Here is a 575569-nt window from a genome sequence, read left to right on the forward strand (position 1 = left end):
GCAAGGTTAGGCCAAAAAAAAGTCTCCGGTTTCTGGTATGGAGCTTGCCCAAAAAGTGGTGCGGCGACGCACCACTTTTTGAAGAACTTTTTGAAGAACTTTTGAAGAACTTTTGAAGAACTTTTTGAAGAACTCATTTTCAATAACGAAATGTATCCGACTCTTATTAACTGAAGTATTTTATTTTAGTAATTTTGAAGCGATGGAAATGCAGGCAAATTGTTAATAAAACTGTCGGATGTACAGTTACTGTAATATTTAAAGCCAGTGTTGATGTTGAACATAGTTCTCATGAAAAAAAAGGTCACTTGTGAAAAAGATGGCACTTGTGAAAAGAGACGGTCGCGGTCGAACGTAAAATAAACAGAGCACTTGTGAAAAAAAGGGCGCTCATGTGCAATTTCTTTTTAATTAGCGCCCTTTTCACGATTGCCTTTTTGTGACGAGTGTACGTCCTTTATTTTTACGACAGACCTTTTTCTAATATGGCGTGAATGCGGCAATTTAGCCGACATGACACGAAGCGCCACCTCAATCCAACGCTGTACCCATGACGTCATGCATTGCTTTTCCGTGTGCTTTCCTATGGGAGCCGTGTGGTGACGACACTTTGGTGGACCCGTAGAAAAGCACACAAGTAAACGGGAGACGTAACAGTACATACGCTTATTGTCAGATGGCGCCCATGATCGTTCGCTTTGAACAGCTAGGGCCCCATGGGACGATTGTGTCCAGCCCCCTTGACAGAAGCCAAGACTTATCAGAGACAAAAAAACCTAGCTGTCTCAGCACGGGTGATGCGAGTACCCCTTTGCACGTTTGCCCCAAACCAAATGACCTTGCTACGCCACAGTTCCTCTACGTGCTCCTGGTAAATTTCGCTTGACAGAATTAAGGAATCCTTTGAAAAAATAACCATTATTGAAGGGGCGTGACGGTTAACAAAACAACACCCAAAAAGTGCTTTAAAGTTCTCAAAATGTTTACATTTATTAGGCACTGAGCAAGAACTTCAACAGGTATTAGGTGCTATGCATATGCACGCTAGTAAAGAACAACGATTGCTTAAAAAAAGAGCAAAGAGGGGTCATATGTACATGTACATTGAATGACTATTCTATATGTTCCATATCCACTGTCACCGTCAACTGAGCCCGTCCAAGTTTGCAAAGTTTTTCAAAATAAAATTGACAGCGCTCGGTCCCTGGGCAAATTGACAAGTTTAAGCTTGGTTCACTTGGTATATGCCAAGTGCTCACATCATTGTGAAAAAGGAGGCACCAATTGGTATACAGTAAATGCTAATACAACGCATTACTTGGGGAGTGTTTTACAACCAAGTAGTGTTTTCCCGTGGCAATGTCCAACATTACTTTTTGCTGACGGATGGGTAACCGTAGATGACTGAAGTTTAATAAAACTAAATTGTCAACTAAATGGTTGATCATTATCATAATGTACCCCATGCTGTCATTATTAGGTTACCATTATATCACAGTCCACAGAATGATGCCATAAATTATTTGTTTTTGGTATGGTCCAGGTTGTTTCTTAAGGCACTACCTTTCAGTGAGAGGCATTACCGGAGTTGTAACAAATAAATTCTATCGCGGACCATTAAATGTCGTCGAAGGTTGCCCCAAATACAGAAACTTAATTTGCCACAAAATGTCACAAGCAATGGTTCCTCAAATTTAGTGTCGACTACCGTATGTCCTTGCATTTTGCTACAGCTTGAGAGGCCTTCTCCACTTAATGTCTCAAACAAACGGTTTCTATAGGCCCATTTGTATGTTGTTGGAGGCTATTTTTCTGTGAGAAGCATTTTCAACAAACGTCATGGCAACGAATAGTTTCTCATTAGTGTGGACCCTTAGTTGAAGGTTGAATTTCCGTGAGAAGTTTTGCTACAAATAACATAAACGGACGGTTTTTCGCTAATCTGGATTACCTTATGTCGTCGTATTCACTGCTGTTAGAGAAACTTTGACATAAATGCCACAAACAAAAGGTTTTACTTCAGTGCAGACCTTCTGATGTTCTTGCAAACTACCTTTATGCAAGATTTACCAAAAATCTGTGGCATTTGCCACAAGCGTCACAAATAGTTTCTCATTAGTGTGAACCATTTTATGTTGTTGTAGGTCATTTGTGTTTTAAACGCCAGTACCACAAACAGTTTCTCATTGGTGTGGATATTCTAGTGTTGCTGGCTACCAATACGAGAGAAGCATCTGCAACAAAAGTCACAAGCAAATGGTTTGGTATTTAGTGTGGACACTACGATGTCGCTGAAGAGCACTTTTCTGAAAGCTTTGCCACAAACAACACAAACAAATGTTTATTCGTAAACTTCAAGGTGGATCATCTTGTGTCGCCGTGGGTTGCTACTGCTTGATGGGAAGCATTTGCCACAAATGCCACATACAAAAATTGTTCTTCGTTGGTGTGGATCCTCTTGTATCGCCTGAGGCTGCTATTGCTTGAGAAGCCTTTCCACCGTAAATGTCCCAAGTAAAAGGTTTCTCATTGGTGTGGACAGTCTGGTGTTGTCATAGGCTGCTACTATTTGAGGAGCCTTTGCCACAAAGGTCATATGTCATAGCAAACGCTTTCTTGCTTGTGTGGATCCTCTTGTGTCGCCGTAGTTGGCTATACTTGTTGAGAAGCCTTTTTATACCACATGTTAGAATCAAATGGTTGATCATTGGTGTGCATACTCTGGTGCTGTCGTAGGTTGCCACTGCCTTAGAAGCTTGTCATAAATGTTAGAAGCAAAAGGTTTGCCATTGGGGCGATCCTGCCTGGGTCGCCGTAGGCGGCTACTGGTTGAGAAGCCTTTGCCACAAAAGTCACAAACAAATGTTTTTTTAATTTGTGTGAACTCTCTGACGCTGTTGAGGTTTAAGCTTCGTTGAGAAGGCTTTGTCACACTTAAACATATGGTTTCTCATTGGTGTGGACCCCATGATGTTGCCGAAGAGTACCTTTTTGAGAAAAGCCTTTGCCACAAATGTCACAAACAAACGGTTTCTCATCAGTGTGAACTCTCTGATGTCGTTGACAGTTGACTTTCTGAGAAAAGCCTTTGCCACACATGTCACAAGCAAATGGTTTATCATTGGTGTGGATACTCTGGTGTCGTCGTAGGCTGCTACTTCTTGAGAAGCCTTTGCAACAAATGTCACAAGCAAATGGTTTCTCAATGGTGTGGATACTCTGGTGATGTCGTAGGTTGCTACTTTTTGAGAAGCCTTTGCCACAAATGTCACAAGCAAATGGTTTATCATTGGTGTGCATACTCTGGTGTTCTCGTAGGTGGCTACTTCTTGAGAAGCCTTTGCCACAAATATCACAAGCAAATGGTTTCTCATTGGTGTGGATACTCTGGTGTTGCCGTAGGTTGCTACTTCTTGAGAAGCCTTTGCCACAAATTTCACAAGCAAATGGTTTCTCATTGGTGTGGATACTACGGTGTTGTTGTAGGTTGCTACTTCTTGAGAAGCCTTTGCCACAAATGTCACAAGCAAACGGTTTATCATTGGTGTGCATACTCTGGTGTTGTCGTAGTTGGCTACTCCTTGAGAAGCCTTTGCCACAAATGTCACAAGCAAATGGTTTCTCAATGGTGTGGATACTCTGGTGTTGTCGTAGGTTGCTACTTTTTGAGAAGCCTTTGCCACAAATGTCACAAGCAAATGGTTTATCATTGGTGTGCATACTCTGGTGTTCTCGTAGGTGGCTACTTCTTGAGAAGCCTTTGCCACAAATGTCACAAGCAAATGGTTTCTCAATGGTGTGGATACTCTGGTGTTGTCGTAGGTTGCTACTTTTTGAGAAGCCTTTGCCACAAATGTCACAAGCAAATTGTTTATCATTGGTGTGCATACTCTGGTGTTCTCGTAGGTGGCTCCTTCTTAAGAAGCCTTTGCCACAAATGTCACAAGCAAATGGTTTCTCAATGGTGTGGATACTACGGTGTTGTTGTAGGTTGCTACTTTTTGAGAAGCCTTTGCCACAAATGTCACAAGCAAATGGTTTATCATTGGTGTGCATACTCTGGTGTTGTCGTAGTTGGCTACTTCTTGAGAAACCTTTGCCACAAATGTCACATGCAAATGGTTTCTTAATGGTGTGGATACTCTGGTGTTGTCGTAGGTTGCTACTTTTTGAGAAGCCTTTGCCACAAATGTCACAAGCAAATGGTTTATCATTGGTGTGCATACTCTGGTGTTGTCGTAGGTTGCTACTTTTTGAAAAACCTTTGCCACAAAAGTCACAAACAAATGTTTTTATACTTGTGTGAGCTCTCTGATGCTGTTGAAGTTCTACCTCCGTTGAGAAGCCTTTGCCACAAATGTCAAAAGCAAATGGTTTATCATTGGTGTGCATACTCTGGTGTTGTCGTAGGTTGCTACTTCTTGAGAAGAATTTGCCACAAATGTCACAAGCAAATGGTTTATCATTGGTGTGGATCCTCTTGTGTCGCCCAACGCTGCTAGTATAAGAGAAGCCTTTGCCACAAATGTCACAAGCAAACGGTTTCTCATTGGTCATGTTGGTGTGGATCCTCTTGTGTCGCCTGAGGCTGCTAGTATAAGAGAAGCCTTTGCCACAAATGTCACAAGCAAACGGTTTCTCATTGGTCATGTTGGTGTGGATCCTCTTGTGTCGCCTGAGGCTGCTAGTATAAGAGAAGCCTTTGCCACAAATGTCACAAGCAAACGGTTTCTCATTGGTCATGTTGGTGTGGATACTCTGGTGTTGTCGTAGGTTGCTACTTTTTGAGAAGCCTTTGCCACAAATGTCACAAGCAAACGGTTTGTCATTGGTGTGCATACTCTGGTGTTCTCGTAGGTGGCTACTTCTTAAGAAGCCTTTGCCACAAAAGTCACAAACAAATGTTTTTATATTTGTGTGAACTCTCTGATGCTGCTGAAGTTTAACCTCCGTTGAGAAGCCTTTGCCACAAATGTCACAAGCAAATGGTTTATCATTGGTGTGCATACTCTGGTGTTGTCGTAGGTTGCTACTTCTTGAGAAGAATTTGCCACAAATGTCACAAGCAAATGGTTTATCATTGGTGTGGATCCTCTTGTGTCGCCTGAGGCTGCTAGTATAAGTGAAGCCTTTGCCACAAATGTCACAAGCAAACGGTTTCTCATTGGTCATGTTGGTGTGGATACTCTGGTGTTGTCGTAGGTTGCTACTTCTTGAGAAGCCTTTGCCACAAATGTCACAAGCAAATGGTTTCTCATTGGTGTGGATACTGCGGTGTTGTCGTAGGTTGCTATTTTTTGAGAAGCCTTTGCCACAAATGTCACAAGCAAACGGATTGTCATTGGTGTGCATACTCTGGTGTTGTCGCACGTTGCTACTGCTTGAGAAGCCTTTGCCACAAAAGTCACAAACGAATGGTTTCTCATCTGTGTGAACGCTGTGGTGTCGTTGAAGGTTAGCTTTCTCAGAAAAGCCTTTGCCACATATGTCACAAGCATATGGCTTCTCATTGGTGTGGACCTTGTAATGTCTTTGTAGGCTGTTTTTGTTCGAGACGCCTTTACCACAAACATGGCAAACAAATGATTTCTTTGTTGTGTGGACCATCTTAGGTTTTCGTTTGATGCTACTGGTTGAGAATCCTTCACCACAAATTAATCCAATTAGTCTGAACTGTCTGATGTATTCGTATAGGTGCGCGACATCTGGGCTAGATATCTTTGCCAAAAGTCTCACAAACTAAATGGTTTCCCATCCGTCTTGTTGGTTCTGTTGATGGCACTCATTCGGGGTTAAAGCACCGGTGGGCCCCTGTATGATGAAAAGAAACATTTAATTAATCAAGTAACAAGACATGATATACTTCCAATTCAGTAGATTTCATTTGACGGTGGCAGAAAATAAAGATTAAAATTATGATAACATTTTTCTTATTCTGGTAGAAACACTGCCCAATCATCTCACTTAACTCAGGTAAACCGTCAAGTGCGTTACACCTTTTCCTCTAAATGTCTAACTTTCAGGCGAAATTGCAGACATGCAGTTTGTTCAAAAATGATTTCAGTAGTTTCATCAAGGCCACGGACCAGGAAGCCAATCAATATAGGTAGCATTTTTTGCGCCACTCTGGCTGGACCTGTAAATATGGCGGTGTACACCACAATTCGGAAGACGCTGGAAATGCGCCCAAAAACAGTTACCTCCGTCAATGGACCGATCCAGTAAGCACCGTGCCCCATGGTGTTCTGACCAAATCACAGCAGTGATTTAAGTCCGACATGCGTGCACGCGCGTTTGATGCGCGCGGAAGGAAAATGCAGTGTGGCATTGGAGAGGAGCACGTGTTAATTTGCCCACGTGCGCACACTGGGCGGAGCCTACTGGATCGGTCCACTGCCATTTGCACGGGATCTGTCATTATCAAAAAGGAAGAGGAAACTATAACGGGTCCTGTGCAAATGGGAATTGGCATAAGGTCTCTGGTCAGCGCGCGCGTCGATTTTAATCATGCGCGTCAATTTTTTTTTGTTCCAAAATGTTCCGCGGTGGCTCCAATTTTTCCGCGGTAGCTCAATTTTGTTTTACCAAAGAGCACCAAGGAATTGGAAATTTCACCAACGCAAAGGATCGAGAGCACCAAGGCAAATTATGAGGGACACCAATGTACATGAGGATACCAAAAAGCAAAATTTCCAGATGCATTTGCACACGTTTGCATATCAAAATTTCAACATGAAATTTCACAAAAAATAGCCATCTGAAAAAGGCAGCACTTTCTGATTAGCCTATAAAGAGGGTGAGTATGCTTCTAAAGCAAAAAAAACCCCTACAAACTAAGCCTAAATGTGAAAATCAAAAATTTGGCAAAGTGCGACACGTTTTTGTACATGTGGATGTGTGGCCTATGTTTACGGAGCTGAGGTAGTCCAGTAAATAGGCCACATTTATGGGGCTAAGAAACACTCAGACCAGTCTAGGCTTTGCGCACAAGATGACAAGTATATCAAGTATATGGAAGTAATGGCCAGAAAAAAAGGAATCTTTGCCTAACTGGTTGTTTACGGTGTAAGTCTAATTTCTTGAATTGCATGATAGTTATACATGAAAGTTGTGGGGCGGGGCTCTCGTACACAGCATTACTCTCCCAAATTTTCGAAGTAGCCCCATTCTATATGACCCAGGCCACAGAGAGCACGTCACTGTACACACAAAGTGTGTTGCCATTTATAGTGTAACGTCTCTCTTGGGGGAGAGACATTATCAAATAAAGAGTCAGATACAAATATCTTACACACACACTAGTACTTTATTCAGAAATAATTACATCTCAGCTCAATAGAGGGCGCACTATATACAATGTAAAGTTAAGGCGTAGATGATTATCTGTGTACAGACGTAGGGTCTATGACCAGTGACCGGACATCTCGATAATCTACGTGTACATGTCAGGAACTCTGTCGGGGTCAGAGCCCAGATCAACAATCTAATGCATCATATGCGGGAGCTCTGTGTAGGTCAGAGCTCAGCTCAATAATCTACTGGGGAAGAGCCCAGTACAACAATGACCAGCACCCGATTTCACGAAGCGCTGCGACGCGTCGCAACTCAAGTTACGACGTGTAACACGTCGCAACTCGCGACGCGTCGTATCTTCCATTTCACTAAAGTTGTGATGTGTTGAACGCGTCGTAAGTTCCTTGACAACGGCTTAAAACACGTCGCAAGTTACGACATGTCTAGTGGTCATTGCAAAATAAGAAGTGTCATTTCTAAGCCAGTTTTATGCCACAAATATTACATTAACAAGATTATAATACCGAGGCAATGTATGTAACGTTGTAAATAGAACATTCATTGAATAATTATGAATTAGACCGGGATATTAGAGTTGAAATTTCAAAGTAGCTATACAGTCCAATGAGAGCTTGTTTTCCTTCAAAATTGCATCGCACGGCCGCCATTTTGTTATACGTTTTAACAAATTTCGAGCCGAGATCCGACGACTCTTTGCTGATTATCAGACGACTATTTACTGTACGCTGACTAAAGACATAAAACAGTCACTGAGTTGTGCTATAAATACACCTACGACGCGTCGCACTTACGACGTGTTTAGTGAAATGGATCGCAGGACGCGTCGTAGATATGACGCGTTGCAGCGCTGCGATGCATCGTAAGTTACGAAGAGTTTGATGAAATCGGGTGCTGCTATTTCTACGCGCTTTATATAGACTTTTGGGTGCGCGTCTTAGCCAATGGGAGCATTGGATTCTGGTAGTTATGAATAATGCATCCTGTACAAAGGCATGGGGAAAGTTCTCTATGGGAGATTTGTACACGACTGACTTAGACAATCTACTGGAAGAAAGTCCGGGAACAGTAGTTAGCGGGCGAAGTAGGATCACTCGCTTTACAGTACACAGAAGATGAAAATATTCCTGGTATGTTGTTTTGTGTCGACTTTGAAAAAGCCTTTGATAAGTTGGAATGGCAGTATGTGGATAAGGTTTTGTTATATTTTGGTTTGGGTGAGGACTTGAGAAAATGGGTTAAAGTTTTTTATAGTAACATTGAGAGTAATACTACTATTATTAATAATGGTTATTCCTCAGAATTTTTTCCATTGACATGAGGAGTGCGGCAAGGTTGCCCCTTATCCCCTTTTCTTTTTGTTTTAGCCGTGGAGCCTCGTGCAGTAGCCATTAGGAATAACCAGCATGTTTCTGGTCTTCAGGTAAATGGGCATACTTTAAAAATCTCTCAGTTTGCCGATGATACAACCATTTTTTTGGACGGATCAGAAAAATCCTTAGGCACAATTCTTGATATTTTGGAAGATTTCAAGCGGTGCTCAGGGTTGACCATCAACCTAAATAAATCTGAGGTTATTCACATTGGCTCTAGCAAAAATAGTGAGGTGTTTTTCCCCCCGGAACTACGCTTAAAATGGAGCAATCATTATTTTAAAGCTCTGGGTATTACCTTCTCGTTATTGAAAGAGGAGCTTTTCAATTTAAATTTTCTTCCCATTTTAACTTCTATAGAAAATAATTTAAAGATTTGGAATATGAGAAACCTGACATTACAGGGAAGAATCACTATTTTGAAGTCTTTAATAATGCCTAAGTTAACTTTTGTGTCCTCTGTTTTACCAAATCCAGACCAAGCATTTTTTTAAGAAAATTAATAAGTTAATTTTATACTTCGTATGGAATAATAAGCCGGATAAAATTAAGCGTACTGTTTTATTTAATACTATTGACTAAGGTGGGCTAAATATGGTTGATTATGAACAGCAGGTTTATGCATTAAAGGCATCTTGGGTGAAGAGGCTCCTTGATGCCAAAAATAAGGGGAGCTGGAAGCAGTTTTGTTTGCATTCGCTTCATCGAGTAGGAGGGCCGGTAATTTTTCAAGGGAATTTTTCCCTTCGTGTTGTGAAATCGTTGAAGCTGAATTCCCTCTTCCTAGAGGATATTTTGTATTCTTGGAGCCGCTTCGCTCATAAACCTCCTGTTCCAATGCAAGATTACTGTAATCAGAGCGTTTGGTCTAATTCTTTTATAAGTATTCAAGGTCAACCTTTATTTTATAGACACTGGCTTGAGGCAGGGATTTTAAAGATTAGGCATCTCATAGCTGACTCAGGCTATTTCTTTACTTTCAATGAGGTTATATTAAAGTATGATTTGAACAGTAATTTCATTGAGTATTATGGTGTTCTAAAAGCCATTCCCCGGGAGTGGAAAGACAAATCTAAGGGACAGAATTTGTGTGGTATTCAGACTACTTTGTCTTTAACAAACACCGTTTTTTTGTCAAAGAAGTTTACAATTTCCTAATGGATAAAATTAGAACTATCCCATGTAAAATTATTGATAAATGGACCGAGATGTATCAGGTACATGAGGATGATTGGAACCGTATTTTTATGCTACCTTTTAAATGTGCGTTGGATGTTAAGTGTAGAGAGTTCCAATTTAAATGTTTACTCAGGTTAAAGGTAAATAATGACTTTCTCCACAAAATTGTTCTATCTGGTACCCCTTTTTGTACCTTTTGTAAAACCGTTCTGGAGAAAAATTATCATCTTTTTTTTAATTGTCCTTTTGTTTCATGTTTTTGGAAAAAGGTGGAGGAATGGTTCACGTCAATTTGTAAAGTCAATATTGTCCTTACAGAATTTTCTATTATGTTTGGTTATAATATTTATGACCCAGACCTTTTTGTTAACTATGTAATTATCTTGGGTAAACAGTACATCTATAAAGGTAAGTATGAAGAGAAGCCTCCTCAAATTAACCATTTTATGAATCTAGTTAGAATGATGGAAAGAATTGAATTTTATAGCAACTAGAAGGGATAAATTAGCTACCCATCAAAGAAAATGGTATCCATTGATGTAACTCAATGTTTCCTTATCGCTCTGTCACCAATTTATAATTTATTTTTGCCATTTCTGAATTGTATGACTATAATATTAATTCATTTGTTTTTTAATTATTGATGCACTGATGAATAAAAAAAAAAAAAAGGATCACTCATGGGTGCCTTTTTAATACGGGGAACAGGTTTGTGTACAAGACTTAAGATTCTACACACTAACTAATGCTACCGAGTAAAACTATGAGATGAAGAACGTAACCTGACCTCTAGCTACCGTAGGTCTCGGCCAGTGGGTTAGTGGGACCATGGAGAAATAAAACTCTCCATGGTGGGACACACTCGCTGGGGTGTACGGGGTCACTGAGGGGTGAATACACGGGTAGGTTTTAGCGAGCCACATTCGCTAAATGCTTGGGGTCAATGTGGGTCGGATGCGAGGTAAGGTGTGTGAGGGGAATTCGCATCGACACCGGGGAAGGGAAGACGGGAAATGGCCGAGTCCTAAGTACATGTCCCATGGCGGTACATGTTCAATAGCAGTGAGTGCTACATGCATTGCGTGCTATACAATAGCGTACTGTACAACGCGCTGCACAAGTGTGTCTCAAGTCTTCGTGGTAAGCTTCGCGCTGTGTGAGGGCACACAGGATCGCTGCAAGCATTACGCTGTGCACGGATTGGAATGGATTGGTTGGGAAAGAAGTCAACTACGCAATTTGCGGGAACGCAACAATTGCAATAGGGTTGCTCGTTGTTTCGGCCATGTCACTGCTTCTGCTCACACTTCTGCACAATCACTACGTTCAACCTAAGAACTCACCTGCAATTCACAACTTGGTAAACTACTATTCATGTAGTTCTGTTGTCTGCAGCGTTGAACGAGTTTCGTTCGTGCACACGTTGCTCAGTCTGCGGCCATTTTAAAACAAAATTTATCTCCGCTTAGTGAGGGCGTCCTCATGGGGTCGAGAAAAGGAAAGCCTAGAGGGCATGCACCCGGACCCCATTATAGTGTAATGTGGTTCCCCCCCCCCCCCCAATTTCGAATTCCCACGACCGGGCAATTGGTTTTCTGTTGCTTTTCTTTCTTTCGTTTTCTTTTGATTTTCACCCCCATGGACCTTTTTCACGAGTTGACCATTTTTGTCGAGTTCACTGAATGTATTTCATTAATTGTTAACTGTTGAATGGGATGGCGCCAGACTTTTCATGCAGGCACAATTCTTCTTTTTTTTTTTTTAAATATGGCTTTCAACATAAGGGAATGTTTACTTACAAATGTTCCAGCGACACTCTTACAATATTTTCATTTCATTTCATTTTTTGTTTGTTTTTATTCCAACTTGGAACACAACCCTCAACCCCGGGGAGGGTTACATCAACATATTAAACCTGAATATTTAAATATACATTGGCAGGAGAAAGCAAAGTTGTCAAGAGCAATCAAACATTAAGATTTTCTATTAAGTTCATAAACAAAAAGATGAATTTGGCAACACAATTAATTGTAAATTCATCTGTTGAACTCATAAGAAATATAAATTGTTGACAGTAAGCAACTGAAAGTTTGCATGTTTTTCACTACAAAGTTAAACATTTTGTTTCAGAAGAGCACTGTATAAATATAATGGACAATGAAACTTGATCTTAGATTCAACCTGCAAATGCCAGTGAGGGCAAATTCGCTGGTTATATTGTACAAGCTGGTTTACCCGATCATAGATCGGGTAAGGCGTATAGTGTTGGGGATGAAAATGCGGGGAGTTAAATGTAAATGGGGGATATAGTTGGGGAGACATGCAGTTAAAGAATAGCAATTTCTGTGGTGTGATCTGAGGCAATTTTTGATCACTAAAACCAATTTGAGCAAAAGATCATCTGTGAAAGTTTGGAGTTTTGAGTAATTGAATCAGCTACATGTATTCTGAGCAATAGAATCATTATTGTAGGCTACAATATTTTTATTCGGGGAAGAAAAAGTGTGTGTGGGGGGGGGGGGGGGGAAGACCAAACAATGTCCCCCCTCAAAATGTGTGTGTGTGTGTGGGGGGGGGGGGGTCCCCCCTGTCCCCCGTTGATTTACGCACATGATAATTATGTACCATGGCAACTGTCTGTAAATGTTGCCGTTGGTCTGTTAAATTGGCTTTTTGTGAGGCAGTCGCATTTGGAAAACGTAGTGAAAAGGTGACTGTAGTACACAGGCGAAGGCTGGTTGTACAGTTTGACAATAAATCATAATGCAATAAAACGTGAAGGTGTCATTTAAAATGAAAATGTTGTTACCAAAAAATTGGAATCATGGAGGAAGGTCATAATTAAGTTTCAGTATTGGACTCTTCAACAAACGTAAACTTGAACTTCTTACAATTTGCGAGACCGTCTGCGATTCAACTTTTATTCAACTTCAAGTTGGTTCAACCATCTATATATAAGAGCAAGTTTTACTCGGCCTCCGAGAAATGTTTGCTTCTGAAAGGATCCGAGACCGCGGCTTCACGTCCGTGTAAAAAATGTGGGTGTCTTCCGCCGGGTCGGACACTTTTTCGTCGATTTTTTTTGTGACTTCGTTGAAGATCGCAATATTTGAAGCAATGCATCGATCCTTCGTTGACCCCAAACAGGCCCCGAAATTATAACGCGACACTGAACGCTCAGCCTTGGTGGTGGTGGAAGCATGGAGCTGTAAATACATTATGGAAGCAACAGCACTCTATCACGCGACGTCACATGCTTGCGCTTCAAATAGCGAGCACCGTAGACCCAACCTCGTTTCCAGGGTGTGGAGCAGGCTGCAGTACGCGTTGCCATCGACAGTTTTGCATAGCCCGGAAATACTACGCAGTGTAGACTTTCGATTGGTCAGACCGCGTAAGGCATACTTAATGTGTAGTCCTTCTGAGTATTCGTTGCACTCGGCGCAGGGGCGGCAAGCGAAAGCATATGAAAGAATAGGGGCACTTGGTGGCCACGCACCATGGAGAAAAAATATTTTACCAAGGTCACCCCATCCACAATTTGGTGAACGCTTTTGCAGAACGGCTGAGTAGAACACGTAAACGAAACCCCTACGTTGACCTCGCTGACCTCGCACAGTCTAGACACGCAGAAAAAGCCAGCACAGGGGGCGGCCAGGCAGTCAACGTGAAAGCGCACACGACGGCAAATTCCTGCGCAAAATGCAGTCACGAAAAATAGACGAAAAGGATCGCCGGTCCGTACGGGAAAATCAGGACGACCCGAAGTGTCCGACCCGGCGGAAGACACCCTCCGTATTTTTCCACGGACGTGGAGCGATTTTGGCGCAGCGGGAGCCCGCGGTCTCGGATCCTCTCATGAGCAAACATCGTCTCGGAGGCCGAGTTAAACTCTCTCTTATATATATAGATACCTACATACCATCCAATTTTTATAAAAAGCTTGTGTGCAGAACATCTAAACCGGGCAAGATAAGTTCGATAAGTTATACATGCTTTAGAAACGGAAACAAATTACGATAAACTTTGAAATCATGCAGTTGGTGTTACCGTGTTTTATATTTTCTCAAAATAGAAACATGTACATGTATCATCAGGCACGTGGTAGAACGTCAACAGGTAAGGTGTTAATGCGAGGAATTTGTTGCTTAAAAGGAAAACAAAATGCATAATGAGCAAAGAGGAAAAATAACATTGACGTTCCACACGCTGTCCCTTAATTGCCCTGTCCAACTAAGCATCGGTCCAAGGCTGCATCGGTCCTCATTTCGAGATAAAAATTAATAACACACGATCCTTGGGCGTTCAGGCTGGCTATGAGCTTGGGTCGTTTGGTGTATGACAGGTACAGACATTTTGGGAGGGAGGGAGCTGGTACATTGTAATTGAAAGAAATTATAATACGATACCCATTACATTGTAGTAGGGGAGTGTTTTACAACAGGGAGTCTGTTCTCATGTCAATGTAATGTACACAAACCAAACTTAACTGTTAACAGATCTGGATTCAGCCAGGGGAGGGGGTGTCAAACGGACCCCCTCCCTCCCCTCTGACACCCAATGAAAAATTATAACATAAAATATTGTGATAACACGGTCCGCCTGTCCGCAACAAGCGACCTGTATAACAAAATATGACAGGCCTTACCCCCCCCCCCCCCCCCCTGCAAAAATTTCTTGATCTGCCTCTGGCTACTGCCATGGGAGAGATTGAGGATCGGGTGTACATAACTGATGTTTCATATAACTGAAATGTGTATGGACCCTCTTGTTTTCAAGGCCACCCTCTACATAAACTGGTGTGATACGACTCAAGTCGCCTTTGATGGCCTCCACTAGTATAGCCCTTCGCCAAGGCCATCGTGGCTTAAAGCGGCGGAGCTGTAAAAGCATGCATGAAGCGACTTGTGTAATGCCGGCAAGTTAAGCCACGATGGCAAAAGGATACCCCTAGTAGAGAGGCCCTTGCCACAACAAATGTCACAAACGGATTCTCATTTGTGGACGCTCTGAATATCGTTGAAGGTTACACTTTGTTCGTAATCAAAATGTTTTTTCTTTAGTGTGGACCCTCTGATGTCTATGAAGACTACCTTGCTGCGAAAAAACATCTACCACAAACGTCACAAGCAAATGGTTTTTCATTAGTGTGAACTCTCTGATGCTGTTGAAAGTTACCTTTTTGCGAGAAGCCTTTGCCACAAATGTCACAAACAAATGGTTTTTCATTAGTGTGGACCATCTGATGTGGCTGAAGTTTCTTTTTCGCAGAGAAACCTTTGCCACAAATGTCACAAACAAATGGTTTCTCATTAGTGTGGACCCCTTGATGATCTTTAAGTCTATTTTTCTGTGAAAAACACTTCCCACAAACTTCGCAAACAAATGGTTTCTCATTAGTGTGAACTCTCAGGTGCAGTTGAAGGTTGCCTTTTTGTGAAAAGCCTTTTCCACAAATGTCACAGACAAATGGTTTCTCGCTAGTGTGGACCCTATCATGTCGCTGAAGTGTGCCTTTCTCAGAGAAACTTTTGCCACAAGTGTCACAAACAAACGGTTTCTCATTAGTGTGGCTAATCCTATGTCGTTGGAGGCTATTGTTATGAGAGAAGCATCTGCCACAAATGTTACAAACAAATGGTTTCTCATTACTGTGGACCATGTGATGTCGTTGAAGCGAACCTTTCCAAGAGAAGCCTTTGTCACAGGAAGTGACAAATGTTTTTTCTTTAGAGTGGACCCTCTGATGTTTTAAAAAACTTACTTACTGCGAAAAACATCTACCACAAACGTCACAAGCAAATGGTTTTTCATTAGTGTGAACTCTCTGATGCTGTTGAAAATTACCTTTTTGTGAGAAGCCTTTGCCACAAATGTCACAAACAAATGGTTTTTCATTAGTGTGGACTATCTGATGTAGCTGAAGTGTACTTTTCGCAGAGAAACCTTTGCCACAAATGTCACAAACAAATGGTTTCTCCTTAGTGTGGATCCTCCGATGATCTTTAAAACTACCTTTCTGCGAAAAACATTTTCCACAAACTTCGCAGACAAATGGTTTCTCATTAGTGTGAACTCTCAGATGCAGTTGAAGGTTACCTTTTTGTGAAAAGCCTTTTCCACAAATGTCACAGACAAATGGTTTCTCGCTAGTGTGGACTCTATCATGTCGCTGAAGTATGCTTTTCTCAGAGAAACTTTTGCCACAAGTGTCACAAACAAACGGTTTTTCATTAGTGTGGCTAATCCTATGTCGTTGGAGGCTATAATTATGAGAGAAGCATTTGCCACAAATGTTACAAACAAATGGTTTCTCATTACTGTGGACCATTTGATGTCGCTGAAGCGAACCTTTCCAAGAGAAGCCTTTGCCACAAATGTCACAAAAAAAGTGTTTCTCTTTAGTGTGGACCTTCTGATGATTTTGAAGACTGCCTTTCTGCGAAAAACAATAGCCACAAACTTCGCATACAAATGGTTTCTCATTGCTGTGTATTTTCCGATGCTGTAGAAGGTTCCCGTTTTGTGAGAAGCTTTTGCCACAAACGTCACAAACAAATGGTTTCTCGTTAGTGTGGACCCTCTGATGTCGCTGAAGTTCACTTTCCTTAGAGAAGCCTTTGCTACAAATGTCACAAACAAACGGGTGCTCATTAGTGTGGACACTCTGATGATATTTGAGGCTACCAGTATGAGCGAAGCGTCTGCCACAAATGTCACAAACAAATGGTTTCTCAATAGTGTGGACCCTCTGACGTCGTTGAAGCATAGTTTTCGTAGGGAAGCCTTTCCCACAAATGTTATGAACAAAAGGTTCCTTTTTTATAGTATGGAGCATCTGATGATCGTGAAAACTGCCTTTCTGCGAAAAGGTTTTGCCACAAACTTCAACAAGAAGTGGTTTCTCATGACTTTGACGTCTTTGATGGTGTAGAAGGTTCCCGTTTTGTGTGAAGCTTTTGCCACAAACGTCACAAACAAATGGTTTCTCGTTAGTGTGGACCCTCTGATGTCGCTTAAGTTCACTTTTCTTAGGGAAGCCTTTGCTACAGATGTCACAAACATACGGGTGCTCATTAGTGTGGACACTCTGATGATATTTGAGGCTACTACCATAAACGAAGCGTCTGCCACATATGTCACAAACAAATGGTTTCTCAATAGCGTGGGCCCTGTTGTGTTTCTGAAGTATACTTTTCTCTGAGAAACATTTGCCACAAATGTCACAAACAAACGGTTTCTCATTAGTGTGGCTAGTCCTATGTCGTTGGAGGCTATTATTATGAGAGAAGCATCTGCCACAAATATTACAAACAAAAACACCTTTCTGGGAGAAGCTGTTGACACACATGTCAGAAACAAATGGTTTCTCATTTGGTGTGGACCCTGGTTTGTCTTTGTTGGTTTCCATTATGCGAGAAGCCTTTAGCACAAATGTGACAAACATATGGTTTGTTTTTTAGTGTGGACCCTGTAATGTTTTTGTAGGATACTACTAGTCGAGAATCCTTTTTCCACAAATGTCACCAACAAATTGTTTCTCATTCGTTTGGACGCAGTCATGTCTTGGTTGTCTGCTTCTCTTTTGTTTGACGTTTGGATGAAGCGCTCTCTTGTTAGTTTTGTTGATGGCGCTCACTGTAGCTGATACAGGGCTTCAATGACGGAAGCACTTCCAGGGTCCTGCATGGTGAAAAGCAGGCATTTTATTAATCAAGTATGGTCTGAATGACATTGTATACTGGTACTTCCTTGTCAGCAGATATTCCATTTGAAAGTTGTACAAAATATTTTGATGGCATAATCTTATTGTGGTATCAACACTGCCCAACAATCTCACTTAATATCCATAGAAACAGGCAATTTGCACCTTGGGATAATAATTTGGGTTGAGGCTGGACCAACAAGCCATCAATTTCAGGCTCCTACATGTATCAGTCTTATGTTTTAACCCTAACTCCCAAGGCTTTTTTGCTAGGATGTAGCCTCAATCCTGTAAAATCCTTCACTTGGCCTCATGGAAAAATATGGAAAAATAGCATACAGCCTAAATCCTGCAAATTCCTCCATTATGTTTTGAATATGGTCCATGGAGAGGTTACCGGTGCCTAAATCCTGCAAAACCCTTTGGCTATGTCTGTCCATGGGCTGAGGCAGAGGCAATGACATCCTGGAGCAGTGCGGAGGATTTCAAGTATAATATACACAACAACACAAGGTCCGGCCCAAAACCTTGACACAGTGCGTCCTCCGAAATCAGCAACGCACTTTTGAAATGTAACCTCGATCCTGCAAATTCTTCCAATTTGCAAAAAGGATTTTGGAGGATTTGGGATGGTTAGGTATAAACCAGAGGAGTAGTGTCGGCATCTGTATTTCAATCAACGTTTCTCAGTCCCTTTCCCTTTATGGAATTTGTGACTTAACGTTGTATGACTACAGAGTGTACCAATGGGATGTGTGCACAAACAAGAAAGGGGGCTTTTTTACCACTTTGAGAGCCCCGTGGACGCCTGAGCATTAAGTGTCTTTGGATTGAAGCAAGGGCTGATCCAGAACACATTTTTTTTTGGGGGGGGGGGCAACAAAATGGTGGTCCCCCAAAAAGTGGGTCAAAAAGACTACCGCGTGGGGTTCCGGGCTCGCTTAAGCAACCTCGTCCCCAGTGCTTACTTTATTTCCAACATCTTTTCCAATAGTAAGCCCTGGAGTATCATCATTCGATACCGCAATGTGCTAATAATGGATTTATATCGTGTAGTTGGTGTTGTAATTTCCAACGTGCACTACGTGTTTTCAAGATCATTGTAATTATAACGTCCACACCTCCTCAATAATACTCCTTTTTTCCCCCAGTTTGCTCATATTAATATGAAATGTGACACTATTGTACATGTACATGTACATGTACATGAATATATTGGTGGGCCAGATTGTAACATTTTAAACTTAAACAAAAATGTGTTTTCATAACTCACGGCGGGATGAATTGATGTTGTTTTTACCCAAGACACCGCATACAAAAACAAACGCTAATGTAACGGACATGCAGGCACCAGACTATTCCTCATTTGCATACGTGTTAAAAATCTTGAACGTGCAAACGATCTAATCCCAGGGTGAGTGGTGGGCGCGTACTGCTCGACACCCTGGGTATGAGGTTGCCACTTAAGGGCTCCCCCAATTTTTTTGAATTCTAGATGCTCTGTGGTGCAATCTTGAGGCAGTTTCTAACCACTTTTACCAATTTTAGGAAAAGACGGCAGTGTACACAGTGCCTGCCTTTATTGTGACGTCACTTTAAAAAAAAATGTTTGGGGGGGGGGGGGGAGGCCCCTGTTTTCCCCCTGGATCCTCCCTTGTTTTGCAGTGCGTTCGAAGGTCTATTCAAGTGATATGCACCTAAACTGACAATTTTGGATGAAGTTCCAAGATACCGTAGCTGCTGCTATTGGTTCCCAACCATGCTCTGATGATGGACTATTCAGAAGATTTGGGATTTTGCGATCAACATACATGTACATGTAAATTACATACATTGTAATACATGTACATGTACATGTACATGTATGTGACCTGCCATAGCATAATGAGGAATAACCCTCACCTTTGACTTTTCACTTTGTGTACATCATGGTAAAGGGCAAATCATAAGTTGGCTTTCCAATGATAGGCCTACCAAATTTATTTCTGTAGCTTAATTTATTCCAAAGATATGACACAGGAACTTCAACAGAGAAAAAAAATGGCTTTGAAAAAAAAGAAACGTATTGCGCCGCTAATGGCAGTGAAAGACGTTCTTCAGTTTTTCCACTTTTGTGGGTATTTTTTTCCCAACTAATATGCATAGTGTGAATCTCGGATGCATGTACCTTGGCTACTCAAAAATACAAAAGAATCAATATCAATTTTCACATGATTTTTACGACTTCAGGTGTCGATAACCCAAAACAAGGTTTTGGGGGACATTCCTCATTTTGCCTTTGTAGGTCACATACATGTATACATGCAAATGTTATAGCCTTGAACACTTTCCGTGTGGCTCCATGTGCAACATCATATTAAAGTTGGAGGATTCAGGACAGTTACTGTTAGGGGTACATGGAGCTACAGGGCGATCGTGAAGTGTAGGGCCCCTGTATTGTTTTGATAAAATTAGAGTCAAAACTATTTTTGCTTGCTCAAAAATCACCTTTACAATCAAAAGCAGGCTTTTCTCAATTCTTATCGTTTTGCAATTTTGAATAGATTCTTGGTGTAGAAATCACAATTTTCCTGCGTGGTTTGTGCCTTGCTATTCAGTGAGCTGTGCGTGCTCACTGTATATGGCGCAGTGATTGCCATCGGGTACGTCGTGTGTACTCCTAGAACTATGAGGCTCCACGTATACTAGTTCTAGGAGTACGTCGCGTGTTGTCGCTGTGCTGTCATCGTCATTTTACCCCCAAATTTCCCTCAAAAATCAAAACCTGCCTTCTATCTATGACATACCTGTTTATTGAGAATGTCGCCAACTAGATTTTGTCCCCTTATATAGGAACCGGGCCCTACACTTAGTACACGATCGCCAAAACAGGCATGACAGGGGCCCTTCACTACACGATCGCTAGCCCCATAAATGTGGCTTATTTACTGGACTGCCTCCGTAAACATACATGTAGGCCACACATCCACATGTACAAAAACGTGTCGACTTTGCCAAATTTTGATTTTCACATTTAGGCTTACTAATTGTAGGTTTTTTTTGCTTTAGAAGCATTCTCACCCTCTATATAGGCTAATCAGAAAGTGCTGCCTTTTTCAGATGTCTAATTTTTGTGAAATTTCATGTTGAAATTTTGATACGCAAACGTGTGCAAATGTACATGTATCTGAAAAAGGCAGCACTTTCTGATTAGCCTATATAGAGGGTGAAAATGCTTCTAAAGCAAAAAAAACCCTACAAAGTAAGCCTAAATGTGAAAATCAAAATTTGGCAAAGTCGACACGTTTTTGTACATGTGGATGTGTGGCCTATGTTTACGGAGGCAGTCCAGTAAAGGTTTCGATCCAACTCGGACCCAAACCAAGTCGGACCCATGCCAACTCGGACCCATGCCAACTCGGACCCACTACCAACTCGGACCCACGCCAACTCGGACCCACTACCAACTCGGACCCACTACCAACTCGGACCCACTACCAACTCGGACCCACAACCAACTCGGACCCACTACCAACTCGGACCCATGCATGACCAACTCGGACCCATCGTTAACAATCATTCGACAGCGTTTTCAATCATTCGACAATTTCATAAAGTCTGTCCACTTATCTGTTAATACAGTGATGCTGTTAAGCATAAATTTTCATTGTAGTTGTCAGGTAAAATAGCTGTATTGCAGCAGTTTGTCATTGTAAAGTGCATTGATATGCTAGTTTAATTAATTATTAATTTTTATTATTTGTTTCCATTGAAACATATTGCGCTTTAACCAAAAGTAATTAAAATTAAAGTTTAACCAGTTATTCATTTTCATATTTGACATCGTTCACGCCATCTTGCTCAATTTAACAGCAATTTAATTCATTTTTAATTCAAACCAGTGTTGTGGGTCTCGAGACCGGTCTCGGTCTCGAGACCGGTCTCGAGACCACTTTTTGCTGGTCTCGGTCTCGGAAGCTGTGGTCTCGGTCTTGGGCCCAACTGGGATAAACTGCAATAGGACGTTTGCGATAATGCCCCCCTCCCTTCCCCATGATATTCTGATGCCCCCTCTGGCCCCACTAAGAAAATCCTAGCTACGCCACTGGGTGGGACTCGTGTCATGGTGTCACTGCCAACACTATTGTGCAAAAGTGAATGTGATCTGCTGGAAAATATTGACGACTTAATACAACAGAAAAAAAACAAGCAAACAAACTTGTGCTAACTCCATGAGCATCCCTTGTGCCTACTTTGTTCTTTGCAAAATGCCATAATTCAGGTTGTTGACGCGCCCAAGCAGGTGTCCATCATGGTTGAATGTTCCCGAGTCAGATTAGTCTTTCTAATTAGCAATTATCTTTCATACACTTCGATCTTTGCAGCGGTAACCTTTTTACCCGCTTCACTGAACTGATCAAGGGTTGCCGATACTGCCGAATGAACTTGCCGCTGTTTGTGTGTGAACCGGGGACCGCGCGTTGGTTCAACCGCGAAGATTAATCTCTTGGCGTTGGTGATCAGCGCTATGAATGGGGGAGAATGATTGACAGATCAATGTTACTGCATGCATTGTGTTTGACATTTTCGAACTGCATTCCTAATTTCCTTAACTTGATGATTACCTTTCTGTGACATATTGAAATCCTTCATTGGGTGTGATTTAATTTGGTTTATATATTTGGCACACACACAAAAAGCAGATGAAAAAGGAAAAACATTGCACATAGATATCCATTTCTTCATGTGAATCAGTAATAAGAGAGCAAAACCAACGAAGTATGATCAAACAACAAAACTAAAAGCCCCATTCTGACCAATATAATTACAGAATATCTTCACTATATAAGCACTGTAACATTAAGATGACCTATAAATATAATCTCTGAAACTAATGATAAAGTCATTGTTGGGTCCGAGTTGGTCGTGCTTGGGTCCGAGTTGGTAGTGGGTCCGAGTTGGTCTTGGGTCCGAGTTGGTAGTGGGTCCGAGTTGGTCTTGGGTCCGAGTTGGTAGTGGGTCCGAGTTGGTATTGGGTCCGAGTTGGCGTGGGTCCGAGTTGGCGTGGGTCCGACTTGGCATGGGTCCGACTTGGTTTGGGTCCGAGTTGACCTGATACCCCAGTAAATAGGCCACATTTATGGGGCTACGCCAGACCATGTCCGAATGTTAAAAAAGCGATAAGTTGGGTCCAAGTTACTCAGACTACAGAAAGCCTACCTTTGAAATAAGTACCTTCTACTGAAGATGGAAGTGGAAAAATCCTCAATCTTGAGCAAAACAAATCAAGGAACATGACATTGACAAACAAAATATTCATCGCAAGTTGGCCAGCATCCGTGCTAATGACGCACAGAGAGATATGCAGAGATCTTACAAATGATCAGTGCGCCCTCAATTGACGTATTTTTGAAAGGGAGTTCATTCGCAGTCAACACAAGCAGAATTACCATTAGTTCATAATGATCAATTGATTAATTCTGCAAAACTGATCACCTATATTTCTTAAAGTTAGCTATATTTAGGAAGATTAAAATCTCTTCTTTCCTCTGATACCTAGATCTTGCATATACATGCATCTTAAAGTTTCAAATTGTCAAATGAAAAAAAGGACCAACTTTAAACACGATTATCTCGAATGTTTCTTGTTCAGAAATACTAAATTCGCCTCTGCGGGGCAGCTCCTTCCCCGAGGGACCGCGGGCCGGCTGTCCGACGGGGCAGTCGGATAAACCGATCCCTGCGGTCCAATTTCAGACCTGAGCCTGGGCGTCCCCGGGCCCCGAGATCTGTGCCTTGGGTGACCCGCTCCGGCCGCGCCGTACGTCTCCCCCGGCCCACCCTGGGCACTCGGCGGCGCTTCCAGAAAACCCTTGCCTGTCACTCCCGCCTACACCCGGAAGACACGGTGGCCGCCTCCCTCCCCCCCCCCCCCCGGGAACGAGTGCTGGCCGGGCACAACCAAACCTCGGCACCTTATTTTTTCTCTCTGATCGGTAATGATCCTTCCGCAGGTTCACCTACGGAAACTTTGTTACGACCTTCACTTCCTCTGAATGATCAAGTTCGATCCGAGGGTCTCACTAAATCTGAAATGTAGACCGTTTTTTTTTTCTCCAGAAACTTTGTTATCGAAAAATCAATATGTGGGGCGCCTTTCGAATCCGATGATTATTAACGCTATACTGAGAATAGTGTACAAACACCCCCACCCAAGCTGACTCTGTTCGTGATTTTTGGCACAGGCGGCGCCGGGAATATTACAAGTACAATTGTTTGGGGTGTCCGAGCGTGGGGGTACATTCGGAGCAAAAGAAATTGCTTGAACCCCCACCACCCCCACCCACACACACCCACCCTCACCCACCCTCACCCACTCCCCCACCCCTAATCCTCAGTTTATCAATTTATTTGAAAAATTGCTGCTGCCTTGCTGGATAGATTTGTCAGTTGTCCCTTTCCGTTATTCTTAGCGCCTATTTTACCCACCTCGAGCCAGATATAACGGGGAAAGGGGGAGGGTGGTTGCAGAGTGGCAAATTGCAACCGGCTACAGATTTTAAGAGCAAGCCTGGCGGGGACGCGCGAAACCAAAATTGGGCCTGCGACAAAATTTCGCCAACTACTGTCCGAGAGTTATGTCCGCTTTTAAGGTAGCAGAACAGTAAATAAGCTGCCATATACCCCAATAATAAATGCCCCCTCTTTAGAAATTCAGAAAAAAAATACTCACAGCTCTCTAAGGTGTTCGAGAATCACTTCAAATTAAAGTGTATTTCCATCCGAAGATGATCACCCCTTAAAGAAGACCTGAAGCCCGTCGCCATTTGCAAAAACGATGCCTACACCCAAATTGTACAGAACTACAAGCTTAAAGTCCTGTGCAAGGCTTCCACCCATATTTACAAATACATGGCCCACAATATGCTCAAATAGCGAAGGATTTAAGGGCATACAAATAGCGCTTTGGCCGGCGTAGCCAAATTTGGACCGATTTACTGGCCTGCACCATTTAAAAAGCTGCAGCTATAATTATTTCTTTGTATATAGGTCACTGAGTAGAACCTTGAAAGACATCCCCACTTCATACAGAAGATTCTGTGATGCTCATCAGCCCTTCCCGGCCCAGCGCCCTAGGCCCTGTTTGCAGGGCTAGGGCGGGGGTACGAGCGAAGCGCTATGGTGCACGTCATCATGAACAGTGCCCCCTGGGTAATGTGGTGGCTTGGTTAATGTTGTTTTCGTCTACATTTTAACTCTAAAAGGGCCAGAGCTGAAATCCGCCCCCCCCCGGCTGTGAGACGGTAAAATAACCCGGCCCTTTTATAAAGAGTTAATTTATTTTTTATAGAATTGAGGATGATAATGTACTGTTGCTCAGGCCAATGAAAGACTGTTGGAAACAGCGAAGTCGAGCAGAACAGAAGCCTGATTTACAGTGTTAACAAACAAATCCGTAAACATTAGTTGCTATTTTTTTTAAAAGACGTCCATATAATGTTGAAATAGTAGTGACGGAGTTCAGAATCTGTTTCTGTAAGAGACTTACACTATAACACATAATCCCATGGGTAACTTGAAACCCTTGAACAGCTCAAATTCCTGAAAATATTTTTTTTTATTTTATATATTGCATCATGTTAACAAGAAAAAGCAAGGAAATCACCCCCTAGAAAACTTAAGATCTAAAAAAGAAAAAGAAAAAAGGAGACCATGGAACACAGGCAAAAAACCCAAACGACCGACAAACAGACCCCACCCGACAAACGTAAGACGTGCAACTGGACAAAAAACAGATTCCAAAGAGACAATCCAACAAGAAACAAATGACCCCACAGACAAAAAAAAAACACAACCTCTGAAAGGAGACAGACAAGGAGCAAAAACAGAACAAAACAGACGAGACAAAACAAAAAACAAAGGGAAAAACAACAAACCTACAAACAGACCGACTAACAGTCCGCCCACCCAGCAGAAAGACAGACGGAAGACAAACAACCCAACAGACAAACGTACTAATGAAGAAACGACCCAGGAAACAAGCAACAACGGCACAAGCAACGACGGCGCAAGCATACAAACAAAAGCCCTAAGCAAGATAAACAAACACACAAACACCCCAACAACAAGCACATTAAACAAGAACAAAACGGATTAAAGTCCCATCCGTACAAAACTTAGGGAGTCATGTAGTTCACACCAGGAGTCAGCCAGTGTACCCTCAGTTTAGCAATGAAAGTGTTCAGACCAAAGATCAGGCTACCCACAACGAAGGCGGGCAGGGTGTCCCACAAACGGGGGAATCTGACAAAAAGTGACTCATGAAAAGCTTTAGTTCTAGAATAATGGTGAATAAATTTAACATCGTCAACGTGTCTAGGATTAAGGTTGATATAGCTCTCTGATTCGATGTCGAATTTGTTATAGATGCATTTGGCTACAAAAACAACTGCCAAGAAATTCAACCTATTCGTTAAGTAGGACAAACCCAGCTTGGTACAACGGATCGAATACTCCATATTATCCCTGCTGGAATTCGGCAAATGACGTCTTGGAAGGCCCAAGCAGAAATGAGTAAATCTCCTCTGAACTCCTTCCGAGGATGTTAGTTGGGAAGGAGAACTTGAGTACCAAACTGGGACAGCAAACTCAAGAATAGGTCTGACAAGAGAGCTATAAAGTGTGACAAGAATATGAGGGTCTTTACAGTTAACAAGTCTTCTAGTAAAACTAGACATCTTAGTAGCTTTAGAGACCACTGAATTTACATGATGACTACAGGAAAGATCTCTGGAGATAACCAACCCAAGATATTTACAGTGATCAACAAAATCCAAGTTTCGAGAATCAATCTGATATGTGGGTCTATGTGGGGTTCTGGAGCGAGTAATAGACATCAGTTTACATTTGTCAATGTTAAGCTTCATATGATTGAGATTACACCAGGTAACTATGCTACATAGATCATTTTGTTATGTGAGCTCATCATTCTTCAATTCAATTCAATTCATTTTAATTCAAAATACTTTATTTATCCCTAAAAAGGCAATTACATATGGTTGGACAGCTCATTAAAGACACTTAGTAAATTACAAGTCAAGTAAATATAAATACATAAAACTTACATCAATCACAAACAACATGTCCTTATCTCAATTAAAATTGGTGTAAAATCTCATCTTATCTAAAAAATAGTATCTTATTTATTTATTTATTTTCTTATTTACCCTGGGGAAACCTCTCAGAGGTACACTGTTTTCCAGAGGTGCCCAGCAATTATACAGAACAATTCATTGAAAACTACAATTACAGAAAACACTAGAAAAAGTCAATAGTAAAATATGGGTACATAAAAACACGTAAAAAAAAAAAATAATAATAATCATGGACCATCCAGTAAAAACAAACAATAAACAGATACACACACCCAAAGAAATTGCACTAGAAATACCCAAGAGCACCCATGCACTGCCTAAAACTCTGCGTGAATAATATTAAATCGTAATTGCGCATAAATTGTCAGCATGATGAGCAGTTCTCAAAAAGCTTCAAGCAACCAAAGCCAGAGGTCAAGCAATTTGCCCCATTATAACAGACGCATTATCGATGGGTACTGCACTAGTTCATTAAAACAGCAGGTTTTCGTATGTTTAGACGATTAATGTACACATGATGAAAAAAAATAAACAGTTTCCAATTTAAAATGATGAACCTAATGGTCTAATAGCCACTGGAGTAATGAGAGCTCGATTAATGATAATGATACTGATACTGATACCCGTGATTAATGGTTGCATATAAAAATGACAAATAAAATGATGAACATAAAAACATGCAAATAATAATCAGTTGTTTATAAGTCTAATAGCCACTGGGGGGAACGAGAACTTCCTTTTGTTGGTTTTACATGGAGGGCATCTTATGCGGCGTCTCGATGGAAGAAACTCAAGCATGGTTTTCAACACATGCTACTTGCTAGAAATGGTCCTATAAATCACAGTGTCGTCCGCATACTGCCTTAAACTACCGTCACCGTACGGTGGCAGCCATGTTAGAGTATGGCCTTATGGGATACTTACCCAAGTAACCGGCTCAGGGGTCGGTTACTTGGGCCATGCTCGAGTAAGCCTAAGAAAACACGTGTGTGTTAAATCGAACGCAGTCGCTCTGACGAGTAAGTTCGTGGCAAGTAGTCGAAGACGCTAAATATATCTGAAATATCGCAGCAGTAAGAGGGGAATTATGGGTAGAAACTGGATTCCGCCAATCACAGCAAGGGCTATGGTGTAGCTACCCGTGGTGTCGTACAGCCAACCTACAGCGGAGAAAAAAGAAAGACAAAAAAGTTGCTGTTAAGTTTTATTTATCTGTTTGGCAGAAATAGTTATCTGTAAAGTTAGTGCTTGGGAAATGGAATATAGCTTATTGTGTTTGTATTGGAACGGATTTGCCGAAAAATAACATGTTTGGCTGTAACGTTATTCCCATATTCATGTCTGGTGTTATGTTCTTTTATGTGTTGTTTGTGTGTGCAACTTATATTTTTGTATGATTGTAACTGGGTATCTCTACTCGACAAGCATTGCTTTTTAGGGATCCCCATCCACATATTTTGTATACATTTAACTCTGATTGTCTTTTTTTCATGTGGAAAATAAAGTGAATTGAATTGAATTGAATTAAATTTTTATCTATGATAAAACAAACAAACATTTTCGTATTCGTTTCAGACTTAAAATCATTCACAAATCATTCCGTATCAATTTCAGTCACAAGCTATTTTAATGATCAAAATGATCTGTAATAATGGAACTTGTGACCTAATTTGATCCTTGAATTGAGACTGGTCTTCTGATTGGCTTGTGATGGACCTGCGATTGGAATTGCGATTGACTTGTGATTTGACTTGTGATTGGTTTATGATTGACTTGTGATTGACTTGTGATTGGTTTGTGATCGGCTTGTGATTGACTTGTGACTTGACTTGTGATTTGATTGTGATTTGACCTGTTATTGACTTGTGATTTGACTTGTGATTGGTTTGCGATTGACTTGTGATTTGACTTCTGATTTTTTTGTGATTGACTTGTGATTGGTTTGTGATCGGCTTGTGATTGACTTGCGATTTGACTTGTGATTGGCTTTTAATAGACTTGTGAACTGACTTGAAAATGGGTATGTGACTGAATCGTGATTGCCTTGACAACAAATTGAATTCATTCCATCATGCAAAGCTTCAACTAAAAGTGTATTTACACCAACCTGGGAAGAATCCAAGAGAGAATGCCAACAGACCAATCTTAATCCCGATCCAACCGTACGCCCCGGCTAACAACTCAACTCCTAACAACTGCTTCATGAGAACGTCATTCAAACTGGATATTATGCCGTCACCGATCAGAATAAGGCACATCGTCGTCACGAGCGGCCAATACGAAGTCAGCCATGGCGTGGCGCAATACGACACGGTACTGAACACGATAGCAATGGCCATGAGGCACCAAGCTGGTATCCATCCGCGGTCTACCAGTAACCCCTGGATGAGTTTCGTGACTAGACTCAAAATGCCGCCGATTGTGACGATAGAGGCTGCCTCCCCGACTGTCAAGCCGTTTGACTCTGCGACCGACACAAAATAGATGACAATCATGCCGCTTGCAAACTTGGTATTACAAATCATCAACGCGATGGACCAGTACCTAAGATCCTTCAGCAATCCGAGGTCCAAATTACTGGAAGCTTTCTTCACGAACTCCCCACAACAAGATGCGAGGCCGCTTCTAGCTTCTTCAGAGGCAGCGGCATCATTACCCCCCTTGAGTTGTTGGTAGTCGTTTCTCGTGCCAATGTTAGCCGTCATCATCAGAGCCCCGCAAGCCGAGAAATGAAGCAGGATTCCGCCCATGAGCAGCATGGCGCCCCTCCAGCCGTACGTGTCTAAGAAGAGTTGGACTAGGGGCGCGAAGGAGAATAAGCCGATGTTGTACCCCGTTTGTGCCCAGCCGGTGGCTGTGGCGTAGTTTGTCTGAAAAGTGCGACCGACTGCCTCTTTTGCGAGCACACCTGAAACTCCGAAGCCAGTACCTGTCGAGACATTCAAAGAAACAATAACGATTATAATATGGTATTACACAGTGGCTTATGACATTGGCTTTCCAGTCATGATTGTTTTTGGTGCTACATATTCCTTTTTTTTTTAATACGAAATGTATTGGGGGCCAGCTTTTTTTTTTACTCACCCTGTATAGTCTGGACAAGCTTAACATGTTATACAAGAAAAGCCAAAAGAGTTGCCGAAATAACCTTGCTTTTTTTCTGACACTGGGACATTTTCTTGTTAGGTTGTACTGTGTCCTTTTTGTTTTGCTCAGTGACATTAATTGAGTGTGTTTTCGGCCAGCAGAAATTTATTCAACAGGTTTCATAATTTGACCTAGCCCGATTGGACTATCTCAATACTGTTTATGAGAGTCCCAAAACTGAAGGTATTGAAAACATGCAGTACATGAAAATGGACTGGCACACGATACAACCCTTCAGTACGCACTGCATCAATCAACTGTGTCAAAAGAAACATATTACATTTCTGGTGCCACTCTCTATTTCTACCTATTTCTCCACAGTCAGCCACCAGACTAATGACAAATGAGAGGTCAGTCTTTTCAAACAGTTGGACCAAGGATAGATAATGTACCAGTCTAGCTGATAGCCTCATTTTGAAACCACTTGACTTTCCTCTCATTTGCAAAATATTACCGAAAAGTCTGCTTTAAAAATTGAATTAAGTGTTCAAACTTGGTTGGTGAAATACTGAGGACCTTTTCTTTTTCCAATAAAATTTGTGGAGGATTTTGCTGACTAAGAGACTGATATTTTTTTGCGTGCTTTGAACAAGGTCCCAGTCTGGATTCGACATAAATATTGCTCACCTGCCAACAGGATACAGAAACAAGCCAACTGGACCACACTGGTCGCATAGGAAGTTGCGATGGCGGACAGGCTAATCAGCGCACCACAAATCATGATGGAAAAACCCATGCCGAAACGCCTGCCGAGAAAACCTGCAAAAACACCTGTAGGGAGAGGGAAAAACACCAAGCTAAATGAGTCGCTTGTCGGGAATTTTCATTTGGAGACTCGGGGCAAAATAGGGCCACTTCATCACATCTCTTGGTGTTCCGACTTCCAGCATGCAGTTTTCACAACAGTAATGCTGAGATATTGTACCTTTTTCAAATCTGTAAAAAAATAAAATTGACCAGGGTCGACAAACGATTCATTTAGGTTGATCGCATCACTTAAAAATTGAAGGAAAAAACAGCTTTAATTTAGGTTTCCCCGGCTAATTTCGTGAAATGTTCATTTACTTCTGAAAATCGGTCATTCGTTTTCGTGTGAATTTGAATGCACATCTTGAATCCCATTTCAATTCAATGAAAGTTCAATCGTTTTCATTGTCCGTGCATTCGGTTTGAGAAACAGACGGCCAATTACGTTACCTGTGCGTTCATTTACGCAAGCAAACCTTTTCTAAACTGATTCAGGTACAGCTAATTTGAATGACGGTTAATGAAAACGAAGCCACTAATTGTATCTGGTGCCGATGTCATTAAATTAAAAGTAAAATAGAATGGTGAATGTTTGAAATCGCACTCTAAAAGCGAAAAAGAAGTCTTGTAAACGAATCTGAATGGACATAAACGAGAGGTGCTGCTCAATCACTTAATTGATTGAACTGAAATGGAATCGAATGCTCTGGTAGCGAAAATGAAACGCATATTCAGAGCGATTCTCAAATTCTGACGAAAATGAATTACCGATTTTCAGAAGTGAATGAACATTTTAGGAAATTGGCCGGGAAAACTTATAATAAATCGATGCGCTGAACTAGAATCCAATCTGACAATGGGATCCTGGAAAAGAAAGATTTTGGCAGGCCTGATGTGGAAGAGGTTGAGGGGGAGGGGGGGGGGTGTCAGCCCCGTTTCCTTTTCCTTACACCGTGAAGTATTCCTTTCAACTGTTACCAACTTAAGTGCACAATATCTTTATAAACAACCCTGGTTATGCAAACAATATGATTCGTAAAATCTACTTTTTAAAAAGACGGGCCTTCAAAAGGACTTTGTTAAACCGAGATTTTATCGCTGGTGATGTTTGATGACTTTGTGACGACGATTCTATCGTGAAATCGTATTTTTAGGACGAGACAGGTTTCATGGTCATTGTGTTTAAATGGTGATATTCTTTGACCGGATTGACTAATTTCAGTATTTTTGTTTCATCAAAAATTAGCTTCGGAAATTGGATTTGCAGTCATTATTATTTTTGGCGCTACATAGGGGCCTATTTTTTTTTAAATATGAAATATAATTTTTGGGGTTTGGGTTCCCTTTTTGACTCGCCCTGTTACCATAGATGTCTTTGTCGTAGATCATTTTCTTTAATTCAGTTACATTACGAAGACATAATTAAAACGCGTCCTGAGTGGTCTTCGTTAATTAACAGCTGAGCGAAAATGTCTAAAATCTAAATATTTGTCGAAATGTTCTCCCCCATTGCACTACAGTGCATTTGGCAGGAATGTGATCACTGCAGTATCTGTCATACTTGGTTGCTTGCCAATTTGAACCATTGAATTGCATATCTGTATATCGCTTTCGGTCTCCAATGGAATGAAACGTGCAGGCAATAATATAAAGCTGGCTCCTGTTTATCCAGTTATTTATTGTTTTAATATTTATGTGTGTGACTCCATGCGTGCCAAATTAAAGGGACACTACGGACTGGAATACGCCTAATTGGGCTACAGAACGAGCTTTGAACGAAATGATGTTAATCGGAAAGAATATTCAATAAAAGTAGTATATTAACATCCGCACAACTATCCTTTAAAACTGGGCGTTTTTGTTGTTACTCTTCTGTTATTTTCTGCGAGAAAAAAATTGAGGTCCACTAAGTTGCGCCCCCCAAAAATTGGGCGGTTCTGCTAGTTGTGATTCCAGTCTTTTGTGGACGCGACCACATTTTGTGCGTTGGTGCTGTGCGTGTTTAGATTATTTTATGTGACACGCAACGTGTATCGTACTTTGAATGAAAACGACACGAGAATCGTATGCGTACTCCGTCGTGTCGGATGTAAACAACCGGGTTTTGATCTCGTCTTTTCTCCAAAGTAATTAGGTTTGTTTTCTTTCAACCACATGCTTGAAATAGGCTAAGTAAACAATCCAAAACATGACATTTTCGGGGATTTCAGGCCGTATGCCCCTTTAAATTAAGAGAATGCGATGCGTGCGACATGCGTGTTGGTGTGACGCTACTATAGGTTTCCCCGTCCAATTTCGCACTTAGTGCATGTAAGAGTATAAATAGTTCATTCAATTTTGCTATAGGGCAACCAAAAATTCGAACTAGTCATTCAAAATCGCCATAGGGCAGTCCAAAAAGAAAAACAGTCATTCAGATCACCAAACGGCAGCCAAAAATTCATAATGGGCATTCAGATTCGCCATAGATCAATCAAAAGTGTAAAAACACCATTCAGATTCGTCATAGTGCGTTCAAGTTAGCACGGAAGGACACGTGACTGAAAATAGAGCATTCAATTTCGCCATAGGGTATTCATGTTCATAACTAGTGCATTCAATTTAGCACTGTATTTACATGACTTGTATACAGTAATACATTTTCAAATATTCTTTGCGCGTTTTTCCCAACCTGCAATATGTGTGCTACCAATGACCATTCATAAAAGTTCACTGGACAATTTACATTATTTTTTACAGATGCCTGGACTTCGATAGTTGTATTTGTTTTGTCTCCTAGAGGTGAAATGTAAATCATAGAAGCATTGGCCTGCTTATTAAGCAAGTTATTTTGTTCCTCACCAGCGCCTTGGCGCAAATTGTATATATATTTCTTCTATCTCCTTTGGTAATGCATCCTTTGCATTTCACCTTTTGCTTTTCACATATAATTATCAGCAGCTTGAGAATTTACATTGGCAGACATTACGCAATTAACATCAATGGCTGAAAAAAAATGACTGAGTTTTGAGCTTTGAACTTTAACATGTAAATTTCCTACCAAAGATCAGTAAAATATAACCATCTGCAGTTGCGATATCATATTAAGTATATACATTCAGTAATAATTATGTTTTAAAAAGAATATAAAAGGTTCAACAAAGAATTATTATAAGGGAAGAAAACCGTAATCAATGTCTTAAGTTGTGATGAAAAGATAGTTTCAAAAGATTAAAGTCATATGAAAACAGATACAAGATAAAAAACACAAATTAAATATATATATACAATATGAAAGAAGAAAATCATGATATTGCATACATGCTTTGATTTATGTCTCTAGTCAATGCATATAATTGAAGAGATGGTGCAAATGACCACAAGAAAATATACATTATGAAAGAAAATGTACAAAGATAAAAAAGGCATATGAATTAACAGAGGGAAATGTAAGGAAATTTCCCCACTGTTAATTCATATGGCTTTGGGCCATCCGATAAATATGATTTTTATTCGGCGACTTAATATAGACAAAGCAAGCTAATAAAGTGGAAGAAGATATAAACATGAGAAAGCTATAAAAAAAAATAGATAAAAAATTACATGTGCTAAATTGGATGCACAAATTGTATAATTGGATGCCCTATGGCAAAATTGAATGCTCTAACTTAGCTCGAGGGGGTTTCAAGGGCGAACTTGGTTGCACTATGTACGAATTCGTATGCCGATTTGCGAATTTGGTTGCCCTGAAGCAATTATGAATGCCAATTGGCCATTTTGGCTGCACTATAGCGAATTTGCATGCCGATTGGTGATTTTGGCTGCCCTATCCGCGAAATTGAATGACCTATTTATACTTTCTCATGCACTATGTGCGAAATTGAATGACCTATCTTTACTTTTGCATGCACAAAGTGCGAAATTGGACGGGAAACCTATATTAAGCCAACTGTGTGTACCTGAAATACCAGCCACAACTGTAATCAGTGAGGATATCCATCCCATAGTCCACGTCGCTGCTCCAAGCTGGTCTTGTATCGTCGGCAACATGATGCCAAGTCCCTTGAGGACTCCAGGCCACATGAAATTCCTTGTCCAAAGGGCTAGGCCGGCGATCCAGGCGACTTTACCCCCGTCGACTGGCGGGCTGGACTTGGGCGCAGCCATCGCAAACAATATGGCAGCCTTGCGCTCACTCAGTAATAACACTGCTCTGTGTATTTTACCTGGTTGAAAACCATGGTCGTTTGAGACTGGATCAAAAGACACAAAGGCACTCAGCAGGCTCATTATAATTGTTCAATGCGTGGTACCCTGCCTTTTTCAATACTTTTGTCACAGCTGAAATAGCCTATTCTCTCTTCAAGGCTATATTTATGAATATGAAACCCGGTAGCCTATAGCCTTGGTCAATGCTCTCGTCGTTATTCGTCCCGTACGCGGTCAATCGTCACGCGCTATGCACATGCATGTAAAAATACAGCGCGAACAGCGACCTCATGCGGCCACTATTTTTATATGCAAATCAGTTGGGGACGATCGAGAGCCTGCCACTTGGCATGTGGTGTAAATCGAGAATTTTCTTTTGTTCCTCTTCCCTTTACCATTTTGTTTGTATAACTTTTTCGCAACACCTCTCATTGGTTTTGTACACGTTTTCTAATCGAGGTCGTCCTCGATTTGGTTCCTGTCCTCGATTCACCGATGATGTTGCAGGTGTGTGTCCTTGATTTACACCATAAACAAGCTCAAGCACACATAGGGTTCGTGTATAGAGGAGAAAGTATTCAATGTGTTTCTTTTTTCTCTCTCTATTTTATTAATCAGGTTTGATATTTTTCTCTTTTTATTGTCTCAGTCAGGTTTTGATTTGTATAAACTTATTAATTAATTTGTCTATTCTGCAGACAACATTTGTATATCACTGATTTATTTTCATTCTGCTCCAGCATTAATTACTTGCTTCATTGATATTTAGCCTTTCTTTTTACTCGTCTTTGTTCATGTTCATGATGTTCTACGTTTCCTATGCGTCTTTTTCTTTTGCTGTACAGTGGTTGATATATGCTTTATGAATAAAAGACATGAATTAAGTCCAGAAACATGGTAGATGCACAGCGGCGGTGGAGCGGTTTTCAAACGGGGGGGGGGGGGGGGGGCATCACCAAAAATAGGCAATTGCTCAGTTAAGAGGCATCTTCCGTCGATGCAGTAGCGTATCCAGCATTGTTTTCTTTTTTAGGGGGTTGGGGGTGGGGGGTTGGGGGTGGTAAAATGTAGACACATTTTCTTCACCGGACACTTGGCCTCCGTAAACTCAAATACTGGGGGAGGGGGAAGGGAGTACCATCTTCCAAAATAGGGGGTGCTCTTCAAAACCGGCCATTATGCGAACTACAAATTAAGTGCCCATTGTCGGGGCCCATTGTAATGGTTTTGGGCCTTGCTTTTCATATTCATCGTTCATGTTACTGAAACAAAATTATAACAAAATTGAGGGCAAGTTTGGTGTTCATCTCGAGCGAGTACATTTATGATCGAGGAGCCACATTTATTTCAACAAGGGGGCACTTGGAAAAAAAGGGGGGCAAGTGCCTCAAAACATAGGAATATTCATATTAGAGTGATTTTTGAGACCGTTATTGGGTTTACAGACACTAAAGATCAATGAAAGCATTTTAAAATCTGTATGACGTCATCAAACTAGTGTTTTCCAATTGGCTATTATTGGGTATATTCAGTACCATGTATAGTTTATTAAAAACGACGAATATGGGGTACTTTAATACACGCAGTATAGCAAATTCTAGCAAATATATTTGGCATCAACGAAAAGCTTTCATAAACTACCTTTATTTGCTACCTGTGCGTTCTTTCAGCAAAACGAAAAAAATCACACACATCCCTATGTGTCTTGTTTTCGTTTTGCTGAAAGAACACTTACCGTTTTGTGATCTGTGGACAGAACTTTAAAACGGTGGTTGTGTTTAAAAGTACGTAACTTGAAAAGTACATAAGTGATTTGAATGATTCTTGTACTAAAAGAAAGCTTATGAATTGAGCATATATATATCCTAGATTTTGAAAGTGCTACATTTAGAACTTCACTAAAACAATGGTCCTAACATTTGGGTTTCGGGTTTTTTTGCTCACCCTGTATTTGTATACTTAGATATCACCCACAGTGTGTGGTATGCCGTTCGTTCTCCAGTCACGTGGCCGTCCTAGACCAATGAAATTAAAGTATCCAAGCACACGATATAACAATAAACATTCTCCCATTTCCCATTATTCCACAAATCAAATACATCAAATTACAAACGCATCAATCTTTTGCACTCGTAAAAATTCAGAATGATTATGAAGGAACATGAACAGACTAATTAAGAAATGCTTGCGATAAAGAACATAGTACAGTTAAACAACTTTGTAAAGGTTTTGTACGATGTCATTTTCTTGTTAAATAATAAACACTTTCCCACTACAAATAAGGTCACAAATCAAAATGAAAAAACAAACAAACCAACTTGTTTAATTAACATCTAAATCTCAAAAGGAACGAGGAATATTTGTTTTAGTAGAACAAAGCTGTTAATCATCATGTATAAGAGTAGTGAATTAAACGATATAAGTGAAGCGTGCTATATTAGGCCAATCATATAATAGTTCTGCTTCCAGTTACCCTACCTACCCTATTTTGACAGCCCCTACCTTAATTTTTTTTGGGACAAATGAGGAAAAAACCCGAAAATCATCAATTACTCTCTAAAGTCCAAAGAGTGAAACTTCACTCCATTTGAGTGATGATTCACTTCCACAGTCGGAAACTAGGGACAACACGTCTTAGAGTGGAATTCCTTTAATCGTAAAAATCGAGTTTTCACTCGAGCTTCGACTGAAGTGGTTCTTTTTTCAGACTATTGCAATCGAAAATGAGAGTGATTTTCACTCTAAAACGTGTAGTCCCTAATTTCACTCTTTGGAATTTAGAGAGTACTACCTTTTACCCTGGACTACAAGCAAACACCTCAATATGAGCGTATACAAAAAAAAATGCCAACAAAAAAATCCATCTTCTTATAGATTGACTTTAATGTATTTATTTTTGTGCATACAGGGCGAGTCAAGAAGAACGCTACCTAAATCAATCGTTTTATATCTTAAAAAAAGAATCAAATTTGAAACAACAATGAAGTATAAAGAACATCGGTTTCCACTCTTCTTTCCATTCTTCTATTTATAGCAGTCCATGGAAAGACATTGGAAGCTTTTGAGCAGGGTGCACTACATATTACACCGTCACGTTTCCTTGCATTCAAATGACATTCATTGGTTTGTAGAATGGTAAATGATCAACGGTGAACAGCCGAGTTTTGTAATCTTTTTATTGATAACTTGGGAATAGAATTTGCACATTACATGAAATGTTCACAGTTTTATTAGGATATACTTTATCCTGTGTGCTTTAATAAGAAATAGATCAAGCCAAATATTTTTAAAATATTTTTTTGGGGCTCACCCTGTGCTTCTGCCATTTTCTAAGCCCAAACACCTATGTGCACCTATCTCCAAAGGAAGCCAAAATACTTTTAAAATCAAAAGAAGGAAAACTTCGAAATTGCATAACAATCCTTACACCATATGAACGGCTTACTTTGGCCATTAACTGGTAAAGATTCTGTGGTTAAAAAACTTTATTACTGAGTCGGCCATATTGGATTGAAAGGAAGGTCAAATCTTCAGTTTTGGACATTAAAGTAAAAGCTAATTACAAATTAATACCAGTCTACTCTGATGAAAAATTTAAAATTTGTGATTTAACAAACCCTAATGTTTTAAGCCACATTTAATAAATATACGACAGTGAGGCTTCGAAAGCATGCATATAGTCTGACACCAGCCAATTTAGCAGTTTACAATGCATAGATTACATTCAGGGAACACGATCAAAATGTGCTTCCCGTTGAATAATATATATTAAGAGCTAAGAAATGTAGCAAGTTCTGATGGGCATGCATACAGGCCTATCTAAAGCATGACCCATTCGCGAACGGTCTCTACACTCCGTTGACCGAGGCCCCGTTTGCAGTAGGAGGGCGCTGTTTCTCTACCGTTCCACGCGAACCGTCGACAACAACAATCTCACCTAACAGACAGACAAAGAATTGAACTTGAAATGGTTGCAATAATTGAGAAAAAAGACAGTTGGAATTTTTTTAGGGGGGGAGGAGAATACAATTTGTTTACCTGATTTGATCAGAGATGTTGCTTTAGGAATGTTGACAACACACGGAATACCGTACTCGCGAGCGACGATGGCACCTGAAAATTAAACAATGGCATCCGGAAATATTAACAGGCAAAAATGTAAGGGGTAAATAGGTACAGATACTGGTAATCAGCATTAAAAATTAAATGAAAGTGTAAATTGTAATGCTTATATAGCGCTTTCCGTCGTATATTCAGGCCACGAGACCACGCTGCAGCCGGTATCAACCCACATTGGGTCTCTACCCTCACAGGTACCCATATACTCCTGGGGCCAATTTCATTTAGTTGCTTAAGCACAAAATTTGCTTAAGCACAAAAAAAATTGCTTAATATAGTCAGGTTACCGGCTAAAACTCCATGCGATTACATTGCTTGTGACTAGTATTCAGATGTTGTTTACTTAGCATAACAATCGCATGGTGTTTTGGCGGGTAACCTGATTATATTAAGCTTGTTGTTTTGTTTTGTTTTTGCTGAAGCAAATTTTGTGCTTAATAAGCAGCTCTATGAAATTGGCCCAGCTGGGTGGAGAGAGTCAATTGTAGTTAAATGTCTTGCCTAAGGGCACAAACACAATGTTTCTGCTAGGATTCAAACCCACGCATACGAGTGTATATTTGCCTGCAATCGGGGACCCACTATTGTTCCTCTTTTGTTTGTCCACCAACTTTTTAGGAAGACCTCCCATATGTTTTGTACACGAATCCAAATTGGGGACCTCTCGGGAATTAAGGATCATATTGTCCTCTATTGTTCAACGTCCCCTATTTGAATCAGAAACAAACTCATCATCGCACAAGAGTCAAACACCGCAACCACTGGACCAAATGTCATCCAAAGCTAAAACTATTTCGAAAATGTCTTCCTAACCCGACAAGTGACGACGTCGCCTTTACGTTTAACTCACCGTGGGACACAACTCCGCCAATTTCTGTCACCAGTCCGCTGAGGATCGGGAAATATGGACTCCATCCGATATCTGTGGTTCTTGTGATCAAAATGTCACCCTTCTGGAAGAGACAATCATATAGAAAAACGACATTTATAAAACCCATATCAAACACGATTCGAAAAATTGCCAACCAGCCCGTTGCTAAAACTTTAAAATCATTATCGCTGTGCGTACAGCACACATAGAGCTTGGAACAGTAATATTTTGATAACCGATTCACCTTAATCTTGGTCGCATTCTTGAGATCGATGACGACAACAGCTTGACCTCTTATGACCCCTCGGCATATCGGTGTGCCTATAGGGAATAATACACATTATCAAAGGCTTCATCTCTTAATTACAATTTCTGCAAATCACTAAGAAACAGAGCCAACAATTTTAAAGGAAAGCATGCCTATAGACGGCGAACGCGAGAGGAGGCTATTAAAACATTCTCTGGAGTCCCATCCCAAAAATCACGTACCTTCCAAAGTCGTGACGTCGCGTGAGTCGTAAGCGTCCTCTTCGTCGACAATCTTCGGAGCAAAACAAAAGTTACACAATTTTTGAAAGGGAATGTACAACATTTGCTTTTCCTGCAATTTTCAGAAATAAATGGATTTGGAGGATTAGTATGTAACAGCAAATATTGTTAAACTGACTCTCACGTTTTAGACTCGGAGATACTGGAAAATCCAAGAAAACCAACCATGTTCTTGTAGTCTGGTTCCCTGACCCCACTTAAGATAAAATGGAGCAATTTATAGACTTTGGGAATTGTAAAATCAGAGAATCAGTCTAGCAGGTTTGTACCCCTTCACAAAAGTGTATTCAATTACAAAGAAAAAACAAAGGGAATAACTAGATATGAAAACAAATAGGAGCAGTTTTTGAAAAAAGCCAGTTTTCGCTAACGACAGCATTGGAAAAATACAAGTTTTCTTGAAAATGTCAGCACACCAGGAGCCACGATTTTACAGAATGCTTTGGACTGTCATCATTTCTAACAATCCATTAAGATATTTTATGAATGATCAAAAATAATTTGATCATTTAGTTTTCTAATGTTTGCAAAAGTTGTATCTTTCCTTTAATTGCCTATTGTATTAAGATGTCACAAAATAAACGAAACCAAGAATGCATTGAACCGATGTAGGAGAATGCACATTCAGTAGGACATGAAAACTAAAGGCGATTTACTGGTTCTGGTCGGCCGTGCATCAACCGGGGAAACGTTTTGGCTTCTAACTCAGGCTCAATGCGGCGTCTTCGATGGGCTCTGTCAAAAATAAAAGGGAGTCAGTTAATGTGGAATAAATAATACAAATACACGGCTGAAAGAAAACCTCAAATAAAGCAACCTCATATTTTGCTGACAATTTGAATTGCGTACCTGGCGACAAGAGAGGGCGCTCGTTCCTTCAGTAGTTGGCCGATCTCGGTCAGGGAGAAGTAGAACAGCAACTCCTCATCTGGGATAAGACCCTGCGGTAAAAGAAGTAGATTGGTGTCTATCAAGCAAGAACAGTTTGAGGATGAAGGAATGATCTTTTACACTATACCTTTCTTTTGGGGTTTCCAGTTTGATTTTGATTAAACCTGGTTCGATGGATTATGGATCTACAGTGATGTGTATAAAAAAAAAAGGATACATTGGAAGATATTTTTTAAGTGAAAATAATATTCGATGGGTTCAATTTGCTTCATAAATTTAGAAAACACACTTTCTTCCCTATCGTAATTTTTGTTCTTTTATTTAAGTGTTCTGATGAAAAGTTATGTCGAATTTACTGAAGCAGGCCAACTTTCGCTTGGTCCACTTTCTACACCAGGAACTGATTCCATTCTCAGCCATGTAACTCTTACCATGTCAACATTACATGTATAACACTTGCAATTACATTTACCTGTTGTACTTTGCCAATCAATATTGAGTTGGAACAACCTAAACATGATCCAATGATTATGTAAACGAGTTACATAATCAATGAATCATAGGTTTCAACTAAACATTGATTGGCAAAGAACGAGAGGTAACTTGGCCAACAGAGAGATTGCTGGCAAGTTAATTTTCCTTCATCCACTTTGCTGCAAGTTGGAACACATTAATCCCTTTCAATTAACTGTCTATATCTCTGAATGTAGGTGTCCAAATGAGATAGGGACCACAGCATTGTGTTGCGAAATAACAATTCTTTAATCGTATTTAAGTTATCATATATTATTATATATTATTAAACTAAACAGGAGCTAGTATTTATTTTTCTCTACAGATGGCACCCAACTCAAAGAGGTGCCAGACTTCAAATATCTGGGTTCCTACATAGCTGACAGCAAGAAGGACTTTCTCACACGCAAGGGTCAAGCATGGAATGCGTGCAACAAACTCCACTCTATCTGGAAATCCAACATATCTCAATCCACCAAGCTTGCTTTCTTCCGATCCTCTGTCGAAAGTATCCTGCTATACGGTGCCGAGACATGGTCTGTGAAAGAGCAGCTTAAACAGAGACTAGATGGCACCTACACCCGCCTCCTCATGAGAGCGCAAAATATATCATATAAGGAACATAAGACAAAGACGGACATTAATTTTATGGCAACATCCAACCTATCTCAACTACAGTGTCACAATGCAGAGCCTGCCTTGCCGGCCATTGCTACAGAGCCAAAGAGCAAATTGTCTCTGACCTCGTCTGCTGAAGATTGCCTTGCCCCAACAGAGGAAGGAGACCCCTCAACTACGTTGACACTGTATGCAATGATGAGAGCCAACACGTTGATGACATCACCACAGCCATTGCGGACAAGAGAGTCTGGAAGAGTTTGGTTGCATCCATCTCGGCTGCGGCCGCCCAACGATGATGATGATGATTTTTTAAATTGTTTTCTCTAAATGTATCATTTTTTGGACACACACTGTAGCGTTCATCTTCTAACACGAAAACAGGGATAAACAATAACTTAAGCGTTGCCTTACCTCATTAACCATCAGCTTAGCGAGCCTCCAGTACGCTTGCTTGAAGTGATGAATGGATTTGATGTACATCGACTGCAGCAAAGATTGTACATTAGGTAAATAAAAAAAAATCAGCGTGTAATTAATTAATTAATAATTACAGCTGATCAAAACACTGATTTTTATAAAATATTTACAAAAAAATACAGGGTGGGTTAAAAAAGGAACCCAAATGTCAGGACCAATTTTTAAATGAAGTTCTGCATGCAGCACTTTCAAAATCTAGGATATGAAAGCCCCATTAATAAGCTTTCTTTTATTAGAAGAAGCATTCAAATCGCTCCGTACTTTTCAAGTTACGGAATTTTAAACCCAAGCACCGTTTAGAGTTTTGTCCACGGATCAAAAAAAGGTAAGTGTTCTTTCAGCAGAGAGAAAACAATTCACATAGGCCTACATCCCTACGTTCATTTTGCTGAAAAAAAAACTTTCCCTTTTTGTGATCCGTGGTCATAACTTTAAGACGGTGGTTGTGTTTAAGTTTTTAAACGCAAACAAGCAATGTGAATGCATACTGTGCTAAAAGAAAGCTAATTAATTGGGCTTTCACATCCCAGATTTTGAAAGTGTTACATGCAGAACTTCATTTAAAAATTGGTCCTGACATTTGGGTTGCGTTTTTTTTACGCACCCTGTACAATGGCATATATAATAAGCTGACGTACAAAACGCTGGAGACAAAATTGATGAAAATGAAAAAAGAGCCGGTACGGTGATTGCAGGTCGCAGCTTTTAAAAGAAAACCACACCTGCAGCCCAGTGTTTTCTTCATTTTGCCAAAAAAAAACACTACTGACTGATGTTCCTGTTGATCAACCCACCTTGCAAATTTCTCTTTCAGCAACAACAGATCTCGTCATGGGAACCAACCACTTCACTAGCATCCACCTGCATGAATCAATCAAAACCTCGCTTGAAATGGTATCCTTCCTTAATGTTGCAGTACTCGTACTCGGTACTCGAACTCGAGTACTACTCCAGTACTTTTTTAGAGTACTCGTACACGATTGTCAATGTACTCGTACTCGAGATAACAGTACTCGTACGCGGGTAGCAAAGTGCTCATACTCGACATGTCGAAATTGTACTAGATCATTTTAGTACTCCCACTCGAATAGCAGTACTCGGAAAAATGGTATATCTTGACTTACCACGGCCTTATTTTATTGATACTTTCAGTTTGAAATGGTTGATTGGCTTGCGGAGAAATAGAAGTTTCCTGGTTTTACTCTGTGCACGTACGGACAAACACATTTAACAGCTGGCCGTGAGAGGGTCTGTATGTGTATCGCTCTGACTGGGCCCGGGCCATTTACGCGCAATGGCCGTATTCGGATATAGAAGCATACTAGGAAGTACAAGTACTCTACTCACCTGACGACTGATGGCAGCGGCAACTCAAGCTGATCAACCAAGTCAGATACTGGCACCTCGAGTTTCTTTTTCGGCTCATCTGGTATGTGTCCTTTCAGATAGGCCTACATCAGATGGGACATTCCAAAAACTTGTATAAAATGTTATTGTATAAAAGGTCACAACTGTAAATTGATGAATCGACGCGCAAGTCTACATAGACCTTTAATGATCTGACCACATCGGACAACGGGAAGCAGGCGCCTGGTTATTAAAACTCTGGAGCAATGAATACTGATTAACTGGCAATTTCAATGAGGGCCAAAACTCTGCCTATGCAGACAGTCGTGTTTTACAATACTCTCGAGGACAACCTTTTGTGTTTTCCTTTGTCCCGACAATATAACATTCTCCCATAGACTAAGCACACAAACACACGATCGAGGACCGTTTTGAACAAAAGACCCAACTCCCGAGGACTGAAAGGATCTGTTGTTCTCCCTTTGTCCGTCTGTCCTCGGGCGTATGTAGTTTTACGCCCCAAAACGCAAACATTTATTGTCACTGGGGACTCGGAGTAAAAGAAATTACATACCGTACCTACGGATATGTGACTTTAAGTTGGTGCTCCGATATATTATGACTATGTCAACAGGCGCTGTCTTTTGTTCGGAAAACGAAACATCCAAAACAAAAGCATTTTACCTGCACGGATGGAATGAGCTGTGTCGGATCCATAGCCCACGACTTGATCTCCAAGCCGATCTGAAACACACCAAGACGAGATCTCATATTCATAACAAGATCTCTGCTTTGTTTGTCTGTGTTTAAATCAGCACCTTTAATTAGTAGTTGCTTCTGAAGAAACTGTACAGCGTCCCGCTCAACTGGTTTAAGACTCAGAGTGGAAAGGCTTCACTTGTTTTCATTAGACTGATTTGTACTCTTTGGCAAAGAATTTAGGGTAATTCGATATTTTACAAGACGTACTTCTTTCAGCGATCTGTGTCCGTGGTTTTCCAAGAAAGCTGAAAAACGTCTCCCAGCGTCTCCGCTAGGAGGCGTCCTCAGCCACCGAACTGCCTGCTCTGATGTCATCTTCAGAAACGCCTCACCCTGCCCATCTTCCTTTATCGCTCGGGCGATTTGCTGTTATTGAAATAATAATGCATGTTATTTCATTTTTACCTCACAAAATAATAAACGGTAACATTTGCTGAAAGCACCAATAATACACATTCAAACAGCGTCAATGTTTACCTCAATTTCGAATGGCGGCTTTGCAGTTTCAATAGCTGGTCCAGAAGAGAGCAATTTAACGAAGTCCGATTCGGCGTCTAAATAGAGAATGGAACCGAATTCTAGATTTCAGACATTCTAAGATGTAAAACCATATCAGAAATTATGACATTTTTGACGTAAAATCAAATTTAATTAAAAAGAAAATCTGGTAGTGACTCACGTTTACTGTATCGAGATAGAATGCCATCCAGAAGCAGTTGGGCAAAGGTAGCTTTCCAAAACGACGTCGAATAGTGTTGACAAACCTACATTGAATAGCCATTCCCCAAAGAAATAATTACAAGCTACACCGCCCTTATTAAAGAAAACACTTTTTTACACTTATGAGTACACCCTGTTTAAATAAAACCGCAAATAATAGATTGTACAATGTATTGCAACGGAATGACACTTCAGGGCAACCAATTACTTTGTGTTGATGCATGCGTGGTTGCAGCAACCTCTACTGATATAAAGAGAAAGAAAATATCACATTTTGTCAACGCCAGGGTTTCCATTTCGAAAAGAAAAAAAACCTACCCCTGGATAGTCAGCGTGGTATCGTCCATGAATGATATCGTCATACTGCTCCTGCGCAGTAGAGAACGTTTGGGTGAAATAACCCTCAACGTCTCGCAGGGAAGCCTCTACTCGTGCTTTGCAGTCCCAGAAATTCTTTTAAAAAAAATAAACAAAAGAAAATCGGTCATTAATGCCAATGACGGGTTTATCTCAGGAAGATTGGATGGCCATCATTTTACACGAACCTTCAAGATGGTTCCCAAATTCAGAATCCTCTTGAAAGCAGACGGAAGAGGTGCGTGCAGGTGCTTCATCTCATCGATGAAGGAATCGTCAAACATCTGAGAGGAAATAGCAGGCTCAGGAATAATAACATAATAGAAATATTTTTCATAAAATATTATAGAAGTTTAGCTCACCTGGGTCGACAAGAGGAAAGGCAGACGGGTCAGCCACGACAGCCGGGCTAATCGAACACTCAACCGCGGGCCATCACGATCCTCAAGTGACGCCCTTAGCCGTGGCCGTACTATAGCCACTGACAAAACGCCTGTTTGGGATTTGGTCTCAGCTTAAGATTCACTGCTTTTTACAAAACTAAGAAAAAATTGGGCTGAAATTATAGCCTCAAAAGTCGCAATGAACCCAATAAATAATTACCTTTAGACTAAAATTGACTTTTAATTCCACTATTGAGATTTCCGCTATCCGGCCGACATTATTTTGTGCGTTTCTAGGCAATGAACAACGCATGGGTGACCTACTTCGACCAGTGACTCTGCTCCACGAGCAGGGTCTGTGGTGGCTGACCCAGGTGAGCCCTGAGAATGACGTCAGAGCTAATCGAACGACACGGGACTGACCCATATCAACCCGGGTGAGCTAAACGAACGCACCCACAGAGACAAGGTGTGTGCATCCAAGAAGAATCAAAGCTATATTTCGGTGGCGAAATGGTCGCCTGGTGGCGCTTTACACTGACACTGAGCTAGCTCCTGGCAGCTACTTCTGGTCGCCTGATGTATGCGCAGCGCGTGATCACTGCGTGATCAACACATGTGCTTAAACATGTTTGGCTTGGTTATTGGAGGGGATTGTATTTTCTGTTTGGCGTGCTTCGAGACAGGATCTAAATGAAATTGTAAGCAGCGCTTGACTAACGTTTAGCTGTCAGGATCAGGTCAGTACCAAACAATTAGTTTGTGATTAAATACTAATCAGAGAGAGTAAGGAATAAACAATCCATTAAAATCAAGACAAATAGTTCATCGTCCATTTCTTTAACGTGTTGAATAAATAAAGTAACACAAACAGAACTACCGCTCACCTTACGCGGTTCACTTTTCTTCAGAAAGTCGATCCTTTTATCATCCGCAATCGAATTGATGCATGCAGTTGCAGCTCTTTCCTTATTTATTTTTGCATCGTTGGTCCCAAGCTCGAGCCCAACTTGGTTTCGAACGTTGATTTGGTTAAATGTCATGTCCTGAATAATCGCAAAACTTGTGGCTGATAAATCTCTCTCCCAAGACCGACAAGTTAAATGTTATTGAATGGGTTTGACGACCAAAAAAACTAATGCCTCGCACTTACCACTCCGATGGACTGAAGGAATGAATCTTTCTGCAGCTCCGATATTTGTAGCAAACAAGTCGACATAGCCTGTCACAATATATAATAAACAGTTCAGATTGTTACCGTTGTAGTGTTTTCTTCTTATTTTCAAAATTGTTCACATAGGCCTTACAAAAACCACTTAGTTCTTCGAGTAAAGCGCAGATGGCAGTTTTTTGAACGACGGAGATGATTAATTGTATAGGCAACATTTCATTTGATAAAAATTGAGTGCTCGCTATACGCGCGCGTTGTTTTACAGAACCGAGCGATTTTCGTTTTCACGAAGTAACACTCGTGCACGCTGTGCGCTGAATCGGTCATTTTCGTTTTCACGAAGTTACACTCATCTTGATTTCTCTAGTTTGAATGCTTCTTGTTAAAATTTTCTGTAATCCTATAAGAACAGGTATTAATGACATTCCTGTCAAGTGTTTTAAAACGCTGTAATCCAAATAGTATTTTTTGTTAGAGTGTGAAAACAAAAATAGTTCTCACCAGTGTCCGATATGCGTGCGCACGCTTGAGTGTTGCTTCGTGAAATCAACATCTGTCATTTGGCGGTTTTCACGATGTAACACTGAATAACACTGAAGTGGACTTACTTCGTGGTGCCGGTGTAGCGTGAATATCCGACTCCATGAAATGTGCACTCAATGGTAATATTGCGCATGCGTAAGTACGATAATATGCTATTTTTAGGATCACAATGGGAGAGTGACATGTCAAGTGTGAGGGATTAACCAAAAATAGGGAAAAGGAGTCAGATTTTCATAGGAGTCCGGCAGATTTTCATATGAGGCCGGTGGCGATAATATGTATACAAACCACAACACTAAGTAGCATCTGATTGCAATGGTAGTTGCAGAATTTGCAGGCGGGAAAGCTTGTCGGTATGCCATAATCGTGGTATGCAGAAACCTTCAAATGAAACAAAAAGTGGAATAAAAATATTGTTATCGTGTCTGTCTTTATATTAAGGAGTAGTTGTGAAGCTTGGTATCGAACTGAAACATTGAAAATTGGCAATAAAGATAATAAACAAAATTGTCCGCAAATGAAGTTATTGTGTACAGGAGAGATAAAGAACTCACCTGGATGCCAAAATCCAATATGTCTGTCGATGCCGACAAGCTTAGTGGAGATGAACAACCTGGACGCACTTCTCTGGGTTGAAAATCGTTTAAAAAAAGACTCAACTGAAGCTGGATTCGACAATTTATATTTTCAGTCATCTACTCAATGAAGAAACGCAGATATTTGAGAATTAATGACACACACACACCCAGCTAATGTTTACTTTGAGGACTTGCCCCTTTCGTTCATTTGTTCCCTTTTGTTTGTACTCAAACTTTTATCGACAGCTCCCATATATGGAGGTACATTTCTGTTACAAAAAACCGTGAGTTCCACATAAACCAGGTAGCAGCGACGTTGTGTGGACTTGCCCATGTCCACACAGTCTTCCCCCCTCTCTAGAAAATAAGTTCAGAGGCATTTTGTGGTTAGGTTTATCAGTAGCAAAATGACGAAAAACACCGAAGGGAACCTTAAAAAAACAATCTGGGTTGAAAGTATTTTCAAAGTGGAGTAAATGATTTTTTCACAGGTTTTTCTTAGCTACACAAAAATAAAGGAATGTCCACACTATGTAACGTAAACATGGGTGACTTACTGTGTGTTTGCTGAGGTAAGCCAAGAACTGTCAGACGGATGCCCCGAATCAAATTCGTGCATCAATTCGTACTGTGTCGGTGTGTCATAGGTAGTTATTGGACGGGCCTGAAGATAGTACAAATGTCAGAACAGAATTTCACTCAAAAGTGCCTCGTTTAAAGTTTATAAGTGGCAAATTTGGTTATGACATTTACAATCCATTTCGTAAGCGAGACGTACGTCAATTCAACTTAAACCCCGCCCACTGCACACATGCACGGAGTAGTATTGGAACCATTGGAACCGGTGTCATACGTAAATCGGACTCTATGAAAATTTGACTCTTTTTCCCTTTTATTGGTTAAACCCTCTCACGTGACCGGTCCCTCTCCTAATTATCTATGCATGAGCATGCGCAATGCCACCAAAGAGTCCGTATTTCATAAAACCTAAATTCATGCTTCACCGGCAGTAGTACAAACTATAGCGTGTTAGCCAATGGGCTCTAGTAATCATGGTGCATGCGCGTGTATGACACATCACTTACGAACCGGATTACAAACGCTGATTCAAATGAAATAAATTGTAAAAAATTATTTAAAATGTACACATTTGAAAGGTGACCCTGTTGCAGCATAATACCTGCAGCAAGTAGATTTTGTCATGGACGACTGCCCACTCGATGTCAAGACCTTCGCCAAAATACTCATCAAGCTGTGAAGGAAACAACATATCATAAGGTCATAAAAAACCCGAAAATAGTTAAAACGTTCCAAGCACAATGTAAATCGTGGGTTCCACTTGCCAAAATCATGGGTTCCGTTGTCTAAATCGTGGGTTCCATTTGTCTAAATCGTGGGTTCCACTTGTCTAAATCGTGGGTTCCACTTACCTAAATTCTGGGTTCCACTTGCCTAAATCCTGGGTTCCACTTGCCTAAATCCTGGGTTCCACTTGTCTAAATCGTGGGTTCCACTTGCCAAAACCATGGGTTCCACTTGCCAAAATGCGCAATGGGAATTGTTTGGGTCTTTTGGAGCAATTTGAAGGATCGACATGAATGTATACAATTACTTAAAAACTACGAATTGTTTGCAAGGATGTTTGAAACCCCAGTCGAAAAGGTAAGGAAACAATTCATCCAGGCGTTTTGGTTATTTGTAGAGAAAAAAAAAATGCCCAACCAAGTGTCCGCTGGTGTTTTCTCGTGTGCATTTTGTCAGATCTAGCTTGGATTTCACTAACCTCTTTGGCAATATGTCCCAGTTTGACGCACACATCTTCCGCCAATGAACAGCGTGACTTTACGTCTTTTGGCAGCGTTTTGGTCTCAGTACCTCCATCCTCTGGGAAAAGAACGGCAAACAATAACTTCCTTCAAAATAGTGGCAACGGTTACACGATTGAGTCAAGTAAAACACAATGATTATGTCGTCAGTATCTGACAAATATTAGCTGCATGCACTTTACAATTCTCGAGAAAAAAAATTTTCTTTGATATTTGATCTGTTATATTACATAAAGTCGCTTATAATGGCAAAGAAAGGGGTGGTTATAAGCTGTCAGCCTATTTGCTGTCTTTTTAAAAGTTTCTTTTTCCCTTCTTTTTCTACTGTCTTATTCGTGCTAGCCAAGGAGTCAGTCTTTTTGCTGTCAGTCTTTTTTATGTCATTGAAAAAAAAAACCTCTTTACTGGCATATTTTCGTCAATTAAAGGGCATATACAACATCTGTTTTTGCTGTAATTTTCATAAATGGATGGATTTCAGAGTTTGTGTTTAATAGTAAATATTAATACACTGACATGTTTGAAAGTTTTGTGTTGGTAGATGCAGGGAAAACCAGGGAAAACAAACATGTTTTTGTAGTCTGGTTCCCTGATCTCATTTGAACTGAAATGGAGCAATTTATAGACGTCTGGAAATTGTAGGGTCAGGGGAACTCTAGCTGGCTTGTACCTATTCATATATAGGTGTGTAATCGAAAATCAGACTAACTTAGTGTGGTAAATTGGGGGCAGTACTTGAAAAAACAAGCCAGTTTGTTTTCCCAACACTGGTCGGCTGATCAGCGTTTGAAATTGAAACTAAAATACCACTTTTCTTTAAAATGTCAGCCCTTTAACACGAAGTTAGACTGTACTTCACTAACAGTCCATTAAGGGATTTCATTAAAAAATTTGTTTTTCGATGTCCGTGTGCATGTTAATGTCGTATATTAATTCAATAAAAAGTTTATATTCTAAGCTAATTGTTATTTTCAAGGTTTCCATCTCGTATATGCTGATTGCTGTTTTTACTGTCTACTTTATTGCTTTAACACCAGGAAAAGAATTTCATGTCAGTTTGCAACTTACATGACTAATAACACATGTTTCTATCTATAGGACATAGACTTGAAATTCACGAAGTTTAAACTTACCTGAAATAAAAATGGCATGATCCTTGCTTCCTATCTTCTTTTGAAGGATGCTCAAATTCTTGGACTCGTCCATTTTCAGGGTTATCGTGTCCGCCTCAGATAATCCTGCCGCTACGGACTGAAAAAAATGTTCATCATTTTATAATACATTGAATGTTACAGTTTACAAGAATTGTGTTTATGAGCGTTGGTGGCAATTGACCAAAAACATTTAGATTCTCGCCGATACTCTAAAATATTATGTGAAGGAAAAAGCAAGATCTTGATTCTTTTTGCATGTAGGCCCACATGTACTTTAATTCTTGAACTTATTCTTAGTCGTATCCCCCCCCCCCCCTGTTTTTCTAAGCTGTCAACTTCCTACCTCTCCGAGGCCATAGTTGGCGTTGATGATGACTCTGGCCGGATTACCAGTCAGGGGATCTCGGCTGAAGATCACACCTGCAAATTCATTTACGAAGAGGTACAATACGTGTAAAAATACCCCACTTTGGATCCTTACTAACTCTGTTGTTTTCTAATTGAATTCAACCAAAATTTTAGATAATGTAACCAATGCAAGACAAAATCTATAGATTGATTTTCATCAGTTTTGTGCAAGAGGGTGAGATTTAAATGCCATCCAAAAAAACCACTCACTTTTAGAATTTACCACTTTCGACTTGATGTTCTCCAATGTCGATACAGCGCTGGAGACGCCGGGGCTAAAGCCAGGTGCTGCGGCTAGAAGCTTTTGAAGGAATTACAGGATCACCCCTGATGTCATTGCACACCTCTTCGATAATTTGATCGTTTTGATCCCTTGATCATTTGCAAGGACATCAGGAGTGCTCTTGCCTTCCTGCAGAAGCTTCAAACCTCACCACGTGGCTTTATAGCTCTGTCTCCAGCGCTGTACGACACTGGAGGGCGTCAAGTTGAAAGTGGCGAACTCTGAAAGTGAGTATTTTTTTCTGATGGCGTTTAAATCTCACCCTCTAGCACAAAACTAATGAAAATCACTCCATGAAATTTGTCATACCTCGTTTACATGATCTGAAATGTTTGGTTTAATTCAATTGGAATACAACAGAGTTTAATGATGATCAAAAGAAGATTTTTTTTCACACGTACATGCTTACAATTTTAGTTATGCCTTTAAAAATTAACACATTGTACCACATGTCGAATCAAAGATGTTTTGTTTTTGCAAAACACGCGACAAGGACATTTCGTATCAGTTAAATATCGTATGTATTGCTTACCTGCGGTTTGTGCTGGCACCATTTCTTGTATCACAACAGCCATGCTGGAATCTATCTTCTGACCATGCTGTCTGAAAACAAAATAAGATGGGAAAAATACAAATTAGTTGAATCTTGGTTGATGGAAAAAAGGTAAAACAAAATTATAATGAATCAGCTAGAAACAAGGTACTACGTGTCAAAAAAAAAACATGTCCCACTTTTGATCCTTAATAGCGCTGAAATTGAAATTAAACCAAAACTTCAGATAAAAAAACGAAGCATTTGGAGTGATTTTCCTCACTTTCAGAATTTGCCTCTTTCGACTTAACGTCCTCCAATGTCGATACAGTGCTGGAGACTGGGCTAAAGCCACTTGCTGCGGCCGGAACCTGCTGAAGGAACACAGGATCACACCTGATGTCATGGCACATCTCCTCGATCGTCCTTAATCATTTGCAATGGGTTCAGAAATGATCCTGCGTTCCCCAAGAAGCTTCAAACCTGCAGCACGCGGCTTCAGCCCATAGATATAGATCTTAAAAAACTAGATCGGACGCGCGTATGATACGCGTGTTTTGACAGGACGCTGCCATTGGTCACGTGAATAGGGTCAAACATTTAAACGCGCATTTCGATCGGCATGACGATCACTTGTACTTCATCACTGCTTGAAAACGGTGGCAATCTGTGCGGCAGCAAAGTTCAACTAAGACGGAGAAAGGGACCCTCTCAAGACGTTAACATCATGTGTGAGTAACTAAATACACAGAATTTATCTCTTGAGAGTACATTTACTCAATATAGGCTACGTTACGCAATGCCAAATGGGCATAAATCACAGGAATGGGTGTGGAGAAAAATCCCCATGTGTGATCCAAAGGATCCTCCGAATTTTGTAATAACCGCGCAAGGCCTACTTAAAATATTTTTAGTGTAATGTTTTAAAAGTTAAGATGGTACTCCTGATCCTGAACATCGAATAACAATTACTTCTGGCCTTACATCACCCTCCCCTCTCCTGCTTTTCAATAACAGTCCGACTCCGCGTTGGAACGAGGATTGGCGGTCACTTTTTGTTGTGGGATGTGGGTGATTAAAGAAAATGCACCATTCTCCTAGTTTGAACACATCAATAAAAAATATTCCAAATGGCAGCAATTGGAATCCAACAAAGCACGATCGTCTTTGCAGCGACCATTTCCCTGCAGAGTGCTTCAAGGTGGAATGGGGGGGGGGGGGGGAAACGTCTGCGTGTCGATGCCGCACCGTCAATCTTTAAAGACTACCCGACTCATTTGAAGCCTGTCAGAATTACAATGAGACTTGGGGCTAGGATAGGCTTTCGATAATTACTGTCATGTATTTAAAGGCCTATCATGTGCTTAATTTGTTTTATTTCGTAGAAAGGCTACAGTCTCGTGTATGGACTTCAGCACGAGAGAGAAAAGCTGCCAACGGCAAGGAAAGAACCGACCCAAGCCCCCGTCGAAGATATTGCTTCAGTGCATAAAACAAACATCAGCGATAGAGCATGCATACAGTCTACCACCAGAAATTGATCTACCCTCGGAAGTAGCAGGAAGGCTATATAATCTAAGCTTGAACAGGAAAACAGATGGAAACACAGTTTCCTATTCTGCAATTGGAAGTCACTTTGCCGGAGCTGGGAAAATGCGCCTTGCTCAACGAATCACAATCATAGTGAACAGATGAAGAAGTTTGCACTGCTTGACGAAAGCGTACATCTTCGTCAGAAAGAAGATTGCACTGCCGACTGTGCGTACAGTGAGGAGATAGCTGGCCACGCATGCATAACTGGGCCTCGTGTGTGGACCATAGCTAAAATTTAACAAGTTTCGCTTAGTATTTTGTTATCGTCTTATTTAATTGTTGCTCCTCAGAAATTGAAAGATTGAATAGCCCACTGTTTGCGTTCATGCATATGAGGAAGATATATTGGATTACTTGTTCTGGTTCATAAATTTATGGGAAGCAATACTCACCTGCTGGTGGTTGCATAGGCTAGACCTTCACATAAATATTCGGATGGTGACAACCAAATGTATTTTTTTCATGAGCAATGATATTCTTGACACCTTGATTAATGGATGATATGGATATGGAACTGCCATTTCATCAGATTATTTATTAGCTAACGAGTAATTTTTCATTGTATATAAATTGTTTATTACCTAAAAGTTATTTAAGTATTAGTTTGTTCAGTACTCACAACAGATGGCCAGACTTGTTTTTGTAGTCATCCATTCCTTTCAAATGTAATGTTCCTATTGAGGTTAGCAGTATTAATTGATGGCCCACTGAAAATCATCTGTCAGGTGACATGGATACTATCTGTAAATAAAGCTATTATTATTAAAGCAACGCATATTTCGAGTGCCCGTTTTTATCGTTGCTCGTTTACAAAATTATTTTCTGTTATTTCATTTTGATGTTGGTAAAATTAAAAGTTTATGTTTTGTCTGATAGGCAAGTAACGGTTGATTTTTATTGCACCTTTTAAAAAAGAGGGGAAAATCTCATGAAACAGATTGACATTTAAGTATGCTTTTGACATTTGCCTTTGTTAAAGATATAAGAACACAATGTGGCTACTTTTCGGTACAAATTAGTATTCTTGGCTGAAAATCAATTACCTTCAACACAGTCGCCAATTTGGCCCCAAATAAGACACAGAGGCAAACTCATGTGTAACTTTTCAAAGGAATATGAAATGTCACATTGTCAAAAATCGTAGTAAAAAATGTCAACCTGTTGTTAAGAACTTCAACGCATAGCTGAATTCAGGTGGGGGTGTTGGCGATATTTTTTCCGTCCAGCATTCAGCAGCTGCCCTTTGCGCGTGGCCCTATTCACGTGACTTTGCAACGCGTCCATGAAGATCCCAGAAGTTTTTTGCACAGTGAATGGCGCGTTCGAACGCGCGTCCGATCTAGTTATTTTAAGTTCTATATCTATGCTTCAGCCCAGTCTCCAGCGCTGTATCAATATTGGAAGGACGCCAAGTCGAAAGTGGCAAATTGCGAAAGTGAGTATTTTCTTTTCGGGTGACGTTGAAATCTCACAAAACTGATGAAAATCTCTACATAAAATTTGCCATGCCTTTTGTTCACGTGATTTGAAGTTTTGGGTAAATTCCATCGGAAAACAACAGAGTTAGGACATGTTGTTTTGTTAGTAGTACCTGCGATACTGAACAGCGCGAAGGGAATACTGTGAAGCCCAGCATTTTCGTGTTTCTTCAAAAACCTGAAAAAGAGAAAACGATGTTTTATCCGAAGTAACACATTACTGAAAGGGTTACTCTATAAATTCCAAAAAAGTGAAATTAGGGACTGCACGTTTAAGAGTGAAAATCACTCTCATTTTCGATTGAAATAGTCTGAAAAAAAGAACCACATCAGTCAAAGCTCGAGTGAAAACTCGATCTTTACGATTGAAGTAATTTCACTTTAAAACGTCTAGTCCCTGGTTTCCGACTGTGGGAGTGAATCTTCACTCGAATGCAGTGAATTTTCACCCTTTGGATTTAGAGAGTAACCATCAACAACCTGCAATGTTTGACCCAAACAAAGCATCTGGTCAAACTTGTTTCTTTCTTGGGGAAAATCATAACTAACATTAAGGGGGAGTCGGGTTGGCGAAGGGGTCCCCGCTGTGACCCGCGTTCGAATCCCGCCTGGGCCAACATGTGGATTGAGTTTTCAGACCCTACCGGATTCCGTGGGTTTCCCCCAGAATATCATACTGGGGTTTTCCTCCCACCTCTAAAACTGTAATTTTGTCTCATTGCCTTCTCTTTACTACGTTTGCTGGGACCATGTCAGGTCTGATAAATGAACTGAATCGGCTGCCCAGTATAAAGAATAAATAAATAAATAAATAAATAACTACTAGAGTACCTTCTCCACTGTCTGGATCCCAAGGAACGTGTCCAATTGACCAGCTGCCGACATTTGTTTGCCATCTTCCCCTGTTAGAAAGACACAAAAGGTAATTTTGACATGGGAAACGGGGAAAAAATGGGTGCAAGGGCTGGGTACCGCTCAACAGTAGCACCTTCAATTCTCATCAACCTGGTACCAGTAATTATTAAGCGAACAATCATGAACCATTATAATTACCGACTGCGGACGACCGGACAGCGAACGTCTTCTGATCCATCGAGTCGCCGAATATCTCCTTGAAAAGACGGGCTATTTCCCGCTTGTGATCCGAGGAAATATCGGTCTCGGTCAACAGAGCGGCGGTTCTGTAAACCAACAAAACAGTAACAGTATTGCGACGTTAATTTCGAGCCTTCAACGGAATTTGAATCTAATCAATTAGAGGCCATCCTAAAACGGGCTCGTAGAATCATACTGGGTGATAGGTCTGAGAATTATAAAGATGACTTGCAACATTGTAATTTGGATTCCCTATCTGATAAAAGGTTGCAGATTTGTTGTAATTTCGATAAAGGGCTCAAACCAATCCCCACAATAGCTCCCTCGTTCCTCCAACACGTTTAGAGAGTCATGAGGTGCGTTTTGGTGGTCATAACCAAGAATTGGTTCGATGGTTTCTCTTTGGTTAGGCCTAATTATTTTTGGGATTGGACATGATCAGGCGTAATTGTAGCCTAATTAAAAATGCCGAAGAAATTCACAGACAAGAAACCACCGAACCAATTCTTGGTTATGACCGCCAAAACGCACCCTTGGTAGATGTCTAAGGTCAAACAATACAATTTCGCTGTTACCTGCAAGAACTAGGCCTAACAGGTTTCAAAAAAGCCCAGTCCCCTCTTTTTTATAGACATTTTAAATAACTAGATTATCCAACTTTTCCAAGTGCACTCATAACCATTTCTTTACTACTTCAGTGTGTGTATATATAAACACGTTTATGGTTCTTACCGTTTTTGCCTTAAATGTTTTTAATATCCACTGTTTTATTTAATATATTCGCATTTTTATTTACTATAATGTTGAATGTATATTTGTTTATTGCATTACCATACTTTAATATGGCCTCAGGGCCACGATTGGTGTGAAAATAAATAAATGTTATCTAATCTAAATCTAATCTAAGTTCAACGGAAGTCAAATTTGAAGCATGTGCGTCGCAAGGGGGGGGGGGCAAGCGGGGGCGCTTTCCCCCTGGAAAAGCCCCCCCCCCCCCCCCCACAAAAGAAAAAGGAAAAAAAAAAAAGAAAAAAAAAAAGACAAAGAGGCGCGAAGTCATAGTGGTGTAAATTTAATGGTTGGGGGGGGGTGGGGGCAAAATGTCCCTGCCCCCCTCTAAAATTAATAAATCGAGAATTTGTTGAGAAATACAATACTTTTTTGGGGGGAAAAATATGTTTTGCCCCCTCTAGAAAAAATCCTGGCAACGCCCATGATTTGAAGTGTTTAAAAAAAATACTATTTCGGGGTTTTTAGGCCTTCTATTGCATCAATTAAGCTGCCGGGTCATGTCTGAATTAACCAGTTTCATAAATTAATTGGTTGCCGACGCCAGCCTTCGATTCCAAGCTCCTCAATTTATGGAAACTGAAAAATCGCCTGACGTGAAAGAGAAATATGGTGCCAAAAAAATTGACCTCTCACTTCCGAACATTCAGGCATTCATCATTGGGACCAATTGCAGTTTATTTACTGGTCTGGAACCTTTACCTTTGACGTGCTTCATCCAGGCTCCCAGAGCTCAGTGCGCATGACACAGCAGTCTGTCGCTTCACTGCGTCGTGTATGGCGGGATTACTCTGTCATGAAAGAACACATCAGCATTGGATAAAACATCCTCACCTAGCTTCTGGTTTTTCATAACTGTTTTATTTTTAGCAAGGACACACACTGAACGTTATGCAACAAAGTAAGAAACTCACACATAAACGTTTCCACAAATTTTCAAAAGCCTATATGCAACGTGAAAACATACGTACTACACGTACCTCAACGTGGCTCTGTAAGGCTGACGTCGTAATGACGAACCCTCGAGGCACTTCAAACTGTTAATTCGAAATAACAAGTCAAGACGTTTAATATCCAGAAATCACATGAGAAGAATAAGAATGTTGGTACTTTTTTATGGGAACCCCCAGATCCGCGGCGAGTGCGCAGAATCAAGCCCATAGTCAATGTTTAACGAACGAGGGCGGTGTGGCACCCCCAAAATTGGTAGGCGAGGCAGCTGCTTTAATTAATTGCCTACCTGAAACTCAGGTGGAAGGTGTCCCTGCAGTGACGTCAGTTTGGCAAGTTGGGATCCTTTTCCACCTGCTAGCATAGAGGACTGGCATGAGGGCGCCTCCAACGGCAAAAGATACGAACTGACCTCTGAATCCGGCACGATAGCTGTCAATTTCAAAATACAAATATCATATACCAATCAGCTTTTCGTCCAAGTGCAGCAGCACCACCGTCCAAAGACCGAAAACCCCAATTCATTCCTCTATAAAGAAAGGTAGCGACCTAAAACCTTGCAGACATCGACAAGAAGAACGGATATAGCCTGTTTGTATCTTCGCAAGTTTTCTTTACCGACCACTAACTGATTATTATACATTGAAATAAGCCTAAACGTGAAAATTATATCTTTCCCAATATACAGAATCCAAACGGTTGCATCCCACCGTGAAAAAAATACCTGGGTCTCTGTAGAGGCGTGGCTGTGCTTTCATTGACGGGACTGGGCAATCCTCATCCGATCTGCAGCAAGACACATAGACATTTTATATTAAGAAAAAAAACTGTACTCGTTGCCATCGAGTTTGTTCACTTTTAAGGTAACTCTTAAACAGCTTGATTTTAGTGTCTTGCTTCCTTTTGTTTTATTTAGGGGTAGGTGGGAGTGGGGTTGGGGTGGGGTAGGGGGTGGAGTCAGTGGGCGTGAAGTTGGAGGTATACACTGCCGTCGACTGTATATTCAAGATAAAAATAGCATTGGTTTGGTTTTACCAGTAACTGACTGCGCGATCAAGAGAGGTTTTCAAGGTATCATTATGGATGAGGTAGTTTTATAGCTACCGTAGACTTCATCAAACCACCAACCTTCTCGTCAGTTGGCACACGCCCCGCCCCTGCACACCGTCGACGGTAAACCGGCTCAGGCCTTCTCGTTGTCTCACACTCCAGTCGCTGCCAATATTAAAGCTCACGAAGTCCTCGATGTATACGTCTACGGCCAACTTCTTTCCGGCTGCAATGAAAAGCACAAACGTAGTCTTTCAAGTTATGATAAAAGCAGTATACGCAATGTGGTTTAGTGGTGAAACAGAACTTAGAAAAAACATTTTTTTTTTGTAAATAACAAATAAAGCCCAAACCTACTTTCAAGCTGAGCACTAAACGAGAATCCTATTGGCGGATCCTCAGCATTCTCCATCATATCAGCCAATGAGAGATCAGTTGACACAACTGGGATAACTCCACCAATCGCCCTAATCACGTAGCCAGATGTCGAACTGATAACAAAGTAAATATGAGAATTAGTCAATAATATCTGGTTACATACTGTATGCATATAGGCCTCTTTCGCACATCCCATATTCTCAATCATTTTTGTAATCATAAATTGTAAAAAGCCTTAACAACTATAAGGAAGAGAAGCATTTTGTATTTCATATACTTCACGTTTAAGGGAGACTGAGTGAATTCCACACCTTAAGGGGGATCCGCGTTTGCAGGAAGTTCCAACGTACACACACATTCCATCCTGGAACGCACAAGGATATATAATTCAAGTCAATTCAGAATCGTATTGTTTTGTACATATAATATATGTCTGGTGGATATGGACAGCAATCAGTCGAAGAGCTTACCTCCAGAACTATAGAGATGGAGATGCCTCTGTGAATATCAGAAAAATCGATGGTTCCTGTCGAAGATAAACGCAACCGATTTGTCACTGTTTGTCTTCTTTATTTAACGGTCATTATTGTTACGGCCGTTTCAGGGCTAGGCAGCCTAACTCGAAGGCTTTAACTTACTGTTGGTTTTGGGGGGTAAATAACTAAATTTATACTGTCATCTTGTATGATCATGGAATATTTTCTATTTTACTTTCCTGCCAGATTTGACAGTAAATATCCGGCTATAGTTTCAAAATTATGATAAATTTTTAGAGTTTACCTTCTTTGCTGCATTATTGTCACATATACACATGCAAAATTATGATAGCAAAACCTTGTATCCTATGATTCATATCAATGACACGTAATTCAGTTCTTTTGCAGTGACAACTTAAAAGGAGCTTCCGAACCTTTTCTCAGTGCCAATGTGAATCCGCGTGTTGTTCGGATAGTGGATGCGTGTCGATTTTATTTAGGCCTTTAAGTTGGGAAGATTTAAGCAGAGAACGACCTGACTGGTCGTTTGATTACCACGTGATCTATCTCGGACGCCTCTCATGAGCACTTCTCGTTCAGTTTGATCGTCGACTTGTACCACGCCGTGAAGCACTCCAAACTGCTGCAAGCGATGCTCCGTGGACACCCTGGTTCATAGGCGACACAAAAATAAACGCTGCCGTAAACTTAGAACCGGCTCTGCGCAGAAGTACACTCAACCAAAAAAGAAGAAAGAAAGCCCCCCCCCCCCCCCATTACAACCGATTAGCGCAGATTCCTCTAGTTAGCAATCCAGCCATACTCTTTGTTTGGCCGAAAACAGCGATAATCTGCTGCTGCTGCTGCTGCTGCTGCTGCTGCTGCTGCTGCTGCTGCTGCTGCTGCTGCTGCTGCTAGTCGGCTGCGCAGCAGCCGGTCACAATGTTTCTCCAAATGGCTCGATTTTGGGCGGCCTCACGGATCTCCTTAGGTGTAAGAGCTTCTTCTTTACTGAGTAGTCTGGCAATGTACTGTGGGTACATCAAGGAAGGTCTTCCTTTCCTACGGTTCGCATGGACAGGTTGGTAGAGGGCGTAGAGGTTGACCAGGTCGTCTTTTGGTTTTCTCAGCGCATGTCCAAGCCATCAAAGCTGCCGCTCTCAAATGGTGATGGAGAGGGTCTGTTGTCCTGTCATTTCATAGATTTCGTCATTGCTGATGTGGTCTGTCTGCCTGATCTTCAAAATGATGCAGTAACAGTTTGTAGCAAAGCTATCGATGTAAGCTTTGAGGTGTTCACTACCCACGACTCACAAGCATACATGAGAATGGCGAGGCATACATGAGGATGGCGAGGCATGAAGTTTGGAAGATGAAAGTGATAATGTGCACAAACCTATGCAATTAATGACAAGTTGTACCAAAAAAAGTTGCTCTTGTGTGCATGTGCAAGGTGAGTGTGCACCACAACTTGCACGTATACAAAACTGCAGCTGTTTTCAGTCACATTGGTCATAAATTGCATACATTCGTACTCATTATCACTGTTTTGGGCCAAATAAAGAGCATGGCTGGATAGCTAAGAAATGTTTGTACTGATTAGTTGTTATTTGAGCGAGAGGTGCTCAGTAGTTTTTGAGTTAGACAAAAAAGTATTGGAGGGGGACCCTTTTTCTTTTGATACTTTCCTCACCTATCGTCTATCTAATCAGGGTAATCCAGTCGACAAGGCGTGAATTTGGTTTTGAAACACCACTTTAAGGAAACATGCAAAAGGATATGTATGACATAAATACATCTAAAACAGCTATCTTGCTATGCTACTATGACTGTCCACCTCCTTTGTAGTTTGTAGCAGTAAAAGGGAGAAATGTCAACATTTTAGTTTTTATGCTAATGAAAATCTCCATATTCATGAGCCAAAGCGTGACGTCATTCAAGCAGAACAGTAGTGTCTCTATATAGCTTTGTGTACAAATATATATAATTATATCAAACTTTTATTCATTCTCTTGGACTTAGATCCACTTTTTACATGTCTATCGTATTAAACAGCTGGTTTGGACAATAACAGTGGCCAATATTAAAACAGGACTCGTTTATACTACGCTGCAAGGGGAGTCTTGATTATTACGTCACGATTTACTATGTTTTGTTTGCTGCCCCCAACGACGACTTTTACACAAATTGCACGTTCGGGTCGAAACAGGACCTGAAAACAGCTCTCAAAAGTACTTTTTGTACTCATTTCATGACAGACACAATAGTAGTTTTTATTTCATCACACCTTAGGCTACATATACCCGAAAAATGACGGGAATGTCTTCGAGCATTCCACAACCTCTTTAAACAAAGGACTTACTCGCAGCACTTCGTCAGAAACTCCTTCGTCCACGTTTCCTTGGCAATGCTTTCTGCTAGAAGACAAGGACTGACGTCAGTGGAGAAATTAAAGTAGGTGGTGAACGTGCTCCATCTGAAAAATAAAAGATATCAGATCAATGCAGTGGTACGCTGTGATTCAAAACAAATTGCAAACACTTTATAACGGAATGTCAGACTTATGGGCTTCGTGCACCAACAAAGAAGGCGCCCTTTTACCTAGCAACGACGTCCCATGGGCGGGACATTTAGCTGGACGTTGACGCGCACCGTTCCTTGTGTATGACCACAGACATGTCTGTGTGTGTGACGTACGTACACCAAGGGATTTGTACTTTGTACACGTAGTGGTACATGGTTCGGCCGCGCGTCGCGGCAAAATTATTGCAGTCAGGCAAGATGGCGTCGGTCGGTCACCCCCAACTGTGCTTTCTTTGCCGGTAAGGGGGGACTTGTGAACGGAGCAGATAATGTGTAGCCAGTATAGATTAGGCGGTTTGAAAGATACAGCCACCTTTCCACTATCAAATGAGACATCAAACGTCCAAATCTGATATCTTTTGACAAAGTAATGAGCAATTTCCCAAGAGAGGTCAGATTGACCATGGGACCAAGTTTTCAATTTTAGGCACTGGGACAAAGGTAGCCTTATGTTGCCTGTGTGTGGATAATTGCCAGGCCTATCAAAGAAATGTGTTTAGCGAGTAAACACAATTCTAAGCATTTTCTTGCTAAATACCATATATCCGTCCTCATGCTAAAAAATGTTACGCTTAAAATGTTTAGCATGTAAACATGTTTACAAACTGTCTGAGCGATGGCGTCACACAAGTGTGTCAATCAAGTACCAAATTCGCAACCTCGGGAGAATCAGGAGATTTATTGATCAAACAACATGTCACAATGCAGTGACTTGTGTTTGCTCTTCCCGCTCGCACTCATACCACTCCGCTAATACACGATCTCCACTTGCCTCCTGTACACAACTGCATCACCTTCAAAATTGTTCTACTAGTCTTCAAGTCACTCATGCACCTGACTCCTGGCTACATTTCTGACTGTTTGGAACGCCACGTCCCAACTCGCACTACCCGTTCATCATCTGCCATATCATTTATCCGCCCAATAACTAAAAAGCACGCTGGCGAGATGTCCTTTTCTTCCTCGGCTCCAAAGCTCTTGAATAATCTACCACAAGTTCTCAGGACAACTCCATCTCCATTTCTCTGTTCAGAAAGAACTTAAAAACTTACCTCTTCACGCATTAAGTTTCTATTTTTTTGTATGCGCTTTGTATCCTTGGGAAAAGGCGCTTTAGCAAATTCATCGTTATTATTAAGTATTTTCGTCCATATACATGCAGGTAGGCCTTTATCGGTAAAAAAAAAACACGAAAAAGGCAAGCCGCATTTCAATAACTTTCAGTGCCCTCTTGAAAAAATGGTTCACCCCAGGTGCCCCCTAGATGTTTCACCTCAGTTATGCCCCTGGCGAGATCCTTGAGCAAAGCCATTGGCAGTTAGGACGGACCGCCATATCAGTGGGTAGGAATGAGATAGCTCAGTCGGTATATAATCGGTACAGTACTCCGGAGTTGTCAAATGTTCGGATACACCTCGAGCTCATTTCTTTCTACGCGAAGATTTGAGATCACTAGGAATGGAAGTAAGTCAGTAGATGAACTTACATGAATGAGCATCTCAGATGCACTTGTGGCCTTCTGTCTTCATCATCCAACTCGTTTCTTTTGCCCATGCTGGAAAAAAAAAGGACATTTGGAAAAATTTGACACAGTTTGACATGATCTTAAACGTAATGAGTGTAAAGTGTCTATATCAGAATTTAAAAGGCGTGAGCTTAAGTTTGAGTTTTAGATACACTAGTTTCAGTTACAATCAGCATGAATAAATTGGATAATTTAATAGGCACCATAATATTTCTCGATGCATTGTCAGAGTCTGTCACCCGTCTCTTGTAGTCACGAAGGTAGAAAGTACCAACCATTTATAGTTTTGACAATGTGTTCGATTCGTAGGCCTAAATTCTCAAAATCATGAACGCTTGAGGGTCTTGAAATGAAACTGAGGCAGTTGAGGTTATATTTGCAACAACACAAATGTGAAGCTCACCTTGAAGTGCATGAGTTGTTAGGAAGTTGCCAGTTATGTATCACATGGTATACCTGAAGCACACGGGGTGACAGTCGGCTCAACCTCAGGTGCATGTGTATGTTTCATCCTAAGTTGAAACTTCACATGCATGAACTTGTTCGATTCGGGCGATTCACAATGTAGTGCGCCACCAAGAGTTTGCCGTGGAGAGCCAACTTTTTAAGTTTACGGTCGACAAAACACGACTCATTTGAATGAGTGTCAACCTGAGCTAATTTGTTATAAATTGGGCCAAAGCATTCTGCCGCCTTACAAAAAAAAAACACCATATGGATACAAGGGGAAAAAAAGGCCAATTATACTCGACACTTACGAAAATACTGACTGGAAAAACTAACAATTTCAAATGTCCCGCGCTACGAATTTGTCGACCATCTCCCACAATGCACTGGTAAAAATGAAGTCTCATTAGTAAACTCTTGGTGGCGCATTGCATTGTAAATGGCCCGAATTCACGTGCTTGACGTGAGTCACTTTTTATATTGTAGGCGTCGTTGGTTTTTTTTTTACGTACCGGCAGAGACCATTGAAGCTGATCCTCCAGATCTTTAATGGGTCAGTCACCGTGAAACTAAGCCCTGCAGCGCTGAATCCACTCCCATGAATATTGTCCACCACACAGTGTGGGTGTTGAGGGAGCACCAGATCCCCAAGGCCCGGTAGACGGAGTAGGAACCACACATCACGGCGGCCTTCCGGCCTGTTAGCCACGCAAGCGACCAGGCGCGTTGCACCCGTCTGGTCCGAACCGTTCACATAGAACGAGTTGTTACCCTAGAACCGAAACAAGTGCATGCGAGTGCACAATAAGCTCTGGCCGTCTCGCATGAAAGCCTTGCAGGAAATCTATCAAAATGATCCCTGCCAGAGCTTAAAATACGACGCCCAAAAAATGCGACGCCGATGGCACATAATGAAACACCATACTCAGATGTATACCTAGATTTATAGCGATGCTGTGAAAAATACCACGTGCCTACAACATTACGCATATTCTGCCTCCATTTACAAACTTTTAATACGCACTTCGAACTGTTACAAACACAAACAATTTTGTTAGGTATTTAATAGATTTGGCTTGTTTTTTTTTAATTCAGCCAATAATTTGATAGTTCTATTTTGTGGGAAACTTATGGGCCTTATTTTGATCAATTTTGGGGACAGACATAATATTATGCAAAATAAACACGCATGCGCATCGGCCGTTGAATCAAAATGGCTGTTCCAAAAGCCTTCTGCAAGAGTGCATTTTGCATGGCATTTGGTCAAAGAGTCAATTATTTTTAGCCAGTTTTCGGGGACATAATAGACTAACCGACCAACCGACCACCAAGTGGCATAAAAACTCCTGCAAGAGCTAAAAAAAAGGGGGCTCTAAGCTAACGTCGTTCAGACATTTTCTATCAGTTATAATTACCTATAATATAGGTTTTCCCGTCCAATTTCGCACTTAGTGCATGCAAAAGTAACGATAGGTCATTCAATTTCGCACATAGTGCATGAGAAAGTATAAATAGGTCATTCAATTTCGCGGATAGGACAGCCAAAATCACCAATCGGCATTCAAATTCGCTATGGGGCAGCCGAAATGGCCAATCGGCATTCAAATTCGCTACAGTGCAGCCAAAATGGCTAATTGGCATTCATAATCGCGTTAGGGCAACCAAATTCGCCAATCGGCATACGAATTCGTACATAGTGCAACCAAGCTCGCCCTTGAAACCCCCTCGAGCTAAGTTGGAGCATTCTATTTCGCCATAGGGCATCCAATTATACAATTTGTGCATCCAATTTAGCACATGTAATTTTTGTTCTATTTTTTTTTTATAGCTTTCCCATGTTTATGTCTTCTTCCACTTTATGAGCTTGCTTTGTCTGTATTAAGTCGCCGAATACAAATCATATTTATCGGATGGCCCAAAGGCATATGAATCAACAGAGGGAAAATGTCCTTACATTTCCCTCTGTTAATTCATATGTTTTTGGTTTAATCTTTGTAAATGTTCCTTCTTAATGTATATTTTCTTGTGGTCATTTGCACCATCTCTTTAATTATATATATGCATTGACTAGAGACATAAATCATAGCATGTATACAATATCATGATTTTCTTCTTTCATATTGCATATATATATGTACTTTTTGTGTTTTTTATCTTGTATCTGTTTTCATATGATTTTAATCATTTAAACAATCTTTCATCACAACTTAAGACATTGATTACGGTTTTCTTCCCTTATAATAATTCTTTGTTGAACGTTTTTAATCTTTTTAAAACATAATTATAACTAAATGTATATACCAAATATGATATCGCAACTGCAGATGGTTATATTTACTGATCTTTGGTAGGAAATTTACATGTTAAAGTTCAAAGCTCAAAACTCAGTCATTTTTTCAGCCATTGATGTTAATTGCGTAATGTCTGCCAATGTAAATTCTCAAGCTGCTGATAATTATATGTGGAAAGCAAAAGGTGAAATGCAAAGAATGCATTACCAAAGGAGATGAAAGAAATATATATACAAGCTGGTGAGGAACAAAATAACTTGCTCAATAAGCAGGCCAATGCTTCTATAATTTACATTTTACCTCTAGGAGACAAAACAAATACAACTGTCGATGCCCAGGCATCTGTAAAAAATAATGTAAATTGTCCAGTGAAGTTTTTTGATTGGTCATTGGTGGCACACATATTGCAGGTTGGGAAAAACGCGCAAAGAATATTTGAATATGTATTACTGTATACAAGTCATGAAAATACAGTGCTAAATTGAATGCACTAGTTATGAACGTGAATACCCTATAGCGAAATTGAAAGCTCTATCTTTAGTCACGTGTCCTTCCGTGGTAACTTGAATGCACTATGGCGAATCTGAATGCTGTTTTTACACTTTTGATTGCTCTATGGCGAATCTGAATGCCCATTATGAATTTTTGGCTGCCGTATGGTGATTCTGAATGACTGTTTTTCTTTTTTGACTGCCCTATGGCGATTTTGAATGACTACTTTGAATTTTTGATTGCCCTACAGCAAAATTGAATAAACTATTTATACTCTTGCATGCACTAAGTGCAAAATTGGACAGGAAAACCTATAATAATTACCCTGGATTGGACATTTGGGAGACATCCCCATAGACTTGTGCACAAAATGTTGTGACCAAAAGACCATGTTGCATAAAAAAAGGACACAGGACTTTCTAAGTGACTACCCCAAAACACTATACCAACACAATGTTCAGAATAGGCCTTTTGCTATCAACAAAATGGCAACAATGGGCATCTGGGCAATGAAGGCAATAAAAGAAATAACAGAACAGGACATCCTTTAAGGGACATTTATTTAACTTGAAACTGAGTTAAAGACCATCGTTGTTTTTCTGCTTCATATGAGGGCTTGGATTTCATTTTGTTGGCGAAATTCCTGCAGGGTGTTGGCACAATGCGGTACACCGGTCCTTGAGGTACCCCAAAGTAAACAGACTAAAATGGGTAAGATCTGGCGATCTTGGGGGCCCTTGTCCAGGTTCTCGCTTGCGCGCAGCCATTTTGTCCGTATTTTACAACGTTTCTGCGCTGTACGAACGTTAATAGGCTGCCGTACCTCTCGAAGGTGTTCTTCAAATTGACCTATCGATCGTGTCTTGTACGCTACCTTTTCCATAAAACTTTCTGACCATCAAGGCCCTTTTGAGACGGCAGAAACCTGTGGCCTCGCCATGGCTACTGTGAAACGTTCTGTCTTGCAGTTTGCTTGCTGTTAAATCAATATATATTTCCCTCAAGGGAGGAAGCATTGTGTGATAGTGTTTTGGGGAGTCACAAAGAAAGGCCTGTATCCTTCAAGTTTGCATGCATGGCTGAATATCAGTGAAACATGTACCGAGTGTGTCAATACCCGGATCAAATGTTAGCTGAAGAGAAAAAAACTGGTAACCTTTCCCGTTTTTGTGGGAGACAAGGACTTATGCAAATGGACTTCTTTTTTTACTCACCCTGTATATAATCAAGTCACCTCGGCTAGCGGCTTAGCCTTGAAGGCAAGGCTGCGTGTATCAGTGGTGACTGCTCTATGTTCCGACACCCCTAAGTTCCGACAACCCGTACTTAAGATTGTGTTACTCCCCGGTTATTGTCGAACATTAATCATGATATAGGTTTGGAACAGCGCCACCATGGGAATATGGTGTCCAGTCCCCCCCCCCCCCCCCCCATTCGAACCTCCAATTTTGGAGTTCAGGCATAGCTATTGAGCTATACATGTAGTCACTTCCTAAAGGCTCTTTGGGAGATTACTCTCATGTATCAGATGACCTCTGTTGTCGTGAAGGCGTTGGATGTGGTGACAAGTCGGACAAACTTTTCAACCCCCGTACACTTTCAACGAAAGTTCCACCATGATTACATGAATGAGGATTTACTAAGATATGTAATGCTGTATAAGTAGAGCAAAATAAAGCACCGAACACAAACATTGGATTATGTAATAATTCTGACGGATATATACGTCCGTTTAGCAGCTGGCTAGCTTGCACAATGATCCGACTGCTGGCTGGTAAGGGCTATCTCACGTGATCTCTGGAGCCGTGAAGCCATTATAGCGTGAGGTGGAATTAAAAATGGACGCCTAGCTTACGCACTCAACCAAAAAGAAAGTCCCCCTTTATACTTTTTTTGTCTAACTCAAAATCTACTGGGCACATGTTGCTCAACTTACGACTGATCAGTGCAGACATTCCTTAGCAATCCAGCCCCACTCTTTGTTTGGCCCAAAATAGTAATAATGTGTACAATATTAAGCAATTTATTAACTTTTTAGTGGTACCGAAAAAAAGTAACACTTGTGTATACGTGCAAGGGAGTGTGAACCACAACTTGCACGTACACAAAGGTGCCACTGTTTTCAGTATCATTTGTCATAAATTGCATAAATTCGTACTCATTATCACTGTTTCGGGCAAAATAAAGAGTATGGCTGGATTGCTAAGGAACTTCTGTACTGATTAGTCGTTATTTGAACGAGAGGTGATCAGTAGTTTTTGAGTTAGACAAAAGGGGAGACTTTCTTTTTTGGTTGAGTGTATGAAATCATCCAAACGCGAATTAGCTTGAACAGCACTAGGCCTGTAGTCTGAGCCAGTTCACGGTTTGGCTACAGTGGGTACATGCAAGGACGACATAATTTCACACTGTGGTGTCACTTTACCACCTAACAACTTTACCACAACATGGAGAGAAGTTTGTTATTAGATATATGGAATTCAAGCCTATACACTACTCTCACAATACAGCTTAAATTGAAGTGATATATCTTTCATACATTGAAAACACGTTTTGACAATCATAATGGATTCTATTTTTTTTTCTACTTGAAGGAAGAGTGTAGGCCAATTTTTATTTGGGTATTTCACAAACTTACGTGAGGAGTGAGATCGGTGTCAGTTGAGCAGTCGAACGTGGCCAGCTCGCGAAAATCCTTTAGCATAGCTTTATAGTCCTCGGCCCTTCTGCGAATATGCAACAACTTTCGCCGTCTGATCATCAGCAACACACGGACCAGGTAGAATTTAAAAGTGTACCAAGGCCATGGTATGGTGTGGCTTGCATCGCGGGGCGGTAGCCCCGGGGATCCCGCTGATAGTTTCACGGCGAAGTATATTACAGCGAGAAGAATCACACCAAGGGTAGATAACCAAATGAAGGCATCCATTTTGATGGATGTAAAGTTTCAACGGGTATACAACTTCTATGTATAAGGGAACGGAGGTTTTTAGTTTTTCTTTTCAGAGTCATACAGAACTACGTACGTGTTATTTCATGCGTACTGCCGATTGTCCATACACATCGGGGCCTACACAAACTGCAAAATCATACGCTATTGTATTCCACCATAGAGCATGAAAATTGACCCCTTGTACAAGGTGGGGCGCTACTGGGCCGGTCGATTAAGAAAATTAGCGCGTAAAAGTTGGAGTTTTAAAAGTTATGTTGGTATATTGATTTCCTAAGAAAATCACCCCCGGAAAAGGCAATTGTAAAATTGTTACTAGCATCTCAATTTATGGAGACTGAAAAATCGCATGACATGAAAGAGAAATATCGTGCCAACATCTGGACTCTCATTTGCGAAAATCTAAAATACATGTGGGCTAGTGGAACTCGGAGCACTTGTACAAAGATTATATAAAAAAAAAAATAAATAATTTTGCGGCGATCATAGGGTTAAAACTGAAACTAAAATAGGAGACTAAGGCCAAATAAAAAGATGTTGAGCGTCCTCGCCTGCCTCCTTTTTGGAGGCCGCCTCCTTTTTTTTTTTGTTTCTTTTTTTTTAACGAAAAAAATGACGAATTTGTATCACTCAGTGACATCATTTTGGCCTCTTGTCTGTTGCATCTAGCCCATATATAGCTGGTATGTCATTCCCGAGTCCAAGTGGCAGCCATTTAAAAAAGAAGATGGCGGCCATCTTGACAAGATAGCCGGTCGAGCAGCCATTTTGGCAGGACGCTAAACATTTTTTTTTAATATTTGACCTCAAATGTCTCATGGGACACACACTTTAACTAGAACTAAGAATTAACTAGAAGGACAATTTTTTATTTTACAAACAATAAAATCTACAATGACCGTTGTTTTCTTAATTTTTTTATTTTTTTTAACTGGGTACTTGGGTAGCCCATTCAGTAGAATCCACTGATCTCGCATGAGTCCCAGTAAAGAGAAGACAGTGTGAGGATATTACAGTTTTCGATGCGACAGGAAAAGCCCAGAAGCATATTCTGGGGAAAACCCACGGAATCAGGCAGAAACTGAAAGCCCAATCCACATATTGGCCAAGGCGGAATTCAAAGGCGGGTCACTCGAATAGCGGTGGAAGGCGAGGAAAGTACCACTACATCAACCTGACTCCCTCCACACCTACCCGACTCCCCCCATCAAGAAAGTTGATAACAAATGATCATATTCAAGCAATTCCGACCAAAATAATAATTCATAGGATATGTAGATAGGTGCAAATCTTCGGATCGTTAGCATGATCGTTGTCACGGAAGTACGCGATGTGAAAACAAACGTGGACGAGCAACAAGAACTTGGTACGAAAAACCGGATGTAAAAGGTCGCATGTACAATTTGTTGTTTACCCATGTCCATCTGATTTCTCATCATTTTTGGTGTTGTGGAACGCCGAGATAAAATTCCAACATTTTTCTTGTGATGAAAATACGGTTTGATATCATTCTGTCAAATATGATAGCAAAAAAAGGGCAACCCCGTGTAAAATGCCCACAGAAAGGTCGCGGGGGTCCGGAAGCTCAAAGACAAAATGGCGAACTTTTAGGCTCTATTTGAAAGGGATTTCCAAGGTGTGCAACAAGTTTCGCCGTCTGATCATCAGCAACACACGGACCAGGTAGAATTTAAAAGTGTACCAAGGCCCTGGTATGGTGTGGCTTGCATCGCGGGGCGGTAGCCCCGGGGATCCCGCCGATAGTTTCACGGCGAAGTATATTACAGCGAGAAGAATCACGACAAGGGTAGATAACCAAATGAAGGCATCCATTTTGATGGATGTAACGTTTCAACGGGTATACAACTTGTATGTATAAGGGAACGGAGGTTTTTAGTTTGTCTTTTCAGAGTCATACAGAAACTACGTACGTGTTATTTCATGCGTACTACCTATTGCCCATACACATCGGGGCCTACACCAACTGCAAAATCATATGCTATTGTATTCCACTATAGAGCATGACAATTGACCCCTGGTACAAGGTGGGGCGCTACTGGGCCGGTCGATTAAGAAAATTAGCGCGTAAAAGTTGGAGTTTTAAAAGTTATTTTGGTATATTGATTTCTTAAGAAAATCACCCCCGGAAAAGGCAATTGTAAAAATTGTTACTAGCATCTCAATTTATGGAGACTGAAAAATCGCATGACATGAAAGAGAAATATCGTGCCAACATTTGGACTCTCATTTGCGAAAATCTAAAATACATGTGGGCTAGTGGAACTCGGAGCACTCGTACAAAGATTATAAAAAAAAAAATAATAATTTTGCGGCGATCATAGGGTTAAAACTGAAACTAAAATAGGAGACTAAGGCCAAATAAAAAGATGTTGAGCGTCCTCGCCTGCCTCCTTTTTGGAGGCCGCCTCCTTTTTTTTTTTTTTTCTTTTTTTTTTAACGAAAAAAATGACGAATTTGTAACACTCAGTGACATCATTTTGGCCTCTTGTCTGTTGCATCTAGCCCATATATAGCTGGTATGTCATTCCTGAGTCCAAGTGGCAGCCATTTAAAAAAGAAGATGGCGGCCATCTTGAAAAGATAGCCGGTCGAGCAGCCATTTTGGCAGGACGCTAAACATTTTTTTTAATATTTGACCTAAAATGTCTCATGGGACACACACTTTAACTAGAACTAAGAATTAACTAGAAGGACAATTTTTTTTATTTTACAAACAATTAAATCTACAATGACCGTTGTTTTCTTATTTTTTTATTTTTTTTAACTGGGTACTTGGGTAGCCCATTCAGTAGAATCCACTGATCTCGCATGAGTCCCAGTAAAGAGAAGACAGTGTGAGGATATTACAGTTTTCGATGCGACAGGAAAAGCCCAGAAGCATATTCTGGGGAAAACCCACGGAATCAGGCAGAAACTGAAAGCCCAATCCACATATTGGCCAAGGCGGAATTCAAAGGCGGGCACTCGAATAGCGGTGGAAGGCGAGGAAAGTACCACTACATCAACCTGACTCCCTCCACACCTACCCGACTCCCCCCATCAAGAAAGTTGATAACAAATGATCATATTCAAGCAAGCCCGACCAAAATGATAATTCATAGGATATGTAGATAGGTGCAAATCTTCGGATCGTTAGCATGATCGTTCTCACGGAAGTACGCGATGTGAAAACAAACGTGGACGAGCAACGAGAACTAGGTACGAAAATCCGGATGAGAAAGGTCGAATGTACAATTTGTTTTTTACCCATGTCCATCTGATTTCTCATCATTTTTGTTGTTGTGGAACGCAGAGATAAAATTCCAACATTTTTCTTGTGATGAAAATACGGTTTGAAATCATTCTGTCAAATATGATAGCAATAGAAAGGGCAACCCCGTGTAAAATGCCCATAGAAAGGTCGCGGGGGTCCGGAAGCTCAAAGACAAAATGGCGTACTTTTAGGCTCTATTTAAAAAGGATTCCCAAGGTGTGTTGATTCGTCGCGAATTGAAGTATTTGTATGTAAGGGATTTTAAGCCCGAATTGCAGCCCACGAAATTAATTCTGGTTAAAAAAGGAGCATTTTGAAAGTACACTTTCAAACTCGAAAACTTTAGTACACGAGAACAAAGAAATTAGAAATTAAAACATTAGAAATTTGTTTGGTTGTTTGCCTGGCTTTGATTTTCAAAATGGCGTACCAAGCGAGTGGTATGTTGCTTTGTGCAATAGCGTGCAGGCAAGGGTCCTCGGGTGTAACATGATTACGTGCCGGAATTCGTCGCACTGATAATCACAACCTTCGTCGGGACAACAAAATGGAGATTTACTGGAACAAGTTATAATTACAGAAAACCGTTAAAAGTGTGGATGACAATACATGTATAGAGTAAAACCATGGCATTAAACAAACCTCTTTCCATGGGTGTCGCCAGTTTTTCTAGAGGGGGGGGGGGGGAGCAAAGCACTCACCAGAAGCAAAGGAAGAAATTATCGGCTGTGGATAAATCCAAAGGGGATGGTAGAGGTTTTGTTAAAAACCGTCCATGTTATTAAATATAAAGTATTATGATTCGCTCCTCTTCTTCTTTTTTTCATTTTCTTTCTTTTTTTTTTCATTTTTTTTTCATTTCTTTTTTTTTTTTGCTTTTCCGGAGGGGGGTTGCCCCCTTGCTCCTCCCCCCTTCGCGACACCCATGCAAGCGAATATTTGTCTATCTGAAGAGATTGAAGCATAACCATATTTTATAAAAGTATGTTAATAAATAGCAAAGGCGTAGCCAGCGGGGGGGGGGGGGGGTAGGGGGGTTTATTTTGTAAAGACTGCCTTTTTCCATTCAAATGCCCTTTTTTCAACGGGCTTAACCCCCCCCCTCCCCCCCCCCCCCCCCCCCCCCCCCATAATTTGTAAAGAGTGCCCTTTTTTACGAATCGCCCTTTTTTCTGAACCAGTGCCCTTTGCAAAAAAGAAGTGTTGCCCTTTTTAGTGGCATCTGCCTTTTCGGGTGCCTTTTTCAGAATTTCGCACATGTATCGCCCTAAAAAGCACCATATATTGGCCCTTTGTGTGCATAATTGTCGATTTTGAACAGCGCGGATGTGCAAGTGCCCTTTTCAAAAAAAATTACACCCCCTAATAAAAATGACCGTGCTACGCCCCTGAATAGTTGAGATGGCATTCAAGATTATCTCATCTCTCTTTTTCACCGTTGAAGAGGTACGTCTGCACGTCTATACAAATCATGTTTTCTGTTCAATGTAATCAGCAAGGGAACGTATGGATGGATACCTCAACAGATCCGTTACCTTGACATCAAAGGTTGTTTTCTGTCTTAGAAGCACCGACAATCTTACCAGGACGAGAGAGTGGGCGCCTAATTCCATGAAAGTTGTGTCACTTGGAATTCGACTTGAGTCTGGAAAGCCCATCGCTTCAGCCAACAGCATTCTCAAAGTTGAGACAGTTTTAGTTTCCTCCGTGTTATCCGTGGTCTCCTCCTTAGTCTCCATCTTGACAACATCATTGATACTCGGGAGCATTTTGTAGTTGACCTTTCCGTGAGCAGATAGCGGCACTTCGTCTATGGTGCTGACACGATTGGGCAGCATGTAAAGCGGAAGATCACCTTGTAGCTTTTGGCAAACATATCTGCGACCTATCTCGATACCACCAGTTTGGCTGTTCTCATCAAGCACCAGAAAGGCGCACAAAGACCCAGTACTGTCAGACTCTTCACTGGTAGTCATCGGTACAACACAGGCAGCCTTTACTCCCGGAACAAGTCGCAGTATTTTGTTTTCTATCTCTGTAGTGCTAATCCTGAACCCTCTTAGTTTGACCATGCTATCCAATCTACCCATCAGATCAATGTCTCCAGTTGGCAGCCAGTAAGCTGCATCACCTGTCTTCAGTGCCACACATTGAACATGCTCCAAGTGAACAAGCTCTGCATCCCCAGATGCCAAGACATCACCACTGATGTACAGTTCACCGACTGTACCCACTGGGCATGGTCGTAAGGTTGAGGGGTTCAAGACATGGAACCGAACACTAGGAAATGGTTTCCCAATCGGCACCATGCCACTCCTGGTCCTTGACAACACTGGTCCTTCAAAGCAAGACGAGTCAATGGTAGCCTCTGTCAACCCGTAAGTGTTGAATACTCTTTGGGTTGGCTTCAAGAGATCCCTGATTTTGTTGTAGATGTGTACTTGGAGTACATCTGATGAAATGATCAAGATATGGAGCGATTCAAGCTGATCAGGCTTGGCAGCCTCCACAAGCTGTCGAGCAAACTGTGGTGTGAACTCTGCCACAGTGACACTCTGCTCGTGGATGAGATCGAGTATGTGGAAGACATCCAACCGGAATTCATCTGGACAGATTGTCAATCGGCCAAAAGAACATACTAGGGCTCTGACCAGATCCCCTGTGAAGACGTCAAATGAGATGGGTGCCCACTGAAGACAGTTCACTGTCATGTCAGGTAACTTGTACATCTTTTTATAGGCTGCAGCTATAATACCAAGGCTCCTGTGAGAAATGTTGCATTGTTTGGGGATTCCTGATGAACCGGATGTCCTGATTACATATGCCAAGTTGTCTACGGGTGTGTTCCCGACCACTCTGCTTTGAACCATATCATCTGCAGGATACGTGATGAGATCTTTGACATTAAGGACAGGACATTGCTTCCTTGATGTGGTGGGGATGGATAAAGCCTCGAGTCGAGTGTTGTACAGCACAGCAGCTGGCTCACACCTCTCAAAGATTCCCTTCAATGGATTCTGATTACTTACTACAACAGGTAAGAAGTGACCTCCGGCTTTCCAGATTCCGAGTACCGATGCCACTGTGTATTCATCCTTCTGCATGACGATGGCAACCGGTCTCTTTTGAAGTGTAAGTTGGTCGGTGTTTTCAAGGAGACCCCGAGCAATGCTGGATGCCATGACATTGAGCTGCTTGTATGTGAGAGAGACGTCTCTACAAGACACTGCGATCAAATCTGGATTCTTGACAGCGTGGTCTTCAAATACCAAGTGGACTGGTTGTTCAGGGATGGTTTGACTTTTCTCAAGATGATGACTGAACGACTCAAGAAGATCGAGCTCAGATGTGGATAAAACTTGAATGCTCTGCGTGACATTGTCTGCTTGTTGATAGGCTTCACAGAACGTATGAGTAACACCTTCAGCCAATCTCTGAGCTACACCTGCTTCAATTAATTCGTCTGCCCATTCTACAACGATTTCGATTGTCTTCTCATCTCTCTTGAAAATGACGTCAAAGTCTACGGGCATCTTGGCGTGCTTTGCAGGTATACGCATCACCTTAGATGTCTGCATGGTGTAGCTATTTAACATCATGCAACAGAATGATGACATACTCATTCCATGCGCCTCTTTTACGATCTTAACAACCTCTTCAATAGGATACTGAGAGTGACTGTACGTCTCCATCCAGCTATCGGCAACATCTTTCACGTAATCTGTGAAGGTGATGTCGGTTCGCAGAACTTTTCGAAACAGAACTGTGTTGACAAAGAGACCATCGGTGTTTTGGTGTGTCCGAGGTCTTGTTGAAACCGGGACTGCAAGAGTAACGTCTTCAGTCCCGATGTAACGCTGGTAAACCAGCATGGTGCAAGCCAGATAGTACTTGAATGGCGTCACGCCAATCGACTGGCAGTACTTTCTGATCGATTCCATCGACTCTCTTGGGAGGATGATTTTGGCCTGCCTCGCCTTGTAGATATTTGCGTCGCTCCATTCACGCTCGCTCAAAGGGAGAACAGCCAAACTTGCCCGAGTTGGAATGCTTGAGAAAGTCTCTTTCCAGAAAACTTGGTCAGCTCTGTGTCGTGCTGATTCTCGTTCAGCACTCTCCCAGTCTACAAATGATGAATAGGGTGTAGCTGATAATGGAGCTCCTTGAACGTTGGAGGCGCCCGCTATAAGACCGTTGATGTTTCTCAAGAGATTGATGAATGTTACGCTGTCGACGATCACGTGGTGAAAATGAAGTACTAGGATGTTGTTTTCTCCCTGAATGCAGTACCGATAATTGACGAGGGGTCCACGAAAAATATCCATCAATGGTGTTGACTGCTTGATGTAATCCTCAACATCGATGTCAGCATCTAAGATTTCAGGTTTGACGTCGAAGGCCACATTGCTACCCAAAGTAACAACAAACTCCTTTCTAGTTTCATCCATGTCTATTTTGGATGTCAGTATGGGATGCAGTGAGGTAAAAGTCTTGAAAACATCCTGTGGTTCAATATGGTTGGTGGTGCAAACCGCAAACGTTTCAACATAAGCGGTCGATTCGGGGGCTGCTTGCTGCATCATGACCATTCTCTTTTGCGCGGAGGAGAGACCATGACAACCACTGCCTTTCTTTTCAGTCTCAACTTCTTTCAGAGGCTTTGGGTTCTTTACTTGGACTTCAGGTTCATCCATGATGAATACGCTCTGGTTGTAAGACTTCTTTATTGCAGAACCTCGCTATACCCACCACACTGTCGTTGTCGCCTCTTCCCTATTCTTGCTGTAACTTTTATTCTGATTTTGTTGCCCGATATCTGTAAAGATCGTGACAGAAAGGAAAGACGGATGATTTACTGATCACTCATAATTTAGGACACTTATAATGGTGATTGTATTTGTTAGGATATTGATCAACCGTAACACACCTACCTGTTAATTTTGCCAGCCGCTCTCTGCAGGATGCCTAAATACATTGCAGGTGCTCTGTAACGCTTTTCTGAGAATAGAAAGACACAGATGGAGACGCTTAGTACACACGTACATGTCTACCCCCACCCCCAAAAAAGAGAGAGAAAAAAGGGAAACAAAAGGCCTAAAAGCAGTAAATAATATAATCAATAATTTAATATGCAAACATAACAGACCTAGAAATATGGCGGCTTCAGAACCCTATTTTCGGGAGCCCAAGAGGGCTCGAGTATGTTTCTTTTAAAAAAAGGGAAGTGGATTAAGTTCGTGTTTTTTTCCTTACTGTTTTAAAGTGCCAGGCCAATTTCCCGAAATGTTCATTCATTTCTAAAATTCGGTCATTCCGTTTCGTCTGAATTTGAATGCACGTCTTTAATCCCATTTCAATTCAACGAAAGTTCAATCGTTTTCATTGTATGTGCATTCGGTTTTGAGAAACAGATCGACGGCCAATCACGTTACATGTGCATTCATTTACGCAAGCATAATCTTGTTTAAATTGATTTCAGGTACGGCTAATTTGATTGACGGTTAATGAAAAAGAAACCCCGAATTGTATCTGGAGCCGGTGACATTAAACTTAAAGTGAAATAGAAGGGTCAATGTTTGAAATCGACCTCTAAAAACGAAAAAGAAGTCATGTAAACGAATCTGTATGGACATAAATGAAAGGTGCTGCTCAATCACGTAATTGATTGAACAGAAATGGAACCGAAGGCTCTGGTAGCGAAAATGAAACGCGTGTTCCGAGCGATTCTCCCCTTCAGACGAATATGAATGACCGGTTTTCAGAAGTGAAAGAACATTTTAGGAAATTGGCCGGGAAAACCTATATTTTCTCCTATAAGCTTATTATTACTGTGACGAGGCCGTGGCTCCCCTATGAGTTATAGGTGTTGGTTCCACTTCTCCTCAAGAAAGGGAAAGGTGTGGACACAAACATGTAGATGTTGTTTCCAAATTTCCAATTTATTTTGAATGAGTTAAAATGACAATGTACTCTGTCTGAAGCAAAACTCTGTCAATGAAAATATTTGATTCTAAATAATTTTGAGTTGTACATACCGAAGATTAATTAACTTAAATAAATATTAAACACAATATGTGTTACTTTATAAAATTATAATGACATTTGTTGCTCTGTATGCAGTCCAGTGTCCTCCCCAAACCCTTATGAAAATAGCTAGCCTAATTGATAAATGAATAACCATGACTACAATATAGAAACCCAGTCTTAGCCTGGTGCAAAATAACCTTGGCTATATGCCGGTCCTTGAATTTGGACTACTGCATGTGAATCAGGAGTAGGCTAAAAAAATAAATGTAAACAAAAATGCCCTTACAAACCAGACATAAATCTTTGAGACAGCACGTCAACCAATAAAGCGTGATACTGATTTGCACTGTGCGCACGTACAAACAATACTGTTGTAATACATGTACATGTACAATGTCGCAACTTACAGATAAAACACAGCGCACGTAGTGCACAAGGCACGCTCGCACAACTTTGCAATGGCTTTGACATCACCAAAGAGTTGCACGTCAAACAAACACCATGACACATTAAATACACAATTATCACGCCAACCAACATGTTCTAAGTCTCTTAAAGTAACAGCTTATGACTTGATTTAAACTTAACTTACCCCAAAAAAGGCAGTAATTGAGTAAAGAATTCAGCGTTTCTTTAGCCCTCCCTCGGAAAGAAGCATTGCGAATGAAAAGGGACAAACCATGTGCTCGCTCTACCGAGTTTACCGCAACCCCCCATAATTCGCGACAAATAATTACAATAACCGGCATTAGTTTTGATTACTCGAACAATAATGGCATGAGGACAACATTTATACATATAAGAGAGAAGTTCACTCGCCTCCGAGACGATGTTTGCTCCTGAAAGGATCCGAGACCCCGGGCTCCCGCGGCGCCAAAATCGCTCCACGTCCGTGGAAAAATGCGGAGGGTGTCTTCCGCCGGGTCGGACACTTCGGGTCGTCCTGATTTTCCGGTACGGACCGGCGATCCGTTTCGTCGATTTTTCGTGACTGCGTTTTGCGCAGGAATTTGCCGTTGTGTGCGCTTTCACGTTGACTGCCTGGCCGCCCCCTGTGCTGGCTTTTCTCATTACAGACACACTCTCGGAAAAAAATGGTCCGGATAACATTGTTAACTTATTTCTTATGATGGGACTGCGGTTTGGCCGAAGTCAATTGAGCGTGATCGGCTGACTGATAAGGTTTAAACGAACAAAACCCCGAGCCAACGAGGTTTTTGTATAGAAAGCACCCGGACCACATTTTGCGAGAGTGTGTCCGTAATGCTTGAAGCCTGCCGGTAATGCTGAGCCTGCATACTGCCAAAGTTACCAGTGGCATCCCTACTGCAAATAGGACCCATTTTTTTACCCTAATTTTATCAAATCTGCTCTTAGATAATAGCCCAAAAGCTAGGGAGATGATCCTCGGCTATATTCGCACGATTCCACCGATTTTTAAACTAGACGGTCTCGTTTTTTACAAAAAATTGTGGGGGCACTTTTTATGCAAATGAACGACTCGGACGCGTAGAAATTTTTGAAACCCTAATCAAAATTATTGCGCCCGCTGTCGGTCTTATTGCGCCATTCTGATATATCTTCTGTCTGGCACCCCCCCCCCCCCCCCAGCCAGCCACTCCCCCCCCCCCCCCCCCCCCCCACCACCACACCAAAAAAATAATATAGGTTTTCCCGGACAATTTCGGAAAATGTGCGTTTGAATTTGTAAAACATAAATTCAATTTGGCGCCGAGTTTGAGAACGACGTACATCCTGGTTTCATTTTCGCAATAACTAGCATTCAATTTCATTTTGCATCAATCAAATGAATGGATGTGCATAGCGTTTCATTTAAGGGATTACAAATACGTGATTAGGTTTTCGGTTTGACGTATGCGTTGCCGATTATTACGAATGTGCAATCCAATTCGCAGAAAATCGATTGTCTATTGTGACACGGGCTGAATTGAACATTCTTTTTCATTTGTTACAATTTAAATTCGCATTTTTTGCATTCAATTTAAATAAATTTTACAGGCCTATTCAAATCATGATACAACTTTGATTCATTAATTAATCAATGTATGCCTTATTGATCATTAATGTGTTTGTTCTTATATACACAAAGGCCTATGTGAAATGTAGGCAAATGAAATGTGAATTTGATATAAATATGACCAATATGAAATCAATAAAAATAATCATGTAGCCATATTATTGAAACGGTAAAGGGACACATCACGTGCCATGTTACATGGGATCTGCATGGGGACTTTTTGTTGGTTCATTATCTTAATTGTATTTTAATTTCTTTATGTATTTCTTAAGGTTCTCTCTCGTTTTATCAGTTCGATTGTCTATCCTTCAATGACCTGTCTACCAAGACATCGAGGGAGATATGTCTGAGAATGATGTACCAGGCGGTGCACAACCAATGTTGAGTGCAGCCACCTCCTGGAGACGGAGGGATCTCCAGACTTGCAGGTTCACACCAGCTTGGACTCTTGCGTCTTGGTCTCCAAATCTGTCCTGCCATTCAGGAAGCCCCAGCGTGCGCTTCACTCCCGCCTTGAAAGCTGAGTGCGCCATTTCCGTAGGATTTAAGAATGGCGAGTATGGGGGCAGCAACTTGATGGTGAAATTGCCGGCATCAGGGGGTAGTTGGGCTCGGATATGAGGACGAGCGTTGTCATATATCAGATATATGTGTTCGCCTGCCGGGAATAACATACCGCATTCTTGTACAGTCGTCGCTAAGAAATCCTCAAAAGTCGCTCTCGTCACAGTCTCTGATGATATTCTGTGAGCCACAAGTCCAACCTCACCAGAAATGGCAAACGTGATGTTGACTTGCTTGCCTCTCTGGCCATGGACGACACGCCTTGCTGGCTCTCCACGAGGAGCGCGACCATAAGACCGACGGGTCCATATGTTATACCCAGTCTCGTCAATGTACACAGTGTGGCCAAGGACACCAACCTGAAGAAACCAATTTCCAAATATGACTTGTGCATCTAATATGCGTGGCTCATTCCTCTGTTCTGGAACATCTTCCGCTAGTTTAAGAGTTATAAGCATACCATCTAGAGTTCTAGCGATGGTACTAGTGGTCACGAAGGGCTTATCGGGAAGATCAGCTCGCAGTTGAGTATTGAGTTGACGCAAAGTTAGAAGGGGGTTGTCATCTAGATATCCTTGAAGGGCATCTCTCATGTCGTCGTCAACCTTCTGGTTTATGGGTCCTCCTTTCGGCAGCTTATTACGACGACCATCCCGAAGATATACGCCAACGATTGATCTGGCCGTTGAGTGCTTGATGCCCAGCGTATCTGCTACCTGCAGATAGTCAGCGTCGTCAGCCTCAAAGGCATCGATGAGGAGATTTCGGTCAACGTCCGAGATTCGTCGGTATCTCCCTCTTGCAGCCATTATTGGATATTTTAGGACTATGTGAACTGAGACTCTTGGCTATATGATGCGATTGTGGCAAATGCTGAGCAGAAAAAGAACGATTTTCTTAAGGTTAGGTTTTTATATAGGATTTATTACAATAGTTGGTATGTTTCAAAAGACTACACCTCTTGGTTTTAGCTCAATCATCATGAACTTTCAAAAATTCAATCATTCAATCAAGCATTCCTAAAATGTTACTTTAACACATAAATGAATTCCACTGCTTGACCAGGCATACGTTAAATAACACTGCAAGGGAAATTGGCTGCACATTTAGCGAAAAAGATTGATGACAAATTAAAAGGAAAATAGGATTGCGGATGTGCCTTCGATTTCGCGCTAAAATGAAATGTCAATACGCTAAATGCAGTGCACATTCGGGAAATCGTACGCTGATTTTTTACGACTGAATGCACCTTCACGGAAAAAGAATTATCATTTGTTAAATAGAAACAGAGATTTGGAAGGTTCATTCTATTTCGCACGAAAACGAATGCTTCTTTTACAAATTCGTGTACACATGTTCCGAAATTGTCCGGGAAAACCTATAGTAATTAAATACTGTTAAAAATGTGCTCGTTTATTTAGACATTCATGAAGCATATTAAAACTGATTGGATTTTTCCAAAGTGTCTTTCCCATTTGCAAAAGTTCTTTTTAAAAGCCCTTCAACCATTACAGACACACTCTCGGAAAAATGGTCCGGATAACATTGTTCACTTATTTCTTATGATGGGACTGCGGTTTGGCCGAAGTCAATTGAGCGTGATCGGCTGACTGATAAGGTTTACGTACAAAACCCCGAGCCAACGAGGTTTTTGTATAGAAAGCACCCGGACCACATTTTGCGAGAGTGTGTCCGTAATGCTGCGAGTCTAGACTGTGCGAGGTCAGCGAGGTCAACGTAGGGGTTTCGTTTACGTGTTCTACTCAGCCATTCTGCAAAAGTGTTCACAAAACGGTAGTCTGGGGTGGCCTTGGCAAAATATTTTTTCTCCATGGTGCGTGGCCACCAAGTGTCCCTGTTCTTTCCTGTGCTTTGCTTGCCGCCCGTGCGCCGAGTGCAACGAAAACTCAGAAGGACTACACATTAGTATGCCTTGCGCGGTCTGACTAATCGAAAGACTACACTGCGTACGTAGTACTTCCGGGCTATGCGTAAAACCGTCGATGGCAACGCGTACTGCAGCCTGCTCCACACCCTGGAAACGAGGTTGAGTCTACGGTGCTCGCTATTTGAAGCACAAGCATGTGACGTGATAGAGTGCTCTGTTGCTTCCATTGTGTGTTAATTCAGCTCCATGCTTCCACCAAGGCTGAGCTTTGTGAGTTCGCTGCCCGCCACGTATAATTCAGTGTCGCGTTATAATTTCGGGGGCCTGTTTGGGATCAACGAAGGATCGATGCATTTCTTCAAATATCGCAATCTTTAACGCAGTCACAAAAAAATCGACGAAAAAATGTCCGATCCGGCGAAAGACACCCTCTACATTTTTCCACGGACGTGGAGCGATTTTGATGTCGCGGAAGTCCGCGGTCTCGGATCCTTTCAGGAGCAAACTTTTTTCGGAGGCCGAGTAAACTTGCTCTTATATAGCCTAGATGGTTGAACCAACTTGAATAAAAGTTGAATCGACTTTTTCCTCGCAGACAGTCTCGCAAATTGTAAGAAGTTCAAGTTTACGTTTGTTGAAGAGTCCAATACTGAAACTTCATTATGACCTAATTCCTCCATGATTCAAACCGGAAACACTCAACATTTTCATTTCAAATGACACCTTCACGTTTTATTGCATTATGATTTATTGTCAAAACTGTACAATCAGCCTTCGCCTGTGTACTACGGTAACCTTTTCACTACGTTTTCCAAATGCGACTGCCTCACAAAATGCCAATTTAACAGACCAACGGGAACATTTACAGACAGTTGCCATGGTAAATAATTAGCATGTGTGTAAATCAACGGGGGACGGGGAACCCCCCCCCCCCCACCCACATTTTAAAGCGGGGGACATTGTTTGGTCCCCCCACACTTTTTCTTCCCCGAATAAAAATTGTAGCCTACAATAATGATTCTATTGCTCAGAATACATGTATAGCTGATTCAATTACTCCAAACTCAAAACTTTAAAAGATGATCTTTTGCTGAAATTGGTTTTAGTGGTCAGAAATTGCCTCAATTCACACCACAGAAATTGCTTTTCTATAACTGCATGTCTCCTCAACTATATCCCCCATTTACATTTAACTCCCCACATTTCCATCCCCAACACTACGCCCTACCCGATCTATGATCGGGTAAATCAGCTTGTAAAATAATAATTCTACAAATGGCACACTTAAGAGCTCAAGATGTGACCAAAACATTCCAAATTTGTTTTAAAAAGGAATATTACACCAGAGGGAGTCGCTACATTATGCACGAAATACGTACATGAATAATTAATCACCTCGCGTAAGCCCATAGTTCAAAGAAATGCATTTATAAAAAGAGACGGGAAAACCTTGGTCTTTGTGGAGCATTGATCGTCTCTAGATTTAAACCTAGACAAAGTAACATACGTACGCCACTATAACGAACATCGCGGAATCCACAGAAATTGTTCGTAATTAGCGATCGTTCTGTAAAGCGATTTTTTTTTAAGCTGCCGGTGCTCCGGTACTTACTTTTCAATAAACAGGGCCAGAACCCCTACACGCCCTGGTACTTCTAGTTTATACTGAAAGATGACTTTGAACACGTACCGACTATTCAGTAATGTAATTACACAGATTGTGTGCAACTACCTACAGCAATGGGTGGCTTTCGCCTTCTATTCCTTGGGGAAATAATAGCAACTTTTCGCTTTTCTGTTGACATTTTTCAACAACAATATTCGGTACATTTTGTACACAAAACTCGAGAGCCAAGGACGATGTTCGGTGTAGCCGAGTGTTCAGTATAGCGGCGTTCGGTATAGCGACGTTCGGTATAACAACAATTGAATTCGCTTACCTTGTGTATAAACTCTTTGCAGTGGTTGTCGTCAAAAAAACTGTAAAGCTCTGGGTTTCCTCGTGGTGTACCATACTGAATCACAGAGAGTTCACTCACAGGCAATAGAATAGTGGGCACTCGACTAGCCTATATACTGCATGCTTTACGAGACAATGGGGAAGGGCCATAGCGAGAACGTGACCTTATTTGCTTAATTCCCGAAAGTTACTAGGCCTAGTCCACACAACTCACTTAGGCAACTTAGGCCATCTGACGTTAGTGAAACGCCACAGTTAACAAACAGCAACGTGGTTTTAGTATAGCCTATTCAGCTCAAGGATTTTCCACGGTCTTTATGAAATGGACATAGTTGTATGATGAAGAATAAGGTCAGTTGTACAAAGGACAACTGACCTTATTCTTTACCACTATAGCCACCGAGAAGATTGATATGAAAATATTTGCCTAGTAAGGCCCCAAAAAAATATTCTCTGGTCATACCAAAGTTCCGGAATTGACGCGGCCACGCGGCTTTTTTTTTTTTTTCAAGCTTGGATTGTACAGACAAGGTGGGGTACTATTTTGCTTTTTTGGTGTCCTCATGTACATTGGTGTCCTCCATAATTTGCCTTGGTGCTTTCGATCATTTTCCTTGGTGCAATTTCCCATCCCTTGGTGCTCTTTGGTAAAAAAAATTGAGGAGGTGCGGAAATAGAGGGCGCTGTTGGAGCTACCGCGGAACATTTTTGAGAAAAAAAAGATCGATGCGCATGATTAAAATCGACGCGCGCGCTGACCAGAGACCGACTTATTTTTTATTTTTTTGGCCTAATATTGCCTCAGGCTGTTGCCTAATAATAAAATGCAAGTAGATGGGAATCGATGTGACCTGGTGTGATACAATATGGCTATGCTTCCTCAGAAGTGTTATGTCCACTGAGCTGAAATTTCAAAATCATTTGATTTCCAACGATCAGTCAATCGACTGATTTTTGGAAATAGAGAGTGCTATCGACGGAATCGTTTTTTGGGAATCAAAAGATTGTGCATCGTCTCAGAAGTGTATGGTCCACTGAGCTGAAACTTCAGCTGGTCAGGTTTAGAAAATTCTTTTTTTTCGGGTTTTATTATTGGAAACGAACAAAATGCACGGAAAAAAAGATCCTATATACACGCCTTTATAAAGGTCGACCTACAATCCTGGCCAAGATCGCTGGCCCCCAACCCCCGGCCCCCGTTCAATGTTGTCTCTCATTACGCGATTTGTGTTCCATCAGCTGGAGATAAAAACATTGACCGGGGGAGCGGGGGAGTGGATGACCGTGGCAGGCTCAGGAAGTGTCCCAACCATTTTGGCCGGGATTGTAGATTTACCCCTTCAGCTGTACGAATTAGACACATTTTCAACGTTGCTGACGTGCACCCCACTACGGAAGTCTCCGCCTACGTCATAAATCGATACGTCATAAATCGATGCATCGCTACATCGCCCAAGCCTAATGTTGTATCCCAGCATGCATCACTCATAACATGGTCCCTCCCATTAGGGTGCAACAGTGCAAAACATCCCATAGACACTAGTGCTAAATGCCCATAGTTCAAAATTCTTTTAAAAATACTCAGAACTCTCAAAGGTTTTAGGCTGCACAGAAAAATGATGATCAACATGTCATCCTGGTGGGTTGACCATTGACTTTTCGAGAAATTCTCGCCCAAAGACGACGACCCCTATTTTCTCAAAGCGGAACGGTATTGAAAAACGATCCCTCCACAACATGGCAAAATAACGCCACTTTCGAGCCCAACTGTATCCAAAATGCTCAGAATTGGAAGCCCCGAGTCCGGGCTAAAGGTTCGTTGCCACATCTCTTCCATTCCCCAATGTTATGGCTCTCAAAACTCTCTAATATAGATTATTTTGAGGGTATAACTTTTATGCATGGGCTCGGCGGATGGGTTTAGGCCTATTTACAGGTGTGCACCCTTTGATAGGCCCGACAATTTTTTAATTTACCCCAAACCATGCACTTTTACGGCAAGTTGAAGGATCCGTTACTCATATTCCATCAAAAAACAATTGAAAAAAAAATTATTCGAAGTCGATATTATGGGCCCGAAAATAGTGTGTGTTTTTTTGCGCCTGCTAGCTGTACAGCGCCCCCAACGACAATAAATTGAGTTTCAGCTTCTTTGAAGCTGAAAATACCCCCCCCCCCCCCTTTTTCGAATCGAATTGATGTAATAGGCTGATACCCTACAGTTTCCTTACGATTTGGGAGCATCTGTTGCGGAAAAATCCTGGTTGATACCTTTAAAACATTTTTTCCCCTCCCCGTAGATTCCGCCCACTGAAAAACCCCTGCCGCTGTAAAGCGCATGCGCGGCGCGGCCATGTTTGGTATCCTCTTACAGGAAGCAACAGTGCAAAAAAATCCCTCAGACACTTGTGCTAAATGCCCATACTTCACAATTCTTTTTAAAATACTCAGAACTCTAACAGGTATTTAAGCTGAACAGAAAAATGATGATCAACATGTCATCTTCCAATTTCTTATCATTTTTGGGTGGGTTGAACATTGACTTTTCGAGAAATTCTCGCCTATAGAAGACGACCCCTATTTTCCCCAAAGCGGAACGGTACGTAGCCATCTTGAAAAACGATCCCTCCACAACATGGCAAAAAATCGCCACTTTCGAGCCCAATTGTGTCCAAAATGCTCAGAATTGGAAGCCCCGAGTCCGGGCCAGAGGTTCATTGCCATATCGCTACAATTCCCCAATGTTATGGCTCTCAGAACTCTCTAATATCGAAAATTTTGAGGGTATGCTCGGCCCATGGGTTTAGGCCTATTTACAGGCGTGCACCCATAAGCCAATTCAGGTTGCATATGAGAACGTTGCATGACATGGCTGTTATAACTTCATCCAACAACCAGATGTTCATAATTCGTTTGGGTTTGCAGTAAACTGATGAAACCGAAAGAGTCAACTGTCAAATTAAATTTGACAAAAACGGAAACTCGACAAAATATATGTTTAGACACTGAGCACTGGTTCGTCTGAATGTACCTAACTAACTGCAGACTTCATGCACACTCGAACCATGCATAAGGAAACAATTTGTTGATTTTATACCACACTTTGAATTCCTTCCTTCAAATTATTGAGGCATCATTGGTCACTTTTTTACATCAGCGTAATTACGAGGTGAAAAGTACCTATCTTCCAAATGGGGGCGCTCTGCTAAATAGACCATCATTATGCAAGGTCCCCCTTGCCCATGGGCGTCGCCAGGATTTTTTCTACAAGGGGCAAGCACATCCCCCCGCCAAAAAAAAAACATATTTTCCAGCGTTTTTCCGATTGATAATTTTTTCGAGGGTGGGCAAGGACATTGCCCCCCCCACCCCCACCCCACTACATTAACAACAATATGACTTCGTGCCTCTTTTTCTTTTCTGTTTTCCCCTTTTATTTTTATTTTTCTTCTTCTTCTTTTTTGGGCTTGTCCGGGGGGACAAGCACCCCCTTCCCCCCCCCCCCCTCGCAACGCCCATGCTTCTTTCTCAGAAACAGTGCAATACTTTTTTATCATACTTCGTTCACAACACGGGTGTGTTCCGTCCACTATAGTGCACTGTGTAGTTATTCTAAGTAAAAAACATAAATTTGTTTTACAGATAACAGCAGTGGTCTACATCAAAATGATCTAGTTTTGACAACGAAACAAGCAATTGATAAAACTTTTCCCGTACATTTAACTTCACACCACGTATATTTACAGAACATTTCACTCTGATGTGCTAGTTAAGCAATGAAGTACAAAATGTAAATAAAAAGAGTCATTTACTTAAAACTCTAATACTACCATAACAATGCTGTTGAAAAAGAACATTATTTGAAACTCTTATTCTACCATCACAACTGCTGTTAAAAAAAACCAAATTAATCGAAAAACGAATTCTACAATCACAACTGCTGTTAAAAAAAGAAATGTAATTGAAACTCTAATTCTACCATCACAACTGCTGTAAAACTTTGGCAGCGTTGCTTTGTGAGCAAAAAAACATCAGAACCTTTTTTTTACAGTGTAGTCACGTGGTACTAGTACACTAAATCTGCAACGACTTATCGCGTTTTCCCTAAAAGCCTACCCCGGGTCGACCTTGCGACGAACTGACTTCTCAGGATTTTTAGCTGCACCTGAGCTACGGCGATCGGGAACAACTCAGTCGCCAATTGTTTTGTGAGCAGAGTACAACTGCGATGATACAGGGTGAGTACACACAAAAAAGCGGAACCCAAACCCCCTAAAATATATATCATAATTATGCGTTTTAGATCAAATCTGATGTATACATTTTCAACTTCAGAAACGTTAGTCTGTTCTCAATCATTTTGTACACCTCCATATTATCTTAGTTGGATATAACGCCGAATCAAATGTCATTGTCCTGCCTTTTCATTTGATTAACGTTGGCAACAACATGCGATATGCGCCAAAGCATTATCAAGTCAGAAAGCGCGGTGCAAGACTGAAAAGTTAGATTAAAAGTTGTCTAAACCATCACGAGAATCACGGGGGGGGGGGGGGGCGGGAGCCAGTGTCTCTGGCTTGAGGCTCATGTGCGAATGAATTTTGTTGGCAAGTGCATCTGTGTGGATGTCATAACGAGTTCAAGATAATAAGAAGTAGGCATATTTTCTGCCTTGTACAGGCCTACAAGCAATATTTAGGAGATGGATAAAATATCTTCAAAAGTAGATTCTTATGAAGCAGTCTTGTAATGATTATGTAACTTAGAATGTTGCACAGCAAGCGGGTTCAACTCCAAAGAGCATCATAGATAGTTTGCTGGGTCTCTTGGAACATTCATTTCTCACCATACACGCATAAAGGATTACCGAGTGCCGGTGCGAAAGCCAATGCATCAGCGTCAGCGTCGAAGCGAGTCGCGTTGTTGAGTTGGCAGATGGCTCCTGCGACGGCGGTCATCCTGTCCGAGATGAAGTTGACGGAGCGGCATTGGGGCTCGGCCTCGCAGGCGAGAACGCACGGCTTGAGGCTCGGTGCTCGGATCTCTCTCAGGACGTGGCCGGTCAGTCGAGCTGCCAGAAGGCTCCAACGCTGAAGCGTCTTGCCGCAGTTACCGGTGTCCGGAGTCTTGGGCAGGGGAGCGCGTCTGCAAAGTGCCGGCCTAAGAGGTTCATCCTCGCAATCAGCATCCGCCCATGTCCCGTTCAGCATGTACACGCAATAACTTTCACCGAACATGTACGGATCCCAGTTACCGTACTGTACTGCAATATCGCCGTCTGTGCATGGATATACTTCGACAGCTATTCTCCGACAACCAATCCATACTGGTTGACCGGGCACTGGCAAGAGTCTCGCGAACTCGTTTTCCTCCGGGTTACGAGGGACTGCCAGGTTGCCGCCAATAGCAGCACACCCGGCGGTGGCTCCGTCGCCGATGTAGCCGGCGCGAGTGACGGTTAAGCAGGAGTCTGCGAACATGCTCCAGTTGCCAGGGCATGCAAATTCTCCGTTAACTAGTATTACGGAGAGCATGCCAATGACACCAGCGCCAAGGAAATAGACGAGAGGACTTGCACGAAAAAGCATGATTCAATACAGTTTAGGAGTTGTTTTGATGATTGCGATGCTCGTCTTTGAGTGTCCAACTTGTGGTGCTGATTGCAAACGATGTTGAATGCCGCAAAAGAGAAGCCTTTTTTGAGTTGTTTCAGTAGAACAAGTATTTAAATCCGCCACTTTCTACATTGATGCAAGATGAAACACAGATGTGGACTTAGCCCGCGTCTGATAACCCGAGCCAGCTTCCAGGTGAAGTTTGACCGTCAGGTAAACGAAATTGCCAGTAACTGATCGGTCGATGGCGCGCTCAAACGAATTTTTTCTCACCAATAATCAGGAAAACCCAAAGGTCCTGTCTGCGCATGCGTAGTTTATCGCGCGAGGCACATTATACCATCCCTGTTGTGTAGCGTGTAACCATGATACAGAAGTCTAATTTTACAGACAGAATTCAGAAACGTTATTGACCTATAGCCGTTTGCGGGTTAGCCACGCCCCTTAGACAACCCTATGGAATTTGTGTACGCTAGGTTTTGTTTGTCTTAGATGGTGCGCGTTCTGCGTCCATTTGTATAATGTAATTGGACAATATTTCACAAGCTTCGTTGACGCGATTCTGCCGCGATAGGTCAATTATAATGAAGCGAAGGCCATCACCACGGTGCGTGCAGAAGACAATCCTCTAGCAAGTTAAACCACAGCTCGAATAATGTTTACGACATCAGATTTTATTATATAACTGACATATAGATCCTTGTCATTTGATTGATGGAACTCACAACACTGATATTCATTATTACTCCCATTCACGCCGGGGCTCAAAAAGACACAGTCTCCCATGGTGAATAGGATTATAACAGCCAAGTAAATCCTTCAAATTAGGTTTTCGCCCTTCAAGTAAATCCTTGTCATTTGATTGGAGGGTTGTAGGTCACGCGGCATTCATTAATCGAACCATTGCACGGCCTACGTCATAACCGTGCGTTTTTGGTTCCATTCACCGTGCATTTTCGTCCCATCCCTTTTGATCTTTTGCACGCCGCGCGCACGCTAAGACCCGCAGCGGCAGAGCGCTATACGATCTTTGCGCTATATGCGTTACCAAGTACAAAACTTGCCTTTGAAGTTGATGTCGTGCGCACGAGATATATGTTGTGCGCACGAGATATATGTTGTGCGCACGAGATATAAGTCGTGCGCACCAGGTAATTATGTCGTGGGCACGAGATATAAGTCGTGCGCACGAGATTTTTGGAAATATCCTTTAAGGGGCTCCGTACATGACAGCTTCCGCTGCGAGCAAATCAGAAAAAGCTATGCGGGCCTTATTCACCAGTCGGCCATGTTGAATTGAAAGTGAGGTAACATCTTCATTTTTGGAACTTGCGAAGATAAATGACAGCAAGTACATTATTAAAATAATTCAAGTCTGCTTAAAATAAATAATTAAAATTTGTAATAAACATTCCCAAATGTTTTAAGACAGATTTACAAAAAAATTAAAGTAAAATAAGTCTGCATAAATAGTCTGGCGCCATCCCATTCAACAGGTAACGATTAATGAAATACATTCAGGGAACACGACAAAAATGACTACCTCATGAACCACTGTGAAAGTTTGCAGTGCGGCCGAAAAAAGTGGAAATGGTTCGTTTACTACGTCGTGTTACTTGTTCGTTCAATGCCTCATTCAATAATGGACAACAATATTTGCTAGAAAAATAACATAAAAAATACCACGGATATAAATATATCTTTAAACATTTTGTTGTTTTTTTCAAACGGAAAACTATAATGGACGTTATCCTCTTCTTGTATTTGATCATATGTTTATGAAGAATATAAACGCAAGTCAGTCTTTACTGATGGGTTTTTTTTGGCAAATTGTGTCTGTGGGGGAATATAAAAACAAAATACCTAATTGAGCATTGAGGCACGAACTTAAAAAAAGCCCTCTTCGTGCTGGCAATTGTGAGAAAGCTATAAAGATCTAACACTTTTTTTCTCCGACCAAAAAAACCCTAGTTCACTTAAGCATACACACCTCAGTTCCATGATTGGATATTACGACAAATACGTCTGGTTGATGAGCTATTTTCTCAAAAAGGTAGGGAAGCCTTGTTATTGCGATGAATCGTGTTGCAGTCAAGTGTAAGGCTCAATGACGCTCCCTTAATGAGCCTTAATTGCAAACCTTGGAGGAAAAATCGATATTGGTCGAAACGTGTACTGGATCAAAATATTTGTATACAAAATGGAAAGGCCCCAAATTTACTCTCAACTTGCATATTTATGTCTAAAGATAGTCCAAAATACATGACTTAAATTTATCATAAATGGTATGAGACTGACTTTTTTTGTATAAATTATCCAGCAACAAGATATGCATGTTATACGCTGGAATAGGTTCTTACGATGTCATGATTATTAGGTGCACTGAGGCGACAATCGATCTCGTATCACACCACAATGCATTCAGTATAGGCCTAATAGCTTTTTTCTTGCATATGATTTGAAACCTTGTGTCCGTCATGGCCTTCAGGAATCAAAACTCGTTAATTCAAAACACGATGTGCGTGAGCCCGTAAAAGCAGACCTTGCGTTTTAGTTCTGAGTCCAAAAATATCCCCACGAACCCCTTCACTCAACTTTGACCGGTGTCTAGTTAATGAACTTCAGAGTGCCTATACTCAACTGGTGGGGAAAGGAAGTTGCCAGGGAATACATTTATGTTTTCGTTGCAAAAGGTTTGATTTCGCGATGTTTATTTCGGATGCAGCCTTAGAAATAGGCACCGATTTAAACAGTGTTGTTGTTTCTCTCGTACCCCAGCCCTGCAAACAGGGTGCTGGGAAGGGCAGATGAGCTTCACAGAATCTTGTGAAGGAAGTTGGGATGGCATTCTGGGTAATTTATCATGACCTATGTATAAAGCATCTGGCTGCAGCTGTAGACCGCGGTTAGCCATTGCGCGCAAATACTATCCGAAAAGTTTGCCGTAGAAATGCATACACACCATACCGGATGTGATTTCTTTTTCATTGCGGACCATGTGGACAAATTTTGAGCGTCGAGTGATATGCATTTCGACCCTTCGTGAATTTGAAAACGGAGCCTGAGCAACTGACGGGAGTTGAACATTTTACAAAACAGATACAATTTACAGATTTTCCTACATTATTATGCTTTTTCAACCAAAAAAGGGCGCCGCTTTAAGAATGGGAATAAAAGAGTGATGAATGACTCAGCCCCTGAAGGTCTAATTCTGCCTCCATGCTCAGTCTTAACGGCCGTTTCAAACCTTGCAGGGTCGTGGTCGTGATTACTTGCAGGTCACGGGTCACGCAAAATCTATCAAATCAGAGCGTGAATTCGTCAGCCCTTCCCAGCGTCCTGTTTGCAGGGCGGGGGGTACGAGCGAATGTTGTTGTCGAGTCACTAACGTCGAGTCCAAGTCCGAGTCAGTGGCGTACCCTGGAGTTATTCACAGGTAGGTGGGGCAAGGGGCAGCAGCATTTTTATAGGTTGGGGGGGGGGGCACCAAGGCGGATCCACGACAAAAATCAAAATTTTCAGAGGGCCGACTGGTTTGCCAGTTACTGCAAATACGAAAAGGAGGGTGGGACGGTCCTTATTTGACGCTAGGGGGCGCCCTTTATATCCTTTCCCCTTTTCTTTAATATTTCATAATATCGAACTGTAGTAAAGGGGATCAGCATTGAGTTGAAACTGAGATCATTTGGTTGAATTCCGATTCCGAGTTCAAATCTCAATTTTGTACGAAAATGGATGTGCATGAACATGAACGCACGTAAGCTATATTCATATTAGACCTAAGTTGAAGTATGGCGGACACAATAGGAGGGCGCTATTTGGAGTGGGTAGGTCCAAACTCGTTTGTATATTTCCCCGAATTTACCAACTTTAAATAGCGCTCTTCTATTGTACCCGGCGTCATGCTTAATGTTTGCGCTGTCGCAGCGGGAAAGTTGGGAGGGGCCTATAGGTCTTTCTTTTGTTTGTAAACATTGGCGCCATTTTATATGGGCTGCTGCAAGCGCATAAATTGAAGCCGTGGTTGGCAACACATTTTTCAAAAACATTAAAAAAAAAAAAAAAAGGCCCCATAACACCCTCAATACAAAGTAAAAAGGCATGTTTAGGAATTTCGTTGTGGCTTTGTTGACAGTGTTGTATTTCCACCAATCTAATAATATTTTGGTTATCTGCAATAACTCGTCTTCATCTTTGCAGCGCTGGACGTTCCATAGTTTTGCAACCCGTGGTTGGCAAAAATGCAGTTTGCCAACCAAGCGTAGAAAGGTCTAATGTTATTTTTAGCTGAAAGGCAGAAATAGACAGCGCCCTCGCTTGTCTTTTGGGTGAAACAGAAATTTGCAGGTTGACATAGGTTTCTTCACACCACGATCGCATATAAGCCTCAAGTAGTGAAATCAGATAAAATGTTAACATAAAATAGTGCGCTAAGAGGAGCTGACGGCTTGTCATGTGTTGAAAAACCATTATTTTTGGGGTTTTTTTTTAATTGCGCAAACCGAAAGGTTCAGTTGCATGGGCAAAATTGTAAGGAAACAGAGAGAGGGCGCCCTGCCACATCTCCAGTGTGGACGCGTGCCGCTGATTTTGCGAAAAGTGCAGTGGGCAAGTGAAGGGCTGCAATAGGGTTTCAGACCTGTAAATCGACTCCCGTAGGCCTAGGTGATAATAAGCTGTACTTCCCGATTTTGTTAATTAATACTCACAACTAATTTTATTTGGGACGGCCGGACAACCGTGAAAACACAATCCAGGCTGATGCCTTTCAGCACGGATGGGCTGTTGGCAATTTGTTGTCAGCCCCCCCCCCTTCAAAGTGGTCTGGCGACGCCCCTTTTTCCACCCGCCACCCAAGTAGAAAACAATTTAAGCACCTATATCATAATTCGATATAGTGGTTTCAGCCTGGTTTAAATTCTGATGTTTAATTTGGCGAGAATATTGGGCAAAGCAGAAGACATTTGCTGTTTGAAAGCAATATCATTGTTTTCCATACGCTTAACAGCCTTGACTTTCACAAAACCGCGGATGTCGGATCCAAATCTGGTAGAAAAATCTCACCCACTAAAAATTGCTAAGTCGCTTTGACAGGTATGGAGATCCAATGTAATTGTAAAAGCATGTGTAACTGACCCTTCTCTCCCCCCCCCCCCCCCCCCTCCCGCCCAACACACACACAAAAAATATGTTTCGGTTCCTTTGCACCGTTGCATGCACGTGAAATTAAATCCATTCAACGTCAAAATATCTATCTAGTTTTGGGGACATCCCCTTCAAAAACAACTTATCACTGAATGGGATTATTTAAACTCAAGGCACAACCATTATTTGCGCTCCGCCTGGGAGAGAACGCCGTTGGCATAACACCGCGTGGCCGGGTCTTGATTGAACCTGGCTTCCGCGGCAAGTCCCCCGAGAAGCACTCGGTGTTTCCTGCTACGCGGAGTACGGTTGCACGGTGACATTTCCCAGTTTCACCGACGGCCGTGCACGCGCTGCACGCTAAGAGCTTGCGCGCAGCACGGGCCGAGTGAGCTCATCACAAAGCCTCACCGACAAATTCTTTCAATACTTCACCGCAGTTTTTATCGTCACATTCTTGAGTAGCGCGCCACCGCACCTCAACACCTTCTGCTAGGCACTTTATAGGAAGACACAGTTAAGCCATAATTTACGATCCGCGTCGTTTCACAAAGTGCACTTTGAGTACTCTGGGCAATTGCGAATGCTACAGAAATGCAAAATATTGTGAAATGAGGAATTCTTTTGAAATACCGCTAAAACTAGGAATTGCATTTAACTGACTGAGGAAAAATATATAGGCCTAGCCTTTGAACCCATATAATTAAATAGTACCTCTGAAATGACCGAATATTTCTTTTGCGGAAAATTAGGTATGCACCAGTGAATGAGTACACGACATAATTAAAATAAAGTAACTTCAGTAGTCAAGAAATGTTGTACAGGAGCGTATTGAGCGATCGAAAATTGGGAGCGGCTTTATTTATATCTTTATAGAAACGACAGTTCTCTTCTCTTTTGCAGTTTTGAAATTTAAATTAAAAAACTTCCCAAATCCTGAGCCAAATATGATTTCCTATGCGAATGATAGGCGAAGTATTTTCGGAATGGGTGACAGTCATTCTTACAGCAAAGTGGCTAATTAGTAGCTGGTGAAACCCAGATCAATTATGTTCTCACAACCACACAAGGCTTGCTAGTCGCTCCTGGCCCGAAATCCTTGCAATGTCATTTATTTTAATGCAGTCTTTGAAACTTCACCTTTGTGTACGTGTGTCATTTAACCTCATTTCTAATGTTTGTTTTGCTATTTCAAGGGTATTTTGGTGCCTTTTTGTTTTTATGCTGATGCAAATTTCCATATTCATGAGCAAAAGTGTGATGTCATTCACCACAAACCTCTATGTTACAGCTAGCATAATAAGTTAACAGAAAACGTTACCGGAATTTTGGATATTTTGCTGTTGTAAATTTCCTCCTCTTCGGTGATTCGTCGTTGTGTCAGTACATGACAGTATACGCCAATAAGTAAACTTTTCTCACAAATGTTTTCAATGAGCAGATTTGTGAGTTCACTTTTGAACAGAAAACCCCTCAACTGAACGGTGGCTCCCTGAAATGACATCACAGCAACAGTGCCCTGATCAGTTGTCCGGAAAAGCATGGACGATTTTAAATATTTAAAAAAAAAAAAGTACACTTGTGTAGAAAATTAACCAGAAAGGGATGTCAAATTGTTTTTTTATTTTAAAGAGGAGTAGAAAATTAAACACAAAATGTGTTCCTCAGAAAAATTCCTTTCATGGACGTTTTCACATTCAGTCAGTACTCAGTAGTCAGTCAGTCAGTCGGTCAGTGATTCGGTCGGAGGACATTGGGCTGGCATTTTGAGTCCTGCATAAACAAATGACTAAAACAATTCCCTAGCGAAAATCAAAAGTGGATGGGTATAGCTTCATGGAATGACATGCAACACATACAGTGGAAGGCTCTGGAGTTTGTTTCCGATGATGAATTAATACATGTCAACAGATCCGCGTCGGCAGTAATTCGATCAATTGCCTGTTGTCTCAACACGCTCGAAACGGTCATTCGTCAGGAGCTGCGAAATCTCAAACCGTGCGTAGCTAAGGCAGGACGGCTATAACACGTATAGTAAACAGGCTCCAGGCTGACCGGGTCGCGCGGCGCAGAACGGAGGGGGAAATGTCGCGTTGCCTCGGGTCACATGGGGATCATCGCCGCGCTGCGCAGCCTCCACCGTAGGTATCTTGATGTCGCGAAATGAAGAAAAATGCATAATTAAAGCATGCATGTGTGAATCCCTCTATTTTCTTAAGCAGAACTATGGAAGATTGTTGCCTCAGAGAATTTAATAAACCAAAGTAGTCCCAAAAATATAAGGGAAGTTATTTCTCCGATTGTTGGTGTTCATTCACAAACCTTGAGGCCTTACGGTAATTACGAGTATCATACAATCTTCCATGGTTATGAGCGCCTATCGACCATTCTTGATAAATAAAGAACATAAGATATAACAGGCACTGGAAATATTGGAAATAGCACGGTTGTAAAATCAGTTTTCATAAATGTGTTAACTTTTCCCCAACCCCGTTATCAGCAATCGCTGTGGAATTTGGAAGACTAGAGGCTGTCAACTTGAACATTAGGGTGGCAGTTGACGAAACAACGAAAGCTCTTGCAAAATGACCACCATCCACGCCTTGTAAAAAAAAAAAATTCTCGTTGCATCTAGTCGACACACGGAGACATTAAGTCAAACCAGCCCGCTATTGTAATGAAAGAAAGGAGACAATCGCTCTGAAATCTCGTCAAGTGCACTTGAGAAAACGCTCCCTCCATGGCTCAGGTGCACTTCGAGTATCTTGCTGATCATGATGCCTCCCTTACTGAGTACTCAAGTGTGAGATTTCACCCTGTAATCCGCATGTTCCTTCCCCGTGTTTAATCCACTTCTACGACCCGTCCTTCAGCTGGATTCGAGCAATGGGATTAGTCCCAATGATGCCTTGCTGAAGTACCGTTCCAGTGTGCCCTTGTTACACCTCATAATGGTGGTACGAAATCCAACAGACACTTTACATAGTTCTAACGATAATCTCTGTGAGATTTGTCTCACGAGAATGTTTCCCTGTACAAGTCTATGGCCTTTCTAGAATCGAGCTACGTACTACGCAGTTTACAACTGAACAGAAATGACCTTTACTTAAAAAAAAAACTACAGCAAACTGGCCAGCAATATCACATCACGATCTCAAGCACTCACTTCACTTCCAAACCAAACAACAACAAAACAGAGCTATTTGATATTTCCGACCATAAAACCCTCAACTTGTGAAAGACAGTGTTACTTCAATTGGTTTATAGTAGGACTACCCACAGCCACAAAGTAACGAGATTTATCTGCAGACTTGTTCCCGCGTGCACTCAATATACGGGTGTACATACAAGCCGACGACACACGCAGATTTGTCAGTCAGTCTTTGCCGAAGTTAGGCAATTAAGATTAAGCCAATCAGGGGCCGGCATTGCAGGAACGCGTTCTCGATGCCTTGTAATAACGTGGGTGGGTTGGCTAGTTCACTTGTCTATCTGCCAATAAAAACGGCAGTGAGCGAAACTTAGAGCACCCGTAAACGTAAAAATACACCAGTGTTGCCCTCACCAGTACAGTAAGAAGATTCGCACCGCCTCCTTACCCGATCTACCGGCAACCGAGTTGTGAGGCAAAACTGCTACGCCGGGTAAAAGAAAAAAAATCGGACACATGGGTAATTGGAGTGACCGGATCACTAAAACCAACTTGATATGAGTGTTTGAATAACTCGTGTTTTTTTGGAGTGAGCGGTACGAAGCATCGTTGGATGGATGTCCGTTGAGTGATTTGGGGAATTATACCGGGGGAGAGACCTAATATGTACCACTTCTTTCTTTTGGGACTTGTGCGCCTCTTGTTTGCCTGGCTCATCCTCGGATCATGCTTGGGGTAAGTTCTCCTCCACATTTTTCATTCCGATGGATAACCCGCTAACTTTTGCCTGATCCACTTGTATCTGGAACATTACTTCTACCACGCTTTATTTCATTGTTAATATTTATAATAATTATTATTATTAATTTGGTACTGAAACAAATGATTTCTCAATAGTGCCTTAGGCACTGTAGCTCGCAAGCCTGAAGAAACATGTAGAATTTACAGTTTTAGAGGTGGGAGGGAAACCCCAGAAGAATATTCTGGGGAAACCCACGAAATCAGGCAGGGACTGGAAACCCAATCCACATGTTGGTCCAGGTTGGATTCGAACCCGGGTCACAGCGGTTGAAGGCGAGGAAAGTACCGCTATGTCAACCTGACTCCCACAATTAATCTTAACAGTTTTTTTTTTAAACAAGGGCGGATCCAATGAGTAGTTGGGGTGGCAACCATCTCCCCAACCCAAGTTATTCAGTTAATTAATGGAGAAAAAAAGCCAAATTTCATTCAATTCCTGAATAACGTCATCAGTCAATAGTGCAAATCTAGATACATTGCTTCGGGTCATTGGCGCTTTTATGCAGAGACTGCAACGCCTCATGGCAACACCTCTCCCTTGGGGAAAACCTGAACTTCAACACCCTCCCCCCAACCCAGCCACCAAAATCTTGGATCCGACACTGTTGTACCACAGGTGTTCCAGCTTAGTCTTCATTTCCTAACTAAAAAAGACCAGTCATACTTTTAAAATGATAATCAAAATAATAATCCTTTTTAGAATCATAAACAAAATCATCGTTTATATTGAAATCATCTCTCATAACTCAGACGAAGAGCACACACATTTTATTACATTTATTATTAAAATCAAATGCATTATTTATAATGTTTATGCCGTTACAGTTTTCAAACGAAATATTGCTTTTTAATTTCGGAGCTTGCTTGATCATACGGTAAACTCAGTGAAGTATGAATCAGGAACAATAACAGTGTTCTACATGACTCACATCCACGGAGAAAAGGGTCAAGTTCTCGTAATCTCTAACAAAGATCTGTACGGGAAGCGGCCAATGAGCTGATCGCTGTAATGTTGAACAATATGATTTGGTGTTCAATCGTCCACAATTGTCGGCCTAGCGGGCTCTGTTCAAGTTTCCTGTGAGATGCATATCGGGAACAGAACGGTTGCCTTTAGTTTCCTCCCTGCGTGCAGTGAGCTCTATAGTCATAGAGCAGCTGATACCGTATTTAGAATACCATTGATCGGTCTATGAATGGATAACCCTGGAACGGGAGTTGGGGGTTGGTAGCCAGCCTATTAGTCAAAAAGGGGTCTACCCGAGGTTCCGCAATACCTAAGTTCCCCAAAATCCTTAGGGTTACGGTTAGGGTTAGATGGTTAGGGTTAGGGTTAGGCTTGGGGAACATAGGTATTGGGGAACATAGGTATGCACCCGTCCAAAGAAGTGATGGTGGTATTTCGGTATACCGCATCATTGGAAGCTGTGAAGTAGTAACGGGGCAGATCGGAATCAAAGTTGGGTATGGGGTAGGGGTTTAGGGTCACTACATCTGAAGTGTAGCCAGAGTACATTGTTGCATGAAGATGTTACCGTGCTTTGCACAGCTTTACGGAGACCGCCGCTTGTATGAAATTATATTAGACCTACATTTCATTATTTATGAGTATTTTGGGGCGGTACAGATAGCTTTTGCTCTTGTCTTAAGTGAAGAGGCACAAGTGATGGAAAATTCACTCTCAGTCGGTTACTAGTTTGCTCAACTGCACAAAGTTTATTAATGTTTAATTTACATGTAATTTAAATGCATAATTACTATGCATAATTTTTTTATAGACTTTCAACGAACAGGCACTCTAAACTCTGATGATTGTCTAAAGACATTTAAATTTCAGCAACGATATTATTTTGCAAACTGTACTAAACGGAGAATGGTTTCCGATTAAAATCCTTGAATCATCGAATGCGTTGCGCCAGTCATTATTAGGCAATGCAATATTAAACTGGCAGGAAATATCAGAATCTTGAAAAATTGAAATTCACGGAAAGGAGATGCGCTTGTGCAATCAAATGAACTAATGCTGTCTTCACATTATGCAAAAAAAAAGAAAAGATACAGACATCTATCACAATACGAAGTGAATATGATTTCGGATATTTAAAGTAATACACAAAACACCGTAGATGAAGGACACCTACTGAATTATCTATGCTGAAGCTGAATTTGAATCAGTAACACAACTGTATACTGACATGCTCTTATTACGTGGACTCCCACAAGGCAGACGGCATCCCGTGTATAACAGTCTAAAGGTCAAGATAGTCATAATACCAGACCCCTGAGTTCAATCTCAACAAAGTTTAACTTGTCATTGAAAATGAGTTGAGTCTTATCTGTGATATGACTGAGCTTCCATGATTGACAGGGCTTCGCACGATCTCCCTAAGAAGGTGAGCAAATTTACTTAGACCAGATATAAGCCCACCTCTTCCGCGCACGTAACAATTTTTCCCCTCGCCTCCGTCATTTTTGTTGTTGAATAATGGCATTATATACGTGGATGACTTAATCTGGTTTAAAAATGCGAGGCGCAAAGTGGGATGGTCTACAAACGGAAGTTTGCCGAGCCGCAGCTAATCTGCTTCCATTATGTGGGAAATGTATATGGTTGCAACGAATGGATCTTCACGGGACTTGGGCTTGTGAACAATCACGTCACAATGGACCGGTTTTGAGCAGATAATTTCAAATATCATCTCATATCTAGGTCAAGCATGGGCACGATTGGTGTTGGAAGTCACGATTACACAACGCGATAATGCTTATACTGATATAATAATTGATGAATGATTAGTGGATATCAAACCGATATACGCTATAGTCGTCTGTAATGCAATATACCATGTTGTAATATTCTTCAAAGGTTTCTAAGTGTAAAAATTGTGAAGTTGTAACTGTAATATTATTCATCTGACATCTCATCATTTCCAAAGAAGTTCATGGAAAGATGTTTGACTACTTAGTTTGCTGTTGAACACTCACAGTAACTTGTATTAATGAACTATGCACATTGTCTCAACAAGTCTGCAATGGGCACTTCGGAGTCCAATGTTAAACATGTACTTTGGATACATTTTGATGTATGTAGAGTTTATAGTTGTACATTTTCCTCGAAACTTTATGGCACCATTTGAGCTCAGTATGTCACAGCACAGTCCCTTCATCACTGGAAATACTTGCTGCTTATCGATGAAAACTAACATAGTAAATGAACGAGCAATAAAAACCAAACTGAAAATTCTACTAGTTATAATAGAGGTTCTGCACTGAGAAAAGTTTCCAAAGATGTATCTCAAGAACACATAGAAGTTGGAACGTGGGAAGTATCTGCATCTTGTTGCCCATTAATTTTACTGACGCTATTAACGTAGCAGCGTACTTAGCACATGAGCAAATATCATAGATTCCTGCCAGGTTATGCGGTGCAACACCTCCGATGCGCGGTGGCATACCTTGCCTTAATATGACAGAGTGAGAACTTCCTTTGATCGTTAAGAAGCACCACACTGATAATGCTTTGGTAACGGCGCTATTCTAATTTGCCTTTGAATCAACACACGGAGTGAGAGAACTTATAAATCTCTTTAATAACTTATCTACCGAAAGTCGGTCTGTATGTCTTGAAGTTTAGCTATAACTACAACTAGATACTTAATTTCGCACATGAGAGCATTCGTTTACACCAACGTCCCATGCATCTTCAATGGAGATAGCAACAACAGATTGCGAAATCAGACGGTTTTGTTTTCTGTGTTGAGATATATAGTAATTACATGAAATATAACAGAAAAGGAAAAAGTCAAGACCAATAACAGCCATATGCAGCATAACAAAAATCCAAAATCAGACGCAATATCATTTCTAGGCCTGACACAATGTTACACTTGATGTCACGTAGCGGTACATTCGAAATATGGATAGGTGGACAATTACGTTCGTTTTCGTGTAAAGATCAAGATTTGTGTATTACGTATAGTCAAACGTCACGGTATAAACGTTTTGCGTTGCAGGTACTATCTCAGAGGGTGTTCTTTGATCTTAACTAAGTAATAACGAATGTAATGAAGCTTTACTCACGTCTATCCAGGCAATACAAAACCATTGCCCTCTGACTCCTATATAAGGTCTATATGAGGGAGGCAACGGTGAATGGCTAGCATATATGAAATGGGCTCGACATCTTCTTCGTTCTCTGGTTGGTACTTTTTGACGGCTGACTGACAGGTGCTAATCTCCGTACCCTTAGTGTTCCCGCTGGCACAGACACAAACATAACAGTTGCAGTTCCCCTTATTCACCCTCGATTCGCCTCTGTAGCGTCACAGCTCACGGGGGAAACTCTCTCGCCAGAGACGGCCTATAGCCACTGGCGAGGAGTGTATAAAAGCATAGGTTTACCATAATTATATTTTATGGTGTTGAAACGACAACTCGCCTGTGTCCATGCAATGCCGCTTTGGGTGTTCATGGTTCTCGAAGGGCTCGTGCACTCTAATTGAGCTAATAGGGCCCAAAAATCAGACGGAACTCGGCACAGGCCGTAATGGAGAAAAATGCACACAAAAAATCACATTTGTTTTCTGTCTATTTCAGATTTATTGATATTTTAAATATTTGATATGTCTACAACAAATCTTTTAAAGAAATCATATACAAATCGTGGAATAAAAACGTTTTTCAGGAAAAAACATTGACATCTTTCATAAGTCAAGACGAAAAAAAAAAATCGAAATTTGACGGCCTTGTTTTACTTTTTTGACATGTCGATAAATGCGAACTTTTAGCAACCATAACTTTTCAATGGAATGTCCGATTGAAGTGCAACAAAACAGTTTTGTAAGGATTTTATTCTTTTTCCTAATATCTGTCATTCCTCATTTTTAAATCTGCCCAGTTCTGTCTCGTTTTGCCAGATCGGAATCTGAGTCATATTTGACTTGATTCCAAGTTTTCAGGTTCGAAATTACACAATTTCTCTGTCAAACTGGGACACATTTCTTGGTCCAAATGACACTTTTGCCAATCCAGAGAAGTGTCATTTTGTACCCCTAAAAGTATCACTGGTCACACATAACCCGAATTCTGGGTCAAATCTTACCGGGGACCTTCAGAGTGTGCGAATAAAGAGCACTCGAAAAGGCAGTCAGTATAGGCGCATACTCGTGCGTCAATAACTGGGTCCAGCGGCATCCCTTGAACCAGTTGCTGCGGTAAGATGCTTCGTTTGCATCCTTCTACATATGCACCATCATGGGAGGTGCTATGGGAGACTGTGTGAGGATTGTTCACTTGCTCTTCACGGTTTGCTGCCTCCTGTCACCAACGGACCATTTTGTGTTTCAAGGGCTATGAGTGTTCTTAAGAGTTTCTTCCCTAGTTTGTGTATTACCTCAGAGCGGAACCCCAGATTGCTGGTCCCTAGTGACCAGGTCTAACACTTTATCACATAAATTTCACCCCCTGCTCTTTCCAAATCCATGTTTCATATTCTGATTGTATCAACCACGTCGAATATAACTATTTAGGTCCAATGTGCATTTAGCCCGAGAACTAGAAGAGTTCTGACAAGGAATCGTGTATGTTAAGCCCCTTAAGTTGACCATGGTCCCAACTTTGGCTGGGACCGTCCCAAACTCAAATGTATTCCAAATGGAACACTTCTGTCATTGGACCCACTAGTTGCGGCCGTCTCAACCAAAGTTGGGACCGATGGTTAAGTTGGGGCGTATAACATGTACACAATTCAAAGCAAGCCCTTTCTTACGGTGTCTGACAGTATAATATAAACACGTGTACTACATTATGCTAAGGTATAAAGAGACATGCATTTATTACACAATACCTGAGTCATTGGGTTAGTACCTTTAGCATTACATGTATACGGGATTAACAGGCTATTTGTTTGGTATCAGAAACTACCAAGATATGAACATGAAAACTTTTGAATCAAAGCTTTCTGAATCGAAACCTGGTTAAAACTTCCACATCTTTGGTTCCTGAGTTTGGGCTTAAACTTTGAGACGATCTGGTGATTATTTGTCTACATTTTCTCTGAATTTTGCGGACAGAGAAACGGCCTGTGAGGAAAACACTCGGCTTCTCAAAGAAAATAAAGAGGCTAGTCCTTACGATGCCGGAATACGACGATAATGGAATAATTGGTCAATCTCTCTAATGTCAGGGACATTCTTGGCACCCTGATGAGACACAAGTCGCATTGAGTTTGCAAGTTGGTTGCCTGAAGAGTGCGACAAGCAGGGGAATGGAACTTGTTACAGAAACTAGAACTTGGAGTTGGAAGTGGACAACCCCTGACAATTTAACCTTTGCTACCAGTTTCTGTTTCTTCTACTGCCTCTTTCAGCCACTGGCAAATCTTCCATCAGGGTCTTAAGAATTTAAATTGACTTTCCATGAAGGCATCAACCCAGCAGCAAGAGGTCACTTTTTTCTGAGCTGCAAAGTTGGGGGGGGGGGGGGTGTCGGGGAGGGGTGGGATGGGGTTGCCTAGGAATGGTTCAGTACTTCTTTTTGCATAGCTTCAACTTGTGCTCCATGAAGATGGACGGCGCAATCTCGTGCTCCATGAAAATGGACGGCGCAATCTCGGCATGCAGTCAAGTTACCTGAAATGGAAGTGGAGCGAGATCGGTTTCAATCGAAATACGTGAGTACACACATACAAACACACCTTACATAGATGCACACGAGAACAGTTTTGTAAAGAGTCACTGAATTTGTGCGATTCGAGTTGAATGGAATAAGGCAATGACTCGACTTGTGTAGACTCACTCAGTCGAGTCCTCCAAAGGCGGTGACTTGAATGGAGTAGGCCTAAGTCGTTCTAAGGCAGAGACTCGATTGAGTCGAGTCTAGTCGAGCCACTCTAAGGCAGTGACTCGAGTCAAGTAAATCTAAGGCAGTGAATCAAGTCGAATTGGACATCCCTTGAGTCGTGTTGAGACGAGTCATTCTAAGGCAGTGACTCGAGTCGAGTCACTTCGAGTCATAGGCAGTGTTTCGAGTCAAGTATATAGTTGTAAGGCAGCCATAGGCAGTGACTCTAGTAGAGTCGAGGCCCTCTAAGGCAGTGACTTAAGTTGAATCGAGTCATTCCAAGGTAGTGACTCAAGTCGAGCCATTCAAATGCAGTGACTCGAGTCGAGTCATTATAAGGCAATGATTCGAGTCCAGCCATTTCAAGGCAGTGACTCGAGTCGAGTCAAATTGATTCCAAGGTAACGACTCGAGTCAAGTTGAGTCAATTCGAGTCATTCTGAGTCAGTGACTCGGCTCGAGTCAAATTAAGGCAGTGACTCGAGTCGGACTCAAGTTGAGGCATTGTGCAATATCGATGACATTATTAAAACATTGTGATAAACTGGCCAACAGAAAAGAAATACAGTTTTGACTTCAATACCGTTCTTGTCTACTCGTACTTTTGTGATGGCTGCATGTGACCTACAAAATGAATGATTGGCACGATTATTAGCATCACGTTTTGCGCGAGAAAATATTAAAGGCAGCTGTTTGATGTCTGATAAATTGATGGAGGCATTGGTGTCTGGAATACTGGGTCGCCTAGCGCTGGCTGCCTGGCTGGTTATCGTCTGAGGGTTCCTATTCCTTTTGGATTATCAGTTTTCATTGAATTTTAAAAGAAGAAACAGCTCCTGTTTTTGCTGGGGAAAAAAAGAGGACAAAACAAATCAGTTAAAGAAAGCAATGCCTGTCATACATTGTTGAAAGTAAATCTCGAAAAATGCAATTGAAGTTGCTTCACAAACGAAAGTGTATAGAATAATAGAACAAACAGACGTGTACATTTGGGATTGTTCCATTATGGAAATAATTTAACATTGGTCAGTAGGAGGGGTGTGGCTATCCAAGCAAACCTCCCCCTTTGATCAGCCCTTGCAGAGGGACAGGGATCGCGACCGAGAAGAAGCATTCAAGCTCAGGGGCGGATCGAGGATTTTTTGCGGGGTGGGGGTTCATCAGCAAATCATTGCTGAAATGTAGACAGGTGTTTTGGTCCGGACACTTGGTCTCCGTAAGATCAATAAGTTTGGGGTGGGGTGGGGTGGGGGCAGAATAGTGTACAAATACCCACTAATCAAGCTGGCTCTGTCCGTATTGTAAGAATTGACAGAGCTGGGGGGTAGACTCCCCCCCCCCCCCCGGATCCGCGCCGTCTGAAGCTGGTGACTCGAGCGCATATTGTTCTCGTCCAGTGCCGATAGGAGTTTGTCTTCTAAAATGTATTTTGGTGAGCAACAGTTTACTCTTAGACAAGACGTGCACTCAAACAAACCAATCAACAAAGTGTGAAATTAGCACATGCAATCGCGATGTGGGTTGTAATGGCAAGGAAACATGACATATACTCACTAATACTCACTACATCTTTCTGCTCTATAGTGATATCATAATGGTGACACCAACTGCAACAAAACGGTACTAACATAATTATGAGAGCGGAAGTGGAATGGGCCGGTGTTTAACGCTCATGACCGGGCCCGGAGGTCACAACATACCCTCAGGCCATGACTGACCGGAGCCAGACTGTCTTCACCGCTACAACCTCAGCGGTATACCCCAGGCCAAATCACCGTTTGAAACACCCCGCACAAGTCACATTCGCTACAAATTATTGCGCTAACAAAAGTCACAGGTGGTGCAAGATAGGTGTTATGTCGTGTGTCACACACTTCTGAAGGACCCTCCACTGGGTGAAATAAAAAGGATCAATCTTGCGAACTTCAGACCCTATTTTCGGTGGCTACACCGGGAAACGCTGATCATATCTGGTTACTTGAGGATCACTGCGCGTGTCAGGAGCTGTAGGTTTGAGTTGTTTCGGATGCTGGGGAAATTACAACACAAAAGCCACAGCTTCCCCCTAGTGTGCTGATAGATGAATCAGCACTCGACTACGGTGGACGTACAGTAGGCGGGGCTGTTTGTCGAGACCACTTTCATGGAATAAATACCCAGTGGGATCTTTGGCAGTGGTGTAGCCACGCCGGGCGGGGCGGGGGTGGGGGGGGGGGGGGGTGGGGCACGTGCCCCCCATAAATTATCCGTGTCCCCCAGGTGCCCCCCCCCCACACACACACACACACCCCTACCAAAATACTGATAATGCCTCTTTTCCTTCCCAACCCAAAATGGGTTTTTTGTAAGTTACATTTTTTTCAGTTAGCCAAAGGCTTAGGCCTAAGCCTGCTGTTTACAATTTCTTATGTCAATGCATGGATATAGCCAGGCGTTATGGAGCCCAACCGGGCAAAACTGCAATAGGACGTTTGCGATATGTGCCTCCATGATATTCTGATGCCCCCCGGCCCCATGGGACCCCCACTCAAAAAATCCCAGCTACGCCACTGAACTTTGGATGTTAATTATTGAACGACAAATCTCTTCGACCAGTAATGTCGACATGATGATAAACATTCAAGAAAACTGTGCTGTTAAAGTTTAAAAAAATATATATATATTTGTCAGAAATGACTAGAAAGTTGCCAAACACCAGCTAGTGTCAATTCGAGGCATTTTTAATAATCCTGACTGGTTTGTGGTGTCTCAGAGGGCCAGCCTACATACAGTCCTCTTCATACCTGACTGACTCACCGACTCAGTCACTGACTGTCACTCGAGAATTCTTGCCGAGGTCTCAAGGCTTGGCCCAAAACTCTTACACAGTGTCACCCCGTAACTCCTCCTGTTGTGGATCAGTAAATAGACAACCATATACCTCAGTGATTAGTACGCGCGCACTTCCAATTTATTGTTTTAAATACTCACAATTGTCCAAGTTTTTTCAGACACACATCAAATTAAAGCTTATCTTTCATTTTCTATCCACTTTTTTTGCCGGTTAACTGCATGATAACATTTTAGAGAAAATTCCGTCCAAAGATGATCACCCCTAAAAGCAGTCCTGAAAACATCACTATTTTGAAAAAGGACGCCTATGATACGCTCCATTGGAAAATAGAGCAATTTTAGGGCTTAATTTCATCCGAATTTCACAAAAATATGAGCTCACAGTCCCCTGCACAGATTCCACCCCTCTTTGTTTACAAACCCTCAAGTTCATGGCCCTCCAAAATGATCTGACCGAAGGGCGTCGTGCGGCTATTGGCAATTTCGGGCCAATACTGGCCTGCACCCCTCACGAAGGGACTGAATATGGCCCGTACGAAAATGTACGAAAAGAAGCTTCCAATGAATAGCCGTTTTAAATCAATTGAGTAGAATTGTGTGCACTCTGAAACCAGCTTTACGTACTGGGCTTGTCTTGTCAATGATGGGGTGACAAACGACCGTCTGGGTTTAGCTCTGCAAAATTCAAGTTGACTTTGAACTCGTCGGCTTCGAATTTTGCTGTCCTTGCATCAGCATTCGCACCACTTTGAATTATTTCTCCATAAACACGTAGCCTAAATCAAAGTAACTCGTCATGCACTGTGTGAGCTGATACCAAAACGAAATACACCCATGGTTAACCCTGGACTTCTGAAAATCGGGAAGGCTCGACATGTTGCAAGTTAATAACCCTGTGTTACATACTCTTTTCGGGTATATACCAACATTCGTTCTCCCTAACAATGAAACAGACAGGATGGACATAAAACCAGGATAGCGGACGCAGACACGAATTTCGGAAATCAGATTTCAGATAGTGTCACCTGCAATTAGGAACGTGATTCGTCTTACTTTTCAGCCCTGTCACGGTTGGAAAGAAAAAAAGAAATTGCGCTTTCAATCAATCAGTTTCGCCCGTAATCAATTCAATATACGTTCCGGATTGAAACAATAGGATCACATAGGTGAGGCGTACGGGTGTTCTGATACATCATGTCCTCCCGCTTGCTCATGACGTCTCATCAGGTAATCCAACTGGGACAGGTTACCGCCATTTTTCCAACTAATCGCTCATGTACAGCTCCTGGCGCCAATTGTCATCATTTCCCGCCTAATTGGAAACACGGGACGCAACGCAGGTCTTTTTTTTTTTGGCCCCTTGCAATAGATATCTAGAATGAAGGTTGGATGTAGGCCTGGGTGAAAACTAAAAAAGCTGACGCAAAAAAACCCATGAAAGTGGGCTAAAACGGCCGTAAAAGTCCACCCTCGGTCACCGGTCGGAAGGAGGTTGTAAAAACCTAAAAACAAAACACAGATGATACTGGCCTAAAGGATAAGGTGGAAATCTGGCGGAAGACATAATTCCCAAGTATATGACCTGGGGAAAGGGTTCCCCGTTCAAGGTGCAGCAAGGCTAAAACTGAAGCAAAGACAAATGCTGCGTTTCATTTGTGAAGACTTTCTTCAAATTTACTCCGTCACTTTATAATTGTATACCAACACCACCAATTGCCAGGTTAAAAACGTATTCGTTGTGTGCTATAAATAGTGGAACATCTCCAGGGACATTTGTGGCCAGATATGTGACAGAGGGAATCCCCTCTTTTGTGTTAGTAATTGAGTAACCAGAATCTCAGCAACTTTTTTTGAGATATCTGGGGGGGGGGGGGTTGCTAGTCAGAAAAAGTCTAGGGTGTGTTTTTTAATAGTCCCCTCCCCCCCCCCAAAAAAAAAAAAAAAGGAAGGAGGAAAAAAAACAAGTGTGATATTTGCTATTAATTTAATACACATTTAACAAAATGGGCGTCTGCAGGGGTGTCAATGGGGGTGGGGTGGGTTAATGTCCCCCGCCCACCCCGAATAAATGATACATTGAAATATGCTAGAGAACATACAAGGACTTTTTGGGGAAAATAGACTTTGCCCTCCCCCCCCCCCCCCCCCAAAAAAAATAAAAAATCTTGGCGAAGCCCATGGGTGTGTATAGGTTATAGGGACGCCGGGGAGGTACCACTCGTCACAAAACGTGCTGGGTACATCAAGGGAAGTTCCCCAGATCTTCACTGTCTGCATGCAATGAATACCGTACCTGGTGATATTTTTATTCAATGTGCGCAATAAAGTGGAGATCTGGGAACATCCATTGAGGGGAGGGGGTGGTTAAGATTTGTTAAGAGAAAAATATTGTCAAAACATAAGACGTCCCTCATAATTCTGCATGATAATTTGTGAAGGAGCTCTAATATTAAGGTGTCATTTACATGTATTATAACATATTTTAGATGGGCCTTATACTTTCTACCGCTGCCTATCTAAGTAATATTGAAGAAGTGAGATTTTCCCTGAGGTGACTGTTCTATGTTACGACAACCCGCACATGAAATTTGCGATAATAGGGTTAGAGCTAGGGTTAGGATTATGGACAGGAATATAAGCAGACGGAACATAGGTGTGTTGGAACATCGGTATGTGACCTTCCCTTACAGAGGAGGAATATTGGACAGCAGTTCAACCAAACTGAGCACTTCTTATTCAAAAAGTCTTGCCGAGATTTGTAGAGAAGAAATCCCTAAGAGATCCGATAAAAAATCATCCACGAACTCCAAACATGCATCACCATTAATTTCAAGTAACGTAATCGTCAATAACTTTTGAGCAAATAAGCAACATTTCTTCAATAATTATTTCCTTCGAGTAATAATACTGACTTCCGGATGTAGAGAAAACGGATGCACTGAAACTGCTGCTAGACGCTTTGTAACTATTCTTGTCTACACGAACTTTTCATACCAGACAGTGTAAGTTGTAACAATAATTTACCGAGCGCAACCACGACAACGACCGGGCAGAAGCCCCACAAAAAGCGCATCCAGGCCACGGCGTTGTGCGGTGGTTGAACCGGCAAAGGTGTGATAAGTCCCAGCCAGATTTAATTAAGGATTATCCCATCCGGCCGGTAGCTTCAAAAGGCCCGCGGTCGGGGCCTGTTTTGTCGGCCCTAATTGAGAAATTCTTGCCCAGTTTATCCAGCTAATTGAGCTCTTTTTGTGGGGGATGTACCGGTACTATTACCGAAGATAAACTTGTTATTACGGGTTGGATAAAGAAGGGATCAAGATGGCCGCAACAAGTCGAGATGTTTAATAGCGGTGTGTCTTGTCACGATCTTTATCATTGACTAAGTTAAGCTTCCTTCATTCTTGAAACCGGAACTGATGTCGCATGTCTGGTAATCTCTTATTAAAGAGTGTGTGTTTCTTTTTTTAGTTGATGACTGGCCTTGAGGTTGATGACTTATGATTGGGGACAGTGAGTGAGGGGCGTGTCTCTAGCTTTCGGGGGGGGGTCATTTGTGCTTGTATAGACCATTATTTCTTTTATTGAACATCGGATGTCAAGACAGGCTGATTACTGGGTTATATAGAAATCTGATTGAATCTGATCTTAAAAAAAGTTATTATATGGCCAAACCCATATATACAGGACGCAAGTCGTATAAGCCTCAAAAACGATTTCTCATTGAAATTGAAATAACTGTGATTACGAAAGATAAAACTCAACAGAACAGAATAGGGCCTTTGCAGAGGAGTATTTTCTTTGATTTAATTAAAGTCATTTTGGAATTCGTAAAGTTATTTTGTGAGGAAGGATGCGTATAAAAATCAATGGAAATGGTTTAAGTGTATGGTAACGGTGAGAGATATTATGATATACAAAACATAGCCAAATTTATTCACCTGAACCATTTTTGTAAATCTCGATGTTGCCCCCCCCCCAAAAAAAAAACCCAACACCCAACCCTTTTTACAGATTGTTCATACATTAATCGAAGTTATCTAATTGTTCATGATGCTTTTCCATCATTTTATCTTTCCCCTCTTTCGATTTTCTTAGAGTTAAGGAAAGGTCATCAGTCTAGTCATCGGTCATCTGTCTAGACAAGCCCCATACATGCTCTATATGAAGTCCTTAATGAATAGAATCCAACATACTGAATTCCAAAGGGAATAACGATTAACAAGTTTTTTTTTATTTTGAAAACAAAACACCAAAATGAATTGTAATAGTCTGACATGGCTTTGTAATCAATACGATTAAAACCTCGTTGGTGATTACAAATACATACAGGTTTGTCCAGTTTTGTTTTTTTAAAAGAACAGAAAGAAAATAAGATTTCCTTGACAATCTCTCACGTTTTAAAGAGAACTGAAAAAGGAAATAGGCAATAAGAAAAAAGATAATGAAAAAGAAACAAATAATTATAAATACATGGAACTTAAAGAGAGATGTGACCGGAGTCATTTAAGCTCTACAGGGTGAATAAAAAAACGAAACTCAAATGTTGGGACCATTTTGTTAGTGCAGTTCTCCATGTAGCACTTTCAAAATTTTGGAAATAAAACCCCAATTCACAAGCTTTTTTTTCATTAAAATCACTCATGTAATTTTCAAGTTAAAGAATTTTAGACACAACCACCGTTTTAAAGTTCTGTCTACGGATCACAAATAGGTTTTTTTTTCAGCAAAACGAAAACAAATCACGTAGGAATGTATGTGAATTGTTTTCGTTTTGCTGAAAGAACGCACACATTTTTTGTGATCAGGGGACAGAAATTTAAAATGGTGGTTGTGTTTAAAATTCCATAACTTGAAAAGTACATAAGTAATTTGAATGATTCTTGTATTAAAAGAAAGCTTATGAATCGGGCTTTATATAGGCTATTCTAGATTTTCAAAGTGCTACATGCAAAACTTCACAAAAACAATAGTTCCGACATTTGGGTTTGTTTTTTTACTCACCCCGTACTGCTGGAATTGAACCCGACCTTGTGTCTCCAAGACGTTGTTATTAAAAATCTCGATTTTAGTCGAACAACGCTCGATTTTTAATCTTTAATTTGTCCTTGGCCAATTCTATAAATTGATCAATCCGTATTAAGTGAATGATATTCACTCATAATATTATAGGACTAGATATCTTGAAAGGTCCATCTTTTCCTGCTTCACAATCCAACTTTTTATCGTAAAATAATATTCCGGCTAAAGGTTAATCCTGGCTCTCTAATAAAGAAACACCGATAAACTTCAAACGGCTTGTTGGCTCAGAGGCCCAAACATCTTAACAATTACTCGTGACACAATTCACGGCAACCAACCAAAGCAGCGTTTAAACAAATTTAAACAAAGGTGAACAGTCATTATTTTGTTTTGAATCCTGCAGACGATAAAGCTAACCGCCTCGATCATAAATGAGCCGTATAATTAATTAACCCCCGGTGTTGCCTAACACCTCTTGAAACAATATCCCCGTGGGCTAGGCGGTTTTTTTGGACAGGTAATAATTATGCAAACAAAGGTTGTGGAGACCCACCGCCGGCACCTTTCCGACAACAAGTGACCGAACAAAAGCCACGTGAATTCCGACATTGCCCCGGCCAAAACACAGGGTAAAATGGAGCGGGGTTTACAAAGGAGACCCCAGCCGGAGCAAAACGCTGATCGCGCCTCCGAGCTAACCGTGGCTCGCTGGCCCGATGTGGAGAGCGGCACTGCGGAGGTTTAGGCAAACCGCACACAGCCAGCCAATCAAGGCAAGTGTTTGGACAACTCACTGCCTGCTGAGATAGCCTCAGCTTTTTTTTCTTCTTAAACACAAGGCGGGACCAACACTAACGACAGAAAAAATAAATCGGTGCTCCACAACTATTAGCCACCGGCGTTCGAACAAGCAACGTGGGCTCGCGAAACCAATTGCCAGTGTAGTCGGCAAAGGCAATGCTTTATCGTCGCCGGTTTTATCAGTCACTTTTTGCCGTCAAAGTCGACCGAATGGAACTATAACATTACGAGGCAGACATGAAACTTTTCACGGCGATTGTTGTTCTTTATGTCATGCAGTCGGCGCTGTTGACCATCCCAAACGTCATGTGAGTACAGTGTTCGTGTTACGTTTTGAGAAAATGATGATATCGGTACCTTTTATATCTTTCCTAATTGCTTTAGATACTTAACTTTACCTCCTTTTGTTAGCTGATATTTCCAACTGTAATTCATGAAGAAGAAAAAAACTAGGGGAACATTCGCACAATGTTGATTAAAGGAGTAATGATAGGAGCCAGTAGTAGGTCAACTTTGTGTCGTTTTGACTTCATTACAATTCACGCGAATCGATACACCTATCAACCTAGGATTTCTTTTAGCATGCAATGCTTAAAGATAAGTAGCTCAGTTTGCGAACTGTTGACAGTACAGGAACTTCCTAGTGTAGTTCATGTTTCAACGCTGGACGTGTAACTTGGACGCCCTCCTTGCCATGGCAGTTGTTATGAACTTGACATTCAAAACTTTGTTTTCGCCTGACACGTGCCCTCGGGCCATCAACGATTCTGGTGTCTTTTTCTTATGTGTAATGCGATTTTACCAGATAAGATTTCGTGACTTGTAACGGTGAGGATCCAAATACCTGCTATTGCTCATCTGTAAGTCTGGGAATCGTTCTCACCTCTTTACAAACTCTTTATGAAAATGTTGGCAACATCGCGGTTTTACGTTTGCTACGAATCTTGGCTAATTTGAATTGAGAACCGCACTTTGGGCCAATGATCTGGGCTAGAAATATGGTTTAGAGTTGGTTTGATTCCTGGATGAGAGGTAAACCCCTGTGGGATCTAAATATGTTACATCTCTTAATCCAGATCTACTGCAACCTCATAATGGAGACAGATACGACATTTGGTCCTTGTTTCTTGAATTAAAAGAAAGTTAGGCAGTGTGACTGCATTGGATATTATTGATAATACATTTCTGCTTCTTCAACTTAATCTGTGCTCTGTGATGTCCATCCTCCATGCCTTTCAAAGGAAAAAAAAATGGTTCTTTAAGAACCAAAGGTATTGACTCAACGTTCCATTTTTTGTTTTATAACGATCATTGGAAGCCAATTTCACTAATGACGGTCAGACAATGTCAGAACTAACTGAAACGTCCATGAATACCTCGATGCTTCACTTGGTCCTTCCCTTAATGTCTCCCAAAATGCTACAACAAATGCTAATGTCAGTTTGTGTTTTTCCACATTTATCACGTATCATTTAAGTAGTGTGGGTCATTTTCGTTAATACAGGGCCCTGTCCTCCGTGGTCGCACTGGGAGCCAACGTGATCTGCAGTAAGATCCCCGGCCTGAGCCCCCGCCAGCGATCCATCTGCCAGAACCGGCCGGATGCCATCGTGGCCATCGCCGAGGGAGCCGACATGGGGCTCGGCGAGTGCCGGCATCAGTTCCGGTACCGGCGCTGGAACTGCACCTCGGACGGCTACGGGGAAACGCTCTTCGGCAAGCCCATGCCATCAGGTAAAATTCTAGGTGTAGCAGTAATCAAATCATGAGTGTTGCCAGTATAGACGGGTCTGACACTATGCAAACATTCCTGGACCGCCCCTGTTTTCTGGAGGGGGCACTCACTCGGTTTGGTCATTGTTTAAAATAATACAGAGATCTTTTTCCTTTCCCAAATTCTGAGCATGGGAGGATGCAAAGGGCAGAGGGAAGTTAGATACATCAAGTATTATAAAGAATTCAAAAGTAAACATAACTGCCAAGTATATAAGCATGCAGGAATTTGTGGGTCTGTTGTACTGCTTTGTTAAATGAGTCTTTACTGACGATTCTGGAATACAGATAAGAGGATGCTTTGATCTCGATGTTGTCCCCTGAATAAGAAAGTGTTGCACCTAACATGTGCAAAGAGACCCCCCAAAGAAGACAAGCAAACTGCTAGTTGCTGTCCTGGCAATGAACTTAGTCATTTCTGTAACTCCAAACTGTGAGATTTTCCAAGCCATACGGTAATCAAACCTTCCAAAATAAAGAAACCACGGGTCTTTGGAATACAGTAATGTGGCAAATATGTTTGTTCGCGTCATGTTGGAAAACTCAAAGATCGAACTGAATTGAGGTACACCGAATCTCGCCATGTCAGATTAGATTGCGCGATTCTCGCATGACCGCCTCTCCCTCAGCAATGCATACCCCGATACATCAAGGTGACTCTTGCCTTTCTCAAGTCAAAACCAAAACTGATCAGCTTTCAAACTCGACTCGAAAACACTTGTGTTTTCCCGACATCCCTTTCTGCAACATTCGGGTAATTCTTCAGAGCCATGTTTGTTTGGTTTTTGCAAGACAAAGCCGGCATTGTTTCCGCGAGGCAGTCAAACAAGCATAGGCGGTGACTTGATCGGGGCGGCCAGTGTGGGTTACTGTTGCCTTCAGAGTGGCTACCGGTGTTGAGCTAAAATGTAATGTCACTGGTCTAGTATTCGAAATCAAGTAATTGTTGTCCAACTGCAAAGATACTCAAACCAGACTCCCGAGGAATGTATTTAAAATGAAGTGTCTGGATCCCTATTTCTCCCCTTAAAGGGACCGGGGACGTATAAAGGGAACTATCTGTTCACGTTTTGTCAATCAGAAAAATGACTGGCTAACCCAAAGTTGCCAAAAGCAGTGCTGTCGACGAGTTCTCACAAGTCCAATCACATGTACAAATCCTTGCACAAGTCCAGTCGCAAGGGTGATGAGCAATAAAAATGGAATGCTTTTTCATTTGAAAAGCCGGTCACTTGACTTGAGACTGTAGGACTTATGATGGGCAAGTGAATGACTTGTGAGGACTTGTGAGGAAATGTGGGGACTTGTGAGGGCTCATCGACTCGATTATAACACTGCCAAAGCGTAAATACGACAAAGATGTTTTCCTGATTTGGATCCGGAATAATTGCTTTAAATTAAGTTCCTATAGCAGGTGGAGAAGTTGTATACTTATGAGCTAGGGGAATTAATTATTGAGCTCTGCCCTGTTTCATTTAGTGAACATGAATTCAATTTGATGCTGCAACTTTCAAATGTTTAACCTAAGGCTTGGTCTAACTCTAAGAACCACCGTTGAGAGAGGTGGATGTTCGTTCTCCAATAAAATGTCAACAGGTTTGAACAATAAAAAAAAAAAAACCCAGCTATGACATTGCATTGGGTCAACTGAACCGGTCATATGGAAGCGGCCATTTTGGATCACCTCGCGGCGAACTATTGTCAGTTCAGTTCGCATAAGCCTACTCCAACCTCTCGAGTGGGCAAGCTCATGACCCGGAGGTGCTGATTCTAAAAGATCTAAACCGCTGTGGACACAGAGAGCAAGGTGACAGGTATGATGGAGTGAGATCAGGGAAGGGTTTGAGTCTGATGGACAAGAGAATAGGCACGCCGCGAGACAGGCTTTCCCCCTTTTTTAAAATGATGATCCGACTGACATGTATAACATGGCTCCAAAATGGCGGCCGATTGTATTAGGAATGCCAGCTGTTACAAAGAATCAATTTCAGAGCTGAGAAATTGATGGAACATGTTCGGTTGCATCAGTGTGCTAAGGAAGTTGTAGTTTTGCACAGTAGGGTGCGTGTCTATGGATTAAAAGCCAATTTTTAACCAAGCCCGAGGAAACGATCATGTTGCCGTTTTAAGCGGGGACCGTTTATTTTGCATTTGAGTTTACAACTGGCCGACTGCATTTAGCTCACTATGTGACCACGCTCAGGAGCTCTTGGAAAAAAAAAACTGAGCAAATTTAAGGTTTGAAAGAGACATGCAGTTTCGTTGGTTTTTGAAGCAATTTGTTACGCCGTTTTGCAGTAAACACAAAGAGTTAGCTTTTATCTACATCAACATGCTGGCTTATTTCATATTGCTACATACATAATTCCTAACGAGGGAAAGATGGATGCAGTTACAGTTGCCAGTTCAAACAAGCTACAAACAGGCTTCCTTTTGAGCATCATAAAACACTTGACCTGCATTCAGCACATCCAACGAACGAGATCTCTTTTTTTATGAGCATGGACAAAACCTGAGCACTTGACCGGTAAAACATCATAAAGTTATGATACCTTTGTCAGCAGTTCCAACTACACGGGTTCAAAAAGAACTCGGTTATTATTAAGACGGTAGAGGCTTGCGTTGTAAGTTGTGAACACCGGTGGGCACTTCAAACGGGCCGATGGAAATTTAATGCAATGTAAATGCTCCATTTATGGGCTGTCTTTCATTCAGTGAGTTAAATGTCTGTTTATGGGTGCATGCAAGTGCGTCTGGCGTGGAAATGACCCCAATGCGAGTACTTAGAATGCGAGGTTTAGTAGTCGAAGTTTTGGGTTTTGCATGGGATTAATAACAAATGTGCATTTGATGAACTGTGAGTTTCAATTTAGTTTTTTTCATAAAGTGAGTTGGGGAAATAAGTTAATAGTACGACGGAGTGTTTTCGATACATTTTGTGCGAGAAAATAAGCGGAGGAGTAGCCTACGAGTCTGAAAAGGGGAACAATGTGTGAATCTCAGAGTGAGGTGTGCTTATGAAAATGAGTACAAAAATCATGTTCGAGTGCATCAGACAGCGAGTCACAACTCATAACTTTCATCGGTCTCAGTTTCTTCATGAAATTGAGTGCGAGAAACTGAGTGCATGATTGAAGAAAAAAAAGGAGTAACGGAGTTCGGGTTTCAGTCGAGTATCTGATCAAAATGAGTATGAGAGAATGAAGAGATACGCGAGTCTGACAAAGTAAGGTTGTGAGTTGAAAAAATGTTCACAAAGATAAGGGTGTAAGAGCATAAATATGTGTCTGTGTTGGTTGTACAAGCATTACATTCACTGTGTGGACTTCCAAACATGAAAAGGTCCACATAAACCAGGTAGCAGCGATGTTGTGTGGAGTTGCCAACGTCCACACAGTGTTTCCCCCTCTCTGGAAAACAGGTTTATAGAGGCATTTTGGGGTAAGGTGTGGCAAAATAAGAGAAACACTAAAGGGAACCAAAGAAAAATTTTGGGTTGAATGAGTTTTCACAGTGTGAGTGAAATGAGTTTTTTTTTCACAGGTTTTTCTTAACTACACGAAAACAAAGGAATGTCCACATGATATCCGTAACGTAAACATGGTTGTTTCTTTGTGTGTTTTGATATTTTTGCGTCTGTATAAATGTTCTGTTTGACCTCATGTATCTCATTAAGTTATTCACATTGTGTGTTCACATGAGCCAAATGTGTTCAACATACTGTTAATGCTGTAGTGGTGGCCGTGGGGAAGGGGGGGGGGGGGAGGTGTTCAATCACTCGGTGCTAGAGGTGGAGGTGACTGTCTATTCACCGTGTAGATGTGATTAACTTTGAACTCTGTGTACCATAAAATTACTAAACTACGATCAGACTGAATTGCTTCCCCCATAAACCTACTCTGATGCAGCAATCGTGGCTAAAAAGGGTCTAAGTCATACCCACCAACCGAACAAAACCCAAACACAAAAACCTCGTCCGCGTGTAACCGCTGTTTACCTTTCTGCCGAAAGGCAACTTATAGTAATAGGCACTTCACACCTCCAATTGTAACCTCTCTTTTTTTCCCCCCACACTGAATGCCAACATATAATAAGTCTATATACTCCATCTAGGTAATGAATACATGACACGGTTCTTTTTTTCTCTCTCTCTTCTTCATCCAGTCTTGACTATAGGAATGGTCGGGCTGTCTGGCCGCCTGATCGTGTGAGCAAACATTCTCGCCATAACTCGACCAACAATGGCGGGGGTCTCGGCAAATTGAGATTAGCAAAGAGTGCGTGTTGTAAAGTGGGGGATTTCTGCAATTTATGTAAATAAAAAAAGGTCTGAAAACTAGAGTCAGGCCCATGCAGGAACATTGACACACCAGGGCAAATGGGTTTTTAGGTAGAACGTAGGCTTGTTATTTCAGAATTAAGCAATGACATACGGAATTCAATTTTGTTTCACTATCTAAACTGGCCTCCCTGAATTTGAGCTCATGTCATACAATTTTATCGTACGTCGACTAGACATCGAAGACCACTGGATCACTACCAAATGATATAAGGTTACATAGAAAAATCCTTTCAGCCAAAAATGTATTGAAATAAAAATAATGCGTTAAAACTCTATTGAATGTGGGATCCTAGTGTGGATTATTGACTAACTCTTGAATGCATATACGATCATTTGCATTTATGCCAAAAGTATAACCTACCGAATTATTATCAAAAAGCTTACGTTACTAGTGCATCCGCAAACTTTGCCCAATTGTGTGTATACTCAATGCCCAGCTTAAATTTAAAGACCCGACACATCATTAGAACTGTTTCATAATTTCTCAAATGCAATTGAAAATGCATGTGTTCAAATACACTCAACCAAAAAAGAAAGTCCCCCTTTAATCCTTTTTTTTTTGTTTAACTCGAAAACTACTGGGCACATCAAATTACGACAAATTAGTACAGAAATTCCTTAGCAATCCAGACATACTCTTTGTTTGGCCCAAAACAGTGATAATGTGTACACAATTATGCAATTTATGACAAATGGTACCGACAAGAAAAGTTTCACTTTTGTATACGTGCAAGGTGAGTGTGAACCACAACTTGCGCGTCTACAAAAGTGCAAATGTTTTAGGTATAATTTGTCATAAATTGCATAAATTCGTACACATTATCACTGTTTTGGGCCAAATAAAGAGCATGGCTGGATTGCTAAGGAATTTCTGTAGTGATTAGTTGTTATTTGAGCGAGAGGTGCTCAGTAGTTTTTGAGTTAGACAAAAAAGTATTAGAAGGGGGGAGTTTCTTTTTTGGTTGAGTGGATGTGAAGAACTGAATAGCCATCAAGCCTTCCTTGAAATTTATCTTTGGATTAGAGGCCTATATCTGAAATTGTTTTTCGTTAAATAGTCATGAGCATTTCTAATTTAGACCTATACTTCTTCCTGAGATTCGTTTTGGCCCTCATGTTCTTATAGTCGGTGTTCTGTCATCACTCGCCTCCGTTTACGTTGATTGATGACATGATGCAATGTTAGCAGTCTTGCTCCAGGTGATGTTTCTAGATCCCAATGGTTCATTTTATTTTCGGTGTTCCGGAAAGCAGTGTTCCCTGGTAACATGGTGCTGGGTTACATGCCCGCAGCGAATGGGATTATGCCAAAATGGCTGGTATCACGCAAACCCATATGGCGTGCCGTAGCATGATGCAGTTCAGAAATGAACTTTCCTATTATGCTATGACCAGTGAAGTCAGAATCCCATGCCAAATCATCATTTTTTTTCTTTTCTTTTTTAAAGTTGATGGGCACTCCATACCATACCAAAGCGTCATAGGCGGAAGACGTTTTTGTTCTGCTTCCCTGCACAGAAAATCAATGCAAACTTTGGCCAAAAACACACCCTATTTTCGTTTGTCAGTTCTTGATTAAATTAATGTGGTACATGGGTCATTCAATATGCATGGTTGAGATCAAAAACAGGCCGAACTGCCAAGCCTTGGAGACTTAAATGGATTCTTACGGAATGATCAGCACTATACAAATCAACAGCTAAAGAATTTAACTGACAAAAAATAACGAACAGATTTAAGGAATGAGTGCTTTGTTTCGGTCTGTTTTTTCCGCCGGTTTCAATCTGGCGATTTCCGGCAAAGAGCTCTTGTGATGATCCTAGTGCCTACTTGAATTCGTCGTAGTAATATGACTTATACACGGTATATGTTTTCCTATACACTACAACTCTAGGGTTATAGCAGTTTTTGTTACTGGCTTTCATGTTTAGTCTTTTTCACGACAGGTGGTCTGTTCGCAGATCGGAATAGATCATGGAGCTGAAGATACTGATGTTGCTTTTCGCCATCATATTCAATGTCTTGCAACTTCATGATCCGGTATCCCAATTATGCAACAGGATAATGCAACTATTTTGTAAATTACAGTGGAAGAAACTAACAGCCTTATATATTTTTTTGTGCTTGTATAAATGCATTATAGGCCTTCTCTCGGTATTTGCTGATGTCTTGAAGTCAGGGCAAATATTGAGGTCCAGATTCACGAAGTCCAAGACGAATTGCTCACCGTTAAATTTGGTTACATTCAGCATCCATCTATCTAACACCCACTAAACTGCTTTTCATCAACCCACTATCCTGTTTCCCCCACAAGCAGGCAACCGCGAAGCCTCCTTCAAACACGCCATCAACTCGGCCGGCACCACGCACGCCATCACCCAGGCCTGCAGCCGGGGCAACCTGACCAACTGCAGCTGCGACCGGAGCAAGGAGACGGGGCTGACGGAGGAAGGGTGGCGGTGGGGCGGCTGCAGCGCCGACATCGAGTACGGGCTGCGGTTCTCGCGGATCTTCGTGGACGCCGGGGAGACGGTGAACGACGCGCGCTCGCTGATGAACCTGCACAACAACGAGGTTGGAAGGCAGGTAAGGTCGAGATTACGATGAGTTGAAAATAGTTCTCCTTTAAACACGAGGAGAGATTACATATAGTATGAAATATGGTTACGATACCATTAAATAACTTGCACTAGACAAGAAAGCTGAGCTAAATTCAGACACTATAACGATATGAATTATTGTTATAATGTTCTCGTTGAGAGGATGATGGGCGGATCTAGCTTTTTGGAAACGGGAAGGGGGGTTGATATAAAGTTGGGGGTGAGTGAAGGCATGCCTTGCTAAGGGTGTGAGGAGCTTTTGTTAATCTATGATTTTTTTTTGCACTCCAAGGCCTTTTAAGAATAACGGTAGTGGTGGTGGTGGGGGGGGGGGGATTGAGTGAAGGCACGCCTTGCTATAGGGGTGTGAGGGGCTTTTTTGATCTATGATGTTTCTTTTGCATTTTAAGGCTATTTGAGAATAAATTTAGCAACTTTAGCATTCCTTTTATTAGTTTGGCCCCATTTCCCTAGTTTCATAACATTAGTCAGCGGCTAATTGATACCTTAGACGGCCATCATCCATGGGCGTCGTGAGGGGGGGGGGCGCTCCCCCCCCCCCCACCCAGCAAAAAAAAAAGAAAAAAAAAGGGAAAAACAAACAAAAAGAGGCGCGAAGTCATAGTGGTGTAAATTAATGGGGGGGGGCAAAATGTCCCTGCCCCCCTCTAAAACTGATCAATCGAGAATATGTTGAGAAATACAGGAATTTTTTGGTGTGAAAATTTGTTTTGCCCCCCTCTAGAAAAAATCCTGGCGACGCCCATGCCATCATCGCATCATCACCAGACAAATTTAACAGTAAAACAGACATTTCTCGTCATCACATCTTTGAAACCAAGTGCACAATGTGTCCTTGGGTCTCCTCGAAGGACCAATCAATAAGACTAGTTTATTATTTTTTGTTAAAACTCGGTTTACATTCAATATTCAGGGATCATATTTATCAAGACAAAATCAAACCTTGGGTTACTCCAGGTTCATCCCAAAAACTGCAGTCGAGCTGTGAATTATTACATGTACTACATTTTGGTATAGAGAGTGACAACCGATCCTGAATGAGACTATTGTTTGCTGTTTTCTATGCAGTCATGTAATTCAATGAACCAAACGTAAAACGACATTGTGCCCTCTCTTCTACTGACACAGACTGTTGGCTGATTTGAAGGATTTCGATGCAATTGTATCCCCAGTTCTCTCAAGCATTTTTGTCACGTTTACATTCTCTATTCTTGAATGCAAATAATTTGCACAAGAATAAAGATTGCCATTCTGAAGTGGTCCTTGCAAAATGTAAATTTTATTACACAAAGCAGGATATATCTGTTTGGTTAACTCACAATATAATAATAAAAGCTAAGGCCTTCGGGATAGTCTTATATTTCATCCAGTTTCAACTTCGACCCAAGGTTTGTAATAAATTACAATTAAAGAGAAACAAAATACGGGGAAAAACCCGATTTACAGCAATCATGTTTCGTAAAGAATGGAGTCATTCTCCTACGATGAAGTAGAATTTTAAGAAAAGCCTCTTACCACTAGACTGTTTTACTTGTTTAGAGAGTGAAAACTAAGTTGAATGCTATTTAAGGCTTGACAAGCATGGATGATCTAAGGTACAACTTGTAACAGACGTGTGGATACATGTGAATGACTGCACTAACTCTACATGAGAAACGGTTCTGAGAAGACCCACAGCCCGGATGTTATAAACTCCTCTGATGATCCCCATTAGTTCTTCTTGAGGACAGATAGAGTATACAGCAGTGTTATCGTCGAGTCCATCACAAGTCCCTGCAAGTCCCTGCAAGTCCATCACAGATCCATCACAAGTCCATCACAAGCTATTGAAATGAACTATAAAAAGCTTTCCTTTGTCATTGTTCCTCCCGTTACTTGTGACTGGACTTAATGCTGAAAGGACTTGTGACTGGACTTGTGACTGGACCTTAGTGGGGCAGATAGGGGAAATATTTCTAGGGAATTGTGCCTGCATTTGGCAGACAGTCAGAGTGTGTCTTAAAAAAGATTTTTGGCTATAGGGCCATCTCAGATTTGTCCTATGGGTTGTCCTATGGGTTGAACAAGCAATTCTCAAAATGTTCAAAATGGGTACCATCGGCTTGTTATTAAACCTATATTTTTTCAAAGGACAAATCTGCAATGGCCCTATAGCCAAATATCTTTCTTAAGACTTACCCTGACTCTGTGCCAAATGCCATGCTTGTATCATCAAAGGCACAATCCCATCACCTATCTGCCGTACTATGTGAAAGGACTTGTATAATAACCTCGACTGCAACAATGGTATACAGATAAAAAAAACTTCTACAATCTTGTTTTTCAGACCCAACAGTTATCACAGAAAATACAGTAAAACATGTGTCATCTACAAACCTCACTCAGTGTTTTTTATATTCAAAAACAAAATGTTATAATATTCAGCCTTGATTTTGCATCTGTGGTGACTATAGGCCAGTCATATAGCCTTGAGATTTCGCACAAACCATGGTACCACGCGACCTCGTGTCGGCTCATCGCAGGCTGTTCACCCCATCTCTTACATTCTTCGTTCTCACCTCAGCACAGCCATCTATTTTTGTTGTTAATTAAATCGAGGAAGCTGCACAGATCCCCCTCAAAAATAACATCAAAGCGTGGCTCAAGATACCGCGACAACGGCGACAACAGGCCAACAAAAGCTGCAATTATGGCCCAATTTAAGTCCTCCGTTTAGGGCTTTCTTCTCGTTGTTGTGCCGAAGCGTATTTTGTTGTCAGTTCTCGTTGTGTCTCTGAGCTCCTCAATGACATGGCACGACACGGCCAGCCCTCAAGCCATACTCACAAACGGTCGGTCACTTGAAAATAACAAAGCCTGGTACTGTAGCCTACATACAAGATTTTTTAATTTTTTTGGTAAATTGTAAAATTAGGTAAAATGTCACTCAACAAGAGACCAACAGTTCAAAATCGAAGTACCATACACCCATAAGTTTTACAATAACGATGTATTTACCGCAATGTCCCACCGCCACTCCCACAAATGAACATTAACCAACCTATGTTCCTTTGTGAAAGTCTGTTATTGGTAGTCTTGTAACGATTTATTTCTGATCCACGTTTGAAAATCTGTAATCTGAATACTTATTATCATTATACAATACTATTATTTTTATTCGCCATATAAAAGACATTATGGAAATATAATGTCCATATTCAATAATTGCATTAGAATTTATGTAAGACATATTTTGTTTGCACAGACATCCTCTACTTCACCAACCATATTATATTCCATCCCCGCCTTGTCTGATGGAAATTAACGTTATCCTTATGACAAATGCAGTGGTTTCATTGCAACCGCTTACTCAGAAAGTCAGAAAGCTCTTCAAGAAACACTAAAAAAATATTTCTTTGATAAATCACATGCAAAGGGAACTGACTAATTGCGTAATAATAATGAACCCTTGCATCCAGTAATTGTAATAATTTGAGATGACAATATCCCGGAGGCATGAAAGAATAGATCTCAGATATCACTGTAGTGCGAACAATCTGTAATTGTTATAAAATTGAACAAGGAAATTTACTGGAGCGTGGTTCGAGCCTGCGACCTCTGGGCTGCGATCTACCAACTAAACTAGTATCCAGCACTACAGGCTTGAAACCCTCCCCCCCCCCCCCCCAAAAAAAAAAAAAAAAAAAAAAAAATGTGCAAGCAGGTATCGTTACATTTCTCAAAAAAGTACCTAACATGAGTATTTCATTTTGATGCAGCATATTAAGACTCTTGTGTATAATCAGTGAAAATATCATTGAAACCCATTCATGCAAACCAGAGCTGTAACAGATTATAAAAAGATGTGCGCGTTTCAACTGTTCCAATAAGAATTACGCATTGCATTGAAAATCGCTCAACCGGCACTCTGCAAAGGGTCTTGTCATTAAAGCCGTGTCCGCACTGGACTTTTTTTTGGAAGGTTTTACCGAGACGATGGTAAAATGAAAAATGGTCAAATGTGACCACTGTCCGCACTTGGACTTTCGACACGGGAAATTTTACCCCGACCGCGTGGGAGAAGTAACCGAGCTGTCACAGTGTCAGTATAACGACTCACCGTACGCAGAAAACAAATTGCCGATCACATTTTCAGCCACCGATACGCTCAGTAATATTACACACGCCATTTGCATGCATAACATAATCGTTTACACGATATTATTTCATCTTGACACGCTAAATCTTGACGAAAGGGCCTATAATTCTGACGCATTTGTGATGCACGTCGTCGAAGCCATGCCGCTGTACGATGTTCCGTGCGGCAGCAGTGCCATCAGTATTCGTTGGTTCCCATCGCATGCTTACAGAATCGAAGCTATGATGTGGGCCAGGAACCAGTGACTACGGCCTACGTACGGTACCGGACCATGATGTTCCGTGCATGACTACAGTAGCGTATCAGGACGAATTTGGATCGTAGAAAATAACATACATCGGTGGAGAAAGAGAATTTCCGCAAATTAATTCTCAGAATGTGATCTCTCTTCTCTGTGTATGTATTTGTCCGTTGAAATATATATTTTAACGAGATTTTACCGCTCGGACTTGATAATACACCGCAGCGTGTTTCTACAAAATGTTCGGCCACTGCACGTGCAGGTTCGTGCGGTCTCTGTATGCATAACAGGGCGCTCGGGCCGGATGTACGCTTTCCTGAGCCGCTTTTACCGACTCGCACTGTCCGCACTGGACTAATCGTCTCGGGAAAAGCGACTCGGTCAGTTTTCCTGGGCGCGTGGGAAGTTTTCCTGGGCAGCAGTTGGCCAGTAAAAGTAACCGCTGGACTCAGGAAAAGTAACTGAGAGGAAAACGTCCTAGGCTGTCCGCACTGGACTTAAAATGGGAAAAGTATCCATAGTCTCGGTTAGTTTGACCAAAAAAAGTCCAGTGCGGACAGGGCTTAAGTGTTTAAACCACATTTATTTGGAACGGGTGAAAACACAGTGCCATTTATAATCTGTTGTATCTCTGATTCGCATGAGTGGATTTCATCATGTTCGCTGTGATTACACACAAGAGTGCAAACAATATACTCCACCAACATGAAATGCTGATGTTGCATACTTTTTGAGAAATTTAAAGAAGTCTGCTCGCACAACCTTTTTGGGGTCACCCTGTGTTATGTTTGCTTCCCAGTTGGGAACTTCGTTGATTTTCGTTTTAAACTCGGTATCCTGTGCCGTGAACTTGTGCGAATAAAGATGCTGTTATTATAATTACAAAATAGTTCAAACTATACATCTTGTGCAGGTGGTGCAAGACAACATGGGGACCGAGTGCAAATGCCACGGAGTGTCGGGATCCTGTACGACCAAGACGTGTTGGACGACCCTGCCCCCGTTCCGGCTAGTCGGCAACATCCTCAAGGACAAGTACGAGAGACCGGTGCAGGTGGAACCGGTACGGGCCCGCCGGACTCGCCGGCCGGCCTTCCTCAAGATCAAAGACGCCCGGAACTTCAAGAAGCCGCGTCACACGGACATAGTGTACCTGCAGCGGTCGCCCAACTACTGCGACAAGGACCCCCGCGTGGGGTCCCTCGGCACGCTGGGCCGGCAGTGCAACCGGACATCAGTCGGTACGGACAGCTGCGATCTCATGTGCTGCGGGAGGGGCTACAACACCCACCAATACACGAGGATCTGGCAGTGCAACTGCAAGTTCCACTGGTGCTGCTACGTCCGGTGCAACCAGTGCAGCGAACAGACTGAAGAGTACACGTGTAAATAGGGAACCTTTGTACAAATTGGGGGACATGGAAATGAAAAGACGTTCGAAGTGACAACGTGTACAGCTGATATTGCTGAACCAAAATGCTGCCCACCTTTCGGATACCCAAGCAGCTTTGAAACAAATATCAAATTCTAATTATTTGCTGGAGAGAAGAACGGCTTACAACGCTGAACACCGAAGCATCGAATGCAGAATGCAGACTTCGCAACACTGGACTTAGTGACCGACAATACAGTTTCTCGTGGTATTTCCTGAAAAAGGAAAATCAAGAACAAAAACAAATGGACAAAGTATAGTTTCTGGTACTTGCATTCGAGTACGTTTCCATGTTCGCTTGCTTTGTGCCAAAATGTATTCGATTGCAAACCAGGGCTCAAGTGCAGTCATTTTTTTTTACAATCCCAATGCGTTTACTATCCCAATACGTAGAAGGGCCTCTTATACTGTCAACTACATGTAGTAAAAACCATACTCAGCCACAAATTAATTGAAAACAGTACAGACAGAATGGATAAGAAAACAGTCAAATTATAGCAACATGCAACTGAAATCAGCAAACGATCATTCTCAGTCTGAGAATTATTGACTAGAACATTTTACTGTGAGTTTCGATCTAAAGAAGAAAGCTACAGCGATTGGCGTGATTATGTTCTTTCTATACAGGGTGAGTAAAAAAAAAAGCGAAAAAAAAATGTCGGGACTATTGTTTTAGTGAAGTTCTACATGTAGCGCTTTCAAAGTCTAGGACATGAAAGCCCAATTCATAAGCTTTCTTTTATATTTAGAACAAGAATCATTCAAATCACTCATGTACTTTTTAAGTTACGGAATTGAGTAAACACAATCACCGTTTTAAAGTTCTGTCCACGGATCACAAAAAAAGGTAAGTGTTCTTCCAGCAAAACGAAAACAAATCACATAGGGATGTGTGTGAATTGTTTTCGTTTTGCTGAAAGAACACACCTTTGTGTGATCCGTGGACAGAACTTTAAAATGGTGGTTGTGTTCAAAATTCCGTAACTTGAAAAGTACATGAGTGATTTGAATGGTTCCTGTACGACAAGAAAGATTTTGAATTGGGCTTTCATATCCTAGATTTTCAAAGTGCTACATGCAGAGCTTCACTAAAACAATAGTTCCGACACTTGGGCTTCGCTTTTTTGACTCACCCAGTAGAGGAAAACCAGTCATTTATTTGACGAAGTTGTTCTAAAAATGTAAATGATGTTGTGATGTCATACCCGACTTCCATGCCATGTTTGTACTTGACAAAGTGGTCTCAAATACAATCTTGATGAGAATTACTAGTACCGTACTTGCTTGGCTTACACCTAAACTGACATGAATTCTGCCTTTATAATGTGATCGTAAACTCGAAATATACAGGATTTAGGAATGACAATTAAGCACTCACAAAAGTATCAATATTGGTTTCTATAATTAGATACACCATGAATATTTATGTATAAATCATAAATAATTTATGTATACATCATAAAACTCACAAATATGAACTTTTTAAACTCATAACAGCTATACTTTGATGGCCCTGGTACATGTAGTACACTTTTTGAGTTATAAATATTATGAATTTATATTAAAAATGTCTGTATATAAATCTTACGGAAGGCATTTAAAAGAAAAATGCCAGTCCCCGTGTACATAATGCTAAGAGTTTATCATAATTCGAGAGGCTTATTTATTTATCTTAAAACAAACAAAATGCGCTATTTTAGTTAAATATTAATGCGAGAAGAAAAAAAAAAGAATCGGGCTGCTCTTATTATTAAACCGTTTGCACAGCGATTTGTCCACGCTTGTTTACAACTTGCCACGTTATTCTCCAATAACGTGTTGGAACTACAAGTGCAAACAATGAGCTTGAATGAATGATCTGCTAAAACATGTTTGCATTTACTGGGGGAGTAAAAACAAAGTGGAGAAAGATCAAGATGGGAGATGTATTTAAGTGTACACAAGATAAGGTTTTGGAGTGTCGAGATAATGACTTGGGGGAGAGTGATAAGGCATTGAGGGCAGTTACCCGGACTGGCGTGCTTTGTACGCCGGGAGAGTATTTGCAGATCGTGGGACGGATGAGGCGTATAGTCGCCATTTTCTTATTCAGACGTGTCTGCAGGTGACCTAAACCCAACAAAACGAGTCTGACGCCGCCACAGCCACTTTTGAGTTACGAGTCCTCATTCAATTCTTGCACAATGAAAACAAACATAGGAACTGTCAATGTGTTCAGTCATAATGTCCATATTTATCGGAATGTCAAATTCAGTGATCTGTCAGAATTAAAAAGCTGAGTGTGCTTTGAATGCATTTGGAAAACTAATGGGTCAAAATATGCCCTTAAGACTCATTTTGTGGGATCTGGCCACCAAGTATGTTCACTGCTGTATGACTGAACACTCGATATAACGGCACACCAATGTTGTTATTACAAATAAAGATGGGTATCACAAGACGAAAGCAAACTAAGTGATGTCTAGCTATGTTCATTTCAAATGGTGTACAGACACATTGTATAGCGAGGTCGCAATGCAACAAAACGGCAACTTCCAAAGTCCCGGGTCAGATTCGACCCTGGATCCTGCATCATCCTGGTTGGGTTTAACCTGATACAAATCAGGGTCAAGATAATCCCTTCCGGGTCAAAATGGCATATTTTGTGTGTGTCAAAATAACACTTGTTCGGACCAAATGGCCCGAAAAAAAATTGACTCGGAGAAGTGTCATTTTGACCCAGGAAAGGTCAAGTCAAATCTGAGCCGGACCCGGGTCGAATATATCCCGGGACTTTTAAGAGTCTCCTCCATTATGTCTCCTCCTTAAAAGCCTGTGTCCTCTCGTTGCCAAAATAGAGACCTCAAAAAACAGCCTTGTTTTAAATGGAGCTGGTCGATTAGGCAGAAATTCGCCATAGATAAATATGGACCTAAACTATACTAGGAACGCTAAAAATCCCTGGATTTCTCGGTATCACTTTGACTGATACAGCGCACAAGCCTTCACAAGACTTCATTTTTTCCTTCTTTTAATGGCGAGGCAATTTAACTTAGCTTGCCTACGTTAAACTATGTCTCTAGTAGAGTACCGGTACTATTCAAGATACCATTTCCATTTTCAACATGGGCCAGCGCCACTTGCATGCTTTCAATACTTTTTTTGTATAGTTGTAGACCAACGTCATAGCCGGAGGTCTTCTATTGTGAAGGCACGCCGGTTGTAAAAGTACAAGAAAAAAACATCGCTGGTAAAAAGTTTAAAAGCCAGGGTGTCCTTTTACCAATTATGAAACGTAAGTCAACAGTGGGAGAAGGGGTTTTGAGGGAAAGGGAGCCGTGAGCTTTGAAAAGGATTCAATGCGTGGAGGGATTAAGGAACAAAACCGTACGGTTTTGTTAACTGTATCAAAAATTGGATACATGCCTCCAGAACGCCACACAAAAAAATCGTTCATTCTGGAAGTTTATGGACACTTCTGTACAAAATCATAACAATATTGCATTTAGTTTTGAAAAGATATCTTTAGGAGGAAGATATTACACTATGGAAGTACACACACTTCTACCACAGAAAAGGGGCCACAGAAATAAAGCCTTCTTGTTTCGTCTCAACATCTGCATGTGTTCTTGCATTGTGATATATTCATCAGATATCCCATGAAGCGGCGTTCATGCTGTGTGAATGCAACAATACAATCACTACATTCATTCCATAGTAAACCTATTGGTTTTAAAATATATAAGTATGGTAAACGCGTGGAGAAAGAAACAGTATACGTAACACGAAACCTCAACTGTGATGAGTAGGCACAAATTCAAAGCAAAACCCAATGTGCGTAATATATAACAACACAAGTTTGTACTCCATTCATGCGCACTTCCACATTTTTCAAACTGACTTTCGTTTCCTAGGCTTCCAAGGTTTCTGTTAAAAGTCAGTCTAGGGCGTTCCCTGTTTACAGTAAAAGCTCTAGGCCTAGACACGCCACAGTTTTGAAATGCAAGATTACATTTTTCAGCCCGCAACTTTCGTTTTTAAAATTGGCAACAAAACAACAAGGGATAATCTGGATCATGCACAGTTGGTGCACATTGCGCAACTTCTTTTGAGGGAAAAATGATTCACAAGTTAAGAGTAGGCTATTTGTAAGGCAACATGAGTCACAATTTCGGACGGCAAAGCCCGATCGTTTATGTAACCACTGGAATATTGTGAATTCACAATGCGCTACTTGTAAATAAATATCATGTTTTATATACACAACAATTTTGAAACAACCTGGTGCTTCGAGTCTTTATTTTGTGACTTCCGAACAACAGACCCTTTGCGTGGCAGACATCTTGACGGTGCAGAGCTTCTGCTCCACGCGGATACGAATAAGACGACCTATTGGCATTCTTTGGAATCACAACATTGAAAAGCCCCAACACAGCTGCTGTATGCACCGGGCCAATAGCTGTATAACTTGCGATACTGACCGAAGTCGGATTGGAACCCAGTACTTACACCGTACAGCAGCATTACCGACCAAGCCCTCAAAACATTCATTGTGTCTAAAGCTTGCAATGCATTTGTTCCAGACATAAAATATTGGCAACTTCCCCTTTTTGGAAGGCATGTCAAAACCTATCAGCCATCAAAGCCCGGCCGACAAACATTGACAGTCCGTCATGAACTAACCAAAAACTTCCCCCGAATCGCTACCCGTTATGTCGGTGCGAGGAAATAATATGTCATAATAAATGATACATGGACCCCCACTTGGGGGACGTTGGGTTTCCTATAGTAGATTTGTTGGCAAGCCTCGACTGTTCGAGGTTCATCAGTCAATGCAGGAAAAGCTTGGGCATGACTTGGGGCAGGGGTATATTATACGGAGTGGCAGTTTATCGGGGTTGGCTTGATGTCGAACCTGTGGGATATGGGTCTGCTGTCAATCACTAAAAAATGCTAGAGGGACCGCATTCCCGCTCTGATGCAATACAAACACGGGGGAACAAAAGGGGCAACCGCGAATTAATTTTCTTTGGGCAATTCATGCGGGAAGTGTATATAATTAGGTTACTGTATATGAAGACGTTAACGTCAGGTACGGTACTATAGGCATGTGGTTTAGGCTATAAAATGTTGGAAAATAAAATCACACGGCAGTCCTTTATCGAAACAAGCCTTTCGTATCCAAAAGTATCATGCCCTTTTCTATATAGGGCAGATAATCTAAAACAAAACAATATACAAATGCAAATAAAAATGGACAGATAAAAGCCAACGATACCCTTTAAAAATATTCATTCGAAAGTTTCTTTCAATATACCGAACTAGGCGTGCGTGCAATTGGTTAAAGTAGCATGCGGTCCAACGTTTTGTTGCGATTTGGTAAAACCTTTGGTTGTTGAGCGCCTTTGAGCATGCTGCAAGATGTACCCACTGTTGGCTGAGCTGTGCGGTGAGTATTGCGTGCAGTAGGCCTCTTTTTGACACAATATTAAACCAAACACGAATACACGAGTTAACATCAGAAATGCCCAAAATACACGTACCGTTTACTCAACTCAATTAAAACGGTCATCCGTGGCGAAATAATGTCTCTACTTCACCACGAATCCATGTTGGAGTAAAAGAAAATTATTATCCAGCTCAATTTGAACATATAGAGATCAGTGATTTTGAACCTACTTTTTAGAAATAATTTAAAGGTCGTCTCCAGCCTTCAGCATTTCAGCACTTGGCCCTTCGGGGATCGGCATCATATCTGAACGACTGAAGAGACTGGCCTGGTGCTGGTATTTTCGGTGATGCGATTAATGTGAAGCAAGTGCACTTCAGTTATCAATCAAACTTGTTGACTTCCAAAAAATGTCCTTGTAAAAAAATGACTGGCCACACACGAACTGCCAGCAAGCCGCGCGTGCTACCCACCGTCAACTTGTAAAACATTCAAACCCACCCACACGTCATTATCATGTCGCATTGAGCCATGGCTTCAGAGCTGCATTTTGAAGTTCGAGTGAACTCCCCAGTCCTCCTGGACATACGAGCTATCGGATAATAACTCTACCAGTGCGTCATTCCTATAGTGTATCAGTCCGGGACATAATTTGATTTTTATTGGGGCGGCATGAATCCCCCTTTTCTCACGGCCCAATTTCTCCGCTCTTGGATGCCCGTCGTAGCTCATTAGGCTTTCCGCGGCTCACCCAGCGTCGCACCCCGAGCCTCTGACCGCGAAGGAGGCTCGGGTAGCCGGGTTGAAACGGCTACAGTAACCGCTGACTTCTGGCTGGGCTACCGGAGGATAAATTGAAATGCCACGATCACGTCATGTCAAATCGAGACGGTGTTTTGTGTGTGCTCACGAGTGGGTAACTTTTACTAAGTGAGATTTCTTTTTTTAAACATGATCGTGCGGGGGATAGCTGAAGGTATCACAAACAATCCCCGCCGTGCGTAGTCGGGCCTTACGTGCTTTGGCAACGTTTAACCTTGTTGTCACATTAAAATGTCACGAGAATGTCGAAGGGATGCATGTTGCGATTCCAGGGAGGGATGGATGTAAAAGGACTGGGTAAACTGTTTGGACATTTGGGGTGAAGGTTCTCTGATTGAAAGGTTCTATCAGAATTGGCTAGTATAGAGATGCTCATCAGCGGTACAAAGACCGAGTTGCTGCCTGAGCTCGGGTATTGGCTCAGCCGGGAAAAAAAGGTGCTTGGCAAAAACAAGTTAACAGCCAAGATGTCATACAAACTGTAAAGCTTGTGACTAGTTATCAACTTATATTTGACAGGGGACACAGAATCTGCTTAGCAATATTTTAAATTTCTGCCCAACAGCATCATAAATGAGATTTGGCACGAGATGCTCATGACAGGTACAGGGCGAATTGTTTCGCAACAGCTAAGCACCGACACATACTTCTCGGCAAAAACAGGTCATCAGCCAAGATGCCACACAAACTGTATTGCTGGTGACTGGTTATCAACTTATTTTTGCTAAGAACACACATTTGCTGAGTAATTATTTTTTGCTTAACAGCTCAGTTATGAGAATTGGCACGAGATGCTCATCAAAGACAGGTAAAGGGCTTATTTTATTTCTAGAGCTGCAGATACGCACTTAGCGCGAAAAAGATGATCGGCAAAAAAACCCAGGTCATCAGCCTTGATGTCATGCAAAATGTATTGCTATAGTTGCTGGTTATATCAACTATTTTTTGCTTAGAACACACACTTGACAATAAGCTATATTTTGTGAGTAGCAGCCTTACGAAATTGGGCCACGAACAGTCAAGGGCAAGATGATGACGACTCAAATTATTACCATGGCATTAAATGGTGGCGACAGTGATGACAGTTTTAGTGATGGACGTTGTGGTAATATTGAAGATGATTGGGGTGGGTGATGATAGGGAGATTTATGGTGGTGGTAAACTGGCGAGGTTGATGTTTTCTATGACAGGGGTGATGTTCATGGTGATGGAGCTTGCATCCTTGTTAGATGATAAAAATAATGTGACATGGCATATCAAAATCAAGCATATTTTGGGCAAGAAGTCAATTTTGAGTTATTGCAGTTTTTGTAAAATATCATCCTTGCTCTTTCAAACACCACCTGTGCTTTTTGACATTGGATATTCCAAAGCAAAGGTATTAGATTGTGAAATCCGACTGTCAGAATTGTCAAAAATGAGAAATAGTCCTTTAAAGTTTGAATTTGGTGAAAAAAAGGTTATCCTTATCAAACAACAAATTGTAAAACAACAAAGTTACTAATGTTTCAACAATAGTAGCGTGACAAATTTCAAAAATCTCAACATCGCTGACTGTCACTCCCATGTCATTTTGCAGCGTTTTCTCCATTCGCAGCTCTGCCCAATTCAGCCTGTTTTCGACAAACCATGTCATATTTATGCCAGGAAGTGAAAACAAAAAGTATTGATAATGGCGACTGTTTTTTTTTATTAAGGTAATAGGAATGCTGCTCCTATGATTCTCCTAAAGTTGCCTGCAATGAAATACAACGCTTTTGACAAATACGAATACAACCAGAATGACACAAGGTTAACAGTTTATATCTACATGTATAGTTCATTATTTTACCTTTATTCTTTTGACAAGCATTGACTCTTTAACTAGACAATACAGACATTCACTGATAAAAGTTGACATACGGTTGACAGTTTATATCTATAGTGCATTGTTTTACCTTTCTTTCTTTTGACAAGCATTGCTCTTTAACTAGACACCACAGGATTTCATTAATAACAGTTGACACAAGGTTAACAGTTTATAGATATACATTGTATAGTGCATTGTTTTACCTTTATTTCTTTGACCATCAATAATTGGGTCTTTAAGTACACAATACAGAGACAATCACTGATACAAGTTGACATAAGTTAATACTGAGTCACATCATCAGAACTCAAAGGTCATTCAGAAGTCTGGGACATCTTCCTGGAGGAGTAATGGAATAGTGCGAGTCAAAAAGGTTAGGGCCATGGTGTTCATTACTTTGGGTTTGTAGATTTGGAGTTGCAGGTTTGTGATGGGGGGGGGGGGGAGGTGGGAGATGTCTCCGCAAAAGGGTAAAGGGTGGGCGTCGAGGTGAGGCTGGGAAATGGGTCTCGATTGAAATTTGGGTTCGGAATGTAGACAGATTGAAGGTAGGTAACTGGATTTGGGTTGGGAATGGGGGCAGGGAATTGGGTTTGGGTTGGGAATTAGTAAATCTGGATGTTAAGTAAGCAACTGGGTTATTGCGAATGAACTAGTTGGGAGGTAAGGACACTGTGTTTGGTTATGCGATAAGGGATAGTTTGGGAATGTCATTGCCAGGTTAGGGATTGCATGTGCAAAATGCAAAAGGTGAAGTTGGCTTTTGGGTTGACACAGTTCCACAAGAGGCAAGGAACTCGGTTTTGGGAATCTAGAATTGCTGGCATAATATTATGTGTTTTGGATGTAGAGGGAGATTTGGAGAGCTTTTTAATGGGTCAGGGTAAAGAAAAGGCCAGGGAAGCAGATTTCATTAGCTGAGCATAGTGTGGGGCAATGCAAATCTTGACACTGAGATTGGATTGGTTGGATGCTTGAAAGACGAGGGCTTTGAAAGAAGATGCAGGCATTCAACATGGCTATCATAAGTTAACTAATGATAGTTTGAAAGCTGTACTGCGGTAAATGGTCATCACGGACCACACCCTCGGGTGGTAATGAGGGCAGGGCAGGGCACGTACTGTTAACAATCAGGGAAGTGATGATGATTTGAACCAATGCCTCTTCCTTGACTACTAATAGCGCTTCTTGCCCAGGCACTTGGCCTGAAACCGACACTGCTCTAGCTGGTCTATTGACCAAGCTCTGGGGTTCGGAATGACGCGAGGCATGCATGACTGAAAAATCAGACAAAAGATGTTGGTTTGGATCGCCAGTCACTTAAAGGCATATAGGATCATTTGCATTTATCCCAGAAGTAACCCACTGAGTTATTAAAGAAAAAGCTAATTGGGAATAACTATTGCATCGGTACTAAACACATTGTGAAATTAATCCATCTGGCTTGCTGTCCTTTAGAAGAAATCAAAAAAATGTAGGTGTATTTCCAACAATTAATCAATTGACTTATCATTTGAAATGAAGTGTTATTAATGCGATTGTGTTTCGTGATCAAAAAGGTTAGGTTTTGAACTTTCTACTTTGGATTTTGGGTGGTGTTATTGTTGGAATCAAACAAACATCTTCTTCAGGATGTGGCGTGGATGGCTGATGACAATTAAACAAGTGACTATGGAGGGTCAGTTGTTATTAAACCATTACGTCTTCATTGTTGACCAATTGTACATCCTACGTACTCCCAGCAATCTGCCTGAGAGCCACACAGATCTAGCTGGTGATTGCTGACCGGTGATGGTTTTATGCACTCCTTGCAAAAAAAAGTAGATGATGCTTCCTGACCACTCACACATGTTTGCCTTACATACCGTACCTAGTGTAGCCATTCCTTTTGTTTTCATTTAGTAAAGAAAATCAGAGAGAAAAAACTTGCTTTACTCGCACTGTGAACACTCTTTCAACCCAAATTTTTGATCATGATTAAATTGAGTGTTCTCTTCATTTTGCGACAGATAACCCTAACCCAAACTTTGTGAAAAACTTTGTGTGGACCTGAGCAAGTCCACACAATGTCTTCACTATTTGCACTGTGTGGACATCTTTTGTTCACAGGTCCACACAGTGACTGGACGTACTACCTGGGCCAATTTCATAGAGCTGCTTAAGCACAAAATTTGCTTAAGCACACAGAAATCTTGCTTAATATAATCAGGTTACCGGCCAAAACTCCACTCGATTGTTATGCTAAGTAAACAACAGCTAAATACCAGTCACAAGCAATGTACATCGTATGGAGTTTTGGCGGGTTACGTGATTTTACTAAGCAATGTTTTTTCGTGCTTAAGCAAATTTTGTGCTTAAGCAGCTCTATGAAATTGGGCCCTGTCTACAAGAGCTACGTGTGTAGGACACACCAGGTGCTGGTTTGTGTGTGTATAGTGTGAAGTAAGCACATCTGCTTTTATGCAGGTTGTACCAAGGGTCCAGCGGCAATGCAGTCAAGAGTCTTCCTCACAACTTATATTTTTACCCACTGATGAGTGGGTGCTTGTGCATAGAATCAAAAACCACTACTTCTTCCTTGACAACCGATAGTACATCTTGCCCTCATGGCACTCAGCCTGAAATCTTTACAGCGCTCATCAGAGGCAAGTACTGACCAAGACCTTGGGTCTGGAATGAGGACAGGAATTCATGACAAACAATCAGAAAATAAATAATGTTTTTGAATGTCATTCACTTAACCCGTCACTTCTTTCTTGACGGCCGATAGTACATCTTGCCCTCATGGCACTCAGCCTGAAATCTTTACAGCGCTCATCAGAGGCAAGTACTGACCATACCTTGGGTCTGGACCGAGGACAGGAATTCATGACAAACAAGCAGAAAATAAATAATGTTTTTGAATGTCATTCACTTAACCCGTCACTTCTTCCTTGACGGCCGATAGTACATCTTGCCCTCGCGGCACTCGGCCTGGAAGCCGTACTGCTCCAGCTGGTCATTGTTGACCACTCCCTGGTTGGACATCTCAGCGATGACTGCCTGGTTCTGCAGGTTGCCGTCGCAGAGGTTTCGGATGGCAAAGATGGCCCACTGGCTGATGACTGATAAGCCAGGAAGAGATGGCAGTTAAGGAAAGGCATCCCTCCAACTGTAAATAGTCAATATATATCAATTAAAGGTACTTTCATAGGTACGGTATCTTTGGAAATAACACCGGAGGAGAAGTGCATGTGTAACTCATTAGATTAACATCCACTGAGACTAACACTGCAAAATATTTATACTTTTTACTTCAAAACAGAATAAGTCTCTTTTTAGAGACAACGAGATACCTTACATGTACATGTATGTGTTGCAAGCCTCAAAGACAATGTTTTTTTTTTTAATTTGGGGAAATGTTTCTATTTGAAATGTTTCAATTTGAATGGGCTACAGGATGGGGGCAAAACTTCGAAGTCTTCCTATATAAAGCTTATCACAGTTAGCGCGGGGGTTCCAAGCCCCACCTGTTTAATCATTCAGATGCTTGTTCTAATTTTGGGGAAAAAATATGACACTTTAGCACAGCTTCACCCAATTGTCCAAATTTACAAAATAGACAAATCACATTGCCATCTTTACTTAATCAGTTCACGTCAGATGGTTTTGTGGTATTAGGAACGGATGATGGATAAATACGGAACGAGAGAGGCCGGAAATATCTGTCTGCGACACGCTCACAGCGAGTGAAGCCGGAAATATCAGGGTGTGCTACCCGCAGATGACGGCCTGAGCACGTCTCGCATAGAGGTTTGTAAAAAATAATCACTCGCCTGGGTCCAGTCAATGCCAGCGTTAACTGGTTTAACAGCACCTCCGATAGAGGTACATGTACATGTACCAAGTTCCCCCTTCCCAACTATATACCTCCGTTTCCTTCTTTGCCACCCTCCCCCCCACCCGCACCCCACACCTGGCAAAGAAATTGACTTTGCCTTTGTAACAAATTACAAGGAAACAAATATTGGCTGCTGAATATAAGGAAGTGTTCTTTCCAAGGACTGAAGGCAACCAAATGGGAAGTATCAAATTAGGCCATGCCCACACCACATCGGAAAATAATTTCAAACAATTTTTGGAGAATTTTGAGACCTTTGGCAATTATACATTAGACAAGGATACATGGATTGCTGTCGTCAATGTTACACTGCTCCAGTATGACTGGGATACCATGGAGCTCTCGCACCTGCAGAATTGAAAAACAAAGAAATAACAAGATTTGAGTTTCTTGATGAACATGGAAGAGAAAACTTGGAATGGTCTGAAACAATTACAAATGTATTGTGAAACACCATTCTATCAGGGATCTCCTTTTTAAGAGTGAGGAAACAAAATATTCAGGTTAGCGCAGTGGTTACTTTCCTTGCCTTCCACCGCTATGGCCTGGGTTCTAGTCCTGCCCGGACCACATGTGGATTGGGTTTTCAGTCCCTACCTGATTCCGTGGATTACCCCAGAATATTCTTCTGGGGTTTTCCTCCCACCTCTAAAACTGTATTGTCTTCTCATTGTCTTCTCTCCACAGGTTTCTTCAGGCTTGCGAGCTACAGTGCCTAGGGCGCTTTTGAGGTATCCTTGGTTTCATTACCATAAAGAAATAAAATAACAATACAATAAAAATCTCCTGTTTACAAGTGTGGAAACACACTATTGTCCAGAGGCATTGTTCCAAGCCATTGTGGCTGATTTCAAGGCAAGTGTTTATGCTCAGTGTTTGAGGCAGGGCAAGATTTGTTCTCCCATTGGGTTGGATGCCAGTCATAGGTCTTCCTCCCACATGCGTCGCTGAAATTTCCTTCTGAGTATTCTCTTGGCAGATTTTTTTGTCTGGCACAAAAAAAGTTGCTTCACTTTTCCAAGAACTCTTGGCAAACAATAAGAAAAAAATTTGGATGAAAAATCAATCGAAAAAACTGACATGCGGAAACATGTAAATGCATATGTTGTCTATTAATTCTTCAGATGGAAGGTTTGAGACCAATTTTGGGGTTCAAAAGTTAACTCAGACCATTTGGATACAGTCTGGTCCGAGTCATGGGTTGTTCCAATAGCACTAATGTGATCCATCACATTATTCTAAGTTGAATAATGACAAATTTATATAGACAGCCCTAAAGGAATTTAGCTAAACCATGTATGAATAAACACACCTGCTAACAAAGGATTCTCTCTTAGTTTAAAGTTATAGTCCATCATTTGTAATTTGTGCATTGTGTTCGTTTGAAGCAACAAAAGTGCTCAAAATCTAAAGAAGGGTACTGAAGAACTAACCTGATAAAGTTTCAGCTCAGCTTCAGTTGTATATTCTGATTAAAACAGCATTCTAGGATCTCAATTTCAAATCAAAAGTTGCTGAATCATGTTTTGAATTGCGCCTAAATTCAGTGTCCGAGACACATTCTCACTGAGCCGAATGCAGCTACGCGATGTCGCGCACTGATCTGACGAAGTATAGCAACCGGGGGTGCGTGTGCGTCGTGCCAATGCTTGCACGCGTTTCGCCGAATAACAAAACGAACTACTAATTCAACTTTTCCTACGGTGCGTCTTAAGAAGCACCGTTGGAAAGGCCTTCTTTCGTTGATTACCGCAAAATGACAGCTTGCCAGAAAGAATAATTTCACAGGGAGTTTAGTCCCCTTACTATCTTTCAACCAAGTATGTTTTTCAACAATAATTACGCCAGCTCCTTTTCGGATAGCTGCAAATGATGGACTATAGCTTTAAAAAGGCTTGACAAAGATAGTTACGGTTAGCTACATTTTGTGTAAACTATAAAATTGGGCCACATGGCTTAAAACAAAAATTGAAGAAACCTGTAGGGTTGCATAGGCCTATGGGTTTTCTGGTTACAAATCTGAAACATGCAAGCCCCCCCAGTCCAATTCTGAATTCTTTTGGGTTGTGATTTGAGTTGTGGCCCGAGGGGCATGAGTATTGTGACACAGTCAAGGTCTGAAGTTAAAAGATATTATTACAGGGCTTAGCTGACCACAAGTCAAGGCGGAAAGTACCAGCCATTTTCCAAACTACCACACTTCAATTAAAGGGAAAATACAACATTTGCAAACATCCAAATATAAAACTACCAATTTATTTTGAAAAACCTCACTGGACTGTTAGCGAATGACAGTCTGTAAAGCATCCTGTAAAATCATGGCACCTGGTATACTGTCATTTTCAAGAAAAGTGGTATTTTTGTATCCATTTCCAACGGTGGTCGGCCGACCAGTGTTGGAAAAAAACTGGCTTTTTTTTTCTCAAATACTTGCCCCAATTTGACCATATTTAGCTAGTCCCTATTTGTTTGCAATTGATTACACACTTATGAACGGATACAAGCCAGCTAGACTGGTTCCCTGACCTTACAATGTTTATAAACTGCTCTGTTTCCTCTTAAATGGAGTCAGGGATCCAGACTACAGGAAAATGATTGTTTTTCTTGCTTTTTATAGCATCTACGAACCCAAAACGTCAAAAAAGTCAGTGTAACAATATTTGGTATTACCAACCCGGTATTACCAACCCCCCAAATTCATCCATTTCTGACAATTACAGCAAAAGCAAATGATGTATTCCCTTTAAACAGGTACATGGCCTCAGTATTTTACACCTTCAAAACAGCAATCCACATAGTGTGGTTCAACCAGGGCAACTGCGAAACTTCAAACACACAGAAGTCCTTGAAATCAATTAAAGAGTTTGGCATTCACCGAATTAACCAACCGTAATAACCCACCATAAATTTTTATCGCCCACTTTTTAGAGTTCTTCCAGTTTTGCCATGAAAGAATAACAGACTCAGTTGGCTTTTTGCGGTCTTCTTTTTTTTTTTTACGAAGTTAACGATAAAATTTGCATGGGTCCTTGAGGGTAATAATAGTAAAGTATCGCATGGCCACATCCGCTAGTCAATAACTGTGGGAGGTACCGGTAGTTTTTCCCGCAACTATTTCTGGGGTGTTTACGATTTCAAATTAGGGTTTTATTGTGGTGTGTGTACCAAATGGAATTTTTTACAAAGTACATATAGGGTAAGATGACATTTATGGCAATGCTCAGCTTTTATGTTGATCGGCATACATTTGGCTGTTACTGCTTGAAAAATGAGCCTTGCAATGGAGAGAACTTTGGCGAAGAGTGTCTTGACCATACATGTAAATTAAAAGAGTTAAGCTGAGGAGTAATCACCAAAACTTAAGGTGGAGGTGCGTAGTGTTTTGAAGTTGCAATGTTGAGCAGCATTAGTTCAAACACAATAAATTAAGAAACCAGTGGAATTCTCCCTGTGATTTTCATTCAGGGTTGGGGAAATTTTCATTTTTGGGTTGGAGAAACTGTACTGTAGAGATTAGGGAGGTGAAAAAGCTCAGTGTACAATGCATTAAAGGTACAGTCCATCATTTGTAATTTGCGCATTTTGTCCGTTTGAAGTAACAAAAGTGCTCAAAATCTAAAGAAGGGTGCTGAACAACTAACCTGATGAAGTTTCAGTTCAGCTTCAGCTGTACATTTTGAAAAGAACAACATTCTAGGATCTCGATTTCAAATCAAAAGTTGCTAAATCATGTTTTGAATTGGGCCTGAATTCAGCGTCCAAGACACATTCTCACTTAGCCGATTGCAGCCACGCGATGTCGTGCACTGATCTGACGAATTATAGCAACCGTGCACGCATGTGCGTCGAGTCAACACTTGCGTGCGCTTCTCCAAATAAAAAAAACGAACTACTAATGGAAGTTTCCAATTTAGACGCATCTTTAGAGGCATCGTTGGAAAGGCCTTCTTCTGTCGATTTCTTCAAAATGACAGCATGCCAGAAAAAATAATTTCACAGGGAGTGAAAGTATGTTTTTCAACAATAATTATGTCAGTTACTTTTTTGGATAGCTGCAAATGATGGACTGTAGCTTTAAGCATCATGTGCACAGATGAGCACCAATGGCTGTCTCTGCGCACAATTTATCCCAGCCACTCAATCTCCTCACAACATTTTAATGTACTCGTGTTAAAGAAAACGCACTTTTGTCCAAGACATTTACCCCCCGGTATTCTGAGGTTTTCAGGATTGCATTGCGCATTTCACACTGCAATATGCACATTTTCAGCATGGCCCAATTTCCAGCACAGTGCCAACATTTTCCTCATCCGGAAAAATGTCCCACGTTGGGAAGAGGATGCCAGATTTCCCCCCTTACTTAGCATGGTGGGATTGCCACGGTAACTGTCAATACATGCATGCCTTGTCAAATCTCCGGCAACAGTCAGTCAAGCTTATCATCAGAAAGACAACAAAATGATTGGCAGCGCATATAAATTTTCGCATTGTGGCACAAATTTGTCAAAATGTGTGTTTAGTGTACCCGGCCCCTACAATTAGTCGACAAAAGACGGCTCAAATTGAGGGGCCTAAGCTGCCTCCCAGTCAACTCCTGCCTAATTGCCCCCTACTTATCAAAGAAAACTGCCCTGATTTTTGCAGCCCCCCTGAAAATGTACTTGCACCTGCTCCAGGAACTTTTAGAAAGCCCCGCTCAGTTAGAAACAGCAACAGTAACAATTCCACAGAGGAAATGTTACCTTAACCTTGGCTTGCAGTACTCTGTTACATTCATTAATTACAGCGAAGTGTTTTGTCGAGACAGACTGTATTTCAAGTTCCTGTTTAAAGAGTAGACCACAATGCGTTGTTTAAAAAGAGGAAAACTTGAAGTCTTTTTTTTGTTTCTGCCCCTGGCTCATTAAAAACAGCTCAAGTCTGTAGCAAATTTTAACTGTTTTGGTAGGTGTAAGTCTACACCAGTTTTCCGTTATTTTTGTGGTAATAATTAGAGGCGAGTTTTAGAGTGTTGTTTTGCTGTGAAAGGTGACCCGGCAACTTCTGTGTGGCCCTGAAATGAAGAAACGCTCTGCTGTACTTTTCTTACACAGGGCTTCTGAGTTCATGTTGGTGTGCAAAACACTGCCTGTTTTCCTTGGCAAATGACTTCTGCACTAAAGGAAAGACATTCTATAACTTCAACTGTGCTTTTGTACAGTAAAAGGAAATGTACCATAAAGCTCTCTGATGTTTTGACTTTGTAAAACCACGGGAGAAGATTTAAATGTTTGCATGATGAAGTGATCATGTGACAAATCATTATGGTGAGTTTGTAAGGTTCTGAAAAGAACTGAGGAAACTCAACATTTTGGACGGCATGCTCTTGCAAGCGGAAACTTCCAAACACCGTTACTGACCCCGAGTTTGAAATATACAGGTACTATTGTTTCTGAGGCAGTATGGAGTGCCAATCTAATTATCATTTTGTATTAATTAATGGATGTATGATACATACAATGTATGTGTACTGTAAATGTAAATCAAACTACAGAATTATGCAACTGTACATGGAGTTGTGATGGCAGTGATAATGACACAGTGATTTCCAATAAAACATGTATGTGACCCTATTGGATTTTTGTTCCCATCAAAGAGTAGTGTTTCAATTTAAAGTAAAGCAAAAATCCATCATGATTTGTTTCATCTTTTCTATTTAACAAAAATTACAAGAACAGAACTTCACTTCTCTTATTTCTGCGAAAGAAACACAAGCATCAAGGCATTTTCTGAACCTAAGTTTTGCTTTCTCGAGAGCTGCTATAAATTTCTCCCAGTTTAAGTACAAACTCATAATGTAAAAAGCCCCAGAACACACAGCCCCACCATAGGCACCTGTTCTGGAACTTGCCATCTCGGGCATAATTCATTCTGACTTAGAACAGAAGCAGTCGCAGTCCGTTTCGGTAACAACAGCACGTCTTGCTTAATTGCTGATTAAAATCAGTTATAGTTACAACAAAGTTCAAATATGATCCATGCAACTATGTGTACTGGAAAAAAAATATATCCAGCTATAACCTATTGCAGAGACAAGTTAACATGGTTATAGGAAATGTACATTTTCGAGAGAGAAAAAAAAATAATGGGATAATTCTGTGAAAATTTTGATTTTGAATAAGAGTGACTTGTTGTGAAACCTCAGGTGTGGCAGCTATTAAATCCTTACTCCTCAAAGGCTGGTAAGGCTGTTGCAGGAAAAGCGAGTCAGAGCCCATACTGATTGGGGGAAAAATGGAAAATTAAGAGTTAGGCCTGAGAGGATTGGGAGGGCAATAATGGAAGCCGACATGCTGGAATTAGCTGAGGCTGGCAGGGCGATTGGGTTCACCAAAGGGAGGGAAAACTTATTAGGTTGAGAATCAACATAAATTGCGTAAATACCATGGATATTGGGTAGGCCCTATATGGGACTGCAAAATCAAGTTTATCATAGATGGCATAACAATAAAATATTCTTTAAAGCTATAGTTCACCATTTGCAGCTATCCAAAAAATAACTGACGTAATTATTGTTGCAAAACATACTTGGTGAAAGATAGTAAGGGGACTAAACTCCCTGTGAAATTATTCTTTCCGGCAAGCTGTCATTTTGAAGAAATCAACGAAAGAAGGCCTTTCCAACGGTGCGTCTTAGGACGCACCATAGGTATTTTCAGTCAGTTGTTCGGTTTTGTTTAATTCGGCGAAGCGCGTATAAGCATTACACTACGCACAAGCGTGCGCAGTTGCTATAATTCGTCGGATCGGTGCGTGACATCTCGTAGCTGCAATCAGCTCAGTGAGAACGTGTCTCGAATGCTGAATTCAGGCCCGTTTCAAAATATGATTCAACAACTTTTGATATGAAATCGAGATCCTAGAATACTGTTTTTTCTCAGAATGTACAGCTGAAGCTGAGCTGAAACTTCAACAGGTTAGTTGTTCAGCACCCTTCTTTTGATTTTAAGCACATTTGTTGCTTCAAAGGAATAAAATGCACAAATTACAAATGATGGACTATACACATGTACATTGTACCTTTAACATACAATATAGAGTCTTTTCTAGTGAAGCTTTTTATGTGATCCAGTTATGGTGAGATATTGTTAACAGTTCTACAGGTGTTAATGGCACAAGTCCTTATCAACTGCACACAGAACACTTTGGATAATTAGAGAATAGTTCAATTTTAATGGAAGTTGAATCTAGTAAAACACAACATGAAAATTCCTTTTTGTTTGCTATGTCAAAGGTAAAATCTTCACTTCAACTTGAAGAAAATTAAACTGAATAAGGGGGGACCCAAAATGTGATACCATTAGAAAGCTCTCTTGTTTTCTGTACATGTGGAATCCAGAAATAAAAAATATCTCAATTCTTAAAAAGTCTGACTTTATGCTCAGTTTGTGGTGATGCTTCACATAAATGTAAATGCACAGTATCTAAAGAAACAAACATGGTGATTACATGTGTATAGGCCTACTTGATTGTCTCGTTAAAGGTAGAGTACATCGTTTGCAGCTATTCAAAGAGTAACTGACAAAATTATTATTGAAAAGCTTACTTGGTTAAAAGTTAATGGCAATAAACTCCCTGTGAAATTATGGCATCCAAAGATGCGTCAAACAATGTATTTTTTGGAAATTTCCGTTTTTAGTTTGTTTGTAATTCGGCAAATCTGTGTATGGATGCGCACAAGCATTGACATGATGCACACATGTGCCCAGTTGCTCTTATTCTTCGTTTCAGTGTGTGACATCGCGTAGCTACATGTACTATCGACTGAATGAGAACGTGTCCTGGATGCTGATCTCAGGCGCAATTCCAAACATGGCTCGGCAACTTTTGATTGACTTGCAACTTTAGATTTTGAGTGCTTCTGTTGCGTCAAACGAGAAAAATGCACAAAAGACAAACGATCTATGGTACCCAACCTTTAAGCTACATGTACCGTATATTTAAATGCATAAAGCTACATGTATGTGAATAAGCTACATGTACATGTACATGTAAATGCATGCCTACAAGGTTAGCCACCCTCTAATCAAATTTCTGAACCCACCCCTGTCCACATGGAACTGGGAGGCCACTATGGGTGGGCCATCAACCCTGCAGCAAGGTGTACACAGACATAGGTCTGTCTTTAAGAAAGAAACCTGACAAATGCATTGCAACAAATTTATCCTGTAAACTTTGCCTCCCCCGTACTCTATCCTGGCTTCACTCCCCCACCTACATCCCTATGTTCTCCTGACAGAGACAAGGGGATAATTCCTTGTCAGGACAGAACCCACGGTTTGCTCAGTGATCTTAGGGAGGATCATCTCAAACCCTCTGAGGGGTCTTAGATTGGCCTGTTTGCATTCACAACAGTTAGGCCACTTGAAACAGTTTGTGGATCAGGTTAGCCTCCCTGATGAAATGGGATTAAGACAAAAGTACATCGGTTGAGGTGTCTATAGTGCATGCTGCACTGTTTGAAGAGGAGGGGTTAGCTGTATGACGACGCAGGTCTGTCTATGAAATTGGAACACAATACTGTATCACATGTTGCCTTTTTTGGTAGTACAAGTGTTCACTCAACATACATGTACTCTACAGGGTGAGTAACAAAAAAAAACGAAACCCAAATGTCGGGACCATTGTTTTAGTGAAGTTCTGCATGTGGCACTTTCAAAATCTAGGATATGAAAGCCCAATTCATAAGCTTTCTTTTAGTACAAGAATCATTCACATCACTCATGTACTTTTCAGGTTACGGAGTTTTAAACACAACCCACTGTTTTAAAGTTCTGGCAACCAACGTTTTAAAGTTCTGTCCACGGATCACTTTAATAAAAGGTGTGCATTCTTTCAGCAAAACGAAAACAATTCACACACATCCTTATGTGATTTGTTTTCGTTTTGCTTATAAAGAACACTCAACTTTTTTTGTGATTCGTGGACAGAACCTTAAAACGGCGGTTGTGTTTAAAATTCTGCAACTTGAAAAGTACATGGGTGATTTGAATGATTCTCAAAAAGAAAGCTTATGAATTGGACTTTCATATCCTAGATTTTGAAAGTGCTACATGTAGAACTTCACTAGAACAATGGTCCTGACATTTGGGTTTCGTTTGTTTTTACTCACCCTATACAGGAAATGCTGCTGAAAATGTTTGTTGTATTGCAACATGACATAGTATCTTCACACATTCAGCTGGATAACAACATATTTTTGGGGTCATAAAACAAACTATCTACATGTAAGTGCTACACAAAGTGACCACTTTTGATGGCATTTCAAGTCTTTTTTTCACCAACTGCCATCAAAGCCAACAATCTTTATTGAACACTCATAGTTTTGGGGTATTTCAAACAGAAATCTTCTGTGTTACTCAAGAAATGTGTTGAAAGACATCCAAAGTCACACATTAGTTAGTAAGATCAGGCCAAAAAAAAAAATAGTCGGTCTCTGGTCAGACCGAAGTTCTGGAATTGATGCGACAATGCGTTTTTGTTGTTTTTTTTGGTGGCTTTTTTTTTTCAAGCTTGTATTGTACAGACAAGGTGGATACTATTTTGCTTTTTTGTGTCCTCATTATACATTGGTGTCCTCTATCATTTGCCTTGGTGCCCTTTATCATTTGCCTTGGTGCAATTTCCCCATTCCTTGGTGCTCCTTGGTACAAAACTTTGAGGAGGCGCAGCAATAGAGGGCGCTGTTGTAGCTTCTGTGTTAATTTGAAAAAAAAGAAAAGGTTGACGCGCACGATTAAAATCGACGCGCGCGCTGACCACAGACCGAGTATTTTTTTTTTTGGCCTAAGGTACATGTATGTACATACACGTATATTTACTTTCAAATATTTTGAACTCATCATTTTGCAGAATAAGACAAGAATTGGTGACTCCAGATACATGTAGACATACCGGTACTTCTTTGAATTGGGTAAACGTGATATTCAATGTGTATTCAATATGCATGCTTTGTGTACATCCAGTCAACTCAGCTCGAGGCTATTATATTGTATTTCAATGGATTGTGTTTCTAAAGTAAAAAAAAAAGATCTTGACTTCATTTGCTTTGCCTCTGATCAGCCATAGCAAATATAAGGGAAGTACATGTACTAGCAGGATACTAGCATTGATCACAACATGCAAGCTCAATGTTCCACAATCCATGTTCAATGTTAAACGCCAGGTTGAAAATAAAGTATATCCTGAGAGAATTTTTATCTTGACTCTGTTTCTTTTCCTACAAATCAGTTTGTTCCTTTGGATGGTCTGAAGGTTTTGTGACATACTAGGGTACATGTGCATACAGTTGACCGAAAAATGTTCATTTGTGCAAAATGCACAGCCCTTGAATTTTGACTTAAGCCCACCTCAGGTTAACCTGCGATTTGTATGCGCCGCAACGGAACCATCGGCATCAAGCAGTAAAGTTATGCTCAGGTCACAAAACTGAAAAGTTGTGTGATTGTCGGATGTATGCATGACGTTGTGACCATGATGTTGATTCCCACCACGTTCTGTCGCGGTGCAGAAATTGAAATTGTTCTACTCTTGTGACTGTTGATTTAGTTTTAGCACTGAGTGATGCTGATCATCTTAATATCATCGCAGTTACCGGTATACTCAGGACGCAAGAAAAATTGCCGACTGATACATGTGAGTTACCAAAATATATCTCTCTAGAGTTTTTATGATTAGGCCCCCCCAAAAAAGTCTCAGGTTTCTGGTATACGCGCGTGTCGCCGTAGCCATGCGCGTTGGCAAAATGAAAAAGTTTTTTTTCAATAAAAGATGATGTCTCAAAACCGCCAAACTCACTGGTTTGACTGGAATCCTGCTGCTGCACAATTTTAACGTGTTTTTAGATGGGGTTATGATCGAGAATAAGCTTTTTGTGGCCTCTCTGGACTCCCATATATTTGCACTAAGTTTAGTCGGGCACCATTTGCAGTCATCAGCCGACATTTGAAGCAAAAAAACAGTTAAAAAAAAAAAAAAGCCGCATCGCCGCACCACTTTTTGGGCGAGCTCCATACCAGAAACCGGAGACTTTTTTTTTGGGCCTTAATTATTTTTTAACAATTTTGCAATAGCAGAATATGACTTACACCCTAATGATGCAAGGGCACTAACAGTATGTTTCCATCAGTATGAGGAAACTTTCAAGATGCAGGGTATTCACATTTTTGCTTTGTCCTTTTATTGTAACGTGAGTTACCATTGCCCCAATGCGTTTCTCATTTTTGTTTACGATATAAAATATTGACAGTATCATAACCAGCATGCCAGACAGTAGCCTGGCATCTTGACACCACACGAGGGCAGCGTCCTCCGAGACGTGGCCACTGTTTGTTTATACATGGTAACAGATGCCACAATAGCCCTGTAAGTGTTAACACAGAGCCAGACTTGTGGAATAGGGGCTAAACATCACAGCCACGTAGGTAGGGACCTTGAGTTGCTTGACAGAATATTGGCAAGGGTCCTGTGTGAACTGGAGTAACCCCAATTTTTGTAACTAATGAAACTGAACCCTCACTTGTTGGAAGTAAGTTATAAGTTGGGAGTGAGAAGTCAAAACTGTTTCAATAAGTTTAAACAATTCGGGGATTGTTTTGTTAACATGTACTTTCTCATAGTGATCGGTTGATTTCAGTACATTTTATTAACAAATTATAAACAAGACAAGGCAGGCCTAAACTAAATGGTCCCAGAGTGCACAAAGCAATTTATCCATTGATTCAGAATGACTATTCCGTGAAAGCTTTTTCATGCATGTGGCCTAATATACATAATTGGCAGGATTTAGCCCATTCATATTTCAATGTTTTGGGGCAAGGTGAGACTTAAAGATATAGTCCATCATTTGTAATTTGTGCATTTTGTTCGTTTGAAGCAACAAAAGTGCTCAAAATCTAAAGAAGGGTACTGAACAACTAACCTGATGAAGTTTCAGCTCAGCTTCAGCTGTACATTCTGAGAAAAACAGCATTCTAGAATCTCAATTTCAAATCAAAAGTTGCTGAATCATGTTTTGAATTGGGCCTGAATTCAGCGTCCGAGACACGTTCTCACTGAGCCGATTGCAGCTACGTGATGTTGCGCACTGATCCGACGAATTATAGCAACCGCGCATGCGTGTGCGTGTCGTGCCAATGCTTGCGCGCTTCGCCGAATAACAAAACAAACTACTAATTTAAATTTTCCTACGGTGCGTCTTAAGACGCACTGTTGGAAAGCCCTTCTTACGTTGATTACTTCAAAATTACAGCTCGCCGGAAAGAATAATTTCACAGGGAGTTTAGTCCCATTACTATCTTTCAACCAAGTATGTTTTTCAACAATAATTACGTCAGTTACTTTCGGATAGTTGCAAATGATGTACTATAGCTTTAATGAGCAAGTGTAACTCCTAAGTAACAGTGAGTCTGTCAGTCAGATACATGTACCTGTACAAAAAGGACTATAGATATCAGGCATGCTACTAGGATTTTAGAAGAAAAAAAACGAGAAAACTCCAAACCACACAAGACTTTGTTCTGTATTTTTCAATTGGTAAAGGCATTCATGAAAAGTAAAAAATGAAGAAATCAGCAGATCCGAGGAAAAGTTGCATGCCCACCTTCACACTAGACAAATCTTAGGGTTGACGCAGGATTTATGGGAGTCATGTACTTGACAGTGACTTAGTTCACTTTTTAGCAATCCCGCAGGGGCGTGCAACTATCTTGGTGTAAGGGTTTTAGTCTTTTTATAAGGTTTTATGTGTAATTTTTAAACTATGTATTTTTTATGTCTATACTGTCTGTAATATTATTTTTTTGTTTTACCCATTGAAAATTTGACCTGCGAAATAATAAATGAAATGAAATGAAATGAAATGAAAAACATGCGGCATTTCACACTCGACAATTTTTTACCCTGCGCAACCCTTCATCAACCCTGAGATTGATTTCGCCCCGGGTTGAACTCAACCCTGCTCCAGACCAGAGATTGATTTTCAATCCGGGTTGAAACTCTTGCCAGGATTCAAAACAGTAGTAACCAAGTGAAATAAGCTTGGTTTCCACGAAACATGTGAGAAACGACACAGGTGTGAATGCAGGCTTCAAAAATTTAAAAAAATCAACCTGGGGGGGCGCTAGGTTCGCCTAGGGTTGAGTTCAACCCGGGTTGAGAGGCTCTAGTGTGAAAAGGCCTACAGAGTAGCCTCTCTGTGACCAAAAACAAACAGCAGAATAACATACTAACAGATAATGCCCTGAAAAAAAATCTTTTTGAAGTAGTTTTAATTTCAGGAACATGTGCAATGACTGTCACGTTTCATTGCAAATCTCTTTATAGACAAGTCTAAGACAATACAAAACGTTTTTGACAATTGGTGATATTTTCTGAACATTCCCATTTCCTCAAATAGAAGAAAAACTGAACATTTAAAGTGAATGTACATGTATACATGTAACAGGTTTGCATTCTGCATGATCCGGGACAATCTGCATTTATGAATGGAGATTCTGTGCATTGCAACTGTCCCACAATGCAATGTAAAAGGTAACGCTGTGTTCACTGTTCACTTCTGGTCATTTGGCTAATCGTAAAACGGTTAGTGCAAACACTCTTTTTTCGGAAAATAACAGGCATACCTTGTCCTGGTTAGCCGTGTGGCTGTGGCACATGTTGCCGATCAGACGAACCAAGTCCCTTTTAAAACCGAAGAATGGATTGGCTTGTGCACTGGCGCCCTCTAGAGTCTGCGTGGACGTGAAGTGGTTGCCGCTCTTTTTGCCAGCACTATTTGCTCGATCCAGAAGACCTATCAGTAATACAAGTATATTAATGCAACAAAATCAATCATTTTGGTCCAACATTTTTTTCTGAAGTTGCCATTTAGCAGCATTAATTTAAAAAGAGCATTAAATGGGAAAAATACGAAAGTCCCTTTAAGTATGTGAGATAATTAGGATACTCTGGTTACCTGCAGCCGTAAATTTGGTATCTACAGGTACATTTAGTGGTACCTACTGTAGTCCAGTTGGCATTCCTATAGACGCAATGACCCAACCTAGAAATGTTCTTTCCTATGAACTTTTTTTGTTGATTTATACTCCCAAGGGGTCCTAGAACAAATTCAGCTTGGTTGCCCAAATATCACGTTTGGGCAACTCTGGTAATTTGCATAAATCCAAAATGGCCGCCAGACGCCATCTTGAAAATTTAACTCTTGAACCACTTGTCCTAGAATGATGTATAATATCTCTTTTAAGAGGTTTTGTGGTATGTAGAATCCATTTCTGGGGTTATTTTTAAGATTCGAGGTCAAATTCAGGTGCTAATGGTCAGGTGAAGGTCAAATTTGACCTCTTGGTGGACAATGAATGAAAACTTCGACTAACACGTACCTTTCAATCTCATTTATTGGTATCCATGCACATATGTCACATTATTTGTCATTGTCAGGATCATGTTATAAGGATTGTTCTTAAACAATAAATAAAAAGGTAGTTATATACATGTAGTTATATACATGCTATGCTGCAAAAATATATCTGGTATAGCCTATAATCTTTATCCTTTACTCCCATTCATCATCTAAGTAATCAGGATCAACAAGACTGCCCTCAACATCCTCATGGTCTTCACTGTCCTGCTCCACACCATCCTCGGAATCCTCTCCCTCAACATCCTCCCCCTCATCATCCTCGATCTCTCGAGTCTCCACACGTCCCTCGTCTCCAGCCTGAGCATCTCCTTTCCTAGTGTACGGATTGCAGCAGCCCTCTTTTCCAGAGCAGTTACAGTATGATGTGCACGAAAGATGCTCTCTTTGACAGCCACAAGCCTTGGTGCTGCACTTCTTGCCCTGTGCCTTGCACTGACACTGAATCACATCAATTAACTCTGGTGGAGCTGGATCACCCTGAGCAATGGCAGGAGCGGGAATGCCATCCCGCATCTCCCACCCAAAGTGAGTGATGTCAGCTGACTCGTCTGGTGGGGCTTGGTGTCCTGCTGCTTTCCACAACATGACCTGCAGGTGAGCCCGCAGCACGTGCTGCAACAGGTTGGCAGATGTTGGAGGAAGGGCCATGACTTTGGGAGTTTTCTTCTTCTTGGTGAAAAGTGAGAAGCGAGCAGACTCCATAGGTGTCTCTGGCGGCTGACCATACAGAGCAATGAAGAAGGGTTCTGCTGCCTCCATCAAATCTGCCCGTTCGATTCCTTTCTCACCCAGTACATCAGCCAAACCTTGGAAGTCCCCAGCGAGCAAGGTCTTTAGTGCACCGATCTTGCCTTTGCCATAGGGATATGATGTTGTGTCACAACTGCTGAGGGCATGCATGCCTAGCAGCTGCAGACATTTTGGTCCTAGGTTGGCACAGGTGGCATTGATATCTAGCACTGTCCCATCCCATCGCTCCATCTGCACCTTGCACTGCATTTTCGTCCGATAGACCCAATAGACCAGCAGAACAAATACGTCTGTGTCGTCACTAAGCACACGGATCACACCCTTGTCGCTGTTGGCAGCCTGAAGGACATATGATATCATGGTAACGTCCGCCTCATCATGACCAAACACACCATCGTCCTGGGTCTCCATTGTCGCCTTATCTCCTAGATTGAAGGTACACAAGATGCTCGCCAGCATCCGCTTGTTATTCTTGCTATGCAGGATTACATCTCTTTTGGGCAGAGGACTTGTGATGGATAGTTCATAGTCGATGATAACTTCACCAGCTCGCCGCATTCTCTCGTGATCTTTGGCAGAGACATCTTGGTACTTATCAAAGACAACAATTTTCTCAGTACCATCTGGATAGCGATTTAAATGACCATGGATGGACGCAATCAGATCTGAGGCAGTGCCACCATGTGGCCACACAATGTGGTAGAACAGTTGTGAAACATCCACGATGACAATATCAGCAGGTGATGGCGAGACTTCAAGCACGCCGAGGCATTTGACCAGACCAGACTTACTGGCTTTACGGAGACAACCATGCCCATCAATGAGCGATGACGGCACAGCACACAGTTCGTAGGCAAACAGAGGCTCAAGCTCCACCTGCCGCCGCTGACCAATCAGCAATAGCCGGAGAAAAATGTTCTCAAGGTCTATTACTGGCTTGGCCTTGTTGCCCTTGCCCTGATTCTTGAGAATATGCATCGTCTTGATGGGGCTACTAATTGCACTGTAGAACCCGTCAGGGAGACTGGCAATGTATTTGCTTTCCATCTTTTCTCCAATCACAATTGAATCCGCCACATTCACATTAGCGGAGGCACGTTGGCCAGTGACGGGATTGTATAGATGAGGGCGGTGATCTTCCAGTGGGTGTGGGTAATTCTCCACCTCTGCATCAATGAGACCCCGATCATGTGCATCAATGATGCGCCGGTGCTTCAACTCCTCCTTGTGCTGCTTCTGCGCCGATTGGCCTGGAGTATAGTCATAGTAGATAAAGTCCACACGGTCTGCGACGTAAACAGTGATAGGGAAGGCGTCGATCCACTCACAGACTAGCTCAGCAGAAAGGGTCATGCCCTTGAGAGCTCCCTTACCGATCTTGATGGCAGTCTGCTCACCAAACTGGTCAGCAGAGACAGCGTTCCAGTATCCATCATGGTGCCGACAGACAAGGTCCACTTTGTCTTCGACATGGAGTGCACGCATCTCCAGGAGGTACTGCGTGAGATAGCGGGCGTACTGCACATGACCAGCGAGGAAGAAGTACTTCATCATGCGCTTCATGGTCAAATGCTTCAAGTAGATGTCACCCTCTCTCTCTGCACGCTCAAACTGGTGAATTAGGAGCATTGGGAGAAGGAAGTTGTCCACCCAGTGTCTGCCAGTGGGATGGAGGCGGGCACTCTCCAGATACATCTCTATCTGCTCAAATGTCTTTTGTCCAGTTGACAGAAAGCGCTTCAAGAGTGCTGCTGATACACCACGGAATGACCGCATGGCTTTCACCCAAGACTTCCCATTGAAAATACCTGTCAGCCCCCCATATGCTGCGGCAACATACACTTCCAACGCAGAACCTTTCATCAGCTTCGCGATGCAGCTAATGAACGACTGTATAATATGCATCCCACCAGGATGGGTGATGACATTTTTGAACTGCATAGGCTGATACCAGCACACCTGTTTGGTTACTGCATACAACTGCATGTCCATGCAAACATGAACATATGCCATCCCCATATCAACCAGTGACCTCTGCATGTAAGTGAGCGTTGTGAGGATAGTGTCTGGGTGAGAGGGTGGTGCATCAATCAGAGGACCAAACATATAGGTGGTCCCAGGTTTGAGTACGCCCTGGCTCCTGGTTAGCTGATTGTTGAAACCATTCCACTCCATAGCATCTTGCCCCTGACTCAGGCTGTTGAGCCACTGCGTGTCCTTCTCTTGGGCAGCCACCAGACTGGCCTGCTGAGCGCACACGTCGGAGTAGCTGATCCCAGTCTTGCTAGTAGGTACTGCAGGGGGCTTCACTTTCTTCGGACCAGTATAGTGCATAAGTGGAATGGCCCTGTTATTGCCCACAGACTTAGACTGCTTGGTCGTGAGGCGAGGAATGATGAGAGTACTGACACCAGGCTGAGTGCTGCCAGTCTCGATAATCCCAGCTGGGTGCATCTGAAATTCTGTTGCCATGGCGTGTGTCTCACGTCGACCATTTGGAGTTGACACCAACAAGTCGAAGTTGTCATACCAGCCAAATACGAGTCCGACTGTCCGACTAAGCCCCATCATTTCATGCAACGTTGCAGAATTGTCACTTACATACTTGGCCGCCGACTTGCGGAACCGCAGCACCTCATCATAAGACACAGTGCATCCATGTTCATTTAAGATGTCAATGAGATATCTGCTACCAAACTTGTGGTGTAGTTTGACACCCAACCCAAGTGTTGTTTGGTTACGTGTTTTGGTAATTTGATATTGTATGGATTGCGAAAGACTCAGTGATGTTTTTGTGACTTCACTGTTTGATATTAGCTTGGAGATAAACCTAAGCAGTGTAGTACTAGTTTGTTGTTTTGTCTTGGCATGAGTGAAATCACCAAGATCATAGTTTTTGTTGTTGACTGGAATACCACGTGCCTCCGTTGTGATCTTTCTTACCAAGGCATCCTCTTTCTCCTCATCCACAGTGTCTACTTTGGAAACCTTAAAAATTCTACCAACATACTCACGGAATCCAACAATGGATGCACAACCTTCAATGCAAAGTACTACAACATCATCACCCAAGTGCGTAACCAGCTTAGTAAACATTTGCTTTCGTGTCAACTGACCACCATAACTCACATACTTATCGTGTAGTTCAATGGATGTCCAAGTATATATCTTTCGATTAATATACATCTCATCAACAAGCAATTGCAATGCTTTATCATCCAGTGTGGGGGTCTGTTCAGAATAAACGGGCATTTTCCTAAATTCGTCATAACAGCGTACATGATATTGTGCCTCAGCGGCAGATAAATCATGTACACCATGACAACGCAAAGCAACTTCCCTACTCCACACATCATTACGGTCATTACAATATTGCAATACAACAGCTTTGAAAGGTGGAGCATCTTTGACACCTTTTCTTTCGCACTGTACTACCCTTTCCCACCTTTCAGGATGTTTAGGGTTTACAGTTTCACAAGCTTTACCACAAAACAAGCATTGTTTCTTGAAATCAAACTCTATTACTTGTGACCTTCTTATTCTGGCAACTGGTGGCTCATCAATATCAACTGAACCATCCTTCCTCTTCTTTGCCACAAGTTTTTTGATATGATCCTTTGAGGTGAATGAACAATAACAGTTTTTATGAAGTTCCACCGATGCTTGATCTCCTTGAGAGTCCAAAATAGTCTGCATTCTGCTAAGAGACTCGTGGTCATATCGCTCTATTGCGCACTCAATCACTTTCTTCACGGCTTGTAGCTTGAATGTTTTGAGGGGTCCAGACCTGCTGCAAGTTGAGAGGAGGCACTTCCCATCATCAAGTGCTGCATTAGCCATCTCGAATCCTAAAGAAAAAGAAAAGAATAGAAAAATAGGGTCAGGGGCGAAAATCCTGGGAGGGGGATGGGAGGTACATTGTATATATCCCCAACTTGTATACCAGAGGGGATTGGCTATTGAATCAACCCCCACCCCTCTTTTTCGTGATGAGGAAATCAAAATGCAGATCTTGAGGTATTTTTCGAACATCCCAACAAACCCAATGTGTTTAACTAAAAGCAAAAAAGCTTTAAAAATGCGCAGTTTTGATGTACCGTAAGCGTGAGTATACATGTTAATATATTGTTACATCTATATTTTGAAGGGCGCCCCCTAGTGTAATGTGGTGTCCAGCCCCCCCCCCCCCCCTCCAGCCTGCCTGTCAAATTTCCCCCACTCACCGGCAAAGATTTACTCCAATGTATAGGGTCCTTTATGTGCCAAAACATCTAAAACAAATATGACAGTTAGCCTTGACCTTGACCTTGAAATGGAAAAAAATAACACAAATTTGAGTTCTCACCATTTTTTACGGGTAATTGGGGCTGATATTGTTTGATTATCTATTTTTGGCATCATTAACTATTAAAGTGTAAGTTTTAGTTGATTTTTTTTTCATTGTCCACCAAGAGGTCAAATTCGACCTTGAACTGGCCATTATCACCTGAACTTGACCTTGAATTAAAAAAATAACCCCAGAAATGGATTCTACACATCACAAAACCCCTTAATGGATATATTATACATCATTCTAGGACAAGTGGTTCAAAAGATAAATTTCCAAGATGGCGTCCGGCGGCCATTTTGAATTTATGCAAATTAGCAGAGTTGCCCAAACGTACCATTTGGGCAACCAAGCTGAATTTGTTCTAGGACCCCATGGGAATGCAAATCAACAAAAAAAGTTCATAGGAAAGAACATTTCTAGGTTCAGAAAATTTCTACTGGATTACTGGTACATGTATGAAAACTTAACTTTACCTGACTCAATGGCAATACTCATGACGAAGACACATAACATGAAAAACATAGGAAATATACATGTATTTAACAACAACTGTATTCAGAGTGATGTGAGAAAATCAAGAAGTACATGTAGCATTTGCAGGATCTCATTACTTGAAATACATGCAATTAATCCCTTCATACTTCTCAAACTTTACTGAGGCCAGAGTTCATATTAGGGGCCTGTTTGTTTCGCGCAGGTCTGGATTGTGATCAGTGATCCGACGCGCTGATAGCTGCTCCGGATCACATTTTAACTGATCCTGCTCACGAGGTGGGTTCGCAAGATCAACGAACCCGACGTGCATGACGGACGGGAGAAAAAGTGAGATTTTGTTTAGTAGACTTCAAAATTCTGTTAGAGTGTATTTTCGTAAAGTTTAAAAATAGTAGGGTTGATTCTGTGTACAAAATCTGAAGCAGACGTGTGCGCCCTTAAGGATTTGATGCGCGAGTGTGGTTCTGTTTGTTTTCGCATGGTGCTAGATAGCATGATCTCGATCAGGATCTGGAATGAAACAAACAGCCCTTTACATGTACAAGATTCCTCAAACGTTGTACAGGACTTGTACCGTACCCTTTTGCAAAAATCAATTCTGTAAAACAAGGGCCACTACTCACATTACCTATACAGGGCGAGTATAAAAAAAACGAAACCCAAATGACAGGACCCATTTTCAAATGAAGTTTTGCTGTAGAACTTTCAAACTCTAGGATATAAAAGGCCATTCAAATCACTCAATGTACTTTTCAACTTAGGGAATTTTGAACGCAAAACCGTTTTAAAGTTCTGTCCACGGATCACCAAAAAAAATACGTGTTCTTCCAGGAAGACGAAATCGATTCACACACATCCCTTTGTGAATTGTTTTCGTTTTGCTGAAAGAACACTTCCCTTTTTTGTGATTCGTGGACAGAACTTTAAAACGGTGTTTGTGTTCACATTTTCTAACTTGAAAAGTACATGAGTGATGTGAATGATTCTTGTACTAAAAGAAAGCTCATTGATTGGGTTTTCATATCCTAAAGTTTGAAACTGCTACAGCCAAAACTTCGTTCAGGAATTGGTCCTGCCATTTGGGTTCCGTTTTTTTTTTTTTACTCACCCTGTACAGTGACACAACACTTTCTTCTACTGTTGCCTATTAGAATGTAGTATTAAGCAAAAGACACTTTAAAAATGTTGCTTAACATTTCAAGAAAATTCGTAAAATCTGTCTGGACTTTCAAAGAAAGAACCAAAAATCCAATGACTTTGCAAGAATTCCCTATCTTTGCAGGAAGTGGCATCCACCTCAAGATTGCACTTGTAGATACAAGAGACCCCACTGGAAATAAGTCAAACGACTTTCGTGGTCGATCCTGGCCAATTTCTGAATAATCCTACATAAATCAACTAAATATTTTCAGGAGGTCATGGGTTCGTATCCAACCCCAATTATTTTTTTTCAACCTTCACTCGGGTGGTAATTAACACACTGAGTATACGTCAGTGAAGGACAAAACCTATCATTGATTTACCGTACATCACCCTGACACAAAATTCTATCTTATGAATAGTTTAATTGCGGTACGCGCTGCTAAATGTACATCACATTCGAGGTCGTGGGTTCCTCGCAAGTTCGGTGATAAGATGTCTGCACTAGAAAGCAGGAGGTCGTGGGTTCGAGTCCCACCCGAGTGATTTTTTCCAACTTTCACTCGGAGGTAACACACTGAGTATACAGTGTTTAAACGTCAGTGAAAGGTAAAACCTACTATTGATTTACATCACCCCAACGCAAAATTCCATCTTATCAATAAATAATTTTAACCCTACTAAAAAAGATTTTTTGTCAACCAAATTATTTTGGTTCGACACGTATCTACATGTACGTCATGGAAAGAAACATACTTCAGCATGGTCAGTGCTACGGTAACTTGGTGTTTTAAAAATAACCATTAACTTATTTTCTATTCTTGGAGGTATATTTTTTGGCTATTAAGCAAGCTGTATTTCTACGATGGAACACATGAGGAAGCCTAGATAACATTATAGGTCAATCTCTAAACTGCATCTGACAGGGGCAATTTTCATATTAGCGGACTGACAATGGTCACGCCCGCAAATTCCACAGTGTATCCTAGGTGGTGATGGATGGTTGCCACACACCAGACACCCTTGGGAAGATTGCACAGCTAAACGGTAAATTCAATAAATCTGCTAAGGGACCAGACATTTTTCTGGGATTTTTTGGTCGTGGGGGGAGGAAGGGGAGGGGAGTTGTCTGAGGTTTGAACAAGTGTCATCATGCTGATGTATCACTTTTATGTATGTAACTCCATTCAATTTTTTTTTTCTTTCTTGAAACTAGGCCTGCAAGTACAGTATACAATTATTTAAACATATTCATTACACTCTTTTCTATGACAGTAAACAAATGGCCGGTGTATATTTTTTAGTAACACCGCCAAAAAAGAAAGTCCACCGTCATTGGAGGGGTCTTTATAGACCTTTGATTTAACAGCTACATTTTGTCACCACGTTTGCTACCAAAGACTGTATATCGTCCAACAATGACAGTGGTTTATAAAAAACGGTAGAGTTTGAAAAGTTGCAAATATAAAGAAATTGTTGTGTGACAATGTTACACTGCCCGAAAGAAACGGCAGGGAAAATTGATCGCACAGTGCTTGAATGCATTGGAAAACGCAAAATTGAATTACTCGCGCTTTGTTTTGGGCACTGTGCAGTTGATAGGGGCCAATTACGGGCGTGTATGTTTGTGCTTAATTTCTCCTCACGTCATCTTTAAATTTGCAACTTTTTCAAACTGCATCATTTTTCATGAACCGTTGTCAATGTTGGACGATTTACAGTCTTTGCTAGCACACGGGGTATCAAAATGTAGCTAAAAAAATTATCTAAACGTCTATCTAAATAACAGGATCATATGTTATAAGACGATCAGATTCAAAATGATGACCCCTCCAATTTGTGTGGACTTTCTTTTTTTGCGGTGTTTATAACTCTACTGCCTATCCTGGCGAGCCAATGCAAAAACATGAATAAAGCTGGCAATACAAGAACATGTAAACCCACTGAAGTGAGATTCAAGGTTAGCATGATGAAATCAGGAATAGGAGTATGGTTGTTGCTGCACCACGTGAAATTTGAGTTTTTCACAGAACCACAAAAACTCGCCAAAAAAAAAAAAAATCCTTTCACATTGTGCAATTATCCAATAAGTCAATAATTATGGATATTCACAAGAAAATACCTACCTAGGCTACATTCCAGCAAAGACATTCTCTGCTGCAGGATTTTCCTTGCTTCGGGATGTGCAGTTGCCTCACACAGTGTGTTGAGTAGTCTCATCACAAACAGGGGTTTCTAAAAGAAATACAAGACAACACAGTGAAGTTACTTATCCTCCTTCAGCAAAATAAGGAAACATGCTTTGCAGGCATGACATTGTTACATTAAAGCTAATTATATAATATTAGATGGCTTTGAGGTGGATACAAGAATATATTGCACTCGCTATGACAATATTGCACGAGTCAAAGATGAGTGCAATATATTGTCATATTGCGAGTGCAATGTTTTCTTGTATCTCCCGAAAAAGCCATCCAATATTCTTATTATTATCTAAATATCAGGCTGACTTGATTTGCAAGAAATACAATTCAAGACATTGTCTTTATTTCTCCTTTTTCGTCGATCTAGTTGAAGCTGTCATTGTGATAGTTGACAATAGTGCGCGTATAGGTCTCGTTCAAATGACGTCATTTCCTACAGACCATCCACGTGCATCGGCATTTTGAGCGTCAACTTGCATAACGAGCATCGGCTGCGTCGTATTTCGAACACATTTCGAGCAACAAGCGCGCGCGTGTATGGAACATTTTTAACACTGCGCAATGCGTGCTAGATTGCGTAAAATACGTAGTTGCACTTCTCCTACAGAAATGGCCGTCATTGAACGAGCCCTATACCTGGCCTGCTGCGCGCTCGCTGCGTGGGCGTCTGTGTTCAACAGTACCACGCGCTACGCTCTATTGAGTGGTTGACAACTGTGAGTTTCTACCATCTTGATCGTGCGGGAACCAGCGAAACATCTCTAGGTATTATTTGCGACCAGTTCTTAACTTTTGCTTCACTAATAGCAGCTACACAAAACGTGGTCCAGATTTTGCTAAAAAAGGCGACACAGCATATCACCCGAGGGGAAAAACCTTAAAGGCATAGTCCATCGTTTGTAATTTGTGCATTTTGTTAGTTTGAAGCAACAAAAGTGCTCAAAATCTAAAGAAGGGTGCTAACCTGATGAAGTTTTAGCTCAGCTTCAGCTGTATATTTTGAGAAAAACAACATTCTAGGATCTCAATTTCAAATCAAAAGTTGCTGAATCATGTTTTGAATTGGGCATGAATTCAGCATCCGAGACACGTTCTCACTGGGCTGATTGCAGCTACGCGATGTCGCACAACAATCAGACAAATTATAGCAACCACGTGCGTGTGTGCGTCGTGTCAACGCTTGCGCGTGCTTCGCCGAATAAAAAAACGAAACTACTAACAGAAATTTCCAACGGTGCTTCTTAAGACGCACCGTTGGAAAGGTTTTCTTTCATTGATTTCTTCAAAATGAAGAAATATTGCCAGAAAGAATTATTTTACATTGAGTTTAGTTCCCTTACTATCTTTCAACAAAGTATGTTTTGCATCAACAATTACGCCAGTTACATTTTGGATAGCTGCAAATGATGGACTCTGGCTTTAACTGTTGTTAATGGCATTAATCAAGATCTTTAATGACCAGACATTACAGCTATTAGAACTGAAGGACCATTATCAAGCAAACTGCTGATTCATGGTGGCTGCCACGGGGTCTGGGAGGGACTAGAGGGTATGGTACATTCCTAACGTGACTGATTTATGTCACTTAATGAACCCACTTCCTACCTACAAGTCATTGCTTCCTGGGAAGTCAGTAAACCTTGCTACTCTGAAATGTGACCGGCTCCACAAAAAAGGTATTATGTCGCAAATGAAATTGAGTTATATACATGGTTGGAAACTACACAGTGTAAGCTTTCATTTGGTATATAATAGAGCTCCATAGCTCCTCCCATTCTGGAGATGTGAGGTATTTGCATGTTGATTACATGTACTTCCTTGGAGTTCAAATTACACAACTGAGAAAACAGGCTTTGAAATAGCTGGCTTTGTTGTAGAACAACAGAACGATACACACAAAATTGTTGGGTTTTTTTCACTTTGTTCATCAAAATTAACATTTCTGTTACGGAAACCTGAAACTGTAGGTATTAAAGATGTCATTCATGATAAAAAAATGAAAATCACATTTTGACAAAATTTTCACTCTCTCAATGTTGAGGGGGCCATTACACAATAATGCTCAGCGCGACTTAATACCCTTTTTTTGTAGAGCCGGTCACAAATGCTCTTGTTGTCTCTGGCAGGAAAAGTGATAAGAGAGGTACATGTAACTGCAGCTAATTCAATAAAATGCTGAGATTTGAAAGTTTGCATGGTGGAAAGATACTAACACAAGATAAGTTTTGCGGTAGCACCATGTGAATAAATCTCTTTTGTGAGTATGTGTGGTTCTGAAAAGAACCGGAGGGGAATATCTCTTTTGTGAGTATGTGTGGTTCTGAAAAGAACCGGAGCTTCACCGGTTTCGAGCTTCACCAGTTTGCATCCTTCTCACGCCTCACCCGCACCCATCCTTATAACACTGCATCATCGTTGGAATCCCTCATTCTCCTGACGAGCAGAGCATACTGTCCGAAACGTTGAGTCCCTCCGGTTCTTTTCAGAACCACACATACTCACAAAAGAGATTTATTCACATGGTGCTGCTGCAAAACTTATCTTGTCTCAATAAAATGCTGCTGTGTGATGCATTGTTGGTTCAATTATACGTGTGATGCCTGAAACTGTTGGAATCCTTTCAGTCTCATGAGGCAGGCAGAGTATACCATGTTTACCATCCATAACGTCACGTTTCCCTCGGTTCTTTTCAGAACGTCACAAACTCACAAGCATGACAAAAGAGATTTGCTACATGTTGCTGCCGTAAACCTTTATCTTATTGCCTGAAAGCATACCACATACTGCTATCTTTTCAACTACAATGTAAAACATGTAATTTGGTGACATGAGAAAATGATTGATGCACAAGGGTGGGGTTGAGTGGGGTTGAGTGGGGCGGGAGGGTGGTTCAATTATGTGTGCGATGCCTGAAACGTGTCTGTGTACTTGGAATCTGACAGCCAGGAAAATTAACATGATGAGCAATTTCTACATCTCACAGTTGCACAAACTGGTGAAGTCTGGGTTTAAGCACCATAAAAAATTAAGCCCCAAAACAAGACAAAAAAAATCCCCCAAAAAACAACCCCGTGGTTGAAGAAGAGGAAGAAGCTGAGGAGGATATCGACTGGGGATGTGTCTACTCCAACAAGCGGATCGCCGAAATCACCCAGGCAACTGGATTTCAAGTGTTTGTTGAAAGGCAACAATTGAAATTTTTTGCCCAAGTCTGTTGAATGCCGAACTCTGCAACGCAAAAAATCCTCACTTTTGCTGTAGCGAAAAAGTGCAAAAGGAAAAAAGAGGCAGAGACGTTGAAACCCTGCGCACAGTTGTGACAAAAACACAGTATACATTTTTTGTAAATACAAATCCGAACAACAGTTCCTGTGCAAATGTTTCAACTGTTGCTACTACATGTAACCTTTGGAAAATTCATGGACTTAAGACTCGAGTCTATGCCAAATTAGGAATGAAGTTTCCTGATAGAATTCTCTATGTACCGGTATTGTGGAGTTATGTATCTTGGAATCCCTTCAGTCTCATGAGGATGGGCAGAGTACATGTATATTATATAACCGACATACAGATCCTTGTCATTTGATTGGCGGAACTCACATCACGTGACATTCGTTATTACTGCCATTCACGCCGGGGCTCAAAAAGTACTATCCGCCCATGGGGAATGGGAAATACTATTGAACAGTTAGGATCAGTCTTGTTCCGTGACGCGGTATTTGTGTGCAAATGCATGGTGGTGTGCGCATTCAATGTTGCGCGTAGCGCGTATTGTTCCAAAGAGCCAGCGCTACAGCGTTGGTTTCAAACATTTTTGTGGAGGGGTGGTTTGGAAGAGAGAAATACATTTTTCACCAATTTTGTATTGAAATAAAAGTTCAAATATATCAAATAACAAATACTGAGTGGCTTTATATTGTGAAATGAGAGGAATATTATCGCTCGGTAAAATCTGGACTTTTCCAGTTCACTCGGCGAAGTCCAGATTTACCTTGATATAATATTCTTCCCATTCCACGCTGATCCACTCACTATTTGTATACCATGTACATTGTATACCATTCATAACGTTGAGTTTACCTCGGTTCTTTTCAGAACCTCACAAACGAGATTTGTCACATGTTGCTACCATAAACCTTTCTCTTATTGCCTGACATGATCATAACCCAAAATTCATGGTGCATTCAACATACTGCCATCTCCTCACCTACAATGCAAAACATGTAATTTGGTGGAATAGGCCAGTTAAAATGATTGATGCACATGGGTTGGGTCGGGTGGAGCGGATGGCAATGATGGAGGGGGGGGGGGGGTAGGTGGGGTTAGGGGGAGATAGGGGGGGGGAGGCTAGATGGAGGGGGATAGGGGGCAGGATGTCAATGTCCCCCAATATTTTCTCCGCATTAATAACATTTTTAAAGCAGGTTTTTATATGACTCCATTGATGTCATTTGTTTTGCTACAAAGTGGAGGATTCTTAAATATTAAATGATTTAGGGTATGAAATGGGTGTCATTTCTTCAAGATTGATTATGAATAGCAAACTACCTACCCAATAAATAAAAAACAGTGTTCAAAGTTAGTCTTAATACAAGTTAAATGGCAAATTGCAAAGTATCAAGGTAAAATGGGACAGGAAAAATGTCGCACTTTGGACCCTAGATTCACAGAAAAACCCACTTGTATTCACTCCTTGTAAATCAATTCTACCCTGCAGTGCGGCGGCTGCAGTAACTGGAAAAAGTGTTTTGGAAAAAGTTTCGTGAGTTGGCCCCCTTCCTGACCTCCAGAGCACCACCCCCAAAAGTAAAAGGCAAAGTGTGCGCGCTGCGTGCATACGGAAATGCATGACCTACATGTACGGCAGCGAGACATGCACCCGATTTCACGAAGCGCTGCGACGCGTCGCAACTCGAGTTACGACGTGTAATACGTCACAACTTGCGACGCGTCGTATGATCCATTTCACGAAAGTTGCGATGTGTTGAACGCGTCGTAAGTTCCTTGACAACGGCTTAAAACACGTCGGAAGTTACGAGTCTAGTGGTCATCACAAAATAAGAAATGTCATTTTCTAAGCCAGTTTTATGCCATAAACATTACATAAACGAGATTATAATACCGATGCAATGTGTGTAAAGTTGTAAATAGAAAATCCATTGAAAAATTATAAATTTGACTGGATTATTGCAATTGAAATTGCAAAGTAGCTATACAGTCCACCGACAGCCTGTATTTCTTCAAAATTGCATCGCACGGCCGCCATTTTGTTTTACGTTTTAACAAATTTCATGCTGAGATCCGACGACTCTTTGTTGAATGTCCGACAACCATTTACTGTTCGCGGACTAAATACATAAAACAGTCACCGAGTTGTGCTATAAATACAACTACGATGCGTCGCACTTACGACGTGTTTTGTCGAAGGATCGCAGGACGCGTCGCAGCTGCGATGCATCCTAGAGATATGAAATAGTCGGCTCAATAGTCTTTGAAATAGTCGGCCCAAGACTACAAGGCAAGCCACGGAAGACCTGGCATGAGACACTTGCAGAAGACCTCAAGACCGTCAAACTTCGCTAATATGGATGTCAGAAATCGGACTGCGTGGAACAGGGCCATTAAGGAAAGACAACGTCTCACCCCACAGCGTGGATAAAAGGAAGTCAAATGGAAGCCATGTTGAATGATGAGTACCAGGAAAGCCCAAGCCAGATATTCAGGGTTTTTTCCGGTTCGGTTTCGGGTCGGTTTTCGTTGAAACTTTTTGTCGGGTCGGGTCAGTTTAGGGAGTAAGAGCAGTTTCGGTTCAGACTCGTTTATAAATATCTATAATGTTTCGGTTTGGTTTGGCCTTGTCAAACTGACCCAATGCTCAACACTTATTCGAATGTCTTCTCCAGAGACACTCGAACTCCACTTGTCCACGGACCCCATGCAGGCAATTACCTCCAATCCCGCCTTAATGGATTTAGGCCTATAGGCTTCGTGCGCCTACAAAAGAGGGCACATTTTTACCACTTTTGAGAGCTCCTTGGACAGGGAACACACCGTGCGTATACTGTATTGGTTCGCGAGCGAAGTACGCACGACTTCCTGAATGTGCCAAAGCTATTAGCCACCGCGTATTGGCATGAGCGTCAGGCGTCATCCGTGTGCGAATTAAACTTGCGATGGTCTAAGAGACTAATCCCCGCCTCCAAAAACTTTGGATACATTCGAAATACACAGTGGATGGATCGGGAACCAGTCAAGGTCACCCCCAAACTAAATTAATGCGATTTCTCTCACCTTGTCCTTTTCAATGTTACCCCACTGCTCTTCCGACACCAGACCAAAGACGGAGCCAGCCTCTTCTTCAAAGACCTGAGCCAAGAACTCGACAGCAGGAAGGCAAGGAAAAGATTCCTTTCGCCCACTTGCCTCATCTTCAGCCTCCACGGGCAGAGAGGCAGAGTCATCGCTGCCATGGGATAGGTAAGCTGCTAAGATGTCTAGGAGGATGATTTTGGAGGGTGGGGTGAGGCGGTTGAAGACAGCTGGGATGAACTCGGGGATGACAATCAGGCTCTGCAAAAGCTGTAGACTATAAGTGGATAAGGGGAACATTGCAACTTTAGTGCATGTAACTCCCAGCTTACGTACCTCGGCGCTTAGTATCACGATGTCGGCTGCATTGGGTTTCAATATCTCACCAGAGCTGAAATTTCAGAGTGCCAGGGCCTTATGGTCTGGAGCAATGAACTTGGCGTCTGTGGATAATTCTGCAGGTTGTGGGTTTGAGTCCAGCCTGGGGTTGTGGTGCGTGTGCCCTTGGGCAAGGCACTTTGTCACTCATTCAGTCATTGCTTCTCCCCACTGAGAAATAAATGGGTACTTGTGAGGGCAGAGATGGCTAATGGGATAAATTTTTAGCTGCTTTGTGCCAAAATGGAAGCATCGAGCTGTATACTCCCCAGGGAGCCGAGATTGCCGTTGGTATGTCTCATTGGCCTAATGAGCAGGGGTAATGATTGGGCATTGAGTACCAATAATTGTGGATATACATGTAATGTGCGGCGCTTTATAATTACACGTTATCTGATATTACAAGAAATTGAAACACGATAAAATGGGGTGTGATGAAGATCCATCGCTGAATAAATCAAAGAAATTATGATCTATGCACAATCTCTGCCGTCACATGAACCATCCGCTCCGTTCACAAGTACCCCCTCACCGGCAAAGAAGGAACAGTTGGGGGTGACCGACCGACGCCATCTTGCCTGACTGCAATTTTGCCGCGACATGCGGCCGTACCACTGTGTGTACATAGTACAAATCCCCTGATGTACGTGCGTTACACACAAGGAACGGTTCGCGTCAACCAGCCAAATGTCCCGCCCAAGGGACGTCTTGCTAGGTAAAAGGGCGCCCTCTTTCGTTGGCGCACGAAGCCCATATGCCCAGCCTAAAGGAATTTTCATTCATGACAAAGTGTCTTGCTTCAGGACACATACACTAGTACTCCAAGTTGGACCCTGTAACTACCCATGAGCTTTGAGTTAAAAATGGGATCGATGAACATCTGATCCCTTCAATTTTCATTAAAAGTCGATTTCTCCGTGAAAAGAATCTTTAAGAGATGTTTCACGGACATTTACATGGGGCTTATACAGGACTAATCCTGTAAGAGTATTTTCACAGTTTTTTAAATAACTCTGGCCACTGATGATTATCATTGGTTATACATAACGGTACACTGGGTCTATCTCCAAGGGTAAACAAAGGACTTTCATAAGGGTGTTTTCACGGACTCCTTATCTGACTTAATATGTTGAAAAATCCGTGAAAATTTAGTTCACTGTAATTTCAAGGGAAAATGGCTCTTTAACAAAATTTTAAGGATGAAGATGTTCATAATGACCAACATATATACTTGGCCACAAAAGTTGATAAAATTAGGATGATTTTTTGTCATGTGGAATACAGTAATTTCATAAACCCAGTGCTTGTTAACCAGTTCGCGCCGGCATTATTTTGACATTGACCGGACCCAGACGCGGGATTGTATTTCATGAACCTCGACGCCAGACGGGTTCTGCGGGTAGCACACCCTGATATTTCTGGCCTTGCTCGCTGCGAGCGGGTCGTAGTCAGATATTTCTGGCCTCCCTCGTTGCATGTTTATCTGTCATCCGTTCCAAATACCGCAAAACTGCATGAATCCTACGTGAACTGGTTAAAAAATGGATCATGTTCTAGTTAAAAATTCTCAATTTGTGTGGTTTGTTTAAACAGAAAAAAAGCTTCATTCTGATTTGCGTGTCTGTAACCCTTTGAAAAATGGATTTCGCTTCAAATTTTGTGAAATTATTTGTTCGATGTCTCATTCAAGAGTGAATCACTTTCATATTGCTAGGAAAACAGCAATTGAAGAAACAAATCTATTTTTTTCCGAGGTGGGACTCAAAGATAGCATGGGGAATGCATCTTTAACCCTAACCGCCCTGAATCCTTCAAAATCCTCTTTGCCAAAGTGGAGGAATTTGGAGGATCGAGGTATGGCAAAAGTATGTTTATTTCGTAGGATGCACTTTGTCAAAAGGTCTTGGGCCAGACCTTGTGTTGTTTTTGTTCAGCCATGCATAAATATAGGCCTGGTTTATGCTTGAAATCCTCCGCACTGCTCCAGGATGTCACTGTCCAAGCCTCAACATATTGACAGTCACTGCCGCAAGATTTCGCAGGATTCAGGCAGGTCACCCCTCCATGGACCATATTCAAGTAATAATGGAAGAATTTGCAGGATTGAGGCTATATGCTATTTTTCCATGAGGCCAATTGGAGAATTTCGCAGGATTGAGGCTGCATCCTAGCAAAAAGGTCTAGGGAGTTAGGGTTAATGTTTTCCCTCTTCTGATTACACTATTTCTCTAGAAGGGGCAACATTTGCACACATATGCAATGAATATCACGATAAACATGTGTTACTTTGAATTAAAACTCACCTAAAATCCTGCTCGGACTCTGTCTCGCACAGTGCAACGGCAGCCTCCACCAACCGGTAGCCATCATCACTGGTCCACAGCTGCTGTGCATATCCCCTAGGTGACGATCCTTGCACGCACATATTGACGACCATGCAGAGATACAGTGAGGCTTTAGGGTCCGCGCACTGAAACACAGAGCTGGGTTTATTCAACACATAAAGACTAAGGAATTAATACTCAGAGCTGTATTGAAAGTTTTACTGGGCTGTGTATTGTTATATAATTAACCGTAACCGTCCCGAGTCCTCCAAAATCCTTTGTGCAAGTTGGAGGAATGTGCAGGATTGAGGTTACATGGCAAAAGTGCATTGCTGATTTCGGAGTACGCACTGTGTCAAGGTCTTGGGCCGGACCTTGTGTTGTTTATGCTCAGCCTAGCATAATTTAGTCCTTGATACACTTAAAATCTTCCACACTGCTCCAGGATGTCACTGCCTCTGCCTCAGCCTATTAACAGTCATAGCCGGAGGATTTTGCAGGATTCAGGCAGTGGTCACCTTTCCATGGACCATATTCAAGAAATAGTGGAGGAATTTGCAGGACTGAGGCTATATGCTATTTTTTCCATGAGGCCAATTGGAGGATTTTGCAGGATTGAGGCTACATCCTAGCAAAAAGGCCTAGGGAGTTAGGGTTAAGTTTTCTATTATTAGAGGTGAGACTGGAGGAAAACAAGGCAAAATCCATGAAATAATCTGCAGAGGGTTTGAGGATTTGCCAATAGGCGTGTGCACGAATGGGTAGAATGGAACCAGGTTCCCGATTGAAAAAACAAACAAACATGGGTACTAAGGTAATTCAACCCCAGAATTCAAATCCCGTAAGTTGCTGTTCATATTGTTTAAAGATACAGTCCATCATTTGTAATTTGTGCATTTTGTTCGTTTGGAGCAACAAAAGTGTTCAATATCTAATGAAGGGTACTGAACAACTAACCTGATGAGGTTTCAGCTCAGCTTCAGCTGTATATTCCGAGAAAAACAGCTCCCTAGGATCTCAATTTCAAATCAAAAGTTGCTGAATCATGTTTTGAATTGGGCCTGAATTCAGCGTCCGAGACGCGTTCTCACTAGCCGATTGCAGCTATACGCGATGTTGCGCACTGATCCGACGAATTATAGCAACCGCGCTCGCGTGTGCGTCATGCCAATGCTTGTGCGTGCTTCGCTGAATAACAAACAAACTACTACTTAAAATTTTCCTACGGTACGTCTTAAAGGCCTTCTTTCGTTGATTGCTTCAAAATGACAGCTTGCCAGAAAGAATCATTTCACAGGAAGTTAAGTCCCCTTATCACTTTCAACCAAGTATGTTTTTCAACAATAATTACGCCAGTTACTTTTCGGATGGCTGCAAATGATGGACTATAGCTTTAAAAAGGTCCACGCAATAATACTTCATCAGTGCGTCTACATGTATATACAGTGTGTATACAGCAAGATACAAGTGGGTACAGTGAGCTTATACATGTAGATAAATACAAGCCGGTCTAAAAATGAGGATTTTCAGTATAAGTTTCTGATAATAACAAAGGAACATATTTCAGAAGTCCGGCGTAAATCAATTTTTTTAGGTGAATAATAAAAGAGAAGGGGGGGGGGTCCCATCCGTTACACTAGGTAAGGTAAAAGGTCAGTCGGGATAAAATTGCTGACGTGTTGATACACAATGTACAACTCATTTGTTTTACCGTATTTAAATTACTCAATTCTGACTTGGGGCAGTCCAACTCCTAAATGCAACAAACTGCTTACTCTCCAGAAACGAGCAGTTCGAGTAATTTTTAAAACTGGCTATTGTGAACACTCTGGGCCTTTATTTGCAAATTTAAAATTGTTAAAATTCACTTACCTGTATCATCTCAACCTAGGAAAATTTATGTATAAATATATGAATCGTGCATTACCTGCTTGTTTTAACCCGTTTTACACTTACTTCAAACGTTCATTCATATAATACCCGCGGTGCCACTAAGAAAAATCTGTATGTTAATTATAGTAGAACTTCATTGTCCAAAAATAGTGTTGTCCAACGTGGCACTCTATATTGGAATAGTCTTGATGACTCTTTTAAATCATCACCCACTCTCTCTATTTCTGCTAGAAAACTAAAAACTCATTTGTTAATTGCACACTAAAAAATGTAATAGGGATAATAACGGCCTTGATTACTGTCTTACACCGGTGTCTGTGCTCTGTCTTTCCATGTATGTCTGTCACTTGTCTGTCTGTCCATAGGCTGGGGAACAAAAGCTGATGCTTGACCCTGGACCTAGATGTTGCCATTTAGTTAATGTTCACTATTGTAAATATATCTAGTATGTATTGTCAATTTGAATATATAACATTATGTATTATGTATCATCCTTATGCAGCATCGAAATAAATGCATCGAATTGTAAATGTTACGCGGATGCCCATTCTGCTTGTAATTAACACGCAAGCATTGTGCGCCCGTCTCCCTGCGTATTTACGCGCCTCGATGGGCATTTTATTATCACGAATGACCCGTGACCTATACCATTGTGGGCATACGCAGTTGAAGTACCAAACTGGCTTATTACAAGTCATCTTGTGATTGGACCTGCGAATCTTGCCTGAAGCACTTACAACTCTTATCATGACATGTGGAGTGCTGTAGCCTCGTGGTTAAGGGCATTGGATTCGTTGTCTGCGGGTAAAGCTGCAGGTTGTGGGTTCGAGTCCTGGCGGGGTCATAGTGCATGTGCCCTTGGGTAAGGCACTTTTTCACTCATTGCTTCTCTCCACCCAGGAGTAAATGGGTACCTATGAGGGCAGTGATGGTTATTGTGATTGAATTAGCTTGCTTGCGCCTAACAGGCTGCATCGAGCTGTATACTCCCCAGGGAGCTGAGATGGTACATATATATGGAATGTTTAATTGGCCCAATGATTAGGGGTAATAATAATGTAAAGCGCTTTGAACTTAGTTAAAAGCGCTATATAAGAACCTGTTATTATCATCATTATTATTATTATTATTATGATATGAGAAAGCTTACAGTAAAGTCTGAGGGAAAACTGCCTGCCATGCCAGACCCTGCAGTTCCTCCTGACCACTGATGAGATTACCCAGGAGCTGTACAGCACATCTCAGGCAGACGACTAGCTCCTCCTCCTGCTTGGGAGACGGCGCCGAGGAGATGATCTGGATCAGCTGCTTCAAGGAATCCACTGCTCCTGCATCCCTGCAACATTGTACACCATGAGAAAACTGGTTATTTGGTTGGACTGCAGTTAAAGTGATTTGCACAGTGGACTCTGGGAAGTCAAGAGGTGGTTGCAGCAAAAAGCAACTCAGATAACACAGGAACTTGTTGACAAGTGATCCCCTCCCTTCTCCTCTTATACTATAGCTACGGTATATTGTCCGTCAGTAAGTGGACAAAACTTGGACACATGGCACAAGATGCATATATATGCTAAACTGGCGAAGACCTTTCCCTTCTGGGAGAACCCACCCACCCACCCCCTGGATCCGCCACTGACATACATACATAACTACTTGGTGAATTTTTCCCCATATCTCTTTTGTCGGGTTTTCTGTCGGAATACAGGTAGTTGGGTTCGTCATTTTGAAAACTACTATCTGGGCATTTACATGTATAGTGTACATGTACACATTTGTTCTTGGAACTTTCCTCTCTTTTTGCACTTTGCACATCAAAATAATGTCACAAAATAACTGCAAATCCTAATCTATAAAAATATATACATTATATAATCATAGTGTAAATGCTGCTGGCCTCTGCATGCATTCTGATGTATGTAGCTCTGTACGTGCAATGTACATGGGTCATTCCATAGATTTAGGGTACAACTATTTTGTGCCCATGTTACAGCTGATATATTGTATATATGCAACATTTTGTAAATCACGACACATTCTGTAATGTCTTCCATCTCCAAGAGTTACTACCGGTATGTAAAGCAGAATACCAGCCAAAAGATTTAAAATAGTTTGAAGTCAATTTTAATGATACTTGCATGGCAAATTACACAGGTCGCAAACAAGTACGCCAAAAAAGTCACACTTTTGGACCCAGATTTACGGACATTGACATTGTACATGTACATTACAACACAAGACATTATAACACCTCACCCACAGATTCTGTGTCTTGATTGGCCGAGAGCGAGTCACATGGTACTTTCTTTTTTTGCTATCTTTCAGTGCACGGCCAAAAGTACTATACCCACAGCAACCAAAGTGCTATACCATTAGCAACCAAAGTACTATACGCACTGTGTGCAAAATGCATAGGGGGGTGTGTGTGTTGCACGTTACGCGTATTGTTTCCAAGCGCGAGCGCTACAGAGCTGGGTTCAAACATTTTGTGAAGAGGTAGTTAGAAAAAGTGCAAGTTGATTTTCAACTAATTTCTTATTCAAATAGAAGTGAATTTTTATTGTATTCAGATTAAATTAATCAGTTATCGCTTAAAATCAAGCAGAATCTGTGGGAGAGGTGTTATAAAACAAATATTGAATGCTTTATCTCATGGTCTAGTAAAACTATCCTCCCTCGGTGATCCATGGAGCATTCTATTTTCCGGAGGCGAAAGGAGCACCTCGGGAGGCTAGTTTTACTTCACCACTCGAAGCAGTCAATATTTGTATACTATTATCATCAGTATAATATTCACCATACAGTCTGCTGGTTAGGTGGTGACTGCACACACGCATTCCTGAGGCATCTCAAGCACCAGGAACACGCTTCCAGCACTGACGGATTGCTGAGGAGTGGGGCATCCTCGTCTGCATCGAAAGGAGTCACACAGCCTTGGATGATGCTGCACATCGTCCTCAGAGTTGATGCTGGAAGGTTTTTTCTAAATGAGGGATATATCACAAAACAAAAGAATCTTGCTAACTTTCAGGCCAAGTAAAAAAACAATAAGTAGTTTCTCATCTGGCATTTTCCAAAAAATACTGCAAGAGAAACTAGCTTGATCCCTGGCATACTGGCAGCATGCTTTTCAGTGTACCTAACCAAAATCAACAATGACCTAATATGACCCATGTCTCAAGTCATCTGATTTCCCCCTACCCAAAGATTATTGTCACCAAGGTTGGTTGAGAGTAAAGTCTGACTTTTGATATAACAACACTTTTCAGTTTACCTGCATGTAACCAAAATCAACAATGACCTCATTTGATGCCTAGATGACAATTGACCTCAAATGTCTCAAATCATCTGAAGTCTCCCAACCCAAAGATTATTTTCACCAAGTTTGGTTGAGAGTGAAGTCTGACTTTTGATATAACAACCCTTTCCAGTTTACCTACATGTATATAACCAGAATCAACAATGACCTCATTTGATGCCTATACACTGTAGATGACATTTGACCTCAAATGTCTCAAGTTATCTGAAGTCCCCCTACCCAAAGGTTATTGTCGCTAAGTCTGGTTGAGAGTGAAGTCTGACTTTTCATATGACAGCACTTTTCAGTTTACCTAACCAAAAACAACAATGACCTCATTTGACGCCTAGTTGACCTTTGACCTCAAAAGTCTCAAGTTGTCTGAAGTCCCCCTACCCAAAGATTATTGTCGCCAAGTTCGGTTGAGATCTAAAGAGTGAAATCTTTTCCAGGACGGCTGATTTTCTAAGATAGCAGATGGATTCAATAGCTTTGCTACAAACTGCTACCGTATCATTTTGAATATCAGGCGGAGAGACCACATCAGTAATGATGAAGTTTATATTTATAACCGACATACAGATCCTTGTCATTTGATTGGTGGAACTCACATCACGTGACATTCATTATTGCTCCCATTCACGCCAGGGCTCAAAAAGTACTATCCGTCCATGGGGAATGGGAAATACTATTGAACAGTTAGGATCATGACGCGGTATTTGTGTGCAAATGCATGCTGGTGTGCGCGTTCAGCATTGCGCATAGTGCGTATTGTTCCAAAGAGCCAGCGCCACAGCGCTGGCTTCAAACATTTTCGTGAAAGGGTGGTTTGGAAGAGAGAAATACATTTTTCATTAATGTTGTATTGAATGGAAGCTCAAATATATCAAATGACAAGGATCTATGAAATATAAAACAAATATTACTTGGCTTTAAATTTAAAAATTAATGTGGCCTGACGTTGCGAACTTAGCAAGTTCTTCTTCAGAGGCTAAAACAGAAATGACAGAGGTACATACATTAACATGGGGGTGCACACAAACATGCAGGGCTGAAAGAAGAAACACAAAAGGAGGATTAGGTGGGAAAGGTGTGGAAAGATGCAGGGGAGGGTGGATGAGAGAACGAAGAAACAAAGGGAGATGGCAAACCACAAGGGGTCTGGTATAAACAGGGGAGGGACCAGAAAGGGGAAGGATCAAAGGTCACAGGGAGTGGGAACGGACAAAAGAGTATGAGAGTGAAGGGGGATGATGCGGGGGGGGGGGGGGAACAGTATGGAGGTGGAAAGGGATGAAAGATGGGGAAGATGGGTAAACACAAACAAGGAAGACCAGGTGGATTATCTGTAACAGAAGACAATGGAGGAAGAAAAGGATTAATCATTTCCAAGTTGGATGTTGAGACCATGTGGTTGAATAGTTCGAAGACGATTCATCCACACTTTCTCTCTGCTGAGGCGAACTGAGTCCTTGCGATGGCTTTAAATTGTGAAATGGGAGGAATATTATCGCTCGGTAAAATCTGGACTTTTCCAGTTCACTCTGCTTTGCCTCGTGAAATGGAAAAGTCCAGATTTTACCTTGCGATAATATTCCTCCCATTCCACGCTGAGCCACTCAATATTTGTATACTATGAGATAACAGGACAACGGCCCCTCTCCATCACCATTTACCAGCGGCAGCTTAAAAGGCTTGGACATGCGCTGAGAAAACCAAAAAGACAACGTGGTCAACATCTACGCCCTCTACCAACCTGTCCATGGGAACCGTAGGAAAGAAAGACCTATTGATGTCCCCACAGTGCATTGCCACTGCCAGATTTCTCTCTAAAGACGTACATGTAATAATAATAATAATGGAGTCTTATATAGCGCACGTATCTACCATCAATTAGGTACTCAAGGCGCTGGAGATTATGTCTATTATTAAAGAAAGGTAAATAAAGTTAATGAGAGATATGAGACCCATTATGTAGCACCTTGTAATGGTTTACAAGGTGCTTTGGCGCATATTGCAGCCACTGCCAGAAACACCGGGGCAAACCCCTTCTCTTAGCGATAAGTGTTACTGGGTTCTTTAACGTGCATTACACAACACACGGGACCTACGGCTTTACGTCCCATCCGAAGGACGAAGCAATAATGGTTAAGTGCCTTGCTCAAGAGCACAAGCACTATGTTCCCCGTCAGGATTCGAACCCATGTACCACGGCACACGAGTCGAACACCGTAACCGCTGGACCATAGCACCCCTCTTACAAGTTATAAGGAGATCCATGAAGCTGCCCAAGATACAGCCATTTAGAGAAACTTGACTGGCTGGTGTGTAGCAACTAGTAGTAGTAGGATGGGACGCCCTATTATTATGGTACTTATCGTGTCTCGGGTTCGGAATAGAGATTGCCCACTTACCTTCCTGAATTGTCCTGTCAAAATTTGGAATTGAATGATTTAATTTTCCTTTTCAAATTGAAATAAACAAATCCGACAGTGGTGTGGTTTATTCCGTGTACATTGTCTGCGACGTTCAAATTGATTAAAGACTATGCCTGCAGGATGGTTTCTTAAGACCCTGCCCCTCCCCCAAAAGGAGAACAAAAATCAATGAGACAATCTTCTGATTGACGATTGGAGGCGGCATTCAATTTACACGGTGTGCCGTTTTATTGTGCTGTCCTTATTTTGACAAAAAATTAAAAGTCCTGAAAGACACATCTTTTCAATCATTCTTTTTATACAACTCGGCAGAAAGTCTGTAATGCATGGAGTGGTGAACTGGATAAAAATCGCCACTTGAACTTGGAGTTTTGGCAACGAAAAACGAGAAATTTCCGATGCCACCATTAATAATAGGGATGCCGCAATAAAATAGGGAATCTGATTGGAAAGGATGTTGCAACCGTACGCTACTTCAGCGGTTGTGTACAAAGTCTATGGAGAGTCAAGAAAATGTAGAGAGTCTACATGTAAATACAGCCTACCGGTATTTCCTAACAAAATTGGAAATGTTTCTCACTCAGTCCCAGATTCATGTCTTATCATCATTTTTGCAATGACTGACCATCATTGGGATGATGATATATGAAGAAAAAAGCAGCGTCAGGTTGCCACATTCTTTCCATCCGATTATACTAGTAGATGGATTCTCACAAAACAGTCCCAGTCAACTCCACCCATCTAGCGGGTGCGCGGCATCCCGCTAGTTTTATGGCAGTGTATACTTTGCCGGAGACGGCAAACTAAACGTTAGTTTGCTGGATATGCACTGAACATGCGCAGTTACTGTTTTTTTGTACTTAAACATTTTCCGGTGACAAGTTTTAGTCTGGCTCCATGCCAAAATTATCGTTTTTACCTCCTATTCACAAGATGGGATTCAGACCATTTTATAATTTTGGACTTTATTTCCCTTTTAAAAAAATCCTCCAGAGCCACAAATCTGAAAAAGAAAATGTAATACTCTGCAAAAAATGTTTGAGACATGTTAAAATAATAAAAGAAGAATATTCTTATTCATTTGGGGATGAGAAAAAAAAATTAAAAATGTGGTGCGGTCGGAATCGAACGCGAGTCATCCCGCTTTCTAGAGCCTCTGCTTAACCATTACACCAAACGTGCTTCACAACTTTTGGTGGGAATTTAATACATCTTAATAATTCAGCCCTATTTTAAAGAGTACAGCGCCCTCTGTTGATATGGATTGCCGCCGGCAAACCTTTAGTAAACGGTAGTTTGCCGTCATTACCTCCGGCAAAATATCCACTATCTAGTATCTAGTTTTATACAACTTCATGGGCACAGATTGTAGGCCTACCTAATGACTTCACACTGTTTCACCATCTCGCAAATCTTCCTCAAAACGATGATCAATGATGACATCTTTTCCTCACAAAGCAAATCTTGATGACGATCAAAACTTCCCAGTGGTTCGATTACTGCACCTGCCGCATCTTGTTGAAAACTTTCTGCCATTTTCAGCCTGGATCGATTAAAAATTGGGATGTTTTCTGAGTCAAAAAGAACCACACTCCTTACCGACTTCTTGCATTTGTTTTGATCGAACTAGTATGGTACCTTTGCGTTTGAGCATGTATTAACAATACAGAACGTCTATGAATAGACCGTCAGTAACATAGTCGGATGCTGGTACCTGTGGGTTGCTCAAATCTAACTGACGACGTCAAGATACGAACCACACGTGCGTACGTGCAGAATTATAGGACTTGCTTATGGCTACATCGCCGTTTCGGGCGTGTTGACATATGGGTGTCAGGTAAACTCGCCCCCCTGGCCGACTCGCCCCTTACTATCTCGCCCCTTGCCGACTCGCCCCCTGACCGACTCGCCCCCTGGAACACATTGCATGCCCGGTCGTGTCGTGAATCTCAATGGAGCCAAATTATTCAAACGCCATTTGAAATGATTTCTGGTACAATAACAATAATTATTATAATAAATGGTAATAATAACCAATAATAAGAAGGTCACACATGAAAATAAAACAATCCCTTTCCGCAAGAGAAGAGGGTAAATCACGTTCAAATCAGCCTCTGAGTTTCGGTTTTGATTCTGAAAGTTGAGCCTCAGCTCCTCCTATAACATTTAAGGAACACCAAACACATAACTATTTTTTTATTTTCAAAATATACATCCTTAATTCTTAAAATACTTTTTTAATGAAACTGAGGACCTAAAGTTGAGATTTACAAACCAGTGTTGTAGTCGAGACCGGATAGTCCGAGACCGAGACCAAGACCGAGACCTGAAGATTCGAGACCGAGACCGAGACCGAGACCAGCCCCTTCAAGGCGGACCAAGACCGAGACCAATATGGTTCGAGACCGAGACCGAGACCGAGACCGCTGATAATAAATAACAGTAGTCGAAATAAAAAAAACAAGACACGTTATTATAGTTGAAACTTGTAACCTTTCTATTCACAAAGATTACAGACCAAAATTTTGACCAGTGGCAGTGTTGACAAATTGATACATGACACCTTACTTGAGCAAAAAACACTAAGAAATATGGGCTTTGACATGTTGTCTGCACCCAATCGTGACAAAAGTAAAAAAGTTGAAGGTAGATGTTTCATCTGTTATAGGAACTCGGATCCTAAACTCTACAGTCACCCCTTGGTTTCAGCTATGACTTCTAACGGATATTTAAAGATGGAATTTTAATCTTACATTGTGCCTCTTTTTTCCTAAAATAAATATAGGACTTAACTTCTAACAAGACTTGTGTACTTGATTTTAAAAAATGGGAGCTAGAAAATCTTGAATTAATTTTTAAATTTCTGTCATAGAATGTGGACTTAATTGTACATGTAGACCCACAAGTTGCGAGGTGGTAGCCAGAATGTGCCAGATATGGATTTTTATTTTTTTTTCTGAACGGGATTTTAATTTTTGAGGAATAATGGGGTACTTCAAAATGAGCAGCCAGAAAATGGGGTCTCATCATACACTCTTATGGCAACAGTGAGTGGTAACTGGTAAGAGTGTGTGAGTTCAATGCTGGAAAATCTGGTAGAAAAATTTACTTTTTCTTCAAAATACTTTCCCAAATTAAAGAGATCATTGTGTGGGGTCGAAAATATAACTAATTTGAAGCACCTCATTTATTATCAGAATACAAAATGCAAGTGATTACACCCACAGGGGTGGGCTAAACTACACAATCCCCCAAAATGGTTGACCCTTATTGCATAAATTGTTACAAGTTTATACTTTGCATTATGTGCCCGACTCAACAGATAATTGCCGAACTTGTTCCAAATCGTTCAGTGACTGGTACTGCTGCAGCTTTACATGTACTTTGGGGACTTTCCAACGTGCAGTCGAGTCCAAACCGACCACGATATATAACAAGCTTATCTACGGGCTAGCAAATGTTTTAACTATCAATTGTACTGAACAAAGTGAACAAAAAGTAATCGAGCTGTAAAAGCTACATATTGCCGGTCTCGACCCGAGACCAGCCAAAATATCGAGACCAAAGGGGACCGAGACCGAGACCAAGACCGAGACCACAGCTTCCGAGACCGAGACCGAGACCGAGACCAGCAAAAAGTGGTCTCGAGACCGGTCTCGAGACCGAGACCGGTCTCGAGACCTACAACACTGTTACAAACGGTGAACGCGGTACCGTGCCGCGCGCCCGCAGTCACCATGAACGGACCGCGAAAGAGACTGGCTGCTACCGGTACAGCTGTGCTAATGTGTTTCCAACCCAAATTCTTCTTAAAAGATCAATAGTTTCTTGCATTTGTACCGGATATCCTTCAAAAGTGGCGTTTGAATAATTTGGCTCCATTGGGTTTCATGCTACGATCGGGCAATGTGTCATTATCATGATTATTAATTTTTTCTCAAGATATCATATCAGCTTTCTCTACAAAAACCTCACTTGGCTCGGGGTTTTGTGCGTAAACCTTATCAGTCAGCCGATCACGCTCTCTAAATTGACTTCGGCCAAACCGCAAGTCCCATCATAATAAGCTAACCATGTTAATCGGACCATTTTTTTTCCAAAAGTGTGTCTCTACTTGTGTATGACGTTTTAGGCGAACCGGATTAATGGACCGATCCAGTAAACCCATAGAGTTATATTATAAAAACTAGAGCGCGCATTCACTGTACCGCACGCACAATGCAGACGTGCCACCCTGTAGACCTCGCCGACATTTCGTAAGTGGGCAAAGAATACTCGGATGTGCATACTTCAGGATTGACTGCAATGCGTATCTTGTTGTTTTACTGTTGGTTCCACTTATAAATCCCCCCACTATGCCTTGTTTTACCGTGATGTTTTGCCTAACGTTATGTTGTGCGCATGTGCTTTACCCACTTACAAAATGTCCTTGTCAGCACGGGGTCACGTGATGAGTGCGCTCTCTAGTTTTGTTGATATAACTCTATGAGTAAACCCCGCCCACTGCGCACTGGGCAAATAGACCGCTTGCAGACGCATTCGATAATCGACGCGCGAAGGCGCGCGACGCCATGTTGTGGGTCAAGCGCATATCTATACATGCACATTTTGTCCCACAACATGGCGTCGCGCACCTTTGCGCGTCAATTATCGAACGCGTCTGCAAGCGGTCTATTAACACGTGCTCCTATCCAATGCCACACTGCATTTTCCTGCCGCGCGCATCATACGCGCGTGACTTTTGTGCGAGCACGTCGGACATATAAGTCACGGCTGTGATTAGTCAGAACACCATGGGGCGGTGCTTTCTGGATCAGTAAATCATAGTCCACCCACACACCGTATACCTTTATTAGAAAAAACTCCGTTTATTTCGTTGCATTCCCGATGATCATTATCGTACACCACCATACATTTATCGTGAATTTCATGTCGCGAAAAAAAACGATGTTGTAGAATTTCAATGTCTAGAAAAAAAATCGCGATCATCGACAGTGTCGTGAAATAAATTATTTAGTACGTCTTAGTTGTCCCTAGTTCGGGCCCAGGGGCGGCGAAACCGGGGTGGCACCCCCCCCCCCCCCCCCCCCCCACCTTAGATTTTCCCTTAGATAGCTAGTGCCCCTCCTGCGGACATGAATGTGCCCCCCTTGAGCATACAATGTGCCGGCCCCCTCGAGATAAAAAAAAAAAAAATGGCTCTAAAATCTCGGATAATTTGTTTCCCCAAAATGGTATAGCCTGAGAGTTCTGATATGAGCGGGGAATATGAAAACCAGAGCCCTAAAACCTCTACAATGGGCCTTGAAAATGGGCACATTACATATTTCAACCGGAAATACGTCAAGCACCAAGCATTGGAATGTTCAAGTCAGAATTTCTGTCTCTTAACATAGATGACATCATCAGGGGGCCCGCTTTGTTGGGGAATTGATAAGTCGATACACGATTTGGTTGAGGACTGTGTATACCGTGACTGTTTATTCCACAACAATATTTTAATACACATTGATTGATTGAACCACTCTGTCTGTCCTTGCTCTATGATTGAACAGGTTACAGCGAACTGAGACAAAGAGAACTGGGTGAACTGAAATAGACTAGAAAAGAAATGGAACAGGATTGGAATTGAAACAGAATGAAACAGAATGAGATACTGCTGGTGGCGGGAGCAGCACTTATAAACTGGTGGAAACAGGAAGTCTTGAGAATAAGAAATACTTAAGAATGGGGAAACTTAGTCATATCGTGGTTTCCTTGAGTCTCAGAAAAATGACTAGGAATGAGTAATATAGTTCCTTAAAACAATGATCTTGAAAGTAACTTGGTTAAGTGACCAAAGACTTGTGTGTGGGCAGTGAAGTTCATTTGCTCTGTATAAAAGTAAAGGGACTACACATTGCATAGGTACTGTGTGAGTGTATGTGTATTCAAGGAACACAATGAGTAATGCATTCAAGAGAATTAATCATTAAAAAGTTAGAATGGAACATTGATAATCAAAGTGTGATAATTAACTAAAAATTAAGACGAATTGAGAATTGAGAATTGATCTGAAAACGCTACAACTTCATGTAAATATCTGCTCGGTCACCATGGCGTCTGCATATTACATCCCTACTGATGAGCTTATGCATGCAGTATATTCCACCAGATACAGAACCAGAATAAAATGGCCGGTTTCGAAGAGCGCTCCAATTTGTGTAAACTTGGTACCAGCCCAGCCCCCCCCCCCCCCCCCCCCATTTGATTTTACGGAGGCCAAGTGTCCGGTGAAAAAACAACATGTCGACATCAAGATCAGCACGGATGTGCCCCCCCCCCCCAAAAAAAAGCTGGATACGCTGCTACACCAACGGAAGATGCCTTTTATTGAGCAAGTGCCCCGGTGATGTGACTGTAACCGGTCAGTCAAAATATTCAACCCCCAAAAGTGGGTGCAGTACATTTTGTTTTGTCCTTCACAAATTTATTTAAACAGGCAATTGTTTTCAACTCAAGTTGATCATTATGAAACTGTACCACCACTCTAAGTAAGTCTCGTGACCAAAAGGTAATCGCCCATCGGGATTACGTCATTAGCATTCTATCCGATTCTCATTTCTAACCCAGGCTTGTGCTGAATGCACATTATGCAAATAACGTGTTTAGAAGATTTCCACTCAGACTCCAGCCCTATTGTTACATTCATGCCTCGCTGATCACCATGGTACAGTGACCTAGCGTGCACGGGCTTTACCTCGGTGCTGGGCTAGGCCTTCATTACTGTCGTTGTGCTCCTCACGCTCACTGCATGCAACTCATTACACTGTTCAAAATTATCATTTTGGCTCGGTATAAAATTGTTTATTCTAATTGAACGTGCACATTGTGTCCAATGTATATATATTTTTTTACAAAGACATCGTTACCATTTATTCCAAGATCAACACCAAGAGGGGCAATGTCTTCAAGAGTAGAAAGAGGTACGTTACATGTCTCTGATTAATGTACATGTGTATACGGTGTATAAGCTCTGGTAAAAGTAGAGAGTTTTGTCACCTGAAACAGAGAACTCCTTAAATTGCATTGGATGTTAAAAACAGGGTAATCCTTACTTTTAGGACCCCGTTCCTATACAGGAAGGGATAGCTAAGATGATCCTAGCGTTATGTTTATGCATAAGGAAGGGAAAGACTCGCCAAAACAGTTGACTAAATGACACTCAACATTGACATTCTGATACCTCTTGGCACATCTGAACGATTGGCAATGACACCTTCTTGACTTCTAAGGACTGCTTTAGCCTGCAAAAGTCACTTTGGTACTGGACAGACATCTGCAAAAGTCAGTTTTGAACAGAACTCGTAAAAAATAGAGGTGTACTAAAAGTAAGGATTACCAAAAAAAGTTTACATGGAAGATAAATTACAGCAGAATTAAGGTTGAACGAAAATGATTATTTTATTCAATAATAATGCAATGCCAATAGGAATTTGTCACGTGCAGTGACATTGTGTTCGCACGTGAGTTAATTTTGCATAGGAATTTGATACGTGCACTGACATTGCGTTTGCACGTGGAACAGTTGAAGGGTAGCATTCCAGCGGAATTTTTTTTTTCAAATTGTTGTCCCTGAATAATCAAAGATAAACTCGCTAATTTACACCAGTATTTTCAATGATAAGCATGTGACAGTGTCTCCATCATTGTCACATTGACTTGCAGGTCTTATGTAACTCTCTTTCTGGAGAAGGTTAAAAGACGTTCACCACCTCAGTCTCAGAAACTAAAAAATAAATTGAAACAATATAAAACCTAATCAACATTCTGGGCAAAACGTTGGTGCAAGTGATGCAAACAATTAATTAGTTTTTTTTGTAGGTCAAGTTGGGAGGAGTGCAGACGCTGCAGGCGTGCATTATGCAGCATCCGCAAAGCACCGCAGCTGCTGGATCTGTAGGAGTGTTGGGATAATGTTATAGGCATTTAAATTCGACGAAATATTCTCATACGCGTTTAGAAACCTCCGCACCGCGTTCTATCGTTTTTCCGTTGACAATAAGGCATATTCATACGTAATGTTCGGCAAACTCGTGGTTTTATTTTGGCTAGATCGGAGACGGTTTGGTACGAAGACCATGAAGGGACATGGGAGTAATTTGGGGTTTTTTTTCCTTAATACTATTACGTATGTGTTATTGTCACGTGCGTACGTAACTCACGCACGTACTTGAATATTATCACGTACGTAGGTAATATTATCACGTAGGGCCCACGTGATAATTATTACGTACGTAGGGCCCACGTGATAATTATTAAGTACGTGTACACAACGTAAACTCGTTTAAGGATACACGTATTATCACTTACATAATGCAATACATGTACGTACGTAATATGTACTTAATTTTATCAGGTATGTACGCAATAATAATACTAATATTGCGTTAGTACGTAATATTATATTATCACGTACGTATGTGATAAATTAAATGTATCACGTACGTACGTTGTGATTGTCATATGTATAGTAGTAGTAGGCCCTAAATAAGAACAATAATTTTATGTTCATCTCCTCTTGGTCTTCGTACCCACGTACCCGCGTATCTGCGTATACCTGCGTAATCGCGCGATTTCGTGTACCATACTTCGAAGTGATAAAATCTAGGGAACTGTTTAGCAAAGTGCAATGAACAGTGTTAGGGAAAATGAAGCAAACGAAAATTAGGGAGCAAGCATAGCCCGCTGCGAACTTGCGCACATTGAGCCTGCAGGCAGTGTGATGGGGAGTTTTAGATTTTTTTTTTTAAAGTATAAAAATAACACTAACTTAATGCAAACGAAAATCTGTCTAATGAATAACACTTTCCCCCTAAACTTGAAAGTACTGGTGTATTTTATTTTATTTGCGCTATTAAGAAACTTCACTCGCAAATTTAAAGTCGATTTTGTAATTGATAATATAGAGAGTCATTTTGTGATGTTTTATCGATCATCAACTGGAATGCTGCCCTCTATACGGACATTGGCTGGTACTTTGCCCAAGTCAGAACAATAATTAAACAAAGTTAGTAAAACAACTACAGAAAGTGGCAATGCCTGGTGCGTTGTCCACCAACAACGATATAATTTCTTTATAATTGTCTAAAATGTTTAAGAGCAAACAAGATTCATAAAATCTAGGCCATCGGCAATGCCTGGTGCAGTGTCACTTGTAAGGGATACCCTCTTCGGTGCATATTAGCGCCGATTTCCAAGAGGCCCCTTCCTTCAGAAGAACTTGAACATCAAAACTTAAACCATTCAACAAAAACACGGAAGGACGTTACTACTTAAATAGCCATACAGAGAAAACTGTTGGTTAATAAATAACACTAATTCCTAAATGAGCTCTCTGTTAAGGTGACATACGCTCTTATAGTAACACTAAATGGTAAAAAAATCTGGGATTAACAGCGTCTGTAAAAGCGCCGCATTGTCTGTACTTCGCTAGTCTGTGAGCAGTGAGGGCACAGTTGACAGTTGACCATATTTTAATGATCGTAGTAAAATCAAAAGTCATAACTTTGGTTAATTATACTTTGCATAAATTTACATAAAAGACATTTTTATTCTGTGAAGAGCTTTTAAGCTCGGTTCATTATTAAGTATTTAAAGATAAACTTATCTGTGAGTAAAAAAATGCTTACAGAGAGAATGACTTTTGAGGAAAAAACTCAAAAGTAGATTGTATTTTGTTTCATTGTAAATGTTGCGTGTTTGATTTTTTGTCTTTGTGTGCATTGCTCTCTGTGTGGTGTTATTTTTTTAATGGTATCCATCTGTTGTCTCTGACAATAGACAAAATTAAATGTTTTTATATCAAATTAATCGTTGCGGCTACGAAAATGTCAAATCGTTAAGCAAAATCGAAGCAAATGACGAAAACTGAAAACAAAATTCAAATCGGTCCAAAATAAATTGTAGCGAAAATCACATCGTAAGCGATTTTTTTTCCGAAAAAAAATCACTCCGCTTTCTACGTGTAGGCCTACACGCTAGGAAAATGATGAAAATAACGCGAGGAAAACATCACAGCGTTAGTGAGAGTAAAAATACCCGAAATCAGTATTATTTTTCTTGCCTCAAAGCAAACAAAATGGGTTATGGAAATAACAAATCAAAATGACGAAAATAACAAATAAAAATGACGAAAATAACGGCAGAAAAAATTAATCATCCGCAACGAGAGAAGTAAATACATGTACATGTATTTGCAAATTGGTGCTAATTTCGAAACTTCGAAGCCTTTCAAAATTTGGCCACGGAAAAAAGACCGAAATTAAGATTTAAAACAAAGTATGAAATTATGGTCAGCAGTAAATACCGGTTCTACATTGCCTAAAAAAGCCGGAAAGCGAATTTTGGCAAACGGTGGGAAAATGACGGCAGCAAAAGAAAAGGAAATTGACGAAATTACGAGAAAAAAAAACACTATAATGAACAAAATATCTGTTTAGAAAATGACTGAATTTCAGTTATTTACAGCGGCATTTCAAAAACATCAAAATTGTGGGCATTGTCGAGAAGTGCCTTCAAAAAGACCTAATCCCCCCCCCCCAAGAAAAAAAGTACCTTGTGAAAGGGTACAACTTATTGGCAACCTGCCATTATCGGTGTCGGCACATGTTCGTGTGCATTATGATAAAAAAAGATCATGTCTGTTTTTAAAAGTAAATAGTGGAAACATGGGTAGATTCGTTTAGTTTCTATTTGGTAACAAGTGGCCTTATTAGGCTACAGGTAGGCTTAGACATAATGCTTTGGAATGTTTCACTTCAGTGACAAATGGGCTAGGCCCAGTGTTTTCGTAACCCTGTTCACTTAGGAAAGAGTTGCAGCTTTCATCAAAGAAACTGATGATCTAAAAGTTGAGACTGCACGGATGAGCTAGGCTGCTTTGTCTGGACGAAAATCAACCCTCCAAGGCTCCAACAGCCTCATCACACAGAAACTCGAGGAACCGGAAGCCGCGAGGAGAACCGACAGATGAACGGATGACCTGCTTGCTGGGCTACCCATTACTGATTCTTGAGGTTAGTTTATACATGTTGGCCTCCTCTTCGCAGGATCAATCAAGTCACATAACTCATCAAAATGGGCGATATGACTCTATTTTAATGTTCTTCCACAAACAACGAGTTCTGGTATCCTTTCAGAACAATGAGGACCACTGACTGTTGAGGGAATTGCTTTACTGAGATTGATGAGCCTGCCTCAAGACATCGTCAGGGCTCCAACAGCCTCATCAAACAGAAACTTGAGGAACCGGAAGCAAAGAGGAGGACCAACAGATGAACGGATGACCTGCTTGCTGGGCTTCCCATTACTGACTATCAGGTTTGTGTACATGTAGCCTGCTTAAACAGAAACAATCAAGAACTAATTAAAGAGGGCGATCCGGCGCTCTTCTATTATCGTTCACAAACAACGAGTTCTGGTAGCAGGGCTTTGCTTTGTGGGGTTATTCAATGTTGTCTTTCCCCTTTCTAGCCCTGGCACGGTTACAGCTCAATAAATCAAATGTTTTCTTTCGTCATTTTGATTCCTTCCAGAAAAATGAGGACCACTGACAGATGAGGGAATTGCTCTACTGGGATTGATGAGCCTGCCTCAAGACATCGTCAGGGCTCTAACAACCTCATCAAACAGAAACTATCGAGGAACCGGAAGCAGGGAGGAGGACCGACGGATGAACGGACGACCTGCTTGCTGGGCATCCCATTCCTGATTATTAGGTTAGTTTACATGTAGGCCTCCTCTTAACAGGAACAATCAAGTCACATAACTAATTTAAATGGGCGATCGCACTCTGTTTTTATGTTCGTCCACAAACGAGTTCCGGCAGCAGGGCTTTGCTTTGTGGGGTTATTCAATGTTGTATTTCCCCTTTCTAGCCCTGGCACGGTTACAGCTCAATAAATCAAATGTTTTCTTTCGTCATTTGAATCCTTCCAGAAAAATGAGGACCACTGACTGATGAGGGAATTGCTCTACTGGGATTGATGAGCCTGCCTCAAGACATCGTCAGGGCTCCAACATCCTCATTAAACAGAAACCCGAGGAACCGGAAGCAGGGAGGAGGACCGACAGATGAACGGATGACCTGCTTGCTGGGCTTCCCATTACTGACTATCAGGTTTGTGTACATGTAGCCTGCTTAAACAGAAACAATCAAGAACTAATTAAAATGGGCGATCCGGCGCTCTTCTATTATCGTTCACAAACAACGAGTTCTGGTAGCAGGGCTTTGCTTTGTGGGGTTATTCAATGTTGTCTTTCCCCTTTCTAGCCCTGGCACGATTACAGCTCAATAAATCAAATGTTTTCTTTCGTCATTTGATTCCTTCCAGAAAAATGAGGACCACTAACAGATGAGGGAATTGCTCTACTGGGATTGATGAGCCTGCCTCAAGACATCGTCAGGGCTCCAACAACCTCATCAAACAGAAACCATCGAGGAACTGGAAGCAGGGAGGAGGACCGACGGATGAACGGATGACCTGCTTGCTGGGCTTCCCATTCCTGATTAGTAGGTTAGTTTACATGTAGGCCTCCTCTTAACAGGAACAATCAAGTCACATAACTAATTTAAATGGGTGATCGCACTCTGTTATTATGTTCGTCCACAAACGAGTTCTGGTAGCAGGGCTTTGCTTTGTGGGGTTATTCAATGTTGTATTTCCCCTTTCTAGCCCTGGCACGGTTACAGCTCAATAAATCAAATGTTTTCTTTCGTCATTTGATTCCTTCCAGAAAAATGAGGACCACTGACTGATGAGGGAATTGCTCTACTGGGATTGATGAGCCTGCCTCAAGACATCGTCAGGGCTCCAACAACCTCATCAAACAGAAAATTTCGAGGAACTGGAAGCAGGGAGGAGGACCGACAGATGAACGGATGACCTGCTTGCTGGGCTTCCCATTACTGATTCTTGAGGTTAGTTTTTAGTTACATGTACCTAAAGAATAAGCAGAAACAAATAATCAAAATGGGTGATCTGGCACTCTTCTATGTTCTCCCACAAATAAAGAGTGCTGGTAGTGGGGCACTGCTTTGTGGGGTTAATTCGAACATTTCTTTCCCCCCCCCTCCCTTGCTCTACCTTTCAGATATTTCTTAATAATAATTCGGATATTTTCTTTCGTCATTTGAATCTTTTTACAGACATGAGGACCACTGACTGATAAGGGCATTTTCTTACTGAGATGGATGAGCCTGCCTTAAGCTACCATAAGATGGGAGGACCGACGGTTGACTGACTCTGCCTGATTGGTTGGCCATTACCGATTCTTGAGGTATGTTTACTTGAAAAGAGACCAGGGATATGTAGGCCTACACTTAAATTTGTTATTCCTTTAATACTATGTCCCCTCTTACGATGCTTGATTTCCTCTTTAAGTATTAATTCTAAATTTTGCTAGTTCACTCTTTTTGTCATGTTCTAGAAGATGAGGACCGCCAAGCTTGGATGAGACTGGAAAATTACGAAGCTGCTCTTTCTGGACAAGGATGCCCTTATCAGACACTTTCCATTTTGCGGAATATTACACCGAAAATCAACGCGGCATATAAGTGAAGTGACGAAACATAGTTTACACGGCTAAAAATCACAGCGCTAGTGAGAGAAATAATACTTGATATCAGTGTTATTTTTCTTACCTACAAAGTAAAAAAAAACGATTGCGGAAGAACGAAATTAAAGAGACGAAAATAACGGTAAAAAGATTAACAGCGGCAGCGAAAGAAATAAATATTTGAAAATCGGTAATTTTCTAAACTTCTAGGCCCTATGCCATGCAAAAAATTGCTAAGGAAAAATTCCCAAAATAATGTCAACAAAAAATTCAAATTATAATCGGCAGCCACTTCCGGTACGGTACTACACTGCTTTAAAAAGTCGGAAAACGAATTTTGGTAAACGGTGGGGAAAATGACGGCAGAAAAAAAAGTAAAAAAATGACGGGGGCAATTAAGCGCCCCCCAGCTCGCGACGCCCATGAACTTAAGTGTAATCAACAAAGCGATAGGGAAAATGGCTGTATAAGACATGCGACATTTCTTCGTGGTTTTGTAAAGGTGTAAACTTGATCTACATCATTTATGTGAGTCCGATTTGGAAAGATCGGCAGGGATGCATGTTTTCATCAAGTATATATTTCTCCTTTGAGTTACTCATTTGGTTGTCTTACTTTGACCTTTGATAACGTATAAGGCCGACAGTGCTGTTTTATTGAAGGGGAGAACACGAAAACCATAACGGAAAAAGCGTTGCAGTAGTTAAAAAGATCGGTCTAATATAGACATTCACGAAAAAATGTTTGTGGTCTACGAGTATACCGTACTTAACGTAAATTTCAAAAGAAAGCATTTAAAGATATGCGACAGGTTTAGAGTAACATTGAAAACTACTATTTCCTTGTTGATTTTAGCCTACGTGTAACCCTCCTTCTGTCTAGTACTATGTTCAATGTAAGTCCAATTTGGAAGGGATCGGCAAGGATTAAGATGGCATTTTGTCATCTTAATGTCACGTGAATTTCTTTTAATGGTTGTTTATAGTGTGCGAGTTGTATGCAGTTTCCAAAGCAACCTGCCATAATCAGCGTCGACACATTATGGCAAAGTAATCGTGTCTGTTTTAAAAAGAAAATAATGGAAACATGGGTAGAATCGTTTGGTTTCCATTGGGTCCTACCCATGACCTGGCTAGGGCCTATAGGTAGGCTTAGACATAATTATTGGCTACATTTGCAATGTTTCACTTCAGTAACAAATGGGCTAGGCCCAGTGTTTTCGTACCCCTGTCCACTTAAGAAAGAGTTGCAGCTTTCATCAAAGAAACTGATGATCTAAAAGTTGAGACAGACTGGATGAGCTAGGCTGCTTGAAAATGAACCCTCCAAGGCTCCAACAGCCTCATCACACGGAAACTCGAGGAACCGGAAGCAGGAAGAAGGACCGACAGATGAACGGAGGACCGACAGGTGAACGGATGACCTGCTTGCTGGGCTTCCCATTACTGATTCTTGAAGCTAGTTTACATGTAGGCTTCCTCTTAGTCACAGAACTCCAAATTGGTGATTGGCGCTTTTCTGTGTTCTTCCACAACGAGTGCTGGTATGCGTTGTGTTGCTTCGTGGTGTAAAAATCGAAGTTTTCTTTCTCCTTGCACATATTTCTTAATATTTAAGATTTCTTTTCGTCATTTGAATCCTTGTAGAGAAATGAGGACCACTGACTGATGAGGGAATTGTCTTACTGAGATAAGGATGAGCCTGCCTCAAGCCATCGTAAGCTGGGAGGACCGACGATGGACTGACACCGCCTGCTGGCCTGGCCATTACTGATTCTTGAGGTGAGTTTACTTTGAAAACGAAAAAAGACCAGGGTATGAGGATTATAATTTGTTATTCCTCTGATTGTAGTTTGTCCCTCCTACAAAATCCACAGTGCTTGATTTCCTAATATATGTATTTTTTTTTAATTTGCTTGCTTATTTTGTCATGTTTAGGACATGAGGACCATCAAGCTTGGACGAGACTGGACAATGACGAAGCTGCTCTACTGGACAAGGATGCCCTCATCGGAAACTTGAGTTAAAAAAACTAGCTTGCACAATATGAAATGATAAATCAGACTGCATAATGCAACGTCATGAATGTGATACACTAAGGCAACAACACTAAAATAAAAATGAAAAGTAAGTTTGATTTCATTAAATTATTTATGCCTCTAAAAAAATATTAAACAGGATACTGCAAGAGACAGTTAACAATGGACAATAATAGAAACTTGCTGAAAAATAATTTTAAGGGTAATAATTTGTCACTGGCTTTTTAGCAGTGACATGTCTGGGAGAAGGGATGTTCCGTTGATCTGTCCTGTGTCATCCAAAATTATTGCATTAATAAGTTAATAATTTCATACTCCTTACCTTTAATGCATTCAATTGGATCTTCTCGGTAAATTATAAACGAGGTCTCGCCTGAGGCTTTCTATTTGCTTTTTGTTCAGTTGACAATGAGAATTTTGCTCTATAAATTCAATTTGATATTGAAAGTGCATTTTTAAGAAAACCAATTTAAGTTATAAGAATTTTGAAAGATTTCAAAACGGATTAATTTATTATTTTAAATCTGAAGAAATGTAACAAACTTTATTTAAATTTAACGTCTTTAACAAGACGTCGGTTTAACTAAAACGTGACTTTCTTTCCATTGTATATTTAGCCTATTAGAAAACACAAGAACGTTTATTTTTTAAGAAAATGTAAAGAATAAACTGTTCAGGAACTTCTATCCATCAAAATGCATTGCAACAGGTATAAGTGACACTCAAATTACATTTGGGTTTGTCCTTTTGTGATATATTTCATTGCACTTTTTTTACTTGTTATATTTGTTACTTCGTATGCACGCACAATTGTTTTTCTTGGTGGTTTTGCACATCTTTCTCATTTTCTTATTAATAATTAACTAACCTCACAAAAGGATGAACGCAATTATATCGAGTGTTGAACTTGCCTCGCGTCATTTTTTTTTCCACATAATAGCTAAATTAGACAAAATACAGTCCTGAAATGTTTATCAAAATAATCTAGGAATTATTTTGGAGGGGGGGGGGGTGCATTCCCAAGTTTTATCTTTCCCTTTGTAAAATTTTGTTCACAAAATGACGAAATACAAAAACCTGGCTTTACCGGCACAGTCGTGTAGTCGTTGCTTATGTAATAATTATCTATGATATAAAGTGATTATTAATTTCTCAATTTTGTTTGGCCTTCTGCCCAACTTTTTTCCTCATTTGGAATCTTTTGTATTTGTTTGTATGAATTGGTTTAAATATTTGTATGTCAATAAGACTAAGGAATTAAACAAAATAAATAAAACTTGAAAGATGTGAGACACTTGATATCCTTAGAAGGTTGTCAGTATTTTGCCTATTTTTGTTTTAGTTGTTGGTGGGGAGGTCAAGCTACTACAAAAGAAACAAAACCCAGCTGAAATGACGTTTTATTATTTATGGGTGATGGGGGGGGGGGGGGGGGCGGGGTGCGCACAAAAAGGCACGTCAGGAAATATAAAATAATTAGGTGTTTTTGTTAGGGAAATCTTTACTTAAACGGAAATAAAAAAAAATCTCCTAGGCTCCTATGTTCTACCTGTTAAGATTGTCCATTTTTTTCCAAGAGTGCGTCTCTAATGGTTGATGGGCTTTTAACCCTAAAGGGGCCGGGTTATTTTGACCGTCTCTCAGCCGGGGGGGGGGCGGATTCCGCCCCCCCCCCCCAAGACCTCTGCCATCGAGTGAAGAAAAATGTTGAAACTCGGTACATGCATAGAGCAACTCTTCATAAACATACCCAAGAAATTTCATGACCAAAGGTAAAAGGGTTTTGGAATTATGGCTAATTAATTATTCATATGTATGAATGGCAATTCTGGACTGTGTACACGACGTATATGGGAAAATTCAGTTTTCCCGGCGCATAGCACCAGAAAAATTTTCGCTGCGCGACAACCCCTGTTCCGATTTTTATGTTTTTGGTGTCAAAAGATGTGCAAAGCTCGAGGCTAAAAAGTCATAAAAGCTCGGGTCGCGAAAAAAAAAATTTTTTTAAGGGCTATCATGGAAAAAGTCAAGGGGGGGCGGATTCCGCCCCCGGCCCTTTTAGAGTTAAAAAGAACTTTTGCAAATGGGAAAGACACTTTGGAAACATCCAATCAGTTTGAATATGCTTCATGAATTTCTGAATAAACAAGCACATTTTTAAACAGTATTTAATTACTATTATTTTTCGATGTGGGGGAGGGGGTGGCGGGGGGGGGGGGGGGGGGGCTAGACAGAAGATATAGCAGAAGTGGCGCAATAAAACCGGCAGTGGGTTTAATAATTTTGATCAGGGTTTCAAAAATTTCGTTAATTTGCATAAAAAGTGCCCCCCCCCCCCCCACAATTTTTCGTAAAAAACGAGACCGTCTAGTTTAAAAATCGGTGGAATCGTGCGAGTAACCGAGGATCATAGCTTTTGGGCTATTATCTAAGAGCAGATTTAATAAAATTAGGGTCGGCATTACGGACTCAGCTCAACCCCATTACGGACACACTCAGGCGCGGTTCTAGAGCCAATATTTTTTTTGGGGGGGGGGGGGGCAGACTAGCAAGGTGAATCCAGGATTTTTTTCCAGGGAAGCGTGCTGAAATGTAGACCGGTTATTTTCTCCGGACACTTAGGCCTCTGAAAACCAATAACTTAAAGTGTACAAATGCACCCTTCTCATTTAGGGGGAGACCGTTCCCATGTACGTCAAATTCTTACATTTTGCTAGTGCATTTTTTTTGGGGGGGGCTAGACAAAACAAAATTGGGGGGGGGGGGGGTAAAGCCCCCCCATAGCCCCCCCCCCCCCCCCCCCCCCCCCCCCCCCCCCCCCCCCATAGCCGATGAATTGACTTCGACCAAACTAAACCGTAAGTCCCATCATAAGGAATAAGTTAAACTGGACCATTTTCTCTATGTGTAAGGTGCTTAATTTCCCAGGGGGCGAGTCGGTCAGGGGGCGAGTCGGTCAGGGGGCGAGTCAGCTAGGAGGCGAGTCCGTAAGGGGCGAGTCAGTCAGAGGGCGATTCGGTAAGGGACGAGTCGGCCAGGGGGCGAGTCGGTCAGGGGGCGAGTCGGTCAGGGGGCGAGTCGGCTAGGGGCCGAGTTGACCTGCAATCGACATAATGGATGTATGCGCTCATCAATGATTCATCGAATCTGCAGGGAACTTAGACTCTTAAAGTGTAGGCTACGTTTGGCTACTTTTGGTAAGTTCATGGAGCTGTAGTTAGTTACACAATGAACAGACATGGACTTACAATGACTTAAACCACTTAGTTCTTCTTCTTCCTTATAATATTTAAGGTGCTGCCTTCATATGGTTGAAGGTTACGTAAACCGAACGCACTGCGTTGGGCGGAGGGTGACCGTTTTAGCCGATTTTCGGCTAACTTTAATTTGACAGATTGTTTTTGTTAAAAAACGAGTTTGACAGAAAATTTGACAGAATGGATTTTTTTTGACAGATTTCTGGCAGAATACTGCAAAAATGGTTACTTGACAGAAAACATAGCAAATTTGAAAAAAAATGGTACAGTCATTTGTTTAAAATAATAAAAAAAATTTAAAATCTTTTCAAACAAAACCTTGCATAATCATAATGCCAATATGGGACAGGTCGGGTGAGCGAGGTTCACTGTGAACCAGGAACTGAAATTCATAAGGCAAAATTGAAAAAAACATGTTTAGCGTCCTGCCTCTTTGACAAAAAGGAAGGAGGAGGCCCTTTTTTTTTTTTTTCTTTTCAAAATGGCCGCCCGACACATTTTTCAAGACAACGCGGCCGGGCTATTTTTCAAGATGGTTACCAGCTTTTTTCAAAATGGCCGCCACTTGGACTCATTGACTATTTCCACAGCTTTATACACGGTATAAAAATCTAAAAATACGATTTCTTTCGTCAGAGATCGTTAAAATTTATCAATTTTTGTCTTTTAAAAAAAAAAGAAAAAGAAAAAAGAAGCTGCCTCTAAAAAGGAAGCGGGCGGGGACGCTAAACATGTTTTTTTTTTTACTTCGCCTAACATCTTTATGTGACTAAAGATTGTTTGTAATGTAATTTGAACCTTAATTAAGGCAATACTACAACATCTGCATGCCATTTTAAGTGTTTATTCTATTGTGTATTCGAGTAATTCTGGGGAATTTGGCAGATTTTTGATAAATCTGACAGATTTTTGAAGTGCATTGAGCAGAATTTGGCAATGGTCTTACGGTCACCCTGGTTGGGGGCATGCACTGTCTAAAGACAACAGGAATTTGTACTCGGGTACAGTGTGCTGTATAGTAGGCCTACAGCATAAAGTATGACTATGAGTACAGGTGCAAATGAAAATCTGGTGGTGCAGTTGTCAAGCGCAATTTGAGTCCCCCGCGCAAGTTAAAGTGACCCGAAAATAAAGATGGCGATCACCGCGCGGTGTACCGTGAGCACGCACGGCGCGCTGAATCGCAAGGCACAAACCACACAGGAAAATCGTGATTTCTACCCCAAGAATCTGTTTAAAAATCGCCAAACGGGTGTCATTAGAATTAAGAAAAGTCTGCTTTTGATTGTAAAGGTGATTTTTAAGCAATAAAAAACATTTTTGACTCAAATTTGATCAAAACAAAACAGGTGCCCTACACTTCACGATCGCCCTTTTATGTTTGCAAAAGATGTATATTAGTTTATTACCTTTAACACAGTTTAAGTTTACACATTATTTTGTGATTTTCAGGCAGTTGATAAACAACATGAACGTCTTACCAAGATTCTTACGCCATGCACCAAGACTGTCTGGGTTATGTCCTGCAGTAGCCCTGTCCACGTTGGCTCATCGTCCCATCCGACTTGTGCCTGCATGCTGCCAGAACAGGACACTACAGAATGTCCCTCGGTCCAGACTCGTTCAGCACACTGGAGTGAGGTGTATGGCATCCTCTGTACAAATCCCATCTGATTTACTTTTCCGGCAGGTATGAAAATGAAAAAAAAAAACAATCATGGCAGCTATTCTAGTATCTTCTTATCCAAATTCCAAAGTTGTATCTCTTGCTAATTCTGCTTCTGAAGATTAGCTACCCCAGACTGGGACCTTGAGTGCAGAAAACATGCAAAACAAAATCAGGCCATATTTTCTCACTATTTTAGCTGACAAAAGTGTCCAAAATTTTCATGAGGCAAAGACAAAGGTCCTCAGTATTTCACTAAGATCTCAATTCAGTTTTGACAGAGTTGTAACGAGTCACTGATTTTTGTGACTCGAGTCGAGTCCAGTCATTTTAAAGAAGTGACTCGAGTCAAGTCGAGTCATTTTAAAGAAGTGACTCGAGTCGAGTCGAGTCATTAGGTCAAAAGGTTGAGTCGAGTCGAGTCAAATATTTAGCTCGAGTCAATTCGAGTCGCGAATATTTGAACATAATATATACATGTACCAACATTGATAAAAGGAGTCCATAAGTTTAGCCAGTGTTCGAATCCAAGAGCTTTATAAGAAATCGCCCAAGCCAACGATGAAACAGCGAATTAGAAATTTGTTTAAAAATCTGGTTGCTAGATAGCATTTTGTGCGTTCTAGAACCATGAGGTGGGAGTCTGTAACACGTTATATGTGTACATGACTGCTATTCGCAAATCGAGGTGAGCACAAATTTTGCACCGTAAGTCATTGCAAATACTTTTCGCAAAGTTGTGCTTTTATTTTTGAGACTCGAGTCTTATTAGCCTTCGCTCGAGTCGAGTTGAGTCTTCTGATGAGGGACTCGAGTCGAGTCGAGTCATTAGCTCGCAGTGACTCGAGTCGAGTCGAGTCACCAAAAATTGTGACTCGAGTCGGGCTTGAGTCAAGTCATTTTTGAAGGAGACTTTTTCTTCAACATTTTGCACCTGAGAGTGAAGCCAAGTGATTTCATGTCCAACTACCTGTATCTGAAAAGATTGACTCTTCAGTAGTCTGGTGGCATGACTGGAGAGAGTGTGTAGAAATAGGCTAGGTACTAATGACACATTTGCTTGATGCAGTACGATAAAGGAGTGTTGGACTGGTTGTTTCATGTGCCAGTCTATTTTCTAGGGGTGTGCATTAACGGGTAGTACAGGAACCGGCTACCCGATTGAAAAACAAAACATAGATACCCGGGTACCCTTTAAAGAAACTAAACACCAAACATGCCAAAATTCAAAACTCAAAAGTTGCTTTTGAGATTGTTTACAAAAGTCTGCACTATAATACTGCCATATCGGCACATCAGTACGCAAGATACAAGTGTGTGCAGTGAGCTTTATAGCTTTACGGTGTAAACTGCAGCTTTCACGAGCATCAATGATCATAAATGTGAAATATATTTTGTTTACCCATGTAGCCTGGTTATTATTTTGAAAATTCCCCACAAATGACTTCAAAACCTTTCTCTTTCATTGTCTGAGTAGTAAAGTTGGGGAAAGATTTCCATATATACGAAGTTCACTAATTTTTCTCTGTATGGACTAACAAGCCACTGGATAGCAATTTCATGTCATCAAAGTCAATTTGAGCAGTGAGAAAATACAAGCATTTTCTTAGAAAACACTTAGAATTTTTCAGTCCAATCTCATAGGGTTTGTACACAGGGTGTTGAGTGAACTTCGTATATGGAAATCTTTCCAAAGTTGGTTACGAGTACACGATCCCATAATCTGGAACCGGTTCCTGACATTAACGGTCGGGTACTCGGGTACCCAGTTCCGATGCAAAGCCCTACTATTTCTTGTGTTGCAAGTTTATACTATCTAAGGTTTTGGGACTGACTCTCATACAGAGTATTGAAAGTCCCATTTTTTTTGGAATAGTGCTTCCCCTTACACTTGTTCTTTTAAATTGTGATATTTTCTTTTATCATTTTCAGTCCTTAGTATCACTTGACAGCATAATTTATTCGTTCTATTCAGGAATAAAATCTCAAACCTTGATTTTTGCAAGAGTTGTAGCTCAAGTCAAGTCACGAGTCAATCACAAGTCAAACCACAAATATGATCCCAAAAAGGGGGGGGGGGGGGGAAATTATGACAAACAAATTTTGTCAAAGTTTGTTTTCAAAGCTCATCATTGACACTGGATGACTTATGATGGACAGGTTGACTTGTGACCAATTTTGAACACCGCTATACCGAACATTCGGCTATACCAAACATCGTCCTTGGCTCCCGATTGTTGTGTACAAAACAAACTGAACATTGTTGTTGAAAACCGTCAACAGAAGAGCAACAAGTGGCTATTATTTCCCCAAGGCATAGAAGGGGAAATCCACCCATCGATGTTGGAAGTAAGCTCAAAACTGTGAAATTACATAATTCAATAGTCGGCACGTGTTCGAAGTTGTCTTTCAGTAACTACCAGGGCGTGCAGGGTGAAGTTATGAAGGGCGCTATTTATTGAAAAGTGAGTACCGGAGCACCGGCAGCTTAAAATCGCTATACCGAAAGATCACTATTACGAACATTTTCTGTGGAAACATATTCGTTATAGCGGAGTTCCACTGTACTTTCACAAATTGTGATAAGTCAATTATTTAAAGCTTATTGTCTCTCATACAGTGGGTGGCAAAAAAATATTGGCCTTTCATGAGGTGAATATAACAAGAAGAAAGTTTTCTCCGCTCTGTTTCAGCTGTTTGACTACCAGTCCTACACCTACACGTACTTATTAGCAGACTGCCAGACCCAGGAAGCCATCCTGATTGATCCTGTGCTGGAGCTTGTCAACCGAGACACTCACCTCATAGAGGACCTGCAACTGAATCTCAAATTTGCGGGTAGGAAGTGACAGTATTTTGTGAAGTGTTCTGTCGAGACCAGGGCCCAGGTTCTGTCCAGACCAACAGAAAAGTTGTGCTTAGCATAGCAGAATAATTTGCTAACCTTAAAGGGAAGATAGAACATTTGCAAACATCAAAAAACGAAATGATCAAATTATTACAAAATACCTTGGATTGCTAGGGAATGACAGTCTAAAGCATCCTGTGAAATCGTTGCTCCTGGTGTGCTGACATTTTCAAGAAAAATTGTATTTTTCCAATGCTGGTCGGCCGACCAGGGTTGGAAAAACTGGCTTTTTCAAAAACAGTTCCTATTTTTTCATATTTAGTTATTCCGCAGATAGATTACACACCAATTTTCTAAGTATTTCCTAACAAATTTGGAAGTGTTTGTCACTCCCAGATTCATGTCTTATCATTTTTGCAATGACTGACCTTGAAATGATACTGTATATGAAAAAAAAAAGTTGCAAAATTTTTTCGAAAATTCTTTCTGGCAACTGATGTCTTTTTTTTTTTTTCCGGAAAATGTGTTTCTTATAGAACTTAATTAGGGAATCAAGATTTTTGCTGAAACACTGTTTTGTTTTATTGTCTTTCTGCAGTGAATACGCATTGCCATGCAGACCACATCACTGGAACCGGCGAATTGAAGAAACGCTTCCCGAGTTGCAAGAGCATGATAAGCAAAGACAGTGGTGCCAAGGCCGATGTGTACATCAAAGAAGGGGACAGAGTGGTGTTTGGCAATAAGGTGAGAAGTGCCGGCGATACATGCAGACACTGGCCCTGTGTAGTCTATGTAATAGACCACGACGAAATTATGCGCGAACAGATTTGCTGATTTATTACGCAAGACCCCGCGTCTTGACTTCCTAGATTTTGACCAATCAGCAGGCGCTTTCTATAGGTCTATCGGGTCTTCGGTCATTCACCTGTGTTCGGTATCATGTTACGCGAATGCGCTCCCGGCTGTTGTTGTATTACAAAATGCTGCATATGAATTGACCAATCACAGCGTTAGTCCTGATTTTGGGATGAAATGACGTCACGATTTAATAAAAGTCGTCTCCGATTGGCTTGCGCGCGGCTTGCATAAATCTGCATACTTTGACATATCAGACGTTAGACAGGAGATGGCTCCGTGGATAACGGGTGATACTCAGACTAGGCCCTGTGTAGAAGTGTCCAAAACTTGGCAAAAGGAAAGTAACAAGGAGAAATACCAAAGCTTAAGAATTGTTCACTGGCTAGGTTTACCCAAACCTGACCTAAAACTACAAAATACTAACGAGTAGTAACTGCATTAAATGCATTAACCCTCTGGCCCTGCTAACTTCGTGAAAACAAAAGAACACGGAGTTCAGGCTTTTTGTCAATTGTTTGTTTACCATAATTTAAAAAGTAAACAATATTTCGCTTTGAAACTTGGTCAAATTGTTCTTTTTGTCAAGTGCAATCAATTGGGCAGCAAAACTCAAAATCTAAAAATGATCGATATTCCAGGTTTTTGTCACTCGTGAAAACATCGTATATATGCAGATGGCATGTCCCTGTACTTGGTGGGAAGAGGGAGATAGGAGGCAGTCTGCCCCTTAACATTTTGATACCTACATGTATTAACTCTCCCTCTCTCAGTGACAAAATGGAGAGACATATATACCCTATCTGTCAAAATCTATCAAGTGACAGTTCTATAGTTTTGTTGATTGGTACAATTCGGCCGATTCACAATGCAGTGCGCCACAGAGAGTTTGCCATGGAGAGTTCCTTTTTCCTAGTGCATTGTGAGAGATGGTCCACAAATTCGCAGCGCGGGACATTTGAAATTGTTAGTTTTGCCTGTCAGAAGTTTCGTAAGCATATGATTTGAATATTTGTTTGCCCTTTTCTTTTCTTTTTATCAATATGGTGTTTGTTTTTTGTAAGGTGGAAGAACGCTATGCCCCAATCTATAACAAATTAGCTCAAGTTGTCTACTGATATGACACTCATTCAAATGGGCGATGTTTTGTCGACCACAGATAAACTTGAAAAATGGACTCTCCATGGCAAACTCTTGGTGGCGCACTGCATTGTGAATCACCTGAGGCCAAGTTCGCGCAAGGACTATAGTTGACCAATGGTTAACTAATGTTTGCCTGAACTCTGTTTAGTCAACGGTGGTTTGACTACGCTAGTCAACTATTTGGAACCAGCCTACTGGGGTTGGTTGCTTCGCTGGTAACCAATAGCCGCGCGCATTCATAACGCTAGCAGAGAGCCAGGATCCAGAAGTTTTGCGATGACATTTTGACCAGCGTTCGACTAGAGACGTTCGCACTTTGCTATTAGTGCGCAGGCGTAAGGTACGTCACAAATCAACCACTAGTCGACTAATGGTCCTTGCCCAAACTTGGCCTGAATTGACAGGCTGTGGTAATTTTGTCAACTGAAGGTACCATGCCTTGGCTAACAGTAATAGATATGGTGGGTTTAAGTACTGCTGAGTGCCTGGCAATGATTGATTTAATTCTGTTACAATCAAGGCACAAAAGGTTCACACATGCATATCCCAGCAAATCGAAGGCATTGCCCTTTATTAAGCCCGGTTTATAAGTATTTGCGCTGCGAATTCGCTTTGCATTCGCATTCGCATGAAGTATGAACCGGGCTTTCGAAGGCAATGGCTGCTACGCATAAGATCCATTGGACCACATAATGTATGGTCTGAGTTATGAATTACAATTTGTAACAACATGTTATATTGATGAATTGAACTGTCGTAAATATTTGTCAAATATGATACAGAAACAGCTGTCTAGGAGACGCGTATTATTGCACATGCAAACTGCATGTATGTACTCATCATTTTATTTCTTGTCCATGTACACCTGTCTACCACAGTATATTGTGTACATTTGTGTAATATTTGTACACACAGACACATGACGGACAGGACAAAGCACACTCGTGTGATGTGTCTGTATTTCTTCAGGTCAAAAAGGTTATCTCTCTGAACAAAATTGACAGTCAGGCACATTGCTAGCACACTATGTACACTAACCAACCCATGTGCTGATGCATTGATGTGCATTATACGCAAATATACAACTTATTTGTTCTCGTGCGTTGTTTCGTTATTTATAATCCTTCTGTACCACACTGAAAAGAAAAGTTTGTTTTATTTATCTTATTTTTTGTTAATCTATTGCACCTGGTCTTCATTGTAATACAAAGTATTTATTCACTGAAAAATCAATGAAACTGTAGAGTGCTTGGACGGTTTCAGGGGCTACAGGGAGTAATAGGCAGGGCGGTTTCAGGGGCTACAGGGAGTAATAGGCAGGGCGGTTTCAGGGGCTACAGGGAGTAATAGGCAGGGCGGTTTCAGGGGCTACAGGGAGTAATAGGCAGGGCGGTTTCAGGGGCTACAGGGAGTAATAGGCAGGGCGGTTTCGGTGCTACAGTGACTAAAGCCGACCTCAGGTCGACCCCTGATTTGCTTTCGCCGCAACGGAACTGTCGGCATCAAGCAGAAAAGTAATGCTCAGGTCACAAAACTGAGAAATCGTGTGATTCTCTTGAAACAAGCGACATCCCGACGCAAAATAATCACAACCATGCATATGTCACCCACGACGCGACGATCCACCACAATTCAACAGCAAAGGCGGTCATATGACTTCTTTAACATTAAAGGAATAATTATGTGCTTGGCCGGTTCGGCTCGAGCCATTATCAGCGCACATTCCCCTGATATTGTCTTAAATGTACTTGTATTCCCATTCACAAACCCTTTGAGTCAAAAAGTCCACACAAGTCAAAAATTATACATTTCCAACGATTTTGTTGAACAGTTTTACTTCATTGCTTTTTAAACACCCCTCTAGCTACAATGTATGATATATCCTCTCGCGAGTAGTAGTAAACAATCTCCTTACATGTACATGTATTTGGTAATTGACACGCGCGTGGTGCATACTGTGTGATGTTGCGCAGAACGCAGAGCGCCGGTGTAGTCTTGGCAATGCTTGGTAGTGTATGCTGATTGGCTACGCAATGAAAACGGATGATCTTGATGCACGTAGGATGCCTGATGACGTCGCGACGTCGTCATAGAAGTTGAAATTACTTATTCCGATCGTGTTAATATCATCGTAGTTACACACGGGTCGCAAAAAATCGGCAACTGAAGTGTTCCCGACGGTTGTAGCTCAGGTGCAGCTTGACCCTGGAAAGTCAGTCGCCGACTGATCTGTGTCGTTGCAAGGTCGACCTGAGGCAGGTTTAAAGGGTTAAAGAGATGAAACATAATTAATATCATAATTTCTTTTGTATTTCCTGTCGTGAATAGGAGTTAAATGTGCTGTCCACTCCAGGACATACCAATGGCTGCCTGACGTTTGTGCTACACCACGACGGCAGACCGGTGCTTGCATTCACTGGAGATGCCCTGCTCATCAGGGGGTGTGGCAGAACCGACTTCCAAGAAGGTGGGGTGCACTCAAAGAGCTAAAGTACACTCAACCAAAACAGAAAGTCCCCCATTCCAATTCTTTTTTGTCTAACTCAAAAACTACTGAGTATCTCCCGCTCAAATAACAGCTAATCAGTACAGAAATTCCTTAGCAATCCAGCCATACTCTTTAAATGGCCCAAAACCGTGATAATGTGTACGAATTTATGCAATTTATAAATGATACCGAAAACAGTTGCTCTCTTCTATGCATACGCGCAAGTTGTGGTTCACACTCACCTTGCACGTACACAAAAGTGCAACAATTTTTTTGGTACTGTTTGTCATAAATTGCATAATTTTGTACACATTATCACTGTTTTGGGCCAAACAAAGAGTATGGCTGGATTGCTAAGGAATTTTTGTACTGATCAGTCGTAATTTGAGCAAGATGTGCCCAGTAGTTTTTGAGTTAGACAAAAAAGTATTAAGGGGGGACTTTCTTTTTTGGTTGAGCGTATTAGCTACATAATCAAAATCCAGTGTGTTAAATCCAAAAGGTTAAGTTGCACATTTTGCTAAACGCGTCTGGCAATGCGTAATAAAGGTTTTGCATTTCCGATTGTGTGCGTGGGAAAGAATTTAAGCAAGCATTAAAAAAGTTGGAAAATCCTTCCATTCCATGAGATGATAATCTAGCCGAAAATAATTCAAGCAAAACGAAAACAATTCACGTTTATCCCTATATGAATTGTTTTTGTATTGCTGAAAGAACACTTTAACCTTGTTTGTGATCTGTGGACAGAATTTTAAAACGGTGTTTGTGTTCAAAATTCCGTAACTTGAAAAGTACATAAGTGATTTGAATGATTCATGTACTAACAGAAAGCTTATTAATTGGGCTTTCATATCCTAGATTTTTAAAAATGCTACATGCAGAACTTCTTTAAATGATTGGTCCTGCCATTTGGGTTTCCTTTTTTTTTACTCACCCTGTTTGTGCACAAAGTGCGGTCATCCCACGGAGCTCTCACTACCGTAGTTGCTCATGACTGGTGTCCATTAAGACATCATAATAACCCTAACCACCCCAACTCCATCAAAATGCATCCCCCATTTTGGGGGACTTGGTCCAGAAGGCCTGGCTTGAGTGAATATTGACGGAGTGTGATGGACTTGGGCCTAATGGCCTGAAGCAGTGCTAGGGGTGTCCGAATGATTTTGCCTAGCTTCCTGTACTGCTATTATGATCAAAGCCATGTGTAGCAAGTCCATGAATGTCAACCAGTATGTCAGTAGGTGATTCCATTATGTCATGTACAGTTTTGTATTGGACGCACAGTGATTGATGGATTTTGATGGACTCGGTCCTGTTCCTAGTAAAAGAAGCTAGGGTATTAGGGTTGAGAGACTACCAATAAATCATAGAGCTATATTAAATTACTAGAGCGCTAACTCCTCATTCTTGTGCACGGAGACGCTTTCAAGCCGCTCTGGGAGCAGACATTTTGAATTTATGTGCGTGTTTGTAGAACACAATCAAAATAGATGGATTGAATTTTAAAAGTGTACTCTAAATGCAACGCGCAAGTAGAAGATACGCAAAGAACTTAAGCGCGTCATGACGGTTAAAAAAACGTCACGGCGAAAAGCGTCTGCAGCGGATCCGAAGGGACGTGCACGCGTTGCGCTGTTTGCGTGGAACAAAATGACACGCTCATTTGCTGATCGTGCGTTTCGGTTTTGGGCGTATTGGCTTTGACAACGCACTGGTATGGAATACAAACGCAGATATGCAAATAGCCATACAAAAGCCGTACACAATTTCAAGTTTTCCATAGGTTTGTGCAAAAACATGGATGTGCCCATCAGGCATTACTTTGTACGTATCGAGTTAGCGCTCTCGTAATTTAATATAGCTCTATGCTGTAAATAGACCTGAATATTCAAGTATAAATACTAGCTTGTCTTGTTCATACATGTAGGTTGCTCTGCAACTCTGTATGAATCAGTGCACAAGAAGATCCTATGCATGCCAGCTGACACGCCCCTGTACCCTGCACATGATTATACAGGTAGGAGCTTACATGTACGGTGTTAAGTTGTTCCAGTTCTGCCCATGTTGATCATAAACTCAAAATACAACAGTTATTGTATTGATACAGTGGATATAAGTTGTTTTTTTATATGGGGGAAAGGAGTTGTATGAGGATTAATTAGGTGTTCACGTGTGCAGAGCCACACTATATAACGTCTGATATATCCGAACATGTACATTGTATGCGACCCCGTGCGCCAGCCACTCGGAGCCACCTTGAGAAGTAAAAAATTGAAGTAAAAAATTTGGCCAAAGCTGTTGATTGGCATTTTGGCAGTATTTATACAGTCATTTATACAGAATGACCTCATTCGACTCCAGATGACCTTTGACCTCAAATGTCTCAAATCATTTGAATCCCCCTACCCAAAGATTATTGTCACCAAATTTGGTTGAGAGTGACGTCAGAATTTTCATATGACAGCACTTTTCAGTTTACCTAACCAAAAAAGAATATATGTACATGTACGGACACTCAGAAGGATTGACTATCGCAAGATCCCCTTTCCTGGCTTAAAGTGTTAAAAGCCAGAGGGATATAAAAACGCTACAAACGTTGATGTAAAAAGTACCAGTTCTAGCCCCATCCAAAAACAACTTTGCTTTTTGATGGACTTCAATCCACTTTTTGTCACTGTTTTATATTTCCTGCCTGAAAGTATCCTCTTTAATTTATGATCTTTGACCTCAAATGTCTCAAGTCATCTGACGTCTCCCTGCCCAAAGGTTATTGTCATTAAGTTTTGTTGAGAGTGACGTCAGAATTTTCATATGACAGCACTTTTCAGTTTACGTAACCAAAATGGAATACATGGACACACAGATGGAATACACTTTCGCAAGATCCCCCTTTCTGGGCTTAAAAGCCAGGGGATAAAAAAACGCTACAAACGTTGATGCAAAAAGTAGAGCCCCATCCAAAAACAACTTTACTTTTTGATGGACTTGAATCCACTTTTTTTCACTGTGTTATGTTTCCTGCCATAAAGTATCCTCTTTGGTCATTTTCATATCCCTTTTTTCCCCTCCATATTTCTTCGGCAGGCCAGACATGTACATCGGTCAGAGAAGAGAAGGCGTACAACGCTAGGCTGACCAAAACCAAAGAGGAATTCATTGGCATCATGGAGAGGTTGAATCTACCCTACCCAAAGGCCATAGGTTTGTCAAACTGAATTGAATCTCTCCATTAATAACTTTCAGCTTGATATGAGTGGGTTCGCGTGCTGTTCCTTGTGAGAAGTGTGTAAGAGTCAAGAGCAACATGATCGCCATTGATCAGATGTTTTGTTAAGGAGAATACACGAGAAAGTGTGGATTCGTAATTAAAGAATTCACTTGGCGCGAAATTCGTAAATTAAGAATCCACACTTGCGAGTGTATTCTTCGACTTAAACCATTGGGTCAACAGAAGTATTGGAAAAAATGCTGCAACCTGACACCACTTTTTTCTTCATATATCATCTCAATGAAGGTCATTCGTTGCAAAAATGATGATAAGACATGAATCTGGGACTGATAAATGTTTCCAAAATTGTTAGAAAATACTTGAAATGACTCTCCATAGACGTTGTACACAATTAAGCGCGGAAGTGGCGTCAGGTTGCAACATTGTTTCCTGGCGTGTTTAACATGTGTATCGCCACACCAGTACAACCAAGTCATTTTGTGTGTATGCTCCAATGGATAGTTCGGACGACGATTTCTTTCTGACTAAAAGCAGATTTTGCAGTGACGGCGGAAAATCTGACAGTGAAGATGCATTGGTAATTTTCGGAAAGCAAATTTTCACGCAGACAGTCCTATTCATGCTCATTATGGAGAACAATTGTCCGACATGTTCAATGTGTGGATTCGTAATTCCGAATCCACACTTTACTAAAGATTCGTCGTTCCGAATCCACACTTTGTGACCAGTGTAAGAGATTCATAGATCCGAATCCACACTTTTAACAATAGTGTGAGGTCATAGCAATGGTTTAACCTTGCAAGAACAGTGTGCAACAGATGACAGTGTGGTGATTAACAAGAAAGTTCCATATGCGTTTAGCCATGGAACTGTTAAATGGACACATCGTCCTGAAATAGACAAAATTTATAATTTTTGGATTGTGTACTAATCCTATTTCAAAGGTCTGGTAGAAAGGAAACTAACAATCCTGTCTAACTGTTCTGAGAAAAGATGAAAACAAAACCAAGTTGTTTGCTTCTGATGTGGCGAACATTTTGTGGCCAACTTATACATAATTCCTGCTGTAAATACCAACCAACCTGTTCTTTTCAGAAAATACGTGTGCGTATGCCACAAAATGTTCGCCATGTCAAAAGTAAAAAAAAAAAAATGGTCTGTTTTTTCATCTTTTCTCGGGAACGGTGCAACATAAGGTTAGTTTCCTTTCACACAGACCTTGAAATTACTGTGATTTCGGGACAATGTGCACCTTTAAGGTTGAGATATGAACGATTTGTACCTTTAAGGTTGAGATATGAATGATGTGCACCTTTAACTCTTTCAGTGCCCGCGAAATTTGAAAAGTTTAACCATAAAGTGCCCAACTTCGAGCGTTTTTGTTAATTGTTTGAAATTCTGTAAAAAAAAAAAGTAAATAAGTTTTACTCACTAAATTTGTTGTTGTTGCTCTCTGGTATATCCTTGATATATTGGAAAGTCAAAAGTAGTCACAAACATAGTGATACACCCTGAAACACTGGCCTGAACACAGGGGAATTCCGCACTTTTTGCAGAAAATACGAGATTTAGTGCTGCGCCCTCTCGCAAGAACTCGAATGAAAAAATAAATACAGGTCGTACTTGCATGAAAATGGTACCATTAGAAAGAGTGAGAGCGCCCCCTTTGGATAACATATTTACTCTACCTCGTACATGTACGAGGTTTGGCAATTTTAAGTACGAACATTTACGAAACATTACCTCGTACATGTACGAGGTTGCCGCTTTTGTACTAACAAATATACCTCGTACATGTACGAGTTTGGCACTGAAAGAGTTAAGGATGAGATATGAACTCTGTACATGAACACGAGAGGGCGCTTTTTTTGCCACTCGTGAGAGCTCCAGTGAGAGGGGCGTGTATGCACGCATGCACTGGTTGTCATGCATTGGTTGTCATGCATGTACACCTGCCTTTTTTAATTCCAAATGTGCACAAACCAATAACATCTTCACATGAGCATCAGGCACTGTTAAACAGGGTGAGTAAAAAAAACCGGAACCCAACCCCAACAAAATATATTTCATATTTTAAAAATGTGTAGCAACAAATCTAATAATGACTGCAAAGCCAATTTCAGAAACTTCTTTTATATGAAAAAAATACTGAAATTGCTAAATCCGTTCAAAGAATAGCACCATTTAAACGCAGTGACCCTAAAACCTGTTTCGTCCAAACTTAGCAATTTATTGTGTGTTCTGACTGTGTTTGAACAACAAAGAAAATGACACAGAATACTTGTTTGAACAACTGTCAACAGCTGTGGTACACAATATTTTTTATTAATAACCCTGCTGTTTAGGCAAACAATATGATTGATAACATCCACTTTATTTCAAAGGACGGGCCTTCAAAAGGACTTTGCTGAATATTTTTAACTTTTAAACTGAGGTTTTATCGCTGATGATGTTTGAAGACAATTGTGACGACGATTCTTGAAATCGCAGTTTTGGAAGAAAGATGTTTTAGGTTCATTGTGTTTAAATGGTGATATGCTTTGAACGGATTGAGCAATTTCAGTAGTTTTTTCATCTAAATGTGGTTTATGAAATTGGCTTTCAAGTCATTATTGTTGGTGCTATATACTTGTAAATATGAAATATATTGTTTGAGGTTTGGGTTCCACTTTTTTTTGACTCACCCTGTACACGTAAGTGTCTTGCTACTCATCAAGTAAAAAGTGACAATATGTTGAACATAAAAAAAAAAATAGTTTCAAATGTGTGCAAAATGAAGTGTTAAGTCTCAGCCCTTGTGTTTTATATTGGTGGATCGACTGATGTCACTCCATCTTGGTGATATGCTGCATGTACATGTACATGTGGCATCTTTAAACAGTAACCTTGGCTCAAAGAAGCTGTTTGCTCACAAACACTACATGTACTTAAGTGTAGTACATTTCATCATGTTAACTTCAATGTTAAAGGGAAGATACAACATTTGCAAACATCACAAAACGAAATGATCCAATTATCACTAAATACCTTGCTGGATTGTTAGGGAATGACAGTCTAAAGCATCCTGTAAATCGTGGCTCCTGGTGTGCTGACATTTTCAAGAAAAATTGTACTTTTCCAACGCTGGTCAGCCGACCAGCGTTGGAGAAAATTGGCTTTTTATCAAAACTGCTCCTAATTTTTCATAATTAGTTATTCCGTGTTTTCTTTGCAATTGATTACACAACTGTGAAGGGGTACAAGCCCGCTGGACTGACTCTCTGATCTTACAATTCTATAAATTCTCTGTTTCATCTTAAGTGGGGTCTGGGAACCAGACTACAAGAACATGAGTGGTTTTCTTGGTTTTTCCAGCATCTACAAGCCCAAAACGTGAAACTAGTCATTTTAACAATATTTGCTATAACATACTAATCCTCCAAATCCATTTATTTCTGAAAATTGCAGCAAAAGCAAATGTTGTACATTCCCTTTAATTTGGTCCTTTTGTGTAAACGACTGGACTTATTAGCAAGCTGTGCTGATGACGTCATTACTAGTGGGGTGATTATAACCGATAGTTAGATTTATTGTGACGAAAGAGATGCCCTTTAGACTAACCCTAACTCCCTAGGCCTTTTTGCTAGGATGTAGCCTCAATCCTGCAAAATCCTCCAATTGGCCTCACGGAAAAATAGCATATAGCCTCAATCCTGCAAATTTCTCCGTCGTTTCTTGAATATGGTCCATGGAGGGGTGACCACTGCCTGAATCCTGCAAAATCCTTCGGCTATGACTGTCAATAGGCGGAGGCAGAGGCAGTGACATCCTGGAGCAGTGCGGAGGATGTCAAGTATAATCAAGGACTAAATTTATGCACGGCTGAGCATAAACAACACAAGGTCCGGCCCAAGACCTTGACACAGTGCGTACTCCGAAATCAGCAACGCACTTTGGCCATGTAACCTCAATCCTGCAAATTCCTCCAATTTGCAAAAAGGATTTTGGAGGATTCAGGGCGGTAAAAGGGCTAAGGATGACAAATACAAACGATATTGATTACATTACTTGTCCAGCCGGCCCTCTTCATTTTTGCTTTTGAAAGTGATACATACAATGTACATGTAAGTAGGCCTAAAATCCTGCAGTGATTAATCGAATGAACTTTTTGAATGCGTCATTGAAATGCTTGATTATTACAGTACAATATATCATAAGATGGAATTTGCGTCGGGGCGATGTAAAGCAATATTAGGTTTTGCCCTTCACCGACGTATAAACACTGTATACTCAGTGTGTTACCTCCCAAGTGAAAATGAGAAGGAAAAAAAACACTCAGGTGGGACTCGGACCCACGACCTCCTGCTTTCTATTACAGTACAGGGGTTTTTTTTTTCAGACATTTTTGTTGGGAAGTATGCATACAGCTTTAAACTTCTTTTTTTGAACCCTAACCCTGCTGAATCCAACAGGATCCAACTATGTCATAATATACCCGATGGAGCCTGTTGGATTGAGCAGTAAACCCCTTGTGTACAGTCCTGATGTAAAATGTTGGATTCAGCAGGCAACTGCAGTGAACCGCATTATAACGCCATGTTGGACTCCGTTGTGTTCAGCAGACAACTGAAAAAAAGGCACAGTGGATTGAGCAGGAAACTCCGGTTGGACTCTGTTGGATTTAGCAGGGTAGTCCTGAGGAACTACTAGTAGTACCATTTGTGTGCAATCTTAGGCTTTGGTGAAAATTCACAGCAGACCAGACATTTTTAATGGCCTGAGTCACTATGTTGAAGATGAATTGTCCGTGCTCTTCAGCACATTAGTTTTTGCTTTCTCCTGATGTCACTACATTATAAACTCCACTTGGAACAGACCAGTCTACCTGTGACAACTTTTATCTTAGTTAAAAGCGCTATATAAAAAACAAATTTTATTAATATTATTATTTATATCTATGAATATTACCCTGAAAATAAAGAACTTTCAATTGCTTTTTTTTCCTTCTTGCAATACATGTACCTTTGAATGAGATATAAAAAAACAAATCGGCCCATGTTTAGTCAGAAAATAATAACTTTACAAAGTTCGAAATGACCAGTATTTGCAACCAAACAGTAGGGCCTAATTTTGTTCTGACAGGGTATGTCTGTACCTAGCGGAGTTGGTAATGTAGTGACATCAGGAGACAACAAAAAATAAAATGTGCTAAAGAGTACAGCCGGTATATCTTTAACATGGGTACTTGACATTGTGATTCGGGCCAGTCAAAATGTCTGGTCTGTTGTGCATTTTTTTGAACTGAAACCTAAGATTTCAACAAAATTATAAAAAAAACATCAAAATGTCTATACTAAGTTACTTAAAGAGAGACATTCCAATAGACTTGTGCAGAAAACATTCCCTTAACCCCATTTGTAAATACCCCCCTCCCCAAACTGTTTAGTTATACTTTAATCGGCCTACATGTAATCACTTTAAGCAACTTGCGAGATTAAAATTTGCTCTGGAAATTGAAGTTAACCGTTCAGGCCAGGAATATTTTGACAAGAACGGCACGAGGCGCGGGATACTTTTCATTCGACCTCAATGCCAGGCGGGTTGAAGCCATCCCCCTCGGGCAGCACACTCATAGTTGAGTCCTCACTCGCTGTGTGTTTATCCGTCATCCATTCCGAATACTGCAAAACCTTTGCGTGTATACACGTCATCTGGCAACTGGTTAAAACATCAGGGAGACACAAAAATGTCTCACAAATCGTCACCGTTTTGACGAAGTGACACTTCCGTCCAAACCGAGATTTTCTGAAATCTGAGATTTTTGAATATTCTAACATTTTATGATGTCCTCTACATGATTACCAAATTTCGAGACATAACATTCCATCGTTCGTTAATTACGCTAATTGCACAAAGTGTTGAAAGTGCTACAAGTTTTTCGTTTTGACGAAGTGACGGATCTCTATGTGTCACTTAGTCTCATTGAATTTACACGTGTGCTATATTAAGAAATATGAAGCCTCCACGATTTGTGTTTTGACGAAATGACGCATCTGCGTTCTAAAATGTATCAATTTTATATACGCGCACGCGCTGTGTACAAACACATGCCTCATTTTTGTGTAGAAGTAGATTTTCCGTTTTGACGAAGTGACGGATATCTTTAGTTATTAATATCTGCAAATTAAACAGGATTTTATGAACAGAGAGAATTGTTTTTGGCTATTTAACCCATGGGCTATTGTCTCAGTTATATATTTTTCAATTCTGGGAGAGAAATGTACACAAAAATGCAAATTGAAAAATCCACCAACTTCAAACGCATTTTTCTCAAAACTCGGTTTTGCATCATCGTCAAAACGGTGACGAAATGACCAATGTCTCCCTAATGTAAAATAATTTTCTTGTGTGTGTCTCCCTTAGAGCATCAGTTGTAGTATTTGTATTCACAGCCTGGCTATTAAATAGTTGAGTTTTATTTTTTTGATGGTGACTTTTTATTATCCCAAGTGCTTCGGCTAGTGGTAACCACTGTGAACATGTTGAAGTTGCATATTGAGAACAGTTAATGAGAGAGCAACATTTAGTTATTTTGATGTCAAACTACTTTTTTACTTATTTGTACAGACAAATCTCTGCCAGCGAATATGGTGTGTGGTGTGCTGGAGGACTTGCCCAACAAATAAGCCAAGTGTTGCGTGTAAGGGGGCGTGGCCAGAGCTTGGCAGGAGGGGGAAACCAGAGCAACAACATTCAGGGTCAAAGGTCATTCAGTTCATTCGGGAGACAGGTCAAGAAACCATGGAGGTCTGATGATTTTTAAGAATATTTTAGTAAGCTTTTTTATTCAAAATTGAAATATTTTTGAAAGACAATTAAATTTAGATTTTCCTGTTTGTCATGTGTAAAATTTCCATGTTTACATTATTATAATTAATTATTTTGTGATAATGAAACCAAGGATTCCTCAAAAGCGTTCAAGGCACTGTAGCTCGCAAGCCTGTAGAAACCTGTAGAGAGGAGACGATGAGAAGAAATATTCTGGTGAAACCCACGGAATCAGGAAGGGACTGAAAACCCAAACCACATGTTGGCCCAGGCGGGATTCGAACCTAAGCATACATGAAGGAACCTTAATTATTATTCTGTTGTGATGCTCACTTTAACGGTAATGTACAACATTTGCAAACATTAAAAAATGAAACTACCAAATTATGAAGTACCTTTACTTGACTGTAAGTAAATAATGGATTAAAGCATTGTGTGAAATGTTTGCACCTGGGATGCCGTCATTTTCAAGAAAAGTGGAATTTTGTATAATTTTGCAACGATGGTTCTGCCAACCACTGTTGGGAACAACCCAGCTTTTTCAAATATTACCCCTAATTGACTGGATTTAGTTCTACATTTTTGTTCGCATTCAGTAACTTATCCGTGAATGCGCATAAGCCTACTAGTCTGGTTCCCTGACCTGACAATTCCCTGAGGTCTATAAATTGTTCCATTTTGTCTGAAGCTTAGGGTCGGGGAACCGGACTACAAGAACATCTTCTTCTTTTTGCGTACTACACGAACACAAAACTTAAAAAAATAAAAAATGTCAGTGTGACGAACATTTGGTATCAAATACCAACCCCCAAATCCATCAATTTTTGAAAATTACTGCAATAGCAAATGTTGTATATTGCCTTAGATGAGCATGCAATATTTTTATTCAAGATGTTTGGTAAGCAAATTTGAATTTGAATGAATATGCTTATAACTTTTATAATTTCTGCCACAAACAACCAGTGCAGAAATATTCCAACTTTCACCTTCCACCAAAGGATCATTCCACTGTTAAAACGGATGTGCAACTACATTGAGAAATCCAGTAATCTTTAAATTTTCAATTTCGGGATATATTCTTAAAGCAGAGAATGAATCGTGGTATTTTGACTGGAGGTAACTTGATGATTATGGGATAGGAGGAATAAAATAAACGTGTGTGATGTGTAATGAATGAAAATGCCATAAAATGTATATTATTTGTCTATCTCAAATTCTGAAATAATGACAAAATTGACGCTTAATCATGTTAATAGTGTTGTTTTGATGTAACTTTGTAGTTCGCTTATAAAAGGTTTTTTACACAGAACAAAATTGTGAGATGCTTGAAAAGCCATAGTCAATTTATATCATTTTTTTAGGACACAACACTTTAGCAGCTTTTTACGATTTTCCTGAAGGAATTTAAAGTTGTCATCATTTTGCTAGAGGAATAAGTGCATTTTATTGTTGGCACAATTAAAAATGCTGTTCAGATTTCAGAAAGTGTTGTTCATGGCAAGCTCAAAGTTGGAGGGTCTTTTGGCTAGACCCTAAAACAGTAATAGACAACTTGTGCAGTGCACCCTCACTCGGTCAAAAATTAAAATTCACTGACAGTGAAATGTTATTTAAATTCACTGACAGTGAAATGCATCAACTTATGCGTATTACAGAGGAACTGAAAAGACCTCTGCCCTCAGATGTGCCATCATCTGCAAAGGGTCTTTACCCTTTCAAATTGGCACACCATATAGTTTTAGGACCAAGAGTTACTAATACCTTTCAGATATGCAAACCTACATGTGGATACACACTGTAGAAAGGTCGGATAAAACACTGTTGGGCAATGTGAATTTACCCAGCATTGGTGTGAAATTTTCTCATATTGGGTTGAATTGGGTAAAAACTGTCAAACTATTGGGAAGAATTTGCCCAAGAGTGTAGGCAGCTGATAATTCATTGGTCGAATTACCAACCCTTTTTGTCCAACTTTTTTTTTATATTTGTTCCGTTGATTTTTCAATGTAGTCGTGCCTTATAATTAATTACGGTTTAAAGCGTTGAACAAATGCTGTTGTACTTAATACAGATTTTCGGAATAATTTGGTTCTTCGCAGTAGAGTTTATTCACAAGTCGGCCATATTGAATTGAAAGCGAGGTAAACTCTTCAGTTTTGGAACTTGCGACTGGAAATGAAAGCAGTGAATTAAAAGTTCATTACAAAGTAATACCAGTGATTAAACATACCCTGTATAATGTATTAAGCCATATTTGAAAAAAAAATAAAAGTGAGGCCGTGTCCGAAACGGGCTTCCAGAGCTACGGCTACGTCTATTGTCAGCGCGTCCCCGCGTATTTCTAATGGAGCGAAGACCTAGACCTAGCTCTAGACAACAGATTCGGATGCAGCCTGAGGCTTGGAACGCACTCCAATCATAAAATAGTCTGGCACCATCCCATTCAACTGTTCACAATTTGTAAAATCGATTCAGGGACCTCGGTCAAAAATGGCTTCTTCGTGAATTAGGTCTATTCTGGAACGCCAATCCTGGAAGGCCTAAGTGCATGTAGGTCTTGAAAAGAACTAGTGACGCCTAAGCAGCAAAATGTTGAAGTAGTTTGATACGCTAGTATATGATCAACACTTCCTATTTTGAATTCTCTTTTAGTTTTGAGTTGTGTATGGGTATAGACTACGGAAGTAATTTGCAGAAGGGACAGTAGATTTTACCCCGTTTTTTATAGAGTCATTTGTATTGCTTTTTGGTAGTTTATTTTATATGTTTGGTGTATTCTTTGCATACTTACTGTTGTTTTATCCTTTCAGATCAAACCTCGTATTTCTTTTGTATCTCCCCACGCTAATTAGAAGTGTATACTTGCACTGGGAAACCGTGGTATAACAAATCCGATCATGTATTTAATTTAGCTGGCACATGTGTTTCAGAAGTACCTTCCATAGCTCGGTGAGTGCTTCCTTATTAACAAACCTAATATTGATGTTAATGGATTTGGAGATTTTTCATATCGCCTTGACCGTTCAAGAATTTTATGAGCAGATTCCCAAGGGTATATTAAAGTAAAATCGTCACAATTTGTCAAAATTTTGCAACGTTTAGGGAAAAAAATGTTGCAAACTGATGCCACTTGTTTCTTCATATATCATCTCAATGAAGGTCAGTCATTGCAAACATGATGATAAGGCATGAATCTTGGACTGAGAAAAATTTCCAATTTTATTGGGAAATACTTTGAAAATTGTCTTGACTCTCCATAGACTTTGTACGCAACCGCTGAAGTGGCGTCAAGTTGTAACACTTTTTTTCCAAGTTTAGTTTCCTTTTACGGATGCATTCCATCATGCCCCCTCATGAGAATTTTGCCGAATGTAAGTACGGAATTTTGAAAAATTTGTATTGAAAACAAGCCTTGTTTTTGAAGTTGAGCTCAAAATTCATTAACGGCAATCTAAGCTTGGATATGTATAGTTGTTTGTACTGACTTAAAATTTGGAATGTCTCGATATTAAACATTTAAAGGAGCCAGGGTAATAATTCATCGCACGAATGAAATCAGTGATACGAATTATACGTAAATATTACAGTTGCTTTAAAATTATGATCTTGTTATTGCTGCAGAAGCTAAATACTTAAAATTGAGTTTAATTGTATACCATGCTTGTCACTTTAGAGCTACATTCTTTGCTATCATTTGTGATATACGATGCCCACCAAAGTACATCACGACTAATTATTTCCATCATTTTGAAGAGCAAGATACTCAGAGAATTAGAAGTGATTTTGTTTTTCAAATAAATGAACTAAAGACAGAATAAGTCCGTGTGCAGGGTATTTCTTCACAATACTCGACCTCTACGTATAACCGACGCAGGTTGGCTTTGTTTTGCGCGCGCAGGCTTGGTGCGAGCGATTATACTCGGTGTTCACGGCCCCGAATTGACAATAAGGCTCGATAGTCGGACAGACTATAAGGTCCGATAGTCTGAATCGAAAATAAGGTCTGACAGTCCGAATCGACAGTAAGGTCCGATAGTCCAAAATGTGTGACTGACGAACCGTATTGTCCATTCAGACTATCGAACCTTATTGTCATTTCGGACTATCGAACCTTATCTCTTCGGACTTTCGAACCCTATTGTCGATTCGGACTATCGCACCTTATCGTCCATTCGGACTATCGAGCCTTCGGATTGGTTAACCTCACATGTACATGTATTCTATTTTCGGACTACATGTATATCGAACCTTCGGACTATATCGAACCTTCGGACTATCGAACCTTCGGAATATTGGGCTGTCACCATCTCACACCTGTGTGTCGGCAATAACTTTTATCAATACCCTGGAAAAATCTTGAGGAACGTGATATGGTTCATACAATGTTAAGCATATCGACGGACAAAAGGTATATCTCCGCCAATGTCTCGTTAAATAAAAGTCTTCCGGATCGGGCGCGGAAAAAGGTGACGCAGCTAACACATGCCGTGGCGAATCAGACTGCGAACCTCTTCGATAAAACAGGTCACCAGCCCAGGCACAAGCATTTCTCAACTGAAGTTTCCGTTATTCACCAGAATCACCGTATCGTCGTGAACTAACGTCCTCGCCTACCACAACACAACACGTGTAGGAACGCCCGCTTGAAGCGAGGGTTACTGGCGGCGTAGCAAAACGGGTTGGCCGCACTGCTCAGATGTACCAACCAGGACATGGTCTGAAACAAACAGTCAAATAAGAAAACAAAAGTCCAGTTAAGTAGTTCATTTAATCCCAGGTGCATTTTTCAGCGGGTTTTTCATTTTTACTCTCCTATCATTATCATTCCAAATGGAAATTGTACAAGAGAGTGATTGAATTTCCTGTTTTTATTTTTGCATCCCAGTTGCATGAATAACAGAGCATTATGGCGATTATCCCGAACTGTTGCAACACGACTGATCACACGGTCGTGAATTTCTATACGCTCGAGGACATTGCTTTGTGTTTCCCTTTGTCCCAGTAATTTAACACTCGCTCATGGACTAAGCACATAACTGTACAATCGAGGGCCGTTTTCAGCAAAAGACCAAACGCTCGAGGACTAAAAGGATATTGTTCTCCCTTTGTGTGTCTATCCTCGATCGTAAAGCCGTACAAGAGCACACGTCCTGATGAACACGAATTAAGAAGATATTGTGCAAGTGTGTATTTTGCTTTATATCTCATACTACAGGTTTTCCCGGCTACTTTAAAACATTTATCATTCGAACTCACCGTTTTTAATATTCAAATTCGTCCATCAACATCGATTTAGTGCACTTCCATTTCGTCTTTTGTCATACAATTTCGATTGTTGTCCAATCGAATTCAATCCACGAACACCAATTTTCGGCAAAAAATATTCGCTTTCGTCTCATCTACGCCGAACAGTTTTATTCAGAAATCAAATTCGTCTTTTGCCACACAATTTAATGATACGTTTGTTCAATTTCGTAACAGTTTATTACGACATACTCTGTAGAAGGCATAAAGGTCGCAGATGAGGATATTTTCTCCACTGTTTTTCTGTTATTTCCTAATAAATATATATAGGCGTAATGGTTGTTGCTTTTGAATCGATTTTCTTTTAAAAAAAAAATGTTATAGACTCATTATAGGTGCAATGTAACAAAGGAAAATAAGGATCATCGACTGTTTTTTTTTACATGGTCGTTTTTATTTTTCCACTCGTTTAAAGCCCAAAGTTGCAGCCACTTGAATGTACTCCATGGCATCATGTTCAAAGGATTCGTTAATTTGTATCTTGTCCTGGTTAGAAATGTTGTTGTATGGCCCTCGGCCCGGGCGAAAGGAACATGGTCAATTAGACACGCCGGACTAATTTACTGCACGACAGTTTTAAATGGATTGGCATAAAAGACGAATTTAATCTCTGAATGCTGCCATCCGGCAACAGCTTAGAGGAATTTGATCTGTAATGCCAAATATTCTTAACACCGTTTTTAAATGTGGTGACCGAACTTTGAAATTGAATGATAAATGACTAAATCGCTTTGGTAAAAGCGTGTGATTTTTTTTCTCACACGAAATTGAATGTTAGAGTTGGTGAATTTGAATGACAGGTTTATTTAATTTTTTTTTATATACATTTAAGCTACATTTTTGGATTGATGGCACTCTATCTACCTTAAGGGCCGGTCTCGGTTAGCGTTTTCTAAATACAGGCTTTTATTAAACAGAGAGATTCGTTTTCTCTTACCCTGAATATGTCTACTTCAGGGGTGCTGTGAGGACTCACAACTGCCAAGAAGGCAATGATGGACCATGGTAGGGCGGATACTACCATGACCACAAGGATGTAGGTCAGAGTGCGAGTAGCTCGAAGACTCGCCAGACGCCTGCCAAAGCTCCGGCGGTGCGACTTGTAGGCGGGCTGGTCGGGGTTGATAACTTCTCTGTCGATGGTTTGAATGACCTCTCGGAGTTCGGTTCCATTCTCTTGCTCGTTTGACTGATACCCTCTGTTCTCGATGCCGCACATTAAAGTAGACAACATTGTTGGGATCTTTGTGGTTATTTGCTTCTGCCTTGGATCATCGGTAGAGCTTTGCGCGGCTTCTTGGTCCTCATTTGATCGGTCCTCGTTTTCCCAACTGCTGTCGTTTTTTATCTGCCGGGCTTCTCGCAGGGCTCTCCCCTCTACTGTGTTCATGGAGACGCGGCAAAGGTCTCGCGTCTTACGGTCCTCGTTTCGGCTTCCGCGAAGCACTGCGCGGAACACAAAGATGTAGAGGGTGATGGTAGCCAGCATAGGAATCCAGGACATGACGGCAATGGCGAACACCAGCAAGGGGAAATGATGGCCATAGGAGCCATTGCACTCCGGCGGCAGAACGCGCTCCGTGACGCCACTGTACGGAAGGATGATGACCAGCGGGGTCCAGATCACGAACGGTATCACGTAACTGAATGAGATCATCCAGAGGGCATGTTTGATAGTCTTCTCTCGTAGGTGTCGCAGCGGCCTGGTCAGGGCTCTGTACCTATCCACGCATATCGTCAGTGTCATCAGAAAGGTAGCATGGATGAAAAGATGGTTGATGTAAACATTGATTGTACAAACCGCCTCACCAAAGGGCCACATCTCCAGCATCCAGGATACGTTTTCCAGGGCGGGGGTGATGCCGCCGCTGACGAGGTCCGCCACGGCCAGCCCCACCAGGTAGTAATTGGTGTACGTCCGGAGCTTCCTGGTTGTTGCAAAGACGTAGATAACTAGTAGGTTACCGATGAGTGTGACAAGCAAGACCGACGGACCGAGGATGGCTCGAATAAAAAACCACGGCGTGAAGTGGCCGTCCTGTGTCGGTACGGTGGTGGAGTTCGGACGCCAGTCATCATCCACAGTGATGTTGGTACCGTACAGAAATTCCCGATCAGTCTGCATGATGTCGGATGCATGTAAGATCTTCTGCTAGCTACCAGTCCGTCTCGTGAACAATCCAGACGTTTCTGCTCTTCAAATTAAAAATTTAAATCAACCAGTAAGCGCTCATCAGTAAAGTGAAAATTCGTACTACTGTTTTGACGGCAGTTGGCACATGACCCTTATTTCAGAATGTCGACTGATGCCGATCTCTGCCCAATGACTTGGTTAATAACCTCCGTGATATACGACCACAGTCTCGGACTACGAAAACAATGATCGATGCGCTCGCCTTAATTGCCCGCGTCGCTCCAGTCGCCGGTACGGCCGGTTCGTGCCGGTATCGTCTACTCATTTACCTTCCGTCGCTTTCCCAGCGTCATTTGACATCAATGAAGTCCAGAGCGAAGTGCGACAACAACAAGGCTTGCTTTGTCGGTATTTGATTCCATGTGTTTGCACTGTTTGTTATCTCAAACACGGAACACGTACGTCAAACATGGTATCACATTTGGTATTACACAACACGAACCGTTCCGTTGAGGGATGCGTTCATTTTTTTTAAAGGGGGCACTCCATGCAAATGATATGTTTATTGTACACTTCAAGATTTTAAACGGGGGCACCTGGGTGGGGTGGAGGAGGGGGGGAGCAGGGACGGGGAAGGGGAGGGGGGCCACGTGTTCCCCCACTGTGCCTTCCCTCTCCTGTAGTGTATCTTGGTAGTGCATCGGTGCGTATTCAGGACGGTGCAGACCCATGAAGTACGAGTACATGTACATATGATATTAAAGCTAGCGGAGAATCTTGAATGTTATGTGACTCCGTACAGTGTTAAAAAGTGTAGTACATACCCGTATGCGTATAGCAATAGGCCGACAAATATCGGTGAAAAAAAGAGAGTTTATTTTTGGCTAGAACCTATCCACTTCCAGGTCAGCGTGGCCGATCTAAGTCCGTCATTAATTTTATAACTCTGGGAAAACCAGTGTTCATTTTGCAGCTGGAGAGGTACGAGTATAGATGGACTGCACCTGTATGTTTTCCTGACTACAGATATTTGCGAACCTCTGCCGGCATTTGACTAAGGAGGAGCCCAAATGGGATTTTGATTATCAATTGCACATCTGTATTAACATGCAACGCAGAAAGTCTTTCTCTTGGGTGTTCCCGTCTTTTCCACACGCATTTCGTAAAATATATTTCGGCCAAAATAATATTTTAATTTCGACCTTCTTATACACTCTTTCATGGAATATTCGTCAATGCCGTTTCAACTCGTTTCTCTCCTGTTGCCGAATGGCAGCATTCAGAAAATGAATTTATCTCAAATCAGCTACTTTAGTTCTATTGTCATGTCAGTAATGGTAATCGTGAACAGGACCGGCGGCATGACTCTCGATGTTGGCGCATTAGGCACGCGTCCCATCGGAAAGTCTGACACATAACATGCATTTTAAAGAAGATACTATATGTACATAACAAAATATAGCCACAAAAGTCAACAATGAGAAAAGTCAACAGTAGGATTCCTTCTGGTTTTTTTTCAGTGATTTAATCGAAAAGCCAATTTAAGCTAAATGTTACACTTTGAATGGTGCAACATATAGGCCTATAGTACTGTGTAAAAAAAAAACACCTTTATATGGAAAATCGGCGAACCGAATTCAATAGAAGTTTCACAGAGAATAGTACAATAAATATGCTTCACAATTTTGTAAAAAAAAATGTTGAAATAACATTACGTATTTTTTTTTATTCTGCTACAACCCTGAGAGGATTTTTTTTTGGGGGGGGGGGCACCCCCTGTCATGTCAAAATTGGAATGAAGCAAAATGGACTGATGTTACATTAATGGCCTTTGTGTTAAAACCACTGAACCAAATCCAACCAAAAGTTCACACAAGAGAGAAAAATGTTGCGGCTCAACAATTCTAAAATTGAATTTGATTCCCCCCCCCCATAAATTACGAGAATTCTGTACACCTGTTACCCTCTACGGATACTTTTTTGTGTGGACGACCTATACATGTATTGTGGTAGCTTTTTGTTTCTGCATGAACTCGACTTCGCCCTTTGTCGAACAATATAGTAAGCACAGTGCAGTGGCCTCTATATTATTTACCGAAGTATCCGTGCGTGATGATGTATCCGTGTTCATATCGACGTCAACTCAGGAAACTGAAGATGAGCTATAATTTTGTGGTGAATCGGATATTGTCTTTTTTCCTCCGGACAAAAAGGTCGATCATTCACGTTCTGCATAACACCGTGAAAAAGGAATGCACAAAATAAAACAGCCCTTTTTTAATCATTTTCTGTTAATTGTTAACCATTTCACTCCCATATGACGACTTGTTTTTTAACAGTAAAGTCACTGTCACAGACGACAAAGAATAAACACACATCCGGAATCCGGATCGGTCAATTCTGGATGCTTCGCATTAGGAGGAAAGGACACCAAGAACTCATCATAATAAAACTGGCACTTGTCACTCGCAATCGATTTTTATGGGAAAAATTGATCGGGTTTTAATTAGCCTACATTTTCGGCGGAGTGGCAGATAGCAAATTTCGTATAGCCACATGTATTGCGCTTTATTTCCAGTCCAATGTAACGACCAGAGGGGTAACTCCGCCCCAATTTGCTTGGGGTGAGGGAGGGGCAAGTGCATCCATTATTCAAAATCATTTAGCTTCTGATCATTCGTACTCCAAATATCAGATCCTCACAGTGATTGTATTTCCCCAATTTATTATCCAATAGTTCGCGAGTTCGTTATCGTTGAGAAACTAGTCGAGACCTTTAAGGGCAACACAATACCTTCAGTCTCAAAGTCACAAGCTATTAAAATGATCACGTGCAACCAGGGTGACCGTAAGGTCAGAGCCAAATTCTGCTAAATGCACATCAAAAATCGGTCAGATTTATCAACAATCTGCCAAGTTTCCCAGAATTACTCGAAATACACTACAAACACTTAAAATCACGTGCAGTATTGCCTTAATTAAGATTCAAAATACATAATAAACAATCTAGTCACATAAAAATGTTGTGAAATTATTGGTAAATTTCGGGCAAAACGCGGATCCGGCCACGACGAAGTCCGTTTCCCAGCACCTACACCAGCCAACCTGTCCCATTATGCATTTGTTTGTTTGATAGGACTAAAGCTTTTACCTTTTTTGTTCAAATTTGCTGTTTTTCATGTCATATAACCATTTTTGCAGAATTCTGCCAGAAATCTGCCAAAAAAATCCATACTGTCAAAGTTTCTGTCAAACTCGTTTTTTTACAAAAATTCTGTCAAAGTTAGCCGAAAATCAGCTAAAACGGTCACCCTGCCTGCAACGAAGGCAAATATCATTTGTCGTTGTTCGTACCATGTTACTTGTGGTCTCGACTACAACACTGGTGAGAAAAACCCAGATAAGACCATCTCAAATCATTTTAAGAATAATTATTTGAATGTCGGTGAAGAAGTCTCTTTGCTTCAGCTGTCGTCATGGTGTCTCGGCTCGACTACAACAACACTGGTAAAAATAACCCAAATAAGACCATCTGAATTTAATTTGAAACTGATTGGAATGTCGGTGTAGGAGTCTCCTTGCTCCAACGATCGTGACTTCTCATCGTATTGATTACTATCTTTAAAATCCACTGCTATGAAAGGTAATGTCAAATGCTCTCTTTCTTTTGCCCGTTTTGTTTTTCTCCCGACTGGTGGTTGACTGGTGGTATAGGCCACTATCAGCCATGTGGTTGCGAAGGCAAAGCGTCTGCCGTTTTTAAGCAAGCTAATCTGATTACGTACTTTGACGCTATAACAGAGCAGTGAAATTCGTGAACCCCATAAAACATGGCCTTTTGAACGTTGTGTTTCTCAGTAAAAATGCTCAGTATGATTGAAATGTTAAATTATAACGGAAGACGAAATTCTAAACTTCATGTCAGTGAAAAAAATCGCCGTCATCGATGCCGAAACGTCAATACTGGTTACCGGTAAAGCGGACCTTTAAGTCTGGAAGAAATCGTTCGAAAACTTCCTCAAATCTATGTATTTATTATCAATTTCTAGGAATTTCTGGTATATTAGCATATTCATTAGCGTCACGATGCGTGACTTGGCGTGGGTCTCGGTATCGACCAATGGAAGCCGGCGATATTTATCAAATAATAACTCGTGAAGGAGGCTTTTTTTCCAAATTTGTACTGCACACCATAATAGATAGGAACCTTATTAATATCCGTGAGGCTTGAAAAGAATGACAGATATTGCAAACGCCAGTGTTACAACTTTCCAAAATGCACGTTGTCAGGCCTATTTTTCCAATTTCAACGAAATACAATGAACATATCACAACGATTTTAGCACTTACTTGGATCATAATAAGGGAAATAAATCCTGAAAGTTGCGTGAAGATACGGTCTTCCAAACGGGAGAAATTAATTGTCAAAGATTTCACCCATTAACGTGAACATGTCTGTGTACATGTAGTTTCATTCAAATTAAAGTGTTACGTAACCTTTAGAAATCGCCCTTTGCAATCACATCATTGTGCTATCATTGAAAAATGATATCATGCTATCATGCTATCATTGAAAAAAGAAAAAGAAATTCACATTTTTTTAATGTATTCAATAACATTCAACTGTTTATGACACTGACTAGCCAGACTGCTGTTAAAAACTATTTCTCTATTAGTTTTAAAGTGCATATGCCGTTGTTTGCATTTTTTCCAACCAATTGAATTTATGCACTAGCGAACTCCCTTAAAAAAAACACCGCTCTCTGTTTGAATCGAAAATTGTGCAGCCAAGTCCGCAAATGGTCTTCCTTAGTGTGAAAAAAAAACATGCGTCTGGCAAGCATACTTACAGTCAGACTACATCAAGGCCACATGTCAATATAAGAATCTGACCCAATACAAAGGGAACAATGGAGCCACGCAAGGGAATTTGTCCCATTTATTTAATCCATAATTATAGCAGATCGATAAAACACATCTCTATAAAAGAAAGGAATTATTTGTGCCCTTTAAAAATTATATTCAAGAACTAGTTCATTCTTGCCTGAGCAAGCCAAAGGGAGAATACACATTTTAAAGGAAAACTGGGTCAAACAAATAATATACTGTAATATGATTACAATTGCCAAAGGCTTCTCTGAACCTTCACGCTGACATGGAAATGTAATTAGTCCATTAGAATTAATATCATGGACCGTACTGTTTTCTAAGTTATATAATTATGAAACAATTGAATTGAATTGAAAATGGTTTGTTAGGAATATAATTAATGTCGCAGCCCACAGGCTCAAAGGTCTAAATGGTTTACGTAAAGATACAAAATGGTGACAATTAAGGATTAAATTTTACATCAATTAAAATACAGAGATTACATTACATTAATATTACAATGTCATTAAAAAGGGAATTGAAAAAAATGCTTGCCTTGGGAAACTATATTTTAGGCCTTTTTTGTAGGCCTCATCAGCTTTGTTATTGTTACCAACTATCCCATAGTTCGCGAGTTCGTTATCGTTGAGAAACTAGTCGAGACCCTGCAAGGCCAACACAAGACCTTCAGTCTCAAAGTCACAAGCTATTAAAATGATCACCTGCAACCAGGGTGACCGTAAGGTCAGAGCCAAATTCTGCTAAATGCACATCAAAATCTGTCTGATTTATCAAAAATCTGCCAAATTTCCCAGAATTGCTCGAAATACACTACAAACACTTAAAATCACGTGCAGTATTGCCTTAATTAAGATTCAAAATACATAATAAACAATCTAGTCACATAAAAATGTTGTGAAATTATTGGTAAATTTCGGGCAAAACGCGGATCCGGCCACAACGAAGTCCGTTTCCCAGCACCTACACCAGCCAACCTGTCCCATTATGCAATTGTTTGTTTGAAAGGATTGAAGCTTTTACCTTTTTTGTTCAAATTTGCTGTTTTTCATGTCATATAACCATTTTTTTGCAGAATTCTGCCAGAAATCTGCCAAAAAAATCCATTCTGTCAAATTTTCTGTCAAACTCGTTTTTTTAACAAAAATTCTGTCAAAGTTAGCCGAAAATCAGCTAAAACGGTCACCCTGCCTGCAACGAAGGCAAATATCATTTGTCGTTGTTCGTACCATGTTACTTGTGGTCTCGACTACAACACTGGTGAGAAAAACCCAGATAAGACCATCTCAAATCATTTTAAGAATAATTATTTGAATGTCGGTGAAGAAGTCTCTTTGCTTCAGCTGTCGTCATGGTGTCTCGACTCGACTACAACAACACCGGTAAAAAAACAAACAAATAACACCATCTGAAATTAACTTGAAACTGATTGAAATGTCGGTGTAGGAGTCTCCTTGCTCCAACGATCGTGACTTCTCATCGTCATGGGCGTCGCGAGGGGGGGCACTTGCACCCCCCCCCCCCCGAAAAGCAAAAAAAAAAAAAAAAGAAGAGGCGCGAAGACAAAGTGGTGTAAATTTAATGAGTTGGGAGGGGGCAACATGTCCCTGCCCCCCTCTAAAACTGATAAATCGAGAATGTGTTGAGAAATACAAGCATTTTTTTTTTTTTTTGCTTTTGTTGTATTTCTAATAGAGTTTGTTATTTTCTAATGCAGTTGTTTTAGTGGGTTTTTTTAATAATAGATTGGGATTTCATTCTTTTCTGCTTTGAATAAGCTCTCGGAAAATGAATAATATAGCCTACGAATGGTATGGCGTTTTCATCATAGCTTTGCGACTTCGTGGTTTGATAGGCCAAAGTTTGTTTGTGCGTTTTCTTTATGGAAGCAAGATTGGTAGGGGAAAATTCAATTCACGTATATGCCTATGTGTATATTACACGTGACAAATATACCTATATTAATATACGTTCATACTCTCTGGGTGATCCCCGTTTGCTATATTCCAGGTTTGCAGCATGGCTAATGTTGTTAGTACAAGGTGAGTAAAAAAAGGGAAACCCTAATGTCGGTACTAATGTTTTAGTGAAGTTCTGCATATTGCACTTTCAAAATCTAGGATATAAAAGCCCAATGCATAAGCTTTCTTTTAGTAGAAGAATCATTCAAATCACTCGTGTGCTTTTGAAGTTACGGAATTTTAAACACAACCACCGTTTTAAAATTTGTCCACTTATAAAAAAAAAGGGTGTGCGTTCTTTCAGCAAAACGAAACAATTCACATACATCCCTATGTATTTTTTTTTCGTTTTGCTGAAAGAAAACAATTACTTCATGTTGATCTGTGGACAGAACTATAACACGGCGGTGAGGGGGCAGCAGGGGGCGGGTTGAGACGCGGGCACTCCCGGCCAGAGGCAAGGAGGACGCGGTGTGGGCCGTCCGGGCTCGCTGCGGTGCAGAGGGCCTCCCGGTCCCCAACGGGGGGAAGGTGGTTGAGTTGCTCGGCATGATTTCTCTGGTCTTTTCTCTCCGCTAGGCCTTACCTATGTTTTGATCGATTCCCATTCAAATTCCTAACTGGGTCCTGATTACCCATCGGCTTCAGAGATGAATTCGAACCCATGTTAGTTATCCATTGGTTTGAATATCAAAGGCACAAGTCTTGCCATTCTTATAATATAGACTCCACTGCCAAGGCCTACATCGATCCAGACGTACTGCAGATTATGCAAATAGGTTTGAAGTTTTAAAATCTCCACCCTTAGGCCTACATGATCATATCTCTCAGCTCGTGCTCTCGAACTTTTGACTTTTCTTATCAAAGGCACACTTTCCACTTGCCAGGACCACTTTAATTTCCAATGTGTAAAAGCCAAAGTGCTGTTGACTCGCAGTTAAACACCTTCGAAGCTTCACTAATAAACTTTCGTCCATTGCATGATTATTTCTCACATCTCGAGATCTCAAACCTTCTGGTACCATATTTTAAAAGGGGGCGCTATTCAAATTCGACAATTATTAACCCTAGATTACAGATTGGTGTACCGTATTTTGAACAGGCGGACATTATACCAGAGTAATTTCTGTTTGGGTGTCACAGCAAGGCGGGGGGGGGGGGGGTTCGCATTATTTTTTAGGAATTTGTATGATAATTATTTTTATTTTTTTGACAGAGCTGGGTTTTTTTTTGACCCCCAAATCCCTCCCCTGGATCCGCGCCTGCCACAAACAACTCTCAAATCTGTAAACTGTATACTTCGATATCGGCTCAGTTTGGCCGTGCATTCAACATACGGCCCAAGGGCGGGCATACAAGCGCGGACCGAACAGAAACGCGTGCTCACGGGACCAGCCGGGTTAAACTTCTGATGTATACTCTTCCACCCTCTACGTCGCTGGCGGTACAAATGGTAACCTGCTTTCTTACCCAGACTTTTTGTGCTATGAAAATTGTTGTGCTTATACGCGTTAATCCATCACCGCTCAGGGGATACAACGTTATTTCACTTTGGGTAGAATTTCCGGCTTTTTAAACAGCGACAGGATACTAGTGTACAGATCCGGCCGTGCAAGATTGACGGGATGTGTTGGTGTTGTCCCGTGCTGCCACATCAAAACAAAAGTTGCTGACTGTCTGGTGCTAGGAAAGTGGGTTTGGTCATAGAGCAAGGTTAAATATTGATATTTGGCAAATGTCGGTTCTGTGTAAAGTTGTATGCTATTCATAAATACCTGTTTACGCATTCATACTGGTCGAGAGCCAGTCACGTGGCCGGTTTTAAACGGTTGGTAAAGACCGGCTGACACTTTTCCAGTGTCACATAGAATGTGGACTCCTATGAAATCCAGTGCGTTTTACCTTTTTATTGGTTGAACGTTCACAATCTTCACGTAGGCATGCGCAATACTACCAGTGAGTCAGTATTTCATTGTCCTAAATTCACAACACACCGGCACAGCTGCCGCCACAATTTATTACAGCACATAATAAACAAAACAGCCACAGCATACAAAACATGCAAACACTCTTTACACAAATTTATACTGCTGCATGCGTCAGCGGCGATACGGAACCAACTCAAATTTCAAAGGAATAACAAATTTGTTAGCCGAAATTGCATGCCTTTGTAACCAGGCAACTAATGTATACTAATAAACATAGCCAGGTTTCTAAAATCTAAAGTGATTCCGTTCATTATGTTGTTAATATTAAAAAAACCGTGTCATTTAAAATAAAATCAGTAAATTTCTGTGAGTAGTCGCAGATCAACTTAAATAAAGCGAAATAGTTCTTCGAACAGCCTGCAAAAAGTACAGATTAATACAATTAGAAGTCACAGTAACCAGTCCGACCAATTGTCTCTTTAGTTCTAAATGACTATGTACTAGTATAACGTTACCATGACAAGATTGAATCAAACTCTTTTATTTACTAAGTCTATGCAACTAAAATCTAAAGGTTAAAGACTGAGGCAGTACAAAAAGCCAAACTGTTGCCGTTAATAACAAGTATGAAAACGTAAGCTTTTAGCCAACGCAAACATACTGACTTGTCAGGGTAGATGTTGATGTTCCTATTTAATTCAGTTGATAAATTAATCAATATATTTTGACCTGTCATCATTTTTGTTTGAAATTAGGCGTGTTAGTTTAATTGGATATTTTGCATTGACGCATTCCATAAACCTGAATGCTGAGTACATTAATTTTGATCATTTTTTCAAGGCTTAGCCATTTTGACAACTTTTCACTTTCTTAATGTGTATGGAGTGTTACTTACATCTTCTTGAAAACATTTACATAGAATTATTCAGGAAACAAGTAAAAATAAACCTGTTAAACCTGTATACAAGTATACATTCGTTAAAGTTTGTGTTCAGTATACTCTGATAATGGATAATTGGCAGTTTCGAATATTTTGAAATATATATATAAACATTCCGAAAAAAATTAATAAATCGTATTAATTTTCTATCAATTTCCATATTTTGGATTGTAAAGTTTTTCAGATACTTACTGTAGTTTATGACGAAAAAAGTCTCCTGAAGAGTTACATTAACAGGTGTAACAATAGTTACTTACAAAGTTGCGTTCTATCTTAAGAAAATACCTCAAAGCGCTGTACATTAAGAGAAAAAAATATTTTAAGAAAAACGAACACTTCTTCAAATGAAAAATATTATATTAGTAAGAAAAAAAATTTGTAAGGCTAATCCAAAATAATGGATATATCTTGTAAAAAAAGCTTTATATGTATTTAATACAAAAAGGCTAATTATTATGCAGTTAAAATTGATTGAAATAAGTTATACATGCATGCTCTTCCATTTTAAAATCGTTTAAATAAAGAGAACTTTATAGTCAATTTTTGAGCATCTAAATTTGTTGATTGTGTTCCAATTTTGTCAGTAGACGTTACTCACAAGTCGGCCAGATTAAATTGAACGCGAGGTAAACTCTTTATTTTTAGAACTTCTGAGCAGAATTGAAAGCAATGAAATAAAAGCTAATTACAAATTAATACCAGTCGGCTTTGACGCTCCAATCATAAAATAGTCTGGCACGATCCCATTCAATAGATTACACTTTATAGAATAGATACGGGGAACACGATCAAAAATGGCTTTCTAGCGAATAAGGTCTATAGATTGAGCTACGTTTGTCGTTTATAGTATGATACATTGTACTTTCTTTACACCTTATAGGTGTTTCCTTTGTCTTTTGGACCCTGCTTAGTTTGCTTCCACGGCCTTTTCCAGCAAAGCGGCTGTAGTTATGCCTCCTAAGATATCCAGCTGAGAGATGGTCACTCCCAGCTGGTTGGTCGCCCAGTTCACCATCTCCAGGGCAACCAGTGAGTCCACGCCGTAGTTTACCATGGGCTGGCTGACGTCAATGGATTCCTCCTGCATGCACAGAAGTTCAGCCATCTTGGATTTGACGCTGGCTTCCAAGTCGGCAGAGTCAAGGCAACAAGCCTCTCCACTTGAGGACTTGGAGTTGTGGGCTGCTAGGTGGTGGAATTTCAGCATGTGTTTGTAGCAGAATTGTTGTGTGGCTCCCCAGTCCTGACGGTGAGTAAAAATAAAAACACATCAAGCATCATCAACATGAGGCAAATGTTTATAACCGTTCCAGCAAAATAACGAAAAAGACAAAGGTTTATGTACAATTCTAGCTTGTTTTCGCTTTTTGTTTAGAATATTTTCAATAGAAAGTGCAAAAACGTTTCTGAAATTTGGGAAATATACAACTCCACTTAAAATCAATTCTTTCAACAACCCAGTAGTTTTCAAATACACTTCTTTTTCAAGGTTCATTTCAAAGTAGTTTCATTTATTTTTGCATGCTTTGAAATAATAACAAAATGTGAAGAATGTTCGACTCCTCATCGATAAAAGAAGAAAAATGTTTTAAAAAGGAGACATAATTATGATGCACTCACCTGGTTTGCTAGGCAGACGCATGGCAGATCCTTCCGTGGCAGCAGCTGACCCAATACGCCAAGGAACTCATCCACGTACAGCTGGTGCTTCCCCTTCATGGCTAGAACCTTGACAGTCTCCTCCTTGTCCTCCAAGTACCCAGCTCCTTTAATGGGAGCTAATTGAACCGACAATGCAGGTAGTCCGCTTCTTTGTCGCTTCTCAGCCAAAGCGTCAAGGTATGCATTAGCGGCGCAGTAGACAGGCTGTGCTTGATGACCCCAGGTTGTGGAGATTGAAGACAGCATGAAGAAGATGTCCAGTTTGTCATCCTGTGTCAGCTCATGGAGGATTCTAGCCCCTGTTGCTTTGGCACCAAGGATTCGTGCCATCTGATCAAATGTTATCTCCGATAGATCTTCCTCCTCGATGACTCCTGCTAGGTGGAAGATGCCTCTGAGTGGAGGGACTTGCTTGTCATCTCGAAGCTTGTCCAACATCGCTGCTACGCTGTTTTTGTTGGATATGTCAAGTGAAAACTCGTAGAGGTTAACCTTGTTGCGTTTCAGGTAGTTCACTGTTCTCTTGGCAGCTGCTGTCTGAGCTCCTCTTCGTGAGATGAGCACCATGTGTTTGGCACCATTCTGGCATAGCCATCTGGAGAGAGCCTGTCCGATGCCACCGAACCCACCAGTGATTATGTAGGCAGCATTAGATCTGAACTGGTTCAATGATGGCTGTAGCTCCTTTGGTTGGAAATCTTCTGCCACTTCAAAGACCATCTTACCGATGTGCGCACCCTTAGACATCATTCGGAATGTTTCTTTTAGTTCCTTGATAGGATGGACTGTAACTGGAATAGGCTTCAGCTTCTCATTTTCAAACAGACTAACGACCTTCTGCATTATTTTCTTCACTACTACTGGACTTTGCTTCATCAAGACATCTACTTGGCAGGAATTGAAGACCTTGTTCTCCAGAAAGAACCCCATACTTAGACTAGAGCTCTGCAGGATGTCCCTCTTGCCGATCTCACAAAATCGTCCTCCTGGACCCAGAAGGGATATTCCTGTGTGAAGCAGTTTACCCGACAACGAGTTCAAGACCACATCTACTCCCTTACCATTGGTCCACTCCATGATGTCATCATAGAAACGGGAAGATCTGGAGTCGCTGACCATCTCAATGCCAAGCTGCTTCTGTAGATAGTTCCTCTTCTCCTGTGTACCTGCAGTGCATATGATCTTGGCTCCAATCATTTGTGCAATCTGAATGGCCGCAAGACCGACTCCCCCACAAGCTGAGTGAATCAAGACAGTTTCATCCTTTTGCAGATTAGCTCGTTCCACCAGGCAGAGGTACGCAGTCACAAAAACCACACCAATACTAGAGCTGTCTACGAAGCTGAGATTTTCTGGTTTCAAGACAGTCAACCTTCCATCACAGATGGCATGGCGACCAAAGCAGCTTTTCCCGAATGCAATTACCTCATCATCAATTTTCAAGCCATGTACTCCCGATGCAACTTCTTCGACTACTCCAGCACACTCAAGACCAAAGGATGGGTGTGTCTCACTCTCCAAACCCTCGAGAAGACCAAGTGCCATCATGACATCTTTGAAATTGAGAGGAGCGGCCTTGACTCTAATCTTGACATGGCCTGGTGTGACTTCAAAATCACGGACATCGTGAAAGGCAAGATCATCAACGGAAGCCCCTTTACCTACTTGACTTCTTAAATCCTGCTCCACACGCCACTCCACAGACTGGATCTTGTTTTTAGTGTTCAAGTCTTGATGCATTACCCGGGGAACGAACCTCTCTCTCCCTCGGATCACAAGCTCTCGCTCACCAAGATCGTGGTCATTCATCAGCTTGATCATTTCATGGACATTTTCTCCAAGAGAGTTTTGGGGGTCAAAGTCTACTGAGAAAATAGGCACACCTGGAATCTGATTGCTGACAGCCCGGGTCAAGCCAACAGCCAGAGAACCATTCGGAAGAGATGAATCCATGTTTCCTCCCCTTGTCACAACCCACATCCGCTTGACAACCTCTGGGTATGACTCAACTGCCTGGAAAATTTTCAACATGGCGTAAAGCTTGGAGTCTTCTTCACTGTAGATGTACATCAACTCTATTGGTGGATCAGTATGCTCACTGAACACTCGATCAAGAGACTTAGCCTCAGAGAAATTGCTAATCATGACCTCACCGTGGTAGTGAGGAAGGAACTCGGACGAGAACATGTTGTTGCCATCTCGTACTATGAAGAGCTTTTCTTGCTGGATTATTCTTCTTTGAACCCGTTCTGAAATTGAAGGCTTTCTTCCAACAAACACAGAGTGGAGAAACTCGTTTGGTGAGGACGCCGATGAGATATCTTTCAAGCCAACCTTGTCCATGGTGTCTAACCAGCCCTGGTGATGCAGCCAGCAACGCTCCTTTCGGAAGTCATCAAACACCCAACATACATCCAGGGCCCCAAACCAAAGTTCAGTCAGGTAGTGTGTGTTGGTTCCCTCCATGATGAAAATAAGCCCATCAGCACTGAGTAGGTCAGTCATGAAAGCCGTGCTTCGCTGAACATCAACCGCTGCATGTAGGGTGTCCAGGCAGAATACAACATCAAAACTGCCAGGAACAAACCCTTGGTCTCTGATATCTTTCTCAATATCTAGCTGTTTGTACTGGACGAACGGGAATTCTTGGAGATTCCCCTGAGCTTGCTGGAAGAAGGTGGCACTCACATCGGTGAATACATACTCCATCTTTTTCTCAGTCCCCAAATCCTTCAGTGGATCAACGATGAAGCGAGTCAAACCTCCAATCCTAGCTCCAAGTTCCAGAACTCGGACAACCTTCTTGTGCTTAGCAGCTTCTTGGACAGCCCTGACAACTGCTTCAGCTCCAGCTTTGTAGTAGATTCGTGTGCTGAGTGAATCATAGAAGTACCGGTCCAGTCCTTCAGCACAAAACATGAGAGGAACTGCAACCTGTGGGTCACGAAGAGTGTCAGGCAAAGCCCCACCAAGACTCTTAATTAGGCTAACCTCTGAGTCTAACTCAGGAACATGTCCGATGATCTTTTCCAACACTGCCGGAATATCTTTGTAGTCGATTATTTTGCTAGTAGCATTTTCAGCGATGGCTTGGAATCGGTTGATGTACTTAGTGTAGCTCTTACCCTGTGCCCTTTCGGCAGGTGGAACTGTGTTCAGGGCATTTCGGATGTACGACACACACACCCCCTCAATGTCATCAATTACCTCTTCTGTTCGAGCAAGAGCGTCCATCTCATCCCCATATTGCTCACGCAGATTGCCTTCATCAAATACGTCGTTCAGAACTGATGTTGGCAGTGACTTGGCCGTTGCTGGTTGCCAGTGTGTAGTGTAGATGCATGATTCGATAGGTACGTCTGACTGGTTGCCATTGAAGTTCTGCGCCCGGAAGCCCTTCAAAGTTGCCAAGATGTTGCCTTGTTCAGAAGCCATGGTGATATCTGCTGTGAGGATCATACTGTCACAGTCGATAATTCTGGTGTAGGCGATAATGGGTTGTCCTGATGGAATAGCCTCTTTGGATAACTCGAAGTAATCTATGTGCACTGGAAGGTACATTGCACTTTTTGAACCCACAGCAGACAAAGCCAGTTGGAAAGTTGCATCCAGATGAGCCACTTGAACTCTCTGCTTGTTGTTAGGAACTGCATGCAGAACAGCAAGCGCCTCGCCATCACCTAGGAACATCTTCTCCACCATCTGGAAAGCAGGTCCGTAGCTGAGACCTACGTCTTGGAGCCTAGAATAAAACTCCTCACCAATGACTTCAGTAGAGCACCTCTCTTTAATTTCCGCAAGAGGAAGACACTCTTCCACATCTGTTTTGCTGGAGACAACAATCTGAGCGTTGCTGTGTAGATTTCCATCACAGGTAACCTGCATTGCTGCCCCATCTTTCACGAGCCCAAGTTTCAGGGTGCACTTCTTGGAGTCTGAGTCTTCAGGCCATGGCAGGACACGTGTGAAGTTCATGTTCTTTAGAGCCGGCTTTTCAGTTTCCACAAAACTCATCTGTGTCATGTACTCAATGTAGCCAGCTCCAGGGAATACGATTCTCTCACCCACAACATGATCAGCCAAGAAGGGGAACATCTCTAGGGAGAGGTTACCACTCTGTCCTTTGAAGGTACGATCATCCAAACCAAGGCGACGCTTCTGTCTCTCCTCTGTCTCCAACCAGAAAGACTGGTGCTGCCATGGATACGTTGGAAGCGGTGCCCACTCAGCTGATTCATGAGTGATTGTTGCCCAGTTTAGAGGAACTCCATTTGTATAGAGGGTTCCAGCTGCTCTTTGGATACTCTGCAGATCATCTTTGTCTCGCAGGCTCGAGTTGACAGTGACAGGTGGGTGTTTGGGATCCAAGCCACGGGCAATCTGTTTTACCGAGGACAACAGTGTATTTGAGGCAGCAACCTCAAGGAAGACATCTGCCTTTATCTCCTGCAGAACAGCTTCAATTGCAGGCTGAAAGAGTACTGCACCTCGGATGTTGCTCCACCAGTAGTCAGTGCCAAAACTGCCGTCGTAGTATTCGCCAGTCACGGTGGAGTAGTAGGGTACATCTCTCTTTCCAGGTTCACTCTTGACAACACCTTCCATGGCTTTGGAAAATGGCTCCTTGATTGGATCCATCTCCGGAGTGTGAAAAGCACAAGTCACCCGGAGCTGCTTGGCCTTTCCAGGATTTTGCTCAACCACAGCAGCTATGACATCTCTGTTGCCAGCTAAAGTGATTGCACCAGGTGCATTAACTGCTGCTATGTAGAGATTCTGGTACTCCCGACAGATCTTCTCTGCCTGTTCTTTGGTGGCTCGCAGTGCAGCCATTCTACCTGTTCCCTCTTGCTTTGCTTGTTCGTGGCTTCGGTGATAGATGACAGCCACGGCTTCCTCTAGCGTCAGGCCACCACTTGCATAGGCTGCAGAGATCTCACCAAGGCTGTGTCCCACAACAACGTCAGGATGCACTCCCCAGTGCCTCCATAGATGATAGAGTGCGACCTGGATGAACATGATGGCAGGCTGAATGACTTGTACTTGACCGAGTGCATTGTTTACAGATGTATAGGAAGAGATGTCTGGATTGATTGGATGGCTGTTGAATAAGCCACAGTTATCAAGCAAGGACCATCCAGACATCTTTTTGAAGATCTGATCACAAGTATTAATGGTGTCCCTGAAAACCATCTCATCTCTGTAGAGTTTGCGGCCCATGTCCTCCCACTGCTGCCCTTGGCCAGGGAAAACGAAGCAGACCGTTGGCTTAACCTGGGGAGCTGTGCCAGTCACAACAGCTTCCGATCCAGACCCTTCCAGAAATCCCCCGATGCTCTCTCTAAAGGAGGCTGTAGAGTCAGCAATTACTGTCATTCGGTACGTATGATGGTCCCTCCGAGTTGCCTGCCATGAAGTCATGCTTAGGGCATCACTGTCGCAGTTGAACTCCAACCACTTCTTGGCAAGATCGTTCAGAGCCTCTCCAGATTTTGCAGACAGCGGCAGGATTATTGGGCGTCCAACACTATCGCCACCCAACTTCCAGCCAGCCGATGCCGTCTGCACGGTGCTTTTGTCTGTTTTCGGCCTCTTCTGGAAGATCATGTGAGCAACTGCGCCGGCGAAGCCAAAGCTATTTAGGCCAACTGTGTAGGTGTCATCTGTGTCACCAGGGTTGGTGTCCAATTGCTCCAGTTTTGTCTGGACTTCGAGGTTGAGTTCTTGAAGGTCAATATTAGGGTTGGCATTGGAAAAGTTGATGGTAGGAACCAGCATATTCTTCTCCAACATGAGAGCCACTTTAATGGCAGCTGTGATCCCAGCAGCACACTCGCTGTGCCCGAAGTTGCTCTTCACAGATCCTATTTTGACTGGGGTATCCTTGAGTTGGCCAAAGGTACGCCCGATAGCACCTGCTTCGATGGGATCGCCTACAGGAGTCCCAGTCCCGTGAGCCTCCACGTACTGAACAGAAGATAGTGGAACTCCTGAGCGTGCATATGCATTCTTCATCACCATCTCTTGGGCGGGAGCTGAGGGCATAGTGAGACTCTTGCTGAAACCATTTGCTGCGATGGCACTTCCTCGGATGACGGAATAGATATGGTCGTTGTCTGCCAGTGCCATGTGAAGTGGTTTTAGGATGAAGACGCCCCATCCTTCGCTTCTTACGTAGCCCTTGGCCGTGTCAGAGAATGGACAACACTTTCCTTCAGGTGACAGAACGCCCAGAGCACTGAAACCAACCGTAAACTCAGGGATGAGTAGACTGTTGCAACCTCCAGCAACAGCAGTTGTACACTCGCCGTCCCAGATAGCATTGCAGGCACTGTGCATAGCTGTCATAGACGAGGCACAGGCGGTGTCTACAGCATAGGAGGGGCCGCGGAGGTCGAAGGCGTAGGAGATGCGATTGGCGACGGCAGAATGTGCAATACCGGTGTGAGTGTAGGGGTTGATGAGTGATGTCTCCATCAGCATAATTGGGTAATCCATCATGCCAACACCGATGTAGACACCGCAAGATTCTCTCAAGGTGCTTGGGATGATGCCTGCATCCTCAAAGGCTTCGTAGGTAACCTCAAGGATGTGGCGCTGCTGGGGGTCCATAGAGCTAGCCTCACGAGGTGAAATCTTGAAGAAGGTGTTGTCAAACTTGTCTATGCCATGGATGAAGCCACATCGCTTAGTCACCATCTTACTATGGTTGGACTGGTCAGGATCATGGAAGGTTTCCAAGGACCATCTATCTGGAGGTACCTCACTAATCATGTCGTCACCCCGTACCAAGGCATCCCAGAATGCTTCTGGGGAGTTGACACCTCCAGGCATGCGGCATCCTGCAATAAATCAACGTCACTAAATTATTCCATATGTAGCGTTACCATTGCAATACATGTAGATATATTTTGGTTTTTGCTAAAGTGTATGTTACTGTTTGTTATTTGATGTTTTCTGCTCAAGTCCCTTTTACTTCTTACTTGAAAGAGCCATTCTATACATTTTTCTTTCATTTGAACTTATATAATTTTATGTCGTGCAAGTTACAATGAAGTTAAAATTACAAAATTGTTCGAACACAAGACAGGTTTACGCTTTGAGGTTGAAATCATGATAGTGTGTATTTAATTGTTTACCGCAACGTAAAAGCGAGTAATGCATGTTCAAGAAACGTACCCAAGGAAAATCAATAGCTTTAACCAGCATTCATGAGCTTGAATTTCTAACATACGCAGTCATGCAATCACATAAAAAAAAAACATTTGAAATTAAATGCAATTAACAACAATAGTAACCTGAATCCTCCGATCTTCGTGTGACTTTTTACACACCCCTGGGAGGTACAGGAAAAGTGGTTTCCGAGATAAAAGCCATGATGTGCTCATCAAAATGGGCATGATGTTGAAATCAAACCCAGAAATTGTACAAAAGTACCAAATATGAGGTAAAGATGACAGCATCAGACGTGCATACAATTACAAACAAAATTGATATGGTATTCTTGAAATGAGCTGTGATTCTCTGATGAAAGGGTCTACAGAGGATGTTCAATGTAAATAGTTGATTATTCTCTTTTTAGTTTATTCATTCATTGAAGTGCTATATTAAAGAACCCTCGATCTCATTTCCAATTGGTCACACTGCTAACACTGCTATGTGAGGGACAGATCTATCTTTTTTTCCCGATAATGCAAGGTTTTTTTAATTGTTTGAATTTGTTTCCTCCTACAATTTCGTGTCATATCCATATCTAACACTCACCAATGCCAACAACTGCTATCGGGGGTTTTGCCGAACCCGACGACCGTTCCATCTTTGCTGAACCCGACGACTCTTCCATCTTTACCGGTTTGCTGTGCATCTTGATGTCGCAGTGTTGTCTAGTTTTCGATGAGATGCCGGTTGAAGTTGGAAGTCACTGCGGTCAAAGAAGGTTGCTCAACAACTAGGGTATACGTTGAAAGAAATAAGCTGAATCTTCCTGCTAGACAAAAAGTATATAGATAAGTTGAGAATTTCGAAAGGAAACATTACATTACACCACATCTACACCATATATGCTCTTCAGGTCTTGTATGGTATAGAGCGTCAAAGTGGGAAGCATTTCGAATTTTTTGACGGTTCAAAAATGTTGTGCCAGTAAGTAAAACTTTCCTAGCCAGAAACGAAATGTTAAGCTTTGGGATAGCAGCTCAACAAATCCTCATGTCTCTCTTTGGTCTGTTAGTTGGTTAGTTAGTAACAAACGTTGTCATTGTCTGATGCTCCTACATATTTTAACCGATTTCAACCAAACGTTGTCAAAAGGATCGGTAGCCCAGCCCAGACATGTCACATGACCAAATTGGGGTCAAGGGTCATCATGGGGTCAACAATCTGAACACTATTCCCTCCAGAATTACATGGCACAATCATGTGACCCATGCATGAACACGAATTCGTTGACCCGCAGCTTCCGATATATTTCTGATCGAGTTTGTTAATTTCTGTCTAAAAGAATGGTGCTTAATTGGATGCAGAAAAGTGAAAAGTATTTTATTTAAAGTGGTGGTGTTCCTTTATAGCTTGACAGGGTCACATCGAAGGAAGCTGTGAACTTTCATTCATAAACGGTGTTCTGGACCGTCTGTCCAGTTTGCTTAAATAGCTCCATCTGTTGGCCAAATGTATAGCCCAATACTCACATGTACTTGTACGTGTCAATTTCACATGGTTTCCGGAATTTTGTGACTTAATTATTTAAGTCTTCGGATTAATTGTCACCCCTGTAATCGCCTGTGCAAGCATTGTCTGTTAGTTAATGTCATTTCCTTTCTCGTTATGTAGCTAAATTAAGAAATATTTTAGGGTTATTAAGATTTTTTTATGGGAACACAAGCCTATATGCTCAGCCATATCGGACGCACCGGTTAAAGGCATAGACAGACGTTTTACACGTACCCATCTTAAAACAAATCCGCGTGCTGTTATTCCTGCTATTATTTTTAATTCAAAGGATTGATGCAATCTATTAGATATACGTGTATAGGCACTCCTAATCATGACATGTTTTGAGATTGAAGATTATGAGGTGTTTAGGCCAACTTGGAACTGTGTATTTATAAGTGTTCGTAGCCTTATAATTATAGCAACACTACTTGGTGCATTTTTCTACTTCTTGTTAGGCCCCCAAAAAAGTCTCCGGTTTCTGGTGTGCGCGCGCGTTGCCCTAGCCATGCGCGTCGGCAAAATGAAAAAGTTTTTCAACGAAAGACGATGTCTCAAAACCGCCAAACTCACTTGTTTGACTGGAATCCTGCTGCTGCACAATTTTAACATGTTTTTAGATGGGGTTACGATCGAGTATAAGCTTTATGTGGCCTCTCTTGACTCCCATGTATTTTGCACTAAATTTAGTCTGGCACCATTTGCAGTCATCAGCCGACATTTGAAGGAAAAAAAAGTGGTGCAAGCTCCATACCAGAAACTAGAGACTTGTTTTGGCCTTAGGCCAAAAAAAATAATAAGTCGGTCTCTGGTCAGCGCGCGCGTCGATTTTAATCATGCGCGTCGATCTTTTTTTTTTCCAAAATGTTCCGCGGTAGCTCCAACAGCGCCCTCTATTTCCGCACCTCCTCATTTTTTTTTACCAAAGAGCACCAAGGAATGGGAAATTGCACCAAGGCAAATGATCGAAAGCACCAAGGCAAATTATGGAGGATACCAATGTACATGAGGACACCAAAAAAGCAAAATAGTACCCCACCTTGTCTTTACAATCCAAGCTAGAAGAAAAAAAAAGAAGCAAAAAAAGAAGAAAGAAAAGCCGCGTGGCCGCGTCAATTCCGGAACTTTGGTCTGACCAGAGACCGAATATTTTTTTTGGGCCTTATAGACAGTTTTTTCCACTAACGAGTGTATTAAACTTGGAGCGTGCAGGCTAATACCTGACCCTAGACTTGATGACAAGTCGTTAGATAGGCCTAGTCGTACTTTGTCCGTAAGCTTCAGTCGAACTCCATCGGCGCGGCTAGTAGTATAAGACTAGTACTACTCGGCCGGGTTGCGACCAATAAGCCATTTGCGAGTAACCTATACCCTATGGGATTTAAATGTGAAAAACATCTGGTACACTGACTTGCTCAGAATGCTTGGCACATTTTTACTTTGAATTCTCCAGACTAAAGACACTGTTTCTAATCACATGATTCGGGGCAAGCTCTTGCATAGTTACGTAAGAGACGCTCAGCACCAATACATTGTTCACAATGGGTGAGAATGGCACAAAGACACCAGACCATGCCGGAGCTGGGGGTTGCTAGCATAAGGCTTGCCCCGAATCACGTGATATAGTAACAGTCTCTTTGGTCGGGAGAATGCAAAGTTAAAACGTGCAAAGCATTGGATTAAGTCAGCATTCCAGATTTTATTCAAATTTAACTCGCAAATGGCTTATTGAACATCAATAGTCAGCATCATTTGGTCTGAGAACCAGACTTCGCGCATTGCAGAGATATTTTACGTGCGTGGAGCCTGCAGTAACCGGTACCGTATACGTAAAACGATTACCGACTTGGCACCAAGTCCAACCTGACCCCCGCCCTCGTCTTTTTTTTTTGGATAGGATTTTGGCAGGCTGTCAAACTTCGGTTCAAAACACCTTAAAACATGACAGTACAATCGCTGAATCGTTGTTATGCTGATAACTCAGTTCTGGATCACAATACTCGTTTTTGTTATTTTGATTTCAATAAAATATTCTCGATTTTGAATTGGTATTTATGATAAAACGTCAAAATTGAGGCATTATGTTTTTGCATAATTTTATCATGATATTTCCTCCATAAATCTTTTTAAAAAAAATGGTAATAACGTTTTGATAATATCGCTTTAAACCTGACAAAATGTCCAATTGGAGGCATTTAAGTCGCGTTATCAATTTATGATAAAACGTCAAAATTGAGGCATTATGTTTTTGCATAATTTTATCATGATATTTCCTCCATAAATCTTTTTAAAAAAATGGTAATAACGTTTAAGTCATTTAAGTCGCGTTATCAAAATGTTTTTGTATAATTATATCATGATATTTCTATATAATTATTAAAATGTTATTGCGAACGGCTTAGATATAACATAGTTGCGACTTTACAAAAATGTTTTCACAACATTATGTATTTGCTGGGGACAAACAGGGATCATCATCACAAGACTGTGGGTGCAAGTTAAAAGGTATTAATGAATTATTTATTTATTAACGTATTAATTCATTTAATATATTTTATTTTGCACCCCCCTCCCCAAAAAAAACCCAGAAAACTTTGGAAAAATGTCAAAGATGTCCTAAAACAGTAGCTTCAAGTTTTGCCTCGCCAATTTTGATCGTAAAGCTGAAGGGTTCTCAGCCTCTTACTTGTTCCAGACATCAGACGGCTGTTGGCAGTTTGAGCCAAAAAATGAACGTGTCAGATTTAATGGGCGTTTTTTTTAAATGTATAGAAATTACATTAGCTAAACAGGAAACAGTCGTATACATTGCCAACAGTGCTTTTCCCTCAACGTTTGCAAAGCTGTATGTAGTTACTACGAACAAAATACTGTCCATTTACAATTTAAGCAGATATATGCCTACACAGATCGTCTAAATACTGTACAACCAAAATACAACTTGCCCATCGGAACTGAACGCAAGTTCAACGGACACAACAGTTGTTCATAGAATAGGCAAAAATACGTGGGGGGGGGGGTTGGGGGGGGGGCAAAAATTATCAAGATATCAATATAAACACAATACCTTAAAATATGCATGACATGATATTGATACCCTTTAATAAAAAAAATCATGAAGGGACAATAATGACTAGGGTTTATCGTAGATCCCTTCCTGCCTGTATTATGAAACGCCTACTTTAAAAGCTATATACAACACTTGCTTTTGCTGTAATTTTCCGAAATGGGTGGATTTTGGTGTCAGTTTTTTATAGCACATGTTATTAAAGCGACCTGTTTCAAGTTTTGTGCTCATAAGTTGTGGGGAAAAAGTCAAAAGCGAGGTTCTTGTGGCATGATTTCCTGACCTACATTTCAGATGAAACAGAGTAATTTAGTAAGTTTGGGGCTAGGCAAGGATTTATCGGTCTACTGAGTTTTTATGAGGGAAAACTTGCAGAGAGTAAAACATGAATAGCTTTTTTATTAAAACGAGACTACACTGGAATTGGCGTAAAGGATGACTAGTTTCAATGAAAGCCCGTCCCACTCCTATTGGGTTGGGGATGAGTGTGAACCTTGTTATTTGTTAATGCTGAGTACAGAAAATGCTAGCAACGTCAATGAAACTTTTAAATGAAAAGAAAAACCCCTCAGGGAAAAGGTATGAACTTGTGCCCCTATTGAAAGATCGAATGAAAAAAAATCCTGGCTAGCATAATCAACTTTGCCACCATTGTCATGGCCGAGGTTATTGCTTTCGGGTCAAAACTTCCATCATGGTGGAAATATCATAGACATGTCATGATTTTAGATACATATACCTTGAGAGAAATATCGATTCTGCACTGCCTGAAGATTTAGAAAATACCTCCTCTTGATATTTTACAGTGTATGTGCTAGACTTTCGAAGCGCCGCGCTTAGCCGCGGCAAAACTAGAAACGAACAAAACGAAGGAGATTTTGTAGAGCAAGCATAATGTATAGCGTAGCGGCGCAATTTCTTCGTCGTAGAACACTGCTGGCTGTAACACATTTTTGCCCGGCAGTATGGGGGTGCTGTAGTATATTCCAGCACCCCAATCCAAAAAGTTGGGGGTGCTGCAGTACCCACAGCATCCCCCCCCCCCCCCCCCGTTCCCGCGGGCTTGTTAGCAACAAACCTTTAGAGCCCAAATAATTTACATAAATCTACAATACGAATCTATAGTAATATACATTGAGTTGAGTACGACATCCAACAGCCGCCGGGTCAGTAATACGTACATTCTGCGTCCACAGTCCATTTGACTGACCCGACGGCTGTTGCATGTCCTAATCACTGCTTATGTGACGTCACTTATCTGCTCCTGGTATCCAGGTCCACCGCCAGGTAACCGTAAGACTATTCAATTCGAATTCCCCAATGTGTAAACTTTCCAAAAATACCCACCAAACACTTGGTCATTTCCAAAAAATAAATTACCCCTGGCTCTTGGACTATTAGGTCAGGGAACCGGACTACATGGTTTTCACCCATTCACGGATATGTAATCTCTTGCAAACAAAATGCGGTCTAACATTTGGAGAACTTTGGGGCAATATTTGAAAAAAAGTAATTTTTTTTTAACGATGGTCGGGCAACCATCGTTTGAAATTGATACAAAAATTCCACTTTTCTTGAAAGTTACAGCACACCGGGTTGCAATGATATCACAAGATGCTTGAGACTATTATTTGCTTTCGGTAAAGTAGGATATTTCATACAGTTTTGTTTTGCAAATGTTGTTTATTACATTTAAGAGTCGTGAATCATGACTTTTTCCTGGAAACATTCCGCAGTAATTTCAATATCTGAACGTCGCATACAATCTGTGGTCATGGACCATCATTTAGGAAACGTTTTGTTTTTTTAAATGAAAACAAATACCTAAAGTCTATTTTTTTCCAACGTTGGTCGGCCAACCAGCGTTGGAAATTGATACAAAAATACCTGTTTTCTTGAAATTGTCAGCAAACCAGGCCATGATTTTACGGCATGCTTTAGACTGTCATTCACTAACAGTCTTAAGATGTTTCGTGATAATTTTTTTTTTCATGTTTGCAAACATTGTAGTGACAAATATCTGTTTAAACGACCAAAAAAAGAAATTCTATAAGAAAGTATACCATTCAGATTGAAAAGCAGAAATAATGATTCTGATGTGGGTAAGAATTTTGTATTTGATAAAACACTCCAAAATTACGACTGATAATTTGAAAACAAGTAATCTTTGAAATGTTCAAGTTATACTTAGGAAGCAACCCTCAAAATGTGGTACCATTACTTTTCGATCGCTGCGTAATCAACAATCACATCAATTTGAATCACATCAAGTTGAATCAAGTTGAATCACTGTATAGGCTATGCAGCGCGATTGCCGGACAAACGTGTTCATCGGTGTTCATCGGTTCTGATATAATTGGCCAGTTAGCTTTAACCCTAAAGGGGCCGGGGGGGAATCCGCCCCCCCCCCCTCAACATTTTCCGTGATAGCCTCTAAATAAAAAATGTTCGCGACCCGAGCTGTATTTGATAAAACACTCCAAAATTACGACTGATAATTTGAAAACAAGTAATCTTTGAAATGTTCAAGTTATACTTAGGAAGCAACCCTCAAAATGTGGTACCATTACTTTTCGATCGCTGCGTAATCAACAATCACATCAATTTGAATCACATCAAGTTGAATCAAGTTGAATCACTGTAAAGGCTATGCAGCGCGATTGCCGGACAAACGTGTTCATCGGTGTTCATCGGTTCTGATATAATTGGCCAGTTAGCTTTAACCCTAAAGGGGCCGGGGGCGGAATCCGCCCCCCCCCCTCAACATTTTCCGTGATAGCCTCTAAAAAATTTTTTTTCGCGACCCGAGCTGTTATGACTTTTTAGCCTCGAGCTTTGCGCATCTTTTGATACCAAAAACATAAAAATCGGACCACGGGTTGCCGCGTAGCGAAAAATTTTCCGGCGCTTCGCGCCGTGAAAACTGAATTTTTGCATATACGTCGTGTACACAGAGCAGAATTGCCATTCGTACATATGAATAATTAATAAGCCATAATTCCAAAACCCTTTGACCTATAGTCATGAAATTTCTTGGGTATGTTTAGGAAGAGTTGCTCTATGCATGTGCTGAGTTCCAAAATTTTTCGTCACTCGATGGCCGAGATCTTAGGGGGGGCGGAATCCGCCCCCCCCCCCCCCCCCGGCTGAGAGATGGTCAAAATAACCCGGCCCCTTTAGGGTTAAACAATAGTACAAATAAATGTCTGTTAACTGGAGTAAAAATAACTAGGACAACTAAGATTACTAACTCAAAAGAAATCTCGGACGATAAGTAGGCTTCGTGAGACCCCAGACCCCAATTCTGAAGGACATTTTGGTAACATTTATCAATCAATGTGGTCAATAATGAATTTATCACATGCACGTATTACGCTTCAAAATTTCAACAGCGAGTTCATAACCATAGCGTATTACTACATGATTTTTGTTCTGTTTCCAAATGATGCATTGTGTATATCTTGTTTAGATTTTCGATTTAGTATGATCTAATTGGAATCTTGAGGCAAGCGGGACCTAGCTAACAGTGCCGTTTATGAATAAGCACCACACTTTCCAAGTAAGGTATTGTATACAAAGGACAAAAGAAAACACAAAGCATTGTCCTCGTCAGTATAGTAAAACAGAGTGCGTGTCCGGTTCGTGTGCACACATGTACATTATGCAGTTAGTCTGCACACAGCGACCTGGTACATGGTACCCTGTAGAGGCATGTGCATAATAGGGAACAGAGGATTGTACACGTCTCCACAGATCAATTTCTATAGGTGAATACGTCTCCACAAGGTTATCACGAAATAGATATAGATTTACTCAAAAACTAGGATTTTCCAAGGTGTGTTGATCCATCGCAAATTGAAGTATTTTATGTAAGGGATATTAAGTCCGAATTTCAACCCAGGAAATTAGTTTTGGTTAAAACAGGAGCATTTTGAAAGCTCAAGTTCAAACTCAAGAACTTTGGTACACAAGAACAAAGTAATGATTCCACAAGGATAAAAGAAAATTCCAGTATGTGTGTACATCAGTACTAAAAGCATCGTCGTAAAGGAACTAATTTGTTATAGGGCGATGCTCAATAGGTGGAGGTACCCATTCACTGCCAGCGAACAGGGTGTGGTAGGCCTATTTCTGCCCAAGCGGTTTCTGATATTAGGATAATTGTCCGAAGTTGCAGTGTGTATTGCTCGCTGTTGTTCGAGATCACCAACCATTGCGCTCTATTCTAGAAAATCAATTTGCTGCAGCTAGTATTTAGTTGTTGTTTGGAGACACCTTCATTTGCAAATTCGTAGCCTCATCCAGCTGTGGGCTGAATTGAGACATCATTATAGGACTGGTGTCCAAACAAAGGCAGGTCGGTGACATAGGGATTGAGAGAAGTTTCTGCAAAAGTAAAACAGCCTTTTGCAGTTCATTAAGCACGCGTAAGAGCCAATACTTGCAAAAATCAAACACTATAGTTTGGCACCATTTCAACTTCACGTTTGGATTGTATACAATGCCAAAACTTATGAAATATACAGTTACAACGCATCTATAAAAGTTCAGCAATATTTCATGAAACACATTACAATATACTTTACCTGAACTTGCGACAGATCACTCGGTCAACCGATGAATAACTGTGGAATGCTCCGCTGTTTTCCAGTACTGTTACTGTTAGATCGGGCAGGACATTTCCATCCTCCCTTTCCTCGATTGTCTCCCCGTCGAATAATGATCGGAGGACAACTTATAGCGCCTTTTAAAACTATTCCGAAGGAAGCAGGCAGACGACAGCCGGTGCGCGCTTCTTGACCAATCAGAGCTGACATCCTCCTGCTGACTTCACCAGAGGTCAATTTGATTGGTTGTCGGTGGGGTCATGCTTACGTGCATGATTACGTGGTAGGTCATCCGGGAACTTGCATGGTACTTCCCCTCGTCCTGTGACGATCGATCGTAGCTCGTATGTGTTGTATTGTCTCTCGTTATTGTAGTATGAAGAAACGCCGATATTTACGCTGTTCCGGTTTTCTGGTGGTTCGGAGCAGCCAGTCAATGTTGTTAAAAAAAAAAATACGTATTAATCCCATATTTCGTAGAAAACCCCTACATTTTTAAAGTTTTATTTAACCTTACCAAATTCCCCCAAAATCTTCCCATATCCGCCCAAATGTCACTACATGCTATCTCACCATTGTTTTTGAAGCTTTTGATGGTCTTCGATCTCCTTTCCACTCAAGAACAGTATTTTTCAATCTTTTTGATTGTGAGATATCCGACGAGACTACTTCAATAATGTTTCCATCGACATTCCACAGAGTACGGCATACAGATTGGCGATGGCATTGTTCAATTGATGACAAAAGCATGGGGTTTGGCACACAGCAGAATACTTGTATATCATAAGAAAGACGAGTTTGCAATATGGCCATCGCAGATTTGTCCTTTGAGAAAAATATTATTACCATGCAATGACAGCCATTTTGAAAATTTAGAAAACTGCTTGTTATTCTACCTATATTTTGTCAAAGTACAACTTAATCTGCGATGACCATATCCTTTAGCTAAAAAGTTTCTCTAGGGCATGTTCTTACTGTGTACAAACTTTCATGCTTTTATCATCAAATAGGCAATTCTATCATATTTTGCATTAATATGCCTGACTTACAATATTAAGGTGAATTTTAACCAGCACGGCGCAACTAATTCAACTGTTTGTAGAGATATTCCCAGACGAATATTATAAATTATATGTTGGAAACATGAGTGAAAAACGTAAATTCGTATTTGTAACAAAAATGTAGTCAAGTTAATGTCACACGTCATGAATAATATTGTTATTTTATTCAACAAACAAAAACACTTTCTCGACAGTGTCCACATCAGACGAAAGGTTTTGAAAATTAATTCTTCCGGTTTGATTTTCTCAACACCCCCCCCCCCAAAAAAAAAGCCGTAGTCTTATTAGAATTATTGATTGTAAAGTATGTCCCCCCCCCCAAAAAAAAAAAAAAAAAATGCCCGTCCGACTATTTTTTTAATAACTACAAAATCATGAATGCAAGTTTGAAAATGTTTAGTTGTGCAGATACTCCTAAGCCTTGGCCTCAACCCTTATGAGTTTCATTAAATTTCAGTCACGCATCACTGCACAATTGTCAATTGATCACAACAACATTTTTGGACACTGTGACCACGTTCCTTGCCTTATTCAATTTCAGTACTGTGTTAAGCCCCTGTCACACTTTTGGGTATCCTAATTCCTTATTAGTTCCTTATCAAAAATTTTCAATACGCAGCCGTACGCTCAAAACGTCGATTTTTTTTGATTACTTTGACTTATGTGCGACGCACATCTAGCGTACAAGTAACCAATTCAGCCCATCCATTGCGTGTGAGATGCGTATGTGTTGCGTATGCAGTGCACAACGTTATTTTTCGGGCTGCGAATAGGTCAGTATGCAGGGCGCATGCCGAGCGTATTCCGGACGCACCCGACTTATGCCGACCGCATTCCTGACGCACTTCCGACGCAATATGTCGGCTTTCGCCATTGATCTCCAAATACACAGACTGTGTATATGGAGATCAATGGCTTTCGCTATGAGTTCGTTCAGCGTGCGTTGTATCTGCGCTGCAAGTACGCTATGTATACGTCCAATATAGGCGGCTCATATGCTGACGGGGTGCGTGCCGGGAGGTCAGCGTATTACCACGTATGAATCGCTCATCCCCCAAGAACACATAGCGTACTCGTACCGCGCACGACCGATGCGGGACCGATGCGCTGCGTATTTATAACTTATGACCTGTGTAACAGCATACGCAGCGTAGTTTTGTGCATGCCCAAAACTATCCGGCGTACTGGGCCGTACCATGCGTATGCCTGCGTACATAAAACTTACACAAAACGATAGAGATGCATATGAGGTGCGTATTGTGCGTACGACTGCGTATGATAAAAATGTCAATGCGCAACTCATAAGGAATTAGGATACGCAGAAGTGTGACAGGGCCCTAAGCTGTGTAAAATCCTACATTGTGGAAAGGGCTGCAGTTGGGATAGGAATCGTTTGCCTAGCTGTCAGTCATTATGGCAAGATCTCTGTTTGATGTTTAAGAGCAACTGATAAAATTACTGATTCCAATCCCAAACCACGTCAGCCCTTTTTTCTCAGTATGCAGGATGTATTGATGTATTCAGCTATTATTGTTATTACTTGGGGGGGGGGGGGGGAGGGGGGGACTCATTACCAAAAGTGTGTTTGAACAAATACCAGTCAGCTGATGTCCGTCATGATAATGCAAGTATAATATTAATTTCTCGCAATGTCCACAGTAAACTTCAACAGCTGATATCCGGTATAGGGCCTAACACGACGCTTACCTTTGCACTGCCAAGTTTCGTTACCCAATAATTGTCTAGCCGCACACGGGTATAACAAAGGATTTATTGTTTTATCGAAAATGTTGACATGTGTCAAGTGTAATCTTTGATGTATAGCCTGAAGTGACAGTTGTAATACCGGATTTAAAGTAACCGATTAACTTTTTTTTTTCATGACAAAATGGACGGAGTGAATATTGTGTTGACTCAAAGTGCTTTAATGGTGGTCCTTCATTCAACTATATGCTCTATTAAAATGCTTTTCTGGACAACCGAGGACAATGTTACTGTGATGTAATTTCAGGAGGAAACTGTTCAGGTCAGGCGTTTTCTGTTCAAAATTGTGAAGCCATAAATTTGCTCATTGAAAACATCTGTGAGTAAAGTTTGTTCATTTGGTTATTATTGCCATGTCCTGACACAACAAAAAATCACCACAGAAAAGACAATTTACGCCGGCAAAGTTTCCAAAATACTGGCAACTTTTGGTGCTGAAATAGCTGTAACTTGGGGTTTCTGCCTGACATGACATCAAACTTCTGCTCATGTATAATTTGAAATTCGCATTAGCATAACAACCAAAAAGGCACCAAAACACCCATTGAAAATGGCAAAACACAAATTGAAAATCAGGTTTAATGCGACACGAACGTGCATTTTCAAATATTGCATTAAAACAATCACATTGCGTGGGCCCTTTGAATTGTCTCCAATCGGCATCTTTCAACCGAGTCGAGTGTGAAATCTGTGCATGAATGAATAGTAAATGGTGCTTCGTGGCCAATTTTAAGAGAGCACAGTCGGAGGGCATACATATCAATGTGAGGCAATGATGTACATCGGGTCGGGTTGAAAAGGCCAAACCGACCCTAAACATTACAGATATTAACCGAATCCGAACCGAAACCGATCTTAACTCGCTCAAACCGACCCGACCCGACAAAAAAAAATAAGGTAAAAACCGACCCGAACCTACCGGACCCGAAAAAAAATCCGAAAAGAAACCGAATACCTGACTTGGACAAAGGGATCACTTTTTTGTGCCTTTCCTTACCCAAGTGGCATGAATTCCTTCGCAAAACCAACGTCTCTCTCTCTATACTCAGTGGGTTGATCGAGAGTAACTTCGCTTATTGAACAAACGCATGGTATCATCACGCGGTATCATGAAAACTGTTACAATGTATCTCTTTCACTGTCAGTCCCGATCCGACTGAAGAAATTAATACCGTGGGAACTTGATAGTGCGCTCGGTGGCCACACCACACAATGGGCTGCGGTCACAGTGACTATCAATAATATTGCATCACCTGCATTTTAACCTGTTTCGGTTTATTTCGGTTTATTTCGGTTTATTTCGATTTAGTCGTTTTTTTTTTCAAAAGATGGCTAAACCGAACCGAACCGACCCGAAGTCGTTTCGGCTCGGGTCGGTTTCGGTTTCGGGTCGGGTTTGCACATCACTTAATGGGAGGGTACACCTCGTGCGCGCGTAGTGCATGGTTTGCGAGCGCATGGCGCAAAATATACGCACAACTCAGTGTGCAAAAATTTATGTTGTGAAAACCCGACCCGAAACTGAAACCGACCCGACTCGATACCGACATCAGGTCGGGTCGGGTGCTATCTTCATCATTTCAGTCGGGTCTGGGTGGTTTTGCTTTTGCGATTTTCGGGTCGGGTCGGTTAAGGCATCTCGTGAAAAACCCGAAATAAGCCGAAATATGCCGGGGGAAAAAAACGAAACAGTTGGGAAATTCACGCGGTGCCATATTGTAGAGTTACCGTGCCCGGTACGACAAACGTCAACCCACCACGCAGCACGCAATGTGCATGTGGTTTGCGGTCTATCACGCATAGTCTATGTGTAGGCCCAGGGACGTAAATCCCCGCTGGTGGGGGTACATATCAACACTTTTTGACAAAGGAGGGTTGGGGCTATTGGATCAAGAAGAAGAAGAAAAAGGAAACAAAAAAAAAAAACCAAAGAGGTGCAAAGGCATATTACTGTTGATTTAATGCACATGGGCGTCCGCGGGGGTGTCAATGGGAATGGGGTGGACAAATGTCCCCACGCCCACCCTCAAAAAAATTATAAATTGAGAATATGCTAGAAAAAGTATCAGGATTTTGTGAAATAATGTATTCCCCCCCCCCCCTCCCCTCCCCGCTTTAGAAAATATCCTGGCGACTCCCATGTCGGTAGCAAGTTAATATTTTGTTTATTACCAAAAGTGTGTTTGAACAAATACCAGTCAGCTGATGTCCGTCATGATAATGCAAGTATAATATTAATTTCTCGCAATGTCCACAGTAACCTGCAGCAGCAGATATCCGGTATAGGGCCTAACACGACGTTTACGTTTGCACTGTAATTGTTTCATTACCCAATAACAGTCTAGCCGCACGTACACGGGTATGAAAATGTTTGAACTTCGACCGCTCACGTTTCGAAGCGTTTAAAAAGGTTGCCATGTGTCAAGTGTAATGTTTTAAGCATATAGACATAAATTACAGTTGTAATAACTGGTAAAAAGGAACCGGTTAACTGGGGGGGGGGGGGGGGGGGGGGGGTTCAAGACAAAATGCACGTCCACCATTCGTCATGTGTGCTATGTGTGTGTACCCTACCTTTGTTCGATCTTCAACATGCGTATCCTGTATAGTGGCGCAGCGCTGCTTAGGCCGATTATTTGCACCCAAATTGTGCCCACATTGTGGTAAAATCATGAAATTTGGAACGCAGAGCCGAAATGATCTGGGAATCATTTTAAAGGGGCACTAGGTCCTGAAATCCCCGAAAAGTTCATGTTTTGTATTTGTTTACTTATCGTATTTCAAACAACTGGTTGAAAGGATACCACCCAACGGCGGAGCTTATTTTAAAAGGGGTGCACCGAATGCAGAAAACTGTATTGGTAGCATTTGTTGTTCTTTATGTTTTGAAATAAGCTGAGCACATGAAAACATTGTAACGTTAAAACACTTGTTAGTGTTACCCATCTGGTGGGTGTGTCCTAAATACAAGGCGGTATATTAAATCAGCTTTATTCAAACGAGGACCAAATAGTCATTTTGCTTGTAAAAACACAAATTCTGTATTCGTCAACTATTTTATTACCATACACTGCAAAGATAATATAGGTACCAATAATTTTTCCCTTTTTTGGGATGAGCTGTATTTCAAAGTAGGGGGATGAATATTCTATACATTTTTGTACTGACTCAAAGTGCTTAAATGGTGGATCCTAAGTTGGTGTTGCGTGGTAGGCTAGTGCGTAAAGTGCTCGCCTCTCACCAAGGTGACCACGGTTCGAATCCTGGCCGCGGATCACATGTGAGTAGAGTTGTGCGTTGGTTCTCTCCTGTGCCACGAGGGTTTTTCTCAGGGCTCTCCGGTTTTCGTCCCTCAAGAAAAATCAAACACTTTCGATCTCTGGCTGTGCTCCGTGGTTATATATGGGTCGATGTGGCCGGCAGCCATAGGCGCCTTTACGTGCCAGCGTCCCGACAACGTTGTAGCCGCGTCCTTCGCAATTCAGCATACCAGCTGCGAGTAAGGATGATTAGCCTCTCAAATTATTATTATTATTATTATAAGTGTTTAAATGGTGCATCCTTCATTCAAAAATTTCGTATTAAAAGGTCCGTGAAATGACTTTTTGTAAGGAACATTATTCGTGCAACCTTAACTCCTGTAAAATGTTTGGAAACTATTTGACATGTCCCTTTTTGGTACATTTTTTTTTAAAGTGCACTTTTTAAACAGAAAAGTTTGTTAATTGGGTTACTGCGATGTACTGACACAACAACGAATCACCACAACAAATTCTAAATACTCGCAACTTTTGGTGCTGAAATAGCAAACTTTTGCTCATGTATATTGAAATTCACATTAGCATAAAAACCTAAAACGCACCAAAACACCCATTGAAAATGGCAAAACAAAAATTGAAAATCAGATTAAATAGGAGGCAATTTTGAAGGATTGCATTCAACAAATTACAATGCATGGGCCCATTGAATTGTCTTCAATCGGCATCTTACAACCGAGTCGAGTGTGGAATCTGTGCATGAATGAACAGTAAATGGTGCTTCGCGGGGCCCGGGTTCGAATCCTCTCGGTGTCCTTGTGGTTAACACCGCACGCGTACAGTCGTTTACTCGAAAGAGATGTAATTTCCCGTCGTAAAATACCATCAGTAACTTAGCTTAATCGGTAAGCGCTGCTGCAGATGTGAAAGAGTGAAAAACCACTCGAAAAGAGTGAAAGTGCCACTCGGTCAAAGAGCCATATGGGGGACAACTCTTTTTAGAGTGGATAAAAAAGAGTGACTATAATTCACTCCAAATAGAATGAAGTTTTAATTTCTAAGAGTGAAAAAGAAACACTCCAAAAAGAGTAAACGAGTGACAAGAGTGCTATATAATCGCTCTTTTAAGAGTGAATATAAACGCTATATTCAGAGCAAAATTGACGGTGGAACTTACTTTCATTTATTTGTTAATATTTAGACAGTATAGCTAGCCTAAGCCTGATGACGATGGCCATCTTTTCCGGCCTACCTAAAGAAGGACATTCAACAGTAAGTTTGAGAAAATGTTCGTAATTCCAAACGTAGGAGGAGTCCAACCTGGGCTACTGCCGGCCTAGCATTGCAAGTCTGGCCGCGACCATGCACTGTCCATGTCTGTGCTGTGCCTACCGGTACCTTCCTAACGAAACTTATAAGTCCAAGTCCTTTCGATTTTCTCTGCTTGTTCCGGGTCGTCAAATGCCCCTCGGATTTTGTCTTCAACAACAAGTAGGCCTCCGGAAAAGGTGGCCATTGTCATCAGGCTTAGCTTGAGGCCGAGGCTAGCTGTACTGTCAAAACGACAACGCGATATCCGGCCATATCGTACGCGCACGTTAGCGAAACGTACGTGTAATGCACTTTAACATTGGCGGCCGTTGAATTTTTTTTCAGTGTATACATTACGCGCGCGCGGTATGTATGCAAAGTACGTTTGGACACACATGATTGGCTCAATCTAAAAATCATCGCGTCAGTGATTGGCTGTTTTCGGTAAACAGTCGCTCCAAAAGTCAAGTGGTAGTCATTGCGGGAATATAACACACTCGAAAAAGAGTGAAATTTGTTTTTGCGACTCGCCCCCCCCCCCCCCACCCATGAAACCTTGTCGCCCCCCCCCCCCCAGTCGCCCCCCACTGAGATTTTGCGTTTCTAACAAAATTATCATTGATCTACATGACGCCCCTCCATGAAATGTTCCAGCCCCCCAGCGCCCCCACTGAAAAATTCCTGGCTACGCCACTGGTGGGGGCGGTCTAATCTTCAAACCGGACGATCATGGGCACTATCACACAACATATGTGGCGCTTTTCAGGGCGGCACAATTATCGCCAGCGTCGCAGGAAATTCCACAAAGGGCACTTGTAGTAAAAAATGGCACTCTTCACAAAATAATAGGGGGCCGCTGGTGAAAAAGGGCACTTGTGGACAAAAGGGGACTCTTTACACAAAAAAAAGACAATTTCTGTGATGTCATCTTGTAACCCACACATTCTTCAATGATCTTTATTGACATTTGTGCCTGTTTAGAGAATTGGTTTCATAAATGCAGCACATTACATCTTAGAAAGTGATATCTAAGAAAGATTCTGACTTTTCCTCAACCTTTTTAAATCTAGAGTCCACTGAGCAGTCATTAAGAGTAATTCTTTCAGTATTGGCAGCTCTGATTAATTGTAGCCGCATGTAACCCCTTCGTATTTTGGTTAATAACAGCAGTAGCACCCACTCTTGTCGATTTCCCACCCAACACCCAAAACTCCAGTTGAATCATTGGAGCCGGTATAACAAACAATGAGAAATCACATTTATCATTTAAATCATCATACACAAACAAAACACACTATACTCATTAATTTGGGATTGTGCGAGCTGCAGCAACCAATACTTTTAATTAGCTTACACTGTTTCATCGACTTCTCAAATTACACATCATTATTACTGATAACTTTGCACGATATACATCGAGATATATATCAACATATTAAGTATTAATCACAAACTGTGAATTCGACCCATTGCTTTTGGTGATCGCCAGATACGAAAAACCACAAACCTTTTTGGAAAAAGTGGAAACGTATGCCCTGACCTATGCTGACCACCGCTCTCAGGCTAGCTAAGCAATGATAATGGGAGGTTCTTAAAACAACGTATTTTAAGATAGAATTACTTTAGCCATTACAATAGCATATAATTAAATAAATAACGTGTGTTGCGTTGCTGCTAGCAAGCGTGAAGTGACGCGTTTCTCCGCTAGCATCACATACCACTACCTATTCAAAATTCCCGCTCTGACCATCGAACCATACAATCATTAGCATATCAATGATAAATTCGATGCATTCTAATTCATTCTGGACTCAACCGAATACATCAACATTTATCATTTAAATCATCATACACAAACAAAACACACTATACTCATTAATTTGGGATTGTGCGAGCTGCAGCAATCGGCTTGAATAAATAAAGAACGGGTGGATGTTAGATACCTAACCGCTGAGAAACAGATAATAAGTTAGAAAAGCTCTCTTGGACATAACCATCTTTAGCCGTCTCCGACTTCCAACGCCCATGGCGTTTAAACAATCTGTCGGCTACACCAGCCTTAGCAGCCTCTGAGGCTCCACCTGATCTTAAACTATGTAAAGAAAATTTGGAAACATCTGCAACTACTGGAGAAATTGCTTTCAAAACTAGCTCTCTAACTCTGGAATATGACATGGGCTGATTGTTTTTGCGCAGGGAATAACCATTTTTAACTTTTGTTAAGTTCCTGAACACAAAAGCCTCTTTATCACCACTGGAAATCTCTGCAAGATTAATATAAAGCTCTAACATGGCTACTGGACAAGTCTGAGAAAATGATCTAGCAATAATAACTTCACTGCCCTGTCTGTACACGTCTGTCTTACTTGACTGAATCCGGACTGACAAATGGTCATGATGGAACATTAAATCTTGCATCTTAAGCGAGGCTAACTCATTAAATCTTAAGAAACCTGCAAAAGATATTAAAGCCATAGCCAAAGTTCTAATGTTCATTAGGTTATGTACTGATCTGTCAGCTCCTTGCAATTGTACCATCTGTACTAGGATCTGGGGTGTTATTGGCTCTTTTCTTGCCCTTGGTTTAGCGAGTGTTCGTTTGAGTCCCTCTATGACTTGAACAGTCAATGGATCCTTCATGGGGTCGTCCAAACTGGCCATGCGATGTGCCCAGGAAATTGCTGATGAAGCACTGATAATTGGCGATGGTGACGATGCTGAGTTGCTGATGTGAACCAGATATAATGATATTATATATGGATCACCAGGAAGGGGAGACTCGTCATGTGACAGTGCCCACTGATGCCATCTGGTAAAGGATGAGTTGTATTGAGTTACCGTGCTTGAAGCTCTTGAGCTCACCAATATGGAGGGCAGCTGGTTGGCGAGAGAACTCAGGTCTTGATTGTTGGCGCTCCTCTCGGAACGGTGTCTCCAGTTATCACTGTTGAAGATTAGCTTAACAAAGAGACAAAGAACTTTGTTACAACATATATGTTATTACTTTACAATATGCACTGTTTTAATTCCTAATTTTCTCCATTTCAGAATTGACCCCTTGGGTCTCTACACTAGTAAGGCACCAAGCCCAAGCGTTCTGAACGCTTGTACAGAAACTCATTGATAACTGCTGAACCTGACCGCTAGTACTGTACTGCGCACAATATCATGAATGAACTTAGAGTTATTACTTCGACCATTCTCAAAAAGTGGGAAAGGACTCACAAATTCATGGATACTTGTGATTTCTGATCTTTCATTGTAACCATCTGGGAATAATAACACCCAGTAAGGGGATGATCTCCAGGCGGGGCATATCAATGTCCCCTCAGCTCTGTTGGCTATTAACTGATGTATGACTCTTGGAATCAAATGTATCGGGGGAACCAACCAGTTATTTTCCCCTGCCCAATCTTGGGTGAACGCATCGGTTGCCTGAGCACCTGGATTCCAGAATCTAGAATTAAAACGAGTTAATTTGGAATTATAATAACTGGCAAACCGATCGATTGTGTGAGGACCCCACATATGATCAAGTAGGGAGAACATCTCATCTGAGGTCTGCCAATCGTCATAATCGACCAGCTTACTTATGAAATCTGCCTTTTCGTTCTTCGATCTCGGCACCCATTCTAATTCAAGGAACACTCCATTGCGTACACAATTACGCCATATGTTTAACACAATAGACTGTAAATCTGACTTCATACTGCCTTTGCAAACTATTCTTGTAACAGCTTGATTATCAGAAAACCATTTTACTCTGGTGTTTTTGAACTTGTTTATTTGGGATGCTAACACCATGTCTATTGCTTTTAATTCTCTCCAGGTTGAACTATGTTTCCTTTCATTTTCCGACCACTGACCATGACTGATCGAATCATTGACATTTACTATGTAGCCTCCGAAACCATTTTTGCTTGCATCTGAAAACACCATAGTTGAACACATGGGTGTTAATTTTATTGGAGTTTCCTTCAGGTTATCTATGTTGTGTAACCAGAAGAGGAGTTCTTCGTTGGCTTGTTCTGAGATGACAACTTTGGAATTCCACGAATTTCTAGATTCAATTACACAATGCATAGCTTTGGTCATTACCCTACTCATTGATCCCACAACTAAATAGGATGAAACAATACATCCTGCCACACTGGCTAGATCTTTGACTTTGACGCAGGTTGACGAACCTGCTGACTTGGGAGTTAACAGTTCTTGAATTCGTTCCTTGATGCTGTTTATTCGTCTGTTTGGCAAAACAAGAGAACCATTCTTTAGGTCAATTATCAGACCTAACCACTCGGTCTCTGAAACCGGGTCCCAAGTACTCTTTTGTACATTAGGTACGAACCCCGCATTGACCAGGTCAACTTTAACTTGAGCACTGTGCTCTCTGGCTTTCTGAAAGCTCTCTGCATAACACAAACCATCGTCTAGGAACACAACTATTTGTTTACCTTCACTTCTCCACTTCTGTACAAGTGGTCTCACCACTTTGGTGAAAACGTATGGGGCAGCGGATAAACCAAATGGTAATACAGTAAACTTGAAGAATGTAAAGGCACCTTTGTAAAACCAGGAAAATCCCAAGTACTGTTGATGTTCTGTACGAATGCTAATATGGTGGTATCCCGATTTTAGGTCAAACTGGAACATAAAACCCCCCTTTTGAAGATATAACATCGCTGTACGCATATCTTCGTACTTGACAGATAGCTTCCATAAAAACCTGTTCACTTCTCTCAAATCTAGTATTAATCTCCTCTTGCCTGATTTTTGTACTGAAACTGACAAAGGATTCACTATGTATGGTTGTTCTGTGCAAGGCAAGACGCAGTGCGTCTCTAATAAATCTGAAATTGCATTTGTGACAAATTCGCTATTATTGATGGCTGAGCGATTATTCAACCCTTGTTTGGATTTCTCAACATTCGGCGTGTGTGGTGGTGTTTCATAAAACGGAATCATGTATCCGTTGCTAATTATGTCTAATACATAGGAATTGGCATTAATTGCTCTCCAAAAATCATAATGATGATGTAAACGACCAGCCACTTGAATTTTGCAACCTGTGGAACACCTTTCTTCGTACTCAAAGAAATTATCGGTAAATTAACATAACTCAACTTCATTGAACGTGCTAGACTTGCTTGCTGCGGTGTCCTTGCTAGGTGGAGAAACTTGGGGTGTTGCTCTTGTCTTGCCTTCTACTGATGTTTGGACAGGCTTTTCTCCAGTGACCTTGGCTTCCGCAAGCGTAGCAGATGTCTTTGCTGGTTGGGAATCGTTGGCCACGAAAAAACTGGAATTGAGAAGCAGGAGCGACAGAAGTAGTAGCGGGAGCAGGAGTCTGGTAGTGGTAGTCACCGGTCTTGAATCTCTTGGCCCCGGCGGACTTCTTACTGGACGCCGCTTTAAGCTTTCTGGCCGCCCTGTCTTCTGCCCTTGTGATCTTCTTGTCATCTCCGGAGTCGTTGGCCAACTCGTTATTCTCGTATTCTTCGACTGTTGCCCAGCCAGAGGGGCTGGTATCGGCTAGTCGGATTAGCTTTTGACGATGCTCGAGCAGAGCTTTAATACTGGTTAGCTCTTGCTGCACTTCAGTGGACTGGTTTTTGCGTTCAGCTTCTACGACGTGATCCAATACGGACTGATTAAAGTTATATTGTCGTTTATGGCCTTCCCTTTTCCAGGTTAATTTGACGCTAGTGGCGGATTTGAGCTTCGTATCAAAATTGGCAGAAGCTTCAGCTATCTTGTCTTCCAGTATCTTAGCTTGACTAGATGAGAATTGAGCCAATAGCTCCTGAATGTCCTCTTTCGTAGCTGGAGTTGATGACATGTTTAAAGTGTTGAAAATGGCGACAGCTCTAAAAAATAACGTGTGTTGCGTTGCTGCTAGCAAGCGTGAAGTGACGCGTTTCTCCGCTAGCATCACATACCACTACCTATTCAAAATTCCCGCTCTGACCATCGAACCATACAATCATTAGCATATCAATGATAAATTCGATGCATTCTAATTCATTCTGGACTCAACCGAATACATCAACATTTGTGCATTCTTTACCACTATCCGTTAGCAAAACGTACCAAATATAGACGCCGTGCATAGACCTACGTTTCACATAATACACCGCCATCAGTCTGGTCGCGTTGTGATCACAGAGGGCATTTCGATCGTACTCTCAATCATCTACAGGATTTATCGATGTTATGGGATGAACTTTCTGTTGAAATGCCCCTAGAGATGGCACAACGATGGTATCCGTGAAACATCCTATGCATTCTTTTTAGCCTAAGTAGACTGATTTCGCCAACGCGTCTTCCCAGTCAGAATACTCCACCGTAGAGTGAATCATCTCCGTCTGATAGTTCTCCGATTTTTGGACGTACTCCAGGTAGTCTGGAGCACCGGGGAAAATAATATTATCAGCTAAGACGACGGTTCCTTTCCTCAGCAGGCTAAGGGACTCGAGGAGCTTCAAGTCCCTCAGGTACGCGCCCTTCCAGTGGTCGATGAAGACGAAATCCAATTTGTCCACGGAGAAATCGTCGCGGAGAGTTGGAATGACGTCCTCGGATTTCTTGCAGATGATTGTAACCTGTGTATTTGAGAGACAAAGAGAGGGGTTGGTGTTCATTTAGGGAATGGGCATACATGCAGTGTTGAGGAAAAAATATAATTGTGACAGCATGTAAACCATGGCAGCATGCGAAAGTAACCTAAGTCTTAAACTGATGTTTTTCAGAGTTATTTGTTTAAAGTTTAGCATTGTGTTACAACTGTAAAAAAATCTTGCTCCAGCTCTCAACATCACAACGGGCTAGAAAAAGAAGATAATAGTATTGCTATTGGATAGATCTTTGAGAATACAACTCTCTACCTTCTGGGAGACTTGTGCTCCTGCCAACTCGATGAACTCCTTGGCCACCTCCTTCGCGAGGGTCTCATCAGCCTCAACGGTGATGAACCGGCTTCCTTCGGGGAGGACACTCGCCATCAGCACCGCCGAGTAGCCGCAGTACGTGCCCAGCTCCAGGCATGTCATAGGGGCCAACTCCTGGATAAACTTGCGCACTATATCACCTGATGTGAAGGGGAAAACGAATTCGAAGGCAACGCTTGTAAAATTAGTCCAATTAGCGCTCAGGGCATTCCATTTGATTGGCTCAGAATGGCTGACTACTCATTGGAAGTTAGTCTGGTTCTAACTAAAGATTCTGACTATTCCTGATGAATCTTTGGTCAGGTAGCCTTCAGTTATACATTGTATTACAATTTACGTCACGTGACTCAAACGGGCGTAATTCCTCCTTTTTCCGAAAATGTCCGAAGTTTGCCGAATTAATTTCGTCGACAATCGGATAGTGCCCGAGTGTTTCCGAGTATAATATAGGTTTTATTAACTGCTAATTGGGGGCCGTATCATAAGTCCGACGCCTCATAGGTCCGACGCCTCATAAGTCCGAAATTTCGGACTTATGAGGCGTCGGACTTATGAGGCATACAATTTATTTATTCCACCTCATAGGTCCGACGCCTCATAAGTCCGACGGCTCATAAGTCCGACAACGGAAAAACGAGGCGTTTAATTTGTCGGACTTACGAAGCGTCGGAGCTATGAGGCGTCGGACCTATGAGGCGTCGGACTTATGTGGCGTCGGAACTATGAGGCGTCGGACTTATGGGCCTTTATTTGGTTAGGGGATGCGATTCTGTCGGACCTATGAGGCGTCGGACTTATGAGCGGACCCCGCTAATTGCTTATTAAACTTTAAAAGTGAGTTGATAATTAATATTCATTGCTTTCATTTAGAAAACTAGAAATTCAACGACGATTTTGTACATCATGCACTCGGATCGTATTCGAGGGGCGAACTTTTTGCGGCGTCATGCACTATTTTGAATTTGACGACGGGATTTTCCAAAACTCGGCGCGGTGTTTATTCGACGCCACCTGCTAACAGTGCTATTTGGGCGCTTAAAGGGAAAATACAACATTTGCAAACATCAAAAAATAAAACTACCAAATCATTTTGAAATACTTTGCTGGACTGTTCGTGAATGACAGTGTAAAGCATCCTGTAAAATCATGGCACCTGGTATACTGTCATTTTCAAGAAAAGTGGTATTTTTGTATCAATTTCCAACGCTGATCGGCCGATCAGCGTTGGAAACAACTGGCTTTTTTTTCAAATACTGGCCCCAATGGACCATCGCACTTGTTTGCAATCGATTACAAACCTATGAACGGGTACGAGCCAGCTAGACTGGTTCCCTGACCTTACAATTCCCCAATGTATGTAAACTGCTCTGTTTCTTCTTATATGGAGTCAGGGAACCAGACTACAGGAAAATGATCGTTTTTGTTGGTTTTTATAGCATTTTCGAACCCAAAACCTCAAAAAAGTCAGTGTAACTATATTTGCTATATATTTCCTATCCCCCAATTCCATCCATTTCTGAAAATTACATCAAAAGCAAATGATGTATATTCCCTTTAACCTTGAGGATTCTGGGTCAACATTAGTCAAAGTTTTCTTATAGAAATATCAAACTGTATTATAATAACTGTATGATATTATGAAGCAAGTGATTTATTTTTAAAAATGTATTGCAACATTATCAGCTGGATACGGAGCCGAGCTTTGAAAAAGGGCCATCAATGTCGTCATGTTTATTTTTAGCCACCGAGACTGCCTGACCTACAATTTAGACGTGAGCGTCGGGAACAATTGTCAGGTCTGGGAACCAGACTAATTGGCAGTCTGTTCGTGCATCTGATGTGTACACAGGGGGCTGGATTTGGCACATCCATTGGTTCAGGCCAAAAAAAAAAGTCTCCGGTTTCTGGCATGGAGCTTGCCCAAAAAGTGGTGCGGCGACGCGGCTTTTTTTTTTTTTACCTGATTTTTTTTGCTTTAAATGTCGGCTGATGACTGCAAATGGTGCCCGACTAAACTTAGTGCAAATATATGGGAGTCCAGAGAGGCCACATAAAGCTTATTCTCGACCATAACCCAATCTAAAAACACGTTAAAATTGTGCAGCAGCAGGATTCCAGTCAAACCAGTGAGTTTGGCGGTTTTGAGACATCATCTTTCATTGAAAAAAAAAACGTTTTCATTTTGCCGACGCGCATGGCTACGGCGACGCGCGCGCATACCAGATACCGGAGACTTTTTTTGGGCCTTAACTATACAACAGCACTTTTCACTAGCCAAAACCAGGCCTATAGTCACAAGTGCATCCGTCAGTCGGTGCATCCGTCGTCGGTAGGTCAGTCAGTCGGTGGGATAGGCAAAAGGAGAACTATAAGCAGGCCCTATTGGACCAGCAGTAAGAGTTCACACTCACAAGATACGACGGGCATTACTTTCCTGATGTCGAGGGCAACAATAATACGTGAATGGAAACGGTGTTCCTGACCTTCAAACCGTAAAAACACTCTTGGATTATGCTCATGTACTGATGCACAAACTTAAAGACCAGAAGGAAAAAAACCGGTATACGATTGATACGTTACTTCCAAACTGTAGCAACAACCTTATCTATCATAAAAATACAGGCGTGGATCACGGGGGGGGGGGGGGGGGGTTTGTGGTCAACCCCCAGCTTTATTGCATAGAAATGCATAAACAATCATACTAACCCGAACCCGCCCCTCCTTTGACACCCGAAAACAATTATACTGGTAGTAGTGTCCGCCTGTGCACAAAATACGGACAGAGCCATATGGGTTGCAGGGTATTTGTACACTATTATCGTCGGATTTGAAGAGCGCCCCCATTGAAAGTATTGTACGCGCCTCGATGTAGCTTTCGATGTACAAAAGAAAGTCCATAGTTTGTGTTGCTGCAAGTTGGACTGCTCCAGCTGGAGTTGGAACGATCCTTACTGTCCGGGGCAATTGCTATGATGTAACACGGATCGTGATCATATAGGTAGCCTACCTTTCTTGTCTCCGACGTGCATCATCCGACGATCCTTCTCGTAGCAGTACTTGTCGGTAGCGGCCAATAACGCAGCAGGGTCCCCGCTGATTTCAGCAGCCCGTTCCTTGAGGTGGGCTAGCATCTTCTTTGTCCTGCCGACACGATCCTCCAGAAATTCATCATTAATTGTGCTTAATTGCGGGTTGTCGCTCTTTGTTGCCATCGTTAACCCTATTTTTTTGTCAGCAGGAATTAAATTGAAAGAAATGATAATTTTTAAAGCGCCTTTTCCAAAGGATACAAGGGGAGAATGCAACCAAAAACCTTAAGGTACGATTAAACAGACGTGTTTTTATAAGTCCCTTAAACTGTTCGACTGATGAAGCGAGGAGAGAGTCCCAGCTTCGGAGACCAGCGATGAAAAATGCACGGTCTCCAAACTTCCAGGAGGATCGAGATACTGCTATTGGATTGTGATCGGAGACCTTCACGTTTGGGTTTGCTGGAATCAAGTATGTCCAAAATGTAGGGTGGGAAAGTGTTGAATACATGTTATGTACATGTTCAGTGCCATCCTAAAAGCGATCCGCTGGTTGACTGGAAGCCAATGGAGATCCATCAGTAGAGGTGTGGCATGGAATTACTTTGGCTTCAGGCGAATCAGTCGAACAGCTTTGTTTTTGTAGAACTATCATTTGGCTGACTGCTCTATGTTCTGACACCCCTATGTTCCGACAACCTGCACATAAGATTGTGTTACTCCCGGTTAGAGTTAGGGTTAGGGTAAGAGTTAGGGTTAGGTTAGGTTAGGGTAGGGGTTAGGTTTAGGGTTAGGGTTAGAGTTAGAAATATGTGCAGTCCGAACATAGGGGTGTCGGAACATAGGGGTGTCGGAACATAGGGGTGTCGGAACATAGAGGTGTAACCATCATTTGCTACTGGCCGTATACGTAGTTTTGCCAGCCACTGGATTGGTTGGCAAACTATGATCGGCCATCATTTCAAAGCAAAGGAATTCCCAATTTTCGTTGTCAATACTATTTTATCATTACCAAGACTAGGCAAGCCTGTCCCAGAGCACACATAATTTAATCGATTTAATTGATTGAAAATGATGGCTACTCACGGGAGTTTTTTTTTCTTAGGAATACAGCTTCATTCTTTAGCATTATACGTCAATTGTTTTGGACCAAAAGTGAGACTTATGCAAGTCTAATTCGCAAGTGGGAGTCATTTATTCAGGTCCAAGGGGTTTTCCCACCTATTTCAGCTATGTAGACACAAAAGGAGGGCGCTATTTGATTTTGGTAAACTCTTTTATATTTACCAAAATCAAATAGCGCCCTCCTATTGTATCCGCCATTATATCTAATAGGCAAATAGGCTGGCCCTTTTGTTCGCTCGTACCCTGCCCTTGCAAACAGGACGCTGGGATACTCTGATGAGCTTCACAGAATCTTGTGAGGGAAGTGGCCTATGACCTATGTATAAAGCATCTGGCTGCAGCTGTTCCAGACCGCAGTTAGACAATGTGCGCAAATGCTATCCGAAAACTTCCTATAGAAATGCACATATTCCATCCCGGATGTGATTTCTGTTTCATTGCGGACCATGTGGACAAAATTTTGAGCGTCGCTTAATGCAATCCCACCGTTCGTGATTCGAAACGGAGCCTGAGCAAGTGACGGGAATTGTAAATTTACAACACAGATAAGTTTTACAGAATTTCCTACATTATTACACTTTTCAACGAGACAAAAAAATCTCTACACTGGAATAAAAGAGTAATAAATCAGTCTTAACGGCCGTTTCAAACCTTGCAGAGTCATGACCTTGATGACGCGCAGGTCACGTGTCACGCAAAATCCAACCAATCAGAGCGTGAATTCATCAGAGTATCCCAGCGTCCTGTTTGCAGGGCGGGGGGGGGGGGGGTACGAGCGAAGCCCTTTTGGAACCAGCAAAAACAAAGTATATCCCACAGCCAATGAACAACACCTTCCCAACCCTAAATGACTTTCCTTTCTTTCGAAAACCTCAGGTTTTAATTTACGGAAGTTGATGGCCACCCATACAAAATGGATCTCGATGATTTTCGACAAAAGTTATAGTATAGGGCCTACTAGGTTGATTATGCTGAGGCAAAGTCTAGCAATTTGATCAAAAATGCAAAATGCACACGCTAACTGATGCACCCGCTAACTGAACTTGGCGCCGCAAGTCAAAGGTTTGTGTATGATCATGATTCGAATTGAACGCAGATCTCCAGCACTCTTATATTATAGGTCTAAAAACATGTGCGGGAAAAAAACTACAGTCATAGCTACCATAATAATAGTTACAATTCATCACACAAAAATCTACTTCACTTCTGCTTTACAACGGACTCCCGGCTGCCCAGTGGCGGTGCTACGGGGGGAGGGACATGGGGGACATTTTGCTCTCCCAAATTTTTCCCTTGCCCTCCCCCCCTTGCCCCCCCCCCCCCCCCCGTTTGCCCCCCCCCCCAGTTTTTCCCCAACACTTTATTTACAAATAGATTAATTAAGTTTATTTTCTTCGCTGTTAACATTCATTAAAATGTGGACACATTTTGTGCCAATGAAAGCATTATAAACTTGGTACTTTAGTAGACAAAACACGCCAGACATGCATTTATACAGCCGTAGATAGTTTGCAGCAAACGTCTTTGTACACTTGTTAAACATTATGTTATACACCATTCTGCGGTTTGATACATTACAACATACAGTTGCTCTAGTGGCTTATTTCCGGACCATTGACAATGTGCACGCGCGCGCGTACACGGGCTTAAGATTTTATTTTGAATACCCCCCCCCCCCCCCCCCCAAAAAAATCGTTCATATTTCTTAAAGGTTAAAACTTCACTCTAAATCGGAGTGAAACTTCCACTCTTTTACAGAGCCACACGACAGACAACTCTCTTCACTCGTTACGAGTGGCTTTTCACTCCTTTGCAGTAGGCTTACCGCATGATGACCGCCTTCAACTGATTAATGTTAAATATTTACATCATGGACAAATCAAAAAGTTTTGTTTTAATTTCCTGAAAAACGCCATCACTCGCCGAAATTATGAATATTGATTTATTGCTTCTGACCTTCGGCCTTTATACGTTGGCTGCAATGCCTCTCCAACCAGACCCCCTTGAAAAAATATGAAAACATACTGCCCAGTGCAACAACGATATCTTCCTACCCGATAACGTGCGAGCTTGCACAAACTTAAGAATGCTCACATTTCAAAGGTTTATTTTTCAGAAACCGGTGTGCAGACGGGCGCTGCATCGCTTTACTTTAATTTACATGCCTAACTCACACAGAAACATATGAAAGAAACATTACCTGAATTTAAACAGGAAGGTTCTGCAGCTGTATATGCTCTTTGATGATTTTTAAGTCGGCTTTGGAATTAAAGAAGTTTCAAAAGCAGTGAGATACTGGAATGCAACACAATTGGATAGTTGCTGCATGCCGGGGTATATGCAGTGCGCCTGACACAGACTCGTATGTCAATCGGACTTTCACCCTCATAATTTCACCCTTGTCATGATTCAACGGCCCTTTTTTTTGGACCCTGATCCAACAGAATACACATTCATGGTCCAGTTTCCTTTGATAAGGGATGCAGATTAGATTGCAGCTCTGTCGATGGGGGCGCTGTTCAAAACCGACAGTTATGCACACAAAGGGTCAATATATGGTGCTTTTCAGGGCGATACATGTGCGAAATTCTGAAAAAAGGCACCCAAAACGGCAGATGCCACAAAAAAGGGCGCCACTTCTTTTTTTAAAGGGCACTTGTTCAGGAAAAAGGGCACTTCGTTAAAAAAAAAGGGCACTCATTACAAATTATTGGGGGGGGGGGGTAAGCCCGTTGAAAAAAGGGCATTTAAATGGAAAAAGGAAGTCTTTACAAAATATTGGGGGGGGGGGGTAAATACCCCCCCTCCCCCCCTGCTGGTTACGCCTGTGCATGAAGCGAAGACAGACGAACTATTACCACACACAACTTTCGTTCGAACTTGCCCAATAGGCCTATTACTCGAAATCGCTTCTTGCTAACCCACGTTCACTCCAGTACTGCTTCTGAGATTTTTTCCCTTCACCAAATCTGTTCAACACATTGCGCGAACGTGACCAGGGACAACACTCCGCCACCTGCAGTCACGACACCTCTGATTCTCCGAAGTTGATGTGTTTGACAATGCACTCCGACGACACACTGTGAAGCAGCACTTGTCGATCATACACACAGCTATTGACGGTCTACCATTCCACTTTTACAATGAGTTCTCAGGAAATTCGTTTCACTTAGCCAAATCAGCAAGTCTTAAATCGTTCACGTTGGTGTTCATATCTGTGCTCATTGGTTTTAGATGCTACCATACTGCAGAACCTCTCCGTAATGATGTTTTGCTCATCAACGCCGCTGGTCTTGGGACTGTTGATGATATTGAAGATGTTTTCGGGAATTGTGGCCGCCTCCACCCAGCAGGATTGGTTCGTAGTAGCAGCAAGAAACTCCAAACGAACCGAGGTAGGCTTGTAAAGTATTACGATTTTGCCATATTCTCAATAGTCCAGACTTGAAATTTCTTCACGAACTTCTTCATTTGACGAGAGAAAGGGTATTATTATGCACCAACAGTTTGAACAAACTCTATCTTGAAAAAGAGTGAGTCTTATGACAGTCTGGTACAAAATATTCCTTTCCCCCATCACCATTATTACATTTTCCAAGTTTCAGTTCACGGAACGAATATCTATTGCCACTCCTTTTGTTAGCCCGGATTTTCCCCTTAGAAGCCAACTTAATTATGAGTAAAGGTTGACGCTTTTGCCTGATGTGAACAAGTATAAGGCGTCTGGATTTTGCGTTGGCAAAAGCGATTTAACACCCTAATCTTCTTTCAATAATTCACATAACCCACTTCTTAAAGACCTGTCGCTGGGTAAAAAAAAGGATTCACCTGATGTAAAATGAATCAGTTCTATATCCTTATTGCTTTTTTCGGCTAATAGGGCCCAGGCAGTAAAAACCACCCAGGGTGAAGTTTTGTTCGGAATCGAATATCGGCCTACATCCAGAATAATTTATTGCTTGTTAGTTTCGACAGAGAAACGTGTTTACAAGATACTGATTGATGGAAGCCAGATCACTGTATTTTTATTCTTTTTATTCCATCACATGATTTTTTTAATAGTTGATTCTCTCTATAGCCGGAACACGAAAATGTAGCACTGAAATAAATGAAATGTATAATGCAATGGACATATTTTTTGAAAACATGCATGCTCGCCTAACTCGTACGCCATACCCTGTAATGTTATTTTTTTTATGGAGGGTGAGTGGACGTCCTTCTGTTAGCGAAAACACTCCTGGAATTCCAGCTGTTTTCCCATAGAAAAGCAAGACAAGAAATTGTATATAACCGTCTCCGTTTGTTTGTTTTTGGAAAGCTCCCCAAATAACTTTGCCCTTGGACCCTCGGCTTCTCACAATGGACCTTTTTTTGTGTCAGCTGTGTGCATTGAGGGTTCAAAACCCTGGCAACAAAAGGTTCCGTTCAAGGGAAACCTTCCCTGAAATTTGGAGTAGTGCCAATAACAATGTCTCAACTTCCATAGATGGTGGTTGGAATGCCACTGTTGTGTTTTTCGCCACTTGAAGAAAAAAAATGGAAGACAAAATTTGTCATTGACAAGCAGGTATCCCGTGGATACGCAAGGTCAACGTGCATAAATACAGTGGACAAATTAAGTTGTTCAAAATTCAGTATTCAACATTTTGTCTGGTTTCTTGCGAACAAACAAACTGAACAGACGCAAGGTAGCCACGGGAAATTTGAATGCACGTTTCTGAAATTTGAGGACTCTTGACATTCATGCGAAGGTCACGGGAGTGACATGACATAATACGCTGAAGGTCGCGAAAGGTGAAAGAGCAGTCGTTCCATAAATTGCAATACGATCTGGCAACATTGATATTGCAAGTCGTTCGTTCATAATACAGCACTTTCACAATAAAGTTTACACAATTACATTATACAGGGCCACATGCGTTTTACACTGCAAACCGCATTTTGTTGAATTTAAAGATGATCATTTGATTTTCATGCATTGTATTTATCTTTCATTAATAACACCACTCACAATCCAAAGAAGAAAGATAAACACCTAAACTGTTTAAATTTCAGCTCAGTGAGTGCTTTTTGGGAGAACGAAAATAAGTAAGATTTGAGTCTTTGCATGGTGGAGATACTAAATAATGACAGGTTTGCGAAAACACCATGTGCGAATAATTTCTCAACTAAGAGAATGGTTCTGAAAAGAACCAGAGGTATAAACTCGACGTTCCGGTCAGTATGCTCTGACACTGTCCTGAAGACGGTCAGAGCATACTGACCGGAAAGTCGAGTTTATACCTCTGGTTCTTTTCAGAACCATTCTCTTAGTTGAGAAATTATTCGCACATGGGGTTTCCGCAAACCTTTCATTATTTAGAACAAAAATAGTATGAAAACCCATACACAACCTTTTAATCACTAAACACGATTTCGTCTGTTAGCACTCTTTACAAAAAAAAACCTCAATTAGTTGATCTTGGAAAGCACCTACATTTCTTGATTTCTTATGACAGAAAGCCAGACGGAATAATTTCACGAGGTGCTTAGTACTTGTATCCAAGTACAATTTTTGATAAAACTTCGGATTACTTTTGAGATAAATGCAAATGATCTTATATGCATTTAAGGGACACAACATTGGGAATCGAAGGTTAGGGACAGAATTAAATTCAAAATTTCATTCCCCATTGGGGGAAAATGTCATTATCCTCAGCAATCGTTCGTCAGTCGACAGGGCCTGTTTCTGACAAGAAATCAAGGGATATTTACGTATCTTTAGATTTTCCTTTGTCTCCTTACAATATTATGAATGCTTCACTTGGCAACATATATGAATAAGGATCAGCAAACTTAGAATGGCATAATTGTCATTTATCACTGTATTCAGAATGTATTTGTGAGGAGTACGCATAACTTTATAATAAGCATCATCAGTATTCATCTGACGCAGACAGAATGAGTATTATTGTTTCAATGAGTTTTCATTTTGACGATGACACTGACAGTGGTCCACATCAGACATCTAAATTCAAGGTCTTGTTAACTGAGGTTTTTCTCCATGAACGGTGTTTCTCGGTTAAATTCATATCAATTATTGTTGACATTTCTCACGACACACAGATGCCGACAAATCCAGTTCGAGTTAAAAGGCAATCGATATCCGTGAGTATTACACTAGAATAATTAATAGATAATTAGTTGCCTCAGTTTGTCGCATTACCAACAGGAAACGAACTCTTCGACATAAATTAGTTCAAATACGCCACAATAATTTCCCTTATTCCACTACGTACATCTCATCCTACCCCAGCCCCAGCCCACCCCCACCTCAAAAAGTTGTATTATCGTGGGTGCTGATGTTTTATAAAAACCAAAAACATATATCATCATCATCATGCTGTCGGTCGCGTAGCGACAAAGACTGCTTCCACATCCTTTGACAGCAGCTCTCCCAGGCATCTCTTTGGATAGCTAGAGATGACCAGGACTTTGTGTTGATATTCCTCTGTTTTAAGATTCCTCTTGACAGTATACTTGTAGAGGAGGTGAGGGCGGGCTCGTCTTCTCACCCCAACAGGGTGATTAGTGATGTTCATTATTTTGCTTGCTGATCACATTCGCCCAACAGAACAGGAATGACGTACGACAGTTCGAAGTCGAGAGCAAGATAGCCGTACGATTCGCCAGCACGACCATCACCAGTCGCATCAGCAACCGTGCTTCGTCGTACCAACCGCTAAACTTCATTCTACAGTTGCCACTGAATGCGTACATCGCCAACTTCTCACTGTAAGAAGCCTTATGAATAATAATGATGAGCTTGTGTCTCCAACAGCCACGAAGTTTACTCCGTAAATCTATTAATATCAATTTTTTGTTAATTCTTTTCTTAATGAAAGAAAGCTGCATTCTCATTTTTTGTTTTTAATTTATAAGGGTTTATTTCCCGATGGTTTGCGCCGATTTTTTTTCGTAGTCTGCCAGTGTTTAGGTCACACAAAGTAGATTAAATTAATTAAAGATTAATTTAAACTGTATTACTTTACTCCATCAAAAAAAGAGCTAAATTATCGTTTGAATGTGTGTGTGTTTGTTAAACTTGTCCCTTCGCATTTTCCTTTTTTAATTAAACATTATTAGGAACTTTTTTTTATTTTGTATTTATTGCAAGTTGTATGGTCTTGAGCTACTGTGCATATTTACATTATATTCTTTCAAATAATGTTTTGTTGTTGTGTGATCTTTAAAGTGTTTCTTTGATAATCTATCATTATGAAGGTCGGAGGATGAGAAAAATCCGTGAAAAAAAAGCAGGAACAAAGAACATGCATGTTTCGTGAAATTCAAGAACTGCACAGTCGCGGCTTAGTTTACAGCAACCCTTATAGGTGCCATTCGCCATGCACCAAATAGTATTGACATTTTTAAACAGTTCTTGAAAGTGCCCTTTCTGAGAAAGCATGAACTTGATTCGAATTTCAGGGAAGCAAACGGCGTAACATACTACGGCAGAGTGAGGGATAAGTGTGACGGAGAAGACGAGAATACATTCGATGCATCTGGCAGCCTGTCCACCGGACGAATCACTGCCCTGTGAGTTCTGCAAAATTGTCCTCAGTTAATCGTTTGTCTCAGCACTTCACATTTTTGTGGGGGTGGTGTCCCACTCCAAGGTCCCGTTTTTTGGCGATGTTCTCACCATTCTTTGTTATTCTGGCCTGTTTTCTCTCTGAAAAGAAAACACAATCCTTCCAAGAAAATGTTTTAAAGGCCTACACGTTCCCCCATAATGAAGCAAGGATTTCGTTTGTGGTATTAATGTAGACCACGTCACATTTTGTTTACAAAATTTGATGTTTTGGTCACGTGCATGCCAACTTCCAGCGAACTGATTTTTTATGCATCGCATGTGTACCGCTTTAAACAAGAATGGTTTATTGTGGGCTAAATAACCTGTATAAAACGGTTAGATTGTCCGACGATTGCCTGTGGGTATGACTTCACAGTTGGCATGGTCGATAAAACTGTTGAAAGGGAACAGATATTATAGATGCCAATTTATAACCTTATTTTTTCAATGCTTTTTATGTTTTAGTTTCTCACATGCCGAAGATCTATTTCAGAGGCATGTTGGTTTTTTAAACTATGTTAAATTGCGTTTATTGTTTACAGTTTTTTATTGTAATAGCAAGTTGCTATAGCTTATTTCAGGCTGTCAGTCATTCAATTAAACCACCTTGACTTTGTATCTATACGCAGAGATCCGAACCGAAACACGTTCATGGTGTCGGTCAGCGTAGCACCTGGAGACACAATCGGTGTCATGGTCAATTATCAAGAGCTTCTGGAGAGAATCCAGGGCTGGTACACACAGAGGATAAGCATCAACCCACAACAGGTGAAAATCGCCAAACTATGCATCAAACAAACGGATGTGCTTTAGAAAAATGAAACTTCACTCTTAAGAACTATGTCCATGCGTCCAGCGTATGGAACGTAATGTTATCGTTGCTACCATATAGGCCTATACTTCACACTCCCAGCAAATTGACTGCTGACAATGTTTCGTTGTTTTCCTGCCGTACAGTAGCCTGTTTTTTTTTTCCGGTCGTGTGCTCCCAGACATATTCCATTAGACCACGAAAATTTGCTTGAACTACAGGGATGTTACATGATCACGTTCGCCAGATCTCATTTTTAGATATTTAGTTGATTGAGTTTAGCTCTGACTATACTTTCGGTCTCATTTGACATATATAAATTACTTTGGCGTCCATTAATGTGACATTATTAACGTGTGTTAACGTGACATTATTATAGGGAGGTAATGTAACTAATGGCCCATGGGGTGGAAACGTGACCCCCTGTACCCCCTTGTGCTCCCATGCTCAGAATTTGAGCAAGCAAGTGCTCGCTGCTATAATTGGACCCAAGTTACGCCACTGGCTTTTCTATTTGCTTCGATATTTCTAAAGATCGTCAGAGACTTTCGCATCAAAGCTTACGTCACCGAGCCGCAAGGCATCACGAAAGTTGAATCTGGCATCCTGCAGACCACTGGAGGTGGATCGGGTGGCAGCGGTGGGATCTTCGGCTCTAGGAGCTCCTACACGTCCCTTGACGACTACATCCGGAGGATTGGGCGGTCGCGGGTCACAGTGGAGTTCTTCCCGACCTCACAGGAGCAGCGGGCCGTCGGGGGCGATTCCGGGATCAACGGGGATTTCATTATACGATACGATATCCAACACGATTACGGTGTTGGGCAAGTTCAGGTAAAAAATTGTGTACCTATGTTTTCCATACTCTTGGGCGTCGCGGGGAGAGGGGGAGCAAGGGGGAAGGGGGAAGACAATAGTCTTTTAGCAATAAATTGCTGGACAGGTTTTTTAAATGCGGCTCTGTAAATATATGTATACAGTATTTGAACAGCGCCCAGAAGTGTCAAATTATGGTCCCCCCCCCCGTGTTTCCATGGCCTGTGAGTGTTTTACCTTCTGTAGAAAACAATCATGGCGATCAGGCCCATGTCAATACTATTGGTGCGCCGGCGTTGATACGATTAAACGAATCTCCATATTTTGTGAGTTACCCCTCCTGTACTTCGGGGTTTGGGTATGGATTGTGTTGCTTTTTGGATTGTGCTCTCCCATAATGGAGCCAGTCCCCGACAAGCTCAGTCAGTGGCAGAGGGCGTTACGTTATCCAGTCCTGGAAATTTAGAACTCAGTCCCGAGGAATTCTGAGCATATTTCACATGCGCCATGTTCAGACTAACGCAGCTTGCCAGGCATCGGTTACATTTAGAACCAGTTTTGAACCAAAACTTCATTGTTTTTGCTACAAAACGTTCAATCCTTTCTATCTCCCAGACGTCCGATGGGGTCTTCGTCCATCACTTCTCACCCGGCGGTCTTGGTCCGATACGCAAATCCGTGGCGTTCGTCATCGACGTCAGTGCCTCCATGTTCGGCCGCAAACTGAACCAAACCAAGGAGGCCTTGTTGACCATCTTGGACCAGATGCGAGCCAACGATCGCTTCAATATCATCACCTTCTCCGATGAGGTAAGATTAAGCAATCGTTTACCATTCACGAAAAGTGCCATAGGTCTCGGTGTCCAATTTGTTTTGAATTACAGAGATTCCTTTTCCATATTTAACCCCTTCAGGTTTATATCCGGGATATCTCGGCCCTTGTGGTGCACACTTTCCCTTACCGAACTGGACTGCTACAATAGCAGTCCAATAGCAGTCCAATAGCATGTGCATGCTATTATAGCATTCACATAGCATTCACAGAAGATGATGACTTGATGAATGCTAACTTTAGCAGTCCATATAGCATTCTCGATAGCATGCAGAATGAAAATAGCATTCCAAATAGCATGCGAGCTTCAAAGCATTCCACATAGCATGCAAGTGAAAGTGGGAGGACTAAAAATTGAGTATAGCATTCCAATTTAGCAGTCAGTTGTAAAATAATTTTAAAGTATAGCATTTCGTGGCTCAGCATAGCCTGCAAACAGCATTCCAATATATAAGCCTATCGTATCATGGACTACAAGTCACATGACACAGTGATGACCTTCCATTCCACAGATTAACGGTCAGTGTGGGAAATTTGAAAACTGCAGTCAGTTGAATATTGTCAGCGCAGAGTGCAGTAGGCTGCACATAGTCTTGCAAGAAATTGTAGAAATCATGGACATTAGCTTATGGTATGAATGCTTGTGGACATAATTTCATGTTCACATGCATGCACTCAACCTGTACATGACAAAATACATGTACACTGGATGATTGGCTGAATGGACTAAAGTCTTTGGAATTGACAACTTCAAAGCAACAGTTTGGAGGCCTCCATACACGTGCAACACACTCACAAAACAGCTTGTATTTGGTAAGTGTACAGTTTTGTACTACTAGGCTGTGGTGGTATTCAATTTTTGGCTTGATGAAGACAATTTTATTTTGGTTTTGAGCATGCTGGTGTTCATGGTGTTGAGATGTGAAGTCTTATTTATAAACATATATTCCTTAATTCCTCCATGATTGAATTTTTGAATCAGCTACATTTTGAATGAAGCACAAATACATGTAATTGTTTTTAAATTGTGATGCCAAATATAAAAGTGACAAGTGGTTGCTTCAAAGATAATTCAAATTAAGCAGAAATAGTTGCATCAAATTTCTGGCCATTGCTTAAAGCATGACAATGTTAGACAAAGTGTTTCGATGTTTGTACATGTACGTACACCAAAGAATGAGGCTGATAAAGTCTTAAAGAACAAATGTGTTGTTAAAAATGGTTCAGTGCATAACATTATTAGATAAAGCTTTAACACGGGAGTTATTTTGGGTGTATTGTGACATTGAAAATGTACTTTGTAAATTTTATGTAGGATGCCCGGCCCTGTCCTTGTCACGATAGCAGTCGTGATAGCATTCACATAGCATTCATCATAGCATGCAATATAGCATTCACATAGCATTCACATAGCATTCACATAGCATTCACATATAGCATTCACATAGCATTCACATAGCATTCCAGTTGCATGCTATGAAAGCATTCGTAATAGAATGCGAATGCTATAGCTCATTTAAATAATTCGGCTTCCTGACATGCTATCGGACTGCTATCGGACTGCTATACCTCAATGAATGCTATATGAGAATGCTATTGGAGATAGCATTCATTTATAGCATTCGCATGCTATGCGGACTGCTATCGGACTGCTATCGGACTGTTATTGGACAGCAGTCATGTTAAAGGGTTACAGCAAGAAGGATCAACTAGTCTGGGGTGTCAAATGCATGTTGTGGCAGACTGCTCATAATTACACCCTATAGCTACGCATACTGGCATGCGAGTAAAATTAATGACGTAACCCAAATGATAAGAGTAATGAAATTAATAGAGATTTGACTTGGCCTTGGCTGGTGGTAACTCATGGGTTATCGGGAATTATCTACAACTGCCTCCATAGGCGCAGGTGTAATTGCAAGGTGTAACCAAGTAGTCCGAACGCGGCCATAGACAGACTACACAGATTGTGTTTGTGGTCACTAATGAGATAAACATACAAGAATAGCTAACGATGCATTTGTTGGTTTCAAATCATGATGTGACATGAATGCTAAAATAATGGAGGTGGAAATAATGTTCAAATCCGGAGGAGTATCATTGTCTCACTGCTTACATGTGGCTTCGCAGGTGTACTACTGGCGAGATGATCAGATGGTAACGGCTTCCTCTTGGAACATCAACCTAGCAAAAGACCATGTCCGGTCCTTAACGGATCTAGCAGGTGAAAACAATTTATAGCGACTTACGAGAGGGCTTCAGTTTTACCTTTTCCATGAACATATTTGATTAAACTGGGTTTTTTTCAGCGGGATACTTCTCATTCCAAGCACAGCTACAGTGGTCTGATCCCTATTAAAAGCTCACCTTAACAAATTACATACTGACGAAGATGCTGGTTTCAACTTGAATAGCTGATTGAGGGTTGGGAGAGTAGAGGTCACGATTTTGTTACAGAATTTCGCTAGAATGTTATATTATTTATAAGAAAAGCACCTGTGCTCACATATTCATATCTGTAATTCGCAACACCTATGTGTGAAGTGCTAAGTGATTTTTTAGATAGTGCTTTTTAATAATCGATTATCTCACAGGTCCTCACAAGTCATATCAAGTCAACCATAAGTCTAAGAAACTGTTCGAATGAACTGTGACAAATGTTCAACCTCTGTTACTTATGGCTTGTGATTGACTTGTTAAATAGATTGACTTGATTGTCATCTTTTCAATCCCAGGCACCAACTTGAATGACGCCATGATCGAGGGACTCAACCAGCTCCGTTTGGCCGGTGCCATGGAGCCAATCTCGGCAGCCAACCCGGGCGTCTGCATCCTCTTCGTGCTCACGGACGGCGCACCGTCAAAGGGCGTCACAGACACGCGCACCATCGAGCGGAACGTGCAGGACAGCAACCAGGGTCGGTGCTCGGTGGTGACGCTGGGATTCGGGGCCGAGGATGTGGACTTTAACTTCCTGGCACGGCTGGCTCTCGGGAACAACGGGGTGGCGAGGAAGATCTTCGAGAACTCAGCGGTGTCTCAGCAGCTGATTGGTCTGTAGATTGCCTTTTTAGAATCATGTACCAAAATTTGTGACAATGAAGATTGAGCTTATGACATTGGTGGTTTGAATTGTCTCGGTCTCGACACGGTGGATCTAGGTACTTGTATGGAACATGGTGTAATCGTGCTAATAACACTAATAAAGACGATGATAAGAAAACTATTACTATATTGATGGGGAGCAATTTCCTTGCAATTGGCGACAAGAGGCTTTAAAACGATTACGTTTTTGCGCAAGGGGAGCTTAAATACTGGCGCATATGCGCCAGCCAGAGACGAAGACACGATATTTCATTTCGAGCGTCGAATTAAGGCAATTAATTCCATACTTGCGACGTTTTTAAGAGTGACATGTCCTCTGTGTGTTTGCACCTAGAACTGAATATAGCTATGCCTGCATAAGCACTTGCCATTCGCTTCAGTCATTTGAGTACTCTCTGGCTTCTTTCCAAAAATCCCGTTCTTATCCCAATGTTGTGTGTGGTCTTCAAAGTATCCTTTTGCCATCTGGATGCCTAGCAGGGTATTCAATGCAACCAGGCTGTCTTTCGTAAAACAACCGGGATCTGCTTGTTCCATAGGTGTGTACGACGAAGTTGCTACGCCCCTTCTAGTGAACGTCGCCATCGAGTATCTGGGTAACATCGTCGATCGCGAGTCACTGACTAAGACCCTCTTCCAGAACTACTTCGACGGGTCTGAGTTTGCCATCAGCGGTCGATTGGCCAACCTGCTGGCTGCTACCCTACCCATCAGAGTCACTGCTATCAGTGCTACGGGGGAAATAACCATCGAGGAGTATGTGCCTATCACAAATGTAAGTTACATTTTGGATGACATATTTTTCCCCCGGAGTTTTCAATGTCTTCTTGCAAAGATGGCAACATGCTAATTTATTAAGAAATGAAATGCCAAGCTTCAGGTAAAGGGTTCTACATCCAGGAAAATCTAAATAGCCTTGTAACCTCCTTGGGACAGTGAAAACTCAGACTTTAAAAGTGTCAAGATTGAAACCTAAGGCTATCAAAGTCACTTCATTATAACCCATGAAATGTAAATGAGGTTATTCTCTACAATGACATTTTGCTCAAAGCGTGACAAAAGATTATTCACTGTAGGTGTGGTTTTGGAGTGAGCTATTTGGAGAACCGTTGATGAATATTATAAGTGAACACTGTCGGAACTTTCACTTTCAGTTCTGGAAAGGAAGTAAATTTAAAATTCCGGCTCAGATAAAAAAAAAAAAAAAAAAAAAACAACTGAGATCAATTTTAAATTTATGTCAGAGAGATCATTTCTCCGACTCGCCCTACGTGCCACCCGAAGCTGCCGAGCGCACGGCCGCCTTCATCACCCTGGTCCAGCTCTTCAATCAGTACACTGTCTCGGACAACCCTCAGGAGCAGCGGCGCATCGTGGACAGGACCCTACAGCTCTCGGAGCAGTACAACCTTCTGACGCCGCTCATGTCCATGGATTTCGCGAGCACCCCAGCGACCACGGGAGGGGGCGGTAGCCGGGGCGGCACCGCCGCTGTACCGCCGAGCCTTCAGTGGGGGATCAGCGGGACGGCCTACGGAGAGCCGAGCCAGAGTCGCACGTACGGGATAGGGGGCAGGATATGTACTTACGTAAGTTTTTTTTTATTGGAAGCTAGGACCCGATCTCACAGTGCTCCTTAACATTAAAAAAAAGTGCTAATGGTTAATATTTTGCTGAGAAAAAAATCAGCGTGGAACCGGACCAGTCACCAAAAACATTAATACAACATTCTAGCTCGAATTAAGTCGCATGGTGTAGGGGCAGGATATGTACATACGTGGGTTTATAAAGCATACAGGGACCAGTTTTATTTGGATGATCTTATTAAGCAAAAAAACAGGTTGAAACTAGTCACTAGTCAACGGCGGATGCGGGGAGGGGGGGGGGGGCAACTGGGGCCATGGCCCCCCAAAATACGAACGCAATTTTTGTTTAAGCAACGTCGCAAAAAAGGCAGTCATTGCGTTCACAACCCACAACAGAAGCGTTTACACCCCTCCTCTTACTTTTAATATTAAATTTGGGAAGGAAAATACTTGGACCCACTTTTTCTGGAACGAAATGTTTGTTTCGTCCCCCCCCCCCCGGAAAAAAAAGAAAATTGTGTTCTAGGTCTGGCCTTGTTCCAAGTAGTATACCTGATGTAACATTTTAGTTGGAAACCTTTGTTTGCGAAGTGGAATTAAGTTTAGGCCATGAAACTGGTCACTGTACTCGGTAGATGCCACCCTCACGTGTGCTGAAGTTAACATCTTACTTTTTTCTGAAGACGCTCTTGGCAAAAATTGGGCTATGCTTGATATGTAGTTATCACTGCATAATGTTGTGTGCCTTTCCACATGGAGCTGTGGTAATGTGGGTAATGAGAAGTTAATGGAAATTGTCATAAAAAAGTGACTTCTGATCAAAGCAGAGGCTACTGGTCTTTGAAAAGAAGTCAGCGTGTCATAGGTAGTTGTTTTTTTTAGACACAGTGTCATCACACTTCCGGAAAACCTTTTTTTGGCAACATTTCTTTTGACGTTTTATTTGCCAACGTTTATATCGTAGATCCTACAGGTTTTATCAAGGAAGGGGGGGGGGGGGGTGTTGAGTCATATGATAAGTGTGAGCTGAGATGTCGTGGGTTATTTGCCAACTTACCCAGGGGGTGATCCAGAACACAATTTTTGGGGATGCCAAAAACATCTGTTGTTCCCCGAAAAAAAACTTTCCGCCCCCACTTTAATATGAAAAGTAAGGGGGGGGGGGGTACTCGGGCTCTTAATGGCATTGGTGCATGGTGGTGCAATTTTAATGCTGCCCTCCGATAATCTCATTTTCTTAAACAGGCCTATTAGTGGTGCACTCAGTCATTGCGGTTACCAGTTGTTTCTGCGACTTACAAAAAAAACAACAACAACAAACTAACAAAAACGGTTCTTAGCAAAAGTGTTCGTCTCAAAATTGAAGTTTTAGTTTCAAGGGCGTCAATCGCTTCTGACCACTTAAACAAAATTCTTTTAGCGAAACTATGGTGTATGCAGTGGTTGCATTGTTTGCGACGTGACTAAAAAAATGGGGTTCGTTTTTTTTTTTGGGGGGGGGGGCATTGTCCCGTTGAACTTACCACACCCCATCGTATCCGTGATCCACTCTTTGGTAACGGAATGTCTTTCTCCTGCTTCCAAGGAACCAGAAAATGTGATCGATCTTGAGCGTCTGCGCATCCATTCCGTCATCACCGACCGGTATGCTAGGACCACCGTGACTGGCGAGGTAGCCAACCGGGCAGCTAACCGGCAAGACGTGCCCTTCACGCTGCATATCCCGCCCGGTGCTTTCATCTCAGACTTCTCCGTGTAAGTCACAGAGGGGATAGTTTAGTAAAGGATTAAATAACTGATGGTATGAGGATCATTACAAAATGGATCATTATCGGTACTTATGGGCTGCTTGAATAAAATACACTCGTGGGATTTGGAAGGAGCTGAGTTTGCTTTCTAAATCTGTCGAAATTAGGCAACTCAGAAACAGCATGTTTACTGCGAGTCTGATTTCCAAGGAAATATCATTTAGAGGAGATGTAATTTACAGTACCCAAGTTCTTTTTTTTTCAGCAATAGTACGGCAGATAGGTGATAGGATTGTGCCTTTGATGATTAATACAAACATGGAATTTGGCACAGTCAGAATATGTCATGAGAAAGAGATTTGGCTATAGGGCCCTTTCAGATTTGTCATTTGAAAAAAATATAGGTAAAATAACAAGCGATGGCAGCCATTTTGGAAGTCGTGAATATTGCTTGTTATTCTACCTGCACTTTTTGAAGGACAAATCTGCGATGGCCCTATAGCCCAATATCTTTCTTATGACATACTCTGACTGTGTGCCAAATGCCATATGCTTGTATCATCAAAGGCACAATTTCCCCATATATTTTCCCTATCTGCCTGAAAACAAAGGAAACGTAAAAATGCGTCCAGGTGTTTTTTTTTTAAATCTGTGTGGGCCAAATTGACGTAGACATTAATTGTAAATCAAATATGAAGTCAGATTTTGTTATGAAATGTATGTGTCGTAAAGTCTTCAATGTTAACGCATTTCCTGCCTTGGAAAAGGTTGACTCTTTGGCGTTTTGTCATGATGATGTAGGAATGTCGATGGGCGTACCTATACCGGCCGAGTTGGTGATATCCGCAGCACGGAATGGCAGCGTCTCTTCCCTTCGAATGGCCAACAGCTAGCATTGGTCACAAGAAGGTTCGCATCCATCAACAATTCTTTTTAGCATAACCTTTACCCATCCCGCATCCTCTTTGTATTATACGCCTGTCTCCTGATCATAAAGGTGTAAAATGTAATGAGATCTATTTTTTTTTCAATTTAGATAATTCAATGAGTTGTTTGGTTCTACACGTGCATCCCATTCCTTTTATTCATAATCATGGTATGTACATTGTAAAGGGATCCGACCAAAGATACATTTACTGTGCAAGTCCTGGGCGTGGCCCCACAGTCCACCGTGACCTTTGACCTGACTTATGACGAACTGCTGGAGAGGAGGCGGGGCGTCTTCGGGCATCGTATCAAACTGTGGCCGGGCCAGGTGTGTCGATTGTTAATCTAATCAATCAATTAACTAATTGGAAAGAATTTGCAAAATTCCTTACTTCAGTACTAGACAATATAGCCTGCTCACTGTACTTAATTGCACTCTGTTAATTTTCCATTAGACTAGATTAAAACATATAGATCATTGTATTTCCCAGTTTGTTTTGGGAAAAAATATTTCAATTACGGGAAGCCTCTCTAAGAAACTACAGATGGTTTCAAAACTTTCGGATTTAAAAATGAAAGGCGGAATTCTGAAAATATTTTGACAAACAAAATTTAACGTATTCCATTTTAGGACTGAAACTGCCTTTCTACTTTTTTTATCTGAAAGATTTGCAATGTGTTTGGAGAACGTAGTGGATTTAATGCAAAATTGTCGGTTTGTTTCCATTCGTGTAAAGGCGGTAGATGATCTCCAAGTTGACCTCTACATCACGGAACCTCAGGGTATAAGTGATATTTCGCTCAAATACGACCCACGTACGTCTGAGGGTCAGGAGAAGACACTACAGGTGAGATTTTGTTCAACCAATTACTTTCTTTTCGAAGAACAGAAGACTGCGCGCATGCCTGCGCGGACTTTTTTCGTTATTTCAAATTTCAAAAGGAAATATCTCGTTTAAAATTAAGCCCTAAATAGAAAGAGTGAAAAGAAAATCAAACACTGAGTTTTTAGTTTTGAAAAACCTGAACACATGGGAATGGAATTTGGGAATGCAGAAATATTATTCACTCACAGGCTTTTTTAACTCATCTGGCTCTCTCTGCCAACGAAGGTCCAACACGTCGAAGGAGGAAAATAGAGGGCCCTAAGCCTTGGCTGCCGAGTTAGCAATCGTGCCTGGAACATGTGTGAATGTTCTCTCCGACTTGAGAATAACTCTGACATGAGATCTTACTGATTACAGTAAGGAACTGTTAATGTTCCATGGATGTAAACTGAATCTTTCATAGCAAAGGGACTAAGAGCGTGTGTTGAAAAACCAAGGATACCGGGTTCAATTCACCATTATGTTTCTTCATTTTTGTTGTTGGATTTTTTTTTAAATATACAGGTTCGTCGCAGCAGTGACTACCGTGCCCACATGCGCTATGCACCGTCGGCCGACGAGCAACTGACATACTCGCCTAATGGCCTGAATGGTGACATCGTGCTGGAGTACGATGTGGTTCATACCAGAGACGGCAGCTACACTGAGGTGAAAAAGACGGAAACAGAGACAGATTAACAAAAACTTTTGTCATATTTTGATGTGTAGAATGATATAGTTTAATCACTCTCTCTGCAGATCCTAAATCCCATCCTATCCAGTACCGCCCTCTGGTAGAGGGAGGGTGGCAGCCAAGTTCGCAGTTCATATCTCCAGGATTGGCGATCTTTGGCACGCCGCATAGCTGTACTGTGTGGATGCTGAGTCCGGTCCAATCCTTTATGTTGTCTCCCTTGGTTGCTTTGGTCGACCTCTCGATCTTTTCCCCTCCACTTTGCCTTCTAAGATCATTGCTCCTACAATAACTCCCCAGCACTTCCCCTTGCCAGATGTCCTAAGTAAAAGAGCTTCCTCCAGCGGACAAAAAAAAATATGAGGTGGTCTTTGGGCAGATTCTCAGCTAATATTGATTCATTTGTCCTTCTGTCGGTCCATGCCACTTGCGAAAGACGGCGGTAGCACCACATCTCAAAAGAGTTTATTCTTTGAGTATCTCTTTTTTTTTATTGTCCATGCCTCGCATCCATAATGCAACTGGGAATACAAGTGAGTGTAGGAGTCTGGATTTGGTTTAGATTGAAAGAGATCTCATTCTGAAAGATGTCCAGATGTCTGTTAACTTTGCTCTTGAAATTGCCAATCTTTTGTTGATCTCGCCTTCGATCCATCCACTCAGCTGTTGAATGAGCTCCTAGGTTTGTTAAGTCCTGTACTTGTTCAATAGCCTCACCGTAAAGTTGGATGTCAATATTGATTTCATTTTTTGAGCAGATCATCATTTTTGTTTTCATGACATTCATGTCGAGACTGTATTGTTGGCTTGCGTCGCTGATTTTTAGAAACAGGTCTTGAAGGCTGTCTTTTTCTTCTGCGACCAAAGCAACGTCCTAAATCCTGTGATCCCAAACTGAAAATGCTTATAGACGTGAGACATAATGACGTTACGCTTATGAGTTTCATTGTCGTTCTTTAGGTGCAAGACGACTACTTTGTGCATTTCTTCTCGCCGATCAGCTACCAGCATGCCGCCAAGTACGTCGTCTTCGTCCTTGACATCAGCAGCTCCATGGTCGGCACCAAACTCCGTCAGGTCAAGGAAGCCCTGAAGATCATCTTGGAGGACCTGGGTGCCAAGGATCGCTTCAACATCTTGGTCTTTTCAGATGATGTCCAGTACTGGAGGCGCAACGCGCTGGTGCCGGCCACGCGAAGGAACATCGAAGCGGCCAAGAGATTCGTGGACGATCTGATCGTGCAAGGAGGTGAGTCGCCCACACCCAAAGTGCGACCGTTCGATTGTAAATCTTTTCTACGATTTCTGACTGGGTCTTTAAAACATCAACAGAATCATATAAATATTGTGAACAAACCAAGAATGATTCCGGCATCGCAGGTAAAATGTATAGGCCTGCACCAAAGACCCAGCCGATCCATGGATCACAATCGATTAAGTGTTCTTCTTCTTTTCATATCTTCAAAACATCAGATGGTCGTTTTCCATTTGTCCACGTAATGTTTTGCGTTGATGGTGTACTTCGCGAGGTCTCTAGAGCTGGATGGGTGGGGTAGTAGTGGGCATTTGAGGCAGTGATCCATGGTGTGGTCTGCTCTCAGCACTACTCACAGATGATAGGGTCGGTCTTGTAACCCCATTGGGGGAGCTTTAAATCTACCAGTTTTTGTCCTCAGGCGATTGAGAGTTTCCCACTCGATCTATTTTGCTTCTGCATCAGGGGAGGTTTTCAGCAGAAGGGATTTTCATGTCGGTTAGAGGAGGGTCGGTTTGGATTCTTTCTCTCCAGTGGTTGGTTCTTGTTTCTTTTCCAGGGATGTTGTCAAGGCCTTTGATTTAGTGTTGTGATAATTGCTCAATGTCTTCTTATGTCAAAAACTCCAATATCCATTCAGGAGAATTTTCCTCTCTTTTAAAATAATCTAGTAAGACAACAACCACAAGGTTGATCCATGAAGACAAATCAATCTCTTACAATCACTTACAAATTTTATTTTTCAAAACTAGAAACTAATCTAGGCGAAGCCATCATACAAGCCGATGCGCTGCTGGACCTCCAGTCCGGTATCCACGCCGACAACGAGAACATCCTCTCGATGATGTACGTCCTATCGGACGGCCAGCCAACCATCGGGATCACCGACCCAGAGGAACTGGTCCGGACCGTCAACGCGGCCATCAACGGGGAGCACGCGCTGTTCTGCCTGGGCTTCGGTCGCAACCTCTCCTTCGACCTCCTGGTCCAACTGGCTCTCCAGAACAGGGGCTACGCCAGGCGGATCTACGAGACGGCCGACGCCAGCAAGCAGCTCCAGAGCTTCTACTTCGAGGTGAAGCTCTACTTCGAGGCTCATTATAGTACAACAAAATAAAACACATTCCTGCTTATACAGCAGTTTATACCAAGGACTCAAGGTGCTTCCCATCAACCTGTTCCTCAGGCGATGAGACGAGGTGTCTGCAGCAGATCAGAGGGAATTTGGCCTCTGCTGGGACGGGTGCCCTTTAAATAACTGGGTAGATAGAGTGCCATAGGCAATTGTAGTATTTATTTTATATCTTCGGACAAACATTAAGAACCGTCAAAAAGAAAAGTTGTCCGGATCTGGACGAAAGTTTGTTAAAACTGCCATCAATGATGTAAAAGCGTGATGTCCAAACACAAAAAGAAATTATTGTAATGCTTATATAGCGCTTTCAATCGTATCAACAATTTCAAAGCACGTTACAATAATTCTTCCGTTCATCAGGCCATGAGACCACGCGGCAGCCGATATCAGCAAACATTCGGGCCTCTACCCTCACAGGTACCCATTTATACTCCTGGGTGGAGAGAGGCAAATGTAGTTAAGTGTTTTGCCCAAGGGCACAAACGTCATGTTTGTGGTAGGGTTCGAATCCACGTACCATCGTACACGAGTCAAACATCGTAACCACTAGCAAAACGTTCATCGTCATTATTATTGTCATTAAATATTCTGTAATTATTTTTATTAGGTGTCCCGGCCTGTCCTCTTCGATGTGGAGATGGCGTACGAACCTGGCGTGTCCAATCCTGAGGATTTGTCGGTGCACTCCTTTCCGTTTTACTTCGAGGGATCAGAGCTGTCCGTGGCAGGACAATTCTTGGATAATCCCAGCTCCTACATCCTGGAGAGCAGCGTGAGCGGGACTACCGCAACCAGGCAGCAGTATCGCGGAGATACCCGGCATGACATCAGGGTAAGATATCCGCTGAAATAGGATCAACGATAGATCTTTATGTAGAGAAAGAAAGCTCGCGAACTTCATACCAGTACGATCGAACGCGGGTCTTTCCAAAAGGAAACTTAGAAAAGTTTGATATTCTAACTACGCATGCACAAATCAAGAAAAACCAGCTGACAAACGTTCAAAATATATGGGGGACTTTAAAACGAATCTCTAAATTGTATTTTTTATTAAGTTAACAAGATGGTCAAATAGTTTCCTCCAGAATACATTAGACAATAACAAACAATCTTTAAAAAGATGCAGTTTATTATTACTTTTGAACTTTGCTTTACCTAAACGAAGTTTTGGGAGACAGTAACCAGTCCTAAATCCTGTATACCATGACCGTATCACCGAATGTATGTTAACGTTTTGAACAAATATGTAGGACTTCTACATGATTTCATGGATTTTGACGAAACTTGCATGCAGTCACCCTTGGGTGGGAAGACACAATCGTTTTTATTTTGTCAAACAAATCGTTCATTGCAATTACGTGAAAGAGATGGAATCTCAATGTGCACATCTGCGATTCAATACCGACGGTAGCATATATCAATTAAGTATTGAGCATGGGGAACAACCTAACAAGTCGTCACTGTCATATTTCTGTATTCAATACAGATTTCGGCACCTGAACTTGAAAGTGAGAACACGGTACCTGACGTGGTGCAGCGTATCTGGGCCATCAAAACCTTCCAAGATCTCATCAACCAGTTTGCTGTCACCAAAGATCCAGCCACACGGCAGGCGCTGGCTGATAGAATTGCGTCCCTTGCGATCAGGTAATATGAAATTGTAGGTTTATGTTGCGTGTAAATGCAGATGGACTCGATCTGTCTGAAGCGCGCAGTCAGTCGTTAGATGCGTTAGGGATTGTATATTACTATAAAAACCTAAGTCAGACTTGCCAAAGCTGCTAAAAGATATGTCGGTGCTGAATTCAAACTGGCTGGTAAAAATTGTAAACTGCTTGTCCAATACAGCTTATCACATAGTGGTTATTGCAAACCGCAGTGGTTATTAAAAACCGCAGTTTTTGTAGTAAAGATAACTTCAATCGGCTTTGGAGTGTCATGGCCTTGCGGTTAAGACGCCGGACTCATGCTCTGGTGTTTCAGAGGCAACAGTGGCGTGGGTTCAAGCCCGCCGGATGGACACTTGTGCTCTTGAGCAAGGCACTTAACCATTATTGCTTCGTCCTTCGGATGGGACGTAAAGCCGTAGGCCCCGTGTGTTGTGTAATCAAATGCACGTAAAAGAACTCGGTTGACGCTACGGACCGATGTTTCTGGTCTCCTGTATAAACTCCCACGCGGAGTATTTAGGAGATGAACCAACCAAGAACCAAGAACTTTGAAGAAGTAAAATTAATGCCATGATAAAAACAGAACAGTCGCTGTTTTGTTTAATAATACGACACTTCCCAAATGCCCCAAATTACATCTTTTTATCTGATGAAAAAACCCATTGATTTATAATGATCGGTCCTCTTTAGCACACAGATATAACAAATAGAACCAATTAAAGCAGAGTTGAAGGCGTGGGTTTTTGAACTCGGGACCTTTTTACGCCGTTTATCACAATTGAGCAAAATTTGGACGGTACATGGATCAACGATCAAATCCCACCCAAATCCGTTTCTTTGTTTAATCTTCTACTAGTATAAACTAGGTCAAGTTACCTACCTTTTTTTGTTTAGGTATAATTTCGTGACGCCGCTGACTCCGATGTCGTTGTCTAGCGGGACCCAGCCTACGGGTAACGTACCGCCACCCTCCATCATACACACGGGGACTACTATGGATATACTCAGACGGTTACTGGAAGACCTACCGGGTAGGTATTCCGGAAAAAAAAAAGCAACAAGAAAAATGTTGATTATCGGGAAGGAAGAAATAATGTAAACTATGAGATGGAATGAAAAGTAGAAACCATAGAAATCGTTAATCGATGAAAAAGTTTCGTATATTTTTTTTCAGCTTTATTGATTTCAAGGTCTACTTTAAATTCCGTAACATGGTGATTCTGTTCCCCTTTTTTATCTGTTCTTTCTCTTTTTATGCTTTGTTTGCTGTTTTTGGTTTATGAAATAGAGGCATCATTAGACCGCCACACCGAAATTACCCTAACCGTTACTTCAAACTGATCTCCCAAACAGAAAGGCAATAGAAGTTACAAAAGTAGGAAGTAAGACTTAGCCAGCAATTATAACACAGTGAGATAGCAGACTTATTACACATTTTCATCCAATTAAGTATTGCATAAAACAAATATTTTTAAAACACTTACTTTATCACACAGTGAAACCACTAGTCACCGGAGACCCGTTTACTGTTGCTACAGAGAGCTCGGTAAGTTTTCATCTAAATGTCTGCAAGTTGCTTTAGACCATTTTCAAAACCTGGACTTCGTTTCGGATTTATCTAATGAATCTCTGGCACAATAGAGACCTTTACACTTGAAGAATGATTTCTGTCTACCTGGTCGGCAAACAGATACAGCAAAACAGAAAAAAACACTCACCCAGTGATTCATCAATTACATTAAAGTGACACCTGTTTTTATCACAATTTCAGGATGGTATAGACACCGAAAGTTTGACCGTCAACTCGCAGATTGCCTTGAGATTTGCCACTACCACCATCGGTTCTACCATGGAGAACACGGGCAGTAAGGCGGGATGGGCCGTCTTCAGACAGAAGATTCCTCTACAGGCGTTCATCACAGATTTTACCCTGTATGTATTAAAACAAAGGTTTCATCATATTATTATGATCTCACACATGTCTTGAAGGAATTGGTATTCATTTATTACACACGCCCAAAAAGCTTAGGTTTTCAAAACAAACACATTTCACAATCAGTGTTGCCACGACCACTGCTCAGATACTATTTATGTATTTCGTCCTCCATAAGCATTTGTGATAAGTTTAAGCTATAATGATTTCTGGTTTGTCCAACAAGGGTCTTGGACGGCAAGACGTACCATGGTGTCGCTAATCAGAAGAGTCGCAACGTCAGCCTACAGAGCGGTAATCTGGAACTCTCAAATGGCGGTGGCTTCATCACCGAACTGTGAGTCAACATCTGAACAAGGGCGGATCCAGGGGGGGGGCCAAAGGGGGCCATGGCCCCCCCAAAACGAAACCAATTTTTTTTTTTTTATGTGACATTGCAATAAAGGCAGGCAATGAGTACACCACCAGCTTTTCCTCAAAAAAAATTGCTTAAAGTGGTCAGAAATTGCCTCAGATCGCACCACAGAGCATCTAGAATCCAAAAAATTTTCGGGGCCCTTAAGCGGGCCCCGAACCCCACGCCGTAATTTTTTGACCCACTTTTTTGGGGGAACAAATTTTTTTTTTGGCCCCCTCCCCCCAAATTGTGTTCTGGATCCGCCCTTGCATCTGGAACTAACATTTTGATGAAGGATTCGGAATGATTGTCCAGTAAAATTGAAAGAAGCGGAACATTTCTAGAATGGTTCGCTGAGGCACAGGCTCAGTATTCTCCAGACTTGTATGACTCGTGACTCCGACTCGGACTTGATTCCGACTCGAGTCCCATTTCCCACGATTCGGACATGCACGACTTGAGTCACGATGACAATGACTCGAACTCGGACTCGACCCGACGGACTCGGATTCCGACTCCGACCCGAGTCACGATGACAAAAAACACGAACACGGACTGAACCCTGCGGACTCGGAATTGGACTTGACCTGCATGACTCGGGACTCAACCAAAATGACAACAAATCACTTATTTTTTTCAACAATATAATTACAACTTATTTTGAAGACGATCCTCTTCTCAGCAAATAATATAGTTTGAGCAAATGATGCGGTGCAGAATAAACGCATCTAACTGTTGTGTACGTACACAGCGCGTGTGCATGCGACTGGCTTGTTTCCTATACATCGATTTGGGAAATCAGCACATGGCACTGGTGCCATGCCTTATTTAACATGTTATACATGTACGTATTTGCAGTTCATTAAATAGAGAATATTTATTTCCAATTTACACTATGTATACTAAAGGTGACTCGTGACTCGGACTCGCACTTGATCTTGGTGACTCGTGGCTCGGACTCGGACTCGACCAGCATGACTCAGAACTCGGACTTGGACTCGATGTTTGATGACTCGAATACAAGTCTGGTATTCTCAATACATTGAGTTCAAAACAAGACGAACATTTGAAAATACTATAATGATTTTGAGGCAGTTTGGTTCTTTGGTAAACAGTTATTGCTCATGTGTTGCCGATGACGTTGTTGACGTCATTAATCTTCTCCTGCCGTTACAGGGATCCGGAGAGCAAAGTCTTCCTCGTGTCCGTCAAACTTGAGCCCGGTGACTCGGCAGAGTTCTCGCTAAGTTACCAGATGCTTCTTCCGAGACGGAGGGGCATGTTTAAACATGTAGTCGGCCTTTATCCTGGACAGGTGATGGGGTTTATTTTCATAAATATGGTACCATTTAGCATTCAATAATTATGAACCCTATACAAAGACATACCGGTAGGCCCTGCGCTATAGTGCCCTTTATAGTAAATTGCCCAAAGATGTGGAGAACTGTGGCCTTCTAAGTTTTACACATTGTGTACATGATGCTTACTTATAAAACTTACAATTAAAAGCCCTGACACATATTGACCAACATTGTGAAGTTATCCATTCCCCTCACAGTAACGTATCTGGGGCGAGGTTGCTACTCCTCCCCCACCCCTACAACCCGTTTAGCTGCTGAAAATGTTTGATACTAGTAGAATGTGGCCAAAACAATGCAATTTGACTCAAAGTTCCTAAATTTATTCATATTGGTTTATATTTTGGCAGAGGGCATCCTCAGGACCCCATAGCAGGAGCACGCCTTCACCCAAATATCAAAGCCCCAAGTCTCCATGAGTTTTCTGAAAGCTATAGACCCGCCCCTGCCTGATGTACTCAACGGACAATTTGTTCTCTGCCATCGTTTATGGATGAGAAAAAGACGTGTGTCGTCATTATAATAGGGTGTTGGGTCCTTCTTCTGTGTTATTACAATACACAGAAATGTTTCATTCGTTTCATTCACTGTCGTAGGTTGTGAACAACTTGGCGGTGGATGTCAGCATTATCGAGCCCCAAGGGGTGAACATTGCCAACGCCTACCTGACCGATCGCTCCCAGGGCGACAGTCTGGCCCGCCTCCCACAGCTGATGTCCCGCCTAAGTAAGAGCAAGTGGAGGGTCAGGTACCAGCCCACCAGGCAGCAACAGCAGCAGCTCAGCTCGGAGGGCATCATGGGAGATTTCACAGTTGAGTATGACGTCATCCATGCGAATGATGCCGGCGACATACAGGTTGGTGTTTGAGTGGGTTTTTTTTTCAAACCTGAGATTTGACGTCGGTTTTGACTTGAGATTCAGGCTCCGATGCGGGAGATATATATTTATATCGTGTATCAACGGTAACAGGAACTAGACAAAATTGGCTCATACATTACAACCCTACCGTATTTCATTATTTGAAATATATGGGGAAAACACACCTCTCACTCGGGCCAGTTTGGTATGACAGAATATGAATATAAAAAGCCATAATGTCAGATATCTATACCAGCAATTTAGAGTTTTGCTACTCACGTTGGATCACTAGCTAGGTGCTCTCCGTTAATGATATTATTATGCGTATCTCCTCTTTCCTTTAGGTCCTGAACGACTACTTTGTCCAGTTCTTCTCTCCAAGTGGTTTGTCCGTGCTCCGTAAGCATGTCGTCTTCGTCATCGATATCAGCAGCTCCATGCAGGGTACCAAGCTGTCTCAGGTCAAGGCGGCCCTCAAGACCATCCTGGACGAGATCTCGCCGGGAGATAAGTTCAACATCTTACCCTTCTCCAACCAGGTGGAGTTCCTGGACCGGTATAAGATGGTGGACGCAGTGCCGGCGAATATCCAGTATGCCAAGTCGTACGTGGATAAGCTCCAGGAAGTGGATGGTAAGATTCATATTGATGGCTGCAGTCCGTCGATTAGTTTAGTGGAAGGGCTTATTGGTTTAATTGTCATTATTGGTTGACCGATCGGTCGATCGGATGGTTGGTCTGTCAGACGGTTGTTTGGTTGGTTGGTATCAGTTGTTTAGTCGGTAGCTTGGTTCGGTGGGTACATTGCAGTTCGGTCATCCAGTTGGTTGATGCATGGCTAAGTATGTCTTGGTTCGGTCGGTCGTCGGTCAGTCAGTGGATCAGGTTTGTCCGATGGTTATTGCAGTGACTTGTTTAGGCAGTTGGTGGATAGTTTGGTACGTTGGTTGGTTGATCGGTGTTTCAGTATTAAAGTTTCACCATTAATTTTGGTGGTTTGTCAGGTTAGCCGGTTGGTTTAAGGGGGCCTCGTAGCCGAGCGGTTACAGCTTGGAGCTACGGAGTGGAAGGTTGGCGGTTCGAATCCCATTCGGACCAAAAACTGGAACACTCTCTCTGACAACCCAACAGTGAAAAAGATAGGCACCTGATTCGTACGGCCAGTAACGGCAATGGGACCTTTAGCTTTCCCTTACCAGTTGGTTGGTCAGTTAGCTGTTCGGTCAGTTGGTCAGTGGTAAAGTTGGTTTGTCAATTTTCCCGTTGGTCATTTGTCTGCTTCCATCTCTGGCCCATTGCACTTTCCATAATTTACATATTATTTGAGCGTGTGCCAGTGATCCTCAGTTTATAAATGTTCACGTGTTTGTGACATCATCTGCTTCGGATGTAGCATCACTCATTGCAAACACCGCAGGATTTGTAATTGGTGCGAATTTAGAGCTCGTATCTTGTCCCATCCTAGTCTCATAATTTCTTTTAGAGGGTTAAAGCAGAATTGCAAAAGGGAGGCTTATTTGTTCCCTTTTTTCAGCCACCAACATCAATGACGCCATTCTGGAAGGAGTCAACATGCTGAGACGAGAGGGCGAGAAAGTCCGCGGGGAGAAAGTCATCTCCATGCTGGTGTTATTGACGGACGGCGAGCCGACCTTCGGAGAGGTCGACAAGCGGGAGATCGAGCGCAATGTCCTGGACGCCATCAAGGGAGACTACTCGCTCTTCTGCCTGGCATTCGGAGAAGACGCAGACTTTGGGTTCCTGAACCGGTTGGCTCTTAACAACCACGGCGTGGCTCGGCGGATACCGGAGCGCGCCGACGCCAGCATCCTGCTTCAAGGATTCTACGATGAGGTAGCAACACCTCTGCTGTATGATCTCCAGTTCTACTTTTCCGAAGGCGTGGTGCCGAACACGCTGAGCGACCGGTTTTTCGCCAACTACTTCAACGGGTCTGAGATCGTGATCGTGGGGAGGTTGGATGAGAACCGGTTGGCCAATCACGTGTTGCGATCGTTCATGTACGGCAAGACTGCTGACAGGGAAGTGTCGTTGGCAGCGGACAGTAACACAGCTGTGAGTATAACATCGAATATCCTCTTCTTTTGTCTTGTCACAGAAGACGTTGTGAGTCACAACGCAATGTTACGAATTGACACAATCTGTATTGTTGTTGATCTCTGTTTACATAAAGGTATAAGTTCACGCTGTCTTTTTTTTAAACAATATTAATACTGTCTTAGAAGGTAAAAAAAAAACCGAATTATCAATACAGATTAAACAATTTTGGATCATTTTATATTGGGGAAACAAAAAGCCAAGGTTTGAATGGGCTTCCTCAAAATCAATAATGATGAAGTGTTTGCGTAATTTTAGCAAGTACGGATGTTCTGATGTAGTAGTTATACACAAACAAAATTATATAAGGTGTTCTGCCCTTGGTCAGGTCTTAGTTTAATAATGGATCAGTAAGGATATAGGAGAGAGATAATATTTTAATCTCCATTATTGAGCTCTCTATGGCTGTCTGTCTTTTGCAGAACATGATCTTATGATTTGATAGATTTACAAGTTATCAACTTGTAATGATACGATATTGGTTATCAACCTGTATTGATATACATTGTATGATATTAGTTATCAACCTGTAATTCCTTGTGCTTTATTACGCTAGAGTCAACATGTTCTTTGATTGTACGGCACAGTTCGGGAATTGTGCCCTCACTGTATCAGCTTGATGCAATAATTTACAACCTTAAAATTGCACTGGAGTTTATAAATGATCCAGAAGCAGTCGAGTGACGCAGAAAAGAAACTTGTATAAACCAATAAGCAATTATTTGTGTCTGTCTTGCGTAATAGGTGCCGGCTCGCGTCCTACTGGACCCGTCCATCCCACCCGATCTGATCGAGCGCATCTGGGCCTACGTCATGATCCAGACCCTGGAGCGCAAAAGGGACAGCTTCGAGAACCCCAACCCGGTCATTCAGCGCGACATCACCGATACTTCGCTCCGCTACGCCTACCTGAACCCCTACACGCGAATGACGGTGACCGAGAGCTTATCGGGTGCGCCGAGCGGGTCGGGCGCGGTGGGGTTGAGCGTCTGGGAGCGCCAGCTGCCCGTCGATGTCAGAGACGGTCTCAGTAAGGCGCTGACTGTCGTGCCAGATGTCGTCATCATTCCCGGCCCCGATGGCGGTATGTTTGGAAAATCAAATTGAACAAACGATATATGTATATATATCTTTATACATAATCTAAAGATTGTTAAAAGCAAATAGTAGATGGCGTGTGTGTCAAACAAGGAGTTCCCTTTTAGATCAAAATCACAGACAACTCACAGAGGTACATTGTGATTTCACATAAAAGTGTCGCATTGACTTCATCAGCAGTTCGCTCACAATAAAATCACAAATCTGTTCGCAATTCCGGTCACATGCAACAATCCTGCGCAATGCAAGCTTCCATTTTGTTCCAAGTTGTCCTTTCTGTCAAAATCAATAAAGTGACTGTTTTCCGTTTAAGAGCTCCTAGCCCTACCTAAAGCAGGATTGACTGGCTGTGACTGTTTATGTATAAACTGAACTTGATATGCTTTGACAGAGATTGATAAGACATATCTGGCTATCACTTGCCTGTTTTCGTCTGTTGACTGAATTCGACTTGTCAGAGAGCTTGCTTGAAATATGATCCGACTGTGAAATGGCAGGGGAAGTGGATGGAACTTTTGGACTGTCTGTGACTGTGCAAACAGTATAGTAGGAAGGTTACAGTGGAGGCAGTACAGTATCATGTGACTTGACTTTGGACTGAATAACTTGTAAGTTTGCTTACATGCGAGGACTTGTAAATCTATATAAGCAAAGTTAAATTTTCCTTTGTGTCTGGTAGGTGAAACCGGCAGTTTTCGGGTCTATGTATCTCTGTGCTTTGACATCAATGGTGGGGCTGGTGATGTCATCAGTTTAGTGAAGGATCGGGTTAAAGGTGAGCTAGTCTGAAAATAAATTGACAATGTATTGTCTGTTTTGCTGATCGTGAAGGATATTACAGTACTTAAAATGGAGAGATAATTTCAAGATATTTAATTTTGCTGGGTAACTTTCTCAATCAAGTTGTGTGCATGTATATTACAATGATATTTGACTAGACATTTGTTTAATATCTAGGTGTGTACATAAACGGCAAAATCATCACCAACCTCGTCCAAGAGCACGGTGTTCAAAAACAGGAGACGTACATCGGCGAGATCGGGGCCGTATTCTCCGGCCAGCGGCGAGACGCATCCCCCGTCAAGATACGGTTCACTCCGTCCCGGATCGTCGTCAACGCCAACCACACCATGCTGTGGGAGGCCCGAAGCACCCTGCGGCTCGGGGAGGTCTCGGTCAAGGTGGACCGACGAGCGGCTAGCGTCACGCTCCGGAAGGGCGTGGAATTTACCGTCACGCGGTACGAGGCCAATAGGGATAAGCCCAGCTTCCTGGGGTTCTATCTGAATGGCGGGGCCGAGCTGTCGACCAGCGCACGGGGACTCGTTGGTAAATATAAGCCAACATTTTGATCAATCCTTTTAAAATGTAATTTGAAGCTTTGGTGGAGAGTATAACGTGGGAGAAGGAATGCCGATACCCAATGTAAAGTGACAAACAGTGGTATTAATTCGACGTTTCGGTCGGTATGTTATGAACGTCTATATTATCTTAACCAAATCGCGGAGAAGGGCCTACTAGTCACTCCGATTGGCTTGTCCCTAAAATCTCCTCTAGCCTAGGTCTCGATCCCCCAACTCTTCTTTTCTGGCCGTTGAAGAGGTACTTGTGGACGGAGCCCATTAAGCAACACAAATTTCATCCACAGCTATTCACGTCTTACTTTGTCTCCAGGTCAGTTCAGACGAAGTGACTCGCAGATGTCCATAACCGACAGCCTACCGGGCGGTGCCAGTTTACAACCTTGCGGTCGGCAGCAGGGGGAGCCAGCCGCGCGAGGGCGCCCTGTCTTCAATGAAGCCGGAAAGAAGAAAGTCAACTGCTGGGTGGCGGCACACGTCGAAGCCGAGGAGGGGTTCATCGAGGGCCAGTACGGCCAGTATCTCATGTCTGATGTGTTTGGGGGTTTGTAGGTTCTGAACGGTGATGCAGACGCTCCTTTAAAATTCGCCATTTTTTTTCAAAGCTTGGTTCGTTTTGGCTTCGCTTTGATCACGTTGCTCTAACCCGTGCGCTAATTTCATACATTAATGTTGTCATTGAAACGCAAAGAATTGTGGGCATTTTATCGCCTCATCACTCCGTGCGCATGCGTATTGTCCCGGGTCATTGTTGGAAACTTGTCATAGAAATATAAGAGCTACCGATATATCAGAGAGTTCCTCCAAAATATGTTTTAACAGTTGGAGAAATCATGATAGTGAGACTGTAATAGTCTAAGTGGATGTAATCACGTCAGATAGGATAATGAAATACTGCATATCTGCGGACCTCTGTGTACTTTCATTTTGTTTTCACAAATTGACTATTTCACTGAATCTTGTTGCAGATTGTATAATATTAATAGGCTTAATGCAGAGGCTGTGTTTTGTTTCTTTTCCTAAACAAATACATAAAAATGTATTCCGCGAATTAATACTTGCTTGTGTTTAAAAAAAAAGAAAAAAAAGAAGAAGTTATGTGCTAGCCAAGCAGTCAGGGATCGGATGCGCGCATAACAATGAACCCATGCCAATCCCTTATAAGACTCTTCTGGGATCTCGGGGGTCCCTGCCTACACACTTGCTTCCCTATCCATCCATATAGCCCCACAGGGCCAGGCACCATGTAAAAGCAAAGAGCTAAGGGGGGAACAGGGCGGCACCCTATGCCCTGATCCTCCGAGTGGACCACATGCCTTGAACGTATACGAAGATGCACAATTAACCTGGACTTCGCAGACAGTCCCAGCAGCAGTGCTTACCGATTAAGCTAAGGTATACTGTTGGTGTTTTAGGACGGGAAATTAAATCCTTTATAGAAAGCGTCGGACAGCTAATGTTGAAAACTAAAATGACATATGCGGGATCGAAGCACCGATCCTCCACCCGTCGGTCAGCAATTTAACCACTAGGCCATTTCCCTAGATACAATTACATTCGAATTTAAAACCTAAGAACCATTTACTGTGTTCTTATTGATCTGGTCGTTGAATTGGTTTCAATTGTTCACGGGTTATTTTGTCTTGCGTTCTGTTAATTGCGTAAATGCATTGTGTGTGCGTGTGTTTCAAATGCCCATAAACTGCAGTTCCTCTTTGTTGCTCTAGATTTCTTTGAATTAAGCAAACCCCGCCCCAATCCCCCCCCCGCCAATGCGGACATCAGTCACTATATATGTCCTAATCTCAGCTCAATAAGCTTCAGATAAAACCTTAAGTCCGACATTTCGGACTTGTGAGGCGTTGGACCTATCAGGCGTCGGACTTATGACTCGGACGCCGAACATCTTCATGCCATTCTGTCACGTCTATAATGTGCCTTTTGCATAATCCAGGCCTGGTAAAGACGAATACTCTCGACCCGCTGACTAAAGACGGTGAAACTTTGAAATTGAATGGTAAATGACTAATTTAACTGGTTTTGTTAAAACGTGTAACACTTTTCTCGGACGAAGTTGAATGTTAAGAGTAGGTGAATTTGAATGAAAAATGTTTTAAAATAGCCGGGAAAACATACTTCCTGTTCTATATTTGCAACTAAGTTTGTTTTATTTTATATTGTACACATGGTACATGTAGATAGTTGAGTATCTAAAAAAATTATCCATTTTTTAAATTTTACAATCTAATACACAAAGTGTTTATTAGAGGCGATTAGTGCAGTCATCAGTTATCGCAAATTATACGCAAAGATGTTTATAACATACTTGTTTGTTATTGATGAAAGTTCAGGATATTGTAATATTGTCGTAACAATCCATATTTTGTTATCAACATTTTACCGTGGCCATGCGGGTCTCTACCTGCCAAGAAGCAGTGACTGGAATAAATAATCTCACTGACGTCCTGGCTGACTCTAAAAAAAAAACCACACGGTTCAGACTGTATTATACATTCTATGAGTGGGCTTAAGTTATGCGTATTTAACGTGAATTGATTTTGCTTCAAAAGGAATTCATAATTCGTTCACTGACAAGCGAATTTCCATTTCGCAAAATTCCAATCATATTTCGCTTGGGTTCATCATAGTTCACTGCAGTCCATCCTTTAAAACGATCGCAATTCAATCATTTTCCTGACTTTGAAGCGTAACCAACTATTGACGCAACCATTCGAAACTTTAAAAAAATTCGTTCCAATGAACGCGGCAGCAAGAATGCTACAACAAAGAGTGCCATTTAAAAACTGTTTTACCTTTTTACGGGCGCCGGGTCACGGTCACACTTCACCGGTGATTGATGGTATTTCACCCGCGGGTACGGTGCGAGAAAACAACTAAAACCCACCCCACAACAAAAGCTAGAGGACACTCCTTGGATCGCGCACACGAAGGCTGAACAATGACCGCGCGGCTGGCCTTTTTGTGTGGCTTTTCATTGTTCCTGCATGCTTGGCCGACTGCCGGGTATTCCAGGTAATGGAGGCTGATTAAACAATCGCCCCCCCCCCTCCCTCTTGAAAATTGTTATAAACAAGCGCGTAAGTCTCATTTGAAGTCCAGCTAAGAAGATTGGTAAAAAAGGAGTTTTTTCCTTTGGTGTCATAATAGTCAGGTGGCATATGGTCGGAATCGTGACCGACTGTTCCAAAGCAATTGGCAGATAGATTCATATAGCCCCCTAAACTAAAGAAGATATGAAGGGGTAACACCTGAAATTAGTTTTTGGAAGGGTATTTTTGGGAATTATACTTACATAATCCTTGTTTCAATAACATTTCATAAGTGAATGGATAATTATGAGGACACGAAAGATCCAAAAGTGGCTACAATTATTACCATAACGTTCATCTCATTTACCTTTGCCCTATCATCAAGTACAGTCTTGCCAAACCTCATCATTATTTATGAGCTTACAATTCATAAAAGTTACTAATTGGGCTAAACATTAGGCGAAAGGTTGCCTTACGTCCGTGGGGGTCTTGAACAAATTAAAAGAAGTCCCCCAAAGTAAGAGATTATGATGGTTATTATGGCGAATCCCAGCAAGTTAGCAACTGAATTTGAAGATCATCAATGCTGAGGTTTGGCAAGACAATACTTGGTGATTCTATAGTGGCAGCCATTTTGGATCTTTCATGTGTCATCATATTTATCCAGTCACTTATATGTTTCATAAAATGTTGTTAAAGTAAGGATGTGTAACTAAAATCCCCAGAATGGATTTTTCAAAAAAATAAAGAAAATCAAAAAATACCAAAATACGGGAATACAATTTTAATAACAGCTGCTATTACAAATTATAAGCACCCCTTCTAAAAGAATTTCAGGTGTCACTCAAGGGCGGATCTGGGGGGGGGGGGGGCAACGCCCCCCCCCCCCCAAGAAAACCACCGAACCCAATGTTTTTAAGAGACGTCGCCATAAAAGCGGGCACTGCGTACACCACTTTCTTTTCCTTAAAATAATTTGGTTAAAATTCTCAGAAATTGCCTCAGATCCCACCACAGAGCATTTTGAATCCCCATTGCGGGGCCCTAAAATGGGCCCCTCGCCGTAATTTTTTTGGACCCTCTTTTTTGGGGGCCAAACTTTTTGGTGCCCCCCAAATATCGTGTTCTTGGCCCCGCCCACCCCTCCTAAAAATCTTCTTTAGGGCTATACGAATCTATCTGCCAGATTTAGTGCTTTGGACCAGTCGGGCATGATCTTGTCAAAAAATGGATCTAAGCCACTTGGCTATAAAAAGGCCTAAAGTCGTTCGACGATTCAAAGACTAATTTTTGTGCAGTAAATGGTGCAGAGGGAGTAAGGGCGCCAACTGGAACAGCCAGTTTCACCTGTACCGGTCTTTGATGACACGTTGTTTCGTAGTAAATGTATTTTATGAATGTAACATTTTTGAGGTGTGAAATTGCTTAAACGGGTCATGACTGTGATAAAGTGAACACTCTGCATGCACCGGTCCGTGTGGACAGAAGGGACTAAATCATTTGCTCTTAAGATATGCAATTGGAGAATTTGGAGCTGGTGTGTTGTTATTGTTTGACTTGGGAGCTTAATCCGTAGACGACTGCTCCGTGGCAGTCTTGTAAGTCTATATAAACAGTGCACGCATGAGAGGGCGCAGTGACCCGGCTTAAGTTTATTGTGGCCAAGTTGTCACAGAATCGTGGATCAGAGCGTTGACTTTTCGGTACCGTGGAATCACTGTACACGAAAACACAGTTTTGTAACAGTTTCATACGGTTCTCCAACATCTTGGTTACAACCTAAAGGAATCACAAGGAAATAGTCTGTTGTAGTGATGAGACGAATTGGCATGACGGCCATCGGAGTTGTGGGAGTGTTCCTACTATCGAGCATCATCCCGTTGGGTCTAGCTGCGCCGTCGGCCGGCAAGGAATGGACGGTCACCGCCAGTAAACACTCCCAGCAGTACGAGGTAGGTTGATGTTGCCTATACCCCTAGAACTATGGGTCTTGTTACACACCCATACTTCTAGGGGTAATAACACTTGATACCACGTGAATGATACTTCACTATAAAGTAGGATCATTGAAGAAGGAAACAATTCAATTGAATGATATACACGTACGTAGAGGTAAAATACCGTCAGCATCTTCATTTGTAATTTTCAAGGAAGACACACACTTTTTATCTGTATAGGGAAAGATTCCCATATCTCGCCAACACTTGTCGCGCTGTGCACAAACCCTATGAGACTGGTCTGAAAATTTCTTGGTGTTTTCTTGGTAAACTTGGTAAATACTTCAATATTTTATGCTAAATTTTTCTTTTTTAGGGCATATCACTTTCTGATGGCTGATAGATCACTAATGGGAAAAAAAATGAGTGATGGCCAGATATGGGAATCTTTCCGATACTTCTCTATAAAGTAGAATCATAGAGGAAGGATCCAATTGAAAGATATATGGAAAGATTCCCATATCTTGCCATCACTTGTCACCCTGAATTCAATTGGTACAATGTACATGTATGTCTGTTTTCTGTTTAATTACTTAAAAGTTAAATTTTGTAATCTGCAGACTTTTAACATAAAATAAAAAGAATGCTTTTAAATGGTAACAATGACCATAAAATAAAACTATAAATCTGTCATATTCCACGATGTGTTTATTGAGTTTACTTCAGTTAGATTTAAAATAATATTGTTCAATGAAGATACATGTAATTGCTCTGATAGTGGCAAAGAGTGAAATCACCAAAAAGCAGCTTGACAGTGGTTTCAGACCGAAATACTGACAAAATTTGAACAAAATTCAAAACAAAACGATCAGTAACAACTCCTACCCTTGATCTGAATGATAAAAAAAAACAATGGTCACGCTAATCTGTTTTCCAATAGATCACATCTTCAGTCATTTCATAATTTACTCATAGTCATGTTTGATAGGCTGCAACTTAAGACTACAGGAGTTCTTCATCTAATAAGTTGTTGTTAAAGAAATCCTTGTTCAAGTTCCTCAACTGAGGAAAGAATTTATTTCGATAAATGAAGCACAAATTCCACAAAGAAGAATCTGTTTATCTTTAAACACATACTTTCCTTACTTTCAACAAAATCTATTACTACTATTTCTGAAACATTGGTATAAATAGTTCAATTTATCAAGAAAATTGCGTAACACTTCATCAATAATTTTTTATCCAAAATATGGAATTTGAAAAAGAAAAGAGAAACTGTAGCACATCTATTTTACACGCACATTACATTGTATTGTACGGAGTGTCAAAGTAAAAATAACGTTCTTCATTCGTAATTTTTTAACAAAAAGTCGGTTTTCTAAACCTTTTTCTTTTCAATTTTCTCCCTGCAGTATCAAAGTTACAACAATCTAACCCCTCAGAAACACAACCACACTTTAAAAAGAGGATACAGTGATTTAAGAAGATCCATGTCACATGGGTCAAAATCAAGGCACAAAACTCCTTTTTGTAGCAAAATAGTTTTTGATGTTTTGTTACATGGAACTCTACTGTAAGGAATGCACTTGTACTGGTCTTGACTTCTTTTTCAACCAGTCAATACAAGGTAAATACAGGCAGTCAGAGAAAGGCCAAGTTGGACAAAGCGAACAAAACTTTCCGTAGAAGGCTACAGGCTGATTTTTGTGTGTGTGTACACAGTGGGGATTATTGTCCAATGGTGTTAGATTTCCAGCACTCACAGACTTAACTTGCCCTTGCAGTTTGATCAATGAAAAGTTTTACAGTAATGGAACGGGATTAAATAAAATGACCACACAGACTGATAGCCGTGTCTTTAAACCCGGTTTAACACTACACACCATTGGCAAACGAATGTATCAGGGTGCATGGGGGAGGGGGGGGGGGGAGGGGGGTGGATAGAGACAAAAAAGGGGAGCTGAATAAGCCTTCCCTGTTTTTGCTGGAATACACCAATTTATGGCCTAATACGTGCCTTGGAAAAGTGTGGTTCTAGAATGCGGTCTGTATAAATCCAAATACCTCGAAGATGCAACCCCTGTGCTATTTTCAAGTTTCACCTCGGAAAATAGATTTGTTTTTGTTTTTAAGGGAAAGAACAACATTTGTTTTTGCTGTTATTTTCAGAATAAGATGGATTTAAGAGTTAGTAATATAGTAAGAATTGTTATGCTGACTTGTTTGACGTTTTGGGTTCGTACATGTAGATGCTGGAAAAACCAAGAAAAGCAATTATGTTCTTGCAGTCTGGTTCCCTGACCCGACTTAAGAAAGAAACAGCAATGTGTAGATGTCTGAAAGTTGTAGAGTCAGGGAATCAGTCTAGCCAGCTTGTACCTGTTCACAGGTGTGTAATCGTTTGCAAAGAAAATGCGGACTTAACTAAATTTGATAAATCAGGAGCAGTATTCGAAAAAAAAACCTTTTTTTTTTCCAACGCAGGTCGGCCGACCAGCGTTGGAAATTGATTAAAAAATACCACTTTTCTCGAAAATTTTCTTGAAAATGTCAGCACATCAGGTGCCATAATTTTACAGGATGTTTCCAGTCCAGTAAGGTATTTTGTGATAATTCTGTATTTTTTTTTTTTAGGCTTGCAAATGTTGTATATTCCCTTTAACGATTGTTATTTTCTTAGAAAAAAAACAAACAAAGTTATTCGCTTTTCATGAGACGCTGAACAAAAACCCACCGACGTTTAGTTATTTAATTAGATCTTCAAAAAAAGATCGAACCTAAAGTAGCATTTTCATTCACACAAAACATACATGTAGGCTACAAATTGAAAATTAGTGAAGAGAAAAAATGCGTTTTTTCAAGAGCTTAGAATATCTTTAAGGTGTAGCTACATGTACTTTAAAAAAATCAGCTATATAGAAACATTTGTACATGTATACTGTAATAAATTTCTGGATCTGCGCTGTACATCATACACGCGTACATGTAAACTTGTACCGGTACAATTTATAGTGCAAGTAACAACCTTCCATTCCAACCTTCCATAAAGCCACAATGTTCATGGCGAACTTACTCTGTTAAAATGTTGTTCTCTTATTAGCATGATAAGAGAACATGGTGGATATTTTATGAGTACAAGTGGATGAGTATGCATTGTACAGTGCTTGTATACGTCAATGAAGAACCAAAAATGCATGGAATGTACATATGTCATGTATGTAGGCCTACATGTATACACATGTACTTGATTTTGTCCTTTGCATCCAGTGTCTTATGTTCATTATGTAAAAGTGCACGGATAAAAGCTTATGAACCAGATTATATTTACCGCGGCCAGTAGGCTGTACGTCTATAAGCATGAAATGTCAAAGTAAGTGCATCCTACAGTTTCAGTGAGGTACCCAGGGTCGATCTCGTCACGCTTGGCATTGTTGAGCTCGCACACTGCACCGTCTGCACCCTGACCCGCCCACATGTTGAAGGACCGACAGATGGGATGGTCTGCACACCTACACGCACAGGCCATCAGCCCGGTTGTGGGATTCTCTTCTAAGGCATGACCGGCCAGGCAGTGATTGACCAGCGGCCGTCCAGATTCGTCCAGCGGGATGCAGAAGGCAGCATTTACGGCGGGAACCGGCGAACCGCATCCTTCTTCGCGTGGGCGCTCGCAGACTATGTGTATCCTTTTGGCACCTTCCCTCGCGTCACCCCACAAGCCAGCAATGTACTTGCCTGGCTTGTAGTTGCGAGTGATGAAGAAGGCCCAGTCCTGGACTTGAGGATGGGTATCATCGTCTGGTTGATCTGGCTCCCAATTGCGGTAGGACACATTGGTAGTACCAGCCTCTGAGCACACCCACTCCCCTTCACGGTATGTATCAGTGCAGTGGATCCAAAATCCGAAGGAATTCCTCCCCTGCTTGTCAAGGAAAGAGGCATTCAAGAAACTGTTTTCTCCTTCCGAGCTTGGCACGACCATGAAGCCGCCCCTGGCGATGCATGTCTGCACTGCCATGGACCAGTTACCGACAAGAGAGCCATCAAGGCCCAGGTAGCAGGAGCCAGCCCACGGTATCCAGTCGGCTGGGCATCCGGCAGCAGAGCACACACCAGCAAGTACAAACGTGACAAACAAAACGATGCAGAGCAAACACAATCTAACTTCTGATGGTGCCATTGCTCGTTGGTTAATATATAGTTTTAAGATCACTTACCAAATGTAAGTGATATTCAGTGTTGGCTCTCTCGACTCGAGCTCTCTTCTGAATGATGAATGAAATGTTTGCCATCTGTATTTTGTTCAACTTTTATTTCTGGTGACTGAGGGAGGGTACTTAGAAAAACCTAATTGTGCAATTAGGGCCTACACCTAATGGCTCTAATGACTCTAATGGAGCATCGGTTTAATGATAATCTATATTGCCTGTTTAGTAATCATCCAACTTGCCTGTTTTCATGGCAACCTTTCCCAAGCTCTCCTTACATCAGCAGTCTAATTGTCTAAGCTACTATAATTGTGTCCATTAGAGGGCCATTATAAACAGCTATGTTGTTTTTTTAAGCTGAGAGACACTTTGAAAAAAGTGGGTATTAAAAATACACATTATTTAAGTTTAAGTCACCCTCCATGCACGTATTGCCCTTTTTTGGGGGGAGGGGAGGGGGAGGGGGATTCGTGGTTTACCAATTTCTTAACCAATTTCCAGTGGCTTGTAGGCTTTGCCATTTTGAAGAGTATTTTGGTGCCTTTTTGGTGTTTATGCTAATGTGAATTTCCATATTCATGAGCAACACGCTGGTAACGTTCTGGGCAGAGACCTCAATGTAACAGCTATATGTAAGCACAAAAAGTTGGGGGAGAGACAAGTGGAGCTGAATAATACCCCATCCCTAATTTTGCTTGATATTTACCCTCTTAAAGGGCCTATTATCCTATACTGCCTGGTAAAAGTGTGGTTCTAGAATGGGTACTATAGGCCTACAAATCCGGTTGCCCTGTGCTATGTTCGAGTTTCACCTCGACAAATACATGGTTTTTTATGCCCCGCGGCGAAGCCGAAGGGGCATACTGTTTCCGCCTTGTCCTTCCGTGGGTGGGTGGGTGGGTGGGTGTGTGTGTGGGTGTGTGTGTCTGGACAAATCTTGTCAGCGCGATAACTTGAGAAATACTTAACATATGAACTTCAAATTTGGTTTGTGGATTGTCCTTGGTAATCCTAAGAAGCCTTTTGCATTTGGGGCTGAAAGGTCAAGGGTCAAGGTCACAGTGGCTGAAACAATAGAAATTTTGTCAGCGTGATAACTTGAGAAATACTTAACATATGAACTTCAAATTTGGTTTGTGGATTGTCCTTGGTAATCCTAAGAAGCCTTTTGCATTTGGGGCCAAAAGGTCAAGGGTCAAGGTCACAGTGGCTGAAACAATAGAAATTTTGTCAGTGCGATAACTTGAGAAATACTTTACATATGAACTTCAAATTTGGTTTGTGGATTGTCCTTGGCAATTCTAAGAAGCCTTTTGCATTTGGGGCCAAAAGGTCAAGGGTCAAGATCATAGTTACTAAAACAAAAGAAATTTTGTCAGCGCGTTAACTTGAGAAATACTTTACATATGAACTTCAAATTTGGTTTGTGTATTGTTCTTGGTAATCCTAAGAAGCCTATTGCATTTGGGGCCGAAAGGTCAAGGGTCAAGGTCACAGTGGCTGAAACAATAGAAATGTTGTCAGCGCGATAACTTGAGATATACTTTACATATGAACTTCAAATTTGGTTTGTGGATTGTCCTTGGCAATCCTAAGAAGCCTTTTGCATTTGGGGCCAAAAGGTCAAGGGTCAAGGTCACAGTGGCAAAAACAAAAGAAATTTTGTCAGCGTGATAACTTGAGATATACTTTACATATGAACTTCAAATTTGGTTTGTGGATTGTCCTTGGCAATCCTAAGGAGCCTATCGCATTGGGGGTCGAAAGGTCAAGGGTCAAGGTAACAGTGGCTAAAACAATAGAAATCTTGTATTTATTCTGAGATCATAGGGATTAGGGATTAATTCATATAAAACCTACAGAAGACACTAATACTGTCAATGAACGTTCCATTTGACCAAGGTACATGTAAGTTGATGTTAGAGTGGTGTTATGTCATGGAAACAGTCACGGTTGCGGGGCATTTGTGTTTGTAAACACACCTGACTTGTTTTCAATGATTGCTATTTTCCTAGCAAAAACTTTTGAATGAGACATTGAACAAAAAAATCCACCTACGTTTAGTTATTAAAGTATTTCTTTGCAAAATTTGAATGATTAATCATCGAATTATTGATCACTGATGTGCTTGATTTTTTCCTTTTCATCCATTGTCTTGTGTTCATTGTTTAAACGTGCACAGTAACATGTACATGTATAGCTCTAGCTCTGCTGTAACAAGTGCATTGGTATTCATCTGGATCGACTTCTCTTTCAACCAGCCAATACAAGCAGAGCAGTCAGTCAATACATGCAGTCAGATAAAGGCAAAGTTGGGCAAAGCAGACAAAACCTTTTGTTGAAGGCAGTGTTGATTTGTGCTTGTGTGTTATATCCATTGTCTTGTGTTCATTGTTTAAACGTGCACAGTTAAATGATTATATAGGAACAATGTTAATATTTACCGAGGCTGGTACATGTGGGCTGTACATGTACATCTACATGTACATGTACAAGCATGAAATGTCAAAGTAAGTGCATCCCACAGTTTCAGTGAGGTACCCAGGGTTGATCTCGTCGCGCTTGGCATTGTTGAGCTCGCACACTGCGTTGTCTGCGCCCTGACCCGCCCACATGTTGAAGGACCGACAGATGGGATGGTCTGCACACCTACGGGCACAGGCCATCGGCCCGGTTGTTGGATGCTCTTCTAAGGCATGACTGACCAGGCAGTGATTGACCAGCGGCCGTCCAGATTTGTCCAACGGGATGCAGAAGGCAGCATTTACGGCGGGAACCGGCGAACCGCATCCTTCTTCGCGTGGGCGCTCGCAGACTATGTGTATCCTTTTGGCACCTTCCCTCGCGTCACCCCACAAGCCAGTGATGTACTTGCCTGACTTGTAGTTGCGAGTGATGAAGAAGGCCCAGTTCTGGACTTGAAGATGGGTATCATCGTCTGGTTGATCTGGCTCCCAATTGCGGTAGGGCACATTGGTAGTACCAGCCTCAGAGCATACCCACTCCCCTTCACGGTATGTATCAGTGCAGTAGATCCAAAATCCGTAGAAATTCCTCCCCTGCTTGTCAAGGAAAGAGGCATTCAAGAAGCTGTTCTCTCCGTCCGAGCTCGGCATGACCACGAAGCCGCCCCTGTCGATGCATGTCTGCACTGCCGTGGACCAGTTACCGACAAGAGAGCCATCAAGGCCAGGTAGCAGGAGCCTGCCCATGGTATCCAGTCGGCTGGGCATCCGGCAGCAGAGCACACACCAGCAAGTACAAACGTGACAAACAAAACGATGCAGAGCAAACACAATCTAACTTCTGATGGTGCCATTGCTGGTTCGCTTAGCTCAAGATCACTTACAGGCAAGTGATATTTTTCAGCGTTAGCTCTCTAGACCCGTGCTCTCTTCTGAATGACGAATGAAGCGTTTGCCGTCTGTTTTTTATTCCCAGTGACTGAGGGAGGGCTAGAGAAACCTGGACTATCGTGCAATTACACCTTACATGTACATGTACAGTAATGGCTCCGCTCTAATGACTCTAATGAAGTGTCAATTTAATAATCATCCATATTGCCTCTGTTACTAATCATCCAAATTGCCTGTTTTCATGGCCACTTTTTCCCGAGCTCTCCTTATAATTACTAAGATAATTAGCCGTCTAAGCCATTATAATTGTGTTCTTCAGAGGACCACTTTTTCTAACGTGTTATTACTTGGTACGTTTGACAAAATTTGCCCTTCACTCATATGATAAATACACATACATGTACCCTCACTTAAAAAGTCTGAAAAATACACTGTATGCTCCCTGATTGTTTATTTTTTTGAGGTGGGGGTGGGGGGTTCCAGGTTTACCAATTTCTTAAAGGGAATTAATGTACATCATTGGCTTTTGCTGTAATTTTCAGAAATGAACTATTTGAGGGGTTAGTATAATAGATCAAATATTGTTACACTGACATGTTTGACGTTTTGTGTTCGAAAATGCTGGAAAAACCAAGAAAAACAAAAATGTTCAAGTAGTCTGGTTCCTTGACTCCACTAAAGATAAAATGGATCAATTTATAGATGCCGGAAAATTGTAAGGTAAGGGAACCAGTCTAGCTGGCCTGCACCCGTTCCTGAACATGAACCAATAGCAAACAAAATTTGGACAGAAAAAAGTGTAAAGTTGGAGCAGTAGTTGAAAAATAGTTAGGTTTTTCCAACGGTCATGACGGTGGTCGGCCGACCACCGTTGGAAATGTATACAAAAATACCATTTCTTGAAAATGACTTCACACCAGGTGCCATAATTTTACAGGATGCTTCATACTCTCATTCACCAACATCCTAGTAAAAGTATTTCGTAAAAACTTGGTAGTTTTATTTTTCGATGTTTGCAAATGTTGTATATTCCCTTTAAAGTTCTCATCAGGGTCGATCTCGTCACGCCTGGCGTTGAGATCGACGTCACATGGCTTAAATCACGGCACAAACCCCTTTTAAAAGGAAAATATTTTCAATTAAGTATTCATCAGGGTCGATCTTGTCACGCCTGATTTTGAGATCGACGTCACATAGTTTAAATCACAGCACAAACACCTTTTTGAAGGAAAACAGTTTCAATTAAAGAGGTGGTGGAATGCTCGAAGACATTTCCGTCATTTTTTGGGTATATGTAGCCTAAGGTGTGATGAAATAAAAACGACTATTGTTTCTGTCTTGAAATGAGTACAAAGGGTACTTTTGAGAGCTATTTTTCAGGGCAGCAAACAAAACACAGTAAATCGTGACGTAACAAACAGGACTCGTTTATGCTACTCTGCATCGGGAGTCCTGTTTATTACGTCACGATTTACTGTGGTTTGTTTGCTGCCCGCAATGACGACTTTTACACAAATTGCACGTTCGGGTCGAAACAGGCATGACAGGACTTGAAAAACAGCTCTCAAAAGTACCTTTTGTACTCATTTCATGACAGAAACAATAGTCGTTTTTATTTCATCACACCTTAGGCTACATATACCCAAAAAATGACGGAAATGTCTTCGAGCATTCCACAACCTCTTTAAGTACTCATCAGGGTCGATCTCGCCACGCCTGGTGGTGTTGAGCTGGCACACTGCGCTGTCTGCTTCCTGACCTGCCCTCTGATGGTGTCATTGCTGGTACGCTTAGATTTTGTTTATTTATTTATTTTGGCAAATACAAACAAACACACAGTGGTACATAAAAATGAACGTATTACATGTAAAAATAAAAACAAAGCCAAAGATAACCCAAAAAGCTGTTTATGTACATGGCTTATTTCCATTAGAGTCCTTAACCCTAACTCCCTAGGCCTTTTTGCTAGGATGTAGCCTCAATCCTGCAAAATCCTCCAATTGGCCTCATGGAAAAATAGCATATAGCCTCAATCCTGCAAATTCCTCCGCTATTTCTTGAATATGGTCCATGGAGGGGTGACCACTGCCAGAATCCTGCAAAATCCTCCAGCTATGACTGTCAATAGGCTGAGGCAGAGGCAGTGACATCCTGGAGCAGTGCGGAGGATGTCAAGTATAATCAAGGACTAAATTTATGCATGGCTGAGCATAAACAACACAAGGTCCGGCCCAAGACCTTGACACAGTGCGTACTCCGAAATCAGCAACCCACTTTTGCCATGTAACCTCAATCCTGCAAATTCCTCCAATTTGCAAAAAGGATTTTGGAGCATTCAGGGCGGTTAGGGTTAAAAACACACACACAAAAACATACAAGTACAAGAATAGGCCTAATCATCAAAGAATGATTATTAAAAAATCAGCCGGTTAAAAAAATGACTGAGAAGAGAGATATGCCCTTTTAAATTGAGGATGATTGTTGGAACATTTGATGCTGTTGGGAAGTAAACTCCATTCATGAATTCCGGTATAAAAAAATGTAGTGCACTCTTGCCCTTTATTCTTGGAACAACAAAATTGGCGGAACTGCCCCTATCTGGTAGAATAATTATGCACGTCTGAAACTTTCCTAAATTTAAGATTTTTCAGATTATAATTAAGGGGCTCTGATTAAATGTAATTCTTTTAATGTTATCCTTGAAAATTCACTTTTGTGTCCAAATTGTTTTCAATTCTTGTTTTGCCATTTTGAGAGGGTATTTTGGTGCCTCTTTGGTTGTTATGCTTAGTGTGAATTTCCATATTTATGCATGGGCAGGACTGTGGTGTCATTCTGGGCCGAAACCAAGTTGCCAACATGTTTTTGATATTTTTCTTTCATTAATATAGTTCTTTTCTTTGGTGATATGTTGTTGTGTGAGCACATACTTGGCAGTAAGCTACAACCAAACCTTTCACGGGAATGTTTTCAAGATAAAATTTTAGGCTCACAATTTGAACAGAAACCCCTAATCTTAACAGTGTCTTCCTAAAATGAGATCATACAATGTACATGTAGCAACAGTGACCTCAGTTGTGCAGAAACAAACAAAAACATTGTAAATGTTTAAAGAAGTGCAGTTTTCAATAAAATCAACAAAAAAGGGATTGTAGTTAGCTTCATGCATTGAAAGGGAAAATACAACATTTGCAAACATCGAAAATTAAAACTACCAAGTTTTTACCAAAAAACCTCACTAGGATGTTGGTAAATGACAGTCTAAAGCATCCTGTAAAAACTTCACACCTGGTGTGAAGTCATTTTCAAGAAAATGGTACTTGTATACATTTCCAATGGTGGTCGGCTGACCACCGTTGGAAAAACCTAACTATTTTCAACTACTGCTCCAAATTTACCATTTTTTTTCCAGTCCAAATTTCGTTTGCTATTGGTTACATGTTCATGAATGGGCAGGCCAGCTAAACTGGTTCCCTTACCTTACAATTTTCCGGCATCTATAAATTGAGCCATTTCATCTTTAGTGGAGTCAGGGATCCAGACTGATCTATTATACTAACCCCACAATAGTTCATTTCTGAAAACTATAGCAAAAGCCAATGATGTACATTCCCTTTAAGAGAAGAAAGTTGCACAAAATGTGTTCCTAAGACAAGTCATTGCATGGAACCTGATATTTTTAAGTTAAGCTCTCTCCACTAAAAAAAGTCCTTTCTGAATGCCGAATGAAGCAATTACTGCCTCTCTGTTTTCTGTTCACGTTTTTTTTTCCCCCCTGTGAGGATCATGTCCAGACAGACCTTGACGATCGTTCAATTACACCTAATGGCTCTAATGGCTGCAGTGCAGCGTCAATTTAGTAACCATCTAAATTGACTGTTGTCGTAGGAACCTGTCCTCAAGCTCTTCTTAATTTAAGCAGCCATCTAATTATTACTTTGTCCTTCAGAGGACCATGATAAACGGCAATATTTGTAAAGCTAGGAGAAAAATGTGCTTTTTTTCTTTGTATATTTGACACAGGCAGTTGCCGTTGACTCAAATGATAACATTTTACATTCACTTTAAAGAGAAATTGGTAATATTTTATAGTTATTATTTTAAGCTTCATTTATCCTCCAAGTAATCCGTTTTCTGGGGGGGGGGGGGGTGGGCTTATTTCTTAACCAATTCCCCTTGGGCCCCCAAAAAAGAGTCTCCAGTTTCTGGTATGGAGCTTGCCCAAAAATTGGTGCGGCGACGCGGCTTTTTTATTTTTTACCTGATTTTTTTGCTTCAAATGTCGGCTGATGACTGTAAATGGTGCCCGACTAAAACTTAGTGCAAATATATGGGAGTCCAGAGAGGCCACATGAAGCTTATTTTTGACCATAACCCAATCTAAAAACACGTTAAAATTGTGCAGCAGCAGGATTCCAGTCAAACCAGTGAGTTTGGCGGTTTTGAGACATCATCTTTCATTGAAAAAAAAATTCATTTTGCCGATGCGCATGGCTACGGCGACGCGCGCGCATACCAGAAACCGGAGACTTTTTTTTTTGGCCTTATGTACGGTTCTTTAAGCCAATCAGTTTGATAAACCCTAACCCTCCTCACTCCTCCAAATTCCTCCTGGCGGTTTTGTAGGATTCTAGAGGATTGAGGATGAATTGTGATTGAATCACATGAGGATTTTGGAGGACTGAGGATGAATGGTGATTGAAGATGAGGATGATTTTGGAGCATTGAGGATGAATGCATTTTGAGGCAGGACTGTCTGATGATTTTGAGGAATTTAGGTGCCGTTGCAAAATTTTGGAGGATTGAGGATGGTTCTTAGCAAAAAGAGCCTATGGGTTATATTATTGATCCCTCCACTCCACTGCCACTAATTTAGGCGTTAGTTATCCTTCATTTAAACGCGAGTGCAACATTTTGGGATGAGGAGGATTTGAGAGGATTGACGATGAATGCATTTTGAGGCAGGACTGTCTGACAAATTTGAAGAATTAAGATGCTGTTGCAAAATTTTGGAGGATTGAGGAGGATGGTTCTTAGCAAAAAGGGCCTAGGGGCTTAGGGTTATTGATCCTTCCACTCCACTGCCAACAACCAACTTTTTTTAGGAATACATTAACAAGCTCATTAAGCGGCTTAGAGGTAGGACCTTTCATTTACGAACCAACAAACGCTATTATGAGAGAAATGCACCGTGCAATGTATAATTATGCAAATCGTGCTTTAGCTAACCCTAACCCCCTAGGCCCTTGTTGCTTACAACCATCCTCAATCCTCCAAAATCCTCCAAAATTTTCCAAAATTTTGCAACTCCGCCTAAATTTTTCAAAATTGTCAGACAGTCCTGCCTCAAAATGCATTCATCCTCAATCCTCCAAAATCCTCCTCATCCCAAAACTTTGCACTCGTGTTTAAATGAAGGATAACCAACGCCAAATCCTTCAAAATCATCAGACAGTCCTGCCTCAAAATGCATTCATCCTCAATCCTCCAAAATCCTCTTGTGCTTCAATCACCATTCATCCTCAATCCTCCAAAATCCTCATGTGCTTCAATCACCATTCATCCTCAATCCTCCAGAATCCTCATTTGATTCAATCACCATTCATCCTCAATCCTCTAGAATCCTCCAAAACCGCAAGGAGGATTTTGGAGGAGTGAGGTGGGTTAGGGCTTTAGCAATGTTTAGTCGGCTCTGGCAACAAAAATGGGGCCGATTGTCTGGCCTTCAGCCTTTTCAGTATACATGTAGTGGGTTTAGATGCCTCATTGAACGTGCGGATTAACATTGGCAAAAGAAAGTTAGTATAAAAGGAAACGCAAACACGTCCATACAATACACATCTGTACAATACACACCCCTTTCTGTAGTGTCATTCTTTGAACTATTAGTAATTGAATGGCGCCCGAGGGTGCACCTTGGTATACATGTAGTTCGCAGTATACTTCCCAACCGCAGACAATGGAGTTGACACCTTTTGAATGTGACGGCGCGGCCGTGACTGGTTCACCACCACTCATGGCTTCAGAGAACTCATTACCATTACCATGAATGTCTGAAGAACTTCCGGGGGATTTGGTAGAACTTAATCTTTGTTTTCTCTATAAATATTGACCGCTTATACTGTGTACACCCTAACCACAACACTTTGATAGGGAAAAGTCCATTTGACACAGCAGTGATATTTTTTTAATACGAATTACGTGTAGTAGACCTCACAACACTGACAATTTGGTATGAATTCATACGCATTCAGTTAGATTAAATGAACATTCTCATAATTCAAAACGAAAACTATAACTTTGTTCCATAGCACAAAAACTTGAATAAAAAAAAAAAATTTGAAATTGTATCTCATATTCTCAGTAATAACTACATGTATAGATGTAGTAACACATGTAGCAACCTGATGACGTTTACCCTAGTAAGGGCGAAAGAAAATAAAACGAGTTTGCAATAAGACATATCCTTTACCACCAGCCATATACATGTAGTGTGCAAAATGAATTGGTCATTCTGACTTAATTACTTTAAATACATGTACTTCTGCTTTTCAACTAATATGCGCTGTACTACATCAATGCAGTAATTGTCTCCCTGGGCCCATGTTCCCTACAGCTGGTGTGTAGTGAGAAGCGTTTCAAATATGCAACACGCATTTCAGTGGGGTTAACAGAGGGGCAGGCTTAGAAAATGACGGAAGGGTGAATGACTAAGGATAATGGACGACCGCTTCAGACGAACTACATTGTACCTTTTTTTCCAAAATGTTCTATTCACATGATGAAGGGGGACAAAAACCTACTACATGTAGTCATACAGTGGCCTCATCACCTTTCATTGTCTGACAAGATGTACGGAGTGGTTTTACGTAGGCGATTCATGTACAATGTACATTGTAATCTGAGGTTTTACAGAATTCTGAGGCTTTTTGGTGTACATTTTACGAGTTAATTCATGGAATTGAGATACTAAACATTCCATAACTGGAATGCTGATACCTTCAGAGTTGTAACGATCTCACTGATTTTTGTGACTCGAGTCGAGTCGAGTCATTTTAAAGAAGTGACTCGAGTCGAGTCGAGTCAAACATTTAGCTCGAGTCAATTCGAGTCACGAATATTTGAACACTATACCAAAATTGATAAAAGGAGGCCATAAGTTTAGCCAGCGTTCGAATCCAAGAGCTTTATAAGAAATCGCCCAAAGCCAATGATGAAACAGCGAATTAGAAAATGTGTTTAACAATCTGGTTCCTGGATAGTATTAGGGACTCGAGTCGAGTCGAGTCACCAAAAATTGTGACTCAAGTCGGACTTGAGTCGAGTCATTGACTCGAGTCATTACAACTCTGGATACCTTAATCTCAGTTCCAAAAGAATCACTCTTTGTGAAATGGAAAGTATGAGAAAACTTTTAAGAGCTTTTAGGCTTAATAGTTAAAAAAACTGTTATGTAGAATTTTAAGACAAGATATTCCCCATCAAGAAAATATGAGGATGCCTTAAAATTTGAAACATTGTACCTCATAACATACAGTGCACCTCGTATTCAATTCAACGTGATGAATACTTTTAAATCTTTAAAATAAGAACTTTTGACAGATTTGTTGGTTAAAAAGTCATGGTCCTATAACATCAGAGAAAAAAACCAACGCACGTTTTGCGAAGACTTTTAGTTCAACATTTTAAGTCAGAAAAAGAAATGTATGTTATCTAGGGCTAAACATTATTTTGTTGAATATTTTTTCCTCAGCAATGAGGCTCTGCTGATTTTGTGCTGTGTGCATATATGTAATTTGACAATTTGGCCAACTTAGTAAAAAGTGACCTTCGGTTGATTTTTTTCAAGTGTGAACTTTTATAAGTTGTAAGACACAAGCTTCACTTTCCAAATCGGGTTCTTCTCTTGGGCTATTTGGGTAAAATTGAATAATACAGCAAAATATAGTAAGTTCAGGTTCATTAAATCCTTGTTTTTATATTTTTTTAAATTTTTTACAAATAGATGCTGCGCTCCATTCGAGAGAGACGACAAACAGGGGTAAGATACAGTACACTGTACATGTACATGCATATAAGCATAAGAGAAGCATCTGTGCGTCCCAAAATACCCGAAACTTTTTTGCGAGGCTCTAGCGTCATTTCTAAACCCTTTTGAAAATCAAACCAATACTTACCAGGGATAAAGGTAAGATTCCAATTAAGCTTTAAAATGATATAACAATAATGGCGGTACGTGTTTCCGAGGCGACGCTAGAGCCTTGCAACAAAAAAATGTTACGGGTATTTTAGGACGCGCTGCAGTAAAAAGCTCATTCGCTTTTTGTCACTTTGTTTTCTATTGACAAATAATGCACTCATGATTTATGAGTAAAATCCCAATGAAATGTTACGATATGGAAGAAATTTGTATGAAATATAAATGTAACGTCTACCTGTGCATTGTCCCCTGTCAAAAACAATGTTCAAATGATATTTATTCGCAAAACACTTGCAATGTATTGATTTAATTCGCCCATGCATTTATTTTCCCGGCAACTTTGATAGTTAGCAGAAGTTTCAATGACATGTACATTGTAAAGGAGAAATGTCAAAACTATGGCGTAGACTTACATGTACATAAGGAACAATAGAATAGAAACATTGCAGTTTTCTCTTGCTGACAATTTTGTCACACTGATAATGCTTCCACTCCTTATGCTCCAGCACACCTTTTAACTTTAACTTTATGATTTGATTTTTGAACAGGGCGGTAAAAGGAACGATGTCCTACTTTTCCACGTCGAGACCAAGATAGCGGTGCGATTTGCCAGCACCACCATCACCAGTCGCATCAGCAACAAGGCTGCTGACTCTGAACCCCTGGACTTCATCATGCAGTTACCAGTCAGCGCGTACATCACCAGCTTCTCCATGTAAGATCTCTACCAAAATGCTTACTACAGAGATGCCACTTTTCCGGTTTAGTAGTCTTAAAAACAGTCTTTGTGTATGTTGTTGCCGAGCCTGCATGCGATACAAGCGGCCAACGTATTTGCACGCAGTATACATGTACAATGGCGCCTCGCGCGTGCTTCACCGCGTACGGGCGTGTTGTGTGCTAAGCACACGTAGCATTCAGCCTGGAAATCAAGTCTATCATTTCAGCTATCGGTGGTTTCCGATCGCAGTGATATATGTGAATACAAAAAATGCGGGTACCAACCATGTTTTCGTTGAGCGCATCGCGTAGTGCACGGATCATGTACACCGACAGCAGTGTTGTGGAATCATGCACGTTTCGTGTCGAATATTACGTTGGAAACTCGGGTAGGCAGAATAAATATTAGGAATATGGAAAAAGTCAAAGTGATTGAACGAACCGACAGCTTTAAAGGCCATAGAAGCAAAATTAAAAATAAACAGAACTTGGCTTGGCTACAAGATAAAGATGACAACGGGGACTTTGTGTCGGACACGAAGTGGCTTTTTCACACACACAAAAGTTCCGTTTTTTGAAGCAGCCGTTCCGTATTTTTCAAGCAGACCCAGTTCCGTTTTTTTCAAGCAGACCCTGTGGCATCTCTGATTACTAAATAATTAACTCCGCCAAGGATGATGGTTTAATCGGATTTGGTTAGTTTGTTGGTTGGTTGGTTTGTCTGTTAACAAGATAACTCAAAACGTTATGGACAGATTTGCATGAAAACTTTTTTAGGGATGGGCCTTGATGCAAGTACAAATCGATTAGATTTTGGAAGTGATCCGGATCTGGGTCTGGATCCAGGATTTTTTTACAAGATTCTTCACCATTTATGTGAGTACAAATTTCTTTTGGGTTTACCTTAGCGGAGGTTTGCGCTCTCTGAGTGCTTTCTGGTTCAAAGTATTCATGGGTCGTTTCTTGTTTAATATCGCGCAGGGGAAGCTAAACAAACATAAATTTGAAAAGTTCAAGTGTTAATGTGAACCCGATTGTGACTTTAAGGATCTAACTGACCTATTTCATTTGGAAGAATGTAGAGAAAGTTTTGCTCATTAAGACTTCTCGCCAAGTAAGTACAAAGAAGCATTATTTCTTGAGAATGAATCCAGTTTCTAGTGTTTTTGGACTCAAGCTAAAAAGCCCAGCAAGACCGCTGTGCAATGTAGCATGAATTTAGGTTTTATGAAATACGGACTCATAGGTGGTATTGCGCATGCTCATGCATAGATAATTAGGAGAGGGACCGGTCACGTGAGAGGGTTTTAACCAATATAAGGGAAAAGGAGTCCGATTTTCATAGGAGTCCGATTTTCATATGACACTGCCACTCATTTTTTTGCAGGTTAATGGGTACGGAAGTGCTTGGAAGTGATGTCATTTGAAATTTAGATCTGTATGAAAATTGAGACAAACCATTTTACTAAGGTCTCATCCTCACAATTTATCTTTGACTTTGTTGAATTGTTCTTTAAATCAAGGAAACATCTAGTACATGTATGGCCAGAGACAAACGGACAGAGTCAAATTGACACTTTACTTCGGACCAACGCACGCCCCTATACCGCTTCTGCCTGTCTTTTTAACATTAAAGACTTGATGGAGAGGAGTGTGTTTTGTACTATCCAACTTTGGTTTACAAAATTTAACCACTGTCGGTACGGTGTTTGTTCCGTATTCACTGCGCCAAGCTGAAGATGGAAGTATTCCAAAACTAAATTCCGCAATATAATCTTTGTTTTATCCCAGGGAGGTTGATGGAGTGACTTACTACGGCAGAGTGAGGGATAAGTGTGAAGGAGAAGACGAGAATACATTCGATGCGTCTGGAAGTCTGTCCACCGGACGAATCACTACTCTGTAAGTACATTGTACCTTCAATGTTTTCTTGTATACTTGCCAGATGCAAGTCCTACAGCTCCATTATTATTATTTTTCATTTGTTTACATAAAGTTTGTCATAAAGGGTTTCTGTTGAATGATGGACATAATTTTGCCTCTAGATGTCATTACGTCAGGAAGAGCCCTCATACACATCAAGTTTAAAAGTATTGTCCCGAAAATGATTGACTTTAAAAGCGTGCTTGATGTTAAATATAACAAGTGTTCTTCAGGCACTGGCACATCACGTTTTTGGCAAAATGGTAAACGTTAGACTTTTTAAGCTATTCATTTCTGTTTAGAAAACAACGATAGTAGGTCTTAAATAGGGCAACATTTAGGAAATCCGATGCAATGCAGTTAAGCAGTTTTTGGTTTCCCATTCATGTTCTCGTGATGCAGGGATCCTACCAGAAACACGTTCATGGTGACTGTCAACGTCGCTCCCGGAGATAGGGTTGGTGTGATGGTCAACTACCAAGAGCTGCTGGAGCGAAGCCAAGGGTGGTACACGCAGAAGATAAGCGTCAATCCACAACAGGTAAGCACGAGTGTGCTGCACGATGGGGATAAAGCATAGAGCTATATTAAATTACTAGAGCGCTAACTCGATGTACACAGTAATGCCTGGTGGGCGCATCCATGTTTGTGCACAAACCTATAGAAAACTCGAAATTTTGTACGGCTATTTGCATATCTGCGTTTGTTTTCCATACTGGTGCGTCATCGAAGTCGATACGCCCAAAACCGAAACGCACGATAAGCAAATGAGCGTTTCATTTTGCTCCATGCAAACAGCACAACGCATGCGTGTCCCTCCGCTGCAGATGCGCTTTTCGCCGTGACGCTTTTTGAACCATCATGACACGCTTATTAGTTGTTTGCGTATCATCTACTTGCGCGTTGCATTTAGAGTGCACTTTTAAAATTCAATCCATCTTTTTTGATTGTGTTCTACAAACACGCACATAAAATCAAAATGTCTGCGCCCAGAGCGGAGCAATACATAGTACATACTGTGCATTACCTTAAAGCTACAGTCCATCATTTGCAGCTATCCAAAAAGTACCTGACATAATTATTTTTGAAAAACATACTCTGTTGAAAGATAGTAAGGGGACTAAACTCCCTGTGAAATGATTCTTTCTGGCATGCTGTCATTTTCAAGAAATCAACGAAAAAAGGCCTTTCTAACGATGCGTCTATAGAAAGACACATCGTTGGAAATTTCCGTTAGTATTAGTTCATTTTTTTATTCGGCAAAGCATGCAAGTGTTGATATGATGCACACACACCCGTGGTCGCTATAATTCATTGGATCAGTGCGCGACATCGCGTAGCTGCAATTGGCTCAGTGAGAACGTGTCTCGGATGCTGAATTCAGGCCCAATTCAAAAGACGATTTAGCAACTTTTGATTTGTCTCGAGATCCTAGAATGTTGTTTTTATCGAAATATACAGCTGAAGCTGAGCTGAAACTTCATCAGGTTAGTTGTTCAGCACCCTTCCTTAGATTTTGAGCACGTTTGTTGCTTCAAATGAACAAAATGCAAAAATTACAAATGATGGACTGTACTTTAATTGTTGAAACAAGAATGGGAGTAAAATTAGTATACATGTAACTACATGTATTGTTGTTATGGGAAATGGTTCCCTTAGGGAGACTTTCCAATAGGGTTATGCACAATTGTTTTCCCAACGTTTCCTTAACCCCAATTTTCCCTTATCCTACCCCCACAAATTCTGGTATATTTATGTTTTTGACCATGAGAAACCGATCTAGTCTATTTGCGACACTAAAATTTTGTCTCTAAATAATAGCCTAGTTGTGACATTAGGCAGATATTGAAATGTTTCCCTAATGTCTGGTGTCTACACCTTGGCACAAACTTTGACGTGAGTGTGCGTTCAACCTGTGAAAACAACACCATTGAATCGCGTGTGTTGTTTGCACGAGCAGTTCTCAAAAACTCTGCAAGCATGCAACCAATCCCAGCGGCATTGCAATTTGCGCTTCCCGAACATGCACATTTGAGATGGGCACTGCACTTGTATTAAACTATAATGATATAAAATGTCTCCTTAAGGGTGCGTTAAAGCTATAGTCCATCATTTGTAATTAGTGCATTTTGTTCGTTTGAAGCAACAAAAGTGTTCAAAATCTAATGAAGGATACTGAACAACTTACTTGATGAAGTTTCAGCTCAGCTTCAGCTTCATATTCCGAGAAAAACAGCATTCTAGGATCTCAATTTCAAATCAAAAGTTACTGAATCATGTTTTGAATTGTTTTGTAATTGCAGCTATACGCGGCGTCGCGCACTGATCCGACGAATTATAACAACCGCGCGCGCGTGTGCGTCGTTCCAATACTTGTGCGCGCTGCGCTGAATAACAAAACGAACTACTAATTTTAATTTTCCTACGGTGCTTCTTAAGAATCACCGTTGGAAATGCCTTCTTTCGTTGATTGCTTCAAAATGACAGCTTCCCAGAAAGAATAAGTTCACAGGGAGTTTAGTTACCATACTATCTTTCAACCAAGTTTGTTTTTCAACAGTAATTACGCCAGTTACTTTTCGGATGGCTGCAAATGATGGACTATAGCTTTAAGGGTACATTAACAGGAATTTAAGGACAGCTCAACTAATTACATGTACTGGAAGTACATTTTTTTTTTCCCCTGTTTTATTCAAAGATACAATCAACAATTAAATAACAATAATCTATGTACATGAACAGTTAATCGTCTGCTCTATAGGTACTAATGAATTACACACAACAAAAAATTCTAACAAAACAGTTTACTCGACATGACGAAGCTGGAGTTCTTGCTCAAAAAGGATGATAAGGTTGGAATACTGGCCAAATTTAAAACGACTCACTGTTTGTTTACCTATATTAATTAAAGTATTCAGAAACCGATAACTATTGTATGTTTCCCCGACCCCCGTATGTTTTCCACGGACAGACTGATCGATTTGCCATACTTAGATGCAGCAATCTTTTCAATTTCGTTCCAAAGGGGTTTTACCATTTTACACGACCAAAAACAGTGTTCAATGTAATCAATACTATCATGACAAAATGTGCAATTTTCTGAATCACTCTTCTTCCTTTTGCAAAGCCAGACTTGCGTGGGGTAACAGTTATGAATGATTTTCCAATTGATTGAAAATGACTTTACTGTCTAGACAGCAATAGTTGAGCCTGTTCCATATTACATCCCAAACAAAGTTATGAGTGGCGAATTTGTTTTTCCAAAATGTCTCTGCTATGGGGGTACATACTGTTATTACCAAGCCCATCACAATTAAAAAATTATAATCTGCGCAACTCCTACAAGTGCAACTAGGTTTGAGGAGTTCTCCACATTTACCGGGGAGCATATATCTCAGAGATCTGAATAAGACCAGTAACAATGCAAGTCTTGGCTACCTGTCAAGATCATCCTTCGAATTTGGAGAATCGAAACTCCAAAAAGACCACTGAAGTTTGCAAACTACACATGTACATGTACAAGAAGAAAATGAAATACAGTATGCCATATTATCTTACATGCCTATCAAACTGTGACATGCTACAAAAACCAAGAATCGCAAATCTAGCAAAGAGTCCTGGCATGCCTGGAGTAAACAGTTTGAAATATTTAGCATCCCGTGGGCAGTGGCGGCGCAAAACTATAGGTCACGCCAGCATCAACAACGCTTCGCAAACAGCGGCTTCAACTGATTGGACATGCAACCCGGCGCGACGTACCACTCTCATTGCTCTTGGACAAAAATAATCAACCTACAGAACCATACCGTAGAGGTGGCTTATGCGAACCTGACCAACAGCAATTGTCTGATGACCTGAGGATGGTTGGTATATTGGCTCGAACCAGCAACACCAAATCACTCAAAATGCCGAACAGTGGAAAAGAACAATTAACTCGTTATGATTGTCATTGTAGTCACTGAGCAACGCCCGTGTGCAGCACGTGCACAGACGTCATCAAGATGATGATGGGGGGGGGGGGGGGGGGGGGGCAATTGGGGGGCAAGAAAATATTGGGGGGGGGCAGTCAAAAATCTTAAGCCTGTGTATGTGTGCGCTTGCCCATTGTCAATGGTACAGAAATACAATGTAAGCCACTAAATAAACTTTGAAGTGTACATGTAGTCATTTTTATGAATGAGAAATGTATCAAACTGCAGAATGGTGTATAACAAATGTATACGTAACGAAATGTTCAAAGACGTTGCCTGCACACTATCTATACACACTATCTACGGCTGCATAAATGCAAGTGTGGCGTGTTTTGTCTAAAGTACCAATGTTTATAAGGCTTTCATTGACCCAGAATGTGTCCACATTTTATGAATTTGAACAGCAAAAAAATAAACATAATTAATCTTTGTTGGTAAAGTGTTTGGACAAAAACTGGGGAGGGGGGTGTGGAGGGCAAGGAAATAATTTGGGGGGTGGGGTGGGGCAGATGTCCCCCCCCCCCTCCCATAGCACCGCCACTGGCCCTGGGACACAAATGGTAAATGAACGTGAAGAGGCTGGACAGATTTAGGCTACAGGTTTTCATCTCTGTTTACAGGCCGTGCGTGATTTCAGCATCAAGGCCTACATCACCGAGCCCCAGGGGATCAGCAAATCGGAGGCCGGGATCATCCAGATCTCGGGAGACAGCTCCGGAGCCGGGGGACTGGGCGCCCTGACCCGTACCACCAGCTCCTACATCTCCCTGGAGGAGTACCTGAGCAAGAGCGGCAAGTCGCGGGTCAGCATGGAGTTCACGCCCAGCAAGCGTGAGCAGCAGACCATCGGTGGCCAGCCCTCGGGCGTCAATGGGGATTTCATCCTGAGGTACGACGTGCAGCATGAACTGAATGTTGGAGATGTACAGGTAGGCCTGGATGAATTTTGCAAAATGGGGGGGGGGGGGGCATTACTGGACCGTGCCCAGTCTAATGTGGCTTTCTTACATGTAGATGTAGGTATAGCTCACCAGAACTTAACTGGTTCGTCACTCGTCACTCAAATTCTGTTGAGAGGCAGGTGGCTCTGGACACAATGACGCACATACATTGGGGATAGCCTGACTGTATGATCATGGAGCTATAAAAAAGGCTCCATGGTATGATCAAGGACAAACCATGCACTCCCGCTTATAGTCGTTAACTGATCGAGAAGCCATTATCTCAGTAGGGTGCTCATGAATGCGAACCAGGGAATTCCGTGTTCGCGAAAGCCACATTAGACTGGGCACGGTCCAATAATGGTGATATACTTTATAAAGATATTTTATTTTGTAAAGACTGCCATTTTCCATTCAAATGCCATTTTTTTTACCAGCGCTCCCCCCCCCCCCCCCAATAATTTGTAAAGAGTGCCCTTTTTTCTGAATAAGTACCCTTTTTGCTGCCTTTTTTGGGTGCCATCAGCTGTTCTGGGTGCCTTTGTTTAATTTCACGCATGTATCGCCCTGAAAAGCACCATATATTATCCGCCAGTGTGCATAATCATCGGTTTTGAACAGCGCCCCCATCAACAGATGGTAGCAGCCTACCACTTGCCTGTTTTTTGTCTGTTGACTGAATTAGACTAGTCACAGTGCTTGCTTGGAATCTGACTGTTTGTGGCCAGCCTGTGTACAAGGCATATGGTAGAGGATGAGGATTGATTTGTTTGACTGTCTGTGCTGTTCAGATAGCAGGAGGGTTTCAATAATGTATTTCTTATACTGCTTGTGAGCTTTTTCTCTAAGGAGAAAATGACAAACTCACACAAAGTAGCCTTGACCATGGCGTTGGGCTTATCGATTCGCCGATAAAAAAAAATCGCCGATAAGAAAATCCCTTATCAACTTGGCAAGGCATATAATTGCGTGCACATATCGCGCCCGTACGCTGCTAGTGAGAAAGTATCTTGTACCATACAGCAAGGCTATGCTTGTACATGTACGTATATACGCACGTACATGTACATCACACGCGTACTCGTACAACAGCCATGCACACACAGTACTGTACATGTACATGTACATGTACATGTACATGTACATGTACATGTACATGTACATGCATGAGCTAGTCCGCGTAACCCAACGCCTTGATGGTTTTGAGTTGACCCAGCAAAACCTATTACGGTAATGAGGTACCACCCCCTGCGTATATACTGAATTCTCATTGGTCAGCCCGCGATAGGCTAACAAACACGTCGCATCCGCGAAGAAACGCTGCAATGGCGGCCCGTTGCTGTGGGTGAAAGTCGTTCAGTCCCAGTCTGTCCGAAGCAGTATTGAAGGCTCCAACGAATTCTGCAGGTAATGCTGTCATTAGACGATCGTTGCCCACTCAAATGGATTCATTACACGAGCCGAAAAACTCGAATCAATGTCAAATAGTTGAAAAAGTGACGAACATTTCGCTCTCGCTAAAAAGACATGGAAGACGCCATGATGACTAATGCATTATGCATGCCGCGTGACGTCACATGATTCTTGTGAAGCTTACGATTGGTCAGCTTAAAAATGAATTAATCATACTATTGGGAAGGTTGTTTCATGTGATTGGTCCAAGACGAACCTACATAATCATTACGGCATACCCGCATACCTGAAGCCCGCCCATTTTTTTTCCAAAACTGGACGAAAAAGTAAAGAAAGACATTAAACCCGGAAGTTGCAGACCCAACAAGGCGGTCGTTCGACAGGCCACGCGGCGCGTAGATCCCCCACACGTACCTACGTACACCCACACGCAGAACATAGTAGGCCTACATTTACTGCCTTATTACACCATGCGTACAGTCCGTACTCACGTGTGTGTGCTTGCTGGTTGTGTTAGTACCGAACCGTTTGTACGGACAAGGGTCGGTGGTACGGTACACGCACGGACAAGGGTCGGTGGTACACGCACGTAGCCGCGTTGATTGTGGGTGCAGGGCCCGATTATCTCCCTTCGACAAAAAGCCGACAGACCGCATTGAACAAGGCTAACACAAAGCCACATTTCCGAATATTGAATCCATGGTTCCTGCTAATGTAGCTTGGTAATCATTCTGTTCTCGAATCTTACACTTCCACAGACTTTTGGAGACGTCTTCGTCCATCATTTCTCTCCCGGTGGCCTGAGTCCCATCCGTAAGACTGTCGCATTCGTCATTGACGTGAGCGGCTCCATGTACGGGCTCAAGCTGAGACAAACCAAGGAAGCCTTGGCCACGATCATTGACCAGATGAGACCCAGCGATCGCTTCAACATCATCCCATTCTCAGATGAGGTAAACCTTGCCAAATAAAAGCAAGTAGTTTGATGGATTCTGTTGTGTTCATTGTATGTGTTGAGTTGTGATGAACTGATCTACACACTGGGATACTCATGACGAGTTCATTCCATGCAAATGTTGGGTGTTGAAAACAGGGAAAAATGTGGTGATTTCCACTTCTCGCACTGCCATCTTAGTTTGATACTAAAGTAAACAGCTGAAGTACTTTCAAATACATCCTAGCTAGTTCCACAGGCACGGCTAAGTTTTGTCACGTCTAGGAGTATTTGTGTTTTGTTTGTAGTTTAACAAGTATGAGCTTCTCAATTTATTTCAGATTCTTAGACAGAAACAGTCTGTGTCTCCTAAACGTCCAATTGTTGCCCATGATTATCGGCATAAAAGCTCCTATATAGCCACATATCTACACATACATATGTATTAATTGTCATTTATTTGCACAATGCTTTATTTTTGTCGCTTTGCTTTTCGAAGGTTTACTTTTGGAGGGAGGATGAAATGGTCGAAGCGTCGTCAACAAATATCAACAGAGCCAAGGCGTACATCACTGATCTAGAATCAAAAACTGGTGAGATAACTACACCTATTTGTGTACTTAAACCAGGCAGCATACATTTACATTTTCTTCTGAAAAATCCCTACCAACTGGTGACATGATAATTAACCACGCGTCTTCCAAATGCTGGAATCAAACAGCTGAATAGGTAGCAACATACCTTTAAACTTGCTGTCCTGGATCCTGCAAAATTAATCCATCCGAATGCTTTTGAAGGGGGTTCGTAGGATGAAAATAAGCAAGTCACAACTTTACTTTATACGTTAGACATGATAACTCTTGAAAATTGACATACAGAGAATGCACCATGGGGCATGTCGGGTTTTATTATTATTGTTTATTTCTTGTAATGAAAGCAAGGATTCCTCAAAAGCGCACTAGGCACTGTAGCTCGCAAGCCTGAAGAAACCTGTAGAGAGGAGACAATGAGAAGAAATTAAGAAAAAGGGACTGAAAACCCAATCCACATGTTGGTTGAGGCGGAATTCGAACCTGGGTCACAGAAGTGGAAGGTGCAGTACATGATTCAGGAGGGTTCCTGGCAATGAACCGAGAGATTTGGCGTTAAATAATATTTCCCTCCTCTTGACACAAAGGTACCAATCTGAATGATGCCATGATGGAGGGGCTGGACCAGCTCCGCTTGGCGGGCGCCATGGACCCGATCTCGGCCTCAAACCCCGGCATCTGCATCCTCTTCGTGCTGACGGACGGCGTGCCCTCCAAAGGTGTGACCGACCCCCGGACCATCGAGCAGAACATCCAGAGCGGCAACCAGGGAAAGTGCTCGGTGGTCACGCTGGGCTTTGGCGCCGACGTGGACTTTAACTTCCTGGCCCGGCTAGCTCTGGGGAGCTCTGGCGTCGCCAGAAAGATCTTCGAGGATTCTGCGGCCTCTGAGCAGCTCATTGGTGAGTCTCAAACATGTAGTTTTGCCAGATTTTATATACCCTAAAAAACAATTTAAAAAAACTTATGGACGGACTTGACCACAAAAAACTTGACCACATCTTTGTTATTTCCTTCGGATTATGTTGGTTAGGCTATCTGGGTATTGATATAAGCACCGTTTTTTTTTATTTTGAAATAAGCACCGTTGATGATCTAAATATCAGTGTACACGGAAATTGAACTTGTTTGTTGATCCTTTTTCACACTGTTCTTATAATTATCAACAACAAATGTCCTTGATGTGCCAATTGAAAAATTAAAGCGGTCGTATTTTTATGACTTATGTCAATCTTTGTATTAAAAATTGTGTTCTGTAATTATAAACACATCGCACAGGGAAGGTCTAAATGTGACCCGCTCTGCAAAAATGAGTCTGATGTCGCATAATTTGAATTCAAGCTTTTGCCATTTTGAAATGGAAACAGTAAAAATTTGCTCAAAATTTTGATTTTTTGTTTTTGTTTTATTTTGGTTGTTTGATAGTTTTAGTTCAAATATCTTACACAGAAATGTAAATATTGTAAGAAAAAGAAAAAAAATTATGAATCTTTGGTGCTTTTCTTGGTTAGTTACAGTGTATTTGACATTTTTCAAAGCCTTTTTTCTCCATTGAGACACTTCTAGCTTTGCAAAAACTTTTCAGAATGAAACAAGCACAACAATGCAACCAAATGTCCTAGAGAGGTCCGTGATATACCAAATGAAAGCTTATTTCATTCCCATTTTATTAATGTAGTTAACTCAAAATGACAGTTTTGCCACAACAGACTCATTTTTGCGGAGCGGGTCACAAATATGCTTCATAAATTTAAGTGTTTCAAGATGAACAGTCCTTTTCATTTAAGTTGTAAATGTGTTTTCTAATAATATTGGTACTGATCTAGCAAAAAAATACTTATGGTTTTAAGTGAAATTCTTGAGATACCAGCCCTGCACCCGATTTCATGAATCTCATTGTAACTTATGATGCATCGCAGTGCTGCGACGCATCGTATCCCTACGATGCATCGCAGCTGCGACACATCCTGCGATTCATTTCACAAAACACGTCGTAAGTGCGACGCGTCGTACATGTACAGGTGTATTTATAGCACAACTCAGTGACTGTTTTATGTATTTAATCAGCGTACAGTAAATAGTCGTCTGATATTCAACAAAGAGTCTTCGGATCTCCGCTCAAAATTTGTTAAAACGTAAAACAAAATGGCGGCCATGTGATGCAAATTTAAAGGAAAACAAGCTCTCAGTGGACTGTATAGCTACTTCGAAATTTCAACTGCAATATTCCAGGCTGATTCATGATTGCTCAATGAATTTTCTATTTACAACTGTACACACATTGCCTCGGTATTATAATCTCGTTTATGTAATGTTTATGGCATAAAACTGGTGAAGAAAAGGACGCTTCTTGTTTTGCAATGACCACTAGACACTTCCTAACTTGCGACATGTTTTAAGCTGTTGTCAAGGAACTTATGACGCGTTCAACTCATCTTTTGTGAAATGGATTATACGACGCGTCGCGAGTTGCGACGTGTTACACGTCGTAACTCGAGTTGCGTCGCAGCGCTTCGTTAAATCTAAAATAATAATAAGCTGAGTTACCGGTACAAAGCACGGTTTCTTTCTGACTCACAGGTGTGTACGATGAGGTAGCCACGCCCCTCCTTGTCAACGTAGCCATCGAGTATCTTGGCAACGTGGTCAGCGAGGACTCGCTGACTCAGACCGTCTTCCAGAACTACTTCGAGGGATCCGAGTTCGCCATCAGCGGTCGGCTGGCAAACCTGCTGGCCGCCAACCTGCCCATCCGAATCACGGCCATCAGCGCGACCGGGGAGATCACCATTGAGGAGTACGTGCCCATTGCAAATGTAAGTTTCACTGAGAAGACTATCAGTGTCAACAAACAAAAAAAGCACCAAATCACTTATCATTTCATTTGGTACTTGATGTGATGTGTATTTTTTTTTCGTCTTGGGAGAAAACTCAATTTGTTAACAGCTTTCAGAATCAGTTATTATTCCCTTAGAGATGGTCGGTACTAATAGGTATCTTGAAATATATTGGTGTCACAATAGAGCCATTGAAATATATTGGTGAGACACCGAATTACTGTGCACTTTAGAAGGTTTACATCTTTCATTTTTAGTCCATTCAAGAAAATCTCACCAACAGGTATAACCAACATAAGTTTTACAACTCTTCCTATGGGCTTCGTGCGCCAACAAAAGAGGGCGCGTTTTTACGACTTTTAAGAGCTCTATGGACGGGCACACAGCATGTGCGTACTGTACTATTCTGGTTTGCGCGCGAAGAATGCATGACTTCCTGAATGTGCCAGAGCTATTAGCCACAGCGTCTTCGCGTGAGCGTCAGGCTTCGTCGGCGCGAATACGTTCAAATTTAACTTGCGATAGTCTCCCAGACTAATCCCCATCCCAATATTTTTGGATCATTCGAAATACCAATGGATGGAACGGGAACCAGTCTATAGGTCTCCCCCGACTCTTTTTTTCTGACCGTTGAAGGAGTACTTGTGCACAAAGCCCATATGAATAAACTCTTTGGAATAAAAATGACTGAAATGAATTACATTGCAGACTCCCATCCATATTTTCAAAGGAGGTTGTCCAGTTGTGTGATTATCGGAGAGTGAATTGCCTCTGTACACAGAGTTTCTTTCCAGCGATTTCACGCAGACAGCTTCACAAGTACATGTAGCTGGGATCTTCAGTGTCGACTCAGTTATCAATTCTTTGTCGCCTGACGGCCAGTATAAATTCATGTTATGCTGTAGCCTGAAGAACATGATTTTTGTTTGCGCTTGTTGTTTTATACATGTACGTGCACTCCAAAAAGACCTGGGTCAGATTTTCCCCCAGAATCTGGCTCCTACTTGAACGGATATATTTTTGGGTCAAAATTACACTCTCTGGGTCAAATGACACTCTCTGGAGCATTTTTTTAACAGATCCTTTGAACCTTGAAATCGTTTCGATCCAAAAAAGTATCATTTTGACCCTGAAAACTAGCAGGTCATAAAGGACCCCGGGTCCTGGGTCAAGTCTGACATGCGACTTTTTAGAGTGTGGCTTCTAGTTCCTTGCACATTTCAAAAAGCAACCACATCTTTGCTTTTCCTGCCTAGCTTGTGCTTGCTTTCGTAGATTTTGTTGAAGATGTGTGCTCTGGAATGAAATGGAAGGCCATTGCTTTTTGTTTATAAGCAAAGGGCTTCTAATAAGCCATTTGCAAATAACCTATACCCTTTGCGAGTTACATTTGAATTTATATCTGGTACACTGAATTGCTCAAAATTCTTGGCACGTTTTAACTTCGAATTCTGAAGACCAAATTTTACACTGTTTCTATATTACATGATTTGGGGCAAGCTCTTGCGTAGTTATGTAAAAGACGCTCAGCATCAATACATTGCTCACAGTGGGTGAGAATGGCACAAAGATACTAGACCATTCCGGAGCTGGGGGTTTGCTTGCATAAGGCTTGCCCCAAATCATGTGATTTAGCACAGTCTCAAATGGCTAGTATTGGGTTCAGGGGTTTGCTGGGAGTTATTGGGAGGTGCACTTTGTTCGTTAGCTTGCACATGTATCAGCACAATTGCACTGCCTCTCTGCAATACGTATATACCATGCACACTCACACATTTTTATTATGTTCAGTGAATTGGATGCTAGAGTAGATAGTGCAGTTGTTCAGATTTTGCCATGTATTCACATTTTTACAGACGAAACCAGCGGTCCTGATCAACTCGGAGAACGTCCCTGAAGGCTTCGCCGAGCGCACGGCCGCCTTCATCTCGCTGGCCCAGCTCTTCAACCAGTACACGGTGTCCAACGATCTCAACGAGCAGCGGGTGATCATAGCCAAGTCGCTGGAGTTGTCCCAGCAGTACAACCTGCTGACTCCGCTCATGACCATGACATTCGTTGACTCTCCGCCAGGCCAGGACGGCGGCAGTGCTGTGGCCGTCCCGCCGGGGCTTCAGTGGGGCATCCAGGGACCCGTGTACGGGCAGAGGGGCCAGAGCGATAGCACCTTTGGGATAGGAGGCAGTGCGTGCGCTGATTTAAACATCGGAACTACCCCAGATGTAAGTAGCCTTATTTCAGGAAGACTGTTCAGAGATAAACAGTGACTATGTAATTAATTTAATTAAAAAAAAGTAAAGGTAAAGGGGGCGAACCTGTGTTAACAGGAATTGACTGCCCATCTCTCTTTCGTTAGCGATTGGGCCAGACTCATATGCTGCTGTGGGGAGATGCCACACCTCCTCCACAACGAGTCTGTTACCTTCCCAGCATTGAACAATGCAGGTACCCATTTAACACCTGGGTTGAGAGGGGTAATTGAGGTAAAGCGCCTTACTCAAGGGCACTATAAACGCATGTCCACGATGGGGCTCGAACCCACAACCTCACGAACATGAATCCTGTGCTCCACCGCTAGACCACACGTGCCCACATTAATTTAATAGTCTTACCTTTCATAATCTTTTCAGAAATTAAACCATCTGACGGTGCATAGAGCACACTGTTCAAGAAGTCAAGTTGGCCAGATACAACTCACATAAGAGATTCACATACAGAGTATAGTTAAAGTAAAAGAAAAGCAAAGTAAAGTAAAGTCTGTCATGAGCCAGTGTCATGAATGTTGCCCATCAGGCCGGTATTTATCTCCGGTTTCAGTGGCATGAAATGACTGACAATATTTCTATTCTCCCTGGATGGGATGTGAGTCCATCACAGGTTACTCCCCAGCTAATGCTGGTCCCCATTCATACTCCTGGGTGGAGAGAGGCAAGTGGGGATGAAGTGGCTTGCCCAAGGACACAACATATGGCCAGCAGCTGGATTCGAACCCCTGACCCTCTGATCATGAGTCGCAAAACCTAATAACCACTAGGCCACACTCCACCACTCGCATACAAAGTTTCATCCCTAAATTCCAAAGCATGTACTTATCACAGTCACCGGCCAAGAACATTATCCACATATGTCATCCCTATTTACTATATATTTTAAGAACTTGATCGTTAATCCTTGTCGTTTGATATTCCCTGCCATTGTCTGGTGTTCTTCTTGGTATTAAAGAGGATTGAAGTCAGGTTAGTCAGCGAAGCTTTGACCAAATGTTGAAGGAAAAGATGAATTTAACATTTACCATTGTGATCATTCCTACCACTGTTTTAACTTTATTTTCCAACAGATACTGATAAACTTGGAAAGACTGCACATCGAGTCCCTGATCACCGACCGGTATGCTAGGACCACCGTGACCGGCGAGGTGGCCAACCGGGCAGCCGACCGGCAAGACGTGCCTTTCACGCTGCATATCCCGCCCGGTGCTTTCATCTCCGACTTCTCCGTGTAAGTCATAAAACATCAAATAATCCAAAATTTCAATGATAATGCTGGTGGTACTTTACCGGGATTTTTGTACACTGATGGCATCTGGCAGTGTGCAAAACTTGAACTGTAAGATTTTTCGATTTTGAGTTGTGGGGCTCGTAACATTAATAGGGACTCGAATCTTTACGTGACTGCTGCGTTTGACTCTGATCTAACTTGAGTCCTGGGGAACATGGTATAAGAACCCTCCATTCATTAATAAGGGAATAAATGTGTGCTTGGCAGGTTTTAATCACTCTGTTTCAGACCGCTTGGAGTCTGGGTGTTGATATTCGCCTCGGGTAATTATCAGCACCCAGACTCCAAGCGGCTCCATGCAGTCTTAAACAGAGTGATTAATACCGACCAAGCACATATGTATTCCCATTCATAAATACCTTTTCGGTAAAAATAAAATCAAAACTTTTCGGTCAACAAACCCCAATTTTGTTCAACAAGTTCACTTCATGTTTTTGAAACACCCCTCTAGCTAAACAATGGAGTGTCCAGCTCGCGAGTAAGATGTAAACAACTCCTTTTATGGAGATTGACGCGTGCGTCGCACGTACTGCGCGATGTCGCGCAGAATGCACCTGGGGCATAATTGCGTTGTGAATTTAGGACTATAAAATACTGACCAGATACTGACTCACTGGTAGTATTACGCATGACTACGTGAGGATTTGGATCGTTCAACCAAAAAAAAACGGTAAGAGCTGGCACTGGATTTTTAGGAGTCCATATTTCACGTGACATTATAAAAGTGTTTAAGAATGGCTAGCCATGTCTTTATCATCCTTTTGAGACCAACCACATGATGGGCTCTCGACTAATAGGAATGGGTAAACAGTTTCTTAGGTTTTTATGAATATGAAATCAACGTACTTTTATTTGAAGTGAGCTGAATGGGAAGACATACACAGGCAAAGTAGAAGACATCCGGAACCCAGACTGGCAGTTGGCTTTTGCTTCAAGTACAGACGGGCGGCAGGTGGTGCTGGTGACTAAACGGTATTACATGTATATTTTTATACCAAATTTACAGTCACTAAGATAATCTGTTATCATTTTTGTACTACATGTATCTTTGTTTTTTCCTCTATTTTTTTTTTACCACCGCTTCTTGTTCTTGTGCCTTTTTAGTCCTTGAAACGATCTGCTGTGGAAGATGCACATGTTTGTCACATACATCTTTTATAGTTATACTGATTCATTTTGCTATTTAATCAGTAACGCAATATTTTATCAATTTCAGGATAATTTCTTCCATTAAGATGTCAGTTTTATCCGCGGTCAGGGGCGGATCTTGCTTTCAAGAAATGAGGGGGGGGGGGGTGATTCCGAGGCATGTCCCCCCGGAATATTATGGAATTTACAATGATTTCTCATGCATTCTAAGGCAATTCAAGAATACATTAAGGAACTTTAACATTCTATTGATAAATTTTGACCACTTTCCTCAACCTCATTGGGTACGATCTTGCTGCGCCTTGTTGTTTCTTATCATGCCTTGCGCGATCATAGCCCCTAGAATTGTGTAATTTAAACGTTCCAAATAGTGGCACACAAGTAGTGGATGTATCTAACGTGTGACACTGTAGTGCTAAAAAAAAATTAATTTTATGTTGGGTAGAATCATTCCTTTCAAACGTGATTTTCATGCGGCGTTATTTATTAAGGATTTATATTAAATGTACGTACTTCTGTTGTCCCTTTGCAACACAAGATACAGTTTTTTTTGGGAGGGGGGAGGGAAACGATGCATCCACAGTCCATATCGTTCATTTATCGCGCAGTTTTGAAATAAATGTCTGTACGTAACCTGACGCGCAGGACATATCACATGAGCGTATATAGGGCGTGCTGTCTTCCAAATACGCATGCAGTACGCTCTGAATAGCCGGTCAGCGTCGTTAACGTATTCCTCACGGCCAGGGGTTAGTGAAGGAAAGTGCGCGCGCCCATGGAGTCAAGGCTGCATTTTACTATAGATTCATAACATAAGTCAGCGGTTGAACGGGAAGCTGGTGGGGGGGGGGGGGGCTAGATCTGCTACTTCCCAAAACAATGCAGAAGTGTACATGTTTTATTTTGTAAATACATTACAAATGTCATGCTTAATTACAAAATTGGCTTAGTTAAAAGTACCAAACAAAATGTATACTCCCATCAGGGATCCTACCAAAGACACGTTGATGATGCGTGTGCTGGGCGTGGCCCCGGAGTCCACCGTGACCTTTGACCTGACCTACGACGAGCTACTGGAGAGGAGACGTGGCGTCTTCGAGCACCGAGTCAACATCTGGCCGGGCCAGGCCGTGGAAGACCTGCAGCTGGACATCTACATCACCGAGCCGCAGGGCATCAGCGATATGTTCCTCAAGTACGCACCGCGGGCCTCGGAAACGGACGAGGAGGATCTGCGGGTAAATCAAAAACGTCCATTTGTAGGAGGCATTCTTTTGAAACAAGACACTCATAAAAATGCATTATTTTATTATGGAGGCGATTTATAAAATAGTAATAGAATTTTGTGGCATTGTATCCACTTCATACAAAATACTGAAATAAGGCCAAATAATCCCTAAACAGTCAAGTTTTCTGTCGATTTGAAAAATCAGTGAATCGATATTTATTTCGATGCTTTAATGAAACAAGCAATTTCCCTTTGTGAAAAACTACTCGAAGTACATGTAGTCCTTCATATGGCTCTTTGAAAAGAGTGGAAGTTAATTAACTTTTTCAGAGTTATTTTTCACTCTGTGCCATAGTGAAAAACCACTAAAGCAAGATGCAAACTTCCCTCTAAAAGAGTGAGAAACGACTCGAAAATACTGAAAAACCACTCGAAAAGAGTTGCCCCCAATAGGGCTCTTATATAGAGTGGTTTTCACTCGTTCAGCTTTAGAGAGCTATACCTGTCTATCTGCTAGGCATTCTCTAGCATGATCCTTATGCACAAGTCAACCATTCTTGTCGTGCTCCCTGAATGTATTTCATAAATTGTGAACTGTTGAATGGGACGGTGCCAGACTATTTATTTTCTAAAGCGTCACTTTAATTTTGTTTTACAATGTGGCTTAAAACATTAGGGTACCGTATGTTTCATCACAATTTCTAAATTATTCATCAGAGCAGACTGGTATTAATGTCATTGCTTTCATTTCTCTACACAAGTTCCAAAAATAAAGATTTTACCTCACTCTCAGTGCAATAATGGCCGATTCGTGAATAAGCCCCTAATATACATGTAGAATATTTTGAGGGTAAACTTTCATTCATGAGCTCGGCGGATGGGTTTTAGGCCTATTTACAGGTGTGTACCCCTGTATTAAAGTATCATGTAGTACCGTATTGTATAATGTAACTCTGATTTTGTTTTGAACACGGCAGAGTTTGATCCGACGTAGCAGTGACTACAGAGCCCACATGCACTATGCTCCATCAGCCACCGATCAACTGACATTCACACCCGACGGAATGGCAGGGGATGTCGTTTTGGAATATGACGTCATCCACTCCAGGGAGGGGAGCTATGTAGAGGTACGCCTACAGTTATAGTGCTTCACCTGTTCAGCACTTCCCAAAATACCCGCAACATTTTTTAGCAAGGCTCTAGAGTCGGCGTGGAAACACGTACCGCTATTATTTTATACTATTTTAAAGCTTGGAATCTTTACTTTATCCCCGGCGAGTATTGGTTTGATATTTAAAAGAGTATTTAAATTGTTCGTGTTCAAATTAAGGCATGTCAATAACAAACATTTATTTCTCAGAGGATACTGACCGAAACATAAGCTTTAACTCTCAGGTTTTCCCCTGTACCATTTCTTTAAACGTTAGTTGCTCGACGTATTCACAAACTTATCTCCAAAGTTGAATTGTCCTCCAAGCAATTTTAATCTCCAGATGGTATTCAAAATGAAGGCTCGATGCTTCCTGTTGAACTTAGTATCATTTGTTTACTCTGAAAAGGCCCAAAAAAAGTCTTTGGTTTCTGGTATGGAGCTTGCCCAAAAAGTGGTGCGGCCACAGGTTTTTTTTTTTTTTACCATTTTTTCTTCTTCAAATGTCTTCTAATGACTGCAAATGGTGCCCGACTAAACTGAGTGCATATGGGAGTCCAGAGAGGCCACATAAAGCTTATTCTCGATCGTAACCCCATCTAAAACACGTTAAAATTGTGCAGCAGCAGGATTCCAGTCAAACCAGTGAGTTTGGCGGTTTTGAGACATCATCTTTCATTGAAAAAAAACCTTTTTCATTTTGCCTACATGTACATGCATGGCTACGGCGACGCACGCATACCAGAAACCGGAGACTTTTTTTTGGCCAAATGTAAACACTGGCTCCTGAGAGAAGGATTTGCCTGATCCATGACATTCATTTTAGGCTTACAAGGAGTTTTAGCTTTGTGTAGTTCAAAACTAATCCTTAATGAAGACAACATATTACATTGATGCGTGAATCGTCTTACAGGTCCAAGATGGCTACTTTGCCCATTTCTTCTCGCCAACGACGCTCCAACACGCCGCCAAGCACGTGGTGTTCGTCATCGACGTGAGTGGCTCTATGGCCGGCACCAAGCTCCGCCAGGTCAAGGAAGCACTCAAGATCATCCTGGACGACTTGGGCCCCAAGGATCGCTTCAATATCTTGGTCTTCTCCGACGACGTTCAGTACTGGAGACGCAACGCGCTGGTGCAGGCCACGCGGAGGAATATCAACGATGCGAAGCTGTTTGTAGATGATTTGATAGACCAAGGAGGTACAATCCATTGCTTGCATTCCTTAAGAAAACAAGATACATCATATAAACCATATTAGTTTTCTGTTTTTTAAAATATAGATTTTCCATTCATTTTCTGGTACTGGGTCAATCCCATAGACATATAATAAAACCTAGACACGACATTTGCTATTGCGCCTGTGAGCAAAATGCTAAGCGTATAGAATAATGTTAATTACGCGAACGCTCATTATTGGCGTGACGCGTCACGCCCATGATGAGAGCGGTCTCACTGCGCGCGTTATTTGGAATCGTTTGGTCCCGCACGCATGTGGAAAACAAACAACTAAGTGGTGCACAAGTGCGTTGGCGGCTCCGTACCGCTGGCCTGAACAACATGGTATGCGTATGAAGTATGCGCGTGAATCGAAGCCACATGATTATTCACGCCAGGCCGCGTGACGCAGCCCGTTTTGCTCACAGAATTTACAACGTAAAAGCAGATAATGTCATGTCTAGGTTTTATTATATGTCTATGGTCAATCCATAAATTTGGCGTCCATTGTCCCCCGTGTCCCAGCTACATCTGATATGAGATTTTTAAAATTTAGGGCACGTTCTTTAATTCCTTGTATCTCTAAGAGTGATTCTGTAGTTAAGTACTCGAAAACAAAGTACTCAAAAACAATTAAAAACTAGTTAATTGAGATTAATTTTGATGATACTTGTATGACACATTACAAAGGTCAGGTGTAATAGGGACACAAAAATGTCACACTTTTGGACCCCCTATTTATGGGCTGACCTACCTCTTAAAACCACCTCTCTTCGTTCATTTTCCACAAACTTCTACCAAGATACAGTACCTTTAATAGAGCAGTCATAGTGCACTCATTATCTGAAAGACATTCAACATAGTTTATTATTCATCATCATTCATAACTTGTGATGCGATCAAGCTAAATGAGTTGTTCGTCTGGAACTTTCATTTGAAGTTTCAGGCCAAAGTAGGGCCACTTCATCACATCACTTCATCACATCTTTTGGTGTTCCAACTTCCATAATTTTTGAACTAAAGATGGTACCAGCGTGCAGTTTTCACAGCGGTAATGCTGAGATTGTGCTCTTTTCAAATCTGTAAAAAAAAATTGACCAGGGTCGACAAACGACTCATTTAGCTTGATCACACCACAATTAGGTTGGCCCAATCAATTTATTTTGAAACTGATCTGTTATTCCTTTTTTGTGTGATCTGTACGACCTCAGCTTTGAAACAGTTTGCTCTTTCATTCCAAATTAATGAACGACCGATGTCAATATTTTTTACTGTATTGAGCTTGGAGTGTAAGTTTAACCTGAAAAACCATACTGTTGGCGTCTTGCCGTTATGATTTTCGTCAGAGGTATTTTTCCATCGAAGCTAACTATTTTACCATTCCAACATCGACTTACAGAAACCAACCTGGCTGAAGCCATCATACAAGCTGACAATCTCCTTGACCTTCAGTCTGGCTCCTTTGGCGAAGACCAAAACATCCTGTCCATGATGTACGTCCTGACTGACGGGCAGCCCACCATTGGGGTCAAGGATCCAGACGAGTTGGTCCGGACCGTCAACACGGCCATCAACAGAAAGCACGCGCTGTTCTGCCTGGGCTTCGGTCGCAACGTCTCCTTTGACCTCCTGATCCAGCTGGGCCTCCAGAACCGGGGCAACACCAGGAGGATCTACGAGACGGCCGATGCTAGCGAGCAGCTGCAGCGGTTGGTAGCATTTTTTTAGTATCATTTCTCAATCTACAACTTACTTCCGTATCGGCCTTTATACATGTAGCCACAGCATTACAAACAGTTCAGTCGCATCTTCCATAGACAACCACGCGCGTGTACATGTAGTGGCATGAACACGACGCGCTCTACTCCATAGCGATTCTACACAAAGCAAAGAAAAAGACGGCCTCACGGCTGTTTCCAAGACTTTCAGATTAATGCACACCAAGTTTAAACTAGAAGATATACTACTTAAACATTCTGTAGGAAAAGTTTTACAAAATGAACAACCATACATCCGTACCTGGTACATTTCTCTACTTGTGACAACACGCACATTTGGACTATCAGCAGAATGAGCTACGGAGATTCGCACGCAATTGACAGCGTGACCGGCGGGCTACCGCGGTGTGCGTACTGCACTGAAAGTTCCCGGATTCATGACGCCCCGTTACTCCAAGTAATAAATGCACACTTGGCACTGTAAAGAGGATTTTGTAAGCTTCATTTTGATCGGTCATTCAATGCAGTTGGTAAAATTAAGACCCCGTTCCAAGGACCAAACAAATTTGTCTACTCAACAGTCCTTTGGCTGCCATAAAATACGGCGAACATCATTTTGCTACGCTCCCCCACTGTGTTGTTACAAAAGTAACAACTCAACGCGTGCGCGCCCGCGCGATCAGGCTATGGTAGACTTGTACTGACACACACGGCGTATACACACATGCAAGGGATAAACGCAATTGCTGTGACAATAACCGTTCCACACGCACTTCACGTAATCAATAACTGACTTAGTAAAGTTTAATACTGCTGTTCGTGTTGCGACTCACCGTGTACAAACTGTTTGTAATGGCAGGCGATGTTCCAGCACAAGCTGATGATATAGTCTCTACCTTCCAGGCGCAGATCCATGATCTCACGAGATCGAAGGATGCCGACGACTCAACTTATTAAAGACAATGCTAATATCATTGTTTCATTTTGGTGCAGATTTTGAGACATTCTGGATGAATAAATAAACATTAATTTTTGATTGAATTTAACAACTGTACAACTTTCAGTCAGTTTTAGTCAAGTATTTTTTTCCGAGTACCAAGTACTGCCGAGTACTTAGGTTGCCGAGTACGAGTACTTGTACCTCCGAGTAAAAGAACAGGTCTCCGAGTACGAGTACTTGTACTTACGAGTATGAGTACGAGTACTGTACTTCCAAGTATGAGTTCGAGTACAAGTACTTGTATTTCCGAATAAGGCCATACGGCAAATGGTTCATTGTGCGTAATTGGCCCAGGCCCAGTCAAACAGACCCACTCACGGCTGGCTGTTAAATGTGTTTGTCCGGACGTGCACAGATGAAAATCAGGAAACTTTGATTTCTCCACAAGCCAATCAACCATTTCAAACTGAAAGTATCGATAAAATAAGGCCTGGTATATAGTCAAGCTACACCATTTCCCCCCGAGTACTACTATTCGAGTATGAGTACTTTGCTGCCCGAGTACGAGTACCGTCATTTCGAGTACGAGTACTTTGACATTCGAGTCCGAGTACGAGTACTCCAAAAAAAGTACTCGAGTAGTACTGGAGTACAATTACCAAATACAAGTACTACAACACTGCTGCATACTCAGTGTTATTTGGATAGGTTATTTAACTGCATCCATGAAGCTTCCAGTTGTGTCTACATTCAATTTAAAATGTCTATTATTTTAATGCATAAGTTATTTTAATATTCTTTGCAAAAAAAATCATTCGTATATTATTGTTTTGACATTGAAGTTTCTCAGAATGCAAGAAGTGACTAGGTTATTGTTATAAGATGTTGGTATTCATCTATATTAATTTAGAAACAATGAAATCATATGTTGCACCATGTAGACTCTACTCTAATAAACAACTGTTTCACAATCACTAACGGTCCGTTAATTCCAGTCTTTCACTTCACTCAGTCCAGTTAATTTAGAACAATTCCATCTACTTTATTTCAACATCAATTTCCCATAAAAGTTTAAATATTGACTGGCCTTCTTAGATTAAACTCATAAGGATGTGCACAATATACACTAATATTATTTTGAATTGTTGTGGAATAAGTTACTTAAAAATTCTCAAGTCAAGAATCTTATCAATCGACTCCTGTTTCCAATAGGTTTTACTTCGAGGTTTCTCGGCCGGTCGTCTTCGACGTGGAAATGGTCTACGAGTCCGCGGTGTCGAACCCAGAGGAGTTGACGTCCTGGCGATTTCCGTACTACTTTGATGGGTCGGAGGTGTCTGTGGCGGGGAAGCTGTACGAGAATCCTAGCTCTACTACGCTGGAAGGCAGCGTGCACGGGCAGACCGCGACAGGAGAGCTGTACCGCAACACAAGGAAGGATATTAGGGTGAGAACGCTACTCGAAGGCTTGTGCACCTTCAACCCTAACCGCCCTGAATCCTTCAAAATCCTCTTTTTGCCAGAGTGGAGGAATTTGGAGGATTGAGGTTACATGGCAAAATTGCGTTACTTGGGTCGGACCTTGTGTTGTTTTTGCTCAGCCATGCATTGTGAAGGCCTGCATGGATTATGCTTCAAATCCTCGTTACTGCTCCAGGATGTCACTGGCTAAGCCACAACATATTGACAGTCACTGCTGCAGGGTTTTGCAGTATTCAGGCAGTGGTCACCCCTCCACGGACCATATTCTAGAAATAATGGAGGAATTTGCAGGATTAAGGCTAAACATGCTATTTTTCCATGAGGCCAATTGGAGGATTTCGCAGGATTGAGACTACATCCTAGCAAACAGGCCTAATGAGTTAGGGTTGACATTATTATTCTCTGGAGGTTGACTTTTGCGATTTTTCCTAATCTCTTCATTCCACCTTATGCATGACATTTTCAGTATACTGACGTACACTCTTTTAAGTGTACTTCTCCAAAGTACTGAGGCACGTATTGGGACATGTAGGCTAGTGTCTCAAAGAGAATCTCTCTATGAATCTCTTTGTAACAGGGACAGTTGTATATTGCCTGCAAACTCTCTTGATATTCGAGTTTCTTGTTATTGGTTGGTTCTCTGTAGAGCAGGTATCCCTATGAAGTCATATTTGATGCAAATGAACATCGGGTCATGGGTTAAGTCTGGCCCCATATTGTGTTGCGCCCTGTTAACCCTAACCCTCCAGGATATTTAGGCTAGAAACCCTGCCAAACGCAGCAGCATGCAACACTTGTCTATTAAAGTGACAAGCCTGCCCAGAGTAGCAAGATCCATCAGGCAAAAAGTCTCAAGGCCACACTGCCTCAGAGTCTGTGGTCCCTGAACACAGTAGGACACAAGTGCACCAGACTTTTCCACCTGATGCACTGTGTTGCGTCCGGCAGGGTTAAATTTAAAGCAAATTTTCAGTGCAATTTCAATATATCAAAGTTGACGAGACTATTCTGTTGTACAGCTGATTCAACTCTGTTTTGATGTCGAAGAGTGAATGGTCATTTAATTACAGTCATCCGGCCTTGTGTAGCCCCTCAATAGCAAAATACCAGCACAATTTTAGAACACTTTTTATCCAACCGATCCCGTTAGCTCAGTGGTCGAGTAGTAAGACATCTTCACTAGAAAGCAGGAGTTCGTGGGTTCGAGTCCCACCCGAGTGATTTTTCCCAACTTTCACTCGGGAGGTAACACACTGAGTATACAGTGTTTATACATCAGTGAAGTGCAAAACCTAATTTGATTTACATCATCCCGACGCAAAAGTTCCATCTTATGAATAGTTCATGCGGTACCCGCTGCTATGTACATCAGATTTGAAGCAGCCAACCGATCCCGTTAGCTCGGTGGTCGAGTGGTAAGACATCTGCACTAGAAAGCAGGAGTTCGTGGGTTTGAGTCCTACCCGAGTGATTTTTTCCAACTTTTATACAATTGGAAGTATAAAGTTGGAGTATACAGTGTTTATACGTCGGTGCAAAACCTAATTTGATATACTTTTTGTGATAAAAATCATACGTAATCGTCTCATGAGCATGCAAGAATAACACCGAAAAAAAACCCCTGTATATCCCACCCTCATCCAGATCGCAGCCCCTGAGCTGACCCAGGACCACACAGTACCGAAGGTGGTTGAGCGCATCTGGGTGATGAAGACCATCCAGGACCTGATCAACCAGTATGCCATCACAGAGAACCCAGCCGCACGCCGGGCGCTGGCTGATAGAATCGCCCTGCTCGCCACAAGGTTAGGACAATTACCGCTTAGCTTTAATTACATGGTTCTTTGGGATGTCTCCTTTATTCATAACCATACAGTTTTGGAAAATGTTTATATCAGTTACTGTCATTATGTTGTTCTTTGGTGTTTTTTCTAGTCTTAGATGGCTGGATGCAGGAAGGGACCAGATTTATTAGATATTTTTTCCCCAATCCAAAAGAATAATAATGGAGTCTTATATAGCGCACGTATCTACCAACAATTAGGTACTCAAGGCGCTGGAAATTATGTCAATTATTAAAGAAAGGTAAATAAAGTTGATGAGAAATATGAGACCCATTATGTAGCACCTTATAATGGTTTACAAGGTGCTGCGGCGCACATTGCAGCCACTGCCAGAAACACCAGGGCAAACCCCTTCTCTTAGCGATAAGTGTTACTGGGTTCTTTAACGTGCATTACACAACACACGGGACCTACGGCTTTACGTCCCATCCGAAGGACGAAGCAATAATGGTAAAGTGCCTTGCTCAAGAGCACAAGCACCATGTTCCCACGGTCAGGATTCGAACCCATGCACCACGGCACACGAGTCGAACACCGTAACCATTGGACCACAGCGCCCCACCATATAGATTTGTGATGCAATCAGGCTACATGAGTCGTTTGTCGGTAATTTTCATTTGGAGACTCAGGCCAGAATAGGGCCACTTCATCACATTTCTTGGTGTTCCGACTTCCATAATTTTTTAACTAAAGATGGTACCCGCATGTGGTTTTCACAGCAGTAATGCTAAGATTGTGCTCTTTTCAAATCTGTAAAAAAAAAATTGACCAAGGGTCAGTAAACGACTTATTTAGCTTGGTCGCATCATAATATTCTTTATTAGGTTAAGGACCTTCGTGATGATGCTGTATCACTGCAGATTCATTCACTTTCTGAAACTATACACGAATAGAGTGCAGAGCCTTTAACTAGTTATTAAACTCCTTAAAGGTGTATCTCGTACACACATTGGAAAGTGCCTACACATTGTACATGACTCCTGCAAACTTTTTGATTCTGCTAAAAAGTTTCTTCAGTGGAAGGATGATGACCAAAGATGTTGATAACAATAGAAATTGTACCTGCAAACTCCAGGACGTCCAATTGGTGTGCTACCAGCTAATCTATCCAACAGTCTGATATCCAACTTGACAAAAACAACAATTTGAAAAAACTCCAACGTTAAGTAGTTTCAGTGTTTAGAACCACAAAAAAAAGCAAAGTGTGATGACAGCTGCCATGGTCTTGTGCTGGTTTTTTTTAGGTATAACTTTGTGACTCCACTGACTCCAATGCTCCTGACCGACCCAGACAACGACCAGCCCCTTGTGGACAACAGTCTTCCCCCACCCTCCATCCTGCACACTGGTACTACCATGGACATCTTGCGGAGTCTGCTAGAAGACTTACCAGGTAGGTTACGAATCCGTTTTGGATATTCGCTTGTCACTCTCTAGCATGCACAAGAATTATTGCTATTCAAATGCTAGGTTGCACCGAGACACCACACTATCTTCCTTCATTTTAGAAAATAGTAGCAGGGTCTTTGCTGTTTAGAAAGAAGTATGCTGTTGTGTAGTTAGCATCTTTGAAATTTGACAAATTAAACATAGTGAGGTGGTATGTGTTACCAAACAGGACAGAGATTTATTTGTATCAATTGCTACTTTTATACAAGTTTCAATCCATTTAAACTATACTGCCGTGATATCAAAGTATTAGACCAATACTAAGGGCCTGTGACCATTCAGCCCCTCTATGAACAGGGCCCCCCGGTAAGCTCGTCCCCTCCCAAGAAGTCCTTTCGTACCGTCCCAGCTACCGGCCTAGGAGCTGGTCCGGTTGCTAATCAGGAACTCCTCTATCCTGTGGTCTATTGTTTGCAAGTATTGACACATGTAATATATCGCAGAAGAAACCTGCTTGTGGTTTTCATCTCTCAGCGCGAAACAATAGAACACTTTCGTCGGCACAGATCAAAACCCCTGCCATGCGGTTTCGCGCACAATGGGACCGTAAATTACCAAGGCGTTTGGAAGGATTTTATCTTTAATCCGGTAAGTCTGCTATTGTTCTGCACTGGCCGTTCTCCAAAGGGCAATAAATTGATGCGCCTGACTGACTTCAAAACTTCTGGTCAGACAGGACCATGTACCGGACGAGACTGGGCTGAAGACCGGACTGGCTTTGGACCGGACGAGGTACCGGGGGCCCTGTTCATACCAGGGCTGAATGGTCACGGTCCCTAAGTGTAAGCATTATTTGGAATTGATGTTGGGTGTTGATTCTACATGTATTTTTTTACAGGCAAGCAACCAATTCCAGGTGTTGAGCCAAGGCCGGATAAATTTAACGTTGCCACTAAAAGCTCTGTGAGTATAAAGATATAAAAGTGGTTTTCCCACCAAGTTTTATAATTTTCCCAGTAAACGATATATCGATAATAGTGATTTAAAACATAAAAGGAATCGATAAAGTTTGATTTTAAAGTTTTTGTTCGATAAAAAAAACGTAAATTCATCTGTGTTTTGTTTTTGCCAACAGCATAATCATGTTCTGTCCTTTCTGAAAGAGGTATCTTAAAAAAAAAAAACATTTAAATTAACTTGATTACCAGAGCCGGTGAAATCCCGAAAGAATTGACCAAGTTTACTGTATCGCTGAACTGGCGTTCATTTCAGGAAAAGCAGGCCTAATATTTGTATAGCTTAATATGATTAGAATTTATTGTTGCTTTTCAGGATGGTATCGACACGAAAAGCTTGACTGTCAACTCTAAGATTGTCTTAAGATTTGCCACTACCACCATCAGTTCTACCATGGAGAACACGGGCAGTAAGGGGGGATGGGCCGTCTTCAGACAGAAGATTCCTCTAAGAGCGTATATCACCAACTATACTTTGTACGTATAAATGTGGAGACAAACACAATTTTTGTAATGAATAACCATTCTGGATCACCATGAACAGTTGATTTTCCTTTTTTAACTTTGGAGCTAATACCAACGTATAAAAGTCATTATTTGGAATTTGCATGTTAACACTTTACCAATATGCCCGTGACATGACTTCCCAAAATTCATAGCTAATTTTACTGTCTGCTTATCCCCATCGAACAGAACTTTGGATGGGAAGAGCTACCAGGGTGTTGCCGATGAGAAGAGCCAGAACGTGACGATCCAGCGGGGCGATCTGGAATTTGCGCAGGGCGGTGGTTTTATTACTGAACTGTAAGTACAGGGAATGTTTTGTATTAAAGTGAAGGAAAAAATACTTAAGACATTTGATTTCGCAAATTGCCAATCAGCAAGAATAAACATATCTAAACAGTTGTTGCCAGCCAAAATTATTGTAAGGCTTGATATAACACATATGTATAAAAAGATTGAGCTCAATATAGAGATCATTCGAACTGGGACCCTCACTAAGTCCATGACCAAGTCTCTTGATGGCTGCTACACCCGGATGCTCCTGATGGCCTTCAGTGTCGACTGGACGCAGAGAGTGACCAACGAGCAACTCTATGGCAACCTCCCTAAGTTGACCAACAAGATAGGAGGGGGACGGATGCGACTGGCAGGGCACTGCCCGCTAGCAAAGTCATCATCTAGGAACCAACCCATGGAAGGATGAATCGTGGGCACCCATACAAAACCATGGTGAAGGCCCTGATGGAGAACAGTGGCGCCGCGACTGCAGATGAACTTGGGACACTGATGATGGAACAGGACGCGTGGCGTGCCCGTCATCGTGCCCGACACAAGTAGTGAAGCTGCAGTCGACCAATAATGATGATGATGATGAGCTCAATACTCATCTGATAACCGAATTGAATTTTCACCCTTTTGGAGACTAACGTACCCCTTTTATTAACCAAACAAATTGTAGAGGGTCCACTTTGACTCATCATGCTTCATTAGTAAGGGGTTGAAAAAGTATCTCAGCAGCTAGTAAATGTGTGAGGTATCGCCCACCTGCATTGATTCACATAGCAAGCAAGGGCAACACATTTGTCTTGCCTCTAAAAGAATACATGGCTTCTTGCTCCTTTTGATGATCTCAGACATAAAAAGGTTTGTACGCAGTGACTTATCTAGCGGAGGGGGCATTTTGATGGCTTCATGAAACAAAAAACAACAGTATTTTAGACGTCGATACAATAAAGTCTTACTTTTACCTCCTTGGCATAAAACGCTGGATACGCTACTGTTTGTATGAGTCAAATTTTCAGCTGTTGTTAATGATTCTATCTGAACAACTAACATTCTTTGGTATTTGTACATTTATAACAGGGACCCAGAGAGCAAGGCCTTCATCACTTCAGTCAACCTCAAGCCTGGCAACACGGCCGAGTTTGCCCTCACTTATCAGATTCTATTACCGAGGCGTCGCGGAATGTTCAAGCAGCATCTCGGCTTGTATCCCGGACAGGTAGTCATATTTTGTCTTTTTTTTTTGTGGCCTGCTTGCTCACATTAGGACGCCATTAAAGAGGTTGTGGAATGCTAGAAGACATTTCCGTCATTTTTTTGGGTATATGTAGCCTAAGGTGTGATGAAATAATAACAACTATTGTTTCTGTCATGAAATGAGTACAAAGGTTACTTTTGAGAGCTATTTTTCAGGTCCTGTTTCGAACCCGAACGTGCAATTTGTGTAAAAGTCGTCGTTGCGGGCAGCAAACAAAACACAGTAAATCGTGACGTAATAAACAGGACTCGTTTATGCTACTCTGCATCGGGAGTCCTGTTTATTACGTCACGATTTACTGTGTTTTGTTTGCTGCCCGCAACGACGACCTTTACACAAATTGCATGTTCGGGTCAAAACAGGCATGACAGGACTTGAAAAACAGCTCTCAAAAGTACCTTTTGTACTCATTTTATGACAGAAACAATAGTCGTTTTTATTTCATCACACCTTAGGCTACATATACCCGAAAAATGACGGAAATGTCTTCGAGCATTCCACAACCTCTTTAAACACAGTGATTGGGTACCATTCTCTTATAATCCGAGCATTATGCTTGGACTGTATTTAACTCGGTCGTTGATGTTATCAAACCCTTTACATTGTTGACCTCCTCCATCTTATGACCTTGAGTGATCCAAGAAATTAAAATTTAGCTCCGCAACCTATTTTAGGTGTCTGTCAACAAAATTCCTCCAGATTTTCTTGCGCATTGTGAGTGTAGTTGGACCATTTGAAATAATTTGTGCACATTTTTTGAGCTCATCAAGTGTGATAGGATTCCAAGTATGACAGAATTTTGTTTTGTCTGATTCATTTTCTAAAAACAAAAGAGTGGGCATGTAGGCCTATGCGGCTTTTATTTTGATATTTCACTCGGTGTGACAGCCCGATGAAAGTGGACGGTATTTGGGTGATTGTAGAAAGTGCAGTGGCTATTGATTTTTATTGTGCAAGATTTTTTTAAGGGTCTGTAAAAAAGCTGGCTTAATTATTTTGGGTTTGATCAATCAAAGTGCACCAAACAAACTAGTGATCAATCCTCCACGATCGGGGAAAGCTGACCCTTACCTGGCTATCTTGTGTACAGGTTGTGGACAACTTGCAAGTGGACGTCAGCATCACCGAGCCCCAGGGGTTGCGCGTGGCCAACGCCTACCTCAGGGACCGATCCCTGGCGGGGGGAGATGACCCCATCCAGCCACAGCCGATGACGCGGGTAAGCGACAGCAAGCAGCTAGTGGCGTACCGGCCCACACGCCAGGAGCAAGAGGAACTGAGCGGCGAAGGAATCATGGGGGATTTTGTCGTCGAGTATGACGTCAATCATTCTGACGGCGCCGGGGATATTAAGGTGAGTGGATTATAAAGATACGTGGTCCATAGTTGCGTCCTCAATTGTTGTGCGTAAGTGTATCCATGTAGAGTGTGTGCTTATTGGCATACACGAATTACGACATATTACCACTATTCCTGAATCGTCCAATTTTGAGTATGATCGTTCACACACAAGGGAGTTAGGGTAAATCTACAACAAAACCAAAACAATGAACACGAAAATGAGGAACACTACGGTGATGATAAGAGTTCTTAGATGTACGGTATCCCTTTTCCATTTCTTGGCATGAAACCACCGAGGATACTTTTTGTTCAAATTCGTCCCACGTTACTCCCCAGCTCTTGCTAGTCTTCTGGGTGGAGAGGAGCAAGTAATTGTAAATGATCAACAGCTGGATTCGAACCCCCACCTTGCTGATAGGCTCAATAGGCCACATGCACGCCCCCATCAAAAGAATATTAAAGACCTTTCCAAATTATTCCTCGCCCCAGGTCTTGAATGACTACTTTGTCCAGTTCTTCTCTCCGAGTGGTCTGTCCGTCCTCCGTAAGCACGTCATTTTCGTCATCGATACCAGCAGCTCCATGGAAGGTACCAAGCTGTCCCAAGTCAAGGCAGCCCTCAAGACCATCCTGGACGAGATCTCACTGGGAGACAAGTTCAACATCTTACCCTTCTCCAACCAGGTGGAGTTCCTGGACCGGTACCGGATGGTGGAGGCCTCCACGGCCAACGTGGAGTACGCCAAGTCGTACGTTGACGACCTGCAGGAGGTGGATGGTAAGGATAAACCCAGGACCTTTCAAGACCTCCTGTCATGATTGCTAGTTAATATCAGGAGGGGCTTTATTAAGGGCCAGCATCCTTAATAATTTACTCGGCGCGCTGCGATCCGCTTCACTGCGCCGACTAGCGCCGGAGAGCGCCGTGCTTTAAGAGGTAGAGCTCCCACTCCTATCCCATGGTCAGACAATAATATTGATATTCATGTTCTTCTGTACTCGTCATTCAGCCACCAACTTGAATCGCGCCATCCTGGAAGGCGTCAACATGCTGCGACGCGAGGGGGAGAAGCTCCGAGGCGGGGAGAAGGTCATCTCCATGCTGATCGTGCTAACCGACGGGGAACCGACCTACGGCGAGACGGATACCAGGGAGATCGAGCGCAACGTCCAGGACGCCATCAACGGTGACTACTCACTCTTTTGCCTGGCCTTCGGAGAAGATGCGGACTTTGAGTTCCTGAACCGGCTGGCGCTGAACAACCACGGCGTGGCCCGGCGGATACCGGAGCGAGTAGACGCCAGCATCCTTCTGCAAGGGTTAGTTTTTTCTGATAGTCACTTCTTTATCAACAATTCAATTCACTTGTCAGTGCATTAACAACACAATGTAACTTTTTCAACTTAACTTTCAACTTTTTCAACATAATTGACCAAGCTGGATTGAGGAATATACAAGTAGTTGACCATAATTTGACCAACTTCAATCAAATGCAGGATGATTGGAATACTTTAATCGGCTATTTGAAACAGGAGCCCTGGGCGTGGTACCATTGATGATTACCAATAGCTGCCCTCGTCATAATGCTCAAAAGGAAGCCATGATCAAGATTTTTAACAGAAGTTAAAATCATTGTTCTAAGATGTTATTACTTGTTCAAATTTGTGTTTATTTTTGAGAAACATGAAAACCAAGACTATTACTGATGTTTTCCTCCTTAAACCATCTTTTGTAATTATTACGTGTAGTTTGTGCAGCATTTAAAACCACAGCCCCATGAGCAAATAAGTTAGTCCAGTTGCGATCGGACCGCAATCCAATTCAGTATTTTCCTGTATTGAACTAGGCAGAGTCAATTCAGCGCAGTTCAGATATATGTTTTTTAATAAGCCTATGTACTGATGACGTCACGGTTTGTTTACACCGTGTGCTTTCCTAAGGGAGCCTGGTGGGGACGACAGTTTCGTAGCCCTGTAGAAATGCGCACAAGTTGACAAAGTGTGACGTCATCAGTGCAGAGGCTTATTGTACAATCAAGTTAAAGCTAGAGTCCATCATTTGCAGCCATCCGAAAAGTAACTGGCGTAATTATTGTTAAAAAACAAACTTGGTTGAAAGATAGTAAGGGAACTAAACTCCCTGTGAAATTATTCTTTCTGGAAAGCTGTCATTTTGAAGTAATTAACGAAAGAAGGCATTTCCAACGGTGATTCTTAAGAAGCACCGTAGGAAAATTTAAATTAGTAGTTTGTTTTGTTATTCAGCAAAGCGCGCACAAGTATTCGAACGACGCACACGCGCGCGCGGTTGTTATAATTCGTCGGATCAGTGCGCGACGTCGCGTATAGCTGCAATTCAAAACAATTCAAAACATGATTCAGTAACATTTGATTTGAAATTGAGATCTTAGAATGCTGTTTTTCTCGGAATGTACAGCTGAAGCTTAGCTGAAACTTCATCAGGTTAGTTGCTTAGTATCCTTCATTAGATTTTGAACTCTTTTGTTGCTTCAAACGAACAAAATGCACAAATTACAAATGATGGACTGTAGCTTTAAGTCTCAACTCAAGAATACCCTATGGACCATAATAGGTTCTACGACGAGGTGGCCACGCCCCTGCTCTACGACGTCCAGTTTTACTACTCCGAGGGCGTGGTTCCGAACACGCTGAGCGAGCGGTTCTTCCCAAACTACTTCAACGGGTCTGAGATTGTCGTGGTTGGGAAACTGGATGAGGCGCGGTTGTCAAGTCACGTGCTGAGATCGTTTGTTTACGGGAAGACGGCAAGTGAGGAAATCTCGCTGGCGTCAGATACAAACACCATTGTGAGTAAATATATTGCTTGTATACAAGAAGTAACTGGAAATAAAAGGTCAAGTGAAAGAAGCAAGAACAAAGACAAACATTAATTTATTCTATCCATATTTATGAGTTGATTTTATTTGGCATAGGTCACAAATAAAAGTGGTTTATATGTTTTGTGCCAAGTAGTAGCAACCATTCTATTTCGAAAAGTTTGATTTCTAGTGTAATGAAGTATATTTGGTTTAGCTATTGTACATCTTATTCCAAACTAACTTAAAGAGGACAGTTTACATGCAGGAAATTATTACTGATACTCTTTCTTCACACTTCGATTTAAGGCCAATTGAGGAGACAAATAATAAATTTGTGTCTATTTTTGCACAGTTTTATACATAATGCAGTTGACAGCTGCAGGTAGTTGAAAACCGGTTAGAGACCTGGCCTGCAAAAATGACAAAATGTTACACAAGTAAAACTGTTATCACAAGTAAACTGCATATTGGAATGAGTAAAGGTCTTTTATACAATAAACTATTATGTTTTGCAAACTGAGATCTTATAGATTAAACTTTATAAACGGTTGACAAATGACATGAGAAGTGTCATTTAATTGCAGATTTTCTTATGCCAAAGAAGGAATGGTTTGATAAGTTTTTGTTATTAAAAGATATGTCCCTGTAGTGAAATAGAACTTATATATATTCATCTTGATTCCTACTTACACACATAAGGTGCCCTCCCGTGTCCTACTGGATCCCTCCATCCCCGCTGACCTGGTGGAGCGCATCTGGGCCTACATCATGATCCAGACCCTACAGCGCAAGCAAGCCCTCACGGAGAACCCAAGCCCGGGCATCCAACGCGACATCACCGACACCTCCCTCCGCTACGCCTACCTCAACCCCTACACGCGGATGACGGTCGGGGAGGTGCAGGGGGCCGCCCGGCGTGAGCCTCCAGCCATGCGGGTGTGGGACCGATCGTTGCCCGCGGAGGTACGGGATGGGTTGAGCGTGGTGCTGAGCCCCTTACCAAAACCGGTCCAGCCTGAACAGCCTTCTACCCCAGGGGGAACTGGCGATGGAGGAGATGGTACAAGCGGAGTTGGTACGTGCTTACGTTGATACAAGTCGCAGATTTGATGGCAAGAAATAAATTGGGATGAAGGAAGCTCTTTGCTAATAAACTCTATCTGTAATTTACTTCCCGATGCTTTTTTTCCCCTCAATCTATGATCTACTGATTTACCCGATGATGTGTATCAGGTGGTCTCCCTTTTTAGTGGTTAGCGACACAAGGATAAACGACTTCCCCAAATTTCTGGTTACATGCATGATACGGCCCCTGCACGTCTTGCGTGTGCGTATGCGAGACGCGCACGCACGCACGACTGCCCAGTCAAATTTGTAGGGTGCCGCTAGCTGTCACGTGCATGCGCGCACTGTTCTACATGTTCACCATCTCTGGCACCATTCAATTTTCAAAAAAATACATCACAAACGTTTTCAATTGGCCATAACTCAATAAATATTTTTCCAACTGCAAGGATTTTTTGGATGAAATAAGCTTGTCAAATGTGTATCAAGCAGGAGTGAGATTTTCCAGACTTTTGACTGAAATCAAAATTTTTAAATCTGAGAAAAAGTCATTATTAGTGTATAGACAGAAATGCATCTTTCAGACTTTTCATCCAATTCGTCACATTTTTCACGAAGAGCCACGTGTGACTTTTGAAGAAAAAGCGTTTTCCAGATAATCGCAAAAGAAGTTTCTCTCATTTTGAAAACTGCAAAAACACCACTTTGCAACAACTTTGTGCAGTAAGGAAACTATCACACGATTCTACGAGAGCTGAATTTTTACATGAACCCAGTAATAAGACTTAATACAGCAGTTAATTGGTGAAAATTAATTAGTAAAGATATGTGGCTCTGTGTGAAAAACTCAATTTCAGGTTTCCGATATATTGGCCCTTTCTGTTTAACGTGTATTTCCATAGGCGCGCATGTGTACGCGCGCGCAGCTGAAAATGTAACAAAGATATGTGGCTCTTCGTGAAAACGGAAATCTCATTTGACCTACTTTTACATATTTCCGTGCAATGGGTTTTGTACGCGTTCAAAGGGCCAAAATGCATTTATTGAGATTTCTGCCCCTTGCAACATTAATGTAACTTGGAAATTAATGATGTTTTGCTTACAGAAACATGTCAAAATGATTAAGTACATTGTTTTAAAGCAAAATATTGAAAAAAAATCCAAATCGAAAAAACGGTAGTTTTGGACACATGTGGCTCTTCGTAAAAACAGTGACAAATTTTCAGACTTGTTTTTCAATCGACAATCTCGTCCCTGGTATCAAGATGTGTGATGTTTTTGAAAGCTGTGAAAAAGAGGGTGGTTGGAGTGTTAGGTTTTTTGGGGACACCCTGTGTAAAGCTTGGACATTACTCTGTTACTGGAATTTGGGAGTTTGAAATTTGAAGTCAACACATTCAGTTCTGGGTTGAGGAAGATGAAGAGTTGATCTAATTTAAATTTTACAACTTTGAAGATGTGCACGTCGTAAAAAAACGTTGATGCAGATCAAGCCAGGTTACGGCTATAACCCGGCCATGGTTTTCAATCTCACTTCTGTGTAATAGCCTGTTCATTTTCTGAAATGTTGTATCAATTTGTGCTTTTGTAAAAAACATGTGTTGTGTTTGTTTACAGATGGAGACCCGCATTTTGTCGTGAACGTCCCCAAGAGTAACCTGTCATTGTGTTTTGACATTAACGGCGAGGCTGGTGATGTGTTCAGCTTGATCAAGGACAAAAGAAGAGGTACTAATCAGACTCGAGATTCTGTGCATAATACTTCAGTTTTTTGTTGTTTTTGTTCTGCTTTGCTGAACAGCAGTTTTACATCTTAGGTTCGCTGAAATAGTTTACTTGGATTGAAAAATTGTACGTTGTTTTTGACACAGTAGCTTACTTTTCAGAGCATCTACTGTACGTGAAAAAGCAAAGTTCAGCTATAGTGAGTAGATTCAGTGTGCGCTTGCGGGTATTAGTAAAGATGTATTTTTCCCCCCCCCCCCCTCAAAAAAAAAGCGTCAATGAACCAATTTTCACCTCCGTCCTAAAATATCTCTATTTTGTCATGTAGGTCTGTTCATCAACGGTAGAATTATCGCAAAACCACTTTCAAAGAAGGAAAAGCAACAACCGAAGAAAAAGCAGAAACAACGCACCTACATCGGGGAGATAGGCGTGGTCTACACCCCATCAGCTCCAGGCAGCGGCAGCGAGTCCGAGATGTGGTTCAACCCATCTGCCATCACCGTCAACGCCAATCACACGCTGCCGTGGGGCAGCAAGCGGACGGTGCGGCTGGGCGGTGTCCGAGTGAGGCTGGACGGCCGGCTGGCCACGGTCTGGCTTGGAACAAAGGGCATTAAGTTTACCGTGGTCCGGCACAAGATGCCGCCCAGCAACCGAGACAAGCCTAGCTTCATGGGGTTCTTCTTGAATGACGGCAGTGGGCTGTCGGATGGAGCTCAGGGACTCATTGGTAAGGACCAGGAACAGGGAACAAAACAACTTATTAGCTGGATACATGTACTATATTTTGAATGAATGAGTACGATTACATATAATACGCCAGCCTTCTAAGAAAGGTTCTTAGAAGCAAACGCTGAAAACGTCTACTCCTGCCTATCTTAGCGGAACAAAAGCCCAGCAATCCGATATGATATTCTGCAGAGGGTTTGCACTGTGAACTCAAGAACACCGAACCCCTTTTCCAGCCTAATGTTGGTCTCCCAATAAGTCAATGTCTTATAGGAGATCGCCGACATATTATACACCTCAGTTGGTTTAACGTCCGTTCGATGTTCAGAAGGTCGAACGTTCAAATCCTACTTCATTTTTTTGGTCAAAACTTTTACTGATCTAAAAAAAATACTAGGCCTCTGGAGATTTCACAAAAGTTAGCTGGTCCGACAGTTGGAATCAAGACATCATGCCCTGATTATTTCAGTTCCTTTTTTGTGTGTGTGTAAATTCAGGCCAGTTTCAACACACCAAAGTGCGTTTATCAGCAGCCTCCAGCAACAAGGGAAAACCCAGCAGCAGCACGAAGCCCACGGCGAGCCAGCAGGGTGAGATCACGATCCGGGGCCGGCGCGTCAGCGTGCACGCCGGCTCGCGGAACAATGACATGCGGAAACAGCGGGTGGACTGCTGGATGGCGGCACACGACAGTGCCGAGGGGATCATCAAGGGGCACTACACGGACTATCTCATGTCCGACCTGTTTGGGACTGTGTAGTACGGGTGGACTTTGGGGTCGTGTTAAATGCACTGTTTATCACAAGTAATTCACGACTCAATTCACAAGTCCAGGCACAAGTACATAGTGACAGGAGCTAACAAATTTATGTCCTTTATTGCCTTTGTCATGGATTAATGCCTTTGTCAAGTTTACGACTTCAATCGTGGGCCAGATGACTTGCGAAGAACTTGACAAAACTTCTGGTCAATAAATTGGCCTGGCTAGAGAATGTAGTATAGGTTTTCCTGGCTATTTTGAAAGATTTTTTAATTCAAAGTCACCAACTCTATCATTCAATTTCGTCCCCGAAAAATTTAAAACACTTTTAACAAAACCAATTTATTATATGCGGTACCCGCTGCTATTTGCATCAGATTCGAACCAGCCAACTGATCTTGTTAACTCGGTGGTCGAATGGCAAGACATCTGCACTAGCAAGCAGGAGGTCGTGGGTTCGAGTCCCAACTCAGTGATTTGTTTCCCCCAACTTTGACTCGGGAGGTAACCACTGAGTATACAGAGTTTGTCCGTCGGTGAAGGGCAAAAACCTAATTTGACAAAACCAATTTAGTCATTTACCATTCAATTTTAAAGTTTAGTCACCCTCTTTAGTCACTGGGTTGAGAATATTCATCATTACAGATCAAATTCGTCTAAGCTGTTGCCGAATGGCAGCATTCAGAGATCGGATTTGTCTTATGTAAATCAATTGGACGAATTTGATTTCTGAATAACAAGGTTCAGCATAGATGAGACTAAATCCAGTACTCTGTGACAAAAACGTGTGCTCATTGGTTGAATTTGCTTGATATTTGAAATTGTCTGACAAAAGACAAAATTAGACATTGGAAGTGCATTATGGATGTTGCTGGACTAATTTGAATATAATCATCGGTGAATTCGAACGGAATATGTTTTAAAATAGCTGGGAAAACTTATAAATGGGCCCGTCTTGAAGCCGAGTTAGTTTCCAAATCTGATATGCCTATAGTAAAATGTAGTAGCACAGTCCAACGTAACTTAATAAGCATGACAAACTAGACAGTGGCGTGGTCTTGGTAATTCGGCTTATGGATACTTGCACAAGGTGGTACGATGGAAATATCTGAGTAAAAGGGCTGCCATTAGACAATATCAACTCAGTTTCATGCCTGAGTCACCTGTGCAACTCAACAATGTCATGTTCCTAATTATAAGGACTCAGATAACAGCCTTTCCTCCAAAAAAAAATGACCTTTTCTCTAAAATGTGCCTTGTGCAAAACTCTTTCATACTGGAGTGTGAACAGGGATTCGGTCGTGTTTTAAATTATACACCGTTTTTATATTTCTTATATTTTTAATTGTCTGAGATGGCCTTTTACTGCCCTAATTTGAGGCATTTCCAGTTTTATAGAACCCAAACTCTGCTACTTGAGTTAAAACAGTTACTGTGAACAAATTGGACTTCAAGTGTAAATATATTTTCCGTTTTCATTTCTAATGGCTCTAACTACAAACAAAAACCTCTACTTCTTTTCCATATAAGAGGTGCATACTTAAATATGGGTAAGATAATATTTGAAGATTTGCATGGTGTGGCAAGAACAAGGTAAGCAGATGGAATGTTCCATTCTACGAGGCAAAGCCGAGTGCAATGGAACATTCCATCCGTCACCTCATGAAATTATTCTTACCATTGCACGAATGCGAAACGTCTATTATTTGTTTTGGAAACCACTTGAATAAATCCTCGTCATCTGATTGGTCAAAGCCACCAGTAGTGTGACCGTGCAGTGGAACTTCTATTTACCGTGGAATAGAACTTCTGTTTTTGCGGCGCAGCCTGGCCGTGGGTTGGGACGAATAATTCAATAACATGTGATCAACGACCAACCAATCAGATGACGGGGATTTATTCAGGCATTGTATAATCAGCAATAACCGAAAGTTAGTGATTACATCGTGTGAAAATAAATCAGTTGTGTGATTATGTGCGGTACTTGGCGCTCGCATGATTTTTTATCTAGGTGTGTCCCCCCCCCACTTTTGAGAAGCGATTGACGCCGTTGCATTAAGTTAACAACCCATTGTAGTTTGTACCATTTAGATTGTAGCATTTGAAGCTTTTTTTTTGTCTTTTAACTATCATGGTGCTGTATACATTCCCACCATAGTGTTTTACCAAATTCAATTATTAATTGAAGAAGTAATTTTTAATATCTAATGTACAAATACTTTGGTTGTAAAATATTTTACTGCAACATTTGGGTAGTAGTGTGCGTATTGCTTTATTTGGACAGTACTCTTTGGGTTAAGGGAACAACCTATGTGTTTACGACAGTACATTCATGTAAATGTGCATATTTATATATTTTTGTATCAATACCGTAAACTTTCTGTAATATTGCAATTCTTACTTTTTGTATGAAAATGAATGACCTCTGAAGCAATCATGAAAATACAGGGTTTACGTTTTTACATTTAAATACTGATTGTAAACAAGTATTATCATTATCAGAGTGTGCGGCTTGTTTTTTAAGTGAATATTGTACTCTCTTTATCTCAATTATTCTTAAAAAAAAGACCAGTATTGTCATTCGTTAATATCAGAATCAGACAAATAAAACGCAAAAAAAAACCCACAAAAATCCACTAGACTGATCGTGTACATGTATTTATTACATGCTTTATATTTTTAGTATTTATAGAAAAAAAATAATTTTAATATAAAACTCAACTATGGGAAAAAAAATGTGACGTAGTAATTCTCCAAGTTGTGTATTAAACTTAGTTCTTTCAGTATATTGAAAGAAACGGGTGGGCTGAATTATCATTTGAATTTCTGAAAATGTGACAAGAATAGTCATGTAAATTCTATCCTCTCATAGCAAATGCTCATAGAACATTTTGGCATAATCTGACTTCACAATAGCAAATTCACGTCACTCTGTGACAATCATGACTAACCAGCCCAAAAGGTCAAATACCATTTGCCAAAAAAACACACAATTCTTTCGCTAACATAGTTTGAATATATCTATTTAGTAACTGAATCCCTTCGTCATCCACCCAAGAGTCATTTCTCACTTTTGCAAAAACGTACCACCTGCACTGCAACCTTTTCTGAGAGTAAACTGACTAAAACTGATCTTACAACAACCATAGCACGATACACAGAGCTGTTGCAGGAATCTTTTATAACTGTATGCGATGCAAAATGATTCAAATCAGATCACAAACAAGACATTCCATTAAATTAGAAATACTCTCAGTATAAGGTGTTGTCCACAACACAATTTCAACTTTCTTGTAGTCTAAGAGGCTAGACGTTTTTATTGTTTGTACGTGATAGCCCGCCGCGCCGCCGTGATAATCGGCCGCCGCGCGAGGGCGCTGTCACGACCAACCAATATCGCTCGCGAACCCGTCAGAACAACGTCTAGATCACTTGCTAAAAATCTCCCCCTGAAAAATGGGGGAAACTAGTGCGCATGCGCGACTTCTGCAGGCAATTACGGTCCATTTTCAGTCCCACACATACTACACACAACAAAAGAGTTGACCAGTGAAATTGCACAAAAGTCTTGCTGCAGCTCTAAACCTACTGGAAGAAATTTGCTTCGGAACTACTATGAATTGCATACATTAGGCCAAACCGGTGTGCGCGAATAACACAACAAATAGCAAGTGATCTAGACGTTGTTCTGACGGGTTCGTGGGCGATATTGGTTGGTCGTGAAAGCACCCTCGAGCAGTGGCCGGTTAACAACGTCTAGCCTCTAGACTACTTTCTTGATGAACAAGTCACCAGAACTGACTTGCACTGAAAGTTAAGTTCAAATGTATGAAAATAATTAGGGATCTGACGGCATGCGATGGTTTGGACTAGGATGATTACATACAATACCCAGCAGCTTCAGATACTAGCTGAAGTACTCTAGGCTAAGTTTTGCCTTTTCCATCTCGTGCAGGAATGAGTAAAACTGCGGCAAGGAAAGCTCTGAAAAAGAGTAAACAAATGAATATTAAGCATTTGATTAAGCTTCATTTTCCACGAAAACATAAAAGATGTGTATCATACACATTGTGAGTTGCTCAACTTATCAAATTTTAAATGTTTGCGCAACACACAATTCACAAAAAGTTATGTGTATCATCTTCAGTGTGAATTGTGAATCACTGAGAAAACAGGAAAACTATTAATTTTCGAAGTTCACTTTGCACTGAGTAACCTGTCTGAGATGTTTTTTGCTGCTTATAAGCCAGTTCGGTATTCCAATTGGGCATGTGCACATCAAGATTTGACGATATTTCTTTAGGGATGAACATTTCATCGTACGCGTGTAAAAGCATAGTGGGGTACCAGCAAAATTGTTCTGAAGGATTGTTTCGCAAAAAAACGTTTGGACAGCTAAGTGTTTTGGGGTATCTTGTGTGTCCAAACTTGTGTGCGAATGAAAGTTTCCATCTCTTATCGATTGCCCAAACAATAACACAGAGTGTACATGTAGATTTGGTTACCCTGTCCCCCATAGCCTTGTGTGCATTTATCTGCCGCGTTTATTCCAAAAAAATTGTCGAATATTGTTGTGCATCAGACTATTTTGGAATACCAAACCGGCTTATTCAGACTTTTTTAAACTTACCCATATATACATTTTCTGTCTTGTTTCCTTTGTTGACTACCAGTTTCATCTAAAGGAGCAACAAAAAACAAAGAAGAAATTACACAACTTGTTTGAAAATGAATTTTCTCAAGAGCTATGTAAAACTTAACTTGGAAATAAGTCACAACACCATGCTTAACCCTAACCTCCCCAACTCCATCAAAATTCACCCCCCCCCCCCCCCATTTTTGGGGACTTGGTCCTGCAGGCCTGGTTTGATTAAATATTGATGGAGTATGATGGACTTGGGCCTGTAGGCCTCAAGCAAAGCATGCATTGGAAGCAGTGTGATTGATGGATTTTGGCGGACTTGGTCCAGTACTTACAGTAGGGAGTGAGGGTTAATGCCCGATATGAAACTACCGCGATGTTGAGAAAATACTTGATTGAATGGAAAGAAAGGACCAGAATTTATGTGGAATGTGGAAATGTTATATGTGATGCAATCAAGGTAAATGAGTTGTTTGTCGACCCTGGTCAATTTTTTTTATCAGATTTGAAAAGAGCTCAATTTCAGAATTGTCAGAACACAAAGAGATGTGATGAAGTGATGCGATGGAGTGGCCCTATTTTGGCATGAATCTCCAGATGAAAATTCCTGACAAACAACTCATTTAGCTTGATCGCATCACATACCGTATCTGAAATGATATATCTTATATATCTTCTGAAATGATATATCTTATAATGTTAGATCTTATATTTTCTTATACATAAAAAATACAAACATATTGTCAATAAAAAGTCCCAATATAATCAGCAGAAAAGTCACCACGTCACATACAACACATAGCTATTCTTGTATACAAAATGACAATATACTTTTCTAGGTGGAATATTTCAAACTGTGATGTTAACACAGTTGCATTCAATGCTGACAAAGAAGTTACATCTAGAATTGTTACCGGTTTTTTTTTGTTACGTCTATTTGTGCATGTACGTTCACATTAGATTATGAATTGTGTTAGTGAAAATGACACCCCCCCCCCTCCCAAAAAAGGAATAAAACCAAGTGGATATTTTTCTCACCTGGAGAAAAGTACTACCAACTTGTTGGAGCTCACTGCTAGCTGCGGTCACTGTTAGGAATGAAAATAAATAAACAAAATTTAATAGAAATGTATTCATTCTGAATTTGAGAATAACAAACAGAGAGATTTTTGATAGACTGAAAGTGTTGAGAGCTCTGAAGTTGTCTTAAACTTTTATTATCACGAAATATCAACCGTCACGTAGTCTTCATTCGGCTGGAGCGCTACAGCTTACTAATCCCTGCACCAATCACTCTTGGGGAGGCAGGTCTTTCACACGCGCCGCTCCCGAATTCTGGAACAATCTTCCCCTGGCCGAAATTCGCCAGTCATCATCATTGTCTGTATTGAAATCTTCAGTGAAAACCCATATGTTTACCTCACGTTTTTGTGTTTAATTAATTGGTGCTCATTACTTTTGTCACTACTTTCTGTTATCAAATTTAAATTATTCATGATTTAATAGTTTTATATGTTGTGTATTGTGCCCGATGAGCGTCTTGCTTGGCGTATACCAGCGCCTTATAAATGTTCATTATTATAATTATTACCCAGCGCAGAGATTTCCTTTTGAGACTTGAGTGCTGATATTTATCTTTCAGTATACTGTCGAATCTCGTTAGTACAAACTCTGTTAATACAAAATTCTGGTTATAACAAACATAAAGACTTAGTCCCGACCGTGCATTATGTGCACAATGAATGGGACTGATGTTCCTCTTAATACAAAATTCTGATATAACAAACAATTTGGCTAGGTCCGAACGAGTTTGTATTAGGCCAAAAAAAAAAAGTCTCCGGTTTCTGGTATGGAACTTGTCCAAAAAGTGGTGCGGCGACGCGCCTTTTTTTTTTTTTTTACCCGACTTTTTTGCTTCAAATGTCGGCTGATGACTGCAAATGGTGCCCGACTAAACTTAGTGCAAATATATGGGAGTCCAGAGAGGCCACATAAAGCTTATTCTCGATCATAACCCCATCTAAAAACACATTGAAATTGCACAGCAGCAGGATTCCAGTCAAACCAGTGAGTTTGGCGGATTTGAGACACCATCTTTCATTGAAAAAAAAAACTTTTTCATTTTGCCGACGCGCATGGCTACGGCGACGCGCGCGCATACCAGAAACCAGAGACTTTTTTTTTGTGGCCTTAACGAAACTCGACTGTACATATGTACTTGCCCTGGCAGGGACCACATCGTCTGTGTTTAGAAAATTCAGACTCATTGATAGGGACTTTCAGAACATTTTGGTCCCATAAGACCACTGCACAACTTGTGACATGAATAATGTGAATGAAAACATTTCACCTCCAAATTTCCACTCCATGTCCACCAGCTGGTTGATCATCAGTGTCTGACCCACGGCTGTCCTTGACAAGCCTATCAGATTGGACTTCCACTGAATCGGACACCAAAAAACACAAAATCTATATGATGTGCTTGGACTTAAAGGTAGTATACGACACTGGCAAACATTAAAAAAACAAAACTATCAAATGATCATGAAAGACCTGACTTGACTGTAAGTGAATAATAGTCTCAACATCCTGTGAAATCATGGCACCTGGTGTGCTGTCATTTTCAAGAAGAGTGGAATTTTTGTATCAACTTCCAACTATGGTCGGCCGACCATCGTTAGAGGAAAACTTGACTGTTTCTAAATACTGGCATCCAATTTACCAAATTAGGTCAGTGCACATTTTGTTTGCAATTGATTACATATTCGGCTAAGTCTGGTTCTGTGACCTGACATTGACAATTCCCAACGTCTATAAATTGACGTCTATAAATGTATCTTGTAAAGTAAGTAAAGTCTGTCCCGAGCCAATGTGGCTCATCAGGCCGACGTTTATCTCCGGTTTCCGTAGCATGAAACGACTGAGAATATTTCTACTCCCCCTGGATGGGATGCTAGTCCATCGCAGGTTACTCCCCAGGTAATGCTGGTACCCATTTATACTCCTGGGTGGAGAGAGGCAAGTGGGGGTGAAGTGGCTTGCCCAAGGACACAATATATGGCCAGCGGCTGGATTCGAACCCCGGACCCTCTGATCAAGAGTCACGAACCCTAACCACTAGGCCACACACTCCCCCTAAATGTATCTTGTATGAAAGGGATATTGTCAGTTCTACCGTCACCCTGCTCAATCCAACATTATCTGACTATTTTACATTTCCGTTGGGTCCTGTTGGATTCAGCAGGCAACTGAAATCATTCAGATTCAGGTTCTGTTGGGTACTGGTACATGACACCAAGTTGGACTCTGTTGGATCCAGCAGCAAACAGACAAATCGTCACCGTCACCACGAAGTGACACTAACCTCGAAAAATCGATATTTTGCGATTTCGATCTTTGTCCTGATTTGTGATTAATTACACATAATCTATCACCTAAAGAAGTTACTAAGCACATAGTTAATTAGTTTTGTCAGAACATTAATAAACATTAATTAACATTTGCAACTTAATGGGTCAAAACCGGAAAATGCGATTTCACGAAGTGTACTGTACCATTCTTTCGCGTGTAAAGCGCCTGCACACTACGCGTCAAAAACGGGTTTTGCGTTTTCACGAAGTGACACAAATGTCACGTGATATGCGCGACTCACTTCTGGCGTTTTCACGAAGTAGCGCTAGCCCATTAGCTAATACACGTGGTTAGCGTCACTTCGTGAAAACTCGAACACAGCGTAATCTGAATTTTGAGTTTTCACGAAGTGACGTTATGGTTAATTAGTTTTGATAACTCATTAATAGCAATTTATTTCAATGAAAATCATACATTAACGTGACATTCAGGATCCCTGCTTTCAGACAATGTAAAAAAAGATGAATTTTGAGGCTAAAACGATGTCCAGATCACCGTTTCAAAACATCGCCAACTTAAATCGCTTGTATCTCAAAACACACATGTTCCACTTCGCGGGGGTTAAGGTCACTTCGTGGTGTCAGCGACGAAATAAGGCACAGTGGGATTCTGTTGGATTGAGCAGGCCAGTCATTTTATATGTTCAGGCACCCAACAACTTGGCAAGTTGGGTTGTGTGGGCTGTTCTGAATTGAGCAGGACACTCATACTTGGGAACGTCGGAGTCTGCTGGATTTAGCAGGGTAGTCCTGGGGAACTTCTAGAGAGTTAAGGTTTGAAGGAAATTTAAAGAACACATTTTGAATGATGTACCTGATTAGAAAGATGAGTTGCTCTCTCCTCAGATAATCCTACACATGGGATCAAACAGAATGCAACATGAACAAACTTGCAGCTGTCATCATTCAAATTTCACCCTTACTTGAGCAATACTCGCGAGTAAATATGAGTATGTATACACATATATACAAATTTCACCTCCAAAAAAAATTGTGACATTAAAACAGCATTGTCCTTTTAATTGAGGGGTATATACAGGGTGAGTCAAAAACAGCGAAACCCAAATGTCGGGACCATTGTCTTAGTGAAGTTCTGCATGTAGCCCTTTCAAAATAGGATATGAAAGCCTAATTCATAGGCTTTCTTTTGTAAAGAATCATTCAAATCACTCGTGTATTTTCAAAATACGGAATTTTAAACACAACCACCGTTTTAAAGTTCTGTCCATGGATCACAAGAAGGGAAGTGTTCTTTCAGCAAAACGAAAACAAATCACACAGGGATGCGTGTGAATTGTTTTCGTTTTGCTGAAAGAACGCACATCTTTTTTGTGATCCGTGGACAGAACTTCAAAATGGTGGTTGTGTTTAAAATTCTGTAACTTGAAAAGTACATGAGTGATTTGAGTGATTCTTGTAGTAAAAGAAAGCTTATGAATTGGGATTTCATATCCTAGATTTCCAAAGTACTACATGCAGAACTTCACTACAATAGTCCCGACATTTGGGTTTCGCTTTTTTTGACTCGCCCTGTATTATTCATAGTACCAAATTAAGACCCATTTCTTAATACAAAGGGGGTTTTAAACCAATTTAATGAAAGATTACCATCCGGCTATTATTTTTAAGGCTAATTGTAACACAAAATCACATACCAAGATTAACCATATCTTCTTTCAGCTGGGCTGGGGTCATATTTCTCTTCACTGCATCTGAACGGAATAAACACATACAACGAAGCATTTATTAAAATCGTCGTGAACATTTGACCTGTAAACTTTAATTCTTCTAGCTTCATAACTTTGTGCATGATCTCTGATCACAAATCACAAGATAACATGATCTCTTATCACAAATCACTTAATCTTTGATCACACTCATCAACAAGTTGAGAAATTTTCAACAGATACATGTAATGCTCTATAGGGAAAGAGTTCCATATATATGCACCGTACCTGGACATCACTTGACACCCTGTGCACAAACCCTGAGAGACTGGTCTGAAAAAAAGTGTTTACTCAGTAAATGTTTCAATATTTGCCCCACTTTATTTGAGTTTTTAGGATATGTTATCGCTTCCCGACGGCTGATAAGTCACTACAGGGAAAAATTAGTGCTGTCTGTGTATGGAATTCTTCTTTTCGAGAGCTTTGACAGTAAGTAGAGTACCGGTGCGGTGAGCCAGATGTCGCAGGTTCCAATCTAACGTCAGTCAGTTTTCCCAGTTCAATGAACCTTTGATGTTCAGTTTGTATACTCACTGTTGAGGATCGTGATGAGGCTACGCACGATGTTCCTCAGTGGGGCCACACTGACCCCCTCCTCCCTGGCAAAATCATCCAGCTGGCCTATCAACTGGTTGGACTAGAATTCACAAACAATGAAGGATCAATCAGGATACATCCGACAGAAAAACCCAAACTGACTGAAAACATAAATTGTGACTGGCTCCACAAAAAAGTGTATTAGGCTATGTCGCAAAAAAGTGAAATTGAGTTATATACATGGTTGGAAAGCCCCCAATGTTAGCTTTCATTTGATATAATTGAACTCCATTGCCCCTCCCGTTCTGGAGATATGACGTATTTGCATATTAATTACTACCTTGGAGTTAAAATTACACAACTGAGAAAATGTTCAGGCTTTGAAATAGCTGACTTTGTTGTAGAACAATAGAACAATGCACACAAAATGGTTGTTTTTACCACGTTGTTCATCAAAATCAACATTTCTGTGAATGAAACCTGAAACTGTAGGTATTAAAGATGTCATTCATGACAAAAAAATGATGAGTGGGCCATTACACAATAATGCTCAGCGCGACTTAATACCCTTTTTTGTAGAGCCGGTCACAATTGCAGTTTCAGGTCCTATGACCTTAAACCTATAACCTGAAAAGTCCCAACAGATTGGCATTTAAACAAACGGAGACCTGATTCGGCCAAAATGAGACAGAACTTGGCTAAGGTAGAAGTGAGGGTTTGCAAATATCGGGAAAAGGAATAAAATTCTTGTTGCAAGGCTTTTTTTTGGCACATCAATTGGCACATTCTGTTTAGAAGTTATGGCTGTTTAAAGTTTGCAGTTATCGACATATTGAGAAAAGGTCTTAAAAGTTTCGCCTGCTTTGTAGTCGTGAAACTGAAAGATGCCAATTGTTTTTCCCAACAAAAAGAACTTTTCCCCACAACTTTTTTTTTACTATATCTTTAAAACATGTGTAGTCAGTGGGGGTGATATTGTTTGCATTTTCCCCACTATGGCCTGTACCCATTTCTGTCTCATTATTATGATTATGCAAGAATGTCTCACAACTATCAATTAGGTCTAAGTCTTACCTTATCTGGTTCCAAGAGAAAAGTCAAGACAATCGACACAACCTCATTGAATTGCTGTAAGGCAATGGAAGAAGAAATAAAGCCAAAGTTAGTCAGGTTAGTAATACACTCTGAAGGCTGAAGCTATAATGGCACAAAACAGCTGTGGCACAAAACGGCTATTCTTCAACATGTTCAATAAATGCTAAATGCAAATCACTTTGAGTTTGACAGGCTACTCACACAGTTCCAAAATGTTCCGTTACTGGACTGCCTCCGTAAACATAGGCCACACATCCACATGTACAAAAAACGTGTCGCACTTTGCCAAATTTAGATTTTCGCATTTAGGCTTAGTTTGTAGGGTTTTTTTTTGCTTTAGAAGCAAACTCACCCTCTTTATAGGCTAATCAGAAAGTGCTGCCTTTTTTAGATGTATATTTTTCGTGAAATTTCCAGATTCATTTTTACACGTTTGCGTATCAAAATTTAAACATGAAATTTCACAAAAATTAGACATCTGAAAAAGGCAGCACTTTCTGACTAGCCTATAAAGAGGGTGAGTATGCTTCTAAAGCAAAAAATCCTACAAACTAAGCCTAAATGTGAAAATCAAAATTTGGCAAAGTGCGACACGTTTTTGTACATGTGGATGTGTGGCCTATGTTTACGGAAGCAGTCCAGTAAATAGGCCACATTTATGGGGCTAGGTCACTTCATCAAAGTGTATCCTAGCCCCACTAGTGTGGCCGTCGGTATGCTGCGCTGAACCTCTGGCCACACACCGTGGTATCGCGCGCTACTGAGGACGAAGTTTTTCATAAAATTCAGGGCAGTTTCTTACATTTTCATTTTCTTACTTTCTTATGGTTGTATTCTATGATGTCTCCTATCACTTCTGGGATGCTTAGCATGTGCTTAGGTCTAATGATGTTCCATTTTCCGAGATATTCTTCAATCTTTCTGGAGTCCATATGCACTCGTGAAACGTCTGGTGATGGCAGCCATTTTGAATGGGACAAGAGATGACCTCAAGCTGTGACGTCGCGTGTATGCAAATTGCTTGTCGAGCGCGCGAGGGCGCGAGTTGCAAATGCGACGGCTGTTTCCTGTACCATGCATTTATCGTCAGGGGGCCACGTGCACCGATCTCTATTCAGGATCTACGGCACAGGAAACAGCCGTCGCATTTGCAACTCGCGCCCTCGCGCGCTCGACAAGCAATTTGCATAAACGCGACGTCACAGCTTGAGGTCATCTCTTGTCACATTCAAAATGGCTGCCACCACCAGACGTTTCACGAGTGCATATGGGCTCCAGAAAGATTGAAGAATATCTCGGAAAATGGAACATTATTAGACCTAAGCACATGCTAAGCATCCCAGAAGTGATAGGAGACATCATAGAATACAACCATAAGAAAGTAAGAAACTGAAAATGTAAGAAACTGCCCTGAATTTTATGAAAAACTTCGTCCTCAGTAGCGCGCGGTACCACGGTGTGTGGCCAGAGGTTCAGCGCAGCATACCGACGGCCACACTAGTGGGGCTAAGTGTATCCGTGCCTCATGGGCATGGTGCAGGGTTAATTTTCAGACAGGATAAAGAACTTAACGAATAACGTCTTAAGAAGGCCAAGAGCCTAGGGCCTACTTGTATTTGTAAACTAAAGTCAAAAGACTTTACATCATACATAAGAAAGAATGTTGCAATCTGACGCTTCTTTTTTCTTCAAATATCATCTCGATGAAGGTCAGTCATTGCGAAAATGATGATAAGACATGAATCTGGGACTGAGAAACACTTCCAGTTTTGTTTAATAGGAAATACTTCACTTGGAAATTTTCTGGACTCTCCATTGACTTTGTACACAACCGCTGCTCTCTGAAGTGGCGTCAGGTTGCAACATTCTTTCCCCAGGAAAATATCCGTCTAACTCAAAAAGAAATCGAGCTTTAGGCCCTATATATAATATCACCGTTTCTTTCCTACCTCATTATTGAATTTATTCAACGTCTGGATCTCGGAAAACATTGAATCGGGAGGCGTTTCCGCCACAAAATGAAATGTTGTTGCCATTTTTGAGACTAGTCGGGTACTCTCTAATCAATCACGTAAGTTTACACACTAAGACGATAGGATACCTTTCGATCATAGTCAGCGTATAATAGCGCCCTCATTTGGCGAAGAGTCGTCACGCATACGTTGAATTATTTTTGGAAGCCTTTAAACCTACATCCAGGCGCATTTTTCAGTCCTCGTTATAGACAATTGAAACCAATTCAAAAATCCGTTCAGTGACGCTTAAGAATACAGTTCATGGTACTTATGGGTTTTAAACGAGATCGAAATGTGACTAGTGAAATAGTCCAGTGGTTAAATTATCAATCGGCGAGTCGAGTGACGCGGGTTCGAATCCCGCGCTAGTCGTTTTAGTTTTCAACAGGCGCTCTCCAACACTTTCTATAAAGGATTCAATTTTCCGTCCTGAAATACCAACAGTACCTTAGCTTAATCGGTAAGCACTGCTGCTGGTACTGTCCGCGAGTTCCAGGTTGGCGCCTTCGTATAGGTTCAGGGCATGTGGTCCACTCGGAGGATCAGGGCTTAGGGGCCGCCCTGTTCCTCCCTTAGCTCTTTGCTTTTACATGGTGACTGGCCCTCCGGGGTTACATGGATGGACAGGGAAGGAAGTGTGTATTGGCCGGGACACCCGAGAGCCCAGAAGAGTCCTAAGGGGTTGGCTGGGGCATTGTTATGGCTCAGACCGATCCCTGAATGCTTGGCTAGCACATAACTTTTTGATTTTTTTTTTTTTATAAATCCTCATTTTTAGACCATGGTCTAGTTTGAAATTTACATCTGCTCGGTAAGGCTATGCAATAAAGCTATACTAAAATACGAAAGCCCGTTAGTGCCAACATTTTTTTTTTAAATTTTTTTTTTGAATTTTTTTTTGTTGAAAGGTTTTTTTGGTTTTTTTTTCTTTTTGTTTTTTTTAAATGTCTTTTAAATTTTTTTTTTAACCTACCTGCTGTCAGCGGCGCCCTATAAAACATGCAACATCAACAATGTCTGTGTGGTGTTTTCGGCGATAAGTTCTCGCAATCTACGGTGTAGGTTACGCTTGCTGAAGTAATGCCTAATCAAATGGAGACTCCGTGTGTCCGGAGCCGCGGCAGCCATGATGTTTGCCGGAAATTTGGGGGGGGGGGGGGAATGACAAAAAAATCAATAGATAAAAAAAAAGAAATTGAAAAAAAAAATGAATAAAAAAACAAAAGATAAAAAAAATTCCTTAAAAAAAAAAAATTCCCCCCAAACAAAATTCCTTTAAAAAAAAGAAAAAAGAAATTAAAACAAACAAAAAAAACCAACAAAAAAAACTTTCCAAAAAAAAAAAAATTCAAGAAGTTACTAAAAATAGACTGCGCGACCTTTATGAAACCATGGACCAAGAAACGGCACTTCCGCTGTGGCCTGAAATCGTTCTTGTACATTATGGACATGAAGTACGGCAATGCCCGCGTACCAAACCTTCGTTTCGTAAAGTTTCCCAAAAAAATCCAAAAAAACAAAACAGAAACAATTTCAACAAACAAAAAACAAAAACAAAAAATTCCCCCCCCCCCAAAAAAAATCCCTCCCCTCAAAAAAAAAATTGTTTTGGCACTAACGGGCTTTCGTACTAAAACGAAAGTTTACATCATGAATTATATTTAAATACAAAATTTATAATGGCTTAAAATGTGACAAAATCAAAACACTTTTTAGTTCCACCTATCAATTGACGTTCAGAATGACTACCATTAGGGCCTATTCGTGGCGCAATAAAAATTGATTGCCTTCACTCTAAAAACAACTTGGTCAAAATATTGACTGGTCTTCATAGTTATTGCAAATTGACTAGAATTTAGTTATACGTGAAAAGTTTCACACTATGACTAGAAAAGAAGTTGGGTTCGACTCCAATTTCAGTTATTTGCATAACTATTTTTCCCAAAGTCAAACATACTGACTGAAAAAAATCTAGTCAGATTGACTGAGTTTCAGTTGCACCCAGCTGACCCTGAATGGCTAGTCAAATTTAACTGATTTCTAGACTGATTTTTTTTTAATTACCTGTTTTGTTTTGCTTCAAATGTCGGCGGATGACTGCAAAATGGTGCCCGACTAAACTTAGTGCAAATATATGGGAGTCCAGAGAGGCCACATAAAGCTTATTCTCGATCATAACCCCATCTAAAAACACGTTCAAATTGTGCAGCAGCAGGATTCCAGTCAAACCAGTGAGTTTGGTGGTTTTGAGACATCATCTTTCATTGAAAAAAAAAACTTTTTCATTTTGCCAACGCGCATGGCTACGGCGACGCGCGCGCATACCAGAAACCGGAGACTTATTTGTTTTGGCCTTATATACCCATTTTCACAGCGCATTGTATTCAATGGTATTTTACAGGGTTTTCTTTTGGGGGGGATTAATGTCAGAACTCTTTGACCATTTATTTAAAAACAAATGCTGAGCAACAAAAATTGTGCACATTTTCCGCGGGGGGGGGGGGGGGGGGCAGGGTTCCCCCTCTGGCCCCCTCCCCCTCTGCATACGTCACTGATTACAGCGCCCTCATGTTCCAGTATAAATACAGTTAATGTTATAAATCCTTGGCGTCCGCGAAATCTGACGCGAAATCTGACGCGAAATGAATATGTATGAGGCGAGAGAACTAAGTAGTGAAAATGTAATGGTCATCGATTTTTCCGCTTCCATCATCCACAGCCTTGCAATACCGACATTTCGGTGTATGATTTAGCTGGATCTAATCAGACAACTCGATCTCTGCAGATGTAGCAACTTCAATGTGCTGTGCATGACAATCATCTCGGACACACTTTAATTCCACCTAAGGACTAAGGTTGTCTTCCCCGAAAATCACATATCTTGATTTGGAATTAATTCGATAGACCAACACGAAAATTGCTAGCTCGCTAGAATTGGAAAGAATGATGGTAAAAACAAATGGCAGGCCGAAGATGTTTAAAAAAAATGATTCCATTGTAATGCAGTTTTGTAACAGCATTAAACGTTCCATTAAAGGGCTCATGACATGAATCTTAGTACTTGGGAACATTATTTTGTGCAACATTCAATTCCTCTTAAATATATATGAAAACTATTTTCCACTTTTGTTGGTAAATGTTATTAAAAAGTGCTCCCTTTTCAGCTTTTAGTTTTTTACCCAGCACGCTAGGAGACGAAGGCAATGGCGGCTCCCGCTGCTGTACTCGTCATCGCTGTAGTCGCGTCCGCGGCGCCTGCCATGGGCGTCGGGGGGGGGGGGGGGCAAGGGGGGGGGGGGGCGCTTGCCCCCCCCCCCCGGAAAAGCAAAAAAAAAAAAAAAAAAAAGAGGCGCGAAGTCATAGTGGTGTAAATTTAATGAGTTGGGGGGGGGGGCCAAAATGTCCTTGCCCCCCTCTAAAACTAAGAAATCGAGAAAATCATTGAGAAAAACAGGAATTTTTGGGAAAAATATGTTTTGCCCCCCTCTAGAAAAAATCCTGGCCACGCCCATTGTGCCTGCGGTGACGTCCGTGCCGCCTGCTACTACGCCGCCTTCCGTGCCGGCTGTCGCCGCTGTCCGGCCCGGTACCCGAGTCACTCCCGCTGTACGACCGGCGACGGTGACGTCTATGCACCGGTGCTTTTTACCGTCTTCGTCTTTAAAATGTCAAACACAAAAGGCAGTAAATATGTTAACTGCAACTTTTTTTTGCATTCAGTGCTGGTGGTGGCGCTGGAATAAAATTCTTCGGGACTTCAATTTTTGTAAAACGATTGTCATTTCCATAATGGCCCACGGAAAAGCGGACATGGCTGAAAATGGAAAATTATCATATCTTCAGAACTATACAAGCATCACGACAAGAAATGTGGCTTCAAATTAACCCTAAAAGGGCCGGAGGCGGAATCCCCCTCCCCAACTTTTTTCGCGATAGCCTAGCAAGAAACAAATAAATATAGGACGAAACAAATAAATATAGAACGAAACAAATGAACAAAAAGAAACAAATAACGCAAACATAGGACGGAAAAATAGGACGAAACAAATAAATATAGGACGAAACGAAAAGGACGAAACTAATAAATATAGAACGAAATAAATATAGGACGAAACAAATAGGACGAAACAATTAAATATACAGGGTGAGTAAAAAAAAACGAACCCCAAATGTCGGGACCATTGTTTTGGTGAAGTTCTGCATGTAGCACTTTGAAAATCTAGGATATGAAAGCCCAATTTATAAGCTTTCTTTTAGTACAAGAATCATTCAAATCACTTATGGATTTTTTAAGTTACGGAGTTTTAAACACAACCACCGTTTTAAAGTTCTGTCAACGGATCACAAAAAAGTGTGCGTTCTTTCAGCAAAACGAAAACAATTCACACACATCCTTAACGGCGGTTGTGTTTAAAACTCCGTAACTTAAAAAGGACTTGATTTGAATGATTCTTGTACTAAAGGAAAGCTTATGAATTAGGCTTTCATATCCTAGATTTTGAAAGTGCTACATACAGAACTTCACCGAAAACAATGGTCCCGACTTTGGGTTTCGTTGGTTTTTTTTGACTCACCCTGTAGAACGAAACAAATAGGTCGAAACAAATTACGTATTGGACGAAACAAATAAGTAAAGGACGAAATAAATTAATATAGGACGAAAAAATTAATATAGAACACAATTTAACAAATAAATATAGGACGAAACAAAATAAGTACAGGACAAACAAATAAATATTGAACGAAAAAAATAAGTTTAGGACAAACAAATAAGACGAAACTAACTTCGCTTAACATTGCAACTCTTCGTCATATTTGTTTTGCAATGAAGTCATAATGGGCGCCTCACACAATCACAAGTTCGAAAAACTTTTTTTCGCGTGCGACAACATTCACACGATCAGGCATAATCCTTTTCTTTATCCCAATTCTTCATACCCAACGAATGAAATTCCTAAGAGGATACACTATTTCACCGACCGATTACGGTCGATAACCCGGTTTCGATTTTCGAATTTCATTCATGGATAATGGACTATCAAAGCAACCTGAAGCATAAACAACCCCGTCTGTACCAACCTCGACCCCAGGGTGTCGAGCAGTACGCGCCCATCACTACCTGCTCTCTCACCCTGGTATTGGATCATTTGCATGTGCAAGATTTTTGAACACGTATGCAAATGAGGAATACTCTGGCGCCTGCTTGTGCGTTACATTTGCGTTTATTTTTGTATGCGGTGTCTGGGGTAAAAGCAGAGTCAATTCGTCGCAGCGCGAGCATGGCGTGAGTTACGAAAAACACGATTTATTTGATTAAATTGTTACGATCTTACCGAGACAACATGTAGTATCACTTTTAACATTAATATGAACAAATTGGGAAGGAAATGAGTATTTTCGAGAAGGCGTGGACGAATAATCGCGAAAACACGTACTGCACGTTGTGAATAACAACACCAAGTACACGACAAAAATCCATTACTAGCCAATTGCCGTATCGAATCAGGATGCAGGAAGAAAGTTCCCTATCCAGGGTTTACTATTGGAAACTAGGTTGGAAATAAAGTAAGCACTGGGGACGAGGTTGCGTCTGTACCTTTTGTACTTTGTATATCCGATTTTTTTTTCTTCCTTTAGGGGTTCATAGAGGTTATCCGTTCACCTATGCAGCCTTTGGTGCACCGAGCCCCATGTGCATGTATGCGGGCTTTCACGGACAGGGAGACCTTTCCAAGCTAACTTGAACCGGCACGTTTTGCCCCTGACAACCCCTTGGTTACAAGACGCGCGGCGAGTGCGACTATCATAAGCTAGACGCTCATATGCCTACCAGGCTACCCCCTGCAGCAGTTAAAGGGGAGATACAACATTTGCAAACATGAAAAAACGAAATGTTCAAATTATCACAAAATGTCTTACTTGATTGTCAGGGAATGATAGTCTAAAGCATCTTGTAAAGTTGTGGCTCCTGGTGTGCTGACATTTTCAAGAAAAACTGTATTTTTCCAATTAAAAACGCTGGTCGGCCGATCAGCGTTGGGGAAAACTTTTTTTTTCCTTCAAAAAGTGCTCCTAATTTCTCATATATTTAGTTTGTCTGCATTTTCTTTGCAATTAATTACACACATGTGAAGACTACGAGCCTGCTAGACTGATTCTCTGATCTTACAATTCCACACAGTCCGTTTCATTTTAAGTGGGGTAAGGGAACCAGACTACAAGAATATGATTGGTTTTCTTGGTTTTTCCAGCATCTACGAACCCACAACATGAAACAAATCCCCCCCCCCAAACTTCGTTCGAAGAACCTGTGCTGTCATTTTGCTGAGGTCTCTATATTGAATAGTGCGAGATCTTTATATTCAAAATTCATCCTCATTATCAAACGATGGCAGCTAAATACACAGACCAGGGATTTTCAACATTTTGATGGAAAAATGTAAACCGTTATTTGGTTTCCCTTTGACCCAGACATTTGAATTGTGTCAAGTAAACATTCTAAAACAATTCCGGCGATTGCCGGACGAAAGAACACCTTTAAAGTTCTCTCCGTCGGACTTCGATTTATACCGGCATTGTTCGCTCCTTCAATGGGGATATTGATATTACTGTGACCGTATAACGGTGTCCCAAAAGACCAGCCGCTTCTACAGGAATCCCGGTGCCAATCAAAACATTGAGTGATTTCATATCTTCTCGCCGTAAGGCCCCACGTGGCCACTTGAAGGGAAATTAATGATTAATAATGTTTCTGTTCGCATGAGTGGCATGACCCTAACACGGTCCCTTATACTTTTTGTGACAAAAGAGTTTTTACAAAGGTGTACACGAAATAAACCTAGAAAAGCTGGGGTTGCATATTAATCGTTCTTCTCCTTTCATTTTGCTGTGGTTACCTTCTTGCGGCAGTGCTCCTGCATGTGTCGTTATATTCGTTTTTATGTGATTATTTTGTCAATGTTTGGTTTAATTCTAAGCTGCAAGTAAAAACAATGCTATTTCTACCTCGTATTTACTTTTCCCATCGACGTGGTGTCAAAATAACTTGTTTTGGTATTCAATACTTTTACTACTTTCCTATAGTATACAAAAATACTTTTGTTTTAATCAAAAATAACAAATTGATTTACTAGTCCATAAACAAAATGATATGAAAGGAAGTTACTTCAATGCTATTTTTTTATAGAAAAAAAAATCAAAAGTAAATCTTGTCAACTTCTTTAGTCTATAGGTCCTTTTCGCCATTCACAAATCTCCGACTCATTTCGTCAACTTTTTCCTAAAGAAAAAAATCTTGACACGTTTCTCTTCTCGAAAACAAAAATCAATTCCATGAAAGTTTAAAGACGCCAGCATTCAAGTGGTTGAGAGGTTTCAATTTACATATAAATTATTCACATTCTCTCAATCACATCTAGTCAAATATAATGAGGCATTATTTCCCAGAAACTGTTAGCATTTTTCTCACTAGATATTAATTTGCAAGGGGGTAGAGGTACAGATCTCCAGATTTTGTTCTCCGAGAGGCAAGTGTCAGGCCAAATACTGTCCCCACTTTGGACCAAACACTACCCCCCCCCCCCCCGGCCTTTCACAGTCACAACCCGGCCGGTTTCGAAAATTATGACTCGCTCTCGGCTTCTGTGCAACGAGGTCACGTGGCCAGACAACAACACACTACAGATCGAACGTTGACATAATACGGGGCAAGAGGTTTCATTCGATACACATGCGACGGATCAACAAAACCCTGCGAGTCGCACACAACGCTCACCGATCGAATTCATAATGACCCAGTCTCTGCACCGCGCGGGTAGATTATAGAAGTCAACTGGTTATTTGGTAAACAAACGGATTAATGAATCCGAGTAGCGGCAGAACTTTTTTTTATGATCGCTGATGGAATACAGAGACACCGAGTTGTGGAAACTGGAAACCCTACCGGACGAAAAGTGAGCTCTTCCTTTTTGTCTTTGGTAAGATGAACTTCGTGTGCAGTCGAGGATGATAAACTGTGTTGTTAACGTGACTGCAGTATTATCTGAAATAATGCACAGTTACATGTAGAAGACAGTGCTTTATGTCTCTCTGGTGAAACACAGAGTCACAACCGGCCTACAAATCCTGGTGAGTTAGAAGGATACAGTTGCTGAAAGTTCGAGATCTCGAGATGTGAGAAATAATCATGCAATGGACGACAGTTTATAAGTGAAGCTTCGAAGGTGTTTAACTGCGAGTCAACAGCAACTTTGGACCGATGTAGGCTTTTACACATTGGAAAGTGGCCCTGGCAAGTGGCAAGTGTCCCTTTGATAAGAGAAGTTGTCAAACGTTCGAGAGCACGAGCTGAGAGAAATAATCATGTAAGGGTAAAGATTTTAAAACATCTAACTTGTTTGCATATAATCTGCAGTACGTCTGGACCGATGTAGGCCTTCACAGTGGAATCTCATAAGAGTGGCAAGACTTGTGCCTTTGATATTCAAACCAATGGATAACTAACATGGGTTCGAATTCATCTCTGAAGCCGATGGGTAATCAGGACCCAGTTAGGAATTTGAATGAGACTCGATCAAAACATTAGTAAGGCCTAGGAGAGAGAAAAGACCGGAGAAATCATGCCGAGCAACTCAACCACCTTCCCCCCGTTGGGGACCGGGAGGCCCTCTGCACCGCAGCGCGCTCGCACGGCCCACACCGCGTCCTCCTTGCCACTGGCCGGGAATGCCCGCGTCTCAACCCATCCCCTACTTCCCCCTCACCACATGATGAGGCGGCAACCTCATCATCACCACAGACAACACCATCCTCCTCTTCACGGACACTACTCTCCCCAGACCCACCGCCGTCACGTCTCGGATACGCCGGGTAGGGTAGGCTGTTCCGTCACGGATCACCTCGTTGAGCTCTGTGATGCCCCGGAACTCCCCGAAATTTCAGGTAGGGGATTATGTTGGACTAGGTCATTACTGAATTTACTTTCAAGACTTCTGTCCATTTTTGGTTTTTATCGCGCACTTTTTATAATTATCTAAAATGTTTGTCTTTACGCAAACAAAAGAGGCTCGGCATCTTTAGCTTGTCCAACTCCATTTAGTAATGAAAACCAACGCCTGTAAATTCAAGCAGTTACTCTAAAAACAACTTGGTCAAAATATTGACTGGTTTTCCTAGTTAATGAAAATTGACTAGGAATTTAGTTAAACATACAAAGTTTCATACTATGACTATAAAAAAGTAGTTGGGTGGGACTCCGATTTCAGTTATTTATTTGCATAACTATTTTTCCATAGTTTATAATACTGACTGGAAAATTCTAGTCAGATTTACTGATTTTCATTTACACCCATCTGACCCTGAATGGCTAGTCAAATTTAACTGGTTTCTTGTCAAATCCGACTTATGCTTTTTGGCCCAAAATAGTTTTCAGTATTTCTTGGTAGGCACGGCACCATTGCCTAAAATCTGTCCAAAAAATAGCATCATACAACATAGCACTTTAATTTATACTAGAACAGCATGGATAACTCCTTAAAATCACCACCCTCCTTCTCGATATTTGTTAAAAACTTATAAGCACATCTTCTCGATTCATATTCACATAATGAGTTATAATTTACGAACTCAGTTTTATGCTCTCGTCTCACACCAGCTTGTGTTTTTTTTAGGTTGTGTATTGTGTGTCCGATTGTCATATGTCATGTAGTGTCACTGTTTTGCGGTCATGTACGTGTGTCTGTCAATAGGTTAGGGTACAAAAGCAACTCACTTCACATACCTAAATGTTATCGCAAATTTGCTTATCCGGTATTTAAGATCTATGCATATTATACATTTCTAATTACATATCTGTCTATTATGTTTGTTTATATGAGATTCTAACACTCTATGGCAACATTGAATAAATATAGCAAGCACATAAAAGTCTATTAGCACATCAAAGTCATCTTTGTTCAATATTCAATAAGTAGACCCTGATTTAAGGCACGTACGGGGACACCATTTAAAAAAATATGTGTTCGTTCCTATTCAAGGAACACAAACAATAAATCTGATTCAGGTTGTAAAAACAAACTCAAATCTGTCGAAATTTCAATCAGTAGATATACTTTTTGAGAAATGTGAAAATGTATCTTAATTTTTCTCAACTCAAGGTTTCCGTTGAAAGCGCGATGCTTTGAAAGTAACTTCAGTATTTTTTTTAACAAACATTTGTTCACAGAGCTGTTGAGGCAGGGTGCGGTGAGTCGAGCGACCATCGTACAGATGATCGAGCAAGGAATATGCCGCACCTCCTTCAACGATGTTCAGAGGTTTCCCGCTATCCACCCGTCCATCATGGTAAGACCATGTACAGCAAAGAATTATTTCTTCTGTGCTTAACTAGAAAATCTGCCGAGAATTAGACACAGGAAATAAATTGTTGCTAGCAAATGTATACACTGTATATAAATAATATTGTATAATGTTAATAATGCACTGCATAATAATATGCATGTATATTGGTTAAGGTTGGACATTAATGACAAGAGCGTTGTCTGTGGCGGATTCCGACGCTTTAAATCTTCATTATCATTATCGTAATTTTTGTGCTTAAGAAAATCTGCCGAGAACTATAGACACACTCAAGAAACATTGCATGCATGACATTATATTTTCTTTGCTTTAGCAAATTTCTGTAGTAAACAGCCTTCCCAAGAATAACATTGCTTTTATTTCCATAAATACCAAGGGCCTAAGCAGGTTTTGAAACGGTCGTGAGGTTTTTGAGGAGTTTATAGTCTAGTCGAGTCACACTCTTTCTCGATTCATTTGAGTCTTTGACATCTGTTAATCACAACGAAAATCACGATGAGATCAAACTTTTAAAGTAGCCTATATGAAAGTCTACGGCCTAGTCCGTAAAATTGTCTAACTTTTGAGTATCCACTTCTGATGTTTCACGCGTTTGAACGGAATCGGATGTTTTAGCTTTTGACTCGAGTCGGATGCAATAATCTCAAGTCAAGCAAATTCATTTGCTCGCAGTAACTCGCATCCAGTTATCAGTTGCGTTGCCAGTCACCGAAAACTGCGAATCGAGTCGGAGGCCAGTCGAGTCGGGTCACTGTCTTGAGCCAATACAACGCGAAAAAAATATGAAAGAAGAGCTTTCAGTGTGTCCATGACTACGGCGAGTGTGGGTAAAACTTGTTGTTTCATACCGGCTATATTTTACTCGAAGCATACAGGGCAAATATCCACACTCCACAAAATTTCTTCTAGTATAATTTTGCTGTTGACTTTGCAATTAATTTTGAACGAAACTATAATTTTGTGGCAGTTCCTTGTGTTCTTCTGCGTAGCTTTGATGGTCAGCTTCTTTGTTGCGTTTTTATCCCAGTTTGCAATTAATCACATGTAGTTCTTTCGCTGAGATTCGATCTTGACATTTAATTGCCTGCCCGATAAACAAACAAAAGATCGTTGTTAAGTTCCCCCAATTTCAGCCAAAAAATACGTCAGTAAGCAATGACAAGTTCCAGCCTGGGATGTTTACCGAGCCGAATTTGGCTGTTCGGCGTTACCGGGCCTACCTGCCTCGGCCGTCAAAGAACGCGGGAGGCCGGCCCATAACACTTGAACTTGATACGCTGGCGAACATTAACTTCGTTAACTTTCAAATTGTGAAGTTTGTCTGTTTGACTAGCACAAAGCAGGTTTTTATCTTCGTTTGTTTGCCCACCGATGGCGTTATCGCTTTGGGTATTGTTGTGGGTTCCAGTTTCATTCAAACCGGGCAAGTGTCTGTTGTGATACCGAATCGGTTGATGGGATTCTTTTGATTCGATTTCGATGAGTCTGGTAAAATATCCGAGGTAACTGTAAACAAAGGAGGGAATTGTGCAGCATGACCGAGAAACAGAACTCCAAGTCGTTTAGCTTGGACCCAGTAGTACACACATTAAACAAACGAACAGAGGCGTTTGATTTGATCTTCTTTTCAGACGTTGTTTACAACCAATAACTTATTTAAGCAAACCCTGCATGATGTAAGACAGTCAGTCGAAAATAACTAACTAAGCATTTTCCCACTGCAATCATTTCGAAAATTGTATGCATGCTACATTCATTTTTAGATTAATATTATTGTTTTTTCCTGTCATACGTTATGTATATTTTGGGTTGTTACTTTTATATTACTCTCAATAACTCTAAAATAAGTTACATTATGCCTTGCAATAACCATGCGCTCTAGAAAAAGCAACCCAGCGAAAACGTTGAGCGTTCATTGAAAGACATTGAACAAGACACGTTGCAGTGGTAGTTTTTGCAGAAAAGGCAGTTGAATGTGTTTTCTGACTGTTTGAAACAACAAAGAAAATGACACAGAATACTTGTTTCACCAACTGACAATAACTGTAGTACACAATATCTTTATTAACAACCCCGGTTAGGCAAACAATATGATTTATAGCATCCCTTTTTTAAAAAGACGGGCATTCAGAAGCACTTTGTTGAATATATTTAACTTTTAAACTGAGGTTTTATCGCTGGTGATATTTGAAGACAATTGTGACGACGATTCTTGAAATCGCATTATTGGACGAAAGCGGTTTTAGGGCCATTGTGTTTAAATGGTGATATTTTTTAAACAGATTGAGCAATTTCAGCAATATTTTTCATCTAAAAGTAGTTTATGAAATTGGCTTTCCAGTCATTATTATATTTGGTGCTACATATTTTTTAAATATGAAATATATTTTTGGGGGTTTGGGTTCAATTTTTTTGGGACTCACCCTGTACTTCGGACGCAACCTTATATAGAATATTCGTGCATGCGTATACCGTCCTTAACTGTAGCACATGAGAAACAGACGAGAAACAGGATAGCGTCTGTCTTGAAAATCTAACGAAATGAAATGCATTATTGAAAATAAAGTATCTTACATAATCATTCTCAACCAAGTACCCAGGAAACCTAATAAAATCCCATATCTAAAGTGTGTAACACTGGACTGTCAATTAATTAGAAAATGCTTGCTGAACGGACAGGGTCCAAGAAAAGAGAAAAGAGAGCGATTTGTCATTCTTTTTTATTTATCTTTTATTTACACTAAATTTGGGAGAGTGTTGTCGTATAATTAAAAAAAAACATTGACTTGGTAAAAGAAAGTTCATATAATGTCGTTTTTATTTTCACTATCAGAGTGCCAGGATGGAAAGAATCGTTCGGTACATCACCTTTGTCTCAGCTCCACCGATCGAGAGACGAGCACCGAAAGACCGACCAAAGTCGTGGGACAGAAAAGCCTACAAGGTAAATGTTGGTTTATATGCGATATCATTTCGATTTCCTCTTTTTGTTCGGTTTGATTGATTATAAGATCGTATTGTTACTTTTTGTTTCAGACAATTATGTTTGTAATCCAACCTCCAGCTCCAGGGCTTTGGCAGTCCAATAAATTACGAAGAGCAACATTCAAATCAACGTAAAGAAAACAAAATAACCTGTCTTATACAAGTTAAAGAGTTTATGGAAGACCAAGAGTGATTACATTTTTTGGGGTGGGGGGTGAGGAGATTTTGTTTTATAGGGCTAAAAAATGCAAGGATAAAAAAAAATGGCAAGAATAGAAAAACTGAAACCAGCAAATCATTAATTTCTTCCTCATAAATATATGCTTTAGGCCTAATCAGAAAAAAAAATCTTTCAGTTATCATCAAACGTACATGAAACAGGCGTTTTATTTTTCCTCTCTAGTTTGAAATTCTGATAATCATTATTGTAGGACCATGTATTGATCTGTGGTCCAATTACAACCTCTTATCAAACCAACTTTATGTATTTTGCAGACTAAATCAGTACCAACTAGAAAGCGCTCAGAGAGCGAAATCCTCCGCCAAGGCTAAACAATTCCCCGCCATTATTATCAGTACACCCAAAAGAAATGCTCTCATAAATGGTGAAGAATTCTTAAAAACATCCTGGATCCAGACCCAGATCCGGATCACTTCCAAAAACGAATCAATTTGTACTTGTACCAAGGACCACGTACCCCTTAAAAAATGTCATGCAAATCTGTCCATAAATTGTTGAGTTATCTTGTTAACAGACCAACCAAACCAACCAACCAACCAAAACCAACCAATAAAATCCGATGAAAACATAACCTCCTTGGCGGAGGTAATAATAATACTTATACACAGGGTATTTTGGCAGAATTTTTTTTTTTTTTTTCGCTAAGAATATTTATTTTTGAGCTTAGTAAGCTTTTGTGCACATCAGCTGAATGGAATCGGCAACACGAAAAAAAGGAACGCTATTTTGTGGTAGCTTCACTTTTGAAGAGTTGTGGCATTTTCCTATAAAATGGAACAGTTTCATCAAAGGTTTTCTGTGCATGTAACCGATATGTATAAGATCTTTTTACTCGGGACAAGCGTGCCGTCATCATCATTTATTTCCGCCATAGCAACCCGAACACGCAACAAACTTGTCAAGGACCGCCTTGAACAACTGTCCATTTGTCTGCGATTAAATAACAACAAGGACGAAACTGCAAGCCGCGACACCGATATACACGAATTCGTATTGAAAATTAACGACGTGCGCTTAATAGGGATTTGGACGGGTTACGCCAACAAGGCCAGACAGAACTTATTCACCAAAAAAATTTAACCCCCAATAAACCTTCATTTCCCCCCCCCCTGATTTTTTTTCTTGTATTCAAACAGCCTTTGGGTCCAGAGGAATGTTTTCGCTGCCAACTCCAGACAGACCATGCAGTGTGTGAGCGAGTAAGTATCGTCAACAAAAGCCCAATTATTGAGTTATGATACGATTGCAGTGTCCTTTACAGACGCTTTTTAAGGGGGTACAATTAATAAAAGAGCAGTGTTTGGGTGTCTGCCAAAAAAACCGGTCGTCTGTGGGCAGTCAACCCTGCATTTTTATCGACTTTAATCGCAGGCCTATCTGAATGATAAAGAGTATTTTTCCTCACACCGGCTGAACACCTTCACAAAAGAAAATCGTTGATTCCTAGAGTGCTTGAATTGATGACCTTGCTTGTGTCATAAGAACCGCGTTGGGTTGCGCAGAAACCGGGCCATTCGAATTATCGATTTGTGATATTCGCCGTTTCAGTGGGTCCATTGAAGTGCTTTAGATACTGTTGTGATAAACTCAAAATAAGGGAACTTAGTTAAGAAATAGAGATTGTCGGTGAATATATAAAAATCAAAATCAGATTAAGGTTACCTAGATTAGATAGGAACTTGTTTAGGCCTTAGTGCAAAATCCCAACAAGTATAAGTGCATGCGGTTGACTTTTTCCTGTATTATTATCGATGGTTAATATTTTTGCATGAGATAGTTTTGTTTTATGCATGTAATGTGCACACTGTTATAATTTAAAATTAATCCAAGCAAATGAACATTACTCCTTGATATGTTTTCTTTAAGTTAATTAAAAGCAAATATCACAATATTTAACGCAGCTTTTCAAGTTATCAAAGAAACAACAGTGTCTCCCATTGGCATTTAAAAGATGACGTAATGTTCATTTATATACAGATAGTTCTATAAATTTCGTTAGACATCGGAACTAATTTGCCATTCAAGTATATATCATTGAGAATAACCCGGTCAGAAAATAATGGACCCAAATTTGAGAAATGGCTCAAATGGTAAATAGTTTTCTGACTCAGTTATCTCCTCCTGTTTTAGCACAAATATCTGCGAGTTGGCGGCGGTTTTCGGCACAGCTACTGGTACATCAAACAGACGATGGACGTCATTGAAGCGGTAAAAAGATATATTATTTCAACTTACGACAAGTTAGTAACAAACTGGAATGAATTTGATAGGTATAACCTTGCATCTCCAGCCACGAGAGCAGATTGTACATAGATAGATCGAAAGGGGGTCCACCCGATGTTCCCCAATATCTATGTTCCCCAATATGATTAGGGTTAGGGTTATGGTTAGGGGGAACATAGGTATTGGGAACTAAATAGGTGTGCACCCATCGAAAGGCCTCTTCACACTATCGTTGTCACCTGCAAGTGTTGAATTCAACACGGGTTCACCTTGAGCGGAACTGGGTCCAATCGAACACGGGTCGGCAAGGCATATCATTCACACTTACACCGGGTTGTACACGCGGGTCGGCTCTAGATTTTGGATTTTCTACCTGGGTAGAACCTCTCAAGTCCCGACCAGGGTCGGGTGTGTACCCTTGTAGAGCGCTGGACCCGTGAAACAGCCGTGTTGGACTGTTTCTAGTGTGAAAGGGTTCCTCAAATCTCCGTAAATTTAGGATAGTGTGAACGAAGGGAGAGATACACGAAAACAGGAAAGGCCACAGACTTCTATAACTAAAGGATCGAAAGGATACTATAATTATTTCAATATATGAAAAGGGATATTAATTTTCTGGACGGCGATCGCAATTAGAATCTTGAATTGGTAATCTAAATATGAAGAAAATAGTAGGAAATCATTAAGGAAATGGCTATTTTTGTGTGTGATTAAATAAATGGTTTTGAATTGTCTGCTGTAACAAGAAGTCCCACCAACTGTTGTGAGTGTATGGTTTTGTACGGTGATATAGGAGAAAGTTTCGAAACAAATTTGTAATTCGATTGTCCGTATCTCTTTAGGAGCATCGCAAGGTAGCTGAGGAGGTCCGCCAGAGGTACATGGCTGAGTTGGCCTCGAAGGCTAGGCAAGGTGAGAGAAAATCTTGATAGGGTGGTGTGTTCCAGTCGAGGTTTAAGGTTAATTTTGGTAATGAAATTGTAGCTGAGATCGAGACATAAATTTGGGTATAGAAGATTCATACATGATTTGAGAAGGTGATTTATAGATTGATATATTTCAACCAAGACTTTAAATTGAACTTGAAACAGAGAGTGAGACTTTATACAGTCCGATACGAAAAGACATCCAGATTGAGAATCAGATTAACTAGACAGATGTTGTGAATGTAAGTTTAGATTCGATTTTTTTTTGTCTTGAAATTGTGATTTTGATTGTAATCGTGCTTTTAAAACTGAATTTGAAATTGTGATTGTAGGCTCTGATTTGGTTATGGATTTGGTTTTCGGTTGTGAATTTGATTTCGATCGTAATATGTACATCACAATGTAGACCTTATGTTAAGAGTGAGCTTAAGATTGCTTACTTTTTTCAAGTTGAACAGGATACCCGATTGAAGTAAAAACACAGGATTCTTCGACTATTCAGTCAACATTAAGGAGATATTCATTTCAAGACAAACTACAAACTACTATGATAATCTTGTTTGGCCATCCAGCTCAGTCACGGCGAAGGATCAAGACGTACGTGCGAGGAGCGGACGGCAAGCTCGTCAGCCGCTACTGCTTCGTGACGGAGGAAGAGTTCCAAGAGATGAAGAAAGATGTCAAGCTGGCTAGGAAGATCCTGGGCGTGGCTGAAGACGAGGAGCTGGAGGACTGGGTCAGCTCGAAGAGGAAATATGTGGTGGACGAAAAGGGGGAAATCGTCCAAGGTAAAAGACCCTATTTGTTACGGTGCGCTCTCACTTTGGGCATGCATGTTATTTAAAGGCATAATAGGATCGTTCGTTATAAAGCATTTTGTTCGTTTTCAATATCACCACTCAAAACTCAAAGGCGACTGCTCAAACTTAACCTGTTGAAGTTTCAGCTCAGTGGATATTACACTTTCTGAGACTGAGAAAAACATGCATGCACAACCTTCACCACGAAACACGATTTCGTCAATGGGGAGTCTTTATTTCTCAAAATTTAGTCAATTGACTGATCGTCGGAAATCACCTAAATGTCTTGATTTCTTCTAAATGACAGCACAAGCCAGACAATTAACTTCACGCGGTGTTTAGTACCAGTATACGATCTTTAATCCAAGCAAGTTTTTTTGGTTCGGCAGATTAATTGTTTTTTATTGGTTAAAGGCACATAAGATTATTTGCATTCATCCCAAAAGTAATCAACTGAATTATCAGAAACGCTTACTTGGATTGAAGATCATACTGGTACTAAACAACCCGTGAAATTATCTCGTCTGGCTTGCTGTCATTTAGAAGAAGTCAAGAAAATATAAGTGATTCCCAACGATCAGTCAATTGACTGATTTTTGGAATGAAGACTTATAATGACGAAATGTTGATTCGTGATCGAAAGGTCGTTCGTGGTTTTTCACTATTTACTTGAAAGTGTAGTATCTAGGGAGCTGAAACTTCAACAGGTTAGATTTTGAGCGTTCTTCTTCGGAGTTTGAGTGGTGTTATTATTGGAAACGAATACAATGCATGAAAGGCAAATGACCCTATAATATATGCCTTTAACAGTTTAGAATACGGTAATGGAATATGTAGGCCTACTTGATCATATGTTAAAAAAAATCGATGAATAGATGAAATAATAATTTACAATACCCTTTGTCGAAAATGTGGCATTTCATGAGAGCGTTAACTCCGAGTTTTATGCAGTCGGCTTCAAAGCGTGCCCAGGAGATCAACGATAAAACACATTGATGCTCGACACGAAAGAAAAAATGTTGGCTATGATTATACGTGTTTAAATCATTGCGAGGATTTATTACGGATGTAATACGGTTAGAATGTAATGCCGAATTAGACTAAATTCCTTTGTGTTCTGCATATGATATTTTAGAGGCTTTCAAGTATTCCTACATTTCCTTTTTCCTAGGTTTTTAAATATATTTTGCAACTAATTTTTTTTTATTGAAATTCCTCTTTTTCCTACTTTTTTTTGTCGCAGAACTCCAGAAAATGGACTCTCATTGAATACTTTTCATAGCAGTGTTTCACTGTCATTATGTAAATCACACAGTGAAGGGTTTGGGCGCACGAGTACTGCTACTGTACTTACGAAAGCTCAGTTGAGGACGGAACACAAGTGTTGCGAGTACAGAACACGCCAAAAGAGGCTGATGGTGATTATCAACGAATACTCCTGAAAGCCCGAAAAGTCCTTTTTTCTGATTTTGTACGCCGAAGTCCTTACGTTTGTCCTGTTTTTTTTTTTTACTTCATTTTGATCCAATGATGTTCTCCTACTTTTTCACCTGGGTCTGCTTGAAATCCTGCCATTATTAGAACATTGGTGACAATTCGCTTTAACATTATTCAACGTCAAGCAGTAGCATTTCGCACATCTTCGATTTCAAACCATGCAGTTTCAAGGCGAAAGATTGGGGACAGTGCGTACGAGGAGAGTATCGAGAGTGCAGATGTTAACAACAACTACTACCCCGGGAAAGACGGTCGGAGAAGAGGGTAAGACAATGCGGCAAATGGATTTGATAACTGAATTCCCAAATCATTTTGATCGTATACAGACAACTTGTCTAATGGTATTACCAAGAGAAAAGGTCAATATCTTGAAATGTTAGAGATCTGAGGGTTTTGCACGACACAGATGCACAATGCCACTTGCATCCTCTTTTTATTCCTGTAGTCACATGAAGAAAATTTAACTGGTAATTTGGAGACAATTGAATCATAAAATGCAAGCCACGTTAAATGCAGGTAGAGCTACATTAACTTTAGGGAAATCTTTCTGGGAATTCCTTAGTATATGCCTATGAGACGACCTAATTTGGCTTTTGCGTTCCATGTTGTTTCGTGTGACACAGATTTAACACCTAACAACCCTGTAATCAGATTTGACTAAAAAAAATAGTCAGACTCGACCAAACACCGAGTCAAAATCAGGGTTAATAACTTTATTACTCATAGATGAAAAAAAAATTAAAAGCTAAAACGATCGGCGTTTTAGCAACTACATTTTCAGTCAGTTTGCAAAGAACTATTGGGAACTGAGTAGCCACATGATGTTGATTTGAGAGTAGGTGTGTATTTTCGTGGGTGGTGGTTAGTCATGTTTGAATCACGTTACGTATTTTTCTCCCCGAATCGCAGGAGAAGGGGACGCCACCATCGTCGGGACAGCGACAGCGACAGCTTCGAGAGCGGCATGGGCAACAGCATCCTGGAGGAGGGCGAGGGCGGAGGGCGCCGCCGTCGGAGGCACCGTAGAGGGCGCCACGGCTCCGGCGGTCGGTACTCCTCCGTGGAGTCGGTCGAGTCCTACGTCAGCGAGGGCGGGACCAGGCGGGAGCGGACAGTGCGCAGGCGCAGGCGGCGTTGCAGCAGGGACGGGTCCGAGAGTTCGTACTACGAGGGTTAGTTATGGACAACTGTTCCTGCTTGTCAATCAAACTGTGCTCTTTTTGACCAATCAGATCACGACTTTTCGGTCAAACTCGGCAACGAACTCTGTGAAATATGCATAGGCCTCCAAATTAAACGTTTTTATAGGCGTGGCTTGTGGAATAATCTGGAAAAGTCCACTCGAGAAGCTGAACTCTCAATCAACAGCGCGTCTTAAAATATCCGCAACTTTATGTGTGAGGTTCTAGTGTTGGCGAGGAAACACACCCCTTATCCCTGGAGAGTATTGTTTTGATATTTAAACGAGTTTTAAAATTATTCGTGTTCAAATAAAGGCATGTCGAAAACAAACAGATTTGAAATAAAAATCGATGATGCGGTAAACCAGAGATGCAAACTCGAGTCACACTTTGAGCGTGCTTTTTGAATATGTGCACATGTGAATTTGCGTGCTGTGTTTATCTAAGCTGAATTGAAATGTTGACTTGTATCAAACTGCCGTCGGTAGTTCAGGCACACACAAAAAAAATATGGAAAAGTCACTAGTTTCACAATTTAAATGGAAGTCCCAAAGAATCTCATTCCAGCACGAACCTCAACTCCAAATGCAACCAAATGTTAACGTTGACGCATTCGCTGTTATTTTTTTCCACTTTCAGACGAAGATGGTAAAATGCACCGCCGACGGAGACGCCATCGTCGCCGGTCGTACAGCGGGAGTGACTCGGGTACCGGGCTGGACAGCGGCGACAGCCGGCACGGCAGGCGGCGTGGGGGCCGGCGGCACGGACGTCACCGCAGGCACCGCGGACGCGACTACAGCGATGACGAGTACAGCAGCGGAAGCTACGACAGCAGGGACGGCGGCAGAGGGAAAGGAAGACGGCGAGGGAGGGGCAGGAGGGGGAGGTACAGCAGCTACTCCGATGATGATAGTTATGAGGATGGCTCGCGGTCTGGGAGGAAACGAGGAGGCAGGAGGCATCGGAGGAGACACAGGTACGGCTTTTAATAGTTTGTTTGATACTCAGTTTTGTTTATACAAGTTTATTATATATGGAAGGCAACCATTCCAAAGTTCCAAGGTATAAAGGACTAACAACGGGCGCAAATTTTTCTTGCCCCTGTACCTGAAGTGATGAGCATCCACAAAAACTGACTGCACCTCATGCACCTATGCACTAGCACATTTTTGTCCCAAAAGCATGAATACTTCAGGCTCTTGACAGAAAACTGAGGCACTTGAAGTTATATCTGCAACAACACAAAAGTGCAGCTCAAGTGCATGAGGTGTTAGGAAGTTGCCAGTTATGTATCGCATGGTGTACGTGAAGCACATGGGGTGACAGTCGGCTGTACCTCAGGTGTGTGTTTTACCCAACGTTGACACTACACGTGCATCAACTTGTTCGATTCACGTGCATGACGTGGAGTCACTTTTTACAGTGAGCCATAACGGATCATTGCAATGATGAACTACTGAGTCAAGGACAGGCTGATTATCACAAAGGTTGCACTAACCCTTGTATTGGCCCAAGAGGTGGGGGATACCCCTTCGTTCAGTAGCATATCCAGCTTGTCGGGGGGGGGGGGGGGGAGGGGGCAACCGCACATCCACGCCGAAATGTAGACCTTTTTTTCTCCGGACACTTGGCTTCCGTAAAATCAAAAAAGCGAGGGGGGGGGGGGGGGGGGGGGGGTACCCATCTTCCAAATGGGGTCGCTTTTCAATACTGACCATTATTATGCATACTGCAAATTATATGCCCATTTTCACGGTGCATTGTAATGGTTTTTGAGCGTTTTTTTTTTATTGATGTCAGAACTCTCTAACCATTTATTGAAATAATTGCTGAAAAAAATGTGTAAGAAATCAATTTCTTAAATTGCGCCACGAATAGGCCCTAATGGTAGTCATTATGAATGTCAATTGATAGATGGAACTAAACTGTGTTTTGTTTTAGTCACATTTTAAGCATATACATATACATTTTGTATTCAAATGAAGTAGACTTTCGTTTTGATGTTGTGTTATTACACATCCAAATTACCCAGCAGATGTACATGGCAAACTAGACCACGGTTAAAAAAAAAAATGAGAATTAAATGAAAACACGTCAAACTATCGGGACATGAAAGTAGACACTTAACAAAGAATGACCCATATGACGTTTAGACCAAAACAAATCCACTTAATACTTAATTTAAATTGCATGCTGCCAAAACCTGAAAGCCTGCACGAATTATCTAAACTTCGTCATCTGCGTCATTTCACCATAAAACGGACAACAAATCAAACGAATAAAAACCCAACAGCTGAGTCCTTTCCTAGCTGCTCAGTTTACTGACCGCATTGTTTGTAACCGCACCGAGCGGCGGATATCGGGACGGACGCTGGTTCCATGTTATCACGTTTGTCTTTGCAGGAACAAAAAAAACCAGACAGTGACATTCGAGTTTCTGTCATGACGACTTTTCTAGTGGTGTTATACGGACCCTTCAAGATTGCCAAGTTGAACGATTTCTTTCTGCAATCTGTGTAGTTGGGGCCAAATCTTTATTTTGAATTTGCAATGAATGTGTACATTCCATATAAATATTAAGGTGAGGCAGACTGCATATTTTCTTTCGTTTAAAACAAAATACATTTTAGCTTATTTGAATTTTTTTTAAATGCATTATTTTTGTATTTTGAGCACTTTTAAAACATTAGTTTCGTTATCGGTACAAGCTCTCACCATACTAAATTATCCATTCTTGCATTAGTCCTAAGATAGAAAAAAAATCAAAAAGTTATGTGCTGACCAAGCATTCAGGTGCAGGGACTTTTAATATTTTAATAATTTTAATACTACCCGTAGACCCGCCAAGCAGCTGTAGATATCAAACTAAACCAAAGTATAAAAGATAGAGGATTACAAAAATAAAAAAGTTATGTGCTAGCCAAGCATTCAGGGATCGGTCTGAGCCATAACAATGCCCCAGCCAATCCCTTAGGACTCTTCCAGGTTCTCGGCGTTCCCGGCCAATACACACTTCCTTCCCTGTCCATCCATGTAACCCCGGAGGGCCAGTCACCATGTAAAAGCAAAGAGCTAAGGGAGGAACAGGGCGGCACCCTAAGCCCTGATCCTCCGAGTGGACCACATGCCCTGAACCTGTACGAAGGCGCCAACCTGGAATTCGCGGACAGTACCAGCAGCAGTGCTTACCGATTAAGCTAAGGTACTGTTGGTGTTTTACGACGGTAAATTAAATCCTTTATAGAAAGTGTCGGACAGCGCGTGTTGAAAACTAAAATGACATAGGCGGGATTCGAACCCCGTCACTCTCCACCCGTGGAGTCAGCAATTTAACCACTAGGCCATTTCACTAGTCACGATCTCGTTTAATCCCATACGTACCATGCACTGCATTCTTGAAGAGTCATTGAACGGATTAACTTGTTGAATTGGTTTCGATTGTTGAAGGGCTACATTGTCCTTTCCGTTGTAGGGCGAGGGCATAAGGCATTATGCAGCCCGCCAATAATAGTTACGCGCTGTTGCGTAACGTCGTTTGTGTACATGTATTCATATAAACGCACATGGGGCCAATTTCTCGGCACTGCTAAGCACACAAATTTGCCTAGCACAAAAAAGTCGGGCTAATAAAAGCAGGTTACTAGCCAAAACTTCATGAAGCCTAATGTGTATTGCCCCTGACTGGTTTTCAGCTGTTGTTTGCCTATAGCATGAAAATCACATGGAGTCTGGGCTGGTAACCTACTTTTATAAGCCACACTCGTTTTGTGCTAAGCAAATGTTTATGCTCAGCAGCTACGTGAAATTGACCCCAATTCCACAGCCCCCCCCCCCCCCGGCCGATGCGGCCATCAGTCGCCTATATACCAAACTCAACTAATTGGCTATGCTTTGTGTACGTGGAGGTACCAGCAAGATGAATTCGCATAAAACCCGAGGCCTGACTGGACCTCCACAGATTACAGAGTGAAGTTTAAAATAGAGGACGGACAGAGCACCGTTAACGTCGAGTTATACACTGAACCAACCGGTTTTTTTAAAAACACACCTCTTCCAAGAACAGATTTCTTTCCGCATGGTGTTACTCAAAAACTTCCTCTATTTTATCTCATCCGCCATGCAAAGCTTCAAGTCATATATAGAGTGCAGTTTGAGGTGTTTCTTTTCTAATATGAGGCTTTGGAGGATTTATAAAGGGAAATAAAATCCGAATTTCAATACGTTGGAATTCATTTCTAATGTTCTAAGTTTATCTTTTTTTCTCATGTTTTTTAGAGAAGTAAAGTGCAAAACGCCACAGCGTACACCCCATGCGGTGCGTGTGGGGGGAAAAAACTCCCCGTCCCCCGCTGCCCAATTCGATGTTGTCATCTCGCGCTGTGGCGCAAGCGATAAAGCGCTGTGCTTAGAAACCAGTGAAATCCTTCATCCAAGCATGGTAAAAAAATGCAAACAAAATATAACGAAGTGCTAAAAGTAGAATATGTGTAACCAACATAGATAATACTGGTATAGTTTGAAAGACCGTCCAAATCTGATTTATTTTTTGAACTGAGGTATGAGTTATTTTCCAAGAGCGGTCAAATTGACCACGGGACTAAGTTTTAAATTGTAGGCATTGGGACAAAGGTGTGTGGTGGATGATTAATTGGCAGACAAAAACGTCATTAAAAAACATTAGCAGATTTGGTCGAGTTATTTTTTTCCCCCGAGTACCAAGTACTGCGGAGTCTTTAGGTTACCGAGTACGAGTAGAGAACGAGTACCTGTACTTCCGAATACAAGTTCCGGCGTCTGAGTACGAGTTCTTGCCCTTCCGAGTACGAGTACGAGTACGATACGAGTATTTTTGTCCTGTATTCATACGAGCACGAGTATGAGTACTTCTATTTCCGAATACGGCAATACCGCAAATGGTTCATTGTGCGCAATTGGCCCAGGCCCAGTCAGACCGATATACAGACCCACTCACAGTTAGCTGTAATGTGTTTGTCCGGACGTGCACAGAGGAAAATCAGGAAATTTTTATTTCTCTGCAAGCCAATCAACCATTTCCAACTGCATGGAAGTATCGATAATAAAATAAGGCCGTGGTAAGTAAAGCTATACCATTTTCTCGAGTACTATATATTCGAGTACGAGTACTTTGCTGACGGGTACGAGTTCCGTCATTTCGAGTACGAGTAGGCCTACTTTGACGTTCGAGTACGAGTACTCTAAAAAAAAAAGTACCCGAGTAGTATCCGAGTACGAGTACTGAGTACGAGAACTACTACGAGTGTCACTACGAGTGGCAATGGCAACTATATTCCATGTACAGATTGGCATCAATGTACAGGATTTCTACTGAGCTGAAATTTGGACGGGTTAGGTTTTTTTTAAAAATAAACTGCTTCAGATTTTTCGCATTTCTGTTCCCTCAATTTGCAAATTGAATGTTCCTGTTTTGGGTTTTTTGCAAAATGGTGTCCAATATACCTAATAAAATAGTCACTTCACATGCTTGTATTCCAAAACAAAACCCCAATGGATTAATGACAGTATGCGTTCCCATGACAAATTATGAAACATTTTAGAAAAGTTTCATCTTGTGCTAATTCCCCATTTAAATCCTCAATCACATACACAGGTCGTATTCTGATGAAAGTGATCTAAGCGGGGACGAGGGAGAAGGCAGGAGGAGAAGACGTAGAGGGCGCCACCATCGGTCGAGGCATCATGGCGGACATTCCTCGGACTCGTCTGACTACACAGGAAGCGATGACTCAAGTGAGAAGTCTTTACACAAAAATCTTACATTCTTTATTGATCCGTATTTCATTTCCCCCTGTCTTTTCAATAGGAAGGTTTTTGTGTGTGGTCTTTATGTAATACTAATCAGGTTTTCCAAACTTCGACATTACTTCCTATTTCGGCATCATCTCTTCCTCTAGAATAGTATAAAGGCTTTTAAATGGTGGTTTCCTATTGATATGATGCAATGATCACAGGAAGAGCATTAACTTATAATGAGCTGGATTCTCCCAAGTCAAGGGCTGAAGCCAAACCCGGAGAAAGAGTCGAGATTTGGGAAACCTCAAAAACTACTTTTAAACTAAAGACTCATTGTCGGAAGAGTTTATTTCCAAAACGTGACATATCCATTTGAAAAAAAGGAGAAAATTTTTGCATGCGGTTATGGCACGTTAAGAATTAAAACAGCATAACAGATGTTTCTAAATTTCACCTACGCTTTATTGTATTCTTAAGTTGTGTTTCAGTCACATAACAGCCGTCGGAATTGCTTTTTGGTAGCCAGGAGAGCAGCATTCTAAAAGGGAACAAAATGGCGTATGTTGCGATTTGAAAATAAACCCTTCCTCATACATGTACTAGTAGTTTGTAAAATAAAGATTTGAAGTGAGTGATACTCATATTATATATACTCATCCATTGTCGTCGCTACACGAACATCTCTCAGTCATGAGTCCCATTCAGTGTGTTCATAAAAATGTTGGAACAACTCAGTTCAGTTACACTTCGTTTGGTTGAAATCACAAGGCACAAGTCTCGTATCACCTCTTTCAAGTAATAAACTGACGTAATGTGGGAAAACGTTTGGTAACTGAACTCACGGAAAAAGTTCTAGTTCTCCAATTAAAGCTCACTACAGTCGACTGTAGTTTTTAATCGATATTTTAAGATTTATATCGGTGTCACTGAAAAAAATATTGCGAAATTGTAACTGAGCTGGAATCTCCAACCGTCATCATCATAATACTTCCAAATGTGTTCTTGTATTTAAACTAGATAATTGAAATTAACATTTTTAACATCCGTAGAAGTAGGGGCCTGCTCTAACCTTTGATTAATGTAATCGGGATATCGGTAAAATAAGCGCGCTTGCGATCGACGACGGTACTTATTATCAAACTAGTAAAGGACATACAAGACAACACAAATGCATGTCGGGAAGAACCACGTGACGTTTCCCGCCCAATTTCCAATCAAAAGGACGAAGAGACAGGCGCCACCGTCGACGACGCCATCGCGGCCGTCGCCACGGCAGCGGCGATGACGTCAGCTGGTCGGGCGAATCATCAACCGATGGAGGTCACGGTGGGAGGGGTCACCGTAGAGGGCGCCGTCACCGACGCCGACGATACAGCGATGACAGCGGGACGTCACTTGACGGCGATTCCTATGACGGGGAGGGCGGAGCCAGAGGGGGCAGGAGGCGGAGGAGGAGGCACAGACGATCCGACAGTTATTCTGATAGTTACTCCGATTCGGATGTAAGTCATATTAAGTTAAAAAAGCAAGCTGTTTAAAAGCAAGCTGTTGTTTGTTTGTTTTTTTCATTTAAAACACAGATGTTACTTTCCCACACTTCGTCCTAGGTCATTATTCTGGGCGCATCCAGCTGTACGAAAATGTGAGGAATGAAAAAAAGAAAATCATAAAAGACAAATATTTTGAGCGCAAAAAATACAACAAACAAAAGTGGTGGGTTGATATTGCAAAACAACAAGGTCGGCATACGGACTGGTGTATTTTGTTCTTAAAATGACTGTAAAACTTTACATAAAATGTCCATACACTAGTACTGTGCAGATTTGTAGTCAATATCCTTGACTGGTTTTTAGTTGCATCAAGATGACTTAAATATTGGTCAACTTGAAGAAAGTTTGACAGTTTTGTGGAAAGACTTGAAAAACCTCTTTCACTGGGAACTTCACTATAAATGACATTATGTCGATACACGTTCCACGTTCATTTTTTTAAATTCTCTTTACATCTAGGGCGGGTCTAGAGATGGAAAGGGGCGTGGCCGTAGGCGGAGGCATAGACGGCGCCGCTACTCCGACGACAGCGACGCAAGCTACTACAGCGATGATGACGAAGACGGTGGCGGAAGAAGGCGGGGCCGAAGGAGGGGCGGCGGCAAAAAGGGCGGGAGACGTGGCCGTGGAAGGCACAGGGGCGGGGGCAGCGGCAGTTACGACACGGAGGATTACTCCGGCAGCGAAGGTAGCTCCTCCTACCTTGACTACGATACGCGCGCAGCGCGCGTGAGACGCAGAAGGCGCGCGCGCAACTCGCTAGAAAACGAAGGTGGCCGGCGCCGCGGACGCAGAACCCGGAAAGGGTCATCCAGTGAACTGTCTTTCACTGACAGGTCCTCTTACACTTCATCATCAACTACACGCTCTAAACCAAGACGAGGAACGCGGGGCCGGAAAAAGCGGGCCTCCAGAAACTCGACCAAGGGCAAAGATGGCTCCCTCAGGGGTAGGCAGTGTCCCAGAGACAACCTGCACCGCGTGATTCTACGCCCCCCCTCTAGCATTGCCACGCCCCTTTATTTCACCCAATGTGACTAACCCTGATATGTGTTCGGATACTCAGCATCACATTTTCATTGATCGTCAACTCATCATTCGTCACACAGCAGTCCGTCCGTTCATTTTTGTGTTCACCCATTTTGGTATATTCACGACAAACACGTTCATATTCACGAGCAACTTGTGTTTTTGATCACATCACGCACCTCGATCGTGTGATAACACAAGTTTCCAAATTCACAGCATTGACACATCGAAATTGTGAAATTACTATGGGTATTAAATCAGCACTTAACGCGCTGAAATACCAAACACTATTTAAGATAATATAATGTAACCATGAATGGAAATGGTAGATTATACTGCTATTAATTGTAATGACAAAAAATGTAAGGCACTAATGCTCCAACATTTTGATTTTTTTTTGCAAATAAATTTCAATTTGTACAATTCAATTTGCCGAGTCAGCCAGATCATATCTGGTGTTTACAAATTGTGAACCTCAAATATACTTGTTTTACATGTAAAACAAACTTGACATGGTTTTGATATTAAGTAAAGATCCCAATTACGACAGATAATGAACTCGCATTAATGCGTCAACTTCTGCAGAGACTTAAACAAGGAAATGAGAGCTGGGAACCAGTGTGAAAATCTGCTGGGTACCCGTTTACTGCCAACAGACTCAACTTTTTTTTTCTGTTTGTTTAACAGTTGTGTGTAATCAAAAGTCACTGATCAATTAAAGAGCCATCAGTCCTTATAAGTGTAAGGAGTTAAACAATTAGCTTCCAAATGAGGGCTCACTGTGGTTTATAAGAACGGGAATAATGTACCTTTCACCAGCCTCGACTCCATGGGCGCATGCGTGTTCCTTTACTAAGATCGCGCAAGGCATGATGGGAAACAACATGGTGCGGCAAGATCGTTCCCTTGGAAACGAGGTTGACCTTTCATCCAAACAAGTCCAAGAGTGACGTTGGAAATTGTGACGTCTTTTCGTATATATATATATACATTATATATAATGTATATAATCGACTTCATTCTCTGTAAATTAAAAAAAAAAACCATAAAAAACACCTTCTTATTCCTCTTTTTAATATTTCAGGATCGTACTCATCGGGAAGTTCTTATAACAGGTAAATGAAAAAAAATCAAATGCAAAATTAACATTAAAACAATCGCGACTAGGCTAATTCTCTGCTCACTTAATAATGTTAAACCAAAATTATTTAAACCAAGGGATACGTGAAAGAATATATGAAAAGATTTTTTCGCTGTTAAATTAATCTTCGTAACATTTTCTCTGTGTTTTTTAAATCACATAAGTTGAAGTCAATATCCCAATGGAAATTTCTTGAAGTTTTGACTTTCATTGATTTTAACTTGATTTAGTCAGTACTGGGATTGTGTAAAAATGATTGTAAAATTGCTTCTCCATTACTCTCAGACTCAACATTTTTTTTTCAATTTTGATGTTAAACGTCTCACCAGTTCTGACGACTATTCGTCCTCGGAGTCTCTCCCCGTCAGCTCTGAGGTCAGTGACGCCAGCGACCCGAGCAGCGTGCATTCCAGCGACCTCTCGTCCATCGACAGCGATCTGGACGAGGAAGAACGGGAGTGCGTCAAGGCCGAAAAGAAAGCCAAGAAACTGGCCGAGAAACGCGCCGCCAAGCAGGAGAAGAAGGTGGTGGCGCGGAAGGAGGCACGGGAAGTAAAAAGAGAGCAGATCAGGCAGGAGAAGAAGGAGCGGAGACGGGAGCGGAGGAAGGAGAGACGGGGCGAAGACGGGGATGGCCGAGGCAGGGGAAGGGGAAGAGGTAGAGATAGACGGGATAAGAGAAGGTAGGCTAGGCTTTATTTACTAAGCCACTTTTGGCAAAGGGCTATTTAGAAGAAAGATATGATGAAAAAAACCCAGAACAGCTGGAGGTAGGAATTGATATTCCTCGGAAAACAAGGCTAGATCATATGGAGGGAAACACGCACTAGGCAAGGAGTTAATTCCAAAGAGATACAGAACGTGGGAAACAAGTATAGCTCTTTGTTTTACATCTCAGCACAGCTAAAGTGTTCTGGGTGAAAGGAAGCAGAGAGCCTGGTTGCACGCTCAAAGACCCTGACAGGATAGAGCAACCAAATTACACAACATACTGATAACTATATCAGAGAAAACCTATATTTCTCTTTTTGTCCAAAAAAACCTGTAATATTAAAGACAATAACATTTTATGATCGATTTTCTAACTAAATTACGAGGCATATTTCTGGATACAAATATTTGCTAAGAATTTGAACATTTTGGTAGTTACGTGAAAAAGAGGTAACCGCTTCTAATTGTTTCCCGCTGTTTTGACTTGGACATTTTTCATTCCCTAACCCTTGATGGCAGTTATTTTGTTCATGTTGATTTCAGTTTCTTTCAAAAAATGTTTTCACAATTCATGAATAGACGTCACCGAACCCCAACCAGTCGCTCAGTGAGCGTGTGCAGTAGCGTCTCCAGCGTCCGCAGTGACGAGATCTCGGACGTGGACAGCGCCCTCGTCGGCGAGGAAAGAGAACGCGCCATCAAGGCCAAGAAGGCCCAGAAGAAGGAGGAGAAGAAGGCCGTCAAGCAAAAGGAGAAGGTGCAAAAGGTTAAGGAAGAGCATCGGGAGAAAAGGCGGGAAAAAGAACGAAAAAGGTATAGCAAATTTTCCTATAAGCTGAATGCCTGACTCCAACAAAGAAGGCCTATAAATATTGTCCATATTTTAATGTTACTATACCGATGTCGCTCCTTGCGCGGCACCCGCTACCTTGGTTGAATCATATACTTATGTCTTGCTTGGACCTCAATTTGCAAGTTGACCCCAGGTGGGCATGGTAAACCTTGCGACGCCCATGTCTGGAGCATTGAGTTTGTGGTCTCCGGCTAATTCTGCAGGTTGTGGGTTCGAGCCCAGCCTGCTGCTATGGTGCGTGTGCCCTTGGGCAAGACACTTTTTCAGTCATTGCTTCTCTTCATCCAGGAGTTAATGGGTACCTGTGAGGGGCAGAGATGGTTAATGTGGTTGATTTTAGCTGCTTTGCTCCGAAATGGCAGTATCGAACATGCAGTTCGAGCTGTATTCTCCCCAGGGAGCTGAGATTGTCTTTGGAATGTTTCATGGGCCCAATGAGCAGGGTAATAATGATGTAGCGCCTTGAGCACCATTAATGGTGTTTACGTGCGCTTTTTTAATTTGCACTTTTATATGTAAGAAGAGTGGATTTTCAGTCGTTGGAAACAAGTCTATATAGACATTCTCCTGATGACGATCAGAGCATACCGGCCGAAACGTCTAGTAAATGCCTCCGGTTCTTCTGAGACCACCTTCTAATAATATAGTCAGTTCATAAGTTCTACCAAGCTGCAGCTGTGTGAACCCATAACCTTATCGTCCACTCTCACGTTGATGTTAAACTCTCGTCGTTCCAGAATAAAACGCGAGATCGAGCGAGAGATGGATCGCATGAGCACGCCGAGTGACATCAGCAGCGTGCACAGCAGCGAGTTGTCCAGCCTCAGCGACGCCGAGGGGATGACGGAGGAGGAGAGGGTTAGAAAGAAAAAGGAGAAGAAACAGAAGAGGATAGAAGAAAAGAAGAAGGAGAGGAAGATGCTGAAAGCTGTACAAAAGGTCATGGCAAAAAGGTAAACCTCTGGGTGATACCTACCGTCGTGTTTTAATTGACTGTATTTGTGTATCAGTTTCAAAATATTGTTCCTTTGAAACTTATATTTCTCCTTTCACACTTTACATTTTTAAAGACTGGCATCCATTGAACATTTTTTTGTAGAACATCTGCCTGTAATAAAAAGTATTAATGAATGTTTCTATTATCTGTTTTTGTTTGTTTAACTTTTTTGGAATAAAAGGTCTCGATGATCGTAGTTCGGCTTGTTTAATTAAGTATATAAAATGTAACCTTTTTAATGCATAGTTGTGCGGTACGTATAAAAGTAAGAATTACAGTTGGCGAGTATGACTCACATTGACATACTGTATCTCTTCTTAAATCACTTCTCTCTATCACACCGTCAGATGACATGTACTTTGGATATTTGAACACCTGGAAGAGAAGCGTCTACCAAAGGGCTTTGTGATAACATTATGGGACACGTTAGGTCATAATTTGTGAAAAATTGTATAGACGAATTTGGATCTGCGCGGTTATCTTATAACAGTACTTTTTTTCATTACTCTTTCCTCCTAGGAAGAATCGCAGGGGGTCAGGCTCTTCCGACGATTCCTATGCCAAAGGGAAGCAGGATTTCTACGACCTCCCTCCGGAAATTCAGAAGACCATGGTGAAATACTCCAAGGGGAGTAAACGTGGCTTGTTGGGCGAAGAGGGAATGGAGTGGCTAGAGTAAGTCCAAACAGACAAGACGGTTCTATTAAGCTCAAAATCAGGGTCAAAGAATTACATCTCTCTTGAAAAAAGTCCAAACTTTTATTTCAACTATGGGCCGAATGAAGCTGTTTACAAAGCATTATGAGCTCATTGATAAAAAAAACCTCATCAAAACAGAATCCATAGAAGGAATTGTCCGGGCAGGTCTGTTTATTGAACACTTCGATATTTTTTTTCAGTGACTGGAAAAATAAAAAAGAACGAGAAAAAAGGAAAAAGAAAAGCAAGAAGGGAAAAGAAGAGTTCACAGGTAAGTGGAATTTAAGGGATACATCCAGCAAGTAATAAATAACAGACAATATCGTCAGCGTAGAGTATTATATCAGGAATATTGCACCGTTCACTTTAATCATTTTAAAACGTAAGTAGTTTTATTTCTTGTTTAATTACTCAAATCCATCAATTGTTTTGAAATTTTACTCTCGAAATGAAAACAAGTGAAAAACAACTCGAAAGGAGTTGTCCGCCATATGGCTCTTTGAGATAGTGGAAGTTTCAGGATTTTTGAGTGGTTTTCACCATGCATGAGCCATATTGTGAAAAACACTATATAAGATGAAAACTTCGCCCTAAAAGAGTGAAACATTAGCTATTTTAAAGAGTCATGTAGCGGACAACTCTTTTCGAGTGTTTTTTTTACTCTTAATAAGTGCATTTGTTTAATGTTCAACTGTAAAGGTATAGTTTAGATTTGCAAAGCATTCAGCCAACACACGAAAGTAGCACCATCATGTATCGCCTCATGGGAGTCCAAAACAAAAGCTCTGACTCGTTTTCTAGTGCATGCCATGTGACTTTGAATCTAGTTGCTTCAGAGCACCCACATTGTATGTTTACAGACAGTCATACTGGCCAGAAAATAATTTTCAAGCTAGTCTTCTAACCAGGCGTAAATTAATCCCAACTCGGACAGGTGAAATGATGGAACTGCGGGCCCCGGACGGCCGCATCATCCGCGTGCCCAAGACCAGCCTGTACGACGTCTGGAAACAGACCAAGAAAGTCCGGCTAAAGAAGGACGGCACGGTGGCCCGTGACAGCGACTCGGACGCCGAGACCATCGAGCTGGACTCGGACGGGAACATGACCACCCAGCCCAAGACCTTGGAGCTGAAGGAGGCAGGGTACTACGCCAAGTGGGATGGGTTTGCTGAGCCGCCGGCCACGCCCACACAGGGCGGCAGGATCAAGTGTGAGTAAATTACATGAAATTCCTGTTTATGATATGCTAAAGTATTGCAGATTTCTTCGTACACGCAACTATAGTAACTGGTGGAATATTTAAAACTGATTAATCGTTTTCAATACATTTCAAACAATGCAACCTATTGTTTCATTTTTGCGATTCGCATGTTACTTCGACATGGGCCTAATGATGAACTCTGAAACACTGCTCCTGGCTACGGACGATCCAAGTCAATCCAGTTCAATCCAATTCAACCACACCAAGCTCAATCGAGTGTAACTCAAGTCAGCCTAGCTATAACCTGACCCAACTAACCTAAATCTAACCTAACGCAATACAACCCAGCCCACCTTGACCTTACTTAATAACGCAAGCCAACCCAGCCCACCTAAACCTTTTACTAACCTAACGCAACCCAACTCATGCCCACCTATACCTAACCTAACCCAAACCCAACCAAACCCACACTAAACCCAACCTAACCCAAACCAACCCAGCCCACCTAAACCTAACCTATCCCAACCCAACCCAACAAGGCCTAAACCTAACCCAACCCAACCCAACATGGGTGGACCAAGGTTTGGATCAAGATACGTTAAAAAGGCATTTGCAATTTTTATATTTTAATATACAGATATTTACTGCTAACCTACTTATTATAAACAGCTATAAAACTATATATGTAAGAAGAGTGAATTTTCAGTCGTTTGAATCAAGTCTAGAGAGTATTAGACATTATCCTGATGACGTATAGAGTATACCGATCTAAACGTCTACTAGTTTTGCGCGAAACCGGGGGGAAGAACAGTGGAAGGAACAGTGGAAGGACAGTGGAAGAACAACCCAAGTTGTTCTTCCACTGTCCAACTCAACCCAACCCAATCCATCCCAAAGTATCCAATTAACCGGGATCATACAAGTATATTCATCAGTAATAATTCATTAAAAAAACAAGCAGACTTAGCACACCACAAGTACGACCCAATCAACTAACCACACTCAACCAAACCCAATGATTCTCATCCCTGATGAAGGAGTCTTATTGGTTCTGGGGTCCTGTAACTGTTAACCAACCTTTCTTTTGGGGGCCCGGTCCTGTAACCTTTTGCAATTTCTCTCAATAATTGGGTCATCATACCTGTTTATATGTCACTCAAGATATGCTGCTTTATTTAATGCATTGTGTTTCATCTTCTACCCAGTCCAGGGAGTGCGTAAGGTACACCACGCGTTCCGTAAAGACAAGGGCGTGCTCACTGAACATCTCAAACGGGTCCTGGACACGGCATCAGAGCTGACCGATCCCAGGCCTGGGGAACGGGTGGAGGTCAGCAGAGGTAGTGACAGAGGTAAGATACAGTATAAATGAAAAGGATAAAGTCTGTCAGTTCTAGCCAGTAGAACCTTGTTGCCATCTCTCGAGCATTTAGTACCACTGGCTGCGTGCCCTCTTGGTTCAAGATCATTTGCATTTGTGGAAAGGCTTTGACGTTGTTAACACACTTTGAGGTTGCAGGCCAGTGAATAGGCCCGAAATCGCCTACGCCGGCCAAATCACGATTTGCATGATTTGCATTTGCATTAAATTTGGGTTTTTTTGTTGCTATTAGAGCATTTTGAGGGCCATGAACTTGAGGGTTTGTAAGATAGAAGGGTGGAAGCCGTGCACAGGACTGCTAGCTCGTATTTCTGTGAAATTGGGATGAAATTGGGCCTTACAATATTTATGGCTCTATTTTGCAATGGAGCGAGGCATCATTTTTCAAAATGGCGATGGGCTACAGGACTACTTTTAGGGGTGATCATCTTTGGATGGAATTTTCTCCCAAAAGTCATCGGTTAACCCCCCCCCCCCAAAAAAAAAAAACCCCAAAAAATAAAGAAAATTAAAGATGATGAAATAATCTTTAATTTGATTCGAGTCTCAAAAACTTTTGAAAGTTGTGAGGACTTTTCTGAATTTCGTTAGTGGGCGTATTTATCACTAGGGTCTATGGCAGTTTATTTACTGATCTAAAACCTTAAGTTTAGTTTATGCAGAAAAACAAAGCAATACTAGCGAGAAAATGAAAAACCAAAACGAAGGGCAGTTGGTTTAATAATGGTTGCCCAAACAGCCAACTACACAGGCTAATTTAAATTGGGGTCCCATGTAGACAATGTGCTGTGTAATTTAGCCTGAAGAATTTACCATTTTACTTGTTATATTCTTGATATGGTGTCTGGTGGCTACAGGACTAAAGTAATTTTTATTTAAAAATCAATTGATGAATAACAGATGTATTCTCGTACCGTCCAAAAACAATCATTTCATATACTTGATTGTTTAATTCCTTTGATTTTTTTTTAAGAAGAAGGCAAGGCTCTGTATTTTTTCGAGAATATTTTAAGAGATACAATTTACAAAATGGCGCTTTCTTTGCAGGTGCATGGGAATCTGTGGATTTTATCAGCCACTTTCGATTGGTGGAGAACTACAAGTTGGATCCATTAGGCAGGGCATTTGTTGTAGAAGACGTTGACTACGACTGTTCCCTGAATGGCCAGGTGAGTCCTTTGCATTGGTCACTATCGTATCTCTATTTTTGTATATTTTTGTATAAATGCATGAAACAGCTGTAGAAAATAAAATGCATACATGGCTATTCCTTTTCACTTTTCCGACTTACATATTATTTCAGAAAAGCTCATAAGTATTTGATGTAACATTTATTTAAAATCTCTCCCTCTTTATTGTTTTATACAACGATATCTACTTGCTTATCAGCATTTTTTCTGTGTACTTTTTTTTTAACAGGAGATGCGCGCAGCCGTAGAGGGCGTACCCAGTCTTTCAACTATCAAACCAAAGCAATTGGAATATGTACTCAAGGTAAGATTGTTTTTGCCTGCTCTTTCAATTGACGAATTTCAAATTGGCACTTATGGCACTCAGTAGTGTCTTGTTTTGAGAGGATCACAAAAAGCAAAGGTCCCCAGTGTCATACTATTGCTTAACACCTGGTGCCTCGATTTCAGTTCAATTTGAATTCACAGGAAACCTATTAAGAATTTCATCTAATTTTGTGAAACTCTCGACTAATAGTCTTTGTTTAGTATCTTGTGAACAAAACAGTATAACAAGATAGCTGGAACTTTCAGTAAACAAAGATAGTGTCTTTAACATAATTTCATTTGTATGGGCAAGCATTTTGATACTATGTATTATCTTGTCACAATGATTCCTTTGTGCATTTTCGATTCAGGTACTGAACATTGATGACCACACAGCTGTAAGTTTCAAAATGTTCGCAGTTGTAGCTGGAGTCTGCGAGAGAATGTGCAACATGGAGTAAGTTCCGAACCCAAATAATGATCTTCTTGTGCTTGTATTACAACCTTATTCAACTTAACTATGAGTGTTTTATTTTTATAACAGTATTGAATGGTTTTAATAATAAGTAAAAAGCTGTGTTTTGAGTTGTTGCTTAAACACCATTGGTGCGCCCTTTTTTCAGCTCCTTTGGCAAATACATTCTGGACAAAACTGACCTGCTCGACATTGCCCGCAAGATGGCGCTGTACAAGGTAATCCATTGACACGACTCTGATGTGTTCAAGTCTTTCCTGCTAATTCTTGTATTTTTTTTTTAATCATTTATCCATAATTATAAATGTATTTATAATTACGTAATACTTTTTTTGGATAATACTTTTGGAGAAGGTTCCAGGACTACGAATAAAAAGAAACAAATTACACAGTTCCAGATGTGAGCGGCTGCCTTTTCTTTTTTAAAACCTTCGAAAGACCGGCTGGGAATTTTGTTAAAAGTTGGGATTGTGCAATTTGGAAGGATACAAAATATCACTGGAGTATCATTGCAGTTTACTCCGATTGGTCCATCCGCAGCCCTCTTCCATTCCGTAGCTAAAACAAATTAAGAAAGATAGCACTTATTTCAAAAATTCTGAAGTAAAACACAACAACTGGTAAAAAGGTAAAGTCTGTCACGAGCCAATCTGGCCCATCAGGCCGGCGTTTATCTCCGGTTTCAGTAGCATAAAACGACTGAGAATATTTCTACTCCCCCTGGATGAGATGCTAGTCCATCGCAGGTTACTCCCCATCTATAATGTCGGTACCCATTTATGCTCCTGGGTGGAGAGAGGCAAGTGGGGGTGAAGTGGCTTGCCCAAGGACGCAGCATTTGACCAGCAGCTGGATTCGAACCCCTGACCCTCTGATCATGAGTCATGAACCCTTACCACTAGGCTACACTCCCCCAAACACAACAATGACCTTACTTTATCTATTTTTTTTTTCGTTTGTAGTCCATTTTCTACTGTAATGTGAACTCGGAGCGGAGCGATAACCACATCACGGCCGAGTCCCTACGCATCGAGCTGATGGCTGGCGGGCTGAACCGGGAACAAGAGCGGTACATCATGTCCAAGATGAACCCCAATGAATACGGAGAGGTATGATTTATACCAATAGCAAAATTGGTGCTTTCGTGAAGTTTATTTTTAAGGCGACTCTGAGTAAAACGTCGACTCTGCTTGAAATTATAGATGAAACGGATTCTAAATCTTAACCACAGTTGACGTCAACAGTTTTTTCCTGAATTTTCGTCTCTGACGTGAAAACAAATAGTTTATATCAGAAAAATTGTATCCGATATTAATAGTGTTTTTATGTTATAAACTAGATGGGCTTGATGAAATTTAAGCGCCGCTGTCTTCCACAAAATCTAGGCCGATAACTTATGTCCAGAACCAAGCAAAAGACGCTTACATCAGTATCTTTTCTACAAAGGTTTCGACATGGGTGGTTTTTTTGTGAAGCCAAAAAAAAATGAATAAAATGCACAACACTGAAGATTTGATCCCGTGTTTAAATGTTCAATGCACGATGACAGAAATTTGTATTGGGGTAAAAACTGAAGCAGATGGTTGTTACTACTGTCCGTGAGCAGGATGCTTTGCTCTAATAATTCCCTTCACTACAGGTAGATTTTATATATGCTGACTTGGGTCCAAATATTGAAGTTGCATAAGATCATTGCTAAAGATCACTCGTGGGCAAAGCAGAAACCCAGTAAAAAAGTAGTACACACCCCTTGACATTGTAGCTGATGATAAAAAAATAAATAAATAACTTGTAGTGCTTATAAATTATAGTACTGTCCGTCGTATCAACAATCTAAAAGCGCTTTACAATTATTCCCCCGTTCATCGGGCTCTACAAGACCACGCGGTAGCCGATAGCAGCACACATTCGCCCCTCTCTCACAGGTACCCATTCATACTCCTTGGTGGAGAGAGGCAATTGTAGTTAAGTGTCTTGCCCAAGGGCACAAACGCCATGTTCCTGGCAGGGTTGGAGCCCACTCACCATCGTACACGAGTCAAACACCGTTACCACTGGACCATGGCATTCTACATCAGATCTGATTTCGCTGATGTTTTTTTTTTTATTAAGTTGACACCAACTTATGAAAGTTTTGCCCGTTGCCTATGGGTCAATAATATTACGAGGTGTTGTGTAAGTCAAGTAAAAGTGTCCCCCCTTTTCTCCTGGTGGTAGATCTCCTTCTTCGACTACATTGCCTACATCCCGCTCTTCCTCTCCATGCACGAGAACATCATCGACAACCCCTTGGACCGGCAGGCGAAGTACACCCGCCTGGAGCGGGGCGAGGTCCAGCGGGATATGAATCCCTTAGGCCTGCCGCTCCAGCGGACCTACTTAGGCGCGCCCAAGGAGATATTCCCTTCCGGTATACCGGTGAGAGCTGGCGAGGATGGGGCGCCTGCTGCAGGGGCCAGAGGGTTCATCGAGAAGGGCGAGCTGTTGGACGGCGCCGTGGTCGGTGGGAAATCCGGAAGGTATGTTTCAGTGCTGTTGTCGAGTCCATTACAAGTCCGTCACAAGTCCATCACTAGTAGATCACGATTCCTATCCCGCCCCAATATGCAAAATGGTTGAATAAATATGAAGGAGCTGCTTTGTCAAATAGTGTGTGACTTAACTTGAAATTGAAGTACTTGTGATGGACTTGAGTGGGATTGGGCTGGACTCGACTACAACACTTTTATGTTTACTGTGAATGTTGTTATAATTCGCCTAGTCAGTTTCCCTTTGTGGTTCATTTGAACATTTGTAATAAAAAGCCGTATCCTCTCTGAGTGATCCCCGTTTGCTATTTGCCAGGTCTGCATCGCGACTTTGGGCGTGATCCTTGGCTTCATGCTATGGGATTATGGCTTCTGACCAGCACCCTTTGAACAAAGATATTGACGAATTGGGGAGCCGCCAACATATGGCTGGATAGCTCAGTTGGTAGAGCACTGGAACGGTTGTCCAGAGGTTGCCCATTCAAGCCCCGCACCAGTCAATTATTTTGTTCAACTTTTCAAAAGTCAATTTTTTTGTTCAACTTTTCAAAAGTATGTAAACTAAAGAAAGTAAACTATAGTTTACCTTGAGCTTCGCAGTTTTTTTTTAATCTCCTTTAGAAATCCGTCCTTTGCGAATGCAGTGAGTGGCGTTTCGATTTTTGAATGGAACCTTTTTTTTACAGAGAAACGTTGTCGTTCCCGAGATTGTCATTCCATTTTTTATACGTTGAAGATTATAGGCCTACAGAAAATGCCTTTAAATGTCAGAGGCAGGTCGAAAAGGGGGTCTTCCTATTGTAATGTACACATTTTGATGGAAAAGGTTGGTTCAAGGGCATTGCGTAATTATACATGTATATTTTCACGCTTTTCATGAAAGTGCTATTTATTATAGAGATAGTGCCGAGCGAATTTAAGTTCCGCAAATCACGCAACTTATATATTAACAGCATGTGTAAATGTTTAAGTGAATGACTGAAACTGAGACATGTCTATCAACGAAATTGAAATCTCTGATGTTGTATCATTGATTAGGGATAAAACTGAATCATATATAAAAGAAAAAAGAATCATGCAAGTCCACCGTACATTTAGACTGAAATTTAAAACAGTTTGAAATGTTTTCGTGTCATTTTTCTGCGATTGGATAAAAAAGTTTTAAAACCTTATATGAACAAAGGTCACTTTCTGTGTATTACTAATTGTTATGTTCTCTTTCAGGTTTCCAAGTATTTCCCAGAAGACTTCTAGTCCGATGAGCGCCAAGAGAGGCGGGCGGGCTAAGACTGTCGCCATGTCCCTACCCTGAGCTGCCTCTGTGGGCCAACTTGGTCACCGACAACAAGACACTGATGTCTATATGTGAGGCGTTTTGGCACAATGGCAAAACCGGGCAGAAGTCAAAATGAGAGCTTGAGGGCGTTGGAAAAGAGAATAAAATGTTCCTTTTAATGCCGTTTGTTGCACTTCAATCGGACATTCTATTGATTGACAAGGTATGGCTGTTTAAAGTTCACATTTGTCGACATGTCAAAAAAGGTAATATACTGAGAAAAAGGCCTATAAAGTTTCGAGTTTTATGGTCATGAAAACGGAAGAAGCAAATTGTTTTTCTTTAAGAACACTTTTATTCCGCGTTTTTTTTACACTGTTGTTTAACAATACGTTTAGTAAACATACAAAGATTACAAATATCAGTCAATCTGAAAATCGACGAAAACAAATCACCCCTTCGGTTTTTTGCACTTTTCTCACTACGACCTGCCTGTGCCCAGTTTTGTTTCATTTTGCCAGATCGCCTCACATACATTAATAAGTGTCGAATCCATGAATTTCTTTAGACTCTGCTGATAGTGGCATAAGAACAGAATCTAATACAGTTTTTGAGTTAACCGGGAAGAAGCATGTGGACCTAGAATGAATCGTTTTTCAAGGATAAGCTGTTTTTAAACACACTTGTCTCTACTTTATTGATGCTAATACTTTCAAAACGACTTCTAAGATCACGCAGTGTCCAAAACAATATTTTTCTGTTATAAAAATAGCTTACTTTACGTACCACATTCCAATTAAAACAAACTTTACATTGTTTTTAAAACTGAAATCGACTGGTAATTAGCAATTCGTGCATTGTTTTCTCTCAAAAATTGCGAATACTCTTTGAACCGTTTGCCGTGGATTTGCAAATGTCAGGATTCCGCCAGGATTTCTCCATGTGTTTCCTTGTGTGAAAACCTCAAAATTTATCACAAGTGCGAATAATTTACTCCATATCTTCTTCAGAGTAAAATTGTTTATATAAAGAATACAATTCGATTCTGGGGTATTTTGACGTTTTGTTTGCTACGCAACCACGATACTACGCATTTTCTAAAACACTAGCACAACATGAGACCACGAGTATAATCACTGTAAAAATATTGGGCAAATATATAATTCGCTGGGCAAAATATAAACAACGCAATATGTAAATGCAAATTTTTGCCCAATAGTACGTGTTAACTTTTCGCCCATTGTTGGTCGAATAATCAACCCATTTTTCCCAGTTAATTTAAGACATGGTGTTATGAATGTCATCCCGTCAACAGAGCTTTTACACTAGCACCCATTTTTGTTTAAATTTATAACTTTTGATATTTCTTTTGATTTAAGAGGTTGACCATATCTTCGAGTGAATGTTGGGTATTCAACATAAAAAATGAATTGATACATCTCAGTTAACTGTTATATTTTTAAGGCGTTGTTGAAGTGCAAAGTTTTACCGGTTTTCTTGTGCAATAGCCTTTCAATGCGTGTATTTTGTTTTGTGTTCTTTTCTTTCGGTTGAACCGAGTGCCGTGTTATATTGTGTGCCGTTAAAGGAAGCTGTTTGGTTTGTTTTGTTTTAATTTATATGGAGTAGGAGGGTCTTGCGGATTAGCATTGATAAAAAAAAATGAGAATAAGTTATGAGGATAAAGTAATTGAGAAATATGGAATATGTTCAAATGATTTTTTGTAATAAAAGAAACTGAATGGTGGTGAACCCATGGGTGTCTTTTAATAATTTTGGCTTTATCTGTTTGTTATTTATTTTACGGGTTATGACTGTTATACAGTCCAATGTCCTTATGAATGGGAAGTAATTTGTGATATTAGGATGTGCACAAGTTCCCTTATATATAGATATTAATATAAATAACACTGACATTTTCATCACGATTTTGATGTAGAGCGACAGGGAAGTTTTGTTTTGGGATCATTGTACATATTTGATTTTTATGGGGATTTTTTTTTGAAACCCCCCACGTTCACCCTAAGCCCCTCCCCTCCCCTAGTCTAATCTATAATTTTTGCAAGACAACCGCATCTTGACCTCTAGATTTTGACCAATCAGCAGGCGCTTTCTATGTCGGGTCTAGACATGTATAACAAAAAAAAACACGCTAGCCACAGCAACAAAGGCTGTGGTCACGCGCTCTGTCCTGATTTGGGAATCAAATAACGTCACGATTTAGTAAAGTGGACTCCTATTGGCTGTCGCGCGAGGTCACATAAATATGCATACTTTGACATAGCAGACGTTACACAGGAGACTTGGCTCCGTGGATAACGGGTGATACTCAGACTACCCCCCCCCCCCAAAAAAAAAAAAAAAAAAAAAAAGAGTAAGAAGAAGAGACAAGGTGTTGATAAATTTCGTAAATAAAAAACCCTCAATTTTGTAAATCAGAGAGCATTTGCAAAATGAGAAGAAACACACAATTACAACTAGGCATTCTTTGACCAGATTGTATGCTACGCAGGACCACAATCATCTTTTTTTTTTAATTGCAGAAAAAGTAGGCCTACTTTTTACTCAAAATGCACAATCACTAGCAAATGTATTGGCACACAATAAATTGACAAGCGCTTAAGGACCATCACAAAATTGGAACACTGCTAACCTGAAAATAGTACTCAATGGCAGGACGGATTGAGAGTAATCTAATGACACACACTAGCACACTAACATCTGCATGCACAAAGAATTTGAAATCGCCTTTCAGACACCACGCCCACACCTCCGTTTAGCCACGCCCACTCTTACTGCTCCGAAGTTCCCCTCAACCATCTCCCACACAGTTCGCGCATCTGTAAAAACCATTTCCATTCGCACACATCATTTGGGGGAGAAGAAAATGTCACAGTTGATATTTGGCGACCAGATTAAGGATACGCGCATGTCACACGCGTGTGTAAGCACGTTATTGGTCGAGTATCATGTATTGTTATACCTCCGTCGTAAATACTGTATTTTCATTGGCCTAGAACGATCACGTGTTAAATTTATAAAAAGTCATGGCACGCTCTCTGTGGGATATCACGTATGTGAGGCAGGAGTGGCTATGACATTTTACGCACGAATTGGTGTGAAACCTTTATATCGTTGGTACCCACGCTATTTTCACCATGTTTTTACACATGAGTGGGAGCAGCGAACTAGCAGACAATCAGCTGTTTCGAGCACGCGATAGCACGCGACATGCATGTGAGTTGCCGTTTGATTGTCATGATTGTTGTGTTTGTACCGCTATATCAAAATCCAAAGAATCCAAATCGGAGGTATAACAAAACAATTGTTGACTGCTGTGAAGTGGGATATGACGTTTTTAACCCCCGCGGGGACAATTGTTGTTTGAACAATAACAAGGGCCAAACCTTCCGCCTGCGCATGACACGTGCGCACAGAATGTACGTGTATTGGATGAGGCAGTAAGCTGCCCACAATGCTTTGCGCGCCTCACACACAATCCCAGCGCCCTTTTTGAGACAGGTGACTTAATAGCTGCCGAGTCAAACCAAACGTGCCTCGGACCTATGAAGGTAGGCCTACTTCCTGGAGTTCAGGACATTCCAGCGGTAGAGATTACAGACAACAGTATCCTGGAAACAGAAGCGAACAAAACATCTTCATTTTCCCTATTATTTCAGGGAATGAATAAGTACAGAAAAATAAAGCACTATGAGCTCATTTTTAAAAAGACAGTATTCAACTAGACTGATTTCTAAACCAGAGTGCGGGCCTCCCCGATCACAACCAACAAGCTTCTCCTTATACTGCCATCGCTCACCTCCACTATTCTCTTCCTCTTCATTGTCCCTCTGATGTTCACATCACCACCAACCTTTCCCTCTCCACTCGCATTCCGTATACTTCTCTTTTTTTTTCCCTTCAAACTCCAAACAGTATGTTACTGTTTAACTAAGTTGGCTCTTCTATAATTTGAGTAATGCTATATATAAGTAATCTCCCTTAACATACTGACATCTCAATCAGATTGGATGGCTTTCCTGACTTGAACAATTTGCGCTGAATATGTTTGTTCTTGCCATTTTACTCTAACTCTACTTGATTTATTTGGTCTTAGAGGTCTATGCTAATTACCCAAGATATCCTTATTTCATTTTGTCAGTGTATCTCCCTCTTCTTTTCCAGATTCCCATCGCATCTTTTTAGTCTTCCTGTAATGGTTATTCCCATCTTGATCTTTACAAACGTATCAGAATCAGATGTCATTTCTGGGCTTGATATTACTAAGCGTCACGTTCCTCAGCTTCATGACTTGCTCCCACGCGTTGATCTCCTTCTCGTACGAGTCCACAGAGTGGCGGTGATTCCGGCCCGCCATGATGGGGACTCGGAGCAGATTTTCCCCGGTGAGCTTCTCGTCCGGCACGTAGCCGGCGTTCACCACCGCCACCAGGGGCTTGTTGCTGGGCTGCTGCGGTTTGGTGCTGTAGGTCTTCTGGCTGTGCTGCATGTTGTTCTTGACGGCCGTGTTGCCCGGTGTCTGGCGAGGGTTCAGGGTGCCCTGGGTGAGGAGGACACGCCAACAGCGGACGGCCTCCGGGTAGAGAGCGCACCGGAACAGGAAAATGAAAAACCCTGGAATGGGACAACATTAGGTACAAAATAATGTTTACTTTGTAAGCCCATAAAAAGTACAGTTTAATGTTAAGTCGACCATAATTTCATAGAATCTTTCGGTTCCCAAAAGGTATATGTGCTTTATATTATGTGCGTAATGAAACAGAAAGTCCGACTATGAATTTCAACAAATGCATCTACCAAAAAGGTCCCTTGCAAGGTTTTCGTTAACACTTTTCAGGCAGGTACTTGTAAAAATATTAGTCTCTCTTGCAAATCATGTCTAACTCGTCTGTCGATTAAACCAGTGTGACTCTAGAATGCAGTTGAACGCCACTATAACGAGCACGATGGTTTCCATAAAAACAACAACGGTTCGTTGAAGTGCTCTTTCGTTATAGTGATTGCGCATTATTGTAGAATTCAATATTTGGAAGCCAAAGGGGATGTTCGTTACAGCCAAATGTTCGTTATACAATGTTCGTTATAAGTGGCGTTTCATGTACATGACTTATCGCCGCTGCGAGTTAGCCACGCTCCTCAGACAACACTATGGGGAATTTTGTACACTAAGTTTGTTTGTCTCAGATTTTGCACGTGCCACGTCCATTTCTATATCATGTAATTGAACAATATTTCGCAAGCTGCGTTGACGCGATTCTACCACGATACACCAATAGGCCTAAATACCTGTCAAAACGTTGCTTAAACTGACGCAATAAGGCGTTCGTTTGTTGATAGATGGAGGATAATCGTTTCTTCATTAATTTTGACCCTTAATTTTGAAAACTATGAAATACTACTGGAAAATAAAATACAAGACTCCAGTATGGGCTTATTCCTTTTCCTCCTGAAACAAATCTTTGTTGAAGTGTCATTCACATAAAAGCAAAATTTTGACTATACCTTGCATGGTGTTGAGTATTGTAAATATGTACTGGAATGCCAGGGTGGCCTCTCCGAAGGCAAACAGGCCGAAGACCCAGGTCAGGCCTAGGAGGAAGGTCACGGATAGGGCGCAGCCAATCTGCGGGATTTTAAAAGAGAAACCGAACAGCGAGAATCAAGGAAAGCACCCTCATCGACTGTATCGACTGAGCTCGAACTGCTCGCCAAACTTGAGGAAAATAAGAATCATATATCTGCGTACGTATCACAAAAGTATCGTAGATGGCGCTAAACAACCATATATGCGGATGTCGTTTATGAAAAGAAAATTCGCGTCTGGGGCCCCGGAAAAGTTTGAAATCTACCATACTTTCTCCTGCATTCTAAGGAAATTTGAGAATGAATTTATGAACTAGTATCAGCAGTTTGGGGGGGGGGGGGTGCAACCCAACTCCCCTCTCCCAGAGTTCGTTTTGGTATGACGATGTCAGCTGTTTTCTGACAACGCCTAACACAGCTATATGATTAATTGCTGGATTAGATTTTAATGAAGGAAATTTCAAGTAGATTTGTTTAATATAACCGAAAATGACTGATATAAAAGAAGCATCTGTACATAATGCGTGATACACCAGTCTATATAATGTTTGCATGGCAAAATGCTCACGAATGCCATGCAATTATCGTATTCTTTCTAAACTTTATGAAAAAGAAGGAGCCCATTACATTCAGAGTTCTCCCTGGTGAAACATGTCAGATAATGTCACCACACAGACTTCCGCGCATACCAGGGGAGAAACCAGGAATTTTTGCAGAGGGGGGGGGGGGGGGGTTCATCAGCCAACAAATCTGAAAATGTACACAGATTTTTTTCTCCCGACACTTGGCCTCCGTAAAATCAGGGGGGGGGGGGGGGGTTGACCCCCCCCCCCTATGGATCCGTGCCTGCATACTGTCCCTTTGTCTAACCTGTGTCTTCCGTACGCCGTGTCTCGGCATGCTTGCCGCAGCGCTGTGCAGTTTCTTACTTCGGCAGGAGCACACCGCGTGCAGCACCATGACGAACACGATGATGTTGATTGCCAATATGATGCAGCAGGGACCGAGATATGAGATGTAGTAGACGTAAGGGTTCTTCTTCAGCACCAGACATCTAAACGTTAAAAGATAAAATGCCAGTAGGAATAATAATAGTTATCATAATTAACGATAATGGGTCACTAGGGAGACATTCCCATGGACTTTTGCACAATTCCCCCCAACTTTAATGACTCAAACCCCCATTTTACCTTATCCTACGCCACGAATTCTGGTATTTTTTACTAATTGGACCACGAGCAATCGATCTAGCATATTTGCGACTATAAAATATTGCCTCTAACTAGGGGCTGAACCATTAGGGAGACTTTGAAATGTCTCCCTAATTCCACATGTCTCCCAAAGGTCCTATGTTGTGGTTGTTACACAACTAAAATGCATGTCTTTATGTTTATGGTCGTACAAGTGGCTCTCCCGCACGCGAGACGCACGTACTACCGCCCAACTGATCAGTAGTATATCAGGGAATTTATTAGTATACTCTGAGATAAACTCATAGATTCCGAACTATGTGCCAATAGTGGCAAAAGGTTAGGTTGGTGGTTGTAGTACATTCAAATCTTCAAGACAGGCGAATAATTGTAAATTTACATTAATGGACAGGATTTCCAACGGGATTTTGTTGGATGTCGATATTGGAGCTATAGGCCTATGTAGGCCAATGCGATAATGTTACAAACATTACAAGTGGTTTATTTAGGATAAATACTGCGAAATTACTGGTCCCTCAGTACATTGGCCGATTGATTGAGCTTCCAAATGCAGTCAAATCAGTCCCGGCCTGGGAACCACTAATTCAAGTTCCTTCCTCTTAAACGATACGATAATTTGCTTCCTTTTAAACAATACATTGAACGGCAAGGGCGTGTGGTATGTGCCGACGAGTGTGGGATTTATGCCCGTGTTGTATGCATGGGGAAAAAGGGAGACCGTCTTGTCACGCACTTACATGTCTCCCTCTCGTCCGTAGTTAGTACTCGGGCCCATGGCCGCTGCCGCCGCCACAACAGCAACAGGCATACCTGTATAATTCAGAATAATTCAGAGCACACAATGTCAATGTCAAATCGCCGGTGTCAACACTTCATGTCAACACTTTATCACATACTGAAGACGTTACATTCTCAGCCAATATTGAAATAATGATGAGTAAGTTATGCCAACCCTTGAATATAAGTCTTAACTAAAATATAAAAAACCTTCAAACTTAAAAAGTACAGCATTTTGAAAGATATATGGATCGCCGACAATAAAATTGGGTTCTTTCTGTGGTATTATAAGATAGAGCCCAACCTTGCTTTGAGGGAGATGCGTCTAAACCTACAGTTACTACCAGACAACCTTATAATAGGCCTACAATCCCCAAAAGCGTTAACGTATTCAGGGGCGGAGCCAGGAATTTTTGCAGGGAGAGGGTCAAGCCTGTAAGATTTTGTTTATGTCCGATTGTTGCGGACAGGCGGACATATAGGTCATGTAGCACATTGTTACTGATACACTTAGTGTTATAATTTTTTGGAGGCTGTCAGGGGGGACGGTCCGAACTCCCCCACCCCGAATCCCCCTAACCCCCGATCCGCACCTGGTATTAACGCACACCCTTGAAATCTCCTCCTGGTTAAACCATTTTATTTCAACCTATTATACTCTTTAGTTTGAATTAACTTTCATTCATTTAACATTAGCCTAGTATTTTCCCGATTGTAACCGGCTTTTTCTCTCTTCAATTTACCCCAAGAGACGAGCATGCATTTGGTCATGAAGCAGCCGGTGCTCCCGCGGACGAATACTTGCACCAGGGCCCGGTACATGTTCACCGCCTCCATGCCCATCCACGCGAATGAAGTCAGCACAAAGTAGTGCAGCAAGATGGCGCAGGTCAGGCAGACGATCTCCGATGATGACGTCAGCGAGGGAACGCTGTCTATGAGGAAGACGAGGTTGAGACCAAACAAGGAAGCGGAGAGATGGATCAGAATTTTGCCGGACCGGGTTCCTCGTAGCTGTCTGTAAAAGAAAAGAAATAAAACACTTCACTTACTTCAAATATTACTTGAATCAGTGAACTTTGTCCTCTGAGAAAATGAGGTAAGACAATAAGCTATTTCAAGTAATAAACAATCTTACAATTTCCATGTTCAATCTCATTGATGTACATAATCTTGTTTGATTAGACTAAATTAGATAACCATACCTCGACCTCGAATTCCATTTAAAGCAAATGCCATACAGGCATTCTCTATTGCTTATTGGTATGAACAAAATTCAAGCTAACATGGAAGCCGAGGGCCCCATTTTTCAAGGGTTTTTGTTGTTGTTTGTTTATTTCTTTTTTTGTTTGTTTTTTTCTTTTATTGGCCATCATGATGGACTGAGCAAAACAACTCTCAATTTCATACAATCGCTTGGCACCGGGGCTCGGTCTAAAGGAGACGTGAGCAGACGTTTGGTCACTACGGTATAAATGAAGCAAGAAAATATCATCCATATTCCTCTGAAAAACAAACTGAGATAATTTTTATGAAAATATCTTATCTTTAAGAGGAATTCCTTTCAGCATTTTCCCATTGATCGCCTGATAACATGACTTGTTACTTCTCGGATTGCTGGGCACTCGTCGTGAGAAATCCTCCAATATTTTTGCATGGACATGAGCTGGACAGTCTAGCAAAATTCAACAACAAGTTTGAAGTCCGCAGAATAAATGTTACTGGAGAAAAGTACACATACACATCTACGTTTTGGCCGTGTATTTTCCTGTGCAGCATTTCCCCTTATCTCTTAGGAAAATTTTGTGACGAGCAATAGACTGCAGAAGTTATCAATTACTGAAATGCAATAAATAGCGGATAAGCTATACGTGTGATCGTTGGTATAAACGTTATCCAAAGGAACTTACTTGAACAGCAGATAGGTGACGAAAGTCAACAGCAGCCCACATAACGTCACGCTGACTCCCACTTTGGAAATGATGCTCAGGATCCTCACGTGACATGCGGGGATGGCATCTGACAGCCCAGGATCCTGAAATAAAGTTTAACATTTTGTGTTTTTCTTCGCTCGTCTCACGAATGATTTCGAAAGTAAAGTTGATATCGAGGGGGAAAAAAGAGGGTTAATCATTTCTCAAGAGACTACTTGGATATCAGAAACAAAAGTACTTCAAATCTCCACACACCCACACACACACAGTCATGTTTGTTTAACATAACATGTTTACTGAGATTTTGATGTTTTTAATATTGTAAATTATCATGCAATTTGACCTTCGGGTTACAATGTGATAATGTGAATAAAAATATACCATATACCATATAGCTGGACATTCCTTTGTTTTCGTGTATTTTAAGAAAACTCGGTACCAACAATAACTTTACTTAAAGTGTGAAAACTCTTTCGACCCCAAATTATTTTTTAATTTCCTTGAATGTTTCTCTCCATTCTGCGACGGATAACCCTACCCCAAAATGCCTCTAAACCTGTTAATCAGAGAGGGCGAAACGTTATGTGGACACGGCTTAGTCCACATAACGTCAACACAACCTGCATTAGGTGGACAGCTTAATTCCATCTTATAATGGACAGCTTTTGTTCACATGTCCACATAGTGACTGTAAGACAAACTCACACAGACAAGTGTGTATTTGCCTGCAACCGGGATCCCCTATTGTCTCTCTTTTGTTTGTGGAACCCCACAAACCAACCCCCCCCCCCCCCCCCAACAAAAAAGAAATTAATGAGGTAAAATGAAAATCAAATTCAGGCAACTAGGCCGTGTGTTATTTGAAACGCTATATGGAAAATAACATCCGATGTTACTCGAAGCACAGCGTTTACCAATCAAAGCTATCCCAGAAGATGTGATGGTGTTGCCTCTCATTATGTCTGTGGTCTGTAGTTTACATGCACATTTACACTGAGAAGTCACGACTGTCACTACAGCCAAAACGTTAGTGAGCTGCTTGATAACGTTACGTAAATCAACAACATCTTGCCAAAGATGGCTTTATTATACTGTTCAGTGATGCCAACTCATGACAATCTCATTGCATTTTGAAGCAAAACAAGAGGCAATACGCACCTTGCGTCATAAATGATTTGGCCATGAATATACTGGTTCAACAACATTTTTTTGTATTAAGATTTTTACTTTTTTTTACCGACCAACCCTACTTCAGAGGCCAAAAATACGAGAACCAATTAACAGTTATTATACATGTCGTGATTGCAACCACGATGCTCACCATGATGACGGCGAAGTACGTCAAATGATCGGATTCGCAGACTGCCGAGTTGTTGGCTGTCGAGATCAACTCCAGTCCAGTGGTATCCCATCGGCCTTCTGAAAGATCATTATGGCAATGATGGTGTGGATCAAGTGGTTCAGTTTACTCATGTACCGCGCATGGTGTCGCGGGAGGAGGGAGGGAAAAGCCACCCAAAAAAGACGTGCGAAGTCATATTGCTGTTAAATTAATTCACATTTAACACCATGGGCGTCCTCGGGGGGTATCAATGGGGGTTGTGTGGGCAAACCTTGTGAGAAAGGTTTGCTAATTGAAAAAATGTCAAGCACTGACACAACAACAAATCGTCAAAGAAAAATAAGATTTACGACAGCCAAACGTCCAACATTCTGGCAAAGTTTGATGCTGTAAAAGCTGAACCATTGTTTTTTTTTCTGCCTGAAATGACATTACACCTTTGCTCTTAAATATAGAAATTTGCATCAGCATAAAAACCAAAAAAGGCACCAAGATACCCTTGAAAATGGTAATTTATGGCTAAATGGGGCACAGAAGTGCATTGTCAAGCATTGCATTAAAACAAAATGTTATAATTTATTAAAATAAAATGTTAGAAAGGAAAGTGAACGAGTTATAATGTGGGCAGCTTCACCACAAATTTGAACAGTAAACCTTCCTTTTTACCTTCTTCGTTCCAAAAGACGCACCTCGGAGTTTTGCCGACTTCAGACTGCATAAATCAAGAACAAACATCAAAATTATTGTTTTATGCAGGCCCTTACCCGGGGAGGGGAGGGGGTTCGCCATCCGTGCACGCCGCCCCCACCCCTATATTTCGACTATGTCGATATCTGGACTGAGGGCCATGAAAAATCCATTTTGCTCGTCAAGGTTTCCCTTAAAATAATTTGAAAATGTTCTCAACTCCAAATCAGAATCACCAAACAAAAATGAATCTTGAAAGAAAAGTCTAATCAAGATGAAGTCCTAATAATGCCCTCACTACCGAACTGGCTTAATAATGTTCCCAATTCGACGAATACTCACATCTTCGATGGGCAGGTCGATGGTAACCGGCTTAGCCAGCCCCTTGACGGCCCTGCCGTGGATGCGAGCCGACACTGCGTACCCATCACCGACTTCACTCTGCTCGCCGTCCGGTATGAACAGCTTGGTGTTGGCCATAACCACAAAGTTGACCCGAACGGAGTCTAGATCACCCAAGGCTGCGCTCAATTCCGTCTCGGTAAAGGCCTCTGCAGGAATCTTGACAGAAACCTTTGTAGGAAAAAAAGACCCCAAAATATCCCAAACATCAGTATTCTAAGGGCAAACTTTGACTTTGTGGATATATAAAGTACATCAAGGAAAAACATCAAAGTTGCTCACAAAGATATTTGTCTGAATACCACCTAAAAATAGACAGATAAAAACATCATCTGTCTCGGATAATTTGATTTCATTGGTTTAGAACGGCCAATATTTTGTAAAATCTTTGGGCCATCTTTATGTCATAGTAACCAAAGATGAAATCAATTTCTTGCAAAACTTTCATCTTTTTGACCTATTGGCGCGATATAGGCCAAAAGAAGCAGTTCTCAGCAGCTGTGGTACGGGACTTTTGCTCGACCCCTGCTCGCCCTTGGGTGGCACGCGCCTCTCTTGTGTAAAAGAAAAAAGACAATTGTCTCACTGTGCAGCAGAAGACGATAATGACCACGTTCCCCCCTAAATAAGCTTACAGAGCTCTGGAAGTGCCACCAGACTGGGGATAACGACATTAAACAGGCAGGATGACGACATCCTGAGATACTTCATCGCGGGCTGACGACATCCTGAAAGTATGATGACTATATCCTGCTGATAAGATAATATCAAGCGATGACGATTCTGTGCGTTTAAACTGAAATTAAACGTGTGTTAGAAACGCCTTCAAGATTGCATTCTGAGATAAAGTATCTCAGGAGGTTGACATCTCACTCACAGGTTCTCGTCATCTCATGATACGTCATCTCAGGATGTCGACATTCCATTTTTACCATGTTTTTGATCCCGGGACAGTGAGGATGTTGGAATCCAAACTTTTGGGATGTCGTCATCCCCAGTTAAGTAATCTCAAGTTGTAAACTTCAGGTTTCAGGATGTTGTCATTCCATCAAAAGTATCTTAGGATGTCGGCACTTTACGTGTAAAAAATCGTCATCCCGTGATAAATTAAGTGAAGATCTTAGCAATCCTGGATGGCAGCTCCATAACTCGGTATAAATCTTTTAATTCGGCATATTTATCTGTGTCCTCACGGCGACTTACGCCTTTCGAGTCTGGTAGGGAAGACCGGAAGTAGGAACCAGTTTCCATGGCTTGCTCCATGGCGACGTCTTGCACCATAATCTCGACGTTGTCGGTGACCAGTTCCGCCGCTGTTGTGTTGGTACCCAGCACCGTGTTCTCAGCGTAAGAGTCAATGACGGACAGAAGCCTGGGCAAATGTAACGATTGAAATTGAAAAAGCTTTGAGGAAAAGCAAATGTTTTGATGAAACATCAGGCACTCCAACGCACGCTCAACACATTTAGAAAAAAACTTTCGAGCTGCAAAATTCTCAAAAGGTAAACACATTTTAATGACAGAGGTAAACACGTCTCATTACACTCAAATTCGCTTCGCATTCGCATTCGCAATTGTTTGAAAATTGCTTGTTATTCTACCTAGTATATATTTTTTTCAAAGGACAAATCTGCGATGGCCCTATATAGCCAAATATCTTTCTCATGACATACTCTGACTGTGTGTCAAATACCATGCTTGTATATCATCAAACTTCAAAGGCACAATTCCACCAAACTATTTCCCCTGAAACTTACTTTGTGTTTGTCTCGGACTCGACGGAGCTGTCTCTGAGGACGGTTTCATTTACGTCAAGGAGATTGCTGATGCAAAGCATGATATCATTGGCCAGCTGTTAACAAATGAAAGTTGGTACGTTTCAATTGAATAAACGTGGAAAAATCGCGTGGGGCGGTGGTTTTCTACACATTGTCCATGTGGAATATTACAAAAACATCACCTGGCAACATTCTGCCTACTGTTAGCCAACGTAAAAAAATGAAATGATTTTCTTTTGTTCACAATCTCTTTAGTTTGTGTTCTCTCACAGATATGTTACTGGATCGTTCAAGTGAATGTCTTGGAAGTTATTTCATTTAAAGGTAGAGTCCATCATTTGCAGCCATCCGAAAAGTAACTGGCGTAATTATTGTTGAAAAACTAACTTGGTTGAAAGATAGTAAGGAGACTAAACTCCCTGTGAAATTATTCTTTCTGGGAAGCTGTCATTTTGAAGTAATCAACGAAAGAAGGCATTTCCAACGGTGATTCTTAAGAAGCACCGTTGGAAAATTTAAATTAGTAGTTCGTTTTGTTATTCAGCGCAGCGCGCACAAGTATTCGAACGACGCACACGCGCGCGCGGTTGTTATAATTCGTCGGATCAGTGCGCGACGTCGCGTATAGTTGCAATTCAAAACAATTCAAAAACATGATTCAGCAACTTTTGATTTGAAATTGAGATCTTAGAATGCTGTTTTTCTCAGAATGTACAGCTGAAGCTTAGCTGAAACTTCATCAGGTTAGTTGCTCAGTATCCTTCATTAGATTTTGAACTTTTTTGTTGCTTCAAACGAACAAAATGCACAAATTACAAATGATGGACTCTACCTTTAATGTATTTCAATGCTAATCCGCATAATGTTTTGCGTGCGTTTCAACTACGCTATTTTCTACGCTTTATCGTACTACACGGTGTCCCCCAAAAAGTTTTGCAAGCAGATATCCTTTAATTTTCACAAAACAAGTTAACATGAATATTTTATCTTGATGGAGCATATTAACTATGCTCTTGTGTATATTCAGTAAAAATGCCATGGAAATCTGTTCATGCAAACCAGAGATCTAACAGATTATATAGGGCTGTGGGTCTTTCAACCATTCCAATGGGATGGGATTTACATAGTTAACTAAATTTACATCAGAGTGAAAAGGCCCATGACAATCTAATGCGCTGATACCAGTAACTGTGTAAACCCACTGGAATGGGGTAAAACCTATAGTTTTTTTTTAAATCTATTAGATATCTGGTTTGCATGATCGGATTCCCATGGGATTTTCACTGAATATACACAAAAGTATAATTAATATGTTCCATTAAGATGAAATACTCATGTCCAGTTGTTTTGAGAAATTAAAGGATATCTGCTTGCACAACTTTTTTTGCCCCCCCCCTCCTTCATGTCAGCACTGCTTTTTCAGCACTGCTTTTGTCAGCACTGCTTTTTCAACTAGGACATTACTTTTGTAACCCAATGTCTGATCAACACATTTCATTGTTCTCATTTATTATCAATCACCAAACGTTATTGACACAATCTTCAAAATGACCTTGTAGTCGTAGTATGCATAGATGATAATGGCAACTAAAAGCTCCGTTGATGACGTCACCTCCTCCTCTTGCATCTCTTCTGCGTTGCTGGTCGTGTGGATGAGGTAATAGGTCAGGTTCTGCGCTACTTCCTTGGTAAAGTTCATCTGCAATTACATATTGGAGTATCTCTCTATAGTATATCCGACAAGTCTAACACCGTATAACTGTTGAGCCCCATACGTTCACTGCAAGATCTAAAGGCATATTATACCTTAGACAGTTTACCCATTCCTTTTGGTCGAGAGCCCTTCACGTGGCCGGTTTTAAACGGTTTCATAAAGACCGGCTGGCTGATCTTAAACAATTTTTGTAACCGAAAAGATTATGTGCTTGGCCGGTATTAAACACTATGTTTAAGACCGATTGGAGTCTGGATGCTGATAATTACCCGAGCCGAAGATGAGGGTAATAATCAGTATCCAGACTCCAGTATATAAACATAGTGTTTAAAACCGGCCAAGCACACATTTATTCCCTCAGTAAACGGTCAAGAACACCTTTCCAATGTACGTGGAAAAAAAAGTAAGTGTGCTGCCATCAAGTGTCTAAATAAAACAGCATGCGGGTTTTTTTCGCTGGTTCCTGTGGAACCTCTTTGCAGATTTGTATTCAAGTCACCAAACATCGAGTCCGAGTCCGCGTTCCGAGTTATACAGGTCGAGTCCGAGTCCGAGTCCTAAGTCCCAAAAGTCGATTCAGAGTCCGAGTCACGAGTCACCCTTTATAATGTTGGAAATAAAATTTGAGGTGCTGCTTAAACTTCACAGGGTAAATGTTTTTATTTTTTTCATAGCTTTTTTTCTAATTTATTGAACTGGAAATACATGCATAACATTGTGTCAAATAAGGCTAGTGTCGGAAAAGGATGATTTGGTACCAAAAACTTTCAAGCTTGTATTTACGCAGTATCAAGTGTGGACGCTGAACCTTATTGGATATACGTTGCAATAAATTGATTTCCCAAATCAATACATGTACATGTATAACGAAACAAGCCAGCCGCACGCGCCGTGTGAGTAAAGCAATAGATGCGTTTCTTCTGCACCGCACAGACTGCATCGCTTACTCAGGAGATGATCATCTTCACAATAATTGGTAATTTGGTCGAGTCCCGACTCACGCAGGTCGAGTCAGAGTCCAAGTCCCAGTCCGCAGGGTCGAGACCGAATCCGAGTCATTTGTCATCGTGACTCGAGTCCGAGTCCTAGTCACGGAAAATGGGACTCAGAGTCTGACTCGAGTCCGAGTCCGAGTCACGAGTCATACAAGTCTGCCTCTTTGTACCTATCTCACTGACTGACTCAATGACAGACTGACCTACTCACTATCTTTTGAGCCTGCTTGGCCGTCGAAGAGAGCCAGACATTGTTTTTCCCCGTGCAGGGCTAACTCCAGCCAATGGTATTCATCAACCGGTGAAAAGACTTCCAGTGAATAGCCATTGTTAATATGTGTCCAGTCTTATAAACCTGTCTCGTCTTGTTATAGTGTGGATGCCATGTTTACAAGACTTTTGAATTTCAACCCTTCGCACTTACTGTTTGACAAGCAGAAGTGTCCGGGGACACCCAGAATGTGGCAAGCACTAGTCCGCTAGTCACCAGGGCCTCGCACCTCCTGGTGGCCGTACCTAGGCCGACATTGCAGGGAAGCGACGCGGTCTTCCTGATCAGAGTCTCCTGCCAGAAGTAAACACCTTTGGTATCGACCGTGATGCTCTCAGACTGGTCGTGGCAAGTAACTGTATGAAATAAGGATGGCATCGGAGCCCGGTGTGGTTCCACGTAAGAAGAATCGATCAGAAATCGATCAGAGTTTTCATAAATATTTCTGTTTCAGGCCTACAAGCCAAAATGGTTTTGCTTTCAAAAGAGAACATCTTTTAAAAGTGTTTTTGATATGAAACACGGCCTAACTTGATTTTTTTCCCAAAACCTCATCTTCGTCAATGGTTCGTCAAGCCCCTTATTTCGGAAACTTGTGCTGAAAATGTGTACTTTATATTCTGATTCCTGAACATTAATATAATTCTGTATGATGCAAACGTCCAACTTAGTTTGGTCGTAGAGTCTCCAAATGCTTCTAAATCAGAGATGAAGCCAAAACGGAGACGAAGCTGGGTTGTCACAAATTAATGCCTTTACATGTACTGTCGATCATGTCGACAAAATGCACTTCTAGTACTAAAATTGGAATACAAAAGAGGAAAAAGTAACATGCAGTCCAATTACCTAATAGTGGAGTGCTGTAGCTTCGTGGTTAAGGACATTGGATTTGTGTTCTGCAGATAAAGCTGTGGGTTGTAGGCATGGGCGTAGCGAGGGGGGGGGGCAAGGGGGGGCACTAGCCCCACCCCCCCCCCCCCGAAAAGCAAAAAAAGAGCAAAAAAAGAAAAGAAAAAGAGGCGCGAAGACAAAGTGGTGTAAATTTAATGAGTTGGGGGGGGGGGCAAAATGTCCCTGCCCCTCTCTAAAACTGATAAATCGAGCATGTGTTGAGAATTACAAGCATTTTTTGGCAAAAATATTTTGCCCCCCTCTAGAAAAAATCCTGGCGACGCCATGGTTGTGGGTTTGAGTCCAGCCTGGGGTTACGGTGCGTGTCCCCTTGGGCAAGACACTTTGTCACTCATTGCTTCTCTCCACCCAGGAGTAAATGGGTACCTGCGAAGGTACAGGGTCATATGCGCTGATATTGAGCTGGTGCAGAGAAGGTCTCGTGGCCTGATGAACAGGGGTAATAACTGTAAAGCGCTTTGACAACTTTGGTATAAAGCGCTACATAGCACCACATTATTGTTATTACCTGGTATCTCGCAGTGTATTCCCAGGTACTGTTCAGAGCAATCACAGCGGTATGTCTGGAAGATGTAGTTTGGCACACACGGCTGGCCGTTCTGGCACGGCGTGTCGTGACAGCCGTCGTAGCGCTCACAAGACTTGCCGTAGAAGCCGCCGTCGCACTGTACGCATTCGTATCCGGGCTCGGCGTCCTTGTACTCGCACACGCCGTGGTTGGAGCAGGCGGCCGGTACCTCTTCCGGACACGGGCGCCGCTCCCCGCAGTTCTTGCCGTAGTAACCAGTCGGGAAGCCGTCCGGTTTGCAATCGCAGTAGTAACTGCGGATGAGAAAAATCAGCTAGTGACGAACCTTAACGAAATTGCCAAGAAAGTACTCTGCTCATCTTAAGAAGATAGTACTGTTGCAAAAACGTGTTGGTTTTCAAAAACAAGCGTTGTAAACGAGACACTTGGGATGAATCAGACAAGCCGAATACAAGTTATCCGTTCCCAAGTTCATTCTGATTAGTGAAATATGCATCGCCTCGCCCGCCTCTGGCCCGCCCGCTGCCGCGCTTCGCAGCCGAATTCCCACTTCGAGGGCGAGTTTCCGTTTCGCGGGGTCCTTCAACTACGCGGACAATCAATCGTATAACGGCCTAATTTGCATGCTTAACACACAGACAAACACGTCTTTTTTGCTTTACAGCATAGCTGTGGTAAAGCATTCCTTCTTTGTTTGTCATCCCTTTTAATTTGCGACTGGGTGCGTGAGTGCCTTTATGATCAGGCTTGTGATGTACTTGCGATCCACCCCAGGTGCTCAAACTGAGTCTACAACTCTGTCAAAATCTCACCTCATGTGGCTCAAGTACTCGCACCGACCTCCATTCTGACATGGCTGGTCGGTGCAGGAATCGTAGTCGGTACACGTAGATCCCTTGTACCCGTCCGACTTGCAGGTGCAGGTGTAGGACAAGTACAAAGGGTCTGGCTCGCAGGTCTGGTTCGCCTGACAGGAGTTGCCAACGCATGGGTCTGAGAAAAAACACAAGAAGCCGGTCCAGCCCACCGGGCACTCGCAGTCGAAGCGGACCCCCTGGACCTTGGTGCAGTTGCCTCCGTTCTGGCACGGGTTGTCCTGCAGGCAGGGGTTGAGCAGCTGACACTGGCTGCCGTAGTACTCGTCCGGGCAGCGGCAATGCGGAAGGCCCGAGTCGTCGAGGAAACAGGTGCCGTTATGCCAGCAGAAATGCAAAGTACAGACTGCCAAGAAAAAGAATTTGAAGTATTTTCTTCAGGTTATTTACCTTGTCGTCTTGTGCAGTACTCCTGTCATGCGTCAGCAATTCGATGTGTTATAAAGTACAATAGAAATCCAAAGACGAATTACGAAGATCGGAAGAACAAAAAACTTGGGGAGATAATCTTTAATATTTCAAGAGAGGCTGGATACATCAGGCCAGATATAGGAAAGTATAGAAGAGCTAAGAGGAATGTCATAAACTAGCTTGCATGACATATGAAATCTGGATCACTTATTTCCAGGGGTTGATAATCAAGCAATATCGTGTTCTAACCTTGGTATATGGTGATAATTTCCTCAGTCCTTCAACAACTTTGTGAATATTGAAGTGCCTTTGTGCGAGGGCGTGGCAGAATCGTAGAGTAATCTTGCGCGCTTTGCCTGGATTATTATAAACAGGGTGTCCAAAAATAAATCGACCAACCTACCTGAGTGGAAGCAAGTCGTGCCAAAGTACCCGTTAGCGCAATCGCACTCAAAGCCTCCGGTGTCCAGCGGCAAGCACTGCCCGTTATGCAGGCAGGGGGAGCAAAGACACTCGTCTTCGTATTGGCAGAGGTCTCCGTAGTGCCGGTCATCGCAGGAGCAGTTGAAGCCGGTGCTCCCCCCGGTCGGTGTTGGCAAGTCTTGCTGACACGTGCCGCCGTTCTCGCAGGGGGACGCCAGGCAAGGGTCGTGCAGCTCGCAGTTGATACCGTAGTAACCGGTGATTGTCCCGTCCGGATTGCAATCACATCGATAACTGCAAGGATTTTAATATAGAGACATACATGGGAGAATTTTACCAGAAGAAAGACTCTCCAAACAAGTTCATAGATTCTCCGTGTTAGAATGTAAGTACTTCTCACTTCCACATTGCCCTTTTTCATACTTCCGAACCTGCGGCAATTAACACAAACTGCGGTATCTCATTTGATCCTCTTGTCCAATAAAAATGTTTCCATTGCTTAAGGATGTAACATAAAGGTAGGTTTTGTATAGTCAATTCAAAAGGTATTTTAATGAATGGTGGTAAGTTAGTTCAGAAACATTTAAAGGCAGTTAATACTGTTATAGAGGTGGGCACCATGAGTTCATGATACCGACGTCGAGGATTGATGATTAGTGGCGTCCAAGCGCGGCGGAACCGGGGCAGGGGGCACTTCCCCCCTCCCCCAGATTTACCCAAGCGCAAGAGCGGATTTACCTGTGCCCCCTCGAGCACTTATGTCCCCCTTCTCACGATGAAAACAAAAGTGGCTCCAAAATTTCGGATAATTTCTTTTCAGTAACCATTTCCCAAAATGGTATATGAAATGAAATAAAAAAGAATATGAAAATCAAGCCCAAAAACCTGCACCGACGGAAGATACCTTTTACTGAGCAAGTGCCTTTTTTTAAAAAGAACGTTTTGGCTAAAGCATATACATGTATCAATATTGCCTATGTACCACATGTCCTATGACGTCATGAGACGTCTTTAGCCTCAAAAAGGGGCCTATTGTAAAGCAAACGCGGGTTGTGGCTAATTTACCCCTAGAACCAACGCTGACGGGAAATACCCGTCACCAGGAGCGCCTCAACAAGCTTGTTCAGAGGCTAAGCGGTTGAAATCGAGATTACGTACCTCTTGCTCCCAGCGAAGGCGCATGTGCCGTTGTTCAGGCAAGGCGACTGAGAGCACGCGTCGAATATGTCACAGTCGGCCCCGTGGTAGCCGACCCACGGGCAATCGCAACGGTAATTGTTGAAGACGTCCACCTCGCAGCGCCGGTCCGGCGGGCAGGGGTTGGAGGTGCAGGCGTGGAGGTGCTCGCACTGTTGGCCGGTGTAGTTGGCTGGGCACTCGCAGGACAGCGTGACACCGTGCTCCGTTTCGGAGCGAACAAGGCAAGTACCGCCGTTCATGCAGGCGGATTGGTACTGACAGCGGTCACCGCAGTGGCTAGGGGGGCACTGGCATGTCAGGCTGGTGTTGGTACCGGTCTCGAAGCCACATTGGCCACCGTTCAGGCAGGGAAGCTGGCTGCAGTCTGCTTCAACGAGAAATTATTGAAAAATAAAACTTCACCAAAGCCTGTCAACATCACTTGTAAAAGTTTACAATTAAAAAGCAAAAATTTTACAGAAGAAACTCCTACTAATGCAGGTCGGATTTCGATGTGAGCGGGTCTGTTTTCAAAATCCCAGAATATCCTGCATTCAGCCCTCAGAAAATTCCCAACGAGGATGTTAGCTTACATAGTAGAGGCGAATCAAGTATAGTGAGGGCTTGACTTTTACAACGCTGCTTATCGTAACATTTAGGACGAAGCCCAGAATTAGAAGTGAGTGGAGTGCATGCAGTGACGCCGTCGCCTGGTGGTTTGGAACATTGAATACAATGGTCTTTGGGTAATTCTGCAGGTTTAGGTTCGAGTCCAGCCTTGTGATATGGTGCGTGTGCCCTTGGACAAGGCACTTTGTCACTCATTGCCTCTTCCCTCCCAGGGGTAAACAGGTATATACCTGTGAGTAGGGTATGGAAGATGTAGCACCTTGCGCACCGGGATACGTAGTGGAGATGGCCTAGCGGTTGAGAGTTACAGTGGCGTAGGTTCGAGCCCGGGGCCTGGACAGTGCCCTTGAACAGGGCACTTAACCATTATTGCTTCGTCCTTCGGATGGGAAGTAAGGCCGTAGGTCCCGTGTGCTGTATATAAATATCTAAAATAACCCAGCAACTCTTATTGCTAAGAGAAGGGGTTCGCCCCGGGGTTTCTGGCATGTTATCCTCATACACATGAAGCTGCAAGGGAGTAAGGAAGTTGGTGCGATATTCTTACCAACTCAACCATAACCAGAATGAACGTGCGCTTTATAAATACGCATTCATTATTATTTAATTTATTAATGAAAAAGCCTTAAAATTTCGCCAGGGTTAATACCAGGTCTGCTTTTTGGAGCCAAATTGTCTTCGCAGACTTATTAGTTCTCCCTGTGTAGAATAAGGATTTGAACCCTCGACCTGGAGCCACAGCAAAGAATAAAACAAATGTCCATTATTCCAAACGAGGGAGCACACAATGTCATGTGATGTCTAGGGATTTTCACATCAGACGTTATAGTCTAATTTACCAACCTATCCCCGCTTGAATTTGCCAGACCTCCCCGCACCTAGCGCAGGTGCAATAGAGAGAAGGCTCAGTCTAGTCTGTTAACATCCTGTCTACACATGAATTCATTGAATACAAAGGGGCCTCTCCTCTTAATTAATTTCGTTAATGAATCAAATTATTGGTTATTTCCCAAAATGGGGCATTGATCCAACACAGACTGCGCGCTGGCAGGTGCAGAGCACAACAGCAGGGGAACATAAGCGTCTATACGACAGGTGAAATACAGACCCTGCGTATAATTAATTTGGCTTCGCACGAACACTTTCCTGAAAGAACCTCACAACATGAGTGTCCTTACTTTTTTTTGGGGGGGGGGCTATTTTTGGTCGCCAATGACATGCGGGAACGTGTCTGCGGTTTGTGGGCCACTGGATATAATGCAATCAATAAAGCCCTGTAATAGCTGTATACTTTAATGAGGCAGTAAAAACTCATAACAAAATGACCATTTCCAGCTATAAGGAGCGTCATTTGGATTACTAATATAAATGCACATCAAACAACAGTATTATGTTATTTATATCTGGTAATGAAACAAAGGATTCCTCAAAGGCGCCCTAGGCACTGTAGCTCACAAGCCTGAATAAACCTGTAGAGAGGAGACAATGAGAAATATTTTGGCAAAAAAACCCAAAACACACGGAATTAGGTAGGACCGAAAACCCAATGCACATTGGCCCAGGCGGGATTCGAACCCGGGTCACAGCAGTGGGAAAAAGGAGGAAAGTATAGCTACGCCAACCCGACTCCCCAGTAATGGGCCTTATTTACAAGTCGGCCATATTGAATTGAAAGTTAGGTAAAATCTTTAATTTTGGAACTTGCGAAGAGAAATGAAAGCAAGTAAATTTCTAATAAATTCCAGTCTGCTTCAATGAATAATTTAAAATTTGTAATTAAACATTCCCTATTGTTTAAAGCCATATTTAAAAAAAAATGACAGTAAAATAATGCTGCATTACACCTGCATAAATAGTCTGGCGCCATTACGTTCAACAATTAACAATCAATGAAATACATTCAGGGAACCTCGATAAAAAAGGGCCAACTCTTAAATAAGGCCCATGGTCTAAGGAAGGTCTAAAACAAAATTTGCTTTACTGTTTGCTGGTTATTCCGTGTACCTATGTATCTAACCAAATGAATCCTTGACTGACTCACTGATTGATTACTGACTTGCAGACCGACTGTTAGCCCGGCAGCGCTGTAATACAGAATTGCCCCGCGACGCCAACAAATCGACCAAACTCCAGTAGACCAGATGCATGAGAAGACTTCAAGATAAAAGCCATAAAGAAGCAATTGAATCAGAAATTTCTCAGCTAAAACAATTAAACTTTACAAGACCAAATCACTCCTGAGGCTTTTATAGTAGAAGGGAAAAACAGCAACATCTGAAATGTTGCCATCATGAATGAATGGGCCTCAGCTGAATGTTATTTCAATGATTCCGAGAACCGTCTGGCTTTGCCAGGGCAGGATTAAGTGTTCCGTAGGCCCTATTCCGCACTAGTCCATGTATTTAGACCATGGCGAATGCATGCCATGGTCTATGATATCTGAGCGGATTCGCTGATTAATAAGGCAAGACTCCGCCTCTTGACCTCCTAGACATGGGCGTTGCAAGGAGGGGGGGAGGGGGCGCTTGTCCCCCCCCCCGGAAAAGCCCCCCCCCAAAAAAAAAAAAAAAAGAAAGAAAGAAAAAGAGGCGCGAAGTCATAGTGGTGTAAATTTAATGAGTTGGGGGGGGGCAAAATGTCCCTGCCCCCGGAAAAATATGTTTTTCCCCCCTCTAGAAAAAATCCTGCGACGCCCATGCTCCTAGATTTTGACCAATCAGCGGGCACTTTCTATATCGGGTCTTCGGTCATTCACCCGTTTGCGCGTCATAGACAATGGATAAACAAATGTGTCACGCGCTGTGTATCATGTTACGCGATATCGCGTCCGGCTGTTGTTGTATTACAAAACACTGGATTCGAACTGACCAATCAAATCATTTAGTCTTGACTTGGGAATGAAATGACGTCACGATTTAGTAAAGTCGACTCCGATTGGCTGGCGCGCGGCTTGCATTGTATGTGTTTGTTTAGACATATCAGACGTTATATATATACAGGAGTCTTGCTCCGTGGATATAACGGGTGATACTCAGAATAATTTCGCACTAGGCGCCAGCACAAAATGTCATGTTGATGTTAAGCTGTACTAAGCAAGCCAGTCCAAACTGGTAGCTCTAAAAGCCTGTTGGCACACAGTGGTTTTTTTCGTGGGCCCTCAATTGTTTCATAGGTTCCTGACTTTTTCGTAGGCCCTAGACACAGTGCCTATACTGTGCCTATTGGATAATACGGGCCTGGGTTTTGCCCTGGGGCACGCGGCATTACAGATGTAATGCAATTTTTAACAGCAGAGAAAAGTGTTTGTAATATAACATTACTGCCATAGGTGGCCAGATTCCCCTTGAAAGTAATTTACAGATACGGATAAACAGATCTGACAGTCAGTAATTACATGAGTTCCGGGAGCCGAGACCGGCTATAGAACAAACTAATATAATCAAATGAGCCTCACAGCAGCAACTTCAAGTTTATTTTTTTATAAATACTGGCATGATTGATTAAATGTGAAAATCCTGTGTAGTTATACAGGCTGTTTCAAATGCTGGGGGGGGGGGGACAGTTGGGAGCTGCAACATTTGAGCTGTTCATGAATGCTATACGTCAAGCAAGTCTCGGGGGTATATGTTCGTAGTAATGAAAAGTGACAGAATAAATCGTGCAGAAGAGGCTGTAAATTCTGCCAATTCCCCAAATAAATACCCAGGATATTAAACGGAAAAGGTTAATTTAGAAAGGAATGATACAGGCCATTGCGTTGTAAAGGATTCAAATGCCATCTTGCGATCTTTTGGTGCAGCAAAGGCTTGAGAAATGATGCTGTCAATTGTTCTTGGCATCTAGAATTGATAGCATTATATCGGTACGAGTATCCAATTCAACTCATGATATTTATCAATCCGTCTTCACCCGGGGACAAAAGTGCATGCGTCCCAAGCATCACATACGTTTTAAGAAGAAGACAGAGAAAAAAAAATCAAGCCCTAAAATAAAAATAGTTGTGTCGCATCAATAAAGCCCTCAAGATAAGAAGTAAATTGCTGATAGCTGATAAGGCCTACTTCTCCGTTTAGCCCATCAAAGGCTTTTAGCACTGTCGTTTCGATAGTGCCTGCGCGCTATTTCCGTGAGTGTGGCGCGCTACAGCCACCGTGGAAGAAATCATGATGAATTTTCCCGAGGTACAGAAACACTCTCCTGCTGTCTTATCTTTCTGGTCAATGGTTAACCTTTTCCACTGAAGCATATAGTCTTCTGAAGTAGCGTGTGCAAGGATGCAATAAGAAATTTCTGACAAAGTGGCACAGGAATGAAAGCAAAGATTTTCTGTCTGTCAGATTGGGTAAATATGAGTTGCTCACTTCGTTTCCGTGTGAGACTTAGGCAACGCAGGAATGGAGAATTATTGAGTTGGTGTCATCGCACATGTTGGGAGTGCTCATCCGATTGAAAGAGTCAACATTTTAAGATGGATAAAAAGTTCTCGCATGAAGTGTCCTTTTTGTGGAGTTAAGTGTCCACAGTTGCGCTTGCAAAATTGACCTCTCTATATCGTCAATACAAGTCCACAGGCAGATAAAATAAAATGTTACGTTTAATGCGCCGCACAAAGTAAAGTCGTATCCAGGATTCAAAGTCAACAAAGAGTTTTGAAGTGGTTATCTGGCAATAAGGGAATAATGCGCTTGGCCGGTTTGAAACATGTACGTTTAATACCGGCTAGGAGCCTGGACGCGGATAATTGCCCAAGCCGAATTCCTAAATACCTTTCGGTCAAAAAGTCAAAACAAGTCAAAAAATCACAAATCTCCAAAGATTCGGTTCAACAGATTTACTTCATGTTTTGTAAATCACCCCATGCCATGTCTATGGTATGTGGCTCGCATGTGTCGTGCTTAAAAACTCCTTATATGGAAATTGGCGCGCCTAAACTGGCAGCTGCGCAGAACGCAGTAGTGTTTTACCGGCGGTTTGCAACCACCCACGTGACGGGCTTAGGTTTTAATGAATGGGATTTTCAGATTTTTCTTACTCCATATTTTAGTTTAAATATGTAAGCCTTTACTTACGGTGGTTAATTATAATTTTTCAATACAAACTTGTTGTATCATTTCGGTATCAATTTCGAAAAACAGATAATTAACGAACATTTTGTTGCCTCGTGTTATTTTCCAAAATTACGGTACAGTAGTTCTAAGACATGCAAAACCGTGAAATGCACATTTGGGTAAATAGTCAACTGAGAAAAGGAATCCGTATTTCTACAACACTGTTCTATTCAGTGCATGATATCACCGATAATTTAGGGCAATCATTGGTGAAAAAAACCCTGCTTTTCTTGCACTCTAAATTCTAGGTTATGGTGGTGCAACAATGTGCTTTGAAGTTCTGGGAAATTTAGAGAGGCATTACCGATGTGCTAGTATGAGGATCAGTCCGTTATTTGCCTGGAAAAAGGTCGTATGAGCGAGGAAAAAAATGGTCAAAAGGTCAAATTCAGATTATTCGAATAATCGATAAAGCTTGGAAATATCTGTCATTTGATATACATTATTGTCTCAAGGGGCCACGTCATTCTGACGTAATTAACAGTAAAGAAAAGACGGAAGGAAGATTTTCATTATTTGTGCCCGGCAAAAGGACGTATAAAGTGTAATACTTATGTAACAAAAATGTTGGAAGCGTGTTAACGTCCTACTCAAGTGAGTACGCAAAGCCAATGTTGTTCCCCGCAAAAGGACGTAAGGATTTAACATGCCGCTTAAGCGTGCGTTTAAGGCTTGGGAAGTTCCCGGTAAAAGGTCGTTAGCATAAGAATTGAAATGACTTCACAATTAAGTAATATTTTGACATAAAAATGCACACTATTATTTAAATTATTACGAATGTCATCAGTCAAAACTTCAACCTTATGTGATTTTTAATCACGAAATGGCAGCACAAAAACTTTCAACTCGATTATCTCCAAAAGTGCTTTTTGCGTGGCAAGCTAACGTCTTTTTCCTTGTCACACGTTACCGTGTGAAGAGCCACACTACGAACGTCCGAAATATCTGAGCTACAAATTGTGTGCAAGCCGGTGCGCCAGCCAATCGAAGTTGAGTTTAGAAATTGCGACATCTTTTTCAGCAGACAATATTCGGCCTAAGCTGTTGACTTGCCAATTGGCTGCCGTCTTTTTGATATACCACAACGAGCTACCGAAGACCCGGTAGAAGGCGCCCGTTGAATGTTCAGAATCTGGAGGTCTAGACGCAGTCCTGTTTTGCATGATTGCCGAATCTGCGCGAGCAGCGTATTGACGTGGCCTCACAAAAAAATGTAATTCCGTAATGTTGCCCTATATATGTTTCTCATCCAAAGCAGGTGGTAAGCATAATCTCTTCAAACCGATTCGAATATCATATATTGACACATGCCTTAGTCCAATATCTTAAGTACATAATTATGCCAAAGCGAAAGCGGGAAAAACACAAAATCTAAGCCCTTGGCTCTTGTCGTGTCTTCAAACTCGGGGGAAAAAAGATGTAACAGAAGTTCATCTGCAGATGGCAGGTGGTTTTTCCACTTGTGTACGCCCTGGGAACAAATCGAGGAAGTAGTAGTGCTGTATATGTATTGACAATCTTTGTGAAAGGTTTTCGGTTCCGATGATTAAAAGCTTTGAAGAGCAGACGTCATCGCTGGCGGGTTGAGGGAAGTGAGGGAAGTGCCGAGCGAGGATTTGTCATTCGACGGATTGAATATCTTTCCGCGCATTGGTGTAACACGATGCAAGGAACCGTTGTTCGTGAACTGTTACCAGTGGGCTACATCGATACTCTTATTTCCAAGGATTTCAAATTCCCTTCATACCACCGAAACCAAGGGAAATACGATTCAAAGTGATATTCATCAAATTGAATAGAGTATTTTCTCGACTTTCTTTTTTGTTTGTTACGTATTTCCAGATACATTTTCAGTGATGTTTACTCTAAATCGTCTGTTTCTAAGTTCACTATTCGGAAAATAGAGAATAGGCTGCAGACTGCAGAACGAAAAGGTTCCATTGTGGTTTTGGGGTCTAGCCAGCTTTATCAAACTTAAATATTGGTTTGACATATCGGTTTCTATCATGATTCGCCCATTAATGTTATTTATAATCGGCACTTCTTTTTTCTCAATTTATCAATATAATAATAATAATAATAAAAAAAATCCGTTCATGGATTGCCAAGTATTTCGCATTCGCCTGAATCGAAACAAGCGCGAGTGCACAATAAGCTCTGGCCGTCTTGCATGAAAGTCTTGCATGAAATCTATCAATTAAATGATCCCTGCCAGAGCTTAAAAATACGATGCCGATGGCGCATATGGAATTCCATACTTCAGATATTGCGATAAATACCACGTGACTATGACACGTACTGCACACGTTTTGCCTCCTTTTACCATCTTTTCGTAAACATCTTTCCGAATTGTTACGAACAATTATTTTTGCTTTCTTTGAAAATTAAAATTTGGTAGTTATATTTCATGGGAAACTCAGGGGACTTATGTTGGTCAATTTTTGGGACACACTCACGCAAAATATACGCCATGTGCATCGATTTAAACAAAATCGGTGTTCCGAAAACCGTCAGAAATAGTGTATTTTATGATGACGGCATGGCATTTGGTCAATCAGTCAATTACTCTTAGTCAATTATTTTTGGTCAAATTAGAGGGCTTATTTTGGTCAATTATCGGGGACAGACAGACAGACTAACCGACCGACCGACCACCACGTGACATGCAGAAGCTCCTGCCAGACCCTACAAACTTAAAAGGTATCTAAGGAACACAAACGCACTTATTTCTCTGTTCAGCTATATACCTATCAATCAATTTAAGAATCAACCCGGCCCTTTGTGATCCACCCCCCCCCCCCCCCCCCAGTAGCTCAGTACCCGCCTCGAACCTATACGGACATGCTGCCCTAGACTTGGTCACGACAAGAGACTTCAAACCCCTAAATTTTATTTAGAGTCCTAACTGTTTCTAAAACATGTTTGTCGTAAACGATAACAATTTTGTTTTCCCTATTAGGACGTCCTCTTCAGAAGTAGGTCAAACACATTTGTTCTTGAAGTACTGCCTTAATCTCAACTAGTCATACTTTTGAACCGCAACTTGTCCCAAAGTAAATTGAAAGCAATATTATAAATTGGGGAAAGACATCTGCACACTGACCTTTCTCTCGAGTGTGCTTTCGGCAAATATTAGGACAACTTCAATTTATACTCAAGCAACTTTCTGCCCCGTTTGTTTTTAGAAACCAATTGATTATATAACATCTCTGGCGAGTAACATGCATCGCGGCCTATAAAAAACCCTCGATCTTTCGACTTTAGTCACCACTCTCTCTTGCAAAATTACCCACTTGTTAGCCACAAAACAATCGGTGATAAATCATATTGAAAATGTAACTCGATGGCACTGCAGGAAATGGATGAGTACCCGTCTCCAGACCGGTACTTCAAATCGCGGATGAACGTTCACATTAATTGACTTCATGAACCCATTATATAAAACAATCAACTCCATTTTTTCGGACAGCAGAATAACTGTTTCCTCTGATTGCCTTTATTTATACACCGCACGCGCTTAACCCTATCGGGACAAGGGTATATTTTGGCATTCTCGGGGGATCCTTATTTCAACATGCGACGGTCGATTTTCAAAACAAATTGATGCAATTTTGGTCAGCCAGTAATCTACAATACTTCTGACATAATTTAGTTGCACTGTAGTGCACAAGAGAGCGCTTCTGCCCAGTTTTGGTAAAAACGTATGGCTTTGGCGTAATTTCTGCATGTTTCATTCAAATACCAAATGTTATGATTGCTAGTGTTTTAAATCGGTTGCAATGATAACCATAGACTTCATACAGTGTGCTACAATGTTGACCCTCGATAGAAAATAAATAAATATATATGAATACTCACTCAATTTCATGACGATTGGCCAAAGCGTTCCAGAGCTAAACGGGGTGAGTCAAAGAAAACGAAACCCAAATGTTGGGACCATTGTTTCAAAGTAATTATTAATATAGTAATTTTAAAATCTAGGATATGAAAGCCCAATCATAAGCTTTCTATTAGTACAAGAATTATTCAAATCGCTTATGCATTTTTCAAGTTACGGAATTTTATACCCAACCACCGTTTTAAGGTTCTGTCCACGGATCACAAAAAATTAAGTGTTCTTTCAGCAAAACGAACAGAAATCACATAGGGATGTATGTGAATTGTTTTCGTTTTGCTGAAAGAACACACACCTATTTTGTGATCCGTGGAAAGAACCTTAAAACGGTGGTTGTGTTTAAAATTTTGCAACTTGAAAAGTACATAAGTGTTTTGAATGATTCTTGTACTCAAAGAAAGCTTATGAATTGGGCTTTCATATCCTAGATTTTAAAAGTGCTACATGCAGAACTTCAATACAACAATAGTCCCGACATTTGGGTTTCGTTTTTTTTTTTTTAAATCACCCCGTATTACTCACCCTGTATTATGGTTTAGGCACTAAAGGCCCAGTGAATCTGTGTTAAAGACCAGTGAATACATTTGCTAAAAGCAAATATCAGCGGGGAACCAGTTGGTAGCTATATGAATTATATGGCATCTTGGTGGGTAGCCTATTTTTGCTAAGTTCTTTACCTGGCGCTATTACAAGTTTCTGCTCCTTAAAATATGCCCATGATTTTACTGAAACTGATGTTGAAATTATATTATACAACGTGGAAGTTAACTTTTGTCTTACTTCTTTAACACGTCACGAAGTGTTATAAGTTTACTTGTTAGACGTAGGCTATGTCATTGATGTGATGACAATGCAATATGCTTGCTTCCATAAATACGATTTTAATGGGGATGTCAGGATTCGACCTTAACTTTTTAGTTCACTAGCCAGCCGGGCTACTGAAGCAGACTCTTAACTAGCCCGCGGGCATGTTCACTAGCCTGCATGTTTGTTTTTTTTCTTTTATATTGTCTCATTTTTTATAAACACCAATGTGGCAATGTGCATACATGTAAAACGTGTATAGGGCCTGAAAATTGACCCCTGGTGGTCAGGCCCGGATTACCCAGCACTGTGCCTGGGGCCTACGAAAAAAATGGGGGTCTACGAAAAATTTGGGGGCCTACGAAAACTTGGGGGAGGGCCTACGAAAATACCGCAGTGTGCCATAACTGACGCTGTACACCATGTATGCATTGGCCCTACGTTTAAAATGTACGTGTAAAGTCTGTCGTTCTGAAGCACGATGCCAACCAGGGCGTCGATCGGTGGGGAACGGGGGGACTGATGTCGTCCTCCAACGTTTTTCGTCCCTGAATAAAAATACGTAGCCTACATTTGATTCTATAGTTCAGAACAGCTGATTTAATTACTCCAAACTCGAAAAAGATGTTTAAATGATGATCTTGTGCTAAAACTTTGGCAGTCGTAAAAATTGCCTCAGATCGCACCACAGGGCGCCTAGAATTCTTTTTTTTTTCAAATAGGGACAGGGACATTTTCCGGTTCTTATTACATGATTTTCGTAGTGTATCCAATTTCAGGCGTTGATTACTCCTAACATGGTTTTGGGGGACATTCCTCATTTTGCCACATTAGGTCACAAATGTGCCCCCTCGAGATGAAAATAAAACAGCCCTCAAACGGACATGAAAGCATTAGGATCGCGTTTAAAAATAATCTCCTCTCTTAAAATGCAAAAGTGCCCCCCCTCAAAAACACAAATACCCCTCGCGAATTAACAAGATTGTGAACCTTCTCGAGATGGAAAACAGTCCCACGAAAACACGAATGACCCCTCTCGCAATACAACAATTTGTGCCCCTCTCAAAATGGAAAACTGGCCTCGTTGGCTCCGTGCGCCGTCATCAGGGGTGTAATTCCCGGGGTGGGGGTGGGGTGGGGGTATATATACCCCCCACACTTTTTGACCGCCGGGATGGGCTATTGAATCATCTCCCACTTTTTGTGATGAGAAAAAAATGAGGATTTTGAGGTATTTTCCGAACGTCCCAGCAACTAAAATGTATTCAATAGCACTGGAAAGAGGAAAAACAAAGTACAAAAGCTTTTTGAAAATGTAAGTGTGAGTATACATTATTGATAAAGAGCGTCCCAGTATAATGTGGTGTCCAGCCCCACCCCCCCCCCCTCCGCCTCTCGTCCACGGCCGGGCAATTTCGGGCGTTTCATGTGCCACCAAGAGTTTGCCACGGAGAGTTCATTTTTCCTAGTGCATTGTGGGAGATGGTCGGCAAATTTGCAGCGCGGGACATTTGAAATTGTTATTTTTTTCCGGTCAGTAGTTTCGTAAGCGAATGTTTTGAGTATAAATTTGGCTTTTTCTTTTCTTTGTATCAATATGGTGTTTTAGTAAGGCGGCAGAACGCTATACCCGAATTTTTAACCACTTAGCTAAAGTTGTTTAATGACACTCATTCAAATGGGCTTTGTTTTGTCGACCGTAATTTGAAAAACTGACTCTCCATTGCAAACTCTTGGTGGCGCACTGCATTGTGAATCGCCCGAATTTTATGATTTTGCTAGAATTTCTCTCAATCATAGCGACATGCCAGTGCCGGCCGAAAGACGCGCGACGCGAAACAATAATTGATGAGACAGAATAAGGACGAGCTTGGTAAGGTTAATTGCTCGTAGTGACTCTGAATAGTCAACTGCTCGGTACATAAGAATGATTGTAGAAAAGAGTTACGTAACAGCATTCATGTATATAGCACGATGCTGATGCATCTTTCGTGCAGCTATGAAACACAAAGTAACTCTCCCACTGCGGAAGTATTAAATGATTAAGTTTAAACGCAAAGAGAATAGCACCTACTGAAACAGCCTAGTTGTTAAGCTGTCTGACAGTGAACCCAGGGGTTAGGGGTTCGAACCCGCTTGGTGTCATTTTTTTGGTTTGCGATGCCCGCGGTCTGTCATTTAAGAGTATTAATTTCCCGTCGTCATTTACCAACAGCAGTTAGCTCGGTCGGTCGGTAAGCTGACTCACAAGTTGGGACTGTCTGCGAAGTCCAGGTTGGCATCTGCGTATAGGTACGGGGTTCTTTTGCTGACTCGGCAGCAAGGCTTAGGGTGCCACCTCGTTTCCTCCCTTTATGGTGCCTGACTCTCGAGTTACATGGATGGACAGGGAAGGAGGTGTGGTGGGCCGGGTACCGAGTCCCAGAAGAGTTCTATATGGAAGTCGGTAAGGGGCTCATTGAGTTAGGGTCATAAGTCCGACTCCTGAAGACTTGGCCATCGCCACATAACTTTTTGTTTTATTTTCTTTCTTTTCTATCGGAGGACAATTGAAAGAATGATTAATTTGTTGTATTGAGAGCTTGAACTGTAATCGTTCGAAATTAATTTTAAAATTGATCGAAAATACAAAATTCAATCCAGCTATGATGTTTTTTATTTCATTGTCGCAAAACTGCATGTACATGCTCAGTACCTTAGCGCATACCTTGTTCAGGCCTGTTCCTTGATCCCAGACTGCAGGGGGGTTCTTTAAATCCTAAAGTGGAAAGTTTTATGTTTTTTTTATATTTTTATATGCACAGCTGCAGCTGTCAACTCTCGTATAAGCGACTTCGCGCGGCAGCTTGTGCCGACATGACAGAATATGTACAATTTGTTGACATGGGTTTCAGAACCGGATTTTAGCTTTGCGGAGTTTTGAGCAGTGGTGTTTATTATTTACATTCTCCACTTTGTTCTTAATCACTCTTCCTTTCCCCTTTCTTCTCCATTCTTCGGAACACTGGTGCCTAGGGCCTACGAAACACTTAATCCGGGCCTGCTGGTGACGCTTCAGGGCCCCTCGAAAATAATAATTAATGTTTAAAAGTCAGAGTTTTGAAAATTAGTTTGGTATATTGATTTCTTAAAAAAATCACCCGCGGAATTTTATGGAAACTGAAAAATCGCATGATGAGAAAGTAGAAATATCCTGCAAAAAAATGGACCTGTCACTTCCAAAAACTTCCGTGTGGACTCGTGGAACTCGATCACTCTTTAAGCATGAATAATCATGGAATTATTTTGTGGCAGACAATTTTTTTTGTACAAACTTGAAGGATTTATTTTTTATTTACAAACAAATCTCAAATGACCGTTGATAAGAACTGTATTAAAACGTGATCCAAACGAAATCTAGAATCCATCAGATGTAGGTAGGTATTAAAATCTTCGCGTCGTTATCATTTTCGTTCTCACGCAAGTACGCGATGTGAAAACAGACGTGATCGAACAAGGAGACCTAGCTACAAAAATAGGTCGTAGGTAAAATTCGCTTTTGCCCATTTCCAACTGATTTCTCATCTATTCTGAGGCAATTTTGTCGGTGTTGTTAATAAACAGATCTTATAACTTAACCCGTTAAAACAGTTGATAAAATTGTTCACAATTTGATAGGTGTGATTTCTGAATTTTATGATTTATTTCTTCCTGTCCTTTCATCTTTGCCGTATCCCAATAATTTTGGACTAGCCAGCCAGGCTACTTAAGGAATAGTTTGACTAGCCCGCCGCTGTTTTGACTAGCATTTGGCTAGCGGGCTACCGCTAATTTTCGAACCCTGGATGTATGGGAGGGGGGTTACACCTTCGGCCGCACAAAAAACATAGTGAACTCATGCACAACATAGTACACATGACGTCAACCTCCCATCCCCTCCCGAGCCCAGAACCCCTCCCCCCTTCGGCTGCAAAAAGAAATAGTGAATTCATGTACAAAATAGTGCACATGACGTCAACCCCCACCCCCCTCCCGAGCCCAGCCCCCCCACCTTCGGCTGCAAAAAACATAGTGAATTCATGCACAAAATAGTGCACATGACGTCAAGCCCCCCACCCCCCTCCCGAGCCGAGCCCCCCCCCCCTTCGGCTGCAAAAAAACATAGTGAATTCAAGCACAAAATAGTACACATGACGTCAACCCCCACCCCCCTCCCGAGCCCAGCCCCCCCCCCCCACCTTCGGCTGCAAAAAACATAGTGAATTCATGCACAAAATAGTGCACATGACGTCAAGCCCCCCACCCCCCTCCCTAGCCCAGCCCCCCCCCCCGCCCCCCCCCCGCCCCCCCCCCCCCCCCCCACCATGAGCCAAAGTTGAATCCGCCCCTCTACCTCATTGGGTATTGAAGGCGGTTCGTGTCTTCCTGTCGTCAAGGGACTGTCATTTTGGATGTTATGTTATTAAAAGCCAACGTTGTTAAAATCCGAATATTATGAAAACTAAATCGTTCGCCTGTTTTGTTTATGGGATAATGCGTGAGGTAAGTTGAGGTATATGACAACATCAGTGCAGATTATTATTAAAAAAGTGAACATATTAATTAAGGCATCTTCTTTGCCAAGTTATGATTGAACGGTACAGCAAAATGTTTTTCATTGTGGCACCCTCAATCATCATTCGTTGTCACTGCACAGGTAACTAATCATGTAATAATAGACACAATGGCTGCATAGTGTATCAGTGTATAGTTTGTGACAATAGTACGTATACATCACATAAGGGCAGATCGGGGGGGGGGGGGCAATTGGGCCTCTCTCCCCCCCCCCCCAAAAAAAAAACAAGCCGTAATTTTTGGACCCCCCAAAAATGGTGTTCTGGATACGCCCTTGACAACCTAAAACTTGGAGATCGTATACACATGTCTATTTATTTTGTTTGGTTTGACGCATCCGTTTATAATCTTACCGGATCTTACACATGTCTTCTTAATTTAAGAGAATCTGCCACCTGTCCTTGTCAAAGAACTACTTATTGATGGGCATTTGAGATAAGCAGATATTTCCTCTAGCTTAATCCCGTAACTGTCATCGACGTCTATTTCATGGGGGATTAGACGAAGCTTTCTGATTTTCCACTACGATTTTCTTAGAAATCTATGAGCAGGTGAGTTTAGCCATCCCCGTTATTACAACATATACACACTTGATCTCCGTATAATTCCCGCATTCGATGGGGCGCACAAGTTACATTTTTATTCAAGTGAAAGCGGTGTGTTTTTGTCATTTCAAGATGTCTCTGATTCTCTCAAGATATCTCCATGCATTATTGTTACAAGATACCCTTGATCATTTTGACAAATGAAACGCCCTGGAATGTTTTTTTTTAGACATGTTTGGAATCTATTTCAAATTTATCTCGAAATCCATTTCAAGATATCTCTAAACGTATTTCAGGATCTCTCTAAATGCTTTAAGACATATCTTGAATTGCATCTAGAGATATAGATAGGCCTAGCTCTAACATTTAAGACACTGTTGATGTGAAAAAAAGTGTCACTTATGATCGCCAAAAGTTTCTTTTCCTCATCAATACGATGTGTTTCGTGCAGAGCAACATGTTTAAAACTCGTCTCTCCTGTTTTATTGGTTTAGAAAAAAATAATGGTATTCTCAGATTCACTCCTCGATTACTGTTTCCGTTGAGATTGGACTGTGTGCTGTAATCTGAATTGCCTCAGAAAATATACTACAGTTTTGGAATGAATTATAAAAAAAAATGTAATGCAAATACCTGGTCCCCCCCCCCCCCAAAAAAAATTATACCAAAATATTAGGTCCAGTAGTTTTGCTGCAGAGCCTAATTTTGTGAGGCACACTTCTTTCAAGTGGGTAAAACAATCACTCTATCAATTGCAACGCATGTCAAATTCCTGGGTGAGATTTAGTAATTCATCAGTTAATGGCCCCTGTACCTTGCTTCGCAAAATAGGCTCTAGAACAAAAACTGCTGGACCGAATCGGGGGATCTTGGTTTCATTTTTTTTCCTAAAAAGATTCTCCATGCATGTGTTTGAGTCCGGTAGTTGAAGTATGCCATTCCGTTTTTTTTTTTACTTCCCTTTACTCTTCGTGTCAACAATTTCAAAGCATGTTCCAATAAATTATTCCCCCGTTCACCTGGCGACGAGATCACTCGGAAGCCGATATATCAGCACACATTCGGTTGTTTACCCTCACAGGTACCCATTCGGACTCATGGGTGGAGAGAGGCAATTGTGGTTAAGTGTCTTGCCCAAGGGCACAGACGTCATGCATGTTCATGACAGGGTTGGAACCCACTACCATCGAACATGAGTCAAACACCGTAATGTGTGGACTGTGGTATCTATATAATTCTACAACATCGTCTCTCCTGTAAAGCTAATTCTCAATTAGGTCGAACATTTGGAACTCTTTGCAGTTACCAACGAAACCCTGTGCTGAATGTTACTGTTGTAATACAAAGCACCTTGCTAACGTAACTCGACCAAGATATATCCTAGATACATGCGTTCAACCAAAATTCCCACAGAGGTTCAAAATCAGCTCATCATGCATACCCAACGGCGGATCCGGGGGAGGGGCGCAAAGGGGGCCACCCCCACCACCACCACCACCACCACAGCAACCCCCCCCCCCTCCCAAAAAGAACCAATTTTTAATGTTTCTTTTTTTTTTTATTTAACGTCACAAAAAAGGCAGCCATGCGTACACCAGTAAAAAAACTCAACAAAAGCAGTACATTTGCACCCCTGCACTTTTTCGGGAACAATAGTTGTTTTGCCTCCCCCCCCCTCCCAACAAGAAAAACGTGTTCTGGATCCAGCCTTGACATTCATACCTCGAATCGACAGCGGAATTCTGACACTTCCTCTACAAATGCTTAACACACGTTTTTGTGACCAAAAAAATGTAAAATGGGAAAACTTCATCGTAGCAACTTACCTGCTCCAACGCCGCCAACGCTCCACATTCCAACAACAGAACACACTAGAAAAATAGCACAGGAGCTGTACAGACGACATCCAACGTACGTCGTCATTTTTAACAGACGACAAGAATACGCTTCCGCAAAATCAAGAATATAGCTGGAAAACGCGTAGGGAAACAACCCAGTGGAGTATTCGAGAGGGACTAATAACAAGAAACGAATGTCCCCTTTATATACGTGTACTTTGTGTATCACTGCGCCCCGTGAAAACATAGTCCTCATTGAAAATAAAATTAGCTCATGGGTACATTCGCACAGGATCAAAGCTATTATTTAACGTTCATCACTTTTGTGCCATAAGAGGGCGCTGTTATCGAGGGCGAATCATTTCGCTCGCACGATCGGTGTAAATTAAAAACGTTCTTTCGCATGACTGTAAATAATTGAAATGGTCTGCGTTTCGTGCAAATAACGACTTATCAAACTGAAATGGACGGTTATGGTTTCCACGACACGTCCTTTTTCAATTAATTTCGGCGGCGAAGACATTTTCTTAACTTGTTTTCAAAATAGTCTTTGGAGAGGTCTAATGAGGGGGCATTTTTTTTGGGTGGGGTGGATACGTCTATGGGTATCTCAGTTCATTCGACCAATAATGTAGGTTACAGCACTTTTTCTTTGAATAGTTGTTATTTTACTAATGATTAATTCATTGAGTGTGTAGCAGCTAGTTTGATCGATGTTGGAGCCCACGCACGCGAACGTGTCCAATCTAATAGACATGGCTGTGTTCTCTGGTTGATGATGACATTTCTAAAAACTGGTTGATTTTATTTTACAAAAGCAAAATCATACAATTTCAATGTGTGACAACTAATGTTGTTAAAAGAGAGTGGCTGACGTGTCCACAGGCAAGGTAGTTTACCGCAATATCTCTGCAGTTGGCAAAGGGTTAGGCTATTACTTGCGCCTCGGGAACTTTTCTGTAATTTCCTGGGAATAAGCCTACAGTGCACTATGGGAAATTGAGACGGGCCCATTTTGCTGATAGATTTAGTGGTCTTTGTCGTCTCCTTCGATGACGTCATTTGTCTAATGCTTAGCAAAATATGACTGGTCACCACGACATGTCGGATATTACCATTTTGCAAAACAGTGGCAGGGGCGGATCCAGGAATGTTTGTAGGGGGGGGTTCAGGACCGTCAGATTTTGTTATGTCCAATTGTTGCGGACAGGCATAATGTCAATATTACATAGTTTGTGTCTGAGCAGGGGGGGGGGGGGGCTCTGGATCCGCGCCTAAGTGGGGCAAAACCAACATTTTAAGGGGTCGTTTTTTTAAGTGAATTAGTTCATTCTGTGTGTCCAGTTCTCTTTCCCATGTTGATAATGTTCTATGAAATATCTTTAAAACCTACTACTTTCATCCGGCTTTACTAGTCGGATGTTCATTTTTTTAGTGACATTTTCTCAAAAATTACTTGTACAATTTCAATTTAGTTCGCGATTAAGTTATGCATGAACTCAGTACAAGCCCGGGTTAAGTGTTTCGTAGGTCCTATAGCACCATGTGTTCCGTAGGCCCTACTCTCCACCCTAGGCAACGGCACAAAATCCATGTTATTAAAGTACACTGTACACATCAAGCCAGGGCAAACTGGTATAGGTCCTATAGCTCTAAAGGCATGTCGACACCAAGACCGTCAGTAGCTTCTCAAAAGTGGGGATACATAACATTATGTATCTTGATCAGAACTAATATGAGTGGAAAGCCTAACGGCTCTTGATTCGGGGCCCGCATGAGGGCCCAGAAAAAACACGTAGATACTGGATGCTCTGTGGTGCGGTCTGGGGGCAATTTCTGACCAGTTTATCCAAAAGATCACCTTTTTAAACATCATTTTCGAGTTTGGAGTCATTGTATTATCTATTCTGTGCTATATAATTAAATTTAGGACACAATTGTTTGTTCGGGGACGAAATCAGTGGAAGGGGGTGGGAAACGACATGTCCCCCGTCCGCTCATCGATCGACGCCCATGGTTGGCACCGTGCTTCAGAACGACAGACTTACACGTACATTTTATATGGCCTATACACGTATGCCTATACATGCTGTACAGCGTCAGTTGGTGAAGTGGAAAATTTCGAGAGACACCCTTCAACTTTTTTTAAAAAGTAACTGTGCTCTGTGGGTGGGTGTGTAGTGCAGGGTAGACCTATTTAAGTGTTTTATTGCACCCTGCAGTATTTTTTTCGTACTGCCACTGAAGTCTCGTAGTAGGCCCTAGGCACAGTGCTTCTATTGGATAATCTGGGCCTGTAATTTTGCCTGAAATGTATTAAGCTGCATTTATCGTGGAACTGCTAAAGGTGCCGGACCAGGTTAGACATTGTTGGAAACTTGTCATAGAAATAAGAGCTACCGATATCAGAGAGTTCCTCCTAAATACCTTATAACCGTTGGAGAAATAGATAGACTGTGTGGATGTAATCGCGTAAGATTAGCGTTCTCATGTACACATTTTTTGCAGATTCGCTGACCTATTATGCTTCCATTTTGTTTTAATTTACAAATTGATAATTTTATTGAATCTTGTTGCCGATTGTATTTTAGGCAAGTGCGGAGACTGTATTTTGCTTCTTTTCTGAAAAGGGGTAAAAATGTATTTTGTGAATACTTGCAAGTATTTGAACAAAACAGTGAATATAACAAAAAGTTATGTGCTAGCCAAGCATTCAGGGATCGGTCTGAGCCATAACAATGCCCCAGCCAATCCCTTAGGGCTCTTCCGGGTTCTCGGCGTTCCTGGCCAATACACACTTCCTTCCCTATCCATCCATGTAACCCCGGAGGGCCAGGCACCATGTAAAAGCAAAGAGCTAAGGGAGGAACAGGGCGGCACCCTAAGCCCTGATCCTCCGAGTGGACCACATGCCCTGAATCTGTACGAAGGCGCCAACCTGGAATTCGTGGACAGTCCCAGCAGCAGTGCTTACCGATTAAGCTAAGGTACTGTTGGTGTTTTAGGACGGTAAATTAAATCCTTTATAGAAAGTGTCGAACAGCGCGTGTTGAAAACTAAAATGACACATGCGGGATCGAACCCGCGTTCCTCCAACCGTGGGTCAGCAATTTAACCACTAGGCTATTTCACTAGTTGCAGAATACGTTTGAATTCAAAACCTAAGAAGCATTCCTTGTGTTCTTAAGCTCGGGCGTTGAATTGGTTTCAATTATTGACGGGTTATTTTGTCCTTTCCGGTGTAGCGCTCGATGGAGCCTATAGTTGCGATCTGTTGCGTAACGTATTTTGTGTGTGTGTTTTTAAACGCCCATTCCCTAATTCTTCGCTCTCGATTTCTTTGAATTAGGCAAACTGCCCCCCCCCCCGCCAATGCGGGCCTCAGTCACTACGTTCCAATTTCAGCTCAATAAGCTTCACGTACAACAGGCTCGGATGAAGTGTTTCATAGGCTCCATAATTATATAGGCACCAGTGTTCCGTAGGCACTAGTACTATTACTGTGCCCGGCACTGGCACCAAATTCATGTTGATGCTATTAAAGTATACAAAGCAGTGCAAATGTCGTCAATCGCCTCTCAAAATTGGGAGTTTCTACACATGTGAATCTTGATTAGAACTAATGTGAGTGCGAAGCCTAACGGCGTGGGGTTCGGGGCCCGCTTAACCCTTTTAATAACCCCGGGTTATTTGACCATTACATCTCTCAGCCCCGCCCCCCCCCCCCCCCCCCAAGGTCGCGGCCATCAAGTGACGAAAAATTTTGAAACTCCGCACATACATAGAAAAACTCATCATGAACCCACCAAAGAAATTTCATGACTATAGGTCAAAGGGTTTTGGAATTATGGCTAATTAATTATTATGTACGAACGGCGCGTAGCGCCGGAAAATTTTTCGCTGCGCGGCAACCCGATCTTTATGTTTTTTTGTATCAAAAGATGCATCATTAACCATCATTTTCGAGTTTGGGGTGACAGAAGCAGCTACTCTGAGCTATAGAATCACACGTAGGCTACATTGTTTTATTCGAAAAAAACTCGGGAGGAACGGCATGTGTCCCGCCCCCACGGACGTACGTCCATGGTTGGCAATGAGCTTCAATGAGCTTCAAAAACGCGGACAGACATTACACGTTAATTTTATACGTGGAACCTGTACACATTGTATGCACACGCATACAACGTCAGTTGGTGAAATCAGAAATTCTGAGAGAGACCAAACAAAATCCTATATTTACACCGTGTCTGGCTGTGTGGGTGTTTTATGCCACACTGAACAATGTTCCCCCGCCGCTGAACATAACTGGAAATATTCCTTTCTTCACCGAATTATGCACCGAACATTTATAAATTATTGAATAGGAGCAGCATTCATTGCCTAACACTTTGTTGGAGCACCAAATATCGATTTAAGCTGTTATTAGGTTAGGTAGACCTAACCCATTATCGGGAGCATAATTATATTATACGGAGGTCAGTTAGTATCATTATGAAAAAAACAACAATTCAGTGTGGGATTAAAGGATGGGGGTATAATTAACCATTATTTGGTCTATAGCGTACGGTCGCACGCACGTATAAGAACCCTCATTTCATTAACTTTATAAGTAGGCCTATCTCAACACTAAATGAGGGAAAACAGTTGGAAATATCTAAGCACTTTAAGGGGAGCTAGGGAGAGAAAAGAATAGAAATAAAATTAACGTAAATGAAAATCGTGTTCAACATTTCACTGAAAAGCTTGAAATAGGTATACGGGAGAGCCAGCCCACCATGGGCGTCGCCAGGATTTTTTTCTAGAGGGGGGCAAAACATAATTTTCCCAAACAATTCTTGTATTTCTCGACATATTCTCGATTAATCAGTTTTAGAGGGGGGCAGGGACATTTGCCCCAACCCATTACATTTACACCACTATGACTTTGCGCCTCTTTTTCTTTTCGTTTTTTTCTCTCTCTTTTTTGGGGTGCTTTTCCAGGGGGGGGGGGGGGGGGGGGGGGCAAGCGCCCCCTTGCTCCCCCCCCCTCCCCTCGCGACGCCCATGCAGCCCACCCGCCTGCAGCCTCATGCCCCTCCCACCCCACCCCCATCCCCGTTTGGTCCTTGCTCAGAATGTGGAAGGAAAAATTGTATCTGAATCACGACAAAATGTCATGTAACGATGACCTTCAAGAAAGTTACACCATCATATTTGCCTCAAGATGAGCCACAATTTACTTCGATATGCCGGACAGTGACAATCAATTCAAGTAAGCTCTATTTCGCCCCGCTATTTTCGAGTTTCACACCAAATATAGGTTTTGATTTTAAAGTATGTTTTTTTTTCTTGCAATACACATTCAGTTCTTTACTTTTGAATGAGAAATCGAGAAAAAAAAACCCGCGTTAATAATTTACATGTGGAATTTGAACTACTACAACAATCATTCAAGCATTTTTGTCTGTTACGGGCGCAAAAAGATAACCCAAAAAACTCAGCGTATTCTCAACGGGATGAAAACGTCCAAAATAGAACAGAACAAAAGCGGTTTTTTTCTTCCTTTTAATAATACAAATATTAAACTTCATTGCGGGAGAAAATTGAATAGGCCCTGTTGAAGAAGCAGGGTACATAAACCTTAGGTTTCATTAAACCGTCTAAAAATGTCATCACGGTCCTATTATAAGAAAATAGGACTTACCGGTTTTCAATCAACTTCATTATATAGCTTTCAATTTTCCAAAACGCTCAATTGAAACAAAGGCGCACGTTTATTGCACCCCATCTTAGACTGTTTACTCAGGTGCAACCCAAAATTCAGTTTTAGGTTTTTTGCGTCCGATTAAAAAAAAAAGGGTTATCAGGTAAGAAGGAGAAGGAATGATCTATCACTTCCTGTTAATATTTTTCTTTTCTGATTTTTTTCTCTCGTTTTTGAGGTCCTTATACCTAGGCATTGCAGTTCTTTATACTGTAGGCCTAATAAGCTATAAACGGTTTAATATGCTAGGGCTATAAAGCTAATGTTTGGTCGGCCCTATTTCTATTACGTTTAGCTTTTGTATTGATAATGTCTTTTATTTGTAAATATACATGACGGTCTATATTTCGGTGTAGCCAACGTAGTGTTGCGAATGTGAAGTTTAAAGTGCTCATGCAATTTTTTTTTTTTAAATACAATCCTCATAATGCAGTTTTGTGTCCAATTTAACATTATTTTCAATTTCGTTTTGTCATTTGCAAGGGTATTTTTTGCCTTTTTTGTTTTTATGCTAATGCAAACTGAACAAAACTGTGATGTCATTTCGGACAAATTAAATGCTTCAATGTTCCAGCTATTTTAGCAAAAAAGTTGCTAGAATTTGGGATATTTTGCTGTGACGTAGATTTTCTTTTCTTTTGTATTCGTTGTTGAGTCAGTACTCAGGCAGTAATTAAGGCAATGAATTCTCATAACATTTTTTTTCAATGAGCAAATTTTGGGTTAATAGAGCTTGAACATTCCCCTAAACTGAACAGTGCCTTCCTGAAATGACGTCAAGGCAACAGCACCCGCAGTTGTCCAAAAATGCATGGAACATTTTAAATGTTTCAAGAAGTACACTTTTCAATCAAATTAACCAAAACGGGACGTCAAACAGTTTTCATACGTTAATTGTAAGAGGAGTAGAAAGCTGCACAAAACTGTGACTTGAAAAATCACATTATGAATACGCGAAGTGACCGAGTTTATTGAATTGAAGTTTAGAGAAATATATATTTAGCCGGAAACAAATTACACTTCATTTTCGCTGTCCTTATACCGCGAACAGAATTTATATAATTAGTATAGCTAATAGCTTTTTACAAATAATAGATAAGCTTTGTGCTTATATCCGGAGTGAGTCTTGGTTGATGCGGCGCGGGAATAATTCACTTGTGTTAGTGCATGCAGCCGTGTGCACTGCAACGACTGAACCCTTTGGAAAGTTGAAGGTTTATATCTATCAATTTTTTTGTTATGTCCTTCGGAAAAATCTATGCCTCCCTTTTCAGTTTGACTACAATCCATAATAAGACTTTCGACACCATTAGCACAGCCAAGCACACAAACGACCCGCTTTGATGTGCAGCACTTTCCGTGCCATTTGCCACGAGGGGACGTGTCGGCGCATGTGGCAGTCTGCGATCCGTTTCTTGCGACTCGCTCTCCAAATTGAATAGCAACTAGGATTTGGTATTTTCTTGCCGCTGGCCAAAATACAGATAAAGGGATCTGAGTTCCATGCATATTGATAAGTGAAGTAGAGAGACTTTACAGTCGGGTCGTGGATGGAGATATTAGTCTTATACTGTGCCGTAATGATGACTTTCATCCTTGCTAAATGATGTTCATCTGAGATTTGCCATACGGGATTATGCACAAACTCTCGCTCCACGCATCAGACGAAATGGGCTGCCCTGGGCAAATGCACAGTTTTGCAAGCAACTAGATCTCAATTATCATTATACAGGGCGGTGCAAAAAGAAGGAAACTCACTTTAATTTTGACAGCAATTTCACCCACTTGTTGAGCATATTTCAAACAGTCCATTTAATGATATCAAAATATTGATCATTAAACATATGTGACGAAAAAAAGTGATTGCAATTGCATATTTTGTGTCTGAAATGGTATAGTTTGAAAATGTCGTGTGCCAAACCTGTTTGTAATTGTCTACGGACGGCTTTATTCCATCCGCTTGACTAAGTTCCGGAGCTTGCCGACAAAAAAAACAGTGATTTTGGTGACCTGTATTCAAATTAGCATAATCAACTATTTTTTACGATTTTTAAAAGATTTTTGTTCAACACGTATAGTTGAGGAGATAATTCACTACATTAACAAACAAAAATAAGTTAAGTAGGCCTATATAAGTAGGTTAAAATTCCTGTTAAAGTGGGTTTCGTTCTTATCGCACCACCCCGCTGTATGATACACGCAATCGTGTTTTGGGAATTTATTTAGGCACACAGTTCATGAATTCTTTAAGAGAGGTAAAATTGAATTTAAAGAAGTACCATTGGTTTTCCACTGTGCCTTGCCGAAAGTGTTCTAAAATTGACTTCGATCGATCACTAAATTCTGCCCAACCGATTCGAACGCTACGTACGGTCGTTTGCGTATATCGTCCAACTCTGAAACAATATTTGGGAGATATTGATCTCTAAAAATTACTAAGTCCCCTCGGGTAATCTAGGATTATGAATTTATGATAGACGTGTGCGTTAATTATCTCGCAGTATAGCAATAATTCAAGATGGATTTTCTTTCTCTGAACCGAAATTGAGGCCTATACCGTTGAGCGCGCTACTCAAAACAGAAGGTGGTGATTTTGATCTTGATTTTGATCTTTCCGCGAATAGAAGTAGAATCTATAATTATTAGTCACTGTCTATCAATTTGATCAGGGGTTGGAGATTTCACTCCTCCAAAAAGATATCTGATTGAGTTTTATTCATGAAGTTCTCACAAACTAGAGCTAATGCGTCACGTATGAGGCTCATGGCAGTGACGTACCCAGCGGGGGGGGGGGGGGGACTTTTTGTTGTCAGCAATGATTTAAATATTTTTTTCTAGAGTTTTTCTGACCCGCTCAACAACCATTACAATGAAAAGTATGCATAATAATGGTCAGTTTCGAAGAGCGCCCCCATTTGGAAGATGGGGACCCCCCCCCCCCCCCCGCTTTTTGTTTTTACGGAGGCCAAGTGTCCGGAGAAAAACGAGTACATTTCGGCGCGGATGTGCGGTTGCCCCCCCCCCCCCCCCCCGACGACAAAAGCTGTATACGCTGCTGGCTCATGCCATGGTCTGAACAAATGGGACGAGAAGATTGAGAAGAAAACGGCAAGTTGATCGAGTTACGTTGTTTGTTTTAAAAAAATTTTAAACAAACAAAACCAATTATTTCACCCGAAGCATGTCCTTTCCACTTTAAACAGCCGCCGCCGGTTATAATCATACCCCCCCCCCCCCACTTGTGCCATGGGCCTACTTAGCTAGTTTTATAAATTTTCATGAGACATTTAGTGGAAATAAAATTGCACAATTCAAAATTCAACGATCTGAAAGTTCTACACTTCTATGTTTTCACTACGATTCACTTCACTTCAGACTATATTTTCCACACAAAACGGAAATGTCGGTAGGCCTAGGCTTATTACATGTATGTGTTGTGATTTTACTACAATTTTGTGAATGCTGAATGACGCAGCACATTTATTATGTTTAGTGCTATAATACTTATTAATAGTTTCTATCCATTTTATGAATAATCGCTGACATTTTCAAGGCTCTCCTCCCCGAAATTGTACATGGGCCGGGAGTTCGTGTCAATGACACCGTGTACCGTCACAGCCTGTCATGTGTGACGTGATTAACTTTGGGGTGACACAGCAAATTCCTTTTTCACTGTGCACTACTCATGCAGAATCATCACGAGCGATAATTCTCTGTTGTCGATTCTGCCTGTTGTGATTTTTTTAGTACCGGAATACGTGTAATCGATATGTTTGAGGTGCAGGAAAAGCATATTTCAGTATCGATACCAAAGTAAACGATTTCGTAACTGTGTTTACATAACATATAGCAGGATAGGAAAGGCAATCTCATCCATTGGCAACACCGCGTCGTCAAACTATCGGAAAATTATTGCTGTTTCTTCTTGTAGACGAACAATTCGAGACAAATCAGCGAAAGGATGGTCTGAGTGATAATTGATGGTAAGACTTTACAATCTGAAGATGCTCAAATAATCCTCAATTTGTTTGTTGTCGGATGCCATGTTGGGCATTGATATTTTTGCATTGCACTAGTTTCGTGAAACATTTCAATTCCCTTGTTCAACATTAGGCTATTCAAGTTTCAACATATTTGATCTTCCTTTAAGGCACCTTACATTGTCGTTGTGACTTGCCTTCAGCATTTTCAGGGGATTCAAATCAAGCCTAATAATTAGTAATTATATGATTATGAGTCAATATGAGACATTTTAGGCCTAGGCTACTTTTCTTTAAAAAAAAATGACATTGACATATTCTGCAGTTGAATGTTTGAATCAATTAAAAACAAAAAGGAGGAAACCCATACCCTTTGGAAATTTAAAAAAAGGAAAGAATGTAGTATCCAGACGCCACTTGTGTAGGTCCTTTGTGTTGTATATGCACGTAAAAGAACCCAGCAAACACTAATCGCTAATAGAAGGGGTTCACCCCGGTGTTTCTGGCAGTTATTCTTATCACTGCACTGTGACTATGAGGCGATACGCGAAAGCTACACCAGGCGTTTGTACAAAAGCTAACAGATACTACAGATGCACAATCTATGGAGAGTCCAGAACATTTTCTAAGTATTTCCTAACAAAGTTGGAAATGTTTCTCAGTCCTAGATACTCTGTTCAGCATTTTTGTAATGTTGATTGACCATTATTGATATGAATGTCGGACACTTCGCCCCATTTCCACGTCGCCCCATGTCACTTCGCCCCTAACCACTTCGCCCCATCCCCACTTCGCCCCATCCCCACATCGCCCCATCCCCACTTCGCCCCATTCCCACTTCGCCCCATTATCACTTCGCCCCATCCCCAATTCGCCCCATCCCCACTTCGCCCCAGCTGTTACATGTAAAAAATAAAAATCTCATCTATTTTATTGGCTCAAAAACAATTCCAACAGATTCACTAATTGCTAACCAACGGAAAGAATTAGCCCACCAAATGAACAATTCATAACCAACCTCTCAAGCTATCACTCTCCCCTACCGAGAAAAAAAAGCTTGAAGTAAAAGATCCAACTTTGTTCCCAACCCGGCTATACCAACCCGTCTCCCACTTATCTGAGAACCAATACCTTTGACATCCTAATTTCACTCTTGGAGGAACCAATCTACATGGGGCGAAGTGGGGATGGGGCGAAGTGGGGATGGGGCGAAGTGGGAATGGGGCGAAGTAGGGATGGGGCAAAGCGGGGATGGGGCGAAGTGGGGATGGGGCGAAGTGGTTAGGGGCGAAGTGACATGGGGCGACGTGGAAATGGGGCGAAGCGTCCGACACCCATTGATATGATACATGTATGTCTGGTAACTGTAAGCAGAGTCATGGAATTGGGCCCATTTTTTTGGGCTCGAGCAAGATAAGGCATGCATGTATGTCAACCCATCCAGGTGCAATATTTCACCACACTGTTAATTTTGTTATTCGATTCCTTACGTTTAGCTTGTGCCTATGTTGGCAACAAGATCTCGCAGGCAATCAGCTCCAAGAAGTTGAAGGGCAAGGAGGAGGATGTGGAGCCCAAGACAGAGACCGTGGGTCAGAGGAGCTGTGTGCTGAAGGGCAAAAAGCCCAGCCAGAATGGTAAACACCTCAATCCCCTGAAACATCCTCCTCCCACCCCACCCCGACTTTTATCCCAGAATGGTTTAGGGAATAACAACAGAAGACAATCAGCAACTGACATATATACATGTATTTGATCTTCATGAGTGCTGAAGTGGAGCAAGCAGTGTTGTAGTTGAGTACTTTTTCCGAGTACCGAGTACTGACGGGTACTTAGGTTACCGAGTACAAGTACGAGTACGAGTACTTGTAATTCCGAGTACAATTTCAGGTCTCCAAGTACGAGTACTTGTATTCTGAGTACGAGTACGAGTACGAGTACAAAATGTACTTCTATTTCCGAATACGGCCATACCGCAAGTGGTTCATTGTGCGTAATTGGCCCAGGCCCAGTCAGACTGACATACAGACCCACTCACGGCTAGCTGTTAAATGTATTTGTCCGGACGTGCACAGAGAAAAATCAGGAATCTTTGATTTCTCTACAAGCCAATCAACCATTTCCAACTGAATATTATTGGTAATAAAATAAGACCGTGATAAGTCAAGCTATACCATTTGTTTTGTTGTACTACTGTTTGAGTACGAGTACTTTGATGATCGAGTACAATTTCGACATGTCGAGTACGAGTACTTTGCTGCCCGAGTACGAGTACCGTCATTTCGAGTACGAGTACTTTGACATTCGAGTACGAGTACGAGTACTCCAAAAAAGTACTCGAGTAGTACTAGAGTACGAGTACCAAGTACGAGTACTACAACACTGGGAGCAAGCCCAGGCAGAATGGTTAACACGTCCATCCTCTGAAACATTCCTCTCCCCCCCCCCCCCCCCCCCCCCCCCCCCCCCCCCCCCCCCCCCCCCCCGGCCCGTCTATGTGGAATTGTTTTCCTAGGATGGATGAGGGAATAAAAAATGTACATGTTACAAGAAAGGGTGCTGACTAAGAACGGTCACAGTGAGAAGTGAAGGGGAGCAAACTCATGCAGAATTATCAACCCCTCCCTAATAATCCAGTGTTCTCCAACCTGTAAAAATACCCTGGTGCCCCACCATGCATTCTGAGGCACCAGCCATGCTTTAAAAGTTGCCTCCATGTTCAAAACAAATTTAAAAAGACAAACAAGTGGGACTACCCATGTTGGCTAGAAACTCTGCCAAAAGCAGTAACATGCAACACTTGTCAAAATGACAAGCCTGCCCATTGTAGCAATCCATCAGGTCAAAAGTCTCAAGGCCAAACCATTTTGAGCTAATTGTATCAGTACCCTTATCACTATGAAATGCTATACCCGATTTGTTATTCACAAAAGCAATATTTTTTTCTATTTTTCTCCCAGGTGCTACTTACATGCAGCATTCAGAGCCAAGCCAGGACCACCCTTATGATGCCCCACCACCCTACTACAAGTAGTCAGGGGCGGTTTTCTTAGAAAGGCAGTTATAATTGTGGTGTTACTACGTGTACCAACCTGAGAACCCTTCAACATAGTCACAATCAGCAACTGTGTACATCTTTTGTTTATGGCGCAAGTCCGGGACACGCACGTGCAACATCGTCGATGTATCCAGGACAGGAACCAAATCGAGGACTCCTGGGTCAGAAAACTGTCCAAATCCAATGAGAGCTGTTGCAAAAAAGTATAAACAAAGGAAAAGGGAAGAGAAACAAAAGAAATATCCTTGATTTACACCATAAACAAACGTGCATGCACATGTGTGTTTAATAAACCCCCTCAAAAGTGAGAAAGAATAAGAAATTAAGGACACTTTGGCGCCATTATTGCTGCCGTGTGTCCACCATCAGGTGCCTTCCTCTGCAAGAATGCTGCAGGTCTGTGCACATTCAGTTGCAAATATTAAGTGTGTGGTGTGTGCACGAACCAATGTGCTGGAATTTACATGCACACAATAGGAAACAAAAGATTGTATACGTCTCCGCAAGAACATTTCTATAGATGAATACGTCTCCACAAGAATTTCACGAAATAGATATATGGATTTTACTCAAAAACTAGGAATTTCCAAGGTAGGTTGATCCGTCGCAAATGGAAGAGTTTTAGAAAAGGGATATTTAGTCCAAATTTCAGCCCAGGAAATTAATTCTGGTTAAAATAAGAGCATTTTGAAACTTTAATTTCAAACACGAAATCTTTACTACACGAGAACAAAGAAATGTCTCCACAGGAATACAAATTCCAGAATGGGTGGGCGCATCTGTGCACAAACCAATGGGCACATGTATGCACTTTGTTCTTCTCATACCGTCTCTTAAAGTAGGCCTAGCAGCATCATCCAATATTTCTGCAGAGTCCATTATATGACATGTTACAAAATCCTTGAAATTCAAAGATGCAAATGCTTTGCCTTTGTGCCTTCAAATCATTTTGAGTTAACTTGGAGGGTTAAATTCATGATAGTGCTGCTCAAGCAAGAACATTGGAGGGTCTGTGGTTCCACTACGAACTTATACATGTAAGCAGTTTTTATTTGGGGTTATATGTGTGGCTCTGAGTACATGAATTACATACTCCCCGAGGAATGACAGACAAAGGCAGAACTTCAAGAGTTCATCTTTTATTGAAAACGGTCCTCAGTTTGTGTGCGTAGTCTATGGGAGAGTGTTATATTATACAGACAAAGGGAACAACAACACCTTGTCCTCGAGAGTTATGTAAAACACAACTGTGTATACAGACAGTGTGCAATGCACATCCTCTAATAGACCTAAGACGTCATGCTTTGTTTACATGTGCGCTTTTCTATGGGAGCTTGGTGGATCTCGTCCGACCTGGCTCTCGTAGAAAAGCGCACATGTAAACAAAGCTTGACGTCATTATGTCTCCGTCTGTTGATCCTCTAAAGAACACAGCATATTATTTTGGAATGTCAAGTTCTTTACAGAAACACACGTAAATTATAAAGAATACTGCAGGCTTCCCTACTATCTGATAAACTTGCACCACAATTGTCCACAGCCTTTCTGCTCTGCCAAAAGAGGGAACTAAAACTGGTCCATAACGAATCGATGATGGCGCTGTTTTAAAGTTACAGAACAACCTGTAAAAGAACAGAGCCTGAAATAAAAAAAGTCGGCATGGAGTAGTTTTAGATTTCTCTCAGAGTAACACAAGAATAAATATTGTTTAAAGGTTTACATATGGGTTATGCATTATACTCTTTTTTTTGTGATTTATTAATATGTAAATGTCAAGAGTTGGTTTGTAAATCGTTCTAGTGTACATCTACAGTATAAATATCTTTTTATGATGAACAGGATTCCAATGTTGTAAGGAGAATTTCATATTGTTTTCCTGTGTATATTGATAAACTTTATTTTGTTGAATATAAATGCACATTACACTGGTTAAAACGTAAACACATTGTATTGTAAGTGAAGTAGACACTTCATGTATCTCACCAATGTCTCTCAGGAATGTTGTATAGCCAAGAACCCACTGCCTAGATCTCTGTTTCCTAAAGTATCTGAATTACAAGACAGGAGGAGTTGAGCCCTTGCACGGTGCGCCCTCTCTGGGGGCACATTCCGTGAAATTGTTAAAGGGAATATACAACATTTGCAAACATCGAAAAATAAAACTACCAAGTTTTTACAAAATACCTTACTAGGATGTTGGTAAATGACAGTCTAACTATTTTTCAACTACTGCTTCAACTCTACACTTTTTTCAGTCCAAATTTTGTTTGCTATTGGTTACATGTTCGTGAACGGGTGCAGGCCAGCTAGACTGGTTTTACCTTACAATTTTCCGGCATCTATACATTGATCCATTTTATCTTTAGTGGAGTCAAGGAACCAGACTACTTGAACATTTTTGTTTTTCTTGGTTTTTCCAGCATTTTCGAACACAAAACTTCAAACATGTCAGTGTAACAATATTTGATCTATTATACTAACCCCTCAAATAGTTCATTTCTGAAAATTACAGCCAATGATGTGCATTCCCTAGTATTTACTCAGGCACATTCAATAGGAATCATTAAATACCTGCCGTCAGTCACGTCAGATGTAAGGTTAAATGCAATGGATCGACTGAGATAAGTTTCCTAAATAAATGTAACATCTTGTTTAAAAATTAAAACATGCAATATATCTCTTTAAATTTTTAGAATTAATATATGGAATGCTATTTGTATAAATTGTTCACGTTTTCACACTTAATTTGTCTATCAACTTCACTCGAGTTACAAATGTACTCATCAACATTTTGGTGACGCTGGTTGGACTGGTTTGATTGATCAAGGGCTGATCAATATAAGTGCTTGCTCATTTATTGGGCAGGCAGGCAAAAACGCATTGGCCGGATTTGCATTACATGTACATTGGCCGGTGGAATCTTTCATGAGCTGCATGTTGTTCATCAAGTTTGCAAACACAACACAAATCATGACCTGCTGGTACGTGGTTTAAACAATCTAATGTTACCAGTGATAACTTTCCAGAAACTTTCATTCTGGGAACAATAAAGAAAAGTTTCGATCAATCCATTTTTCTTCTTGTGTCATTGGCTACTCCTCTTTTAAGTAAAACAACAAAGATGCGGTGCGATGAGTTGAAATTACTCGCGCCGAATTAATTTAAAAAAAAACCCCAAAACACCTAGTTTTGTCACGAGTTCGAGGGTACTGCCGGGAGAATCGTCAATCGATTTCGTTTATATCCATCGGACCGCACCATCTTTATTAAGGGTGATTTTCAGTCGACAAGTTTTTTAAAACTTAAACAAGTTGTGTACTCGGATTGAAAAACGAACAACAAACGGTGTTCGTTTGGGGCGCCACCTTGTGTTGCAGCGGATAACTTCACTGGTGCCCGTTAATCCCTCAGCGATTCGAATATGCATTGATGGGAACCTTTCAAAACAACATGGCGGCCTCCATGGACACAGGAAAGCATGAATGGTAAGAAATTGTTAAGTTATGTAGATTTTTGATATGCATATCGTGCCCGTTTTTTACATCTGTGTAATTAAAATTGGAAAGACTAAATTGATGAAGACTTCTCTCAATATAATGACACCTTTTACATAATTTTTGAACAGTTTCTTGGGGTAGAAATTACGATTTAGAAATGTACTTTACTCGGTTTGTCATGTTTGTTAATGTTGTTTGGCATGGTGCCGTGCGCGTGCGTGCGACTGTGCGATTCATTCAGCATGTTCAGCGCAATTTGCGCGTTCATGATCAGGGTCGTAGTATAGTACCAACTACCATGGAGCTAAATGGCTCCATGATAGTACTACTATGTTGTTAGTACTAAAATGCGTCAAAATGGCGTGAACAGCGTCAACAAAAAAATATCTTTTTGGAGAAAAGATCTTCGAAGAATGTTGGATTGTTGCAACCTGACACCACTTTTTTTAGGCCTACATGTATATCATCTATAATAAGGTGTTTCACGGTAATGCGCCATCTTGTTCGCGGGGCAGAAAGAACATGCGTTGCAAGACAGGGGGGCATTTTGGAATGACTGTGTGATGACTTGGAAGCGCCAAAGCTTTCCAATGACGCTGCGTACACAGCAACGCGTGTTAAATTGCCCCGCGTTTAAAAGACATGAATTTGGGACTGAGAAACATTTCCAATTTTGTTAAGAAATACTTAAAAAATGTTTTTTGACTCTCCATAGACTTTGTACACAACTGCTGAAGTGGCCTCAGGATGCACCATATTCTTTCCAACACTAATTAACATAATGATAAGGCGAAAAACTTGGAAACTACAAATATTGTAGTACAATAGTAGAGCCTAGGCATTGCTAGGGGCTTTGGTCTAGTATAAGAACTTTATCTCCAATACATATTGCCATGAATACCATCTCACTGTCTGGCGGATAAGCACAAATTAAGTTCTTAACTCAATATTTAATTTAATACCAACCCCCTTAGGGCTCTTTGGGGTCAAGTACCAAATACCACAGAATAATACATGTGTTGTGCACTCTTGTAAGTCACAGAAATGCATACTGAGGTTACTGCTCCATAGTTTTTGTAGCTTTAGGTGAGGTTAGTGCTAAATGGCTAATGATGTAAAGGTCTGCTGCACCTGAATTTATACGAGACAGTATTGCATGCTCTTTTTTTGGTTTATCTTACCCAGTGACCTGAGCATACCGTTCCCCTCAGCCAGAGAGGCAGAAATTGCCTACAACACCCTGAGAGTCGACAAGGAACCCAGGAAAGAAATTACAAAGGAGCTCCAACTTGTTGAGAATACTTTAAAAGTGTGAGTTTAAATGAGGGCCAAGTCACACAAGGCAATTTTTTTCACAGGGAACTTAGAGGCAACTAAATGCACATTGCAAGCTAAAGGAATCCTCACAAAGAACACATTATTTTTTTTAACAGTTGATGGAAAACTCCTTAGAACATTACATGGAATTAAAATTAGCTTTCTGCTTTCTTCTTGGAGATTGCCAAAAACAGGTTGCCTCTAAATTGCCTTGTGTGTCATGGCGTCTAAGACCTGTTCTGAACTTATGACATGTTAACATTTTCTAAAGTTAACATTTTCTAAAGTTTTGACTTTTGTGTTTGAATGGTTGTTTTAAAAGTTAGATCCCCAATTGCAAGTTTATCACATACAAAATTATGTACAATGTACATTCAAGTAGACATCCATTTTACACGGAATACAATGCCCACTACAGATTGCCTAAAAACCCCTAGGCCCGCTTTGCTAGGAACTATCCTCAATCTTCCAAAATCCTCCCCAATTTTGAAATAGTGTTTAAATGAAGGATACCCACTGCCTCAATCCTTCAAAATTCTCCAACAGCCCTGCCTCTCGAAATACATTTAGCCTCAATTCTCCTATACCCTCCTCTTCTTGAAAACACCATTCAGCCTCAATCTTCCATAGTCAACCAATAGGCCTACTGAATGTTCATGTGCCCTCAATCATCCGGAATCCTCCAAAATTGTTTGTTGCATTCAACCTTAATCCTCCAAAATCTTCCAAAACCTCTCCGATGTCTTTGGAGGATTGAGGACGGTTAGGGTTACTTCTCAGTTTTACTGGCCTGAGTTAAGCTTCAATGTTGTAAACTTGAGATTCCTAACAGTGACACTCCATCAGTTGCCCAATCGTTGCATTATTCCCAATAATTCCCAGTTTTCCCCTAACAGGGGGAAATTTATAGAGAGGTATACTTTAACTTAAATGATTGTGCATTACAATTTGTTGTTTTAACTCTTCATTAATTTGTATATTTCCCCCTTCTTTTATTTGTATATATAGGAGGTTTACAGCAACTGAGGCCAGACTACTGAGAGTGGCTGTTGGATCTTTCATGGATTACTTGAATCTGACCATCCAGACGATGGAACACTTTGGCCCTCCCATGAAGAGAGTTCGACCAACTGAAGTCCAGGAACAGAGCACGGATGAGGTGGCATCATGACTTCAACTTCTCAAGTAGGCACTGTGTGATTGAAACTACAATGGCAATCTTTATGAGAAGTAGTCATTGCATCATATGGATACCATCTTTAACCGAAGCTCCATTTGGACCTTAACGTTGAGCGAAGGATTTTCAACGCTCCCTCCTACTTGAGAAGATCCACACTATGGCCTGCATTAAAGTGACATGTTTTCCACAGGTATGTGGAAGAAGAATGGTTTCTGTAATTGCTGATACATATATTATGTGTGGTGTGTCTGGAAATGTTCAGATTTCAAGTATATGTACTTCAGTGACCCACTGTTTGCACAGTTTCCACCGTTGGAATTTGATGTCAGTGTTCTTCAAAAAAAGTTTATTCACAATTCCTCATAGATGTAATGAGTCGGCTAATTTGGTTGACCCTTAGCCTTTTTGTCCAATAAGCAGACTGAAATAACATCTATAGTTAGCTTGCACTAAAACCTTAAAGGGAAATAACAACATTTGCAAACATTGAATAATAAAACTACCGAGTTTTTACGAAATATCATAGTAGGATGTTGGTAAATGACAGTCTAAAGCATCCTGTAAAAGTATGGCACCTGGTGTGAAGTCATTTTCAAGAAAATGGTATTTTTGTATACATTTCCAACGGTGGTCGGCCGACCACCGTTGGAAAAACCTAACTATTTTTCAACTTCTGCTCCAAGTTTACCTTTTTTTCAGTTCAAATTTTGTTTGCTATTGGTTACATGTTTATGAACGGGTGCAGGCCAGCTAGACTGGTTCCCTTACCTTACAATTTTCCGGCATCTATAAATTGATCCATTTCATTTTTAGTGGAGTCAGGGAACAGACTACTTGAACACTTTTGTTTTTGTTGGGTTTTCCAGCATTTTCGAACACAAAACTTCAATGTCAGTGTAACAATATTTGATCCATTATACTAACCCCTCAAATACTTCATTGCTGAAAATAGCAGCAAAAGCCAATGATGTACATTCCCCTTTAAAATGTAGAGTGCGGGGGGGGGGGGGGGGGGGGGGCAAAAACCAACTAGGGTGCCCACTACCATAAAAATACAAAAATACAAATTGTATGGCTTTTGCTGTTGGGTGGGGGGGGGGGGGGGCAGTTGCTCGCCAAGGGCCCCCCCCCCGCGACGGACCTGATTAAAATATACGTACATGTTTTAAAGTGCATGTATTAAGACTTCGATTTCATTGTCTAAACACATTATAGAATAGTTACAATGTAGTTTGCGTGTACACGTCACGTGACCTCTCTTTGTGAAGAAGTTTGGTTCTGATGAGAACCAGGGGTGAGATGTGATCTAAACGGTTCGACTTGTGTACCCGAGTCTTCAGAATATTTCTCAAGCACAGTGCACACTTAATCAGAAAATGTTCACAAGCCAACATGTCCAAGGATGTATATGCAGATAATTCTTGCTTGTCACAACAATTTGTTAATAATAAGCAGTACAGTTGCTCAGCAGCTCAAGTGTCCAAAAAAATGCTGGTCTTAAGTTCCCCCGCAAACAGTTATTACTTGAGAAAGTTTTTTTTAAGGTGTGCGAGTAAGATAATTCAAAGTAGAACAAACAGGAACTTAGCTTCAAAACAAACGCACACAAAATCCTAGTCAAAAGCCGAGCCATCTTCGCTTTTGTAAAGCAATTAGGCATTGCAATAATAATAGTAAAAAACCTGAACAATATGGTATGTTAGAAATCGTCATTTACACGAACAGGTCTAGTAATGAGTTACTACAAGTTAACAATGTTTATCTTGCTTGAAGAAGTGTCATCAGACATATATGTTCAATATTGCCGCACATTTTTGACGAAAATAAATACTGAGATTAAGGCGGAAGGAAGATCATTTTGACGTGTTTAAATTGCATTGTCTTCATTAATTCCCCGAAGGCGGTGTTCGGGCCAGGCAGTCGAAATCAAAAGCCGAGAGAGATAATTACATTCGAGACAACCGGAGATTAGTGACTTCCTCTCGTATACCGGGGCAAAGACAAAGTCCACGGCGGGCGACTCCGGTACGGCGCGCTCGGTGACTTTCCCCTGCGATCTGGCGACACGCATCGCGGCGAGCGTGGCGAGAGGTTGTGCTTTGGCTTTTGTCGTGTACAATGTATACATGTAAGTGAAATTGTACCTTGAGTGGACGACCGAGTTAAGGATGATCGGACGCCCGCAGATTTTTTTTAAAGTCTCCTACAGCATGATTCAACGATCACGATTATAGTGCCATAGACGTTCTCTGAAGAAAAAAAAGATATCTGGAGAAGTGAGGCATTGATTGGACTACATGTAATTGTGTCACCGTTTTCGCCCACGGAGATGAAAAACAGGACATATAAAAAGATTTGTTGACATCTTCGGATTTCATTCGTTGATCCATGAACTTTGGCGATCGTGCAGACCTTTTTCATATTTCACGCCGTTAATTTGGCTCATCACCGACTATTTATCGTTCTCTCTTACACGAAAGAGTTGATTTGTACAAATGTAGTACGATACGACGATACTCCGCTTGATCACACCACGTCACTTTGCTTGAAATCAGGAGTAAGCCAGCAGTTTCTCCCGAAGTTATCTGCTTCACATATATTAAACTTGACACCAAATGTGATTAGAGATCCAGACGACAACGGCTCGATTAGTGCTGACGAACAAGCGTGCGTGAAGTTGATTAAACGTATCGCATTCACAGATACCGAATTCATCATGACTGCATGTCCCATTCTCTCGCACTTGATTCTCCCATGAGTTGACTCTATGTACAAACACTGCGTGAGGCATTAAACTGGCAGTGAGTGATAAATACGCGGTGATTTATTCAGCTGTCCGCTGACCGAAAAAAGAGTATTTTTCTTGTGTAACTGCGACGAAGCCCGCATCCACTGCCTGTCTGCGAGAGTTCATTTGTAACGCCACACGCCATTAGTCAGAGATAATCGATGTACAAGTCAACACCCGTTGATATGTTAACAGTATTTTCCTCGGAATGATCCTACTTTCATTTTCCGTTTACCGTGTTGCGATGTACTTTGCATATGTCTGCGGAAAATTCAACAGTAAATTCAGCTTAATGCTTTTGGTACCATATTTCGTCACCCACGCAGAAATTTGTTTGACTATTTCTCTGTGTATGGCGTCAGACTTCGACTATCTGCCAGTGCCGTAATGTTTGAGCTGGACCTAGACCCGCTAGAAATGGAAGCCATGAATTCCGGGGAGTCATCGATGTACTGTCAGAACCTGACGGTCCTGAACAAGACCAACGAGATGGCGGCTAGAATGCTGCTGTATGACGCGACATCTTCTGGACTCATTACAATCGCCCTGCCCATCATTGGCACCATCGGCTGCCTGATCAACGCTTCGTTCCTCTTCGTCGTGTTTCGCATCCGTCGCATGCGGACCATCACCAATGCCTACCTGTGCAACCTAGCCGCGTCTGATATACTGTTCCTTCTGACTGCCACCGCCGCCGGCTCGCTCCAGTACCACTCCTCCCCGGTCAACTTCGACAAGTACCAGACTGGTATTGCCGGCTGCGTCCTCTTCAACTTCCTCATCTACACATTCTTCTTCGCCTCCATCGCGTTGGTCACGCTGGTCTCCTTAGAGCGGTACTACGCCATCTGCAGCCCCTTGAAGCAGTGGCTGATCAGCGGTAAGGCGCGCACGGCTAAGCTTCTACTCGTCACCTGGATGATCTCGGCCAGCATGGCGGCTCTCAACGTGCCGGCCTTCATCGTTCTGAAGCCCCTCTGCGTGGACTGGCCTGACACGGAAGACTTCCAGGACTTCCCGGACATCGTGGGCGATTGCAAGCCCGTCACGCCTTGGTTCACCCAGGTCTCCTGCGTCTCCCGCATGATTCCCTTCTTCGTGGCCATGATAGGCAACATCTACATGTACTCTCGCATCATCCTGACCCTCAAGCGCCGCTTCATCGTAAACCCGAATGACGCAGCAGCCAGCGGTCAGGCCATCAACCACGTGCAGAGCGTCCGGAGACAAGTCTCTGCCATGCTGATCGCCACTGGCACGGCCTTCTTTCTCTGCCAGGTCTCAACACAGGTCTACGTTCTGCTCGGGATGGTCACCAGTCTCACCGGAATCCGGTTCTTCTCCCCACAGCAGCGCGTGGTCATCCTCTGGATCAACCGCATGCTCCTGTATGCCAACTCCACCATCAACCCCATCGTGTACAACGTGACCAACCAGCGCTACCGGAGTGCCTTCAACACGGCTATAATTCACTGCGACACCCACATGACCACCAGACAACGAGGTAGTCGTAGGCCGTACATGGAGAGAGGCGACACGGCACAACAGACCATACACACCTCGCTCATGTGAATCTATACACGTAAAGCTCCAAAACTCTCACCAAGTGCGTATAGCACGGCCCATATTACAAAGTGCCTGAATCCATTTTAGGAGAACTCTCTTGGGATTGTATCCGACAGAAGCCAAGAACATTCGTATCACGAGTTGAATCTTACATTTTAGATAGTGGCGGGAGTATGTACTATGTATGGTTTGCAATTACGTGTATACTTAAACTACATATTATTGATAAGGCAGCTTACGTTTGTGTTTTGTAACACGTTGCGTTGTTGGAACCACGACACAATATTGATGTTCCTAATTACAGAGATGTTACAAATTATCAGAAAGAAAAAAACAAACAAATATATATAACTATATTTATGTGTACTGTGCACACAGAAAAGCTATGGGTAACTGTGTATTGTGACGTATGAGTGTTTACCTATGGATTTTATTTTAATACATGTACTACAAAACAAAATCAAAATCTGCTTTATTTTGACACTAGACAGTGAACAACACATGTCTTAAATTAATGTGGTTATTTTTTTACGGTGTAAGATAGTATGCGCCTAATACGTGCCTACTACATAACAAATTTGACATTCCACATTTATATTTCCACATTTAACTGACAAATATTGAAGGTTTCAAGTGATCAGCCGGGTTACACTTGGTCTTCTCAGGACCCAGGGCAGGGGAGAGAGACATTCGTACCTCCCCTACCCAAGAAAAATTCTAACCTTCTGTCGAGTTGTCCAGTTTAGTAAAAAAAAAATTATAATAATACTAATAATAACCTTGGCTGTAACCTGTACATGTACTCTTGCCTTGTTGCTACAAAAGGGGACTTGCACTCGACAACTTGTGCTTTTTGTGGGTTCCCTGTATCTCTTTGCAGTGTCAGTCTTATGTAATGTTTCTGTTTTTCCCTCAAATTATAGTATATCGGAATACCATCTAAGTGTATGTTTGCTTTGTCTGTGCCTCACGATGAAATAAAGTAAAGTATACAAAGTAAAGTAAAAAGTAAAGGTGTTTTACCCTATATCTCGAATTCACCTGTGTGTGATTTTGACTCACTATTTAATCAACTGAATTCAGGACAAAGTAACAATTGGGAAGTCTATGACTTCTTTGGATTCACAATGCAGTAACTGCCAAAAAAAATGTATTCAATGGAAGAAAATAGTGCAGGAAAAGTAAGGATCAGGTGAATATATAGTTTTCGCGTCAGTGGATAAATATATGTACAGTATTTTAAAAAGTGTAAACTTTCATTTTACCAGAATACATCGCAGTCGAAAACCTGGCCGTGTTGCTTTGCCTATTAAAGGTGAATTCAAGAAGTTTGAGAACAAAAGAGTGTTTTTTTTTAATAACAAAGTACATGTAGGCGTACGTGTTTACCATTTATTTATATGAAACGGGAAACTACAATTGCAGTCGATCATGTTGCTTTGTCTATGTACATGTACATGTACATGTTGCCTCAGCTTTATTTATGTAAAACGTATGCTATTGAAAGTTGTCGTTTAATCGGTTGCCATAGCGACCCCGCAAAACCCTTATTCCACGTTAATACAGAGGTACATTATGGAACACCGGTGCTTGTCGGAAATTGATGTAAAACTAATTGATCATCAGGACTCCGCCAGAAAGGCGCACTTAGATTCTCTTAATTAAAGTGTTTGCATGCACATTAAATACCGCATGCCTCGGTGTATGTTGTCAAATCTCTAGTCCCAAGTTGATATTTGACGTGTTGTACAACTTGTATCCTTCATCAGCTTGTCGACGTTAATAAGTGGGCCTCTTTATTTTAAGCCTGACCACGTTTGGGCTTCCGTAGCACAAGCTTACTGCTACTTTGAAAACAAAAATGCATACCATTTCGTATTCATGTTCTCTCTGCCTATAGACAACCTCACGGTCTTTTTGTTTTCGAAATAAACCCGCTCCATATAACGCAGGGCTTTCGTTATCAACACTGGCATTGGAGCTTGCCCGGAAACCTGCCGTGCCATCCGCTATCGGATGGATTCTCTTCAATCTCTGGCAACGGGCTGATTAAAAGCAGCTATAAATCTCTCTTAGCCACTGTTAAGCAATATCTTCAAAGCAAAGACCGGCTGGTGCTATACACCGACGGGTCTTAAAAGGTAAGACCGGTTTCGGAAACGGGGCTGTGTGTACAAGCGCATCGGATGTGACAATTAATCTTAAGGGTCCCTTGTATAGTCTTCGGGGTTTTTTTTCTGGGGAGCTTTAAGCTTTGTTGATGAAGCAGTAATACTCGGCCCATGACAACATCCATCAGGCGGGCCGGGGAAATGCGTTTCTTGCGTGTAGGCTAGGGGACCGTTGTTGCAGGATGGGATGGAGGGGTTATCAGAAAAAAGGGGAAAGAAGTAGGCCTGTATTTAGGTTAATGTGTATTTATGGGTCTCCAGTATGCATGCTGGCTCGGACTAATTTCACAGACGCCTAGTAAACAGGTTTCCTGTGGACCAATCGGGTCACGCCATCGCTTCTATCACGGTGGCCCCCTTCAATGGCGAAAGCATTGGGCTAGCTATTGATCAGAAAATCCGTTATGGGGCAGTTTTTCATTGAAGGGGGCATCTTGAGTATATACAGTGATCATGTGCCCAAATTCGTCTATATCAACGCAGCTAGCGTTGGCACATCATGCATAGTTTCTATTATTTTCTCTATTTAACTTCAGTGCAATAAATAATTATCCTATTGCAAAGATTTATTATTATATAAGACAGTTGAACAAAACCTACAATTTATTGTTAATGGTAACTGTGATAACCACAGTTAGCTTAGGAAAACTTGCCCCAGTTTACCTTTCCGCCATCTTGAAACTGTGACGTAAATCGCGAATTGACTAGAGAAACACTGCTCCGGGGATAGGTTGATCCAGTTGGAGTAGCTAGTCAAACCACGCAGCGTTTGAGTGACATCTAAATCGACTATAGTCCAGTCTAGTCGACTCTAGTCACCCAACCGAACTTGCTCTTTGCCTTAGCTAAGATAAACCCTCATGCTCTGGTGTTTCAGAGGCAACAGTGGCGTTGGTTCGAGTCCGGGTCTGGACACTGTCTTGTGCCCTTCAGCAAGGCACTTTAATAAGTGCCCTTCAGCAAGGCACTTAACCATTATTGCTTTGTTCTTCGGATGGGATGTAAAGCCGAAGGTCCCGTGTGCTGTGTAATGCAATGCACGTAAAAAAAACCCAGTAAAGTATCGCCAAGAGAAGGGGTTTGCCCCGGGATTTCTGGCCTCCTGGTAACACTCCACTGCGGAGTCCTTAGGAGAGGAGCCAAGTGACCAAGTAAACCCTTACAGGGCTCCCTCAACGAGGAACAGAGGCCTGCTCTCCATGAGGGCGCTCTGTGCACGGGGTCTGTGGCTTAACCACCAAAAGGTGATAGTGGTTTATATTTGAATCTATATAGCTGATTTTCTTTAGCACATCAGGTGTTTCTTTACCACCATGTTTCAGTTTAACAGCTCCGTGAAATTCGGCCAAGGGCTTGAGATGTCTTAAGTCGTTGGGTCATGAACTGTCTTATCTGGGGCACACCTTCCGCCGTCCAATCGTCTGCTTGGAAAACTCATTCGCAAATGATTGCGATTGTCTTCCATTTACACTGCGTTTTTTTGGCAAGCGATGGAGCGAACTTTATTTAGGGAAAATCACCCACCGTCAATTCCAGAAATCGGAATAGTTATGAGAACGAGCGGTGTTGGCAATTTACCTTCGGTTTGTAAATTTATACAAATGGGCCCTAATGCTTGCCGTCATTCACACCTGTCTCGTTAAAATTTATCGAAAATCATATTAGTGCTTCTAAACGTGACATGTTCTTGCTTTATTCGATGTGCTGCGTAGGTTGTGCACATGCAACGCGGTTATTTGTGTTCCGCCGCGGCGAAAGTAAGTGATCACTTTGGCCGATATTAAGGAGCAACCGCTTATCATGATTAACAACCGGATGGGCAGGGAAGAGCAAGTTTAAGGACGGGCTCAGCTCAAGGAAATATCAGCGGCATCACCGGATGATCATCACCCGTCTGCGCGAGGGGAGCGGCCATTAGTCTTCCATGGGGGAGGATGTAGCTGACAGACGGTAAGACCGACCGGTAGGAACTAATGTCCGCCGGGACCTCATGGGCCGGCGTGTCGCGGGGGCGTCGCAGCACCGGTCGCCGGAGCAACAGCCGGTCCCGTTTTCGTGCAGTTGAAAAGATCCGGAACGGAGAATGTAGGGGCCTATTTGATTTGAAAAAACCTACAGCAGCCGATTTCACCAAACTTTTCGCAATGGCCCAACTCCGCTTGCGCCACAATTTATTGCGTAAAAGCTGCTTTGCGCAACATTTCACGCTGCGCAACATTTCACTTATGACACATTTCCCGAAAGTCTCATATTAGTGCGTAAGTCCGAGACTTGCGCTATCATTTTAGGTGGCGTACGTTGTGGTGTAGCAACTGAAAATTACATTTGACCAGCAAATCGTGATCGTCGTGTCTGTTATCGCACAACGTATCAAGGTTGGAACAAGGCACTCGCATGCAGCTTCTTAATTAAAGTAAATTAAATTCTGTATTACTAATGACTACTTTTAGAGTTGCCGCACGATTCCGGAAGAAAATGGAACAAAATAATTTTCAAATGGTGAGCTGAGCTGATTCAACGAATGTTTTGTGAACGAAGAAGTTCATACACAAACAGCCGTCGTAAATACTGCAATTATCCTCGTCCGAGATGTTTAAATGATTTAAAACGTGAAATCAATCGTAAGTTTATTGCGCGATACCTGCGCAACAAATTTGTTGCTGAAGTCTTACGCATGGGGCAAGCTACATCTTTTTTTCGTGAAATCGGATGCTGTACGTCGACTTAGAAACTTTCGCTTCTACCAACTGTCCCTATCTTACCAACTGTATACTTATGGTGACCATAAATATTTCAGGGCTATGATCCATATCAGCTTAATACTTGAAGTCCTATTTGCAAGGGTGTTTAGGGGTCCAGAATTTCGGGAGAGGGGCACTCAACGGCTTTGGTAATTGCTTCCCAATATACGCCTAGAGGTTTTTTTTCCGTGTTGGATTTTCTGATACATGTTGGTTATTAATTTTGCTCTGCGATTATGTAATACAACTCGGCAATTAGCTTTTTTTGCGAAGCTGGGTGTTATACGACTGTACTCGATTCGAACAAGATCTGTCGGACTTAGAAACTTTTGCTCTTACAGACTGTACTTATCCAGGGGTGCAGGTGATAAATCTTTCAGAGCTATCCATATCAGCTTACTTAGAGTCCGACTTACAAGGCCAAGGACGATAGAGGTCCAGAATTTCGAGAGAAGGGCACTCAATGACCTGGTCGTTGATTCACAATATGAAGGTTTTTTTCGAGTTGGATTTTCTTATACAAAAAGGTGATTAATTATGCTTGTGGTCTGCGATTGTGCAATGGAGCTTGACAATTAGTTTTTGGAGGAGCCGTATAGGACACCACAGTACAGAATATTTGGAGACTGAATTATTGTGGCTATTGGTTGGTTTATTTTCAATCAATCTGTTTTATTGGATGACTAATATTGTTGGATAAAATACAATTGTAAACTCTAACATAATCACCTGAATCGTAACAATGATACGATCTATTAATAGTATAAAACTTTCGAGGATACATATACATTAAAAACATATGTGGAGTGCCATGGCGTCGTTGTCTGGAGCACCGAATTCGTGGTCTGCGGGTAATTCTGCAGGTTTTGAGATCGAGTCCAGCCTGGGGTTATGGTGCGTGTGCCCTTGGGCAAGACACTCATTGCTTCTCCCCACCCAGAAGAAAAACGGGTAGGCCTATACCTGTTAGGGCAGTGATAGTTATTGTATTGTGATGGATTGTAGCTGCTTTACGCCGAAATGGCAGCATCGAGCTGTATACTTTCCAGGGAGCTGAGATTGTCTTTGGAATGTTTCATTGTCCCAATGAGCAGTTAATATGTAATAATGATGTAGCGCCTAGAGTACCAATACTTGCAGATATGCGTGCGCTTTATAAATACACGCGCTCTAAAAAATATTACTTGCAAAATAATTCTTGTATAAATGTTACAAAGGTCTTTAAAAGTATCAAACAACTATTTACTCTACACATAATTTGAGTATTAGGAAAGCTATGTACATTTGTTGTGGTTGAAACAGTACTCAAGATTACTTTGTCAACTGATAAGGGAATTGTACACGTTGATTAATGATCCTGCATGTACTGGTTGATCCACCGAAGGAACTTGACAAGCCTGGTATAAAACCCATACTTCCCCGGCCGACCACACCCCTCACCCCAACTAACGATTCCCAGCTGATACCATCTCCCCTCGTGCTCCATCGCTAAAGGGCCCCCGCTATCTCCCCTGCAAGCGTCCCCTTTCTTCTTCTTGTAACCCGCGCAGAACATGTTGTCGGTGACCAGGTACTTGGTGGACTTGATGCACTTCTGTTGGCCAACCACAGGCACGTCCACCTCGGTCAGGTAGCGCGGGTACGGCCCGCCTTCCACCAGCCGGCCCCACCCGGCCACTTTCCCCATGGCGCCCGCCTTGAGGAGCTGCCGCGCCAGGGCTTTGCTCGGCAGGCACAAGGGGCGCAGGTAGTCCGAAAACTGCCCGACGGGCTTGGCTAGCTTCACCAACGCCAGGTCGATGTCGTAGTCGCTGTCTACAAACTCGTCATGCACCTTGATGTGTTGTACGCCTATGAGTTGCTCACTCTCCTCAGTCGAGTACGAGTCGTGGTCTCCTAGCCGGATGCGTATATCCTCCTTGCTGACCGAGTGTTCAGTTATGCAGTGAGCACCTGTCAGGACCCAGTAGCGATTCAGCAGCGTACCGCCGCAGTAGTGCGTACGGCCTTCGTTAAACCAAAACCGGGCGATCCATGGGGAGGAGCCCCGCTTGGCCGTGGTGCCTCCCGTTATACGGAATGTCCGGTTCCCCTCCTCAGCACTGAGTGCCTCCAATGACGTAACCTTGCCACAAACTATAAAAAAAAAACCCAGCAAGGATATGTAAGGCACATCGGAATTACAAGTTCCTTGCGCACACAAAAATTCTGGTGGAAGTGGGATAGATATAAGCCATGTGCGTAAGAACCGTACCTACGAAATTAAAATGTTTTGGTGGTAGCGACCCACTTAGAATACCACAAGGGTATTTTGGTATACAAGTAAATAACATAAATTGGGTTATCACGAAAGCATTAGACCGAATCTAAGTAAACATCGTCATGGGTTAATAATGTTCACTATCAACCATTTTATGTTATGGGTATCACATAACTCATATTATACAACCCCTGAATGAATCCTGTCTTCTGATTGGTTGCTCGTTGATCACATGTCATTGAATTATTCATCCCAACCCACGGCCCAGCCGCACCGCAAAAGTATAAGTTCTATTCCACGGTAAATAGAAATTCTATTGCACGGTCAGACAATTGGCTCTGACCAATCAGATGGCAAATATTTATTCATGTGTTGTATAAAACCAATTATATAACGCCCAAGTCAATCCTTGTCATTTGATTGGAGGATTGTAGGTCACGCGGCATTCATTAATCGAACCATTGCACGGCCTACGTCAGAACCATGTATTTTTGCTTCCATTCACCGTGCATTTTCGCCACGTCCCTTTCGATTTATTGCACGCCCCACGCACGCTAAGACGCGCAGTGGCCCGGCGCTATACATCTGTGCGCTATTTAGACCATATCAAGCATTATAGCAGTACAAAACTTGCCTTCGAAGTTGATGCAGTTGCCTTGATGATTTTTTGCATTGTTTTAAGAACTTACAATGTTAATTTTCATTGTTGTCAACGATTTTACTTTTAAACCTGAAAAACAGTAGTTGATATGATACAATTTTGTGAGTTTTGTTTGTTCTTAAAGTTTTATCCTCCAATCGAATGACAAAGATCTTCTTGGATGTTATATAAAACAAATAGTGAATGTTTTGCATTCGTGTAATGTTGAGAATATTTTCATTCGTTGAAAGATGGAATGTTCCATTCAACTCGGCGACATTCAATCTTTCAACTCATGAAAATATTCTCACCATTGCACTCATAAACATTCATTATTTGTATAATAATGAATGTTTCACATTAATGGAAAGAATAATTTCATTCGGTAACAAATGGAATATTCCATTCCACTCGACTTCGCCTCGTGGACTGGAACATTCCATCTGTCACCTCATGAAATTATTCTTACCATTGCAGTCATCAATGAACTTTATTATGTTTATACCACCAGTCCTTGCATACCACGAACAAGTACGTTCATTTCATGGGTATTACTTTGATACCACCGATACTTTTACCATTCGATGGGTTGTTCGTAAATTAATACAATTATACGGTCTATAACCTACCTTCCTCAACGACCTGTTGTGACGTTACCGTGACCTGCGCCGTGACCTCGGCCACGCGCACGCCGCCCAGCGTCTGTGCCACGCAGGTGTACTTGCCACTGTCCGAGACCAAAGCTTCCCGTATGAACAGGCTGTCCCCTGAGATCACGTGGACCATGTCCGTCAGCTGCACGGGGTGGCCGTTCTTTTCCCAGCGGATGGCGTAGGAGGCAGGCCGGGCGGTGCAGGTGAGGATGTAGTCCTCCCCCTCCGGAACAACAGCCGCTTCAGGGGTCATCAGGAACACGTCCTCTTGGTCAAATTCTGGGACAAAAGAGAAGGCAAACCGAGTACACTTATAATGCTTATTTAAAAACTATTGTGAACCGTCAGGACGACCCAAATTTTTTTTTTTTTTAAATATCGATATTTTTGGTGGCGGACAATTGCAAAGACTCACGGAAATCAGCAGTAGCCTCAATGACGTCACCGCTGGTACCCGTTACAGTGCACGTATACAGGCCCCGGTGAGTCTCGTCAACATCGAGGATCACCAGCGCCCCGTCCGATAACACGTAAATGCCACCAGTCTTACCTGCAATATTACAAGGTGGAAAAATATATTAATTAGCGTTGTTATCAGCATGATTGATTTTTAGTAAAGGAATAGTTTTCCTTGATACACTGATCTGCTCTCACTCTCAGAATACCGATTTGAATAGTAACCACCTCAAGGAAAAATGCGATTGCAAAACATCAGCCTTTTCAATATGGCGGACGCAAGAGGTGGGGGCTAATAGGTTACATTAATTTGGGTAATAGTACAAAAGAGTTCAACAAAATCAAATTCACATAATTTGCGGCAGTTTCAGTCATTTTCACTGCAAATGTAACTTGGTGCCCGATTATACAAAGCCACCTATAGCTTTGCAATCAGATCTGGTTTTAAACAAAACTTCTCAAACTTCATGTTTTTTTTTCCAAATATTGAAAAACTGTCACAGATCCAAGTTTTTTCCGCATCAAAATCTTATACAAATGGTTGCACTTACCCAGCGGCAACGGCATGAAGTCCTTCATCCAGTCGACTCTAGCCGACGGCTGATTGCTGCTACATATCTGGTGGATCTTCATACCCACTACCAGTGTGACGTCACGTGGTCGACTAGTGAATTCAAGCCCTTCACTGTTATCAACTGTATCATCCACTAAGGTTAAAGAAATGAAGGAACAAAATCAATATTTACAGAAGAATGTTTGTATATCTGTCCTTTTAAAATTACCAATTTCGGAATAACAGTGTAAGGATCCGGTCTTCACTGCGTGATAATGACCGGGTTGGGGATGGCAGCTGTTAATGGACCGAGTCTCGACCAATCAGAAGCTGTCAACTCTCCAAGGTATTTATTAATTTGAACTTGCAAAGTAATGATGTGTATCTATAAAGGGCACGTATCCACCAGTAATGGTGCTCAAGGCGCTACATCATTATTACCCTGCTCATTGGGCCCATGAAACATTCCAAAGACAATCTCAGCTCCCTTATGGAGTCAACAGCTTGATGCTGCCATTTCGGCGCAAAGCAGCTAAAATCTGTCACAATAACCATCTCTGCCCTCACAGATACTCAATTTACTCCTGGGTGGAGAGAAGCAATGAGTAACAAAGTGCCTTGCCCAAGGGCACACCCAGGCTGGACTCGAACCCACAACCTGCAATTACCCGCAGACCACCAATTCAATGCTCCAGACCACGAAGCCACGGCACTCCACAAAGTGGCAAGAAATTGTCTCATTTCCAAACTGTTTTGTTTTGCAGGCCGATAGATGATTATTTACTCAAAACCGTCAGAAAAATAAACCAAAGTAACTCTTATAGTTGCCTCTCAAGCTGACCAAAATGGTTTTTACACATTTGTGTTAACACATAAAACAGTAGTTTAATATTGGAAAGAAAACAGTCAAACCTATATATCCACCCATGGCCGGTTGAAGCAAATGTGTCTGATCTCCGTTTCAAATCTTACTACAGTGTTTATACGAGTGCAATCCCTTTGTTGCCCTCAATTAATATGTGACCCGATTCACATTTACTAAGTGATGCCGATATCCACATTTTTTTTGTTCGTAAATCATGATTATTAAAAAAGAAAATGCTAATTTTGTTTGATCTTTCTGTTCAACCATGACGTGTCCCGCTTTAATGTACAGTGTATTTAGGCACACCAATAACAACCTTTTTGGTACGGAAATATATTTAAATGCCTATTTTGGGAAACTGAAATTTTTAATAATTTCAAACAGGACAGGACTCTTAAAACTGAAATGACTCACCTGTGGGGCAGGTTCCGTCTTCGTTTGCTGTAAGGCCAGAAGCGCATGCGCATGTTCTACCAGCGGGTGTCGGTAGGCAGAGCCCGCTACATCCGCCATTATTCAGAGAGCAAGCGTTGTTCACTGTTCAAACAAACGGGGCTGTCTTCATTAAGAAAATCTACATTATATGGTCTCTCAGAAATATTATACATATTTAAACATAACAAAAGAAAAATGAATAATTGAGAAAAAAATCAACAATTGGTATTAAAAGAAAAAAATGAAATAATTGAAGACAAAACTGACGTTGGTGTTGATGACAGTCGAAATTGTCTTAAGAATTTCCATAAACACGGAAAACACATGAAGTATACGTGATTCAAATTTGTTATTAACCAGAGGCACATTTCTAAGTTAGAGCTTCAATGAAAACGCACAATTACTTAATGCACACCGAAAACTGCGAGGTTTTCAAAGGGACAAAAATCAGTTCGTGTCTTTAATAAACCTATATTTCCGCGACATGGGGTGGGCAAATGTCCCCCGCCCACCCCCGAAAAAAAATGATAAATTATGCTAAAGAAAGTACAAGGATTTTAGGAAGTATTGTGCTTTGGCCCCCTCAAGAAAACAATCATGGCGACGCCCATGAGGATAAGTAGACTACTTGCAAAGTGTAATTTTTTTTCGAATGCGAATGTCGATGTATTGGAAGGCTCCCGACTACATTATGAGCAGTCATCATAAAATTGGCATTGGCCTTTCATAAACATGCATATCAACGTATTCTCATTTGGTAATTAAAGGAAAGATACAACGTTTGCAAACATCAAACAACGAAATGATCAAATTAGCACGAAATACCTAACTGGATTGTTAGGGAATAACAGTCTAAAGCATCCTGTAAAATCGTGGCTCCTGGTTTGCTGACATTTTCAAGAAAAAGTTTACTTTTCCAACGCTGGTCGGCCGACCAGCGTTGGAGAAAACTGTCCTTTTTTCAAAAATTGCTCCTAATTTTTTCATATTTAGTTATTCCACATTTTCTTTGTAATTGATTACACACCTGTGAAGGAGTACAAGCCTACTAGACTGATTCTCTGACCTTACGATTCCCCAAAGACTATAAATTGATCTGTTTCATCTTAAGTTGGGTCAGGGAACCAGACTACAAGAACATGGTTGGTTTTCTGTGTTTTTCCAGCATCCCCAAGCCCAAAAAGTGAAACAATTTAGTTTAACAATATTTGCTATAACATACCAATCCTCAAAATCCATTTATTTCTGAAAATTGCAGCAAAAGCAAAATGTTGTATATTCCCTTTAATACCTGCCGGAAATCGTCACTCACCGACACTTGTCGTGCTCCTCGCCCGACTGTGCAGACCGTTGGGCCGGGCCAGGTCAAGCGTACCGACGGTCACTGCGTTCGATCCCGTTGTCATATCTGCCTTCATCAACTTCCGTGACGCCTGGTCGGTCCAGTAGACGTGGGCGACGCTCAGGGCCAGGCCGAAGGGTCGCGAGCCCACGCCCAGCGGTAGGGTCTGCCGGTCGCGTCCCGTGTCCAGATCCATGGACTCAATCGTGTGGGTACGGGCGTCGGTCCAGTACACACGCCTTCCTGTATAATGACATCATGGGCCAATTTCAGAAAATGCTTTGACAAAAAAAATGGTTTCCCGGACCAAATTATCATACATATACTGACCTGGCTCATCCCTTTCTTCTGTACATGCTGGTTAATAACACACATAATAATGTACACATCTCTATAATGCAAATGCTGCCGTTACATTTACAAAATGTTCCTTGGTTATTGGACTATTTAGGCTTTAATTATGGGCGTATAGTCAGCCCCCATCTCCCCTCCCCCGGCCGAGGCCTGTTCCCCTTGTGCCCCCCTTCCCGCTAAGAAATTTGACGGACGTCAGAAATAAGCTTTTTGAACTGTGAAAACCAATTGCAAGTCCCTTCAGAAAAGCAGCCCCCCTTCCCAAAATCCCCCACCTCCACCCCCCCAATCAGCCAATATTCGGCACGATGTAATTGTAACACCACCGTTTTTATAGTGCATTATTTCTGTAACATGAACAATATTTTTTTTCACTGCAGACACGCAGAAATGCAGCTGCATGTTAACTTTCGATTAATGGCCATAATTACCACTATACCACATACTCAACAATAAACATTTGCGTACCTAGGATGTCGACGGCAAGTCCGTGAAGAAAGCCTTCCTCGATCGAGAGCAAAACCTCGACATCCTGCCCGTCAACGGAAGCTTTGCCGATGCCTGCGCCATCTCCACCCCACCAGGTCCAGAAAAGCAGCCTAGATATACAGACATAAAAGCGAGGAAGGCTTGAACTTCGAAGTTATACCCACTACTTCTTATGAAGCTTCCCATCATATTCAGTGGCTACTTTCATTGAATCCGTGTCCCATAGAAGGACCGTGGCAGGACTTGGTCTGGTTTACGAATTGCATACAGCATAAACGGAGTCCGCCTGATAGTCCGAAGGTTCGATAGTCCGAAGGCTCTTTAGTTCGAAGGCTCGATGGTCCGAATACACACATTTCCCATAAGAGGGGGTTCGTTAGTCCGAAAATGAAATAAGGTGCGTTAACATTTGATGCAATAGTCCGAAAGTTCATTAGTCCTTAGATTCGATAATCCGAAAGTTCACTATCTGAAGGTTCGGTAGTCCGAATTTAGAATATGGTTGATTAAGCGGAAGGTTGAATAGCCGAAACGAAAATAAGGTTTAGTTATCCGAAGGTTAATTTTCCGAATTGACAATGAGGTTCGATGGTCCGAAAAGACTAAGGTCCGATAGTCCGAATCGACACTAAGGTCCGATAGTCCGAAGCGTCAGACCGACAAACTGTATTGTCCATTTGTACCATCGAAACTTATTGTCAATTCGGACTATCGAACCCTACCGTATATTCGGACTTTTGAACCTTCGGATTAATTAAAATTATTCTCTTTTCGGACAAATGGGCCCTTCGGACTATCGAATCTTCGGAATATAGAGCCTTCGGACTAATAAGCCATTTGCGAGTTACATTTGAATAAAATCTGGAACGCTGACTTAATCCAATGCTTTGCACGTTTTAACTTTGCATTCTCCCGACCAAAGAGACTGTTACTATATCACGTGATTCGGGGCAAGCCTTATGCTAGCAACCGCCAGCTCCGGTATGGTCTGGTGTCTTTGTGCCATCCTCTCCCATTGTGAACAATGTATTGGTGCTGAACGTCTCTTACGTAACTATGCAAGAGCTTGCCCCGAATCATGTGATAGTCAACAGTGTCTTTGGTCTGGAGAATTCAAAGTTCAAATGTGCCAAGCATTCTGAGCAAGTCAGTGTACCAGATGTTTTTCAAATGTAAATCCCAAAGGGTATTGGTTACTCGCATATGGTTTATTACCCTTCGGACTAAAGAACCTTTGGAAAATCGTGCTGTCACCGCACAGTGCCTGACTGCAGTCTGGTCGCTGGTCTCTGCATCAATATGACACATCCTCCCTGTCTGCCAAAGTGACTTTCCCTGTTTAGAATAGTCCCTCAAATGAGATCGTGGGACAACCTTATCAGGATGGCATGAAGATGTTCTGTCAGAAATCACATCACCTTTTGTCCCACTTGATTTAGTGAATATTTACCTAATAACATGTAATATCTTGAATGTTGAGTAGGCCTACTTTGTCTAATTTATTTTTGGTTCGTCATTTTTGATCAAATTAGGATGCACAGGGTGATGCAAAAAGAAGGAAACCCACTTTTCACAGGAATTTTAACCTACTTTATACTTAACTTATTTGAACTGTTTTTTTTTTAAAATAATGTAGTGAAGTATAGCTCTTCACGTGTAGGTCTAGTGTAGTGTTTATTTGTCTTCCAATCAAGTTCAGTCAAGCGGATGGAATAAAGCCGTCCGTGGACAAATAGGTTTGGCACATGATTTTTTTCTACTACCATATCCCAGAGACAAATATGCTATTGTAATCATTTTTTCGTCACTTATGTTTAAAGATCAATATTTTACATTCTTATTTACATATAAAAGGACAGCGCCCTTACCAACGCTAGACAGTGCTTTCATTATCCGTGCATAATCATATAGACTTTGGGAACGTTTTTGTTTTTAGTTTCATTCTGTGTGGTATTTATAACCATTAGAGGCACGATCACCTCAACAGCCTAGCAAATTAAACCTCCTGGTGCAAGAGCACACACAATGTCATGTCGTATTTGATGGAATCAGAATGGTTATGCACTGGCAGTCTTTGCATGCATCTGGTGTTCACAATGGGACGGTCTTTTTTTTACAGCTCTGGCAGGACCTTCTACATGTCACTTGGCGGTCGGTCGGTCGGTCAGTCGGTCTGTCCCCGGAAAATTGACCAAAATAAGGCCCCAGAAGTTTCGCACAACATAAATAACTACCAAATGTTTAATTTATAAAAAAAGCAAACAAAATAAATTACATCTTCAACAAAAATTGTTTCTAACATTTGGGAAAATTTGTATGAAAAGCTTGTAAATGGAGGCAAAATATGCAGTGATGTTATCGTCACGCGGTTTTTATCGCAAATCGCTATCTAGGTAAACATCTAAAGCATGGTGTTCCATATGTGCGCATTTTTGAGCTGTGGCAGGGATCATTTTGATAGATTAAAAGGACAGGGGTGTGAGTGACCACTGATAAGAATAGCTGAAAACAGCTGAAAAAGGTGCAAAACGGCTGAACTTTGGAAATCTCCTATACTTTGGAGCACAGCAACAGAAATCCAAACCAAACAATGCTGAAAAAAGCTTTAAAGATGAGATTCTTTTAACACCCCTGTAGATTTCATGCAAAACTTTCATGCAAGACGGCCAGAGCTTATTGTGCAGTCGCATTTGTTTACCAGCTAGTTCAGGAGTGACAGTCAGTAAGTCAGCGATGCAGTCAGTAAGTCAGTCGGTCAATCAGTCAGGCACAAATAGGACTTCTGTGACCAGCGAAAAATGCCTGGGTTTACTGATGAACATTTCTTCCTTATTCTCAACCAATGGTTATTGACGTGATGAGGTAAAACATCGCTCACACACTTATATTATGGTTGCGCATGACACCTGCGCACAAATGTAATACGGACAGCGATGATGGGTGTGTGCTACCCATAATGCTTTGCGAAGTCTGTCGCTTCCGTGATTAAATGTTTTGTACGCGATTAGCGGTGACCAGTGCCCTTGGATTTATAGGGCTGTAGGCAAAGGCAAAATCAGTCGATCACTCGTCTCCTTGATACCAACACAGCGCCCTCTCCCTCTGTAGATTATCACTTAAGGAGTGTCCTGGATAGTTCGAGAAATTAATGTGTATCACAAACTAGGAATTTCTGGATTTTAATACAGACATTCCCCATTCTCAATCCATTCCAATTGATAATTCGAATAAGCAGAACAGTTTTGATTATCGACCACGCAAACACACATAACAATGTCACTGTAAAGTATTTGACACAAAATCAGATTCTACAATAAAAAAAATAAGTAAAGGGAATATGATCTTTTAAGACCCACCCATCATTTGGGGAAGTTGCAAGAGCACGAGGACTCGCAGACGTGTTCACAAGCGTCCTCTTGTATGCGCCGTCTAGACGACACACTTTGATGCTGTTCGATTCGACGTCTGTCCAGAAGAGCAGCCTGGAGTCCACGACTATGGAATAAGGGGCTGGTGGGAAGAAAATAACATTGTCAGTGTTTACGACAATGTGGACAGACTAGAACTTTGATAATAATGTGAGAAATCTGGGACTTCCCAGTCAGGTAACCTTTGAGCTTGATTTTGACCCACACGTGCACCTGAATTACAAAACGTTTTCCGATGACACTCCCGTCTACCGGCAGTGGCTTTGCAAGTGTAATGTATACAAATGTATACATTGTATACATGTGTATACATTGCACATTACATGCAAAGTTTTGCACTGGCAATTAGTATCGTTCGGAGACAGCTCCCACGCTTGACTCCTGTAGCTTGGAAGCAAGGCCTGTTTGCTGTGATGGCTCCTTGTGGGATAACGAAAGTATCTAACGTTTTTGAATATTCTGGTCAACTTTAAGACATCAGGACTAAACTAGAAAGTTATGTTCATATTTCGTACTGAAAGTCTTCCTTTCTGCTGAATGAATTGTAGACTTTCAGCGTGTGAAATGCATACACTGTAGAAAACTCAAAATAATGTTTTTTTCTGCTTCTTTGTAAGGTTTTGTACTTTTGGCTTAATTGTGATTGTAAGCTTCCCCTCATACTGGATGTCACCGTAATTAAATCATCAACTTATTGAGAGAATAACCAAGCTTGATCTAACTCTTTTACCTTCACCGAGGTCAGAGGTCACAATAACTTCTTGGGTACCACCAGTCAGCAACGTCCTACTAATGGTTCCCTCCGTGACGTCACTCCAGTAGACCATTCCCAGTAACGGATCGTAGTCCACCGACAGCGGGCTGGACACGTTGACCAATGAGAGGGCTTGCAGCGTGGGGTCAGGGGTCGAAAGGTCAACTTGGTAGATTCCGTGGAGGTAGGCGTCGGTCACAAGAATGAAGTTGTCCTTCACTAGATCTGAAAACGGCAACGGGGTTAGGATGCAATACAAAATAAGCCAGTTCGGTATTCAAAAATAGTCTGATGCACAGCCAGATACAACGATTTTTTTTCGGGATTACCGCGGCAGATACACACAAAGCTATGGGGACATGGTTAACCGAATCTGCATTCTGTGCAGTTTTTCGTGCAATCGAAAAGAGATGGAACTTTCGTTCGTACAAAGGTTTTGACACACAAGACACTCTCCAATGCAAAATGTTAAACTTCATAACACGATGATCTCTTCAATTTTGCTGGTACCCCGCTATGTTTTTTGCACGTATACGATGAAATTTTTATCCCGAAAAAAAAATCGGCAAATCTTGATGTGCACATGCGCAGTTAGAATACCGAACTCGCTGATTGAAGGACTTGAAGGACCACGCCACTGATTGAAGACGGAATTTACGTACCATCTTATGCTAATCACACATAGATTTAGCAAATTAATTTGTTTCTTTTAGTCCGCGCTAATGCCATGTGAACTTCCAAACCTTAAGCAGAAGCTATATTGTATTGCTACTGGAGCACACCTTCCCAAAGTGTGGTCAAACATGCTTTGAAAAAAATATAGGTTTTCTCGGTCAATTTCGGCAAATGAGCAGCCAATTTAATTTTCGTGCGTTCGAATTGAAGCTATTTTGCCTCTCCAGTTGTTACTGCGTTTCAAATTCAGAATTCGGCCATTCAATTTCGTTTTGAGGCATTCAAATTCCTTTAGCACTGTGTTCAATTTAGCATATCGTCATCCTTTTTCGTGACACACAATCATCATTCAATTTAGCAAAGCTGGTTCGACTGGAGATTTTACTGATTTAATTTTTTCCAATTTCGTAAAGAGGCAATCAATTTCACTTAAAGAGAATTCAAATAAGTACGACTAAAGAAATACGAATAATCAGATAAACTGTACTAGGCAACTGTTTCGTATCTTCACTTTAATTCAGGCAAACCTTGTTTTCTTTATTTATGCTTCCAGTAGACATGGGGCCAATGAGGTTTTTTCTTCTTCTTTGTTTTCTTCTTCATTCTTTTTTTTTTGGGGGGGGGGATCTTTATTGGTTAACTGACCAAGACCTAATTTTGTATTGCGTTTGAATGGGGTGTTTCTTTATGTTTTTCCTGGTTTTTTTTATTGTTTATGTTGTTTCTTCCTCAACCATCAATCTGTTGGCGTGCCAGACATCTTGGCATATATGTTTGGGTATGGTTGTACCACTGCATGCACTTCACTTGGGTGATGACATCAACGCTCTGGATGGCTGCTTGTTGAAGGAGATCGCACCTCCACTGCTGCATGTTCATTCCTGCTTGCTGGGCAGCCTGTCTGTCTCCGACACGTTGTTGCCACTCAGGTAACCCAAGGATGCGTTTAACTGCAGCCTTGAATGCAGAGTGTGCCATCCCCGTGCTGTTCAGGAATGGGGAGTAGGGAGGGAGGCGCTTCAGCTGGATCATTGGGTTGGCACCTTCAGGGAGTTGGGCTCGCACGTGAGGCCTCGCATTGTCGTATATGAGGTAAATGGGTTCGTCGTCTGGGAAAACTGCATCACACTCTTGAATTGTGTCCGCAAGAAACTCCTCGAATCTCTCTCGCGTCACAGTTTCGAATGCGATTCGGTGGTGCACCAAGCCTACTTCACTAGAAACAGCGAAGGTGACATTGCAATTTCTCCCTCATTGTCTGTCGACGACTCGTCTTGCAGCGATCCCTCGTGGAGCTCTACCCTGGGAGCGTCGAGTCCAGACGTTATAACCTGTCTCGTCAATGAAGACTAGATGCGCCAGAACACCATGCTGCAGGAACCACTCACCATACTGGACGCGTTGATCAAGAACTTTAGGGGAATTTCTTGCATCAGGGACGTCCTCCACTAGTTTCAGTGTTATCATCATTCCATCCAAGGCCCTGGCTATGGTGGCAGTAGAAACCTGGGGCTTCTCTGGCAGATGCTCACTCAAACTAGCCTTCATTTGTTGAAGTGTCAAGACGGGATTAGCGTCAAGGATGCCTTGCAGATGGTTTCGCATGTCATCATCCATCTTGCTGTGGGTTGCTCCTCCTCTTGCCAGCGTCTCTCGCCTTCCAGTCCTCAAATATGTTGCAACAATTGATCTGGCTGTGGACTTGTTGATGTTCAAATTGACCGCAAGCTCAAGGTAGTCTTGCTCGTTTCCCTCGAAGGCCTCAATCAACCTTTCTCGATCTACCTGGGCCACTCTAGCGTAGCGACCACGAGCTGCCATTTCTAGAAATATGCGTGTAAAACTGTAGCGAAAGCTCGTCTTCGAAGTACATCGGCAAAGTGACTCAAGTGCCAAAAAGTGAACCATATTTATGCCTTCAACATTCTTAAGGAAACAAAAATTTAACAAAGCGTTTTTTAGATTGCACAAATTCCAGAAATGACTGCCCAAAAATGAATTTGAATGACTAAACACACGCCTCAAAAAGCTCCTGCGAATTTGAATGCTGCTTTGTTGAATTGTTAAATTGCATGATTATTTTGTTAAATCGAATGACGCAACAGTACATTTGACTGGTCATAAAACGAAATCGAATGACCCTTTTCAGTAGCATTTGATTTCGCGCGAAATAGAATAGCGTAGTGGTTAAATTGGCTGCTCATTTGCCGAAATTGACCGAGAAAACCTATATTACCCTGTACGGCATATATATATTTGTTGGCATTCTATTTATCTAAGAGAATGAAATGTGGGGAACATGCTCCAAAATGTCATTAAAACCGAGATACTCGAATGTATTGAAGGTAAACTGATTCCCTCCCTTTTTTTCAGCTACATCTCGCAAGGATTTTCGCCAGGGTCCGCCTATTATTGAGCAAAATGAGCTCAATATGATACAGTGGAACCTCTTTGTAAAATGATGATTAACTTATTTCGCCAGACTAAGTGCTGGGCCGTATAGGCCTACATCCCAATCGGGTATTTCAAGACTATGGCTTCGGTTCTTTATCAATGACGAGTTACGCCAAATATCCACAATGCCCGTTTCGGTCGTATTATTCAAGCAATACCAGAAGTACAGGAGGCTCCATCCTGACTCAAGGTGTAGCCGACGGCGCAGGCGCACACGAAGTCAGACGGCAGTGGGGCGGGGAGACAAAACTGCTGGCATCCATGACTGCTGTTTGAACAGGAACCTAAAGGAATGAATGCAATACATTGAGAATAACTGTTTTCTAGAGATGTTGGTCCCAAAACTGTACCATATGTTGTGGGGATAATTACCATTGCCTATGTACAAAAACCATTTAAGTGAATTTCAGCTTCACTGGAAGAGGACCACTCGGTTCTCTTGGTTGGTTTATCTCCTAAATACTCCGCCTGGGAGTTTTTACAGGAGACCAGAAACACAGGGGGAAACCCCTTCTCTTAGCGATAAGTGTCACTGGGTTCTTTTACGTGCATTGGATTACACAACACACGGGACCTACGGCTTTACGTCCCATCCGAAGGACGGAGCAATAATGGTTAAGTGCCTTGCTCAAGGGCACATGTGTCCACCCGGCGGGCTCGAACCCACGCCACTGTTGCCTCTGAAACACCAGAGCATGAGTCCGGTGTTCTTAACCGCTAGGCCATGACCACTCCCAACCTTGGGGTCATAAACGGTGGTTAAACCCGTTATGAGATACACACACGGGCAGAGCGGAGTTCAACAACGGTCACCGCGAAGTCGGCATTCCTGAGGTATACACAATTATGTATGTTCCAATAAACATTTCAAAAGCCCAAACACTCCATGTACCTAAACCTAATTGAACCTCTATACCATCATGAAATTCGCTTTTACATTATCACAATTTGAAGACATTCTGTAGGGCCTATGTGATTGGTCATTTTTCAGATGCTTGGAAAATAGCATAAAACTTGTGTAAAAGTATATCGTACTCTTCAGAAATCCTACTCGATTAACTGAAGGAAAGATACTAAAACACACTGTCTCAGCCTTATAATACGTACTGTACCACTCTGTTTCAATTTATGTAGGCCTATATACTCAATCTAATTGTTGAATAAATCACTCAAAAAGTCTTCTCTCCAGGTTCAGTCGGACAAAGAGTGAATTTTGATTCTTGAGAGACAAGACAGTTCAAGTGAAAAAAACAAATACATGAAATATGACTGACTTTGTCCGTGCGGTTGTCTACTTTCGGCGTACATGGCGACGCCGTAGGCGGACTCTGTGACGCCGTCCAGGGGGAGCTGGCGAACGTGTTTTCCCGTCAATCGGTTTACGGCATGCAGCTCGTTGGTGGGACTCCATTCCGTCCAAAACAGATAGTCCTGCAGTTTGGAATGAACGGAAAATGATCATTTGATAGTTTTTCTCAATATTGTTTTATAAAAGTTATTGAAATATTTAGTGTCATGATTTCCGAAGTAACTTTACATACTTTACAAAAACGCAGTTTGAAAATCTACAACCTGTAATTTGTTTTTGTTTTACCTTAACAAGTGTATCTTGCCCTTTTGTTTCATTTGTGCTTCATTTCTTCGGTTTAGTATTACAACATGTACAAGCACGTACTTGGCTCTAGGTCTCATACTTAAAATGTCGGTACTCATTTTGTAGGAGCAGGTGCTGTACAATGGTGCATGTTTCCAAATTGCGATCGGGGAGTAACAAAAATGCTGGAGCCACTTTTGTCTGAAAAAAAGTGGCCCCACCTTTTTTTATCTTAAAAAAAAAAGGCACAAAATGTGTCTGTTCCGATTCAAGGAACAACAATAATGTCAAGCAGGATATTAAATTTTTTTTTCGAAATTTCAGCTCAGTATAGACATCACGCTTTTTGAGAAAATTGTGAAAATGCATCTTCATTTTTCTCGACGCAAAGCATAGGTTTCCGTTCGGAAAGTGCGATAGTTTGGTCAAATATCCATCACGAGAAAATGATGGTTATTCCTCTTTTCTCGAAAATGACAGCAGAGTATGATTTCACAAGATGGATGATCCTGTTATTGGGTACTTTTATTTAAGTTGCCTTTCTTTTTATAAACCATCAACCTGAAAAATAGAGGGCGCCACGACAGAAACCCAGGAAATACAGGCACAGAGTCCAGGCATGCGATCACTGTACATTCACGATGCCCCCTTCAATGGAGAAACCATCGCGCACCTTACAGTACAAAGGGATTGCCCCGTGACGGCTTATCTGAACAATAGCTAGCACAATGCTTTTTGGCCATTGAAGGGGGCCTCCGTGATAGAAGTGCATAGCGTGCCCAGATTGGTCTATATACCATACCTTGTAGAGCTCCAATCCTGTAAACATGGCATCTCTCTTCTCAAACACCTTACGCCGACCTCTACCCGTGTAATCCACGGCGAGTATCGTGCCCGTGGCTCTTTCAGCAAGGTACAATCTGACAAAGAAAAATACAGCATAAACAAAGAGAATTAATTAAAACATTGCTTATACAGGTTGTCCCAAACAAAGATAGCCCCCAAAACAACGGATAATATGAACTAATTCAGAAATCAATGACCATTATTACGGGATATATGTGTGCTTTAGGAGGTTTTAAAACTCTGTTTAAGGCCGGTTGGAGTCTGGATGCTGATTCGGCTATGGTAATTAAGACCAGTTGGAGTCTGGATGCTGATAATTAGCATCCAGACTCCAACCGGTCTTAAAAATAGCGTTTCATACTGACCAAGCACATATTTATTCCCATTCGTATATACCTTTTGGCAAAAAAATACTTTACGGTGCGAAAGTCAAAATTGTTTGTATTTTTTTGTTTTGTATTTTTTTTTCTTAAAGTGTGCGCCATGAGCGTCTTGCTTGGCGGATACCAGTGCCTTATAAATGTTCATTATTAAAAAAAAGTTAAAAATAAAATTTGTTAAACGATTTTGTTCAACAATTTCACTTAATGTTTTTCAAAACAACCCTCTAGCTGTAAAATGGAATGTCCAGCTCGCGAGTAAGTTGTAAACAACTCCTTTTTATGGAGATTGGCGCGCGCGTCGCGCGTACTGTGCGATGTCGCGAAGAATGCAGCTGTGGCGGTGCGCTGTGAATTTTAGACTATGAGTATATTTGCGCATATCGATACGTGAGGATTGTGAACGTTCAACCAATAAAACGATAGTTTAAGACCGGGCACGAGACGGGTCCTCGATCAATAGGAATTGACAAAACTGTCTCAGGTATTTATGAATACGGTTGTATCATCAACTAGGGGCACTAAGCTTTCCAGTATCCCCCCCCCCCCCCTCCCCGCGCTGATATCTCAAAAAAAGAAATGACAATTATACGTGTATTTATGTCCAACATTGCACAACCCTTCGGACTGATCCAGCTGGGGTACGGGGGTATTTGTACACTATTATGACACAGTGTTTATGATCGTCGGATTTGAACAGCCCCCCCCCCCCCCCCCCCCCCCCCCCCCCCCCCCCCCCCAGTGATTTTACGGAGGCCAAGTGTCCGGGAAAAAAAGTCTACATTTCAGCACTGATTTGCTGATGAATCCCCGACCAAAATTTCCGGATCCGCCTCTGCTGCCCCCCCCCCTTAAATACCGACACGCAAGTAATGCCGACCATCTCATATGAACTACCCTGGGCAAATCGCTTTGTGTTGTGACCATTGTCTCTCACTAGTAAGATTACATCAAATTTACATAAACCCGACACTCCTCTGTGCAAACATTGCAGAGGCCCCTAATCTTCGTTCAAACATTAAAGAACGCAGCATGTAGAAGGAGAATACGCCGGTATCTCTACAATGTTCCATTGCAATTTTGTTTCGGCTGTGCATATTTCTGGAAAACGCCAAGGCGTGCAAAATATTTTAAAGGGAGAAAACTATGGTTTTTAAAATGGGATGTTTGACAATCAGGAAATAATGTAGCATCCTGACGCTACTTTCGATACAGAAAAAAAAGACAATATTTTTTTGCTTATCTTGATCCTCAGAGAGTATACTTTCATGTGAGAACTGTAAGGAATATGTTGACAAAGTCTTTAAGAGAGACTTGTAGGCGAATGTGTGGCCAACTTAGTGAATTCATTTTGTACATGTCACGGGGCGGTTGAGGGCTTCAACATGCAGTGACATGTAAAAATTCACTAAGTTGGCCACACATTCGCCTACAATACAGTTCTCACATGAAAGTATACTCTCTGAGGTACAAGATAAGCACAACAAATTGTCGATTTCTGTTTCGAAAGTAGCGTCAGGATGCAACATTCTTTCCTGGCGAATTGCTTTTAGGGCCTATTTTTTTCTTTATTGAGGAGATTTCAATTTTGTTAAAAAATGTTTGCTTCTTTAACTCGGTTTAAATACTCTTCATGGGGAAATATGTGCGTAGAAAAAAAATTACAAAATCTATTTTACCAGCCCTGTTTCATTTCTAGTACAGGACCTATTAAAACGTGTAATCAACATCCATTCATATTCTGGTTATGTTGAGTCGGTAAAATTCACTCAAGAATATCACACCAACTTTTCAATATCAACACACCAATATTAACCACAGCAACATGTTTTTCGGGGACAATAATGTCGAATGCCCCTTTAAGGTTCGACGGTATTAGACTTCGGACCGTATTTGACCTCGGACCGTATTTGACCACAGACAATGAGTGGCACTGCATGCTCACTTCTTGGTTTCGTAATCTAGTGTGATACCACGCGGTTCCATCACTTCACGTAGGATCACCAGCCGGTTGCTCCCGTCCAGACCAGCTCTCTCGACCTGCACTGCCCCGGAGCCAAGGTAAGTCCAGAATATGAACCTGTCATTGAGAAATAATCAAAAATATCAGGTGCCATTTTCGCAGTGAAGTTTGGTGCATAGACATTCCCCCCCCCAAATAAAAAGCACCGAGTCTGCATGCTTAACATGCTGACCCCAGACACCAGTAATCTGTATACACTGTGCATGGTACTATATGCGCTGCGGATGTCTCAGCCGATATTATTTTAATAACAATGAATGCATACGGAGTTTATCCACGCTTAAACCATTGCGTCAAAAGAAGTATTGTCACGGACTGTTGAGTTGAGTCGAGATGAAAAGGCCAGCGTGGTTATACATTAAAGGCGTCTGCGAGGAGCCCACGTGATCAAGCTCATAAGTAACAGAGGCGAAGTCAGGGGGTGGGGCTGTTTTGTGTCTCCGCGATCCTAGGCCATGGATAATTCAGACCATGGATAATTCAGACGATTAGTTGATTTTACTCGTCCAGAGTTTTCGCAGTGATGATCTCATATCGGGAGAATCTGATCTAGTGGAAACGTCGTTTATAATATTTTGAGGGGAAAATGGCTTCAAGACCTTAATGCTAAGCCCCTATATCTCCGATGTTTCGGATACATGAATTGATGAATGTCAAACAGCAGTATAGCACCAGACAGGGCTATGAAGTGCTCTGAAACGTGCCAAACTAAATCAGGCCCACTTTACTCACAGTTTAGCCGGGACATTTCTCCAAAAATTCCACTAGGGCAAAGAAAATGTCCTCAGTATTTCACCGACCAAGTTTGCAGATCTCAATTCAATTTTTAAAGGAGATTTTTCTTCAATATTTTGCACATGAGAGGGAAGTCAAGTGACTTCAGAATGGGGCTAAATACTAGACTGGTACATGTCCAACCATGGTCCAACTATTTGAAAAGACTGACCTCTTCATTCAGTGTAAGTAGTCTGGTGGCTTGACTATGGAGAAATGTGTAGTAAATTGAGACTAGTTCCCGCTTCATGCCACATGTTTCTTAAATTCTTTTGGCATGGTTGATTGATGCAGTACTGAAGCTGTGTTGGACTGGTTGTTTTAGGTGCCAGTCTATTTTCTTGTTTTGCATGTTTTCAATACCATACGTTTTGGGACTCTCATACAGAGTATTGAGAGTCCCAAATCTTCGGACTAGTACCGTGAACACAGCGATTTGGAATACCCATACCGGAATCTGATGTGACGTCGAAATCACGAACCAGGTATACAATATGAGCTTAGTTGAACATCAAATCGGGATATGATTTCATGATTAAAAAAAAGTACAGCTGCCAATCCCTTTGGTTATTCTAAATTAAAAATCACTGTAAAATCACAGAGTAGGATACATGCATTCTTCTCGGTGTTTTCCCCAACGCCTCTTATTTGGACTTTCCTTTCGTGAGTACGCAGTAATCATTATAACCAAACCTCTCGTTTATATTTCTGCACGTCACCTGACAATAAGGTGAAAAAATAAAAACAAATGTGTACACGTGCGCGTTTTGAATGTTGTGTTAAAAACACGAATAATAATGTAATAATAAAATAATAACGCAATTCACAAGATTCTAAATGTTCAGTGGTCAATGTATTAACTTTATCTTGTGTCATGTGCATTTCGCGAAAAGGGGAAACAATTGAATGATGGAAAAATGATTTAAATTGTGTTGTGAATGTTGTGTTCAAAAGAATACAATTTAACCCATATGGTGGTAACTTTTCCGTAGTCAATCATGCTGTAAATTGTTTGAAGTGTTCTGAACAAAGTGCGGATTCGTAGTTCCGAATCCACACTTAACTAAAGATCCGGACGTACATGTAGATCCGAATCCACGCGTTTTGTCCAGTACGAAAGATTCCTAGATACGAACCATATATACGAACCCACAGTTTTATTAATAGTGTGAAGTCATACTAGGCCTAATGGTTAGGTCAGACAATACACTCACAAGCGTGGATTCTTAATTTACGCATTCACTCGGCGCGTAGGCACCTCGTGAATATCTAAATTACGAGTACACAGTTTCTCGTGTTTTCTCTTTACTGCTATACGAAGCATTGCTCTTTTACTCCATCTTAACTCCTTAAGTCTATTGTTTTCTTGTAATTTTTTTCTCTCTAAACGCTGCCCGTGTACAACTATAAAGGTACAGTTTTATTTATGCAATAGCATTTCATCCTACGAATGTAACTACCCATAATTTCAGGCCATAATTTTACAGATAATTTTGCTTGCCATAATCATTGTCGGAATTACTGTGTGAATAATTATGATGATCACAATCATTTCGGGAGTCTCTGTTCCCTAGTTTTTTTTCTTGTTTCGTATTTTAACTTGGTAGCCCATTCAATGTAATCCACTGGTCTCCCGTGGGGCCCAGTAAAGGGAAGACAATGTGAAGAAATTACAGTTTTAGATGTGGGAGCAAAACCCCAGAAGAATATTCTGAGGAAAACTGACGGAATCACCAGGCAGGGACTGAACACCCACTCCACATAGGCCCAGCGGGAATCGAACCAGGTCACAGCGGTGGAAGGCGAGGCAACCACCGCTACGCCAACCTGACTAACAGGTCCTGGATCGCTCTCAAATTTTTGTCTGCCCCATCGAGAACTCAAACAAATAAAAGATGATTAAACTGCACACTCATACGTAATAATACAAACACAAACCTAATCTGGCTCACTGACCTAACGGCTCTTTGCAAATATGTAATCGGGCGTGCACCAGATAAAACAGTAGAATGACGCAATAACGTCAGGGAAGCCGTGCCCTGTGATGGGGGCGGCAGCGGTTATTCCTATTGAATGAATGCATTTCTTTTTACTGATACACTTTAATATGGACACAGATTAACATAATGATAACAAATTAACTTTATGTCCTGATTGGCAAACTGTAGCAGCTTCTGTATTAAGTTGCCTGTGCATGTGGGAAAATCCAAGGAATAAGTGAACATGGTTGAAAAATGGAACATTTACAAGAATCACAACTACAACTAGAACTACGTCTGTTCGATGAACAGAACACAGGTTTTCCCGCAGTTTAAAATAATATGCCTACTTGTAAAAAAATACTTTAAGAAATACTTTGTCAAATGTGTGTATCAAATGTGTGTATTGTTGATGTACCCTAACGTGGCGCGGCCCCTAACGTGGCGCACTTTGATTTTTCGCATGTAGCGCCTAGCTAGAGCAAAAGTTTTCACTGAAATTTCACAGAAAGTGAAATTTCATCAAGTTATAAACACTCCCGTTCATAAATCGCGAATTTATTTACCCGCTACAAAGTTAAAAGAAAAACTTATTTTGGCGTGATTTTCCGATTTTATTTTCAAGTGCAAAGTGAACCCTTTGAAAATGCCCCGAAAAATAAGAAAATAATTTTGTGACAAACATCTGGCTGGGTATGTAAGTAGAGATTATAATGATTTATCAGAATTTATCAAGTTTTCAGAAATTCTTAAATGTGAATTTGGAATTTTCCGAGATTTATTTTAGTGCGCCACGTTAGGGAACACTCCGCCAAATTGTGCCCAATTTCCGGACGCCACCGTTTTTTAATTTTAAATAAAATTTTAGCTTAAATTTTATGAAACCGAAATTGTTCACAGAGGTTAAACAGCAAGCATTAATAAGGTAAAAGTACCAGTATTTCACTGCATGAATTTGAGGTTTGTCAACAAAGAGGTTTGGCAACACTACACGAGGAAATTTGGGTAAGCTTCGAAGTGCGCCACGTTAGGGAACACGACTATATATATAAGAAAATGTAAAAAGTTTATAAATTAATGCAAAATATTAGGTGAGGACGTCATCATGAAGTCACTTCAGATTTTGCATACTATTTACAGTATCTACCTACCCACCAAGATTCAAGTCAATCAGACTTATCCTTTAAGTATTTTGAAAAAAAAACCGCATTTGTAATGACGTCATCGTGACGTCACACACTTAGGTAAAAAAATGGTGTGCATATACTTATTACCTAACAAACCCAACACAAAAAAATAATTTTTAATTTAGCATGTTGGGTTCGAAAGGCAGGTGATAAGCTTCAGAACTTCAAAAATCGATATAAAAATCACACGATGACGTCATAATGACATCACTTCAACACATCCCGGTCTACCTACATACCGAGTTTCAACCCAATCGGAACTGCAGTTCTTTAGATATAGGGTCTTAAAGTTTGCAGATTCAAGATGACGTCACGTGACCCATAATGACGTAATTAAGCCGTCGCTCTTCTTCACATAGGTTCGGGTTCATTAGAATACGAGTCCAAAATGCCATGGTGAATAAAACGTGTACAAAGTCTATGGGATTTGGGTTAGAACCATAGAGCTAATTGAATATAGCTATACGGTTAGAACAAAAGGCAATAAATGAAGAAACAACAAAATCAGACCAAAAACAAAGCTTTTCCCTTTTTAAGCGGAAAAGCAAAAAGGAAAAGGAAAAAAAAGAAACAAAACAAAACAAAATCAGAACAAAAAGAATAGCAACAAGCATTAAAACAACAACTGTGGCTTTAAATTAAAGGGGACAACTAAATCTTTCATGTGGTATGCCAGTGGGATGGAAAGTAACTAAAATAATTAGTTTTGTTGTAAAAAAAAGAAAACCTGGGTTTTTTTTTGGGGGGGGGTGGGCTAAAATCATGGATTTTTGGCAATCGTTGTTTTAACATGCAAAACGTGAGTGGTTTGTTTTTAGTTTTGCTTTAAATTCAGAGAAAAAAGTTCAAATTCTCTGCCATCAGAATTTTGTGTGATTGATTATTAGTATATTTTGAAAATAGTGAAACTTGTACCAAAGTAATTTATGGTATGTGCACGGCCAGAATGGGAAATGAGATTTCCTGTAACACTCTTGCAATGAAAAGTTTAGTAGTTAAATAGTTAAATGGTATACAAAATGTATATTACTTTTATCAAAACATGTCCAGTACATGAGGAGACTTTTGAATCAAGACCTCCAGAATAGAATGCATGTCTATTTTGTGTAACGAAAGTGCAAAGTTTAAACGGTTGCCATCCCCCCCCCCGAACAAAACAATAAGCTTTCCACTTTGTATTCATTATGTTCAAACAGACTAAGTTACAGTGTACAGATAAACAAGTCTGACTGTTGAAACCAATGCATGAAGTTGTGGGACTCTTTTGTGCGTCTCAAAGTGCCTATAATAAAAATGTAACGAAAGATACCATGGAATTGCCAATCTATAAAACAACGAACAAACGCATTTCTGAGCATGCGCACTGCCACTTCGAAAGTTTAAGTATATTTTAGGTAGACCTGATGTTTTAAGTAAGATGAATAATCTTCGCATTTCGTATAGGGCTCTCTTTACCTCTCGTTTGGGTCGACGGCAATGCCTCCCGGTTGGTCCATATCGTCACGCAGGAGAATCTTTCTGTGTCGGCCATCGTAACTCGCTACGGTGATGTGGTTCAAGAGAGAATCGGTCCAGTACAGGAGCTTAGACAACCAATCAACGGCAATGCCTGTATAGTGTATGGATCAACGTAGTGCTGCGATTATTATTATCATTTTTTGTATCCCCCCCCCCGAGACACAACATCAGCCCGTGTGCAGCTCTACCTCTTTATACTTTAGTTTTTTACACTTTTATTTAACTATTATGTCGAAGAGATTGAGGCATTACTATATTTGGCATGATAAACCAACTGATATTTATTTTCAAATACGATTTTTTTTTTAACACCATGGACAACCACTCTACATGTTAAAGTTCTGATGTATCGCTTACCTCGGACCCGGCCCGTCCCTCCCGCAACGGCCACGGCGTTCTCGTTGCTTCGCAGCCTCACGCTGTACACCGTGCCGTCCTCGCCCAGCGTGCCGTAGAACAGCCTTCCCTCGCGGACGTCCACCGCCAGGGACGCTGCCTCGGGCAGGTGGCGCAGGATGCACTGACCGGGGCTTGCCCCGGGGCTCGCTAGGGGCACGTCCGGGAGGTTGTCCGGGTACATGCAGATGCTGTCTCCGGCAACGACAAATAACTTCGGTGGCGGTATCAGTACATCCGAGTCTATAGGATAATGATGCAAAAGTATTTTTCCGTAAGTCAACATCAACATTGGATCGTTTCTTGTCAACAACAATTTCAAAATCAGTTTATCGTATTTAACTCCATTTCAAACCTTCAAACATTCATAAGAAATACACACAATAAAACCATGAAAACGTAACAAAAAATATGATTATAAACAAAGGCTGTATAGGAATACATGCATGTATAGCAAAGTATTTTTTTCATCTAGCGAAAATAATCCCATCACGTAAATAGGGGAAATGTTTTCACGTGTGGAATAATTCTCGACAAAAGTTGGGCGAGTTAGTGCTTAATGTGTTACAATGTAATGTGTTTAACGTGAGAAACGGTATAAAGGCTCTTTTAAACCCAAATTTGGGTTTTCGTCCTTCTCTGAATTTTGAATTCTTCTTTGTCTACTCTTAATTTCATAGGCCTACATGAGCTTCGTCGCCTCCTGTATCAACGAAATCGATCCCACCGTCTCTAATGATTCCCCTTAATGGTTCTATGAATTTTTTTTTTTAATGAAGTTAAATGACGGAACCAAAGTTCCGTTGACAACTCACGCATGTGTAATGCTTGACTCTAAGTGCGTTTATCCAAATAAATTGAAAAAAAAACCACCCTGATTGCGGCGTTTTCGAGCGTGTCCTGATGGCATTTTCGAAAATTCGGTCGTGTGCATTTTCTTTTGCACGCAGACTCTGATGAGTACAATAGCGCGTGTAAATGAAAATACAACCTACCACGGAGACACGTCCCATCTGGAATAGCATGGTACCCTGGCTGACATAAGCAAGTGTGCCTGTTTCCCCCTCCACCGACGCACAGGTACTCGCACGGATTTATGTCACACCCAGCTGAAAATAGGAAAAACAACTCCACTTTAAGCATGTAAACAATAAATCAACCGAGTTTCTTAAATGTCAGGAAGGCCAATAATTTAGGAAATGGGCTTGGTATAGTCATTGTGACCCACTTATTGCTATACAAAATGGCCGCCATTTGTGTCGCAAAACCTCCATTACTCGCAGTATACAACATGGAAAAAGTCAACATCCTTTTGTAAAATTGTACTCTGTAAAAAAAGGAATTGAATATTTGGTAGCGAGCGTTTTGTATTGGCACTTGTTTAAATGATGGTGATCTACAATGCAAAATTCTCGATTGTATTTATGTTTGTGAAATGTTAACACCGAGGGAGGGATAATTCAACTGTAAGCCTTTATAGCACAATTATATTACGATAGAATTTGACCACGAATTTCAAAGCTGGAAATGTATGTGGCTTGTTTAAGCCTCCCCCAATGTATATCTCTTTATGATTTGTTGAATGAAACACGGGGTACTATACCATTAATTAGGCCACCGGTGCGGTGTGGAAGTTAGACTCTATTATGAAATACGGACTCTTTGGTTGAATTGCGCATGCCTGTTCACATCATTATAACGAAAAGTCATTTGTGAGGGTAACGTATATGCAATACAATCCATTGGGTGAAACAGATAAAGAAATTTACTGACAGGATTCCAAGACGTAGTTGTTGTCGGCGTAAGTGGTAATGCCGAACGGCCTGCGCACTCCGAGATTAAAGCTGAAATAGTGTGAATAGACCCCGGCACTCTTCTGGTAGCAATGGATCTGATTGGTGGAGTCGGTTACAAAGAGATATCCCTAAACAGAGGAAACGAATTTCAGCAGTTGTCAAGATCTCTCACAAAAAATACCCAACTTTCACTGTGCTAATGGCAAGTTAACTCAACATACAGTTTTAGTGTGGTACGGTTCGGGATCGTCAACAGTTACACATGTTAAAAGTGAAAGTTATTTTCCTAAAAATTAATATTCAACAATGTATGTTTTATTCCAACCAAAACAATCCTTCTTTTTCCCCTTTCTACCATTTGGCGTCTGCAACCCTTTGAAAAAAGAAAAAGAAATCTATATAAAAAGCAATATTTTGGGTACATGCAGATTCCACTTTGCGGGCAGACTGGCTCTCGGTTCGTACACTACAGATGATGATTTCCTGATGGCAACTGGCCTACCCTGCGAGAACGAAGTTATTGTAGGGCCGCAAGTAATCCGAAATTTGAAATGTAATAATTCAATAACTAAACGTGGGCCGATGTTTTGGTGCGATGTCTCATGCAAAAGTGAATACCTTTTTGAATAGAAATTTGGAGCAGCAATCTATTTTTTCCCCGCAATGAAACTTGAAATTAAAAAAGGGAATGCAACTTTAATATTTGTTGTTATACCTCTGTCTTGAATACTGAATTTTTATTGGCCTAGTTAAGATTATAAAAAGTCACGGCACACTCCCTGTCCACAGGGAGTGTGCTATGACTTTGTCGTACGGTACGTGCACGGTGTGAAACGTTTGTATCGTTGGTACCCACGCTACTTTCACCATGTTTTCACAAATGAGTGGGATCAGTGAACTAGCAGACGATCATCTGTTTCGAGCACGCGACATGCACGTGAGTTGACGCTTGATTGTTATGATTGTTGTGTTTACTGCTGTTTGTTTTCGTGATTTAACATCAAAATCCAATGAATCCAAGACAAACAATTGTTGACTGCTGTGATGTGGGATATGACGTTTTTAACACCCACGGGGCTCATTCCTTCGGGTGTTCAAAACGTCATATCCCACATCACAGCAATAAACAATTGTTAATAATACCTGGCAAATATTTGGTGTGAAAAGACTAAACATACTAAACACTGGATATGACAGTTTCACACTTTGTTCTGACAAGCATGTAGAACGAATGCACTAAAGGGTGGTAGTGCAACGTGACTCGGTCTACTTGTTCCTGTTCTGTCCTTATAAGAACATGTACTTGATTTCAAAACTACAAAACCCTTTTTTTGTGGGGGTATCTTATGTGCCTTTACCTTGAATATGGTCAGGTCACTAAACACGTAGTGATTGTAGTCAACCCTGATATGCTCTGTCAGCGATTCGCCGTCGACCGACGCAGAGAAAATGGAACTTGTGCCGCTAAAACCGTGCGCTGTCCAGAACAACCTGCTCAAAAAGTTCAGAACAACCTCACAAAAAATCAACAAGCAAAACGTGCGAAGAGTTGCAGGGACATTAAACCGAACAAAAAATCATAAAGTCCAACTGTAATAGATGCAGGGTCTGAAATTGTCCTGCGTGTCTTGCCCCGTGACGCGGGTCAACTGATTTAAATAATGACACGCGCAAACGCTGGCATAGTAGAGAACCATGCAAGCCAATTAGTTTAGATGTATAAGAAGGAAGATGCGTCACGCACGGTGCGTTCCAACTGAAACATTTTCAGAATCTCTTGACTGTCGAAGCAGCTGTCTTGATGTCTGTGTATGATGATATTCAGTCTCTTCTGGAGACCTTTTAGAGGCCGAGCTATACACAGGTCAATGTGAATAAATATCCTCATATACAGGCAAAAATGAATTTACAATGTATATCCTCAGGCAGAAAGAATATCGTCCATTTTCAATAATCCGGTGGCTAGAGCCAATTTTAGGTGAGATTGCACCAAACTGAGTACACTTATTGTATAGGTCCCTGGAAGACATTATCGGTCCTATAACTGCTAATATAACACACGTTGACTGATAGTATAGTAACATTTACTACTTTATTATTGTTACATGATTGGTTAGTGATACACTATCAGTCAACTTTTGTTATATTATCGGTTAGGACCGATAGCAGTTGACCGATAGTGTAGTACATTCTACTACACTATCGGTCAATTTTGTCTTACATTATCGGTTAGTGAAACAGTATCGGTTAATAATCTTACATTATCGGTTAGTGATACCCTATCTAGTTGATTAATTATTACACAGTTGTAACAAGTCGACTCCCTTGTAATAGCTCATCCAATGTTATCTAATTGTAGCTAGTATATGCTGGACTTGTAAATTGACTGTTTCATTTACCTGCTACCGGACTTGTATTGCGGACTGGGCTGCTATTTTTTCCCCAAACGAGATCGTTCAATATAAAAGAGGGCGTTCTCTCTGCGTTATGCATATTCATGTTGTCCAGGGCTTAGAGAATAAGTTATATAATCAGGAATAATGGTGTTGAAATCATCGACGATTGGCAGCTGATTCGTGGACTGGTTGGAAGTAGTCCTGATTTCTAATCAGTTGATCCGAGTTTGAATCTCAGTGAGCGTTTTTCACATCTTCTCATTTTACCTTTTAAATAACTAAAGTGAGGACGGAACATTTCTACAAGACGTAAAGCCTTTCTTGGGTTTGTGTTATGGAGAACAAGGCATTAGATATGCATGTAATGGACCAATCAGAATGGCAAACGGATGTCGTTTGGGGAAAAAAAGATTCGCGACCACGCCTATTTAATTGTGAAAAATGGTCAGAGTGAAAGTATGAACTTGTGAATTTATTTTCTTTTTGTAATAAAAAAATTGGGATATCTATTACCTGTTGTTGGGGTAGTCCACTGTCAGTCCGACCGGGAAGCCGCTGTCAGCACCGATCAACACCTGGCGGTCACGTCCGTCCAGTCCGCTCCGTTCAATCCTCGGCTTGCTGCCCGTGTCTGCCCAAAACAACCACCTGGAGCAGATAAAGGCCCCGATATTATAAAAAAAAATTAACTGCTTCGAGTGATTGACAATAACATTCGCGCTATACGTGTAGTACCTCCACTCTGTATCAAAGGGCGCAGGGTGATATCTAATTTTCAGGTGTCGCCAGACTAATTTTAAGGGAGGGGGGTTTCAACAAAATGGACCTTTTAACTAAATAAGTTCATAATTATGCAAGTATGCACGCATTAATGGACCTGGTGGCAAAAAGCGAAAGCGGTCCATTGAGAATGCACAGGGCTACAAACATTTGGGTCATTTTCTCCCAATTTGTCCAGGATTTGTCGTGTTTTTTTTTATTAGAAAAACCCCTTGAATCGCCATACGCATCACTCTCTGGCCTAAGTGTTTTTTTTTTGGCACACGATAACAAGTGCGCGACTGCACAATGTTGCTCTGGCTGTCTTGCATAAACAGCTGATCGTGACTGTCAATTAAAATAAGGATTTTCCATTACAAGGCAAAATAATAGTGACCTTCATGACGGAACTCTGTCCTCACTATAGTTGTACGCCCTGGAGACTCATTAAACTGACAAAGGCCGAGTGACTTGTTAAGTTCTGGAAGCTGTGCTGCCACCCAAACCTTCGTCCCGTGCGCACTAGGTCGAAGGAAATCAGCAGGGTTCATTTCCGCACGAGTGAAGATAATATTAACTTATTACGGAGAGGCAAATCTCATGTGCCTCCGAAGAAGGTCTCGTTAAGACCGCAACGTCAGGCCAGTTAATTTGGCTGATTTGTGTATTTCCGGTCAATCCAGTCAGTGAGCAGTTTGCAGCAGCTTAATCATTTTCATGAAAACAAAACATTCAGGAAGGGAGTTTTCGTCGATTTGTTATCCAAGGCAGCAGTCAGACAGTCACTGAAGTTGAATCGCCGCAACCCGATATTAACATTTATACAACACCTGAATAAATCCCCGTCATCTGATTGGTGGATCGTTGATCACATGTCATTGAATTATTCGTACCAACGCACGGCGCGCGCGTGGTGCGCAGCGCACAGTGCAATGGAAGTACTATTGCACTGTGATTAGAAGTATCATTGCACTGTCACTGCACAGTTTGCCGAAGGTGGCGCTGTGGTGTTTAAATTGGCAATAAGTTCTGAACTTATTGAACTGTTTAAGTTCTAAACTTATGGACAAATTTTTTATTGAGATAAATTGAATATGATAGTTCTCAACCCGTTGAACAGTTTGCATAGATTAAATATGATAACTCTGAACTTGTCAAACTTGTAAACAATTTTTAACTTGAATAAATTGGCTTTTAAAAGTCATCCAATCAGATGACGAGGATTTATTCAGTCGTTATATAAAACAAATAATGAATGTTTCACGTTCGTGCAATTGAAAGAATAATTTCATTCGGTGACGATGAAATGTTCCATTCCACTCGGCTTCGCCTCGTGGAATGGAACATTTCATCTGTCACCTCATGAAATTATTCTTACCATTGCACTCACAAACATTCATTATTTGTAAAGTAGTTTTCGGTGCAACTAAAAACTTAATCTTATTGTTGACTCCACCGCGCAATCCTTCGCATGCAACAACAGTTTTTATATAACCGACATACAGATCCTTGTCTTTTGATTGGTGGAACTCAGTTCAACTCACATCACGTGATATTCGTTATTGCTCCCATTCACGCCGTGGCTCAAAAGGTACTATCCGCCCATGGGGAATGGGAAATATTATACAACACCTGAATAAATCCCAGTTATCTGATTGGTGGATCGTTGATCACATGTCATTGAATTATTCGTACCAACGCACGGCGCGCGCGTGGCGCGCAGCGCACAGTGCAATGGAAGTTCTATTGCACTGTGAATAGAACTTCCATTGCACGGTGTCGCTGCTGCTGGTGGTGGCGCTGTTTTAAATCGAGATAAATTGAATATGATTGTTCTTAACCTGTCGAACAGTTTGCATTAATATAGATATGATGAACTTTTCGCACTTTTAAACAGTTTTTAACCTGAATAAATTGGCTATAAAAAGTCAACCAATCAGATGACAAGTATTTATTCAGGTGTTATAAAAAACAAATAATGAATGTTTCACGTTCGTGCAATGGAAAGAATAATTTCATTCGGTGACAGATGAAATGTTCCATTCCACTCGGACATTTCATCTGTCACCTCATGAAATTATTCTTACCATTGCACTCACAAACATTTATTATTTGTATACTATTGAACAGTTAGGATCATGACGCGGTATTTGTGTGCAAATGCATGCTGGTGTGCGCGTTCAGCGTTGCGCGTAGCGCGTATTGTTCCAAAGAGCCAGCGCTACAGCGTTGGTTTCAAACATTTTCGTGAAGGGGTGATTTTGAAGAGAGAAATACATTTTTCTCCAGTTTTGTATTGAAATAAAAGTTCAAATATATCAAATGACAAGGATCTATATGTCAGTTATATAAAACAAATATTTAGTGGCTTTAAATTGTGAAATGGGAGGAATATTATCGCTCGGTAAAATCCGGACTTCTCCAGTTCACTCGGCTTCGCCTCGTGAAATGGAAAAGTCCAGATTTTACCTTGCGATAATATTCCTCCCATTCCACGCTGAGCCACTCAATATTTGTATAACATGCGATGGCAGGGAACACATCTGTATTCTGTAGGACGGCAGACTAATCAACGTTAATGAGTTCCATATGCCAATCCTCCAAGCAGGAAAATTGGATTGAAAAAGTTTCCGTCTCAGGGAGAGACAAGCAATGAGTGATGAAGTAGTGGCACACGTTTTTGTTGACTTTTCATGTGCTCCTCAAGGGAATCACCTGATTGGCCATACTGTGTACTGCACCTGTGTCTTGGTCTAGGTCATCCATCGGCACCGACCGAATTTTATGGCCAATATGTATATAAGCCAGAGCTTAATTTCAACCTCAAGCAAATGTTAGACATGGGATTAACAGTGTAGTCCTTTGAAAATTGGATGAATAAAACCGAACACACACACTCGACAGGTCGCTTGTGCTTTCCAGGATGTCGAACGTTACTTCAACAGACAAAATTGGGTCCGTAGCATCTGTCTTTGACAGTTACAGCGAAAAGCAGTTGTTGGCAGCTCTGATCAGTCTTGTCTCATTCGCCGGTGTGCTGGGTAACAGCTCTGTCTTGCTGGCCGTGGTTCTCTCCCGTAAACCTCGCACAACCACCAACGCTTTTGTGGTCAACTTGGCCGTAACCGACCTCATCGCTTGTCTGAGTTTGCCCATCATGGTCTTGGCAGTGCTGAGCGAAAACAGAGAGAAGCTGCTCGTTTCAGAGAGTCTTTGCGCTTTGCAGGGATTTGTAGGTGTCGTCAGTATCGGGAGCAGCTTTAATAACATTGCGTCAATCGCCGTCTACCGCGCCTTGATCATTCGTGGGAAGAACCGGGGAAAGCAAATCTGCTCGTATAACCGCTACGGTCTACCACTTATGATCGGTGCAACCTGGCTAATCCCCCTGGTAGTTGGACTCTTGCCCATTGTATCGGAGTTCGGCTCGTACGAGTACGATGATAAACTTAGCACCTGCGCCTTCAATCCGACGGCCGAGGGCTCTGGTACATTCACCACAATCATGATTGCCCTCTACTTCCCTATGCAACTCCTTCTTACTTTCGGGAGCTATGCAGTTATCTTTTATACTGTGAGGAAGTCTGCCAGAAGAGTTCATCTTCCTGGGCAGCCCGGTGTTGCCGTTGTTGGTGGAATCATGAGGCTGCCTCCACGACCAGGAGCACCCAGGCGGCGACATTCATCAGCCCACAGAGATGCTCCAGCAACCAACCAGTTGCAGGTGCCTGCTCCGGATCACTTGCAGTGGGCAGCACGTAGACGCGGGGCATCAGCCCGAGCCAGGCATCAGCTTCGTCGTAACACTAACATTAACCTTACTCTGTTTCTTGTTGTCTTTTTCTACATAGCGTGTTGTTTTCCTTTCTCGATATTGATGGCGCTTCTCAAAGACAAATCCCAGAAAGTTGTTCCGTTTTTGGCTGTGCTTGTTTGTAGCAACAGCTGTATAAACCCCGTGATTTACGCGGCCCGGCACCCGGATTTCAAGACAGTCATCCGCTGCATCATGCTGTGCAGACCCTCAGGGATACCCATGAAATCGTCTTTTCTCAGGAGCATACTCGGCGTGCAAGGACTATGAGATCTACGATTCGTCAATGCGCACAAGACTTAACTTTCGATTCATGTTTAACTCAGATGGACACTTGAACATTCTGTTTTCAATTTCAATACTCAGTAAACTATCATTTCTATTGGAATTAGAATATATAGAGGTATAACTAAATGATGAGATACATGAACATGCTGTTTTGCTTTCAAACATTCACTTAATTTGACTATCAGTGTCAAGTACAATGGTTAACGTCCTTTAAAAATAAAGGACGGACTCTTGTGATTTTGTTTTAAAGGGTCCATGGAGTGAACTTTTCTTAGGAACATATTTTGTGCAACTTTCTACTTCTCTTAAATGTACAAACAATATTTGAAATCCCTTCTTTGGTTCATTTTATTGAAAGGTGCACTTCTTCAATCACTTACATTGTCCATGCTTTTCCGAACAACTGAGGGCGTTGTTGATGATGTCATTTCAGGAAGACACTGTTCAGTTTTAAGAATTTTCTGTTCAAATTTAAACCCAAAACTTTGCTTATTGAAAACATTTGTGAGAAAGGGTTGCTCATTGGCTACTTATAAGCATGTACTGACACAACAGCGAATCACCAAATAAAATACAATCTACGACTGTCCAGCAAAATATTCAACATTCTTGCAATGATATTGAATTGAAATGGCTGTACCGTTCAGGTTTCTGCCTGAAATGACTTCACCCTTCTACTCACGAATATGGAAATTGTCATTAGCATAAACACCAAACAGGCACCAAAATACCATTGCAAGTTGCAAAACGAAAATTGAAACTAGAGTTACATGTATATGGTACACAAAGGTGCATTGCCTTTAAAGGGGGCTGTGCCATTAGGGAGACAGTTATGTGTCTCCCTAATGACCGGTGTCTCCCTCTTTTCAAAAAAATTACGATAACGTGTCTCCCTTATGGTCATTTAGTAATATAACAGGTTCTTATAGCGCTTTACATTATTATTACCCCTGATCTTTGGTTAAATTAAACATTCCAAATACCATCTCAGCTCCCTGGGGAGTATACAGCTCGATGCTGCCTGTTAGGCGCAAGGAAGCTAATTCAATCACAATAACCATCTCTGCCCTCACAGATACCCATTACTCCTGGGTGCATGGGTGTGGAACGTACCAATTTATTTTGTTACCGGGTAAACGTGATTTGATGATGTCGTCAATGCATTATGTGATGTAGTCAATACATTATGTGATGTCGTCAATCCATCATGTGATGTCGTCAATGCATTATGTGATGTGGTCAATCCATGATGTGATGTTATCAATCCATTGTGTGATGTAGTCAATCCATTATGTGACGTAGTCGTTATGTGATGTAGTCAGTCCATTATGTGATGTTGTCAATCCGTTATGTGATGTAGTCAATCTATTTTGTGATGTAGTCAATCGATAATGTGAAGTTGTCAATCCATTATGTGATGTCGTCAACTCATTATGTGATGTCAATCTATTATGTGTTGTTGTCAGTCTATTATGTGATGTAGTCAATCCATTATGTGATGTCGTCAATCGATTATGCGAAGTCGTCAATCCATTATGTGATGTCATCAATCCATTGATGTGATGTCGTCAATCCATTATGTGATGTAGTCAATCTATTATGTGATGTAGTCAATCCATTATGTGATGTAGTCAATCCATTATGTGATGCAGTCAATCGATTATGTGATATCGTCAATTCATTATGTGATGTAGTCACTCCGTTATGTGATGTAGTCAATCTATTATGTGATGTCGTCAATCCATTATGTGATGTAGTCAATCCATTATGTGATGTAGTCAATCTATTATGTGATGTCGTCAATCTATTATATGATGTTGTCAATCCATTATGTGATGTAGTCACTCCGTTATGTGATGTCGTCAATCTATTTTGTGATGTAGTTAATCCATTATGTGATGTAGTCACTCCGTTATGTGATGTCGTCAATCTATTTTGTGATGTAGTTAATCCATTATGTGATGTCGTCAATCTATTATGTGATGTCCATTCCTTGTGTGATGTCGTCAATATTTTATGTGATGTAGTCATCCATTATGTGATGTAGTCAATCTATTATGTGATGTTCCTTACTGTGGTAACATTTTTTTTTCGTGCACAGGATGGAAAATGACTATTTTACATAATTATTGGCATTTTCTCAGCAACCCAGAGTGCTATTTTCATGATTTTGTCAGTATTTAAAAGAAAAAAACTCTAAGCTTTAATCTGATACCAAGACATAAAAATCCACCGATCCTTTTTCTTTTAAAGGTAAATGTTTTAGGGTTGCATTTTTGGGGGTCACCTTGTATACATGTGAAGAGTTCGGCTGTATTTTGTTAAATGTATAGTGTTCTATTACGTCGTGTCAGCATTATGATGATATTTGTTATCAAATGTGTCTATGAAATGTGGTATAGAGTTGAATCGTAACAGCACCTTAGGTATTGCAGTATAGCTTCGATTCACCATATTACCTACAGGGCAATGATCTGGACCCCATTATTACAGAAAATATTAAAAAATATGTAGCAATTATCAAAAAAATGCAGAGCAAATGAGATATGTTATAATTATTTGGTGAAAGTTTCATGTATATCCATTGTACATTTTGAAGAAAAGCGCTAGCAAAGAGCACATGCTAAAAACACTCTGACCACAGTTTCATGGTTCAACAAATGTATTGAATCGCGTACTGATGTGAAGCTATGTATAGTAACAAATAAAAACCTAGTCATGGTGACTGACTCACTTGAAGTTATTGACACATTTAAAAAAGGCAAAACCAAATTACCGTGTGCAGACTGAAAAATGAGCAACTTCAATGAAAATGGCATAACTCCTTACCACAACCACTAATTTGAAAAATTCAAAATAACTGTGGAAGACAATGTTTGCCTTCACTAAATTTGTGAGCGGGGGGGGGGGGGGGGGGGGGAGGGGCAGGCCTTGAAGGGGGGGGGGCCTTAGTCACTCAGTTGACGACTTACCCTCGGATGGGGTACACGGCGATACCGCTGGGGCTCTCCAGTCCATCTTCTACCACAGTCCTGACTCTAGACCCGTCATAGTTGCTCATCATTATCCAGTTGTAGGCTGCGTCCGTCCAATAGACGGTCCTTGCCAACCAGTCCACGGCGATGCCGCCCACGGCGGACGAGGTGCCGCGGTGGAGGGGCTCTGCGACCAGCTGGTCCCCGCTCAGCTCACCGTGCCAGACAAGCTTGAGCCGCGGGTCGCTCCAGAAGAAATCCCGGTTGTGGTAGTCCACGGCCAGCGCGGTCCAGTTGGCCGGCCGGTACGTGAGCATGGTGTTGGTCAGGATGCTACCGGAGCTGAGGTAGTCCAAGGGGTCGGCGGGGAGGCTCTGGAGTTTGGCCGTCCCGTCTTCTTGATTCTGTTCTAGCCAGGCAATGATTGGTGCATCAGGGGGGTCTATACGAACTGACGATGAACAAAATACGAAAGCGGAAAGATTTGATATTTGAAATTTGACCACTTCATGTACACTTCTACAAACTGCCCACTGTACTTCCGTATACCCCCTTCAGCAAAATCAAAACATCTAGCCATAGAGACATATCTCGAGTCGACATCTACAGATATTTCCCTTAGAAAAATATGACGAAAAGGTTTGAAAAAAGAAGAAAGACTTCTATACCTGATTCGTAAAATGCGCTGAATCCTGCCCCGGTTAGGCTCCCGTCCGTGATGAATCGTAATCGCATCACGTTGCCCGTGGATAACACCGGGGGTGGCAGGGATTGGTCCTGCTGCCCGCAGTATCGGGGCGACAGAGTGGAATGCCCGCTGTCATCGTCCGGAATGATCTCCACATAATCGGCTCTGTAAAAGATCAGTCAATGGGCTTACACTCAATAATTTCCCCCTTAAAGTTATCACCCAAAGATATGGCCAGGAGCCATTAACTACACCCCTCTCTCTCAATAGACATCGGCATTTGCCCGTGGTCTCCTCCTGAAATTATACACAGTTGGGATCCGCTCCGCTCCCACCACAACCCGTCTTTCCAATGCAGCCGCTTTCGGTTCAGTTCGTCGGTTGTACCGCGAACCGACGTATCGCATTTTTTTTGTGTTTCGAGAAAAGCCGATTTAAAGATGGTCATTATTTTGTAGGCTCATTCCATGTACTCCCTGTGTAAGAATTCAAAATGTTTCGTTTTTGCTAGTAAATTATAGTTTGAACTTTATCGTATGCAATATGCAATCCGTGTGCATCTGAGTTGCTTAGTTTTTGAGAAATTCAGTTCCAAAGTTATTCGTCACTTCGTGAAACAGATTGTTATCATGTTTATCGTATGCCATACAACGCGCGTAATAGTGGCCGTGTGCCAGATACGGAGATACGGAGATACGTCGGTTCGTGAAACGCTGAATTCCAATTTTTCATGTCGACGCTCCCTTGTGACGTCATAGCACTACGGGAATTAGCGTGTAAAGCCGCGTATCGGGATACGCCACTTCGTGGTGCAGCATTTTTCATTTTTTTAGAGGTACGCCGCACAGTCTAATTAGCGTTCTAATTAGACTGAGAATGAACACTTTGATGAAACAATAACGTTAATGACAAAAACTCAATTTGGCCAAAAATCGAGATACGCCGGTTCGTGGTGCGACCGATGAGTTGTGTCACACCTTGACCATTCTCGGATGTATCACTGTATCCCCTATCATTTTTTTTCTCAAAAGATATGTGCACAAACACAAAAGAATACAAACGAAACAACCGAATATAAGTACAAGTGACGGGAGGCATCTTCAGCGTGTGTCAATAAAAACGCAGGAACAAAAATATTAAGAATATAAACCACCCCTATTCATCATAATGTTAACCCTCTTTTCAAAGTACCTTTCCTTCTCTTCACTATGCTTTTTATCCCATCTCATTTGGACAATCCTGTCCAGAGATAGAGTACGTTGAAGAAGGATTATAAATTCCAAGATTTGTGAAATCACACATACCTAATGAAAGGTTTGAATTCAGTACAGGTGAAAAGTATTGGCGGATCACAAAGAAGGACATGTGTGGCAGGATTAGGCTTACATAATCCTTTAGTCCACAATCAATGTTATTTGATATGTCGGAGGCTTTGAAACAATGATAGTCCAGTTATTAAATTTAAGTGATACTTATCATCAGTTGTTTCAAAGAAAGTTTTGTTCTGGTTTAATTGTCTTCAATGCATACCTGCATTGTGCATAACTGGTCGTTGTGTTAAGGTCATTGAATCAGACCAACCCGCTTCAGAAGGGCTTCACAAAACTTGTCATAATTTTTGAACCAAAAGTCCAAATTCCACCAAACAAAAATCTTGTCAAAGATGAAATTATGGACAATCAAATCCTTATCAAATTAGGCACACCAGTAGCATAATATTCTCAGAAAAAAAATCGCTTTGAATCCTGCGTTTTTATTGACACACGCTGCGCATACAGTCAACAAATCGATCCTCTTTCCCTGCCTTGCCTTTTAAACAGGCTAGACACCAACAGTCAGGTCATATTTCAAGCAAGCACAGTGACTAGTCAAATTCAATCAACAGGCAAAAACAGAAAAGTGGTAAGCACAGCTGGCTTATCAATCATCTACAGTCAAAGCATAGCTGTGTAATACATAAACAGTCTCATACGGCCAGTCAATCCTGCTTATATGCTGGGAGCGGTCTTGAAACAGTCGCTTGATTGATTTAGACTGAAACGACAACTAGGCACAGAATGCATGTTTGCATATAGGAGGGTTTTAAATAACCGTTTTGGAATAATCTCATTTGGCCTTATCCTTTGGCATTTCCCTAAATCCAAGGACAAGATGAGCAACCACACCTAGTTTCTTTGTACCAAGCCTTTGTATTTCATGGAGGTCTTTCTTTTCAAATGCATGTTCATCACATTTGTAGATTTCACAACAAAATTCAACAAAGTTGAAAACGATCCTCTGTGTAATATATATAATCTCATTTGAAATTTCTAAGCAGGACATCACAAACCAGGCATGTACATGTACATGCAAAAACAGAAAACAGCATTATTATTACAAAGTTCACTATAAAGCCCATGTAAAGATCATGCGAACTAATTAAAGCTGTAACTTAGACCTCTTCTGCGATCGCCCATGAAGACATTATTCAATAATGCATGTAAATGTACCAGTGGAAGTGAATTATTTGGTTCCAAATTACAAACAAAAAATAACAGAAAACAAGGCCATGAGGTCAGAAAACCTGATTGACCGTAAGTTTCTTTTAACAGTACGTTTCTTCTACAGACTTCTGTTTAAAGAAAAAAATGTGACAAACTAAAAAATGCGTTGTGACGAGCTCTTGGGCTCGTCACAGCACATAACCTCCGCCAAGGAGCTTATGCTTTCATCGGATTTGGTTTGTTTGTTTCTTTGTTTGGTTGGTTGGTTGGTTTATTGGATTGTCTGATAACAAGATAACTCAAAAAGTTATAGATGGATTTGCATGACATTTGTTTCAGGAGTGGTAGAAGTACAAATCGATTAGATTTTTGAAGTGATCTGGCTCCGGGTCTGGATGCCGGATAAGTTAAGGATTCTTTCTTATTTATGTGAGTATTTCATGTGGGTGTACTGGCAAGCATGTCAATAGATGGCGCCCTTCAACACTCTTGGTCGTTTCCCATCCGGGTAGTTCTCTCGCTCCACCGAAGGGTCCCACATTGGCACAATATGACGGGCAACTCAGCCTTGGCGGCGGTTTGCGCTCTATGTGAGTGCATTCTAGTGTTCTAATAGATTGATACCAACTTATCTTTAATTATGAAGTTGAATACAGACACTATCTGCAGGGTGATTTCAACCTGCGACCAAACACTGTACCAGCGCTTTACTAACTTAGATTGATCAAATTATTGTCTCGTGGCCCGGATTATCCAATAGGCACAGTAGGAACTGCCTAGGGCCCACGAAACATTCGGCGACCTACGAAAATACCACATCCCCACTGGAATGTGAATCCTGTGGAGACATCTCTTTGTCCAGTGTGCCATCAAACACCCACACACCCAGCTAGACACGACTGTTGCTGGTACAAATCGAGGATTTTCTATTGCGCCTCTTCCTTTTTTCCAAAACGTTTTAGGGTCTGTCTCAGATGTTTCGATGATTTTACCAACTGACGCTTAGTGTACAGCATGTAGGCATACATGTATAGGCCTTTTACGTATAAATTTAAAGGGGCACTAAGTCCTGAAATTCCCAAAAAAATTATGTTTTGGATTGTTTACCTAGCCTATTACAAACATCTGGTTGAAAGGAAACCAACCTAATGTCTTACCGTTCCCGAGAAAGGACGAAAAAAAACCCATAGGCCTTTTACGTATAAATTTAAAGGGGCACTAGGTCCTGAAATTCCCAAAAAATGTATGTTTTGTATTGTTTACCTAGCCTATTACAAACATCTGGTTGAAAGGAAACCAACCTAATGTCTTACCGTTCCCGAGAAAGGACGAAAAAAAAAACCCACACAAAAAAACCCGCTTGTTTACATCGGACACGACGGAGTACAAATACGTTTTTTTCGTGTCGTTTGCAGTGTACGATATACACGTTGTGTGTCTCGGGAACAGCGGTGACCAATCACCGTCAATGCAAAGAAAAGTGGACCCCGAAATTCGTTCTCGCACGCATAATACAGGAATAACACACAAAACGCCCAGTTTTAAAGGATAGTTGTGTGGATGTTTATATCCTACTTTAAATGTTATTTCCGATTAACATCATCTCGTTCAAAGCGCGTTTTGTAGCCCAATTGGGCTGTTCAAGGACCCAGTGTCCCTTCGTGTAAAGTATGTCGTTCTAAAGCACGGTGGCAATTTGGGCGTCGATCGGAAATTTGTAGCCTACATGTGATTCTATAGCTCAGGATGGCTTATTCAGTGACTCCAAACTCGAAAATGATGCTTAAAATGGTGATCTTTTGGATACAGTGGTCAGAAATTGCCCCGAGATCTCACCACAGAGCGTCTAGCATCCTTTTTTTTTTTTTTTTCGAGTTGCCGGCCCGCAAGAGGGCCCCGAAACCCAAGCTGTTAGGCTTTGTACTCACATTGGTTCTATCAAGATACACATGTTTGTACCACCCCCACTTTTGAGAATGCCCTTAATTGGTGCCAACAGGCTTTAGCGCTAGGACCTATACCAGTTTTCCCTGGCTTGATTTGTGCAGCGCTTTGTACTTCAATAGCATGAATTTGATGCCCAGGCGGGAAGGGCTTCATACGGAACACTCAACACATGGTGCCTAGAACCTACGAAAAAATTAACCCGGGCCTAAATAATTGTCTCACCGGCACACGCTGCTGGTCATGGCCTGCAGGTCCAAAGCCGAGAAGTGGAGTTTGACGCGGTGGCTCCTGGGCGCTACGACGGTCCACTCGCAGCGAAGATTGTCCGGGTATCGCACGGGGAAGCCGGGCAGGATGGGAGAGGAGATGACCCCCGACCCGGCACGGAAAACTCCGCCGCATTCCGCTGATGGGGTCGAGGTGCCGTTACCCTGGGAGGCCACTTGCTCAGGAGCAATTAATCTGCGGAGAAAAAAAATATGTCAGTGACAGATGATATTGTTTGGATATACATGGATCTACGCATACTAGCGCACGGACAGCCTACACGTGCGTACATATAATGATGTACGTACGTCGCGTCAACCCGGATTAGCGGCTGCAACAAAGTGGCGAGTGCGCGTCAGGATGCTGCGTTATTTTTACTTGCCGCAGCCGCCGTTAATTCCCTCATGCAGCCAACAGTTTGACAGTCTTTAGTCAAGGCTAAAAAAACCCGAGGGTTTTCAAAGGGGTTTCCCGTACTTAAAGGGACACTCCGTCCTGGAAAGGGCCTTATATGCATACAAAACGCGTTTTCACGGAAAGTGATATTTTATAGTTGGAAAGGGTATTTTTTTCTCATCTTTTCTCATCAAAACAGTGAGACATTTGGTTAATTTCCTTTCAACCAGACAGTTGGGATAGGATAAGTGGAGTTTCATGGCCGAGCGGTTGAGACCACCGGACTCAGCTCACGTGGTGTTTCTGATCAGCAGACCCGTCCTGGTCTTGACGCTTGTGTGCAAGACATTTAACCATTATTGCTTCGTTCTTCGGATGTGTGTTGTGTAATACATGTCAAAGAACCCAGCAACACTGATCGCTATGGAGCTTCTGGCAGTGGCTGCAATATGCGCCGCAGCACCGAGTAAATCCTTATAAGGTGCTACATAAAATGGGTCTCATAATTCCAATACTTCATTTACCTGTCTTTAAAATAAATTCATGTAGCGCCTTGAGTACCTAATTGTTAGTAGATACGCATACGCTATATAAGACTCCAGTATTATTATTTATTATCATTTTTAAAAGTAAACAATATATATATAAAAAAAAAAATCTTCGGTGATTTTAGGTCGCTGTATATCCCTTTAAAGTGTTTATAGTAGGATATGCCAAGAGGAAATGAACCATACTGCCGAGTCCTGCTCAATAGATATTAATATTGTGTACATATATGTACATGATGAATTTACTTTCAATAGCTATCATGTATACAGGGTGAGTAAAAAAAAAAATGTCAGGACCATATTTTGAATGAAGTTCTGCATGCCACTGTCACATGAAAATCCGACTCCTATGAAAATCAAACCCCTATTTCCTTATTATTGGTTGATCTCTCGCACGTGACAGGTCACTCTCCCGAAACGATCCTAAAAATAGTATAGTATCGTACTCACGCGTGCGCAGTACTACAAATGAGTCCAAATTACATGGAGTCGGATATTCACGCTACTTTCAAAATCTCCGATATGAAAGCCCAATAAATAAGCTTTCATTTAGTATCAGAATCATTCACAATACTCAAGTACTTTTCAAGTTACGGAATTTTGAACACAAAAACACCGTTTTAAATTTCTATCCACGGGTCATAAGTGTTCTTTCAGCAAAACAAAAACAATTCACATAGGGATGTAGGGGCAGGCTATGTGAATAATTTTCGGCTTACATGCAAGAATACCTTTTGATCCATGGACAGATCTTTGAAATTGTGTTTGTGTTCAAAATTCCGTAACTGAAAAAGTACATGAGTGATTTGAATGATTCTTGTACTAAAAGAAAGCTTTTTAATTGGGATTTTATGTCCTAGATTTTGAAAGTGCTACATGTAGAACTTCATTAAGTGATTGGTCCTGGTCAGTTGGGTTTCCTTTTTTTTTTCTTTTTACTCATCCTTTACATGTAAAGGACAATTTGACACACACAGGGCACTGTGCTCAAGTGGTATGATGAAGCATGTGGTCGAGATGTTTGTTGAGCAAGTAATTGAAACTGCCTTCGACGTACGGTTTCAGAATGAGGTTTGAGGCCGGATGCCCTTAAAACACCATGGATGTTCAAAATGCATCATGGTTTCTTTTATAATTCTTGAGTATCGTTAATAAAAACGCACGCTGATCGGTCAGCTTTGTACTGCACTTCTACTCGGCCACAAATCCTGACAAAATAAGATTGTTTTCTGCAGTTCTTCTATGGTTCTGCTGTTATCAGTGGCGGATCCAACATTTCATGCATTTGCGGAAGGGGCCGGCAGGGGGAGCCCTGGGGATGGAGGAGGCGAAACCCGATACAGGAGTGGGCATATATATGCTTTGCTCATTTGGGTGAAAATGTCTTAAGTGATTAAATAACCAGTTGGCAACAGAAGAAACTGGGAAGGAAAAAACAAGACTCCTCCTAAAATATTTTTTTTAATGGGACACACAAAATGATCGGGGAGGGGGCCAGGCGCCGTCTGTTACTGCCGTTATAGGCCTAAGGGTCCGTTTATCAATGAGACAATTGCTTATTATATAGCCTGTAGTTTCCCTAAAATTCAGGGACCAGTGTAATATGTGCAAAGTGTTGGTATAATGCCCCCCCCCCAAAAAAAAAAAAAAAAAAAAAAAAAAAATCATGGTCACTACAGTTGGCATATCGTCACGCAACGTCCCGGGTACATGTGCATATACTTACAGAAGACTCCAGGCAAACCACACAAATGCTCGGCAAAGAAGTCCCGATAATTCCTGTGTAAACATGACGCTTGCTGTGGAGCATTGTAGTATCCGCATTCTGGTGAGTGCTGTTCCAAGAACTCTGCAGAAGGATGACGTATGCAGGCCCCCTACGTACCAGCCGCTGTTCAACTTAAAACTTACTCACGGACAAAGACGTCTCAACTTGACTTTTGCCCCCTTGCGTGCTCCACATACTCTCATGCACGAACGTCAGTCAACCAACATTGATACAATACACCGTAACTGATTCGAAAGATATACTGAACGATTTACTCCAATCACATCGGATCCAGGTGAAAACTTTAAAGCAGGATAAGAGATAGAAATACATGTGTGTATGCGGATAAACGTCAAAACAAACTACTGTGTACGTCTAGCTACATGTACACGGCTCACGCATCACGCCGTCTTATTTGTGTGGCCTTGCACTTTGTTTTCTGACGATGACATGCGCAGTTGAGAAACCATAGACTTGTCAGTCAGTCCCCGTACGGATATATGGACAGCTTTGGTTTTCACCATTTGAAGTTGTGTATGTCGTATACATGTATACGTAAGGTCAGGATAATCAGTTGTGCACAGAGTTGCAGACCCGACCACAGGCTACGCGTATTCACTCGAAAAGCTTTGTTTTTCGTCATAAAGTATGTGCATGCACACTAGAATATGAATTTCACTTTTAAAATCGTTTAATTGTGATGAAATAATTGAAAATATTGAATGGAATTTAACTGATTGAAAGCTTGGGATCTCCTATTTGTGTTTTTCCCCGTTCTGCAGTCCGAAGAAATTGATATGTGAGAAAAATAGTTGTGGTTTAAAATTTGACTCAAAACTTGCAGTTGTTTCATTTGGACAAAATAATGCTGAGCTTGACGAGTCTAGAGACTTGACTAACTTGATTTCGGACGGATGCACCATGGCCGATGCACCCATGGAGCTCAGCTATAGGCTAATATTGAAAGGGCCATCATATAGCTCACCAGTGTCACTATAGCATCTATTATTTGAGATTGGGGAAATCTTTCTTTGGAACAGTGTATGTTCTCTAGGCTCTTTTTTCTTTCGAAAGATCTTTATAAGTATTTTTTTTCACTCAATGGTATAATTGTAATAACAATTAGAACATTAATAAAACATGTCATTTTTTTTAATGTACATGTATAAGTCACTAGACATCCAATGTCATTCAGGATCGATTATGGTGCATATCTCCCGATGTTCGGCATGTTAAAACATTGAAATTGTTTCATTTTCCTGGAGAAAGAATGTAGTGTTTAGTGACAGATTCCTTCAAATCTACTATTTTATTCTTTCCATAGCAATTTAATATATGCCATTTGAATCTATTGTGATACCGAGGTACGATTGAAGTAGCAATTGCCCTTGGATGCCCCACGGGGGTCATGTGAATGTACCGATGACGACAAAGTAAATATAATTGTTGAAATTTACTGGAAGTAATTTATGCTTAACTTTAAACATAAATGTACCCAAGTTTAATTCATACAGCTCACTGAATTTCCGTATTTGTAATTCTGCAAATAAGGGAGCTGTATGTTCCGAGAACAATGGTGTTGTCATGATTCTTCTGACAGCTTTCTTCTGTAATAAGAACAGTTAATTACATTGTGGCAGGGGCGGCGGAACCCCCGGCACTTGCCCCCCCCCCCCCTCCCCAGATTTACCCAAGTGCTCCTCTTGCGGGCATAAATGTGCCCCCCCCCCCTCGAGCACGGATGTGCCCCCTCGTTTTGAAGAGCGCTCCCTATTTTGGAAGATGGTACCAGACTACCGCCTCCCCCCTCACTATTTGATTTTACGGAGACCAAGTGTCCGGTAAAAAACACAAGTGTCGACATTTCAGCAGTGATGTGGCCTCCCTCCCCCATAAAAAAAATGCTGGATACGTATCCTGCTGCACCGACGGAACTTGAAGACGCCTTTTACGGAGAAAGTACGTGCCCCTTTTTGGTGATGCCCCTAGCCCCTCTGTTTACATGTGCGCTTTCCTATGAGAGGGAGCCGGGACGTATGCGTCCCAACTGGGTCTGATTATGGGCACAAGTAAATATTTATGCGTGACTTCATTAGGTCTTAGGACTGAACCTTCCTTCATCGACAATTGGCTATTTTATGGTGGCCCTGCAGGGACATTATGCGGTCGTGAATATTTTTTGCGACGTTGTGAATTTATTCACGACCTGCCCAGTCGTGAATAATTTTGCGACGTCGTGAATATGTTTGCGACGTTGGGAATAATTATGTTTGCGACATCATTTTTCTTTTACAACGTCTTGAAAATGCACAACTGTAGTAACGAATTTTGTTGTAGCGAATTTTTTTTCAGTAGCTTGGAGGGTATTTAACTAAACGGGAAATACAGGGCGAACACATGTACCAAGGTACGTTGCAAATATCCGCTGTCCCATGATGCACACTTTTAACCCTTTAAATTACTGGGAAAATGTTTACGACAAAAAAATCACGACTAGTCGAGAATTAAATTTTTCCGGACTATAGTCGTGAATTTATTCAGGACTGGTCGCGAAGTTATTCGCGACTAGTCGTGAAAAAGTTTACTGCGTCGCAAAAATATTCACGACGTCGCAAAAGTATTCACTGCGTCTCGAAAATGTTCACGACTAGTCGTGAAAAAAAACATGCACGTCGTCCCAAAAAACATTCCTGACGATCGGTTATGTCCCTTTAGGGCCACCATACTATTCATTGTATAGTCACCAATGCTGAGCATGTGGCCTTGACCTGATAGTCCATGCAATTGTGGTATGGAACGCCATACGTACCAATTTATGATGTTACCGGATAAAAGTTATTTGATGATGTCGTCATAATTCATCCATTCCGTGGCCAATTTGTTGTGATGTTGTCAAATATTATGTGGTGTCGTCAATCCATAATGGATTGACAACATCACATGATGGGCTATAGGTTGTTGACGTATATGGATTGACAACCTATAATGGATCGATTAAATCACATTGGATTGATTACAACACATATAATGGATTGAAAACATCACATGAAGGATTGACAACATCACATTATGGATTGACTGCAGCACATAATATGAATTAACAACACCACGTGATGGATTGACATCATAAGATATAGATTGACAACATCACTAGTATGGATTGACGACTTATACATGTAATGGATTGACATCATCACATAATGACAACATCACATCAGTGACATTACATGATAGATTGACTACTTCACATATCGGATTGGCAACACATAATGGATTATTGACTACAAAACACTGACGACATTACATAGTAGATTGAAAAAATCACATAATGCTATCTCAATATGGATTGACGACTTCGACACATAATGGATTGACGACACCACACATAGCCAATATAGGCTTGTGTGAGAACACACATGTAATAAATTGACAACATCACATAATAGATTGACTACACTTGGTACGTTTGGCGTTCCATAGTATACTTGCACATGTACTTGCACATGTGCAAGTGCACGCACGCCCTACGTGTTCACAGTACATGTACTGTACATGTACATATACAATCATGTACATGTACATGTACATTGTACACGGGTCATTATGCGATACGGTGCGTGTGCATGTTCATTGTAGATGCACCTCCATAAGGTACGCCGACGGACGGGTGTGTGAGGTATGTTTGTCGACGTTTTTTTCCTCAATACTTTCTCCGTTGCATTCACATTCATCCGTCTTCAAATCTGGCAATATTTATATGCACCCACTATGTTCGGATACTCAACACCATATGCAATGTCTAGATCTTTATACCTCGTTATCCACTTCTACCTCTATGAGTCGGGTTTTCTGTCAGGTGTAGCGTGAATATCCGACTCCATGAAATGTGGACTCATTTGTAGTATTGCGCATGCGTAAGTAAGATTATGCTATTTTTAGGATCATATTGGAGAGTGACCTGTCACGTGCAAGGGATTTAACCAATAAAAGGGGGAATTAAGAGGTCCGAATTTTATATGACACCGGGATACCGGGAGGGCAGGTGGGAGATAAAATTACGGTCGTCGCTAGTCCGAAAAATTTGGACTCTCAATGCCGTGCGATACAAGAAAATAGACTGGCACTTGAAACAACCAGTCCAAACACAGCTTTAGTTCTGCATCAGTTACTGTGCCAGGTCTGCACAGGAATTTTGGCAGGGGTGTGTGTCATCGGAATTTTTTTTTGAAATGTAGACAGGTTTTTTTTTCTCCGGACACTTTAGCCTCCAAAAAGAAACTTTAGAAAGGGGAGGGGGGAGCTCGTTCCATACTTTCAATGGGGGCGCTGTTCAAATCCGACGAATATTAACACTATATCACAGAATAGTGTACCCCTTAACCAAGCTGGTTCTGTCCGTATTTGTGCAAAGGCGGACATTATCCCATAAAACAAAAATGGGTGTCAGAGCAGGGGGGGGGTCGATTTTTTTTTGCATGAATTTATGTGGGAACAAAATTTATTTTGACAGAGCTGGGGGGGTTTACCGCCCCCCCCCCCCGGATCCGCGCCTGCAAACGAAAGATGTGGCATGTTAGGAACGGGTGAAAACACTGCCATTTATAATCTGTTGTATCTGTGGTTTACATGAATGGATTTTCATCACATTTTCGATGTGATTATATATATACACAAGAGTACAAATAACATACTCCATCAACATGGAATGCTGATGTTGGATACTTTTTTCAGAAACTAAAAGGTGTCCGCTTGCACAAGCTTTGTTTGAAATCACCTTGTAAACTCGTAGTTGGCATAATGCATTCGCCTTTGAAAGGGGCCTACGAGGATATTGTGTTCTGATTGGTATACACCGATACCCCACACGCTCATGTTGTGTTGGATCATTCTGATGTCCGTCTTTATTCCTCGTAATGTGGCTTTCCTTGTCGTGGGCAAATCCCCCCCCCCCCTCAAAAAAGGTGGTTAAGTTTATACCCATTTCCCACCATGCTTCGCCAATAGCTAACGTACTCTTCGAGGACACCGTGGCAAATCTAGTTGGTCCTCGCTTTGAACCTGACCGATCTCATTTGGCAACCGTGTAAATCAAATGATTGAGGTTTTAAGAGATGTTTATGAATCATGACAGATAAGTACATCATTCGCGAACCTCTGAATATGAGTGCATCGGAGGCTTTCAACTTGTACAGTCTGTCACAAGCCAATAATTTGGCCCATCAGACCAGCGCTTATCTGCGGTTTACTTGGCATGAAACAACAGAGAATAATTCCCCCTTTCTAGATAGAATGTCAGTTCATCGCAGGGTACTTCCCCTGCTAATGCCAGTACCCATCAATACTCCTGGGCAGAGAGAGGCAGGTGGGGGTAAAGTGGCCCAAGGACACGGTAAATGGCCAGCAGCTGGATTCGAACCCCTGACCCTCTGATCATGAGTCGTGAACCATAACCACTGTAGGCCTGTGGCCACCCAAGTTTGAACTTTGGTGTACCTTAAATCATACAGCAAGGTCCTTGCTCTATGCTTAAATGGAGCGTTCGTTGCATGCGCTAACTCCTAAAGTTCTGACGAATCCCACACCCCCTCTTCCCACTGACTCCTCTCCTTGGAACCCAGGAAAAACTATTTTGATAGTTGACTTGAAATTAACCACATTGTCTAACAGAAACAATTCATGTGAAGGTGTAATTGTTTTGTATCCGTTTGTTTTTCACAGGAAAAAAAAATGATGAACGGTACCGACAGGAAAATGGAGAAAGCTTCGGACAAGGTCTTTTTCTCGTAAGTTTTTATCAGTTGACGCATACATGGGAATGACGAAAGTGGCAATTTCTTATTCTTTTTCCCCGGAGCGGGAGGAGCTAAAACCAGTAAAAAAAGGCTTATAACAAGTCAATAAACAATCCCAAGAAGTGATTGCAATTCGGGCGATTCACATTGCAGTGCACCACCAAGAGTTTAGGGTCATTGCGTATAAATGGTGATATTCTTCAAGTGAACTGAGCAATTTCAGTATTTTCTTTTCATCTAAAAGTGGCTTATGAAAATGGCTTTCCAGTCATTATTATGTTTGGCGCTACATACCTTTTTTTAAATATGACATATATTTCTCGGGGTTTGGGTTCCGCTTGTTTTTTTTTACTCACCCTGTACTAAATACACTAAATAGAATTTACAGGTATCTTACAGGTTTTCTTGCCTTATTAGGAATTGTTCACTAAATATCGAATATGTATAATACAGGATTGAAGGTGTCTCGTCCACTCTATCTAGCGGCAGGGCTTGGCAAGTTAATAGAACGATCCGATTTCATAATAACTCTGTGGGCTGCTTCACTGTGGCCTTCCGGTCCATGCCCTGTCCACCCACGCGGACCTTGTCGCTAAATTCACCATTCCTTATAAGATGTGCCTCATTCCCAGAAAAGTGGTCCTGTTCCTTGAAGATCAACCCATACAACATTGTATTCTTCCTTACCGAAAAAAAAAACATCTCTAGGTAATACATATAACCTAATACATGTGTTTGAGGTTTTTCTGGTAAGGGCAAAATCACACTCACTTGTATGCATTCTCTTTCGTTAACAGGTCCTACGCGAGTGTCAACATTCACGAAAACATGGTTCGGGATGAGAGCAGGACCCAGGCCTACAGGTGGGGAACTTATTAAGGGTTCCAGACTAGTCTATTGCGTGGAATTAATTAGGGCTCGCGTGAATAAAAAATTACTAGGCCTATAATGTCGCGGAAAACTGAGGTCCGAATTGTTGTCAAGTCCATATTGCTAGTCCCTCCCCGGGTCCATCACTAGTCCAGCAAAAATTCATCACAAGACAAAATTATTAGAGTCAAATCACCAGTACCCTAATTGGAAGTGAACAGTAATTAATCCTAGAACTGACGATTTTTTGTGGCACCTAACGGAATGTGGCTGGATTGCCACATTGTCATAAGATATTATTTGTATAATTTGTTAATACTGTTAATTCTCTGTCCACAGAAAAGCCATCATGCAATGCAGTGACCTGATCAAGGACAAAGTGGTCGTAGATATTGGTTGTGGAACGGGTAGGTTTAGTACTCATACTTGTATATTAAACATGAGTACATTTTTTTAGAACTCGTACTCCTGAGAATGTATACCTACAAATACTCGTACTTATAATAAAGTAGGGCCTTATACTTGTACTTACATACATACTCATCCAAAATGTAGGTCTACTCTAGTACAGCACCGTTGAAAACTGCATGTGCTTTTTTTGAAAGCCGTACTCGATAACAAAAACGACATTTTGGTCACGATATTTCCCCATCGTTGTAAATGTTTTGAACTTAACCGCTCGCAAGAGCTTTTTGAGCAAAATGGCACATGTGAAATTCCATCCAAAAATGTTGTGCTGTAATAACACGACTGATTTAGTGGAGTTAAAAAGATGTCAACCCAATAATTTTCACGGCTGATCTTACCAAGAACAAAACAAATGAACTCCCTATATATGGTTGTGCCAACAAAAAAAAAGGAAACGCACTTTTGACAGAAGTGTTTGCCTTCTTACTTAATTTCTCTGAACTGTTTTGTTTTTATAAGTAAAGCTCTTTAACCATACATAGTAAAAGAATCTTTTAAAACATCGCAAGAATAGTGTTTTTATGCTTATTGAGTACGAGCCACCAAAATCACTGCACGCGTGAGTCCAGTTGGGTGTATGTGTCCAGTTGAGTGTGTGTTCAAATCAAACTCTGGAGCTCATCAAGCGGATATGATGGAATAAAGCCGTCCGTGGAACAGATTTGGCACAAAGAATTGTTAACTCTACCATATCTCAGAGACAAAATATGCATTTGCAATCATATTTTCGTCACTTATGTTTAAAGATTAATATAGTAAAACCATTAAATTGAATTTTTGAAGCAAACTCAACAGGTAGGTGAAAATTGCTGTCAAAAGTGGTATCTCTTCTGTTTGCACCAATGTGTAGATAATGTGGTCAAGTGTTTTATTTACCTATAGCAGCCACGTGCGTCCGGTCTGTAGGCAAAAGTCCAAAACAAAAATAATTTAAACAAAATCCCTTTTGTGTTGCTTGGGGACTAGTTTAGTACCATCACATATATATTTTATACATTGGAATATTTATTCAGATTACAAAGCTGAACAAATATACATCTAAAAATAAAGGCCCTGCAGTACACGATCCAGATTAGTTACTTTGACTGACACGATATTTTTACTGTAAATGAACGCAGGAATTCTGAGCTGCTTCTGTGCAAAAGCCGGCGCCAAGAGAGGTTAGTATATGCAACGATGCCAAACCTTTGTTACGAGTATAGTTTACAAATTATTAATGAGATTTAGTTATGTATATTAACTGATCTCAACGCAAATTCGTTTTGACGCATTTCAAAACATCGCCCGTGGATTATACGTTAATACAATTGGCGTAGTTAGTCAATTCGCACTTGAACATGTAAAACTCTAAAGTGTTGAAAGACGTCCTAGGGTTCATGTATTAACAAGAATGCATAATTTGTTGATCTGTACTAGGGTAGTATAGGCCTATTCTCAAAGTTGCTAAACAAGAAAAACCGCGACCATGCAAAAGCCATATGTACTCATTTCCATATAAAACCAGACTGCTTTAGGACAGAATTATCATCATTATGTTATTGTGGATGTAGAAGGACCATCGTGGTTTCTTTTGTTTTCCTCGTGAATGAGACGATAAGTGATGGTGAATAGTTTCCTGGATTTTGTTTGTGAGATTGAAAAGCAAATATTGAGACTAATGATGGGATCAGATAACAAACTGTCAATACAAATAAAGACGAAAAGGGAACCAATGCGACATCCTTAACCCCTTCCAAACCTCACCCGCCCCTTTCCAAACCTCACGCGCCGCTTCGAAACCTCACCCACCCCTTAAAACTTCAACCACCCCCTTCCAAATCTCACCCATCCCATTCCGAACCTAACCCTCCTCTTCCAAACCTCACCCACCCCTTCCTATGCCCTTACCCACCCCTTCAAACCCTCACACACCCCCTTCCAAACCTCACCCGCCCCTTTCTAAACCACACCAACCTCTTTTCAAACCTCACCCGCCTCTTTTCAAACCTCACCCGCCGCTTTGAAACCTCACCCACCCCCTTACACACTCTTCAGCCACCCTCTTCCAAATCTAAGCCTCCCCCTTCCGACCCTCACCGGCTGAGGCTCTTCCAACCCTCACCCACCCCCTTACAAACCTCACCCACCCTCTTCCAAACCCCATCCACCCTCTTCCAAGCCCCACCCACCCCTTTCCAAACCTCACCCAACCCCTTCCAAACCTCACCCAACCCCTTCAAAACCTCACCAGCCCCTTTCCAAACCTCACCCGCCCCTGTCCAACCTCACCCACCCCTTCCAAAACCCATCCGCTCCCTTCCAAACCTCACAAACCTCCAAGACTGCTTACTTTGCACTATAGCCTTCATATCATCATCGATTTTGAATCACAGTGTACGCCATCGACGCTAGCTCGATTATCGAGCAGGCGAAGCTGGTCGTCAAGGAGAACCACCTAGAGGGCGTGGTTCAGCTGATCTCCGGCAAGGCTGAGACCGTGGATTTGCCCGAGAAGGCCGACATTTTAGTCAGCGAATGGATGGTGAGGCAAATTTTAAATATTTTTCATTACACTCTAAAAATTCCCGGGTCAGATTTAACCCGGAATCCGGGTCTAATGGTTCCTGACACTTTTCCCGATCAAATAACCTTTTTTCTGGTTCACTCATTTTCCGGGTCATTTTGACCCGGAAAAGTGCTATTGTGACCCGGAAAAGTGCCATTTTCAACCCGAAAATGTGTCAGGTCCCATAGTACCCTGATTCCGGGTCAAATCTGACACGGAACTTTTTTAGCGCTGCAGGATTAAACTGTACAATAATACATGCTGTTAATAATGAAATGTACATGTATGTGCTGTCATGATTAATGGTGGATGAAATATCGTTGGGGTCATTCTATAAATTTGGGTCTACTTTTTTTCATATCCCTGTTACGTCGGACATCTAAGATCTGATAATTCTAATGAACTCCATAATGCATTCTTCATTCAAGAATTATCATGAATACCAGACTACCTACCAAACGAATAAACAAATCGTTTGGATTTATTCTTAATGATACGTGAATGGCAAAACTCAAAGAACCCTCCCCTCCGACGTAAAATGGACAGGACAAATATCTTACCTTAGACCCTACATTTATAGAGTGACCCGTTTCAATCTCATGACACAAACGTGACTGGCTATCAAAATTACTATTTTAATTAAGGTCAGTCAAACGGTTAATCAAAATTCAGCACCTTTGTCCAAGTTTGGTTGGTTCAAACCCCTCTTTGAGTCGCTCTTGATCTGTTCTTGGTAGCGTCCCGTGAGTGCAAAAGTTTGTTCTGAAAAGAAAAATTATGGGAACATTGCTTTCTTTACAAACATTATTTACGAATGGTAACTTTTTTGTCATCTCCATAAGTTCTTAATGAAACGATGCCTATTTGCAAATATAAATCGTGTGTTGTAAGATATGGACCGAAGTCCTAAAAGACGAGTTATGCGGATGCTGTATAAGATGTGACCAAACATTTTATAGGATTTTTCTGACTGGATATTTGAAAGAGGTTTTTTTTTCAAGGTTCTTACAACTTGTATATTCTTCTACAGGGTCATTTCTTGTTGTTTGAGGGGATGCTTAATTCTGTTGTGGTGGCAAGAGACCGATTTCTGAAGAAGGTTTGTCCGATTTTGGAGAACAATTTTGAATTTGAAATTACTTGAATTACCATAGCTGAGGCCTAGTTCAACAAACACTTTGATTTGATAAAACAAATTTCTTTACTGCCCAATAAAAAAGACCTGTACAGTTAGTGCATTTCCGGTGTGATACAGAAATAAACATAGGCTCCGTTTAATTCTTATCATTCAAGTTATTTCAAATTCATGCGTATGAATTGTATTATTTAAAAAGGAATTTCCTTGAAAGATTGTCGTGTCATGCTGCTTACGAAACACAAAACTTCTCCGAAATCTCCACCTCTCGTGTATTTCTACACAATTGTTCCAGAACCACTTGCAGATTTCTTTTCGGAATATTATAGGTTTTCCCGGCCAATTTTCTACAAATGTTCATTCACTGAAAATCGACCAATCATTTTCATCTTAATTTGAGAATCGCTCTGAACACGCGTTTCATTTTCGCTACCAGAGCAAGTGATTCCATTTCAGTTCAATCAATGAAGTGATTGTGCAGCACCTTTCGTTTATGTCCATTAAGATTCGTTTACAAGTCTTAGACTTCTTTTTCGCTTTTAGAGGGCGATTTCAAACATTCACCATTTTATTTCACTATTAGTTTATGCCATCGGCACCAGATACAATTAGGGGTTTCTTTTTCATTAACCGTAAATCAAATTAGCTATACCTGAAATCAATTTAGAAAAGGTATGCTTGCGTAAATGAATGCACATGTAACGTAATTGGCTGTGAGTTTCTCAAAACCGAATGCATGAGCAATGAAAACGATCGAACTTTCATTGAATTGAAATGGATTAAAGACGTGCATTCAAATTCAGACGAAACGAATGACCGATTTTCAGAAGTGAATTTACATTTCAGGAAATTGGCCGAGAAAACCTATATTCGTGTTAACCTTGGAAAAAGAGCTATTCACTTCAAGTAAACGAGTGGTACTTTTTCTTTTAATTAGGGCGGTCTCATTCTGCCCTCCAAGTGCACGTTATTTGTTGCGCCCATGGACTGCAAAAGGATGTACGATAGAAGGTGAGGTACCAGACATGCGGGTTGATTTCCATACATGGATATCACTAATGTTTCCCTGCAGTGAATTGCAGCCTTCAGATGCGATGACATGTCCTAAAAGGTCGAATTATAGCAGGGGGCAAAATAAGCGTTTACTGAGAAAAAGACAGAATTTTTCAGACCAGTCTCATAGGGTTTGTGCACAGGTGTCCGTTGATGTTCAGGTATGGAACTCTTTCTTTAACTTGTAAACATTCCTTTTCCGATTGTATTCGATGGACTTTTCGTTTTCGTCCTATTTGTGGTGTATCCTGTGTTTTAAAAGAAACAGCTGCGGTTCCAAACCTTTCTTTCCGGATGGGTTTGGAACAATTGTATTCATTCACTTTTTAAGAATTCCTTTCTGTATCATGTTTGTACATGTAGTAAAATATTGTTACATGGTACAAAAATGACACACCTTTTGCCAGAATGGCAACATTATTACGGGAGGTACGAAAGTTTGCAATGAAAAATTTAACAGCCATTTACAATTTTTTTCTTAAAATAATGTTCAGATATTTTCTTCGGTTTCTTTTTCTTTGACTAGGATTACATTTTGGTCTAGCACCAAGAAAACCTATGACCTGAGCATGGAATGCATGATCCCCTTTGCTAAGAAGAACCTTCTGAGTGAGTGACCCTACCGGCCTTATAACTTTTCGTTTGCTATTAAACCGACATCGCTATTTGGCTCATACCATACTTGACTAATCTCCTTGAATTCCTTCAATTAACTATAACTTCGATCCGAAAAAAGTAGTGTTGGTTTATTGATTACGAGATCATGAAATGTGCAATGCTGTTTTTTTCCTAATTGACTGCACATATACTGCATTTCATTTGCACAGCTTTTTAAATCATTTCTCATTGAGGTAATTCTGAAAGATGGTGGTTATCATTATTTGAGAATCACTCGCGGAGATATTCTTACTCCACAGATTCTGTGCGCAGAGAGGACATTCCAAGTGACACCGTGATGGATCCAGGCCAGCCGTTTTACGATCTTGACATCAACACTGTCACCATCGAGGACCTGAACCGTGTCGAGGTACGGGGCCTGTGTCCACCCTTGAGCTCCCCCTCCAGCTCCCCCTCCTGTCCCCTCCTGCTAAGTATTCGCGGAAGGCATGCGTGAGCCTTCTGATGTTAAAAACCCTTTCAGTGCCCCCTCCAGGAACTAAGACCCACTTTAGTCCCCCCCCCCTGCCAATTGCACCCCATTAACACCACTGTACAGTAATACTGCTAGCTTTATACCTCATGCAATATTTATACTTCGATAACTTCGACTCTGGTGGGGTGGGGTGGGCGTACGGGGGGCGTACGCCCCCATAAAATGTTGGTGCCCCCCAGTCGCCCCCCCCCCCCGAAAATTTGGCATCCGGAGAAAAGCACAGCCAAACGAGTTACCATGGTCAGCTGGAAGAACATTAAGTCCCATTTTCCGCGATGTTATGCATATTTTTCACCAAAACTCTTTTTTTTCTTCGCTAGTGGCTGTTTATTGTAACGTCCCTTGCAAAGCGAAAAGCGGATATATAGCCATGATGAACGTTTTGAACTTTCACATCATTTGTTAACAGGGGAGCTTCCAGATGACATGTGACCGGACCACCAATCTCACCGGGATCGCAGTCTGGTTCGATGCGTACTTTGAGGCTCCGAGCAAGGATACCGTGGTGCTGTCAACTTCACCATTCTCTCCGTGAGTAAAATGAGAACATAAATCATCAGACTCAAAAAAACTAATGCAGAAAACCACGAAAAGCTAAAGTTTACATACTAAATGTCCACAAAGCAAGCCGGATCTAAGTACATTTATATTCACAAGCGACGTTTGACACGTTCAATTCAAAATATAGGTCGAAAAATGTCCGAAATTTCCCGAACATGTTTTCGTTGTCACTTGGATATGTTTGCAATAGCTGAGGTGTTTCTGGGTGCCACAGGCCAGCAATGCATGTAATGCTTGTTATAAGCCTTGAACATTTTGAATTCATCAAATCGAGTATTGCATTTTCGACATGTGGTACTAGGCGTAATGCCTATTATTTGCATCTAAAGATGATTTTTAGTGTAGGGCATGGCGTAAATTGCTGCGTCATTTTCTGTGTTTGAACGTGGCAATTACGGACAATTTAGAGACGTCAGGGATCATCGGGTCAAGGGACCAGACCACCTGAGCACTCTTGAGTAGTTGCACATTGCCACCTGTTCCAGCCATGGACAATCAGAATGCGATAGAAACCAATAGTTTCATATGTCCCCCTACAGCCGAACTCATTGGAACCAAGCTGTCCTGTACCGTGAAGAGGGTCTTCCAGTCCAGAAAGGTGACGTCATCAAGGGCAGTATGACGATCACTCCAGCCGACAGGAATGAGAGGTATTAGCTGTTTTCGATTGTAATGGATGCAGTTAGGAGATATGATTTTTTATTTAAAACTAATTGATTAATTTAAATTTATTTTCACCATAAGAAGCCAAGGAGCCGAGATGTGCATTGATCTACAGCCAAAATTCCATGGCTCTCAGAACTCTCTAATACAGACGAATTTGAGTGTATAACCTTTATTCATGAGCTCGGCGGACGGATTTTGTGGCCTTTTTACTTGGTTGCACCCATAAATGCTGAAGGTTGCAGATTAGTAAATAAACTGCCATATAACCCAGTGATAAATATGCCCACTTCCGAAATTCAGGAAAAAATACCGCAACTCTGCAAGGTGTTCGACACACAGATCGGCCTATTTCATCGTCTTTCATTTTCTGTTTAATTGAGAAAACTCCGTCCAAAGATAATCACCCCTAAAAACTTTAGTCCTGAATCCAATCGCCATTCTGAAAAAAAAAATATATATACCTGTGCGCCATTGCAAATAGAGCAATTTTAGGGCCTCATTTCATGCGAATTTCTCAGATCTACAGGGTGGTTCCAAAAAAATTACACTTTTCTTCAGATGCAGATTTCTCAAAATTGATATTCCTAAACTGCAAGATCGAGGTGGTATATGTGAAAACGGCGATGAAAAAAAGATTAAGTAAGGGTAGCAGCCATGCATTTACGGAAAAATTGTCAAAAACTAGTTTGTCCGAATCTATGGCAGTCATGTAGATTACAATTATTGCAATTATTTGTGTGCACAGTTTTATTGTGTTGCTAGTTTGTCCGAATCTAAGGTATGAAGATTACAATTATTGCAATTATTTGTATGCACAGTTTCATTGTGTTGACCATATCTCATAGACTTACGTGGGGATAAACTGGGTTTTTGGTCATCTTTTTTTAAATCATCACCATTTCTTAATTTAGCCTTTATTTTCACCGCTGTTTTCATCATATACCACGAAGATGCTATCCCCAATTCCAGGAAATCTGCTTCTGAAAAGGTGTCAACCTTCTTGGGAGCCACCCGGCCTGTACGAGCTCGCAGTCCTGTTCACGTCTTCATTGTTACAAACCCTCAAGCTCATGGCCCACAAAATGCTCTAATAGCAAAAACAAAATGAGGGCATGCAAATCGTTGGGCAGGGGGACATTTTTACCTAGAGGAGGACAAATTTACCTAGGTAAAATTGTCCCCCGGACACATTTACCGGGTCACGAGCCGGTAAATGTGTCCAGGGGGACACATTTACCAGGGGAGACAGAATTACCTGTCACACGGGCGTTGTAAATTTCAGGCCTATTTACTGGTCTGCAATCTGAAACCAGCTCCTGAAACCTCCCACCAATAACTTAAATCCCACAATCGTTACTGGGATACATCATCTCATTAACATGATTCTGTTTGTTCTCAGGCACTTGGATGTCAAGCTGAGCTACCAGGTCGGAGATGGTCAACCGGAGGAAAAGATATACAACACTTGGCAGACCCCGGGGCCTGTCGAGATGTATTAGACCGCTAGAGGTCGCACTTCAAAATGACCAGAGCCCTGGACTGCTTTGCAGTGTGCATTCTGGCTTATCGCCGTATAGGGCACAGTTTTGGGCAACAACTTACCCATCAACCATAGAAAGTCGTTGCTGCAGACCAGTCAATAAATTCCAACGGCTGCTTCAGAATATACATGTAATTCAATAACAGTCCTGTCAGGTATTTCATAATTTTGGTTTTCTGTTTTTTGATGTTTGCAAATTTGTATATTCCCTTTAAGAACATTTTCTATATTTTGCGAGATAATTTCGATCTTTATATAGGTTTATACCTTGTCCAAATCATGTGTACTCCTTCTGGGATACTTTCCATGCAAATTCGTCCTTATATAAAAACCTGTTAGAATTTGATATAATGACTTACATCGCTATGTATTCTTGTATTGGTTCATCGGAGCTTTAAATTATGATTGGCCTATTGTATTTGCACCAATATTTTTCTAATATAGTATTACCGTAGCCAGCATGAATTTATATGAGAAGTATATAAGTGAATATTTATTCAGGGTTGTCAGTCAGTTACACTGTGCAGAGTTTGTCGGTCAAATAAAAGTGGTAATAATCCACCTAATCAAATGATGCATCTTTTATTTTTCAAAGTTTATTTAATAGTGCCTTTTATTCTCTGTGAGAACAAAATAAACAGGGTGCACTTTTTAAACTAAGTTTTACAGTATGTCCCAAACAAAAGTGTCCGTCCGACTGTTTTTTTGAAATAACTACAAAACCGTGAAGTCAATTTTGAAAATGTTTGATTGTGCAGATACTAATCCTTACTTATATATAAGTTTCATTGAATTTCAGTCGCACATCACTACACAATTATCAATTGATCACAACCACATTTTGGGACACTGAGCCCAAGTTAGTCATAAAATAGAATTTTGCGTCGGGATGATGTAAATCAAATTAGGTTTTGCCCTTCACCGACGTATAAACACTGTATACTCGGTATGTTACCTTATTTTTTTTCCAACTTTCACTTGAGAGGTAACACACTGAGTATATAGTGTTTATACGTCGGTGAAGGGCAAAACCTAATTTGATGAGCCCAAGTTCCTGGTCGTCATCAATTTCAGTGCTGTGTTGTGTAAAGTGTGTAAACGCCTGCACGTTCTGAAACAACAAGGCTGATGTGGTTTGGGATTGGAATCATTTGCCTGGCTATCAGTCATCATGGCAAGACCTCAGTTTAATGTTCAAGGGCAAATGATTCCAATCCCAAACCATATCAGCCTTTTTTTATCACAGCATGCAGGGTTTTACACAGCTCACGTAACACAGCACTGCGAAAGTTAGGTTTTCCAATATATTTCAAATGCTGACACGTAAGGACTTAATGAAGAAAACTCTCAAATGAAGAATAAACCAAATTTACGATGAAGGGTTTCGACTGACAATCAGTTGCATTTATGGATGACGAATATTTCCATGTAAAATAGGCACTGACCAATGATCCGGTTGTGGGTGTATTTTCAGGCCGACCTGACTAGTTTTCGAGTTTTTATTGTTATCACTGTATCTTATAAGTACATTATTTGTTGCAACTATCGGTGCGTGTTTTCCGAGTACAGCCACGGGCATAATTTATGTAGTTATGCACTGCAGTAGATAATGTTGCCCAGAAAGCGAATGCAGAAAACAGTAAGGGCTCCACTTCAACTGAAACCTTTGTGATTTGGTTATTTATTCCTTTAATTGAATCCTCAAATCGTGCATCTCGCTTCGGAAATCAGCTGTGTTCCAACCGAACGCAATTACCGGGAACAAGCCAAGTACGCAATCGAACGACCCTCTTCCGGCATCTTGAGCGAAATTGAAGCCGTGATTATATTTCATCCCGCATTCCACTCGACCTTCCCCTGGCTGGCTGGCTTGCCAATAAACGCCGTCAATTGACCCGTCACTGCCGGTTCAGGCGCAACCCTCCCAAACGGAACATCATCCCATTAATTGCAATGCTCGCTGATCTCCGTAATACACGAGCACGGCTCATCAACCAGGGGCGCAGTTTGGCAGTCATCCATTCATAAATACTCGGGGAACGTGGCGGGAATTCTGCGCGGTTGAGTTTGGCGAGCTGTGTGCGCGGTGTAGTACGCCAGGGGGCATTTATCGCCGGCTCTGGGTGATAATCAGCTCGCTAGCGCGGTACGGTGTAGAGACCCCGTGAGATGAGCCGGACATTCAATGGTGTGCACGACCACGTGAATTGCAGAGAGCGTACACTGCAAGTTTTCCCACATACGCGTATGCATGCTACTGTAGAATAACAGACTCATCTGGGAGAAACAGACGTTAGCCTCAAACACGGTCCTTCTCAGATTGCATCGAAACCCTTATCTGGATGAGAGAGAAACCTGCAACATGGAAAGACCAGAATCGTTCATCGTCCCCGCCCGCCGCTCCCAGTGGCTGGTCAGCGCTTTGGCCTACGCCTTTGGTCTCGACCAGGGTATCGAAAATGAAGTCGTCGTCCTGGCCACCGGCATCGATCAGTACATTCAAGAGATATTCCACCACTTGGACGTGATAGGCAAGGATCGAGTATCTCTCCCCGATTTTCAGACACTATGCGAGGTTATCGGGTTTCAGGACTGCGGTATGAGTCCAGTGGCCGAGGAGCCCTCTTCGCCCAAGGACCCGTCCACAGAACTTACTTTCAAGGAGTTCCACTCCAGACTAGTCCAGTGCTTCATTGGAGAGGATACAGGCGGTGGGCCTGCAGGAGACGGCGTCGAGAAGAGGTGGGACAATCACGGGAAGTTCGTGGAGGCAGAGGTCAACATCTTGCCCAGGAGCGGGCTGAGCGTTCGCACCATGTGCACGGAGTGTTTCCAAAAGCGACCGGTGACAGAGATTTATCACTCGGTAATGTTCAAGCAGGGCAAATGTTGCTTTCCTGGGGGCAGCTCGACAGAGGTTGAAACTTCAAACTTAAGCGGTGCGCCTTTTGAGAGTCTTGGTGGCTCGGTATCTACTTATTCGACCGACTGTCAGTGTGAAGACCATCTTTGTGGCAACCTGCCAGAAGTGAGGAAGTTGCAACAGGAGAATGACGGGCTGAGGGAGATTATCGAAGACATGCGCCAGGCCCTGCAGAGCAGCGATGCAAGGCACCTGGCACTCCTGGTGTCCCTCCGCAAGATGCAGATGGGGTCACAGGACGGTCGCGGTCAAGCAATCCCACCGCTGCCACCAAAACTCCCTGGACACTGCTCCATCCGTCCGCAGAATGCAGTCACTCTGTCTCGAGAGCTGAGCAGGCTCCGGGACGACAGGGACAGGCAGCTGGAGGAAGCCATCAGCTACACGCAGTCCCTGGAAGCCGATCTTTGGCAATCGAGACGGAACCAGGACCGCCTGGACCAAACCAGGGCGGTGCTTTTGGGTCAGCGGCAGTCTCTATCGCAGCGCTTGTGCTCTGCCAGGGAGACACTTAGCAGCGGGTTGGAGAGGGTCCGGAAGCTGGAGAAGCAGATAGAGAGGATGGACAAGGTGCAGGCAAGAGCAAAAGAACTGGCGGAATGGAAACCGTGCGAGAGGTAAGATGTCCGTCTTTCGGGGTCTTTTAGGGTCATTATCACTGTAATTATTGCAGTAGATCTATGAGACATATTACAAATTCCATGTTCTGTTGAGAAATTCGATTTAACTGACTAGAAACTTTAGTTCCTAAAACGTCTGTAGTCTGGTTGTTTCCAAATGTTGCCAGTTAAAATTGCCTCATGTAATGCAACTTGGCCCTTGGGGTGCGCCAAGAGCGGTGTTCTTTAAACACGAGGTACGCGAAATTGAACATATGGGAACAGAGTTGATAGTCCGACGTTTGTTATATGTTGCCAAGAAAGTTATTCCAACAACCCACATGCATCAATCTGTGGTTTTGTTCATTATGTAGCCCATGTTTTACTATAGTCACCTCATACAGTCGGTAACTAACGCCAAACATACAACAACCAAGTCATTTTGTCATGTTTCACAATCGAGTAACATCAACATTTACCATCCCACGTGGCACACAAATTGTATTGAACGTTAGCTATGTGATGAGTGCATGAGAGTCAACGTTATGTGACGCAAACACAGGCCAATTCATTGAAAGTGATGTGGTTAAACCAATCTATAAGAAAAGGGACGTTTCAGCTTTGCATTATTTTCTATACAAGTGATCAATATTGTTGACATCTCGAAAACACAATTAAAACATCACCATCCAGATATCTATTAATAACTCTTTTGACTTAGTTACTGTAGGGTAGTCTATTGAACTAAACACTGCAAAAAAAAAAGAAAGTCCACACTCATTGGAGGCCGAGGGGTCATAATGTTAAATCTGATCGTCTTATGATGACGTCATTTATATAGACCTTTGGGGCATTTTGTTAGCTACATTTTGATACCCCATTTTGCTACTAAAGACAGTAAATCGTCCAAGATTGACAACGGTTTATAAAAATTGATGCAGTTTGAAAAGTTTAAAGATTACGTGAGGAGAACTGCTATAAGGGCAAACACGCGTATAATTTTCCCCTATCGACTGCAAAGTGCCCGAACAAAAAGCGCGGGTAATTCAATGTCGGTGCCTTACATATCTTCTTGGTCTTACTCATTCTCCTTGCAACCAATGGAAGTATATAATAACTTCGCTGATAGCAACGTAACCGCAGACCTACATCGCAGATAGATGATTGAAAGAAGGGTCTTCGACTCATTTTTTAGTGGATTTCCAGCATTCACAACTTTTGAAAATATGCTAAATCGTCCCCTAGTTTTCAGTGTCACACGCGCGAAGAAACAGACGCAAAAACTAACTAACAGTTGTACGAAAAATATTTTGCAGTATGCAGGTTTATCCACTCTTTTTTAAAATTACATTAAAAAACTATTTTTTAACGATTTTTTAAAAATTGTTTTGTCCTATTATATACAATTAAGACACAATAAGTAGTTTGAATAAAAGTGCTGTAATGACTGAAATGTATGTTTAACTCGAATTTAATTGTACGTTAATAAACAAAAATAGGCTTCCACTGCAACAAAAAACAAACAAAAAAACCCGAAAAACTTTGACACCCATATTACAGAGTCCGACCAACCAGGAGCCTAAATAATTATTAATAATTCTATCATCCTGTAATAAGTTTATCTGTATTCATGTAATAAACGCTACCGACATGTGCTGTTTGGCTGAGTCACCCGGTACGGGAAAGCTACACACACCACCTCACGCTCTCGGGAGCTGAGAAGTGCGGCCTCATTTTGTCAGCTCGTTTTCCGGGCCGACCTCCTTGCAACATCTTATCCTTATCATAATCTCACCGTCGGCGCGAAGGCGGCGAGGCTAATTGAATCGGCCGCCTGGTCCTCGCGGTGCTGCGTAGGTGATGGAGTATTTAGGCGAATGATCTGTGGAGGAATTTTAGCCAATGTATTTTTTTGTTTCCCCTGGCGCTCCATCGGTGATTCTAACCACTGATTGGGATAATGACTTTGTGGAGTATAACAACCCGGATCGAATTATAATCTGTACATTGCATTTTTTTTTAATTGTATTTGTTTTTGCTTCAACTTTTAGCAAAGGTTAAACCCCATGGAAATATGGATTTCGTTCATAAATGAAATATAATAATAACAAAAAAAAAAATCATTATTTTCAACAGGTCCTGTCCAATTAGCCCAACCTCCCCTCCCCACCCACCCCCTCAAAAAAAAAACTGTTAAAGTTGTCACTTGACAAAAATTTACCGACTTGTTGGTCTATTTCAGAATTTAGATGATGCCTTTAGAAAATCCGACGATATCTCTAGATAATCCAACCCAATTTAGTTTAGCGATATCTAACGTGTCTCTTCAGAGACAGTCAGCCAAATACTTTGTTATTCAAACTTCACAAATACGATATTTTCAGCTTTGAAATATTTGGTGAAAACATCGCATGCCCTACGTAATAAGTTTAAACATTTACTGGAGCACATTCTTAAATTCAAATTCCCTGAAGTTTTCAGGCCTAAATGCCCACTAGAAACAAAGACATCACGTCAGTGGTCCATTTTCATAATCAGTCCCCCCCCCCCCCATTTCCTTCATCAGTTTCTTCATTAAGCATTGATAGAGCGTGGTTGAACGCAGAAAACAGACAGACATTTATTCCGGTCCAGTGGAAACGCACACGAATCATTAAAGTACTCTCCCACTAAAAAAAAAGAAATAGAAAAAGCTACTTTTAAAGACTTTTTTTGCCTGTAGGTGAACCATATTAGCGCAGCAAAAAGCTGAAGTGCATTCGACGCTACTTAAATTCTCTTAAAATAATAATTGTCTGCGTAATTCTTGTGTGGCCCATTAATGACTTTGCCAGGGGCATTCAGTACATAAGCAGCGACGTTAATTTTAACACACCCCGTTTTATAAATGTCCCTTCCCTCGTTTTTGAGGGGGGAGGGGCTAAGAGCTCACTTGAATGGTCAAAATTAGCCAAACAATTCTTCTTGTTTTTTTACTCAAGTGAAAATGATGACCTTCGACTCCATTTTGGTCATGTGTCATGTTGGGGCTGGGCTACTGATACTTTTGACAAAATTTGGTCAACGTTTATTAATAACTAACTTACGGACTAAACGGAGAGACATGATGATATATGTTGAGCTGCTATCCCGCAACTAAAAATATATGTGTATACACGTCCCCATGACGGTTAAAAAAGTGGTCTTTCTTCTACTCAAATGTACCAAATGTAAAGGACCATTGCTTGCATGCAAGCGCACGCTCATGTCCTGGAGCGAATGAAAACTCTTTTCAATATTCGTACTTGCAAGACTGTCAAAGAGAAAGATTTATTGGTACGGCGTGCAAATAGGGTCGCGGGGGAAAAAGCAAACACTTTTACCACATTCGGCCTGTAGCTCTTTTTGTGCAGTGATCTTATGTTTCTTCTTTTGCTTCATAAGTAGTGTTTGCTTGGGAAATATGTAGAGCATCATGATGTAGCAAAGAGGGTATTTAAAGAAGAAAGACATGCCTGCAGATACACTGAAAAAAATTGCCTGGGTTAAATTTACACAAGCAAGGGTGAAAACTGCAACTACCAAAAATTGGGTTTTTCTATACGCATTTGTTTGGGTTGGAATTTCTGTTTCATTCAACCAAAAGTTGTACTCACACAGGACCAAATTGAATTTAGTCTTGTATGACCACAGGTTCTGGTTGAATTTAACAGAAATTCTTATCCAAACAATTGCGTGCAGAACAGCCCAATTTTGGGTAGTTGCAGTTTTCACCCTTTCTTGGGAAAAATAAACCCAGGCAATTTTTTCAGTGTACATGTGCATCTTTAAACACTAGTTCTCAAGCCTTTAGGCCTATAATTATTTGAACAATGTAAATGTATAAAACGAGGTGCCCTATATTCAAAATGAGGCTTTTTTTTTTTCAACATCAAGATGTCTTCGACATCAATTTTTGGAGGAAGCAAACGCACGTGGAGCGTACAGCAATTTTGGGAATTGACAAGATCACCGTTAGAACATTCTGGCACAGTAATGTTGTGATATAATTTCCGGACTCGTTGTCTGCGCTGAAGCACCTGTTTTGTAGCATGGGAAGAAAACATTAAGCAGAAAAAGGGAGAAAATTTTTGCAATCCCACTGCTGTTGTTTTTCTCAATGAATTAAGTGTTTTTTTTTTCATTGGAGTGGCTGGAGTGCCATTTACTGGCACTCCAGCGTTCTTTTGCCAAGACTGCGAACTGTTATAGGCAAATCAGCATAAAACTCTCTGGTTAGCATAATTAAATAGTCCGTGCATTGAATGTTACACTAGAGCTTATTTGTAGCAACTCTCTATTCCTCCGAAATATATTAAAACTGTGAGACATCCCTTTTTGGTATTTCCTTCTTTTTTGCGAAATGTACTTTTCAAATGTTTAAAATGTTCCATGTTTTTCCTGACAACTGAGGGCGCTGTTGCTGTGATGTCACTGAAGGAACACACTCTTCAGATTAGGGTTTTCCTCTTCAAATTGTAAACCCAAAATTCTGCTTATTGGAAACATTAATTTTGTGCATGAAGTTTTCTTATTGTCTTACTGACATACACTAAAAAACCCAAATGAACCACTGAAAGCAGAAATTAATATAACCACAGCAAATTCGCAAAACTCTGATGATTTTTTTTGTGCTGAAGTAGATGTACTGAAGTTCTGCCTAAAATGACATCACAGTTTTGCTAATGAATATGGAATATGGCCTATTTAATTTGCATAAAAACCAAAAAGGCACCAAAACGCACTATTTGGAAACTCCAACACGAGGATTACAAATAAATTAAATGGAACACTTTTTTCAAGAATTGCATTTTAAAAATAATTCCAATAGACGCTTTCAAACACGTAAAATCTATTATGGGCCTTAAAACAAATGAAAGATGTTCTATGAAAACACCCTCAACAAGGTTCAAATTGGCCAGAAAATGCGTTAATTCTTTAAAATACTGTTAAATTAAAGAATTATATAACGCAGAGTCTTTAACGAGAATTTCAGTTGCAAAATGGCTCATGATTCAGCCATATCAATTAATGCAGCTGGCCGTCTTGGGTCGATACCCTGCCGTGCATTCTCATACGCGCAGATGGTCAGGTGGGGATTTCAAGGCCTCTCGTTGTTTGTCGAGTGTCCGATGTAACACATTTACACATTAATTGTCTTTGTCCAATTATATATTCGCTTAGGAAATGGATTACCTCGCAATTTTGGTTGATTTTTAAAAACGTTCATTACCAAATCAATGCTCCAAATCATAGCTGCAGTTTTTGCAGCGGATGCGTAAAGCATTAAAAAAAAACACCACACACACACACACACACCCACCCATACCGGCGTGTGTTGTTATAATTATATAAGCCAAATAAACCGAATTCCCAAAGGAAGCGATTCTTCTGCAAAATTCCGACACAAAAGAGTTAGAACGCGGTGAATTCGAAGAATCGTAAAATATCTTACTTTATGTGCATTAAACCCCAGAGTTGTAATGAGTCACTGATTTTTGTGACTCGAGTCGAGTCGAGTCATTTAAAAGAAGTGACTCGAGTCGAGTCAAGTCATTTTAGAGAAGTGACTTGAGTCGAGTCGAGTCATTAGGTCCAAAGGTCGAGTCGAGTCGAGTCAACTATTGAGCTCGAGTCAATTCGAGTCACGAATATTTGAACACCAAATATTTATACCAACATTTATAAAAGGAGGCCATAAGTTTAGCCAGCGTTCGAAACCAGGAGCTTTATTTTCGAGAACCACTTGACCGATTTTGAAAAGAAATACATTGGGTGACTGCTGACGACAATGATGAAATAGCGAATTAGAAAATGTGTTTAAAAATCTGGTTCCTGGATAGTATTTTGAGCGTTTTAAAACTATGAGGTGGGAGCCTGTGACACGTTGTACATGTATATTTATACATGACTAATTCGCAAAGCGAAGTGAGCATAAATTGTGCACCGTAAGTCATTGCAAATACTTTTCGCAAAGTTGTGCTTTATTTTTGGGACTCGAGTCTTATTAGCCTTCGCTCGAGTCGAGTCGAGTCTTCTGATGAGGGACTCGAGTCGAGTCGAGTCATTTGCTCGCAGTGACTCGAGTCGAGTCGAGTCATTGACCCTTAGGGACTCGAGTCGAGTCGAGTCACTAAAAAATGTGACTCGAGTCGGACTCGAGTCGAGTCATGGACTCGAGTCATTACAACTCTGTTAAACCCTCACAATAATGACTTCCAATCCAAAAATGTCACGGTACTCTCAAAACTGCCTATCGAGAGTTCCAAAGCTCAAGATAGCAAAAACCTAAACAGACAATTATATAATAAAAAATATAGACCGGCACATTAACTATACAAGATCAGTACTCCTCAGTCCTTAATCCTGTATGACAGAAGAACCATTTTACACTCAGACTGTATTTCTAGGCCTGTACTTTTCATGTACAACCATGCCACCAGACTAGAAGGTCCAGATTGAAAAAAAGATGGACATTGTACTGGTACGGTACCAGTCGTGTCTTATTTCAGAGTGGAAATTTTGGAGAATTTTGTTTGCAAAATTGTGGGTAAAGTGGGTCTGATTTTGTTTTGCATGATTTTCTGCACTCAAGGCCCCAATCTGAATCACCAAAACAAAACCACTCAGTGTCCAAGTTATGTCTGAAATTATTGTGCTCCAACGGCCGTTTTGTTCGCTTCAATTAGGTACGGAGCATTACTTTTTGTCCTCCGCGGACCCACTCAACCGGGTGCACTGATCGTTGTCTCAATAGTGACTGCCAAGGTCAGACGCTAAAACAATAATCTGATGATGTTGCAGACGCATGGACCACAATGGGTATTGGACCTGCATCAAATGAGATATATATAATAAAGTCAAGCCAGGCGTGTACGATATCTTGTTCATCAAGGCATTTCCCCCCTTGTTTTCCACCTGAGCTATAAAGACGAAGAAAAACACAGCACCACGGGACCGTCCCTATAGAAGGCCCAGCTCTGCCGCCTGCATTCCGCCAAACTCGGCAGGGGCCCCCGGCCGCTGCTGGGCATGATTTCGATCGAGTTCTTTTGTTGTCCGAAGATGAAATCGGATGAAAGAGGATGAGATGAACCAGGTGGTTCCCCGCTGCGTTCTCCGAGGCCAGACGGTCTCTGACTTGGCCGCTTCAACAGAGACCAAAGAAAAAAACTGGAATAAGAACAAAGACGTGTGGAAATTAATACGGGAATAGAGCACTATAGCAGGAGACAACACAGGCATCTGCAGCCGTGTTGTACTCGCGAGGCATTTTCCGAGTCCCCCAGTTTTCTGACCTGTAAGGTTTTAAATTTAAAGCCCGAGTAATAAGTTTACATAGACTGGGTTTAAAGGGGGACGTCTCTATAGTCCGAAGTCCCATTGGTCCGAAGTCCCATTGGTCCGAAGTCCCATTGGTCCGAAGTCCCATTGGTCCGAAGTCCCATTGGTCCGAAGTCCCATTGGTCCGACGCCCCATAGGATTAGGGTTAGGGTTAGGGTCAATCAACCTGAACAAGTGGAACTACACAGTAGTATGTTTCGGACCAGTGGGACTTCGGACCAATGGGACTTCGGACTATCGAGACTCAACCAGTTTAAAGTAGGATTGAAAAAAATTAATTGAAGCTTTGTATGAGTATGGTTATTTGAGGACCAGACATCCACTTGTGCAGAGCCACTGTGCGAATGTCTGATGTAGCATGCACATTTATGCGACCCCCGCGCCAGCCAATCGCAGTCGAATTTTATAAAAACTGTGACCTCATTTCGATCAGAAATGTGGACTAAGCTGTTGATTGGACAATTTGGATGCCATTGTTGTGTAATACAACAGCGGGTTACGGAATACCCGACAAAAGGCGCGCTCTAAATGGTCAGAATCTGGATGTCAAGGCGCAGTCTTGTTTTGCATAATTAATTATCTTTGCGAATATCATAGAGCAGCTACTCACTAGCTTATGGTGGAAAGGTAAACAAAGAAAAAGGTTCGTTTGCGGGTGCAGTGTGGCAGTGTTGGAACAAAGCCAACGCACATAATAGGCCAACATATCCAGATAACCAGATATGCAATTATGAGCAGTACCGTCAACGTTTTTTTCCCCGCTAATCATGAATTGTTGAGTATCTTCAATATTCCTTCAGTCCAAATACTCAAATTGCTGCTCTCAGTCAAAAGCCCAAGTACTTAGCCCACATTGTCTATAGTGGCTCAAGCCTAAATCCTACCCTTTGCATTTGTTTACACTTGCCGCACTCAAAAAATGACTCAACTAATAAAGTTACATTAATTATAGGGCAAGCATCAAGTAAACAACGGCATCTTATACAGTATAATTTGTGAGGCTAATGGACACGGCACAAACACTCCAATAACGTACAAGGCCCGTGGTTCGTAAAACACTACTCATAATGGACATATCAGTGAATCCATCGCCGAAGCAATTTCAATCAACACTCCTTCGCATCGCACCGCGACCCATCAGTTCAACAGCTCATCTGTCGAACGACGCATCCACTGATCCCAAATCACAACACGATCCTCGCCCCTTTTTTATCCCTGCCAACCATTGTCCGCCTGTCACAAATTCCCAAACCGTTCACACATCATTCTAGAATTTGTAGAGGCTTTGGACCGTGTGACACGGGCAGATTCTTAGGTGATTCACCCCGGTCCCATCTCCACTCTATAATATGACTTGCACGTGTGAGTCACTGTTATTGTCAATATAAATAGCCTTGGCCGAATTCCAAGCTGGATCGGTTTTGAAAAGTTATTTGTATTCATGATCAGAACTTCTCAAAATGTCAGTTATTCAGTTATTTCACATCTACGTCTTTAGCTGCGGGATAGCAACTCAACGAATCATCATGTAGCTCCGTTGGTTAGTTAGTTAGTTAGTAACAAACGTTGACATTGTCTATTGCTCCTACATATTCTGACCGATTTCAATCAAACTTTGTCAAAAGCAGCAGTAGCCCAGCCCCAACATGTCACATGACCAAACTGGGGTCAAAGGTCATCATGGGGTCACTGGAGTTAAAAACCTGATTTTGTTTTTTACTCAAACACTACTCCTTCCAGAAATTATGCAATCCAGATGCGAATCTCGACTTCTCTGCAAAACCTGAATCACTTGTTCATATCACAAGATGTCAATTAAAGGTAGAGTCCATCATTTGCAGCCATCCGAAAAGTAACTGGCGTAATTATTGTTGAAAAACTAACTTGGTTGAAAGATAGTAAGGAGACTAAACTCCCTGTGAAATTATTCTTTCTGGGAAGCTGTCATTTTGAAGTAATCAACGAAAGAAGGCATTTCCAACGGTGATTCTTAAGAAGCACCGTAGGAAAATTTAAATTAGTAGTTCGTTTTGTTATTCAGCGCAGCGCGCACAAGTATTCGAACGACGCACACGCGCGCGCGGTTGTTATAATTCGTCGGATCAGTGCGCGACGTCGCGTATAGTTGCAATTCAAAACAATTCAAAACATGATTCAGCAACTTTTGATTTGAAATTGAGATCTTAGAATGCTGTTTTTCTCGGAATGTACAGCTGAAGCTTAGCTGAAACTTCATCAGGTTAGTTGTTCAGTATCCTACATTAGATTTTGAACTCTTTTGTTGATTCAAACGAACAAAATGCACAAATTACAAATGATGGACTCTACCTTTAAACCCTGCCGTGTTTGCATTGTTTATTCTGATTGCGGACACTTCCTCTAAACTAAACTCTAAATAACTCAAGATTGTCCGTTCTTCCTCTGAAACTAAACTTCAAACTACTCGTAGCAGAGGCTCATGGGTGATCAGGCCTTTCAATATGTTGCCCTTCTCTGAGGAACAGGTTACAAGTTCATATGAGAAATGCCACCAGCTTAAAAAGTTTAAGACGCTGCTGAAAAGTCATCTCTTTCAAACTGCTTTTGATTTGTAAAGGATTTTATTGTAAGCTTTGGAATGAATTTAACTTATCACTAATCTTAAATGATGTCTTTCAGTGTTTTTTTTTCTGATTTACATTGATAATTTCAATGTTTATCTGGTGATTACAATGTATCTGATGATGTTAATGCATTTGAATCATCACTACTATAAGGTACCCAATTTTAATTATTGTAAAGTGCATTATTTTTTTTAAAAATATTTTTAATATAAAATTTGCACTCAATAAATAGCATAATTATTTATTTATTATTATCTTTAAACTAACAATTCATTCTTAAGTGGATACTTACAACATGGATTGACACTTACATCGTACCCCCCCCCCCAAAAAAAATAAAAATAAAAATAAAATAAGCTCAGCCTACTCAATACATCTACCACCCCATCGAAGGGGGCCATTGTCAGTTTTTTTTGTAAAGGAGTCGCCAGGTATTGTAGGCATCTAATCGGCGAGATCATCACCCACATTCCATACATCCTAAGCCGTGCCCACACGGAAGTGCTCATCTCGGGTCTATGATCTGAGACGCACGTTGTTAAACCAACTGTGACAATGACAAATCAATGACATGAACGATGGCACGCTGACATTTACAATTGTCACTATCAATACCTAATTGCTGCACGCGTAATTTTTTTTCCTCGGAGGGTTAGGGGCAATGTCATGAATAATTCAGTTTTTCCTTTGAATCATTGCAAGACTTAGGTTCTCGTTCTATTTTCCCCTTAATTTAAAATTATCTCAGTGATAAATTTGGAGAAGAAAAATAGCTGATGAAAATGAGCAGCGACGACGTGGATTCGAACCAGGGATCTTTGTATCCATAGCTCATCTCGCTATCCACTAGGCTACTGTGTGGTAGCTCGACGACAACCGTTCTTTAAAATGCTTTAATGTATTGTAACTAGTTGAGTAACTAACAACAATGCTGTTGATGTCATTGTCCGTTCTCATGGATAAACATGAATTATTCATGACATTGCCCCTAACCCTCCTAGGAATAAAAATTACGCTTGCTGCACGTATGGGGTGCTGTGGTCCAATGGTTAGACGGTGTTTGACTCGTGTGCCGTGGTACATGGGTCCGAATCCTGACGGGGAACATGGTGCTTGTGCTCTTGAGCAAGGCACTTTACCATTATTGCTTCGTCCTTCGGATGGGACGTAAAGCCGTATGTCCCGTGTGTTGTGTAATGCACGTTAACGAACCCAGTAACGCCTATCGCTAAGAGAAGGGGTTTGCCCCGGTGTTTCTGGCAGTGGCCGCAGCACCTTGTCAACCCTTATAAAGGTGCTACATAATGGGTCTCATATTTCTCATAAACTTCATTTACCTGTCTTTAAAGATAGGCATAAGTACCAGCGCCTTGAGTACCTAATTGTTGGTAGATTACGTCCGGTATTAATGTATGACGTTTTCTTTCAATGATCTTTATATCGGAGCCAAAGTATACCAAAGACAACGTTTTTCGAACCTCTTATGACGAGTCTTTGAAAAGTTTGAATTTCCCTCTCCCAAATCATTGTAGTCTTGCAAATGTCTGCATAACTTTTCCCTTTTGTCCACAGTGAAGGCCCGAACCCTAATGGCGAGTCCTCCAGTCGATGCTCGGAAGACTCCGGTGGAGCCTCCGAGGCCTCCGCGATCTCGACCTCGGGAGAGTCCGGAGGCTCCTCGGAAGAGTCCGGAACCTCCACGGAAGAGTCGGGAGCCTCCTGTGAAGAGTCGGGAGCCCCTTCAGAAGATTCCGCGACCTCTTCGGAAGATTCCGCTGGCTCCTCGGAGGACTCCGGAGCCGATCACCTGACCGGTATGGACTCGGGCTGCGTATCTGACAGCGAACGGGGCTCACCGACCTCGGCCGGCAGCGAAGCCGATAGCAGCTCGCTGGGAAGTGGAAGCAGTAAGTTGTAACTTTAGCATAGGCCTAGGAAAACAATTATACACTGAAATGACTTGTATGTTTTCCTAAAGGTTTTCAGAAGTACACAGTAACCTTCTTACATCTGAGGAGAGATTCTACCTCGTGCATGTAAGGAAGTGTCTTTTTCATGAAATCATTAGCCTTAACTTAATGAGTCACTGTCACGTTTTGTCAATACGACGGGTTGATTCCTGGATAAACTCTTACATTCATGAGGAACACCAATCATTATCCTCTATTGGAACGTAAACCGATTATCATGGAACAGTTGCCATGGAAGGACTCCAACAAAATCAAACTAGTTTACTGTGAAGTCATATTTTTATCCTACTGTCGGGGTAGAGGCAGCTTGTCAGGGATAACCTGAGCAAATCATTTCAGTTGGAATATTTTTATTAAAGCAATTTTAGTTCTCCATCTCCTAAACCGGCAAGCAACCAACCAAGAGACTTTCCTTTTATCAAAGTGTTTACATAAAGAGGCTTTGACAAATTTTGAAATCACTTCGTGATAAACATGTTTTTTTTCTGGTAAATGAAATTGATGTATCGCCAACCGTCCTTTCAATAACTCATCAGTGAGCTGTCCTCGGTTTTATTCGTATCCTCCCCAAGCATCCGACGAAGAATCAGCCTGGCAGGAAGAAGCAAACAACAACAATAATAACAACACCAACAATAACAACGAAAACTGCGCAAACTCAGCGCTGACCGGGGGCCTGAACGACGCTGATTGGCTGATCAAGCTGACGCAGGTGCAAAAACACCTGTTGGAGACGGAAGTCGAGAAAGGTCAAGCAGAGGGCAAGTTTAAACAGGTAAGGGACACATGCTTGCTTCTTTCTTATATAGGAATAAGGATGGCAAGGTTTCCTAAAATAAAGTCCACTTCAACTGAGGATTGTTTTCGTTTACATCTTAGATTGTTTTGATGGGTTAGCTTGAATTATTAAGGTCCTCGATTTAGGAATTGGCTATCCACTCATCAAGAGGCGTTTGTGTTTTCCAGAGAAAGGGGCAGCAGTTGGGGAATTATTATAAGCGCCTTTCTCATATTTTTTGCCTCTGAAGTAGGATCGATCGGTCAGTAAATAAAATCTGAACCGAACAAAATATGCAGTTGTACCCGTAATGGCTACATTAATTGAGGGAGGGCACAATTTTACAAAACCTACCAAAACGTCAAAGACCGATCTCTCGTTGTTTATACACCACGAACGTGATCTAGAATGTTGACAAACGATTGACGAGCACCTGATTTTGATGAGAGTTGTAAAACATGGAAGACCCCGACATCCCCTGTCTGAAACTGGAACGTCGCCCACCCGTCCCCTCCAAGAACTGGTGCACCCTTTTTACCGGCAAAGTGACTCATTTTGATGGACTATGTTGACGGAGTGTCTTGCCAGTATCCAGACACCTTTCACTGTCTCACCCGATCCCCCACTCGCTGCCTGTTGTTGCTATCGAGATGTTGACACCGTCCATGATAGGCGGCCGGGCGGCTCATGTTATTACAGTTCGGCAGGTGCACACGGGTTCGTCAATAGGCTACGATGACGATGCGTCAAGAGAGCATCGGCACATGACTGAGTGAGACATTTAAAGTGAGCGGTTTCTTTTGGTATTCTCGAAACTTTGGTTTTGTCTTCGGGTGCGGCTATAATTCGAGAGGCCATCCGGCTCATGGGGGAGCCCTGAGCGAGTAGCCCATTTCTCCTTGCACCTTCCCCTATAGTTTATTTCGCAACTATAGAAAGCTTGGCTCGGTTTCCAGCTTTGGCTTTAGAGAAAAGCTAGCCACTGTCTTGGGGACCTTTGCTCGTGCAGAATGGGCACGTGTTGTACTTAAGGAACTTCAACAGCATTCAAAAGTCCTTCGCTTCGCAGCACCATAGCTAGGATCATGATCTAGGATCGTAGCGTACAACGTACACCAGCCAATTGCAAATATAATGTTCAATCTATGAGCAAGATGTTCATACCTTATTAGCGACACTGCGATAAGTGTTATCCCATAACACTTGCCTAAAGTGACTGGGTTTAAGTGATGAAAAGGGGATGGCCAGCGGTTTTGCTGCTCGGCGCGGCCTTACACGGTTTACGCCACGGAAAACCGTCAGCTTATTTTCCACCTGAGGTGAACGGAGCCAATTAGCCTCTTGAGCTAGAGATCTCAATGCCAAGGGGCAGCTGTTATAGGATTTATGGACGAATTTGAAATTAGCATCGAAATCGAGGCCATCAACGGTACCATAGTATGGAGATGATAAAGACAAACTGTCTACAGCGTCAGATGAGGGCTTAACATCGAGAGCCTCGGTTTCGATGTACATTTTATATTCCAAAATTGCATTAGCAACGTGGGAATCTGCCCATTAGCCTCTGCCAAGGCGGATTTGAAAGAAAGACTGCACTGGCATATTTTGCTTCATAGATGTCTTGGCCATTAGAATTACTGACGTAATAGTTTTGGAGCAAACTATGTATAATTATAACAACGTGAATTTCCCGTTTAGTTTTGTTAAGTCAGCTTTAAACCAGTGATAAATCATTTGAAAATTAAAGAGAGAGCCTTTCACTCTTGTGCATTTTACTGCTGTTTGCTGTACAGGTAATTTTCTGATCGCCTTTCTATTGTTTTCATGAATTTCTAATACATGTAATACGTTTCATGACAAACTCATTATGGGTGCAGTCCTTCTGCTGCTCTGTGTGCTAGAAATCTGGTGCCACCAAATACCACGCGACTGGCACAAGTGGCAAGTAGGGGATTGGTGGGGCAGGGAGGGGCAGGAAACCTGACAAGTTTCTGTATCCCAAGACAGGGATGCGGTGCCATTGAGAAGAGCATTAGAACGGCAGTGTTATTAATGGTGTTTGCCAACTCGGGTTGTACATTATTTTCCTGTCAAGGAAAGAACAAATGTTGACATTTTTAGACAGGTTGCAATTTTGAGTGAATTTTTTTTTCTGAGCTAAGAGGAAATTATCTTCTGATGTCTCTTTGCTTGTTTACATTTACTCACTTTGAAAAAAAAAAAGAAGTCCCTGTTTTTTATCATTATTTTAAGGGTTAGACTTGGCCCTTGCCAACCTTATCATACCATGGGGGAATGACAATTATATTTAATAGTACGTCCACAACCTCAAACTGTAACATGGAACGGTGACTGATGAAATTCTGTCTCACTCCGGCGCAGAGGTATACCCTCCTTTCACCAACCATTTAGTCCAATAAAAATAGGTTGTCGTTCAGCCGTACATAATGAGTACCGGCGGGGGAAACGGCCGGGCCGGGCGGGATCAGGAATTCATTCAAACATCATCGCCGTCTATAGCTTAGGAGGGCCGCAGCGCCCAGAGTGTGACTGCGGTAAACTGGGTTATTGGATTGCCAGCCAGTCTGCTGATTATTGCCCAGATAAATCTCCCTGTCGCGGTTCTATTAAGGGAATTTTTTTCGGGGGGGGGGGGGGGAGCTAGACTTTTATTTAAATAGGAAGACTTAGCCTAACTTATAGGGCGGGGCAGATTACAAAAAGGGGCCGAACGAGGAGGTGAATACTGTGAGTTGTTCTGGAGGGCACTCTTCGGGGGTCTGGCACTAGCAGTCTAAAGATACATTAAAGGACTTGGCATCGCATAAGAGACCTGCTAGACTCTTCTCGCGCTGAAGAAATTTAAAGTTATACAGAACAGACCGGTTTATTCTACACGTGGAGTATTTTGAATTAAGCCCGGTTCACACTCGGCGCGAAAGCGAACGCGAACGAGAATTTGTGACGTCATGGCAAGTATTCGCGCTGCGAATTCGTAAAAGTTGAACATATTTCAACTCGAGCGAATTTCGCAGAGAATGTTTCATGACGTCAAATTCGCTTCGCATTCGCATGAAGTATGAACCGGGCTTTAAAACGGATTTATTTGCGGCAAACTTCGCCAGGAATGCGATGCGACTTCTTGCCGTGACGTCACACAGTCACGAAATAAGGGCCGTGCGAAAATGAGGGCGGCTGCCCCACCCAAACAAATTGCCCCCTCCCCCCTTCAAGAAAAAGGAAAACACCAAGAGGGGTATTAATCAACATGAATACATTGCGTTAATACTGCGCAAACATTACAAGTGGAAGAATTTGAATTCGCGATGCTTCCGTTCATGTCTGCATTTCCGTCTCCTATAATATAGTCAGTAGTGCAACTTTGACCACAGACGCGACAGAGGGCTAAGGGGTACCTAGTACCTGTGCGGGATTATGTATTATTCTTGCTATGACGTAAATATATGCATTTATGTTTAGAAGCAGGAGGCCATAAATGTTCTGTCCATGGGCAAGTCAGTTTACCCATACTGGCCTCTTTCCGCCCAGAAGTAAACACGACTTGATGATCCATATTAGGTCGAGAAAGACAACTTCATTAATCATTGAAAGTGATTTGTCTACAGTTGTTTTAGTAAGATTTACGTGATCCCGTACATTACTATAACTCCGCGGTCTTTTTTATGCCCGATTGAGAATCGAGGCTCAGATTTGTCCCTTCCCCAAAAAGTCTGCGGACTACTCGAAACAAGCTTGTGATTTTGACACGTCGGCCTATTCTTTGCTGCACTTGACTTTTTTGGCAGATCCGAGCCGACCTACTGCAGGAGCTGAACGTCAAACTCCAAGAGAACGAGAAGTACCAGACGGAGATCCAGTCGCTGGAGACGGAGCGAGTTCGACTGTCCGTCATCGAGTCTACAGTGGGAGAGGTCATCGCTCTACTGCGCAAACTCCGTAACCTTGTAAGTTGACCTTCCATTTCAAAATGGCAGCTATTTCTGGTGTCATCGTCGTCTCAAAATGACGGATTTTGAGAGAAAATTGCCGGGAGATAAAATTTCATCATCGTGATTAAGTGTTAATTAGCCAGAATATTTAAAACGTTACTTGTAGTAAGTCTGAATTACATAACGGAATTACAACACGGAGATAATGCCGATACCTACACTGCAGGAAAAGGTGTATGCTCAATATAAAAATACGCTCAGTTTGTAATTTATTGGTTTGGCATATAAAACTCCAACTTCATTATTATGGGATGATTTCGTAAGAAAATGTAATAAAAACCAAATGATGCTTGACCCAAATACCAAGCATGATTAATTCATTCACGAGGACAGAGTATGTCAAATGTGAACTTTAAAATGTAATTTAAATGACGAAGTATAGTTGCCACGTGTTTCAAGATGGCAATATCATATTAGAACTGCTTTAATTTTATAATGTTCCGTTCGGTTAAAAAGGAAGAAATTTTAGCAATCTCCAAAAAATGACTCATAGATAGGCCAACTAGGGCAGTGATAGAGATCACTGCTTTCTATTTTAATAGGTCAACCTTTAATTTGACTAACCTACTGCACACCGCATACCTTTACACATCAGCCTGCACTCAATAGGCCACCAGCACAAAATTAATTTACAATATCAAAACATAATCCAGCGCGATCCGCTGGCAAATCCCTAGCCTGATTCCGTCTGCCTCGGAAAGTATAACTTATAGTGGAATTGTATGAGACACAGAAGCCCAGGCTAATTTTCACTTCACGCGCAGGCGTTGCGATTTTAATTCGAGATCTGCACGGCCCCAGCAAAGCCCCCGAGCACGCCAGCGAGATGGCGAAGCGATGGGGCTGTTCCGGCGATATTAATTTCATCAGCGGGGATCGGTGTGGCTTTTCACCGGGGGCTGTTTGGGCTTCTAACGGCGGGGAAATTAGGCCATCTCACGGCCCGATTGCGAGACGGAAAGTGTGCGGGATGTTGTGCGAATTTTGCTCCCGGCCAAATCGGAGGAATCTGGATGAATGCTCGTACGGGTTGAAGAAAGCATCGCAGCTTTCGTCCCAAGTAGTCCAGCAAACTTCCTTCAAAGTTTGAGATCCTCAAAAAAAATATGAATTGAGACACAGATAATGTTTATCAAGTACACGTACATGTAGAGGGCATAACATCCTCAGATACGATATAAATTTGCAGAGTTGTAGTCGAGTACTTTCTGAGTACCAGGTTTACTTCCAGATATTAAGATGGTTTTGGTATGGATAAAGCTGCATAATACAGACATTGGACAGTTAATTCTTGCCAAAAGCATTGAAGAACTTGGACAATCAGAATCTTGTAAAAAAACTAAGCTTTTGAGACAAAATCATTCGAAAAGTACTCGCCGAGTACTTTCCGAGTACTTTTTGAGTGCTTCCGTCCCAGATTTTAAATTGAAAATGAATTTTTGATATATCTGAAGTCTCAGGTTTATTTGTTTTCAAACGCTAACAATATTTGCTATCTACTGTCAATGTTTCTCTCACATTGTTTGCAAGAAACAGCTCCATATTTAGTAGCAAACAAAGTACTCGGACAGTACTCGGAAAGTACTCGACTACATCTCTGTACATTTGTGTGATCTTCGTTAATTTTAACTTAATTAGGCAAAAAAGGTAAAACAGTCCAATGCATTGTAATGCCATGCATATTCATATAACCTTTGACCTATACCGCTCATGGTTACTTGATTGTACTGTACATGGAGCGTGGAACATGACCTACAGAACTTCACCTAATAAATCGCCCAGTCTTGTCATTGTTCTATCTGTATTGTCATATCACATGCAATTCTGAAAAATAATAGTACGTTAATTATAGGCCTAATGTTCCGACAGTGTTCATTATCATGCTTATCACAAAGGCAAAGAAGTGTGCTAAAATACGAAATAACTGGCCACCCCAAGACTTGCAAAGACAGACAAGGTGTCAGAAAATTCTGTGCTTAAACTTTTGTTTTTTAATTTATTTATTAATTTCTTTTCGAGTTTGGTTGAGTACTGTCGTCAACTTAATGAGCAACCTTAAATTGTTACCCTTTTCCCAAAAGCTATTTCGTTTTGCCATTTTCAACGATATTTTTTGTTTGGTTCTTTTTTTTTTTTTTTTTTTTTGCTTTTTATGCTTATACAGATTTTCACATATTCATGAGCAAAAATGTGATGTCATTTCAGACCGAAACCCTCAATGTTACAGCTTTTTCAGCAACAAAAGTTGCAAGAGTTTTGGACATTTTGCTGTCATATATTTTCTTTTCTTTTGTGATTGGTTCTTGTGTCGGAACATGGCCGTAGGCCAAATAGCAAACTTTGTTTCAGAAATGTTTTCAAAGAACACATATTTGAGTTCACAATTTGAACAGAAAACCCCTAAACTGAACGGTTTCTTCCTGAAATTTATTAAATTTATTTATTTATTGCGTGTTATTTACCAGGGTAGCCCCATCAGTTGTCAATGAACTGTTCTCCTTGGGGGCCCTGGACATCACAGCAACAACGCCTCCTTTTGTCCGGAAGAGCACTTTTGAATAGAATTAACCAAACAGAAATGTCAACAAAATTTTCACACACTTACGAGGACCGTTGCACAACATACGTTTCTAGAAAAAAATGTCAATGTCAAATGTCAATGTCATGGACGCTGTGGCGTTACAGTGACAATTCCCAAGTGTCGTGAAGAACAAGCATGCACATGTTTCAAAATCTACACTTTGAAGCTGAAATTCAAATGTGGTCTCGCTATTTTCTTTTTATACACAACTCAACGGCTTAGATATTTTTGCACAGAAAAATCATGTGTCAGTGTAGAATTCGTTTCCGGACACGTCCACATGGCTTCACGCTAATTGCTTGCTCGTTAGAAAGCTCATCTCAGCCCTTGGGTGCATGCCCTAGAAATCTTCCTATACAAAAAAAAAAAACAAAAAAAAACATGACAGCTTTTCACAAGGGGATACGCGAGCTAAGCACTCCGTAAATATGCCGCCGAGGCATATCCCGGTATATAAACCAAGCGTTTCAACCGATATTTGAACAGGAAAGAGGCTGCCCGTGTTTTCTTTGGCAGTCTCTCCCCTGGCTATTGGAAAATAATTGATCACGTGAAACAACAGAGTGGGGCTAGACGATTTGCCTTCTAGAGGAAAAGTTGTAAAAACAGCTCCGTGAAGTAACGACGAAGATTGGAGTATAGCATGAACATAAATTGGAGATAATTGTATTGATGATAGCGAAATACATGTAATGTGGTCGTTACGATGGAAAATGCCATCGAACTTTTATTTTTATTAGTATACTGGCGAGAATTTTGTATGGAGCCCTATCAGCTTTTTTGAACGAGTGTATATGTTAACTTCAAAAAGAAATATCGCTGGCAAAAGAGGAACGGTGGGTTTGCAACATAGTTATTTTTCTACTGTAACGCAGGTTTCAAAATAGCATTTTTATCGACTGACAATTGAAATATTTCTGATATAATTTGTATTATCTGATACACTGTGTGTACCA

General features: G+C 41.4%; 25 protein-coding genes and 1 long non-coding RNA gene across 33 annotated transcripts; 10 read left to right on the forward strand and 16 right to left on the reverse strand.

The window, feature by feature from the left end:
• Nucleotides 1–964: 964 nt before the first annotated feature.
• LOC119737570 (zinc finger protein 91-like) lies at nt 965–11330 on the reverse strand. Of its 2 annotated transcripts, XM_038212023.1 has the most exons (3): nt 11207–11330; nt 4962–5811; nt 965–4793 (listed from the first exon to the last, which is right to left on the reverse strand). In XM_038212023.1, exons 2-3 carry the CDS (start codon nt 5605–5607, stop codon nt 2935–2937), a joined length of 2505 nt encoding a protein of 834 aa, XP_038067951.1. In that variant the 5' UTR covers nt 5608–5811; nt 11207–11330; the 3' UTR covers nt 965–2934. The 2 variants fall into 2 exon arrangements, with proteins under 2 accessions (XP_038067951.1, XP_038067950.1); XM_038212022.1 differs by having other exon boundaries at nt 965–5811.
• Nucleotides 11331–14510: 3180 nt separating this feature from the next.
• LOC119737572 (gastrula zinc finger protein XlCGF7.1-like) lies at nt 14511–15554 on the reverse strand. The gene has a single exon (XM_038212027.1). It carries the CDS (start codon nt 15523–15525, stop codon nt 14953–14955), a length of 573 nt encoding a protein of 190 aa, XP_038067955.1. The 5' UTR covers nt 15526–15554; the 3' UTR covers nt 14511–14952.
• A 49-nt stretch (nt 15555–15603) lies between these two features.
• On the reverse strand, nt 15604–22909 carry LOC119737571 (zinc finger protein OZF-like). Of its 2 annotated transcripts, none has more exons than XM_038212026.1 (2): nt 22783–22909; nt 15604–17546 (listed from the first exon to the last, which is right to left on the reverse strand). In XM_038212026.1, the coding sequence occupies exon 2, from the start codon at nt 17308–17310 to the stop codon at nt 15628–15630; it is 1683 nt and encodes a 560-aa protein (XP_038067954.1). In that variant the 5' UTR covers nt 17311–17546; nt 22783–22909; the 3' UTR covers nt 15604–15627. The 2 variants fall into 2 exon arrangements, with proteins under 2 accessions (XP_038067954.1, XP_038067952.1); XM_038212024.1 differs by having other exon boundaries at nt 22768–22909.
• Nucleotides 22910–27236: 4327 nt separating this feature from the next.
• On the reverse strand, nt 27237–34882 carry LOC119736873 (monocarboxylate transporter 12-like). The gene is made up of 4 exons (XM_038210885.1): nt 34535–34882; nt 30477–30620; nt 28810–29631; nt 27237–27862 (listed from the first exon to the last, which is right to left on the reverse strand). The coding sequence occupies exons 1-4, from the start codon at nt 34863–34865 to the stop codon at nt 27750–27752; spliced, it is 1410 nt and encodes a 469-aa protein (XP_038066813.1). The 5' UTR covers nt 34866–34882; the 3' UTR covers nt 27237–27749.
• A 2761-nt stretch (nt 34883–37643) lies between these two features.
• On the reverse strand, nt 37644–71128 carry LOC119738053 (prodigiosin synthesizing transferase PigC-like). Its single transcript, XM_038212779.1, has 41 exons — nt 70676–71128; nt 65767–66026; nt 64769–64837; nt 63062–63175; nt 61255–61367; nt 60694–60749; nt 60535–60587; nt 60203–60336; nt 59924–60071; nt 59520–59581; nt 59085–59227; nt 58825–58881; nt 58547–58635; nt 57014–57141; nt 56792–56862; nt 56074–56138; nt 52890–52960; nt 52010–52086; nt 51646–51763; nt 50470–50570; nt 49867–49938; nt 49244–49350; nt 48663–48735; nt 48397–48489; nt 47548–47616; nt 46200–46295; nt 45973–46107; nt 45614–45698; nt 45412–45488; nt 45142–45300; nt 44857–44916; nt 44173–44276; nt 43620–43686; nt 42760–42831; nt 41173–41264; nt 40980–41058; nt 40264–40315; nt 40019–40095; nt 39754–39856; nt 38823–38897; nt 37644–38721 (listed from the first exon to the last, which is right to left on the reverse strand). The coding sequence occupies exons 1-41, from the start codon at nt 70964–70966 to the stop codon at nt 38633–38635; spliced, it is 4056 nt and encodes a 1351-aa protein (XP_038068707.1). The 5' UTR covers nt 70967–71128; the 3' UTR covers nt 37644–38632.
• A 4464-nt stretch (nt 71129–75592) lies between these two features.
• On the reverse strand, nt 75593–79264 carry LOC119738055 (bacitracin synthase 2-like). Its single transcript, XM_038212780.1, has 2 exons — nt 79193–79264; nt 75593–79077 (listed from the first exon to the last, which is right to left on the reverse strand). The coding sequence occupies exon 2, from the start codon at nt 78953–78955 to the stop codon at nt 75731–75733; it is 3225 nt and encodes a 1074-aa protein (XP_038068708.1). The 5' UTR covers nt 78956–79077; nt 79193–79264; the 3' UTR covers nt 75593–75730.
• A 3146-nt stretch (nt 79265–82410) lies between these two features.
• On the reverse strand, nt 82411–83760 carry LOC119738056. The gene has a single exon (XM_038212781.1). It carries the CDS (start codon nt 83697–83699, stop codon nt 82647–82649), a length of 1053 nt encoding a protein of 350 aa, XP_038068709.1. The 5' UTR covers nt 83700–83760; the 3' UTR covers nt 82411–82646.
• A 7556-nt stretch (nt 83761–91316) lies between these two features.
• On the reverse strand, nt 91317–92562 carry LOC119738057. The gene has a single exon (XM_038212782.1). It carries the CDS (start codon nt 92324–92326, stop codon nt 91574–91576), a length of 753 nt encoding a protein of 250 aa, XP_038068710.1. The 5' UTR covers nt 92327–92562; the 3' UTR covers nt 91317–91573.
• An 8438-nt stretch (nt 92563–101000) lies between these two features.
• LOC119738535 (protein Wnt-7b-like) lies at nt 101001–132180 on the forward strand. 3 transcript variants are annotated; one of them, XM_038213440.1, is made up of 4 exons: nt 101001–101384; nt 118450–118679; nt 125375–125646; nt 130974–132180. In XM_038213440.1, exons 1-4 carry the CDS (start codon nt 101314–101316, stop codon nt 131451–131453), a joined length of 1053 nt encoding a protein of 350 aa, XP_038069368.1. In that variant the 5' UTR covers nt 101001–101313; the 3' UTR covers nt 131454–132180. The 3 variants fall into 3 exon arrangements, with proteins under 3 accessions (XP_038069368.1, XP_038069367.1, XP_038069369.1); XM_038213439.1 differs by lacking the exon at nt 101001–101384 and adding an exon at nt 116635–117253; XM_038213441.1 differs by lacking the exon at nt 101001–101384 and adding an exon at nt 116650–117253 and having other exon boundaries at nt 125378–125646.
• A 9623-nt stretch (nt 132181–141803) lies between these two features.
• Nucleotides 141804–185125, reverse strand: LOC119738043 (ataxin-10-like). The gene is made up of 9 exons (XM_038212763.1): nt 184864–185125; nt 180547–180732; nt 178903–179088; nt 175839–176018; nt 173140–173434; nt 166771–166879; nt 157133–157302; nt 143756–143819; nt 141804–142695 (listed from the first exon to the last, which is right to left on the reverse strand). Exons 1-9 carry the CDS (start codon nt 185019–185021, stop codon nt 142514–142516), a joined length of 1530 nt encoding a protein of 509 aa, XP_038068691.1. The 5' UTR covers nt 185022–185125; the 3' UTR covers nt 141804–142513.
• Nucleotides 185126–187461: 2336 nt separating this feature from the next.
• On the forward strand, nt 187462–223133 carry LOC119738046 (persulfide dioxygenase ETHE1, mitochondrial-like). 2 transcript variants are annotated; one of them, XM_038212767.1, is made up of 9 exons: nt 187462–187495; nt 201949–201980; nt 203832–204069; nt 206739–206883; nt 207492–207640; nt 211223–211361; nt 213310–213399; nt 214467–214583; nt 221218–223133. In XM_038212767.1, exons 3-9 carry the CDS (start codon nt 203848–203850, stop codon nt 221274–221276), a joined length of 921 nt encoding a protein of 306 aa, XP_038068695.1. In that variant the 5' UTR covers nt 187462–187495; nt 201949–201980; nt 203832–203847; the 3' UTR covers nt 221277–223133. The 2 variants fall into 2 exon arrangements, with proteins under 2 accessions (XP_038068695.1, XP_038068694.1); XM_038212766.1 differs by lacking the exons at nt 187462–187495; nt 201949–201980 and adding an exon at nt 202117–202319.
• LOC119738044 (highly reducing polyketide synthase azaB-like) lies at nt 221971–256717 on the reverse strand. The gene is made up of 6 exons (XM_038212764.1): nt 256597–256717; nt 247999–248218; nt 240193–247076; nt 239480–239815; nt 229079–229084; nt 221971–221980 (listed from the first exon to the last, which is right to left on the reverse strand). The coding sequence occupies exons 2-4, from the start codon at nt 248096–248098 to the stop codon at nt 239480–239482; spliced, it is 7320 nt and encodes a 2439-aa protein (XP_038068692.1). The 5' UTR covers nt 248099–248218; nt 256597–256717; the 3' UTR covers nt 221971–221980; nt 229079–229084.
• LOC119738045 (muscarinic acetylcholine receptor M5-like) lies at nt 225663–229072 on the reverse strand. The gene is made up of 2 exons (XM_038212765.1): nt 227660–229072; nt 225663–226135 (listed from the first exon to the last, which is right to left on the reverse strand). The coding sequence occupies exons 1-2, from the start codon at nt 228845–228847 to the stop codon at nt 226016–226018; spliced, it is 1308 nt and encodes a 435-aa protein (XP_038068693.1). The 5' UTR covers nt 228848–229072; the 3' UTR covers nt 225663–226015.
• An 8600-nt stretch (nt 256718–265317) lies between the features above and the next one.
• Nucleotides 265318–270063, reverse strand: LOC119738351. 3 transcript variants are annotated; one of them, XM_038213213.1, is made up of 3 exons: nt 268198–270063; nt 267402–267467; nt 266935–266968 (listed from the first exon to the last, which is right to left on the reverse strand). In XM_038213213.1, exons 1-3 carry the CDS (start codon nt 268973–268975, stop codon nt 266952–266954), a joined length of 861 nt encoding a protein of 286 aa, XP_038069141.1. In that variant the 5' UTR covers nt 268976–270063; the 3' UTR covers nt 266935–266951. The 3 variants fall into 3 exon arrangements, 2 of the variants coding, with proteins under 2 accessions (XP_038069142.1, XP_038069141.1); XM_038213214.1 differs by lacking the exon at nt 267402–267467 and having other exon boundaries at nt 265318–266968; nt 269135–270063; XR_005272444.1 differs by lacking the exon at nt 266935–266968 and having other exon boundaries at nt 266976–267467.
• Nucleotides 270064–270300: 237 nt separating this feature from the next.
• On the reverse strand, nt 270301–274169 carry LOC119738204 (catechol O-methyltransferase-like). The gene is made up of 3 exons (XM_038212970.1): nt 273965–274169; nt 270895–271097; nt 270301–270612 (listed from the first exon to the last, which is right to left on the reverse strand). Exons 1-3 carry the CDS (start codon nt 274167–274169, stop codon nt 270301–270303), a joined length of 720 nt encoding a protein of 239 aa, XP_038068898.1.
• A 3844-nt stretch (nt 274170–278013) lies between these two features.
• On the forward strand, nt 278014–308375 carry LOC119737937. Its single transcript, XM_038212614.1, has 32 exons — nt 278014–278506; nt 281217–281258; nt 281725–281885; nt 282579–282689; nt 283356–283494; nt 284072–284371; nt 284969–285163; nt 287316–287409; nt 287921–288238; nt 288830–289065; nt 289535–289879; nt 291462–291631; nt 292426–292533; nt 292738–292879; nt 293289–293399; nt 293943–294086; nt 295072–295360; nt 296119–296441; nt 297109–297333; nt 297988–298148; nt 299066–299202; nt 299668–299717; nt 299943–300103; nt 300331–300441; nt 301678–301816; nt 302456–302716; nt 303064–303352; nt 304254–304795; nt 305582–305921; nt 306615–306710; nt 306893–307264; nt 307610–308375. The coding sequence occupies exons 1-32, from the start codon at nt 278375–278377 to the stop codon at nt 307846–307848; spliced, it is 6483 nt and encodes a 2160-aa protein (XP_038068542.1). The 5' UTR covers nt 278014–278374; the 3' UTR covers nt 307849–308375.
• Nucleotides 308376–311677: 3302 nt separating this feature from the next.
• LOC119736992 lies at nt 311678–370065 on the forward strand. The gene is made up of 32 exons (XM_038211038.1): nt 311678–312298; nt 327853–327888; nt 328596–328762; nt 330559–330669; nt 331093–331231; nt 335282–335590; nt 337774–337968; nt 338449–338542; nt 339127–339441; nt 341120–341355; nt 343233–343598; nt 344714–344874; nt 345793–345906; nt 347069–347321; nt 348289–348438; nt 349375–349663; nt 351079–351388; nt 353550–353784; nt 355464–355624; nt 356908–357056; nt 357951–358015; nt 358385–358545; nt 358762–358872; nt 359935–360073; nt 361203–361466; nt 361943–362231; nt 362464–362773; nt 364047–364281; nt 364993–365368; nt 366976–367086; nt 367412–367816; nt 368313–370065. The coding sequence occupies exons 1-32, from the start codon at nt 312161–312163 to the stop codon at nt 368573–368575; spliced, it is 6657 nt and encodes a 2218-aa protein (XP_038066966.1). The 5' UTR covers nt 311678–312160; the 3' UTR covers nt 368576–370065.
• A 1318-nt stretch (nt 370066–371383) lies between these two features.
• On the reverse strand, nt 371384–382068 carry LOC119738563 (COMM domain-containing protein 7-like). Its single transcript, XM_038213470.1, has 9 exons — nt 381936–382068; nt 379966–380019; nt 378889–378991; nt 378283–378339; nt 377442–377479; nt 375568–375658; nt 374256–374305; nt 373206–373254; nt 371384–372559 (listed from the first exon to the last, which is right to left on the reverse strand). Exons 1-9 carry the CDS (start codon nt 382020–382022, stop codon nt 372483–372485), a joined length of 606 nt encoding a protein of 201 aa, XP_038069398.1. The 5' UTR covers nt 382023–382068; the 3' UTR covers nt 371384–372482.
• Nucleotides 382069–389604: 7536 nt separating this feature from the next.
• LOC119738207 (trichohyalin-like) lies at nt 389605–423361 on the forward strand. Its single transcript, XM_038212973.1, has 28 exons — nt 389605–390941; nt 392224–392342; nt 395191–395301; nt 396720–396782; nt 397714–397791; nt 398649–398718; nt 399305–399520; nt 401194–401293; nt 401939–402201; nt 402850–403189; nt 407843–407982; nt 409207–409487; nt 409995–410223; nt 411649–411679; nt 412035–412388; nt 412996–413229; nt 414007–414222; nt 414786–414941; nt 415166–415236; nt 415900–416178; nt 417375–417521; nt 418598–418719; nt 418970–419044; nt 419418–419503; nt 419670–419739; nt 420484–420630; nt 421739–422040; nt 423274–423361. The coding sequence occupies exons 1-28, from the start codon at nt 390620–390622 to the stop codon at nt 423359–423361; spliced, it is 4710 nt and encodes a 1569-aa protein (XP_038068901.1). The 5' UTR covers nt 389605–390619.
• Nucleotides 423362–426666: 3305 nt separating this feature from the next.
• On the reverse strand, nt 426667–461867 carry LOC119738212. Its single transcript, XM_038212981.1, has 18 exons — nt 461771–461867; nt 444349–444757; nt 443171–443484; nt 442294–442702; nt 441461–441774; nt 440194–440396; nt 438613–438759; nt 437040–437134; nt 436486–436654; nt 435223–435453; nt 434860–434905; nt 434173–434270; nt 432828–432952; nt 431661–431935; nt 430878–430950; nt 429800–429983; nt 428849–428969; nt 426667–427960 (listed from the first exon to the last, which is right to left on the reverse strand). Exons 1-18 carry the CDS (start codon nt 461865–461867, stop codon nt 427581–427583), a joined length of 3690 nt encoding a protein of 1229 aa, XP_038068909.1. The 3' UTR covers nt 426667–427580.
• Nucleotides 461868–471351: 9484 nt separating this feature from the next.
• Nucleotides 471352–474766, forward strand: LOC119738156. The gene is made up of 3 exons (XR_005272431.1): nt 471352–471508; nt 473002–473142; nt 474466–474766. It is a non-coding gene; the product is annotated as an uncharacterized LOC119738156 (long non-coding RNA).
• Nucleotides 474767–477942: 3176 nt separating this feature from the next.
• Nucleotides 477943–481075, forward strand: LOC119738636 (EKC/KEOPS complex subunit LAGE3-like). Its single transcript, XM_038213546.1, has 3 exons — nt 477943–478048; nt 479246–479371; nt 480386–481075. The coding sequence occupies exons 1-3, from the start codon at nt 477993–477995 to the stop codon at nt 480546–480548; spliced, it is 345 nt and encodes a 114-aa protein (XP_038069474.1). The 5' UTR covers nt 477943–477992; the 3' UTR covers nt 480549–481075.
• A 610-nt stretch (nt 481076–481685) lies between these two features.
• Nucleotides 481686–486317, forward strand: LOC119738509 (growth hormone secretagogue receptor type 1-like). The gene has a single exon (XM_038213410.1). It carries the CDS (start codon nt 483733–483735, stop codon nt 484915–484917), a length of 1185 nt encoding a protein of 394 aa, XP_038069338.1. The 5' UTR covers nt 481686–483732; the 3' UTR covers nt 484918–486317.
• A 4137-nt stretch (nt 486318–490454) lies between these two features.
• Nucleotides 490455–536457, reverse strand: LOC119737345 (low-density lipoprotein receptor-related protein 4-like). Its single transcript, XM_038211636.1, has 23 exons — nt 535962–536457; nt 533247–533486; nt 528575–528759; nt 527904–528357; nt 520584–520718; nt 519033–519165; nt 517652–517802; nt 516874–516987; nt 515840–516121; nt 515420–515573; nt 509947–510081; nt 507578–507695; nt 506456–506612; nt 505340–505465; nt 502029–502277; nt 501227–501380; nt 497850–497980; nt 496998–497270; nt 495665–495787; nt 494384–494539; nt 493792–493926; nt 493353–493655; nt 490455–491959 (listed from the first exon to the last, which is right to left on the reverse strand). Exons 1-23 carry the CDS (start codon nt 536057–536059, stop codon nt 491172–491174), a joined length of 4794 nt encoding a protein of 1597 aa, XP_038067564.1. The 5' UTR covers nt 536060–536457; the 3' UTR covers nt 490455–491171.
• A 3152-nt stretch (nt 536458–539609) lies between these two features.
• On the forward strand, nt 539610–552362 carry LOC119737459 (protein arginine N-methyltransferase 6-like). Its single transcript, XM_038211839.1, has 13 exons — nt 539610–539680; nt 541724–541786; nt 542593–542658; nt 543005–543072; nt 544252–544293; nt 545506–545654; nt 546709–546777; nt 547751–547824; nt 548393–548475; nt 548784–548893; nt 549429–549550; nt 550120–550230; nt 551646–552362. Exons 2-13 carry the CDS (start codon nt 541731–541733, stop codon nt 551743–551745), a joined length of 1050 nt encoding a protein of 349 aa, XP_038067767.1. The 5' UTR covers nt 539610–539680; nt 541724–541730; the 3' UTR covers nt 551746–552362.
• Nucleotides 552363–553715: 1353 nt separating this feature from the next.
• On the forward strand, nt 553716–571996 carry LOC119738213 (EF-hand and coiled-coil domain-containing protein 1-like). Its single transcript, XM_038212982.1, has 4 exons — nt 553716–555326; nt 566847–567181; nt 567817–568019; nt 571829–571996. The coding sequence occupies exons 1-4, from the start codon at nt 554149–554151 to the stop codon at nt 571994–571996; spliced, it is 1884 nt and encodes a 627-aa protein (XP_038068910.1). The 5' UTR covers nt 553716–554148.
• The last annotated feature ends 3573 nt before the right edge of the window (nt 571997–575569 follow it).

The sequence above is a fragment of the Patiria miniata genome, unplaced genomic scaffold (genome assembly GCF_015706575.1).
Source record: "Patiria miniata isolate m_02_andy unplaced genomic scaffold, ASM1570657v1 HiC_scaffold_3, whole genome shotgun sequence".
NCBI lineage: Eukaryota > Metazoa > Echinodermata > Asteroidea > Valvatida > Asterinidae > Patiria > Patiria miniata.

What these genes read in the sequence shown, in the direction of transcription:
- LOC119737570 (XM_038212022.1), bottom strand. Translation starts at nt 5,607, where the DNA reads ATGGTCCACACAACAAAGAAATCATTTGTTTGCCATGTTTGTGGTAAA.
- LOC119737572 (XM_038212027.1), bottom strand. Translation starts at nt 15,525, where the DNA reads ATGGTCCACAGTAATGAGAAACCATTTGTTTGTAACATTTGTGGCAGA.
- LOC119737571 (XM_038212026.1), bottom strand. Translation starts at nt 17,310, where the DNA reads ATGTTTGTCACATTTGTGCTAAAGGCTTCTCGCATAATGGAAACCAAC.
- LOC119736873 (XM_038210885.1), bottom strand. Translation starts at nt 34,865, where the DNA reads ATGAGCCTGCTGAGTGCCTTTGTGTCTTTTGATCCAGTCTCAAACGAC. An exon ending in AGTTGTGGCTGGTATTTCAG is followed by an intron (nt 30,621 to 34,534) that starts GTACACACAGTT and finishes CTCTCCCTACAG; the next exon opens with GTGTTTTTGCAGGTTTTCTC. An exon ending in CTCTCTTGGATTCTTCCCAG is followed by an intron (nt 27,863 to 28,809) that starts GTTGGTGTAAAT and finishes TCTCCGCTGTAG; the next exon opens with GTTGGCTGTACGACACCACG.
- LOC119738053 (XM_038212779.1), bottom strand. Translation starts at nt 70,966, where the DNA reads ATGGATGCCTTCATTTGGTTATCTACCCTTGGTGTGATTCTTCTCGCT. An exon ending in GGTGCCAGCACAAACCGCAG is followed by an intron (nt 52,087 to 52,889) that starts GTAAGCAATACA and finishes ATGAATTTGCAG; the next exon opens with GTGTGATCTTCAGCCGAGAT. An exon ending in TCTATCTCGATACAGTAAAC is followed by an intron (nt 45,489 to 45,613) that starts GTGAGTCACTAC and finishes TTCTCTATTTAG; the next exon opens with ACGCCGAATCGGACTTCGTT.
- LOC119738055 (XM_038212780.1), bottom strand. Translation starts at nt 78,955, where the DNA reads ATGGATGAACCTGAAGTCCAAGTAAAGAACCCAAAGCCTCTGAAAGAA.
- LOC119738056 (XM_038212781.1), bottom strand. Translation starts at nt 83,699, where the DNA reads ATGGCTGCAAGAGGGAGATACCGACGAATCTCGGACGTTGACCGAAAT.
- LOC119738057 (XM_038212782.1), bottom strand. Translation starts at nt 92,326, where the DNA reads ATGCTTTTTCGTGCAAGTCCTCTCGTCTATTTCCTTGGCGCTGGTGTC.
- LOC119738535 (XM_038213440.1), top strand. Translation starts at nt 101,314, where the DNA reads ATGTACCACTTCTTTCTTTTGGGACTTGTGCGCCTCTTGTTTGCCTGG. An exon ending in ATCCTCGGATCATGCTTGGG is followed by an intron (nt 101,385 to 118,449) that starts GTAAGTTCTCCT and finishes TCGTTAATACAG; the next exon opens with GGCCCTGTCCTCCGTGGTCG. An exon ending in CGGCAAGCCCATGCCATCAG is followed by an intron (nt 118,680 to 125,374) that starts GTAAAATTCTAG and finishes TTCCCCCACAAG; the next exon opens with CAGGCAACCGCGAAGCCTCC.
- LOC119738043 (XM_038212763.1), bottom strand. Translation starts at nt 185,021, where the DNA reads ATGGCAGAAAGTTTTCAACAAGATGCGGCAGGTGCAGTAATCGAACCA. An exon ending in AAACAGTGTGAAGTCATTAG is followed by an intron (nt 180,733 to 184,863) that starts GTAGGCCTACAA and finishes TCCCTCATTTAG; the next exon opens with AAAAAACCTTCCAGCATCAA. An exon ending in ACACGGCTAACCAGGACAAG is followed by an intron (nt 143,820 to 157,132) that starts GTATGCCTGTTA and finishes TCAATTCTGCAG; the next exon opens with GTGCGAGAGCTCCATGGTAT.
- LOC119738046 (XM_038212767.1), top strand. Translation starts at nt 203,848, where the DNA reads ATGAACGTCTTACCAAGATTCTTACGCCATGCACCAAGACTGTCTGGG. An exon ending in CAGAACCGACTTCCAAGAAG is followed by an intron (nt 211,362 to 213,309) that starts GTGGGGTGCACT and finishes TCATACATGTAG; the next exon opens with GTTGCTCTGCAACTCTGTAT. An exon ending in ACCCTACCCAAAGGCCATAG is followed by an intron (nt 214,584 to 221,217) that starts GTTTGTCAAACT and finishes TTATTTGTACAG; the next exon opens with ACAAATCTCTGCCAGCGAAT.
- LOC119738045 (XM_038212765.1), bottom strand. Translation starts at nt 228,847, where the DNA reads ATGCAGACTGATCGGGAATTTCTGTACGGTACCAACATCACTGTGGAT. An exon ending in CTGAAGTAGACATATTCAGG is followed by an intron (nt 226,136 to 227,659) that starts GTAAGAGAAAAC and finishes TGTTTGTTTCAG; the next exon opens with ACCATGTCCTGGTTGGTACA.
- LOC119738044 (XM_038212764.1), bottom strand. Translation starts at nt 248,098, where the DNA reads ATGCACAGCAAACCGGTAAAGATGGAAGAGTCGTCGGGTTCAGCAAAG. An exon ending in GATAGCAGTTGTTGGCATTG is followed by an intron (nt 247,077 to 247,998) that starts GTGAGTGTTAGA and finishes GATTTATTGCAG; the next exon opens with GATGCCGCATGCCTGGAGGT. An exon ending in GCGTCTGCCTAGCAAACCAG is followed by an intron (nt 239,816 to 240,192) that starts GTGAGTGCATCA and finishes ACTCACCGTCAG; the next exon opens with GACTGGGGAGCCACACAACA.
- LOC119738351 (XM_038213213.1), bottom strand. Translation starts at nt 268,975, where the DNA reads ATGATTCCGTTTTATGAAACACCACCACACACGCCGAATGTTGAGAAA. An exon ending in GTTAACTCCCAAGTCAGCAG is followed by an intron (nt 267,468 to 268,197) that starts GTTCGTCAACCT and finishes TTTTAATTCTAG; the next exon opens with ATTCTGGAATCCAGGTGCTC.
- LOC119738204 (XM_038212970.1), bottom strand. Translation starts at nt 274,169, where the DNA reads ATGGCAACAAAGAGCGACAACCCGCAATTAAGCACAATTAATGATGAA. An exon ending in GCACGTCGGAGACAAGAAAG is followed by an intron (nt 271,098 to 273,964) that starts GTAGGCTACCTA and finishes CCTTCACATCAG; the next exon opens with GTGATATAGTGCGCAAGTTT. An exon ending in GAGCACAAGTCTCCCAGAAG is followed by an intron (nt 270,613 to 270,894) that starts GTAGAGAGTTGT and finishes TCAAATACACAG; the next exon opens with GTTACAATCATCTGCAAGAA.
- LOC119737937 (XM_038212614.1), top strand. Translation starts at nt 278,375, where the DNA reads ATGATGTTTTGCTCATCAACGCCGCTGGTCTTGGGACTGTTGATGATA. An exon ending in GAGACGGCAGCTACACTGAG is followed by an intron (nt 294,087 to 295,071) that starts GTGAAAAAGACG and finishes GTCGTTCTTTAG; the next exon opens with GTGCAAGACGACTACTTTGT. An exon ending in AGTGAAGGATCGGGTTAAAG is followed by an intron (nt 306,711 to 306,892) that starts GTGAGCTAGTCT and finishes TTTAATATCTAG; the next exon opens with GTGTGTACATAAACGGCAAA.
- LOC119736992 (XM_038211038.1), top strand. Translation starts at nt 312,161, where the DNA reads ATGAGACGAATTGGCATGACGGCCATCGGAGTTGTGGGAGTGTTCCTA. An exon ending in TCATCCCATTCTCAGATGAG is followed by an intron (nt 337,969 to 338,448) that starts GTAAACCTTGCC and finishes TGCTTTTCGAAG; the next exon opens with GTTTACTTTTGGAGGGAGGA. An exon ending in TCTGCTAGAAGACTTACCAG is followed by an intron (nt 357,057 to 357,950) that starts GTAGGTTACGAA and finishes ATTTTTTTACAG; the next exon opens with GCAAGCAACCAATTCCAGGT.
- LOC119738563 (XM_038213470.1), bottom strand. Translation starts at nt 382,022, where the DNA reads ATGGCAACAACATTTCATTTTGTGGCGGAAACGCCTCCCGATTCAATG. An exon ending in TTGGTAGTACTTTTCTCCAG is followed by an intron (nt 373,255 to 374,255) that starts GTGAGAAAAATA and finishes TTGCTCCTTTAG; the next exon opens with ATGAAACTGGTAGTCAACAA. An exon ending in GACAGAAAATGTATATATGG is followed by an intron (nt 372,560 to 373,205) that starts GTAAGTTTAAAA and finishes ACTCTTTTTCAG; the next exon opens with AGCTTTCCTTGCCGCAGTTT.
- LOC119738207 (XM_038212973.1), top strand. Translation starts at nt 390,620, where the DNA reads ATGCCGAGCAACTCAACCACCTTCCCCCCGTTGGGGACCGGGAGGCCC. An exon ending in GGGACAGAAAAGCCTACAAG is followed by an intron (nt 395,302 to 396,719) that starts GTAAATGTTGGT and finishes GTATTCAAACAG; the next exon opens with CCTTTGGGTCCAGAGGAATG. An exon ending in ATAGTTACTCCGATTCGGAT is followed by an intron (nt 409,488 to 409,994) that starts GTAAGTCATATT and finishes CTTTACATCTAG; the next exon opens with GGCGGGTCTAGAGATGGAAA.
- LOC119738212 (XM_038212981.1), bottom strand. Translation starts at nt 461,867, where the DNA reads ATGACGACGTACGTTGGATGTCGTCTGTACAGCTCCTGTGCTATTTTT. An exon ending in CGTTGGCGGCGTTGGAGCAG is followed by an intron (nt 444,758 to 461,770) that starts GTAAGTTGCTAC and finishes TTCTCGTTGAAG; the next exon opens with CAGACTGCAGCCAGCTTCCC. An exon ending in ATGCATGCTCGTCTCTTGGG is followed by an intron (nt 430,951 to 431,660) that starts GTAAATTGAAGA and finishes TGAATTATACAG; the next exon opens with GTATGCCTGTTGCTGTTGTG.
- LOC119738636 (XM_038213546.1), top strand. Translation starts at nt 477,993, where the DNA reads ATGGGAACCTTTCAAAACAACATGGCGGCCTCCATGGACACAGGAAAG. An exon ending in GACACAGGAAAGCATGAATG is followed by an intron (nt 478,049 to 479,245) that starts GTAAGAAATTGT and finishes TATCTTACCCAG; the next exon opens with TGACCTGAGCATACCGTTCC. An exon ending in GTTGAGAATACTTTAAAAGT is followed by an intron (nt 479,372 to 480,385) that starts GTGAGTTTAAAT and finishes TTGTATATATAG; the next exon opens with GAGGTTTACAGCAACTGAGG.
- LOC119738509 (XM_038213410.1), top strand. Translation starts at nt 483,733, where the DNA reads ATGTTTGAGCTGGACCTAGACCCGCTAGAAATGGAAGCCATGAATTCC.
- LOC119737345 (XM_038211636.1), bottom strand. Translation starts at nt 536,059, where the DNA reads ATGCGGATACTACAATGCTCCACAGCAAGCGTCATGTTTACACAGGAA. An exon ending in AGGGACGGGCCGGGTCCGAG is followed by an intron (nt 515,574 to 515,839) that starts GTAAGCGATACA and finishes TACACTATACAG; the next exon opens with GCATTGCCGTTGATTGGTTG. An exon ending in GCCGTCGACCCAAACGAGAG is followed by an intron (nt 510,082 to 515,419) that starts GTAAAGAGAGCC and finishes TCTCAATGACAG; the next exon opens with GTTCATATTCTGGACTTACC.
- LOC119737459 (XM_038211839.1), top strand. Translation starts at nt 541,731, where the DNA reads ATGATGAACGGTACCGACAGGAAAATGGAGAAAGCTTCGGACAAGGTC. An exon ending in GAGACCGATTTCTGAAGAAG is followed by an intron (nt 546,778 to 547,750) that starts GTTTGTCCGATT and finishes TCTTTTAATTAG; the next exon opens with GGCGGTCTCATTCTGCCCTC. An exon ending in AGGACCTGAACCGTGTCGAG is followed by an intron (nt 548,894 to 549,428) that starts GTACGGGGCCTG and finishes ATTTGTTAACAG; the next exon opens with GGGAGCTTCCAGATGACATG.
- LOC119738213 (XM_038212982.1), top strand. Translation starts at nt 554,149, where the DNA reads ATGGAAAGACCAGAATCGTTCATCGTCCCCGCCCGCCGCTCCCAGTGG. An exon ending in GAATGGAAACCGTGCGAGAG is followed by an intron (nt 555,327 to 566,846) that starts GTAAGATGTCCG and finishes TTTTGTCCACAG; the next exon opens with TGAAGGCCCGAACCCTAATG. An exon ending in CTCGCTGGGAAGTGGAAGCA is followed by an intron (nt 567,182 to 567,816) that starts GTAAGTTGTAAC and finishes ATCCTCCCCAAG; the next exon opens with CATCCGACGAAGAATCAGCC.